Below are 413871 nucleotides of genomic sequence, written 5' to 3' on the forward strand. Positions count from 1 at the left end.
CACACTGTCTTGATGAGCACAGCTTTGTAGTACAACTTGAAATCTGGCATTGTGATGCCCCTGGCTCTGGTTTTCTTTTGCAGTATTCCCCTGGCTGTTCAGGGTCTTTTCTGATTCCACACAAATCTTAAGATTATTTGTTCCAACTCTCTGAAGAAAGCCTGTGGTATTTTGATAGGGATTGCATTCAATGTGTAAATTGCCCTGGGTAGCATTGACATTTTCACAATATTAATTCTTCCAATCCATGAGCATGGAATATTTTCCATCTCTTTCTGTCTTCCTCAATTTCTTTCAGAAGTGTTCTGTAGTTTATAGGGTATAGATCCTTTACCTCTTTGGTTAGGTTTATTCCTAGGTTGTTTGTTTTTTTGTTTGTTTGTTTGTTTGTTTGTTTTTGTTTTTGTTTTTTTTTTTTGCTTTTGGGTGCAATTGTAAATGGGATTGACTCCTTAATTCTCTTTCTTCCGTCTCATTGTTAGTCTATAGAAATGCCACTGATTTCTGGGCATTGATTTTGTATCCTGCTACACTGCTAATTGCTGTATGGGTTCTAGCAATCTTGGGGTGGAGTCTTTTGGATTTTCTACGTACAGTATCATGTCATCTGTGAAGAGGGAGAGTTTGACTTCTTTGTCAATTTGAATGCCTTTATTTCTTTTGGTTGCCTGATTGCTGAGGCTAGGACTTCTAGTACTGTGTTGAATAGCAGTGGTGAGAGTGGACATCCCTGTCGTGTTCCTGATCTTAGGGGAAAGGCTCCCAGTGCTTCCCCATTGAGAATGATATTTGCTGTGGGCTTTTCGTAAATGGCTTTTAAGATGCTGAGGAATGTTCCCTCTAGCCCTCCATGCTGAAGAGTTTTCATCAGGAATGGATGCTGTATTTTGTCAAATGCTTTCTCTACATCTATGGAGAGGATCATATGGTTCTTGGTTTTTCTCTTTTTGATATGATCTATCACGTTGATTGCTTTATGAGTGTTGAACCACCCTTGCATCCTGGGGATAAATCCCACTTGGTCGTGGTGAATAATCTTCTTAATGTACTGTTGAATCCTATTGGCTAGTATCTTATTAAGAATTTTTGCATCTGTGTTCATCAGGAATATTGGTCTATAATTCTCCTTTGTGGTGGGGTCTTTGTCTGGTTTTGGAATTAAGGTGATGCTGCCTCATGGAATGAATTTGGAAGTACTCCATCTCTTTCTATCTTTCCAAACAGCGTTAGTAGAATAGGTATTGTTTCTTCTTTAAACGTTTGATAGAATTCCCCTGCGAAGCCATCTGGCCCTGGACTTTTGTGTCTTGGGAGGTTTTTGATGACTGCTGCAATTTCCTCCCTGGTTATTGGCCTGTTCAGATTTTCTATTTCTTCCTGTTCCAGTTTTGGTAATTTGTGGTTTTCCAGAAATGCGTCCATTTCTTCTAGGCTGCCTAATTTATTGGCATATAGCTGCACATAATATGTTCTTAAAATCGTTTGTATTTCCTTGGTATTGGTTGTGATCTCTGTATTACTCTTCCTAATGTATATATTAAACACTGGGCCACGACCAAGCATTCCATGGGCATAGTTTGAAAGGAAATTTTAAAGTTTCATTTCTCATTAACACTTCTGTTTCATTCATCCATTTTTTAAAAAAATTATAGCGATCTCACTTACATTCCCCGCCAAAGATAGTTCTTATTTGTTCCTTACTTGAATTTATAGTTCTCTATTGATGATAATATTTTGGTCTTGCATCTTCTATAGATTCATTTGTTCATTCCACAAATATTCATGAAGCACCTCCTCTGTGCCAGGAACAATTTTAGGTCCTAGGGATATAGCAATGAACTAAATAAAATCTGTACCATTGGGGAGCTTATGATCTAGTGAATGAACAGTGATTTATCAAACTACTTTGTAAAAAATTTCAATGGTGAGTCTCTTGTCTCTTGATTATGTTCTGAAAACTTCTCCCTGAATCCTTGGCAGTAAGCATGTTACTGGCACAAATAATATCTTGGTGCTATCTTATGTAGATGCCAAGGACACCACCATTACACACTGTGTCCATAAGAAAAATTTGAGGCCACAGATTAATAGTAATTTAATCATTCTAAAATCCCACTACTACTTAGAAATAACAGATGGGTCAGCATTGGCAAAGTTCACGTGTCATTGCACACGACTCTCCAGAACTCAATTCTGATAACCAAGAATGATTTCATAATGATTTGAGATAGTCTCAAAAGATATGAATGTTTCTATTTTATGGGACACTCCAAAACGAGACATAGTAATTTTAAAGGGATGATTTTTAAACTGAGCAAATCTTCTGGAAATAAGTACCAGAGGAAAATCAGCCTCCTTGGTATCTGTCCCTAATAATCACAATTTAATTATAGAAGACCAGATAAAATGCTTAATAGACAGACGTAATTACTGTCATTAAAGTTTATGTCTACAGTTTATAAGTATAGAAATGCACACCAGGATGCATGCTCAAATGTCTTTTTGATGGAGCTTGCAATCAAACAAGCTTGGGGACACCATTCTGGAGCCAGGGTGGAAATATTTCATTAACACAGGGTGGACAAAATCCTACGACGCTGGAACATGAGCAGCAGACCGCTTTGTCTTTCCTACCTTGGAAGAATATGGGGTAGAAGAGTGCAGTGGGAGAATGTGGCCGACTGTCCCTAGGGCCTGGGCTCCCTTCGGGGTGATTATGGGAAGTCCCTCCTCAGGAGCCCTGTCCTCAGGTCTCGGGGTCTGTTGCCTTCAATGACTTTCTGGTGTCCTCCTACCCCACAGGGCCCCATCAGCACCAGCACCCCCATGAGTTGGCTGGGAGAGGTTGCAGAGTGCCCGGGGCTGGCCTGGCCCCATAGCTGAGGTCCCCGAGCTGCCGGCGGCCAAGTGGCAGAGGCAAAGCATCTCTGCCCTTTGCAATCTCTAGGCAGCATCCCCAGCCAGCTGCGTGTGCTCCTGGTTGCAATGAAACACCCCTTTTGGCTTCTCACTCCAAGTACACTTGGGGCCAACTGGGGGTAGTTGGCCCCAAGGGACAGTTCACTGTGTCCATACACACCCATTGCCTCTGACGCTAAACTTTTAAAAAATCAGTTATGCTTCCTGGCTCTTTACAGAGGCTTCTCACAGGGTTGCCTGAAACACCCAGTTGGGACAAAGAATCCTTCTTAAGCCGAAGCCCCTCAGGTACCCACCGTTCCCGTGGTGCACCTGCATCTCACTCACCCCAAGGGTGAATCCTGCTGTTCGTTCAGCCAAGCCTTCCAACACCTTCCAGAAAATTCTTTCTAGTATTCCTTTCATTCAGTTTCCTCCAAGATGAGCTGCGAATTACTCCTCTTAGGCAAGAACATGATTACAAGATAGAAAGAGATTTCCTGTGCTCTGATCTCTCTCAGGTTAATACAGTTCTCCATTTTCCTGCCATGCTCCATCTGCTGGCCCCCAGAAGCCACTTTAAGAGCATTAGTTTACGTCTAGTTCAGAGACACATGTTCCGGCCTCACGAGGGCCTTGGGGTCCAGATGGGGAGGAGCAGCAATCACCAGCTTTTCATTTTACTTCCCCCAAAGGCTTCACCTTGGCAGTGACAGGTCATAGACTGCATCAGAGTGTGTGCTGGTGTCCTCTGGAAAGGTACATGATCGTAGCCTCTCCAGCATCCCAGACCTTCTCTTTCTCTTCTCTCCCCGTGGCTGGAGGGAAGATCACCACCCCCTCCTCGTGCCTCCTGACTCATTGAGGCATGTTTACTGCCAGGGTGGGCGACACGCTGGGCTCAGCAGTGTCTTCCAGAGTCTTCCCCAATGACAAGCCGTCTTACCGCACACTCCCTCCAAAGGCCTCCCTTCACTTCCTTCCAGATCCTGAAGATCTAAGTGATGCAGTGAAAGGTTGTATTTATCTGTGAGACCTGCAACAGGTAGCGTTATAATAAAAGAAGGTGAGAAACACGAGTGTTGAAAACATAGAGATTTTAAAGGTATATGAGATGGGAAGATAAAAAAGTCACCATCGGTGGGTGGGGGGAAGGAGTAACTGGGTGACAAGCATTAAGGAGCACACATGATGAGTTGAACACTGGGTGTTGATTATACGTTGACAAACTGAATTTAAATAAAATTTTTAAAATTAAAAATTAAAAAAAAATTCATCATCGAATACTAGAAAACCAGCCATGGTAGATGATGTTCTCTGCGGGCCGTGCCTCCTCCTTGCCATTCAGCTCCCTTCCCCTAAAGCTCTTGTTCCATCATGTTGTAGGCATTTGTTTACATGGCCTGTTAGCATTGGATTTTGGTTACCAAAATCCAGATGGATAAAAACCAGATTTTGTTTGCCTCCGCATCTCCAGTCCCCAGAATGGTGTTTAGAAAACAGTGGATGCTCTAGGAAGGTTTATTAACGGGAAGGGGAAGGGCAAGTGTGTCTGAGAGAAGAATAGAGAAAGCCTATTGAGAGAGAAAACTGGAGTCTAGCACATTGACTACAAGGAACACAATGAGTCTCTGTGCCATAGAAAAGGTTATTTTATGCAGCCGTAATGTCATGTTTTCCCTCCAGCTTATTGGAAAGGTACCAAGAATTACCCACAGAACTGGGGCTGGGGCGGGCGGGTGACAGAGTGGGGAATGGGATGAGATTCATTGCAGATGGTGAATTTTAGAGAGGTGTTTTTCACACGGAGAGTGTCTGATAGGCTGTAAAGTTGAAAGCAAAATAAATTAATCACCAAGTGTGAAATGCCTACTGGGGATGACGTGGGGATATTCGGAAAATTAAAGATGAGTAAAAGAATATGCCCAAATGGGTAATGGCCTCCAATAAGAAGTGGAGGAAAGAGAGCTTTTTCCATCATCATCATCATCATCGTCGTCATCCTCAGCATCACCTCCATCAGAGGAGCAGAAAGGCGTGTCAGTGTCAGTACACAGGCAAACATTCACATTGTGGAGATAGATGCCCCTTTCATCATTAGACTCAAGAGGCAAATGAGGCAGATAGGTAATGAGCTTGGGGATTGTTTTACACTGTGATTTTAGTATAGTCATTATTGAGCACCTCCACTAATAGAAGATTCCCCAAAGGGTTAGTGTTCCCTTAATGTGGGAGAAGATGGAATTCAGGATTTTTATATCTTCTGAAACAGATGGTTATAATTTAAACTTCAGGAAATACAAGAAGGAAGAAACTCAGTCAAAAACCTTAAAGTCCTAGTTTCTTATTTTCCAGGCCAAACCCTGCAGTATAATTGTATAAATAGTTCTGAGACTCTCTTCTATTTTTCTTCCTTCCTGGAGATAATCCGCAAAGTGTCTGTCTGGACACATCTAATGGTTAGCCAGATGGCATTCCAAGAATCGCTTTTCTAAAAGTCTGAGATCTCGTCAGATGCATTGGAATGATCTCGCGCTGGTGGAGGGGAAGCAGCGTTAAGTACAGAAGCTGTGGAATGGAAGGAAGGGAAGAGTATCAGGGAATGCCAAGGGAGGAAGATTTACTTTAAAAGGCAGAAGGAACGTTTGAGGGTGAGATGAGAAAAACCTTATATGTATTAAATCTGCCACGATCCCTGTGACGCAGCGTTGCCCCGAGCTAATCTTAACACTATCAACATATCTTAACAGCAGAGTAAATGCTATATTAGGGCTTATAAATATTTCACAAACAGGCTTGTTAACTGCAAGACTTTCCTTGCAGATTTGAAGTTGAACAGCTTTGAAAGGAGATTATAATGGCTTTAAGGCAAAGCTGATGAGCCTTCCCTCCAGAAACAGCCAGATGCTATTCCAGGAGACCCCAAACCTCATTCCAGACCCACAGGCGGATGCTGAAAATGTACCCGGAGCTTTAGACTTTGATGTAAGGCTCCACCTCCCTGTCAAAACACACCCTCCCTACACACCACTTTTTCATTCACACTCTCCCCGAGTCAAAATAACAGTCAAAATAAGCTGTAGACCAATCGCTTAGATATTAGTGAATGAGCTTCAGTTTGGGTCCTAAATATAAATTTTTTAGGTGCATAATTTAATGTTTTTAATACATTCACAGATTTGATGCAACTACAGCTCTTGTTATGGCTGAATTGCATTGCATTCCAGATACATCACCTTTGTCGTCCATCCATTCATCCATTGGCAGACATTTGCGTTGTTTCTGCCTCCTGTGGATACTGCTGCTGTGAACATTCATGTACCCGTGTCTGAATACTTGTTTTCAATTCTTCAGAGTATGTATCAGGAGTGGAATTGCAGGGTCATGTAGTAATTCCATATTTATCTTTTTGAGGAACTGTCAAATTGTTCTCCAACGTGGCTGTACTATTTTATTTTATCTTATTTTATTTTAAAGATTTTATTTTTTTTTGAGAGAGAAAGAACATGCACAAAAGTGGGGGGAGGGGCAGAGGGGGAGGGAGGGGGAGAGAGAGAATCTCTCAAGCAGACTCCATGCTGAACACAGAGCCCTATCCGGAGCTCAATCCAACAACCCTCAAAATCATGACCCAAGCCAAAATCAAGGATCAGATGCTCAACCAACTGAGCCACCCAAGGAGCCCCTGGCTGCACTATTTTACATTTCCACCAGCGATGGAGAGTTCTAGTTTCTCCACATCCTCACCAACATTCATTATTTTCGGTTTTGTTTTGTTTTATAAGAGTCATCCTCATTGGTAGAAAGTGGTATCTCATTGTGGTTTTGATTTGTATTTCTATAATAACTATGCTTAGCCTCTTTTCAAGTCCTTTTTTGGCCCTTTGTATATGTTCTTTGGAGAAGTGTCTATTTGAGTCTATTGCCCATTTTTAAGTTGGGTAGTTTGTCTTTCAGTTGTTAAGCTATAAGAGTTCTTTATATATTCTGGATCCTAAACCTTTATCAAACATTGTTTATTAGTGTTTTCTCCGTTCTATGGATTGCCTTTTCATTTTATTGATAGTATCCCTTAGAGCACAAAGTTTTTGATTTTGATGGAGTCCAATTGTTGCTTGTGTTTTTGGTGTCATTTTTAAGAATTCAGTGACAAATCTGAGGTCAGGAAGATTTACCTCTGTTTTCTTCTAAGATTTTTATGCTATGAGTGCTTACATTTAAATCTTTGATCCATTTGAGTTATTTTTTTTCACATTGTATTCTTTCACGTGTTCATATCCAGTTGTCCTCACACCACTTGGTTAAAAACAAAAAAAACTATTCTTTCACCATTGAATGACCTTAGCATCTTGTCAAAAATTAATTGACTACAAATGTACAGGTTTATTTCTATACTCTCAATTCTAGTCTATTGATCTATTTGTCTATGCTTATGCAAAAATGAGACATTACAGACCAAAAATACAGTAAATATACTAGTAGCTATATAATTACCTTTACAAGTGTTCTAGGTTTCTTCATATGGCTTTGAGATACTGTCTAGTGTCTTTTTATTATAGCCTGAACTACTCCCTTCAGCATTTCTTATAAGGCAGGTCTATTAGCAATAAACTCGCTCAGTTTTTGTTTATCTGGAAATAAGATAAAGATTATCTTTCATTTGTGTAGGAAAGTTTTGTCAGATCTTGAGCTCTTAGTTGAGGTTTTTCTTTTTCAGCCCTGCCAAAATTATCAAAAATTATCAACTCAGGGTCTGTCTTGTTTTGTCTTCTGCCCCAACACAGATAACATTTTTTATTTTACTACACAAAGAAAAAGGAATCTTAAAAATAAAAAGGAATCTTAATGAAACTGGGAAAAAAAAGTTTGAATTGAATGGAAACAAAGATATGAGATGTAGTCAAGATGTACTTAGATAGAAACTTATAGCCTTAAATCCATGTGTTAGAAGAAAAAAGCAAGGCTGAAAAATCAATGTCCTAGCTATCTCAAGAAATTCAAAAAGAACAGCAAATTAAACCCTAAGAAAGTAGAAGAGAAGAAAAAAATGAGTACAAATTAACAAAATACAGAACAAATGTACATTAGAGAAAAACACCACCACCGAACGTTGGCTCTTTGGCAAGACAAATAAATGGGATAGATCCCTAGCAAAACTGAAAAAGAAAAAAGGGAAAGGCACAAATCACTTATATTAGGAGTGAGAAGGGGACATTGCTAAAGATCTTACAGACTTGAAAAAAGGTAATATAAAAGATCATGAACACCTTTGTACCAATAAATACAAAAATTTAGATAAAATGGAAAAATTTCCAGGCAAACATTACTAATCCAAACTGATATAAGATGAAAGAAGAAATCTGAATCTAATATCTACCCGGGAAATGGAATTTAAACTTTGATTCAAAGAAAACTCTAGGATTAACTGGCTTCACTGGTGAAGTCTTTTACATATTGAGGAAAGAAGTAATAAAATACACCTAATTGAGGAGGAAAAGACAATAAGGAGTGGATGAATATAAAAGGTAAAATAATAAAATTTCTAGAGGATATTGTAGTACAAAACCTCATGACCTTGGAGTAGACAAGATTTCTTCTTCTTCTTCTCCCTCCTCCTCCTCCTCCCCCTCCTCCTTCTTCTTTTTTGATTTTAGTTAGGTGACACACCCAACCTGGGGCTTGAACTCACAACCCTGAGATCAAGAGTCTCATGCTCCAGCGACTCAGCCAGTCAGATACCCCAAGATAGACAAAGATTTCTTAAGTAGGAAACAAAAGGCACTAATAATAAAGAAAAGACCATAAAATAGTTAAGAATTTCTGTTCATCCCAAGAAACCATAGAAAGAATAAAAAGGCGTGCTCTATGGCCAGAGATGATATTCGTAATACATACATTTTACAAAGTACATACTCGTTCTCAGAATATATAAAGAACTATAGATCAATTTTTAAAAGTATAGAAAACAATTTAAAAGTGAGCTAAGGACTGATAAGTATATAAATAGATAATTAACTTCGTTAGTCATCATGGTAACGCTAATTAAAACCATCATATAATACCACATCATACCCATCAGAATGGCTAAATAGAAACACAACCAAAAAACTGATAATACTACAGATTGGTGAAGATGTCAAGCAACTAGGACTCACATATGCTGTAAGGGTACAAATCAGTGAAATTAACTTTGGAAAACCTTTTGGCAGTTCCTGCTGAAGTTGAAAATGTGCACGCCAGGATCCAGCAGTTTCACTCCTAGCTACATTCCCAGCAGAAATACATGTGTGAACTAAAAAAGACATGTTCCAGAATGGACATAGCAGCATCATTCATAATTGCCATAAACTGGAAACAACCCCAAATATCCATGAACAGTTCGAGTAATAACATGAACTGTGATACATCATGCAAAGGAAAATTGTGATAGCGATGAAAATTAACTCATTGCCACCCACAGCAACATTGACATATCTCACAAGTATAATTACTGAGCAAAAGAAGCCAGATCTCCAAGAGTATTTGTGGTAAAATCCTATTTAATTTACATATAAATGTATATATAAAGGTCAGCACACAGGCCAACTAATACATTATGTAGAAGTCAGGATAGTGATTATCTTCACAGCGGTCAGAACAGGGAGGATGGGGAATGCACTGGAAGGTTTGGGGGTGCTGAGAATGTCCCGTTTCCTGTTCTGGGGAGTGGTTCCACTAGTGTGTATACTTTGGGAAACTCAACAAGTTGTGCATTTACAAGTTGTACACTCTTCTATGTGTTGTACTTCCACTAAAAAAATATTTAAAAACAAACAAGCAGAGGGCCTGGGTGGCTCAGTTTGTTGAGCCTCCAACTCTTGATTTCAGCTCAGGTCATGATCTCAGGGAGGTGAGATCACATTGGCTCACGTGCTGGGTGTGGAGTCTGCTTAGGACTCTGTCTCTCTCCCTCTGCCCCTTCTCCCTCTAAGACAACCCAACCTAACAAACCTAGGAACAAACCTTCATTTGGGTTCCCTGTACAGTGGCTCCCAGGACTTGAGGGGGGCAAAGTGGCTGTTATCTGAGGTGTGTCTCTCTTCATCTGTTTCCGTTTTCCTTTCCTTTTGCCCCAGAGGCAGATTATGGACAAATAATCAAGCCCTTGCATCAGAATGTACTGCAAGTTTCCCCTTGTTTCCTTCTTCCTTGCTTTTCTTTCCTCCACATTTGATGTCCGGTTTCTCCTCTCTGTGTCTTGCTCTTCTGGTCATGCTCTACTCTCCCCTGCCTCTCTGTCTCCCACTCCACCTCTGTCCCCTACCCCATCTTCACTGTCATGGTTTTTCTTGTCTTCACGCCCTCCCTAAAGGAAGTATGTACAGGGCAGGGGAGTCAGCGTGTTGCTTTTCTTGCATAAGATTTTACGTTCTAGATTGAAAATGCTCACTCTCCCTAAGACGCATTGTTGCGTTCAGGTTGTCTCCCTTCTAGGCTTCCCAGTGGAATGCTCCTAACATACAAATCATAAGAAAACTGGGGCGCCTGAGAGGCTCAGTGGCTGAGCGTCTGCCTTCAGCTCAGGTCATGATCCCAGAGTCTGGGGATCGAGTCTCGCATCAAGTTCCCTGCATGGAGCCTGCTTCTCCCTCTGCCTGTGTCTCTGCCTCTCTCTGTGTGTCTCTCATGAATAAATAAATAAAATCCTAAAAAAAAAAAAATCATAAGAAAATGTCCCGTCTGTTAATAAAGGATCACCTCTCGGTGGCAAGATCAGAGGTGATTTTTATTCTCAGGGGATTTTTTAAAATATGTATACATTTCTGTGTTTTAAAAGTTTCTACATTCTTTGTAAATGCTATTTTTGTTAAAACGTTAGTAACTACTTGGCACATCAACTCTTTAAATTTTGTAAGTTTTGGAAATTAAATGTTGTAGACACATTGACAAGTTTAACCAGTTCTATTTCCCCTAAGTTAGGGAACCTAATTGTGAGGGGGTTTTTGTGTGTGTGTGTTGTTTTGTTTTACTTTTTCTTGAGTTGTTGATGGAGGTTGCCGGGTAAAATACAGGAGGCCCAGTTATATTTAAAGTTCAGATAAGCAATAAATCTCGGGCATACACGACAAAATTATTCATTGTTTTGTATTTTTATTTGCTAAACCTAGCAACCTTAACGTTGATGGATCTTTTTTTGTGAGTCACTGCCTTCATGAGAAGAAGAGGTTCACCACCCCTGCTAAGAATGAGATTGGTTAAAAAAAAAAAAGAATGAGATTGGTAGGCAGACAATGTGAGGGAATGTCAGGCTTTAGGCATTTCTAAGGATTGTGCTGCTCTCCAGCCACAACTCTGTAAGTGCTAAGCAGTGATGGCAACTCCGCGGAGAAGAGCAGTCTTGGCAGTCAGGCACGCATTCAAATCCTAGGGTCATTTTTTATTTGCTGGGTAACCTGGGGCAAGCAACTCAGCATTCATCTATAAAATAGTAATACTAATATCACAAGCCTTCCATGTTACTGTAAACATGAAAGAAAATATGTGAATTACAGTGCGCACCGTAAAGTTCACTATAAACAGCCGCTCTTACTTCTTTTTAAAAAAGATTTTATTTATTTATTCATGAGAGACACAGAGAGAGAGGCAGAGACACAGGCAGAGGGAGAAGCAGGCCCGATTGGGACTCGATCCCAGAATCCTGATGACACCTGAGCCAAAGGCAGACACTCAACCGCTGAGCCACCCAGGTGGCCCGCTCTTGTTATTTTTTAAAGAGACTGTGTCTCCCATCCATGTTGGCAAATTGAACTCCAATAATAAATAAATAAATAAATAAATAAATAAATAAATAAATAAATAAAATAAAATAAAATAAAATAAATAAAAAGAGATTGTGTCTCCTTCCATCTCACCACCAAGGAAAAAACATAAGAAACGCACAAGTGATTCTAATACAAGACATACAATGATGTGGGTGGAAAGAGGGAAGGCACCAAGTTTCGGAAGTCAGAGAGAGGGCTACCTCTGTTCTTGAGATCGGGTGTTCACGCGACACCCAAACACGAGCCAGGGACGTGGGAAGTGACATGTGAAGTGGGGCTAGATTACAGAATTTGGAATGAGGCCATTCTAGATGGGGAAAACAGCTTGCACCAAAACACGGAGGTGGGAAAATGGGGGGGGGGGAGAAAATAGCAAATGATTTCGTTTGAAGAGAAAGAAGAGTAAGGGAAAATGTCAAGACATCTGGCGGCCCTAACTCCCGACCCAGGGGTCAGATCATCATCATCACATACCCATCGTGGTGCAAGCAAAGGTGTCTTAGCGGAGCCAGGACAAGAGGAGGGTCCTCAAGAGACCATTCTGCAACAAGACGCAGAGGGGTAAAAGGGGCATTTCCCAGGGGCTCGGGGTAAGGGTGCAGAGTTGGGGATCCACTGAAATAATGCCAATCTCCTGATTCCCCTGCTTACAGCTCTTTAGGGGCTTCTCACTCGGGATCAAGTCCAAAATACTTCCAGTGGCATTTCAGGGGGTGCCTTAGCTGGTGCCAAAGCCTGCGTGGCCTGGCCTCGGCCTCCGCCCCTCGCGGGCCGTGCCACCTGCGTGCTCTGGCCCCACGGGCCTCCCTGCAACTCCTCCAGCTGTCGCTGTCCCGTTTCCGCCATCGTGTTGGCTGGTCCCCTTTCCTGGCCCTCTGCTCCCAGCAGGGGCCCTCCTGCTCATCATTCAGATTGCAGCTTCGTTGGCCCTCCCAGGAGAGCTGTCCCTGGGCTTCCAGTTGGGCCCCCCAGGCACAGGCTCCCAGAGCTGCCTACAGTGCTCCTTGGCACACCTGAGATTATCTACACACCTGTAGTGGTTTTCCGGCTGCCTATAACCCGAGGAGGGCAGGGACACGGTGGGCTCACACACCGCTGGCCAGGTGTGAACACACAGCTTCGACATTCAGTAGCTCCTCGTGGCCTGCTTCGTGGGGTACTCGGTAACGAGAGCCCTGCAGCGGGATGATGGCAATGGACGTGACACAGAGAAGGGGAAATAATGAATCTGTAAGTCCATGCTTGTTCCTCTCCAGATGGAATGTTCTAGAATGGGCGAACTACAGATGAGGCCCCATCAGGCCCACTGCCTGTTTTTGTAAATGCAGTGTTGTTGAAACAGAGCCACGCTCGTTCAGCGAGGTGCTGTGATGGCTGCTCTCCTGCTACATGCCAGAGGTGGTACTTGCCACAGATAAGGCCCACAAAGCTGAAAATATTTACTGCCTGGCCCTACGCCAAAAAACTTTGCCAAGCCCTGCTCTGGAAGAAAGACTGCATAGAAGTTCACCATAATAATAATAACAGTGGTTATCTTTATGTGGCAGGATTACAGATGAACTCTATATTCTTCTTAATTTTCCACATTATTCATACTTCCTACAAAGAACATATATTATTTTTATAATCAGTAAAACAATAAAGGTTATTAAAAATCAGAGCAACTGCCCCACTAATCCTTCTTAGTTTTTTGTGTGTAAGGGTTTTACACTTCTCTCAGGAAAAAAAAATTTGCTAAGCAGAGCAATTTTCTGTGCTGGCTTTGGATCACGTGGTAAGAGAACCCTAAGAGCCACAGAGGAAATCCTGTTTCCCCCATTTCCTGCACCAGTGCGACTATGCCTTTCTGAGCTTTCATGAGTCTGGCTTTTGATTCTGAATTCAGAGGATCAAGTGGAACATTCCCATGAAATTTGGAGCTCAGGAAATGTGTACCTGGTACACACTGTACATGCCCACGATCAGCGTCTTTCTGAGGATACTAGTTAATAACTCATAGTATTATGATTGAGTCATATTTTCTATATTTTAACAATTATTAATTTTTTAAAATTTTAAAAAAGATTTTATTTATTTATTCATGAGAGGCAGAGATGTAGGCAGAGGGAGAAGCAGGGTCCCTGCAAGGAGCCCGATGTGGGACTCAATCTCCGGACTCCAGGATCACACCCTGAGCCAAAGGCAGATGCTCAACCACTGAGCCACCCAGGCGTCCCAATAATTATTAATATTAACTAAAACTGCAAAACAGACACAACTCTAACAGTAATTGCATGGCTCTGCTTAAAGTGTTAACAGAAGATGACTTTAATTAAAGCAGAAAATAAATAGCCCAGATCTTTAAACATCCCATAAAAAAAATTTTTTTTTAAAAAGGCTAAATCTCCCATTTAGATACCTCTCTCCTTCCTTTCCTTCCAAAAAGTTTCCAAGTAATTTAAAGAAATCATTATTACAGAGATTTTCTGTTTATAATTTTCCATTAAAACAAAAACCGTGAGAACAAGAATATCACTGTCTGCATTATTTGCGATTGCATGCTAGCACATTGAGCTGTGGGAAGCACATGGGAGGTGCTCAATAATAAATATTTGTTGAATGACTGACTAGAAGAGAAATGGGTAAGAAAAGCTGGTCCCTGGGCAGAGTGGTCTTTTGCAAAATATAAGAAGAACGCACACTCTTAAAAATACTTAGAAAACTAAGAAAAAGAGAAAGAAGGACAAACAAGTCTCTCAACGGGAGAGCTAACACTGCTGCTATTCAGTTGACTTGTTTTCAGCCTTTTTCCATGTACATAATTTTTAAATGTCATGTTAACTGTGTACATATACAATGGTCTTGCTTTTAAAATTAATCTTACAGGGGTGCCTGCATGCTGCAGTTAAGTGTCCAACTCTTGGTTTCAGCTCAGGTCCTGATCACAGGGTCATGGGATCGAGCCCCATGTCCTGCTCTGTACTTGGCATGGAGTGTGCTTGGGACTCCTCCCTCTCCCTCTGCCCCCGCCCCTTGCACGTGCACTCTGTCTCTCAAATAGGTAAATCTTTAAAAGTAAAATAAAATTATTCTTACAGTATGCGGATTTTTCATGTAATTTTGAAGACTTTGTGGACACGGATTTTAATGATTCTATGATAAAGTGATAGAATTGCATTCTTTTCTCAGTAATTCCCAGTTTCTTTTATTTTGCCATTATAAATAATGCTGCAGTAAATACCTTTGTGCATCTAGCCATCTTGCAAAGATCAGTGATGTATCAGCCCCGAGAGCCTAGGTTATGCTGCAGTAACAAGTAGCCCCCAAATCTCTGTGCTTCCTACATTGATGGTTTATTTATTGCTCATGCTGTATGTCCACTGCAGAAATGGAAAAATGGAATGAAGTCTTTTAAAACTTAAGTTCCCTTCAATTCAATTCAAGAAATAGTTGCCGAGCACTTATTATAAGGCTCACTGCTAGCCATGAACGTGCTGAAAAGATTTTCTGATGAGTCACAGATAAATGAAAACTGGCAACTGCATTTTCATAACATGCTGTACCACAGCAGAAAAAAAAAATCAACGAAGGCAAAAGATCATTTTTCCAGTCTAGTCATTTGTATGCCATGTCTGTATTGTTTTACTTATAAGTCTCTTTTTCCTGTCTGCTTTTAAAAACGCTCCTTTGTGCACAAAGGTCAGCCTGGCATGTCTCTATCCAGTGACATAGCCTAAGCAGACTCGGTGCCAGGCACTGGGATTGCCAGCCTTGGTTTTGCAACACCCTTGTGCTCCCATGACCTTGAAAGCTGTTGTGAAATTTTCCAAACAAAACACATTTCAGTGTACCAAAAACAATAAAATAACATAAAAATGCCCTTCAGGCAAATAATCCTAATAGTAGGAATTTTCCTAAGGAAATAGCTCACCAAAGAAAAAAATGATAGACGCATGAAGATCTTTATTATAGATACTGGCAACAGCAAACATTGGTAGGCAAATTGTAGGATATTTATGAGACCGAATATCATGAATTAGTCAGCATTTGTAATTATGACATTTTCATAGATGCTTGTGATTCAAGGTAAAAATGAGGGGGAAGGGGTAACACATTTCCATCTATGTTGTGCAATTATGTATAAAATTTAATACACTTTTAAAAAGGACTAGTAGGGGAAAAAAGGACTAGTAGGGAATATGTCAAATGAAATGGTTGGTTTGTGAGGGTGTGGGAATTTTGCATTACTTTAAAAGATTCAATATCCCTCTGATTTTTGTTTTAATATTTAAGACTATAAAACACTTAAAAAATACAATAAAATCCATTCCTGAGAGGGATGCTATGGCAAACTAATGTTTTTTAAAACTGGAAATAGAGCCTGAGATAAATAACTAATATTGTGCTGGGAAGCTGGTTTGCTAGGACTCCTGGAAGCATCAGTTCCTCCTCTGTCTGCTTTGCTCTTATTCTTCATTACTCAGGAACTAAATTATTTAGATAAAAATGTTTGAAATAGAGCGGTTTGGAGAAGGGGCACCCCTTGCTACCGGATGTCTTGCTATCACTTTCCAATACTTAGGAGGAAGTGAATAGACTTGAAGACAGGGGGATGCTTCTATACGTGGGCCTGGGGAACACGAGACGTTCTTTCAGAACGGCCTATATCCAAGTCTTTTCATTTTGCCATGGATTGGGGACACAGGGCCACCCAACAAATCACTGATGAATCGCAAAGGAGAAGGAATTGTATTGCTCACCCCCGAAACCTGAGGGAGGGCGGGAGGGGCTGTGTCCTCCAGAGCAGCAGGTGTCACAAGGAGGAGGCAGGAAGGACCGTGGGACACCTCATCACAGCTCACCCCAGGGATCTTCCGGAGCCCTGGGCATGGGTGGCCCCAGCACCCACAGAGCTGAGCAGCGCTGCTCTGGGGTCTCCTGCTGCTGATCCCACCCCTGTTGATGAAAGGTGGCAGGAGGTGACGAACGAGGACCCCCAAAGAGCTGCTGGGTTCGTGTAACTCATGTCAGGACATGACCTTCTTTATGGGAAGCTCCCTCCTCGAGCCACCGTTCATCCTTGAACCAAAAATTCTCTGGGAACGTTCTCGAGCTTTGCCCTTGGAGTTCATAGGACACCAACAAGGCCGGGGACCTTTTTTTAAAAGCAGCTCTAACAGCTCCCCGTGTTGCTGCCGGGGTGTTAGCGTGGGGGTGGAGCAGGCCAGGCTCCTCACTGCCAAGCCGGCGGGGCGCACGGTGGCCATGGGCAGGGTCACCCACTGCGCTCCTGCCCCCAGTGCGGCGGCTGGTGGCACCTGCTCGGCGGCCCCACTGCGCTGAGGCTCAATGTGAAGGGACCTGCATGGGCAGCTCAGGGACCCGGCCGGGCCTTAAGGGGACAATTAGCATATTCTCCAGGTGGTGAGACTTGTACGTGCCATGTGGTTGCTCCGGGCCCGCTGGCTCCAGAAGGCGCTGAGTCGGAACCTGGCCAACCCGGGTGGCCCGGCTGGCTCCTCTCGCCCTGTCCCCACATGTCCTTTTACCCTGCTTTGTTGCAAATGTAGCTGGAACATGTCTATCCCTTGGGTGATTCCAGAGTTTCCATTCCCTTTGCAAAATCTCTCAAGGTCCTCAGCAGAGATGAGAGAGGGATCCCTGAATCCAAGTGACAAGTGACGAGTGGCGGGTCCTACTTGGGCCTTCCCTTCTGGGCAGCCGGCAGGCAACTCCTCTCGGGCCCCGCAGTGGCGTCCCTGGCCGCTGACATCTGCTGCATGACAACCTCCCCTGTGACCTCAGTTCTCACTTTGCTTACTAAGATCTTCTTTAACGAAGCAGCTTTCAAACAAACAAACAAACAAACAAAAAAAAAACAGCAACGAGGACGAGGACGGCAACAACAAAACCCCCTTATTTAAATGAACTGATGTCTCCTTTGCCAAAGATTTAAAAGATGCAAAGATTTCAGAAAACCCTGGGGAATGAACCTTCCACTGCCAAGTTTCAGGCAGGAGAGAACACTCTTTCTGAGTGTTTTTCAATTGTCTGCTGTAATAAATGATTAATTTTCCCATTATATTACATTAAAGGGATTAAAAATGATACTACCCTCCTTTTGTATCCAATTTTATGAGTCACTTGTACAGTGGTGTGTCATGAGTAATAAAAATGGACCAGACAGTTAAATAAACTGTGTGCCAGCAGAAGGCTTCTGTGTGATGGGAATTTCTATTAACCCTTCCTGTCTCCTGGGTGTGTGTGGGGGGGTGTGGGGGGGTGTCCTCCTGTAGATGGTGGAAGGGGTCCTAGGAGGGAGGTTTTCTTCTGAAAGAGGGGCCCAGGGCGATGTTGGGGTCAGAAGCCAGTGCCTGTGGGTCCCCAGCAGCTAGGGAGCCGTTCTGCACCTACCCCCACCCCCCAGGCATGGCTTGAAGAGCCGCTTCTCTGACCAGGCCAGATCTCTGCAGGCCCACTGCACTGGTGTCCGGGGCTACCATAAGAAACCCCACAAACGAGGACCTTCAGAACAACAGAAGGGTCCTCTCTCGCAGTCCTGGGGCCCTGAAGTCTGAAAGCAGGGTCCCTCTGCAGGCTCTAGGGAAGGTACTCGAGCTCTCTCTTTTAGCTTCTGGTAGTCCCTTGGCTTATCTTTGCGTGGTGTTCTCTCTCTCTGTGCATATCTGACCCCAACGTCCCCTTTCCCTAAGGACACTAACAAGATTAGATATGGGGCCCACCCTGAGGTAGGACCCGGTCATAACTAACCTACATCCTCAATGACACCATTTCCAGAGAAGACTACATTCTGAGGGGTTAGGGGCTGGGACTTTAACACGCGAGTTTTGGAGAAGAGAGACAAAAGAGACACAGCACTCGTCCAAGCGGGCTTTTCCCCGACACTTCTCTTGGAGCTTCAGCCTCTCGATCCCAAAACTGCAGGTATGTTGCCATGTCCGTCAAGCATCTCAGTTCATGTCATGAAACCGATTCTCCTCCACTGTCCCCACATCCTTTGAAGAGGAGGAAAGCTGGCCTGTGGCAAAGCCCAGGCATAGGTCAGGAACCCCAAACTCGGTTTGTGTCCGCCCTGTTCTCATTCCCACTTGCTCAGATTACAACCCTCTATCCAAATCTCCTTTCTTTCAAGTGACAATCTGGAATTTACTCACCCAGAACGAACGAAGCCCATGATTGTGGAGTCTCAGTGCTAGCTCTCACTGTTCACCTGCTCCAAATCCCTTCCACAGGTGACCTTGACACTTCTGATACCAAAGCCTCAAGCCCAATGAACGATGTCCATTGTGGAATTCTGAGCCCTGGTTATCAAGAGAGTCAGTTTAGTTTCTTTTTTTGTAGGGGCAGGAAGATCGTGAGAGGGTCCTGAGGTCATGCCCATGAGGCCAACTCATGCTCTAGTGTCTGTGGGTTTTCATGCCTTACATTCAAAGAGCATCTTCCTTGGGGGCTGAGATTGTGAAGACAGAGGGTGGGTGGGGAATGGATGGAAGGCTGACCCAGGATGACCCCCTACCACCATCACACTCTGATACACTCCGCCCTTGAGGCAAACAAGCGTGCTTGGAGGGGGATGTATATTGAAACCCTGCTCTGGGAGCTCAGAATGCTTTCAACGTTTAGCTCCACCTCCACCTTCACCTCCATCAGGAAGAGATATTCAAGCTGATTATTGCTATAGTTGAGTTCACATCTGCCTTTATCTGTTACTGTTATCTATCTGGTGCCTTTGTTCTTTATTTCTATTTTTGTCTCCCACTTCTTTTTCTTCCTTTTATGGTTTTAACTGAACTTTTCATATGATTTCATTTTTTCTCTCAGCAAATCAGTTATATTTCTTTTTAAAACGTTTTTAGTGGTCGCCCCAGAATTTGCAATATAGTTTTACAATCGATCGAAGTTCACTTTCAAATACTACTATGCCACTTCACACGTAGTGTGCGTGCCTTCCCAATCCTAATTCCTTCCGCCTGTCTCCCACTGTCAATCATCTCACTTATATTTAAGTATATGTGATTGAATACGTTGTTGCCATTATTATCTGGGACAAAACGTTGTCTGTTAGTTCAGTTAAAAATAAGAAAAATAAAAGTTTGTTATCCTAACTTATTCCTTCTTTGATGTTCTTCCTTTATGTATGTCCAAGCTTCTGACCTGGATTTTTTTCCTTCTCCCTAAAGAACTTTGATGGGGTGCCTGGGTGACTGGGTGACTCCCAGTTGGCTGGGAGTTGGCCTCTTTATTTCAGCTCAGGTCATGATCTCAGAGTTGGGAGACTGAGCCTCGCCCTCAATGAGGAGCCTGCTTGGGATTCTCTCCTTCTCACTCTGCCTCTGCTCCTCCCCATTGCCACCCCCGCCCCACTTGCATGCATGCTCTCTCAAAATAAATGCATAAAATCTTTTAAAAAGGAAAAGAATTTCTTTGACCATTTCATGCAAAGCCAGTCTCATGGTAACAAATTACCTAGATTTTTGTTTGTCTGATAAAGTCTTCTTTTGTCTATTGCATTTGAGGCTAATTTCAAAGGCTATAGAAGTCTGGGCTGGTGGTTTCTTTCAATGATTTAAATATTTCACTTCACTTTCTTCTTGCTTGCATGATTTCTGAAGAGAGGTTGGATGTAATTCTTATTTTGTTCCTCTATAGATATTTTTTCCCCTCTGCCTTCTGTTGGGATTTTTGTTGTTGTTGTTTTAATTTTTGGCTTTCTGTAATTTGAAAATGATATGCCAAGCTGTAGGGTTTGGGGGTCTGTTGTTTTGGTATTTATCCAGTTGGTGTTTTCTGAGCTTTCTGAATCTGTGGTTTGCTGTCTGACATTCATCTGGGGAAATCCTCAGTCATTATTGTTTCAAATATTTCTTCTATTCTTTTATCGCTTTCTTTTCCTTCTGATATTCCCATTATGCATATGTTATACCTTTTGTTGTTGTCCTTGAATACTCTGTTCTGTTTTTTTCAGTCTCTGTTCTCTTTGCTTTTCAGCTTTAGAACATGCTATTGATAGATCTTCTAGCTCAGAGATTCTTGCTTCAGCCATGGCCAGTCTACTAATAAGACCACCAAAAGTGCTCTCCATTCATGTTATAGTGGTTTTTTTGTTGTTTTTTGTTTGTTTGTTTGTTTTTTGTTTTTTGTTTTTTTATCTCTAGCATTTCCTTCTGGTTCTTTTTAGGGTGTCAATCTCTCTGTGTACATTGCCCATCTATTCTTGTATGCTGTTGACTTTATCCATGACCACATTCACCACAATTTTTAAAAATTCCCAGTCAGATAATTCCAACATCCCTACTATATCTGGTTCTGATACTTATTCTATCTCTTCAAATTATATTTTTCGTCTCTTGATAAGTCTTATAATTTTTTCTAGATAGCCAGGTATGGTGCAACTGGATAAGAGAAATGGATGTAAATAGGCCTTTAGCAATGTGGTGGCGGGGTGTGGTGGCGGGGGTGTATTCTACAGTTCTGTGATAGGTGTCCAACTGCTAGGGAGCCTGTGCTTCTGGATTGTGAACTACACAAGCGTTTCTTGGGTTTTCTCTCCTCCTTAGGTGGGACAGGATGATGTGGATGAGCCAGAGTTGGTTATTTCCCTTCCCCAGGTCAGCCAGGCTCTGAGAACACCCTGGTAAGGTAGGCTCTGCTCTGGCAACTAGTCTTTCCTGAGGCACAGGCCTTATTAAGAACAGAGTGCTCTGGGATATTTCAAAAATGGTTCCTTTCCTCCCCACTGCCAGAAGCAGGAAGGGATCTTTCCCTGGTATTTACAAGGAGAACCTGCTGAAAGTAAATCTCACAATTCTATGACTCAGTACCCCCTGGAGTTTTTACTCTCAGAGCTGTCCACACTCAGCCTACAGCAATTGCTCAATTACAGCTCAGGTGTTCCCACTCCCAAGGAGGGGATATGAATGTCTCTGCTTATAGCCACCAACAAGGAGACCCAGAGGAGAATTGTGGAAGAACATTCTCTTACTATATCTATTTCTCAATCTTATGTGCCTTTCTTTAAATAACCTTTCCCCTCATTTTTAAAGTAACACACAACCATTGCATAAAACTTTGGAAAAATCAGGAAAGCATGTTCTTTATTTGCTATGATCCCTTTGTTTATGCAGAGAGCACTAGTGCTAATATTCCTATATATTTTATTTCTGATTTTCTCCTATGTATCTGTGTAGACAGATAAATGGTGGATAAATTCATAGAATAGAGTTGACACTGTAGGTTACATTTTCATATCCTACTTCCTCCAATTAAAGTGCTATTATGATTATCTCTTACATTCATCATATTCAATGGCTGCTTAATTGTACATTATTAGGATTTCCTATAACTTTGTTAACTGTCTCTTGTTTGGGAACTTTACGTATGGTAATTTGGGGGCATACATATTTGATAACATTTGATGATTTCCTTTGTCTAATATTCCAAAAGTGATTTTTCTGAGTTAAAGGACATGAGCATTTGAAAGGATCTTGATAAACAGTACTACTTCATTTCCAGGGAATTTGTACCTGTGTCCCTTTCATATCCTAGTGTTGTCTTACACCTGTATTACAACTGCCTAACATAGTTGGGTAGTCCTTTGTGGAGTAAAAAGCTGTTATCCTGGTGTGGAGGGGATATGGAACAATCACGCCTGCCACTTTGGTTTTGACACAATGTCAATAAGCCTATAATGGTAACACCCTTTTTCTTTTATTCAAATGCTTTTTTTTTTTTTTCCCTCCACTGCTTCTGGAGAAGGCTAGTGAGCACAAGACCAAGAACTCAGAGGGAAGAAAGCATTGCCAGATATCAGTTACCTGTTGTTTTTTTCCTAAATAAACTCTATCCACAACAAGAAAGAGATGGGAAAGGAGGAGGTGAAACGAACCAGTGATTGTTAGCCGCTCACATTTCCTCTCAACAAATCACATAATAAAAGCTGCAGGAGGCAGATACTTAATATCAACAGAATCATTATTTCATGAACTAGGAAACTGGGTGATGGTGGTGGAAATGTTGACCAAGTCAGCACCCAGATTGATCCTGAGGCCACTTCTAGAAAACAAATCAGTGTTTGCGGGACCCACTAATGCTCCCTCAGTGACCTGGGAAAAGCTCTCTGACTCCCCTCTTTCCTAATCCCTTTGTTTCATTAAGTTTTTACTATGAAATAGTTTAGATATTGTAAAAAGGTGTACCCACAACCCAGCTTTTTAACTAAAACGTAATAGAGTGAGCCTTTTGCTCATTCATTATTACAGTTTCTTTTTTCCATTTTTGCACCCCTACTCCCAGAAATAACAATTATCCATAATTTGTTATTTATCATTCCCATGTATTTCTTTAAACTTTGCTACATACCTATGTGTCCGTAGGTATAATATAGCATTGCTTTCCATATATTTTTTTAACTTTTAGGCTACAGAATGCTTTTTCCTACAACTTGCTTTTTCATGCTCCATATTGTCCATGGAACTGATATTGAATAAGTAACTTGGGTTCATTCATTTTTGCTGTTTAATACTCCTCATATCTTTATCCAATCTTTAATATGAATATTTAGGTGGTTTCTAGTTTTTTCATTATTAAAAACAATGATCCTGTATATATTCTTGTACACAATCTTGGGCAAGTTCGTGTGGGTTTCTATATAGCTGTGACCAAAATGCCTGCACAGCATTGTAGATATTGCCCATCTGCTCTCTGAGAGAGCTGTGTCTTCAAGTGCCCCTGCCTACAGCCTCATCAATTCAGTAGTACGGACTTAAAGTTTTGTTAATCCGATGGGTTTTAACTCGCATGTCCCTAGTTACTAATTTTAGCATTTGGGGATGTGTTGATTGGCCATTGGCGCTGCTTTCCGTGAAGCTCTGTGTGTTCAAATTGTTTGCTCATTTTGCTCGTTAGGTTGTTTGCCTCATTTTTCACACGGACAAATTTGAACAGAATAAGTATTGTGATCAACTCTAAAAGCCGGAAAGCCATCACCCAGGGGCAGCATCAGGAGAAGAGGCTCATTTGTCTGGATGGTGATGACAGCCATTCTTCAGCCACCAGCACAGGGAACCACGACAAGCCCCCACTTTTCCTGGCAGGGGTGGGGTAGGGGGTGGGCAGGCAAATCTCCCAGCCTGCTGTATTTTAGGAATGACTCTGGAGAACCACGTCAGTCTAGCTTCTCTGATGAACCAGTTCAGCACTCTTGACTATAAGCATCAGAAACCAGCTCTTTGCTAATTTAAACTGAAATGGAATTTATTGAAAGGCTGCCAGCAATGCTGAGAGAGTTAGAGAACCAGGCTTAGGCAAGGGCTTCTGCAGCAGGAAGGGAACCGGCCTGATGGAGACACCTTCCTCAACCCAGACACTGGACACTGCCTCTGACTCTGGCACTGGGAGCCACAGTGGTGACTTTGACAACAGAGGTTTCACTCTTGTAGTGAGAACAAAAAAGACTAATCTGAGTGGGTTTGGAAGAAAAATGGAAGGAAAGGAGGTGGAAAAAGCCCTGTATAGAGAAGTCCCTGTAAAGGGGGGTGGAGAAATGAGACTACAGCTAGAGAGGCATGTGGCCTCAATGGGGTTTCTTTTTTAAAAAATTGGAAATTTGACAACAAATTTGTGCGCTCATGGGAAGGACCCAGTGTCAAATAGAGAGCAAAGCATCATAGGAGCAGTTTTCAATAGTGGGAGGGGATGAGATGCTTTGTAATGGGAGGAAGGGCAGAGGGGGTGAAGGTGAGGCAAATGAGGACAGAGGCAGGAAGAGGAGTAGATCAAGGAGGGGTTACCTCGGGAGTTCTTTGCTAAATTATTTTATTTTCTGGGTGTTCTCTGCTAAATTCTTTTATTTCCTGGGTGATCTAAGAAGATCGATTGCCAATAATTAAGAGGAAGAACTGGATGCTGAAGGCTTGAAAAAAAAGGAGAGAATCAGACATAGTATCAATCAACCTTCAAAGGGTTTTGGTTTTATTCCTGATATTTTTATATCCCATGATAAAAACCAACTGAAAACGAACCCTTAAAATGTTCACTGATGAACAAAAGTGGGATGTCAGTCAGATACATTTTCTCTTTGGAATAAACTGCTAGCCTGTCAGAACAGTTTCTCCAGCACAGGACACCGTCAGGTTCTGGAGGATTTCTACAAACCACGCTCTGTTTACCTTTCTCCCGAAACAAAAGTGATGGAATAGTTAACATCTGCTTGCCCTAAGCTTAAAGTCCAATTTGTAATATTTATTCTGAGTAACCTTCAGAGAATGACAAAGGAATCTTTTAGAGCAGAGGGAAAATTTTAACCAATGACCGCGGCTCGGTGGCAGGTGCTCCATTTCCGAGAAAAAGAGATGAAGTTAGAAGCGTGCAACACCACTAGTTTTGCTCTTCTGAAAACTGGACGTGGTCTTTTTATAACCGGAGAATCAGGATAACCCTCCGTGGAGGAGCACACAGCACCAGTGGCTCGGCCCACCCCGGCACCCGGGATGCCAAGCTCCGTGGGTGCTTCCAGACTGTTTTGAAACTTACCGCCCACTCTTGCCACCTCCCTGCACCCGCTGGATTTCAACACCGGCCTGGTGGTGCAATGTGGATATTCCCTGGCAGGGACTCCTTCCCAGAGGCTATAGGATGGGGCAGGCTTCATACCAGCAGCTTCCCCGCACAGTGATTTGATAGTACGTGACAGACTTAAAAATACATTTTATTTGACAATTTATTTTCAGCACAAAATTTTGCCAGGCCATAAATTTTCTCTTTGGCTCCTTCCCCCACATCCTGCCTCAGATGCTGCTTGCTCCCAACACCAGCAGAAGTATGGGTTGGACTACCAATGATTTGTTCGATTTCATTTAAAACGACTGTTGGCCTTTTCCACCCCCCCACCCCCCCATATCTCTTAGGGCTGATCTAATTTCTGTAGAGGCCTGTGCCTGTGCACTCGTGTTAATTTGTTAATTGAGTTAGAGCCCTCCGGAAAGCCAGAAGACCTTCACTTGGCTCTATCCTGTGTCTAACAGTGAAGCCCTGGCTGCGGTGGAGTGATGTTGGTTGAAAACATGAGAGCTGATGAACTGCAGCCAGGACGTGACGTGGACGTGGTCATTCCAAGGGGGATGCACTGCTGGGTGTCACTAGTGCGGAGCGCACAGACCCGGCTCCGGGAGTGGGAGGATTGGGGACTTCCAAGCTGTGTCCCCTTCCTCTGGAAGCTTTCAGGCACACCACGTGACGCTGGGCTGAGGGCCATGACTCAGCGCTCTGGCTCTCCTCTGGGAGGCACTCCCTCCCCGCCTCCCCCCCAGGACTGCAGTGTAAAGCCATTCTCTGTGACTCAGCTGTCACAACCTCTTTGGGCAAGTTCCACTGCAGGTCTTGTGGGCCAGCGCTGTTCATCTAAATGCAAAGGCCTTAGCAGCCAAGCAGATGGCTGGAGCAGCTGCCACTTCCCAGGGAAACCAGGAGTTTCCCCCTGGGTCGGTGGGGGGTGGGGGGGGTGTTTCCTGTGAGGACAGCACGTGTAAAGTCCTTGGGGATGCGAGGCATTCTGAGGATGTGAGTTATCACAGCAAAGCTCACCAGGGCTTCTCTGATTTGATATAAATAACTCCGTGCTGGCAGCAGATGGGACGAGGGCCAAGTAGTAATGAATACTAGGACAAACAAACAGGCCTCCGGGATGCAGGCCCAGCCACTCCAAACCACGGCTGGCAACCGGCCTGGAGGTGGTGGTGGGCGAAACTGTACCAGCAGCAGTGCAGGAATCGTCGGAGCACAGGGAGGGAAGCCCTCGGGAAGACCTGCATCGTCAGGAGGGACCGTGCCACATGCACCGAGAGCAGCCAGTTAGAGGGGACAGCTGCGAAGCGTGTTAACTTGCCTGATGGGATGTTTCCTATTAACCAACAAATCAGGATTTATATGCTGGACACGGTTTACCAAGTGCCCTGCCTGAGAGATAGCAGGAGTCATGAGACACTCCAGCGACACCCTCGGCAAGCAGAGCTCACAATTACATGGACGTGCAAGGGAGCGGAAGGAAACCCTGGGTCTAGGCTAGCGCTGTTGTAAACCACACAGCTAGCTCCTGTGTCAAATAGGCCCTTTACTGCACTATTGGGATTGCGTTAAGTGGGGGAGGGAGGAGTGTGAGTGACCCTAGAGTGGCAAGGTCGGGGAACAAGCAAATATGGGCCGCAAAGTTGCTTTGAGCTCTGCTGCCAGAGTCAGTGTGGTGATCAGGAGTCTAAGGACAGGCCAGCAGCAAAAGGGGATGGGAGCAGAAATGGGGACTCTTGGGTTATGCTAGGATGGGGCCCCCAGCCCTCAGTGGAAGCAAACTCACGTCCCCTCTGGATAAACGCATCCCCATCTGAAGCCCACAGGACAACCCCCCCCCCCCCCGCAAGTGAAGATCAATCAATGAGTTCAGAATCAAAAGACATGAAGCCTACAAGCGGACAGGCCACCGTGAGCTGAGAATCAGCAGAAACCAAGAATCGCAGAATTAAACCTCCATCCTTTAGGTTTTGAAATGATCAGACACAAAAATATATAAATAACCATGTATCCAATGCATAAAGCCTGAAAAAAAGAAAGGTCATAAAACTAGGCAAGCAATAAGAGACCATAAAAAATGACCCGGGTAGATTTTAGAAAAGAAATTTAAGAAGTCAATGAGAGAAATGAAAAGTAGAATCGTGAAAGTTAAAGACAATGCACCTTGATGAGCAAATTAGACATAGCTGAGGGGGTCACTGTGTTTCCTGAACAAATAGGTATTTAATAGTCACCACGAGCCAGCTACCGTTCTAGGCTGGGGGAATAGGGTGGCGGACACAATAGACAAAGTCCCTGCCCACACACAGGTTACAAGATAGATTATAACCAGTAGGTGAAATATGTAGCATTAATAGCTTGAAAACATAACTCAGGGAAGGATAGAGAGCACTGCGGGTGAGTAGGGCTGTATTTTAAATAAATCTAGCCAGTATTTTAAATAGGAAGGACAGAAAGACACCTGGCTGAGAAGTTGGCCTGTAGGGAAAGATTTGGAAGAGATAAAGGAACAACCCATGAGAATATTCGGGGCGGGGTGGGGGGGAAGCACTGTGGGCAAAGGGAACAGCAAGTACAGTGGCCTAGAGGTAGGGATACACTGGATCTACCGACCTCCTGGCAAAAAGGTCAGTGTGGATGGCAAAGTGGGGTGGGGGGGGCCTAAGAGGTAACGGGTGGCGGGTCCTGGGAGCCTTGCAGAATAAGAGAGGCAGCAATCACACATTAAGGGCCAATATGAAGTTAGTGGCCATGAATTTAAATTTGAATTTAGCTGCAAAATGTGGCTTGCCAGCAAGCCCTGAAGCTCCTTGCATGCCGGCCTGTCTGGCGTCTCTGCTCCTGTGTCTGGAGTCCTGTCCTCCCCCTCATCTGTCTTTGGTGCGTCCCTGACCCCTTCTGCTGGATTTATTTGCACCACATCCCTGTTCCTACCTCACTCTGTATACAGAGAACTGATACTGTATTATGGTTACTGTTTTATGCCTTTTTTTAAAAAAAAGATTTTATTTATTTATTCATGAGAGAGAGAGAGAGAGGCAGAGACACAGGCAGAGGGAGAAGCAGGCTCCATGCAGGGAGCCCGACGTGGGACTCGATCCCAGGTCTCCAGGATCACACCCCAGGCTGCAGGTGGCACTAAATCGCTGAGCCACCCAGGCTGCCCCTGTTTTATGCCTTTAACCAGGGACACTTTAAGGGCAATGAAGAGCCATCCCCAATGAATGGAACGCTCAATGCGTTGAGCTGTGCTCCTACTGGCGTGGGCAGCACCCATGCTGGGTGGCACTGTGCTCTTTAAGATCCCACCAGATTCCTCCAGGAAAGGGCTACGTGGTGACTGTTCGCAATGAGATTCTTTTGGTGCCGCTACCAGATTTGGTTTGTCTCCAATTTGAGCACACTGCTGAATGTGCAATCAATATTTTAGTAATTATGTACAAATAGTTCTCATTATAAATCAAAGTTGTTATTACTGCCTTAAGCTTTGGCTTTGGAAACAAGTCTTTTCTTGGAGACTGCGCTGTTCTCCTGGTGTCAGCTGCCTCCGTTGGCTCCCGTGCCATTCCCCTACAGAGCTGCACACTGGGGTTAGCCCGTTAAGGAGGACAGACCCCGGGACACCTGGGTGGCGTGGTCGGCTAAGCAGCTGACTCTTGATTTGGGTTCCAGTCATGATCTCAGGGTCATGGGATGGAGCCCCAAGTGGGGCTCCACACTCAGTGGGGAATCTGCTTGTCCTTCTCCCTCTGCTCCTCCCCATACCTCTCTCTCTCTCTCTCTTTCTCTCAAACAAGTAAGTAAGTAGATAAATAAATAAATATTTAAAAGAAGGACAGATCCTACTTTCCTGACAACAGGTAGAGTGTTTTACCGTGAGAAGGTCAGGCTTCTGCTCCTAAATGCAGGAATCTAGCCAGAAGGCCACCACGACCTCTTGCACCAAACTGTCCGAGGAATTATTGAGATGGAAGATCACTCAACCTGAAGAAGGCTCTGGAACACGAGCTATAAGGCAGAGTTGTCCCATCCCACTGTCCTCCTGTCATTGTCCGCTGGCGGCCCAGCAGTCACGGGCTGCTGCCTGCAGGGACAGGGAGCAATGGGAGTAGGGGCTACCCCTGACCCCACCCCCACCCCAAGCAAGGCGACTCCCATGGGCCAGGTCAGCTCTCTGGCGGAGCAGCTCTAAGCAGTTGGGGGACAGGTACACTGGCCAGGCAAGGGGCACCTGGACTGGCACCAGGCCAATCGATTCACACTCCCAGGAGATTCAAACCAGCACAAGATGGCTCAGCCAGCAAAGGTGAAGAGAAACACAAAACCTACACATTTTCTTCTGTCCTTTTCCTATGAGGCACTGGGCTGAGTTACAAACCAAGACAAAAAGATGTCTTAGAGAGTGATGTCCTAGGATGAGAAAACCCATGCGCAGCCCGACATTTTCACTCCCAAATGGCTCAACTTTATCTAAACTTGTTCACAGCATAATGATATACACTTTTGCATCTTCACCAAGGGATCTCCTCTCTGAGTTCCCTGGCATCTCCCTCCAGAGTCTTCAAGGCCCCGACCCCACACTGGCGTAGGATAGAGCTCTACTATGTAACCCCAAGTCACCATAGTCACCCACATTTCTGGCCGGGGCAATTTCAACTCCCTGAACGTGTACTGGGAGGGAAGAAAATACAGATGTAATCACGGACACCAGTAGGAAATCTTACATCAGCGGCCAGCGCCCCAGAAGCTGACCCATTCCTTCATTTTTTAATTAGAGAGCTGCCGTCTGAATCGACAGCTGAACCAACACCAGCCACACACATAAGGCTTTGATGTGACTTCTTATCATCGAAAGGGAGAAACTGCCCACGTCTCCATTTCATCTCAACATCGAATCTGATATTATTGTCCACAAAGCTTTTGTTTCCAGCCCAGCACAGACATTATACGAGGGCTCGTTACTACCTTTAATTTTTTTTCCTAAAGATTTTATTTATTTATTCATGGGACACACACACAGAGACAGAAACACAGGAAGAGGGAGAAGCAGGCTCCCTGTGGGGAACCCGATGTGGGACTCCATCCTGGGACTCCGGAATCATGACCTGAGCCAAAGGCAGACGCTCAACTACTGAGGCCCCTGGGCATCCCTAACTACTTATTTATTTATTTATTTATTTATTTATTTATTTCCTAACTGCTCTTTTTAAAAGACAAATCAGTGTGTCCACAGTTCTGCTGTATGCCTCCCTTCTTGTTCAAAGCAACATTTACGTCCCTCTCCTGAGAACCGGACCCATGGAGAGTCCACTTTTCTCTTCACCCGGTTCTCACATAGATCTCCACGGGACACCTGCATATTCTACGCCCTATTGCCTTTGGTTCAAAATAAATTAAAAACCCCAAACAAAGATTCTAATAAGAGATGAAAACATACCTAATTTGCCGAAGGAACTAGTCATTTACCCCCTGGAGGTATGAATGGCTCAGGCCTTATGCTGAATCAGGGCGCTGAATAAAGAAAACACATGTGTTAAATATATACTTAAGCCTTACCTCCGACAGATGACTAATGGGCGGGAGGCTGTGTTTTGTTTCTTGTTCAATTCACAGAGATAATTATTTATTCAATAAAATTTAAACAGTTATCATAGCATAATTGGAAGCTGAGGGTAGCATTTTCTTCTCCCTGCCCCTTGCCAGCTGCAGCTGACATAGCCATGTAGTAGACAACATGATTATTAGTTTGCTTCTATAGCTTTGGGACAATTTATGGGGAGGAAATCCACAGGTCTCATCTTCTTTAACAGCCCTCCTGAAGGTGCCCCTTGTAAATTCTCGCCTGACCTGGACTGTCACCCTCTTATTTCTAACTGATTTATTTTCTCCACTCCTCAGGAAAGGGGACTGTTTTTCAAGCTTACTATTTGGGAAGGGGAGACCGGCGAGCTCTAAGCTCTCTGCTTTTCATTTACAGGCTTTTCAGGGCCAGGAGGACTTCGGACCGCCCGAGACAACCACTGGGCATCTGTCCAGCGGCCTGAGGGTAACTGGGACACTAAATGAGTTTCAAGATCAGGAGATATTAGGAATAGATGGGACATGGATGATCACAGGGGACAACAGGTGCCCATCCTGCAGGCGAGCTAACCAGAGTCCAAGGGAGGGATGCTCCTGCAGCTGCGAGCCAGCTAGCAGTTAACAGCTGCTTAGCAGAAGAGCTGGGTCGAGCCCTAGACCAGGTCATGATTGCTGCCCCCCCACCCTGCAGTATGGCAGTTTCTTGAGGGTCTCCTCTGACTTCGGAAAAACACCATCCTTCTCCGTGACTGAATTTCCATCACATTCTAGGAAATGTGATGCTTGGGAAGGGGTGGGAGGCAATTAACCTCTATTTAGACTCTACCCCCCCAAACCACTCTGATTCATCAAAATATGGTTCTGGAATTGTGAAAATAAAGTATATGTTTGGTGCACATCTAAAGAATACACACTGGCCCCTTCTCAGAACCCATTTGGAGGTAGCAACACCTCAGCCCCGTTCTGTGCTCGTGGGGCTCCTTCCCTCAGTGGGACCGGCCGCGGAGGCTCGCAGGAAGGAGCCGCGAGGGGTCCCAAGATTTCAATCTATCCGGGCCAATGTGGCCCTTCTTGGGGGCCCACAGCCAGAGGCCTCAGGCCTTTTCTCCACTCTCGCAAAGGCCTTCCTCTCTCTGCATTTTATTGCTGCGGAGATCGCCTGGCTGCAGTGCCCGGCTGCAGGAGTTCCTGGGCTCAGCAGCGCCTCCGAGTCATCTTGGAGCGATAAGAAGTGCAAAGGGGCAGATGAGCAGGGCACAAGTGGGCTTTGTCCTGGGGAAGAAGGTGGAGGGACACACGGCTCACCAGAGGACCAGAGGACAGCAGGACGCTGCCGGCACGTGTGCTGTCCTCCTTTTCCTTTGCTTCTGTTGATCCCTCCTTTCCTGATGTTTTCCCCTGGCAGCTGGGAGCGCAGGGGGACTGTGCTGTGTCCCGCCTAGAACCGACCTGTGCTCTGAAAGTGGCCTCCTTCCCGTCCACCACCGAGCTTTAAATCATCCGTGGAGAGGACACTTCTTTATTGGAAAGGGTATTTTTCTTTTCCAAAGGGAATAAAAGATCATAGACCAAGTGGGTGTTTAAGTTTATGAAAATGCACATCATAGGTTGCCAATGCTTTTCTATTATTTTCGGTGACAATTGCAAATTAAGGAAAAGGCACGAAGACTGAGGATTTTTCTGCCTGCAGATGAAATCTGGGTTGCGTCCAGGAGCTCTCAAAAAATAGTAAATATCACCCTGAAAAACATATCAAACCAGAGAAAGAGGAATACTTTTGTGCTATCTTCTGAGCTGCTAATTGTTGGAGCAGCGCTTCCGGGCAAAACGCCCCGATGCTCAGGCTCCGCACACCCGGGGACCCTGCAAGTGAGGGACGGCGGGAAGTAAGAGGTCGCTCCTCCACCCCGCGGTCTTTCCAGCACTTGCGACCATCATTTGCAAAGGATGTCACGCTTTACATTTTCATGACCTTATCTCTGGCCCCCACGGGGCCCCCAGCTGCACCCCGACTCTCAGGCCATTTGCTGGGCCCCGGAGCTCGCGGAGCCGCTGTGGGTTCTGGGCTCACACGCTGCTGGCACGTTGGCTCTGTCCCTGTTTGCCTCCCCGAGCTGCTTGGTGAGCAAACCTGTGCCTCGGTTTCCTCTTTTTGCAGCACGAGGGTGGTTCCTTGGGGAGAGCGGAGCCTGAGTAAAGAATCGGGAGCAGATGTATCACGGGGAAGGGCATTATTCATTTCCTAGAGACGCTGAAACAAAGGCCCACAAACTGGTGGCTTAAAGGAAGGAACGGAGATGTGTTTTCTCGCAGTCCCAGAGGCAGGATCCAAGTCAAGCTGTTGGCAGGGCCGCGCTCCCTCTGAAGTTTCCAGGGGGGGCCCTTCTGTGCCTCTCCCCGGCTCCGGGCGGGTGCTCACCATCCCTGGTGCTTTCAGGCGCGTAACTCCCCCCTGCCGTCTCTCCCTCTGAGTCACACGGCCCTGCGGGTGTGTCCGTGCATCTTCTTTGGTCTCATCTAAGGACACTCACTGGATTTAGGGCCCAGCCGACCCTGGACGTTCTCACCTCAACCCTTATCTTAATTGCCTTCTGACTTTCCGAGTGGACGTGGGGAAACATTATTCAACCCAGCGCAGGGCTCAAGGCTCCTCTCAGGTGCTTAGTTCTGGAATTACCTAATGTTGACATTGTGGGAGTGGATGCCATAGAAGGGGATAAAGAGCATAGCTGGTGCTCAAAATCCCCCCCTTACCGCTTACTCCTATGGATGAGTTTCCCCTATGAACAGTTTATTTTCTTATCTTTTCCTTTTTAAAAGATTGTATTCATTCGTGAGAGACACAGAGAGAGGCAGAGACACAGGCAGAGGGAGAAGCAGGCTCCACACAGGGAGCCCGATGCGGGACTCGATCCCAAGGACCCTGGGATCACGACCTGAGCCAAGGTAAATGCTCAACCACTGAGCCACCCAGGTGCTACCTGCACCCCATTCCCCCCCCCAAAAGAGTTTCTAAGCAATTTGACTCGATCTTCAAGACTCAATCCTCTGAGAAATGACAAATATCTTCAAGAGATTATTTCTCAAGCTGTGATTCTTAGGGAGGCAGGAGTGGGGAACATTAGAATCGTCGGGCCAGTGGGGGTGTCTTTTGCAAAGAACACCTGCTCCAGGAATTCTGCAAGAGGTGGGCAGGAAGGTGTGCCTTGCAAAGGAATCGTTTACACAGTAAACTGGCGTCATTCTGCAAATGTTTTCTGTATCTCAGGTGTGTAATTTCTGTTTCCAACCAGGGTTACCCACTTCCTGGCTATCAGTTGACCTTAGCACTTATGTCAGGGCTGGGGGAGGGTGTGGAGGGAAAACAGAGAAAATACACAAGGAGCAGCCCCCTCAAAGGGCAAAGCACCCAAATTTTCTAGAAGAATCAGCCTAAGATGTGTAGCAGGGATGGCAAGTGCAGTTTGGCCCACTACTTGAAATCTGGTGTGAATTATGTGACTGAGCGGTGTGCTGTGTTAGGAAAGATTCTGAGGCCGGGTCTGTGCTAAGTGGGAAGAGGCCCATGATAGAGTCACCATCTACCACCAACATCCCCAGGGACACTCAGGGCACGTGCTACTCTCATCATCCCTGGTCCAAAGCTTCCCGGGGGGAGACCATTTCGTAAATATGTTGCTGCCAGACATAGGGAAGAGATTTTTATGTCCTGATATAAAAATATACGAAGTCATAAAAATAAGCTACTGCTATGCTATCGCTACATTCTTATATTTCTACAGGCATCTTAATGTTCAACGTACAAATCTTGTGATCTTTGAATCATAAATTCTTAGAGGCAAGGCATGGGGTCTGTTTATCCTCTGCAGCTGAGTGCATGCTGGGTATCAGTTGTATAACCGAGGTGACTGGCCCTGGGCCAAGCCTGAGCTCAGCTCCTTTGAGTGGGGTTGGAGGGGTGAATACACCATTGGGGTGGGAATGCTTTTGTCCCAGTCCTGACCCTAAGGGCAGCTGCAGGCCCTGCCACGGTCGTGCATCTCAAGCCTCAGCACCTCAGCGTCCCCATCTGTGAAATGGGAATAGCCACCCCTTCCTTACCTTCCCCCACACGTTGGTGTGAGGCCCGGAGGGAGCACAGCATGGGCTCAGGACAGGCTGGCAGCGTCTCTTAGAGACCATGCTGCACATCTGAGGGCAGTGCCATGGCAAGTGAGAGCGTCTGCAGAGCAGGGCACTGCCCAGGAAATCCGGCCCTGATGGCTAGAGGAACCATCTGGAAGTCTCCAGAGACCAGCATTTCTGAAGATGACAAACAGAAAAAAGTGACAGTCCGAGGAGTCAGCAGTGCCCCTGGGAAGGTGTACAAGGAACAGTCCGGGAGAGGCGCTGCCCGGAGCAAAAGCCCCGGGCGGGGGGCCAAGGCCATGTGACCTCATAGCCAGCCCCCGAGGACAGCAGAAGGAGCCTTAGCCAAGACTCAGTTCCACGTCTGCCTGGAATCCCAGAGCTAATCATGGGCCGGAAGGAGACCAGAGCCCCACTTTGCAGGTGCCGGGGAGAAGAGAGCGGGCAGGGAGCCAGAGGGAAGGCCCAGAGGGAGCCCCATCCTCCCTGCCACCTGCTGGCCCTGACCCTACAGGGAGGGAGCTGACCCCAATGTCCGAGGGCCCCTTTCCAGGTAAGGGGGCTGCAGCTTGAATGGGAGCCAACCTGTGAGATTTCTGTTTTTAAATGTTTAATCCTGTATAACGAGACCAGCTTGCCAGCAAGTTGCTGTGGGGTTGCAGGGGCAGAAGGGGAGGTTCCTGAGGTCTGAATCCCAGTGAAGTCTCTATGTAAAGGTTGTGGGTTAAAAGGTGGGCCGTGGGAGCACTCTGCCTGGCGCAGGAATAAGACGGAGGGGGCATTGTCTGCAGAGAATTATTTTTTAAAGGTTTTACTTAGCTATTTGAGACAGAGAGAGAGAGATCATGAGCAGGGGTGAAGGGCAGAGGGAGAAGCAGACTCCCTGCTGAGCGGGGAGCCCCACACAGGGCTCCATCTCACAACCCTGAGATCATGACCTGAGACGAAGACAGACACTTAACCAACTGAGCCACCCAGGCGCCCTGCAGAAAGTCTTAAAGCAGTAGTCGAACCATCCAAAAGTTGGGCAAATTTTCACTCTCCCCACTCACTGGCCGTTCTAAGTACCATCAGTGATACAGTGTCCTGTCCTGAATAGTCTTAAGCCTAAATTAGCACATTCTTATTCTTTATCCTTAAAAAAAAAAAAAAAAATACTGTATTGCACATGGAAGTTAACTTGGCACATGCCTTTGTTTCCAAGTAGTACGTGAGAAGCAGACATTGGGAGCCCCTGGGGACGGAGGCACAACCGTGAGGGACTTGCAGCCTGTTGTTGCATGGAGCCACACAAAAGTATTTACAAATGGGCAGCATCCACCTCGAGCAAGGCACACGACACTTTAAAATGACTCCAAAGGAACTGTGGTGAGGACTACCACTTCTACAAAACAATCAAACTGGGGAAATAGAAAAAAAGACTCAAATGTCAGAAAGAAATGTTAGGAGAAACAAGCAAAGGTGCCAGTCGGACGTTGCCGGGTAAAATGACCAGGGCAGTGTTTGAAGCCCGAGTCACTTACTCTGGAAACTGGACAAGAACGTGGTGGCTCAGAGAAGTCCCTGTTTGCTGTCATTCAGACACTCTCTCTGATTTTTGCACATGTGAGACTTGAGAACCAAATACAATAGAAATCTATGATAAATGTGCTGGGGAAGTTTTTTTAGTGAAAAATTTTCAGCTGTGAGGACATTTGGAAGCTGCTAGAATCAGTTCTGAAGAAACAAAGATGTGAACTACATTGCCCTTTCTGGAATCTGCTGTGACGTGGGATTGGTATGGGTCTCTGCCAAATTTATCCTTATGCTTCAGGCTTTCATTAACGGCTTGCATGTCTCTTGTTACAGGTAAAAGTAAACATCACAGTCTATCAACTATACTTCAATTTTAAGAAGAGAGAAAACTCTATAAATTAGAATGAATAAAAAATATTCCTCAATGAACTAGGAGACACGCTGACAAATCTGGCTATGGCGCCTATTGAATGTGACTATTCGAGATCAATTGTGATGAAATCACTGACAAATCTGCAGAAGTCTTAAAGACAAAAAAAAAATGTAATGTTCTATTTGTTACCAACATAGAGGCACAAGGCTCTCTCTTTTCTTTAAAAAAAAAAAAAAAAGACTAATTTAAAAGTATTTACTTCCTCCCCCTTTTTGAGTAACGTACTATTCATTTACTAACCGATTCAGGTATGTATTTAATTGCCATGATTATGTACGTGAAGTATAATAAAAGGAATATTTCACTCTCTGCATTTCTTTCCCTGCCATTACGGATTTTTCTTTTATTACTTATTTATTTATTTTAAGGATTTTAAAATCTTTATTTATTTGAGAGAGAGAGAGAAAGTTAGAGTGACAGAGAGAGAGAGAGAGAGAGAGAGAGAGATCCTGAGCAGGGGGAGCAGGTAGAGGGAGAAGCAGACTCCCGCTGAGCAGGCAGCCCGATGCGGGACTTGATCTCAGGGCCCTGGGATCATGACCTGAGCCAAAGGCAGATGCTTAACCAACTGAGCGACCCAGGCGCCTGGATTTTTCTTTAATTTCATGATATTACTCAAACTAACTGTGTGCTATGATAGGGGAGTTGTTAAAAAAAAAGAATCCACTCTGGCTGTGAAGCGCAGGAGGCCACTGCTGGAGCAGGTACGGTATTCTGGAAGCTTCTGTTCCCTCAAGATAACATTCACTCCTTCAGAGAGCATAACAGTACATCATTTTGTAATCACAGCACCAGCGTCGATGCTACGGTTCTCCGGTTACTTGGTCACACTTGCAGCTGCTTCTCTTCCTGGCAGCACAAAGGGAAGATGACTTGCTGAATCCTCGGGATGCAGGTACGTGGATTCTGGGGGAAATGTCAACTCCTACTCAGTTTCTCTTATTTCAACCCAAGGCCAGCCTGAGGAATTTCCTCAGCACTGGGAAACCTGCAGCTCCCTTCTGTCTTCTCCCTCAGGAGTTAAATCTTCTGTCTCCCACGCTCCCCACTCCCCACCCCGGGCTCCTCCTCACATCCTCACCCACCGAAGGCTGTGGAAGGCTGTGGGACACGGTGCAGAGAGCAAAGGTCTTGAGGAGGGGAGTAAAATAGATCTAATTTTGATAATCCTGGCTCTGCCCCTTACTGGCTGTCTGATCTTGGGCAATTCAATCTCCGAGCTTTGTTTTGTTTTTGTTTTTGTTTTTGTTTTTGTTTTTGTTTTTGATCTATAAAATGGGGATAGTAGCAGATTATGAAAATTAAACGAGTAAGCATATGCAGTGGACTCAGTAGAGTGTCTGCCCTGTAGGCATCAAGGACTCTAGGGATGGATGGTCTAATGACAGAATTTTAGGCATCAGCCAACAGTGGCATTGGGAGGAATCTTAGGGGCAACCAATTGCCTCATTGGAAATACCTATTCTCCATTGTCTTTAAGAATTTAACAATTGGTAGGTGGCTCTGGCCTTCCCACTGGGCACCCACGTTAAACTCTCATGAGAGATTGGTCTCAGTGCCCACTCTCACACAGTTGCACTGAGAAGGATTGTGAGGCTTTGTCCCTGCCCGTGAGAACAAAGGCTGAGATTGATGAGCAACCCCAGCTCTGGAAGAAGGAGCAGAGAATGCTGGCAAACGGAGCTCCATATTTGCCATTCCTGTTGTTGCCTCCCAGCTGTCAAAGCCAAGCGCGTATCCCACATCCTAAGGCTACCCTTTCCTTACGTATTTGACAAACGAGTAGGGTAAATCTGGGTTTTTAAGCAAGCACGAATATATATTGGGCTCGTTTGAATTCAGATCACGTTTTCCTTGAGCCAGGTCATAATCTGAGAGGTGGGCCCACGCCAAATCGTAAAGAACCACTTGGCAACTCTAACAATTGGCAAAGAAGAAAGAAATTGGTAAACAATGTTTTAAAATTCGCCAAATGCCTAGCATTTTGCATTGAATTTCTAATGTTTGTTTATGGATATTTGCTGCTATTTTTCAGGAATTCCAGGAGAAAGTACTCAACTATTACAGACCTCCACCGGTTACTGAGCAGGGCCTTTAGAGATACATTTCTAATAACCTAGATAGAATGAAGAGCAGAGGCGTCCTTGGGGGTGATCTCAGGGACACCAGAAGATCCCTGCTTCTAAAACACCTCCACCACCTTCCTGGCGGTGAGTGAATGAGGAAAAATCTTGTCTACAGAGAGAGCACTTCCCAAATGTCTGTTGACTTCAAGTTGCTAATAATCAGTTTTTTCTCAAGATTAAGTTTCTGATGAAGGAAAAAAGGGGAAGAAAGATGGGGGCCTGTAACTTTGATTGGAGAGGAAAGAAAGAAATTCGGGGAGGGGAAGGAAAGCTGTGCAGGTCCATCCACGGGAGGGTCCTGGGGACGGGACGGCTCAGCGTGTGCAGCTGCCACTGAGGCTCTGGTGCCCAGATCACTGGGGAGATGTCAGCACACCTGGCTGGGTCTTTTTGGGTGCTTCCTCAGAGTCATTCAGCTGGCAAATCAGAGGGCAGCAGGGAGCCCTGTCCCCCCTTCCCAACGCTTATAAATCAATAATCCAGCTTTGAGTCTGGTGAAGGTGGGGAGAGTGGCGTTTGCTCTGGTTGCTCCTGTGTCAAAAGCCTATACTAAGGTGTTCAGCAGCTTTATTTTGGTGATTCGTGTATAATTATATCCATCCCTTGGGTTTATAGGGCCCCTCTCCTCCTAATTTTTGAGAAGGGCAGCAGGAAGGGAAGGAGAGAGCTATTCATCGAGGACTTGCTATATGCCAGGCCCTTTGCTAGAAAGGTCCATGCTTTATTTCCAAGCCTCAGGGCGATACCACAAGGAAAAGGCTCATTTTCCCAACTCACTAGTTGGGGGAAATTGAGGACTGGGAGGGTGTCGTGAAGCTGGTGTTCAAAAGAACCTCGGTCACTTAGAAGAGGCGAAGTCCCCCTGGCAGTGCCAGCAGGGGGGAAGCCCCTCTCGGGGGGCACAGTGGTGGCAGCAGCCGAGCTCCCCTCAGTCTTGCGCTGTGTAGCCCCTGCCTTCTTGCCTGTGGCCGGGCTCCGCTCCCATGGGCACAGAGCACAGTGGTTTATGAGAGAAGCATATACAGGTCCTTTTTGTTGTCCAACTAGAAGGGCGCCCGAGTCCGTCGCGTCAGTCCCTTGCGTCCTCTCAGCTGTCGCTCCGAGCATTCCAGAAGGCTGTTCACAGACACAGGGCCAGGAGGGGGTGCGGGGAGGTCTTCCCTGCCTGCCGCCCTCCGGGCTGACCCGGCTTGTTTCCTCCTGACCCTGTGCGTTGCTGTGTTGACCCCAAGCCCTTCCTGGGCGGGCGGGGAGCTCCTGGGTGAGGCCACTAAGGACGGAAGCACCCAGAAGCTCCAGCCAACCCCCAACCCAAGGACTGAGCCACAGCTGGAGGGAAAGGACAGCCCAGTCCTAAACCCGGGCAGGCTCCCCACCTGCAGGTGCAGCCGGGAGTCGGGGCCCAGCCTTCAGCAGGGCTCCACCTAGCGGGGCCGTTTTCAGTTGCAAGCTTTGTGCTGCCAAGGGAGTCCCTTGGGCCTAAGGAGTCTGGCGTTGGCCTCTCCTAGGCTCTGTGTCCCCGGGATGATGGGCCCTTCCCGGATCCGGACAGGCCGCGGTGGCACACGTGGATGTCAGCAGGGCAAGGCCTAAGGGCTTGAGCTCCACGCACCTCGGACTAAGGGGGAGCAGAGAGGGCCTCAGACCCTGGGGTGGAGTCCCGGTGCCCAAGGAGAGGACAGAACAAGGCACACGTTCTGGAAATTTCCATGCAGGATCAGGCAGGGGCAGATCAAATGGATGTTGTCCTCATGAACACAGAGGCAGACAGATGAGCTTGCATCCCAGGCTTCAACGCTGGCCCTCAGCCGTCCAGAGAGAAGAGCCTCGTCTGTCCCGGACTCCCCCAGGCTGGCCCTGGAAGGAGGTCCGAAGTGTTGAAATTCTTCCTAGCTCACCTGTTGCCCAATGTGCTCTGAGCACAAATGACCTCAGTCCTCTCATCCCTCTTCTTTAGAGGCAGCTTGTTACAACCTTAGAGGGTTAGAATTTCAGGAAATTAACTGCTCAGATAAACTCTCACCAGCCCCCCTGGAACTCTGTGAGGAATCGTGTATTGGTGATCCTCCCGGCTCTGGAGGCTGGAAGTCCAGGCCCCAGGCGCCGGCAGACCGATGCTCTCGGAAGGTGCTAGGAAAGGCTCTGCGCCTCTGTAAAGACAAACACCTAATGGTCCAGACCCATTTCAACATTCCAATATATTGCTTTTGACCACTAGATGGACACATGCCTACTTTCTCACCTCCAAATAATCTTGAGCTCCTTAACAAATGCATTTGTGAACTCATCTCCCCTCTTTGGGCCCCTGACATCCAAATGGCCGTAGAGCCAGAACCACGTTACCAGCGAGTCAAACTACACAGAACCCGACCAATGGGTATCCTGTTCATCACTTTATCCAAGTGACAAATACTCCACGGTGATTCCAGGTGATGGTTGAATCAACAATCTACCTACATCAATAGACATTATAGGTTCAGAAACCACATGCATGTATGTTTTGATCCTTAAAGAGCTACATCAATGTAATAATAATAATAATTTTTTAAAGATTTTATTTATTTATTCATGAGAGATATATATATAGAGAAGCAAAACACAGGCAGAGGGAGAAGCAGGCTCCAAGCAGCCCGACATGGGAATCGATCCCGAGGCTCCAGGATCACGCCCTGGGCCAAAGGCAGGTGCTAAACCACTGAGCCACCCAGGGATCCCCAATAATAATTATTATTATGGATCTAATGAAGGTGAAGATATGATAAGCAACTTTAAAATGGCCTTGGTAGCTTTTATAAGATCACATCTAATTGTTATGGACTATGTTCCTGGAGTAGATGACGGATGGACTGTTGTATCTGTGAGTACGTGCTTGACCTGATTGGTCAACATGCCAGACCTTGGTTAAGGGTTGGTGTGTACACCAGTGAACCAGATAACATAACTCCTGGCTCATATTATGGCCTGTGCCATGTAGGTACAAAACAGACAAATGAGATCTGCCCTGGGAGTTATGTATGTGTATATACGTGTGTGTGTGTGGGTGTATATACGAATGTGTATATATGTGTGTGTGTGTATAAATGAATGTGCTTATATGTATAGAGTTGATCTTCTTTATTCATGGATTCCATATTTGTGAATTCACCTACTCACTAAAATTTATTTATAACCCCAAAATCAATACTTGTGCTTTTGCGGTCAATTGCCGAGATGTGCAGAGTGGTCAAAACTTGGAACCCCTCGATGTGGTACCCAGCTGAGGGTGAACAAGGCAATGCTCTACCTCCTTGTTTTGGCCACTACGCTGTAAACGTGTGTCCTTTCCACCATCTATTTAGTGTCATATTTCTTGTGTTTTTGTGATTTTGTTGATTTCACCATTTAAAATGTCCCCAAATATAGTGCTGAAGCGCTGCCTGGTGTTCCTAAGTGCAAGAAGGCTGGGCTATGCCTCGTGGGGAAAATATGTGTGCTAGAAAAGCTTCTTTCAGGCATGAGTTATAATGCTACTGTCGTGGGTTCAGTGTAATTAATTAACAACGTATATTCGATAAGGTGTCTTTAAAAACAAACAAACATAAAGAAAGGTTATGTCCTGACCAGTGGGTGAAAGAAAATGTGATCAGAACTCGAAGGAAACTAACCCTGTATTTTCCCCAGGAGCAGTGGTTCAGGATTCACCAATTCAGTCCTCATGGTGACCTTATGGATCAAAACTACTGTGAATAAGAATGGACCGTGTATTTTATACACATTCAGAGTTATACTGAGTACTAAGAGCATTTCACATGATCCTGATGAGGGGTGGCATCTACAAAAATCTGTACGGCTGCTCAGCACCCGTCAGATGAGTTGCCCACGCACAGAGGGGAGGAGGAGCATGGATTAAGGTAACTACACTAGGTGAAAAGAGAAGTAATTAGATTTCGAGAGGAATTCTGATTTGTAGACCACATAGTCTGACCTTTGCATCTTTCAGTTAAGGCAGGAAGGTATAGATAAGGAGAAGGAAGACAGGAAAACCAACGAGTATCTCCCAGTTGGATGTGGGGATGGGAGAGTTGGGGAGGGCTGACTTCTGATCCCATGAAGGGCTGCGAAAGAGCAAACAGGCTCCAGGGATGAGAGACCACAGATGTTACAATTTTCTTATCATTTTTCTGTTATTTTTTAAAAAGATTTTATTTATTTATTCATGAGAGACTCAGAGAGAGGCAGAGACACAGGCAGAGGGAGAAGCAGGCTCCATGCAGGGAGCCTGATGCAGTACTCGATCCTGGGACTTCAGGATCACACCCTGGGCCGAAGGCAGGTGCTAAACCACTGAGCCACCCAGGGATCCCCTATTTTTCTGTTATTTTTAATCCTCTCCTCTGACTGTTTTCCTGCCCTTGCCAACACTAAATTGCCTTGGATGACTTCGAAAATATTTCTAACCTTAAAGTTGGAGGAGACAAGAAAGATGTCCAGTGGCGTCCCTCCCTGAGGTGCCTGAGTGAGAGCCGGGAGTCTGGCTAAGATCTGATGGGGCAGCTACGAAGAGCAGCTGGCCAGTCCCAGGACCCGCTGAAAAGAGAAACAAGGGGGCGTCCCCCCGCCCATGCAGGAATAGTTCTAAGACTGCGCCCACAGGCAAATGGTCTTTGCGTGACTTCCCTATGGCAAACCATCCAAGAGGAACCTGGGCCTTTAAAGAACCATGTGAGGGAAAAAAAAAAAAAAAAAAAACATGTCAGGAAGTTCCAAAGACGATGGTGATTGGAGCTTATGAAAAATGTGTGGTCAACTCACAGGGCTTTGTTGATCTATCAGAGCCAAGGAACGAGGAAGATGACTCACAAGCCGGAGGGGGGAGTGTGGTGTCAGTACCTGCTAGAAGGAACACAGAGATACTCAGAACTAGTCAATAATGCTTTTGTTTCTGTATCACAGAAAATGATCTTTCTACTGGGAAGTGGAAAAGAAAAATAAGCCTGGAGATGTGAAACCCAGAGAACACACAAGAGCGAGAGCCCACAGGCCTCCCAGCTCAGAAGAACCATGTTCTGGGGGCTGGGAGCCATTGCAGGGGTGACCCGAGGAGCCAGGCTCATGGGAGAGAAGGGACAACTCCCAGTGACAAATTGGAGGTCATGGTTTAAGTAAAAGGGGAAAGGGGAGTGTATAGACAAGTAACTATTGATTCCTGGCTAAAGATGACAACGTGACACGAAGCAGTCCATTTCTCGCCCTCAGCATGAGCACTAGGAATGGGTGTCGACAAGCCAACCACATTTCCCCATTTTCCACTTTATAGGGTTACTATTATGCTAGTAAATCATGGGAAACCCAGAGAGCTCATGGATGTGGATTTTGGCAGAGGCTCTCGTGGCACCAAGTGAACAAGAAGGAGAAATGTGAAGTGGAAATGATCACCTCACAACCATAGCCTGGAAGTTCACCTGGTCAAGAGCACAGGCCAGCTGATAGCAAATCTCCCTCCCAATTCCAAAATGCAGGGAAATTGATGGGATGCCAATTGTGAACAAGAAGTTGATGACTTACTACATTTCTCCTACTGCATTTTTGATCCTGGGAATACAAAGATGCATTCCTTCCTTGAGTGCACTCATTTCTCAAACTGTTAAACCCATTAACTCCACTAAGTTTCCACTCAAGAACTTGTATAAAAGCATTCATAACATATTATATTTAGCCAAAAAGTGGAAACAAGATGCACCTGATACAGGTAAGATAGCCTCCAGCACACACGCCAGTTAGCCTGTTTTATATGGCACACATGCCATATAAGCCTGTGGCCTGGCCATACGTAAATGGTTAGGATTCCAGAAAGTGTGATGTAACTCCCATTCTCTCAGACCAAGTGTGCACACCTCTCCCCTATGAGGGCTCCCTGAATTAGATCTGAGCCATGGCTAATTAAAATCTAAATTATTTAAAATTAAATAAAATTAAAAATTCATTTGCTCAGTGGTATTAGCCACATTTCAAGTGCTCAGTAGCCGTATGTGACTAGTGGCTGCCATAATGGACAGCACAGATTCAGAACATATCCAGCATCTCAGAAAGTTCTATAGGATAGGTCTGATCTCAAAGGTTGTGCCTCCACTTTTGAAAGTATTTTTGATGTTTTCACGGGTACCCGAGCTGAGTTGACTTCCTTCTTGATCCTTTGGAATTGAAATCCTGCTGATGTCATGCAAACCATCTCTGTTTCTGGCCTTGTCAGAAGTTTAAGCCTGTTGTTAACATTTGTCAGCACCGAGTGGAACATCATGCTTCATTTCTTAAGTGGTGACTTTTCTGACGTTGTTGCCAATTTTATATTTTATGCATCACATTTCCCTTTCTAAGTCATAATGATGAATGAAAAGCTGTCAGAGTCTGGAGACAAATGTAGGAAAACTAAAGAGAGCTGTGAGAGAGATGCATTAGCTGGAGGGATGGGTGCTGACTGGGCTGACTTCAGCGGACTGGCCATTAGGCAGACCTGGTTATGAGTTTGGTTATTAATGAGGGTATCATTTGTGATAAAGGGGTTGTGACAGCAAGCTTCACAAGTAGTCGTTATATGCCACAATCGACTTGACACACCTTAATCGCCACAGCCAATATAATCGATTTCCAAGTCTTCAGAGCTTGATATTCAAATAAATTGGTAGTTGATAAAACCACTCCCACTTACAGTTTCAGTCTAGAGTGGAAAATCCACAGTCCTAGCAGAAGATGCTCACAGGGACGACTTTTCCCTGTTTCTACCTATGCCCAAGGACCTCTAATAAAACATTCCAGACTAGAAATCGCCTTCTCCAACTGATTTTCAGGAGAGGGAACCCTGCTCTCCTAGGACACAACTTTTAACTATCCAATTAAATCCTCCCTGGAAAAAAAAAATCCCCCTTGAGATGCCACCCAGGGATCCCAGATGAAGCTCTTTAAAAAGTTTTGCTCTGGGGGGCCTGGGTGGCTCAGCGGTTTAGCTCTGCCTTCAGCCCGGGGCCTGATCCTGGAGACCCGGGATTGAGTCCCACGTCGGGCTCCCTGCGTGGAGCCTGCTTCTCCCTCTGCCTGTGTCTCTGCCTCTCTCTCTTTCTCTCTGTGTCTCTCATGAATAAATAAATAAAATCTTTAAAAAATAAAAAAATAAATAAAAATAAATAAATAAAAAGTTTTGCTCAGACACCTAGAAACTCCCTGAAAGATCACAGGAGAATATCCCTGGCACAGGTTTGACATTATAGCACGTGCTAGCCTGGCTAACTGATAGTTATTACACATCATTTTATGCAATTTTATGCAGGGAGGTGCTAGCATGCTTTATGCATTTAAATGAATATTCAGAAATATGACTGGTGTGGTAATGAAGAGATTTTGGCAGAAGCAGTTGTGCAGCCCTTGACAATTAGAGTTGAGGAAATATACTGAGATGTCTGGAGCATAAATTATGAAATGACCTTCCAACTTGACATTTATGGAATTTCACAGTTTCCAGCATTCCTAAAGAGAAGACGGACTGCTCTCACAGTCAAGCATGGCTCTCAGTGTACTGAGAGGCCAAAGTCAGAGCAGAAGGATGGTATACACTAGACGAGGGAGAGATGAGCAAGCAGGGGTAGGTACTGGTTGACCTCTGCAGTAAAGGCAAATTCTTTAGGCGATAATTGCCAGTGTTTTAAGAGGTATAAGATAGGAGGAGGTTAAAGACATTGGATCATTCATTCATGCTTTCATCCATTCAATTATTCATTCAATTGCTTATTGGTTCATGGGAGAATGAAATTTTCTCTCCCCCTTAAAGCCTTCCTTCCTTCTGCCCTGTGGGGAGAGGGTCTTGGAAAGACAGATGAGCTAGGCAGACATAGGAAATATGATAATATACATTGGTGGTCAATTCTGGTGAGAAGGGCTTGTCTTGACAGTTCATGTCCTGCTCTGAAGAAGCTGAGAGTTTTATGACTTGTGCTACAGAGGGCAACAGGAGAGACCTAGCTTTGCCTTCCTGGATGCTGCAGGATTAATGTTCCTCACGATCCCGTGGACTCCTGCTAGGAGGGAGGATCCTGTGGACTCCTGCCAGGCTGGAGCCAGGATCCTGGGGAGGAAGGAGAAAAGGACAGGGAGCAGAGAAAGGAGGGGCCCTGTCAAGAGCACACGGAGGGAAGCTCAGTGTAGAGCGACACTGAGGGAGAAGTCAGGCAATGTTTGGGCCCATCTTCTGGAAGCATGTGTGCTTCTGATTGGCTAGAAACAAGGATGTTTTCTTTCTGGTAATGGACTGATCAGCTGATCCTCAGACCCTGGGAGAGGGAGGGTGGAGGCTAGTCAAGGATCTATTCATCCTTAGGTCCTTGGAGGCCCTTTGTGAGGAGTGTTAGAAACTTTGCAATAAGATCATGGCCAGCGGCTGCTTCTAAGGACTGTCTATTGGGAAGGAAGGACTCATGAGTGAACAAATGGACACAGACAGCTGTGGAAGAAAGAAGCAAATAGTCACTACTATACACCAGGCACCTGTGGAAACACACAAGGCTCCCTCAAGAAGATTCCATGAACAGGTGTTTTATAGCTAGGTTTTAAAATATCTTAGGAAATTTCCTTGCTATGTTGGACAGAATAATGGCCCCCAAAGATGCCCACATCCCAATCTCTGCAACCTGTGTTACTTCTCATGGAAAAATGACTATGCAGATGTGATTAAGTTAAGGATCTGGACATAGGATGTCATTCTGAATTATCCAGGTGGACTCAGTAATCCCAAAGTTCCTTAGAAATGAAAGAGGGAAGCAAGGGATTCAGAGGCTGGGGAGATGGGGTGATGAAAAATAGAGATAGGAGTGATGACATCGCTGCCTTTGAAGATGGAGGAAGGGCCAAGAGCCAAGAAATGTGGCCAGCCTCCAGAAAATGAAAAAAGGGAAAAGAAACAGATTCACTCCAAGTCTCCAGAAGGAACTGTCAACACCCTGATTTTAGTCCACTGAGACCTGTTTCGGATATCTGATCTCCAGAACTGTAAGATAATACATTTGTGTTGTTTTAAACCTCTAAGTTTGTGGTCATTTGTTACAGCAGCAATGAGAAATGGATACACTTGCCTTTAACCAAATGACTTAAAGTTTTTATATGAAAAGTAAAGAGGATAGATTTCTTTCATTCACATTAGAAATATATAATATTATCTTAAGAAGGCAAAACAAAGCATGGTTAACATACAGGATATAGATCCCCCCCCCCAAAAGAAGTGGAATTCTTTTTTTCTTTTTTTTTAATTTATTTTTTATTGGTGTTCAATTTACCAACATACAGAATAACCCCCAGTGCCCGTCACCCAATCACTCCCACCCCCAGCCCTCCTCCCCTTCCACCACCCCTAGTTCGTTTCCCAGAGTTAGCAGTCTTTATGTTCGGTCTCCCTTTCTGATATTTCCCACACATTTCTTCTCCCTTCCCTTATATTCCCTTTCACTATTATTTATATTCCCCACATGAATGAGAACATATAATGTTTGTCCTTCCCCGACTGACTTACTTCACTCAGCAAGAAGTGGAATTCTTATCCAAGGCCCAATTTCTGCAACATGGGAGTATGGAGGGGGAGCCCTGTCCACACACCAGCCAAAGTAACAGCCCGTGTGGATGGACTAAAGCTCACCCCTCCTCCCTGCCGTGCCCACAATCAGTTCCACTCTGCCCAGACTCACTCTCTTGCTGAGTCTCCAATGCCTCAGCATTGTTGTCTCTCCTAGGGTAACCCTTCTAAGGTCATCAAGAGAGCTCCTCTTCGGGAAGCAGTGGTCAGCAGGCTTTATGCCTGTCCAGGTGACTGAGGCCCACCCAGCCAAGGGTGGGTCATTCGAGCATTGGTTACAGACCTGTGTGGCCCCAAGCTTAATGGAGGCACTGCTTCAGCTGGCCAGTTCCAGGTTTGCTGGGGGAGAACCCCCCAAGACTAAGACTTCAAATGTTCCTGTTCCTAAGGGACAGGATCACGTGATTGAGAAATCAACTGCTGTGACCTCATGTGAAAGAAATGAAGATCTTTTTTTTCCCCATCCCCCTTCTAAGCAGACCACCAGCCCATTCTTAGCATCCTGGAGGGCTGGGTTTCTCTCACTCTGTTAAAATTTAATTTTCAAAATTCTGGACCAAAGAGCTCAATTGTCCACGGAGGAAAGGAGCTGCACCCATTTCTTGTTGCCACGATAACAAATGTGCACAAACTTGGAGGCTTAAAATGGCACAAATTTACCTCAAGAAAACAAAAACATGAACTTGAAACGATATACGCACCCCCGTGTTTATTGCAGCAGTGTTTACAATAGCCAGATATGGAAGCAACTCGGGTGTTGCTGTTGATGGACAATAGATAAACAGAAAAGGAAGATGAGTATATATGTACACTCATGCCCCACACCCCTCACACCCAATGGAATATTATGCGACCATAATAAAAGTATGAGATCTTGCCATTTGTGACAACATGGATGGACCTAGAGGGTATTATGCTAAGTGAGATAAGTCCGACTGAGAAAAACAAATACCACATGGTTTCACTCATATGTGGAACCTAAAAAAAAAAAAAGAAGAATAACAAACAAAAGAATAACAAACAAAAAGCGGAATCATACATATAAATAGAGAGAATAAGCTGATGGTTGCCAGAGGGAAGGAGGGGATAGGCAAAATGTGTGAAGGGGAGTGGGAGATCCAGGCTTCCAGTTAGGGAATGAATAAGTCACAGGAATAAAAGGTACAGAGTAGGGAATATAGTCAATGGCATTTTAATAGCATTGTATGGCGACAGGTGGGCTACACTTGTGGTGCGCATAGGGTAACACGTAGAGAATTTGAATCGCTCTGCTGTACACCTGAAACTAAGGTAATATTGTGTGTCAACTATGCTCAAAATAAAATAATATAAAGTAACACAAATTTATCTCACAGTTCTGGAGGTCCAAAGTCTGAAATGGGTCCTGCTGGGCAAAAATCAAGGTGTTGAAGGGGCTGTGTTCCTTCTGGAGCCTCCAGAGGGATGTTTCCTGGCCTTCTCCTGCTTCCAGAGGCTGCCTGTGGCCCTTGGCCCGAGTCCCCTTGCTCACACCACTCCTGGATCTGCTTCCACCAATTACCTTCTGCTTTTCTATAGTCAAATCTCCATTGCTCAGGCTACCAAGAGGCCAGGGGGGTTGAGAAAAATGAGGAGTGGTGTCGCCGCTGAGACAGGGGTCAGATCTCGCAGGGCTGAGTGGGTGGGTTTCTCCTCCCCTCACTCTCTTTGCAGCACCCTGTCAATAGCAGAACTTCTGATGGGATAACCAGACAGCCAAACCCAAAGCCATGAAGCGAAAGATCTCTGTGTCCAAGGTTTGCTCAGGAAGAAGAACATGGCCGTCCACCAGCTGCCAGGCCCGCAGCTGGCACAGTTATGTGGGGGGGCCCCCCAGCATCATTCAGGATGACCTAAAAACCAAAGGTCTTCCCCTCCGTTTTCTGGACAGTCTCACAGCATCCTAGGGAAACGGAGGGGGACCCACAACCTGATAGTGGATTTCTTGCTCCTCTTTGTCACGTGGAGGCTCAGAGCTATGTTTGATTTGGATAAAAAATGTAGTAACAGGACATAATTTACTCCTGAATGTTGTGGATCCTGCAGTATACCTGTCTGTGAAGATGAGGCATAATCGGCTTTTAAAGCAAATATTCAGAAAAAAAAAAAAAAAGTTCAGGCAGCCCGGGTGGCTCAGCAGTTTAGCGTTGCCTTCAGCCCAGGGCGTGACTCTGGAAACCTGGGATCAAGTCCCACGTGAGGCTCCCCCGCAGGGATCCCATTTCTCCCTCTGCCTTTGTCTCTGCCTCTCTCTCTCTCTGTGTCTCTTATGAATAAATAAATAAATAAATAAATAAATAAATAAATAAATAAATAAATACATACATACAAAATCTTCTTTTAAAAAATGAAGCAAATTTTCTGCCTCAAGGCTTGCTCTTTTACAAAACGAATTTTCTTATCTCCAAGGCTTTAGGTCTCTTTTTTTTCTACTTTTCTTGGGGAATGGGGGACCCCCCAAGAACAACATGCAGACCAGCCTCCGGTTTGGCCTTTTAACCTCGGTGGCCAACCAGAGGGCCACATCAGGGCTCCCGGGGCCTGTAATGAGAACTCTTTGCTCTTCTTCCAATTTTAATGTCCCTCCTGAGAAGAGATCACAGCGTACCTTCAAGGAGCAGGGGCGAGGATTGCATGGATAGTGGTTCTCCAACCTGACCAACTTTGGATTATTCCATAGGCCGCGTCCACCTGACACTGGGCTGCGGGAGAGCCCAGCTGTGCGGCAGGAGAAGCCCAGGCTCCCTACCCTCCGTTCAGCTGGGAAGACAGCGACGCAATCAAACAGGAAAGATGGCTGCACGTACTCATAAGACAGAAGGAACACTTGCTGTTTAAAACCTGAGGTGACAGACTGTAGTGGCTTCTCCATCTGAAGGGCACTGGCCTCATTCATTTCTGTGGGAAAGCGAATTCCCTCCTGCTCAGGGGAGCCAGGGAGGCCAGAGATTAGCGGCCCCTGCGGTTGGTGGTCACCTGAGGTGGATGGCCTTATGTTCAGGGCGGAAGAGGGTGCCATTGGCTGTGTGGACACAGGCTGGGAGCTGACTGAGGCCTCGGGGGCAGCTACTCTGCTTGAGGAAGTACACAAGGGAGTCAGGGGGTAGGGGCAAAGGCAGTTCCAAAATGGAGAAGTGCGGCCTATGGGAAAGGACTGGCGGGGATGGGGGAGGAGTGGCCATGATGGACGAGACCCAGAGGCTGTGGAGAAACGTGCCCTGCAAGAAACCTCCAACCCTGGGGACTTACGCCACTGATGTCACTTGTACTTCTGCGGGTAATGATAATATCGACTATTTCTTAGGTACTTAGGCTGTCCGGGCATGCTAATTGGTTTACCTCATTTATTTCTCATGATGACCATTAATTATGAAGTGGGTTCCATTAATAGGCTCGTTCTGGGGGTGAGAGAGGAAAGCGCCAAAAGGTTAAGTAACTTGCTCAAGATCACAAAGCCTTTATGTGATGAGAACCCCAAGTCTGAGCCAGGGGCCCACCATCTTGACCCCAGGCGGGCAGTCAGGGCTGCTGTGTTCACACACCTTTGGGCGGGGGTTTGGGCAAAGGAAGCCAACTGAGCAGCCAGCTGGGGCAGGCAGCAAAGAGCTAAGGAGGGCTCTGAGGGGCAGGCCTAGCAGGCAGCCAGGTTAGCAAGAGCTGGCCTTGAAGGAGAGGGCCACATCTCCTGGGCCCGGGCTTCCCAAAGACCTGGGGGTGGGCCATGGGATGTAGCTTGCAGCTTGGCCTACACTCCTTTTCTTGATGGACTTTGGGATTTTGTGTCGTGCTTGACTAGATAAATAATTAGAATTAACATTTTTCAGCTCTTAGATCTTTTTAAAGATTATGTAAATGACTCCATTTTGCAATTTTTGCATCTTGCTTCTGTCATTCAACTTTTTTTGAACTTCATCTGTATTACTGTATGAAGTGTATATTTATTTTCACTGTGGTACAGGATCCCACAGAACCAGCGCGCCTATGCCAGAAGCCACTTACCTATTCTATTGTTAATGGACATTTGGATTGTTTCTACCTTGAGGCTGTTTTGTGAAATGAGGCTCTGAGCCTGCTTGGTGTCCTGGTGCATGTTCGCGCAGGTTTCTCTAAGGTGTTGTGATACCGTGACTTATAATAAGAAATATGTTTAGTCTTCATTCTGTTGCCGGCACAGAGCTCAGAAAACCCTTGGGATTTCCTAAAGGGTGAGAGCAATCAAGGTGTCTTTTGTGATGTTAATGAGGTGATTTGGGAAGCCTCTGGGTCACCTAAGGATGGGGGCTGGTTGCCAAGGGAACCAACCTAGTGCCAGTGCATCCTACCCTCCTTCCCTCCTCTGGGGACGGAAGAGGGGCTGGAGGTTGATTCAATCACCAATGACCAAGACTTCATCAATCATGCCCATGTAATGAGGCCTCCATAAAAACCCAAAAGGAGAGGTTCTGAGAGCTTCCGGGTTGGTGACCACACCAAGGTGCTCCTACAGAGGGCATGAAGCTCTGCTCCCCTACCCCGTACCTTGCCCTGTGAATTTCTTCCATCTGGCTGTTCCTGAGTTATATCCTTTTATAATAAACTGGTAATCTAGTGAGTAAAATGTTTCTGTGAGTTCCGTGAGCTGCTCTAGCAAATTAATGACCCCAAAGAGGGGGTCATGGAAACCTCTGATTTATAGCCCATTGGCCAGAAGAACAGGTGACAACTTGGATTGTTGGTGTCAGAAGGGAGGGAGGCAGTCTGTGGGAATGAGCCTTTGGCCTGTGGGATCTGGTGTGGGAGATTTGCTTGGTGTGGGGAAAAAAACCCCACCCGTCAGAACTGGTGTCAGAATGGTAGTTGTCGAGCTCGTAGCAGAACGTCTAGATCATAGGGGATGCAGACCTTGCACTTTGTCATATGATGCCAAACCATTCTCCAAGGGCCCCGTCAGGCACTCCTGCTCAGGTGTGGGTGGTTCAATTGGTTAAGTGGCTGCCTTTGGCTCAAGCCCTGATCGCAAGGTCCCGGGATGGAGCCCCACATTCTCCCTCTGCCTGCCACTCCCCCACTCGTGCTCTTGCACACTCTCTCTATCAAATAAATAAATAAAATCTTTGAAAAAAATAAAAGAACTGCTCAGATTTTGCCAATCTGCCGAGTACATAAGACTATATCATAATGGCTTTACTTTGCATTTTTCTTGATGAAAAAATGATATTGGGTAGCTTTTCACATGTTTATCAACTATTTGGATTTTCTCTTTTTGGAAGAGCCCGTTGGAGGGTTTCACTTATTTTTAAAATGTGTACTTTTTCTTATTTTCTTATTACTTTAGAAGTCCTTTATGTATTTTGAATACTTTGTTGTTACATATATTTCAAACGTTTTCTCCCACTCCGTTGTTTTCTTTTTCTTTCTTTTTTTTTTTTTTCCACTCTGTTGTTTTCACTTGTACTCTCTTTAGGGCGTCTTTGGATGAAGAGACGTTCTTTCAGGGGTTGGATTTACCAGTCTTTTCCTTATGGTTTGTGCCTGTTGGGTCTTCTTTATGAAATCCTTCCCTGTTCTGCTTTATTATCGTCTAAAAGTTTGATTCATCTCAAACATTTTTAACCAGTTCTCTCGTTTTCAGCCACACCTTCCTTCTTTCAGAGGCTCCAGGTGCCTGAGCTTTCTGAGATCCTGAAACACCAACTGACCCGCCTCTTGGCTTCACCCACTACCACAAAGGTTTCAACTTTCTCTGATCTGCCATTAGTTACCTGTCATCTGTCTACTTTTCAGCTTCTAAAATGTTGGTACTTTCATCTTCTTTCCCTGTTATCTTTGTCCTTGTGGGTTTTCTCCTTGTCTGTATGCGTGCGTATATGAGTGCATGTCTGTGTGTTTGTGTGTGTGTGTGTGTGTGTGCGCACACTTTAGTTGGGTTTCAGGAAGGAGAGGCAAAAAATACAAGTGTTCAAATTTTCATGTTTAATTGGAAGGCAGAGCAGCATTGCTTATAAAGCAAGCAAAATTGGGCACAACTTAAACGCCCAGCCACAGAAAGCATGGTTGGCCCATGCGATGATGGTTGGCCCATGCGATGATGGAATAGCGTGTAGCTGTGTATGACACTGTACCACACAGAGGCAGGCTAGTGAGGTAGCGAAGAACACAAGGTTCTGACCCTTACCAGCTGTGTCACATCAGGTGGGTTACTTGACTTCTCTATCCCTCAGCTTCTCCATCTGTAAAATGGGATAATAGTAGGCAGAGATGTGAGGATTAGGTGAGATAACATATGTAAAGAAAGATGAATAGCCTCAGGTATATAAGAGTGATTCTCATGATTAATAAAAGAATGAAGTGGATTTATACTTGGAAGTGTGGCAATCTCTCCAACATATATTATTAGGTTGAAAAAAAAAGCAGCAAGGTGAAAAACAGTATGTATAAAAGAAAAAATATATTTAAGAAATGCAGTATGATCTCACTCGACCAAGGACAAAATGTGCATACCTATATGCACAGAAGATTTCTGGAAGGATACTCAAGAAATGGTTAACAGTGATTATCCTGGAGTAGAAGGTAAAGGCAACTTTATATAATGTCTTTTGGTACTCTTTGATTTTTTCTTCTATCACGTATGCTACTGCTATAAATAAAAACAAGCAAATTAAGATGACTGTTGAAGCTCTACTTTTATGTATGTTTGAAATCTTCCAGGATAAAAAAACGTCTTAAATAAAGTAAAGCGAGCAAGTATCTTTGTCAGATACTCTCCAAAATCCAATGTTGAATATTTGGATGGCATGAAATAATTCCTTGAAGAAAGTGTCCTTATCAAGCTATGTGGGGGCGTTCCTGTGGAGGTAGACGGGAGCCGTATCATAGAGAACCAGTTCTGTAAGGAAGCTATTGAGGTCATAGTATTATTGTAGGATAATTTTTATTTATTTATTTATTTTTTAGGATAATTTTTAAAAACCATTCTGAAAAATGTCTAGGCCCTAAAATGTTTTCTAGAGATCCTTGTGTTCAGTTTCAGGAGCCAACCAAAAACAGCCTTTTTAGGGAACTCCTAGCTTTCTCTATGGTTAACTATAGACGCAATGACCTTCCATCTGAGTGAGAACACAGATTAACATCTCAATTCCCATGGAAGGTTATCGACCCTACCATCTGCTTACTTGGTTTCCAAATTATATGCATCTATCCTCATGCAGCAAAATAAGATCAAGCATTGTAGATTCTCATCAATAGGTTCAATTTGAACTATCGTTGACTCAGCTCTTATCGCTGGATTGGAAAAGTGATAAACAGAGATGATTGTCTATGTAGGATGCGCATTCCGTTTATTTCTTGAAGTATTCTGAATTTCCATTGATCAGATTAGAATGCCAGAAGCCTTGATACTCGAACTAAATTTGATTAGCTCATCATGAGATTATCTTTAATTGCATTACCTTTTATCTAACGTAGCTGTAAGAAATAGCCACACGAAATTTATTTCTGCACTTGCTGTGAAATGCTATCCACTGTATCACCCATACAATCCCATCTGAAAAGTTTATTTCAGAAACTGGGGCTCAGAAAACTTTCCTATAACACTACGGAACTGAAGAGACTCCTTCCAGTATTTGAAAATCACATAAGTTACACATTTCTCTCATTTTCTCAAGCTTTTGGGAATCTCAGATCCATGGCTCAGTCACAGCAACTCTGGTAACCTGAGTAGTTAGTGTGCTTACATCTCTTTGTTCCTTATTTTTTATTTTCCATTTCACTAAATTATGTGTATGTCTGCTATTGTCTCTCTGCATTTTTTTTTTTTTTTTTTTTTTTTTTTTTTTTTTTTTTTTTAGTGGATCTCTTCAAAAGTTTAATAGAAGGGTGTCTGGGTGGCTCAGTCAGTTAGGCATCTGACTCTTGATCAGCTCAGGTCTTGACCTCGGGGTTGCGAGTGCAAGCCCTGCATTGGGCTCCATGCTTGGTGTGGAGCCTATTTAAACAACAACAACAACCAAAAAAAAAAAAAAAAATTTAATAGATTATAGCCACAGAGGTACACATTTCTGTGGGCAACTGGGGTCTTGATCTTTTTCTTCTAGCAGTATAATCAGGAATGGTTTCATGAAGACGTGGCATTTAAACCAAGTGTCTGAGGACAGGAAGGTTTGACAAATGCTGGGAAGGATGTTTCTGGCAGAAGAAACAGTGTGAATAAAGGAGTGACGGGAGGAAGGCACAGGCCACACTTGGGAAGCAGTAGGATTTGGTTTGGTCAAGGCATGAGGTATAAGAAGAGACAAACAGAAATGAAGCTGAAAAGATGGGTAGGCCCCACTCAGGAGGAACTCACGTTAGGCATTACAGCATCAGAGAAGGATTTTTTTTTCCCCAAAATAAGGGAAACTACTGTATATATTTCAGGCAGAGCATAAAAACTATCAAGACAGAGTTTAAAGACAAAGGTAAAAAGAAGAGGACTGCTAGAGCAAGGGGCCAGCTGATGTGCTGTGAGGCGGGACTAAAAGCACCTACGGAGAACTTGACCTTGGAAAGAACACAGAAGGAGAGACTGGCATCAAGCACACAGTGCAGCAGCCAGGCTCCCCCCAGGCTCTGCTGCTCTGGATGTGTAAGCCATGCTTTTCTTCAGGGGTACTTCGGTAAACATAAATCAAACCGTAAGTATCACACACGTAACCATGACATTGAAATGGAATCCTGCCCGATAAGTGATGAGGGAAGGTCTTTTGTTTTTGTTTGGTTTTAATAGAAGAATTCCAGCCAAATTTCAGAGAGGATAATGAAGTTTAAATAATTACCATTTTGCCACCTTGAAATAATGGATCTACTCACTGATGGATGCTGCAAATATGAGGTGAGCCTTTGAAGGTAGGAAAGGATGGCATGCCTAGGAAAGAAAAAACATCATAAAGATGAAAGGCTTTCTAATGCAGTGATTAGTCTGGCCCACTGAATCTGCTGACCTAGGACAATTTAGGCTTTGGGAAACGTGGGATTGTCAGGCGTAACGTCCCTTGTGACAAGATGCAACAGGTAGGGCACACTACCAGATTAAAGATTTTATTTATTTATTCATGAGAGACACACAGAGAGAGAGGGAGACACAGGCAGAGGGAGAAGCAGGCTCCACGAAGGGAGCCCAACATGGGACTCGATCCCGGGTCTCCAGGATCACGCCCTGGGCCAAAGGCAGGCGCTCAACCACTGAGCCACCCAGGGATCCCCAGGTATTCTTGCCAAAATAATTGAATCTGAATCTAATCATAACTCAAGATGTAAATATTGTTGTACATGAGAAACAGTAGGAGGAGGAACTGGTTAAATGACACCCTGTGGAAGCAGTCAGCCAAATGTAGACTGTGCAGCATTCTACAGGACAAATAACTCATTTTCAATCAAGTCAAATCAATGGCATTATTTTAAAAAGAATAAAAAGGATTTAAGAGACTAAAAAATCAAATGCAATGCATGGATCTTGTGGATGCCAACTTGTATAAGCCAACTTACGAGAACATTTTTAAGACAAAGAAGCTTGCATATCACATGATGTCACAGAATTATTGCAAATTTTAAGTTAAGGATAATGCCATAAAGTTTCTCTTAAAAAACCAAACATCCTTATCAGGTAGAGAGGCATACTGAAATAATTACCTACCAGTGATGTAACGTGATGTTTAGGATTCACCTGAAAACACTTTAGAAAAAAATTAAAGGAATAGGTGAAAATAGATTTGTGAGATGTTGTTAATTATTGAAGCTGGGTGATGGATACATGGGGGATTCACTATATTAATCTTTTTAGTTTTGTGCATGTTAGAAAATTTCTGTCATGAAGAGATGCTTAATGGATTCTTTATAGTGACTAGTTTGAAAAATCTTTCTATATCTGTCTTGTGTCCCATGAGAGAATCATTTTAGTGTATGCTGTATGCATTTGGACATATACTAGCCCCAGTAGATGATCAAGGGGCCAAGTGCATCATTTTGCCTGGTATAAAATGACACTGTTCTGGGGCATCTGGGTGGCTAAGTCGGTTGAGCATCCGACTCTTGGTTTCAGCTCAGGTTATGATCTCAGGGTCCTGGGATCAGCTCTGAGTTGCTCTCTGAGGTCAGCACAGTCTGCTTGTCCCTTCTCCTGATCCGGCCCCCCGGCCCCCTGCTTGCACTCATTCTCTCGCTCAAAATAAATGAATAAAATCTTTAAAAGCATGACACTGCTCTGCAGTTATGGTTTGTGGAGATCAGAGATCAGCATCTGAAAACATTTTTGAACTAAATTAGCTCCTGCCTTCTATGCATGGATCCCTGGAAGCATCAAGGCCCACAGTCCCTTCCATGAGCCACGGGAAGGCTGGCTCCCTGCCCCCGCTTACCTGACTGATGACATAACCCAAAAGGCCAGGACCGGGCACGGCAATGAGCCCCGAGGTGCCAGCCTGGGCTCCTCAACCTGAAACCTGGCCTGCTAGCATGTCCCTGCCAGATACTGAACAAGAATATGTTCATCTGCTCAGTCTCTTGGTCAGCACCTATTGCGGAGCATCGCTTATGTGCATTTGAAGAGCGCCAGCCTTTTTAAGTGAATGGCTAAATCAGATCTCCTCCTCTTCATCATCACCTCCGTTATCATCACCATCCTCTCTGTTCTGGAATGGTCAGATGGGAGAGCACTCGAGGAGACCGAGTCAGTCACCTAGTACACAAGGAAGAACTGGTGCCCAAAAAGGAACGAAGGCAGAGTTTGGCAAAGTCAGATGATCCTGTTGTTGCGAGGACAGATCCTGCCCGTCCTCCATGGTAGCTGCTGGGATGCACCACCCAGGTCCTGTTTAGAAATACAGGACTTGTTGGTCAGATGCCAGCAGCATTGCCAGCAGATGGCCCTCAGCCGTCATTCGTCTTCAGGGATCACGTTGACTGAAACAGCTACTGCACCCCCAGAGAACCCAAGTTCCTGGCAAGCCCACGAGCGGTTGACTCCAGAACATAAAGGCCTTGGCCCCTCAGTGCAGCCTGAGAACTCTGAAAAGCCAGGCCAGCTTCTGAGCTCCCCAGTGGGGTTGGCCAAAACCCGCCCTCTCCTGCCCCAGGTTTCGATCCTGAGAATACTCCCTACCAAGCTTCCAGCAGCTCATCTCCATCTCGGAGTATGCTTCCCAGAGGACCCCGCCTGGAAAACCTCCAACAGAACCGCTCTCCAGAACAGTTACATGGATGCCCTCGAAAGAGCCGTCCTGCTGTCCCCCAGCCGCTGTCAGGAGAAGTGAGGCCAAGCCTAACTCCTGCCAACTTCCACCTTCTCAAGCCCCCACAAACAGATGGTCGAGAGGAGGGAAGGAAAACGAGTTACTGGTACCCACTACCCATGACCACTGCCATCCATCCTACGGAAAACTGTGGAGATGCCATTGCTGCCAACAGCTCAACTATCTCATTGCTGAAATTATTCTTTGTTTAAATTACTTGGATACACAGGCACGTGGGGGGCTCAGGCAGTTTAGTGTCCAACTCTTAGTTTCGGCTCAGGTCACGATCTCAGGGTCCTGGGATCGGGCTCTGTATTGGGCTCCCTGCTGAGGGGCTTGTCTACCCCCTCTGCCCTTCCCCCTCCCTGCCTTCATGCTCTCTGTCTCAAATAAATAAATAAAATCTTAGAGAAAAATAAATTACTTGGACACAAAGAATATTGAATGGTCACTTTGCATAAAAGCATTTATTGGGGATCCCTGGGTGGCTCAGCGGTTTGGCACCTGCCTTTGGCTCAGGGCCTGATCCTGGAGATCCAGGATCGAGTCCTACGTTGGGATCCCTGCATGGAGACTGCTTCTCCCTCTGCCTGTGTTTCTGCCCCCCCCCCCTTCTTTCTCTCTCTCTCTCTCATGAATAAATAAATAAAATCTTTTTTTAAAAAAAGCATTTATTATGAAAGCAATGCTATTCCTTCTGCTACCTCCCCCATGTAGGCAACATATGCACCGGGGCAAGATGGGCAGGTGTCACCCCCCAGGACAAAGACAAGCATGGAAACAGAGTGTCTATCTTGAATGCCACCAGTGCCATGAGTCTTGCTTCTTGTGTTCACCGCTGTGCCTGGTATAGAACCTGGCACTCAACAGAAGCTTAAGTATTCATTTAATTTGGGGCATCTGGGTGGCTTAGCGGTTGAGCGTCTGCCTTCAGCTCAGGGCGTGACCCCTGTGTCCTGGGATGGAGTCCCACATTGGGCTCCCCGCAGGGAGCCTGCTTCTCCCTCTGCCTGTGTCTCTGCCTCTGTGTGTGAGTCTCTCATGAATAAACAAAGTCTTTTAAAAAAAGTATTAATTTAATTCAAGTAAGAAAGAAAGGAGATACCACCTTCACCAGAGCCCCTTCTTGGTGCTCTGACCACGATATCATCTATTCCGCCCTGGGACCTTGAGCTATTTGAGGGACGCTGTTCTATGTTCATGGTGGTGTCGCTGAGTCTGGTACATAGTGGGTGCTCGGGAAGGCACGTCTTGAAAAAAAAGGTTCTGCGGATCAAGGGCGGTGTTTAATCATCTATCAATGAATAACAACCAAGCTCAAACCTCACCAGCTTACAACGGCCACCAGTGTCTGCTCGCCATTCTGGGCTTGGCCGGGCAGTCCTCGGTGGGCTCCCAGCCAGGAGCCCCAGTCCCCGCGCCTGGGACCTCCCCGCAGGGCAGGCACCCAGGCACCTGTGCTTGTCAAGCCTCGGCTTGGGTCACGTGTGCTGGCAGCTTCAGGCCCGTGCCAGTCACGTGGCCCAGGCCAGCATCCGTGTGGGAGGAGATGACGCCAGGTGCTAGACACGGGGAGGGGAGAGTCATCGGAGGCCGTGAATCCTGTAACTTCCTACCGTGGGCACACACGTCATTAACCCAGGCTTAGTCCCTTGGGGCCTGACTTCTGGAAGAATCTTTATCTTCCAGGGGTCCTCAGGTGACTGGATCTTGATTTTAGGTATTTCAGAGGCAGTAAAACAACAACAACAACAACAACAAAATGATCAGGGAACAGTCAGGTAAAACCCTGCAGAGGAGCTGAGTGTAAACACCTGGGCCGCCGCCCACAGTGGGGGCAGTTGCCACAATGGCCGGACAACCACCTCCTCTGAGCTTAGGCCAGCTCAGGAGTTCCAACTCCTCCTGGACATCTAGTGGGAGTGGGCCTGGCCACCTAGATTGGCGGCAAGGACAACTGTGCCAGCAAGTGGGGCTGGGGGCAGGAAGCTATGAACGAAGGGATCAGAAGAAGAGGTGCAGGGACAGGTCTGGGCACTGGAAGCAGAAAGGTCTTGGCCATACCCTTGGCTGCTGAATTGGTGAGCAAAGGACAATGGCTGCCCCTCAACCCTGTTCACCCTGGTGCTTGGCTCACTCTGCACCCCGGGACCTCAGAGCTCAGCACCTTGTCCTCTCTCCACTCATCTCTTGGAGCCTCTGATTGTGCCGTGCTCTGGGTAATTAGTAAAATTAGTTTGCAGTAATTATATCATTTCTCCTCTCATCATCCCCCTTAACATGGTATAAACATTTATGCAAATTGAGAATATTATCAATAATCAAGTATTTATATAACATCTGCTGTGAGACAAAAATCAGCTGAATTAAGAATTTCCAAGGTGAGCTATTTCAATTCCTGAGACTTCCAGAACTCTCAGACCCGAGCTGGAAAGGCATGGAGTGAGAAATGTTGTCCATGGCTACTGATGAATCAGTAGAGGTGAATTCATGTTTGCATGGGTTACAAATCATGGATAAGTTAGGATCAGGATAGAACAACCCCGGGGTTAATTACATAGAGAGATCTGTTTATCCCTGTGCAGGCCCTTAGGTTGTTTGGGGCAGTGCGGTCCACAGTAGGAAGACAGGAGGCCAGAACGCCCAACCTTTGAAATAAAGTCACATTTACAGGTATCACATTTACAAGACTCTTACATATTTTGGGGAAACACAATTCTACCCACCCATAGGCCACAAGTCTGGGAAAGGCCTTTCTTAAATAGTAGCTGGGAGAGTGATGCCTGAGAGACCCAGAGCCCCATTTAAGATTTGGTCCAGGTCTCTGAAATCCTGGAGAAAAAAAACTGACCCCCAAATTCTAAAGCTTTAGTGATTCTCCATTGTGCTGACTTCCAGCTAGAGGCTAGAAGTTGCCTTTGGGGGTGCAGATAATTCTTTTGGGCAAAATATACCGATTGCCCTTTTATATATGCACACGAGAACAAGTATCTGGTTCCGAAATAGGATGGCTCAAGGTAAAGGCATTTCTATTATAATATAAAAATCTGTCTTCATTAATCTTCTCTGTCTCAGCCCTATTTTGGTATACATGCTGCCCAGGGGGGCCACTTAAGCAACCTCTCTGACTCTATTTTCCAGCTTTGAGTAATTCTGAGAGATACTTCCTTCATAGGGTGGTGGATAGAATTAAATTGGAAACATCATAAGATGGATTCCAGCACGAACTACTGGCACATAGTAGCACCAGTTCCACTTTGTCCTCATTCTGTTCTCTTTTATTTGGGGTTAATTGTTGAGGAGACACATGATTTAGCTGGACTCCTGAAGGCCATCGTGAGCAACAGAGCCACTTGTGAGGCTTTTGCTGCTTACCTCTTAGCTTCTTTGGGGTATCTGTAGTTGAGAATCAGGACCCACCTGACAGTTGCCTTCTCATTATTCCTGGGACAGCCTCTCAGACCCAAAAGACCTCGAAGACATCTAGAAGCCATTGTGAGGCCAAACGGGTAGCCCCTTGTCTACCTAGTAATTGAAAGATTGAACAAGACTCTACCAGAACAATGAGCTACAGTCTTCACAGAAGGCTCCGTGTGCTGATTTTCCAAATCATGTTCACTTGACTTGTGAACTGCTGCTGGACAAAAGGCCGGGGAGGGAACAAGAGCCCTGCTCAGATGGTTCTCCTCCGCGTCTTCCCTGTCCCTTGGTGGCTGACACATCTCCATTTTGCTCTCCATTTTCCTGGCTACTGAAGGAGACCTGCAGAACCGACGCCCCAAAAAGGTGGTGACTACTTCAAGCTGTATTTGTCTTGATACTGGTTTATGTGATTACTTTGATTATGGAGTTAATTCTCCACTCATGTTCCTTTTGGGCTAATGCTCATAACTTAACATTTGTTTAGAGTATGCCTGGATTGACTGGAAAGAAAATCGGTTGGCTTGGGAGGTGAGGGGAATTAGAGGCAAGTTTGGAGCAAGTCAGTATTCTAAACTGCTCGTGTATAATTCTGGAAGTAGATAATCCATAGGTAGCATATAGACAACTAACTTAAAAAAAAAAAAAAAGTCGTTTCCTGTAAGAGAAATGAGAACAATCCAAGGTTGCCATTGTTCTAATTCTGGCTTTGGTTTTCCCCAGAGCACAGGAATCTTCACGATCTTTTCAAAACAACGTGAAGGAAGTTGAATGCTTCCTTTTAATGAGAATGCAACCTCATTTGAATGTTTAAAAATAAACCAGTGCGCATAGGATCAATTGCTATCCTACCTACTGCTTGGGTATCAAGGATGTTTGTAAAAGTTTTAATTAAATACCAACAGGGAAAAAGCCATAATTTAAAGATGCAATTACCCAGAAAAAGACTTTTATTTCATTATTAGCTTCTTCGGATTGATCTAAAGCGCATGGAAGCCTAGCTTTTAGGTAACGAGCTCTGCCTGTCATTAGCAACTATTTTTAACTGGTTTTAGAGTCACTCTGTGGACAATACCATGTGCTAGGGAGGATGGGGAGCACCGTGATCTCCCGTACACTGCCCTACTGTACGCATACGCGTACCATGCAGTCCAGCCCGAAAACCATGTCCACACGAAAATCTGTATGTGAAGGTTTATAGCAGCATTATTCATAATTACCCCAAACTGGAAATAGGCCAAAGGTTGCTCAACTGGTGAATGGAACAAACTACTCACCAGTAAATATTAGTAATAAAAAGGAACACACTACCAATACATGCAAAGACAAGCAGTGTGCCAAGAGAAAGGGGCCAGACTCCAACAGATACACACCCTACGATTCCATTTATTGCGGAAAGGCAGAGCTGTAGGGACAGAGAACAGATCGGTGGTTGCTGGGGGCCAGGGTGGGAAGGAAACAAGGGACTGCGGAGGATCAGAAGGAAACTTTGGCGATAACAGAAATGTTCTCTGTCTCGACTGTGGTGTGGTTGATTACGTGCATTTGTTAGAATTTATAGAACTGTGGATGTAGGAAAGGTAAATTTTACTGCATGTAAATTATACTGTCTCAGACCTGACTTAAAAACCAGTCATTTTGTGACTTCCTAAGTATCACCCTAGTGTTGAATAAGCTTTCATTAACACCCCTGATGCAAACTCGGGTTGTGGGTGGGAGTGGGTTGGGCGGGATGGGTGGGTCCTTTGCTCTTTGAATATCTCGCCCAGGTGGTGCACCTACCTGCTTTCCTCTGTCTGAGCAGGAGGCAGTGCACCCAGTTGACCAGATCCATGATTGACTTGTATGCTCTTGGAGAACAGTGGCCACTATCTGTCCCTTCTGGGAGAGGTCCTCTGTCCCACAGACATCATCTGCTCATCGTCCACACCATCCATGGATGCTAGGACGTGGACGTGTCAAGTAACTGCTGAGTTTATATTTGTTTGCTTGGCTTTAAAGATCTCTTAATGTCATGGCAGCTGTTTCATTATTTATAACAAGTACTATGATAAATATACAGTCGTCGACACAGATCTATAGGGCCCAGAAGCACACAGATGGCGGGATGCAATAATGGGTAAACGCCCATCAGCTCAGGGCTGCTCATCCCTCTGATACAGCATACGAATCTCCGCTTGCTCTGGATGCTAGAAGAAGCTAAGCAGTATCACCCTACTCAAAGAATGGAATCTCTTTTGGGACATAGGGCCCACAGACTGTCTGCTTAGGACATAAGGTATCTAATGCCAAGTTTTAAGGCTCACTATTGAATTTGAGAAGCTGGGTCTGATTACAATGAAAAGCTATTTTTAAAATATGTTCATTATTGACTGCCTTTACCCACATCAGTTCAACTCCGTGTCCATGAGTTTGCTAGAGCTGAAACAGAGTACTTTAGAGAAAGCAGAACATTCTGGATATAAATGTGGCCGGTGATCCGTGAAAGCATTAGAGCAGCCGGCAGGAACACAAGCTTTGGAGCCTGGGTATAAAATTCACACACTAGATTTGTGAGCTTGTGGAAGTTCATTAAGCTCTCGGCCCCAATATCCTGCTGTGTAAAGATAATAATAGTCATCGCTTAGATTTGCTGTAGTCATTAGATGACATAACACGATGGCAGGTGACATGACCGTGTGTACATTACTCAGCAGGTTGCTTCAGCAAATGGAGGCTATTTGCCCAAGTGTTAACTGACGTGAAGTGAGCCTTTCTCTTTGCTCACACTCTCTTCTTCCCGTGGCCTTGCTAACAGCCCTGACATTTGAACTCCTGCAGGGAGGGCCTCGGGTTTCTTTTAGTGTCAGGAATTATTTTTTTGCCAGATTTATCGGGGTATAATTGTCACACAACACTCTATGTTTAAGGCACACGACGTGCTGATTTGATACACGTACATATTGTGAGATTATTGCCACAATAAGGTTAGCTAGCAGTTCCATCACCTCACACATGAGTATTTTGTGTGCGTGTGTGTGTGTGTGGCGAGAATGTTCAAGATCTACTCTCTTAGCGACCTTCAAGTTCTTAATGCACTATTGTGAACTGTGGTCGCCAAGCTGTATGTTAGACCCCCGGGACTCATTCATCTTACAACTGAGCGCTTGTACCCTTTGACCAGCATCTCCCCATTCACCCCCTCCCCCTCCCCCACCATCATTTTAGTCCCTGTTTCTGCGGGTTTGGCTTTTTTAGATTCTCCATATACATGAGATCACAGTATGGCCTTCCTCTTTCAGACTTACTTGATTTAGTTAATGCCCTCAAGGTCCATCCATGTTGTCACAAATGGCAGGATTTCCTTTGTTTTTATGGCTCCTTCATATATCATCAGGGATTATTGCTCTATCCTTCCTTTACTTTTCGAACCTTAGCCACCTCTGGCTTAATAAAAATGCCTATTTCAAAAAGGAAGGGAGATACACAAAGAATCCTTATCTAAATAGTCCCATCCCCCCCTCCGCCCCCAACTTCTCCAGAGCAGATTCTTAAATTGTGGTTGTTTTTTGTCATGGTTTCCAACTAGAAAAACATCTTTTCTTGAGCCATTAACAACAGCAGAAGTTGGAAGAAGAAAAAGTCCTACAGTGATCTCATCCTCACTGTGTTTGTATTTGTCATTGGACCTAAGTGGTCTGGGCTACACCTGGGTCAGGGTGCACACACAGGCCACCTTCCTCCAGCCTCTTCTGGACACATTCCTGCCACAGGCTCTTCTGTCCAGGGTGGCTTTGTTTTATGTTAGTGACCCTCTTTGGGGCCACGGCTGATTGGACTGACCCACGTAACCTATGATCGATACTCCGATTCAATAATAATGCTGGGCTGACCAGGGTCTATCTCCCGGAATTTGGAACCGTCATATGTATAAACTGGAGAGTTTATATATTGTACACATGCACACACAGTTTATAGATTCTATACACACACGCACATACATATATGACCAGTGTGTAGTGAACGCTGGAGGTGAAAGGATTTGGGAGCCAACAGGAGGGAGAACAGAGGGGCAGTGTCTGAAGCTACCTCAGACTTGCCCTTCCAATATTTGGGGGTTCATTTTTCCCTATTTTCTTGAGATCCCTCCCTGACTTGACCTGACGTCACCCGAGTGGGTTCCTAGTCCCTGAAACCTTTGCACAAGCCATCGAAGTAGTCAGAAAGAATTGTTGGTTTCAACTACCATTGAGCAGGGCTTAAAAAAATTTTTTTAAAGATTTATTTATTGATTTGAGAAAAAAAGAGACAGAGAAAGTGAGAGTGTGCAGAGGGGGTGCAGAGGGAGAGATTCCTTAAGCAGACTCCCTACTGAGCATGGAACCCCGAGGTTAGGGCTCCACCCTGTGACCCTGAGCTCATGACCTGAACCGAAATCAAGAGTCGGATGCTTAACTGAGTGAGCCACCCAGGCACCCCAAAAAGCCATTTTAAAGACAGTGTTATGGATCCATGCACACTGCCAGTGGCTGAATGGTGAGGCCGAGTCCAAATCCTGCCCTTTCTGTCTGAGGGGGTCCTTCCTAGAGAGATGGGGTCCACGTTTCACCATGCAATAGAAGCAATATGCCCACTGGCGCAAGAGGAACAAACAAGGTCATTTCTAGGAAAAGGCCAAGTTCTAAAAGAGCGGGGGGGGGGGGGGGGGGGGGGGGTGTACGCGGTGGAGGGGGTGGTGGCAGCCCCTGTGGCTCAGCGGTTTAGCGCCACCTTCAGCCCAGGGCCTGATCCTGGAGTCCCAGGATCGAATCCCATGTTGGGCTCCCTGCACGGAGCCTGCTTCTCCCTCTGCCTGTGTCTCTGCCTCTCTCTCTCTCTCTGTGTCGGTCATGAATAAATAAATAAGATCTTTAAAAAATAATAAAAATAAAAGAGCAGTCGGTAGGAGGTTAAACTCTAGCAAGAAGATCTCACCACAGCACCCTCTGCAGCTGGGGGCCCCTGGGATGGGGGAGGGAAATGGAAGACCAAGAGGAGGGTACAAGAACAGGGACCAATAAAGGAAAGGAGGAGACGAGGCAGGGGAGGCTCCCAGGGTCTGGAGGACAAGAATTGAGGCAGGAAGGGACAAAGGAGCCATTGAAGGAATGATAAGGAATGTGGGAGCCACAGAGGGGAGGATGGAAAGGGGGAGGGGCACCAAGTACCTGGGGCATAGGGCAGAGAGTTGAGAATGGATAGAGAAAGGGCCGCAGAATGAGGAACTACAGAAAAGAGATCAGCGAAGCTAGAGAAGAAGAGTGGAAGAGGATAGGGAGGGGCAGCCAGAGAGACTCCCTGATTCTGACACTTTCTCCTCATCAGTGACCCCTAGTCCCTGTCATGGCCTCTCCCTATGTAGATTGTCCTCATTTCCTGATTGTTTAAGTTACTAATCCCTTCCCTGTCTATCTCACAGGGAAGAAGTCAGGAGCAGAGAAGAACTGTGGAAGAAAACTGCAGTTAGAGAAAATAGCGCGTGCAAATGCCCTGAGGCAGGAGGTGTGTGCACCAGAGAGAAGACCAGCGCCACTGGAGTGTGGAAGAGTGGTGCAAGATGATCCTGGAGGGCTAGGGGCCATGGAGTCCATGTGATTCTTGGTCTTTTGGGGAGGGAAGGGTAGTGTGGTCAAATTCATAATGTCCTGATTCTCTTTTCTTATCATCTGTCCATCTCTGGCATAATCTACTTTAGCGCCTGCATGTATTGATACAGCCACACCTTTTATTTTTCCTATTAATTGCTGGAGCCCCATATGTCAGATTGCTCACGTGTGAAGCCTCCACCTCTAGTCATCCAAGAACCCTAAATTCTTACTCAGTCCAAAGGGAACAGAGTTTTCCTTCCAAATACCCCCAGAGAGGAGGAGAAAGGCTAGTGAGCTCAGTTGTGCATTGTCACAGCCTCTGGTCACTGTTCAGCACTGTCCCACTCAGACAGATCCTCGTGGACTGCAGAGGGGAAGGGAGGCTCCGGGGTTAAAATCAGACTCACTTTGCTCACACCCAGCCACTGTCTCCAGAGCTGAGTCAGGGTGGCTGGGCTGCAGGAGCACCCACCTGTCCAGCCCAACCCTTCACTAGCAGTACAGAAGCCCCTTGAGAACCTGTTGTCCGTCCTGCTGGGAGACCTCACTAGGATGATCCTGATCCTTCAAGAAGCTCCGCAGCATTGACCCTCCCGGGGGCTGCTGGGCTTCCCTGCAGCCTTGTCACCTTGCTCCCGGGCACTAGCTCTGCAGACCAAGGGGCAACGGTGGAGGCCTTATTTTCAGGGCACCACAGCTCCCGTTCCTCCAGGCCAACAGACACTGCCCGGCCCTACATTCGCGTGACCAATAACCTTTCCCAAGGCCCCTTGCTCTCTCCATTTCCACACATACAAGATGGGAGTCTGTCTTTATTTTTTTTTCCCTCTTTACTTAGTAGCTCATTACTATAATATTATTAATATAAAAAATAATGACATCAGAAAATATTAGAAAAAAATCCCATGTTTCCTCAACCAATTAAAGACATTTACATCAGCATGTTTATCACAAAACTCACAGTTTCGATGGGTGAACGTGCTCCCTAGAAGTGTGCCTGCTGCATTCCATAAAGCCTTATAGGATGTGACAGTCCACTGAGCAAGTGGTGGCTCTCGGCCCTGACATTGGGAGTCCCATTGTGAAAAGAGTTTTTATTGTGGAAACATTTACTCTGAATAACATTACTGGTATACATCTCCTGAAACTTAATTGTTTTAGAAAATAAAAATTTTAATGTCTTTATTTTTTACTAATAGTAATAAATGAAGAATGCTCTAAAAGCCCTAAATACCTATATATTCTTATATCCGGAATATATAAAGAACTTTCAAAACTCAATAATAAACAACCCAGTTAAAAAGCAGGCAAAACAGGTGCCTGGCTGGCTCAGTTGGTAGAGTGTACAACTTGATCTCAGGATTATGAGTTCAAGCCTCACACTGGGCACAGAGCTTACTAAAAAAAAAAAAAGTAGGCAAAAGATTTGAACACATGCTTTACCAAATAAGAGATGAAGATGACCAAATAAGGGGCCATTGGGTGGCTGAGTCGGTTAAGCAACTGCCTTTTGCTCAGGTCATGATCCTGAGGTCCTGGGATCGAGTCCCACATGGGGCTCCCTGCTCAGTGAGGAGTCTGCTTCTCCCCTCTCTCTGCTCATATGTGATCTCTCTCTTAAATAAATAAAATCTTGGGGAGGAGGGCGGGGGGTGGGGGTGAATGGGTGACGGGCACTGAGGGGGGCACTTGATGGGATGAGCACTGGGTGTTATTCTGTATGTTGGCAAATTGAACACCAATAAAAAATAAATTTATTATAAAAAATAATAAATAATAAATAAAATAAAATCTTGAAAAAAAAAGATGACCAAATAAGCATTTGAAAAGATGCTTATGTGGCAGATTAAAGCCACAGTGAGATATTATACATCTAGCAGAATGGCTAAAATTAAAACAACTGACAATGCCAAGTGCTGAGGAGGATGTGGAGCAACTGAGACTCTCGTTCGTTGCTGATGTGAATGCAAAATTGTACAGCCAGTTAGAAAAACAATTTTGCAATTTCATTTATATATATATGATCCCACAATCCCACTCTTAGGAGAAATGAAAACACGCATCCACACAAGTTTTTATAGAGATTTTATTTGTAATTGCCCCAAACTGGAAAGAATCTGAATGTTGGTGAAGAGATAAACTGTGGTACATCCATACCACGGAATACTACTCAGCAATCAGAAGGAACCAGCTACTGATGCACCCAACAACTTGGATGGAGCCCAAGGGCATTCTGCTGGAAGAAGCCAAACTCAGATGGATTCCATTTATATGACATTCTGGAAAAGGCAAAACTATAAAGACAGAATAGATAGCTATTGCCAGGGGGTGAGAGCAGCATAGAGAGGATGGATTACAAAAGGAAACATGAAATTCAAGGGTGCTGAAAACAGTCTCTATCTTGATTGTGGTGGTTACACAACTATAAATTGTTGTCAAGACTTATAAAAAAACTGTATACCTAAAAAGGGATGAATCTTACTGGATATAAATCACAAACTCAATAAACCTGATAGAAAAATTATGTTTGTCTTTCCAGTGACAGAGTAAATATTTAGAAAAAGCTCTTTTAAGAACCTTAAATATTTTTTTCATGGTTCCTTTTTTATTGAAATAGGCCATGAAAGCCAGTAAGTTGAATTTGCTATTCCATTTTAGGGTAAGATGATTTACTTCCTCTGCCTAAATTAAGACAACTCGTAAGAGTCTTATCATAAGAATATCGTTTTTCTCGTGACTTTAGTCCACACAGCCTTGTTTCCAGAGCTCCACCTGCCCATAAGAAATCAAGAGCCTGGGTCACAGTGAAGGGCCCCAGTTCCTGCCCAAAGGAGCTTGGGCCTATAGAGCCACCACTTCCAAGCCCGTGGCCAATTTATTATCCTCTCAAACTGGGAGAGACATCAGAGACACTGGGAGAAAAAGAAACAGCCTTTCAACCTGCACATCCTGGTATCCTTCACTCTCCCCAAATGTCAGAGGCCAAGAGAGAAAGGCCCACTGGGAGCCATCCTAATTGTACTGGCCAGTTAAAGCTGCATATTGGGTAACCACATGGCATACGCCCCCTTCCCTCCTTGTGTGATGTCGTAAGGTGACAACTTTGGGTCAGCTAGCACAGTCTTGTGGGTTTATGATGGAAAAGCCATACCCCTCGGGACCTCATTTCAAAGAGTGGGAAGGTGCCCGAGGTGGGCAGTAGAGTTAGTTCACGGTTATGTGGCTCAACTCAGGAAGTGGACATGACGCCTGGGGCCACCGCTGTGACCAGGAATGGACAGCTGTAAGAGACGAGGGAAAATGACATGTAACAGATGGATCTCTACAACTGGCATCTTCTAGGAGCTCTGCTGGTACATGGTTGTCCCTCAGCCCGTGTGATCCTGGCACCAGCCCCATAAACTAACGTGGTTATCTTCAATTTACACACGTGAGAAATGAAGCTAAGAAGGAAAGCTACAGGAGGGAAGTCAGGAAACAGCAGGGCTGAGTCTCAACTCCAGGTCTGATGGCAACTCTTCTATTCCATCACACAGGGGACCAGGGGAACTTCTGCAGCGCCTCGTGGTAGCACGGAGTTACTGTAAACGTCCTGGAATTTGTCGTTGTTAACTTTTATGCTACTGGTAATCTTACTCTTAAGTGGAGATTTTTTTTTTTTTTTTTTTTTGGAAAGTGTTCCTGCATGTCCGTTTTACTAAGGGGGGTGGGGGAAAAAGACGTTAACTAAGCACAAGTCCCAACTTCACCCTGGGGTCAAGGTAACTGAGCATTAATGAGAGAGAGAGAGAGAGAGAGAGAGTCAGGCTCACAAGATCATGAGAAGCCAAGGTGAATTGAATCAAGGGTCACAATCGGAGGTCATTTAGGCGTCCCTCCCCACTTGGAAATGTATTCTGTGCTCCTCTTGTTCAAACCTTGGGGGGGACACTAGGTCGTTTGACCAAGGGAGGCAGTTCTTCAATGGGGGCCACCATGGGAGTGTCAGTCCAGGGTTCCCAAGATCTGTGGCCCCCTGCACCTCTGGGCTTGGCTTCAGTGATTTCGCCTGTGCTGTGCCTGCTGCTGGCCCCACCTCTGCACGATTTTAGGTCCCCACCTCTTTTTGGCAAAGCTATGGTTGTGGCAAGGCAGTCTGTTCATGAACCAACACAGCCCTTCCTTGGCAGTGGTTGGGGGTGGGGATGGCGTGGCGCATGGTGGCAAGAATCCCACAGATGACCTCTTCCCAGCAGCTCCTCTGCTGCCCTGGAGCAAAGTAATGTCTGAAGTCTTCCCTAGCTCTCTAGGATGTCCCCAGATCTCTTAGGACTCTCAGCTCCTTTCTCAGGGATGCTCAGGGCTCAAGCATAAAAACCACACTAAATAAAAGTGACTCACCAACTAAATGTTTAGGCCTGTGAATGCTTAGTTCCTCTCCTCAAAGGGGGTTGTGCAAGTGGTGCCCAGAGCACCCCACAGCTCCCTAAAGCAGTTGGCCAAGGGGAGTCAGGTACCCTCAGACTGCCAAAGAGCAGACGTTTCAAAATGACACCTCTTCCACCAGAGACAGAACCTTTGCTCCAGCTCACTCTTTTACCCAGTACCTAACCATAAAGACTTTGTTGAGTCAGCATAAAGAGTGAACGTGACATCTTTTACCTGTTTATCTAACAGGTTCCTCTACCCAAGTGTCTCACCAGTTTTCTTGACTTTACGAACAGTCGCTTTTCTTTTTTTCTTTCTTTCTTTCTTTCTTTCTTTCTTTCTTTCTTTCTTTCTTTCTTTCTTTCTTTCTTTCTTTCTTTTTCTTTCTTCTTTCTTTTTCTTTTTTTTTTTTTTTTAACAGTCGCTTTTCAATGCCAGTGGAATGCAGTAGTGCAGCAGACCCGGTTCCCCGACCATGTATATTTGGCTTTGGTAGGAATTTCATTACTTAAATGTGGATGTGGGTGTCTCTCTGTAGGAATCCACAGTTCTCTCCTTCGAAGGAATGTGATCACCAGAGATGGAAGCGCTCTTTAGGGGCTGGAAACATCCCTCTCCTGCTCCTAGATGTGCTCTGGGAGCATTTTATTCTGAACACTACGTCTCCGGTGGTAAACAGATGGTAAAGGGGACTCATTCTTCCCCCCCCCCCCTTGCATCCAACCATCCCTCTCCCTATATCACTCTTCAAGCCTTCCTGTTAAGAGCTGGGGGTCTATTTCCCCCAACTCTTGAATCTGGGCTGCCCCTGTGTCTTGCTTTGGCCAACAGAGTGTAGCAGAAGTGACAGCATTCCAGTTTGAGCCTGGACCTCAAAAAGCCTGGCACACTTGCTCTCTCTGAAGCCTGCCCCCACCAGAGAGGAAGGCCAGACGGACTAGCTTGCTGGGCCCGCGAAGGAGGGATCAGTGTGGCCCAGCTAACCCCAGCCAGCCTGTACGTGGGTAAGCAAGCCTCACCAGGCTCACCCAGGGCTGAAGAACCAACCAAGCTGAGCCAACCCCCAGAACTGGGAGCTAAATGGTGGTTGCTTTCAGCTACTAAATTGTGCGGTGCTTACTACGTGGCAGGAACTCCCCTTCCTCCTGCCGCAGGAAGCTTCCAGTACATCACATTCGAACTGCTCTTTGCACTTACAGGTAGAGAGAGAAATGAATTCTTCCTTCTTCTGGTAGTGGAGTTAAATGTGGGCAGGAGACCCTAGACTCCATTTCCCTTTCAACTCTTTCACTGCACAGCCAACCTGTATTTTAAAGAATTTTCTTATGAGATCAACAGCAGCTAGAGCGTCAAAGCAAAGTATTTTCTGTCCCCACTCTGTTCTGGAGGGTTTCCACCAATAAGAAATAATATGACCAACATCTGACACCACAGCATACCACAGAGATCAGAAAAAAGTCACATAGATTATTTTACAAAGAGCCCTATTCAAGCAAGGTTTTATGGTCAACTCTAAGTTTAATAATCTCTTTATCACATTCCCCAAACATTTTTCCATTATTGTCATTTTATTCTGCTGATATTTGTCACATACATCTCAGTAATACATAGACACAGACCTCTATTTGCCATACATCTCTGTCATTTAAATGTCTTTGGATCAATATCGAATGTAGGGATCAGGGTGGGAAAGAGTACTACTTTTTTTCTGAAAGTAGATTCTTATTTATTTAGCACCTTTTATTGTGCTCAAGATACCTAAACATTCACTGTAGCATCCTTTTGTTATCTCTGGAAATGGAAAGTGTCAAAAATGATCACTAGTGCTTTTTTATAGAAAGAAATATGAAAGTACAGAAAGGTAAAAGTAGTATCCGTGAGACGATGACAGTCACAGTAGAAACTCTGGTCTTTAGCTTAGCATTCTACTCTGTGAACCATATTTTGTCTGTTTAATATGTTCCATATCAAAAGATATAATGGTTTCTTCTATTTTTATAACATCTCTCTTTGGATGGGTGTTAACTAAATGGGCAGAACAGATAGTAAATTCCCACACACTAATCATCCCAGCAGTGCACTTACTTCCTGAAGCTTTTTATGTAGCTAAGGAATCCAAGAAATTATAGAGCCACCCTCTGCTTCTTCATTAAAAATAATAATTGAGGGGTGCCTGGGCAGCTCAGCCAGTTAAACATCCGATTCTTAATTTTGGCTCGGGTCATGATCTCGGGGTGGGGAGATGGAACCCGGCATCTGGCTCTGCACTGGGCATGAAGCCTGTTTAAGATTCTCCTTCCCTTGCCCTCCACCTCTCCCCTGACCCCCAGCCATGCTCTCTCTTAAAAAAGAAAAAAAAATCATGATTGACTGCTACTATTCTAGCATTTGCAAGAGATCTGCAACCAGTAGGGAGAAACCAGTGACCAATGGTCATTCCATAGTCATTCCTTCAGCTGGGCACCTGTGGCCATTTACGTTTGGACAGCGACCACTACTAGCACTCTTAAAACCTGCCAGATACACAAAATTAATTTTAATGTGCTTGGGTATTTTAACTTTTCTTTGGTATACGAGAGCAAAAACGCAACAGATAGAGTAACCCAGGCCATTCCTTTCAATCTGACTCAGCTGTTTCTCCACAAGAGGGCTGATCTAAGAGAAACATATCTCTATGATAAATTTTCTTAAATTCACAATATGAGGATCTGGTTTTTAATTAAGAGGCTTTGGAAAAATCACAGAAATGTTTTCCACTTCTACAAGGCTAACTTACAATGCACAATTATTTAGGAAGAATATAGGGCCTATTGCCTGAACACACTCATGCCATTATCTAGAAAAAGAAAAGGTAAATTAAGCTTTTCAGCTTTATCCCTTCTTAAAAAAATTATTTATTTATGGGGGGTGCAGAGGGCGACAGAGAATCTCAAGCAGACTGAGCCCCTGAGATCATGACCTGAGAAGGAAGCAAAAGTGGGATGCTTAATGGACCGAGCTACCCAGGTGCTCCCATCCCTTCTTTCTTGAACTTCCCTGGCAGCTTGTCACCCTGTACTCAGGCTATCCCGTGTCCTTTCTTTTCCACGTATTTTTGAGAGAGATATCAAAAATAGGAATGCCAAGCTGCAACCAAAAAGGAGAACATAGAAAATTTTTTCAAAAAAGAAAAGTCCCTCCATTTGCTCCCTGAGCCTCCCTCCAGGCTTCACAGGCCTGGCCTTTTCACCAAAAGTGCTTAGTACAGACTTCCCTGCCCCCCAAAAAAGCCATCACCAAAACGCAGGCAACCTGCTTGCAAGAAGGGGTGCCAAAGAAATTACGTAAAGAAGGCCAGCATCCTTAGGGGAATTTTCAAGAAAATCCTTACATAGTAAAAACAAAAGGGGGGGGGGAGAATATTAACAAAAGTGTAATGGAAATGAAATACAAATAAAAGAACCGACCCAAAGAGAACAGAACAATCATTAAAACAGATGCCATAGACAAACTACTGATGAAACGATGGTGGTGAATGGGAGGGGACGGAGTAAAACCCTAAAAGGAGGTAAAAAGTGGAGTGACGTGTACCTGTGTCCTCAGCTGATACGTGACTGTGGGTGTCCGTGAATGGTCATAACAAATGCAGGCTTTTAAAAAGTGCCCGATTCTACAAAGAGCAAGGTGGGCGCAGAATGTCAGGTCATCTGACGTGGATGTACCGGATGGGAGGGCCATCCGGGCGCAAATCCCGGCCCCCGCCCCGGCGCAGGTGCGAGGGCTCCCCCATCCCCCCCAACTCCCGGCCGCCCCGGCCCCGCCCAGGCGTAGGTGCGAGGGCTCCGCTATGCCCCCCCAATTCCTGGCTGTCCCAGGCCCTGCCCAGGCGCAGGTGCGCGCCGTCCCCGGCCCCGCCCAGGTGTAGGTGCGAGGGCTCTCCTATCCCCCCAACTCCTGGCTGTCCCAGGCCCTGCCCAGGCGCAGGTGCGAGGGCTCTGCTATCCACCCCCCCAGCTCCTGGCTGTCTCAGGCCCCGCCCAGGTGCAGGTGCGAGGGCTCTCCTATCCCCCCACACACCTGGCTGTCCCCGGCCCTGCCCCGGTGCAGGTGCGAGAGTTCCCCCTTGCCCCCACCTCCCGGCGCAGGTGCGAGGGCTCCCCCATCCCCCCCAACTCCCGGCCGCCCCGGCCCCGCCCAGGCGTAGGTGCGAGGGCTCTGCTATCCCCCCCCAACTCCTGGCTGTCCCGGGCCCTGCCCAGGCGCAGGTGCGCGCCGTCCCCGGCCCCGCCCAGGTGCAGGTGCGAGGGTTCCCCCTTGCCCCCACCTCCCGGCGCAGGTGCGAGGGCCCCCCCGTGCCCCCACCTCCCGGCGCAGGCGCGGTGGGGGCGCGGTCCCCGGGTGGCGGGTGGCGGGTGGCGGCCGCCGAGAGCCGAGAGCCGAGAGCCGAGAGCCGCTGCGGGTCCCGGGCGCTCAGCGCGGCGCGCGGGCCTGGGCCTGGGCCTGGGCCTGGGCCTGGGCCTGGTCCTCGGCCTGGGCCTGGGCCTGCGCCTGGGCCTGGCCCTGCTCCTGCACCGGCCGCGAGGCCTGGGGGGGCCCGGGGGCGCCGCGCTGCTGCAGCCCCCCGCCGGGGCGCGCGTCCAGGCCTGCGCACGGGTCCGGGAAGCGCGGCCCGAGGCCGGCGAACGAGTCGCAGCGCGGCGAGCTCTCCTCCTGCACCGGGCGGCCCACCGGCTCCCCCGCGCCGCCGCCCGGGCCCGCCGCGCCCTCCTGGGAGCTCTGGCTGACGTAGACCACGATGATGTCGCCCTTGAAGTTCATCACCTGCCCGCTGGAAATAAACGTGGAGTTACTGTTTCCAGTCACATTTCCTACAAGGGGGAGAGAGAACACGCAGAGGGTGAGTCGTCGGTTCTGGGCGGGGGCTTGGCCTCGTGAGCGGGAAGCTTCCCCAGGAAACAGGCCGGGCCTCCCCTCCCCCCTCCCCTCCCCTCCCGACACCGTCTCTAAGTGCGTCGGACACTCCCAGCGGCTCCTTCGGTGTCAACGCACCAGGCCGGGGTGACAGAGGAAGGAGGGGGGAGAGGAGGCGACCGAGGAGAAGCAAGACCGCCACCGTGCTCCAGGCTCGTCCTTTGCCACGCGGGACTCTGGCAGGAGAGCACACGGGGTGGCAGGCTGAGGACAGGTGCAGGTGTCACCTGCAGAAGGGTGTGCGTGCGGGAGAGCCACAGGCCTGGCTGTGGTCGAATGCATCAGTAAGGGAACCCGGGCTGGAGGGAAGGTCACACACAGCCTGATGGGACCCGGGAGCCCACCAGCAAAGCCTCCTCTCTGACCACATTGTCACATCGTTGTGCCTTCCACGGGGGTCCCTAACAGTCAGCCCTGGAGGGCCATGGGACCGCCCAGGCTCAGTTATTTAGCAGAGGTTAAATCATTTCCATAACACTTTCTTCTTAACTCCTTCAACAAAAGGGATTCGTAAGACTAAAATGGAAAAAGAAAAAAAAAAAAAAGAATAAATTCCCCAAATCACTCTTTCCTTCTGAACCCTTGGGGGTGTTTTGTTCCTAGGGGGTTCCAACCATCACTTCTTTGTGAGTCACTAGATCTGATTGGTCTCTAATTGATGGGCCATTTGGAAACCAATAGAAAGTTCAACAAATGTTAGGAAACTTGCTACTCTTACTACTCGTCTATTTTAAAGGCTGATGATAGTCTAGAAATGTCCTAGGTGAAAATAAGTGCCCTAAACCAAGCAGGCAGAAATGTCCCACCACTCAGTATCAAAACAGAATCTTTCATTCTGAGGAGAAGAGGTGAATATCAAAATGACTCCTCACTGTTAACTTCCTCATTTTTTTTTCTCATCTACTTGGACCCAGCTTTGTAAAATTTATACAAATTAACTATCACCACTACACAATAAGAGATTTCCCCCAAATTTGGAAGGGATGTTTTGGGTGGTCTGACTAAAATACCAAAAGCCTACAGTAAATCCCTTTGGGGAGCCTTCCCTCCACCCACAAGGTATCTTCAGAAAAGCTGAGATGGACGTCCAGTGACCCATGAAACTGTAAGGATTTCAAATGAAAACAGAGCTATCAAATGTGAGCGACAAATTGAAAAGACTTATGACTCATGCTATTTCTCTCCTAGGCAGTTGTATGGGTTGTATTTCAGATAGGGGGTGCTGGGATTTATTTGCCTAATGACCCCCAAACAACATGGAAGAGGCCAGCCAGTGTTTCCGTTCACCAGTTAGCCGGATGGCTCCATGTCCTCCATTTCCTCTGAATATACAAGAGATGTTCCTAACGTACCATGTACTCTACGCTAGGGATCTACTTTCTCGTATGTCTATGTCTTTCTGCTCTCACCAGTTACAAGTTGGCTCTCAGTTCTGTTTTTACCAGTTGCACTCTTTAGGATATCTAATTAACTATTCTGTAAAGTGGTGAAATGTAAGTGTGATTAAAAAGGGGGAAAGGTTACTGTAAAAACTCAAGTGACTGCTTTGCAAGGACCCCAATAAAAGTGAGTCACTCAACTCAAAAGACAATATCAACAAATTGCTGAACTGGTACTGTGCAACTGGTATGGGCAAGAAAATTGTTGGAAAAAAGAAAGAAAACACATGAAAGTGCAGAAGGATCTTGCACTCAATTTGCTTTGAAAATGTCTACAGTTTCTCATTCCACACTAAAGCCATAGAAAGTGGAAATTAAGATCATGAGGTTAATGTGAAAAAAAAAAAAAAAAACACTACCATCAGCCAACACATATGGCCCTTTCTAAAAATAACCAGTGTGAATGTTAAGTTATATATCTTGAGTTTAAAAAGACGTTTAGGATATGGACTTGCAAATGACTTCTCCAAGTGGCTCAGCAACTACTGACCCAGAGCTGATAGCAGCGCTTCTCCTGTGGGGGCAGCAGGATGAGGGAGGACACGGAAGTCCTCCCGGTGGAGAGATCACTAGCTAGTTAACAGATGTCAATTAACAACAGTATGAGTAAACCATCAACATTCTAGTCTAATTTAAACATACCATGTTTGTTTAATAAAAGCAACAATTCAAAAAAAAAAAAAAAAGCAGCAATTCAGGGACACCAGGTGGCTCAGTGGCTTAGCACCTGCCTTGGCCTGGGGCATGATCCTGGGATCCTGCATTGGGCTCCCTGCATGGAGCCTGCTTCTCCCTCTGCCTGTGTCTCTGCCTCTCTCTCTCCATGTCTCTCATGAATAAATAAATAAATAAATAAAATCTTAAAAAAAAAAAACAGCAATTCAAAACCTGTTTAAAAGTATGATTTCCCTGGGAAGCCTAGGTGGCTCAGCGGTTGAGCGTCTGTCTGGCTCAGGGCGTGATCCTGGAGTCCCTGGATTGAGTCCCACATCGGGCTCCCTGCAGGGAGCCTGCTTCTCTCTCTGTCTGTGTCTCTGCCTCTCTCTGTGAGTCTCTCGTGAATAAATACATAAAATCTTTTTTTAAAAAATTATTATTTTCTCAGTATAGTTCTTCTAGTCTTAATTACAACATCACTGATTGCTGGTTTTGTTGTTTTTCAGTAGAATGTAGAGCTACACAGAGCCACTGGGTGATTGACTTATGCCTTTGAATTTATCTCCCATCTTCTTCATCCTCTTCATAGAAGATATGTAGAGATTTATCTACATAGGTCATGATACATACTATTTCTCCTTCATTTTAAATTTCATTTCCCAACAAATCATCATCATGAATCCATTGTTGTTTCTCTTCTTCCTGGTCAGAATCTTCAATTTGTCTGGGCTCAAGTAATAGCCGCCCCCCCCCTTCTTTTATTATCTTGCACATCAAGATCTTGTTTAGTATTTTAACCCATGTCAATTACTTCATAGCAAACAATATCTTTGATATACTCTATAGGATCTGTATTCTCTTTTTCTCTTTTCTAAAATGGAACTCAAATCCTTTCGCCTATATTTAAACATTTCAGAGTCCTTTCACTCATAGGCTGGATCAAGAATATTATTCTTTGTGGGGAGGTGGCAACAGAATGGGGGGATAGACCAGAACAAAGCCTTTAAATTCCTGACAAGGGCAGCCCGGGTGGCTCAGCGGTTTAGTGCCGCCTTCAGCCCAGGGCTTGATCCTGGAGACCCGGGATCGAGTCCCACATCAGGCTCCCTGCATGGAGCCTGCTATTCCCTGTGCCTGTGTCTCTGCCTCTCTCTCTCTCTCATGAATAAATAAAAATCTTTTTTTTATTTATTCATGATAGACATAGAGAGAGAATGAGGCAGAGGCACAGGAGGAGGGAGAAGCAGGCTCCATGCCGCCAGGAGCCCGATGTGGGACTCGATCCCGGGACTCCAGGATTGCACCCTGGGCCAAAGGCAGGTGCTAAACCGCTGAGCTATCCAGGGATCCCCAATAAAAATCTTAATAAATAAATAAAAATCATAAATAAATAAATAAATAAATTCCTGACAATAAGGATATAAAGAAAAGTTATCTAAGAGTGTAAGATTCTAACACAATTTTATTCTTTACATGTGCTTTTTTTTTTTTACTCAAGGCACAATTAATGACAAAAACCACCTTCGACCAAGTCCAAGCCCATTCCGTCTATGCTGACCTTTTATGAGGGTAGTAAACTAGTACAGACTGAACTTCCTTAAAAAGCTCTACTGAGGGGATCCCTGGGTGGCGCAGCGGTTTGGCGCCTGCCTTTGGCCCAGGGCGCGATCCTGGAGACCCGGGATCGAATCCCACGTCGGGCTCCCGGTGCATGGAGCCTGCTTCTCCCTCTGCCTGTGTCTCTGCCTCTCTCTCTCTCTCTCTGTGGCTATCATAAAATAAAAAATAAATAAGAATAAAAAATAAAAAAAAAAAAAAGCTCTACTGATCTGCCAATGACTGACAGTGGCAGCAGAGCTTCATGGGCACGTGGCCTGTGCAGTTAACGGCACCTTGCCCTCAGAAGGCCAGGCTTGATTTAATGCTCTGCTGTCATCATCCTGGATTTCTGATTAATTTTTGCACGTTTTCATTTTTCACTGAGCTCTGGAAATGATGTAGCAGGTCCTGAGTGGCAGGCAGCTCTTACGAGTATTGCTCTGGGTTCTTGCCCCACACTGATGCTTTAATATAGTGTCACTCTTTTTGGAGGCAACTCTTATAAGTTGGATACTTTCAATATTGCAGAAGTGTTTGTGAATCTGATTTTCTGCACTGATAAAGAACTCAGTGTTTGGCAAGACACTGAGTTGCAGAGGCTCTCTACTAGTGCCACCAAAACACGGACCCTATGATACGTTTCCCTGATGTTCAAGCCACCTGTCATTTGCTGTGAAACATTCTACACTAACTCTCTGATGTAGCACTGAGTCCCTTTGAGAAATCAATGATACCTTTAATGCTTTGCCTCCAGTCTCGAGTTCTGGTGTCTTTTAAGTGGCATGAGAACCAAGCCACCTACCAAGCAGTCTAAGTGCAGAATCCTTCTAGAGTTGTCTTCCCTGAACGTACTTGTCTCACCCACCTCAGCTTCAACAGCAAAAAGAGCTGAGCAACTCATTCTTTAAATAGTCCCAAAACACTGAACGGTGTTCATAGAAACAGTTCTCATGCTTATCAAACATACTTCTTTTTACCAGCTTACCAGTTTTAATAGGACCAGCTCACATTTGCAGCACCCACAGATTTAGTAAGTGCAGCCATTCACCAAGTGGGAGCAGAAGGACCTGGGTATTCTAGAGGGACCCATTAATTGTGAGTAATCAGTGTACTAAGGGCTTCCATCAGCTTACTCTACAGAGGGAGAAAAGAATGTATACTAATCTATGGTTAGGAGTACACAGGTTAAAAAAAAAAAAAAGAGTACACAGGTTAAGAGAGCACCCATTGTAGTAACAATTCTAATAGAAACACCACCCCAAATCCAGAGTTTATTGAGTGCTTCCTTCATGCCGGGCTGGCTGCATTGCAAACACCAGCTCGAAGCTACTTTGCATCTGACCATTCCAGTCTTGCTTCTTTCTCCCCCTTCTCCTGACACTGCCACAAAGATGGAAACTGTCAAACAGCCTTCTTTTTTCATGACTTGTCCTAATGCAGATTCACCTGCCAGTCATCAAATAATGTCAATGTCATCCTGGTGGTGTGGTCTCCAAAGAGCAGAAGGTGCTCAACCAGAGCTTCCAGACCCCTGTTCGCTCCTCTGTCACTCCCCACTTCTTATCCTCCTGTACTCCAGCAGCCACTAAAACCTCAGCTAAAGGGATGAGTACAGGAGGATAAGAAGGGAGGGACAGAGGAGTGAGCAGGGATCTGGAAGCTCTGGTCTGGTCCTGCTCAGCCCTCCCTAGCTGTGGGATTTGGGACAAGCCACCTAACACCTTTCCAGATTTCAGTCTGCTTGTTTGTCAAATGAAAATCAAGTTTCAAGCCCTGCTAGCCTGGCAGTGTGCAGCCTCACAGAGCATCACACAATACCTGTTACATGAAAGAATAAATGAATGAATGAACACCCACAGGATGGCGTAAGGGTCAAATGAGATGATGGATTTGAAAATGTTCAGGAAATCGCAGAGAATGAGTCACAGTGCACTAAAGGCATTACTACTCCCAGGAGGTAGTATTGGTGTGCGTGGAACTCACAGGGAAAGAGATGGGTGGAATGTGCCAGGCAGTAATGTTACTTTTCCATCCGTGTCTTGTTGGAGGATCTCAACACATCTTGAAGACTGAGAGGGCACTTTCCTTCAAAAGTCTAATCAACTCTTGTTTGCCAAAATAATTCATCATTATGACTGTCACTGGTTTGAACATTCATCTATACAGCTCTGCACTAAACCCCTTGTGGTCTTGTTTCTCAAGCTATGACTTGCCCATAGCAATGGAGTAGATCAAGGTTTAGAATGAGCTGGTAATATTCTTATCCTATAATATACCTCAGTGCTGAATGGTCCTTCTCAATAGCAAAGAATTCCTTAAAGTTTGCTTTTTACTTTTTAGGACAGAAAGGTTTTATAGGGTTATGCAAGCCTGCCAAAGAGGGCAAGTCAATGGGTCCCCATGTCAGCAAGCTGCATGATTATGTGGGTGCTAAGGAGGCCTCCCTTTCAGCATGGTTGCCATGACTTCTATAGTTGGTACCTTCCCCAAAGGGGTAAGTCTTTCCACTGAGTGCCAAGGAAGCCCTGGGTTGTTCTGCTGTTAGGGGGGACCCAGACCATGTTGGTAGCTGGTAAGGGGAAATATGAAAAGGGAAGGATGGTGTACATGAGGCTCATCCAAGATGCCTTACAAAGGCCTCAGACTTTTATAGTCCATTTGGCCTCCAGGAATACAAGCAAAGCAAGAGTCTATCACTCCCTTCTTCCTTACTTTCCTTGGCTGTCTTTCTGAGAGCCTTCCCCTACTGGGCTCCTCCTGGCATTGACTTTAACATTTTCTCTTGAGAAAATAGATGGAGTTGGAAGTATATGAAGGAAAGAGCTTTCCTCACAAAAGAATCAGGGATAGTGAAAATAGCATATTTTGGAGACAACTCGCAGAAAGGAGGGGACTCACAGGCCAAGGTAGCCATCACCTGCTGCACCAACCCTACTGTCCCTGCCCATAGAACTTTCTGGACCTGGCCTGGCCACTGCCCCTCGCTCAGTCAGAGAAGTCAACTATCCCAGACCCCTTATTCTATGGTTCACTGGAGAGTCTCCAACATACAGTAAACAAATGAAATCAATAATTTGATTGGCGATCAATCACCAATTTGATGGCAGCAGTGCAGTGGTTTAAGCTACAGACTTCACAATCAGATAATCAGGATGTCAAAATGGTCTACTCATCTTTCAACACAAGGTGACTGGGAATTGTATTTGAAGCTACCAAAAAGTGGGATTTGAGAGCCAGAATGCATGAGGAATTTTATTAAATTAGAAATTTTGAAGAATTTGTAACATTTGAAATGTGTTTTGGGGGTAACATTAATATTTAATGTGACATAACTAGCAAATTTTTCAGGTAACTTGAGACGGTTAAAAATAGCATTGAAAAAAATTAAAAAAAAAAAAGCATTGAAGTCAACAGAAACAATGGACAAATGAAGTGTCCCTTCATAATCAGAAAGATGTCTACACTTCGCTAAGTCCATGCTTGACATGGCGGCTCCATGGAATCTCTCTTTCTTGGGCAGAGGAAACAAGCGTCATTTTAAGAACTCAATCTCTAAGAGAATTCACATCTTTAAGCAAGGTAATACACACTCTTCTTCCCAAAAACTTATTAGGTTGTTTAAAATGCATAACATATGAATATTAAATCACAAGAACTATGCCAAATAATACCACCCAATTGTCATGTAGATTTTCTCCCAAGGAACAAAACTAAAAATATACACAAATACACTCAAACTACCCAGGCTACACTGAGTTCTTTTGGAATTTTTTAAAAACTTATTTTATATTTAACCCATATGCTTCTCATGTGATTTTCCTTTTTATGGAAATGCAAGCTCTGTTTTAGGCATTTGGAAGAAACTGAGTATATGATGATAGAGGAAGGGAAGCAGTATTTAATAGTTCCATTCTGAATCATGCTTGAAAGTTACTTAGAATGACTTACAAATGAAACTCTTCCAAAAGGAGCCCCATTAGAACAGAGAGAAAGCAAGCAGGACTGAATTGTACAGTAAACAAATTTTTCATATATTTTGAAAGAATGCATTGACTCTCAGTACCAATGAATATTGCCACACAACCAAATAATAAAATGTCATTTTTTAACTTACAGGGTCAATGAGCTAATACTTGCCCTTATAGCACCTGACTAAAAGTGAGACAAACACAAGCTAGTGGATGGCATTCCAACAGGAAAGTGAAGAAAGAACTAGAACATCGTTCATTGCTTGGGGGGATGGGAGGGAGGGGGAAGAAAATTAAGGTAGGCAAACCTTTTTCTGTCCTTCCAGGATGGGTGGTCAAAGATAGTCATTTCATGAGAGGGAGACTGAGGATGGGGAGAAATGGGGTCAGGTGGGTGCCCTTCAACCTCCAGTGCTCCAGGCTCCCAGGAATGGGCGTTGGTGTATCACTGCCATTTGGATGAACCAGCTCACCTTTGCCGCCTCTACCCAGGCCACTGAGGTCTGTCCAGGACAGCTAAGGCCAGTCCCCCCATTCCCTGCTTGGCCTCCAGCTCCCCACAGCAGACGGAAGACGTGGGAGGCCGAGAGTGAGTTTAGGGAACAAACAGGAAGATATGGCCTCCTGTTCCTTGAGTTACTCATGACTGGCTGAGTGAATGAGCTTCACACGCTGTGACTAAGGCACCTTGGGAGAGCCTGGAAAGATCAGGTGTGGCGAAGGTCATGGAAATTCCCGCTGCACGGTGTGGCTACCTGGAGGCCGCCTGTTGGTAAAAGTGTGCGTGTGCCCGGCTCAGTGAGAAAGAGGGAAAGCGTGCAGCCAGCACACTGCCCTCCCTGGTTCCCAAGGAGCACTGGAGCAGAGCCTTCAAGGACTGGAGGAGTGGGCGCTCTGTGGAAGGGGACAGAGTGGGGACAGGGTGACTCACACTAGCAGAAGCACGCAACAGAGCAGAGGAGGAAGGTGAGGGATGTTTGTAGTAAAAAAAGGCTGGCTTTGATCAAAACTTAAGTGGGGGGCAGGGGGGGGTTGAGGGGGTGGGACGCCCCGCTGCTGAAGGCCTTGCTGTCTCAAGTTATTGCTTTCTTCAGTTTTCCATTCCCTGACCTCAATCCCTACTTGTTTTGTTGGTTTTCCCAAGTCTCTGTGGCTCAGTTGAGCCTCAAAAAGATATGATAGAAAAGCCAATGTATAGCTGGTGTTCATTAATAACCACTGCGGACCCTGTAAATAAACAACTGTTTCCAGCTAAGAAGTGGCCAAATCAAGAAAGTGATTTCAAAAGCCAAAAGCCAAGTCATCGGCCACTACAGACACACATTAGTTGCAAGAAGTGATTCTTTCACATGAACTAATTTTCTAGACACAGTGAGAATTCTCCAAACTCTAGATGAAAGGATTTGTAACCAAGGTAACCACCATTATGTCATCAGGATAGTAATTTAAGATGTAAATTAAGAAATGGTTATATGATATATAACCAAATATATGTTTTTCCCTTATTGGTCTTTGTTAATAATTCCCCCTTTTTTTAAAGAGTTTATAACATTGCTAAAACAGCTTTATCATTGGGTATTATTTTTTAAAGTTACACTTGTAGAACCGTTTGAAGAAGCATGAAAGGGCTGCTCAGTGCAAAGCAGATACTCCTCCCTACTGAGGAAGTGCCCAATCATGTCATTTTCCCAGAAACCACTTGATTTGATTGTGTGTCTGTGTTTTTTTTTCAAATACCCACAAATAAAAATCTAAAACCCAATTAAAAAAAGCCCACCTCCTTCAAGTCCCGAGAGCACGGTGGCTTTCAGAAGATGAAATAGGATTAGACTCCCTCTGATCTTTCACCCAAGCTCCATCCTCTTTCACACATTTTATAGAACATAAATAATGACAATCTTTAAAAAAAAAAAAAGGCAATAATGAGAAAGTGCTATTTTGACCAGGAACCAGAAGGCCTGTTCACATAGAAGTAATTATGGAGAGAACAGCACAGCCTCAAAAATCAATCTGGCTGCTGCTTCTCCTCAGGCGAGAATGAATTTGGCCCTCGTGCTGGCATCCGTAGGCAGACTCTCCACGGATGTTTTGCATGGCTAAGCACCAGACGAACAGAGAGAAAGCAGTGTAAACTTTCCGCAAATTAACACCATTTAGTTGATGACACACTTTTTTCCCCCCTTTCCTCCATGCCTAGCTGTTTAGTGCTGGAGAAATAAATGATGATGAGAAACAGACGAGGGCACTGTTTTAACTCTTCATAGTAGAGCACAGACCTAGCTTTTGGTTTCATGACACTGAGCAAAATCATCATCATCATCATCTCTTTAAATCTGGCCAATTCTTTTCTTCCAACAGCTGCTGATGATTTTCACACAGTGGCAAACATCACCTTTCTCGCATCACTAACTGAAACACTGTTCTGCCCCTGGCAGTGGCACCAGGACGTGGCCACTGCCATGCTCAGCTTTGGCCTTCCCACTCCCCACAGCCTGAAAAGCTAGTGTTCTGTATGTCTCTATGACCAACAGGAAGAAAATTAACCACTAAAAAAGAAATAGAATCATACAAAGGAACAGCAGAGCCAAACTTTTAGTTATGGAAATTCCTTAAATCTTAACCTTGAGGTCTTCTGAAGGAAAAACAAATCAGTTCTTTGAAAATATCTCCCAAATGTATCTCCTCCTTTCAATTTGAGAACTGATGTTATAGAATTTACACATCAGTGAATTTGTATAGTTGCAGCAAAACCACAAAGCTTGGAAGACAGATTAAAGTGCATTGTTCTACCAAATAAGCCAGGAGCCATCATCAACATGAGGCAGGAGAGTCTCTGTGTTTAGGGCAGGATCCAGCTACCCCAGGGTTATAAAATAATTCGAAGACCAGCTGCTAGCACTACTCGCTGTCTAAATAAAGAGGCAGGAAAGAAAAAGAAAATGCATCCCGGGATAAAGGAGGTCCACCAATGGGCTTTTTTTCTTTTTTCTTTTGGGGGTGGAAGGATTCTGTGAAGCCCCTTAAATAGTGCATATCCATATATTCATATTTCTGGAGAGAGTGCCTATAGCTGTCAGAAGATTCTCAAAGAGATCCCTGACCCCCCATGTGGTAAACAGTACCCAGAGCCCTCACCATCAGCGGCAGAGTTCCTTGTAACTACATAATAAAACAGATGGTGCTTTACCCCTGTGGGGGGAAAAAGTTATAATATTATAATTGGTGGGCTATTCATGCTCAAGCAGTGGTGCAGCGATAAATCTCTATAATGATTTTAAATTGTAAAATGATCCTCCTGGTTCTGTAAATATATTATCTGCAGTGGTTGTAAAAGGGGCTTCTCAAATAAAGCATTAAAGGATGGTTTTACTGCATCATTAATTTAGTAAAGAACCAACAAGCTACTTTGAATAAATATTAATTAATTAATTAAAGATTAAAACAGAGCTTCCTCAGGGGAGATCTAAGGCATAGGTTGCTTGAAAAACAAAAACAAAGCCCAGAATTCTGAGGGTATGCCTCAACTTCAGCCAGCCCTGAGGTGGCTGTTGACATTGCCTGCAGGGGGTCCATGGTGGGCCTGGGGCATGTGGAAGTGAAGAGACAGCCCCAGGGCTGGAGGACAAAACCTCATGGCAGTGGGCAAGACCCACAAACTCAACATGTCGATTGCATCAAAACCCACCGTGCAGGGACGCCTGGGTGGCTCAGCGGTTGAGCATCTGCCTTTGGCTCAGAGCGTGATCCCAGGGTTCTGGGATCAAGTCCCACAGTGGCCTTCCTGCACGGAGCCTGCTTCTCCCTCTGCCTATGCCTCTGCCTCTCTCTGTGTGTCTCTCATGAATAAATAAATAAAATCTTAAAAAAAAAAAAAAAAACCACCCTGCAAAGAGGCCTAGCAGGAGAAAAGATTCAAGTGGAATCTTCCCCACGTTAGCATCCTTCTTCCCAAAATGGTCTGTGACACTTGCCTTCCAACACTGCACAAAGAACAGGCCTTTTGGCTTGGAGGTGAGAGACCAGGAAAATCACTTACCAGATGCAGGTGGCTGGTCCCCAGAGGCACTTGCAGACCCAGGGCCTCCCCTCATGGAGCCGGGAAGCCTGACGTCAGCCCCGTCCAGGGGCTGGCCGGCCCCATCTGCTGCACCCTCGGGCGGAAGGCCCATGCCGTAGGCGCACTGGGGCAGAGGTCCACTTTTCGGGGAAGCCACGAGGGGTTCCCGGCCCCCCCCGGGAGGCTTTCCGCAGTTTGCACAGCCATCCGCCGAGCTGAAGCTGCAGCTGGCTGCCCAGTGGGGGCAGTGGCCACCCTCCACTTCTTTTTGCAAGTACTTTTCGGAGGCTATGGGGATCCAATCAGTCCTGCACGGCGGCTCCACCAAGTTGCCGCTTTCAGAATCTCCCAGGCTCTCTGTCCCAGTGAAGCACTGGCTCAACCTGTCATTCTCCCCCACCTCCAGGGGCTCGGGGAAAGGGGGTGTGGATTTGCTTCCAGGCTGAGTGAGGAACAGGGAAGAGTCTGGGGTCTGGGAGGGCCTGTCCACGTATTCGTCCTCCGTGGGAATCTGCCTGCAGGAGTCCCCCTCCACCTGGCTGACCAAGGTGAGCATTCCGGCATCTTCTCCCCCTGTACTGGGGCCGCCGCCTGCACACGCGCCCCCACAGCCACCACCACTGTCTGGGCAGCACATATCTTCAGAAAACATCTTCTCTTCCAGAGTCAGCAGTAAGACACCATCACAAATTTCACGCTGACTAGAGGCTTCCATGTGAGCGCTGCTAAAATTGTTGCCTGAGGACTCCTGCTGATTTAAATTCAGAAGGCAGAAGTATTAATACCCAGAGATATTAGAACATGTTTCTGCGAACCATGGCTGAAAATGGTTTAGAATAATTATTTCCACCATAACAAGTACAGATGGAACACTCATTATGGCACTTTGTTTGTGTTATTTAAGATTATAGAGTAGGGGAGAACCCAAAATGGAATATGGAAACAAATGAATCAAACTGCATTTCAAACGAATAGCATGTTCACACTGAAGCAAGGCGAAGAGCTAACTCCAATAACTTTAGAACACAGTATTTTGTCCATATACATTCAATATAAATTAAAAAAAATAAACTACAAACGAATAAGGAACTCCAGTTTGTAGCTTTGGGTTTTTTTTTTTTTTTTTTTCTGTAGTATGGTTTGGTAATTCTGAAACTAATTTCTGTGTCTACTGGCAGTGAGCAAATGAGTAAATATACTGAGAATAACAGGAACCAGGCTTTATCCTGTTGGAGAAGGGAAGATTCAAATCCAGGTAAGAAAAAACAAAGGAATCCTGTGGGGTGTGGGGACTGGAATTGGAAGAATCAGGAGGAACTCTGAGTTTAAAATGTTTATTCTTTATACCTAAGACAATAGCCCTAGGGGACATAATGGGATAATCAAGGAAATTTTTAAGACTGCATGCTGATCAGATAAGAGTCTACTAAGTCTACTTAGTCCACTACTAAATTTCTCAATTTTGATAAATGTACTATGGTCATATAAGAGAATATGCTTGTTCTTGAGAAATTCACACCAAAGTATTTAAGGGTATAGGAGCATGACGTCTGTCACATTCACTCTAAAATGGTTGGAGAATAAAAACACACAGATACAGAGAGCAGGTGATAATACAATGTGAGAAAGTGTAAGCAGTTGGTGGGGCTGAGTTTAGGGTGTGTGGGGAGTTTTTTGTACTATTCTCACTGCTTTTCTATAATTTTGATTAGATCGAAATTAAAAGTTACCAAAATAACTACAGAGTAGAGGGAAATGGCAGCTCCTTCCTCCTTGGAAGCTATCCTAGGCAATCAAGATTGGCGCTAGAACAACATAAATAATGTATGTACACAGAGATGATGAGTGGAAGGAAATGCGAAGAAAAGAGCATTTAGGAGGGGCACCCACTTGGGCTTTGGGTTTTTCTGTGGAGATCAGTCCTGGGATTCAGGGTTCCATCCCTCAAGGAACCATCCCATTCACAGTGGGGCTCAGTATTTGATTATTCACAGCCATAGCAGCCGAAGGAGTAAAAGGATGTGAAGGAGGCACTTAAGACTTTTAAACTTACCTTATTTACACTTAGGCGGCCGCAAGCCTCATTGACCCAGTGCCACAAATTAGCTAGAAAAACAGAGTAAGGAGAAGAACTTCATTTTATTTCCTCTAATTCAGTATCATCATCGATCACTATGTCAGCTCAGTGTTTCTTTAAACACAGGCCTCTGCGAGTCTTTGGGTGAGAGCTCCTGAGAGTGAAAACATTTAAAAGAAAACCAACCCATTCGAAGACACCTCCTCCCCCAAACAGAACTTTCTGATGTAAAGCAAAGTATCATCCGCTAATGTTCCACTGAATGAATTCCTCTGGGCACACTCAGAGCTGCTGTTAGGACGGGAGGCATTCTCATTCCCTTTGCCACTTTTTCTGTGGCCATGAGGGACAGGGCTAGGCAGTGCATGGGAAGCATGAAGACACAGGCCTAGGGCATTGCTTTTGCAGTCAATTAGCTCACACGGATGCATGATAAAGAAAAAGTACATGCCAGGAGGCTGTCCGACCCCACTGAGTCCCAGTGGGCCGCACATGCTTTTCTACTATATCCTGTTGCTTCTCGGGAGAACGAGTATGTTCTGTGGCATAAATAAAAACGCATCTCCACTAACTTTTAAAAACAGAAATGCTGAGGGGCACCTGGATGGCTCACTTGGTTGTGATCAAGTCATGATCTCAGGGTTCCAGCGATGAGCCCCTCCTCAGGCTCCCTGTTCAGGAGGAGCCTGCTTTTCCCTCTCCTTCTTCCCTTCCTCCCCACTCAAACTTCTCTCAAATAAATAAAATCTTTTTTTTAATTAAAAAAAAAAAAAAGCAAAAACAAAAGTGACAAAACTTTTAAAAAGTCAAATCTAAGGCACCTGGGTGGCTCAGTCAGTCAAGCCTCTGCCTTCAGCTCAGGTCATGATCCTGGGGGTCCTGGGATGGGGCCCTACATCAGGCTCCCTGCTTAGTGGGGAGTCTGCTTCTCCCTGTCATTCTCCCTCTATGCTTTCCCTCCCCCCCCACTTCTCTCTCTCTCTTTCTGTCTCTCAAATAAATAAATAAAATCTTAAAAAAAAATCTACGCACTGAAAAAAATTGATGAATTTATGTTCTACAAAGATAAATTTTTACTCCACCTCCACTATTTGATGCTGAATTCACTAGAAACACTGAAGCGGAGGCTGTCCATTCTCCAGGAGAAGATAATCAGGTCATGATAACAGCTAATGATCCCTATCACACGACCTTGCCAAGTGGTTCATTTCACTTCTCTGAGTCTCGGTTTCGTCATCATGACACGGGAGAAATAACAGCGCCTGCCTCATGGTGCCGTTGTGATTTTGTGAGTACATGTAAAACGCATAAGCAGAGCTAGCATAGAATAAATACTCAATATATGTCAGTTATTGCTATCATCTTCATTATTATTCTTGCTTCCTCTCTATAGTTTTGAAACTACATAAAGTTACCCCCAAATAAAAGGAAGCTTGTAGCTCTTCCCTTGTAGGGACCAGTACTAGATAATCACAAATGGCTAAAAAATGCTACTTGTGGGACGCCTGGGTGGCTCAGCTGTTGAGCATCTGCCTTTGGCTCAGGCTGTGATCCCAGGTCTGGGGATCGAGTCCTGCATCAGGCTCCCTGCATGGAGCCTGCTTCTCCCTCTGCCTGTGTCTCTGCCTCTCTCTCTCTCTGTTTCTCATGAATAAATACAAATCTTTAAAAATAAAAAAAAATTAAAAAATGTTACTTGTACACGAGGAGATATTCATAATTACTAAGATCATCTCTCTTTTGGATGTAAAAGCCCTCCTAACTGGTGTGTCTGCATCCACTCTACTGCACCCCCAAATCTGTCTTCTATCCTACAACCAGATGGCTAGTTTTACTTCTCTTTGGGAAGGACAAGGAACAAACTCCTTCAGCAAGCCTGCAGGGCTGCATCATCTGGCCATGCTTCCCTCTCCGTTTTGTCTCACGCTGGCTCTGACTTTGCTCCAGCTGCAGGAACCTTAGCTAACTCCACCTGGCAGCTCCTTCTCTCCTCGGGGAGGCCCCTGCTGGCCCCGAGGCCAGACAACCCCCGTCCTCTGCTCACCTGGAGCTCTGTAAGTTCCCTCTCAGCACTCAGCCTCATTCTACAGCTTCCCCAACAAAGGGCCTGCACTGTGCTGTGCAGTAAGGAGCCCCAAGGGTCAGGCCTGTCCCCCAACCCCTGGGGGGGGGGGTGTCAAGAAACCTGTGCAGTATGAATGGATGAAGAGAGGCTTAACAGGCCTACATTCTGATTTAGTAAGTAGTAGGTCCATTGTCCTCATTGATTAAATATGGCAGGAAGAGATTATTGCAGAGACAAAAAAAAAAAATCAGAAATCTGTTTTTCTCACATAAACATGGCTCCATGAGTGACCCTCATTGACTGAACATGCAGTGTATTCAAATGCCTAGCTACCAGGTTGCTAGGGAAGTGGAGCAGCATTAAATAAAAATATTCAAGGGGCACCTGGGTGGCTCAGGGGTTGAGCATCTGCCTTTGGCTCAGGGCGTGATCCTGGAGTCCTGGGATCGAGTCCCACATCAGGCTCCCTGCAAGGAGCCTGCTTCTCCCTCTGCCTGTGTCTCTGCCTCTTTTTCTCTCTGTCTCTCATCAATAAATAAATAAAATCTTTTTTAAAAAATTTTTTTAATTTTTATTTATTTATGATAGTCACAGAGAGAGAGAGAGAGAGAGAGAGGCAGAGACATAGGCAGAGGGAGAAGCAGGCTCCATGCACCGGGAGCCCGACGCGGGATTTGATCCCGCGTCTCCAGGATCACGCCCTGGGCCAAAGGCAGGCGCTAAACCGCTGAGCCACCCAGGGATCCCAATAAATAAAATCTTAAAAAAAAAAAAAAATTCAGGGGCAGCCCAGGTGGCTCAGCGGTTTAGCGCAGCCTTCAGCCCAGGGGCCTGATCCTGGAGACCTGGGATTGAGTCCCACATTGGGCTCCCTGCATGGAGCCTGCTTCTCCCTCTGCCTGTGTCTCTGTCTCTTTGCCCCTCTTTCTCTCTCATGAATAAATAAATAAAATCTAAAAAAAAAAAAAATTCAATAATGAGTAGACTAAAAAAAAGTCATCTGGGTAGCCCCGGTGGCACAGTGGTTTAGCGCCGCCTGCAGCCCGGGGTGTGATCCTGGAGGCCCAGGATGCAGTCCCACGTTGGTCTCCCTGCATGGAACCTGCTTCTGTCTCTGCCTCTCTCTCTCTCTCTGAATAATAATAATAATAAATGTTTTTTTAAAAAGTCATCTAACACTGTTCTCTGCTGAACACAGGCATCTTCAAACACTATCTTCCTTCTTTAAAAACTTTCGATGGCTGAGCGTTACATTAAGTAACATGACATTAATGGAAAGAGCAAGATAGGTAAGGTTTCAGGAAGTCTGTGCATGTGACACAGGAGAACTGATCAAGTCACAGCAAAGCAGAGGTGGATGTGATAAACACCTGAGCAACCAAAAAGGAAAAAAGGATAGTGAGACAACAGTGCTCCTAGAGAAGGAGATCTACCCACAAAAACATGAAGAAATCTCTTGAAGAATCCTTTCTGAAAAATGACATTCTTGGGCACCTGGGTGGCTCAGTCGGTTAAGCATCTGCCCTTGGCTCAGGTCATGATCTCAGGGTCCCAGGATCAAGCCCCAAGTCAGGCTCCCTGCTCCATGGGGAGCCTGCTTCTCATTCTCCCTTTGCCACTACCCTTGTGCTTGTGTGTTCATTCTCTTCTCTCTCTGTCAAATAAATAAATAAAATCCTTTAACAAGAAATGACACTATTTTAACTTTGTAAATGTCAAATATGCAGTGATGTTAAAAGGCACTATGGGACAATTGTTTGTGAAGAAATTGTTCCCAAGAAACAAGGTTAACACCAGACTATTCATTCTAAGAATGAGCACCTACATTTTACTGAATATGAGGTAGCTGATTTTCACAATTTTATATTCATATCTCAAGGTAAGATCCCAGTCAACACTTTCCACCTGCCATTTACCTGAACATTTGTCTCTATGTTAAGTGGGTACATAAAAAATGTTGGTAATTCTTGGATAAAGGCAACTGACATGAACATACAACTTACAGGTCATCAGTTTCCTGAACCTGGCAGATTTTGTTGGCTTACACATCAACAGGCACCATGGGTTTTTGTTTATTTTTTTGGCCAGAGGACAATAGAAAAAATGAGGTATAGAGGGTATTTCTCCTTAGTGTAAGTAACTGCACCCGAGTCAAGGCACTTACTGTGGGCGGATCATCAGAGGCTGTCACAGGCAATATGTGTCTTCCAAAGCGTATACCTAGAAATGCATCTCCTTTCTTTAAGATTAATTTTCAAAAACCAGCATAGACACAGTACCTGTTAGTGCTTTTCCTTTTTTCCTATAATAAACACCAAAGATGACAGCAGCAACTAATGCCACAGATATGAAGAGAAGCAGAATAATTAAACTGGGCAAGTAAATCTGGGGTTCTGTATTGGAAGAAAAGGAGAAAGGAGGAAAAGGTGTTAAAGATAATTTAATTCTCGGATTATTTTCATTTTTATTTAAAAACAAAACCCTTTGAATCAAAGCCCAGAATCAAAGATGTTGGTCTGGCATTGGCGAAGAAGGATGGTCCCTGACTCTGACCACAGGTGTGCAGAGGGTGCAACCCCCTCTGAAAGAGTGACACCAACACTGCAGCCAACCCCACGCCTGGCATCACTCTGCAGGAAGCCAGCTCACGACCATCTTTAAAAGTAGGTACTTGGGGTGCCTAAATGTCTTAACCTGAGTCGGTTAAGCATCTGACTTCAGCTCAGGTCATGATCTTGGGGTCCTGGGATCAAGCCCCACGATGGGCTCCCTGCTCAGTGTGGCATCTGCTTCTCCCTCTCCCTTTGCCCCTCCCTCTGCTCATGCTCTCTTTCTCAAATAATTAGATTAAATCTTTAATGAATAAATAAATAAAAGTGGCTACTTTAGCACAACTCTAATTACCTTGACCACACCAGCCAGTTCCATCTTTGCCCACCTACAGAACACGTCAATCTCTGCAGCTGAATGGCCTCTGAGGCCAAAGGAAGCCCCTTCCCATATCTCTTTCCAAAGAACAGCATGGCACCTGGGCTCTGCTGGTCATGAGAACAGCACTATAGCCATCCTGCAAAGTGTTTCAGTATTTCATCTACAGCACAACGTGGACTCGGCCATGTCTCGCATTTCCCCTTGATCACTTCCCTGCTAGATCCTTTATATTATGAACTCTTGGTTAACCAGCCCTGGTTTCTGGGAGTCTTGCCTCTCCTCCCCTCTCTTGTTTAAAGTAACTTTTTATTCCCTCAGTTTTTTTCAATGTTATCTTTAAAATGGTCTTTTTTGAATGTTACTCTGTGTTAACTCCATATTGAGAATGCTTAGATATCCTCCTGTTTCCCAAAATATAAAATCTTACCCCTGATTTTCTCAGTTCATTAACCCCATTAACCTGTGGCCTGGGTTCTTCCTGCTGCACTTGGCGTTTCCATCTTTGGACCTACTCTGCACCATCTCACACTCCGGGTAACACCAGCATCCACCATTAACTGTCAACTTTGTCAGGCTTCAAAACTCTACTGAAGATTACTTGATCTACAAAATATGCCATATATAATGATGGCTATATTCTAACTCTGGTTAGTGACCAAGATCTCCCGCAGATACCCCTACTGTGACCTTCCACAACCCTGCCATATTTGGGCATTTTAATTCATGAAATTTGTAGCTCAGTTTCTGTTCTTTCTTTCTTTCTTTTGTATGTATGAATACTTTATTGTTATCCATTTCAGAGTAGGAAATTTTCAAATAAACAACATACCTGGAGTTAAAATACCTGGAGTTAAAAGTGAAAGGTGACCACGGATATGATAGGATGAAGAGGGAGAAATAAATCCCTTGAGACACGACATGTAATTTGGGAGAAATCTAGAGTTGCTGACTAGACTGAGCACATCTACAACCAACCTGTTCTGTTTAAACATACCTTTTGGTGGCTTTGTAGATGGCAGAGAAGAACTACAAACCACATCTGATTTATCAGTCCCATGACGTACTTCCTTCTCTCCAAGAATGCTACAGCTGTGGAGGTAAAGGTAGTTAAGTGCTTTTGCTTTTATATTCTTGTTTAAAAACAAAACACGCACTACAAAAGGCTCTACTTCACTAGATTTCTAGCTCCTTCAGGAGAACTGAGAGGTCCTCCTGCACATCTGAATCTCCAGTGTCTGTCCACACGTCGGAAGCCTGGACAAATAAATAAGCAAAAATAACCACTACCAGTATTCTCTAAGAACCACTCTAACACTATGGTCCAAAAGAGAGCACATTGGTGCCTTCAGTAAAGAAGATTCCAAATGCTTTAATTGCCTTGGCTGAGTGATAAACTTTTGATGAATGCTCTTTTGACATTGAAAACACACACAAAAAAATCTTTTCAATGTAAAACTTGGATAAGTGGATCAGAAAATAAATATCTAATGAGACTTAATATATTGAGGAGCACCCGGGTGGCTGCTTGGTTAAGTGTCCAACTCTTGATATCAGCTCATGTCATGAGCTCAGGGTCATGAGATCGAGTCCTGCATCAAGCTCCATACTCAGCAGGGAGTCTTCTTGAAGATTCTCCTTCCTTCTCCCTTGCCCCTCCCCTACTCTCTCTCTCTTAAATAAATAAATAAATCTTTAAAAAATATATTGGGAATATACTAGTATTTAACATAGGCATGTAATGGAAGGACCCAAAAATTCCATTATATATATATCAATATTAATAATAATGTATATTATATATATAATTATATACACTATACATACATATAATTCTACTATACATACTATATACATACACACTATACATGTATATACATATACATATAATTCTACTATATAAACAGACATTGTATATATACACATATAATTCTACTACACACACGTATATTGACATTAAGTATGAAACCCAGGATATATATGAAATGATTCAGTGCAGAGTTATTTATTAGTGCAGCAGACTGGAAACTACCTAAATGACTACCAATAGGGAATTTATTAAATTAAACTATGGTACATCTCTACGATGAAATACCAAGCTGCAAAAGGCCACAAAGACCTAAGTGAACACGTATGGAATGAGCTTCCTTTAGCACTCATTATGTTATAAAACCCAAGGTGTTTAGAGTATGCAAACATTTATATAAACAGGAGGCATCTACACACACACACACACACACACACCCCCACACACACACATCTCGGGACGAGCCAGTGGTGTGGGGAAGCTGGGAAGCATGGGAGTGGTGAGTGAACGATAATAAACATTGTAAATCATTTCCAAATAACTAAGGTTGGAAGAAGGAAAAGAGAAGCTGCCACTGTAAGTCAAAGGTTCGGTCCAATTGAATCTGAAAAGCAACAGAGTGGCTGTCACACATCAAAGCTGAATATCAGTCGTGCTGATTTCTTTTCCCCACGCTGCACGGATAGAAAATGGGTTTGAGAAAAAGCCTCGCCAAACTGAATCAGTCTGTTTTCAACCTAGACGAGATGGCCCGGGCTGAGTTTAAAATCAACAAACTCTTACTTTTTTTTTTTTACCAAGTCACTTACTTGGTCCAGGGTTTGCATTTCTCAGTGGAAGAAAAGACATCGGAGAAGTAGCCTAGGAGGCAGGGCTTGCATACCGTGTCCTTGTTGAGCTGCACTGTCGAAAAAACAAACGGACAAGAGAACAACCAGAGCAAAAGGGGACACTTAGAGATCGGCCAGGATGATGTTCAGAGGACCAGAGATCAGGAACCGCCCGCTGAGCCTCCGGCCTCCCCAAACCACCCTCATGGCCTGATGCCGATTGCCCTAGGGCCTCGTGGATTCAGGGGATCCCCAGTCCCAGCAGGAGGTCACAGACCAAGGCAACAGGCTCCTCATTAAGCCACTAACGTCAGCATCCAACTTAGGTACCGATTCTGGGCTGTTCTGAGTCACTGTCCTGGTCACGGATACTGTTTCCCAGCCGGGGAGCCTGCTATCTCCCTAGTTTCAACAGGCACCTGTCTACTCTCTCCTTTCAGCCTTTTTTGGGTTTATATAGTCTTTGTCTACAGAGAATGACAGCCCTTTTCCTGTGTTTAAGGAAAATTTCCTATCCTGATTCCTTCTGACCAGATACAGCTTACCAGTCCAAACACAAGAGTGACTGCCACAAACTTTTCTCAAACAAAAACAACCTTCCTCCCCCACCCCACCTCCCAAAAAAACCCTATAGGCCTCTCTCTTTTAAACCAAGAGTTAGCAGCAAATGTTTTCTATAAAGGGCCATAGGGTAAATAACTTGGGCTTTGCAGGCCCCTCTGAACTCTGCTGTAATTACTTGTAGTATGAAAGCATCATAGATAATATATAAGCAAACAGATGTGGCTGTGTTTCTAATAAAACTCTATCTACAGAAACACAAGTGGTGGGATGGCTTTTGAACCCCTGCCTTAAGCCACAGCAGTGAAAGCAGGAATTAGTCCTGGTTGGGAAGCTTTCTTCAGCTCTCACATTCCTCATCAGCTACGTTATCAAAATTGGACCTGTCTCTAACTTCCTACATCTAGTAGCCTCCCTGCAATGGACACAGGAGGACCCTTTGGTAATTCCAATAAAGAAGAACATTGGCTTCCGTGTGGTATCACAATCGGGCAATTGACTAGTGCCAAAACCACAATTTACTCTTGAAATTAGTAGCACTTCTGTGATTTATTTTCAAAAATAAAACACTAAAATAAGGAATTAGATTTTCTTTGCCCAAAGTCAAATGGGAAGTACATTCTTGATTTCTGCAATTGCCTCAATAAGCACGGTACCCCCCTCCTCAATCTACTATTCTGACTCACTTTGTAACAATATTAACAAAAACCCAGTTAACATCTAGTTGTCACATTAATCCAAACAGCTTTTAAAATATTAACACACTCTTAAAAGAGTAACCCTTAAAAACGAAGCTTTAAGGGCATTAAATCCATGTACTTGACTCCCACATCTACTCTTTGAAACACTGACCTGCCAGGGGCATCTTGCACGTTCTCCTTTCTCTTTTCCCCTCACACAATCACACTTTCCCCACTTCACAAAAGAAGGCATGCTGCTTACCCACTCCAAATCCTGCTTTGCCAAAAGCTACCATAAGTCGAAATACTGGCATCAGAAAACTCAAGTGTTCAGAGCACCTCCATACTGAAAGCCTCGGGGCCTTGTCTTAGAATTGAATTTATAAGGGAGTTGGCTGTCATAGGGAGATTTATTTTAATAATTAAAAAAATCAAGGGGCGCCTGGGTGGCTGTCGGTTAAGCATCCACCTGACTCTTGATTTTGGCTCAAGTCATGATCTCAAGGCCATGAGATTGAGCCCGGAGCCAGGCTCCACCATGGGGTGTGGAACCTGCTTCAGATTCTCTCTCTCCTTCTCCCTCTGTTCCTCCCCTGCTCTCTCTCTTTCTTTAAAAAAAAAAAAAAAAAAAAAATTAAGTTGAACTTTTTCCAAGAGAAAGCTCATCTGGTTTAGTTGATACATTTGGTAATAGGGGCTGACTGCACCAGTGAGACTCTGATGGACATCTTCTTCTGTATGAATTGAAAAACAGACTATCTTAACTCTCCTAAGCCTGTCCAAGTCTCCCGGGTTAAAACAGGGGATGCCTCTAAGTGAAAGACTAACAGGTATGAGTCATCAGTTTGTTACATCTTGAGAAAACTGCTGGGGGATACTTTCTAGAAGTCAGAAAAGTAAATGACTTTAAGAAATACTTTTTTGACAAAAAGATACCTATTTCTTTACTTTTAACAAAACTGAGAACACAACTGAGTTCTTAACAGAGAGATCATTAAAAACAGCTTTTGATCCCCATCACTATGTGGCCTGCACATGGGACTCAGAAAGTGTTGAAAGAACTGACACTCCTCTGCCAGAAGCCTTCCTTACCCTTTAGTTATTTATGTACACAAGTTTCTCAGCACTTAGTGGAAGCGGAATTAATGTTGAAATCTGTTACATTTTAGCAACAGATAATATTCGACCATGAATATATGAATCAGAAAAGAAACTCCCCCATTATTAAGTACCTAAAGCTTTTACAATTATATTATAGCAAAATATATTACTTTTTGACAATCGTGTAATAACTGTAATAACAACTTAGCCCAGGAGTGTTTTTAACTCTTTGAACCTTGAGTCACAGGAAATTTTTTAAAATTACGATCTCAAATCGGTACATATTTTTGATGTGAAAGTGCATGGAGAGGTGATTAGTCAAAGCCCTCCAAGCATAAAAACGCATTAGGATAAAATTCTATGGGGCAGGTGAAATGGATACAAATCAAAGGAAGGACAAGAACTGTATAAATCTTCCAACAGTGAAGGATCATGAGTGCATTTTTAAAAGGATGATGGTGTTTATCAAATTGCTCTGCTGTTTAGGTGCCACTGAATTCCATTTTTAAAAGTGTTACTGCTGTTATAATTCCTTGGAAACGAATTCCTTAGCAACTCTTTAACTTGGCAATAAAAAACATTAGCTGCCAACCTAAGTCTGCCAGGGGCGCATGGTTCTTCAAAATTCTTCCAAGGGGGTGAGCCAGCCTTAAAAACAAAAAAAGTCTGAGGCCCCCTGCATTACCCGGGCCTGCCTAAGGGGGTGGGGGGGACCCCAAGGTTCCCCAGACGGAGGAGCCTTCAGGGCAGCGCGTGGGCCGCGCCCACACTCCCCGGGAAGAGCTCGCAGCGGGGCCCTGCTCCCCGGGCGTGGGGCCGGTCGCCTCCCAGAGCCCGCTCGGCCCGCGAGAGCCGCGGGCGCCACCCGGAGCCGGAGCCGGAGCCGAGCCGAGCCGAGCCGAGCCGAGCCGAGCCGAGCCGAGCCGAGCCGAGCCGAGCCGAGCCGAGCCGAGCCGTACCCGGGTGCAGGGCGCCGAAGCCGGGCGCGCACTCGGCGTTGCGGCGGCAGCAGTCGCAGTCGGCGCTCCAGTGGTAGCCCGCGGTGCAGGCGCAGCGGCGCGGGGCCGTCCGGTTGCCGGGCTCCACCGCCACCAGGGCCTTGCCTGCGGGAGACACACAGCGGCGGCTCACCCTCCACCGCCCGCACCCCCCGGCACCCCCCGGTGCTCACCCTCCACCGCCCGCACCCCCCGCACCCCCCCGTGCTCACCCTCCACCGCCCGCACCCCCCGGCGCTCACCCTCCACCGCCCGCACCCCCCGGAACCCCCCGGTGCTCACCCTCCACCGCCCGCACCCCCCGCACCCCCCCGTGCTCACCCTCCACCGCCCGCACCCCCCGGCACCCCCCGGTGCTCACCCTCCACCGCCCGCACCCCCCGGAACCCCCCGGTGCTCACCCTCCACCGCCCGCACCCCCCCGCCTGCTCACCCTCCACCTCCCGCACCCCCCGCCCCCCCACGTGCTCACCCTCCACCGCCCGCACCCCCGGCACCCCCCCCCCGTGCTCACCCTCCACCGCCTGCACCCCCCGCCCCCCCCCGTGCTCACCCTCCACCGCCCGCCCCCCCCCGCCCTCCCCCCGTGCTCACCCTCCACCGCCCACACCCCCCCCCCGCCTGCTCACCCTCCACCTCCCACCCCCCCCCCCGTGCTCACCCTCCACCGCCTGCACCCCCCGTCCCCCCCGCCCCCCCCGTACTCACCCACCACAGCCCGCACCCCACCCCCCGGCACCGCCCCTCCCCCCCCCCCCCCGTGCTCACCCTCCACCGCCCGCACCCACCCCCCCGCCCCACCTCCTCACCCTCCACCTCCCGCACCCACCCACCCACCCCTGCCCCGCCTGCTCACCCTCCACCTCCCGCACCTCCCCCAGCTGCTCACCCGCCACATCCCGCAACACCCCCTCCCCTCCACCCCCCCCCCCCCCCCCCCCGCCCCGGTGCTCACCCTCCACCTTCCGCACCCACCCCTCCTCCCTGGCTGCTCACCCTCCACGTCCCGCACCCCCCCAACCCCAGGTGCTCACCCTCCACCTCCCCCAACCCGCACCCCCACCCTGGCTACTCACCCTACATGTCCGGCACCGCCCCCCGCAGCCCCGCCCCAGCTGCCCACCCTCCACGTTCTGCACCTCCCAGCCCAGGCTGCTCACCCTCCACCTCCCGCACGCCCCCTGCCCTGGCTGCTCACCCTCCACGTCCCGCATCACCGCCCCCCCCCGCCCCACCCCAGCTGCACCCCCCACCCCACCCTACCCCCGCCTGGCTGCTCACCCTCCACCTCCCGCACCCCCCCCCCCGCCCCGCCCTGGCTGCTCACCCTCCACGTCCCGCATCAACCCCCCCCCCCGCCCCACCCCAGCTGCACCCCCCACCCCACCCTACCCCCGCCTGGCTGCTCACCCTCCACGTCCCCACCACCACCACCACCCCCACCCCTCATTCAGGACAGTAGCTTTGGGAAACAACCCTACCAGGGATTTCCCTCCTCCACTCCTCTTCTCAATAATTAAAAGTCTTATAGTTTTGTTTTTTTTTTTTTTTTTAAGTCAGTTTTCTCCTCAGGAGGAGGATTAAGAACTGGGGAGCTTATGATCCTTGACTATTTTGGCAAATCCAAAAATAGTCTTCGCAGTTTCTTGGTTTTTAGTAAACTCAAACGTGAGAAATATTCTTAACACGAATGCTAGATCAAACCTGAGAAAAATAGGGTTCTGGAGCCTGGGGATTCATCTTGGGATCCTGTGGGACCACAGGAGTATTCAGAGTAGTGCAAACAGGGGTCACAGGTAGTTAGAAAAGTGAATGCATTACAGAGGCTGAGCCTGATGACACAGTTGGAAGTGAATCTCCCCAAACACTTAGGGCAACCCGTGTGTTGTCTCTTTTCCCACAACACATGGCCAAGTGCTCTCCTCCTTGTCCCTCCTTGCCCATTCTGGTTTCAGTGGAATAGAGGTCATGTTGACACACACACAGCATTATTTGTTTACTCATTTTTGCAATTTCATGTACTCACTAAAATTTCATTATAACCCCCAAATCAGTACTCCTGGCACTTTGGCAGTCATTCTTGGACAAGTGCAGAACAGTGGAAACATTGAGCCACTGGCTGGACCTGCCTGCTCTTAGCTGAGGTCAAACAAAGTCACACTCAGCCTTCTTGTTACAACCCTTATGTTGGAAACAAGCGTCCTTTTTGTGGTCTACTTGGTGTCCCATTTTTGGTATTCCTGTGCTTTTCGTAAATGATTCCACTGCTTAAAATGGCCCATAATCATAGTGCCCAGGTGCTGAGTGGCGTTACCAGACCCAAGAAGGCTGTGATGTGTCTCATGGAGAAAATACGTGTTAGATGAATACATGTTCAAGCATGAGTGACAGCACTGTCGCTTCTAAGAACAATGTTAATGAGTCAAAATATTTACTGAGATGTCTTTAAACAGAAACCCATAAAACAAGGTTATGTGTGGATGGGTTAACAAAAATGTTGTGCCCAGAGGCTCACAGGAACCTAACTCTGTATTTCCCCTAGGAGCAGTGGTTCAGCATTTGCTAGTTCAGAACCCTGACATTATTCTACGAATAACAAGAATCAACGTACACACACACACACACACACGATACAACACAATAATATTCTTTGAAACAGACTTTCGACCCCTATAGGACCCCATCTCACCTGGACTGTCAATAGCCCAGGTACTTAGACTCCTGAGTACTTACAGGAGTTTGTCATGGACTAATGTTTGTGTCCCCTCAGAATTCATGTTGAAATCTTAACCCCCATCGTGATGATACTAGGAGATGCAGCTTTGGGAGGTGATCAGGCCATGAGGTTGGAGAGCACATGAGTGGGATTTGTGTCTTTATAAAAGAGATAGTAGGGCAGCCCTGGTGGCTCAGCGGTTTAGCGCCGCTTTCAGCCCAGGGCCTGATCCTGGAGACCCGGGATCGAGTCCCACGGCAGGCTCCCTGCATGGAGCCTGCCTGTGTCTCTGCCTCTCTCTCACTCTCTCTGTGTGTCTCTCTCATGAATAAATAAAATCTTTAAAAAAGAGAGAGAGAAAAAAATAGTAAAGGGGCACCTGGGTGGCTTAGTCGGTTAAGCGTCTGTCTTCTGCTCAGGTCATGATCTCAGGGTCCTGGGATTGAGCCCCACATCATGCTCTCCACTCAGTAGGCAGTCTGCCTCTCCCTCTCCCTCTGTGTGCTTGCTCTCTATCTCTCAAATGAAAAAATAAAAAATCTTAAAAAGAAGAGAGACAGTAGATAGCTTGCTTCCTCCCTCTGTTCTTCACATGTGGAAACACAGCAAGAAAAACAGTGTCTTGAAATCCTAAAGAGGGCTCTCACCAAGAACCCAACAATGCTGGTGCCCTGATCTCCCACTTCCAGCCTCCAGAACTGTGAGAAATAAATGTTTGTTGTTTAAGTCACTCCGTCTGCGCTACCCTGTGATAGAAGCCTTAATGGCCTAGGACTCAGTTCCAAGGGAAAAGGAAGCAGGCAAACTAGATCCCTGTCTCCTTTGCTGTCTCAAAGTACAGCCAGCAGGGCGGGGATATTTCCTATTCCCATTCTTTTCAGACCAGAGCATGGCAAACCTGGAGAAATCTTCCTGTGTCCCTGTGTGCCCTCTCTGGAGCCCAAATCAGTTGTGCAGCACCAAGGCCAATCTGCATAAACATGTGCATAATGCCCAGAACATATATAGACAAGGGTCACTCCCTTGGAAAATCCTAATTCCACCACCCTTCTCAATTGTGAGTGAATGTAAGCCTGTGTGGTGATGAACAATTTTGACAGAATTTTAAATATGCACCAGGTTTGAGGCTTTAGTCAACTTTAGCAGTAGACAGAATGAATCTTTATTTCCAAGAGACAGCAGTGAGTCAAGGTCATTACTAAGCACTGGGAAAGAAAAAAGACTTGATCAGATGCTTCTGCTCAGTGGAGTTTCCATGTACCTTCTGTGGCCACAATCGGCCAGCTGTCTCTAACACACTTGAAAATTATGATGTTTAAAAAAAACAAAAACAAAAACAAAAACTTAACTCCTAGTTCTGTCCACTGAAAAGAATCTATAAACAAGGATCAATCCGGTCACAATGAACCTCCCTAGCACCCAGACTAGAGGTTGCTAAGTAAGATGTTCCCCCCGGAAGCAATCAGGAATTCTTAAAGAAATGGCTGCTTCGAGTTTGGGGCAGGAAATGTCCAAGATGAACCTGGAAGCAAGGAGGGCTCTTAGAGTCACCTGGGGTCATGGCAAAGACTTGGGCAGGGGGTGAAGAGGTGAGACCATCTGAGCACCCATACAACTAGTAACTATAATCTATTAAAAACACCTCAAATATGTCTGAATGGTTGAGTTTATAATATTCATATAAACCCTTTGGGAAAGCTTGGTGATCAAGTCATTATGTTGAAAAGTGGCAAATAAAGCTACAAGCATTCATTCAGCCTTTCCCATATATACTTTACTTTAGGGCAACAGATAGTTGACAAGGGAAGCTTCCCTTTATAAAGCATTCCAGCCATTCATGAAGAAGGACTGATGGAAGGTCACCTTTCTACAGCTCCTCATGAAAACAGATCTAGGCCTAATGGTCAACCTGTTCATATCAAAAGAAGAGGGATAAGCAGGTACTATATGATCCCTGACCGAACTATATTATGCCAACTATGAAGCAGTTTGGCAAAAAAAAAAAACAAAAAAACAAAAAAAAACACAAAACCAAAAAAACAAAACAAAAAACAAAATAAAAAACAAAATTAAAAAAAATATACAAACCAGCATCTGATCAGCCTTTTAGATCCAACAACCACTCTACATGAAATATAGGAGATGGGACAAATATGTTAAATGACATCAAAGGAATGCAACCAGCAGAAATCAGACTGATCCACAAGAATCCTGTAACCTATAGGGTTAATAACACAGTTTCTGGGGCAGCCCGGGTGGCTCAGTGGTTTAGCGCCGCCTTCAGCCCAGGGCCTGATTCTGGAGACCCGAGACGTCGGGCTCCCTGCGTGGAACCTGCTTCTCCCTCTGCCTGTATCTCTGCCTTTCTCTCTGTGTGTCTCTCATGAATAAATAAATAAATAAATAAACAAACAAATAAATAAATAAATAAATCTTAAAAAAAAAATAACACAGTTTCTCCAACAGAGAGATTAAATGGAAAAAGAAAAAAGGGAGAGAAGGAAAGGAATCTTTAGGTTAAGGGACATACTTTGATTCTGATTCCTACAATTAAACTATAATTAAAAATTTTTTTGAGTAAAAGAAAAAAGCTATAGCAGTCCGATAGGAGATCAAACTGTAGAGTTAGTAAGACACTTAGGGTTCAGGAGAAAGATGAGAGTCAGATCTAGCTTTGAGTCCTGCTTCTCATTTGTTAGCCTTGGAAAAGTCACCCAACCTCTCCTGGTCTCCGTTTCTTCCTCTTTAAAATGGGTTAACTGCGAGGACCTGGCAGGGTTTCCGTGGAAATTAAGTAACAACATACACAGAAACATTGTGGCAATGTTTTGTCAACTGTTAACATATATGTTCCCTGATTAAACTGAGACACAATTATTTTCCAGGACAAAAGTGTTGAATGAAGAATGTCACAATGTTTCTGTGATCTGAGACACTTACTTCTGGGGCTCCAAGGTCGGAACATCTTCCTATGCGCCCCCAAAAGAGACAGCACTGCTGTATCTGAAAATACCCCTCATCCACACTTCCCGCTGGTATGACTGACTTACCTGTGTCACACACTTTATGCAGCAAGCATTTATCTTCTTCATTCCAGGTGTCCAAGTATTCATCCGGGCCACAGGGCAGGCACACACTTTCAGAGGTAGTAGTGCATTTAGAAGACATGTACTTCCCTTTAATTTGCAGGAAAAAAAAAAACACATACACACACACCAATGAAAAATATCCCCCCAAATAACAAAACAACAAAGATATACCAATTTACTGGATCATTTAAAGAACTCCAGGGAGTCCCCTAACACAGTATGGAACACGAGATGAGGCCACCTATCAGTGACGGGCTCCTCAGGCCTCCCAGTTAGCTAGAATGACTTCTAGGTTTTCTGTGCCTGTGGTCACAGCAGCCAGATAGTTCATCTCAGCAAAAGATCATCCTTTCCACCCCACATGTCAGCTGACCAAGGAAAATGATGATGGTTTTCAAACTGGTGCCTATAAAACTTGAGGGGCTCCCTGGGGACTAAGCAAGAATTTCATTTTGCCCCTGCCCTCCTATCTTCAAAATTCCCTCTATTATCAATCTGGAGAGTTAACTTCTTTTGTCCTATGTGTCCTGTGGGCCCTCAGTTAAAAGTATGACCAGAGCATGCGCGCGCGCACACACACACACAAATGCATGTGTGCACACACACACACACACACGCACCCATGCAGGCTCAGGAAATCACTGGATCTTGGTTCTGCACATCTGAGAAATATTTATAGCTTGACTACCTAATGGATCTTGATGTAACGTAACCACCGTTTCTAGAACGATGAGCGAGTGAGGAATCTGTGGACCTGGGACTTCACCGAGGCTATAGAAATATTCGGGCACACTCTGGCAGAGCAACTATGGGGAAGAGGTAACCAGTCTCTTGAGGAAAAGGTATAATAGGGCTTAGGCAATTTGCAGTGGCAACGACTCCAGTATGGTTATTCTCCCCGCCCCCCCCCAAATTTCACTATAATACTTTTAAATAAGAGTTGCATTTTACGTGCTGAAAGTTTGAATTGCAAAGTGCTAAAATAAGGTTTTAAAACCTTGCCTTCTCAAGAAAGAGTATTTTAGAAAACCGTATTCCAGCATATATTAAATACTAGTTTCAGCAACTGCTTGTGATTTTATCTATGGAAAGGTCTTTGTCTTCAGAGTGGCACACATTACTACCTGCCACTCTCATAGAAAGTCTATCCAATTTCTTTCTTTCTTTTTTTTTTTTTTTTTTAAATCTGGAAGGACTGAAATTATTCCTTGGATTACAAAAACTAAATAAATGAAAGCCCTACCCACTTTTGAGGAACAAGGAAAGGTGACTTAGAAATACAAACCTGGTTCACATTTATTACAGCACCGTCCGAAATGCTCGTAATGCCTCTCACGGGTACACGGAGGTGTGATCTGAAAAGTCACCTGAAAGGAAAATTGACATCAGGTAGAGAGTCTGCACAAGTCCCTTCTGGATAAAATGAAAGGTGCAATATTGAATTTCATTTCCGAAAAGCATAAGAAAACATCATAAACAGTCCTAAAACTGCTCTATGTGATATTATCTCCGCCTAAAATGTCACTTTGCTACAGTAGCCCATTCCCCACTAAGAATGCATAAAGCCAGGATGCCTGGGTGGCTCAGTGGTTGAGTGTCTGCCTTTGGCTCAGGGCATGATCCCAGGGTCCCGGGATCGAGTCCCACGTCGGGCTCCCTGCATGGAGCCTGCTTCTCCCTCTGCCTGTGTCTCTGCCATTCTCTCCTCATGAATAATTAATTAAATTTAAAAAAAAAGAATGTATAAAGCCAACTGACACTGGTATAAAAATCCATTTAAGCATTTAAAAATATTCTGGTTATGGGGCGCCTGGGTGGCCCAGTCGGTTAAACGTCCGACTCTTGGTTTTGGCCCAGGTCACAATCTCAGGGTCCTGGGATGGAGCCTGGTGTCCAGCTCCATGCTCAGTGGAGAGTCTGCTTGAGGATATTCTCTCTCTTTCCCTCTGCCCCTTCCCCTGCTCACGCTCTCCCCCTCTCTTTTTCTCTCTCTAAAATAAATAAATAAATAAAGCTTACAAAAAAAATATTCTGGTTATGCTCATAGTTGTAAGATGGATTACGGTCACATGGTGGACAAATGCTCATCAATGTTGAACATAAGGAGGCCCCTTTAATACATGTATTATATATACCAGGAAGGTCAAATTTGGTCTTACACACTTTCTCTGATTTTTATAAGATGCTTAATACTGCTTACCTTTAAAAATTTAAACATGCAGAGAATGTTGTAAAGCAGAAGAGCTGTCATGGGAACCCTGTGGGGTTGGAGCTCGGAGTCTTGACCGCCTGCTGGCCGGGAGAACCCCGCCCCCCCACATACACACACAAGCTGCTTAAGGTTTTTGAGCCTCTGCTTCATTTCTGCATGATTCTAGTACAAATATAATTTGCAAATCTGCCTGTCTACATAACACAAAACAACACAAAAAGCCAAGTCCCGTACAATCACTCAGAGATTCTTATCACTTCACCATAGAAAAGCTCTTCTCTGCATCAGCTTTCTCGGTGTGAGAGAAACAACAACAGTCCTGTTGACAGGTGGCCATGTAGGACTCCAAAGGGCACAACCAGGGCACAACCGACCCAACAAATGCTTTGTACCAAGGGGCAAGTTCCCTGCTGGGTCTCAGGGATCCAGAGTAACAAACCCTGCCCTTAAGGGGCTTACACACACCCCGGTGTTCAGCACCACCACCACCTCCCTCCCCATGGGCAGGTGGGGCCCTATCTCAGCTGGAGAAGGTCAGGGAGGCGGTCCTAAGGGATGTGATAAGTGAGCTCAGTCTTACAGGATGCAGAGACATTGGCCAGAGGGTGGAAAAGGAACTGGCAGCAGGGAGGAGGGCAGGGAAGAGTACTTAAGACTCTGTGAATAGTTCAACAGAGGCCCCAACGCCTGAAATGGCTTGTGCGGTGGGGGTGGCCACAGAGGTCCATCAGCAGAGCTGTAGGAGACAGTAAGACAGTTCACCCAGGGCTTCATCTGCCTACTCAAGAGCCTGGACTGAAGGTGTAGAGAAAACAGAGCTTAGAAGAAGCCACGTATCCTCCACTTGGACGGCTTCCTCAGTGATGGGAGGAAGTTTGATGAAGGGAGCATCGTACCCCGAACACCCTGGGCTGGCTGGGTGGGGTGTGGGGGACACAGCCAACATGGACCTCTCTGACCTCACCTTGGCCTGCCTGGCAAAGGGCTTACAGGAGGGATGGGGTGGAGAGTGAGGTCAGTGACAAGGTCACCGTGCTCCTCCCTAGCACCCAGACTAGAGGTTGGAGCCAGCTGCGCCAGGCAGGTTGTAGCTGGGCTCGGCCCGGGACGCTGCGCACTGGACGCTCTCCGCACATTCACTGCAGGACAAGGACAAGGGCCGTGAGCCCAGTGGAAACTAGGAAGAATGAGAGAACAAGAACCACCCCTCCTCCCTCTTCCTTTTTTTTTTTTTTTTTGTCTTCATAGGAATCCGTTGATCTGTAGGGCAGCCCTGCTCAGTGTCCAGCACAGTCGTGGATGCGCGTGCAAGAGAGATGAACAGAAGTGAAATGGTAAAGCTGAGTGTGGTCAAGGCAAATGCTAATCAATCGGAATCATCTGAGCCTAATGATATGGGAGCACCCCTGCCATGTTGATGACAAAGGCAAACAAGAGAAATATGTGGTTGGGCCTCATTTCAGATGATAAAGGTTATCAATTGCTTCTGACCCATTCGAAAGCGGCAACAGTCTCTGTGAGATAAGCAGAGGCTTTGTGTTAGACACAGAGAGGTTCTTTTTAGGGGAATTTGGTAAGAGGGCTGGCTGCTTAGCACACTGTCAGGCCACTGGCTGTGTCCCGGGCTCCAGATCCTGGTTCCTACGGAGCGCCAGCTGATGTGAACATGTGGACAATTTGCCCGTTCAGGAGGGTGGCCGCGATTCATTCAGCTGGTTGTCCCACCCAGGGGTTTTACACCTCTTGGCAAAAAGGGGGAAGTCATTGACTCCAGATGAGACCAGATGTCATAGCTCCTAAACGGATTTTCACAGACTATTCCTTCGAATTCATTCCTCTCTCCTAAGCTTACTGTGACTTTACACCTGGCCGTGTCTTCTTTTTTTTTAAAAAATCAATGTATCACTCACATAAAGTTCACCCTTCGAGAGAGTACAAGTCACCCCTAAACCGACATATCCACTTGACAGAGCAACAGGACTTAACAGATCCTGTCAGAAGCCGCAGCAATTTTGCTACTAGAAAATTTGCAATGGGTGAGGCAGAAAATTAAGGTATTAATCTAATTTGAGGTACAGCTTAAACAGAATGTATTTTTGTTCTTTAGGCACATTATATACTTTGCAGTATGCCTTCAAACCTTCAAAATGGCAAAACCTATACAACTTAAAAGGCTACATACACATAGACCTATATCTAAGGGAATATGGTTTGGGGGCAAATACAAAGAATCTGGAAAATTGTCTTTAGGATGCCTGCACATTCAGAACGCAAGCCATGCCTTTGTCCTTTTTTAACTCTTCCATCTGGCTCTCTCCAACTTTCTCTCCCTCCACCTGCAGAGATGTAATTATAGGATGAACCCTCTTACTAGAGGACTTTGCAGCTCCCCGGACCTAGTGCAGCATGTGGGGGCTGCCTTCTGCAGGTCTCACTCTGGTCCCATGCTCCCCACCCGGGAGCAGGCTTCCAGATTGCTCTCTCAATTGCAGTGCCTGTGTTTGTAGCTATTAGGAAATCCAGATCTCTGATTTGCTGGCCTGTCTTGCTTCCGCTGGTCCCCTGGGCACTTGTCTCACGGTGCTGCAGGCTGGCTCTGCCCGCCTGCCTCCCAGCTCCCAAGTGTGCATCCTGCCTGCTAGGGCTTGGTTTCCGTTAGCCTGCGCTAGATCTCCTTTATGCACTGAAGCTCCTTTATGCCAATCCCCTTCTGCCTGGATGCCTTGCCAAAGACATCCTTTGAATGCCACTTTTTGGTGTGAATGAATGGATACCTGCCAGCCCCTCCCAGTCCCCTCCTCCTCTCGCCTACAGATTTTGGTTCTGATGTCCACCATCATACCAGGCTCCTGGAGCCCCTGCTGGTCCTCAAGCCTTCCCTTCCAACTGCTCAGAATTTGGGCCTAATGCCATCCTCCAAGACCAAGCTCTTGGTCTCAGACCAAGACCAAGCTCTCAGACCAAGCTCTTGTGAGGTGGTGGCTATTACTGTTGGTAGCAACCTTAGTCAGACAATAGTTTGCTAAAAAGCTGTTCCAGCTCCAGCCTTATAGAAGTGCACTCCCTGAGCAGAATAGGGGAATTTAGCATAAGGCTGCAGTTAATGGGGTGACTTCTTGGCTCACCTACAGTCTCCTTTTGCCTTTGGTAACTGAACTGGCATATACATCCTTTTAGTTAGATCTAGATCTTTCTTTCTAGTTCTCCTTTAAGATGGACTTGTTTCCTCCTAAAATAGAGCTTTTGAACCATAGTTGTTTCCATTAAACAAATAGAGCAGAACCACTTTTCTCGTTATTTGGGGTGCCCGGTGGCTCTGGCAGTTGAGTGTCAGACTCTTGGTTTTGGCTCAGGTCATGAGCCAGGGGTGGCGAGATGGAGCCCCGAGTCCAGCTGCACACTCAGTGTGGTGTCTGCTCAAGCAAGATTCTCTCTTCCTCTCCCTCGGCCCCTCCCCACTGCGCTTGCACACGTGCATCTGTGTGCTCTCCCAAGTAAGTGTCTAGTTATTAAATAAATAATACAGTAACATGATACAAAATTCAAAATGAACAACAAACTTTTGCGGGGGTCCCCCCGCCACCCTTCTCCCACCCACTTCACCCAGAAGGTACCAGTGATGGTTCCCGTGTGCATCCCTCCACAGGCTTAGGGCAGAACTGACCTGTGATCCACCACCTGTGATCTATTCTACAGAACAGCTGCCCTTGAGGCCAGCTGGGGGTCAGGTCTGTTCGCAGCACTTGTGTTTTGGGGAATACAGTGGTACCTATAAGTCTTAGGAAAAAGAAAACAAAAACACCCAGACATGTGTATCAACAGGATTCTACTACAGTTCTTGATGAACTCCTAAAATGATGCTTGGTTCACAGAGTTTATGTCAACTGACCTTTGTTTTCTAATAGAGTTCCCCTGTTTATAGCAAATACGCTTTACATCATCCCCCACCCACATAAATTCCTTGGAAAGTCCTTAAAAAAAAGAGGGAGGGGGAGTTAAAATGGGAAGACGATACACTTATTTGCCTTCTGTTGCTTTACTTTCTTGTATGTTTTGTGTCGTGTGTGCATTTTTTTCGGGGCATACAGGCTGCTTTTTTATTTTAACAGATGACAAACTCGCCCAGAATAAGCATGTCTACAGTCAGTGCAAGGCTTTAGGAGGCAGGAGAAGGACAATAAATTGTAAATCAAGTTTCTCTTTAGAAAGCTACATGGATTTATTTCCCAATGCAAAGCCAAGTGGGGTCTAATTCTGAAAAATCCAAAGCTGGAGAAACATGACCTCTCTGTCAGTGGAGCTACAGAGACCAATGGATCTATATTTAGATCCTGTAGGGAAGGTTGACTTAAATATTTATTTTTTGTGCTGTTAAGCAACCCAATTGTAGTGAAAGTCATTATGGATACTAAAATTACTTTCTGGCTCTACTGAAAATTCATGCTGACATCTCACAAAGCAGACAGAAGCTTGGCCCCTTCTGTCAAATCAAGGGGAAAAGAACCCAACCCAGAAAAACAAATGAGGGATTTTCCATAGATTTTATTTTATAAAATATCATCCGTGACTATATTTGAGAAATTTGGCTATAATTTAAGTAAAGATGGTATCAAATTTCTGAATGTTGCAGAATTGAAAGATGTGGTTTTTGTTAAGAAAGAAACTATGAAATGTGAAACTAACACCTCACTTAATAGTCCTGCTGCCCTTGAGAAAAAGCATCCTTAAAGAAAGTCACCATTGAAACTGCCCCTGCTCAGAAGAGAATACAAAGTACTAGTGACCTGTGTTCCCCAGAGCTGGTTTACGAGGACCATCTCACTCCAGGAAACTGTCTCTGAAGATTTTGTTTTTACAGACAAATAGACAACAAACAAAAGATGACAGTGATAAAGATAACTGAGCAGATCAGAGCAACCCAGCACATGCTTTGTTGCTCATACACTTTCTTTGAGAATCTTTTTCTCTCAGCTGGCTGAGAAGACAGGCCAGAGAGGTCTGGGTCTCTGCCCTCGCAGACATTTCAATTAGTGTGTCAAAACCCTTCGAGTCGAGATGTTCTGAGGGACCTTTGCGGTTTTGCTCCTTTCTTGGTTCCTTTCCTCCTGAAGCTTCCAGATGCCGTTCTCTACGTTATCTGTTCTCGATCACAGCACAGTCATAGGTCTATTAACCAAAAGAAAGCATCCCGCCCTCATGCTTCTTGGTTAAAAGTTCATAACTAGAAGTGGAAATGACACAGGAGTCATTCGTAAGCTCAGAGGTCCGATAAGACAGGTTTCTATAGAAAAAAAAAAAAAAATAGAAAAATGAAATCCTAATTGACATGCCAGCATGTAGGAATTCTGCAGAACAGAGAGAGGGGCCAGGAGAGGGAGGGAAGAGGGGGGCATGGGATAGGGAGGAAGGGCCTGGCCAGGCCACGCCCCTGGGGAGGGCAGTGGGCTCCAGGGCAGGATTTCTCTAGCCAGTGCTCAGAACTGAGCTTCCGGTTTGGCTGGGATAGAATGCTTGACATTTCTTTAATAAAATCGTCTACACTGGGACGCCTGGGTGGCTCGGTAGTTGAGCGTCTGCCTTTGGCTCAGGTCATGATCCCGGGGTCCTGGGATCAAGTCCCGCATCAGGCTCCCTGCATGGAGACTGCTTCTCCCTCTGTCTGTGTCTCTGCCTCAACCTCTCTGTGTCTCTCATGAATAAATAAATAAAATCTTAAAAAAAAAAAACTGTCTACATTTCTACAAATGGAAGACAAGGGGGAGGGCAATTCTAAGCCTTAGTCTTCTCATCTGTAAAATGGGGCTAAGTATTGCACTCCTCCCACTCTAGTGAAAATCAGATGTGATAATGCTTGTAAATGAGGTAGTGCTGTCAAGTGGCAATACTCAGAAAAATTAAGGCTCTGCATCCTCACATTGAAGCTGAAGACCTCTCCAGCAAGCTCTCCAGAATGAAGGGAGGTAACTGCATTATTCACCCAACACAGTGGTGTACCCCTGGCCAGTGGTCAGTGATAGGGAGGCAGTGGGGGGCAGATTCTTCTGTGCACACCTGAGCAGGATTAGTAAACATCCATTACTTAGATCCTTCCCTGAGGGAGTAAAGGGAATACTGTCCCCAGAAAAGAGAAAGAGGGTGGGAAAGAGAGGGTGGGGAACCAGCCACAGGAAGATTGTGAAGGCCTGGCAGTTTCTCTGAGGACACCATTCCTGTTTACCTGTAACCTAGCAATGATCAGTCAAGGGGATAGCAGAGTATTTCAGCTGGGCGACTGGGGAAAAAAAGTGTTGTTAATCAATCAAAGAGGTTTATTTTTTTAAAAAGCATCTTTGCACATAAAGATGGGTTTTCTCATGGGACTGAAATCATGACAAGTGGTCAGACTCATTTCAGTGGTTTTCTGTCTGGGGGTTCAATCCATGACACAGGCCATGCTTGGGTGAGGGTAGAGATATTTTACTCAGGGCGTCTGCTGATAAAGCGGCTGCTAGATTATATCTGCCAGTGATTTCTGTTAACTAGGACATAACTGAGTTATGACCAAATGGCCTTCTAGACATTTTCATTTTAAATAAACTTGATAGAATTTCAAGCTTAGAGATTTACAGAGTAAGTATCAGACTCATTTTCCTTTTGTACAAACCGAAGATTCACATTTCGTACTTCAGAACAACATTACACAGGTATCTATGAAGACAGTATGTTATAAAGGCACAAAGAGAAGAAACGAGCAGCTTTTGGGGAATCCCCCATGCACCCCAACAGATCACCTAGCATACTCCCCTCACCTGGGAGACACTGAGCTAGGCGACACATTAAAAAACTTGGGGACACCTTTAAACCAGCCAGGTACGTGGCCCAAGTCATAATGGAAGTAGATTCAGAGAATCAGGGTCTAAACAGAAGACTCTCTGAGTGTTTAAAATATAATTCATCTCACAGTATATTTTACACACAACCCTTGAAAAAAATCTGCTAAAAGTGAGGCTTACATATTATCCGATTAACATGAAAAGATGTGTCTAGTTTGTTTGAGAGACTGTGAAGATTATGGTCACAGGTACTGTGCTAATTGACCTGCCACTAAAGGATCTGGAAGAGGGGTACCTGGGTGGCTCAGCTGGTTAGGCATCGGCCTCTGGCTCAGGTCATGATCTCAGGGTCCTGGGAACGAACCCTGCATCCAGCTCCCTGGTCAGTGGGCAGTCTGCTTCTCCCTCTGCCCTTGTCCCCCTGCTTTTGCTTGCTCTGTCTCAAATAAATAAAATCTTTAAAGGATCTGGAACATTCTAAAATGCATTTTATGAATATGTTTCTGGTGACAAAGAGGATGTAGAACTCCAACTCAAAGGGCATTCATCACACCTGGTTAACTCCTACTCACCTGGTTGAAAATCACAGATAGGAATCAACCCCTTCCCCATATACAGACCACCCTCCATAAAGGGGTTGTGATTCATTTACTCATTGTGCAAGTAACAGAGGAAGGCTAGTCATTCCTTTGCCTGTCCTTCACTGTGCTTATGCCCAGAAGACACATTCTGCTCTAGTCCAGGATTTAATTACAGATGCCATCTATGTCCTTAAAAGCTCTGCTATCATCAGACTTTCAAAGCTGTCTTTACTGAGCCTTCACATACTTGGGCAAGGGTTTGGCTTGGTGCAGGACTAGAGAAATTAGCTCATCCCTGGTCTCTCAAAGTGTTTAACACTGGACACAGGCACAGATAGAAAGACAACTGTAACAGACAGAGACCCACATGACAATGCAAGTCCTGGTGCATGTACTGCAAAGAGCCAAGTCCCTCGGAGTCCCCGGATTTGGCCCTCCCTGGTCATGGGCAGGGAAGGAGAGAGAGCTGGGCCTGGGACACGTCTTCCCCAGCTCCAGGACTGGGAGGCAATCACAGAGGGAGGTGCACAAAGCCTGGAGGGCAGGGGTGAGGGCACAGGCCTAGCAGGGAGCAGTGAAGGCTGGTGCTTGGGCAGGTGGAGGGAGACAGAGGTGGGAGCAGTGGGAGCTCTGGGGGGAGGAAGGGGAGGAGGAGGAGGAGGAGAGAGAGAGAGAGAGAGAGAAACCTTGCTTATAGTCCGCAGGAGAAGACCGACAATAAACCGACGTCAAATGCAATCTGGTTGGAAAGACTAGGATAAAAGAAATAAAAGAGGATAAAGGTGATGTGATGAGCTCATAAAGGGGAACCTCTGGTCAGATGACACTCAGCGGAGACCTGGATAAAGTGAGGAGACAAGCCAAGGTCACAGCAAGTGTGAGGAGGAGGAGCACGGCCAGTGGACATAGCATTTGCAGAAGTGCACGGGTGCGCGGCAGGGCTTGATTAGGAGCAGGAGGAAGGGCCGCGTGGCTCAGGGGCAGGAAGTCACACAACGGATTACATAATCACCCAGATCTGGAGGTAGGGCACCCCCCGGCGCTCCCACTGCGCGGCGCTGACTGCAGGTTCCCACCGGACGGTGACTGACGCCCAAAGGGTGAAATAATAAGCACGTCGTGCTGTTTTCTTTACCAGGCAGGAATTGCAACGTCTGCCCTAAGAGTTTACTTTTTTGTTTTTGTTTTTGTTTTTTAGTTTTAATGGTGATAAAATGCACATCATGTAAGACTTACTATCTTTTTTTAAAGGAGATGTATTTGTTTTGATTTGAGAGAGAGCGCATGCACACGAGCAGGAGGGGCAGATGGAAAGAGGGAGAAACTCAAGCAGACGCCCCGCTGAGCGCGGAGCCCCACGCGGGGCCGGATCCCACCACCCTGAGATCGCAGCCTGAGCTGAAATCAAGAGTCAGACACTTAACTGACTGCACCACCCAGGTGCCCCAAGCATTTACCGTCTTGGCCATTTTTCCATAAGATGTTTTGGAAATAGATACTATGAACAGAAAAAAAAAAATCTGACTTGGATCAGGTTTGATGAAAAAAGCACCTCAAAAACGTAGAGTAACATATGGCCTATTGGACGTCCTGACATACTCGCCATTCTAACTTAGCCGGCATGAAGCACCTGCCTCTCTGAGACCCCAGCAGCATCTTCCCCTGACCACCTGGGTCCCAGGTGTGCTCCTTCAGGAGAACCGGGAGGCTGCGCTTCCTGAGAAGGGGCCTATCAAAGCTCTATTGATTTCTGCTCAACCCTCTACCCTACTTTCCTCACAATACATTCATTATCTCTGCTCCTTGAAAAGAAAACATATGGCCCGAAGGAAAATGAAGAAATAATCTTGCATTTCAAAACTTCAATTGCAAGTGTCTTTGTCTTCCAGGGAGATAAAGAGGGAAACGAGTTCACAGCTGTGGGCCACTTGAAAGGCAAGTGCAAGGACCGTTTGTTTCCTAAACACAGTAAGGAGGATGGCTTTGACTTGTCCCTGTATTATCACCCAGAGGCTCCCCTCCCGTGAATGCTCCTTTATTCTCCCAATGCCAGGCTTTTCTTTCTTTCTTTCCTTTCTTTCCTTCCTTCTTTCTTTCCTTTCTCTCTCTCTTCCTTTTTCTTCCTTCCTTCCTTCCTCTTTCCTTCCTCTCTCTCTCTTTCTTTTGTATTCTCAATTTTTTTTTTTAACTTGTATTCACCCGAGATGAGAACTACTTTTCTCTTCATTCCTATAGTAAAAGTCAATGACCGTGCTTCCAGCAGCTCGCTGGTCTGCTGCTGAAGGCCAAGTCTCCTTCTGGGCCCTGCCTCCATTCCAGGGATGCACCAAGCTAATAAGACTACTGGCCCCCAAAGTGGCCAGAGACTGGACTAGATGATGGCACCTGGCCCTCAGAGTCAAGCCCAGCGCTGCTTGAATGTGCACAGAATCACCTGGGAATCTTATGAAAATGCAGATTCTCATTCAGCAGGTTTGGGATGGACCCTGAGATCTGCATTTCTCACAGGGTCCCGGTGCTGCTGCTGCTGCTGCTGCTGGTGGTTTCTGTGTAGCAAGGCCAGAGATTACATTAAAGACCAAGATCCAGAACTTTCTCAAATCCCCAAACACCATACAGTCATCTCCATCTATGTAATGGGTCTTGAGAACCACGTCTCCCATTGCTGGAATCAGACACCATTTATCTTGAGTGGAGTGAGCGAGAATTGGCCCTTCTGAAACACTGAGTATGTGCCAGGCACTATGCTCGAGACTTTTCTTAACTTCTGTATCCTCACAAAGCGATGGAGTAATCTGCTTAAAGGGTTAATGATGCAGCAAAGGCATGTAGCTAATGTTCAAATGTTAAAATGATGAATAATTTTTTCCTGAAGGACCGCTGCGATCTCCTAACTTCCCTTTACAAGGACATAATCGTTTCCTACTAGTTCTGGATGAGACTGGAGCTCCCAAGCAGGAGCTTGGAAGGGTTACCCACCAATTTGGGGCAAAAATTAGAGCAATCCTGGGGGAAGAGGGCTGCAAAATCAAAATGGGAAATCTCTCTCTGGGCTCAAATTCTCTGTTCTGATAGGGACAGGACACAGATCAGCCCAAGGGGCACACAACACAGCTGCCCCAGGTCACTTGCGCCCTGGAAGAAGGGCCTCTCCCCCTTGGAGGAGCTCCTCCTTTGAGGTCCCTTTAGGCTCCCTCCCCAGGCCGAGCAGCCAGGAGCTCATGACTGGTCTTCCCTGGCCTATGAGGACCACTCCGCACAGGCAAGAGGACAGTCAGCTGTACGTTCTGCTACGCTGCTCATTTGTGACTTTACATATTAGTAGGAAATTATTCGAGTCCTGGCAGAGTCGCCAAAACAAAAACAAAAATACACACAAAAAAATAAGACCTTAGTACACACTTACAAATAAGTAAGACCCCAACTGGGCCCTGGAACTCATCATAAGGGGACAATGTTTTAGGATTTCATATAAAACATTCTAAACCTTGTCACCATTAGAAAGTCATGGGCTAAAGTTCGGGACAGAGAGTCATTCCAGTTGTGCTCCCACTGAACTTCCTTCCCCCAGTGTCTTATGCTCCATTGTCAGAGGTTTGGGGTCCGTACCTGGGTTTCTTGCTACTGTGCGTTGGTGAAACACCATATTGCCCTGCACCCAAACCCCACTGGAGGCTCCCTCTCTCGCTCCAGGGGAGAGCTCTAGACCTGACGGTGACCGGAGGCTACGTCCGTTTTGACCCCCTTTCTCCTACCACTTAGGGCAGTGACTTTTACGGTACTAAAAAAGTCATAACAGGAAGGAGTTAGATTCATGCCATGGTAGGCATCAAAATTGGAGCGAGAGAGGAGTCCCCAGATTCACTGTCATTAGTCATCCTGAGGCATACAGGATGTCTCATCCACACAGAGCCCGACAGGTGGTGGGAGGGGGCCACACACGGGACCGTGAACTGGCAGGTGCAGGAGCAGGGCTCTCATACGGTTTATTTCTGGGGGTGGGGGAGGCACAGAGGAGTCAGAGATGCCTTTGCTTTAGGAAGTGGCCGAGGTGATTCAATATATCACATTTCTTTTCCTCCTGAGTCAGGGATCAACTGGCCCACGGACCCTGTGCTGGGTACTCAGGGTGCTGCTTTAAACTTGACTGGCCTTAAAATCACAGCATCTTTCTTTTTGTGAAACAGCAGTTAATAAAGGAAAGGCCTTAGGAGCATACACCCTCGAGCACACTTGCAGACTGCTTATGGGATTTTCCCAAACACTAGAAAGCTTGCTTCTGTGCCACCACTCTTGGAGGGTCTTGCTCCAGACCCCACCGTGTCACACAGCTGACTGTACAAGCACTTTCCCCGAGGGCGGGGGTGGCCAGGCCACACGGCTGGAGGGGACCCTCCGGAGGCGTTCTAGCCTGCACAGCCTGAGCTGTGCAACTGGGGCCTCCCTGGGCCTCATTCTCCTCTTCCTCCTGGCAAAAGTGGAGTGAGGATTAGAGATAATCTATGTAAAGCCCCGAGCATGTGTCTGGCACACCGGATGGCATCAAGAAACGGCAGGTGTCTTTAATACAACCAGTCATATACTATTAACTTAGAGCTGAGCTCAAAACCTTTCTAGGGAATTCCATGGTCTGCAGCAGTGATTCCCAAGCTTCCTGGTGCATCGGAATCCCCTGGAGACACTGTTAAACCCAACCGCTGGGCCCTACCTCCAGAGTTTCTGATTCGGGAGACATGGGGTAGGGCCTGGGGATGTGCGTTTCTAACAAGTTTCCAGGTGGTGTGGATGCTGGACCCAGGGACCACCTCTCCACAAGGTAGATCCCAGCTCCGGAGATCTGCTCACACATCCCCTCCACTCCCAAGCCGCCTGATCCTTTCCTGGGCTCTCCAGCCAGCCCTGGACTCCACACAACAGGACTGGGCTCAGTTTCCCCCTGCATGCCCTGCTTGTGCCCACCCCCGCCCCTTCCCCTGCTGTCTGCGCTCAGAAACATCTCTGCCCTTCCAGGACAAGGGTCACTCCACTAGGGTCCCTCGGGCCCAGCCCTGCGCTCCTGGCCACCTTGCCTGCTCTTCTTTTTTGTAGGGCTTTAGACCCTCCTAACTGCCAGGAGTGCAGACCATCATGTCTCATCTCCCCTGCGAGATGGGGAGCTTCCCGGGTCCCAGGCAGCGTGGTGGAACTGGGATGCATCCCACGGGGTCTTCTGGCCTTTTGTTTGCGTGTCTGTGGCTTTTGCCAGCAAGTACAAAAATCAGGATCCACTGAATTGAAAGGAAAAAAGCTGACAGAGAGGTTAAAGGAACCAGAATGAATAACTCAGGGCAGAGGGAAGTTGCGGGTAACAATCTTCAACAATGGAAACATTAAAATAAAGAACACTGGCCAACTGATCTTTACCCCCTACGAAAGAACAAATTTGAGGAAATGGGGTCAAATTGTGACATACTGGATTTAGGTCTGCTATAGGGAAGTTCCTGATATCGGGAATTAACAACAGTGAATTGGATTGGCAAAGGCGGATGTGAATAATCTCTAGTATGTTTTAAAATGGAACAGATTCTCAATCACCGTGAAGGTTTTCTGTGTGTCGCTGCCTTTATATCTTGGGTACAAAGTTGAGAGGACGGAAGGGCTCTTTACAGGTTTCTTTTAACTGGATACAGGCTTGGCAGCTCTTTGTGTTACCGAAGGATACACGCTTTTAAGTTTGCTGCTAACTGCATTACAAAGAGTAACAAATATGTATATATATTTTAAATCAATACCTAAGGGAAGTGGGTGTCATGGGAACCCACACGTGCAAATACTGCCGGGCTTAGTAGGATTTACGCAATGCCACAGTCCGCTCTTCCCACTTGCCAGGTTTAACCATCACATTCACGAAAAGTTAGAGAGTTTTTCTTCCTCATTTTTAATGGAAAGTCTTCAAATTTCTGATGGCGGGAGGAAGTGGCTCTTGCACTCTCAACAGTGAACAGGAAATGTAATAAGTTATTATTACTCTGATAAACTGGAAGGATAGTTTTTGCAGTCACTTCTTCCTTCCACTTTGAAACCTGGCAGCTTTCTGACTGTGCTTGTGCCAGACGGGCCTCCGTGTCACCTGCTGGGCTAGATTTTTTTGGGGGGTGGGGGAGGCACAAGGGAGCTGGGCAGAGAGAAGGGGAAACGCTCCTCCTAGGCACTAGCAATCCACCAGGAAAATGTGTTTTGTGCGAGCGAAAAGGGTTTGCTGAGCCATGTTCCAAGGTAAACACTGCTTCTATCTGGGGGCAGGGGACATATTTGTTGCCAGCGTGGGAAGACCGAGGGTCAGGTCACACCTGCTGCAATGATGGACCCTCTGGGATCTCTTGCTGCTTATCTCTCTTTAGAGTTTTACTTTCTGCCTACATCCTGAACTTCTGATTCAAAGACACCTTTAGGTCAGGAAATGGCTCTAAATTCCAGAGCACAGAAATTTCCTGTGGATCCCAGTGCCTTGGGGCTCTTAGCTTGTTTACCTCTTTGGGGTGTGAAGAACTTTGTCTCTGCCTCACAGTAAAATAATCCAAAGCAGCTGGGATTCCGTGGCCTAAGATTCATCCTCCTTTATTTATTTTATTTTATTTTTTTAAGATTTTTTTATCTATCTATTCATGAGAGACACACACAGAGAGAGAGGCAGAGACACAGGCAGAGGGAGAAGCAGGCCCCATGCAGGTAGCCTGAGGTGGGACTCGATCCTGGATCTCCAGGATCACACCCTGGGCTGAAGGCGGCGCTAAACCGCTGGACCACGGGGGCTGCCCTCATCCTCCTTTATCGTTTGCTCAGGAAAAAGTCCTTCTTTACTTGAACCAGAGACAAAGATCTCCTTAAAGAACTCTGAGAAACACAATTCAAACGGTCAGCTGTTTTACTCTGACATCAATCACATCTTTTTTTTTTTTTTTTTTTTTTTTTTTAGTTAATAGGTCCAACCACATCCTTTGCCCCTGCATTGTGGGCACCTAGCATAACTCGGCTGGCTCTGAAATCACTCCTGCACTTGGCTTCTCCTTTCTCTTGCCACTACACCGACCTGATTCGAGCCTTTACTAGCTCTTCCCCCAAACCAGGGCAGTGGCCTCCTTACTGCCCCCTGGACCCACCCCCGGGGTCCAAATCTGATCATGACCCCTCTCTCCCAGCCCACAATGCAGCAAGATAAAATCTAAACTAATTCTGCTTGCATGTAAGGCCCTTGAGGGCTGGCTGTGCCTCCCTCTCCCCACAAGCCCTTGGGAATCCGGGAACGCTGGACTTTTTAGAGGCCCTGCACTGTTACGTGTCCTGGCACCAGCCCACCTTTGCACCACCAGCCCAAATGCTGGCCTCTTGGCCCTCCTTCCATGCTTTAGACCTCACAAGTGAACAGTAAGGAAGGAGGAAATATTCTTTCAGGCAGGTTAAAGCATTCCTCATCCTGGGTGCCCACCACCCTTGGAAAATCTTCCCAGGAAATAGGTCTCTTCCTCTAATCCTTGGCGAGGAGGTCTAGACTGGGCACCTCTTGAAGACGGGGGTGGGGGGCGGGATGGGGGGAGTGCTGTGCCCCTGGTCTCTGTCTCCTCAGCTCCTTGCAGAGTGTCCCACATGCTGGAGTAGGTGCACACTTTGTTGAAATAAATGAACAGAGATTCAGGGTTATTTCTCACTATCGAGTTCCCCGTCCTGCAGCCCCAGACATCAGAGGCTGAAAGAGGAGGGGGCCCACAGAGCAAATGCAGGTATCAGGTTATCAGCACACATCCATGAAGAATGTGCTTCAATCTGCTGACGGGGGTGCTGCCGTGAGAACAGCAGAACAGCAGCAGCACCAGCCAGCCCTTGACTTCGGAGACAGAGGGGAAGCCGGCCAGGGGCACTGGGCAGGTCGGTCTCGCTGGCAGGAAACAGAGCGTCTCTCAGAATGAGGACAAAGATATGGGGTTGTGTGTAATCTCACTCACCGCCCACTCGGGGCTCAACCTCAAAAGCTCACTAAGAACTTTAGACGGACCAAGTCTTTTGTTTTGCTGAGTCTCTGTCTTGGTTTCTTCAGGCTCAGTGTTTTGGGGCAGAAAGAATGAAGTGAGTTCCTAGCGGTGGATCCTACAGGAAGCTCACTCTCTGCAAGCACAGGAAAACAGAGAAAGTGAATGACCTTCCCACCAACCAGGTGGAGACCATAACGGTGCCTGGAGGGCACCTGCCCCCTGCGGGCCAGCTCTGGATGCAGGAAGGTGAGGTCAGGTTGCTGTGTGCCCAGTAGGGGGTGCTTCCCTTGTGGGCTGGGGTCAGGATGCTGCAGGAAGAAGCAGACAGGCCACAGGTTGTCTAGGGTGGCCACCTGGCCAGGAGGGCCAGTGCCCTTGAGAGTGAATCACCTGTAGAGCCGATTAGGGTGTGGACCCGTATCAGCAAAACAAGACAAAACCCAAAACGACACAAAGATGGCCCAGACAACATTCCTAGACCATTGGCCACACTGTGTGAGAAAACCAGTAATACCATTTTCCCTGTACTTCAGAAATAGGAAAATATGATGAGGGAAATTTTAATACTGACACGGCAGATAAAGTTCACACGGCGCCTTCTTAACACAACACTCTCTGCAAAGGAGGCCCTGGTCTGGAACTCCCCTTTTCATGGCCTCATAAAACACTGATTTATTGACCTTCAAAGATACACCTTTATTGTTTCAGTTTTCCTGGTGTAAAAATTTCTGGTAGATAACTGAAAAAGCAAGCTCATATTTCCTTATCAACACGGAGAATGTGTTTATATCCCAGATTTGTCATTTTTTGGGGGGGTGGGAATTAGTGGGAAGGAAGTAACAGGGGAGGCATTGGAAACACTTGTTATCAACAGAATGGACAATAGGACCGTGGGTGTACATGTCTGTGGTTCTCTAAACATGGTATTAACATATAGCCAGGTCTTCTCTCTAGGATGGGAGGGGGCCAGGAAGACAGCGTGCAGGTGTCTATCCTACAGCCTGGAGCTCCACTCTAGGGGATTTCCTCTGTGGGGTCTCCCTGTAGGCTTTTCCAGGGCCCTGTGGCTTATCTGACTCTGATCAGTCTACCTTACCCCCTCAGCAAGGGCCATACAAGCGTTATCTCAAAAACTGTAAATGTTTAATGTCCTGTCTGTTGTGGGTTTTCCTGAATTACCATCTGTAAAGTCATTTTTAAAAAGTGGGTTTGGTTTTTCTTTTCTTTTTTTTGGGGGGGGGGAGTTGTTTTTCCAAGATGCCTTTAGGTCTGAACCACTCACACCACCCTCTGACTAGAAAGCTTTCTTTCCCCAACAGCCTCTTGGAATCAGTCCCTCTCTGACCCTTGATTTCTTACCCCTGCTGCAAAGTTCAGAAAAAGCCTCTTCCTCCAGAAGTCCACCCTGATTGCTCTAGCTGTACTCATTACTTCCTTCCCTCTGCACCAGCTGCCCCCCTTCCCGTCATCACATGCTGCTTTATTATTATTACAGGTTCACCCATCTAGTCCTCCAACTAGACTGTGGCCTGTGAAGACACAGTCGCCTCCGTCCTGTTTCTCACTAGCACTGTGTCATAGACCATAAATGTTTATTGGCCTGGGTCTCAATGAATCTGCCCTCAGGTCTTGAAAAACCGGAGACAACCGTGGCTACATCTCATCAATTACCTTAACGAAAACAGCGAGCTTCTAGATTTTCTTACTTGGAATAAACAGCAGAACTATCAACATAAAAAACATAAAGTGTTCTTTATCTGTGGGCAAATACTCTTCTTATGTCTGAAAACAAATTCCCTCACAGATACAGGCAGACAGAGATCTAATCACAGAAATGATTTAAAAGGCAAAACTCACAGCCTTCCAGGGACACTTCAATCTATTCACCAGTATGTAAATGAAACGCAAAATACAATACTCGCAGATAAAGCACTTTCTAGAAGCTGGTTTGGCCAGCGATTTTACAAAAGCCAATACCCACTGCCTCTCACTAAGCAGTGCTTCAAGCCTTGGCCGAGTAACACCAATGGACTGCCAATGCGATTGTTGTTGTTGTTGTTGTTGTTGTTTTGAATGAGGAGAAGAGGTAGGCCAAAGAAGCCGTAATGACACCTGCAGCTACCACAGTATCACCTGCCGCGGCTACAGCACCAGGCTCCACCTTTCAGAATGAATGGATTTCCACGGGCTCCCACTGGACACGAACATTCTACCCTTTGATTAGAACTGTCACAGTATCATTTGTTTCCTGTTTAGGTTATGATTCAAAAGTGCATATAACTGGAGTGGCCAAAAGGGAAAGGGAGGGGAAACAGCCCTCGCTGGAAGCTCTCTCTGAAAAATAAACCTGTTTTGGTGGCACTTGCTGTTAGTATTAGAACCTAGTGCGTGCCAAGAATACGTGGGTGCATATAGTGTTGGCAACAGCAGCGTGAGATGCTTTCTTGGAACTGCAGAGCGGGTCGGTTTTCCTCGGGCGGCCTGACCGTTCCCTGGAGCCCCGGCTTGTAGTTCAGTGCGCTGGCACCCTGTCCCACCTGCCCAGCCCCTCATTAAGCAACACCCCCGCGTGCTCGGAATGAAATATTCCGTGAAGTTCTTCCGCCTTCTTTTCCCTCAACCACGCTAGGAAACCCACACTCGAGGGAACCGAATGGAATGAAGCTTCTTCAGGAGAGTCTCCTGCTCCAGCCTACAGCTCATTCCTGTTATCTTCGTCAAGGAGTTGACGCTAGGTGGGCTGCGCGGCCCCCACACTTCTGTCCCCCCCAACACAGCTGCACCAGCTCCACCGTCTTCCCGGGCTTCTGGGCCATTCTGTGCAGCCCAGGACAGCAGCCTCGGCCTGTGACACACAAGGGAAATCTGAAACTGCCCAGACCGAGAAAACCGCCACCACGTACTCTTCCCTCTGAGGAACTTGCCAGCGCACGAGGCCTTCGGGGCGCCCGCGGTCCGGGTTTGCTGCCTGCAGCTCTCCCCCGAGCACAGGAAACCCAGGCCAGCCTGCGTCGCTGGTGGTACAGGAATCCCTGAGAAAACCCGACGGCAGCAAGGATCGAGAGGACGTCGGTCTTCGGGCGCCCTGAGGTCACGCAGCGCTCCCCGGGCAGGGGCGGGGGCCCGCGGGGAGCCCCAGGTGCATCCCGGCCCGGGGAGCCCCCGGAGGGCCGGCCGGGAGGAAGGGCCGGGCCCCGGGCGCACGCTGCCACCCCGACCCGTCCCGACCCGCCCCAGCCCCAGCCCCGGGGCCGGGCGGCCTGAGATTCGGGCTCCGCGCCCGCCTGCAGCACCCCTGCGCCGTGGTTGCTCCCCTGCAAACAGCGCTCCGTCCGCAGGCATCAGTGTTTCCAGGGGCAAGCCGTGGCCCTAACCCCGTCGGCCCAGGCCCCCGAGGGGCTCTAGACGCCGGCCCGGGCGCGGACTCGCGAGCGCCGGCTCGGGCCGCAGGCGGGGGGGAGCCCGGCCTCAGAGCCCGCCCCCGGGGTCGCGGGGAGCCCGCTCCCGGCCCCAACCGCCTGCACCGTCCGAGCCGCGGACCCGCCTCCGCTCCTCCGTGCGGGTCCCTCCGCGAGCTCCCGAGGAGGCGGGCGGGCAGCGGGGGGCGGGGGGCGCTTACCTGCAGCGGGCAGAGCAGCGCGCACAGCGTCAGCAGCGCGGGCAGCGGGCGGCGCCGCCGGGCGCGCGGGGCCATGGCGCGGGGGCGGGCGGGCGGGCGCCGCGCTCTGCGGCCTCTGCGGCCCCGGCTGAGCCGCCGTCTGGGACCTCGGGGTCCCGGCCCCGCCCCCGCCTCGGCCCCGCCCCGGCCCCGCCCCGGCCCCGCCCCCCCCGCGCAGCGCCCCCTCCGGCCCGACCCGGGCGCGCCCGCCAGGTGGTGCCCGAGCGCGGGGCGCGCGCCCTCGGTCCCGGGCTGCGTGGCTCCGCCCCAGCCCGCAGCTCCCCACCCCGGGCTCTCGGCCGGCGCCGGGGCCCGACGGCTCACGCTCGCGGGCACCGACCGCTGTGCGGCCCCCTCCGTCCCGGGCCGCCCGGAGCCCGCGCGCTGCTGGAGCCGGCCCGCCCGGCAAGGGTGGACGCCCCCGCCCTCCTCCCGGGGATGAACCAGAAGAGGATCTTCGTTGGGGATTTCGGGGACCACTGGGCGAAGGGCACCACGACGCACCGCGCTGCACGCTTCCTGCACTCCTCCTCCCAACGTTTCCCGCCCGCAGCGCGCCCGGCTCGCCTCTCCTCCGGGACCCCTGCGGCCGCCGGCCACCCCGTCCCCGTCCCCGTCCCCGTCCCCGTCCCTGTCCTCTCCACGCCTCTGGCCGCCACCCCGTCCCCGTCCCTGCCCGTCCCCCCGGCCGCCACCCCGTCCCCGTCCCCGTCCCCGTCCCCGTCCCTGTCCTCTCCACGCCTCTGGCCGCCACCCCGTCCCCATCCCCGTCCCTGCCCCCTCCGGGCCGCCACCCCGTCCCCGTCCCCGTCCCCGTCCCTGCCCCCTCCGGGCCGCCACCCCGTCCCCGTCCCCGTCCCCGTCCCCGTCCCTGCCCCCTCCGGGCCGCCGGCCGCCACCCCGTCTCCGTCCCTGCCCCACCCCGTCTCCGTCCCTGCCCCACCCCGTCTCCGTCCCTGCCCCCCACCCCCCGGCCGCCGGCCGCCACCCAGTCCGCGTCCCTGCCCCCTCCGGGCCGCCGGCCTCCCGCGTCCGTCTCCTGATGTAGAGGCCGCCCCTGCCCTGCGCACTGCACCTGCTGCTCTGGCCGCTGCTATTCCTCGCTTAGGAGACTATCTTCCCCCACATTCTAGGCCGATGCTGGACGCACACATACACCCGCTCCTTTGAACAGATAACTTTTGAGGGAAAATACTTGTCCGATGTCAGAAAGTTCTGTTTCAAGTTTCTTGAGAGCCAGAACTATCTACTTGCCTTACCTTTGGCCCAGGGCATGGTGTATCCTACTGAATATTCCATATGATCTTCCACCGTTGGAGTGAAGTGTTTTTGGTTTTTTTTAGATTTATTTGTTTGTTTGTTTATTTATTTATTTATTTATTTATTTATTTATTTATTTATTTATGTGTGTGTGAGAGAGAGAGGCAGAGACACAGGCGGAGGGAGAGGTAGGCTCCATGCAGGGAACCCGACATGGGACTCGATCACAAGACCCCAGGATCACGCCGTGGGCCGAAGGCAGGCGCTAAACCTCTGAGCCACCCGGGCTGCCCTGAAGTGGGTTTCAAACGTCAATTAGATCGAATCTTTTGAAATATCCTTCTGTCTACTTGTTCTGAGAAAACTGGAAATTTACAACAACTGTGGGTTTATTTTTTCCTTTGGTTCTCAATCTCTACCCCACCCCCACCATGTTTTTGAAGCTCAGATTAGAGGCATAAACATCTCGGTTATTATGTCTTCTTGATGAATTGACTTTTCATCATTATTACATGTCCTCCTTGATCCACGATAAAACTTTGGGCCTTGAAGTCTACTTTGATATTAATTATATAGCCATTTCGCCTTTCCTATGAATAGCATTTACATGGGATGTCTCATTCTTTTTTTTTTCTTTCATTTAGAATATATATATATATATATATATATAATTATTATTAAAGCATTATTAAAGTCTCCTCTCCCACTGACATCATGCCTCAGTCAGAGTCTCCCGGACAGCCTGCACAGCTGTGGGAGCTCTTCATGGCAGGTTTAGCTTTGAAACAATGGATGAGAGTCTGAGAAGCCATTCTGAGCAATGGGGAATGCTTACAGACCATGTGGTCATGAGAGATCCAAACCCCAAGTGCTCCAGAAGCTTTGGGTTGTTGGTCAGGTATGCCACTGTGGTGGAAGTGGATGCAGCCACACGAGCAAGGCCACACAGGAGAGTGGAAGAGTTGTGCAACCAAAGGAAGGTGGTCTCAAGAGAAGATTCTTAAAGCCCTGGTGCCCACCTAACTGTAAAAAGATTTTTTTTTGGTGGCATTAAAGAAGACACTGAAGAACACCAGCTAAGAGATTATTTTGACCAGTAAGGGAAACTTGAAGTGATTGAAATCATGACTGAGGCGGTGGCAAGAAGAGAGGCTTTGCTTTGTAACATTTGATGACCGTGACTCTATAGACCAGATTGTCATTCACAAACCCCATACTGTGAATGGCACAACTGTGAAGTAAGGAAAGCCATATCTAAGCAAGAGGTGGCTAGTGCTTCATCCAGCCAAAGAGGTGGAAGTGGTTCTGGAAACTTTGGTGGTTTGGTGGAGATGACAACGTTGGTCATGGAGGGAACTTCAGTGGGTGAGGTGGCTTTGGTGGCAGTTGAGGTGGTGGCAGATATGGTGGCAGTGGGAATGGCCATAATGGATTTGGTGATCTTGGAAGCAATTTTGGAAGTGGCAGAAGGCATCCTTTTGGCAATTACAACAATCAGTCTTCAAATTTTGGACCCTTGAAAGGAGGAAATTACGGAGGTAGGAGCTCTGGCCTCTATGGCGGTAGAGGCCAATACTTTGCCAAACCACGAAACCAAGGTGGCTATGGTGGTTCCAGCAGCAGCAGCAGCAGCTATGGAAGTGGCAGGGGTTTTCATTACTGCCAGGAAGCAAAGCTTAGCAGGAGAGGAGAGCCAGAGAGGTGATGGGAGGCTACATACAGATTATAACAGGTTTGTGAATTCAGCCAAGAACAGTGGAGGCAGGGCCGACCTGCTACAAAGAAGACATGTTTTAGACGATACTCATGTGTATGGGCCACAAACTCGAGGACTGTATTTGTGAGTAATTGTACAACAGGTTGAGTTTCTGTTCCATGGAAAATGTAAAGCATTGCAACAAACGGCTTTAGGTAGATTCTTTTTTGCACCCATGCTGTTAATTGCTAAATATAATAGTTGAATCATGACACTGAGTACATGTATCTTTTAAAAAATGTGCTGTGTAAAGTTGGTCCACTTGAAGTCATCTTGGTAAACTCCAACAGTGTGAGTTAGCTTCCTCTGGAGATGCCAGGCTCTATTAGAAATTTACTTGCAACCTGCTTGGGCCCAGAAGCCATTGTGTCCACAAACCTTGGTGTAGTTGTGTTGGGTCCTGTAGTTTACCATTAAAAGGGTCACCCAAGCAAAGTCATGGAGTTTATTTGGTTATGAATATAATTGTTGGCACATGCTATGCGATGTATCTAAATTGAATTACGGCATCAGATAAAATTATAGATGGGATTAAAGCTTGTGTATCATCCATTATCATGTGTAATCAAGAAATGATTTAATAATCCCCTTGATAATCATAATTAAAAAAGAAACATCACTTTTTTTGACAAGTTAGGACCACAATGGACAGCTTCACAGGACAATGGAAATAGGACAGTCCCAAGACAACAGAGTGTAACACTGCAGCAGACCCTCATCCTCTCTCTGAGCACCACTTGCTCCAACCTCCTCATAATCCTTTGCAAGGGCAGCCATGTCCTCATGGGCCCCAGAAAAATCTCTTCGGCCATGCCCTCATCCACACACCAGTGAACAAAGGCGTGCTTGCCGTACATCACATCAGCCTTGTGGTCCAGTCAGGCCCAGGCCTCCGCAATGGCTGTGATGTTGCTCAGCATGCACACAGCTCACTGTACGGTAGCCAGATCGCTACCAGGTACCAAAGTGGGAGGCTGGTAATTAATGCCAACTTTGAAGCCAGTGTGGCGCTAGTCCACAAATTGGCACACTTGGTCTTGATGGTGGCAATGGCAATGTTGACCAATGTTGACCATCTCTGAGACTCCTGTTGCCATAGCACAACAGGCAGCATGCCATGTATTTACTGCCGCAGGGGGCACATTTCACCATCTGGTTGGCTGGCTCACAGCCTGCATCGGTGGTTTCTGCTACAGTAAGCTGTTCGTGGTCAGCTTTCTCAGAAGAGATAATGGGCATAAGTGGCCAGAGAGAAGTAAATGCCAGAACAAGGATACTGGATTGGTCTAAAATTCTGTCAAATCAACATTCAGGACTCCATCAAATCTGAGGGAAGCAGTGATGGAAGACACAATTCGACTTATCAACCTATTTAGGTAGATTAGGGTAGGTTGCGCGTTCGAAATTGAGGTTTCCACAATAGATGTCATAGATGGGATGTTTCTACCATGAAGGTGCAACTGAGTGCTCCAGGTGCTGTGGGTGGTGAGGATGGAGTTGTAGGGCCCAACTACAGCTGTGGGAACTGGGGGGCTGGGTAAATAGTGAACTTTAGCTTGGACTTCTTGCCATAATTGACAGAGACGTTCCATCAGCAGGGAGTTGAACTCGGAACCAGTACCTCTACCAAAGTTGTGGACAATCAAGAAGCCCTGATAATTTGTGCCCTTGTCCATGAATTTGGTCCAAGGTGAGATCAGTGATCTCCTTGCCAATGGTGTAGTGCCTTGCGCCATAGTTATTGGTAGTATCTTCCTTGCCTGGGATGCAAGAGCTGGGCGTAGGTGCTGGTGCAAACTTCACCAATGATGCTGGGTTCCAAGTGTACAAACACTGCTGTTGGCCCATACTTGCCAACACCTGAAGGAGTCATCTCCTCCCCCAGGTGTCACTTGGCATCTGGCCATCAGGCTGGACACCTGTTCCATGCAATGGAGTTCCTAGCAGTCATCGCCCATCTGCACACCAGCCTGGCCACCTTGGCTGGAGATGCCTGAGACTTGCAGGGCTCTTCAGGGCTGGAGGAGGCAAGAGAATGGTGACAAGGATCTCCCACTGACAGACTACCAAGGATTCCGAGGCAGAAGTTGTGAGAGACAGCCTGGAGGGACCCAATATACCCCACTCCCTCTCTACTGTGCACTCTCCACGAAGTGGCCAAAGGGTGGACGCTGGACCCCACTGAGGCCTGTGCCACCCCACCTCCGAGCCCCTAGCACCCTGGTCCCATGTGGTAGCCTTGGGCTGAGGGTGTGTGATGCTGATTGGTATGTTCAAAGGTTCAAAACAAACTCCTCAGAAGGAGTCAGATTTAGGAAGGGGAGGACACATCCTGGGATCACAGAAGGGCTGGGAGGGTGAGGAAGAAGATGGAGATGGCAATTGGAGGGAGAAGAAAGGTAAAGCAGCTGCCCTGTTTCTTCAGTGGTTTTGGGAGGTGAGTCAGGTAGGCAAAGGCCAGGTGAGAAAAGGCGCCAGGTAAAGGAAGCCGTGGCCAGAGCCTCGGGAGTGCAGACTCTCCCCCTCTGGCACATCCCTGGGTCCTGGACCCTCAATTTAAATTTATATCTATTTAAAGTGACAGCATATAATTGGATCTTGCTTTTTCATTTTATCCATTTTGACAGTCTCTACCTTTCGGCTGGAATTTTCAGACCATTCACATTTAATGTGATTATAGAGATGGTTGAAATTTCATATCTACTATCTTGTTATTTGTCTACTATCTTGTTATTTGTTTTCCGTTTGTTCCAAAATTTTCATCTTCTTTTGGATTGAGTATTTTTTAGGATTCCATTTTCTCTCCACTGTTAGCTTAATTCATATACCTGGTTTGTTTGTTTGTTTTTAGCTCTGGGTTTATAATATGCATCTGTAACTTATCACAGTCCACCTTCAGGATACGGTTCTCCCATTCATGTATAGTGTAAGGACCTACAGCAGCATACTTCCATCGCCCTCCCCCTCCAGCTTTGTGTCATTATAGTCATACTGCTTGTTTGGCTTTGTAAACAAGCCCTACTGTGCAGCCTGCCCAGCTACCTTTGTGCTTTTGGAAAGCACTCTGGTAATGTTGATATAAAAAAAATTAAAAGTGCAAATATCCTTTGAAACAGCAATTCCATGTCTTGGACTCTAATATAGCAAAACATAGAGACATACAAGGGTGTTTATTTACCTTAGCATTTTTGTAAAATCACAAAAGAAGAAAAATGTGTTTTTTTTTTTTTTTTTAAAGATTTTATTTATTTGAGAGAAAGAGAGCATGAGCAGGGGGAGAGGCAGAGGGAGAAGCAGACTCCCCTCTGGGCAAGGAGCCTGACATGGGGCTCAATCCCTAGACCCTGAATCATGCATGACCTGAGCTGAAGGCAGATGCTTAACTGATAAGCCACTTAGGAGCCCTGAAAAATGTGTTAATGGAGGAATGGTAGAAAAAATTCTAGTATCTGGTAGTATAGAATATAATGCAGCTGTTTAAGAAAACTAAGTGGTTTTGGAAAGATGTCTATTATATACTAAGTAAAAGAAGCAAGTTACAGAGTAATATCATCCCATGTTTGTAAACAATCATAAACATGATTTTATTTATATATGTGAAAGAATTTTCTAGAAAGACAATAATAGCATACTTAAGCATGCAAATTTATGTCATCCTTGCAAGAGCCTTTTAAGGAATATTATTAGTCTCATTTTACAGATGGCACAGAGTGGTTAATAACTTGCTTTAGGGTCACTTGCCAATAGTGGGAGAACTGGGATTCAAACCTTGCCTTTCTGGCTCCGGAGTATTATACTGTCTCACTAAGCATCAGATTTTAAAAATCAGGTGAGTTGCAGAAGTGAAAGGAGAAATTAACAACTTTACTTAGTTATCTGGACTATTGGTGTCTGGAATGTGGTGACAGGCTTTCTAGAAAAAGTAATGATGTGAAAGCCAGATGAGATTAGGATTTTACTACAAGGAACTGACTTGTGGAGAGGGTACTTTCACTGTGGCACTTCATGAGAAATACCAAGGCTTGCTCCTGGCACATTTCCAACATTACCCCCTACTTTTCTCAAAAAAGATTAAAGGACTTAAACTTCTGCTTGGAAAGCCCCAGAGGTGAGTGTGCTAGTTTTGGAAGCACTTGAACAATAGAATGCCCATGTTAACACATTAAATCTACTAGCAAAAAAAAAAAAAAAAGAGAGAGAGAGAGAGAGAGAGCTTAATTAAAAAAAAAACACTACTCTTTGAATACTCTATTTCTATATTTACAGAATTATCACTCACATAATTCAAACATTTTATAAATATTAATGTAGAATACTATTTAATGAAATCCATTAAAATGGGCTTGAGGATGTCATCTTTCCTATAAAAACAGCATTATGATACCAGGAACATGGAAGTTATTCCAAATACTGTTTTTATCTCTTCAGTGAAGGATGCATACATTACAGTTAAGAGGTTATTCATTATTTACAGAACTTATGATTTAAGAAACCTCACATTTACCAGCACATGTACAATTAAATATTGGTTACATGTAATAAATGTAAAATTATATTTTAAGCAAAAGATATTTTAATATTTAGTAAAGTTAAATGTTTCTGATTTTAAAAAGTAATCAGCAGACAATGAGTTGTACTTACTTGTACTAAGGGAAAACACAGTACATTATGCAAATGCAGGAATCATAGGTTTATTTGAAAACTTTTATATGGATAGTGTGCATCTCACCCTGGAAATCCCCACTACCTCCCACTTCTGCATGAACTTTTTGGTTTTTAGAATTGAAAAGGTAACATAAAAATGTAGCTATCATTTTTTGTTTCTAGTGGATGGCTTTTAAGTCTTATATTACATTTTAATGTAATATTTTACTCTTAAGGTAACATTTTAATCTTCGTTTAGGCAGCAGAAAACAGGATCTTGTTTGACATGGTGATATCAAAATAGTTACTGTTAATGTGGTAAGGAACTAAAGAGAATACATTAAAAAAGCAAAGTTATTAAGTAAATGTAGGACTTTACAAATATTTCTTTCAGTGAAAACTTACTGACAAATACAAACACTTTTATTACCTACCCTGTTATCTTCTGCTCTTCTCATCTTGCCTATAAGATGCTTTTAAACAAGTCATTGATAAATTAGTGTTCATTCAGGGATAAATTAAGGCACAATTCTATCCTGTAATGATACCCAAACAACATGAAAATTTGTGAGAAATGTTGAACTGTATACATGGAAACTGATCTTGCTTGCTTTGGTAGACAAGAATTTTTGTTTAGCTCTACAGATTTGGTATTTAAAATAAGTGAATTTCTCAGCTAGTAGTTATCACGACTTTTTTGGATTCTGTTACAGATGAAATGGTTTCAAGTGGAAACAGAATTTATATTTCCTCTACTTTCCTTCTTCTTAACTCTACTTTAAGGATATGAAGGACAAAGTAGCTGTGTATCCCTTACATATGAACACAAGGATGAGTATTATCCTATATATGGATGGCAGTTCTATTTTTAGACTGGTCAGGTTCAGACTGGCCACAATAGACAATTAATGCTGCCATCAAGATTGAGACAGAATGTTTTTTTTTTTTTTCAACAGTACTTTTATTGAAGTAGAACATACAAAACATGTACAGCATGGCTACTTGTCATAAAATGAAGATATACATGGAGCCAGAATCCAAATCATGAAGTAGAACATTACCAGAACCTCCAAAGCCCCCTTAATCTTTACCCCCTCATCCTTCTTGATAGATTTGATTATAATACCAGTGATTTACTTTATCTGCTTTTGGACTTTATATAAACAGAGTCTGTACTGTAGTATTATCTTGTGTATGGTTTTTGTTCAATATTGTTTGTGAGAATCATCCAGCTCATTACTGTGTAATTTCTAAAGTGGAATACATCACACCTTATTCATCATTTTACTGGTGAAGGATATTTGGATTATTTCACATGTTGGTGGACTCAGATTGCTAATATTTAGTTTAAGAGTTTTCACATCCAAGAGATTGGCCTGTCATTATCCTTTCTGAATTGGGTCAATTTTTGGTGTCAGGATGTTGCTGGGCAAGACTGTGGAATATATGGAAGAACTTTGAAAGAGTGTATAAGAATGCCATTATTTTTTTCTTAAATATTTGGTAGATTCACTGATGAAGCCATATGGGCATTGGGGTTTCTTTGTGGCGTAGTTTGAAATTACAAGTTCAATTTCTTTAATAGATCTAGAACTACTGAGATTTTGTTTCTTCTTGTGCTGCTTTTCTAAATAAAGTTTTTTGTTTTGTTTTGTTGAGTGCTCCACACTCAATGGGGGGCTTGAACCCACAACTCTGGGATCAAGAGTCACATGTTTTACCCACTGAGCCAGGTGCCCCTTTGTATTGGCAATAGGAATATGTCCTTCCATCTTAACTTTTCCATTTTATTGGTACCACGTAGGATCATTTTCTGTTGCTTGAATAATATCTTATGGTTTTTCATTTAGGATGAGTCTGCTGATAATGAATTCTGAGTTTTTGGTAGGTCATGGTGAGGGTTGTCAAAAAATGTCTTAATTCACCTTCATTGTAAAAGGTATTTTTGCTGGGTATAGAATTCTAGTAGCAGTTCTTTTCTTTTAGCAATTTATTATTTATTTATTTATTAATTATATTTTTAAAATATTTTATTTATTCATTCATGAGAGACAGAGAGAGAGCGAGAGAGAGAGAGAGAGAGAGAGAGGCAGAAACAGGCTCCATGCAGACAACCCGACGTGGGACTCGATCCTAGGTCTCCAGGATCACACCCTGGGCTGAAGGCGGCGCTAAACTGCTGAGCCACCCTATTTATTTTTTAAGTAGGCTTCACACCCAATGTGATCACAACCCAGAGCTCAAGAGTTGTGTGCTTCACCAACTGGCCAGCCAGTTGCCCCTTCTTTCAGCATTTTAAAGATGTCATTCTTGTTTCCTGTTGGTAAGTAAACTATCAGTCTTATAGCTGCTGCTTTTTCAGATTTTCTCTTTGTATTTAGTTTTCAGAAGGTTTACTATAACATACTAGGCTTAGTTTTCTTTGAATGTATCCTAGTTTGTGGTTCATTGACCTTCGTGATGTTTCTTGTCAGTTTGAGAGAATTCTTAGCCATTTGCTTTTCAAATAATATTTCTACACATTCTCTGCTTTCTCTTTCAGCCTCCTATGACTTTTACCCTTTTCTCTTTGTTTTGCATTTAAAAAAAGATCTGTGCTGCTTCCTATTTCTAGTTCTGCACACAGGGAATTTGGAAATTGCCACTCTGTCCTAACAAGTGAAAAGCTGAACAAACTGAAAAATTAACAAATCTCAAGTCCATAGGAGAAGTGAGGTCATAGAACACACTGCTGCCCCCCAAACTGGAGAGACTGACAGGCAATTACAGAGAACCACAAGTTACCAGGTTAGAAACTTATGAAAAGAAACCTCCACGTGAATCAGTGTTGGGGCAGGAAAACCAGCACTGTAATTGATGAATTGCTGGAGGCTCAAGAGTGGCCAAGTCTGAGTTAAAAACTCTAGGGGGACCCAGTTGTAGAGGGCTCCCCCTACTTTTGTAAGTTTTATCTCTAGCTCAAACACGTTCTCACAGTAAACATCAGAGAAAAATCTCCTGTGTTTCTGGCAGAGGGAGAGGAAAAGGAAACCATTTGGAGATGGAGAGTACTCTGTTTTTCTTTTCTTTTTAAGTATTTTACTTATTTATTCATAGAGACAGAGAGAGAAACAGAGACATAGGCAGAGGGAGAAGCAGGCTCCATGCAGGGAGCCTGATGTGGGACTCGATCCCAGGTCTCCAGGATCACACTCCAGGCTGCAGCAGCACTAAACAGCTGTGCCACTGGAGCTGCTGGTACTGGTTTTTCTTAACAAGGCCTGCCCTCAGGGGAAACTAGTTAACCACAGCCTAATCTGATGGGATATTATCGGAGCCTAACTAACATGGTGGAGGGAATTCCCCAATTCCAGCCCACTCTCACCAGCCTGTCCCACTGAAGGGGGAGAGAAAAACTGAGAAATGCTTGTTAAGTTCCCAGTCTAGAGGCACCGGCTCACTAAAGATGGAGGCCTTAATCATTGGACTATGGAATATTTGCCACCTCCCACACACCTCAGTGCGACATTATTAAAGTCCTATTTACAATAGTTCCTTTAACCCAATGCATAATTTCTGGCTCTCAAGAAAAAAATGCAAGGCATACCAAAAGGCAAAAAATATCATTTGAAGAGACAGGATAAGCAGCAGAACCAGGCATGGCAAGGATATTAGAATTATCAGACTGGGAATTCAAAAACAATTATGACAAATATGCTAAAGACCCTAATGGATAAAGTAGACAACATGCAAGAACAGCCAGGGGATGTAAGCAGAGGGATGAAAATTCAAAGAAAGAAGCAAAAAGGAACGCTAGTGATAAATACACTGTACAGAAAGGAAGAATGCCTTTGATGGGCTTATTAATAGATTGGACATGACTGAGGAAAGAATCTTTGAACTTAATGATTTCTCAGTAGAAACTTCCAGAAATGAAAAGCAAACAGAAAACACTGGGGGAAAAAAAACCCTCTAAAACAATAACTCAGAACAGAATATCCAAAACTGTGGGACAACTACAAAATGTGTAACATATGCATATGGGAATAGCAGAATAAGTAAGAGCAAAGTAAGAGCAGAGTCAGAAACAAAAAGTGTTGAAAGAAATAACTAACTTATTCTGTAACCTTTGACATTACTCTTCAAAAGTGAAGGAGAAATAAAGGCTTTCGCAGATAAACAAAAATTGAATGTATTTGTTGCCAGCAGACTTGCCTTACAAGAAATATTAACAGAGAGAAGGAAAATATTGGCCAGAAATTCAGATTTATATAAAGAAAGGAAGAGCAACTGAAGAAAGAGTAAATGAAGGTAAAATAAAAGCTTTTACTTTTCTTACTCTAACAGGTAACAGTTTTTTCAAAACATATCAACAATGTGTTTGATTTATATATGCTTATGTATATATTATATATATGCTTATATATAAGTGAAATGAATGACAGTAAATAATACAAGGAATGAAAGGACTTAGGATTATTTTGTTATTATAAGGTATTTACACTATCTTTGAAGCATTCTAGTGCTGTGTGAGAGTGGACTTGGGTTAGCTATAAATATATATTAGAAATCTGATTTAAAAAAAAAGTAAAAAAGAAGTAAAATAGATATGCTAAGAAAGAAAATGGAATAAAAAAAAGAAAATGGAATCATAAAATTATGTTTTTAAAAAGATTTTATAAATTTATTCATGAGAGACACACAGAGAGGGGCAGAGACATGGGCAGAGGGAGGAACAGGCTCCCTTTGGGGAGCATGATGTGGGACTCAATCTCAGGACCCCAGGATCACAGAGCTGAAGGCTCAACCACTGAGCCACCCAGGCATCCTGGAATCATAAAAGTATTAATTAAAACAACAAAAAGAAGGGATCCCTGGGTGGTGCAGCGGTTTGGCGCCTGCCTTTGGCCCAGGGCGCGATCCTGGAGACCCGGGATCGAATCCCACGTCGGGCTCCCGGTGCATGGAGCCTGCTTCTCCCTCTGCCTGTGTCTCTGCCTCTCTCTCTCTCTCTGTGACTATTATAAATAAAAAAAAAAAAAAAAAAAAAAAAACAACAAAAAGAAGAAAAAAGAGTAGAAGACAAAAATATGGACAAAGAACAAGAGCGACATATAGAAAACAATAACAAATATGGTAGATATTAATTCAACTGTATCAGTACTTTGGATCTCATTGATATAGATGTACCAGTCAAAAGAGACTGTCAGAGTAAATCAAAAAACAAGACTGAACTATATTACCTACCAGAAACGCACTTTAAATATAAAGAAACACATAGATTAAAAATAAATGGAGAAAGATGTACCATGCTAACACTAATCAAAATAAAGAGTAGCTATATTAATTTCAGACAGAGCAGACTTCAGACAAAGGAGAATTATCTGAATGTCAAAATACATGAAGCAAAAACTGGTAGAACTGCAAGGAGAAACAGATGAATCCATTTTTATAGTTGAAGTCGAATTCATTAATATCATTGACAACTGGATATAATTGACTTCTGTAGACTACTTTGTCCAGTGACAGGAGAAAACATATTCTTCACAAGCTCACATGGAATATTCACCAAGACAGACCAGATTCTGGGCCATAAAACACATCTTAACAAATTCAAAAGAACAGAAGTCAGAAAATGTCTTCTCTCAGATCACAATGGAATTAAACTAGAAATCAATAATAGATCAACAGAATATCCCAAAAATGTGAAGATTTAAAAAACTTCTACAAAATGCATGGGTCAACAGAGAAATCTCAAGAGAAATGATAAAATATTGTAAACTAAATGAAAATGAAAACACAACTTATTAAAATTTGTGGGAGGCAACAAAAACAGTACTTAGTGGGAAATTTATGTAATTGAATACATATATCAGAAAAGAAGGAAGATCTAAAATCAGCCACCAAAGCTTCTACCTTAAGAAACTAGAAAGAGAACAAATTAAACCCAAAGTAAATAGAAGAAAAGAAACAATTAAAATTAGAGCCCAACCAAAACCAAAAGAAAAAAAACCCAATGAAGTTGAAAACAGGAAATCAACAGAAAAAAATAAACAGAAACAAAAGGTGATTCTTTGAAAAGAAATAAGACCAATAAGCCACTAGCCACCCTAAGAAAAACAGAGAACACGAATTACTAGTATCAGAAATGAAAGAGGGGACATCACTACAGATGCCATGGATATTAAAAGGATAATGATAAAGGAGTACTGTGCACACAAGTTTGATGACTTAGGTGAAATAAACCAATTCCATGGTGCCTGGCTGGCTTAGTTGGTAGAGCATCTAACTCTTGATCTTGGGGTGGTGAGTTCAAACCCCATGTTGGGCGTAGAGATTACTTGAAAGAAAGAAAGGAAGGAAGGAAGGAAGGAAGGAAGGAAGGAAGGAAGGAAGGAAGGAACCAATTCCTTGATACAATCTGCCAAAGCTCAGAATCAGAATAGGCCTGTATTTATTAAAGAAATTGAATAAAAAAAAAAAGAAATTGAATCAAAATATTAAGATCCTTTTGAAATAGAAAGCCCTAGGTCCAGATGTGTTCATTGATGAATTCTTTTTTTTTTTTTTTTTTTTTAAGATTTCATTTATTTATTCATGAGAACACAGAGAGACAGGCAGAGGGAGAAGCAGGCTCCATGCAGGGAGCCCGATGCGGGACTTGATCCCAGGTCTCCAGGATCATGCCCTGGGCGGAAGGCGGCACCCGGGCTGACCCTCATTGATGAATTCTTATCAAAATATAAGGAAGATATTATACCAATTTTCTGCAGTCTTTCAGAAGACAGAAACTGAGGGAATATTTAACTCATTCTTTGAGGCCAGCATTACTCTAATACCAGACACAGACACAGACATTACAAGAAAACTACAGACCAACCGTCTCATAAACAGACCTCTTCACACCATCAAAAATCTACAGATAACTTTTGACTTCCCCAAAACTTAACTACTAACAGCCTACTATTGAATGGAAAGTCTTACCAATAACATAAACAGTTGACTAACACATATTTTGTATGTTATTTGTATTAAATACCATATTCTTATACTAAGCTAGAGAAAAGACAATGTTATTAAGATAATCATAAAGATGAAAAAATACATTTACAGTACTATACTGAAAAAAATCCATGTGTAAGTGGACTTGTGCAGTTCAAACCATGTTGTTCAAGGGTCAACTGTAATTGAATCCTGGCTACCCATTAAGATACCACCTTTTCTGCTACGCTTCTAAGTGGAGGCTTTTCATTTTTGTTCTCACAAACTTTTGTACCTTACAGCCTGGAGGTAGGATAGGTATATTATCTCCTTTTCATTTTTACTCCCAAGGAAAGTATCTTTCCAGTTCACCTGCTTGAGCATTTTCACTAAAACATATTTTTAAAATTGTATTGGGACCCATCCCTCAGATTATTTCCCCCCTAACTCCATTATTTCCTTTGTCCTCTTCTCCAGTTTGGATTCTATGGTCCATCACTATAATCATTTCTTCACAAGTAGCTTGAAAGTCCTGTCCTATACCCTCCTTTTAAGCATCTAGAAAAACCCACCCTATTTATATTTCATTCTCTGATACTTCACACCTGCTCCCGAATAGTTGTTCCTGGCTGGAGAAAAAAATTTACTATGTTAAGTAGCTCTCTTTTATTTATTTTTTTAAAAAGTTTTTATTCAAATTCCAGTTAGTAAATATATAGTGAACCAGCTCTCTTTAAATTCACAATTACTGGGATCCCTGGGTGGCGCAGGGGTTTGGTGCCTGCCTTTGGCCCAGGGCGCGATCCTGGGGACCCAGGATCGAATCCCACATCGGGCTCCCGGTGCATGGAGCCTGCTTCTCCCTCTGCCTATGTCTCTGCCTCTCTCTCTCTGTGACTATCATAAATAAATAAAAATTAAAAAAAAATAAATTCACAATTACTATTCTCAAATGGGCTTTCAAAATTGCTTGGAAATCCTGCAATTCTCTCGGTAATTCACTCTGCCATTCTCAAAGACAATCATTTTTTAAAATTTTTATTTATTTATTCATGAGAGACACACAGAGAGAGGCAGAGACAGAGGCAGAGGGAGAAGCAGGCTCCATGCAGGGAGTCCAAAGCGGGACTTGATTCTCAGACTCCAGGATTACGCCCTGGGCCGAAGGCAGATGCTCAACCACTGAGCCACCCAGGCATCCCAAAGACAACCATTTCTACCTTCTCTCTCCTTAAACCTCTAAAACTTCTGGTCAGCCCGGGTGGCTTAGCGGTTTAGCGCCGCCTTCAGCCCAGGGCCTGGTCCTGGAGACCTGGGAGAGAGTCCCACGTCAGGTTCCCTGCATGGAGCCTGCTTCTCCCTCTGCCTGTGTCTCTGCATCTCTCTCTCAATCGGTCTCTCATGAATAAATAAAATCTTAAAAAAAAAAAAAACAACAAAACTCTAACATTTCCTATATATCAGCCAAGTTAATTTCTGTGCCTCATACTTCACTGAGAAAAATAGAAGGAATTAAATGGAAACCCCCTAATCTTCCCACCACTAAATCTAGCGAACCACCTCCACGTGCATCTATTCTCTGCATTTTCCCCTATTATAACGGAGACCAGCCCCTCCATTTGTGCTCTGCTCAACCCTCTTGCCTTCTCAAGGAGTTCACTTTCACAATTTTTGCTTGTTATTGCTGCTGCATCATCACCTTCTTTCATTTTACTGGCTTATTCTCTTTAGCATATGAACATGATCTAATTTCTATTACAAAACTAAACAAACAAAAAAACCCCAACTAAACAAAACCCTCATTTGACCTTCTGTTCTTTTCTAGCTACCAGTACTTCTGCTCCCCTTCATGGCAAAATGTCTTGAAAGAGCTGTCATCTCTACTCACTGTCTCTCTTTAACCCACCCACTCCAATCAGGTTTACATTTCCATCACCATCGATCCACTGAAACTACTACTGAGGTCATCCGTGACTTTAATCTTCCAGTGGGTTTCAGATCCATCCTCATCTTGACCTATGAGTAGCAAATGACCTTCCTTAGAAGGCTCTTATCTTTGCTTCCAGGAAACCACTCTTTTGGTTTCCGGCCTAATCTCACTGTACCCTCCTCCTGATTCTTCTAGTAGTTGTTCTTACTCTGTTGGATTTTTAAGTCTGGGGCGTGTCCCAAGGTTCAGATGTGGATCCTTTTCTCTGTGGTTCCTTTCTCCCCAGGTCATCTCATTTAGTCCCATGGCTTTACCCAATACTGATGACTCCATAATCTAACCTGAGATCGAGACTCAGATAACTTATTTAACATTTCCAGAAGTAACTCAGAAATCTTAAATTTAACACATGTAAAACAAAAGTGTAGATTAACTCCCCAAACTTGTTTTTTACTTCCTCACTACTGTCAGCATCCATTAATGTATTCAGTTATTGCACAGAAATTTTAGTGACATCTTTGGTTTTTCCCTTTCCTTCACTCTTCACACTCAATCTGTCATGCCAATTCTACTTCCAAACATGTTACAGATCTGCTCCTTTCCCTCCATTTTTGTCCAGGCTGCCATCATCTCTTGCTTAAACTACTGCATTCATTAACCTCTGCCTTCAGCCTCTACCATCTCCTTTTCAAAAGCATTTTTACAAAGCACCAGTATATCCAATATAAATTGGATTAAGCCATTCTACTACAACTATTCAAAGGCTTCCCTAAGTCCTAATCATAGTGTACAAAGCCCTATATGATCTCGCTACACCCCTCTCCAATTTCATCTTTTGATAGTGTCTCAGTCATATTGTCATTCCCCCCCCCCCCCAGTTCCTTGAACATAGCACTATTTCTCATCTCATTGCCTATGCACATACTGCTCTCTTTTATTTTTACATGGTTAAAGCCTATTCTTCCTCATTTTCAGGTAAAATGTCACCTCAGAGATGTCTTCCAAAGCAAACCATAATCACCCTAAGGTACATACATCTTCCTCAGCCCTTGTTTCTCAACCTGCTTGTCTCCTTGCCTGGCTGTAAGCTGTTGTTGGCCTCATTCATGCTTAGCACATAATAGATCCTCCACAAATGTACACTGAATGGTGAATGACTACAATCTTTAGAAAGGGGTGTCTTCCTCACACTTACAGATCACTTGGAAGACTTGGTGGTGTTGATAAGAGGTGCTGCCCAGAGAGTCAGATATGAATACAAACTCCAGAGCTTTTTAGCCCATACACACATGGTACAACTCTTTTTTTGCACTTTTATTTATTCCATATTTTCTACCTTGGCTATAAGTAAGGACATTATGAGAAATAAAGTCAAATACTTTGCTGAGGTCAAGATGCACAAGACTATATAATTCTGATAAACAACAACATGATAACTCTATGAAAGGACTTTAGGTTAGTTTGGCATGTAGACTCAGTAAATTCATCTTGTCCTGGGGGACTCATCCTCTTAATATAATTGGCAAACTTGCATGGAATTGGTATCAAGCTTGCAATTCATTCGATTAATGTTGAGTACTTATCATACACCAGGCATTCTTCAAATACCGGAGACACATTGGTTGAAAAGGATAGACAACATTCTCTCTCATGGAGCGGAGTCTAGTGAAAGAGACAGACAATAAAAAACAAGAAAATGAGTATTGAGTAATTATGAAGAAAAAACAGAGTGATCTTAGGGAATTATAAGGGTTACTTTGGATTGCATAGACAGAAAAGCCAACCTGAAGAGGCTTTATATAGATTTAGAATGGTAATCCACATTTTGTAAAATCTATTGGCTTCTCATTTTTAAAAATCAGGACGTTTATCCATCTCTAGTCTGTAGCCTTTCCATGTGTGTGTGTTTTTTTTTAAGATTTATTAATTATTTATTTTATGATAGACATAGACATAGAGAGAGAAAGAGAGAGAGAGAGAGGCAGAGACACACACAGGGGAAGGGAGAAGCAGGCTCCATGCTGGGAGCCCGACGCAGAACTTGATCCCGGGACTCCAGGATTGCGCCCTGGGCCAAAGGCAGGTGCCAAACCACTGAGCCACCCGGGGGATCCCCTTTCCATGTTTTGAGGATGATTACAGCACTGTGTTTCAATAGCATGACATATAAAACAAAATGGTCTCCAAATTTGGCATGCAGCATTTACCTAAGATCTGAATACTCTCATAGTGTCTGCAAGAAACCAGCATTCTAACTTTTAAAATCATTGGTCAGTGGCTAACTGAAGAGTTTCCTTCTCTTAGATAATACTAGGAACCAATTATTTTCAAGAAATGGCAGTTCTTGTTCTTCCATTAGTATGAAAAGTTTAGTTACAAGGAAGTTCAAACAAAGTATCAAAGAAAGCTCTAAGTTACTCTAAGAATCAACTATATACTAAAAGACATGAGTGAAGCTGCAAAGGATAAATAAAATCTTTTACAAAATCTAAATTACATAACAAAAATTAATTTATTAAACTAATTTACTTAGGCTTTTGAAAAAAATTTAATTGCAAGTTTTGGTAAACAAAACATAAAATTATCTTACCAGTCTTCACTAGGTTGGAAACTCTGGGAGTAGTTAAAGTAGGCAAAAGTTAACAATCAAAAGTGGTTTCTGCCTCACTGCAATTTTAGGTAAATGATGCATGTCATGGTAACCTATACACTTACTAGAAAACAAAGTATGGGGATTATCCACAGTTACCCATGCTTTAGTTATTCAAGGGCTTATTTTAATTCTACTTTGAACTTTCATGATACTCTTTAAGTGCTAAAGCACTTTCATGTTTACTATTATGTAATTTTCACGAAGTCCTGTAAGGAATAGAGAGAGTGTTCTTATTTCCATGCATTTTGATGGTAAAGACAAAAAAGAATTTGCTAGAAAGGGAACTATATTTATAAAATTCATATAAAAAGGAAATTAGGAAATGATTTACATTATGAAAAGCATCACCATAGGTTCAACATTTAATACATGACAAGGAGATTTATGAACAGAGGAAGCTAAAAATTTAAGTAATTGTCAAGTAGTTGTCAGAAATGAAGATAAAGTATCTATAAAACTGTAAAGTCAACGAGAAATCATTAGATTTACTTAGCAATGTACATGTTACATAGGATGCTTATAACATTTTCAGCCTCATTGAAAATGCATATCCTAAAAATATCTCAGGTTGCAAATGCCAACAATTAAAAAGGGGGTTGATTTTCCTGTAAGAGTAGTTTAAAATTTTTTTATTTAATCTTTTAAAATATTTTATTTATTAATTTGAGAGAGAGAGAGAGAAAGCAGGAGTGGAGAGGCTGGGAGAGGCAGAGGGACAGGGAGAAGCAGACTGCCTGCTGAGCTGGAGGTCTGACAAGGGGCTCAATCCCAGACCTGGAGATCATGACCTGAGCAGAGGCAGCCGCTTAACCAACTGAGCCACCCAGGTGCCCCTAAAAAGTTTTAAAAAGTAGACTATCAACAAATGATAATCCTAAATAGCATCACTAACAAAAAATTTAGTATCTATAACATATAACACAAAATGCCAGTTTACAGACAACATAAATTTTACTACATTAAAGTCCCTCAAGAAACCTATTCACGTAACGATCTAATTGAAATAAATATAATAGATTAGTCTTTAACATAATAAGAAGATATTAAAATAGTAATATACTCTCTTATAGATATGTTTTGGGCAGAATTTTCCAGCTATTACTGAAGACTCTTAAGGAAAGCAAATAATTTATATCTGTCCCCACACAGAACCTTCGGAATTATTTTCATGTTACCAAAAAATACAAACCTTTTTATATTGTGTTAAGTTTGCATTAACTGTCATGTACCTTTGTGATTGGTGTGGCCTTATAGTGAACAGGAAATTTTAAGATTTTTCTTAAACATGCAAACAAAGTAAACTATAAAGAAGGCAATCAAAACAAAGTTTCCTATAGTTAGTTCTGATGGGAAAATATGAATGATGTGCCACTCAGAGATTGTGACTGGCATGTAAATTACACAGACCAAATGCAGGTAGAGTATCTATTTATAGTGTGAAAATAGGCTAAAATCCAATTATTTTACTAAGATGCAGAAATCTACCAGAGACATTATTTTTTATTAGCAGCAAATATCTTTAATCTATTATTTTTAAAATGTACTGAAATAAAATAGTAATGAAAACAAGCACCCTGTAAAGTCACATTAGAACTTTCAAACCTGTATCTATTCATGTGAAAAGCTAAATTTATTTCAGTTTGCTTATAAAAGAGTGAACATCTAACACAAAGTTGGAATTTTGTTACCTAGCCAATCTGGAGAATTTTAGGGATTAGAATTGCTAATTACAAAACTCTTTGAACATACATTCTTTATACAAAAAATAGTTAAGGAATTGGTAATTAGCACAAAATGTTCACTGTAGCTAGCTCTCACAGTTCAAAGATCAAGAAGGTGGTGTCTACAAAAAGTTCTGTCCTTAAAGTTCAAATAGTCTAAAATAAGTTATCTTAAAAACTGGGATCATGTCAAGACAATTCAATACATAAGCCACTTTACCTCTCCAAACTTTATCAGAGACTATTTTATTTTCCTATTAAGAAAAACAAATTTGATAGCAACTTGAATTGACATTCCATTAAAATTACTTACAATTTCATTCAGGTTGTAAGTCCGTTTGATGTTTAGCAAAGTAATCATTCAAAAGATTACTGATGCGAACAAATGAATTTCAAGGACACCCATGTGTAAAGTTAAGATACTGCTGCCATTCAAGCATTGTTCTTGAAGTAATTCAGCAAAATTGCTAACTATGGCATTTCTGGGTTTGCTTTAGAAACACAGGCATAATTTCAAAAAGCCTTTCAATACTTTAGGTTAGTTTTTTGTTAAGCTAAATACTTAAACCTGTACAGTTTTTATTTCTTTTTTTTTTTTTTTTACAGTTTTTATTTCTGTTCAAAGAGAGTGTATGGGAGTTTTATGATCTGCACATTCAGTCCCAGCGATTAACGTCATTAGTCTGTCTTGTCTTTAAAGAATCTATAGTTTACCTTAAAAATCACTGTGAAAATAAATGTGAAGTCTTACTGACATTGATATACTTAACAGCATAATAAGGGAGATTCCCTTGAAATATATTGTATATCTTATTAGCTGCTGCCTTTTATTTTTTTATTTTATTTATTTTTTTTTTTAAATTTTTTATTTATTTATGATAGAGAGAGAGAGAGAGAGAGGCAGAGACACAGGCAGAGGGAGAAGCAGGCTCCATGCACCGGGAGCCCGACGTGGGATTCGATCCTGAGTCTCCAGGATCGCGCCCTGGGCCAAAGGCAGGCGCCAAACCGCTGCGCCACCCAGGGATCCCAGCTGCTGCCTTTTAAAGGAACTGCAAGCATTTAGATAAATGGATTCACGAATTGGTAAAAATTATCACAATAAAAATTATGTATTTATCTGGTAACGAATATACTTATTCTACTGTATTTCAAAGCAAATGAGAGACATTAACACTTTCTTTGACCTGCCTCTGAAATATATTCATTTTATAGCAACAATCTTTTTTTTAGTAAAAGTAAACTAAGTATATAGATTATTATTCCCTAAATAACAGTACATTTTAATGAATACATTCTTTCTCATTTCCTTTTGCTTGGATATAGAATATATAGTGTTTCAGAATGAAAATAAATACACATAGCCAGAAACAAAACAAAAACAAGTATGCAAAAACATTTTATTTATAATAGATCAACATTTTTGACATGAAAGGTAGCCACTTTCAATTTCTCAGGAATGCCTAGAATCCAACAGTTTCTGAAAGACTAGTTCATTTTAACAATTATGTCACTATAGTCAAAAGAAATAATTTCAGAATGAACCTTTTAAATGGCTTTGTTTATGGCAACTTATTTTATAATTTTGAATGTGTGGTAAGCTAGCTTTCCCAGGAAGTGAATGTAATCCAACTATATCCCAAGTGTATGAAACCAGTTTATACAACAAACATCAGAATCACCTATGTGCATCCACTGTGCTCAAACAAGAATTCTCTTTATCAAAATATTCATTTTTCAAAAAGGCCTCACATTAACCCCTCAAACCAATCACCCCTTCTATGTCCAGTACCACTCTTCTCTACTTCAAGTTTACTTTATAGACAACTGTCAAATTCCAGTGGAACTGTACACTGACTTAAGACTATGTAATATATATCAAACACAAGAATAGTCACTGACTTAAAGGGACAAGGTGTTAACTAACCAATAATAATTTAGCTAATGTCATTTTTAGTTTAGAGGGAAAAAAGCAGCCCCCAAATATCCTTCGCTTTTCGGTACTTCTCTGTTATACACAGAATGAAAAGATAATTTCTGAAATTAAAATCATTTAGAAAATATCTTAAATAAAATATTTTACATAAATAAGTGTTAAATTTCAAATTCAAACCATATTTTCCTATGTATTTAAATTTGGGAAAGAATTTCACAATTATTAGCTCTTCTTACTTACATCTATTTTTGAAGTATTTAAATCTACTACAAATCAGTTTGTAAAATTCACCTTGGTTACCACTCCCCGTGTTTATGTGCTGTCTTTCCTCAGGTAAGTCCATTTTATGCATGTAAGTGCTGGGGAGGTTTGAATAGCACTTAAAGAATATTCATGAGAGCTCTGAAATGTAGAATGTTTCATTATAATCTACTTACTGTAGGATCTGTAACTCAAATTCATCACAGCATTATAAAATACTGTGTGAATGGAATGCACACAACTCCTACAGACACACAAACTGAAGTCCAAAAGGCACAGAGTAATGCTGGTGGCTCTTTCTAGTCAGTTAAGAAACAATAAAAAGTCTGCATTATTCTTTCATAATTTAAATACTTAAGTAATCTCCACTTTTATTACTTTATAACAATGACTTCAAATTTACATTATTTTAAGTACCATTGTAATAGCTTAGTGTATAATACAGATATTTGCTAATATCCCATCCAAAAATTAAAAAAAAAAAACCTCTTCACTATATATATATATATATATATAAAAAAAATTATTCTGAAAGACAAGAACATAGAAGAGGGACTTGGTACAGACTATAAACTCAATTTTCTATCACCACAGTTATAACTTCAAAATTAACAGATATACAGCAATAATCAAAAGCAGTGCAAATATCTTTGGAGGTTAGGATAAAATTATAATGCAAGAACATAAAACAAGGAAATAAAAAAGGCAAGTACTTCAAGTACAAGGAACCAGTCTGCTGAGGTCCTTCTTAGTGTTTACTGGGGGCTTCCTTCCTGCTTTTACTTCTTTCTCTGAAACACATTGGCCAACATGGCACCTGATGTTGTCAACTGGCCCATTTTGTTCAAAAACTTGGTCTTTGTGTCTTCACTCACTAAGCTTGCAGCAATTGACATTGAGCTAGGAAAGAAATTTTAAAATTCAAGTAAAGCAATTTTTAACTAAGATATCCATTTTTTCATTTCTTCAGTAGTATGATGTTAATAAATACATTCTAAACTGGTATCACAAAAGGGAAACTAGTATTTATGGAGAGGAGTTTTTATGTACCATACTAGGTTAGGAGCTTTATGTTCATCGTTTATGTTAAAGGAAGCAGTATGGCATAGAGGTTAAGAGCAAGTGAGACTGAATCTTGGCTCTGTCATTTATCACCTGCGTGACCCTGAGCAAGTTATTTAATCTCATCTGTAATGTAAACCTCATTTGTAAAACGGAGACAAGTCCATTACCTACCTCATAGGTCTATTAGGAATTATACAAGTGTACAGTGCTTATTAGCAGTGGCAGGCATCTAATAGCATGCTGTATTAGTAGTTATTCTTATTATCATTTCACTTAATTCTTACAGCATCCCTGGAAGATAGATATTATCCCTATTTTCACAAATAAGTAAATTGAATCACAGTGAGGTTTTTATACTGTGCTGATAACAATCCTATGACATATTACTTTTGGGAGGGTGAGGAAGAATGTCCTCAAGTGCCACACGAATTAGTTTCAATCAACAATTTTAGTTTCAATCAACAATTTAAAATCCATTACTTCTTTCTTTTTTGAACAACCTTCTCTAGAGGGAATAAATACAATTTAAATACCTTCTAAAGATTGCTAATTCATCATAATACCAAATAGAATATGGATCAAGTACAATTTTTCAGTGATCCAATAATAAATCCAGTTTACTGGTCTGTGGGTTTGGCCTATATGCTTCAGATTACTCTGATTCAATTTCCTAAACTGAAAAAGACAGATTGCAATTACTACTGCAAAATATTCTGAGGACTAATGGAGAGAACATGTCTGAACATGTCATGGGCAGTGAATGGAAAGGTGCAGGAACAGATAGATGTCCACGGAAACTACAGATGAAGCACACACTACCACCAGGAACTTCTGCTTTTCTGTAGTCCCTAAAGGTGTGTGCTGTGAATTACTAAATTAAATGCCAGACCATGACTAGCATCTTGAAAATCTCTTCTTCCCACAGCTCTTCACCCAGTACACCAACCTGGCCACTCCCTTGTCTCTGACTACTTGTCTTCTGCTGCCTTTTCTCTTCCTACAAAGTAATCCTCCATAAGATTCAGCATTTGGCTCTTGGTTCTTCAATTACAAAACTTACTGTTGAAACTTTCTCTTGTAGTTTCAAGTATCATCTCAATAAGGAGTTTGGGAAAAGTCTCATATTACTATTGTTTGTTAGATAAGCTAACATCAAGCTTTTTTTCACCTCCTACCCCTTAGGTGACCCCAGTATTTTTCCTTATTTGTTAGTCGTTTTACCTTCTTCCTCTCTGCCCATCACTGAATATAATGGTTTTCTCTTTTCCATGTAAAACCAATCACCAGGAGTGCCTGGCTGGTTCAGTCAGAAGAGCACATGACTCTTGGTCTTGGGGTCATGAATTGGAGCCCCACACTAGGCATAGATATTACTCAAATAAATAAAACTTAAGAAAAAAAAACAGTCATCAAATCCTCTGATTTTATTCTATGAAACATCTACTATTTTTATTTCCATTGACAATACCTTTCAACTGAATTATTCCAACAGTCTTAGATCTGGTTTCCTGGCACAAGCAGATTAACTTGAAATAATCACTTCTTCATAGCCTAGCCCTTCTCAAAAATCTTCAATGGCTATTTACTACATACAAGATAGTACGCTTGGCATTCAAGAAACACAGCAATCTAATTCTGGTGTATGTGTTTTAACCAACCATTACTGCTCAATTTCTAGACTCCCTTGAGTTACGTTTGCCAAGTTTAGTGTTCAAAACATTTTTAACTTCTTTCTCTCTATTTGGTGCCTAACATCCTTTAAATCCCAGTTCAAGTCCTAGATTTTCTCTAATACCTTTCCTTAATGTTCTAAGTTTACAGTACTTTTCTTTCTGTAGAACAATACTGTAAGCTAAAAGGGAAGTCTGATCTTAGTTTGAGAAAACCAGGATATATGGGTCAGATAATTCTTGAGTTTTAATGATATTCTAAGCAGAGGGCAACAATGATGTTAAAGAGTTTGGGACGTTCAGTCTGGAGAAGAGAAGATTCAGAAGCTTTAACAGATACCAATGTTACATGTAAAAAATTAGACAGAAATATATATCTGCATAGCTGTATATATTTGTATAGCTCTACTGGGATACATCACAATCACCTGGAAAATTTACTGAAAATACAGATGCCTTGGCCTAACCCCAGTTATTCTGATTCTTTCCATATGGTGTAAAGAACCCAGGTATCTATTTTACACAAAGCTTTCCAACAAAGAACCACTACATTACAGTATTTTTTTCTGAAGAGAAAATTTATATTTTTATCAGTTTAAAAGGAGTCTGTAACGCTCTCCCATCTCTCTGCCAGATGATGAAACCTATTTTAGAGAGGAAACATTATAGGAAAGGAGACTTTAACTCAGGGTAAAAGAGTAATTTGTAAAAAATAGAATTGTTAAAAATGAAAGGGTTGCCTTGTGAGGTAATACTGTTTTCTTCCTGCAAGTTTTCAAGGAAATCTCAGATCTTTCTTTTGTAACTCTTATCAAACCAGTTGCCATTTCTTGATTCCGAATTTGTAGAACCTCTTAACATCTTTAAAATATTTACATCCTAGAGTAGTTCTCTTTTCCTCCATACCATTTCATCTTACAAATTACTGTCAAAAGGACTTAGGATGTTAATTTGAAAAGCCTTGCAATGGACACAGATGGGATATTTTTGGCATCAAAAGAACAATGCACTGAATTATATCAAATATTTGAAAATACATGAGTTAACGATACTTGAACAAAACATCTAACTAGTCACCATCAGAGGGTGAATCAATTCATTATTTTAGAAAATGTGATAAGAGAAAGAACTGAACATTTACCTTGCTTTTACTGTAAACAACTGCTGTATCACCGGGTAACTTTAGCACATAGGGGGGAAGGTTTTTTCCCTGAACTACTCTAGCTCACAAATGAAAAGGGAATGGTAGAATTAGAGTAATGTATTTAGTAATACTTAATGAATCAGTGGAGCTAGGTATTGATCATTAACACATGTTAGTATCACCAAAAAAAACAAGTAGACATTGTCTCCCTCATGATGGAAACACACCTCCTTCTATGAAACAGCCTTGCAAAATCAACAAACATGCCCTGAATGTGATGAAGTCTCTAGATCTAGACCCAACCACGAAATTTATAGGAAATACAGAGGAACATATTAAAACAATGAGAGAGAAATGTAATCAACCAAACTTAGACTGTGGGAACCTCCACAGAACAAAGATTCAATTTCTTCAGTAAGTACATAAAGAAAAAAATGAGATAGATGGGGAATTTATTGATTAGAAGAGACTTAAGAGACATGTCAACTAACTGCAATGTATGGAACTCTGGATTTGACTCAAAGAAATAGACTGTAAGGAAAAAAATACAAATCACTAATGACTTTTATAAAACAATTCAAAATTTGAACACAGATCAGATAACTGATAATAAGTTTGTTATTTCGGTGTGATAATGACATGATGTTTATGTTTTAAAAAAGAGCACTTGTCTCTTAAGGATACATACTAGCATATAGGAAGGGGATGGATGACATAAAATTGACTAAATTGATAGTTATTGAAGCTGAGTGGTGAGCACATGGGAATTTACTACATTATTTATTTTGTGCTTATTTGAAATTATCTAAAAGTTAAAAAAAATAACAATATAGAAGATTTGAATAACATGGGAAAAATAGGATTATAAGCTTTTTTAAAGGAAGTTATAAAGATATTTTTCTTTCAATTTCTGCATGGTAATTAATTAAAATTTCATTTAGAATGTATTTCACATATAATTCTTAATTTTGTCCCCAAACTTTTTATATGTTCAACTGATAAGGCACCAAATAATCTTAACACTTAAATGTACAACAAATGAACACAAGTGTTTGCTTTGGTGTTTATGGGTTATATGTTCAGAGTTAAAGCCTATCAAAGTATTTTTACTGTTTTAACTTTCCATGATTACAATGGTAGGAGAGTTCCTACCATTCCAGGAGGCTTAAGAAAGGGCTCTGACACACAGTATAAAAAAGTAAAAAACTATATGTGTACGTGTGTGTAAGGGAGGCTGGTGGTGTGAAGGGGTAAGTGTGTGTGTGTCTGGGTACTAGCCTGATAAGATACTTATTCCTAGTAGTCAGCTTTATAAAGGAAAAACCTTTGAGCTTTTTATGCCTAACAGAGTCTATTTAAGATTAACTGCTCAAGGCTACATCAACAAGAGCCAGGAGTACAAAGAGTCTATTTGTAAATTACTTCCTCTCCTGAATGCCCAACTTTACTCTTTCACATCTATGCTTATATTTTGACTTCACTGAATCTTTGAATTCTAGTTAGTTTGGTTAGGAGCATGTAAATAGAACATTCACAAGTTTACAATCTTTTATGCAATGAATCAAATTATGCCTTATAATTCCTATCACAAATTTCTAAGAAACTATTTTGACTAGTGATTCTCAAATCCAGCTACCTATCACATGGTCTTTAAGCTTTTAAACCTACAGATCCCTAGGCTGAATCAGATTGCTGAGAGGACAACACAGCGCATGGGTAGAGATCTAAATTTAAAATTCCCCAGAGAATTCTGATGCAGATGATTTATAAACTAGCATCTGATAGCCAATTATTTTTATTTTTTTATAATAAATTTATTTTTTATTGGTGTTCAATTTACCAACATACAGAATAACACCCAGTGCTGATAGCCAATTATTTAAATAATTTTCTTGCCTTCCAAATAAATGACTACAAGGCAACAATAACACCATACCCATCTATAGAAAATTTAGATAGAGAAATTAGGTTAATATGAAGCCTTACAAATAGAATTAATGTCTTACCCTTGAGGCTCTTGGACAGTCTTGTTCTCTACTTTTTGTTCACATTCTTTTATCATGGAACTTAAAATGACCTGAGTTAAAAAAAAAAAAACTTTAGTGAAATGACTTTAGTTTAGAATAGTGAAATGCTATTAATCTAAACTTTCAAATTTAATTTCTAATATTACCACAAACTAATGTTAATTAAAGATATAAAGTTTTGGCAGTCACTTTGTTAAAGGAATTCACAAGCATTAGATTGCTATACAAAGTACTTTATACACAAATAGCTTTATAAGACCTCCATCATATAACCTAATAATTGACTTTTTCACTAACCCTACTTCTAACCCTGATTTCAATTCTCCCTTAGTTTTTCCTACTATAAAATGTTAAATTTGTATACATCTATACATTTAACATATACACATACCATGGTCACACATATTTTCCCAGTAAAAGCTGTTCTGTCCCATGCTCCTTTGCTTTCTCCAGGTTGCAAATAGCAAGATGCTCTATTTTAATGTCTAGAGCAGGGACCAGACGTAGGTCTGTGGCTAGTGAAATATAATTGGGAATACAATGGTCATCTAAGAGTTAATATCATTTTTTCAGGGAGACTGAGTGAGTAATGGAAAGGGTGGAAGGATCTAAGCTGCTCCTCCAATTGCTAGCAACCATACCAGAAATTGAATGGTCTTTCTGAATATTCTCGGCCCATGGTTAGGCATGGAGATCACTAAACAACAAATATTCACTGTCACCTACTACGTGCCAGGCACTTTTTAATATACATTGAATGCACAAACAAAACAGACAACATTCCCTCCTTATGGTTAGCTTATGTTCTTGACAATATAAAAAATAGGTAAGTTATATAGTATATTAGAAGGTGATAGGGTGGGCAGCCCCGGTGGCTCGGCGGTTTAGCGCTAGCTTCAGTCCAGGGCCTGATCCTAGAGACCCAGGATCGAGTCCCATGTCAGGCTCCCTACATGGAGCCTGCTTCTCCCTCTGCCTGTGTCTCTGCCTCTCTTTCTCTCTCTCTCTCTGTGTCTCTCATGAATAAATAAAATCTTAAAAAAAAAAAAAAAAAAAGGTGATAGGGCTTTGGGAAGAATATCAAGTAAAATATGGGGTACTGGAGGCCAAGGTGAAGAATGTTATGATCTACATGGAGGTATCCCGAGCAGGCTTCAGGGGGATGACATTTAAAGAAAAGCCTGAGAGAGATGAAGGAGCAAATATTTCAGACACTGGGAAGAGGCTGAGCAAAGGCTCCATCTGTGTAGAAATGCATCTATCACATTCTAAGCAAGGAGGCCAGAGTGTGGGTGCAGAGTGAGCAAAGAGGGCGATGTGAAGGAAGAGGGAGCCAGATCTTAGAGTGCCTTGCGGGTTACAGAAAGGAATTTGGTTATTATGTGAGACTTTTGTCATATGCATGTTAGGTATAGATTAATCTTTTTGTTCCAAATCTTTCTAGTTTTCCACTCTCTGATCTCACAGATCATAGATTTTGCTTGTTTAGCTAGTTTTTACTTTATTCTGTTTGGGGGTAGTTTTTGTGCTTTTTCTTCTGCTCCCTACATTGTCTGTTGCTTGTAGTACTCTTTCTTGCATGTATGTTTTCATCTCCGTCTTAGATGTTAGAGGTTTTTCTCAAATGGTTGGTGATTTTGGGATGTCAACTAAAGACTAGGGCACCTAAAATGCTGATTAAAATATCAATATCTTCATGCATTGGGTACCTGAGTGGTTCAGTGGTTGAGTGTCTGCCTTTGGCTCAAGTCATGATCCCGGGATCCTGAGATCAAGTGCTGCATCAGGAGCCTGATTCTCCCTCTGGCTATCTCTGTGTGTCTCTCATGAATAAATAAACAAAATCTTAAAAAAAAAATTCTCTTTATGCATGAGTAACTTCACTTGAAAGTGAATTGAGCACAAACCAAACTTTGTGTCAATCTTTTTCTCCCGTGGGTATAATCCTGACTGCCAGCATTCTTGGCTCCAACAAGGGGAAAGGAAACAAGGTTTTCAATCACTATGCCTTCACTTAATTTCCTTTTTCTCATTATAACACTCATTCCTGCTTTTAACTACATGTGATCCCAAGTTTAGAAAGTAAAGCTTCAGAGTTCTGCCAAGGTTGGAAAGGGAATCTGGAAGTTGATCCTTACAAAAACTTTTAACCACTCCGATTTTCAGCTCAACCTACACAATGAGGGTTGTGAAATAAGCCTTATAATATCTTGCTCTATCCTGCAGGCTTAGCTTTCATCTTGGATGCAAAAATCCTCAACAAAACGCTAGCATACCAAATTCAGCTTCATATAAAAGGAATTGTATATCATAACTAAATGAGATTTATTTTAAAAATGCCAAGGCTGATTAGTGTCCAAAAATCCATTAGTGTAAAACAATGAATCAAGAGATTAAAAGAAATAACCACATGATCTTCTCAACTAAGGCAGAAGAAACATTTGACAATATCCAACATTCCTTCATGATAAAAAGTCCATCAGCTAACAGTAAAAGGGAACCTCCTCAACCTAACAGCACCTATTTAAAACATATCAAGCAAAGGAGAAAGACATAATTCCCTAATCCTAACTTTAATACATGTTTCAAGAGCTAATAGAAGCAGCACAAAAAACTGATAGAAACGTAAGAGAATTCGATCTTAATTTACCTATTAAACAAAAAACCCATGGATCAGTAAATAATAGAATTGAGAATCCAATCTGAACTGAATAAGATACAATGTAGCAAACGCACAGGATGTGGCTAAAAGAATACATACAGCCTTAAATTCATGTATCCCAAAAGTTTAAAAGTAAATGATCTAAGCCTCCTCTGTAAAAATCTGGAAAAAAAATCAAACCTATTATGATAATGGGTAAACAGATTGTAGATATAGAATAGGAAATAAATGATAAACAGGGTTTTGGAGGAAACAGGAAGACAAACAGAATGAAAGAATTATATGGAAATGGGAGACAGAAAATAGAAACTCTGCTTCTAAGAAAGTTAATGGTCAGAGATAAAATTGCATAGCATTTTACAATTTAAAAAGCATTTTATGTACATTAGATCATTAGACTCTAATTATATTTGGGGAAGGAAAGCATGTTATCCCTACTATGTAGAATTAGAGAACCAAGATGTTAAAGGTATTTTTCAAGATCTAACCAGTAAATGAAGCCATAAAATGACCCTATACTAGATTTAAAAGAATTAAGCACAGCATATCATAATCATGCCTCACATAAAGAATGCAAGACTAAAGAGGAAATAGACATTGAAACATACAAACATGGCATGGATAATCACAGTCGCTCACCTCATGTTCTGGAGAAAGATGTTCCATATCAGTCCGTAGACATCTGAGACCAGGTAAAAAGTGATTAACCATTAAATCCTCTGAAATGACTTGACACAAAGGAGTTAAGGTAATTAAAAAAAATCAAATTGAGATTTCCAACAGAAAAACAAGATAAAAATGATGCCTAAGGCATACAGATCACTTAGAACAAACAAGCTTCCCTCAAGCATGATTCTCATTTGTTGAGTTAATCACTAACAAGAGTCAATTGTGTTTATTCCTACAAATCCTTTTATGTCAGTGGTCTTTATTACAGTAACACTACATAATTTAATTACATGTTATGTAAACACATGCAGTAAGTGTAAAAATTAAATCATGTAATTTAATTGGATGTTTAAATGATGAAAAGTAAAAGAATTAATGTTTCCATCACAACTAAGTGGGAAGGTTTAAAAGAACTGGTAAAGGCCAATTACTTAAAATGGTGCTGTTTAATTATGCCTATGTGAAACAGCTGTAAAAGTGAAAAAGGTCTATATCCAGTATCAGAAATGTTTCTGGGTCCTCTTTAAAGAAACTTAAACTAAAAATCACAATTACATAATGGATGTGGTTTATCTAAGATGATATTTAACTTTACTCAGCAGGCTCACACAAAAGAAAGACCTCAGTACTACATCAAAAAGTTGGTAAGGAGGGGCACCTGGGTGTTAAGCATCTGCCTTTGGTTCAGGTCATGATCCCAGGATGGAGCCCCATATTTGGCTCCCTGCATGGCGAGGAACGTGCTTCTCCCTCTCCTCCCTGCTCATGTTCTTCTCTCTTGCTATCTGTCTCTCTCTCTCTCTCAAAATAAATAAAATCTATAAAAAAATGGTTGGTAAAGAAAATATTATGTATTTTAAGTTAAAGTAAGTTATATAAACCATTTTCTTGATTTTCTGCTTTAACCATCCTATTAAATTGGCCTACTATTGGTCCTAATTGAACTGGGTAAAAGAACTTTTACTATAATAACACATGATTAGTAATAGTTATATTTCCTGGTCACATTTCAGTTTTAGTTGATTATCCTGACATTCAAAGAGATCAAGAAAGCAAGTGTATTTCTCAAGAAAACAATTCCCTTTGTTTATTCATAGCACATTCTTACCTTATTATAGTTAGCCATTTAAAAAGTTTTTTCTTTTTTTTTTTTTTAATATTTTATTTAGTTACTCATGTGAGAAAGAGGGAGAGAGAGAGAGAGAGAGAGAGAGGCAGATACAGAGGCAGAGGGAGAAGCAAACTCCATGCAGGAAGCCCGATGCGGGACTCAATCCTGGGACCGCGGGATCACGCCCTGAGCTGAAGGCAGACACTCAACCCAGGCATCCCTAAAAAATAGCTCTTATTTAATAGTATATGTACTAAAGTGAAAAATGGCAGTAAATGATGTCCCCTATAAAGATGAGTTAGTCTTTCTGAAGAACAAGTTATAATGAATTTCATTAATTAAAAAAAAAATCACTATAATATATAACTTTTGTCTTAAAAATATAGTTATGACCTAAATAAACTTAAAAACATAGTTATAAACAAATATTATTTGTAAATAAGACTCCTGTAAAGAGGAGTATATGTATATGTATATATATGTATAAGTATATGTATAAGTACTAAAAATATAGACATCATTTGGTTGAACCAATCCCTCTATTCATAGAGGGCTCCTACATAATGGCTATGTAGTCTTGTTTTCTAGATATAGGGAAAATACCACCAAAATGTAACTGTGAGTGACCTTGCAATCAGTAGTGAAGCATCTGATCAGGGTTCCTGGGTGGCTTAGTTGGTTAAGCCACTGACTTTTGACTATGGCTCAGGCCATAATCTCAGGGTTGTGAAACCAAGCTCTGCATTGGGCTCCACACTGGGTGTGAAGCCTGCCTAAGGTTCTCTCTCCTTCTCCCTCTGCACACACCCCCTACTCCGCTCACACTCTTTCTCTCTCTCAAAAAAAAAAAAAAAAAAAAAGTGTCTGATCTAGAGAAATATGGACACGGAAACTGAAGACGGCCTTATTTGGAGATTAAGTCTCCTCCTCTTTCTACTCATTGGATATACCTTTTCCCTGTGGAATCACACAATCTTTCTTAAGGGTTGGAAACTTAGAGATCATTTTATCCTATCTAATATCAGGAATCACCTCTACCTCATTTGTGAATAATGGCCTCTAACTGCTAACAATGACAGGACATTCATAGTTTCATAAGAGACATCGCTCTTTTTAAATAGCTAAGTTACAAAGCTTTTCTTAAAGATTTTTTAAAAAAGATTTATTTATTCTAGAGAGAAAAAGCACACAGAGGGACAAAGGGACGGAGAAGGAGAGAAGCAGACTCCCTGCTGAATGTGGAGCCCAACAGGAGGCTCAATCCCACAACCCATGAGATCATGACCTGAGCCAAAATCAAGAGGTGGACACTTAACCCAACTGAGCCACCCAGGCACCTGTAGAAAGTTTTCCTTATAAATAACCTGTAACCTTCTTGTTAGTGTTAGCTCTACCCCCGAGTTACAGTGTGCCTAAACTTTCTTCTATATAACAACCTTTAAAATAATTTTTGAATTATCTTTTCATCCCCATGCTCTCTTTTCTCCAGGTTAAACATTTCTAAATTCCTCTGAATTTTTTTAAAAACATGACTTATTACTATACTTAATGTTAAACACTATAGTTTTCCCATGTCCTTATTAAAATATGATGTCAGTGCTTAAAGGAATACTCTTGTGTTCTATCAGATCAGAATGGAAAGGAATACAGAATAGATTTGGATTGTAGGACAATGTGATTTTATTGTGGCCCATACTACTCTGTTGGCACAAGTACAAGTTATGACTCATGTAGAACACTTTTAGTACTTGAAGTAGGTCTATTGTTAAGATGTTCTTCCTCTTACTATATTGGTGTAAAGACTTTATTATATTTACTCTATATTGTGTGCCTACCTAAGCACACAATAATATTCTTTCTATACAGATTCTATGCACTTTAGAAACCACTGCCTTGCCTACTTGGGAATATTTGGTTTGATATAGCTACAATTTTTGATCTTTGGCTTTCCAGTTTCCTTTGAAGCATACTCCTTTAGAAACTCTCTGCTATATTAGATTATACATAACTTCTTGCTTAGGTTTTTAAACATCTACTTTCACAAAACCTAGGGAAGGTATAAATATAGCAATGTTTTCTTTCTTTGAAATACAATTTTGACATGCCATTATTACTCTCTTGAAAGGGTCTTGTTACTTCTCCATTAGTAAAGAGTTCTTCCTTGCCAATTCAGAATATCACTTCCTCTTTTTGCTTCCTCTATCTTCCCTAAGTAGAAAATGCCAACCAGATAAATCAAGAATAATAGTAAGTTCTCCTTTTAGTGGAAATAAACTTATAAAAGATATATGGATAGCTGAAGTACAAAATTACCAAAATATGGTATCTCTGCCACTTTATAATCTGTTATTATAAAAACATGGCTGACATCATCCACATGAAGAGGTAATCTATAGCAGATTCCTAAAAATAAAATGCTCTCACCTACTCACCAAATTTCAAGTTTTAACATTTCCAAAAGGATAAATAGCTCCTTAACAGATCAGCTCTATGCTTCTACTTTCCCTATTTGATTTATTCAAAACAAAACTTCCCACTGAAATGTTCCAGTTAAGAATCCAGTGCCAACGTATTGGTATACACCAAAATACCAATCGATGATATTTTGCAATATATTTATCTTATTTAAAATTGCTTGTTCACTTTACTTATTACTTCAAACTGGTATATAATAATATGGAATCATAAATATATTTTTAAAAAGATTTTATTTAATTATTCATGAGAGACACAACAGAGAGAGAGAGAGAGAGAGGCAGAGATATAGGCAGAGGGAGAAGCAGGCTCCATGAAGGGGGAGCCCAACATGGGACTGGATCCCAGGTCTCCAGGATCAGGCCCTGGGCTGAAGGTGGCGCTGAACTGCTGAGCCACCCAGGCTGCCCTGGAATCCTAAATATTAATCCTTAAACTCTTCCTCTGTCCTGTTTTCTCATAGGAAATCTCTCTCTACTGTCATTTTTTTCTATTATAATCAGAATTTTCTGATTATGCTCTCTAGCATGTACTTTCATAGATGTTTGCGTATTCAGCCTTTCACTCCTTTTTTGATCTCTTATTTCCTCTTTCTTAACCTTGCCTGCCTTTTAATGGGAGAGCAGAAAAGCTGGAGCTCACTCTGCCCATCTTTATCTTTGCTTCCTTCTTAGTTTTATTTTACTAGGCCTGGGATAGTAAAGAGAACATGTAACAGGATAGCTAAAGTTCTTTGTTCTAGTCACAGTTTTGCTTTTTAACTATAAAAAACAGAAGTCACTAATATCTTCAAGCTTTAATCATTTATAAAATTTAGTGGCTGACATGAGTTAGATGATCTTTGAGTTTTCCTTCAGTTCTACCATCACTGGAGATGATCAGCCATGTTGGCACTGTACTTCCTCAATGAGTGATATCTCTCCATAGCCTTCCACTGGATACAGATGGTTAAACATTAATGAAAAACGCAAATGCCAGAACACATACAAGGAAGGCTTCCTTTTGATTAACAGAAGCCTCAGCTTTAACTCATTTTGTGCTCAGACACATGGCCAATTAACACAGATAAAACTTAAGTGTTTCAAAATTATAGAACATATATTCACGGAGGACTTAAAACTATCTTTTAAAATTATGAGATAGTGGGCACCTGGGTGGCTCAATTGGTTAAGTGTCTGCCTGCAGCTGGGGTCATGATCCCAGGGTCCTGGGATCGAGCCCTGAGCCCTGCCCCATGCATCTCCCTCCCCCTCTGCTCTTTCTCTCAAATAAATAAATAAACAAAATCTAAAAAAAAAAAAAAAAAAAAAAAAAAAAAGGATGAGATGGCTTAGAATAAGCAGTGGGGCAAGCCAAACCAAATTTTAATTTTCTATAACTATTATGTAAGTTAAGTTGAAGAAAAAAAATACTACCTTCCAAGCTTTAACAACTGAGATTCACTGTAAGATTGGTTATGTAAATTTAGATACATGGTAATATAGCAAGGATACAACAACAGGAAAGTGCACTGTAGGCTTCAAAAAGATGGGTAGCAATATCCAGTCTTTTAGAATCCACAATTTGTAAATTGTTCACCAAGGCTAATTTATGCAAGTGCGGTATAACAACTGAAAAAAAGAAAAAGAAAAGGTTAGACTTTTATCCAAAACACTGCATACACTACACTTATACATTAAAATTTTTTTTTCATTTTAAAATTTATAAAATTTCATTTTAATTCTAGATGATTTCAATCCTTGCTTTTTACTGGAGAAGAAAGCATGTTTCTCAGAATAAAAACATTTGGAAGGCAGACATAGCACTGTCTCTATAACCTAATTATGAAAGTGTTTACAGGTCATTTGGCCTCATTGAAATTAAATTTCCCAATTTGAAAACCAAATAAACAAACGTAAACAATCTACCTTTATCTTTAAAATAAGTTTCTTTATAAAAATCAGATATTACCACTGCAATTAAACAAAGGACAAATATAGTATACTTATTCTTTTTCAGTATCAAATTATTTTACTCCTTTATTAAACAATTCTCAGCTTTAGTTTCTCAAATTCTTAGCAAGACCAATGTCAAATAGCACTGGTAGTTTAGTTCAAGTCACTCAAAGGGCTCCACATCCTCTTCTGTCTCAATGATAGTACAAAATTTCAAAAATATAGACAACCTACTGCTAAAATAAAAGTGAGGGACCAAGAAACAGTAACCAATTCAGTAGCAATGAGCACCTCTAGAGCCTAAGACTGTTTCTTAAATACCAGGTTCCCCATAAAACCAGGGTTCCTTGGAGAAATGGTTCCAGGGTCAGTGACTATTAAAGTATTGCTCACAGGGCCCCTTTCTAATCTCTGCTTGGATGGGGAACCCAAAACACCCCTCATAAGCACATACTTCTGGATCAACTGCAGTGACTTCTTTTGTGTTTGCATTGAGTTTGTGTAGGTGAAAGCCATAATCTCCTCCTAGAAAAACCTCCTGCTTCCTAACAAACTGACACTAAAATCACAACTTTTATATTAGTAAATGGCAAAAAAAAAAAAAATCCCCCATGAAAACTTAGAATAACATTGGCCATTTTTAGGGTATTTTGTCTTATCAAAATTAGTAACAACATATTTAAGAGGAGCTCTAGAAAAACTGGAAGACAAAAACTCCAAACATTCATTGATTTCCCACTGAATTCACAGAAACTCCAATTCACTAACTGGCATGCTGAGGCCTCAAAAAATGGTGGCTCTAAGAGGCCTCTTTGAGAATTTTCTCTTAAAGAGAATCTTTGAGATTCACTTCTATCCAAACCTTTGGAAGGGTCGTTGAACTTCGTTATCTATTGACACATGGCCTCTTTATTCTTTTTGCTCCTTTTCTGACCTCCTAAACAAGCAATCCTTTCCTTAATGTTTTTCTCAGAAACTCAATAACCATATTGCACAACAAGCCCTTAAAACTCCTTAAATAGAAAACAAATTTATAGAAGTTACTTTAACTCTAGAGCCAATTAAAGACTATAATTAAAGATCCTCCTAAATCTCCAAAGATAGACAAAAATTTACTATAATTAAAGATCCTCCTAAATCTCCAAAGATAGACAAAAATTTACAGGATTCAACTTTATATGTAAATTATTCTAGCTACCCATTTGTAGCAATTAATTTACTTAATTAAGATAACCTCTCAGATGGAAATAAATGATTAAAAGATTTAATAACCAAGATATGCATAATTCTACAACTGACCTTCAGTGGGCAAGGAAAATAGGAAATGCACAACATAAGGCCATTGTAGAAGCCTTTCTCTTAAGGGCAGATTGGACAGAATCTAAACTACAAACAAAATAAAGATAAATCAATAGGAGACTTTGTAAAAATTGATTTCAATAAACTTTCAAAAAATATTTGGGGTAGATCCACAGCCAAAGTAAAGAGAATCTTACCCTCTCTTTTTGTAAGTGGGCTCAGAACTGAAATAAAGAAGGAAAAAAAAGAACTGAAATAAAGAACTTCTTAAAGAAAAAAAAAAAAAAAAAAAGAAACTAACCTGAAATGTAAAATTGCCATCTTAGAAAATCTCTAGAATATGAACACTTTCAGAGAGCTTTATAAAGTAAAAAACTGAAAACAAACAACAACAAAAAGACTGAATTGTGTTCCTGATAAAACCAATGGCCCCTGTAAAAGAATCATGACAAGAACGTCCTGTGATAATGAAGAGCTAGGAAAGAAGAAAGTCCATTGGATGAACCAATGTCCTCTATTTCTAAGAAACAGAATGACAAATATACAAAATGCCATTCTGAGGAAGATCTTACAACCCAATAATTCTCTGTCCTTCCTCTAAACTCAATTAAAAGCAATTGTCTATAAATAAAGATGGTTGAGATAGTATGGCATCCTTGTCAATATGGATGCCATCAACCATATTAACACAGCATATTAAAGTCCTCAGGGTAAAGTTTTAAAGTAAAAGGAAAGCCAATTGATTGGGCAATAAGTACAAAGGGAAAAAAATGTTTTGTTTGTTTGTTTTGTTTTAAAGGGGGAAAAATTCTGGTTGTACCAAAATGTGAAGGAAGATTGTATAAGACGTATTTGTGGGTATACATTAAGTTGTAGAAGGAAGACAGGGATAACAAATGGTTTATTTCATCTATTCAAGCAGTAGAAACATCTATTGTCAATCTTTTCCCAAGCTGACCTTTGTTATTTTGGGATTATTATGATAATAATAATATTCTTCTTTCTTTCTTCTCTGTGATGTGTAAATGTTTCTTTTGAATGGACACAAAGAGGTTAGATCATGTTCTAGAGAGTTACTAACTCAACAACATGGCACCCACCGAAGACTCACTGCCTCTTAGCCAATTCCTTGATCCAAGAGCCAAGATTTAGTGTCTCCACTTCAGAGTAATGACACCCTCAACAATGCTGGTCAAAGTACCTTCAGAGTTTTTACTAGGATCACTTGTAAATGTGACACTACAGTATATGCAAACTATCCCTATTGCTAACTAAAATACCAAACTGTTTCTTGTTAACTAGAAATACCGCTATTTTCTCACATTATTAACATTATCTACTAAAAAATAATTTTGTGATTGTGTTTCCTTAGCTCAGTAAGTACTATGCCCTCAAAAGACATTCTGGACACTGCTGTCCAAAAATTAACAATATTTTTTGTTGATGACTCTTACGTTAAAAAATATCAGGCCAGATATGCAACAACTAGACCATGGGAGAATCCAATTTTGTATTAGAAACCAAAATAACTTTAAGAAGCCAAACTTGTGGTCCTCTCTAGGGCATGTCAAATTGCTAAAAATTAAAGGACTGAAGTATAGCAGTGATAACTGGCATATGCTTTTGGAGTAATAATTACTGGATTCTTTGATGCCTCTAAAAGAAATTGCTCTCATAAAGGCTGAGGCCTACAGTAAAAGAGGTATTATAGAAACTAGAAAAAATGCCTTAGCAGATAATTATGCAAATCATTTAGTAGATCAACAAGCTGTGCATTAAAACAAAATCACTAAATGGTATGGTAAGTGAAAGAAAAGCATATTTTTCATAAGAACATGTCTAGAAACACATAAAAATTTCCTTAAAAATGAGAATTAAACAGGAAGCTTTAAATAGAACACAGCACAGTATTTTGAAATTTACAGTTCTTTAAAAATGTTTTAAAAATAACTTTGAGTTACTTTTCACATGTATTACAGCAGTAAATATGTAGTATAAACTATGCAGTAATAGTATTACTGATCAGTTCATAACAGTCAACTTGGTTCACTTTTAGCTTTCAGTACATGAAAGATGAAGTATAAAAGGGCTTTAACAAAGGACCAATCCTGAGAGAAGCTTCTGGCTTTGATCTTACATTACAATTCATAAAAAAAAAGGTAGAATAATGCAACTTACACTCATCTCGGAACCTTGGTTCTGCATTAGGTCCAACTCTACCAAATGTTTTTATGATCTCTGTATGCAAAGAATACTGGTCTTGGTACTGAGGATCTTCCAGGAAAGAAGCCAACTGCATTTTCACCCTTTCCAGCAACTTAAAATTGGATATTGTACCGTTATTTTGCAGAATATTAAAAACGGAATAGAGTTGTTAAAGAGAATGTTACACATTAAACATGGCTTGCAGCATGGGTTCAAGTGATTTATACTAACATGACAGTAGAAATTTGCAATTAAAAAGAACTTATTTAGTCTTCTGGCTTAGAAAGGTTTTACATTTTTTATGTTAATTTTTTTGTATTTTTTGAAAATACAAATGTTCCCTAACAAAATGTGAAATCAAAAGACCCCATAGTATTTAGAGAAAAACAGATAAATTTATAATGATTTATATGTTTTAATTCTTAAAAACCAATCACAGTGTAAACTACCCAATTATTCACCTTCTGAAAGCAATGAGTCATTAATGACTTACATCTTACTCACATTTCCCTAAAAGTCATTTTTATTTTAGGATTTAAGAACATGTTGAAATTCTGCCAAGACTGCAAGCGTTGCAGAATGATACTTTTTCATGTTGCTTCACCAGTGAAATATATAGGGAAAAAATGGAAAACTTCTTTCCCTTATAACTAAGTTGTTTAATTTTTGTTATTAAAAAATCTTTATGAGAAAGGAACTTCATAAAATAGTGTTTCCTTTTTTTGGCGGGGGGGTGTAAAATCTTTCCATTTAAGTGGCTATGTAATATGTTCACGAAGGATTTATTTTCTAAAGTATAGGGTTTTTCATTTGTATAAAAACATGTCCAATTTGATTATAAAGAATAAAATTCTGATATAAATGCTGAGAAGTGTCTTATAGTTAATGTTTCAGTTAATGTCTTATAGTTAATGCACATTAACTTGAACCTAAATTACAAGTTTCTAAATCAAAATACACTGTTACAGAGAAAGAGCCTGATAATCTCCTGAAGCAGGCATGACAGCGGGTTGTCACAGTCATATGGCAGCAACAGCATGATACTAGTCCACTAGACTTACACCTTGGTATCAATGACACAGTTATGAGAACGGAGGTGCCTCTAGCCTCCATTTGCAAAAATGAAATAGGTTTCTGTTCCTCAAGTTACCTGGCAAAATGTCTTCAAATTTGTGCAAACTGGTAATTAGGAATTTATTCCTGATTAGGAATCAGGCTTTCTAGATGTCTACTGGGCAATAGAAGCCTTTGGAACTAGATCTGGTTTGAAGGATTATTCAAAACTACAATACTCAGCTAGGCTTAAAATGGGACATCTAAGAGTTGGCATATAATTAATTTTCTAATTGAGAAGAAAGACTAGAGATTTCCTTAGGATATGAAAATATACTTCGGGTAAAGCCCTCATGTTTTCAAATATTGAGATATTCCTCTGGCCCATACCTCAACAAGAGATAAAATGAAAGGTATAATGCTTCCTGCCCCCCACCACTAGGTGCATGTTGGTAATGTATCATCACCTCAACAGTACATAGATAACAAATTTCAATCATTTCCTACCTCTCTCTGAATAACCGTTTCCATAATAGTGCCAAAGGCCGGAATTGTGGCAATTCTGACAGAGCTGTTAGAATTAAAAAAGAAAGAAACTGAAACTTTCTTTGAGATGAAAAACTGATTATTAAAATGTATATCAAAGTAAGTACAAGGTAAATATACTGTATTAGTCTCTAGCAATGACAAATTAAATTAAAAAAAAGCAGACCAAGAAGAATGCTCAAAAAGACAGACAGGATAACTTAAGGTCGCAGTCTGTGGAACTCACAATTCAGGATCACTGGACAAGGTAACAAGGGCCGGAGCAACCCGCTTGTCAACTAACGCTTCACTCATGCCTCGAAGAGTCAGCTGTAAACCAGTCAACATGCAATAAAAAATGGTTTGGTAAACTGGAATGAGAACTGGGTTAGCTGTGACTGAGGATGGGCAGGCAGACTCATTGGTCTTTCTCGGTTTAGTCACCCACACGAGACATTAAAATGTTAAGCCTTTGGTTCATGCCACTATACTTACTGGTAACAACATGTTAGTGAGATTAGAAGAGCATCCTTTCTTGGCCTGGAAGAAATAGTCCATCAGCATATTTTAAGTTTTGGAAATGTTTATTGAGAATACTACTAATGTATTATTTTCATATATGGCCTCCAAATGTGACAGTCGACATAAAAAAAAGATACATGAACAGTATGATGAAGTTTAAAATCAAGTGAACATAATCCAATATTGTTATTTTAAAGAGATAAATATATTCTTTAAAGAATTTAAAAGCTGATGGTTATTTCTTGACAGGCACATTTTGAAAGGGATGCTGAATGTAAAAGGCAGGGATGACACTTACATTTCAGGGTCACTGGAGAGAGTAATGAGAGCAGGAACAACCCTCTGAGCTACCAGAGTTTCATTCACCCCCTTCACCAACAGCTGATTGGTCAACACAGGGGGGATTCACAGGTGATGCATGGAAAAAGCAAACACAGTGCCACGGGAAGAAGGAAGGAACAACCAAGAGAAAGAGAGAAAACGCAAAACCAAAATTAGAAGCTAAGCAAATACTGCTACTAGAGTGCTTTATAAAGGCAGAGAACGCTTAGCAGGGAAATAAAGCTTAAATAGCCTAGCAGTCTATGAAAAGAGTTTGTAACCAATTCATTAGCAGTTTGTACTTTTGGTCAAAGTCTCCATGCAATTTCTGTGTTCAATGAAATGCAATTTAAAAGAAAGCTTTTCTTTCTTTCTTTCTTTCTTTCTTTCTTTCTTTCTTTCTTTCTTTCTTTCTTTCTAAAAATATATATATATGTATATATTTTTTTCTGGGTTGTATGGTTAAATTTATTGAAGTACATCTCGAGTCATTTTATTATGACCAAGAAGGTACAAACTGGACTGTTTTTAAACCAAATTCAAATGGCTAGCAGCTACCACTAAACTGCTTCTGATTGTTCTATTGCAAGACAACTTAAAAATCCAGGACAATTCCCAACCTTTTACATCACAGAGCTTTCTCTTTTGAAGTACAGAGACATAATGCAGCCTAAATGGAAAGTATTACATGTGGGAATTAGACCTGGGTTCAGACTCTAGCTCTCCACTTATTAGCCACGTGGCCTTAGATGTATCGCATAATCTCTTGAAACTCAGTTTTCTCATCTGAACGTGGTGATAGTAATCTATCTTAAAGGATCGTTGTGCTACTACCACACATAATATACCTAAATACTGTGTCTGACAAAGATTAGGTATTCAAGAAATGTGAATTTAATTATTATGAATGCTCCACGGATTTAAGATTTAGGAGATATTTCAAAGAAGAAATTATTAATTAAAAAATTGTTTTGGCTGGTCCAAGTAGTTAACATTTACAGTTTGTTGTTTTGCATTTCTCTAAAAGCTGAAATGAATGAGAAAACAAATACGATAAGCACAGACCTATTTCTATAATCCAATGATAAAATAATTTAGCAACCAACCCTAAATCTAGAAGAGGCCAATACTGAGCAGTATCCATTTTGTTTTTAAAAGGGCAAGAACTTAATCCTACATTCTGAATTTCAGAATTTAAAAACAGATTAATCCTATATGCTAATCAATCTGTTCACCTTGCAATGGATCTAGGCCTCACAGAAGATGGAAGATACCGTGGAATTTTTAATAACAAAAAACACAACCCTATGTGTGTGTTAACACTTTTCTTCCCACATATTTATCATATCAGGGACAGCAGAGCTCACCTTATGTGGGATTCTTAGTTTGACAATAAGATGTCATATAATGTTATATGATAACATTATAGATGTCAAGCAGAAAGAAAGGGGAAAGAAGTTCAAGTACTGTTAAATAAAACTTTCTTCTCTGTACTGCTTTATAAATAAGATAGCTTAGATCTAAATCAGTAAAGTGTATCTCAAAGTGCCTGTTACCTTATGCAGCCAAAAAGCATTTAAGAAGAAAAAGAAGGGATAATATAGGGGACAAGTTAATTTTTCACTGCTCTGCATTAAAAAAAAAAATTTTTTTAAAGATTTTATTTATTTATTAGAGACATGGAGAGAGGCAGAGACACAGGCAGAGGGAGAAGGGGAGCCTGATATGGGACTTGATCCTGGGACTCTGGGATCATGCCCTGAGCCAAAGGCAGAGACGCTCAACTGCTGAGCCACCCAGGCATCCCTGCTCTGCATTTTTTAAAAAAAGATTTTATTTATTTATTCATGTGAGAGAGACACACACAGAGAGAGAGAGAGAGAGAAAGAGAGAGAGGTAGAGACACAGGGCAGAGGGAGAAGCTGGCTCCACACAGGGAGCCCGATGCGGGACTCGATCCTGGGACTCCAGGATCACGCCCTGGGCTGAAGACAGGCGCCTAACCGCTGACCAACCCAGGGATCCCCCCTGCTCTGCATTTTTAAGTGTAATTTCTTTATTAAGTTGGAAAGCCAAAAAGCAAAATTTAAGAGCTACTGATAATTATACAGTTTACATAAAATGTATCATTTGTTAAAACTAGTGAACTAAGTACAATTATTACCAATATTTTAACAGAAAGAAACGAAGCCTTGGGGAAGTTAAGTAATTTGTCTGGGGTTTTGGAGGCAATAGGCAGAGTTAGAAAACAGACTCAGTCACATCCCTTTCAGAGCCCTAGCCATCTTTGAGTTGGCTACTGTTACATGCTTAGCATCTTTATGAGGATTCATTACATGAAGTTTTTTTCTGTACGTTCTGGGAAATCCATTATGTTATATGATAAAGTTTCCTTAAAATCAATTTAAATAACAATTTGCTACTTCTAAAAGTAACATACTGCCTCTTACTTAATTAGAATGATATGATTGACTGGGTTTCCCCTTTTTGTCCTGCTTTCTGAAAACTTAGAGCTACATTTAGCATTCATTTTTATTAAATATCTCTTATTATGCTCCTGTTATGTTCCATTTCTCAGTTACTTCTCAACAGTTTCTGGTCTCACATTAAAAATTTTCTTTTATTATAAATGGCCTGCTTTCTATGTTTTTATTTTGAATTAATTCACTGCGGGTGGGGGGAAGCAGGCATAATTTTATGTTATAGAATATTAGTATAAAAAAACCTTACAAAACATTCTTATTCTTTTAGTATCATCTGTTCAAAATGAGGATCATTGACAAAAAGGTAACTTTATTGTTTTTTAAGATTTATTTTACAGAGTGAGAATGAGCAGGGCGAGAGACAAAGGGAGAACGTGAGTGAGTATCCTCAAGCCGACAGCCACTGAGACTGGAGCCCGATATGGGGGTCATCACAGGGGTCGATCCCAGAACCCTGAGATCATGACCTGAGCTGCAATCAACTGACAGAGACACCCAGGTGCCTCCAAAAGTAACTTTAATTTTTTCTACTAATGACTTTTACTGGTATGATCACTGAAAATTTTTTATCATAAATGAGTTTGAAAAAATACAGAAACAAATCCATCTCTCAAATTGGACTCAGAAGTTCATAATCAACCTGAAAGAACACTGAAAACTGCTAGAGCATAGGCAAAGTTTCCAACTCAGCACTGACTGCAAATATAGAAACCAAAACCAGACAAATGCCACATATGAGAAATAACCCCCCCAAAATAAAAATATTTCATTTTATTTATTTAAATTATTTTCAGTTATATGGTATGCTTTTCCAGTGCATACATAATTTGAAAAAAAAAAGTTTAAGAGAAAGAAGTAGCTTTTAAGCTCTTAGAATAAAATCCTATGAAAAGAATATATTAAAGACATAGTTTTTTACATAAAGGTATACTTTTTTCTTTCATGGATGACTCTTTTTCAGCATACTGAATAATGAAAAATTATTTATTCAGAAGGAACTTTTACTACAGAAGGAAACTGAATTGTTAATTTGGCATTCACCTTGACAAAGAACACCTGATTACAGTTTTTTTAAAATCAAATAGATATAATAACTGAGGAAGTAACATGGTCAGAGGATGCTCAACCTCCTGGTAAGACTGAAATTTTCTTTTGATTTCACAAATGCATGTTATATATTTAGAAGTTCTGGAAGATAAACATTTTAAAAGTACCAGTGTGCCCTGTTCTTCAAATGGCAATTTATCTTAAATTACGGAAAAATTCTGAAGTTCAGGAAAAATTATCCAAAGCACTGAATTATCCAATTCCTTTTATGTAAATAGATACTTTAAGGTATTTTAAGAATCACATGCATATCAGGGATAATTTTAGCTTGGATAAATATATGTTTCCTAAACTATATATTATTTTGTGAAATAACAGCATGATATAAAAAAGAGTAAGTGATGATAGTTAACATTTATTTAGTTCTTATTATGTGCCAGACACGGTTTTAAGAATTTTACAAGTATTAATTCATTTCGTATTAACAAACATCCTTTGAGATGGATACTTATTATCACCTTCATTGTGTAGATGAGGAAACCAAGGCACAGAGAAGTTTGAATTTGCCGCTAAGTGGCAGAGACAGACACTGAACCCAGGCAGTCAGGCTCTATGGCAAGGTTAAACAGCAACAAGAAACACTCTACATCAATTTTAGCCTTCATATACAAGTTCCAGAAATTGAAATTAATCAATAACAGATGAATACATAAATTAAGAATAAAGTAGGCTATGGAATCATTTCCTCTATGATGGATATTTTGATTTTCAAAAGACAGGCATTTCAATTTCACACTTAACTTGGGTAGGTGGCAATTTAAGAAAATCTAGTTAAACTAAATTTTCTCTCTTACTGTCTGTGGGCAGTTAATGTATAGAAATGTTATTCTAGATATGATATGTGAGGAAATAATCAAATAGAACTAATCAAAAAGTATTTCCATATTTCCAATAATTAATTTTTTAATGTTGTTCATGAATCCAACCATAATTTACAACTTTAGATATATCTTATATTGTTTTAGTTTATTTTAGTAGCCATTTTATCTCAATAAATAGAAAAGTATAGTCAGAAAGATTTATATAGGATGGAAATTAAAATAAGACTTAAAAGAAAATTTGAGAAATAGACTAATAGAATGACATCCAAGGAACCAATAAGGCTAGAAAACATTCTTAAATATATCAAAGCTAAATTTCTGCCCCATCACACAGTACACAACTAGATATTGTTTATTGGCATAAAATATACATCAACGTAACAGTATGCAAAGACTTTTTAAGGAAACATTCCCTTCTCCTTCTTCTAAACACAATCATTATAATCTTTACTGAGATAAGCATTTGTTTACATACCTCAAACATTCTAGCAGCAGTACATCTCACAAGTGCTGAAGTATGGACAACACCATACCATAAAACAGTTAACAATAACTCATGGTAGGCTGGATTTGCACTGAAAGAAAAAACTCAGTGTTAAAAGTGAGAGCCACAGTGCCTTACTGGTGTACTGAAGAATACTACATTTATAAGTAATGTTAATGATAAAAATATTGGCAAAACATATGAAATTCTCTGTATAGGTTTAATAGGTTACATCCAAGATTCTTTAAAAAAGGAAGCCACCTTATAAAGGTACAAACTTTTAGCATATTCGAGAATTATATTTTTAGGCTCTATAAACTACAATTATGACAGAAATTTCAACTCTTGAATAGTATAAAAAGTAAAATAAAAAAAAAAAGAAAAAATTTACCTAGGAGGAAAAAAAGAACATTGGACTAACAGTTAGATGGGTAAGTTACATCCTCTGTGGGGCTTAATTTCTACATCTACAAAAACTGGGGAAGCACTATGTGTCCTACTTATGCCATATATTTATTGTAGGATCAAATCAGATCAACTCAAATCATCTATATGGAAAGATAAGTTGGCTGTGAAGCCTATCCAAACACAAGACTATATTAAGTCCAGAAGTCCATTTTCAGTAAAGACAGAAATAAAACAATAGCAGCTAAACGATGTGATTATAAGCAGGATTAGGCAAATCAAATGGGACAGAAAAAGGAGCTTAATGAACTGGCTCTCACTTTGGGCTCCTTCTTCAGTTTTGGAAAACTAAATTTTCTTCAAATCTAAACTTTATTTCTCTAACTGCTTCAAATAAAATACGTCTGTACTCTTTCTCCCACTCTTTTATTGCAACGTGTTGATTACAAAGTATTAAGAATGTACAAATAAGCAAAATCAAAATCCAAACTCAAAACAAACAAAAATCTTAGGCCTTAAACCAAAAGATTTGGTGTGTATGCCAATATTTTTAGATTCAAACTATGTATTCTATAAATCCAATTTTAAACTCTATATGAATAATAAAAAAAAACTATAAGCTATTATTTTTACCCCAGTTCCACAAAAGAAGCCTTCAAGCTATCAAGAGGAGCGTGAGATAATGAAAGCAGGGTCATTACATCTTCTAAGAATCCAACTAACAGTTTTCGGTCTTCTTCCTACAGAGGATAAAGACTGATAATAAATTTCTAAGAAATTAAGTAGAACTCAAATAATAATTTCCTACCTGTAGTTAGAAAATTTTACCAAACACAGGGAAATATCCAGTCTTAGAAGCATTTTAATTAAAGATATTTATTAAGCATATCTATGACCACAATGGTATGAGGACAAAGACTACCTTGATTCATAGATTTAGACGTACTGTCCAATATGGTAGCCACTCACTACATGTGGTTATTTATATTTAAATTTAGATTAAAAATTAAGTACAATGAAAGATTCAGTTCCTTAGTAGCACTAGTTACAATTCAAGTGCCTAATTAATAGCCACATGTGGCTAGTGGTTTCTTTATTGGACAGCTCAGAAATAGATTATATCTGCTATTGCAGAAAATTTTATTAGACAGTCCTGCTTTATTTTTTTTTTATTTTTTATTTTTTTTAATTTTTTTTAAATTTTATTTATGATAGTCACAGAGAGAGAGAGAGAGAGAGGCGCAGAGACACAGGCAGAGGGAGAAGCAGGCTCCATGCACCGGGAGCCCGACGTGGGATTCGATCCCGGGTCTCCAGGATCGAGCCCTGGGCCAAAGGCAGGCGCCAAACCGCTGCGCCACCCAGGGATCCCTAGACAGTCCTGCTTTAGAACATAAAAAGGTATATTCTTTATTAAAACTTATCCTTACCAAATTTAGTTCTCATTAATTTTGATACTAAATACTTAAATTCAAATTAGTAAAAGTTATCTCCCTAAGAGAAAATCTGTTTTCAAAAAATTATCTTTGCAATGTCTTAGTGGTCAGAAGCTACATGCTTGTTGAAATGTACACTACTGTGTGCCTTAAAGAAATAGCCACATCCTGGACTTAAAAAATAATCTATATTTTCAAACTTTAATAAACCATTATTTTCATAATCAGAAAACACTTTTTTCTTGTATCATATTCTATCTAGAATATATTAATAAAAGAAACTTTATTTATTTTTTAAAATATTTTGTTTCTTTATTTGAGAGAGAGAGAGAGAGTGAGAGCAAGAGGGAAAGAGAGAACAAGGAGGGGGAGGGGCAGAGGGAGAGACTCCCTCACAACACAGGGCTCTGTCCCAGGACCCTGAGATCATAACCTGAGCTGAAGGCAGAGGCTCAACTGACTGAGCCACCCCAGGCGCCCCAAAGAAATTTTACTATAGAAACTTGTGAAGAAAATGTCAGTTAAATTAGAAACATTAAAAAAAAAAAAAAAAAACCCCGTATGTTAAATTAACCTGAATCTATAAAGGAAGGGAAACTGACATTCTATCACAAAACAAATGTATAAATAAATTAGAGGAAAGTTTTCTGTTATTAGGGATGTATTAGGTCAACAATAAATAGCTTCTGAATATTAATAAATAGGTCTATGAAGAATACTGGATTGCCACCTACCATTTTTTTTAAAATATATAATCAGATTCATTTAGAAGGAATACAGGATTGACAAAAGTAATAATCAGCATGAACAATGAGAGCAGTTTTAGAACATGATTGTACTTATTGTAAAGCTTATTAGGACACTGACACACTAGCATCAGAGCAACGATGGAAGAGATTTTACTCAATTTTAGTTGCCTAATATATCAAAAACAAAGTATACAAAGAATTGGAAAACAAATAGTAAACCTGACAAACCTAAAGTGTGAGATAAGAGCTAGGAAATATTTTTTTTAAATGAGTAGAGATTCTTCTAACTTGAAATTTTAGTATAATCCTATTTCTCATTTTTGGAACCTCAAGACAAAAAATAGTTTTTGTTTACTAAAGCAAACAGGGTAGTGATTTGCTCTAAGAGAAAATTTTGTTTAGTAAGAAAAAAATTCTTTTAAAGATTTTATTTATTTATTTGAGAGAGAGAGAGAGAGAGCGAGCGAGCATGAACATGCATGAACGGTGGGGAGGGACAGAGAGAGAGGGAGGAGCAGAATCCCTGCTGAGCAGGGAGCCCAATGCAGGGCTCGATCGCAAGACCCTGAGATCATGATCTGAGCCAAAGGCAGATGCTTAACAGACTGAGCCACCCAGGTACTCTGTTTAGTAAGAAAAACATTAACTGCTGGTAATGTGCTTCCTAAAATAAGTAACTCTGGAAGTCTATGAAAGCTACCTCAATTCACATTTTGTAACTAGTTGAGAAGTTCTTATTTCTTTAGATATTGGAACTTCACACAGTGACTCACAGACTTTTTCATTTATTTGACAAATCTGAGGGCTTTGCATAAGGTAAATCTTGTATTTGGTACTTTATGATGTTTTAAAATACTATTTATTGTCAAAATCAACATACTAACCAAACTTCCAGAGGTTAAAGAGAGAAAAAAACTGATCTGACACTATGCTAGTACAGCTTTCAAAATTAAAGAGAGCGGAAAATGGTACACATACTATTGTGTCTGGCAATATGCTGAGATTTAATCTCCATGAATTGAAGAACAACAATACAATCTATTAAGGCTACATGACTTAAAATATCTTACACACAGGGATATTCTGTGAATATTCATATTCTGAGGCAGTCTTTAAAACTAGTGTAGAAATGTTTAAAGGAAAATTGTGCTACTTTCACAGAATTAGAACTTCTCTTACAAGGTATGTGTTACTGTAGGAGTAGATCTTAAAATTGTACGACGACTCAAATCTACTTTGGAAGAAGAGTGCAGTAAGTAAGATTTGTTATACTTTGAATTCAAAGGGCAAAAGAAACCTTAGGTAGTAATAGGGAAAAACTCAGGAAAAAAGGTTTTCCTCTTTCATTCTTACACTCTAATTTCTACTTATTTAAAAGTAATCTCTACATCCAATGTGGGGCTTGAACTCATGATCCTTAGATCAAGAGTCACATGCTCTACTGACTGAATCAGCTGGTACCTGTCACATTCGAATTTCTAAAAATGCTTTATCAGGAACCCATACTTTTTCACCTAACTGGTGGGAGTGCCTCTTACTTAAAAATGCTTGGTATACCTTAATATAATATCATGTATTATTTCCTTAAAATAAAGTAGAGTGTGGTAGTCTGTTATACTGGTGAACCCCAATGAACCATACCTCCTAGTTCACACTCTTGTTTAGTTCCCATCTCTTGAATTTGGGCTGGGCTTGTAATTTGCTATAACCAAGAGAAGACAAGAGATGTGCTAATTTCAGGCCTAAGCCCTAGCTGAGCAGATACTTTCTTGCACTCTTAGGAGCCCTGAGCCACCATGTATTAAGTCTGGCTCTGCTGCTCCAGGGGTCCTGTGGAGAGAGAGAAGCCCGAAGACTACACGGAGATGGAAGCTCAGTCACCCTAGCTGACCCTCCTTCCAACCAAAAAGTTGAATGCAACAACATGAATGACCACCAGCAAGGCCACAAAAGAGAGGCTAAGCTGAGCAAAGCCCATGAGCAAATAAAAGGGTTATAATAAGCCATTATGTTTTTGGGTAATTTATTATGCAATAACAATTAAGAAAAATAAAGTATTATTAAAAGGAACTTTGCTAAAGATGATAAGAGTATAGTATTCTACAATGTTTTGTAATTTGCTCCACCAAATACATATGTTTTGTTTGTTGTTTACTTATAGGAAATTAGTCCTGAAACAAAATGAAACTTTACTAAGTAAGTGTAATCTAACACTTCCAACAAAATATCAGTAAGGACACCATCTATAAATGTATTTATTCAATGCAGTTTTACTTGGAGACTTAAATATATTCTCCACTATAAATTACTTATTGAATAAGACAAATACATAAATTTTATTTTCCTTTATGGGTAACATTTTCACTTGTACACAAATTAAAAAGGCATTTAGAATGATATCTAACATTTTACATTTTCTAGTAAAAGGACTTTTCCCCTTACCTGAATATAACACGTAAGGACTCCTGTTGCATAAATGGGGACAGTAGCTTTAGTGAGGACCCCATTTCCCGCTGAGGAATCTAAAATCATTAAAATAATTTGAAGTCTGAGTATATTTTAAACATAAAGTAAGTTACAATGCCAATTATATTTAAAATTCCAACAGTTACAAGGTTTACACATAAATATCATCATTACTCTGGAAAATAATTTTGATTAAAATATGTATCCAATGGTTTTTGTAAAACTACAACTTAATATTTTTATAAAGCTGTTAGCATAAACATTTTTGATAGATGGGAAAGAACTTTAATAATCAAAATGAGATGCTATACTTCCATTTCCATACTTAGAAATCAGAGCTTTCTTTCTTTTTTTTTTTTTTTAATCAGAGCTTTCTTAAAGTCTCCCAAGTGCCTGTCTGTGTAAGCGGGTCTCCTTAAATTTTTACACTTTCAATTTATAGTATTCAGTAAAACGTAAAGATACTCAGATAAAAGGAGACACCTAGATATAATATTATTTAATCCACTTCTAGATATGTGATACTACCTAATTTCTAGTAGTATTCTGGTTCTAGAGACCCTCCTGCATTTATAGGGATTTTCAGCCAAATAACTTCAATTATTTCCAATGGGAAAATTCAGGCTAAAGCAGCAGAAGAGGGGAAAGCATTTAATCACAGGAGAGTATCCTGTGGCTACTATAAAATAGGAGATAAATTCACCTGTAGATGATTTCAAAAAAGCAATTCTAGAGATGACATGACATTATAGCACCAACACCTGGTCTAGCTTATTGTTCTGTAGGCACTAAGTGCTTTATATTTACTTTTATGTGCCCCCCCAAATTTTTTATTCCTTTTTTCTCTTTTTTTCCAATGGTTTCAAATTCTTTTCAGAAAGTAGTAATATAAAGAAATTTAACTAACTGCCCTGAAGGAATTATAGCAAAAAACAAAGTTCCATTTTCACATTAATTAGTCTCTGAGATTTGTTTATTCTCTTAATAAGAGTTTTTTTTTTGGGGGGGGAAGAATGATGATATTGGTTGAGTGTGGCTATTGGTATTTGAGAGTTAAATCTCAGGTTAGGAAATAAGCTTAAATTGGATTCATAGATACAAACTATATATACAGGGATTAATAATCTGTTCCTACGTGAACAGCTAAACATTCAGAGCTAACTGAATAATTCTAACAGCTGTCAGTTTCTAAAATATGTAAGTATTCTTCACTAATTTATCATCAGAATTAATAACCAAATAGATAATACCAACTATTAGGCATTCTAAACATTAACTCTTTAAAATAAAAATTTTAGAAAGCATTTGTCAAAAAAAATCTCATGTTTCAAATTTAAAAAGATTTATGTATTCGTTTCTCTATCTCTGAGGATAGCCCAAGATGGAGTTTTCAAGATCACTCAAATCAAATCACTGAGATAGGACTGGACTCAAATAAGAATTATCTATATATCCCAAATTAACCAAGTTAAAAACAAACAAACAATCAAACAAACAAACGAAAAAAAAAAAAGAAAGAAAGAAAAAGAGGGAGGTCATACATTTTCCTAACATCCACACAGAAATGAGTTCTTAGGCCAATGGTGCTATAACCAGACTTTTTTTTTTTTTTTTTTTTTTACATTTTTTAAAATTTAAATTCAATTTGCCAACATACTTTCTTTTTTTTTTTTTTTTTTTTGGCCAACATACTTCTGAAGACAGATGAGTGAAAACTACCAACAGAGGGGCTGCCCATTCAAGAATGTAGCTTCCATTTTAAAAACATATATGTATACCTTACATTATCTTCCACTATAGCTTTAATTTCAAAAGTTTTAAATAACTAATTATAAATTAGAGGTCCTATATTTTACAATTTTCAGTATCTTGAATATACCACTCAAACCTACCAGGGTACAAATACTCAGTTTGAGAAATAGAGCCTTAGGTCGATTTGATCACAAGAAAAGTAGATATCTACAATCAAATTAACAAAAATTAATCTCACTAAAATCTCAAAAGAGATTAGATGTGACAAAATTATAAAATCAAGAAATAAATTTTCCTTTTTACTTGTACTTGCTAGTCCATTTATGCAATTTGCATATAATGAATATAGTATTTTTCCTGAGTGAAGCGATTCAATTGTTTTTAAAAGTAGTAACAATGAACTTACCAATGTTTTCTTCAGACAGTCTTAAAATCTCCTGAAACTGAGGTTTTACCTAAGCAACCCAAAGGAAAGATCCAAAAAGTTTTAGGTCCAATGGATCAATTGATGATTAAGTAAATAAAATAAACATTTTACTACCACCACCATTACTACTACTACTAATTTTATTTATTTATTTAGCTTTACTACTACTACTATTACTACTATTTGTTTTATTTATTTTGCTTAACGACCATTAGGGTGGTTAAAAATATAACAATTCCTAAGAGGCTTAGAATAAAATAAGAGTCAAGTTACTGAAAACACCTTTAGAGAAAAAACACTTTCAAAATCAGTTCAAGTCAGTAAGTATTTTCTCGAGGGTCTTTGGTTTCCTTCACTAAATTAAACTAATTTCCAAGATGATTTTCAGTGTTTGAAATTACTATCTCCTAAAACTAACTTGATGATAGATTATTTAGGTAAATATTATAGGATTAGAAAAATTTGCTTAAAAGGAATAAAAAGGAAATTCCATTCATTTAAGGTATTCAAGAAGTAACATGTTCATCATGTAATATCTATCTGCTTAGATTTTTAACTTCCTTAAAATTTAAATTCAAACATCAAATGCAGAATTTAATTATAATTTAAGTTAGAGTAAATGCTTATTTCCATTTTTTATTATTAATATTACCACAGATTTCAGGCCACTGAAGCCAACCACTTACTGCTAAGTGCTAAAGCAGACTCTTACTACGACTGCTCCTACTATTTTTTTTCTAAGATAATAGCTATTTCTTTTGGAGATGTCAAACAATTTGCTTGCCAATGTTGATACCAATAAAATCAAAGTATATTTAATAATTAGAGGCTAGTGAAAAACATAAAATGATCCTGTTTCTTCTACAGTGGCATCAAGGGCTAGTTTTTGCCCTCCTGCCGGCAGGCCAGGCATAACAACTTACATATTCAACTTAAACTGCGGTGAAGCCCCTTGTTAAAAGATTAATCTATAGAATCATATTTATAGAACAAATTCTATATTTACAGAACTTCATTTTACACATACCAAGAATAAGCCCAGACAACTTAATTACTATAAATTACAAATATAATAACATTTAATATAATATCCATTTTCTGAATTTTATCCAGTCTGCAATACCAAACTATTTTGCTTTAAATGTTTCAATAACTACAAAGTAATAGTTAATAGTAAAGAGCTGAACAAAATTCTTACCTTTTAAACACCTTGATTAGCATCTAATTGTATCAACTATATCTATGTTTTTTTACTAATTAGGTCTCTAAAGAACCGTCTTAATAACATGCTAGCAAGACAAATGGATTAAATAGGAAATTGGGATCTAAGGACATTCTAGTTTTAATATCTAAAACTATTAAATAACCTGGATGTGTGAATGTGACAAACCATAGGGTTGCTAGCAACTGAAATACGTAGCATTAATCTCAAGTGTCCACGCTAGCCAAAGAGCTGGTATCCTCACAACAAGTTTTCTGGATAAACTACTTTGGTTCCACAATTGCCTGAAGTTTTGACCAAAGTGTGCTGAAAAAACACCCGCCCCCAGAATCTGGGACAGATGGTAAAGCAGGAGAAGCATATCAGAGAACTGCAGCTGAGTTCCCTAACACCAACTATGCTAGAAATATTCAAGACATCCACAGTGAGTAGATCTCATATCCAACTCTGGATATAAATTAAGTTTAGGCTAAATCATCTGAAAACCAATAAAGATAAGAATATTAGTGACTAGAATTTTCTTTTGCTATCATAATTTTCTAAGATATTAAAAGATAATTAAAGGAAGGGCTCATGCTTTTATTTACTCTGTTACAGCATTAATTAACATATTACATTTCTATATCTCTTGCACATAAGAAAACACGGAATACAAATTTTTACCTTAGTGTTTGTAAAAATTTTGCCAAATGTCCGGCAAAGGCGCCAGAAAAATCTGGAGAATTCATGGACACAGGCAGTTGAAGTAACATTAATTTTGCCAACTATTTCTATAAGTTGTGGCAACCTAAATGTGAAAGGAAAGAAAAATAGGCAGGGGATACACATAAATTACTGTTTCCTTGCCAATTTCTGAAACAATGCAAATCTAACAACTCTCTCTCTTTTTTTTTTTTTTCTGTAAAGAAGGCTCCATGCCCAATGTGGAGCCCAACATGGGGCTTGAACTCACGACCCTGAAATTAAGACCTGAGCCAAGATCAAGAGTCAGATGCTTAAATGACTGAGCCACCCAGGCACCCATTGTTTTTTCATAGCTAGCAAAACTGCAAATCAAAGGAGTGGTTTGGAAAGGTTTTAAGTTTATATTCTACAAACGTCTTCTCTATTTATTGCTTGCCATAAAATATAATGGAACCTTAATGGTAGCATTCTAACTATGGAGTTAATGAGACACAAATCACTGGATTTGATGCTTCACATAGGAGCTTGCCTAACATGGCAACTGTTTTAGCTTCAAAATGAAAATCTGGATGTAGTTTAAAATCCATCACCACTATTAGACAACAACAAGGCAGCAGACGGGTCCTTTTGACATAATAGAGCAGCACCATCCTCACAGATAAATAGCTACCTATCTAGTGTATAAATCTCCTCTCCTATAGAATTTTACCACAGATAATGCCAACTTATGTTTTATTTTTTTATATTTTGTCCCTCAGTGCCAAGGTTAAACATAGTGAGCTATGTTCCATTTAACTTCTAGATGTGTACCAAATGAATATGGAGGCAGTAACTTACAATTGATTGACAACCCATAGTAAAGTCTCCCAGCCTGTTGTACCCTCGTGTTCCAGCTGGTAATCATAAAGTTGTAGTAGCACTGCCAATTGCTCACGACTTCCAATTATAGTAGATACATCTTGAAGAGGCGACATAGGCCGAGGGAACCTAGTCACTATAAATAAAAGAAGCAAAACAAATCATGTAAAAAATGGCAATTTGTGAAATTAGCTATTCTGTCAAAAGGAAACTGAGATTCTGCCTCCTGATATTTAATTAACTTATTATTATAAACTTCATCATTTTTATTTTTAAGTAGGCTCCATACTCAGTGTGAGAGCCCAATGTGGGGCTTGAACTCACTTGGGACTCTGAGATCAAGGTCTGAGCTGATTTTAAATGTCAGACGCTCACTCAACTGAGCCACCCAGGTGCCTCCAGCTTATTATAAACTTTAAATATAAAACTGAAATATATTAATCAAATAATTTTAAGAAAAAAATGAAAAATTCTTGTCACATCTTAATGAATTTAGCAAATCTCAAAAATTAAGGTTTTATGAGACTAAATAGTTAAACAAATACTGTAATGAAGTAGTTTGCTAATGAAGAGTAAAATTTCATTTAGGTTAAATTAAAATTGGCCCAAAGATGTTAGTTAAAATATGGATTTGAATTTGATTAAAAAAAATAGAAATGACTGTAATTCCATCAGACTGTTTATAATAACAAAATAGTAAATATGATAAAATGTTTCCTTTAGGGAGTAAGAAACGAAGATTAATAGTGGAGAAAAAAATGAATCCCAGAGAAGAATAAAATAAAATACATTAAAGTTTGAGCCGAACAGATTTCTTAAGTATTTACTCTCCAATATTAAATGCTTAATTAAAAATATTCCCAAAGTTTGATAAACATTAACTTAATATAAAGTGTTAAAACTAGTGACCAGAAAGATAATGCAAAATGTACTATAAATATTATAACCAGGTTCCCATGTATATACTTAAAAAATCTGGGGGAAAACTAATGAATTTTAAAATTATGTAAATAAAACATGAAGATATAACCAGCATATTTCAAATTTGCAAACATCAATAAAACTTATGATCCTACAGATCATAATTAGATCCCAGGTTATTAAGAGAACAATTCTTGATGGCTATTAAATAACAATACATGCCAACAGCTCATTAACTGTTAGTTAGCTCCTAATTGCCTAACATCTACTATACAGAGGCTAATATCCTAAATGACACAAATAAATATGCAGAATTATCTCAAAATATTTTAATGGCCTAATGATTTACTATTAAGCTTAAGAAAACATGAAATACACATAATTTAAAAAATGCTCAATGACAAAATTAAGATGTTATTGTCTTTCTATGCTGCCCAAGACTTTAAAAAATGTATTAAGGACAGATAAGGTCATCCCTTGCTAGCCAAACTCTCCTATTTGTTATCATAATATACCAACCAACAAATAAATGAGTTTGGGTAACATGGTATTTCTCACTATCTGGGGTTTCTGCTTGAATTTTCACATATCCCAACCCATGAATCAAATAGATTTGGACTGTGAGGGATATTTGTACTTCATAAAGAAATGTATCATGTCAAAGCATACCTCATATAATTTCAAACGGGGTTATATCATACTTGTCACAATCTGCTATACTAGGATAGAATGGATGTTATTCCTTCAAAAATACTAACAAATTACTGAAAAATAATGGAATAGTTTAAAGTAAAATAGGTATGTCAAAATTAACTACAGGGAAAGTAAGTTCTAAAAAGATATAAAGGTAGGTCCAACAGAAGCAAAATAATGTCAAGAATAACTCAATTATTACAGGTAAGTAATTAGAATGGTTCAAGAGTCTTAAAATATTATTCTGTTTAACAGAATTTTTAAAAATGATTTTATTTACTTTGATAGAGAGTGCAAGCACGAGTGGGGGGGCAGAGGGAGAGGGAGAAGCAGACTCTCCACTGAGCAGGGAGCCTAGCACAGGGCTTGATCCCAGGACCCAAAACCTATGGCAGAGGCTTAATCTACTGAGGCACCTAGGTGCCCCTATTTAACAGGATTTAAAAAAAATGTGAGCATCTAATTTATAACAATATAGAAAGGTCCCCAGAATGCCATTTTAACAGGCTGGCAAAATACCAGCATTTAATGTCAACAAAATAACCGCAATTATCCAGCAAAATAACAGCTTTTATGACTCTGTAGTGTTTCCCTTTCACTAGAATGTAAGCTCTATGAAGGCAGAAAGTTGTCTATTTTATTCATGAATGATCCCATGTTTATTTATTTTTTTTAAAGATTTTATTTATTTATTCATGAGAGACACAGAGAGAGGCAGAGACACAGGCAGAAGGAGAAGCAGGCTCCCTGCGGGGAGCCTGATGTGGGATTCGATCCCAGTAGCCTGGGATCATGACCTAAGCCAAAGGCAAATATTCAACCACTGAGCCACCCAGGTGCCCCGATCCCAAGTGTTTAAAATAGTGCCTGCATAAATATTAGCTAATGCTGTAGAATAAATGGATAATAAAAATATCTGTGTGGGTTAAAAAGATTATTTTGGGCATGATGGCAGACATAATTACAAGAAAAGGTCACATAAACACTAGAACAAATATATTCAGGATGTTAAACCAGTTGTTTTTGACAATTTTCACCTACTCTCTAGCACATGCCTAGCAATAGGTAACATTTAAGAGTTACTTATTAAATACATGAGTGAATGAACAATAATAAGTGTTATGGGTTGAACTATGTATTCTCTGCATGTTGAAGTCCTAATTCCTAGAACCTCAGAATGTGACCTTATTTGGAAATAGTGTTGTTGCAGATAGAATTAGATAAGATGAAGTCATAGTGGAGTCCAGTGGGCCTCTAGTCCAATATGACTGATTTCATAAAAGGGGGAAATTTGGGGGCAGCCTGGGTGGCTCAGCTGTTTAGTGCCGCCTTCAGCCCAGGGCCTGATCTTGGAGACCCAGGATTGAGTCCCATGTCCGGCTCCCTGGATGGGGCCTGCTTCTCCCTCTGTGTCTCTGCCTCTCTGTGCGTGTGTGTGTGTGTGTGTGTGTGTGTTTGTGTGTGTTTCATAAATAAATAAATAAATCTTGTAAAAAGGGGGGGGATTTGGATACAGATATAGACACACACAGAGGGAGAATGGAATGTGAAAATGAAGGCAGAGATCAGGGTGATGCATCCATAAGCCAAGGAATAACAAAGATTGCCATCAAAGCACCAGAAGCAAGGAGGGAGGCATGGAGCAGCTTTTTCCTCAGAGCCATCAGAAGGAACCAACCCTGCTGACACCCTGATCTGAAACCTCTAGCTTTTAGAACTGTAAGACAATAAATTTCAGTTTGTGGTATTCTGTTACGGCAGCCCTCACAAACCAGTATGGCAAGACAGAAAGAGAAAGAGAGGGAATTAGAAAGATAGGAAAGCCCCTAGGCAGACGAGGACCCTTAATACTTGAGGGAGTAGAACCTGAAGCAGACAGCTGTGAGTGCTTTAGGAACACTTTTCTTAAAAGTCTGAATTTTCCTTCTCCTCAATAATATTTTAAAGTGTTAAATTAACTCAACTCCATCCATTCTCAATTTTTCCAGTACAACAGACATTCAAAAGTGTACACCATTTTTATGCTGTGCTTCATGTATTCCTGGACACTGCTTCATATCCCAAAGATTAAAGGTAGCCCAAAGTTTACTTTATATGAAAACTGCAATTCTAAAAACATGAAGTGACTGCTGATTTTCTCAATGTCGTAATCCTTTTGTCTATCAAAAGCCACTGAGAAGCATGGACAATTTCATAAATCTGACGAAATTGCAAAGAGACCTCATACAGAGTAATAGCTGGTCTACAGTCATTTATCCTGGGGGTTGGGTGCAGTGGGTTACTAAGTGCCATGGATTAAAGGTCACTTACTAGTTAGGTGGACACTGAGATAAGAGAATACTGGCTTTTGCTATTAATGTCACCAATTTCTGAAATAAGACATATTCCTTCTTTGGAAGAAAAAAAAATCTGCTGCAAATGCTTAGATTCCTGTCAAGGACATAATGGAAAAGAGTACATTTACCTTCCCCTACTGAAAATAAGATGAAACAGGTGGGGGAGAAAAAAATATAAAGAGAGTGGAAATGACAAGCTTCATAAACTGGCACTACTAACTACGCAGTGATATTTTCATTGATTCAGCTCTATTAATGAAAGAAAACTTATTTCAGCTGCTGGAAATAAGGGTTATAAGAAGGACTATAGATTAAGAATGGAAAGTACAAATATTATAAAATAATACCATGAGGCCTATTCATAAAAGATGAAGCCAGTTTACCTTAGCTGTCACACAATCTAAGACTACGAGATTCCACACGTATATCTTACTAATTATGCTGTCATATAAAGTAATTTTTAGAATTTTCAGTGAAAACCAATCTCTGGGAAGCTAAGCTACTAATATTCTACATCTTCCTTCCACCATATAAGTTTAGTACCTTCTATCTGTGGCACTTCACCATGAAGCTTGGCTTTGCTGGAGAAAGGTGCATTCCGCAGAACTAATGCAAATAGAGATGGGATCAAGGACTGCAAAGCAGAGAGATACATGTGGAGCTTGTGTTCATCCAGCCCGTGTTCTCCTTCCTGAAACATAAGGAGGTGTAAGCTAGCTTTAGTTTCCTGAAATTAGGTATTTATCATGCTCTTCCTTTCTGTGGCAATGAATAAAACATTTAAGGATCTGTATGGTAGACTCACGGCACAACGGCTAATGGAGATGTCTATCAAGCTTTTCTTAATTTCTCTAAGTACACGAAATGTGGCACTATGTAATACGGAAAACTTTATATGGGAAACTTTATATGGAAAACTTTAGAGTATCAGTCCTTTCATTTGTGTGAAACTTCTTTTATAGGACTTTTCTAAGAGGATCTCATCCTTTCTTTTATAAGTTAGGATAAAGAAATTAAAGTGAGCCACAGGAATCATTTTAAATGTTCAACTGTTAAACCAGGAGCAGCACTTACTACTTTCCTTCTCCTACTTCTGATCTCCTTTTACAGATTTGGTGGCATCTGTATTTGCCAGCACTGAAAGCACTTTAAAATAATTCAATGCACAGATGAAATGTAGGAGAAAAAACTTGAAAAGGAAACAAAAGACAGAAATAACAGAAAGAAAAAAAAGAGTAAAAGGATAAGTATGGTACACAGAAACCAAATGTTAAAGTAGAAAATAGAATTATTAGAGACAAAAGTGTTCACTTCTATTCAAATCCACCTAAGATACTACCACTATGTTATAAAATAACAGCTGAGTCAGAGATACCAGATAATGAGTTACATACTATCAAGTTCTAAATTAGTTCATCTATCAAGTTCTAAATTAGTTCATCTCTTCATGGAAGAATTACTAGCTATGCTGGATACTGCAGATATGTTTAATAGCAAAATAGAATTAACCATGTTATGAAATGGAATAAGAAAAACATAGGTATGGATAATTCTCAGGTAGAAGGACTGCAAACCTTTAAAAAAATATTTTATAAAAAATTTCCTAGGTTTTATAAAAAGGAGTACTTTGGTCTAATTATCTATAGTTTTTTTCAATACTCATTTTGAAATTTACAGGAAAAACAGCCCAATTAAAAAAATTAAATACATGTGGATACATATAAGACTGTCTACACAGTAGTTGCTATGCAAGAGCCTTCTAGATTCTTTAAAATTTGGGGGGTGGAAGGGTTGTAAGACTTTGGTATTGGTGATGGATATCTGTCATTTGACAGCTGAAAGACCCTGGGAAGGTTCCCTAAATGCTCAGTTTCCACACTGAAACCAAAATATAATTTCAAAGAGTTGTTAGAATGAAATAATATGTTTTACTTATAAGGTAGCTACTGTAATGCACATAATAGACATTAAAGAAATGTTAGTTTTTCTCCTAAACTTTGAAAGGGACTTTTAGTATTAAAATTAGATCAAGAAGTTACTTTTTTTTCCCTAACTTTTCTTCATTTCTTTTACTTGGGAAAAAAAAGTTCATTTCAAGAAGTGAGGAAATGAATGAGTACAATGAAAAAAACCACACAGTTAAAGCATTTTGACATTGGATAAGTAAGAAAGCTTTAAGTGACTAATATTTTAGTTATCTCTGTATTCTGGGAACTTAAGATATGTTACCTAAAATCTTTAAATCTTCAGAAGAGACAGGAGGAGCTAGCTTTCTGAAAAATGCACAAGTGAGTTCCACAAAGGTGCTACTTCATGCCCTTTCTTGTTTGGTTTTCGCAAAACAGAACTTCCTCAAATCTCTCTTGGTTCCAGTCCAGTAAAATCTTTAACTGGTAAATGATTAGAATGTTCAGCTAAGTGGTACTTTCTATCTTTGCTCCCCAACATTCTTTCAAGATGACTTAGTATATACACCCTTTACATTTCTATAAACTGCATACATAAAGAAAGCATTTACCCTGAGAAGTTTTTCTATCTTGTTCAGTAATGTAGGTATAAGATGAGACTGTAAATTTCCAAGTTCTGTAGTCCAGGCAGCATAGGCTGGTAAAAATACTTGATGAGTTGCACTAACTACTCTTTCTGAGGGATCACCCAAGGCTGACAGCAACAATTCAAAACCCTGCCAAAAAGAAACAGGTAAAAATTTTAAAATAATGAACTCAAACAAACAAAAAACTCAATAAAAAGCAGTAAGTATACACTGCAGTACATTTAGAAAACATTTTAAGAAAGCAAGCCATCCATAATCTTATCCTTCCCATTTCCTTTAAAGAAAATGTCATGTATCCATTGATACAGAAAACAAAACAAAAAGATGGTAAACATGGCATGCTTGTAAACATGACATGCCACAAAACTATGGCAGAGATTGTAGATGAATCCTAGTACTTTCTTCTGAACTGAAGAAGTAAAACGAGGCAGATACTGCAACTGGTTAAAACTGACATAACTGCCATCTCTACTACAGATTATTGGGTAGTGAAATCACAGATTTGGAATATCAACTTATTTGGAATTTTATAATGGAGCAAATGGGGTTCACTCTGAAAAACATACCTGTTGATATTTGTCTGGATCATCAATGTATCCCATAATGATACCAAGGCTTTTGATCACAGCTTCTCTTACTAAATCTGCCTTATCTTCCATTAACATTTGTTGCAACATTGAGAGAACTAAGGAGCTACGGATTTCTTTCTGAAAATAAACAAAAGCAGTTTTTCCTATTTATTTTACACTAATAGCAGAAAAGCATAGAAAATATTAAGACAGACATCCACATATTCAAAATCCAGATTAAATATATTTGCATTTTGCTGTTTTTTTTAAGTCTTCATTTTTCAAAGGCATAAAGCATTAGATACAGCTTGTTGGACTCTCCTCCACCCTCTTCCCCTTCCTCCACCCTCCTTCTCTAAAGGTAACATCTACCTTGAACTTAGTATTAATCGTCTCCCAGGATGTTTTTCTATCTACTAAATATGTGCAAATCCTTCAAATCCTATAGCATATAGTAGCAAACATTTTTGGCAAATCAACAAAGTCAACACACTGCTAGAAATGGACAATGACTCTTCTTTTTTTAAATTTTTAAAAAAGATTTTATTTATTTGACAGAGAGAGGAGTATAAGCAGAGGGAGTGGCAGACACAAGGAGAGGGAAAAGCAGGCTTCCTGCTGAGCGGGGAGCCCAACGCAATGTGGGACTCCATCCTAGAACCCTGGGATCATGACCTAAGATGGAGGCAGACACTTAACTGACTAAGCCATCCAGGTGCCCAGATGACTCTTCTACCAATACTCATTTAACTCAGAGAAGAATTTTCAGAGTTTTAATAACAGGAGGGATTACAAACATCATTCCAGTAATCAAAAAGATTTGTCTGGGGTAGGAGTGTGGTGGAAATATTCTAAAATCCTGGTGTTCTCATTTTTTAAAGAACAGAGGAAAAAAGTTTCAAACAGGATGATAAAATATGAGAGTAAACTTTAAAAATACTTCAAAGGGAACTGCATTGCTATTCTTAGATGCTACTCTTTAACATAATATCAACCACTGCTGATTTCACATAATTTTTTTTTTTTTGGTTAAAGAATGTTTTGGCCTAATTAATGGCTGAAAGTAAAATAAAGAGCTACCATTATACAAATTCTTGCCCTTCCTTCCCTTCTCTGGACCATTTTTATAATTTGATCAATTTATAAAATTCTTCAAATCTAAACTTGTTTAGAATCATTTCACATCTAATGGTTAGAATACTAAAGACAGATGATGTGATCATTTTCATAAATTTACAGTGTGACTTTAGTATGCAGAGCAAGGTCTAACAGTTATCTTTAAATGACCTAGTTTTTGCTTTGATTTTTTAGAAACAAAAATATATATAATTTTAGCAAATTTTGGTCACATTTAGGTTGGTGAATGTGTATTTTAGTACAGCTTCACTTACTTATCCTTTAGGATAAAAGCTACCCAAAAAACTGCCTTGAAGATCTTTTTTTTTTTTTTTTAAGATTTTATTTATTTATTCATAGACACGGAGAGAGAGGCAGAGACACAGGCAGAGGGAGAAGCAGGCTCCATGCAGGGAGCCCGACGCGGGACTCGATCCCGGGTCTCCAGGATCACACCCCAGGCTGCAGGCAGTGGCAAACCGCTGCACCACCAGGGCTGCCCCACTGCCTTGAAGATCTTAAAAAGGCTTCTGGATTGGTATCAGCCTCAGCAATAAGATGGAGGTAAGTAAATTTCAGCTGGGTATTTGTTTCACATTGATCTGAGCTGAGGTCAACTGTGGCAGTTAGCTTGAGTATGCTAAAGGGAACCCACAGGACAAATCAGGAGGCATTACTCCGTTTAAGCCATGACCACACAGAGATTTTACTGTTATTAACGGCGGTGGGATATAAGGCAAGTGAAGTGAAGATCAATGGAGGAAACATTAAGTCTATTATTAATATTGCTTAACATTCTAGTATCAGGGCCAGTGTAGAACAGCTCATTTATCCTCTTTGTGCATGTGATGTTCACCTGTGTCTTGGAACAGTAAACAAAAGGATGCTCAAAACATACTCGTGTGTATCTATCTATATGACCTATCACAACAATAAGATATCAGTTTTCTCCTATAAGATAAGAAAATATTAAAAAAGATTTTATCATGTCCAGTTACTGACAAAGGTATGGGAAAACAGGAACTCCAATGTATTGATGACAGGAGCATAAATCTGTGTTATCTTGGTTGGGGCCAATTTAACACTGTCAAAAAAATGCAGATGCTTGAAGAAACACAGAATGTGGAGTTATTAACAGTAAAAGAAATTAAAAAATACACAGATACTCACATAAGAACCTATTAATAGTGTTTGCTGTCAGGAATACAGAATATTATACATAGTATGATTAATTTGGGGTAAGAAAAATTCAAATATAAAAATGCAAACTGGTATATGCATAAATTTTTATCTTCTCTAAGAATTAATTAAAAACTATTAACAGTAGATAGCTATCTTTGGAGAGAATGAGTAGGTAGGTGCCAGAGAAGCAAAGTCTTCGCTTTTCATTTTATTCTTTTCTATAATGTAGGAAAATTTATTTTTAACAAAGTAAAAAAATATTATTACTGGGAGTGAAACTATGGACTAATCTTTTTCTAAAATAAAAAATATAAATTTTACATTTAAAAAAGACAACTGTTTGAGTCATGGTTTCTCACTCTTCACCAAATATGAGGTTAATAGTAAATGTAACATAAACAGCTTATGCATTATCATACAATTTCATTTTTTATATTGTTTTTAAGAATAATCTTACAAAACTGATCATTTAAGGCAGTGGCCAGCAAACTTTCTGTGAAAGGCCAGATGGTATATACTTTTGGCTTTGGGGGCTATGAGGTCTCTGTTGCAACTATTCAACTCTATTGCTATAGTGTGAAAGCAGACATGGACAATACACAAACAAATGGGTATGGTTGTGTTCCAATAAAACTTTAATTTTAAAAACAGGCTGTGGACTAGATTTGGTCTCCAGGCTATAGTTAGTTTGTCAAATATTCCTTTAAACTATGGTTGTTTAAATTAAAGTAACTATGATATCATCTAATTTCCCTGCCCCCTCTAAGCCCTGGACCTATAGGAAGATATTTAAAAGAGCATATAATACGACACAACTGACAATATTAGGAAATCCAATTTTTTTTTTTCCCTTAGGAGCAGGAAGAAAATATTACCCTAAAGCGTTAGCAAGGGGAAGGTGGGGAGAACTTTGACTTGGATCTTCTTTTAAATTGAAATGTGCACTTCAAGGAACTTTTGACAACCACAGGAGATAATTTTTTTTTTTTTAATATTTTATTCATCCATTCATGAAAGAGAGAGAGAGAGGCAGAGACACAGGCAGAGGGAGAAACAGGCTCCATGCAGGGAGCCTGATGCGGGACTCGATCCCGGGCCTCCAGGATCACGCCACAGGCCGAAGGCCGCACTAAACCGCTGCGCCACCTGGGCTGCCCGTACAGGAGATAATTTTATCTTAAATTGCTTTACTGTCTGTTAGCTGTTTTCCAAAGGAAAAAAAAAATCATCCCTGTATAGCTTCTTGGAATTATCTTGATTTTTCAGCAATTTAAGCTCTAATTTAGTCCTATGTAGAGGAATGTTACTATAGTTTTGAGTATATATGTGTGTGGGTACAGATAATTTTGTATTTTCTTTGGAGGTGGAAAAGGAAAATAATTTAAGCTGTGAAAATTCTTAAATATTCATTTTTGTAAGTTGTATAAAAGAATTTTGTTAAACCATTGTCAAAAAAATGGGGTCCTCATCTTTTCAGTGGAAGGAATTAATGAGCACTGCAATTTGGGTGGGTAGTATCTACTGACATTTATCATATGAGAAATTTAAAAATAACAATAAACTCATTTAACATTAACATATGTCATTTTAATGAAAATAACTTTTTAGAGCAAAAAAATTAGTGAGAAGAATGGTGCTTTACATTTTGGTACAAATCACTTTAATGTCTAACTTAAATGCAAACAGATAGATTCTCTCATCTGCTCTGCATTCAATTGTTATAATATATTGTTTCAGTTGAAGTTTTTAAGTCTGGCTCCACAGAGACATGTAATTGAAAAAGGAAATATTTTAATAGCCTTTTGTGATAAGAATAGATATTTAAATTCTACACTAAAACTGGACAAGTAGTGGTTTCTTAAAGGTTAGATACAATGTAGAATCTAAAATCATGATATGGTTCTTTGCTAATAAACTCTAAACTCTGCATATTAAATTCCACTGGTCTACCTTGGACTTTGTCTCTATTTCTACCCACCGGTGATTTTGAGTAGTATGCTTTGGCCATTTGGGAAACATTGTACCACAGACTTATTCAGAGGCTCTTCAATATTGACACATTTTATTATAATCTCAAAAAACCACTGTTGTTAATATCACCACTGATCTCAGAAATGTGTTTGCATACTTAGAAGATGCCAAGCCCATGGTGGGAGATAAAATTTTCCCTAATTCTTGTTCTTATTCAAAAGTTCCAATTTTATCATTGGCAATAAACATCATCTACTTGTTTTTCCTTAAAGTAACAGGCTCATTTCACTCATTTTCATAAAAATGTCTGCTAAATATCCAAGTCTGAATAATCAGAGCTTGTGTGTGTTTGGTCAAGTAACATCAGTATTTCATGAAAAAGGTAGCTAGTTTAGTTGACAACTCAAGCAATTTGAAATGCTTTTTCTGAAATAGCCATTATACCTCAAGATACAGCAAAAGGGCTTGATAGAAGTATTTTCTATTTCGTCACACAAAATATTAAAAAGGGTCAAAATTTAGTAGAATTAATAATTTTATTGACTCATCAAGCTTATTTTTAAGTGAAACTGGCTTCTGAGTGCATGGGAGTGCACAATCATTATCAGTATATTTTGAGGTCATGGCCTTGATCAGTGCTAATGCACTGGCATTACTGCCCATTTTAGCTTTTGCACCAATAATGTAAATGTTAACTCAGTAAAAAATGAAAAATATTTTAATATTACGGAAATAGTTTTTACCTGTTGGATCTCTTTGAAAGGTTCTCAAGTAATCTCCCAGAGTCCTTGAACCACAAAGTTTGAGAACTGCTGGTAATTTAATATATTTATGCTCATGCAAAAGAGTTAAAATACCTATCTGTCTGCAATGGCATATTATATCAACGTGAATCTTTTTTCTTTGGGCTCTTCTTTCTCTATTAGGATAGCATGCCCTGAGAGAATCTGAATTAAAATGTATAAGTCACCTGAAAAAAAGGTTTCTCTATTATTAAAAAGGAAAAAGATTTTTAAGAAAAAATAACAATTCTTACAGGAAGGTAAGGTGCCAATGCTCCACATGATTCTGCCACAAGTAGTCGTCTTTCTGGGTATTTGTGGTTAATCTAGAGTAAAAAATAAATCAAGCATAAACAATATAACCACCTTTCCTCCAACAGAGAATTACTTCTCATAACAAATCCTGTTAAGAATGCAATAAAGCTTCTTTTCTTTTCCACTTCTGGGAATCCCTGTGTGGCTATAGGTGGATCAGGAATAAGGGAATCAGAGAGCCTAAAAAATGAGGTCACAAGAGTTATCTGTTAAAGCAAAAAGGATAAAGCAAAGATGAAAATATGGCAAATAGTCTAGAGATGTGGGCTTGCCTATAGCTAGGCTTTCTTTGGGTGTCAGAAGTACCTTTCTCCAGCCCTATCAACATGAGTCTATTTTTATATTTGAAAAACCCAGCTTCTGGTATTATAGATATGGCTTATAATATGTGCCAGGAGTGACTCATCAGTTCCCTTTTTTAACTAAGGGATTAGGGAGTAAGTTAATCAATGACAACCAGAGCCCTTAACCAGTGATGTGATTTTGTTTTTAAAGTAAGCAAACTTTAATCCATTCCTGTTTGTATATGCAAGATGATGGGGTTTTACTGTTGTGATGACTACACTGAACCATAACAAAAAATAACAAAAAAAATGACACATACTGGGTTTTGTTCCCATATGTCTTCTTCATAGAATATAAATCTTTCCTTGACTGGAAAAGAAGTATATTTGTTCTCATATTCCCATATGAAAAGGTGACATAATTCATTAATGTATTGGATGCCTAAAATTAAGAAAAGAAATTACATAGCAATCCACTGGGCAACAAACTGGAGGTAGCTGGCTAGATAGATCCCTGATATCCATGTTTATTCAGGTTTTGGAAGAGTTGGTAAAGGTGTTTATAACTAACATCTGTAAACTAAATTTTCCAGAAACAGTAACCTCAAAGCAGAATGTCAAAGTATGCGATATAAAAACTTTCATTTTGCTTTTCTAGTGTAGCTCATGAGTCTGCATACAAAAATCAATTGTATTTCTCTATATGGCAACAAATAAAAAATAAAATTAGGAAAATTCTATTTATAATATTATCAAAAAGAATAAAATATTTAGGAATAAATTAAACAAAAAGGGGGCAAAAACTGTATTCTGAAAACAACAAAATATCGTTGAAAGAAAATTTAAAAGGATAGAAAGACATCCTAAATTCATTGATTAGATGGCTCACTATTGTTTAGGATGGCAATATTCTCCACATTGATCTAAAGATACAATGCAATCCTTATGAAAATTCCAGATGGCTTATTTGCAGAAACTGACAAGTTCATCCTAAAATTCACATGGAAATTCAAAGGACCCAGAATAGCCAAAACAAACTTGAAGTAAGAGAACTATGTTCAAAAGGTTAGAGTTTCTTTTTAGGTTGATAAAACTGTTCTAAAATTGATTGTGGTGATGGCTATATAACTCTGTGGATATGCTAAAAAACACTAAATTGTACACTTTAAATGGATATATGGTGTCTGAATATCTCAATAAAGCTTAACAATGATAAAAAGGAAATGGAAAAACTATTAGAAATAATATGTATCTCTTAGTAACTGTAAAGAATTGTAAATTCAAAACGGTATATGCTGTTTCCAAGCTAATCTGACTTTCAGAGATTAGAGCCTCACCCTAAATTTAGTATGCACTATAATCTACAGTTGACATAAGGGACTGTCAGAGACAAGAGGATCATATATAATGTTCACTTTACATATTTAATCTAGATAACTCCACTAAATTTTAAAGAAAAAAAGTGAATACTCAAAGAAGTTAGGAATAGAATTCTAAAGGACCATATGCTTTTGTGATAGTCCAGAGACCGGTACTGTTTAAGAATAAGTGACTATGCTATTAAAAATAAGGCCATGAAATCTGTCTTTAGAATTAAGTAATCCATCTTTTTTTAAGACAGATAAATAAGCCATTTAATGACCTAAACATCAAGTGTAGAAGATCAATGATTATGAGTTTCCCACAGGACTGCAATACTAAAATTCAATAAAAAACCAAAAGTATTGTTAGTAAATGGGTGAGTTGGATTAAAAATACAAAAAACTCCCACATCAATGGTTTATACTTTGTATTCTGTATATATCTGCAATATACACAGACATTTAACACATATACTATTTCTATTACCCAACCTCACACACAAACACACATGGACTCGTTCTCCCCTGAACCCACCTCAGGGCTTTTGTATTTATAGTAACTCACTTCATTCAGATCTTTGCCTAAACATCCCTTTCTCAGAATCCTGCTCTAACCACCCTTTCTAAAATAGTATTTTCTATAACTCTTTAACCCTTATCTTCCTTTATTTTTCTTCATAACTTATAGTAACACAAGACATACCATTTATTTGTTTACTACTCTCATCTCCCCACCAAAAGGTCTTTGTCTTTTGTTCACCACTGTATTTTGTTCATTACTGTAAGTAATGACTGCAGCAGGACCTGGCACTAAAACTAGTGTTTCTTAAGTATTTGTTGGAAGAATGAAGAAAGAAACTAGTGCTTCTTTAAGTATCTGTTGGAAGAGTGGAAAAAGCAAAGCATCCCAGAGCATTCTTAAATGCTATGAAGTTACTGCGCTGGACTTCAGAAACAGTAGCATAATTTAGATCCCACATATTTCTTAATAGCATTTTAAAAAGAAAATATGAACACATAAATTAAAATACAACAGCTAGGGGAAAACCCAATATAGTTATTTACCTGTTCCCAACACTGCGGTAAAAGTTCAGCTTCTACACGTGTTGGTCCAACATGACGTGCAAATGCCACACAACCAGTCAGTATCATTTGCCTGAAAAATAATATAAATCAATCAACAGTTGTACTTGCATTAGAAAGCACACCTTTCTAAGGGTTAAAAAGAGCCAGCTCTGCAATTCACACAACATAAAATATTTTTGTACAACCAAATTAGATTTTTCCAACAATGGACTAGGCTACCACCAAGAGAATGAGTTCGTTCTTTAAGACTCCTTCCTCCAGTAGTGGCAATACCATTTGTGAGACATTGTGAAGGGATTCTCTATTGGCATGAAGCCTAATCTTATAATCTCCTAAACTACCTATACATGCATTCTGAGATAATACAGCTAATGCTTCAGCTTCTAGACACTAAAATAATCAATGATTATTTCTCCAATGTTTCTATAATTTATTTTAAAAATATTTTATTTATTTATTCATGAGCAACACAGAGAGAGAGACAGAGAGAGAGGCAGAGACACAGGCAGAGGGAGAAGCAGGCTCCATGCAGGGAGCCCAAGGTAGGACTCAATCCCAGGTCTCCAGGATCACGCCCCAGGCTGCAGGTGGCGCCAAACTGCTGCGCCACCGGTGCTGCCCGTTTCTATATTTTAAAACTATGGTATTGCATTAGTAAAATGTTATTTCTTAAATCAGAATTTTATACACAAGATAAATGTGGTAGGTAGCTTCTGACATGGCTCCCAGGGATGTCCATCTCCTGATATTCATGCTCTTGTATAATTCTATATCCTTGAGTGTGTAGAATGGACCTAATGATTTGCTTCCAATGGACAGAGAAATGGCCAAAGTGATAGGATGTCACTTCTGAGATTAGGTTATGGATAGGTTATGGAAGTCTGTAACGTCCATTTTTGAAGCCCTCTCTACTATCTTCTCAGCCACATGCTTTGATGAAGTATGTGGCCATGCTGGTAAGGTCTATGTGGTGAGGAACTTAAGGAAGGTCTGGCCAAAAGCTGGTGAGAAACTGAGGCCTTCAGTCCACAAACTCATGAGAAACTGAATCCTGCCAATGATCAACTATTTGAGGAAGCACAGAAACAAATCCTTTCAAATTGAGCCTTGACAGAATCACAGTCTCTGCCAATACTTTGATTATAGCCTTATAAGAGACCTAGAAGCAGAGGACCCAGATTAAGTGACACACACAAACTGTAATATAAAAACAAGTGTTATTTTAACCCATTTTCTTTTGGAGTAATTTGTTACAGAACAGTATACAAATAAATATAATAACTTCACTTGAATTGATAGATTTCAAACTTAAAAAGAGTCTAAAAATTTAAATATGATTTTTCACTCTCCAGAATGTAGTTCCATTTCAAATGACTTTAAAATGCAGAATTAAAAAGTTTTCCTATTTTGATTACCTAGTTCAAAACAGTAAAACCTGGTGGGGAAAAAACTATGTTTTCAATATATGTTTTAAAGTAGCCAGCTTCTAGAAAAAACAAATTAGATTGTTTAATTCATATTCATTATAAAAATAGCACTTTAAGCCCAGGCACTGCTCACTGCTACTTCTTAAAATAAGTCACCTTAACGCAGAATGACCTTAAATTTCTATTTAGTTTATTAGCCAAATTAGCTGTAAGTTCTCTCAGGTGTAAGAAAATAATGACAAAGAACATCTGGATAACAATGAGGAAAATTTTCAGCCAGTATGTTTTCATTTTACACTGCAGTTTATTCTCACTTACCACAACCTTGTATTTTTATCTGATTCCCCCTTATATGTATATTATTGTCTTCTATGCCTATTTCTCAACTTTTCCTTTGTTTTTCTATTTCCTTTGGGAAAGGTAGATAAAGTAAACAAAATAAAATGGGAAAAGAAATTCCAAGATTAACATAAAGCATTTTAGCTCCCTGTTCCCAAATGAAAATTTCCTAGTATCTGAATATTGTTTTTTCCCCCACTAACGTCTTAAAATAATGACTTTTTCCCCCGCTAGTGTCTTAAAATAATGAGAAGGCTTATTATATATTGGTACCACAAATGTTGGACTGTTGTAACAAATGAACTTAGGTGAAATTTAGGCATTTCAAACACTTGCAAGAAGTATTATACACGTGTATAAAACTTTCATGTGAAGTAATTTTAAATCAGGAGCCTCCATCTACATACTAAAGATGTATAGACTTGTTGAAAAAATGTTAGGCCCCTCAAGGAAAACTTCTTAGCCAGAAGAGTTCACTTAAAAAGTAGGACTGTTTTGAAATACAAGTTCAAAAAAAAAAAAAAAAAAAAAAAAAAAAAAAAAAAAAAAGAAATACAACTTCAAAACAGAAAAAGGTCATATGGCCAACAGATTATTAACAACATTGGAAATAGGCTCCTGTTATGGTAAAAATAACCGTTCCCTTGGGGCGCCTGGTGGCTCAGTGGGTTAAATATCCAACTATCGTTTTTAACTCAGGTCAAGATCTCAGGGTTGACATAGAGATTAGATTCTCTGTCTTCTTCTCGCTCTCCCTCTGCCCCTCTCCTTGCTAGCACTCTCTCTTTCTCTTTAAAGTAAATAAATCTTTTTAAAAAATTATGTTTCTACTTGTAGAAAATTGCAAGACAGGGATTGTTTGACTAGTATTTGAATGCAGGTAGAAATAAAATGTCAATTATAGTTGTTAGCAAAGAACTGGCAAAAAGCACCAACACTAAGCATAAAATTCAGTTTTTCTTAGGATACAAAGAAGCTTGAGATTTATTTATTTATTTATTTATTAATTAATTAAAAATTTTTATTTATTTATGATAGTCACAGAGAGAGAGAGAGAGAGTGAGAGAGGCAGAGGGAGAAGCAGGCTCCATGCACCGGGAGCCCGACGTGGGATTCGATCCCGGGTCTCCAGGATCGCGCCCTGGGCCAAAGGCAGGCGCTAAACCACTGCGCCACCCAGGGATCCCTTGAGATTTATTAAGTAAGGAAAAGTAACAACTAATTATATGACAAATATGCTAACTTAAACATTTTGCTTTGCTAATTTGTTATTCACATTATATATAGTGAATCAATTGATAAGTGTATTTTAATAAATACTCGTGTATCTGTAAGGTGACAAATTTAAATGTGGTCATGAGTGCTGAATTCCTGACAGGTCTCAATCTGAGATAAGGCTAATATGTACTTTTGGCCACCAGGTGGCAGCTATTAGCTTTATATGCAGTGTCTTCATATGAAAACAGGCTACAGAGCTAAAGGTTTTTGCCTTGCAAATTTAAAAATAACAATGTAATAAGTGGTATTGAATTATTAAGTTATGAAGATGGGGAATAGCATTTTTTATCTTATTTTATTTAAATTCAATTAATTAACATATAATGTATCATTAGTTTCAGAGATAGAGTTCAGAGATTCATCAGTTACATATAACACCCACGGCTCATTACATCATGTGCCCTGAATGTCCATCACCCAGTTACCCCATCCTCCCACCCAACTGCCCTCCAGCAATCCTCAGTTTGTTTCCTAGAGTTAATAGTCCATGAATAGTATTTTTCAACAAGAAAATAAAATGTTAATTTTCCTATACAGCACCATCAAATTGTTTCAGAAAATTTTCAGTTTGTAATGAATAGTGATTTAATTTGCCTTCTTTTGGGACGCCTGGGTGGCTCAGTGGTTGAGCGTCTGCCTTCAGCTCAGGGCATGATTGCGGGATTCTGAGATGGAGTCCCACATTAGGCTCTCTACAGAGAGCCTGCTTCTCCCTCTGCCCATGTCTCTGCCTCTCTCTGTGTCTCTCATGAATAAATAAATAAAATCTTTAAAAAAAAAATTTGCCTTCTTTTTATTTGATCAGCATGTGAGGGCTGGTGTATATTCATCTTGACTGGATCCTGAAATGACATGTTACTCTGCTTGTCTAGGTCTATTTTCCTAAGAAGGGGCAAGAGATATATACTCATAAAGTTTTAAAGTCTATAGGACTGTGTTTATTTCAGAGTTGATACTTTGTACTTAAAATTTTGAACTTCACTTGTTTTATGGTTCACTACTAAGATTTGCTAACATTTTCAGATGAGGAAAGAATTCTGACAATCAGTGAAACAAGTATTAAATATATAAAGTTATCTAACCATAAAGTACAATAGTACTGTTTTGTAAAAGTATGAGCAAAAACTTTTTCATTAAAATAGAAACTTATAGAAAAAAATTTCAACTGCCCAATTTTATCCATCCAGTGTTTAGTTTACTTACTGACCCAAAAGGATGTTTTTGTTCATGTTCACACTTGCACAGATTCACTTAAAAGTTTCACCTTTATTTAAAAGTTTTATTCTCTGCGATAGACATCACTGTTGCTTGATCAAAATCTACTCCCCATTCTTCTGGAAAGTCATCCTGATGTATGTCCCTTCACTACCCTCAGATAAACTCATTTCTCCACTCAGGAATCAACAGTTGCCAGTATCAGAGTCACAACTAACAAAAACAGATAGTAATTGGTTTACAAATAGCCCAGTGATATAGAAATTCATATATTAAATATTTTATTTTTTTCTAGAGCCTCACTGTTAAGAAGCCCTATATATATCTAGTTAATATATCTAGTTCATCCATGGGAAAAAGGGGGAATATTGAGCATTTCTTAGAAATCGAAAGTGAAAGATAAAGGCAAAGAAATAGCTGAATTAGAAGTGCAAAGTAGTTAACTAATATAAAAGTGTACAAATCCAACATGACTAACTGGAATAACAAGAATGAAAACACTGAAGAGCTTTGTGAATGGAGCCATGTTTCCTCTGCTTACTAAAATAAATACTGAAACAGAACACACTTAGATTAAAATGCTAATCTTGATGCCAAATCAGTAAAATTAATAAATCAACATTGTATTTATTTCCCAGAGAAGTAGTCATACCTACCTTTGTTCATCATCTGGCCTCTTGATCAAATTGAAAAGTATATGGAGAAGCTGATCTCTTTCTTTAGGCTCAGGATGTAGGCATGCTGTACACAGTATGAGGGGGATCAACTCCTAGAGAAATAGGAAGGTGGAAAAATTCAAAGTAAAAATGCATTGCACAATATTCTTTTATTTCCTCAGAGTATTCTTAAATGGACATTTAAAATGAAACAAACCTCAACATATAAAAAAGCAAATTCTAATTCTGTGAAATTAGTAATTCAGGAGAAAACAGTAAAACATGTATTTATGTGTTGGTTATAGAAAAGGTATGAATCACAATGTAATAGTTACTAAAGATTCAACTAACTTTATTTCCTTATCCAGTCCCTTCTAATAGTCTACTAGTTTTTACACTAAATAACATTCTACCTTACTAAAGGCTGATATAGTAATTTTAATTTTGAAAGTGTTTTTTTAAAAAAGCTTGCAGAAGCTAACTATATTTTAAAGTTTAGAAAGCTAACAAAAAATCAAGACAAGTCATTCTACTTCCACAAGTACAATATCATCTGGTCTTTATTAAGATTACATATAATTATGAATTTTGTACCCTTCCCCAACTAACCCCATGACTAATTCAAAAGACCATTTTCACAGGTGTTGAATGCTTACACTGCTATAGAGTATTAGTAGAAATGTTTTATGTTCAAATGGAAATTTTTAGCAATATCTTAATTTGTTACACATTCAACATGCAGTGGTAAATTCAGTATTTTATAGGAAAGTAATAGCAAAAGTTTATTTCTCTCTTCCAAAGAAATATTTAAACCAATGTTGTTTCACATTTTAAAGAAACTAAGACAAGAGACACTTGTGTGGCTCAGAGGTTGAGCGTCTGCCTTTGGGTCAGGGTGTGATCCTGGAGTTCCAGGATCGAGTCCTACATCAGGCTCCCTGCATGGAGCCTGCTTCTCCCTCTACCTATGTCTCTGCCTCTCTGTGTCTCTCATGAATAAATAAATAAAATCTTAAAAAAAAAAAAAACCTAAAGAAACTAAGATAAAATTCTAAAATATATCCAAAAGATATTAATGTTTCTCACTTTGGAATGGATTTTCAAATCTAATGAGAATAAAAGTCCAAATATTATAAAATTATTTTTGAAGGAAAACTTTCTAAATTATGAAAATATTCTACAGTTATTTTAAAGAAATTACTCTGATGTAATAAGAACAGAATGATTACTCCCATTATTTATTTTTCCTATATATAATCCTACCCACCAAAAAGTGCTAGTAGATTTAAAACAGGAACTGTTGGGCAGCCTGGGTGGCTCAGTGGCTGACCCTCTGCCTTTGGCTCATATGATCCAGGGTCCTGGGATCAAGCCCAGCATGAGGCTCCCCACTCAGCTGAGAGTCTGCTTCTCCTTCTCCTTCTGCCCTCCCTCCACCCCACTTGTGCTCTCTCTCAAATAGATAAATAAAATCTTAAAAGCAAACAAAAAGGGAACGGATCACTGTGTAATAGTGCATTATACCTAGTAGGAACGTCTATACTGTTGAAGTATCTTCTCATTTTGAAGAGGCTCCCTTAGAAAAGTATGATACGATTTCTAGCGGAGTTGAAACTAGATTAGAGGAATGACTAGAAGTCCCCTTCCATTATTTCTAAAGTTGTTATATATTATTTTAAAATTATAATTACCTGGTAAAAATCTTAAAGGTACAAAGATATAGATAAGAGCTAAAACTAAATCTGAGAAATAAAAACAAGTTTAAAACATTTATTCTGTCATCTTTGTATTTGGGCACCTCTGTATGTTTTAGATTAGTAAGCAAATGAAAAGCAAAAGTAATAAAAAGTAATTAGGGGGTGCCTGGGTGGTTCAGTGGTTGAGCGTCTGGCCTTTGGCTCAGGTCGTGATCCACTGAGTTTTGCATCAGGCTGCCCGCTGGGAGTCTGCTTCTCCTTCTGCCTATGTTTCTGTCTGTCTCTGTCTCTCATTAATAAATAAAATCTTAAAAAAAAAAAAAAGTAATTAGGGAAAATAATTTTGTACTGGGAATGGAAGACAAAGTATAGATATGGATCTTTATTGTTAAGTAATGTTTTCACCAGAGATTTAATATGATGATTGATGGATTAGTCTTGACTTTGTAAGAGAAAAATATACAACCTTTTATGAAATACTAGAGTAGGAGATCATTAAAAACAAGGACTATACTAATCCTTAGAGGTTTTCATTTAGATTGCTAAGAGCCAATGATACTTATGAGAGGAATAAGACATTGCATCAGCATATCCCACTGAGAGGAGAACCTTAAAGATGAAAAAGCAGTTATTCTAGAAGGCACTAACAAAAGGAGAAAATATTTTAATGCATGAAAATAAAAGAAGGACCCTAAAAATTTTATTTGTATTTCTTCCCTCATGTCAGTTCCTTCTTTCCTGAGTTCTCTTGCTTCCTCCTCAATCTTCTTCCTGTTTCCATTGTCTCTACATATGTACTCTTCCATTCTCTTCTATTGTATCACTCTTTAAAGATAAAATTATGCAATGTAGATATTTGCTATAACTACAAACATATACATACACACTGCTAAAAAATATATAAGGTATAATTACTTAGCTTCTTTATCTCAAAAACAAGCAAAATAGTTGTATTACTATATATTCTTTGTACCTTACATTTGCTTTTTTTAAATCATGAGGCTTAGTGATCCTTCATCAAAGAGGAAGTTTATGGGGGTGCCTGGGTGGCTCAGTAGGTTAAATGTCTGGCTTTGGCTTTTGTGATCTCAGGGTCCTGGGATCAAGCCTCGTGTTGGGCTCCCTGCTCTGCAGGGATTCTGCTTCTCCCTCTCCCTATGCCTCTTCCCCCACTCGTGCTCTCTCTCTCTCTCTCTCTCCAAGTAAATACATAAAATCTTTAAAAAAGAGGAAGTTTATATCCTACATTAACGTAAAGAATCTTGGGGCAGCCCGGGTGGCTCAGTGGTTTAGCACTGCCTTCAGCCCAGGGCGTGATCCTGGAGACCCGGAATGGAGTCCCATGTCGGGCTTCCTGCATGGAGCCTGCTTCTCCCTCTGCTTGTGTCTCTGCCTCTCTCTCTCTCTCTCTCTGTTTCTCTCATGAATAAAGAAAAAAAAAATCTAAAAAAAAAAGCATAAATAATCTTTTAAGTGAAATATGGCTGTACATGTGCCAAACTGAAAACTTAATGAGAATCACAAATGTCTCTGGTTTTTAGTTTCTTCAAACAAAACATAAAAGAATTAAGATCAGGGCAGAAATGGGAAGTATTTCATACACAGTCTGCAATTTCCTTCTCTATTGCTAATGTAAAATTATTAATTTTTCCTTCTGAGATCAAGGTTGGTCTCACAAAGTCTTAACAGAGCACTTACCAAAGCACTTCTCAATACCAACCAATCCGAATTGACACGTGGGAGGAAAATCTGTCATTTCTTGTACCCTTAGACTCTAAAATTCTATGACTATAGGACTGAAGGAAAATACTTTTCACTTTTCTGAATCATGGTAATAAGTTACATTGCCATTTACTTTTACTTCTTGCTGGCAAAATTAACAGCATACAGGAAGTCTTTGCCAATCAGTTTTGGATAATATGCCATACCAAGGAGAACTGGGTACATCTTGGCACATTAATGGCTAAAACAGTTTTATAACTCAGTGTATAAAGTAGGTCAGTCTCTTCCTCTTAGAGAAATACAGAGTTGAGAAGAGGTCCAGTAAGTGATGGCAGAAAAAAGTGGAAAGAGTAGTTTGTTTCTCATAGAATCATCAGGGATTTTAATTGCTAAATTATGAATGGCTTATTTATTCACAAGTTCTACTTGTACAAGTTCGCTCATTTATTTATTCACAAATTCTATTTGTATCACCCCTGGAATAATGAATTCTGTACATATGTATCTGCTGTTGTATATTCACATTTATTTACTGTGAATTCATCTTTTGCAAGCCTCTGAAATATTAATACATCCACATCAGGATTTATTAGGTCTGTATGTACCATTTTCACACTATTCATAAATTTATAGATTTGAACCAATATTCTCCCTTTGGTATCATCTCTCCAATGAAGAAGTCTAGTGTTTTAAAAACTTTCCTTATAATTCTTAAATGAAACATTTAAAAGGTGGTAGTTAAATTTCCTTCAGAAGACAAGATTATAGTGGTTTTTTTTCAAGATGACAGTGGTTTAAAAAAATGTCTTGAAATGATTACATATAAAAATGTATTGAGAATAAGAGCAATTTAGACATCATTATCTAAAGCTTAGGAGTTTTTCACATGAAAAGATCCTTAAGCAAATCAGATTTAATACTGCATGTTGAAAAAAAGAGTAATAGTAACCATGGTAAGAAAATATCTATAGCTTTGGTAACATTATATCCAAAAGGTAGTTATCCCCCTAAAAAAGTTAGTGTCCATACTTCAAGGCAACAAAAATCTTAAAATTTGTATTTAAAACATGCTTTAGCAACTGATAGTACTCAATGAATGTATATTGAAGTGAAATATAAAACAGATGTCCAGATGTCCTATTGATCACTAGAGAGGAAATCAGTGCAGTAATTTTACTGCAGAAGGTATTCTATTACTTTATTATCATTTTGGAAAAGATATTTCTAAGGCTTTTAGAATTCAGTAATCTAAAAGGCTTAGTAATTTACCTTTTACTCAAGTAAATGACTTTTGCAATTTTAATTACAAAGCTAGTTCTCTCTATATGAAGGATCTCCCACCTCTCAAATCTTAGATTGCCAATGGAATTTTGCACAGAATTAAATAGGCAAGGTAGTACTGTTTCAGTTCTTTCAGCTTTACAACTAAAACAAAATAAATTCTAGTGACTAAGAAATCATTTTAGAGATAGGAAAACGTCTTTAGAAAATTTTACGTTTGATTTTATGAGTATTTTTACTTAACTTAGTCTTAGAAAGATTGGTGTGTTTAAGACTACAAAAAGGGGGAGGTGGGGAGAGGAAGCATCTAAAAAGGATCTAAACCAAACTAAGAGATTAGATGTTGGGTGGCAGAAATGAAGGCAAATTTTAACATTAAAAAAAGCATGGAAATGATAAGATAATGGATTCAATATCTGAAAGAATCCTAAAACAGAAAAGGAAATATTATATTTAGATCAGATGCCAAGGAGGAAATGTCTGAGTGCTTTGGAAATGTCTGAGTGCTTTGGGTCAAGAAGAAAATTCTACTGTACTAGAAAGGTAACATCAGTCCTGTAAGTTATAGTTCACTGCTTTCATTAAAATTATTTCCTATAACTCAAGCTTCATTTAAAAATTTTAGGTAGTTGTTATTTTAGACTTTTCCATTTGGTCTTTTGCCTAGATATGAAGCAATACCAAATTAAAATTTAAATTCACGTACACTCTCTGATTTAGATTTTCAGTTGTAACTTGTCAGAATGTTGACAATACATTTAAAAAAGAAAGAGGGGCTACTGGCTGGCTCAGTTGGTAGAGCATGTGACTCTTGATCTCCAGGTTGTGAGTTCAAGCCCTATGTTGGGCACAGAGCTTATTCAAAAAAAAAAAAAAAAAAAAAAAAAGAGAGAGTGAGAGAGAAATATGAAAAAAGAAAGGAAGAAAGAAAGAAGGAGAGAAAGAACGAGGGAGCAAACATTACAAAGACTCACGTAAGAAAAAAACAAGATTACTCACCTCTGGAAAAGTTCTATACTTCAAGGGCTCTTAAAGTATCTATTTTTAGAATTATTATCTAAGACTTATCTATCTTAGAATTATTCCCATGGCTCAACCTTTAAGAAGCCTAATTAAAATGACTTCTAAACTCTGATACTGCTGGGACACCTAGGTGACTCAGTTGGTTAAGTGTCTCTGCCTTCAGTTCAGGTCATGATCTCAGAGTCCTAAGATGGAGCTCCACATCAAGCTCCCTTGAGCTCAGTGGGGAGTCTGCTGCTTTTCTCTCTCTCCCCAAAATAAACAAATAAATCTTAAAAAAAAAAAAAAAAAACAAATAAAAAAACTCTGCTACTGCTAAAGAGCACGTGATACTTCCAAAATTAACATACATATATAAAAACACCTATTGAATAGGTAAAGGAGATGGATTAAGCTTATCTACTTCACAATAGTATCTATTTTACTTTACTTATCTATTCTTTTGTAGAACTCCTGAAGGGGTTCAAAACAAGTATCCCCAAAATGTTCCATTTTGGCATGTGGACAGACTATTTTGAGCTGAAGGCAATCAAGATCCAGCAGACCCCAAGAAAAACTTTTACCTCTTTCTTAAACTACCAAAAAGAATTTAGATAGAGGTCTGGCCCAGAGAGAATTTTCTCTCAATGACTTATCTGCGTGAAAGGACAAACACCTAATTACAAACTGCTCTTCTTATCCTGTGATCACTCCCTTTCCATCCCTTTCTTAGACCATTTGCTGAAGTCAGTATATAAGCCTACCTGCCCAGCTTATCCTTGGGTCTTATATTGTTATGGGGCCCTCATACATAGGTAATTAAATTTATTTTTCTCCTATGAATCTGTCCTATGTTAATCTGGTTATTAGACTAGCCAAAGAACTTAGAAAGGTAGATGTAAAACCTTTTCCTCGCAAGACTCATACAATTATAAATACTTAGGCTATTATTACTAATTATTAAATTAAAAATTCAACATGGAGCAAACATGAATGCAATATAAAAGAGCAAAGTTTGGTTTCTCAGAAAATAAGCAGATCTTCGGAGATACTACTACATTTAAAACTTTTAGGGAGGGGGAACAGAGGGGGCTCAGTTAAGTGTCCGACTCTTGGTTTCAGCTCAGGTCATGGTCTCAGGGTAATGGGAATCGAGCCCCACGATGGGCTCTGCTGAGCCCAGAGTCTGCTGGAGAGTATCTTCCCTCTCTCTCCCTCTGCTCCTTCCCCCTGTTCACGCAGAGCGCTCTTTTTTTCTCTCAAAAATTAATAAAATAAAATAAAAAACTTTTAGGGAATTGGTTCTCTCCTTTGCTTCTTTTCTTCTAGCTTTAAAGAGGTATATTTTATATATTATAAAAATTCTAGTGTACATCCAGTGGTTTTTAGTGTATTCAGAGTTGTGCAACCACCACCAATATAATTTCGGAACAATTTCAACATCTCAAAAAGAAAGCTTGGTCTCATTCCCCACTTCCACTTGCCCATCCCCATTCCAGGCCCAGACTTCTCCTTTGCTTTTCCAAGTCAGCTTTTTCCTTGGCATAGAATGAAAATAAAAATTAAATTTAGATATATTATTTAAAAATGCTTTTAAAAGTAATCCTTTAAGAAATCTTATTTTTAAATTACAGAATTTTCCCTTCAAATGCATTTAAAGCAGAGACTGTGAAAAATTAACTTCTGTGGCCTATATACATACATTTATTCTATAATTTGGTTTGAAAGATTCAAGTTCTTCAATGAACCCATTAAGATGAACTACTACATAAGCCACAAACAGAAAATTTGTTCATGATTTTTTTGTCCCCAAATCAAAAGGAAGTCAGTCTTTTAAAATACTTAAAAAAAAAAAAGATGATCATTACTTAACAGTTGATAGGAGGAAACTTTTTTCTACTTTTTATGATCTCTGAAATTGGGATGTGTATTATTAATGGAGAATGTTAATAATTTCATTGAATTCTTTTTTCTCAAAGCTACATAATTGTTACAATCAATGGAATCTTTGATTTAAAATATTATGGTATGCTAAATTTAGAAAATGCAATTAATTGTGACCTAAAGATTAAGTGAAGTTGTTACTTTTCTTTTAGAAAACAAAAATAAATAACACTAACATCTATATTCACTGTACTTTCATAAAAAATAAAAAGTTTAATTTAGACAACTTTAATTAACCTTTATGTCACTTTAAAACAATGAGTCAAAAAAATAACTGAATGGATCATGAGTATTCTTTCCTTTGTTACTGTGTATTTAGGCATATTCTTTACTGTTTAAAAATATTTTTAAAATCATGTTTGATATTGTCTTCTATTTTAACTTTTCATAATTAGTAAAGAAAAGACTTGATTTGTCATGCTTTCATTTTAATTATATATATGTATTTTACACACTGGCACATCATGTAAAATGTCTCTCTTACTGAGTATGGCCAATAAAGTTCGAAAAAACACTAATTTAAAACATGTTTAAAAGCCTATAAAAAGACTAGATATTATGCAGCCTTAAGAACAAGAGAGTTCTTTATATACCGACATAGATACAAAAATATAATGTTACATGGAAAAAAAGCAATGTAAAGAATAGTGCATAGGAGTATGGTACCATCTGTGTAAGTGATGGAAGAAAGATCATATCACACATACAAAATATTTCTGAATACAATGCAGTTCTATAATAATATTTGCAGACTTCAATACCCCAGTTTCAATAATGGATAAACCACTAAATAGGAGATCATTAAGGAAACAGAAAACCTGAACGCTATCAAATAAACCTAAAGACATATATAAAACATTCACCCTGACAATAGCAATATATATATACTTTTCTCCAGGGCACACGGAATATTTTCAAGAATAGACCAGGTTAGACCAGACAATTCTCAGTGTTAAAACTACAGACCAATATATCTTACGAATTTAGGTGTGGAAATGTGCAAAAAAAAAAAAAAAAGTTACACCAAATCCAACAACACATTAAAAGGATTATATACCATGTCCAACCAGGACTTATTCCAGGTGGTTGGCCCAATATATGAAAAATCAGTAAAGGATTATACTACACCAATAGAACAAAGGGGAAAAAATTATCATCTCAATCAATACAGGAAAAGCATTTGACAGAATTCAACATCCTTTCATGATAAAAACACTGCAAACTAGGAAAAGAAAATTTCCTTAATATGATAAAAGGCATTTATGAAAAATCCACAGCCAGTATCATACTCAATGGTGAAAAATTGAAAGTTTTCTCCATAAAATCAGGAACAAGACAAAAATATCTGCTTTCTCAAAACACTGCTATTCAACATTGTATTGTAAGTCTTAGCCAGAGCAATTAAGCAAGAGAAAGAAAGAAAAGCCATCCAAATTGGAAAAGAAGAAGCAAAACTCTATTTGCAGGTAATGTTATTCTAGTTGAAGAAAATCACATTAGACTCCACAAAAAACTACTAGAACTAATTAATTCAGGAAAGTTACAAGGTAAGAGCCTACCACACAATATCACTTCTGTTTCTATAAATCAGGAATGAATAATCTGAAAGGAAGTTAGGGGAAAATCCCATTTACAATACCATCCAAAACAATGAAATACATAGGAGTAAATTAAAACAAGGAAGTGAAGAGAAAATAAAGTAACAAAAGGGGTGCCTAGATGGCTCAATGGGTTAAATGTCAGACTCGTGGTTTGGGCTCAGGCTGTGATCTCATGGGCCAAGAGATCAAGCCCAGCATCAGGCTCTGTGCTCAACAAGGAGTCTGCTTCAAAGATTCTCTCCCTTAGCCCTCTCTCCACTTGTGCATGCTTGCTCTCTCTCTCTCAAAAAAATAAACATATCTTTAAAAGAGCCAAAATAAAGGAAGTGAGAAACTTGTATACGGAGAACTACAAAACACTGCTGAAAGCAATTAAAGACATAAATAAATGAAAAGAATGCCATGTTCATGAATTGGAAGAATTATTGCTATTAGAATGGCAGCACTCCCTAAAGCGATCTATAAATTCAAGGCAATCCCTATCAAAATTCCAATGACCTTTACTGCAGAATGAAAGTGGAGTATCAAATTCCTATGCAACTGCAAGGGGTCCTGAATAGGTAAGAAATATTGAAAAAGAAAAAAAGTTCAAGAATACATACTTCCCAATTTCAAAATTTAGTACAAAGCTAAAATAATCAAAACAGTATGGTTGGTACAGGTATAAGGATAAACATAAAGACCAAGAAAACAGAACTGAGAGTCTCTCAATAAATCCAAACATGTGCAGACAACTGACTTTAGACAAAAGTGCCATGATGATTCAATGATTTCAACAAATAGTGCTGAGACAACTGGACGATCATACAAAAAGGATAAAATTGGGCCCCTGCCTCACTCCAAATACAAATACAAAATGGATCCATGACCTAAAAAAAGAGCTAAAGCTATAAAACTATTAGGAGGAACCACAGGGAGTAATCTTGACCTCAGCCTTGGCAATATATTCTTAGATTTGACACCAAAGACACAGGCAACAAAAGAAAAAATAGATAAATCAGACTTCATAAAAACGGAAAACATTTGTCCATAAAAGGATATTATAAAAAATGTGAAATGACAGCCTACCAAGTGGAAATATTTGCAAATCATATATAGAATAGGGGTTTAATATTGAGAATTTTAAGAACTCTTACAACTCAAAAACAAAGACAAACAACCTAATTAAAAAATGGGCAAAGGGCTTAAGAGAATATATTAAAAACTAATAACATCTATTGTATGTGGAATGGTGGCTCAGGGACAGGGAAAGAGTTTTTGTTATTTATCTTTTTATATTTAAAAATATGCTAATGGAGACGCCTGGGTGGCTCAGCGGATGGGAGTCTGCCTTCCTGCTCAGGGCGTGATGCTGGAGTGCTGGGGATGGAGTCCCACATCGGGCTCCCCGCGTGGAGCCTGCTTCTCCTTCTGCCTATGTCTCTGTTTCTCTGTGTGTGTCTCTCATGAATAAATAAATAAAATATTTAAATAAATAAATAAAAAAAATAAAAAGATGTTAATGTAAATGTGTTACTTAAACAAAACCTTAAATAATGTTCTAATGATTTATTTAACCAGCTAGGCTATTATTGTGACCAATTAGTTTATCAAAGGACATTTTAACTGTATTTACATATCAATAAAAAGGCTTATCCTGATAAAAGACTATATAAAACTTGAAAAGAAAAAAAATCAAAATATTTATCCTTTAATCACAAGACCTTTTTAAAAATACGTATTTAAGGAATTAAGGTGAAGTAGTAAATAAAAGTAATCTAATATTCAAAGGACGAATGGAAGTAAAAGTTTTGTCCTTTCATGCCCTGGGATTGGTTTCAAACCAAACCAAGATAAACTTCATTATTTGCCAATTTAATTTCAAGAGAATACAACTTTGATAAATGGTAAATTTTCTGATAAAATAGAATAACACACAAATAATTAAACAAAGATAAACAATCACTTCTTCATGAAATTGTAAGTATATATTTTTTAAATACAAAAAACTTAAAATCAGCCATAAAAGTAAACATCATACCACAAACAAAATGTGTCTATGTATAAATATATATGTAAGCATATATATTTATATATATATATAACAGATCTGATTACTGATGATGCAAATTTATAAATACTTCATGCAGTACAATCAGATTTTAGTGGTAGAATCTTCTATGATAAAAAAAGAGAAAATTAAAATAAGGCTTAAACTGCATCTCATAACAATTAGGTTTCTGTGCTATTTTAAAGATTATATTAAGGAGACACAGTAAAAGGGATGCAAACATTAATGCATTGCATGGATTATGTTACAAGCTAAAAAAAGGAAAAGAAGCTCAAACACCATTCTGCCAAGCAGAACTGCAAAACAATCGGAAATTGGACACTGATCCTTCAAGATACAGGAATCTTTCACACTTATTAATATCTTACAACTATTTTTATGTATTAGATAAAATAAAACCACCGGTAAGTAAACAGTCTTTTAAAACTTTTGTTAAATTCAAAACACCTACAGTAATAAAAAATTTTAATGTAAATTTTACATGTACGTTTCTACATGTAAGTTTTCTTGAGGATCAGTACAAATTTCTTGTGCTAAACGGATAATTAAGGATAAGCTTTATATGGGCTTTGCCAATGCATTGTGTACCTATCATACTGTAGGTCCCATGAATTATGATTGAAATCAGAGGTAAATATTAAGAAGATGATATAAGAAACTTACAGGATATACTCTAAAATACTCTTAATCCATTTTATAAAAAAATTTTGTGAACTGGAAGTTGATTTTATAAATTGAAATATTCAAACAAATTACATCCACTGTCATTTAAATTAGACTATAGATAACTTTTTATTAATCTTTTCTTGGCTGAATATAACTCTAAAGGTTAACTCCCTACAGTATGGCTCATAATGGAGGTTCTTTGTACTAAAAGATACTGGCTACTGTATTTTGGATATTTTAAGCATCTGTCAATAACAAAGTTAGCTAAGAGAAAAGCAAAAGAAGGTACTTTCAAAAGTTATTGTCAATACTGTAACTATCCTATCATCGTAAGACAAGTGTAATTATGGACAAACGAATATAATAAAAGTAACATTTATAATAGGTAACTACAAGAACATTTAGGAAAAAAGTTACATTATTAGTCCCAGTTAATTTTCAATACAAAGAGGGTCTATTTTTGTATACAGATCAAGCATATCATATCCACAGCAGAGATAAAATAAATCAGTTAACTGGTAATGTAGAAAACGGACAGTATTCATGGCACATAAATGGACCTACAGTAATAGTTAGTGCTGCAGAAGCTAATGATGCTTTAAGCAAAACTGGGAAAACATGAATACCATGCAGTTTTACTGAACTCACCTGACAGAGGTGTAAAACCATTCTCTAGGAGCAGAGATGCATGCACAAAAGTAAGAATATGATTGCAAGTAATAGACTTTAACAAAATAAAAATATAACACTAAACTTCAAAATGACAAAAAATGGACAACACGATGAGATTACTGGGATGAAAACACTTTTATGTGTCTCACCTCCCTCTTTGCCAACAGCACGTTAGGAACAATGTGTGGCAGGCAGCGTCCCAGCATTAACATAACACTTTTCTCACTGTCTGCAATCCGAGACACCTAGAAAACCAAAGAATTAATAAATGAGGATGGTGTAGAAATTCCATGCATGATGGTTCTTGAAGTTCACGCTTTAGATCCTGCCACCTCCACTCTAGGCACACACCCAAAGTTCCAACTTCTGATGGCAGTGGTAATAACAAGACATTCCATCACGGACAACAAGAACTGTGTTACCACACAGGATAAACATTTCTGTAAGCAAGAAATAGACTGAAAATACCAGGAAGAAGCAAGCGTGAATCCAAGGAGCCCTACAAGGCTATACAGTTCTGGGAACAAGGAGGAATAACACAGGACTAAGGTAACTTCAATGGTTTTCCGTTCATTCTTGAAAAGATGCCTACATAACTACAATGTATGCCCCTGGCAATAGTTTGGAAAGTGAAGCTGCGTACAGGAGACAGACGCCCAAGGCTGACCTAGTTCTGCTGTGAGGATTGCCAGAAATGCATCCAAAGCATCCTCTACCTCTTTCAGATTCACAATGACATTGTGAAACTGAAGCCCACAAGAGGTCCAGTGGAATCAACCATAAAACAACCAGAAAGGGGAGGAGTATAATGATAGAAAAAAATAATAAAATGCCCTTTCAATTGGGCTCCCTGAATGGACCCTGCTTCTCCCTCTGCCTATTTCTCTCTCTCTAATAAATAAATTTAAAAATCTTAAAAACAACAGGGCAGCCCCGGTGGCTTAGCAGTTTAGCAGTGCCTTCCGTTTAGGGCGTGATCCTGGAGACCCGGGATGGAGTCCCGCGTGGGGCTCCCTGCATGGAGCCTGCTTCTCCCCCTGCCTGTTTGTGTGTGTGTGTGTTAAATAAATAAATAAATAAATAAATAAATAAATAAATAAATAAATCTTTTAAAAAAATCATTAAAATGTCCTTTCAAGATGAGCCTCCATCAATTAAAAAGCACTTGAGGAATCTGAGAGCTAACAAACTCAGCAATCAAAGATAATCATTCCTGGGGTGCTTGGGTGACTCAGTGGGTTAAGTATCTGCCTTCAGCCCAGGTCATACCCAAGTCAGGCTCCCTGCTCAGCAGGGAGTCTGCTTTTCCCTCTACCTCTGCCTTTCCACCCTACTTGTGTTCTCTTTCTCAAATAAATAAAATCTTAAAAAAAAAAACAAAAAAAGATAACCACTCCTAATTAAGTAAAAATAATGGGGTAATCTAAAACCAACTGAAATACAAACAATATGTACATTTAACACTGGTTTTCTGAATTATACCAAAAAAAGGCATATTACCATATGTCAGACATAACAAATTAAAAATAGATACAAAAAGGTCCCTTTAATAGTAGACAAAACTTTAGTCTAAATGACAGAAATAATCAACTACCTTTCTTAAAAGCTTAAAATTTTAGGTATTATTTCCTAGGCTATTATTTTAAAAAACAGATGTTTATTTGAAATGGAGTCTTACTACAGATAAGAAGAAAAATCAAATATTTTAAGAAAGTTCCAAGAATATACAGTATAATTTACCTCTGATCCTAAACGACTATCTGCCGACATTCGACAAAAAGAGAGTAGAGCTTGATGGAAAGCAGGAGACAATTTCCTAGAAGAAAAATTGGATGAAAAAGGGACAATACCAAATAGTTACCATCGGTATTTAGGAGAAGGTAAATTGCATGTTATAACTCCTATTCCTTCATTCATCCTGCCCCACAAATGCTAACTGGATTTTTCAACCACCAATGATTTGAAGAATAATTCACTAGTGAATTATACAGGGGAAGAAATTAGCAATAACTGATTTTAAAATAGTTTCAAGTTCTATGAGTGAAAAGCCTGTAAATATCGGATCAAACCTGAAATATAGAACAGATCAATGATTATAGAATGTATTTGCAAAATCTGAAATGAGGACTTTTTTCTCCACAATTCCCAATAGTCCAGTAAGGTGGATAAAAAATTGCTGACAGGAATTAAAGTTTTGCAGACCTCTCTAATGATAATGATAAACCTTAATGTTAGAGAGCCACGTAAAAGAGGTAATAATTAAAGGTAAATGAAGCAGAGGCTCAGTCAACATTTATGGTATATTGTAAAGGAAAGTATTTTATTTTTGCAATAGAAAATATTAGCTTATATTTAAGAAATGAAGGTAAAACATTATTCTCTAAAATGACACTAGTTTCTGTGTAGTAGTATTCACAAAATATGACTGAGTTGTACTTTATCTCAATCTACAAAGAAAAGGGCTAATGCTAAAAGTTATAAAATAGAGGCTATATAGTATATACTATGAAGTGGCATTCAGTAATTTCTATGATTACAGAGTAAGAGTAATGTACCAAAGCTCAAGTATTTGCTCATCTATGTTCCTTCTCTCATATTCTTTCAGTGGAACAGCCATGATCCTAATCAACCAACCCAGAAACCACAAATCAGCCTGTATCTTTCCCTTTCTTTTAACTCCAAATCCAATCAAGCTTTTACCTTCTAACTATCTTAAATTCTACTTACTTCATTCCAATACCTCAATCATTTCTTACCTGGATTCTTCCAATAGACAACCCACCACCCCCCAATTAGGCTTCTTTCCTCCAATTTTGCTACTCTCCAATCAACTCTACCTTAGAGGACTCTTTCTAAAACTTAGATACCATCATGTCCCAGCTCTCTAAAAGAGTTAATGTGGATTATATGACTGTCTTTGCTTAAACCTTACTTACTAAATTCTTCTTAGTTCCCCAAAATGTGTGGTATGCTCTTAGCACATGCTATCTTCCATGAGTGGGAACACTCCTTCCTCTCTTTTCGTTTGGTTAACTCCTATTTAGTTGGCAGGCCTCAGCTTAAACACTTCTTCCCTGAAAACTACCTGTTTTGATGACTTACATTAGGTGCCCCGATGTGTGTTCCCAAAGCAAGCTAAACTTCTCTTATATTTCTATTTTTCACACTTTATGATTGTCTGATTGTTGGTCTCTCTCATACCATGTGATTACCGTATGTTTTGCCTTCCATTTGTTCCTTGTTAACACTGCCTAGCACAGTTAAGAACTAAAAATATTAGCTGAACAAATTTAATAACCATCTTTCTCCACAAAGTGACTTTTGTACATCAAAAGAGATATATGGAAGTACTCCTAAACATTAAAGAACTACTATAATTGCCATTATTGTTGAGTATCTAAACATAGATTTTTATGACTCTATCTTATCCATACTAGAAAAAAATGCAGCTTGAAGACTGGGCTCTATCTATTTCAACTCTGTAACCTCCATAATACCTAAAGAAAAATGTGGATAGAAATTTTACAAAAAGTTGTGGCTCATCAGTAGAAAGATTTACTTACAAAAAAATCAAATGCTTCTTAAAAATGAGTACCTCTAAGTCTAAAAGAAATCAGTCATACTTTCCTATTATATTCCAAAACTAGGTGTAATATCCGTCTGTTTAATGGAAGGAGAAAGCATGACTTGCAGCTCAGAATTGCACCATAGGCTATCTGTGAGGATGAAATAAGTCAGTGTACAGAAAGAATTTAGAACTGTGCCTAAAATATAAAAAAGAGGACAGTAAACATTCCTTTATTAAAATGATTTCTTCACAATACCTAAAAAAATTTTAAATTATACTTTGTCTCCTCCACTAAAAAATCTGATCATAAAGGGCATGTACCACTGTTATCTGAGTTCAATCACTGAGACTCAATAAAAGTAAAGTAAATGAATCAAGAGAATATCAATAATACAATATTAGTCATGGAAGCAGACACAGGAAAGGGGACTAGGAGCAGAAACAATTCCCCTGTTTACACTGGTAACTATGCAGTACCAAAACCTTCTACTGAGTCTGTTAATGACTGAACAGAGAAAAAGTAAAAATCCCTGGCTATGGGGCTGCCTGGGTGGTGCAGCTGGTTTAGTGTCCAACTCTTGGTTTTAGCTCAGGTCGAGATCCAGGATTGTGAGATAGAGCCTGCGTTTGGCTCTGCACTTGCAGGGAGTCTACTTCAGATTCTCCCTCTCCCTCTGCCCTTCCAGCTTGTGCTCTCTCTCAAATAAACAAATTTAAAAAAAATAAAATCACTGGGTACAAGAGTTTACAGCACACAGAATATACATATTATTTTATGGGTCTAAGTACTTTGCTAAGATAGATACGATTCCATTTATGTTTTAATCCTCTTTAATGTAATTTAACTTAGTAATTACTTTGTGTTTTGGTTTTTTTTTTTGAGATATGTACTTTGCTATGTGTTAAGTTTATGCCAAGTGTAAAAATTTATACATTTGACCTGCAAAATAAGAAATGAAGCTCCTCTAGTTGGGCGAGGTATTAGATAGCTGAAAGATGCACTCAAAACGTAGGCTGCATACTAACCTATTGGGTTTATCAAAATGGACTGTGTTTTTACTTGATGGAGAAGACGGAACTTCTTCTTTTTCTCTCCTGGGGACAGAATTTGGGAAATTCTCCTTAGGAATAGTGGAATCAACTTCATCTGATTTTGAAAGATGGTTATTTTTGTCTTTTCCCTTGTCTGTGTTATTTATAACTGGATTCTGTCCACTGTCTTCAGAGTCTTTATGATCCAAAGAAGGTTGAACAGAGTCACAAACTACTGGGATGGCAAAGTGTTCATTTTTGAGGAAGTCCATTTCACTGCAGCAAGAAAGAGAAATTATCAGAAAACAACTATATTCTTAAAACTGTGGCAATACCATAAACAAACCTCATTTTAGGTTTTTTTGTTGTTGTTGTTGTTTTGTTTTGTTTTTTGTTTTTTTTCATATTAGGTTTTATACATTAAAAGCATCACACATTAATTGAAAATTGTTTGACAACTGATTAATCTTTTCTGTACTCTATACACGAATGCTTCATATACCTAAAAGTATAACTACAAACGCTTACCATGAAGCATAAAAATAGCCTTATAAATTCTGTTTTGAACTGGCTTATAACCTTCTTTTCTATATTTGCAAAATGGGAATAATTCCATCTAACTGACAGGATATTAATAAGAATTAAATGAAATAATCAGTGGGAAATGTTTACAACATTAGTGTGAAGGAGTTATTTTATTAATACTGACACAACCATGGGGAAGTGAAAACCATGTTCCTTGCTTCCAAGAATTAATTAGTTACATGATTACTATGATGCCTTAATAACATTTTTTGGAAAAAGAATATATTAAATATGCAAAACAATTATAAAACTTTCTTTAAAAAGTACTAGAATATTAAAAATTATGTCTTACAACTTAGGTATTATTTTATATATTTATAAAATCTGTTAATTTCTTTACAACCTTTAAGAGGTTTTTTTAGAAATGATGATTGAGTACTAACCTTTCAAGTCTTCTGATTTGCTCCATCAAAGACCATTTTTCATTATTTAATAAACTAATTTTATCTTCTAATTTCTGTACTAGCAAGGAATTCTAAAATCAAAATGGGAGAAAAACAGAAACTCAAGATCTCATAGCATGCTTATACAATTTAAATAGTTTTTGCTGACCTGACTAGTTAATTAATACTGCTCACCTCTACAGTCTGAGGAGTTTCAAGGCTTGGAGGAAGGTTGCCTAAAACTGGTGTAAGAGCCTCTAATTCATCTTCTTCTACACCACTGGCCACATCCACAAGGTCTTTCCCAGTCACTTGATGATTTCCAAAATCTCGGTAGAGCTGTAGTAAGTCTGGAGGTTTTGGAATGTTTAATCCTACATCATCCCAGAGTTCAAAATCCTAAAATATAAATGATAATAATATTTTTAAAACCTGGAGAAATTTTATCCTGCATTTTTTTTCCTGCATTTTTAAGATTCATTTTATTCCTTATAGCTAGTATCTTGAAAACCCAAGATAATCATAATTTTGTTGTAATGTCAAAGTGTAGTTCCAAGTGGGAAAATATCATCATTAAACTTACTTTACATCTTCTACTGCCCAATATTCTTCTTCTAAGTTTCCTGATAGTCTAAGTAAACAGTTAAACTGCCTACGATGTCAAGATGTTGCATATACAATCTTTTTATTTATTAAATCTCTCAAAAATGCAAACACTTAACTTTTAAGATTATGTTAACTTTCAAGCTGGTAAAACATACTTAAATATTTGCATGAAGTTATAGAACATGTCTCTATTAAGAAAATCTTAGTTTATAAGTTGTACCCATTATTTATAAGTAAACTAATTGATGGGATTAATTTTGTTCTTCCTTTCTTTAATATTTTAACCTGTATACATTTAGTGTAATCTCTGGTGGGTAAGCAAGCAATTTAACCTGCTTGCCTGCCTTCTATAGCTGTTTGAATCCAACTTATATTATTAAAAATGCTTCTGAAAAATTTCAGAATCCAAATAGCTGTTCTTTGATTTATTGCATATGAAACATTCACTTGAATTCAATCTAACACAATTTTATTACTGAGGTACAAAAAGGTATGTCATCTCAAGCATTCTATGAGCAAAGATTTTTTGAAGAGCTTTATAAAATTCCAGATTATATGCAAATATATTGCCCTACCATTCTCTCTTTCTCCAATATATCAAAATTTAGTACTAATTTGATATCTTTAACTTTTTATAATTTATTTGGGAAACCATTCAGGGGCTTTCACAGTCTTCAAAGACATAAGGAAATAGGTAGAATCTGAATTATTATAGATATTATAATTAAAAAACTATCAAGAATTCAGAGAAAGGAGTCAGTTTCTGTCTTGAGACAGAAGGAAAGGTTTTGGAAAGGTGATGACCTGTGCGCTCCCTTGGAAAAGGTTTAGGTATTCACAAGGCACATGGCAATAAAGAGATAGGAGAACTAATTATTTCAGAGACAAGGGGAAGAATGAACAAAAGCAGAAAACTCTATAGGAACCAGATATGTTGAGGGGGATGCAAGCCCTTCTGTTTGGCAAGATTATAATGAAGAGGCAAAGATAATGTTGGAGAGGTAGGCAGAGGATAAACTAAAAAGAAAGTTGAGAGGGCTTATAAATTTAGAAATGATAACAAAGGAGTTAAAGCAGTAGGTAAGAGAGATGACTGACGCGAAAACGGAGAAATTTAGAAGGTGGAGATATTAGTAAGGCGAAGAAATACAGATACATTGGGACTAAGACAGTAACAGTTGAGTGTGGCAATGGGTGCATGGCCAAAAGAATACCAGACTGGGTGGGCTGAGAAGTGTTTGCTAACTAGTATTAATAGAATTTTACTGTACACGTATGACTTAAAAATTAGAGAAACTAAATAAAAGAGAAAATATATACAAATGAAAAAGGAAACAAATCACTGTCAAAAAAAAAATAGTAATTGTACCTGGTCATCATTTTCATCTGAAAAGGTTATTGAAGTAAGCTTGTAGTTATTCTTCAATAAAAATTCATTGACTAAGAAGTTTAGAGCTCTCTTTTCAAGAGGTTTGATTGGTTCCTACAGGCAAAATAAAAGATACAATACTATAAGTTTCCTTCCTTTAATACTTGTGCTATCATTTTATGTAGAAGATACTTTTAGGTCCGTCATTCACCCACCTGAATTTCAGGACTTGATTTGTAATTTTTTCGTTCCTGTAAAGGAACTTCATGTTCTGGTGGAAGAAAATACAAATACTTTACTATTTTACATTTGAACATTTCTCAGCTACTTCTACATTGTCAAAGTAGAAAAAGTCTCAAAAAAGTTTTATGTACACCACCTGCAGCCTTTGTCAGGTTGGCTCGGAGGGCCTGAATGGTCTCCTTGGCTTTCCGTAGTTCAAACTCCAGGACTGGACAGGGATTTGGAATAAACACACATAGGCATCCAACCAAGAAAAGGGAAACAAAATTAAAAAATAAAAAGCAAGGATGGGTATGAAAAAAAAATACAATTTGTATTGAAAACAGAAAGCATGCAATCTTTATGAAATTTGTGAACGCATGCAGCAGAGTTGGTTTGCAAGCAAACTGGTGAATGTTTTCCATAGTTTTAGAATTCAGGGGATTGTTGGTCAAATGTTCTAGCTGTCTGACAGGGAACAGCTCTATTTAAAAATAAAATCTATGGCATACTCTCATTTAGGTAAATAAAAATATTAGTAATCTGGGTCTTGTACTTCACTCAGCATAGGTAAGAAAATGTAATGGAATGTTTTCAAGTGACATAATTATAGGGAACAAGACAAAAATTTAGATCAAGTTCAAGCAAATATACTTTAAGAAAACCTTAGGATTAAAAATGAGAAAAGTATTTTTAAAGGCATTATCTAGAATAATGTTATAAATCAACATACAAAAACATTAGTGAATATATCCCTTCATTAAGATGTTGAAGAAACATGGTTTAAGTATTTAACAAATGTTGGGATGGCTGTAAGTTTTTCTAACAACAAAAGTATGTTTTCTATAAACAAGCATAGATATGTTAAACACATATCTTAAAAATGTTCCTATGGTTTTAGGTTTCATTTAAATCCAGAAGAAATAGAAATAGCTTGTCTTTTCATTTCTATTTAAGACCATTCCAAAGTAAATGATAGTGTACAATTCTAAAAGTATAGTATAGTACTAAGGATACTAAGTATAATTAAGCAGGAATTCAAAGTTTCTGGTAACTCTCCAAATAGATATCTCTTCATGTTAAGAGATACTAACTAGTGAAACTAAAAGACTTCTCTTGTTACTGATAAGATAAATGTGACTACTGAGGAAACACTTTTAAAAGCTCTTGAAAATGTTTTATCATGAGCAACATTTAACTACATGTGTCTTAACTGGGAACTTTCTTTAAAATATATAAATATTGCTCTGAAGAAAAAACAAACTTAGCTGTGAGGAAAAAAGCCATTTCCTGGAAGTAAAGCTCTGGGAAAATTAAGTGATCTCTGTCACAACTGGATATTAAACAAAATTATACTATTTAAATAGTTCTGCATAAAAACTAACAAATAAAAAAATTTAAAAATGGCAATTTTTTCCTGATTAATAAACAAAAAAGATGGCAAATGAGATGCTATCAGAGACAATAAAGCTATAAAAATATATGGAAAAATTAGGATTCACTCAGTTTGCATATTTTCATTAAAAACTTAAGATGTAATTGAATCACATCTAGTACATGAAGGCCAATTATTTTGATGCACAGAACTTCACTGCAGCAACATGAAGCACAACTAAAAGTATGACATGTATGTTACTATTTCTTTTTTGGTAGTTAGCAATGCTGATCTGCAAATATTTCTGTGCAACAAAGTTAAAACATTTTCCCTAAAACTTACACTTCTGGAAACAGAGTTTGTGTTTAAAGTCAGACTGCACACATTCGGTGTGTAAGTACAATACAGATTTACTTTTTTTTTTTTTTTAATTTCAAAGCTCTATGTAATTGATTTTGATCTAAAAATACTTAACTATACCTTAAGTAAAATCAGTATATATATTATGCTTTCAGTATTACTTATAAATTTAGTAAGACATATTACAGAACAATTGCAGATCAGAAATGCCTGCACCAGAATGATAGAAATATGAAAAAAAAAATTAAAAAAAGGGTTAAAACACAAACTGTGAAAAACTCAAATTCAATTGGTGAAAAGTTTAGGTGACTAAGAGCAAAACACTGAATGATCAAGGCACAGAAAGCCAGAAAAACCCATGTCAGACGGCAAGAATTTATATTTTTATGCACATTTACAAATACATTGCCAAATGTCAGTAAAAGTTACCAATGCTTTGAAAAGATAGTGCTTATCAAAATGAATTCACTCTGCTGCATGTTTCTTAATATACAATATAGACTTTAAAAGACAAAGGCATATCTTTGAAGCTATAGTACATCTCTATAAAGGCACAGTAGGATCAAGTAATTACAATTATATCAGAAAGTTTCACAAGAAAGGTCTGAAGAGCTATATTCAAACATATATGGATTTGTCTCCTTTACTTAAAAAAATTAAAGCTCAAAATTAATAATCTTGTAAAGAGATATATTATACCAAATAACTTCCAAGTATTTTTCAAATATTTTAATTCTTCATAAAAATGTTTGAGGATGTGTATTGTTTGTAAAAAACACTGTAGGAACCAACTACCCAGGTGACCTGCTCACTCCACCATCTCAATCCTCTACTACTAGTTTAACCCTACTGAAGGCAATTTTATTGGAATTAAACTAATAACTGCAAATATGTAGGTATATTCTAATATTGCATATTATAATCTTATCAAAATAATTAATAATTTTCAGTATAAACAACTCTAGTAGTTGAAATTGTTGTTTTTTTCAGCAGGAGTTGGAATACTGGTATACTGTCAGAGGTACCTGAATGTTTAAAGATTATATCCTCGTGACTTTACATGAAAGGTAAAGTGTTAAATTTCAAAAAAGAAAAAAATATCAATCCCTTGTGGCCCCAATCAATATATCACTGTATTATCTTGAAATATCTGCTAGTCTTTGATCATCCTGGCATGAAACTCAAAATCTTATTTTGGAAAAAACTTCCATAATTCTGACAGGACTCTGATCAGAGTCAAGTACTTTTCTTATTCTCACTCCTGTTTACTGTTGTAGAGTTCAAATCAACAAAACTGAGTCAAAGTCCTTCCCATAGTAGACATGAAACCATCTTCTTTCAAGTCAGAATTCCCTGGATCTTTTTTTTCTGACTATAAAGTCATTTGACTTCATAATAAAATACCACTTCCCCTTTTTTTAATACTTATTTTATTATCCCAGGAACAGAATTCTAAGATTGGAAGATTCTTTTAAAATTGTTAGAATAAAAATCTATTCCTAAAAATTATACAAAAATCCTACAACTGTAGGGATTTACCACCCCTCCGGGGTTTAGAGAATTCTCTCTGCCTATTATAGACTTTAGAATGGAATAGTACTATTGGCATGACTTAGTAAATAGTGAAAAATAAATGAACGGAAGCAAGAAGCAATCTCTATAGTTTATAGACATTTAGTTTTCTGTATTTATTTCAGTGGGGGGGAAATCATCTTCCCCAAACCTTAAAAGAAAAAAAACAAAAAACCCCCAAAATTCTTATTATTACTATCCTTCCTGCTCAGGTTCTCATATAGATTCCTTTATTACTCATCGCAAAGCTGGTATTTTTCAAGGTATCATCTTGGCCCTTTTCTTGGCCTACATATCCCACTGGGATGACATCCACTCATGGTTTTAACTGTAACAAGTACTCTGAAGATTCAAAAATCTTTACCTTTTCCCAAAGATACAGACCTACCTAATTATCTCTAGGACATGCCCACCTGAATGTCTCCTAAGTTTTGAATTTGATCTATCTAAATGAATTTTATCATCTTCCTCTCAAATCTGCTCTCCTTCTTCCTCCGGCAGCCTCTCTCCATTAATGGCACCACTGTCTATACAGATATCCAAATAGGAAACCTGGAAATTACTCTTCACTTATCCACTGTGCTTACTCAGTCCACATTAATTAAATGTCCAAGCCAAGCCATATTAATTCCACCCCTCAAGAAACCCCCCTAAAAAACTGTTCATCTCAATTGTCTCTGAAAATTATCCTAGTTCAGACCTTTTTGACTTATCATATAAATTATAATACCTTTCAACCATATTAAAGTCTTGTTTGAGCATCTACTTCATTTAAAATCATAAAGATTTAAGTAAGCCTCAAAATAAGAAAAACAAAAGTACTACTAATAGGAAGTCATAAATATCTGTACTAGAGGAGAAATACATCAGGAAACAAATAGGTTCATTTAATATGATAAATCTGGATATATACGTTGAGGCCATTAGCTAAGGGACGAGAAGGCTGTTTCTTAATCAGTGGACAGGCCAGGATATATACGTTGAGGCCAATAGCTAAGGGACGAGAAGGCTGTTTCTTAATCAGTGGACAGGCCAGTTTATTTCCCAGGCAAAAATATGAAAGTCATTTTAGAAGGTCTACTAGATTATGTAAGCTTTATAGAGGCTTCAAATGTCTATTTTGTTGAAAACTGTTAATAGAACAGCATAATACCGTGAGTATAGAATAAATACTCAACAAATATTAGTTGAATAAATGGATAGTCAGAGACTCTGATGCTAAAAGATGGATCATGTGAAACTGAGACACGGTTATAGGTGGTTCCAAAATTAACAAGTCTCTCACCACTGTTTCTAAAGTACCAAACATTTATTTTATTACAGACATTTTTCAGGACAAATTCCTTGAGAGCAGAAACTTTATCTATTTCATGTTTCTATATCTAGTACCTAACACATAACAGATGCTTAGAATGTCTAAAATAAATTTTAAAATGGCAATCCCAACATTTAGAACATGTCCCTTGCTATCTTTAAGAAAACTTAAAAATTTAAGAGGTGCCCTATACATGCACCAAGTAACACTAGATTTCTTTAATATACAGAAGCTCAGGTTAAGCTCATTTCAGTTTCATGTCAACTACTTTTGAACTCATTTTTATGTGAAAATTTATAGTTCTAAATTCAGAAATGGAAGCTATTTAAAATAAAAAGTTGTTTTTACTGAAGATTTTATTTATTTATTCATGAGACAGAGAGAGAGGCAAAGATACAGGCAAAGGGAGAAGCAGGCTCCACACAGGGAGCTCGATGTGGGACTTGATCCCGGGACTCCAGGATCATGCCCTGAGCCAAAGGTAGATGCTCAACCGCTGAGCCACCCAGGCGTCCCTAAAATAAAAAGCTTTTAAAAAATTACTTCTTTTAGGGGCACTGGGGCGGCTCAGTTGGTTAAGCGTCTGCCTTTGGCTCGGGTCATGATCTCAGGGTCCTGGGACTGAACCCCAAGTCTGCTCCCTGCTCAGCAGGGAGTCTGCTTCTCCCTCTGCCTCTGTGCCCCCTCTTGCTTGTGCTTCTCTTTCTCCTGTCTCAAATAAATAAATAAAATCTTTTTAAAAAAGTTTACTTCTTTTAAAAGAAAACGGCTATATTGAAATAGTCTTTTACAGGAAAGAGACAATTTGACTATCTACCCACAGGAATGTATAGATAGGTCAAAGCTACAGCCTGGTACTAAAAAATAAATTGTGGGCTCTGGAATAAAAACTTATGTGCTCAGGGATGCCTGAGTGGCATCTGGCTTCCTCATGGAGCCTGCTTCTCCCTCTGCCTGTGTCTCTGCCTCTCTCTCTCTGTCTCTCATGAATAAATAAAAAAAAATCTTAAAACAAAACAAAACAAAACTTATGTGTTCATACCCTGATCCCTTATCATATGGAGGCTACAGGGCGGATCTGTCAATCGTGGTGAGCCTCAGTTTTCCCATCTATAAAATAAGAATATCATGACCTATTCTTCAGGATTGTTAACAAGATTAAATAAAATACTTTATACAAAGCATCCTACACAGTGCCTGACACAGAGCAGATGCCCAATGAACATCAGTTTATTTAGAGATGTCTTCCTCTTTGAAGAAAAACCTATACAGACTTGATAAAATAATCAGATTTTTAAATTTAAGAAAAAGATGGTAAGAATTATGCTGAAAACAAACAGTATCTCTCTGTCTTATAAACAGCAGCAGCTGAATAAAGGTTGGAGCAGACCCTACATTTATGTGGAGGGGCAATGGACTCAATATCTGTGTTATCTATAACCTTCTTCTGCCCAAGACAGGTATAGAAAAACTTAATAAAGAAATTTCTGTTTTCTTAATGAGGTTTACATGTGATCCAATCACAGTCGACAGAATCTTTTCTGGATTATTGGTCTGTTGATAAGCTTTTAAGTTCCTACCAATGGTTAGCAAAGATCTACAAATCTTTTTGGAAATGGGAATCGTGATTAATTAAAACTTTTTCATTAAGTTTCACCCAAATATCACATTTGGTTCAATTACAAACTATGGTACAAGAGCACTGAAAGTCTGAAAGTTATTCTCTTGTAATAACACGTTTTTCTTCCCTTTTCCAATGAAGATAAAAGCATTTATTTACATGTTAGCACTGTATAATGATCAAAACTTACTTTATCTCCTCAAACCTAGAAACAGAGTATCATTTTTAGATTAAAAATATAAGGTCAAAACCATCATGTATTTGTAACATTTCATGCTTAGGTATGCTTGGTTATAATATGTTGCTTTTACATCGGTAATGTTTCTCCTAATTAGAAACACTAAAAATACCTAAATAACAAGAATAATGAACCTCTTACATCTGACTAAATCTATAATTTGAGTTTTCAAATGGAAATAAAAAGAAAACAATTATGTGATCTATTTTTCGGTAGGAGTTACTTTCTAATTATATAACCATTTGAACAGTAATACAATATACAAAACCAGATATATTTGGTTAGTCTAATAAACTACCATATATTAATTCTAACATATAACATAAAATATCTAATATCTAACATGTACCACATAAATATATAATACAAGGTGACTTACCAAATGATAAAATAAGTAGGATAAATTAGTCCTAAAATTATTTGAATAATTTCCATTTAATTTGTTAATTTTTAGACAAAACTGATGTGATTTACTGTTTTGATACAAGTCAATAAATAACGCTTATGACTAAATCTTGATTTGATATAGGGAGGCACCTCAAACTCTTCCAATGGCTTTCCCATTTAAGTAATATTACTACTATTTACACTGCTGAATCTTCTCTTAGCTCCTGCTGAAATAAAAGTTACATCATTTTTTTCTAACTCATACAATACCATCTGAGATCTATAATTATTCAATATCTTTATTCTTGAGTAATGAATGAAAATCATATATTGAAATATCATTTATAATCAGGTCAAATCTCATCCTTCCTGTTATGATACACTACTACATGGCAAAGCCAGTTGTGAGCTCTGTTGCTGGGCTATCTGTATTTGAATTCTAGCCTTGCTATTTAAGTCTTAAATAATCCCTCTGAATGTCTTAGTCTCCTGGGGAGGAGAGGATGATGACAACTCTAAGTCAATGAGTTAATACACATTTAGAACAGTGATTACAATAGAGCAAGTGCTACATAAAAATTAGTACTCACTTTTATTCATAATGACCATGATAGGTAAACATTAGGTAGACTGTAACAAACTTGTCCCAGTAAATGGAAGAAAAATTCAACAGAGTTGTCAAGAAAGGAATCCACATTACGGGTATTCCCTGATACCATATTGCCCCCATTACCCCCACCTGTCCTATGTGGCAACCCTCCTGCTCCAGGAGTGCCCATCATTCTGGTGGAGATCTAACTACCTAATTGATGTATGTCTGCTTTCCCCATCTAAGAGCCAATGTCCTATGAAAACTACAATTCCTGCAAAGCACTCAAGAATGTCTTCAATTATAGATAGCCATAGCTTTGAAGCACTCGACAGATACCAAACTTTTGACACTAAAAGGAGCCAGGCTGCTACACAGATAATTTCCAGGGTGGAACCTGGACCAGAATCTAACTGGCTTCATTAGATGTGGACAGAACAGGTGGGAAGGTAGAGAGGGGAAGGCGATTGGTATAACTAAGTATTTAGAAAGAATGTTGGTGTTCTTACTGGAATAAGTGAGGTCCTGGAGGCCCCTGCTATACCAAGTATTAACCTTTATTTTCTGGCTCATAGGAAAGTCCAGGGAAATTTCTGGAGAGGTGCTATGATGGCTAGGGAGCAGCACCTTGAGGTCTCAACACCAACTTTTATTCACCAGCCAGCACAGAAGTATTTCAACCAATTTTTACAATCAGTAATCTTGTGCTGATATAGAACACCTAAATATCATGCCCGGTTTGGAAGATCAAAGAATGAGGAAGACAAGGTCCAATTAACTTTGCAATAAACCACAGCTACCTTAAACCTGCTTTATACCAGTTAGAACTATATGGTTGTAAACTGTTGGTCACAAGCAGAACTCAACAAATTTTAGGTGTGTATTACCAAAAACCCACAGCACAATTGGAAGAGCAAGTTGAGGGTTCAGATGTTCCTTAGAGCCAACAAATTAGTAACATAATTTTGTGTAATAACTACATAATTATATTCACATACCAAATTGTAGAAGGAAGAGAATTCCTCAAGTCATTTTTTAATTTCTTGAATGTCAAAGATTCCAAATCTGTCTTCACAATGTGACTCACCTGCCACTCTCTCATCTGTTTCCCTGTTACCATCATCTGAGTATCTTGCAAAGTCTAAAGAATCGAGAGTACTGATGCTCCCAGCTCGATCTGTAATAATAAGAAAAATAAAGAAACTTATTTTTATTTAATTGTTAAGATAAAACATTGGAAATTATTTACCTACGATTATTTTTCATTTAAAATGAAAACAACTCCAGTTTTCCTGCCCAAATCTCTGGCTAACTCCTGAACAATGCACACACGGGGTGGACTGCAACCAGTCTAGCTAAAGACGAAAAATTCCAAAAAAAAAAACCCAAAAAACAAATGTAAAATGACATTTAAGCTACTATCTGAGTTTGCAGGCTGAATTCAAGAAAATAATTTCTAAACAAAAAAGAAAATAATTTCTTAGGAAAAAACACAACACTGTTTGAAAAAACAGAATAGAACCCTATCTCCACAACATAACACACTTGATTTGTGTTATGTCCAAAACTACTGGATACACAAGAACCAATAAAATGTGACACAGTCTCAAGACTAAACACAATCAATAGGGACCAACTCGAAGATAATCCAGACGTTGGTATTAGTAGACCAAGATTTTAAAATCATTACTAACTATGCTTAGTACACTAAGATTTCAAAATAACAACTAAAACTATGCTCGGTGAAATAAAGGAATATGTGCACACAATGAAAGAAAGGAGGGAATCTTAGAAAAATTGAGACTACAAAAATATGCCAATGGAAATTCTAAAAACAAAATTATCTGAAATTTAAAATTCTTTTAACAGTTTAATAACAAAGTGGAAATAACTGAAAAGGAGTCAGTGGCCTTCAAGACAGAGTAACAGAAATTATCCAAATTCAAGCACAGAGAGAAAAAAAGATTGAAAAAAAAAATTAGCAGAGCCTCAGGAACTCATGAGACAATAGCCAAAGATCTGACATATGTGAAACTGGAGTCAACAATAGATAAAACAAGAAATGGGGCAGACACAAACTCAACGAGCTCAAAGAACACCAATGACAATAAGGAGAACAGAAACTTAGGCACAACATAATCAAATTGCTGAAAGTCAAAAAAAAAAAAAAAATTTAAAAGTAGCCAGAGAAAAATAATATTTTTACATAGAGAGAAAGAGTAATTTAAATGACTGCTGATTTCTCATAAAAACTCCCGGAAACCAAAGGCATCCAGATTGGAAAGAAAGAAGTAAAACTATTTCTATTTTAAATATAAAAAAAACCTAAGAAATCCACTAAAAGATCATTAGACCTAAATTTACCAACGTTGCAGAACACAAGATCAACAAACAAAATTTAAATTTTTATATACTAGCAATGAACAATCCTAAGGCAATTTTTTAAAAAAAAAATTCGTCTTATATGATACCAGTGCTCATTACATCACGTGCCCTCCTTAATGCCCATCACCCAGTTACCCCATTCCCCCTCCAGCGACCCTCAGTCTCCTGATTAAGAGTCTTTTATGATTGGTTTCTGTCTGATTTTGTCTTGTTTTATTTGTTTCCTCTCTTCCCCTATGATCCTCTGCTTTGTTTCTTAAATTCCACATGACTGAGTTCATATGATAATTATCTTTATTTGATTGACTTATTTTAAGTTTTTTATTTAAGTAATCTCTACATCCAACATGGGGCTTAAACTTAACAACCTCAAGATCAAGAGCCGCATTCTCTTCTGACTGAGCCAGCCAGGTTCCCCCAAACCAAACTAATCTTGAAAAAGAATAAGGAGAGAGGAATCATACTTCTTGATTTTAGATTTACAGAATTTTTCAACAGATGGTATTGGGATAAACAGATATCAAAAAATAAAAAATAAAAAATAAAAAAATGAAAATAAAAAAAAATTTAAAAAAAAACAGATATCCACATGTCAAAGAAGGCAAGTGGACGATTATTCATTAGCAAAAACTAATTAAAAATGGATCACAGACCTAAATATAACCGTGAAAACTATAAAACTTTCAGTAGGAGGGACGCCTGGGTGGCTCAGCAGTTTAGCACTTGCCTTTGGCCCAGGGAGTGATCCTGGAGTCCCTGGATGGAGTCCCACATCAGGCTCCCTGCATGGAGCCTGCTTCTCCCTCTATGTCTCTGCCTCTCTCTCTCTCTCTCTCTCTCTCTCTCTCGTCGCTCATGAATAAATAAATAAAATATTTAAAAATAAATAAACAAAACTTTTAGTAGAAAATATGGAAGCAATTCTTTGTGTCCTTGGCTTAGGCCATGACTTCTTAGGTGCAACACAGAAGCATTAGCAATGTGGTAGGTAAAAAAAAAATCCTAATCCCTGGCTTCTCTATGAATCTGTTATTTTACATATAGATGGAATTAAGATTGCTAATCAGTTGATCTTAAAGCGATTATCCTGGATTATTCAAGTTGGACCAGTGTAATAGCAAAGGTCCTTAAAAGTGGAAATGGGTCATAAGCCAAGGAATACAGGCAACTTCTAGAAGCTATTTAAAGGCTTCCTAGAAACTCCAGAAAAAACACAGACCTGCCAATACCTTAATTTCAGCCCATTTCGCCTATCACAACACCCATTTTGGATTTCTGAACTACAGTACTGTGAGATTAATAAATAATAAAAATAATAAGAGAAGAGACAAATCAAAAACATTCTTTCAATACAGACAACAAACAGATGGTTACCAAAGGGGAGGAGGGTGGTGAGATGCATGAAATAGTTAAAAGGGATTAAGATTATATTTATTTCGTTGAACAATAATATATGGAACTCTTGACTCACTATATAATACACCTGAAACTAATATAACACTGTATGTTAGCTACACTAGAATTAGAAAAAAAAGGTCACCATATAGAAAGTGAAAACACAATCTACAGAATGTGAGAAAGTATTTACAAATCAAGCATCTGATAAAGAACTTATATCTACAAAATATAAAACACTATAATTTAATCAAAAAGGAACACAACTTCAAAATGGGCAAAGATTTAAACAGACATTTTCCTAAAGAAGATACATGAAAGGCTAATAAGTATACTGAAGGATGCTCAACATCATTAGTCATTAGGGAAATGAAAACCAAACTACAATGAGTTACCACTTCAAACCCACTAGATGGCTATAATCAAAAACACAGATACTAACAAGTGTTTCAGAAGATGTAAAGAATGCAGAACCCACATACACTGCTGGTTGGAATTTAAAATGGCTTGACTTCTTGGTAAAAGTTTGGCAGTTCCTCAACAAGTTAAATATAGAATTCCCATGTAATATGTACTTAGGCATATACCCAAGAAACTGGAAACCTATATTCACATAAAAACTTGTTCATGAACGTTCACTAAAACATTATTCACAATGGCAACAAAATACAAACGAATCAAATGTCCATCAACTGATGAATGAATAAAATGGGATATAACCATACAATAGAGTATTATTTCACACATGCTACAACATATATAAGCCCTGAAAACATGCTAACTGAAAGAAGCCAGACACAAAAGGCCATTTATTGTATGATTTCACTTATGTAAAATATCTAGAATAGACAAATCCATAAAACATAAAATAGATCAATGGTTTGCCAGGGGCTGGTGACAGAGGAGAATGACTCCTAATGGGTATAGGATATCTTTTGGGGGTGATGAAAGTGTTCTGAAATACAGAATAATGATGATTGCACTTTTTTTTTTTTTTTTTTTTTTGTGGTTTAGATTTTATTTCATCATCATCAACTGAACTCTGCAATCCAGCTAGATCTGGGGAAAGGAACCACGGAGCCCGCAGAACTGCAGGGAGAGTGCGGAGACTGGGCTATTTCAAGCAGGTGGGGGTGGAGGGGCACTCTTCTGAGCTAAAGGAACGGTCTGGAAGTTCAGATAAAACAGGAGTTAGAGTCATCAGATCTGTCCACAGTCGGTGATGGTGATCTTCTTGCTGGTCTTGCCATTCCTGGACCCGAAGCGCTCCATGGCTTCCACGATGTTCATGCCCTCCTTGACCTTGCCAAAGACCACATGCTTGCCGTCCAACCACTCAGTCTTGGCGGTGCAGATGAAAAACTGGGAACCGTTTGTGTTGGGTCCAGCGTTGGCCATGGACAAGATGCCAGGCCCCGTGTGCTTCAGGATGAAGTTCTCGTCATCAAACTTCTCCCCGTAGATGGACTTGCAACCAGTGCCATTGTGACGCGTGAAGTCCCCACTCTGGCACATAATTCCCGGGGTTAATCCTGTGAAAGAAGGAACCTTTGTAACTGAATCCCTTCTGTCCAGTACTCAGAGCACGAAAGTTCTCTGCTGTCTTTGGAATTTTGTCTGCAAACAGCTCGAAGGAGACGCGGCCCAAAGGCTCGTCGTCCACGCGATGTCAAAGAACGCGGTGGGGTGACCATGGCTGGATGGCGAGGGCTACTCCGGGGCGGCGGCGTCTGCAAGGCCTGCACAATTTTGTAAATACACTAAAACTACTGAATTGTACACTTTAAAATGGTGAATTTTTGGTATATGAATTATACCTTACTTTAACAGAAAGACAAATCCAAGTGTTGGTCAAGATACTGAGAAATTGAACCCTCATATACTGCTGGTGGGAATGTAAAATGCAGTTCTTCAGAAGGCTAAACACTGGAGTTACCATATGACCCAAGCAATTCCTCTTCCATTCAAAACAAATGAAAACGTATGTTCACACAAAATCTTGTACATGATTGTTTTTTTTTTTTTTTGTACATGATTGTTTATAGCAGCATTATACACAACAGCAAAAAAAGTGGAAACCACAAAATGCTTATAAACTGATCAATAAATAAAATGTAGCATATATATTCATATGGTTGAATGCTATTCTCCAAAAAAAAAAAAGGACTGAAATACTGATATATGCTAGAACACGATGAAACTTGAACATAGGCTAAGTGAAAGAAGCCAGTCACAAAAGAACCATATACTACATGTAAGAAATGTACAAAATAGGTGAATCTAAAGAGGCAGAAAGTAGATTAAGTAATTTCCTAGGGTTGAAGGGTAAGGGTGAATAGGATGTGTGATAATGGGTGAGAAATTTCTTTTTGGGGTAATGAATATGATCTAAAATTAGATTAGGTGATAGTTGCACAACTCTAAACATGCTAAAAACAATTGAATCATATGCTCTAAATGGGGAAATTTTAAGATACTTAAGTTCTGTCTAAATAAAATGACTAATTTAAAAAGATACAACAGCTTTGGAGTGCAATGAGAAAAAATGCAATTCAAATTCTGTATTCAAAAATATCCTTCCAAAATGAAGACAAGATAAACTTAATCAGTTCCCTCAATATTTTTCACAAAGGTCCTTATGCCTCAAGATGCTAAGAAAAGTTTTTTAAAAAGAAAAAATAAAGGCGCACACACACGTGTTGTGTGCATGCAGTATCTCAGGGTTTATAGTGTACATCAGTATATCAAAGATCCATAAAAGTCCTGAGGTAAAGCAAAATAAGATAGCATTTTCCAAAATCATTTGTCCATCACATTCCTTTTTTGAATAATACCTATTTATTATCACAAGGAAATAATGTTACTCAGAATACATTCTGAAAAATGTTAAATTGCTTTCTCTATTTTCTGTAATTTAAAAATATTCATTTGTTAAAGGAGATAATGTGTTAGAACAGGGTTTGACCAGCTAAGGCCTGACCCAAATGTGGCCTGAGGGCTGTTTTTATATGATTCCCCAAGCTAGGGGTGCTTTTAATGGTTTTAAAGGGTTGTTATTTATTCATTCACCAAACATTTACAGAGCACCTAATCTGTGCCAGGCACTATTGTAGATTCTGGATACACAGCAGTGAAAAAAACAGATAAAGATACAGTCTGCCAAAAGATACTATGTAGAAAAGCAAAACAGTAGAAATGGAAAATTAATTTATACAAAACATCTCAACTCTTACTAGATCTCTGTAATGTAGTTTTCTTGATATTGTTTTTTTTTTTATAAACAAAAATGTCTTGTCTCTTGGATCCCACTTCACTATCAGCGACTCCCAGATTCAATGAGGCTGTGGAAGGCTTCAATCAGAAAATATGTTAAACTGAGCACTAAACAATAAATGTCTACCAAGTCAACTAATGAGGAAAGAACAAACAAGTATATGGAATTTTCAAAGTGCTCGACTAGTTTGGTGTAAGTAGTAAGGTTTCAATGTACAGAAGCTACAAGGGGTCAGGCAGGCTAGGAGGTAAGGGACCAGCAAGAACATTCTTAGAAAACTGTGTTTCTATTAAATGAAACATTTAATTTTCTTACAATTATACCTGATAAACAGTAATTTACTATTAAGTTTTAAGACAGCATAAACAAAAATGACAAAAAAAAAACAAATATTATAGTATCCCTTATCATTGTATAACTTCTTTTAAGCATAAGCCAAGAAATATCCAATAACAATAGTAACCACAGAAGTATCAAAAGAACATCTAGGAGCACCTAGCTGGCTCAGTTGGTAGAGTATTCCCCTTTAATCCTGGGGTCTTGAATTTGAGCCCCACACTAGGCGGAGAGATTAGTTAAGAAAAGAAAAAAATTCATATTAAATCAGCCGTATATAATGCCAATGTTTGGTATTATTTTTATTAATTTTTTTAAAGATTTTATTTATTTATTCATGAGAGAACAGAGAGAAAGAGGCAGAGACACAGGCAGAGGGAGAAGCAGGCTCCATGCAGGGAGCCCGATGCGGGACTCGATTCTGGGACTTTGGGATCACGCCCTGGGCCAAAGGCGGCACTAAACCACTGAGCCACCCGGGCTGCCCTGTTTGGTATTATTTTAAATCTCACCAATTTAACATATTATAAAAATTATCTTGCTTAATTATGCATCTTGATTCCTGGTGAACTTGAACACTCTGAAAAATATATCAGCCATCTACCTTTTTTAAGTGTGTGTGTGAGTCTTCTATTCACATTCTTTGACCATGTAGCTAATATCTAGATTTTCCTGATGCGTGAGTTTATCTGGCCATTACTGCCCTAACCAGAAACTCAGCTTGTGCACTACATTCTCTACTCTTAGTCACATGTCTTAGCTCCTCATTCTGCTGTCCCCAACATATGTATTAAAACATGTACACTCAAAAGAATCTACTATTATCAACCAATATTCTGGTATTGTGACATCAGTTATCACTTAGTCCTGATTTTCACGGAATGTTAAGAATGATGTTGGTCGTTGATTTCAGATAAATATTTTTTATTATGTTAAGTATTCATCTTAGTTTTCTAAGTTTTTCTCTTTCTCTTCATAATACGTTTAATCATACATATAGGCCTAGATTAGAGCTGTTTAATTAGCCACCATACATTATTCCTCCATTATACTGTTGTTATTTCTCTGAAAGTTTCAAAGAACTCATCTATACAATGGGAGAGTACTTGAGGAAAGCAAACACACAAATAGTTTAATTTTCAAGTTGGTATTATTATGGCCATTGAAAAATATTTCCCAACATTTTTTTTAAAGATTTTGTTTATTTATTCATGAGAGACACAGAGAAAGAGAGAGAGAGAGATTGAGAGAGGCAGAGACGCAGGCAGAGGGAGAAAAGCAGGCTCCATGCAGGGAGCCTGATGTGGGGCTCAATCCTGGGTCTCCAGGATCATACCTTGGGCAGCCAAACCGCTGAGCCACCCGGGCTGCCGTTTCTAAAATTTTTTTAGTCCAAGCCAACAACTTCATATTTTCCAAGAAAAAAGATCTAACTCCTTTCTAAATAATAACTATGATGTCACAAAAGTAAAAATCTCCTAATTCATTAAAATTTGTTCTACCATGTCAGATAAAAAAACAAAAACAAAAACAAACCAACCCTACTTTACACGTCATCCTTGTGCAGGGGCCATGCTAATCTTCTCTGTATCATTCCAATTTTAGAATATGGGGGATCCCTGGGTGGCACAGCGGTTTAGCGCCTGCCTTTGGCCCAGGGCGCAATCCTGGAGACCGGGGATCGAATCCCACGTCGGGCTCCCGGTGCATGGAGCCTGCTTCTGTCTCTGCCTGTGTCTCTGCCTCTCTCTCTCTCTCTCTCTGTGACTATCATAAATAAACAAAAATTTAAAAAATTAATCTTTAGAATATGTGCTGCCAAAGCAAGCGAAAAAAAAAAAAACCCTACACTAATGAAAACAGTAATTTCAATTTTGACTGAACTAACCCTGTATTTTGTAAATATAACGTACTTGGATTTTCAGACTAAAGAAATACAATGTACTTTGGATTTTCAGAGCAATAACAGGTAATACTATAGCCAAGAGAAATATACTTCTTCAAATTCAGCCACAATTCTTTTCCAGGGTAAGTACCTTTCCAAATACTCTAAAACAGAGTTTGAAAAATGTAACCTCTTTTATTTAGAAAGAATCTACCATATTCTAGTATGAAGTATACCACAAAGCATTTCTTCAAATTCTAGGATTGTGTAACTTCTTACTAATTCACTTTTATAACACAAGAAACTGAATAGCCTGGAAGTTTCATCATAGCTGGCAAACTGGTAAAACCTGTATGTGGGTTTTAAATTAAATCCAAGAACTAAATCCATTATACGCAGTATGACTTTAAAGCATGCAGATTAATTTTATAAATTACATATGAAAGCCTCTCTTGTATTTGCATTTAATATTTTAGCACTGATGACAGGATATACTTTTATAATAGTTAAGAAAATTAGTTTCAGATTACTGAAAAGGCAGTTTTATGGAAATTATATAGTACTTTAAAATCTAAATATAATTAAATAGCAGCTGACTGGTAAAGAGTACTGTTAATTCAATTAAACATTTATTGATCAGGACACCTGGGTGGTTCAGCAGTTGAGCATCTGCCCTTGGCTCAGGGCATGATCCCGGAGTCCCAGGATCGAGTCCTGCATAGTGCTCCCTTCATGGAGCCTGCTTCTCCCTCTGCCTGTGTCTCTGCCTCTCTCTCCCTCTCTCTCCAATAAATAAATAAAATCTTTAAAAAACAACTACAACATTTATTTTTTATAATACTTTATTTATTTAATTCATGAGAGAGACAGAGAAAGAGAGAGAAACTCACTATAGGCTGGAGAAACTTTAGGAAGAGGAAGGAACATAAACTGGACCTTCTTTAAGGATACAGATACACTAAGATCTAGAAAAAAGAAAATGATGACCAGGAATAAGCATTCTCAGAAAAGGAAAAGGCACTGAGTCAGAAAAATATAAAACATGTTCAAGGGACACTGAGTAAACAATGTATGATGAAAGTTTTTTTTTCTTTTTTTTTTTTTATGATGAAAGTTTTGTAGAGGCACCTGGGTGGCTCAGTCAGTTAAGTGTCTGCCTTTGGTTCAGGTTATGGTCTCAGGGTCCTGGGATCAAGCCCCAAGTCAGGCTCCCTGCTCAGTGGGGAGTCTGCTCCTTCCTCTCCCTCTACCCTTTCCACCCCACCTCCCTCTTGCGTTTTTGCTCTCTCTCCTCTCAAATAAATAAATAAAATCTTAAAACAAAAACAACCAACCCTATCTATAAGAAAAATCAAAGTTTTGTATATGGATAACATGGTTAAAAAGGCAGGAAGAAACAAAGTTTAGGAAGAAGTTATTTATACATATCCACGATAAAATATTTTACAGTCACTTTTATCATACTATGCAAAAAAAATGGGATAAAAATTAAAATTTCTAAACAAGTTTATAAATTCTTTTTTTCTGTGATATATGATTTTTCTAATAAAAAAGAGTTGGAAAAAGTTGCTTTAGACAGGAGGAAGCAATTTTGAAAGGTTTTAGCTGGAATGACATGAAAAAATAGCTTTTAAAATCAAGGATGGAAGAAGAGATTAGAAAAAAAGCACATGAACCAGTTAAGAGGCTAAAACTGATGGTCCAGATGTGAGCTAAAGGCCTTAACTAAGACAACATACAAGCACAGAACTGCAAGAGGATCAGAAATAACAGAAAATATGATGACACTACTTTGAGCAAGCAATCTTATCTATCTACAACAGGACCAACTGGTTGCAAAAAGAAATGAACATCATTTCTGATTACTGGGAATTTTTGAAATACTGGGTGGGAAAATCTAGAAGAAAGCTACACCCATGATTGCAATTGTGGACTCCTCCTCCTTGAGGCTTTAGTTAGTCATGCTCCATGACTACACCAGAAACTTAAGATGTAACCATGCAGCAAAACTTCAAGATGAAAAAGAGAGTACAAACAAATTTAGCCTTATAAGATTATTTCATTCAGGAGAACAATTAATTACTATATTTGGCTCCAATTGAGGCTCAGTTAATCCTGGTCTATGGCCCAAATATCCTACAATCACACGTAGGACATGCATGTCCTGATTTAGAGAAGTGCTGTGTAACATGGACATCTTGTCAAAATTAAGTAATATACTTAAAGCAGTTATTCACTTCTGCCTTAGTGTGGTGTTAGTTTGTCACTCTGTTTTTAAAATGGTCAGTTTTATACTACCTGACCTGCCTTCTGCATTAAGGAGAGTGGCCCATCATACACTAAAATGACCTAAGAATTCTTGCTGAGCTATTTTGAAGTTGACATAAAACAGCAGTTGTGGTATGTAACATAAAGAATGCAGACTTTGAAGTTAATAATCTAGATAGAATCATAGTCCTGCCACCAAAAGCATGATTTGTGGTAAAATATAAAAGGGCATACAAAGAAACATAAGCCCCTGTGCCCACCTCCGGATCAGCAATCCTCCTCTGTGGCATCAATCACTGTTTAGACTATTCTGTACGTACCATTTTAAGTTACAAGAGGCATATGCAAATTTCACCCTTTTTGTATATAAATGGAAACATGTATACTGGCTGATTCCTAATTTATTCAATTTATAATATAACTTGGTGGACATTCCACATCAGCACATATAGATTATTCTTTTTTAATTAAGCAATCCCTTACTGTTGGATATTTATGTTGTTTTCCATCTTTTTAAAAAAGACTTACTTATTTATCTATTTATGTATTTATAAATATGAGGAAGAGAGAAAGTGAGTGCCCACAATCGGGGAGAGGCAAAGAGAGAAGGAGAGAAGCAGACTCCTTGATAAGCAGGGAGTCCAACACTGGGCTCGATCCCAGGACCCTGAGTTCATAACCTGAGTCAAAACCAAGAGTCAGAGGCTTAACTGACTAACCCATCCAGGTGTCCCTAGGTTGTTTTCAATCTTTAATACCTTTACTTATAAATGATATTTTAAAAATCTTGGTTCAGTTGTTTTAATGGAAACGAGCATGTATATCCATAATAAATTACAGAAATGAAACTGGAGATTAAAAAATATGTATTTTTAAGATATGACTGATACTACAAATTACTCTCAAGAGTGTGACACCAACAGTACATGAGTACACAATTTTACCTTTCAACCTTTGTGTCACACATATATTTTATTCAAAACTACACTCAGAAGACAATATGGCTTATAGAACAAAATCTGTTAGGAAGAGTCCAGTGAGACCATAGATTCAAAAGTTACCTATCAATACAGGCTACCTTTTTAATATAGATATCGTATTCAAAGGTTTAAGACATAAAAATCAGCATTCTTACTATTATGACTTATAAAAGTGCACAAAATGCAAATGATAAAATGGACTAGAGATTTTGGCGATACATTTACGAATGTATCATCATTCCATCTTACATTCTTTGATTAACTATCCTTACTTACACACCTCTGATGAAAAAAAGAAAAAAGTTTTGATTCTTACCATGATTGTAAAGAATGTCTTTAATGAAGAACTACTACTGGCGAGAAAAATTAGAAACTTTAAGGCTATTGTTAGGTCCTTTTTCTTTCTTTTAAGTATTTATTTATTTATTTATTTATTTATTTGTGAGAGAGAGAGAGAGAGAGAGAGAGGCAGAGACACAGGCAGAGGGAGAAGCAGGCTCCATGCAGGGAGCCTGATGTGGGACTCTATCCCAGGACTCCAGGATCATGCCCTGAGCCAATATCAGTTGCTAACTGCTGAGCCACCCAGGGATCCCCTAATTCTACTTTCATACACATACACAGAATATTACAGGACACTCCTCCATAGAATGCAATAAAAAGCTATTGGCTAGGGACACCTGGGTGGCTCAGCAGTTGAGCGTCTGCCTTTGGTTCAGGGCTGCATTCCAGGTCAGGGGATCAAGTCCCACATTGGACTTCCTGCAGGGTGCCTGCTTCTCCCTATGCCTGTGTCTCTGCCTCTCTGTGTGTGTGTGTGTCTCTCATGAAAAAATAAATAAAATCTTTAAAAAGAAAAAATAAGGTATTGGCTCAGTAGGTCAAGTGTCACACTCTTGATTTTGGCCCAGATCATGACCTCAGGGTCTCACGATCCAGCCCCCCTTGGGTTCTATGCTAGGTGTGGAGCCTGCTTAAGATTCTTTCTCTTCCTCTCCCCCTCCCCCACTGCTTGCATGCAAGCTTGCTCTCTCTCAAAAATAAATAAAAATGTTCTTTATTAATCTTTATATTTGTAAAATATATAGTTTGTAAGCAAAAATGATTTTTATAGTTATTTTTTTACAAATTGAATTAATGTATGATAGTCAATAAAAGGTAACAAAAAGGTAGACAAATGCGACACTTACGAAGAAATAACTTATTCAAAATAAAATAAAACTAACGCAAACCCCCAAAAATCAAAGAGGCACTATTTTCAAAATCTGGACAAATAGGAAAACCATTTCCTTAAATATTAACAAATATATTTTTATTATAAATAATTTAGAAACCATAACTTATCATCAAATCTCAAGTACTTACAGGCAGAAGCCAGTGAAAACAAGAGGCTGTTAACATTTAAGACCTTTCTTAAGTGCCACTTGGTTTTCTGTTTGCTTGTTTGAGATTTATTTGAGTGAGAGAAAGAGAGCCAAAGTGGGGAGGGGTAGAGGAAGAGGGAGAGAGAAACTTTAGCAGATTCCACTCTCAGCTCGGAGCCCCACGTGGGGCTCTATCTCAGGACCCTGAGATCATGAGTTGGACCTCCAACTGATATTTGTAATTTAGATATAAAACTATATTTTTAGACTGAGATATAGATTTTTCATCATAAAGCCATGGGAGAGAGGGGCACAGTTAAATGCCATATAAAAATTAACCAAATTAGTCAAACTTAGTTTTTGACCTAAAAATACTAAACAAAATGAAAATTACAGAAATTCTAGGTAAGTTTTTTTCCCCAACGAAGCTTTTTTAAACAACAAGCATACATCTTGAAGATCATTAACTTTCTTTTTGAAAAACAAGAAGTATAATTTTTTTAAAAGATTTTATTTATTAGAGACAGAGAGAGAGAGAGAGAGAGAGAGAGAGAGAGACATGGGCAGAGGGAGAAGCAGGCTCCATGCAGGGAGCCAACGTGGGATTCGATCCTGGGTCTCTAGGATCACACCCTGGGCTGAGGGCGGCGCTAAACCACTAAGCCACCGAGGCTGCCCCACAGAAAGTATAATTTTAATTTTTGACAGAAAGAAGGTCTGTTTTCCCTGATTAATAGTCCTATCTTGCTTCTTCTCAGGCAAAATACCACAATGGCTTGAAATATCACACCACATTTTTACAAGTACCAAGTGGAATCACTTTATTTAGTGGAGAACTAGATAATGGGAAGCACATTCCCAGATGTTTTAAATAAGGCAAAATATATATTAAAAAAATACTATCTTTTCTTTACCCTCACTTCCTTTTCCTCACTCATGATAAAGAGTCAAATAATAAAGTTGCTATTCAAAATTTCACTTTCTCCACAAGGGCCATTTCATTGCCACAATCAACAATAATTTTTCTGAATCTGAATGCTTACACTATTATTTGTATCACAGAAGACTATTCTATAGCTCTTTCATGTGGTAGTCTTGCTTCTTCACCAAGAACATAAGCTCAAGGACCTGCATTAAACAAACATCTTTTGGATTCTTATAATCATGATTACACAGCTTAATAAATACATTGATCAACATAAATACTGAATACTAGCTATATTTAAGTCATGCTAGCCAATGAAAATATCTTATTAGATTTTCTATAAGAATTAAAAATAGGGATCCCTGGGTGGCGCAGCGGTTTGGCGCCTGCCTTTGGCCCAGGGCACGATCCTGGAGACCCGGGATCGAATCCCACGTCGGGCTCCCGGTGCATGGAGCCTGCTTCTGTCTCTCCCTGTGTCTCTGCCTCTCTCTCTCTCTCTCTCTGTGACTATCATAAATAAATAAAAATTAAAAAAAAAAAAAGAATTAAAAATAATTTTGAAACTACTAGACAGACATAGACAAGAAAAATGATAGTTATGCAACAGATTAATTTAGGAATGTATAGGGTAAGTTGCATTCAGCTAAAACAGTGAACCTAAAAATCTTAGAAATATTTTATTGATAATTTCTATCTCAGAAGCCAGAGGAAGCACTAAACCCAATTTCAATCTAAGAAGGAAGGAATTAGTTTGTAAAGTAGAAGAGATGGGAACGTTGGAAGATTATAATCTTGACATGTTAGCATTGGTGATACTGAAAAAGGAATACTGAGCACAGTGAGATATGTACTCTTTGTGAGTTCTGAGAAAAGACATGTAGGATCATGAAACAGAAAATTTTAAAAAGAAGGAAAATGACTCAGGAAGGCTGTAGGCTTTTACAAGTGAAATTATCACACTGATTCATAAATGACTACCTCCTGACAAGCTACCTTATAAAAACTTAAAAACATGTAAATACAGAATAAAAGAAATCTATCACTGAAAGTCATTAAGTTACTTGTCTTCCCAATTTGATCACCTACTGTCTGTACTGCAAAAAAAAAGTTGGGCTCATCTATGAAATTACAGTCCAATTTTGATTACTGCTCTAAGACTTCAAGTGGAACCAGCAAAGATACTATTAGTGCTCTAAGACTTCAAGTGGAACCTGGCAAAGATACTACAATCTGTTCAGTGTTAATCAATGACATTGCCACAATTTTTATCTTGCAATCCAACTGAAAAGCAAAACAATTACTAAATTGAAGTTTATTCTGGCCCAACTGGCAAAAATACAGAAGAAAAATATATAAAGAATGTGTGTCTATTCAAACAACTATATTAAATATAAAAGATATAATTAGTTCAAGTAGATCTAGTAGAAATCTTGCAATGACGCTACAATTTATCAAACACTGAAACTTCCTTAAAGTGTTCATTAGAAGTAAATTTTCTAGTTAAGAAATTCTTGGGCACCTGGGTGGCCTAGTCGGTTAAGGGACCAACTCTTGATTTTGGCTCAGGTCATACTCTTGGGGTCATGGGATTGAGCCCCACTGTCTGGCTCCATGCTCAGCCCAGGACAGAGTCTGCTTGAGAGTCCCTCTTTCCCTCTCCTCCTCCCCACCCCCTCACGTACACACTCTCTCAGTAAATAAATAAAATCTTCAAAAAAATAAATTCTTCTACCGAAACTATCAAACTTATAAAGCTATAATTCTTTTACCATTTGAATGTTTTATAAGTCTGGATTACTCTTCCAGTCAAGAAAAAAAAAATTAAATACAGTATGAAGACTCCTTAAAGTATTTTAATAGAACCACCATACTATTTACCTAGGTCAACAGACTTTTATTAAATACAGTAAATCTTGCAAAATTAAATTGTTTTTAGACATCAATGAAAGAAAAAACAACTTTTGGCTATATATTTGTTATTTTGAAGTATTATGAATTTTCAGATCAGACACATATCCATCAAAATATATACAAAAAGAAATAAAAATAATTTAATGTTTTAGATAATCTATACTATCCATCTTTACATGGTTTATAATCAACCAGGATGCTCTTATTATAAAATCATAATCTAATTTGCAACAATCAACATGCTAGACTTGAATTTAGGGGACCTTAAAAACAGGCAGTAGTCTAATTCTAGAGAATCATTTATCCTCTGAATTCCTAGAATATAATCTGTGCAATCAGGAGCTTAGTCAAAATCTTCAAAACATGGTACTGAAGCAGTCTTACAAACTTATTTGAACATTTATATATTTATCTATTTTCTAACTGGGTTAAGACATTTACAGGCACTGATATTTTGATACATATTTAAACTGTACTCAAGTTTGTGCTGTATGTGCACATTTATAGAAAGAATATTTAGGAAATATTTCTTCTTTTTATAACTTTAAAATAAAGTCTCGCCATTAAAGACTTAAATGTAAAAGCTAAAACCATAAAGACTTCTAGGAGAAAATACAGAAAATTTCTGCAATCTTGAGATTGGCAAATACTTCTTATATAGGACACAAAGACCATAAATCATCAAAGAAAAAAACTGATCAACCAGACTTGAAGACGTTTAGAAAATAACACAGTAAACCACACTGGGAAAAATATTTCCAAAGTGATTATTAATAAAGGCCTTGGGTCCAGAATATATAAAACAGAATTTTAAAAAGTGGTTAAAGACAGACATTTCATGAAAGATGATACTCTAAAGTATCAGAAAAGCTCAGGAGGAGTTCAGCATCACTAGTCCTCAGGGACATGAAATTTAAAACCACAATGAGATACTTCCAATTTCTCATAGGATGAGTTAAATAAAAAGCCCGAAAATACCACGTGTTTAGGGGATGTGGAACTCTCATACACTGGCGATAAGAATTTTAAATGGTACAACCACCTTGGAAAACAGTTTGACAGTTTCTTATAAACTTAAATATATAGTAACTATATGACCCAGCAATTATATTTCTGGGCATTATCCAATGAAATGAAAATGTATGTCCATGCAAAAAGAAGTCACACAGAAAAGAATATATGCTCCATGATTCTATTTACATGAAATTTTAGAACAGGCAAAACTTATATACAGAAGTGGTTCTTAATCTGGGAAATTTTGGTCTCCTCTTCCCCAATGTTGTAGACATTTTTGGTTGTCACAGCTTGACAGATGGGGTTGGAATGGTTGCTACAGACGTCTAGTGGATAGAGAGGTCAGAGATGCTGTTAAACATTCTAGAATGGACAGGGCAGTACTGCAACAAAAAATTATCAGGCCCCAAATTTCAATAGTCCCCAGGCTGCAAAATTCTGCTGTATAGTGATCAGTGGAGGTCTAAAGGTGGGGCTACGGATATAATGCAAAGAAAAATGAAGGAGTTCTGGGGACAATAAAAATGTTCTATATTTTATTTGTAGTAGTGATTAGTTTCTCAAAAATCATCAAACTGTACACTTGATGCATTTACATCAAAGTTGATGGTAAAAATCATAGTGCATGTCAAATAATCTAAAGTTATATAAAACAGTTTATTCCTCAAAGAGTTAAAAATAGACCTGCCCTACGACCCAGCAATTGCACTATTGGGGATTTACCCCAAAGATACAGATGCAGTGAAACGCCGGGACACCTGCACCCCGATGTTTATAGCAGCAATGGCCACGATAGCCAAACTGTGGAAGGAGCCTCGGTGTCCAACGAAAGATGAATGGATAAAGAAGATGTGGTTTATGTATACAATGGAATATTACTCAGCTATTAGAAATGACAAATACCCACCATTTGCTTCAACGTGGATGGAACTGGAGGGTATTATGCTGAGTGAAGTAAGTCAGTCGGAGAAGGACAAACATTATATGTTCTCATTCATTTGGGGAATATAAATAATAGTGAAAGGGAATATAAGGGAAGGGAGAAGAAATGTGTGGGAAATATCAGAAAGGGAGACAGAACGTAAAGACTGCTAACTCTGGGAAATGAACTAGGGGTGGTAGAAGGGGAGGAGGGCGGGGGGTGGGAGTGAATGGGTGATGGGCACTGGGGGTTATTCTGTATGTTAGTAAATTGAATACCAATAAAAAATTAAAAAAAAAACAGTTTAACTCAATGTTTGCTTTTTAAAATACATGTATGGAAAAAACAGGTTAGGCATACCATTGATGAGATTATGGATAACTTATTTTTTCCTCTTTTGTTCATTTTCTTTGTATTAACTTGAAAATACTACTTAGAGTCTAAATTATAAATATAATTATCTTTTTCTTTTTTTTAAAGATTTATTTATAAGGTTTATTTATTTTAGACAGAGAGAGAGAGAGAGAGAGAGAACGAACATACATGGGTGCAGGGAGGAGGAGGAGAAAGAGAGGGAGAGAGAGGGAGAACCCCAAGCAATCCCCCTGCCTAGTAGGGAGCCTGATGCAGGGTTGGATCTCATGACTTGCAATCACCACCCCAGCCTAAACCAAGAGTCTAACCAACTGACTCACCCAGGTGCCCCGTAACTATTTCTATATACAAGAGTTTTAATGAGAAATTTTCATTATGAACAGTGATACCAAACTGTAATAAGGTAGGCTAAGAAATTCTTTCAAATAGAATAAAGTCATGAAGTACAGAATAACCTATTTCATTATATTAACACATTAGAAAAACGTATCAGATGCAATTAAGTTGTGTTCAACAATAGGCCAGAGGTTGTACAAAGTGTGAGGAATATGAAGATGTCCCTCAAGAAGTGACTATCTAATGGAGAAAAATGATATTGTCAACAAAACAATTAAAGACTATAGTCCACATATGAAAGTAGCAAAATAAGCGACAAAGAAAAAAAGAAAGAAGCAACTAATTAAACATGGGGAGTGTGGCAAGCATTTGTAAAAGTGACAGGCTAGCCAGCAATGAGAAAATTTGTTCCTGAGAAGATTAGCCTACATTATGAGTAAGGAAGTTATACCTACTGAGAAAATTCTCTATCAAAGAGGGAAATCTGCCCAGGATTTACCTGGATAGAAAATGTACTCTGCACTTGCACCACATCTAGATTTGGCAATAGAAGTCTCTGACACCATTCAGAAGTACAGAGGCAAAATAATCACTGGGGCTACAATTTAAAAATTGTACACTTAACATGTTGTTAGTGAATTGCGGTTGTTCTCCTCTGACACACTGAAACTTCTCATACCATTATTAGTATGGGAAAATCTAAGATGCCTCCCAAAAGAGGATACTGGGATACACCCTTGGAACCTGGAATACATCCTTGATAGTTTTTAAGCCATAAGGAAACGCTTATAAATATGTGATGGACAGGATAAGCCATCTATACGGCTAAGAACAGCAACATGGTAAAAAAAGTAAATGTCTAACTTATGCAGATTTAAAAAAAAAAAAAAAGCCTGCGAGGAGGTGGGACCACAGGCAGAACTCGATCACCCTGCTCCTTAGATTTCCTATAATCGTGGAAACTTCTTGCAATTAAGGCGCCGACATGGAATTGAACTGGCTTTCCTTAAACGCAACACATTTTGTGCGGCAGAAAAAACCCCATTTCTGAGGGACAAAGCCCTTCCAAAGACAAAGGGGCGGTCGGGCATCTGACCGGCCCCAGAGAACATTTCCGATTCTTCTCCTCCCTCCTGACTTTGAGTCGAGGAATCCCTAACTGCAAGCGATTTAAGAAACGCGACTTCCCGGCCGTGGGGATTCAGGAGATTGGAGGAAAAGGGGAAACGATCAAAGCGACAAGCCCGTTTGCAGGGAGTCTCCAGCAGCCCCGCAGCAGCCGGGGCACGAGAAACGGGATGTGTTCTTCAGATAGCGACGCCGGCAGGGGAGCCAGGAGCCAGCGCCAGTGCCAGTGCAGCCAGAGGCCGAGGCACGCAGCCGGCCGCCGCCAGGTCCCTCGGCTCCCACCGCAGACGACTCCCCGCCCGCCCGCCCGCCCGCCCGCGCCCGACCTTCCCAGGCGCCCGGCCGGAGCCGCAGGCTGCGCTCACTTACTGAGCTGTCCCCCGCCGGACGTCGTACTGGGTTCCCGGCCTCCGGCGCCCCCGCCGCCGGCAGCTCCAGGCATCCCCGGCGCCCCCATGCCCGGCGGGGTCCCACTCTGCCTCTCGAAGTTGCCGGGGTTGGAGAAGTAGTCGCGCAGCCGAGGCAGTTCGCGGCCGCTCTCCAGCAGCTCGGTGTGCAGCTCCAGGGCGGTCAGCAAGTACTGATCGCGCAGCAGCTGGGCCGCGATCGCGTCAATCGACAAGCGGCCCGGGGTCTCCCCGCAGCCCCCCAGGGCCGCCGCCGCCGCCGCCGCCGCCTCCCCAGGGAGCCCCGGCCGCGCACTGCTCCCTAAGGCCACGGGATCCTGGGGCGACAGCGAGTCCGCAGAGCCAGGATCCAGGCCGCTCCCCGAGCCCAGCCGAAGTCCTGCCCGCCGCTCCTCGGTCGCCGCTACCTCGTCGTCGTCCTCGTCCGAATCGCTGAGGAACGGATTCACACCGCCGCCACCACTGCCACCACCTCCAGGCGCCATTGCCGCCATCTTACCCTGTCAGAACTGTGGGCGCCTCCCTGGCGGGCTCTGACAGGCCGCAGCCTGGACCCCCTCTGAGCCTCAGCGGGCGCGGCGCACCTCCACAAGCGCGGCCTGCCCACGTCCCACCTCCACACCCCGAGACCGGGCGTAGGCGCCGAGGCAGAAGGACCGGACGCAGCGGCACCCCGCTGCCTCAGCCTCTGCTGCACCAGCAGCGGGGCTCTGCAGGCGTCTTCCTGGTCTCCAGTCTCGCGAGAGAGGGTGAGCGGCCGGCCCCTCTCCCCGCGCAAGCCCCGCCCCCGCCCCAGCCCCGCCCGTTCTCGACGCGCAGATTGAAAGCCCCGCTCCCGTCTCAAAGGCAAAACCCCGCCCCCGCCCCTGTTTGATTGGTCGGGACAGGAAGGGGGGGGCTGGCGTCGCCGAGGACTGGCCCCAGAATTATCGCGAGAGCCGTCTCCGGGCAGGTAGGTGTCGGGGGGCGTTCCGCGGCTGAGAGGCAGTTATGACGGTGGTTTAGGGACGTTCTCTGGGGTCTCCTTTCAGGAGGGGAGCTGTGCGGGAGACCCGGGTCCCGCCTTTCCGCTAAGGAGGCCTCATTCCCGAGATAACGCCTGACTCGGAAAAGCCCCAGGTAAAGCCCGGGGACCGGAGCGCCGACAGCTGCGGCGGCACCAGAAGTGGCCTCGCGCCCGCCGACGCGCGGCTTGCCCGGCGCGCTGCACTTTCCCTCGAGGTTGGCGGCGGGTTGGCGGCGTAGTGGCGGCACGTGTAGCAGGTGCCCCGGGCACTGGCTAGAACGGGACGTCCTTTCTCCTCCCCTCCCAGCCGAGTGCCGGCTGCGTGGACTTCTGGAACACCGCCTTCGAGGCGCCCACTTGGTGCTGTGAGGGCGGGCGGACAGGCAGGTGCGGTGTGGGAGGTGGAGGAAGTAGCCCACGGGGGAGCTCCTGAGTTTGCCATCTCTTTTCCTTTCCTTTCTTTTTTTTAAAGATTGTATTTATTCACGAGAGACACAAGAGACAGGCAGAGACACAGGCAGAGGGAGAAGCAGGCTCCTCGCAAGGAGCCCGACGCGGGACTCGATCCCGGGATGTCCGGGGTCACGCCCTGAGCCCCGCGGGCGCCCTCAGTTTTGGATTTCCTTGGCTTTGTGGTTAGACCCCTGACGGTCTGTGCGCTGTCTGGTCTAACGAGCTCTCCGTGGCTCAGGGAGCACTGAGGATTTAAAACACGGTTTGCACCACAGGGACCCTTCAGAATACCAAATGCGGCCCCCGTCGGTAGAGAGAGAAAAGCGCACTTCAGTGACCTGGTCAGCTCAGCTCCGCCCAGAAGTGTTCAAGGGCCACTCTAGAGTCGGTTTTCTTAAGTGCAAAGCCAGTCTTCCCCCACTGTGCCTTCCAGTCTCTCTCTGACTTGGCCATTTAGGCTTGAATTAAGGTGTCGACCGCGGAACGTAATTATTTTAAAGCTGGGTGGCTCTGCACAGTTTTAATTTCCTTTATCAGATGTTAGCACTTGGAGGGAGTATGCTAAATTTGGAAGCCCCCCCACTCCCCCCCCCCCCCCCCCGCGTATCTTTTAAGTCATTCCTGGATTACAGTCCGAGGTGGTGAAAGGGATGTTAGTTTCTAGTCAACAGTACTGGAATGCTATTCCTAAGACCTTCCATTTCCTTCACATGTAAATTGCCCCTTTTGCAAGGTTTTAAATTTCCTTTCCTTCACTGTCGCTCCCCGTGAGCCCCAAAATAAATAGATAGCAGTAATTTTGTTATCAGGTGAATTACATGTTACATTGAAGTAGTCAAGTATCTCCTTTAGCTGTTGTGGAAAAATAGAGCATTTTCTTACATAACCACAGGTCAGGTTATTGGTTTACATGTAAAAGTATGCCAGCGGTTAAGTGTAGGCTTTAATTTCAGTTTACCCAGGCTCAGTAAACTGAAATTTTCATTTGAGTGAGGCTTTTGGTTCTTTGTTTTGTTTTGTTTTTGCTCCAGAGTTTTGTTGTTGTTGTTTTTTTTTTTTGACGTTGTTAGTACCAGGAATTCAAAATATTTATAATACAACATTAGCTCCTAATGTTCGAATTCTAAGTATTTTTCTGTGCTGTGTATATTGAAGAAAAACATGGGGGAAAAAATCCCTAATCTTAGGAAAATAGTGTCGAAATAGCCAATGCTGTTACCGTTTATCAGCAAAAAGGATTGCTGATACTTACTGTAATTGAAATTGCCAGAGAGATTGAAAATGGAATCAATATCTGGAAGGTAGTAATGGGAGGGATTAGTGAATGGCATGGATAAGCGATTGGAAATGTATTCTTTATATACAATATTTCCATCTCTGTAATGGAATTTTTAGAAATCTCCTGCGCTTAGGGTCCCTGAAGAAGATTGTGCTTACCTGGTAGAAGAGCCTAGAGTTTGTATCCCAGTTCTACCGATTATTTGCTCTAAACGCCTTAAGTTACTTAGCTTCTCTTAGTCTCTTAACATTTAATATGTCAAGGGGGTTACTAAAAGTGCACAGAATTAGGAATGTGCTTTTCACAATGCCTGGTACCTAATACACCATAAATGTTGTTAGTATAGTCAGTTATGGATAGTGCAATATTAGTATATATTGAAAATATTTGAGAGGTTTTTTTTTTTTTTAATAAAACAAGTATCAACTGTTAAGCAGCTAAAGCTGGAAAAAACAATGAAGTCAGTAGGGGGCAAATCTTTAATTTAGGGTCTGATTTCTAAAATGTAAGTTAAAATGGATTTAAAATATGTTTTCTCAGAGAGTTGTAAGAAGTTGGACATAGAAGTGCTTGAAATGATTGACTTCCTATATAAATCTGTAGTTTCCTGATTCTACTTCATATCCTATAATCATGGACTTGTTTATATGACCTTGCAAGCCCATAACAAATCAACTGGCCAGTTTTCTCAGTAAGTACTTTTCTAAGTACATAGGGGTTTACTTATCAATAGAAGTGTTTAAGAAATAGCACATACTAGAATATTAATACTTGCTAATCTCTACCAATAATAATTTATTATTAATAGGGTTGGGAAGTGTTCTACTTAGCAAAATTTACATTAATGTAGGTCTTTACAGCTAAGGTTTCATTGAATAATGAGGATAGTCATTGAAGTTTGTATCTTAGCAATGAAATGTTAAAGGTTGCTTTTTCTTTTAAGCACTTCAAATATTTTAGGGCTTAAAAACTAAGTTTTGACTTTAATACTCTTAAAATAACCACAGTTAATATTTTAAATGCAAAGTTTTGGTTGATGTAAAATTTTTTAAATATCTAATTTTTATATTGTTTTTCAGTGCATGTAAATATTTCTACAGGAATAAGCTGAGTAACTTTTATTGGTACACGGATATGCATCTTTTAACATTTTTGGTAGTTAATTATTTTGAGAGGTTTCCAAATAATTCAACCATGACAAAGTCTATCTTCTTAGATAAATCTGGATAAGTGTGATTCCCTTTATTCATTTTATTTTTAAATTTTTATTTATTTATTTGAGAGAGAGTGCACCAGCGGAGAGGAAGGGCAGAGGGAGAGGGAGAAGTAGTCTCCCCGCTGAGCAGGGCAGTATTTTGGAATCACTGCAGTTTTATGCATAGTAAGTGACTTAAGCATAGAAGTTAGGTTTTTGTTTTGATATAAATATCCTGAATCTTCACAGTTCAAGTGTTTGTTCTGGTGGAAAAAGAGAAGCAAGGCAGCCTCTAGTGGGTGTAGTGCATATTACATGTACCTTTGAAATGATAATCTAAAATAATTTCTTTAGCACATATTTGAATCCTTACTAAGCATTTTAGGACTGCAGATGAGTGCTGGAGAAGTCCTGCCCTGCTGTCATGGAATTACAGTTAAGTGGTAGAGACAGACATTAATCCAAATAGTAAAAACATAGGTATATATTTATAAACTCAAGGTAAAGTTTTTGGTGTGGACTGCATAGTCCCTGAGAAAGTGATGCTTGAAAATGCAAGATGTCATGAGACAATGGAGTGAGAGAGGATGGAGGGTGGGTTGGAAGTGCAATTTATGTAGAGGTCTTAATAACAGTAGGAAGCATGGGCTACTTACATAAAAAAGACCGATAGGGTGAGATGCCATAAAGCAAGAGGGAGTGCCACGAGACAAGGCTAGAAAGGGAGGCAGAGGCCAGTCCATGTATCCTCTTGTGTGTCATGATAAGGATTCTAGTGTTTTGTATTTTTTTTTTTGAGATTTTATTTACTTATTCATGAGAGATACAGAGAGAGAGGCAGAAACATAGGTAGAGGGAGAAGCAGGCTCCCCACAGGGAGCCTGATGTGGGACTCAATCCCAGGATCACAACCTGAGCCAAAGGCAGATGGTCAACCATTGAGTCATCCAGGCATCCCAGGATTCTAGCTTTGATTAGGATGGAGGAGAGGCACTAAAGGTTTTACCCAAGGGGCAAGATGTTCAGATTTGCAATTTGAAAAAAGGTAAAATAAAAAAGTAGTATGTGGCTATACAGCCGAAGAATGAGGTATACAGAATGAATGCCAGTTTTCTGATTAGTGTACTTGAGTGGAAGGTGGTGCCATCTCCTAAGGTTGTAAACACTAGGGAGTTGGGAGGCTTACTACCTAGACAGGGTTCATGGAGGATATCATGAGTTTGATTTTAAACATACTCAGTTTGTGGGCAGCCCGGGTGGCTCAGTGGTTTAGCGCTGCCTTCAGCCCAGGGCCTGATTCTGGAGACCCGGGATCAAGTCCCATGTTAGGCTCTCTGCATGGAGCCTGCTTCTCCCTCTGCCTGTGTCTCTGCCTCTCTCTCTCTCTGTCTCTCATGAATAAATAAATAAAATCTTAAAAAATAAAAAACATACTCAGTTTGTCTCTCAAATGGATGTATTAAGGTTGGGATTACATATATGGATTTAGAGCTATTTGCTAAGATTTTTGTATATAGGTACTGACACCAAGGATATGATAAAAAAGCCTTAGATGGCGGGGCACCTGGCTGGCTCATTTGGTGGGGCATGCAACTGTTGATCTCTGGGTTGTGAGTTTGAGCCCCATGTTGGGTGTCAAGATTACTTAAAAATAAAATCTTAAAAAATAAATTTTAGACAAAAAGTATAAGAGTAAGAATGAAAGAAGCCCTGGGACTGAGTTTTAAGTAACTCAAAATTCAGTGACCACATAGAGACCTTTCTATGTTAGATAGGAAATTAGAAGGAAAACCAGAGCAATGTTCACAAAAGCCAAGAAATGACAGCTGTTTAAGAAAGAAGATATGGTAAACAAAGACAAATTGAATGGATGATAAAAGACTGAAAGACTAGATTTTGCAATATTGGCTACATTACATTAATGAAAGCTTTTTCTCTGATATAATGGAAAACAAAGCCTCGGGTTTGAGATTTAGATCAGGGAAAAAGAGATCATATTCATTATTTTCAAAATTTTGGTTGTGTTGAGGAGAAGAGGTGGCCAGCGCCTTTAAAAATGTTCTTTATTAATCCTTTATTTGTAAGATGTATCTTTGGCATAGGTGTGGCTTACCTCATTTTCAGTATAGTATTTCACCAAACCAAAATTGTATCTGTTCCTATTGTTAGATACTGTTTCCAAATATTATGATACAAATAGCAAAAGACAATTGAATTTAAAGTTTTTTACCTATATTTGTGTCTGATACGGAATTTATCTTAATACATTCTTAAATGATAGCTATCCTAGTGCTTCTGCCAGTTGGTTAAAAGCTTCAAACTAGACCTCTGTCACACCATGTACAAATAAGTTCTAGATAATGACTGGTGAAAAACAAAAATCCAAAACTTAGATTAATTTAAAACTATTTTTATGTGACACAGAAACAAGGAAAGTTTTCTTATGGAAAACACACACACACAAACAAAACTCAGTCCAGAAAGGGTAAATTTGGTACATTATACTGTATTAAAGTTACAAAAAATCAATCAATAAATAGTTACAAAACTTCTATTTAACAAATAGAACCCTAAACAAATTTATTTTTTTTGTATGTGTGGTGCAAATAATTATATCTTTCTAATTATCTATAGTTAGGGAGACACACAGATACACATGCATGTAATGTATAAGTCAAAGAAAAAAGCCCAACAAGCATAATCCTATTTGATCAAAGGATACGGACACATAGTTGATAGGAAACCCAATTGGCCAATAAAAACATGAAAAGATGTTCACCCTCAGTAGTAATCAGACAAATAGATAAACAACAGGATGCCATTTCATCTTGTTTAGATTGGCATAAGGTAAATATGATAATACCAGTCAATCGTGGGAGTTAGAGGAAATAGGAATTCTCATATACTGCTGGTGTGCATCTAAATTGTTATTGATATTTTACTACTGTCTTGTAAAGTTGAGAATACAGTTTTATTGCAGCAATTCCACTTAATAGAGATGATTTTCAAACTTATTTGTACATAAAATGGTTAGAAATACATTTTTTCACTACAATGTACTATGTTCATATAATGCACATGTATGCATGTTCACACATAGGGAAAGATTAAAAAACTTTTTAAAAGTAAGTTTTCTACTTCTGAAGTACTTTATTGTAATGTATTCTCTATCCTATCCTATTCCTTTTTTTTTTTTTTAAGAAGCTATCAGGATAATTTTCAAATAAATTATAGTATAGTTATATAATAGAATATATGTTTAAATCTTTAAAATAATTTATCATTTTTTGATGGTGCTGGCTGGAAAGGCTCATAAAAGGAATAATGGCTTTGCATGTATACTAGTAAAAATTAATTCCTCAGTAGGATAGAGAAGGCATGAGTGCAAATATTGGTGATAATAATGTTAATCAAATCTTGTAGAATGACAGCTTTTAATCACATAATTGAGTTTAAAATGTATATCCTCTCTAGAAGAATTTCAAATAATCTACATAGGTACTTCATGCTTTCAGTAGACAGAGTATAGCTCAGTATAACTCCTCACTCCTTAGGTATTGGTTGTACACAGTGGCTTTCTTCCAAAGAGTACAATATGAAAAAGGGGGGGAAATAATTAAATTTATAATGGAGAAACTGGACAAACACTGCCTTGGCCAGGTGATCCAGTTTAATATCAATTGTGATAAGCTATGTTATGTTGATGCTGTATACACTCTTGAGAAGATGTGATTAAAAAAATGGCACTTTACACGTGTAGATTTCCTCTCTCTTCCTCTCCTCTTCCCAAACCCATTCTAATCATGAGAAAAACATCAGACAAAGTCTAATAGAGGAGCCTCCTGCTGTATACCGGACTGGTACTTTTCAGAACTTGCGAGACCATCAAAACAAGCAAATACTGAGAAATTGTCATAGCCAAGAAAAGCCTAAGGAGACATGATAAGTAACTACTGTGGTATCCTAGAACAGATAAAGGACATTAGATATGAAGACAAAAAATTGAATTCTTCTCCGGTGTATAGCTGGGCATGAATCATCTAAATAACCAACAACCTCTGTTGGTCTACTGGCCATGAGGAAATTTGAAAATTAGTTCTTATATGGCATTTGTAAAGTCACATATAATTTTTGCTTGAAAATGACCTACATCATGATGAGAAAAATATATACCCCAAAATAATAAGTATAAAGGAGCAAATGAACTAGTGTTAGTAACATGGCTTAATAGTTTCCCTGATAATCTTCTGAGATGGGATCCTCTTACAGTATGTTGATGATTTGCTGATAGCCAGTTTGGCTAAGCGGGCCTCAGACCATAAGACTGTGAAAACTTGAAATTTTCTATCTAAGAAAGGATATAGGATTTCTGTACAAGTCTCAGCAACTTCCTTACAGTTTTGACTGGCAATATTTACTCTTCACATGACAGATAAACAGAACCTAAAAGAACTGCAATACACCATCTTTAAATAATAGGCTCTTTAGGATGGTTTACACTGATGTGAACACTTAAAGCCTATGAGCTTAGTAAATAACCTTTATTTACAAGAACACAGGTTACATGAAATCAGAGCTATCCATAAAATTTGTGGTGATTATGACCATGTCTCTAGTTAATGTTATCTTTTGAGCACAGACTTAGGCTCCAAATTAATTTTTTTCTTTTTCTTTTGAAATATTTTTAGATCCATAGAAAAGTTAAATAGTACATAGTTATAGTATACTCTTTACATTGTACCTAATGTAAACATTTTATATGACTACAGTATAATTATCAAAACCAAAACATTAACATTTGTACAAAACTATCAACTAATCCGTAGTTCTTAGGTGAAATTCAATTTTTCCACTATTTTCTATTTTCTGACCCAGGATCCAGTCCAGTTATGTCTCTTCAGCCTCCATTCCATGACAGTTCTTCATTCTTCAGCCTTTCTTTGTCTTCCACGACCATGATACTTTTGAAGAATACTGGTCTTTTGCAGACTTTTTTTCAGTTTGAGTCTGTCTGATATACTCCCATAAATACATCGAGGTTAGCATTTTTGGCAAGATTGCCACGTATTCTTTTGCCAAAAATACTATGTTGTGCCTTTCTTAGTGCACCATATTAGGGTTACATGATGTTAATGTGTCTTATTACTGGTTATGTTAACTTTGACCATTTGGTAAGGTGGTATCTGAAGGGTTTCTCCATTGTAAGTTAATGTTTTTCCCTTTGTAATTAATATATGTTTGGGTGATATTTCTTTGAGACTGCAAATACCCTGTTTTGCCTCAAATATTCACTTACTGAGTTAAGCATTTATCAGTGTGTCCTGATGGCAATAAGTTATTGTGGTGTTTAGGTGTAATTTTATATTTTCCTTATTCCTTCTACATTTATTAGTTGGAATTCTGTGGAAAAGAGATGTGAAATTCCAAGCTCATTAATATCTCATTGCATTTTGGTGAAGATAAGAATGCCAAGTTACTACCTGATGAAGTAATTATCTCTAACATGATTTTAGAGAAAAAGTATCAACTATATCCTCATTTGATTTTCCTTCCTGGAATTCTTTTAGATACACTCATTTGACCTTATCTTTCTTATATTGAAATAAATTCTTTAAAATTAAGGATCATTTAAGAAAATGGGTTAGAAAGTACATGAGGGGCACCAGGGTGGCTCAGTTGGTTAAGTGTCTACCTTCAGCTCAGGTCATGTTCCCAGAAGTCCTGGGATCTAGTCCTGAATCAGACTCCCTGCTCAGTGGGGAGTCTACGTCTCCCTCTACCCCTCCTCCCTGCTCATGATCTCTCTTACACACACACCCTCTCTCAAATAAAATCTTTGCGGAAAAAAAAAGAAAGTATATGAATTTTGGGGTTAAGGCCGGTGTATACAACTACTAAAGACCAATTAGAATAAAGTATAATGGCCAGTGAAATTTAGTATAATTAATAGAGTGCAATATATAAGATCATTACTTTGAGGAGGGGAAAAATTTATATCATGTAGTTTAGTAGGGAACGCCATTTGTGTGTTGCTGAAGTGGTCCAGATAAGGACATAATGAACTCATTTGGTGGTGTGAAAGTAGAGAACTAAGAAACACAAGCCCTTTTGAAAATAGAGCCCAGAGGTGCCTGGGTGGCTCAGTCGGTTGAGCAACCAGCTCTTGATTTCAGCTCGGGTCATGATCTCAGGCTTGTGGGATCCAGCCCAGGTAGGGCTCTGTACCAATTGTGGGGCCTGCTTAGAATTCTCTTTCCCTCACTGCCCTACCTCTCCACTTACTCTCTCTCTCTAAAAAAAAAAAAAAGGGTGGGGGGGAAGAAAGAATAAATAGAACCCAACTGGACACTGAGAAATATTAAATATACAGGGTTTATATCATTAATATTTGGTGGCAATGAATATTCCAAGTCTTAATTAAGAAATTATAAAATTGATTTGACTGGAACAGGAAGATACATTATACCTTTTTAAATCCCTTTTTTAAAAAATAATATAAATTTAGCTATTTAGAGTTTTTTTTTTTTTAATTTTTATTTATTTATGATAGGCACACAGTGAGAGAGAGAGAGGCAGAGACACAGGCAGAGGGAGAAGCAGGCTCCATGCACCGGGAGCCCGATGTGGGATTCGATCCCGGGTCTCCAGGATCGCGCCCTGGGCCAAAGGCAGGCGCTAAACCGCTGCGCCACCCAGGGATCCCGCTATTTAGAGTTTGATTTAAAAAATAAAAGTCCCGTGCTTTACAATTTAGTTTAGAGTATTCCTAGTACTTTACATGTGTATGGTGCCATGTCTTAATTACTTCCCACTAGACTCCTGCCATGGAATAAGGCTGATGGTGTCTTTTTTTTAATGGATAAGGAAACACAGGGAGTGACTTGACTGGGAGACTTCTGTTCTCATATAACAGAGTGCAACTTTTACTTTGGCTGTTAGAGCTCTGGGAAGGTCAAAGTTCTCAAAATTTTTGTTTGACTACTTCAGTAAGCTTTTGGGTAGTGGGAATTTATATGTTCCTTAAACACATAGACTCTGATACTTTATTCAGAAAAGCTGTGTAATGGCAATGGGAAAATAAGAACGTTAATTCCAGGGAGTTATTCATAAATGCAAGTGAAAGTGGGAAATGACATAGATGTGTGCTTATTTATAACCATGATAGAGAGTACTAATGTTTCCATGATGAAGAGGAGATATTTAAATCAATGTGAGCTTCTGTACATCCAAATATACCATATGTATTTTAGCTGAATAGTTTAAGATCTAACTGGAAGGAATTAAGTACTTGAAAAGTGACTCACTTTGGACGACTAAATATGATACCTGATAGACTGTATCCTGGAATGGAAGATAGAAAAAAGACTAATAATTGAATAGAATATTTTGAATAATTTTAGACAAATAAATCTAATAATTTGGATGAAATCAAATTTTCTAAAACGTATAACTACCAAAGCTCACTCAACAATTAGTAAATAATCTGAATATTCCTATATATATGAAGAAATGGAATTTATAGTTAAAAATCTTCCCACAAAGAAAAAGTCAGTGGCTTCACCAGTGAATCTGTTACACAGTAAAGGAAGAAATAATACAAATTCCACACAAATTCTTCCAAAAAAAAAAAAATCAAAAGAGGTAGCAACACTTTTCAACTCATTGTCTGATAAAAGCAGATTCAGACATTACAAGAAAACAAAATCAGGGCAGCCTGGGTGGCTCGGTGGTTTAGCGCCGCCTTCGGTTTGGGGCATGATCCTGGAGACCCGGGATTGAGTCCCACATCGGGCTCCCTGCATGTTTCTCTCATGAATAAATGGATGAAGTTTAAAAAAAAAAAAATATATATATATATATATGTATATATATATATATACAGTCTCATATCTTTTCATAAACATTGCTTTAAAATGCTAAATAATATTTTAGCAAATGAAATCTAACAGTTCATAGAAAGGATAACACTTAATAACCAAGTGGGGTTTATTATGGGAATGCAAGTTTGGTTTAACATTTGTAATTCAATCAGTAATTCATTCAGATTAAGAAGCTGAAAGAGAAAAAACAAATGTTCACAATCATCTCAGTAGATCCAACAAAAAGCATTTGACAACATCCAGCATCCATTCATGATTTTAAGCTCTGCATGCTAGAAGTGAAAGCCAACTTCTTTAACTTAATAAAGGAAATCTCCGGGGATCCCTGGGTGGCTAAGCAGTTTAGCGCCTGCCTTTGGCCCAGGGCTCGATCCTGGAGTCCTGGGATCGAGTCCCACGTCAAGCTCCGGGCATGGAGCCTGCTTCTCCTTCCTCCTGTGTCTCTGCCTCTCTCTCTCTCTCTCTCTGTATATCACAAATAAATAAATCTTTAAAATAAATAAATAAATAAAGGAAATCTCCAAATCCTGGAAAACTGACAATTTTCACCCTAAAATTGAAGACAAAGATTTCTGTTACTACTACTTCTGTTCAGCATCATACTAGAGGTCCTATTAGTACAGTAAACATGAGACAAAGATAAAAGACCTTCATATTGACAAGGAAGAAGTCGTTTATTCATAGGTGATATAATTATCTCTGTGGAAAATCAAAAAGAGCTGTATAAAAGCTACTATAATAGTATGTCAGTGTTGTAGGATACAAGGTGAGTATATAAAAAGTAGTGTTTTAAGAACTAACAAGAAGAAATTGAAATCCAAAATACCATTTACAATAATATCAAAAAATATAAAATACTTAGGGGTGAATTACATAAGCATGAGGAATGTTTTGAGAATTCTGGGTATATTCATTATCTTGACTATATTGTACATTTTATATCCATACAGTCTGTTATAGACCAGTTGTACCTCAGTAGAGCTATAAAAATGCTATAAAGAACATTATTGAGGCACTTCAGAAAATGTGGAGTACAGATGGTAGATGAGATAAAATACTGATGTTGAATTTACTGAAGTTGACAATTGCTGTTGGTATATAAGACAGTATCACTGTTCTCAGGAAATAAACACTGAAGAATTTAGGGTTTAAGGGGCATGTTATATGTAATTTATCCTCAAATGGTTCCAAAACAATATTTGATTTTACATACATGGGCACACATATATGTGTGTGTACTTTCATGGGGGTAAGATAGACAAAGCATGGACAGTAGAGGCAAGAGAAAACATGACAAAGCAAAAGGAAATATTAATATAGATGCATGTGGCTACAGGGTATATGGGTTTTTGTACCATTCTTGCAATTTTTTTATCAGTTTGAAATTATTTTTAAATAATGCGTATTAAAAAATCTGTATTAAAGAAAGTACTGTTAGGGCACCTGGGTGGCTCAGTGGTTGAGCATCTGCCTTTGGCTCAGGTCATGATCCCTGGGTCCTAGGATTGAGTCCCGTATCAGGCTCCCTGTGGGAAGCCTACATCTCCCTCTGCCTATGTCTCTGCCTCTCTTCCTGTGTCTCTCATGAATAAATAAATCTTAAAAAAAAATAAATAAATAAATTGCTGTCATTTACAAATATTTCTTATGTAGGACACAAATAGATAACCAAAAGAAAAATTAACTGAACTTAACCAAAATTGGAAGGTACTGCTTTTTGAAAAACACCTAGAAAAGGGGGATAGGGAGAGTATTTTTTTTAAAAAGTCCGTTAAATACATGAGAAATCACTCAACATCATTAGTCATCAGGGAAACGTAAATTAAAACCACAATAGGTTACAAGTACACTCCCACATATAGAAAAGGCAAAACTAGGGGATCCCTGGGTGGCGCAGCGGTTTAGCGCCTGCCTTTGGCCCAGGGCGCGATCCTGGAGACCTGGGATCGAATCCCACGTCGGGCTCCCGGTGCATGGAGCCTGCTTCTCCCTCTGCCTGTGTCTCTGCCTCTCTCTCTCTGTGTGACTATCATAAATAAATAAAAATTAAAAAAAAAAAAGGCAAAACTAAACAGCTTATTAATACCAAATATTGTTGGCAAATATACAGAACAGTTGGAGCTATCAGACATTTCTGGCCTGGAGGACATTTTGCTAGCTGAAATAAAGCTAGTCAGAGAAAGACAAATACTGTATGATTCTTACAGGAAATTTCTAAGAGAGTCAGACACATGGAGGCAGAGACTAGAATGATGGTCACCAGGGACTTGGGGATGGTGGTGGAGGAGAAATGGGAGTTATTGTTCAACAGCTATAAAATATCAGTTACACAAGATAAGTTCTAGACATCTGTATAACATTGTGCCTATACTTACCAGTACTGTATTGCACACTTAAAAATGTAAAAGGGTAGATCTCCCATGTTAAGTGTCCTTACCAGAATTAAAACAAACAAACAAACACATAAAGAAAGTAGCAGTAAACCAGTGACACTAAAGTTGATGCTTTGGTATAAAACAAAGTTTGGGAGTTGGTTCTGTAAGAAGAGATTTACATGTATTTGATTTTAGACTCAAGAATGGCAAATGAATTTTTCTTACATGATAAATCCAGCTTCATGTACATTAGCAACAATAATATATTACTTAATGAGTACTGACTGTGGTAGGGATTCTTCTGCATATTTTACACACATCAACTCAGTTCTAATAACACCCTAGCAAGTAGATACTATTGTTATCCTCATTTAATTGACAAACTGAAGCACAAAGAAATTAAGTAACTTGCCTTAAGTTACACAACTAGTAAGTAGAGAAGGCAGGATTAGAATCCCTGCAGAGGAATGCATTGGTATGTACTCTTTACCATTATGCCATCCCACCCCTCCAAGAAAGGTACCAAGATCAAGTCTGGACACACTGGTCATCTGAACAAGTGTTAGAAAAGGCTTAGGGTCTCCAGTGTGACCCAGGGTTCAAATCTCATTCTTCCTCTTCTAGTTAGATGATGTTTGGAGCATCACTTAGGTCCCATTAGACTCCATTCCCTGCTGTAAAAATGAGGGTTCTACTACTTCATTGACAAAGCAGATTCTGAGGATTAGAGGAAAAAACATAAGTACTCAAGCCCAGGATCTGATGCTGAGCAAGTAATCAATAGTAGCTAGTGCTATAATTGAATATTCTCACTGTGGAGAAATATTATACACAATATAAAGAATATAAAGCACATTATACTTACTATAAAAAGTTAAGATAAATTCTTAAATGGCATTTATAGTGAAATTATAGATTGTCAATAAAGTTTTAAAACACTTGCTGAAAGGACAGTATGTGAAGCTGTATAACAGGTAAAACAGTTTGGAAAAAGTTTAGCAATACTTTATATAAATTTAAACATCTTTCCATTTAACCCTGCAACTTTTTTTTTTTAAATTTTTTATTTATTTACGATAGTCACAGAGAGAGAGAGAGGCAGAGACACAGGCAGAGGGAGAAGCAGGCTCCATGCACCGGAAGCCCGACGTGGGATTCGATCCTGGGTCTCCAGGATCGCGCCCTGGGCCAAAGGCAGGCGCCAAACCGCTGCGCCACCCAGGGATCCCAACCCTGCAACTTTTTAAAAAAAGATTTTATTTATTTGAGAGAGGAGGGAGCACAGGCAGGCAGAGGGGCAGAGGGAGAGGAACAAGAAGACTCCATGCTGAGCAGGGAGCCTGATGCAGGACTCCATTCTAGGACCCTGAGATGACCTGAGCCAAAGGCAGATGCTTAACCTACTGAGCCACCCAGACACCCCTAACCCAGTAATTCTAATTCTGTATATTCAAGAGAAATGAAGAAAAAATATATATATATAAAGTCTTGCACATTTACTGTTTAAAAAGCTTTATAATAACCCCAAACTGGAAACAATGCACATATTCAAGAATTTAATAAACACTTTGTAGTATAGCCATACAATGGAATACTTAACATTAAAAAGGAACAAACAAATCACCTCCATAAGTCAAAAATTATGCTGAATGAAAATAGAACAGACTGCATGCTGCATGAGTCCATCTCAGTGATGTTCTAGAACAATCAACATTAATCTTCAATCACAGAAGACAGAGCAGCAATGGCTTATGATTGGGACTGTGGGGCAAGGATTACCTTCAGAGGGACATGGGGGAATTCTTAGAGAAAATATTCTAGATCTAGATTTTGATAGTTATGTGAATATATATTTGTCAAAACTTGTAAAACTTAAAATGTGTCCTTTTTTAAATATAAAATACACTAATAAACTTGACAAAAAATTAAAAGTAGGTACCAATCTTTAGAAGTCTTCACAAAAAAATTTAGTAAGACTCTTAAAATAATTAGCACTTGTTTAAATAAGTGCCATATATTATGATGGAGAGTCCTTGTACTCAAGAAAATAGCTAGGGGTAATTTTAATTTAATATGCATATTTAAAAAAAAGCACAGATAGTTTTTTGGATCTGAGAATTATCACAGAGCTCCTTGTTAGCACTGAAAAATGGGCTGCTGGATACTCTATTTTTAAATACAGAGTGTATGAGTATTTAAATCAAGGAAAATGAGAGAGGGGTCTAATTCTGGGTGGCCAGAGAAACCTTGAGGAGATGACTGGAGAAGATGCAAGAAAATAAAGAAGCAGGCTGCCATGGGACCAACCAACTAAAGAGCCCAGAGACAGTTTTTGTGGAACTGAGAACTTTGCTGGGATGCAAGACCTTCAGTGCCAAAAGCAGGAAAATCCCAGGGAAAACAGGAGTAGCCAACTCCTCCACTTGTACCCTAGGTTCCATTTTTTTCTGACTTTCATAAGGATTTGTAACCCCTGCGGTTATTCCAGCTTTCTGTGGCAGCTTTGACCTCTTTCTACGTCATCATCATTCCTCAGCACTCAAATCTATGATTTCCTAGCTGAAGAAAATCCTCTATTGGCCCTACCTCAATTTTCATTTTTCTTCTTTAGAGTTAACACGCTCCCAAAGAGCTGTACTCATTTTGCTGCCTTTCCCTTCATCGCCACCTGTTGGCTTTTCAAACAAGCACTTTAGAAAGGGCTCAGTTCTCGTTATGTTGAAATTTCTCAGTAAGGTTAACAAGAACTTCCACAAACCAAATCACCTGCTGCCCTGCTCTTACTCCAATCTTAACTGTATCTGACAAAGCTGACCACCCCTTCCTTTCTCGAAACAGTGGTATTAATAATAATTTCTCTATTTGAAATACTGTCATTTAGAGTATTCAATGTCTTCTTAATTCATCAAATTTATTTTGTTAGACTGTGTCTATTTGAAGTGATAGTTTTTTCTTTAGAAGGGGTTGTGAGATAAGAAAAATCTATATTGCAAGTGTTAAATGAAGTTATCGTTAGGATAATCAGTTTTCAGCTAAAAAATTATTTCCGTGTACAGTGTATCAAGAGCCTTAAAGGTGCTCATAGCCTTTGACTTAGTATTGAATTTATTGGCAGTATTTTAAACGTACAATGTGAAATGTTGAAAAGTTAACATAAAAATTACATTAAAATGTAAATTAATCATGTTGACATTTATAATAATGAAAAAATGAAAACCCAATGTTTAACATTATAGAGGTGAACAGGAAAATTAAGATGTGCCCATAGAATAAAGTGTGGTGATGGTAAATAATGAGTAAGAAGAGTTCTTTTTTAATAACAAAGAAATGTTCATGTATAATAAAAAATATATGAAATTATGAGACTATAAAAATGTAGATTGAAAAACTGTAAGAAATGTAACAGATTTTTCTTTAGGTGATAAAATCATAAGTAATTTTTCTATATTTTCCAAACTTACCAGTGATTTTTTTAATTTTTTGAAGATTTATTCATTTATTTTAGAGAGAGTACAAGGGTAGGGGCAGAGAGAGAGGGAGAGAGTGTCTCAACCAAACTGCACTGAGCATGGAGCCCAATGCAGGCCTCGCTCCCATAACCCCAAGATCAAACCTGAGCCAAAACCAAGTCGGACACTCAACCATACTTTGCCATCCAGGCACCCCATGATTGTTTTATTTTTACATACCATCATGTATACCATCATTAAGATGGTGCTTGCTGTATAGTTGAAGCTCATATATATTAGAAAAAGCAGAATATTTATTGAGAGTCTTTCCTTAGGTTGCAGAATAGCACCGACCCACGAAGGGACTTCTATACTTTGTGGAATGTCTTTGATATTTATGACTCTTAAATCTTTCAGGAAAAAGTGGCCCATAATTTGCCCATTTACATTACTTTATATTCTTTTTATGATGTACTTGACTTTGACAAGGATTTTGTTGTTGTTTTTTGTTGTTTTTGCCATCCTTTCTTCCATGATGTAATTCTTTAGACCAGGAAGAATAAGATGTGTCTGTAATTAAAATTACTTCATCTTTGGTGTCTTTCAGCCAAGGGTCACTGTATGTAACTGATGTTAGTTATATTACAAAAAGACAATTAAGAGTACTTTGTTGTTTTTAATCTACAGGGAGATTCACCAACAAAAGTAAATTATAGACTGTCTTGAAAATTCCCATGGACTTGATCTTGGCAGTTAATGGCATACTGTCTTACAGTATTATTTAAATGAAGTTTCATGTTGCTTAGTTTTCCTTCTGTAAGTATGAGTAAGCTTATCAGATCTGTAACTATGTCTTCTTGGTGTTCCCTGTTGTATCCCATACACAGTTATGTATAGAATACTTTCAAGAATATTTAAATTGAAAGAATGAATATAACTTTCGCTTTTTTTTTTTTTTAATTGGTTCAGGAAACTAAAAGTGTTCCTTTAGTGAATGTACATTTTCTGAAACACATGGAATTTAACTACTTTTTCCTTCCTATAATTTAGCTAAATTGACAAAAATCATGTTATCTGTCAGCAGAATCTACAAGTCTCCTGAGCTGATAACCCAAAAAAAAAAATAAATAAAAAAAATTCCACTAACATTTAAGTCATGTTAAATTCCAAGCCTATCAGTGGTGGTCATATGGGCAACCAAGAGCACCATGAATTATATTTTCTGTTTTATACAGGGTTTGATTTAACTGAACCCTGACTCATTTTAGGACTCATTTAATTCTTTGTTTTTTGATCCTCTGTTAGTTTTTATAAGCTTAGTGTGCATTAAAATTTATTAGCAATAGTTTATTGGTGTTAATTGTGTATTATACTTGAACTTTCTCTTTTTGTTTGAATGTATTTTATTTTAGTATTATCTCATTATTAAAAAATGTTTATTGTTGCTAGCATAAATGAAAGTGAAGTTGTAAATTATGTAACATTTTAACATATGTTCAATCTACACACAGTCACCAAAATATTGAAAAAATAAATAATTGCATTAAGGTTTACCCAAATTTAATTTTGTTTCCTCTTTCAGTCTTTTTTGAAGATTAATTAGTTACCCTGGATATGCTGCTCTTCTTTATTTTGGGATTGCTTGTACATTTTGTGTTCTTCGGCTCCATCTTCGATATTTATTTTACATCTCCTTTGGTTCATGGAATGACTCCTCAGTTAACACCATTGCCTCCTCCAGCAAAAAGATTAGTACTGTTTGTTGCTGATGGCCTGCGAGCAGATACACTTTATGAATTAGACGAAAATGGAAATACTAGAGCGCCATTTATTAGGTAAGCATGTTAGCTGATACAAAGACCTCTCTGGAAAATGTTGTCTTGCCACTGTTTTATCTCATGTTGGACATAGAAGTGATGATGAGAAAGGCAATAGGGGCAAATATATATCTGCCTTTGTCTTGGGATTAACAAATTTATTTCCTCCCAGGAGATATGTATGACATTAGCTGCTTGGCCTACCTTGTCCTAATTATCCAAACCTGGCTTACAACTCACTGTATTATCTTTTTCTTATAAAATAAACTTGCTATATTTTAAAAATAATGACCAGCATAAATATTAATGAATTGCTAATTACAGTGGTATTTAACTAGAAAATATAGAGTTCAACTGATAATACACCTATAAAATATATGAAGCCCTTCCAAGTTAATATTGGTGTTCAATGTGATTTTAGAGTCTGAAGTGGCTTTGAAAAGAAATGTTTAATTTTTTAAACTGTTGGGGCTCCTACAACTATAATTGTTTTTTTTCTGATTAGTGGCGTGTCCCTCAAAAGCCCTTCTTAATGCTGTTGTATGTAGAGAGATTAAAACTCAAATCCAAGTGGAAATTTATCTAAAATATTTCACCTTCCCTTGTTCTCACCTGCCATCACTACTTTATCTCTTTACTGTGCTTTAGTTTTCTTTATAGTACTTAGCATGTGCAGGTTCCTTGAAACCTGGGCCTTTGTTTTATATACCACTTTATTTCCAGTTCTTAGAACATGGTAGGCAGTTAAATATTTGTTGACTGCTAGAGTAATGAATGAACTTGGATTCCTGTCGAATTTCCAGAAATAAATTTATGGTGGCTCAAAGGAATGCATTAGATAAAAGTAATTAAGTGAGCAACTCAGGGCAGTGGAAAATGTGAGTAGGAAAATAAGATCATAGTTAAGTGCACGTCACAAGAATGTGTCACATTAATTTCCACAAATAACTTAAAATTTAGGTGTATATTTAGATGACTTTCTTAGTTGTCAAAGAAAGGAGAAAAATACAGTTCATCGCAAATTAATAAAAGTATACCAGTTGTTAGGGAAAAGGTGAGCCTCCCTGGTGGCACTTCTTTCTCCTTTGGGTGGTAGGTAGCAGGCCAAGAGCTCACGTGGTTGGTATGCCTTGGGTTATATGCCATCGTGTGTTTACAATTTCAGAAATCTAGTTTTTTTTTAAACCTGTTTGTAAAATGTTTTACTTGTTCCTCATTTTCTTTCTTAAAAAATATGATCTGAACTGATCAAAATGTTTTTAACAGAGATATGCAAATTTCTTTTTTATTTTTTAAAGTAGTTTTTTCTAAAAGATTTTATTTAATGAGAGATAGAGAGAGAGAGAGGCAGAGAGAAAAGCAGGCTCCATGCAGGGAGCCCGATGTGGAACTCAATCCTAGGTCTCAAGGATCACGCCCTGGACCGAAGGCAGGCGCTCAACCGCTGAGCCACCCCAGGCGTCCCCCAAATTTCTTTCTACCTCTACTTTGTGTTGAAATTTACTTTTCATTAAATACTGAAGAAGTTAAAAAAATATTTTTCCCTTAACAAATGGTTCAATGGTTTTCAAACTATGCATGCATTTTACCAAAATTGTTTTTAGTTTGAGGTAATTCAGTATTAAAGAGTATCTAAACCAGTACTTGTAGTTATTGTTATGGGCTTCAAACATTCATCTTAAAAACTGTTACCAATGCAGTCAGTGTTTTATAGCTCATTACTCTGCTGCTCTTTAACCTGCAGTGGCATTGCTGGTCCTTTGCTTTCATTGCAATACAGTTTAAAATCTCATGACATTTCACTGCTAAACACTTTTGCATGCATCACCTAAGAACAAGGACTTTCTCCTATATGACTGCATCTACCACAGCTCACCTAATGAAATTGACATTTATAGAGCAATATTGTGTGAGTCAGTTAATTCTCATGTAACAAACTATCTGAATACTTTGTGACTTCCTACAACAATCCTTTATTTTGTTTCACAGTTCTTTGTAGTGGTTGGATGGTTCTTTGTCTCGCCTAAACTCATTTATGCTGCTGAATCCAGCTAGTCAGAGGGCTAGAACTGGGCTCAGCTGAGATTGGAAAGATTCCTTTCCTAGTTAAATTTTGAGTCATTTTTGGGGTTTGATTCCTCTGTAAAAATCTTATTTTTTCTAAAGCTCTAGCAGGATTTAATCATAGTCTGTGTTAACTATTGATCTATAATATCTTTTAGGAATATCATCATGCATGAAGGCAGCTGGGGGATATCTCATACACGGGTGCCAACTGAATCTCGGCCAGGTCATGTAGCCCTGATAGCTGGGTTTTATGAAGATGTCAGTGCAGTTGCCAAAGGTATTGTCTATATTCTATACAGATGACTTTCTGATATGAAAAATTTATGGCATATATATTGCTTCTTTACCACTGAATCATGACACAAGTGAAGTGTGTTTTGACATACTTTTGGTAAGTATTTTAGTATAGCTTACTCATAAACACACACTGATGTTGATTCAAGAATTAAGCTTTGATCTTTTATTGTTCTGTGCTACTAAAATAACCTGACTGGATGGATCCATGGTTTTCCTAGATGTTAACTCTCAAAAGTTCAAAAGTGATTCTATATTTTAGTAAGAAGTAAATTATCTATTGTAAGCTTTAAAAAAATTATGGTATAATACATGTAACATAAAATCTATTACTTTGCATTTGTTCTGTAATTCTCATTGTTACTTTTTGAAGAATACTTCTTTAGAGGCTATACTAATATTTCACCATTCACCGTGTATATATTACTATTGTTACTATTTGCTTCTTTTCTCAATGACCTGAAGGATGGAAGGAAAATCCTGTGGGATTTGATTCTCTTATTAATGAAAGCAGGTACACATGGAGCTGGGGAAGCCCAGATATCTTGACTATGTTTGCCAAAGGTAAGAGTCATTGATTATATTACATCAGATAGTATAGTAGTAAAACAATATGGTAATTTTTGTGTATTACTTACTATATTTTATTGATTTTTGAGATACTTGTTTTTAAATATTTAACATCTCTGACATAGGGACATATTACAAAGGATAGATGTGTCTGTGTGGTTTTTTTCTTTTAGTTGTACTTGAAATATATGGGCACATTGTATAGTGGTTAGTATCTTGGATTCAATGAAATGGTATATGGCTCTAACATTTAACAGCTTTGTAATCTTGGGCAAGTTAGCTAACTTCTCTGAACTTCAGTTTGCCTTGTAAAATGTAATCATAATAATTTCTATCTCATAGGTTTGGTTTTAGGATTAAATTAGATAATTCCTGTGAAATATCTAGCAATGTGCTTATCACATAACTTTTCATTATGATGGTGATTTTGATGTCTGGTTCATTTTACTTTGATAATTTATTAAGTTTGTAGATACTTACATAAAGATTTAAGTGCTATGACTTGTAATTCCTATTTTCACATATTCAAGATCATGCCATTTGGATTTGTTATATTTGTTTCTATGCATTGATTAGAAATTTGTTTATATTATTTTTCTGAAATCCCGGATTCCATTTGAATTTTGTCATTAAATGCTTTTTAGTGAGAGCAGAATGACAGGTCATTTCACTTAAAGAAAGGTTTTGTAACATTATACTTAACCATAGGTGTAATCTTAATAATTGGCATTATTGAATATTATTATATGTCCTGAAAGGAAAAATATATGTTCAGAATTTTACATATGATATTCAAAGAACATAATTATGTACGTCAGGGCAAAGAAACCTCAGACTATTTGCCATTTATATATAGTCTCCTTTTTTTGGAAAGCACTTTAGCTTTTGGGGGGACTGGTGGTGGTGAGTGACTATATGACCTTCCTACTTCTGGCTGTCACTGGAAGGACAGGACCAACACCTGAATCAAAAACAGTCCAATAGGAGTGTTCTATTTCTTAGAGTAACCAAAAAACCTACTCAGATCTGTACTTAGGATGTGGGAAGTGGAATGGCTGAGCGGTGGTAGTGTCATTGGAACTGAAGTGCTTCTATTAGAGATTATTACTTGGTCTGTCTCATCCTTATTACCCGTAAGAGCCTATCTCAGCAATTCACTAAGTTGATTACATTCTTAATAAAATCTTATAAATATGTAAGATTAATATGTTTGTTGACCCCTTCAAAGAATTTAACAATAGGCAATATTTATTCCTTTATATTAAGAAAAATACAGTTTATGAATAGGATAAGTGAAATATTTGAATTTTCTTCTTGCTTTAGGATGTACCAAATGACTTCATCTGTTTTAGATTGTAGCATTCACAGACGACAAATTTTTTGAATAGTTTAATCTGTACAGGGAAACGGACTTTGATGTTTATTTTTGTGCTGTTGTGTATTAGCATTGTGACTTTGGCTAAGTAATTAACTTACATGTAGTGTATCTGTAAAATTAGAATGGTGCTATGAGAACAAAAAGCAACAGCATGTTAAAGTAGTAGTCATAGTCCATTGCACTTAAAATAAATGTTCATTCTTTCTCCTGTCTTTCTCTTCTCTATTATAATATAAAATGCTGGGCAGCCCGGGTGGCTCAGCAGCTTAGTGCTGCCTTCAGCCCAGGACGGGATCCTGGAGACCCGGGATCAAGTCCCACGTCGGGCTTCCTGCATGGAGCCTGCTTCTCCCTCTGCCAATCTCTCTCTCTCTCTCTCTCTCTCTCTGTGTCTCTCATGAATAAATAAATAAAATATTTAAAATAATAATAATATAAAATTATATTATTTTTATAAATTAAAATTATAAATTAAAAAATTTAATAATATAAAATGCTTTGTGAAAAATTTTGGTTGCTCACAAAAATCTTTAAATAACTACTTCATATTTCATGACAGATTAAAAAATTGTTAAAAAGATTTTTCCCAAAATTTCCTTTTCAGGTGCTAGTGGAGACCATGTTTATGCATATAGCTATGATGCTGACAATGAGGATTTTGGTGCCCAGGATGTAACAAAACTGGATACTTGGGTTTTTGATAATATGAAGGTGAGTACTATTGAGGTGATCATCTTCAGCACATGTATTTGTACCTAAGTACTAGAAACTGATTTGTTAGTAAATGCATCTTAATTTTTCCTACTTGTATAAACTTGAAAGTTCTGTATTTGTACATACTATTTTAAAAAGACTAGATTCTAGGGATCCCTGGGTGGCGCAGCGGTTTGGCGCCTGCCTTTGGCCCAGGGCGTGATCCTGGAGACCTGGGATCGAATCCCACGTCGGGCTCCTGGTACATGGAGCCTGCTTCTCCCTCTGCCTATGTCTCTGCTGCCCTCTCTCTCTCTCTCTGTGACTATCATAAATAAATAAAATTAAAAAAAAAAAGACTAGATTCTAAGAAATTACACTTTCTACAATAACCAATTAATGGAAGTTTTAAAAAAATCTGAAAAAAGATAACTTTCTGAATTTTCATATTTCTGACAGTGAAATGGGCTCCATAGATTGGAATTCAGGGAGCCTGCATTTCATTCCTATTTGCTGAATAGTCCTAGGTAAACCTCGATCTTTCTTTGACCATACAATAGTTTTTTAGCAGTGGAATCATGTAAGATGTATGAAAAATGCTTTTGAAAGTGCTGTTCAAATGGAATGCATTTATAATAACATGATTGTTTAAAAATTGCACTTCAGAGAAAGATAAGCAAAAACAAATTAGCAAGTTAGTCATAATATCCATATCCATGGGTTTCTCTAAGCAATAAAGGTGTTTAGACTATTTGATAGTGACAATTACCACAGTTTTCACCGGGGATCCAGTAGAATTCATTTTGAAAAATTGTGTGAAAATCTAAGTTGTGGATATTGCCTCTCTTTTCTTCCTGTCCATTGTTTCTCATTTAGATATAACAACTTATAATTTATCTGTTGTAAGAAGCACTCATTGATTGACCCTTAATGATTCTTCTTCTTACCAGTAGTGTCTTTCAAAGTGACCCTGCAGACTTCTCCATGATACAGTCATTTTTGTTAGCTTGTAAATGAATTCCTCAGTATGTGTCTTCATTTTTCTTTGTAGTTGCTTAGCAGGAATTAAGGGTTCAATACATTCTTTGATAAACCATATTTCTTCTATCAGGATCTTTCTCCTTGAAATTTTCTTTTTTCATTTAATGTATACTTTTGTCAACAGGGAAAACTTGAAATTAAATAAGATCTCTTTAAGAAAATAATTGGCAAATTTTACTTAACTAATTATTATTTCTTAATGTAATCTACTTATGTTAGTATTTGCTGAAAGGCACTTGGCTTCTAATTTCATATACATAGCTAAAATGCTCCAGAATCATGGATTTGATTCCTTGTGTATGGGCAGATATAGCTTGTGGCTGACCTGCGTTTATGCCTTTTTTCCTTTCTTTATTTCAACACTGCTAGTGATCAGAAAAAATTATTTGCCTATGACTTCATAAAATATGGCATATATGTATAATAATAACAGTAATATGAAATCATCAGCAATGGGAAAATGGTGTGAAGGGAAAAATATAGGGACTAAGAATATGCCTTTAGAAAATCATGATCTAGATAGGTAGAGGAAGGCTTTCCTGAGAGTATTAAAATGATCTCAGAAGTATTGGAAGAAATGGATGAATCTGGACTGCATGTGAACAAGTATTTCAGGCCAACAGCAATCAATATGCAAATCTTGGGCACTGAAGAGCCAGCATAATAGATTTGAGGAACTGAAAGAAAGGGAAGTTAAGGTGGCAGGAATACTGACTGGGAGCAAGATCTGAAGTAAGGCTAGAGAAGGAGTCAGGGGTCTTACCTAGACTTGTGTTCTGGTTAGATACTCAAGCTTAATCCAAGCAGAACAAATCCATGTAAATGTCTACTCACTCTTTTAAACTGTGGTAAAATACATATAACATAAAATTTGCCATCTTAGCCATTTTTAAGTGTACGGGTTCAGTAGTGTTAAGTATATTCATATTATTGTGCATCCAGACTCCAAAACTTTTTCATCTTGCAGAACCAAAACTCTGTGCTCATTAAATAACCCCCCATTTTCTTCCTCTCCCAGCCTCTGGCAACCACCATTCTACTTTGTTTCTATGTATTTGTTCCTATATGTCTATGTTTTGTACCTAGATACCTCATATAAGTGGAACCATACTATATTTGTCCTTTGTGAGTGGCTTAGTGTGATTTCATTTAGTATAATGTCTTTAAGCTTCATTCATGTTGAATCCATTTGCTTTTTATTTTTATTTTTATTTTTTTAAAATTTTTATTTATTTATGATAGTCACAGAGAGAGAGAGAGGCAGAGACACAGGCAGAGGGAGAAGCAGGCTCCATGCACCGGGAGCCTGATGTGGGATTCGATCCCGGGTCTCCAGGATCGTGCCCTGGGCCAAAGGCAGGCGCCAAACCGCTGCGCCACCCAGGGATCCCCCATTTGCTTTTTAAAGTTCTGTTTGTGTATCATCTCCTTTATTAGGCCTTCCATGACTTCCCTTTGCTTCACCTCACTTCCAGTTCCACTTAGATAATCCTCTTCTATATTCCCTTGGTACCTCTATCTTAAGTACTTTATTATGCTATACCATAATTCTTGATACTCTGGCAGATCCCCCTTCAATTCTGAATACATCTTGTTGGTAGAGATACTGACTTTTTCTCATTGTTAACTCATTTCCTAGCAAGGAATCATCTGGTACATAGATACAAGTATTAGCTTAGATTAGGTTCAGTTCTGTGTGATAGGGGGAAAAACAGCTTAAAAGTTTACTTTTATCTCAGTAAAGATAGTGCCAGAAGTAGGCAGCCCAGGATTGATGCAGTCCAGGACTTCCATATGGTTCCGTGGTGTCAATAAGACCCAGTCTCTTGAATTTCTCCTCTGTCCTCAGAGCATGAGTTTTATCTTCAGAGTTGTTATTTCAAAGAGCCTTAGGTCTTCATAGTCTTTTGACTGAAATACTTGATTTATATCTCATTGCCACAACCACTAAGGCACACTTAGCTGTAAGAGAGGATGGGAAATATGTAGGTTTTAAGGTTGAGCATTGCCATGTTTCATGAAATCACAGAATCACTCAGAAAAATAACTCAGAAAAAGAGAGTGCATGTTGGGGTAGTCATCCAATAGTTTCCCATGACACACAACAAATATTCGTTGAGTATAGAAATGAACGAGTCTGTTCGCAAGATAAGAAACAGTAGGAGCGGGATCCCTGGGTGGCGCAGCGGTTTGGCGCCTGCCTTTGGCCCAGGGCACGATCCTGGAGACCCGGGATCGAATCCCACATCGGGCTCCCGGTGCATGGAGCTTGCTTCTCCCTCTGCCTATGTCTCTGCCTCTCTCTCTCTCTCTGTGACTATCATAAATATATTTAAAAAAAAAAAAGAAAGAAAAAAAAAGAAACAGTAGGAGCTGATGGTCACGAGTAGAGTAGATATGGAAGGGAGAGTAACTAGAGTATATATTACCTCTTGTGTCCAAAAGACTTTTTTTTTTTAATTTTAAACCTCAGTAGTGTTACCATTTCTTTTTTTTTTAATTTATTTTTTATTGGTGTTCAATTTACCAACATACAGAATAATGCCCATCACCCATTCACTCCCACCCCCCACCCTCCTCCCCTTCTACCACCCCTAGTTCGTTTCCCAAAGTTAGCAGTCTTTATGTTCTGTCTCCCTTTCTGATATTTCCCACACATTTCTTCTCCCTTCCCTTATATTCCCTTTCACTATTATTTATATTCCCCAAATGAATGAGAACATATAATGTTTGTCCTTCTCCGATTGACTTAACTTCACTCAGCCAAAAGACTAACTTTTAAAAAGCCCTTAGGAATCTAACAGGTTGAACTCTGTAAGATTAGTATTTCATAGTCTCCCAGATCTTATGTCCATATATGAATGAATAGCACTTTTTCCATAGTGGAAATTTTTTTTTTTTTTTTTTTTTTTTACAGTCATGGAACAAATTTTAACTTCAGGTGCTAGGTTTTTGGGGGTTTTGTCAGCTTTCAATTATATCTTTAGGGGGGATGCTTGGGTGGCTCAGCGGTTAAGCGTCTGCCTTCAGCTCAGGGCGTGATCCTGGAGTCCCAGGATCGAGTCCCACATCGGACTCCCTGAATGGAGCCTGCTTCTCCCTCTGCCGATGTCTCTGCCTCTCTCTCTGTGTCTCTCATGAATAAATAAATAAAATCTTTATAAAAATGTTATATCTTTAGGGTTTAACTCCTTTCTTTTGAAGAACTTGCCACTTCTACCTAGATTAAAAACTTCTTAGGGGTAAAGTAAAATGTATATGAAAGCTAGGGACAGTTTTATGCTTTTGAGGAGGCTGTAGCAGGTTACATTCTATTCTTCAATAGCAGGCTTCTCTATATGGCACCATTTGTATTTTTTTACTTCTATTCTTCAATAGCAGGCTTCTCTATATGACACCATTTGTATTTTTTTAGTCTTTATAATAATGAAGAATCATTTCAAAATATATTTCAGATTTTTATTGAACAATTAAATCACTCTTGTTAAAGTTACCATCTATTACATGGTTAGAGACATTTATGTGAATGGTAATTATGTATCTTGGCATAGCCTGTTAACTTACCTAAAATAATTTAAAAGTGTTCCCCACAGGGCAGCCCCAATAGCCCAGTGGTTTAGCACCACCTTCGGCCCAGGGTGTGATCCTGGAGATCTGGGATCGAGTCCCACGTCAGGCTCTCTGCATGGAGCCTGCTTCTCCCTCTGCCTGTGTCTCTGCCTTTCACTCTCTGTGTCTGTCATGAATAAATAAATAAAATCTTAAAAAAAAAAAAAAGTATTCCCCACAGGTACTTGTTTACATGTTCATGTGTATGTAAGTAGAAGTTATGATTTTTGTCTTAGAACAGCATTATGAATCCAGCTTATCATTATGAAATTAATAAAATAATTTTTGACCCGTGTTTTATTAAGTTAGGGCATTTTTCTCTCATACAATGTGAAGAACATATTCTAGTCTTGGACAAAGGAGACTGTTTAGAAGCTATTCACAATGATCCAAGTGAGCAATTATGGTTGGACTTGTTGGATTCAAGTAGTAACCTAGCCAGGACAGTGAGAAATAGTCCAGCTTTGAAAACATTTAAAAATGATAAAATGCTCCTAAAATGTTGCCTCTCGTACTATTTTATTTGGCTCTTGACAAAATGTTTCTTCAACCTGCTGTATTTTATTCAAGGCTTATGAGGTCTTCATGAAATCAGGTGCCCCTTCCTATAACTTTTTCTTGGCCTACTTATTACCCGGAAAATAGCTCACTCATTATTCAACAATACGGACTTTGTGTTGATGGTCCCAAGGACAAATTTAAACAAAATAAGATAATTTAATTTTATAGTTATAAATGCAATTAAATGTTTTCGTCAGAATTACTTTTAAATAAAATAAATGAACTAAATTTCTTTAACTGATTTGTTACATATAGGAATTCTTTCATGCTGCCAGAAACAACCAATCTTTGTTTTCTAAACTAAATGAAGAAAAAATAGTTTTTTTCTTACATTTATTAGGAATAGATACAAATGGACATGCTCACCGACCAACATCGAGGTAATTTTAATGCTGTGTTTAATTTTGTGTTTTTAAGGGACCCAACTATTCTGTTTAATGTTTTAAAATATTATAATTTGTTTGTAATTCTCACATTGCTTATATTCCATATTCTTCAGGCAGGGAAAAACTATATATTTTAGAAATACTTAAGTAAATCTTGGGGGAAAACATTTATGTGGTATTAATATTGTGATATTAATATATCACAAGAAGATATAATTAGCTATTCCTTATGTGTTCCATTTAATAAGTATTGTGTCTAGCAAATAATTGTATCAAGTTTTCTATACCGTATTTCAGTAGCACTCCTTATATAGAACAGCAATTATTTTTCTCAGTTTTGTAGACCATAAGAGTAAGAATCCATGTTTTACTTTTATTCTTTATTTAGAATTTGGCTTAGATATGTCTAATTGTAACTACAGCCTATTGATTAGTTGCCATTAATGAATACCTCATGCTCCCCTTCTTGAACATGATGGACTGTTTCAGGTGATAGAGTTCATACCAGACCAACCTTTTCAACTGTATAGAATGCTTAAATATAATTTGTTTAAAATATTATATTATTGTTTTATATCATAAACATTCTACAGGATGGAAACGTTTTATACTTGAAGCAGTGATACCTATTAATACGACAGGAACAATATAGTTTGCATTATGAGAGACATGAACTTGGAAGTCATAATTAATGCATCTGAGATGTAAAAAGCATTCATTAAAATGTACTTGCTAACTAATATAGAAGAGTATTCTCCTTTTAAACTATTTTTGAAAACCATTTCAGATTCTTTTGCTTCTTTAAAAGGAGAGAATATAAAAAGAAAGGAGAAAATATTATTTTTGACAATTTAAAGAACCCTGATTTTAAAATATTAAAGACGAAATCTTAAAGTATTTTAAGAGTTACCAACTTTAGATGTAATTAGTTCACGTTGAAGAAATTTGAGTTTTCCAAATTAATGTAATTTAATTTATTTTTCTGTTTCTTTTTAAACAGGGAATATAAGGACAATATTAAAGTAGTTGATGAGGGAATGAAAGAAATTGTATCCATGCTTGAAGATTTTTATGGAAATGATGGGAAAACAGCATTTATCTTTACTTCTGACCATGGAATGACAGATTGGGGTTAGTCTGTCTTTACGCGACATGTACTTTATGATTAAAGTAGTGGTGAATGTAGCTTGCAGATATCTTGTAATGTTGAAGCAGGTTAGATGTCTTAGTATATGCAAAGTGTCTAGCACACAACAATTGCCTGCTTAATGTGTTAGTGTAAAAAATCTGATCTTATGTAAAAAATCTATCTTCTAGCTATAAAAGGGATATATTCTCATTTAAAATGAGAAATTAGAGAAAAGCGTGGAGAAGAAAACAAAGTATCCTGTTATTCTTCTTAGAGTTGGTTGTAAGTGATGACAAACAAGGTAAAGTTAAGGTGGTATGACCAGGGACCCTCAGGCTCCTGGAGGTCTCCCCTAGATGAGCTTGTCCTCCCTGTGAGACTCCCAAGGCAAACACAGTGTGTACACAGAGAACAAAATCAGGCAAAGATGAGATTTGGGTCCCCAAATCACAGTATAGAATTCTAGTGAACTAGTTCCACTCTCTAAAGGCCTTTTGGCTATATCAGCCAAAGTAGCCTTAAAGAACCTTATCAAAGAGATATTGCTGTCCTCTCCAGAACAGAGCTGGAGTTGACTGACTGCTTGCCCTATACAGAGCTACTCTAGTGGCATCTCCTCCAAGTCTTAATGATACTATTCTCGTTCTTCTTTCAGCCAGTCAACAGATACTCTTTTTGTTTTATTTTTGATGCTCTGATATGCTTTGGGAATATTTATAAACTAATTGTTATGCAGTGTTGCAAGCATTTGGGAGGAGTGTGGTGGCCAGAAGTAGAATTACTTATGGATTAACTCTTTAAAATTTACTATTTAAAAAAAATGTAGGTATAAGTTCCTATATACTTACTTGTCTTATTACTCTTTTGTCTTATTGGTAGGTTTCCATGGGGCTGGTCATCCTTCAGAGACTTTAACTCCTTTTGTCACTTGGGGAGCTGGAATCAAGTATCCCCAAAGAGTATCAGCTCAGAAATTTGATGATGCATTTTTAAAAGGTAGAGACATTTATCTTTATTGGTTTTATAAATATAACAGTTTAAAATAAAACCAAAGTTTACCTTTAAAAAATCACTTTTCAAGTTACAGTTTTCATTTTTATATTTGTATCATTATAATTTTTAAGTATTACTTTTGTATAGTTGATATTATTTGGTTTATAATATTCAGGTTGAAATACGTAGTCTTAGGTGTGCTTGTACAGCTCAGTTGGTTAAGCTCAGTGGTTAATCCCACTCTTGATTTTGGCTCAGGTCATGATCTCAGAGCCATGGGATCAGGCCCTTTGTCAGGTTTCTGCACTGGATTAAGATTCTCTTTCTCCCTCCTCCCCACTCCTCCCTGCTCACACATGTGTGCACACACATGCACTCTGTCTCTCTCAAAAAAAAAAAAAAAAAAAGAAGAAGAAGAAGAAGAAGAAGAAGAAGAAGAAGAAGATGAAGAAGAAATATATGGTCTTAGTTATCTGCCTTACGAAAGGTACAACTATAAATTATACAATTACTTTTTTTTTCCCACAAGCCTTTTTATTGCTGAGATTTACATTAAACACTTGAGTCGAATCTTATCTGCAAAGACTGTCACTCAGATAAATCAGACAGATGTCACAATTGACATTTCACAACTGGACTGATTTTGCTGTGTCTCTAGTACTTTTGAAGATTCTCTGTTACTCAAGCTTCCCTTCCTTCCTAATCCATTTTATTCATGAAAATGAATTCCTTTTTCCTGAAGCTCTGCTTATTTTCTAAGGTAGGGTTTTTTTCAGAGTTCCAAAATTTTTATTAATTGGACAAAAAAAATTCCTTTTAGATCCTTACTCCAGATTAGCTGCATAAAACTCATCCAAAACAACATGTTAAAAATGCAGATTACAAAACAGATTTCCAGACCTTGTCACTAGATACTTTAATTCCATGAGTCTGGATTAGCCCTAGAAATTTTCTTTTTAAAACTTTCTCCAGGGATTCACACTGACAGCCATGTTTAGGCATTTCTATCATAGAGGACTCTTTTTGGTTTGCATAATAAGATTTCCTTAAATGACTTCTTTGAATTTATTTTTATTTCGTGATATAATTGTCTTACCATTTTAATTTGAATTCATGTTTTGAAAGTATACAACTCAGGGGGTTTTAGTATATTCACAAGACTGCAGTCACCCCTACCATCTAATTACAAAACATTTCAGTCAGCACCCCAAAGAAACCTGTGACCCATTAGAGAACACACCTTATTTCTCCCTCTCTCTATCACCTGGCAACCATTGTTCTACTTTCTTTCTCTCTCTCTCTTCTGGATCTGCTTATTTCATATAAGTGGAATTACTCATTGTATGGTCTTTGTGTCTGGCTTCTTCCACTTGGCATAATTTTTTTCAAGTTTCATCTGTGTTTAGTATGTATAGTTTATTTTTTATAGCTGAATAATATTCTATTGTATGTATAGACCATAGTGTTTTTGTATGGACCATATTTTATTTATTCAATCATCTTATGGACATTTGGGTTGTTTCTATTTTTGGCTATTATCATGGTGCTGCTGTGAACATTTGTGTAAAAGTTTTTATGTAGACATGTGTTTGCATTTCTCTTGGATAGATATATACCTAGGGATGAAATAAATGGGTCATATGTAACTCTGTGTTTAATTTTTTGCAGACTGCCACACTGTTTTCTAAAGCAGCTTCAACATTTTATATTCCTATGCTTTGTGGTAAAGGGATTAGATTGGGTCTAATAGAAACTAAGTTAAGTAGTATGTTTGTACTTAGGAGATAAAACTTTATTTTGGCACTTGATTTCTCAGTGAATTAATATTTAGGATAATTTGACTTCAAAAATTATTATAAAAGAAATATACTTTTTATGTGAATAAAACATCATAACTTATAGAGAAAGGGAATGTGCGTTTTTTTCCTCATCAGGTGATTAGTGTGAATTTTTAGTAGCTGACTAGTAGAAACTGAAGATTTTTTAAACTTTATTAGCTTATTAAAAGAAATTTCATCATAAAACATCTTAGAACCCTTTTGGTAATATATCTTAAAGTCATTAAAATAAGGGATAGTCTCATAATCATTTGTTTTGATAACTGTTTATTGAAGTTTCTGAATTTGTAGAAAAATAGGGGACAGATATCTCTGAAGGCAATTTGAAATAGTAATGCATGGGTAGCCCGGGTAGCTCAACGGTTTAGCGCCACCTTCCGCCCAGGGTGTGATCCTGAAAACCCGAGATCGAGTCCCATATCAGGCTCCCTGCATCTCTCTCTGCCTGTGTCTCTGCCTCTCTCTCTCTCTATATGTCTCTTATGAATAAATAAATAAAATCTTTAAAAAAAATAGTAGCTCATTACTCACTATGGTATTTTAACATTTAGGATTAGTGACAGTAGGAATATCACAGCTACAATTTTAAATATTTTGCAAGCAACTGCCATTAGAGAAGAAAAAAGGTTTAGGTTGTCTAATGGACTATCAATTGCTTTAATTACTCCCTGGAGCAGGACTGTCAGTTGTAGTCATGCCGACAGCTGTTATCATTGTGCCTTTTACTTCCATCTTCCCTTCCTCGGGTTTTTGATGTTTTGAAACAATTATCTGCGAATGAGCATTTTGAAAGTTTAAGAAGTCATCACAGAAGACATCAAATATTAACTTTAAAGCTATTCTTTGAAAATTATAGTTTTAAAAATATATAGCTCTACCTGTTTAAGTACCCTTTTTATTCATAGTTGACTTAAAATAGACTTTCCCAATACTTTCTTTTGTCATTACACCTTGATCTCTCTTAATAATGAAAGTGTTTTTGTTTTGTTTTTAATCTTAACATCAGCTCTTGTGTCTAATTGTGTTTCAGAATGGAAATTAGAGAACTGGAAGAGGCAAGATATCCATCAGGTATTCAGTACAATTTAATCACTTTCAAATTTAATTTTCTCTCCTATAAGAAGTTTAGACCAAAAAAATCTGAAAAACAGTATTAATAATAATGATGATAAAGGATTTTTCAAAACATTTCAGTTACCAAGGGAAATCCATCTAATGCAAATATTTTAACTCAACTGATCTTCCTTCTAGCAAAATAAAAAAAGCTCAAGTAAAACTGAAAAAAGACTCCCTCTAAATAACATTGGCTAATTAAAGAATTATTATGTAAATTGAAATCTGGATGCTTGTTCAGTTTCTATGATTTCTTGTCATGGTTGCCTTGCTTAGTTGCTTTAAGCACAGACATAATAAATAATAAAATCCTATTATGAGTTTTTTTCCCTGTAGTATGTGAGTTACCATTTCTTTTTTATTAACACATATTTTATCTTTAATTCTACCCAGGATACTTACAAATGCAATGGAAAAAAGATGACAAGAATATAGATTACTCAGCTAGAAACCTTAGGTTACAGGAAAATGCATGGCCAACCTAATCAAGTTAGACTGGTAACATGTATAAATATGAAGCATGGAATTTTCATTGTTGAAGATATGCTATGTAAACAGCCATCTTCACTATTTGTAGAAGGCATGGCATTATTGGATATGGCCTCCAAAGTGGTGGGAATATTTTACCTTCTCTAGGTAACCTCACAAGCTGGCATTCCTTTTTTGGTGAATAAACCAAGGTCTAAAATCTCATTTTTAGGCCTGTGATTGCAGAAGCCTGTTCTCTGTCAGCTTATTAAGAATGGTCTTTTCTCTCAGGTTAACTGCATATCACCTAAATGAATCGAAATGTGTAAGATTAGAATAACAGTTTAATTAATTTTGCAATAAAGATCACTATCAGAGGAATAGGGAATATCTTGAAGATCATAAAACATGTTTTACTTATAGTGAGACTGGATTATAATTTAAAACTAAATATAGATTCAGCTATTGGTCTCTGAATGCTCCTACCTCAAATCTGCTTTAGAGGAGAATTTCTTTATAAATTCCTTCCACCAGCATTGTTATGTGTCTGCAGTGTGTTTAGACCTTGGCAGAGATTAGCATTAAACATGTATAAGGGATATAATGATGAGTAAAAGCAGATACAATGCCTGCCCTAGGAAGCTTACAGTTTAGGGGTGAGAATAGATATTAACTGAATTATTATATGAATAAATATAACATTACAGCTGTGCTAAGTGCTACAAGAGAGGACTGTGAAACCATGAGAGCAGAGTGGACATATCTGGTAGACGGTATGGTCAATAAAGTCTTCCTGAGACATTGAGGATTGAGCTGAGACTGAAGCATAAGTAGGAGTCACCAGGCACATGATATTCTCCCTCCACTTCAGGCAGAGGGAGCGTCATGTACATAGAGCTCTGGGAAGAGAATACATAGCATATTAAAGGATCACAGAGCAACTGAGGCTGTGGTATGAGGTCTGGGTAGGCACTAGACCCCACAGGGCGTTATGAGCCAATGGACTTAATCCTAAAGCTTGGGGAAACCCTTCAAGTATTTGAAGCTTGGAGAGTGATATGATCTTTTTGTGAAAGGATTTGTCTGGCGCTGCTTGGAGAACAGATTAGAGGAGGCCAAACAGTGGATTCTAGGGAAAAGGGAGAAGGCAGAGGCAATTGGAGTTTTCCAGTGTTGTGTGGGAATGCTACTTCGTAAAAAGAGTCTAGATAATAAAAAAGTGAGAAGCATTGAAAGCCTGAGACCAAACTTCAACTTTAAATGGGGAATTAGAATGGTATCTGGAAAGGAGCCACAGTGAGATTGAAGACACTCAGTGGAGTGCAGTATTACAGAAGCTGAGAAGGGAATGGTCTACACAGTGCTGCTGAGAGGCCAACTAGTTAATATAACTACAACAGCATTTTTGGCCACCATTTATTGCAGGATTATTATGTGCCAGGTACTTTATAAATTTAATCTCATTTAATTATGCCATAACTCTGTAAGGGAGAGTTTTTTAAATAAATAAATGATAAGGAAACCAAGGCATTGGGGAGGTTAAATAATCTGCCCCTAATCTTAAGAGATTGCAAGCAAGGATTTGGAACTGGGAATTCTGACATCTAAGCAGTTTACTGCCTGAAAAGTTGTAAGGACTAATATAAAAACAGCCAACCAGATCTAGAGAAACAGAGAGTGTTAGCTCTCTAAGGGAGAGTGGTCTATGGGATGATGAAAGGTCAAAAAAGGAAGTGGGGGTGGGTTGAGGAGTGATGGGGAGTTCCAGAAGTGGAGGTAGAAGCACAAACAACTCTGGGAAACTAGGAGCTATATGTCTTTTCTGGATTTCACTGGCTGGCCAAACCTTATGGTATATACTTTTTCTTTAGTTAATATATATATTTTTCCAGTTAGAGCCTTCTATTGCTATTCATTTTCTGTATAGTTGAGGCATACTGAAAAACTATTACATGAAGTAGTCAAGTTCTTAGGTACCAGAGTGGGTAACTTTTTGTTCTAGCATGTTTTACATTTGGGGCTTTTCAAATGTATTTTTTTATACATTAATGCTGCTATAGCAAATGACATTTTTAGAGATTCATATCTATTGTGTATTAAATGTTGGAAGGTAATGGATTATAGTGAACATCAAGATTATAGTCCAAAATATAGTTGCATTAGATTATTTAATTTTCTTACTGATGTCTGTAGATTTATTAGAACTGATTTTTTTCTGTTTGTAGGCCGATATTGCACCATTAATGGCTTCTCTTATTGGAGTTCCCTTTCCCCTTAATTCAGTGGTAAGAAATCAAATTTTCTTATCAGCTCTCAGAAGATAAAAGTGTACAGTAAAATTTCCTTTTTTATGTCTTTCTGAATAATCTTTGGATACATAAAACTGTCCTTTCTTTCTAAGTATGTAATATCTCATAACTGTGGGCATGTTACAATCTACAATATGGAGTACTAGCCTAATAGCTTTTCTTTTTTTTTTTTTTTTTTTTTTTTAGAGATGCAGCTACCTGACCAATAACAGATGTTGACTTATTTTTTATTTTTATTTATTTATTTTTTTTTAATTTATTTTTTATTGGTGTTCATTTACTAACATACAGAATAACACCCAGTGCCCGTCACCCACTCACTCCCACCCCCCGCCCTCCTCCCCTTCTACCACCCCTAGTTCGTTTCCCAGAGTTAGCAGTCTTTACGTTCTGTCTCCCTTTCTGATATTTCCCACACATTTCTTCCCCCTTCCCTTATATTCCCTTTCACTATTATTTATATTCCCCAAATGAATGAGAACATATAATGTTTGTCCTTCTCCGACTGACTTACTTCACTCAGCATAATACCCTCCAGTTCCATCCACGTTGAAGCAAATGGTGGGTATTTGTCATTTCTAATAGCTGAGTAATATTCCATTGTATACATAAACCACATCTTCTTTATCCATTCATCTTTTGTTGGACACCGAGGCTCCTTCCACAGTTTGGCTATCGTGGCCATTGCTGCTATAAACATCGGGGTGCAGGTGTCCCGGCGTTTCATTGCATCTGTATCTTTGGGGTAAATCCCCAACAGTGCAATTGCTGGGTCGTAGGGCAGGTCTATTTTTAACTGTTTGAGGAACCTCCACACAGTTTTCCAGAGTGGCTGCACCAGTTCACATTCCCACCAACAGTGTAAGAGGGTTCCCTTTTCTCCGCATCCTCTCCAACATTTGTTGTTTCCTGCCTTGTTAACTTTCCCCATTCTCACTGGTGTGAGGTGGTATCTCATTGTAGTTTTGATTTGTATTTCCCTGATGGCAAGTGATGCAGAACATTTTCTCATATGCATGTTGGCCATGTCTATGTCTTCCTCTGTGAGATTTCTGTTCATGTCTTTTGCCCATTTCATGATTGGATTGTTTGTTTCTTTGGTGTTGAGTTTAATAAGTTCTTTATAGATCTTGGAAACTAGCCCTTTATCTGATATGTCATTTGCAAATATCTTCTCCCATTCTGTAGGTTGTCTTTGAGTTTTGTTGACTGTATCCTTTGCTGTGCAAAAGCTTCTTATCTTGATGAAGTCCCAATAGTTCATTTTTGCTTTTGTTTCTTTTGCCTTCGTGGATGTATCTTGCAAGAAGTTACTATGGCCGAGTTCAAAAAGGGTGTTGCCTGTGTTCTTCTCTAGGATTTTGATGGAATCTTGTCTCACATTTAGATCTTTCATCCATTTTGAGTTTATCTTTGTGTATGGTGAAAGAGAGTGGTCTAGTTTCATTCTTCTGCATGTGGATGTCCAATTTTCCCAGCACCATTTATTGAAGAGACTGTCTTTCTTCCAATGGATAGTCTTTCCTCCTTTATCGAATATTAGTTGCCCATAAAGTTCAGGGTCCACTTCTGGATTCTCTATTCTGTTCCACTGATCTATGTGTCTGTTTTTGTGCCAGTACCACACTGTCTTGATGACCACAGCTTTGTAGTACAACCTGAAATCTGGCATTGTGATGCCCCCAGATATGGTTTTCTTTTTTAAAATTCCCCTGGCTATTCGGGGTCTTTTCTGATTCCACACAAATCTTAAAATAATTTGTTCTAACTCTCTGAAGAAAGTCCATGGTATTTTGATAGGGATTGCATTAAACGTGTATATTGCCCTGGGTAACATTGACATTTTCACAATATTAATTCTGCCAATCCATGAGCATGGAATATTTTTCCATCTCTTTGTGTCTTCCTCCATTTCTTTCAGAAGTGTTCTATAGTTTTGAGGGTATAGATCCTTTACATCTTTGGTTAGGTTTATTCCTAGGTATCTTATGCTTTTGGGTGCAGTTGTAAATGGGATTGACTCCTTAATTTCTCTTTCTTCAGTCTCATTGTTAGTGTATAGAAATGCCACTGACTTCTGGGCATTGATTTTGTATCCAGCCACGCTACCGAATTGCTGTATGAGTTCTAGCAATCTTGGGGTGGAGACTTTTGGGTTTTCTATGTAGAGTATCATGTCATCGGCGAAGAGGGAGAGTTTGACTTCTTCTTTGCCAATTTGAATGCCTTTAATGTCTTTTTGTTGTCTGATTGCTGAGGCTAGGACTTCCAGTACTATGTTGAACAGCAGTGGTGAGAGTGGACATCCCTGTCTTGTTCCTGATCTTAGGGGAAAGGCTCCCAGTGCTTCCCCATTGAGAATGATATTTGCTGTGGGCTTTTCATAGATGGCTTTTAAGATGTCGAGGAATGTTCCCTCTATCCCTACACTCTGAAGAGTTTTGATCAGGAATGGATGCTGTATTTTGTCAAATGCTTTCTCTGCATCCAATGAGAGGATCATATGGTTCTTGGTTTTTCTCTTGCTGATACGATGAATCACATTGATTGTTTTACGGGTGTTGAACCAGCCTTGTGTCCCAGGGATAAATCCTACTTGGTCATGGTGAATAATTTTCTTAATGTACTGTTGGATCCTATTGGCCAGTATCTTGTTGAGAATTTTTGCATCCATGTTCATCAGGGATATTGGTCTGTAATTCTCCTTTTTGGTGGGGTCTTTGTCTGGCTTTGGAATTAAGGTGATGCTGGCTTCATAGAACGAATTTGGAAGTACTCCATCTCTTTCTATCTTTCCAAACAGCTTTAGGAGAATAGGTATGATTTCTTCTTTAAACGTTTGATAAAATTCCCCTGGGAAGCCATCTGGCCCTGGACTCTTGTGTCTTGGGAGGTTTTTGATGACTGCTTCAATTTCCTCCCTGGTTATTGGCCTGTTCAGGTTTTCTATTTCTTCCTGTTCCAGTTTTGGTAGTTTGTGGCTTTCCAGGAACGCGTCCATTTCTTCTAGATTGCCTAATTTATTGGCATATAGCTGTTCATAATATGTTTTTAACATCGTTTGTATTTCCTTGGTGTTGGTAGTGATCTCTCCTTTCTCATTCATGATTTTATTAATTTGAGTCTTCTCTCTCTTCTTTTTAATAAGGCTGGCTAATGGTTTATCTATCTTATTAATTCTTTCAAAGAACCAACTCCTGGTTCTGTTGATCTGTTCCACAGTTCTTCTGGTCTCGATTTCGTTGAGTTCTGCTCGAATCTTTATTAACTCCCTTCTTCTCTTGGGTGTAGGATCTATTTGCTGTTTTTTCTCTAGCTCCTTTATGTGTAAGGTTAGCTTTTGTATTTGAGTTCTTTCCAGTTTTTGAATGGATGCTTGTATTGCGATGTATTTCCCCCTTAGGACTGCTTTTGCTGCATCCCAAAGATTTTGAACGGTTGTATCTTCATTCTCATTAGTTTCCATGAATCTTTTTAATTCTTCCTTAATTTCCTGGTTGACCCTTTTATCTTTTAGCAGGATGGTCCTTAACCTCCACGTGTTTGAGGTCCTTCGAAACTTCTTGTTGTGATTTAGTTCTAATTTCAAGGCATTATGGTCCGAGAATATGCAGGGGACAATCCCAATCTTTTGGTATCGGTTCAGACCCGATTTGTGTCCCAATATGTGGTCTATTCTGGAGAAAGTTCCATGTGCGCTTGAGAAGAATGTGTATTCAGTTGAGTTTGGATGTAAAGTTCTGTAGATATCTGTGAAATCCATCTGGTCCAGTGTATCATTTAAAGCTCTCGTTTCTTTGGAGATGTTGTGCTTAGAAGACCTATCGAGTATAGAAAGAGCTAGATTGAAGTCACCAAGTATAAGTGTATTATTATCTAAGTATTTCTTCACTTTGGTTAATAATTGATTTATATATTTGGCAGCTCCCACATTCGGAGCATATATATTGAGGATTGTTAAGTCCTCTTGTTGAATAGATCCTTTAAGTATGATATAGTGTCCCTCTTCATCTCTCACTACAGTCTTTGGGGTAAATTTTAGTTTATCTGATATAAGGATGGCTACCCCTGCTTTCTTTTGAGGACCATTCGAATGGTAAATGGTTCTCCAACCTTTTATTTTCAGGCTGTAGGTGTCCTTCTGTCTAAAATGAGTCTCTTGTAGACAGCAAATAGATGGGTCCTGCTTTTTTATCCAGTCTGAAACCCTGCGCCTTTTGATGGGGCATTAAGCCCGTTCACATTCAGAGTTACTATTGAGAGATATGAGTTTAGTGTCATCATGATATCTATTCAGTCTTTGTTTTTGTGGACTGTTCCACTGAACTTCTTCTTAAAGGGGAATTTTAAGAGTCCCCCTTAAAATTTCTTGCAGAGCTGGTTTGGAGGTCACATATTCTTTTAGTTGCTGCCTGTCTTGGAAGCTCTTTATCTCTCCTTCCATTTTGAATGAGAGCCTTGCTGGATAAAGTATTCTTGGTTGCATGTTCTTCTCATTTAGGACCCTGAATATATCCTGCCAGCCCTTTCTGGCCTGCCAGGTCTCTGTGGAGAGGTCTGCTGTTACCCTAATACTCCTCCCCATAAAAGTCAGGGATTTCTTGTCTCTTGCTGCTTTAAGGATCTTCTCCTTATCTTTGGAATTTGCAAGCTTCACAATTAAATGTCGAGGTGTTGAACGGTTTTTATTGATTTTAGGGGGGGATCTCTCTATTTCCTGGATCTGAATGCCTGTTTCCCTTCCCAGATTAGGAAAGTTTTCAGCTAGAATTTGTTCAAATACATATTCTGGCCCTCTGTCCCTTTTGGCGCCCTCGGGAACCCCAATTAAACGTAGGTTTTTCTTCCTCAGGCTGTCGTTTATTTCCCTTAATCTATCTTCATGGTCTTTTAATTGTTTGTCTCTTTTTTCCTCAGTTTCCCTCTTTGCTATCAACTTGTCTTCTATGTCACTCACTCGTTCTTCCACCTCGTTAACCCTCGTCGTTAGGACTTCTAGTTTGGATTGCATCTCATTCAATTGATTTTTAATTTCTGCCTGATTAGCTCTAAATTCTGCAGTCATGAAGTCTCTTGAGTCCTTTATACTTTTTTCTAGAGCCACCAGTAGCTGTATAATAGTGCTTCTGAATTGGCTTTCTGACATTGAATTATAATCCAGATTTTGTAACTCTGTGGGAGAGAGGACTGTTTCTGATTCTTTCTTTTGAGGTGAGGTTTTCCTTCTAGTCATTTTGCTCAGTGCAGAGTGGCCAAAAGCAAGTTGTATTGGGAAAAAGAGAAAAAGAGAGGAGAGAAAGAAGGAAAGAAAAGAGAAAGAGAAAAAAAAGGGAAGAGAAAAAAAAAACGAAAGAAAAAAAAAGAAGAAAAAGAGAAAGAAAAAGAAAGGAGAAAAAAAGGGGGGGTGGGGGAAGGAAACAAATCAAAAAGCAAAACAAAAAAAAAAAAAAAAAAGAACCACAGGGGAGTATCTTCTGATTCTGTGTTCTTTAAGTCCCTTGGCTTCTCCTGGAAGTTGTCAGTCTAGCTGGTGTTCTGGGGGAGGGGCCTGTTGTGCTGATTTTCAGGTGTTAGCAGTTGGGGGAGCTGCTGTGCCCCTGCCTGGTGCAGGGCTCAGTGGGGGTTGTTTACCCCGTGAGGCCGCAGGAGGAACAGCCCCAGTGGCGGGGCAGCTCTGGAAACTTGGATTCAGCTCCGGCAGGAACTCCGTCTGCAGGGCCTGGAGGCTCCGGGGCGGGGCCGCTGATCTGCTCAGCTGGGGCAGGGGCGTCCTCGCTGTCCTGGGCCCTCCCGGCCTCTGCCTGTCCCGGGGGAGGCGGGATCCTGGGCTGTGTCCCGGCGCCCTGTGCTCCGGAGCCTGCGCTGGTGGATTCGCGCTCCCGGGCCGCGCAACCCCCTCCGCGGAGCCGCCGCCCGAGCCCCTCCGAGCTGCTCCTGGAACCGCGCAGGCCCCTCTGCACGGAGCCTCTTCCTCTGCCCGAGCCCGGCCGAGCTGCTCCCGGGGCCGCGCAGCCCCCTCTGCGGAGCCGCCGCCCGAGCCCCCCGAGCTGCTCTGGGTCCCGCCGGGTCCCGCCGTGCGCGCTGCAGCCCTTAGGGAGCTCGGCGCACTCTCCTGGGCGCGGAGTTGCTGTTACTGTCCTGGGGAGCCCGAGGGCATCCCCGCCCTCCTGGGTCCTGCTCCAACTCCCCGCGAGCCCCTTTCCGCCCGGGAAGGTCGGTGCAGCTCCTGCGTCTCCGGGACGGGGCTCTCCTGTCCTGGGGACACTCGCCCCGGCCTCAGCCCGGCTCCTCGCGGGGCCCCTCCCCCTTGGAGGCCTTTGTTTCTTTATTTCTTTTTCCCCGTCTTCCTACCTTGGTAGAAGCGCGAACTCTTCTCACTGTTGCATTCCAGCTGGTCTCTCTTTAAATCTCAGGCCGAATTCATAGATTTTCAGGATAATTTGAAGGTTTTCTAGGTAGTTTGGTGGAGACAGGTGATTTGGATACCCTACTCTTCCGCCATCTTGCTCCTCCCCCCTAATAGCTTTTCTTTAAACATTTTTTATTTTTCTAAAATGTGTACAGGTTTATCTTTGTATTTCAGTTATAAGTGGTAAAAGTATAGAAGTAATTTTTATTTGCAAGCAGCAGAAACTAGATCCATTTAAAGGGAATTTGTTAAAAGGATCTTGCTGGGTTGTTGAATCAAAGGGGTGCTCAAAAACCAGGCATGGAAATGAGCAGGGACAAAGGACACCGGAGACTTCAAAAGAAGAACCAAGCAGTTGTGCCCAGGGTACCAACACTAGGGGCGAATAGCATTACACTTACACTTTTTGTGTCTTGACTCTCAAGAGTCAAATTCCAGTGCTTACCATCTGAGTGGGCTAGCCTGGGTTACTTGTCTACCCTTCAGTAAAGGAAGGTGGGGCTCCATTGGAAACCCACTATGTTAGATCCAGTGGGGGAGATTTTCCTTTTTTTTTTTTTCCCCAAGATTTTATTTAAATTCAAGCTAGTTAATATATAATATAGTATTAGTTTCAAGAGTAGAATTTAGTGATGATTCATCATTTACATACAACACCTAGTGCTCACTGCAACAAGTGCCCTCCTTAATGCCCATCACCCATTTCACCCATCCCCTCGCACCCCCATCCACTGCCCCTTCAGTAACCCTAGTTTGTTTTCTATAGTTAGGAGTCTCTTATGGTTTGCCTCCCTCTCTGTTTTTATCTTATCTTTTTCTTCCCTTCCCCTATGTCCATCTGTTTTGTTTCTTAAATTCTACAGTGAGTGAGATTTCTAAACATAGAATGGTAATGCTTTTAAGAATGGGAACTGGAATGCTGAAAAGCCAAAAAAAAAAAAATATATATATATATATATGTATATATATATATATATCCATTCCAACCAGCCATTCTTATTAGGTTTCAAATCAAACTTTTAATAAATGTCGTCTAACTCAGAACTCTGAGTAAATGACCCTTACAGTCATGTGTGTATGTGTAAAACTGAAACAAAAATTTCACAAAACACTCCTTACTCTTATTATGCATGGTATACTCTTAATTTTCTTATGCTTTTTTTTTTTTTTAAAGTATACTGGTTGTGGCCTACCATAGTGATTTTTCATGTGTGCAAAGCATTGTGTTCACTGCCTACAACACGGTAGTCTTTCAATAGATACTAGGTTTTATTGAATCTATTTCATCTTTTTTGCTTTATTTACTTTATTATGTCTACTTTATGAGAAAAAATAATAGAACATTTTTCAGTTATGGTTTTAGAAAAGATATTTTGCTTAATTATTTCAGTAATTTATTCATCTACCTGTCTTATCTTTAGTACTTCCTTTATAAGTCTGTTTCATTTTACAAGAATAACCTGAGCTATTAATACTAGTAATAGTATGCTAATAGTATTAATATTAAACTAGTGTTTATTATTTACAGGGTATCCTTCCTGTAGATTATCTTAACAACACTGATCTCTTCAAAGCAGAGAGCATGTTTACAAATGCAGTACAGATTCTTGAACAATTCAAGGTAAAATAAGACACAAAAATGGATACTACTGCACCTGCAAAATCAAATATATTAAGTGAAAATATTTGATTTTATGTTTTAAGAAATTATTTTCTATAGTTTATCTTTAAATTTTGTGTGTATGACTGGCGTCATAAAGTTTAACATTTGTGAGGTATACGTTCCATGAATCGGTCTGAGGTATAGAATTACTTTTGAGAAGTGTCTCTAATTGTAGGACTACCACATATGCTTATAAAGACTATACACCAACTCTTACTGATTGGAATTTGCCCACAGAGGTAGTGTTAGAGATTACAACATTTCTTGTTATTTAATGTATATTACCATGTGTATTAAGCTAAATTAAAGAGGTGACCATTTAACTGAAACTTTGTTATTCTTAATGCTGTTAATGCAGCCTGACTTAATTTGTTTTCTAAGAGTAAAAATACAGTTTAATTACAGTATGTTATTTTCAAGCTTGATACTAATTTTCAGCTTATTGTGGTAGTGTGATAATCTGAAATTTCTGTTTAAATATTTATAGAATAATATAGTAACATAAAATTCCATTTAGTTTCAAAGTAGTAAACTATCCCCAAAGAGACAGTTTAGTGGATGTATGTATTTCAAAATGAAACTAATTTTTTTCTCATTTATAATATAATAAAATATTTTCATATTTGGTTCCCAGGTGAAAATGACTCAGAAAAAAGAAGCTATTTTACCCTTTTTTTTTACACCATTTAAGTAAGTCTCATATTTTTTATTAACTTATAGGAAGGAATCTTTTAATGAGTTTGAGTACTGACAAGATAGATTAGTTACTTAGAACTTTGTCTTTTTTGTTTATATTAGTGCAAACTCTAAAACAAAAGCCTCTTCTGGTGTTTTTGTAAATAATGGGCCAGGTGCCAGATTCTACCTTTGAATAGCTGATAAAGGAGATAAAGGACAGAGAGAAATGTGGGAGACATTAAAGAGATAATTGAACAGGGCCTGTTTGGGAACATGTGGGGACCCTTGGCTTGGTTGATTGGGAGGTGGTGTTACCATTATGGCTTGTAGAAGGAAAGAAGAAATGGTTTGAGGAGCAAGGATCAATGTTTCTGAGTTCAGCTTACATTTGAAGATACCAATTAATTAGAATTATTTAGAAATTAGAAATAAAATTAGTATAACAAGTTAGGGTCTTGGACCTCAACATAAAGATGAGAGTTGATTGTGTAGATTGGAGGCATCAATATAAGATAAGATGGTAGTGTTAACTGTTGCACATGTAGGAGGCGGTAGGAGAACCTAGAAAGTGACAAGAAAAGACCGATGATGCAATTCTGGAGGACAGTGACAACTACTGGGTGGATAAGGAGAGCAGACTTTGGTGGGCAGCCAGATTTTGCTGTCTTATCTGTTTTCCTTGAATCAGGAGAGAGGAGATATGAGTCACAAACCTGGATCTGCACTCCTAATGTGGGCAGATATATTCAGTCTCCTTTATTCCTCCTCATCAAGGCTCATTTTCAATTAGCAAGGATCACATTTAATTAGGATGGATTTTGATCTTGACCAAAATACGTAGAAACTTTATAATATGGGTGTTAGTAATGGGTTTGAATGACTTCATTGGAATTATTTTTGACAACTTATATAGCACTAGTATGGTATTCATAAACTAGAAAGGCTTAAATATTACATTACCCTCTAAATAATGTGATTACATGCCTGACTTTGTGTGTGTGTATATTTGTGTGAATAGGAGAGCAAATACCAACCAAAATTAGGATTTTGCAGCTTATGATAATATGAAGTTAATTGCCCTAAATATTACACAATATACATCCAAGGTGTAATTACCTTTGAAGATTGTCCCTAATTGTAAGATTATCACATATGCTTATAAAGAGTATAAGCCAAGTTTTTACTGATTGGAATTTGCCCCACATTATCTCATATACATATCTTATGCATCTGTTTATTTATAGTGTAGTGGTGCATCGGAGCATAATAGAATAAATAAATGAACAAGAAATATATTATCAATTCCTGGTATGAAGAAAATACACAGGACATTGAAAGTGAGACTGTGGGTTGCTTTAGACCAGCCACTCTAGAAGGACTGGTCAGGAAGAGGTAGTCTTCTGCAAAGGGCTCAGGTGCACACTGCCTACCTTCTTCCACTTAGACCTGCTTACTGACCATGAATTTACTGGGCTTTGATGCTCAACATCTGCCTGCAGCGCCACTACTAGCTTTGTGTCATCTGGGGGCCCTGCAGCATTCTTGATTCCTAGCTGGTGGCTCACCCACTTTGGAGCAAAGCTATCAGCTCTGCCTACAGACTTGTCTGGCTGAAAATCACCATTGGTCAAAAGTCTGCAATCTGACCAAAAGGTACCTAAGATTAAATGAATGATAGACTCCTGAGGAAATAATTTAAGGAACAGAAAAGAAATTTAAAATGTTAAAATTTCTCAGAAATATCTGAAAAGCTATTGTATCCTTAGCACACACTTTACAAAATGAGAAAGAGTACAAGATGCATATTTTTAAAAAGAGAAATGCAACTAAAAACTTACAGAATGATACATTGTACAAGAATAGTCCAACTGGGAGGCAAACCCTCTAAATTAGAATAGCAATGTGAAATGAGTTTTAATATATGAATTGAATAAGAAACTGAAGGAAACAAGATGGCACACATGGATCGCATACATTTCTTCATCCCCTGAAACAAGGACAAATGGAGACTTTAGGGAAAAGAAGGCATTTCCAACTGTGCAAGAAAGTGTGCTTCAAACATGAAGCAGCCTAATGTGTAAGGTGATTTCGAACAGCTGCTGGGAGTATGAGAAGAGAATTCATGGCACATAGATCAAAGCTTCAATGAAATAGACAAGAAAATCTAATCATAGCATAAAATTTAGCTACTCAGTGAGTAGTAAGTAACCATAATACAGTAAGAGACAAACCTTAGACAAAGCAAGACTTAAGTATCATTATTGGATAGAATGTAAATGTTGCCTACCTTGACAGTGTACAAGGTTACAAGTTGGAAGGCAGAGGAGGAAAGAAAGTGGTGCTATTGTCCTCATGAAATAGAAAGTGGAGATTCTGGATATAGTTGAGAAAGTGAGACAGAGGTTTAGGTATTACATTATAAAAGTAACCAATGTAGGGGTGCCTCGATGGCTTAATCAGTAAAGCATGCAACTTTTTTTTTTTTTTTAAGATTTTATTTATTTATTCATGAGAGACACAGAGAGAGAGAGAGGCAGAGACACAGGCAGAGGGAGAAGCAGGCTCCATGCAGGAGTCCAACGTGGGACTCGATCCCCAGTCTTAAGGATCACACCCTGGGCTGAAGACGGCGCTAAACCGCTGAGCCACCCGGGTTGCCCAAGCATGTGACTTTTAATGTTGGGGTCCACATTGGGAGTAGAGCGAGCTTAAAAATAAAGTGACTATGGGCATCTGGATGGCTCAGGTCATGGTCTTAGGGTCCTGGGATCGAGCCCCGCATTGGACTCCCTGTTCAGCATGGATCCTGCTTCTCCCTGTGCCTGCCACTCTTCCTGCTTGTGTTCTCCCTCTTTCTATCAAATAAATAAATAAAATCTTTTTAAAAAATAAAGTGACCAATAGCCAACAGAAGAGGTAAAAATAGTAATATAAGCATATTGAGGGAGGAGGAGACAGCAAGAATAGACAGAGTCAGTGAGGAGTCCACAGAAAATGCCTCAGGTCATCCAGTCAAGCAATATTAATAGAAGCATATTATTAAGAAACATGGAGTTAACTACCAGAATACCTGAAAATAGACACATGTAAAAAATTTTGCAAAAAAAAAAAAATTGCGTCTGGGTTGGAGAACTGAGATGAGAAGGGTGGGGTGGGAGTTGTTGGTTGTCATTATGCCCTCTGTACTTTCTGACTTTTTAAAAATTGTGCACATATTACTTGGATAAAGCACATTATTTTTAAAAAGAACAAAAATAAATCGACATCTTAATCATTGGCACAAATGATCAAATGGAATCATAAAAATAATGGGCATAAAGAAATATAAATGTTAGAGTCAATGTCTTGGGTTACATGAAAGTCTGTGGTTATTATATTTAGGAAGTAGTTTGGTGAGGATTGACATTTTTACAATGTAGAGTATTACTTTACAACATTTACTTACTTATGTCCTTAAGTAAAATTTTATAGTGTTCCCCATAATATATTTTTTCATTATTTTATTCCTGGATATTTTATTTGTATCATGAATAGTATCTTTTTTTTTATTACATATGTTCAATATACCAGGGAAAACAGTTATTGCCCTTTACCATCGGCGTACAAGGGACTGTTTTTCTCTAGTCCGATGAATTTACTCGTATTTACACCATCCGTTTTCTTCTAGTCACCTTTATGTATACACCTAATGTCAGCATTATCCACTTAGAAACTGTATCAAGTAAATGTTAGCACATAATAATGAAAGAGTACAGTTATCACAGATCCTTTTTGCAAAACACTTAAGTACTTGTTACAAACGATTGGTTCCCTGAAGCCTTTCCCTCTGGAATAAGTACCGTATTTCCTTTTTTTCTTAGAAATATGATTGACTCATCAATTCTTAAGTTTGAGAAAATGTATCTAGGATATTGACAGCTGAGGTTTCATAGTCTTGAGATTTTCCTTAACATGATCAATTTCACCAGCATCGCAAGATTTTAATTTAATGGTATCTCTCCACCATTTCTTCCACTGTCTGAGTCTTGTCTTACATGAATAATTCACGAATAGTGTAATAATTCCTAGGGTGCTGAAATAGCCAGTGTTTCAAGATGTGAAAATATAATTGCTAAGATCCTTTAACATACCTTACACTTGTAAAAGACTCCAGTGAATCCGTATGGTAATTGCATATCCTATATTATCCTGTTATTTAACAATTAAGTATATTTTACCTTTTATATCTTAAAGATTTCTAAGAAAGGCTAAAAGTCATGAAATAATAATCTATTCAGACAAGTAGAACTCAAACTCAAACCTTGTGCTATGCCAAGGAATGACCAGCAGGGGGTGCTACATGACTAGGAGAAGCATAAAAGTACCTTAAAAAGGAGGAAATACACTTTGTATTTCAAAACTGTGTACCAGAGGCCAGAGTAAGGCCAGAATAACTTTAAAGGAAAAAAGTTACATAAAATGAGAAAAGAACAAGAAAGGCTTCTTGAGTATATCTGAAGAAAATGAAAATGGGAAGGAAATACTGTACCTTGCCAATAGAAAAATAGCTGTTCTTTTACTTAAAAATCACTATATAAACTCAGAGCAGTTAAAGTTTAACCAGGTATTTTAATATATTTTCTACCAAAATGACAAAAGCTACTTTCATTCTTTTTAATATATTTGTTTCTTTTAGCTGATATGGATTAAAGTCCTTAGACCAAATTTAAATACTAATTTTAATGTGAATCTACCACTTCACCCATCTGGCTTACTAATTATTTACTTATTTACTAGAAATGGAATTTTCTCCTTCAAAATTGAAATTCTTCTTTTAAAAAAAGTAACTTTTATATGTCACATACATAAAAAATGTTTATTTACTCAGTTATGACTTAAAAGATGAAAATAAGGGACACCTGGGTGGCTCAATGGTTGAGCGTCTGCCTTTGGTTCAGGGCATGATCCTGGAGTCTTAGGATCGAGTCCCACATCGAGTTCCCCACAGGGAGCCTGCTTCTTCCTCTGCCTATGTCTCTGCCTCTCTCTCTCTCTCTCTCTCTGTATCTCATGAATAAATAAAATCTTAAAAAAAAAGATAAAAATAAGATTCTATATCGATGATCAGTGCAAAGGAACTCGGGTTATTTTGGAGATAGCTTATCCCTCCTCTGTCTTTATCTCTTGAAATATTTTTCCTTTAATCTATAAATAGATGTTCTCTAAAATATCATGTGTTAAGTGCAAGGAAAATATTTTTGTAATAAAAAGCTGAGAAGATGTAGAAGATAGAATACTTCAAAGGGCAGCATTTTAAGGAGATTTTGTCCTGCAAACACTAGTCACCCTGAATAATTGATGATAAAATATATTTACAAATATATTAACCACAATTATTTTAAAGTGTACCTGATAACACCACCAATAACCATATCATTTGTGAGTGTGCTTCTACTGTCTTTTGCATTTGGTCCTGTTATTGAGCCTGGTGGTTTTTAGATGAATGCCTATCATTGTATATTAAAGGTTTTGGAAGCTCTGGATTATCTCATTCTCCAAAGAGGTTTCACCTTATCCTCTGACAGGCACAGAGTAGTAACTAACTCAAGGCTGTATTGCATTTGTTGTCTTCCCTTACCTCTGGTTTGTTTGTGTCTGTCTGCCCTTAGAATGTAGCCTCCCAGGGATTTCAGTGGAAGCTGTGTGCTGTCCAGAGCTCTTCCTTGGTGGCTCCTGAACACCAGATTTTGTCTCTTCTATATCTTGAAACTGCGAAAACTTCTGTCCTTTTCAGGTGCTTTCTTCATAGCTTCTTGTCCTCTTGTTCTATGCAGTTGAAAAATTCACTAGGTGTCCAACTCGTTCCCCTTCTCACCAGATCGTGGCCTTTGTTTCTTTACCTGAATTGTCCACATAGAATAGAATAGAAGTTGTTGCTTATAAAGATTCCTTCTCTCATTCTTGAGATGTCACCTCAGGTTAAGTATTAAGTTAGTTTATGTAATTTCAGATAGCTTTTCATTCATGCCTTTTTAAAATTTCTTTTATTTAAAAACTTTTTTTTTTTAAGATTTTATTTATTCATTCATGAGAGACACAGAGAGAGATGCAAAGACATAGGCAGAGGGAGAATCAGGCTCCCTGTGGGGAGCCTGATGGAGGATTCGATTCCCGGACCTCGGGATCATGACCTGAGCCAAAGACAGACACTCAACCACTGAGCCACCCAGGTGCCCTCTTTTTCTTTTTTTAATCCAGAATGAAGATTGTATATATTATCCTCTTATTTGTCTTTCTTTGTGGGTCTTCATATCCTGGCTGCATTGGCAGCCACAAATGTTATTTATTTATTTATTTTTTAATCTCTGTTGCCTTATAAGATTGCCAGAGACTCTATTGGATTCTCTACCTCCTGGCAGCAGCTATATGCCCAAGTTCTCAGCCTTTTGCCAAAAATAAAAATGGCAGATGCCCTAATTGTTACAGTTTGTAGAATGCTGGACTAATTCTCTGGTATGCTTCTCTTTAGGATCTTAACTCTTTAATTCTTGATGGTCTACGAAGCTCTCTAGCACCTTCAAATTGATTTTTTAATATTAATCAGGCTTTCTAGTTGTTCCTTTTTTTTTTTCCTAGTTGTTCTTGGTGGGAGCATTGATACGTCCAAACTTTCCATCATAACCAGAAACTGTGGTTAAACTTTAATGTTTTAATTATTTTATTTAAGAAAAAAAAACCTCATTAGTAAAATGTGAATGAGAAAGTAATGAACACATACAATAAAAATTACACAAGCAATAATAAAATGTGACCTCTCCCGAGTTCTAGTCTCACAGTCTTTTCCCTTGGAGGCAAAGTTGCAGTTTCTCATACATCTTTCATATATATATATCCCTCTTCAAACATGCTGAAAAGAGTAGAGAATATAGCAAAAATCCTTATACCCACATCCAGGTTTAAGAAATGTTAACATCTTGCCATATTTCTTGAGATCTCTTTTTCTTAAGAAATAAAATGATCTAATGTAATTGAAACCCTATTTTTAAAATCTACCACATTTTTTTATAAATCTCTTTTTTCCATTCACCATGATTTTCAGAATTTATCTATGTTGACACATGTAGATCATCTTTATTTATTTTAATTTATAGATAATATTCCTTTGGTTACTTCTCTACCACAACCCCCCTTGTTTTGTTGTTGTTTTATGTAAATGTTAACATATTGTACCTCATATTCTGGACTTTACATTTCTCATAAAACTTCTTTATGTTTAAAATAGGTGACACTAAGATTGACTTTGCATCCCTTCTCGACTTACAGAAAGCTAAAAAAAATTTTACTGGGGAACAAGTTTGTAAGAGTCTTTAATGTCCTAATGGTACAATGAGATTTGTATGGAACATTTTGATGAACTCCAAACATATTCCAAACCTTTAGTATGTCCCAAGAATTATAAATAGAACTTTTAGGAAAAATGTAAATTAGCCTGACAGTGGTTTTTTTTACCTGATTCTTTACCTAAGTATTCCATATATAATGTAATAATTTCACATATGATATAATGATATATAATTAACATAATATAACATATTTCTCTTTAAAAATACTTCTTTCATCCTTCTTAATGTATTATATTGGCCTAAGTAATTTTGTTCCAAACAAGCTTTGTTTTCATCTTTTCATTTAATTTAGCAAATGATTAGGTACTTTAAGAATGGGAATTTGTATTATTCTCTTATTTTTTTCCCTTTTTTTAGATCCGCAATATTTTGATAGCATTTTAATCAATTAAGATTTATTGATTCATTTTATATGCTTGGTACTTTGCTAAGTATTATTATGACTTTTTATTGAAATAATGGCCTACGTGAAGATTAAAATTTAATTGAAGAGAAATAAATTGTTATTAGACGACACTAAAGTGCCAGTGATGTGAGGTGGAATTTGGAGAGGACCATAAAGGATGATGAGGATTTGATTTTGGAAAGCAGAGTGGGAAAGATCTTTATGAAAAGAACTCAGATGTGAATACGAGATAGGTGAAGAATGAAGTGTATAACCATTTTATACCTCAGGGTATACATATGAGATAATGGGAAATTAAGTAGAATAGAAAGAAATATGGTCATCAGTAGTCCAGGAGATTAGGGATCCTGGGTGGCTTAGCGGTTTGGTGCTTGCCTTCAGCCCAGGGCATGAGCCTGCAGACCCGGGATCGCATCCCACGTTGGGCTCCCTGCAGAGCCTGCTTCTCCCTCTGCGTGTGTCTCTGCTTTTCTTTCTCTCTCTCTCATGAATAAATAAAATCTTTATAAAAAAATAGTCCAGGAGATTTAGAATTGAAAGACAATAAGATGCTTATCTCAATTTTATGTAATTTAGAAGATGGAATCTGTATTTTAGGAAGTTGAGTGGATCAAAGTAAGGGTAGGAGATCAACTAGAAAAGTTTTATAGACATCTGGAAAAATGGGGAATCCCTGGCTGTCTCAGCGGTTTGGCGCCTGCCTTCGGCCCAGGGCATGATCCTGGGATCGAGTCCCACATTGGGCTCCCTGTGTGGAGCCTGCTTCTCCCTCTGCCTGTGCCTCTGCCTCTCTCTGTGTGTTTCTCATGAATAAATAAATAAAATCTTAAAAAAAAATCTGGAAAATTCAACTTCGATATAATCTTCATGTAACTCCAGTGCCCTTTGGCTCGTCTTCCAGTTCTCAGACTTACAGGAAAATACTCTAAAATATGTGGTGTCTGAAGGACAAAGAACTGGATTATGGCAACACTTTGTTTTTTTTTGTTTTTTTTTTTAAAGATTTTTTTTATTAATGATAGTCACAGAGAGAGAGAGAGAGAGAGGCAGAGACACGAGCAGGCTCCATGCACCGGGAGCCCGACATGGGATTCGATCCCGGGTCTCCAGGATCACGCTCTGGGCCAAAGGCAGGCGCCAAACCGCTGCGCCACCCAGGGATCCCTATGGGAACACTTTGAAGTAACTTGTTTTTTTTTTTTTTTTTCCCATGTGTTCTCACTTCCTGTTATCTTTTTCCTCCAAATCTCAGTGAGTCCAGAGGTGGAGACTTTTCCTGCAGCCTGAAAGAGTGATTGGATTCCTTTGAGTTGAATGATCTGGGGGTCCCTGGAATAGCACAGGTTCTCAAACAAGAACATTTACAGATCTCCAGAGGGCTCAGAGATGAGCTTCTGGGTTTCATTAATTTTCTGAAGTTGTATGTAAGATTAAATGCATTTTCTAGACAGAGTATCGTATTCAGAAAGGAGTCTGTGACCTCATCCAAATTAATAACATTGCTTAAAAGATTTTACTTCCTACAAGTCTTCATCTTATCTAGAGATTAATGGAATCAAGTAGAAAAAAGAAAATGATTATATCATGTTGAACCATGTGAAATTGTCAATATTTAACTTAGTAGTTTTTGACATACAAAAATACTAATTTCATATGATCTAACCCTATTAAAGCCTTTTTATACTTTTTAAGTTTGAAGGTATTCACTTTATAAGTCTTAGTTAAGCAGTATGCATTTAATTTTGTGTTTGAATATACTTATTTATTTCAATCAAGTTACTGAGGTGTGGTTATATTTCCTCAACTTTGACATTCCAGAAACTTAATGCCTTCAGATACATTGCCAGTTTATGTAATATTAGGAGTATTTCTCTTGTGTATTTAAGGTTTCTACTCTGGTAAAAAGAGGACAGGGAAATGACAGAAAGAGAAATGAAAGATAAGGGAACCTGAAAAGGTATATGGTATAGTATAAGAATATCAAAGAGGTTCAAATTATTCACTAACTTTGTTGGTTTTGATTGCCTGGAGTTTGGGTTTTTTTTTTTTTTTTAATATTTTATTTATTAGAGATTGAGAGAGAGCACAAGTTGGGGGAGGGACACAGGCAGAGGGAGAAGCAGACTGCCCACTGAGCAGGGAGCCCAACTCTGCTCAATCCTAGGACCCCAGGATCACAACCTAAGCCAAAGGCAGATGCTTAACTGACTGAGTCACCCAGGCTCCACATTGCGTAGAGTTTTTTGATCATGGCAATTCTCAGGCCCTAACTAGCTCAGAGAGACAAAGAGCCATAATGGATCTGCTTTGTCTGTTGTGTCTGCTGATGAGCACTGGAGTGCTAAGCGGTTGAAACTCATGCCACTAATTTGCTGTTCCATTAATTATATTGATTTAGTCAGAATTTCTTTGTTAACTAGAGTATTCCATTTCTTCAAAATGATGGATCATGTTACTCTTGTAAGTGTAGTTTGGAGCTGAAACTTTGAGTCAAGAAAACCAAATTTAATTAAAGCTATTTTTTGGGAGAGTTCAGATAATCTGCAATAATACAATTAGCTTTAGGTTTCTTTTTTGTTTTGTTTTGTCTCATTTCTTTATTTTCTTAACTTTTATTATCCTTTTATTTTCAATTAAGAAAAAAGAAAGAAAAATATCATTGAAATGAGGAAATATTTTAAACCTAACCTTTTCTTTTGTAGGTTGCTTTCTGAATCTAAACAGCTAAACATTTTAAGAAAAGCCAGGTCTTATATAAAACAGAGAAAGTACGATGAAGCAGTAAGTATGCAAACCTTATTTGTATAAATAGCTAGTCATCATTTAGGTTATGGGGAAAGGCAAGATATACACAATGGAGAGCAAAGTGGGCAGGCCAGGGAGCTTTCCTGAACGCTTAAGGAAGGATTGGATTTTCTAAGTAGCTGTTTTAGCCATGAACATGCTTCTCTTATTGCAGATATTATCATGAGTAAACTTTTTTAGGTTTGGAAAAGAACAGTTGCCATTTTCTATAATGAGCAAGTCTATTCCAAATTTATGTAACCCTACTTAAGTGTGTAACATTTTAGAACATAGCATTTGTACATTTGGAATTATCTATACACTATCAGAAGTGTCTATTATCATGAGTAAACTTTTTTAGGTTTGGAAAAGAACAGTTGCCATTTTCTATAATGAGCAAGTCTATTCCAAATTTATGTAACCCTATTTAAGTGTGTAACATTTTAGAACATAGCATTTGTACATTTGGAATTATCTATACACTATCAGAAGTGTAATGATTCATAATGAAGCTTTGAATCTTCTCAGCAACTATCCCACTATGCCTTCCATTAATTTTCTTTTTGTTAAGTGGTCCTAATTTTGAAAAAGGAAAGAATTCTATTTTCAGTTTCTCAAATTGCCTAAGCAAAATACCATGCATTTCTAATGCTTATTTTTTGTTATAGTTTTAAAACAGTGAGCTATTGCTTTTCTGTTTTAATGATGCTTTATAACTGATGTGGGTAATCTGGTATGAGAAAATTAAAAATGATACAAATGTGGGTATCTCTGCTATTTGAGACCAATATTAGTGAGACTTCAGTTCTTTCTTTCATAGGTCCTCTATTGATATATCCACCGAATGAATAATTTTCAATCACTACACATATTGTAGTTTACATTTAAAATGCCCTTCCTCATCAAGATTCAAAATTCATTCTATTCAGGAATTTTTCCTATACTTTGCAAGAAGCCCCTTGAGTAATTAAAATCTGTTCTTGATCCATCATTTATAGTTATGTACTCTAATTTTAATAATTTTCCTGCCTTTAAAACTTAGGTTTTCTGATTCTTCCCATGTGACAAGTTACGTTTTCTTTTCTCCATAGGTCTCCCTTTGCAAGGAGCTGATTCAGCTTGCATTAAAAGGCTTGTCCTATTATCATACTTATGACAGGTTCTTCTTGGGCATCAATGTTGTTCTTGGTTTTGTGGGATGGACATCTTATGCTTCTTTGTTGATCATCAGGTCTCATTCCAGCTTTACTAGAGGTGTCAGTAAAGAAGTTAAGGTACGTTCAGAAAATATAATGAAGATTCAGATAGTGGTGTAAAATCATTAGGACTCGGGAAAGAAATTAAATCAAATCAACTGTAATGAGTTTGTACAATGTGCAAGTTGTAATAAGCTAACTCTTACCTTTCATTTGCTTTTGTTATATCAGGTCTTTTTTTCCTCAGTTATCTTTATTTCTTTGGTTGGGGAAAGGGTATATTAATAATGATGGCCCTATAACGTAAGAAGGCTATAAAGATAGCTGTATATAAATTCTCCTATGGCATTAACTATTGATTTTCTATTCTTTTTAATAATTATTTAGCATGTTATAAGCATCCCATATCTTTCTAGTACAGGTGGTCAGAAAACTACTTCAAAGCAATATATTTAACTGTATCTGGTATTAAAAGTTTAGGAGCTAGGAAGCGATAAAATCACTTACTCAAAATGTCCCTTTCTGAATAATGTATGTGCTTTTCTGGAACTCTTCTTACCTTCTTTCAACTTTCTGAAATTCTTAATGCAAATTCTCAGAACTTTATATTTATCCTCATTTTAAGAATTAGTCTTCTAGTTTACTGTACTTTCAATGGGGGGAAGAAAGGCCAAAAAAACATATAATGGTACTTCATATAACTGAGTAAATATAAAAGTATATATGTGGTTTTGCTACCTTAAGACACTTTACTCTTTTAAAATACATTACTAATTATCGTTTATTAGGGAGAATGTGCCACTTTCATTTCTTTTACTTCATTCTAATGATTATTACCATGTCCAAATCCTCTACAAACGAATATATCTGGATGGTATATTATTCATAGTAACAGTCTGCAAACATTTCCAGTAGTAACTTTTTCTAATTTTATATTTTATTTTTCTGTAATGAGGGAAAAAAGAACAGTAATGTTGATTCCAATTTTTATAGCGCTTTAAATGCATTAAATAATTTTCCCCAAGTAATTTTCATTATTTGAATGTATGAAAAATTGATGAGAACAGGAATAATTTTTGACATGGTAGCAAGAGAAACAGAACCAATAATGTTTTAGCAATGACATTCTGCGTAGGTGCTTGGAATTTATTTTGTCATTTTAAACTCATACCGATGTTAGAAGTAGGCATTATAATTTCATTTTATTAAAAAAAAGGAAAACAAAGCTATTATGTTCAGTGATCTTATTTTGCAAAAGATCACTGAACTAGGATATGAAGGAATTGAGATTTGAATCCAGAACAATCTTGGGCTAAACACTGCCTTTTCATGCTTGTTTGTTTTTTTAAGATTTTATTTATTTATTCATGAGAGACACAGAGAGAGAGGCAGAGACACAGGCAGAGGGAGAAGCAGGCTCCATGCAGGGAGCCCGATGTGGGACTCGATCCCAGGTCTCCAGAATCACACCCTGGGCCACAGGCGGCGCTAAACCGCTGAGCCACCCAGGCTGCCCGCCTTTTCATGTTTATCTTAATGTTAAGGTTATTGAGAAAAGATATGAAGTCTTTAGATTAATGAATCAACACAGTTTCAAAGCTCATAGTTCTCCTTTATTCCTTCATCTGATAATGCCGTGAATATTTAATTGCGTGTACGGTGTAATGCTAGCTATTGCCTAGGCTATCCATAGAAAAATAAAATCCAGATTCTGCCTTCAAGGAGCCTGGAATTAAGAGCAAAGTAGGTAAGAGATGTACACATAACCACCTTATCCAATGTAAATTGCTATACTACATTGCAAAAGACAGCTTTAACATTTAACAACTTTAATATACATTGTTTGAATGTGATACAAAGGCTATCATTTTAAATACAGGAGACCTCACTTTAGCGAGGGTGATGATAACAGGAATAAGTAAGTCTTGGTGGAAATTTAACGGCTATAGAGAGAGGATGAGAATTGAAGCAAATTGAAATAAACAGAGGCAGAGTTAGGAAAATGTATTATTATGATGGGATAATGAGTAATATTTATTGAGCCCCACTATCCCAGGACTATCCTGGATGCTTTACGTGTGTTATTCAATTAAGCTTAACATTACCCTAAATTTGGTGGTTATGATTCTCCTAATACAGATGGGGAAATTTAGGCTCTGAGAGATATATATTTTCTTCAAGGACACACTGGTATGGAATAATAGAACTAATATTTTCTGATACTTAAATTCATGCTCTTTCTACACCATACTGCTTTCAAAATAAATAGTTCAATTTGGGGAGAATGTGGAAGGTTTGTTCAAGGGACTAATAAAAGTTTATACCACCAGTATAGATTAGGCTGAAATAATTGAAGGCTTCAAATGGTGGGCTGTAGATTTTAAACATTATTTAGTGAGGAATTGGTGCCTTCATTAGAGTTAAACCAGAGAAAAAGAACCAGAGGGATCTGTGTATTAGAAGAATTAGTGTAAGGAATTAGCTTATGTGAGTGTGGGAGCTGTTAAGTCCTAAATCCACAGGTCAGGCCCTCAGGAGGGCAGACTGAAGTTTGCAGGCAGGAGCTGAGGCCACACTCATCAAGTGTACTTTCTTCTGTTAGGGAAGCTGCCGTTGTGCTCTTAAAGCTTTTCAACTGATTGAAGCAGACCCATCCCAGTAACCTAGGATAATCTTCTTTACTTAAAGTCAGCTGATTATGGACTTTAATCTCATTTACAAGATACTTTCACAACAACACCTAGATCAGTGTTCAAGGAACTGGGGACTGTAGTCCAGCCAAATTGACAAACAAAACCAACCATTACAGTTGAGGTTATTAAAATACTTTGAACCCTTTGCAAAAGGGTTCTGCTTGCAAAAACATTCTGATTCTTCTTCAATCAGAGTTTATAACCTAGTGAAGTGACACAATCTAACAGTTCTGAAGGAAGAATAAAATGCCCATGGTCCAAAGGATTAACTAAAGAGAGGCATGGAGGGCAGCCCGGGTGGTCACCGATTTAGCACTGCCTTCAGCCCAGGGCCTGATCCTGGAGACCTGGGATTGAGTCCCGCATCAGGCTCCCTGCATGGAGCCTGCTTCTCCCTCTGCCTGTCTCTCTCTCTCTCTCTCTCTGTCTCTCATTAATAAAAAATCTTAAAAAAAAAAAAAATAGAAGCGTGGAAAGCACTTAGGATACAAGATGAACCACAGCAGTGCATGTAGTAGAATGCAATGCTTGCAGTTGGGGTGTAGGGAGGCTTCGCAGGGGAGGTAGTTGCCAAAGTGAAGTCTTTTTTCTTTTTCTTTTTTTTTTTTTTAAGGACTTTATTTCTTTATTTGAGAGTAAGAGAGCACAAGCAGAGGGTGAGGGCAAAGAGAGAGGGAGAAGCCGACTCTGCTGAGGAGGGAGCCCAATGCAGGGCTCTATCCCAGGACACTGAGGTCAGGACCTGAGCTGAAGGCAGACATTTGACCAACTGAGCCACCCAGGCACCCCCAAAGTTAAGTCTTGAAGGGTGAATAGGGTAACCCAGTAAAAGAAAAGGAAGAATGACACATAGAGCAGCATGTACTGGATAAGGAGAGAGGTAATGTGGCTTCTTATAAGAGCTGCAAGTTACTGTACAGCTAGAATATAGAGTGCCTGTAGGGGAGGGAACAGTGGATTCCCAACGAATATTGTCATCGTTGCCAAATGAGGAAACAGCTTCAGATAAGCTAAATGGATTAGTCTAATTGACAAGTAACTAGAAGGCCAAGATTGGAATTAAATTTACATCTGACTCCAAAATTGATATTCCTTCTACATGACAGGGTCACTCAAATTATACAGGTCGTTTCTAATTATCACCATTATAGGCAGTGAGTATCTTCTTTTTCTTTAAATTTATTTATTTATTTTTTTATAGATTTTTTTAAAATTTTTATTTATTTATGATAGTCACAGAGAGAGAGAGAGAGAGGCAGAGACACAGGCAGAGGGAGAAGCAGGCTCCATGCACCGGGAGCCCGATGTGGGATTCGATCCTGGGTCTCCAGGATCGCGCCCTGGGCCAAAGACCGGCGCTAAACCGCTGCACCACCCAGGGATCCCATTTAATTTTTGCTACAATTCCTCTTAATTGTATTCCGCATGTAACTTCAACATATTCTTCTCCTTTGCTTTTTCCAGTTCAGATGTTACTTGCTTTAGAACTAAATATCCTTATTTTGCCACATGCTTTTATTTATTTTCTTATTACCTAATAAAATCCCCAAATATTAACTCCTTAAACCAAGTCTCATAATTCCACCTTGACCTGTATGGTTTGAACTCTTTGAAGACCTAGTACAGAGCATAGCATAGAGTGTGCAACTTAATAAATGCTTGTTGGATGGAAGAGTGATTATAATGCACCAGCATGGCTTATTTTCTTCATCAGGTGATCAGGGCATCAACTTATGATAAAGTTTAGAGAATGTCCTCCACTCTTATTATTTAGCCTTTTAATCTCCAATTCAGGTGAACTGAATTCTTTACGATTTCATTACCCACAAGTGGATGTCATTGGTATCAAAGTCTGCTTTAGGTATCAAAGGATTAGATTATTATACCATATTACACTGACTCTAGAAAATCCCTGTAATTGTTTTTAGATACTCTTTTAAACTTCTTTTGTTATTATTTTATTATTCTCAAAATGATGTGAAACCACCTCTTAAGATGAATATTTGCCTCAGCCACCTTCAGCTTTAGAGACTCCAACTATCCACTTCTGTTTGAGATTTGCACCTTGCTATGGGATTTCCATTGCTATCTCGCACATCTCCATTCCCAGTGCTATTCACTTACAGGTTTCTGTATTGCCTCCTGGGACTAATGCAAAGAAGTAGGGAAGGAGAGAGTAAAAATGAAGGTAATAAAGCAGCCATTATGTATTAGGCATAATGACATTCCAGGCATTTTGTTAAGCTATCTTGATCTAATGTAAACTTTACCAGCCTGGATAAGTAGATATGGAATTATTATTCCCATTTTATAAATGGGATGAAATTAAGTCTCGGTACATTTTGTATTTTGCTCATGGTTGTATATAGTTGTACTTAGAGCAAGTGACTGAGCCAGAATTTGAATTCTGATCTGTGTAGTTCTAAATGCTTAATCACATTGCTGTGTTTCACCTTCCTTTTCACAACTATTTCCTAGTTTATCCTTGTTTCCTCCTTTCTGGTGACATTTTATGCCTGTAAGGAGGACTTATAAAGAGGAAACAAACTCTTGCCTCTTTACCCTACAATTCCTTTACTCCAGTACATAATTCTTAATTCTCACCTTATTTAGTTTTGGCTAGCAAAGCAAGAGTCAAAACAAGAGACAGATGAACAAGAACACCTTATTACCCCTCCATTCCTGGTTTTTTCCTCCAGTACCATTCCTAGCAACTTTCCATAGGTGTGTTGTTTTCCCAATCACTAGAATGTCTGTCCCTGAAGCTTACTTCATTACTCATGGCCCAGAGCACTCATAGGCCTGTCCAGCCCATGGAGGCCATCACTCGTGTCTTACATTGAGAAACTCCTTTCTTGTTTGGCAGGTGGTTGGGAAGAGAAGATATGATGAATGAACACACTGTGGTTGGGCAGTGGAGAGGGGAGCGTGGGCTGCATGTCAAGTTGGAGTTTGAATAGATAGAAGCATTGTTCCAAATGAAGATTAAGTCCCACAGTTTATTGTGTATTAAATGGGCTTTTGTGAGCTAGTCGGGGAGCTCAGTCAACATTTATAAGATTGTTACTAAGGAGAAATATGTTGAGTTCCAAACAAGTTACTTGCAAACAAACTTGAGGAACATAGTTACTTTTAAATTGAGAATTGCCTAATTGCAACAATTCTGGGATATCCAACTTTTTCTTCTGTAATAATGCTTCTCCAATGACAGATTTTTTTTTTAAATGCAGCTCTTCAATTAATCAGGTAGTTTTGTGGAACCACTGAAAGAAAGTAGTAATATGTCTCTTCACTTTATAATCTCTTTTAAAAGCCTATCAATTAGCATGAATTTAGAAGTGTTTCAATGTTCTGTTTGATTTTCAGAAACCAAGCCACCTCCTGTCATGTAGTTTTATAGCTGTTGGTGTTTTAGTAGCATTTTTCCTGCTGATTCAGGACTGTCCCTGGACTTACTACATATATTGTTTGTTGCCAGTGCCAATATGGTATGCTGTGCTAAGAGAGTAAGTAACATGCCTTGATGTCTTATTTTGTACTTTACCAACAGTGAAATCTGTGTTTAACGTGCATTAGATTTCTGTAGCATAAATCTTCAAAGATATTTATAATACCCTTCAATCTCTGAGCCCTCTCACTTCATTTACAATAGCATAAATGTTGCATATGAACATCTTTTTTGTTTTGACTTTTCCTTTTGACTTCATCTTTATTGCCCTGAGTTAGTATTGACCTTGTTCCTTTCTTTGTGTATCCTTTATAAGAAAAATCTGGGCTACAAAAAGAATAATTAATATTGATGGTACTATGCCAGGAGTAACTTATATTTTGAATTTGTCTCATCATCTAAGATTTCAGTGTATCTTTATGTTTCACAAGGAAATGTACATGTTTTCTTTCCACACATTTTTACCTTTCCTTTCATAGCTATCATGTAAACCTAAATAAATGGAACTTTGTAATTAAATCCAGACCACCATAGAGAGTGGTAGATATTAGTCCCATGTGCTATGGTTCTTCCCTTAAGTGCCTCCTCACAAGCTGGAAGTAAAATGGATTCTTACCATTGTAGAAAACATCAGAGGTAGGGCTCTCAGGCAAGTTTTGAGTACTTTAAAAGAAAACCACTCAAATACTGGGCTAGTTCACATTCACAGACGTGTTGCACATCTTGTTGCTATATTTGCAACAGTAATCTAGAATTTAAACTTAGTCTTGGGCATCCAAGCATCCTCTGAGCAAACCAGACCCCTAAAGCAGACCAGGGAAGGAGAGCCCAGACTTAAAGGGTATTTTCAGAGTTGTCCTGAAAATTTTCAGGGTTGGCCAGCATGTTTGTCATGACACAGTGTGTATTTTTATTCTAATTTTTGTTAACTCCAACTTTGACCACATCTACTATATGACCCATGTTAAAATATCAAAAATAAAAATTGATATTAAAATGTTTAAAATATTATCATTTAAAAGTATAAGTGAGGAATGCCTGGGTGGCTCAGTGGGTTAAGTTTCTGCCTTTGACTCAGGTCGTGATCCCAGGGTTCTGGGATCAAGCCCCGCATTGGTCTTCCTGCTCCCCATTTGTGCTCGCTCGCGCACTCTCTCTCTCTGTCAAATAAATAAATAAAATCTTTAAAAAAGAAATAGGAAAAAAAAAAAAAGAAAAGAAATAGGATAAGACAAAAAGAAACTAACAAAAGGACTTGGTGTTGCTTCTCCATTTGAAAGGAATGGGATTGCTGGATATATGTACTTAAATCAGATTTTTTTCTAGTCTGGTTTAAAATTAATCTCTGGTTTAAAAATTTTTAGAATGAAAGTTTTATTCTTGCAGAAAATTCTATTCTACTACAGAACCTCTCTTAAATTATTAAATGTCCTATTTATGAAGATGACATCTATGTTTAAAATTTGAGAGGAAATGTGATTTTGAATGTATGTTGTGTTCTATCTTTCTGGTAGATTAAATAGAAAATAAAACATAAAAATTCACTTTTCTTCTAAAGTCATAAAATCTTCTGAATGATTTACAAAATCATCTCGTTTTCTTGTGCTAGTTCACTGTTGAGAACAAAAGAAGCATTCTTCTTTGGACTGGTGTTATCTTTACTTTTCTACATGGCCCCTAAGTAGTTTTGATAATATTATGTGACCATTATTTTCAATCAGAAAAAGATAATAAACCAAATGATACTGATTTTTTGTAATTACCTTCTTAATCACTACAAATGCTAAAATTTTTTCCAGTGATGAAATGTAAAAAGTACTCAAGTATGTAATACATTTTTAATGGTTATGGATTCACATTTAATTACAGTGAGTGTATAATTAGCAACATCTTAAATTGGGTTTGGAAAAGGTTATTTAGTTCAGTGAAAAAGTGCAATTAAGATTTTCTTTACCTAAGGGGCAGCCTGGGTGGCTCAGCGGTTTAGCAGTGCCTTCAACCTGGGGCATGATCCTGGAGACCTGGGATCAAGTCCTGCTTCAGGCTCCCTGTGTGGAGCCTGCTTCTCCCTCTGTGTCTCTGCCTCTGTGTGTTTGTGTGTCTCATGAATAAATGAATGGAATCTTTAAATAAATGGATAAATAAGCAAACAAACAAACAAATAAATATAAATGGCCCAAATTAAAAAAAGATTTTCTTTACCTAGATTTGGAAAACCTATGTTTATTAAGACAGTGGAAATTTCGATATAAGATTAACCTTGCTGAATTTAAATTTTTCCCTAGTTTTTATCCATTTGGGTTCATTATATTTTATTTCTGATCATGTATCTGTAATTGGGTGTTCTCGTGTTTAAACTAAGATCAACACTTATTTATCATTAATGTTTATTTTTAAAAACAAATTTTTGTGATCATTATCAAATTAATTTAGAAATTATGCTTTTTCCTAAAATACTTCTAGCTTTCAAAAAAAAAGATTTAGATAAGTGAAGCCATTGAAAGAAATTGGTTAGAGATTATATTAGGTTTTGAATAACTATGAATTGAAAAGTCCCTGATTTCTAGGGTTGTGCAGTTTTTATATTTTACCACATATGACCTAATTTTTTTTTGTTCAATATGTAGTATAAATAATCTTGTTAAACAGGTTTCAAGTCATTCAGGACTTTGTCATATCACTGTTGACCTTTCCTCCAAGTCAGTTGGCTGGCTACCTGTTCATCTTTACCCTGGGAATTGAAGTATTAGTGAGTAATTTATCGCATTACAAAATTTTCAGATCTCTTTTATACATATGTAACTCCTTTTAAATGACCTCATTTTTCATTTCTTCTTTGGAATGCATTGCTAGGTTCTCAGTTTTTTCTACCGCTACATGCTCACAGCTGGACTTATTGCATTTGCCTGTTGGCCATTTATCACTCAGCTATGGATTCGAGCAAAGGTACAAGTACTTGTTTTGACATTGGACAGATTAGTAGCTACTTTGTTTTGATATGTATTTAACTCAGGGAATTGTTCATTTATAAAGAAAAGGGTAAGACGTATCCTTACATAAAGAGCCTTTTGACAGGAGGACTGAGGTTACCGTTAAGTGATTCTCATACACTTTGATATCAAAATGAATTGGTCATGCCGTGATTGAAATACTCAGAGTCAGAACTGGTATGTCCCTCTGTAAATCACTTCCTAGATTCTGTTAGCCTCAACTAGCTAAGGAATGGTTGTCTAGAGCAATGCAGTGGCTTAGGAGGCTTTGCTCTGAACTCAAGTCAGAAAAGTCACCATTCTCCTACTCCTGGGAATAGGTTCATGCTTCCACATTGAAACTTTTTGATGTAGGTACCAGGAGGATAGAAATATCTTCTTTCCACCTTTTGAGAACTTACTAAATTCTCCAATTAATAGGGTTATTGATAATTTTTTGTCTTAATCTACTTGCACAAGTATTTTTACTTCCCTCCTGAGCTCTATCACTTGATTATGACTGCAGGCCAGTTTTCTTATAGATATCATCAGCATATGGTATAACATAAATTGATTAAAGCCCTTGCTGTGAAATATGACCCAGGTTTAAATCCTGGCTGTTTCATTTACTGGTCACAGACCTGGGAACACTTATACTTTAACATCTCTGAGTTCAGTTTCCTCATCGGAAATACTATGAGTAATATAACCTACTTCATAAGGTTATTGTGAGAATTTAATCAGATAAGGCTCATCTTATACCTAACAGCGCCTACTATTTGACAAATCCGCCCCCAGGAGGAACTGTATTGCATTTTAAATAGTTCTAAAGCTTTGTGTGTAGTCTTCACAGCCATGAAGTCTGCGAAACACTAAAGCCAGTTTTCTTTACCATACTTGTCTAAAGATAACTTTTTCATTTATTTCAGAGCATCTCACTGAGTTGGATTTTCTTCTCTTTGCTCCTGGCAGTATTCCCGCTGATGCCTGTTGTAGGAAGAAAGCCAGATATCTTTCTAGTGTATGAACAATATTTTAACTTATTTGCTTTTGAGTATAATTGTTTTTCTCAGTCAACACTATGAAATATAAACCTCATCTTGGTTATGAGTCTCAAAATAAACTAGTGAATAAACTAAAAGTTAAAATACTAATATCAAACCATTAGTCGTAATTTTGGCTCAGTCTCTGAGGAGCATTAAAGCTCCCTGGAGATACTTCTGGGCCTATCAAAAAAATAAAATTGAGCCAAACAGTGATAACTTAAAATGCAAAAGAAAAAAAAAAGTCTAGAAGCTTTTGTATATTGAGGAATCAGTAAAGGTTTCATATGAGAAAATTGTTTTGTTTGCCAAAAATGAAAATATCTAAAAGCCAGTGATGTAATCTTTGTCTTTGCCTTTGAACATGTTCACACTTTAAATGTCATAGAATAATGAAATTCTCTCCTAATCTGCATGTAATGATCTCTAGGGGAGGAGACTCTGTACCTTGACTTTATATCTAATTAAACTGTTAGAAAATTCTGTATACCTTACCTAATTCTCCATGTTGCTGTCACATTTATTTCTTCTCAGTGTATACCAAATCTGTAAAATAATTGATTACCTTTACTTTTGACCTAATTTTAAATTATTATCAAGAAGTCTAGCTGTGTGTGTGTGCACATGTGTGTGCATGTGTGTGCTCAGCAAGCTAAATGATCTCTATTTCATGTAACATTCCCTGTCATTTTCTAATCGTGTAATCATCTTTGTTACTTTGTTTTGAACTCTGTATAAGCAATTTTTTTAGCATTTTAACCTAATCTTTAATCGATAAGGGTATATCTTTTTTAACTGAAGGAATATTAACTAAATTATATTTTTAAAGTATGTGTTAATTTTTGAGCATGTGTTATTTATCAGTGAACACATATTATCTCATTTCTGTGAAGTACTAGTATAGAATAAGTCAGGAATTAGTCCAGAAAGTCAATTTATTAGCAAAAAAAAAAAAAAAAAAAAAAGAAAATAATTGTATGGAGTTCTAAGACCATACTTCTCAGTCATAATTTATTAGTTTTACTAAGTAAAAACATTTTGTATCTGTCATAAACTATAATAGTATGTAAGAAGATTAATTCAAATATTTTCATTTATTTCTTGCTTCATATTTCTGTGTGAGCTCTCCTGTTGTCTTTATAAAACCCCTTTCCCTGCTTTGGTCAGTTTCTGCTTTTCTGTCCTGTTCAAGCAGTGTTGACATAGTTGAGCAGAATTTATATGGTAAAAGGAGGAGAAATTATATAAAGTGTCTCCATAGAAATTTGCCACTTGCATATTTTACTAAAGATGAATGCAAGAAGCAAACTTGCTAAAACAGGAGAAATCCTAATTTGTATTTTTTAAAATTATGTTTTTTCCCCCTCTCTGCTTCTTAATTTAAATTCCTCAGTGATTTAAGTTTGTGCTGGTGTTCTAGTGGTTATATTGCAACTTCTTTATTTTGACTTCTGGTTCATGGAGAAATTTCTGCTCTCCATTTGATCTCTCACATCACCTCCCTTCGTTAGAAATTTAACAAGACAGATATGTGAAACATTTAAAGTTAAATTTAAAAAGAAAAAATTAAAATTAAAGAAAAAAGCAAAAATAACATAGCTATGATATTCTTCTTACTCAAATCTCTAAAAAACATATTTGCCAATGAATTAAATTATTCAAAAGTTTAAAAATATATAAATTATTTTTTTAAAAAAAGAAAAAGCAAAGAATCTTGATCATAGGTCACTGTTTTCTTAAGCTTAAGTGGTAATCCATGTTGAATGTAGAACTACTTTTTTCCCTTACAATTTTCAAAAAGAGTGTGAAAAGAATCCAAACAAAAGCAAAAACAAGCAAGTATTTTCCTAGGAATTCCTGCTTTCATTCATTTTTAGCCCTGCCTTTTGTTTTCTTATTTCTCTTTAGCTACCTCCTTTTCTCATACTTGTTAAATTGCCTGCTTCCAGATTCTGTCCTCAACTATTTCAATTGTCCTATGTAACTCAGATTTTTAGGAGGTGAGAAATACAGCTTTAACATTAGTATACCATTTCTTTGGTATCAGTTTCCTTCAACCTCAGGAACCATACTATACCTAGTGTTCTTGAAAAAAGTATAATTTGTTGGGGCAAATGCCTCATAAGTTAAGCATCTGATTCTTGATTTCAGCTCAGGTCATGAGGTTCATGTCTCAGGTTGTGAGATCGAGCTGGCTCACATCAGATTCCATGCTGGCATGAAGCCTGCTAAATATTCTCTCCCTCTGTCTCTCCACAACGCCCGCCTCCTCTTAAAAAAAAGGAAATGTAGTTTGTTGTTTCCTTACTGTTCAAATGCCTCACCTACATGTTACCTTTGTGGCCTCTGTCCTACCCTTCCTTTAGCCAGGAGCAGCTGAGGAAAGCACCAAGATTAATGATAGAACCATTGTGTTCTGCTAGCAATACTAGGGATTAGAAATGTTGATCCTTTTTGTATGAGTAAGTGCTCATAATCAGAAAATTTATGTTGTAGATACTGATGATGTGTTTAACTATTTTTTATATTGTTTTTCTGTAAATGTATCCCAAGTCAGACTAAGGACTTGGTATGCATAAAATCTTTAAAAATCAAAGTAAAGAAATAAGGTAAAAATATCTAAAAATTTGTAAGGAATTAAAAATAACCCCATCCCTACTGCATCTTCCTCCTGTGATTTTTTATACCTATATACCTGTATATCTATTTTGCTCCCTCATCATGATAAAACCAAATGACTGATAGAATCTACATTAGAGTAAAATACCAAACATTTTTATATGATGCATGTTCAGTAAATATCTTAAGGAAATTTAAAATTGTGAATTGTGTTTTAAAACAGAATAGGAGCTGGCTCGCTGGTTCTTCTGCTGTCCCTGTGTGTTCTAACATCTCTCATAAAAAGAAAAGATCGTTTTATAAATGAAGAGCTGCTGTTACATCTGTTTCAGGTCAGTTGCAGATTTGTTTGTTTGTATGTTTTTTTAAGATTTTATTTAATTTTATTTATTCATGAGAGACACAGAGAAAGAGGCAGAGACACAGAGGGAGAAGCAGGCTCCGTGCAGGGAGCCTGATGTGGAACTCGATCCTGGGACTCCAGGATCATGCCCTGGGCCAAAGGCAGGCGCTAAACTGCTGAGCCACCCAGGGATCCCCAAGATTTTATTTATTTATTCATGAGAGACACAGAGAGAGGCAGAGACATAAATAGGCAGAGGGAGAAGCAGGCTCCTTGCAGGGAGGCTGATGTGGAATTTTATCCCAGATCTCTGGGGTCACGCTTTGAGCCAAAGTCAGACACTCAACTGCCGAGCCACCCAGGTGTCCCAAGTTAGTTACAGGTTTTCGATACCATATTACACTAATGATATACCAAATGGATCTTATGATTGTATTTAATGATATTGTTCTTAAGATGCCATCACGTTTACATTGCTCAATACCTGCCGGATGAGAAGAAAGTTCTCTGTTTAAGATATTACATGGAAAAAAAAAAGATATTACATGGAAATATAGTCTCTAAGGGGTATGAAATAGCCAAAAAGTCAGCAGACAAGCCCAAAGATGCCAAGAGAGCAGAGATTAAGGAGTTATAAGAGGCATCTGTATTCACCCAAAAGTTGAACTGAGATTTAGACTGAGATTCTTATTGTTCTCATTTGCATCAGGGGAACGGTAATTTTCTAGTGAAAGCAGCCTCTGAGTATGTTTATATGAAGAATATAGCCAGTTTAAGACTTCAGATGATGTGCCAGGGAAGGTAGACTTCACCGTGGTTACTGGCTTTGGTGGTGAAAAGAACTTTGAACTTGAGGTTTCAAAATTGAATCAATTCGCATTTATACTGTATACTCAATATGTGATTTCCATTAATATAGCTTCAGTCTGTTTTTAATCTGTAGTTTTTAATCTCTAACTGAGTTGTGTGAATTAGAGAGTATATAATGTTATATTCTATAAATGACAGCTGTTTTCTATATAAGCATGGAAACCACTTTTTTTTAACAATAAAAAATTTTAAAAACACTGACAAAAGAAAAATTATAGGTGTCTTCTCAAAAAATTTCCTCAGAACAAACCTGGGATAATAGAAAGTAATGCCAAGAACACTCTAAAATAAAAATATAGCATCACTTAAAAGGTGTTAGTTTGTCCTTAGAGAACAACGGAGAACATATAAGAAGACAAGAAGTATTTTGTCAAATGTCTTATCAAGACGTAGGAATGTATATTTCATTTTAAATGGTGTATCAACTGGCTTTACACTAAAGCCCACAGGTAACATTGACAGAATTCACCTATAATTATGACTACTTTGGCAGAAATGAATGTTCCTGGATCCCACTCTACAGGAGCAAATATAATGTTAAAATTCTTAGAGTCCTTATTAGAAATATCCCTGAGTATAAGGTAAATCTGTTGCAAAATTTCTTTTTTACAATAACTTTATTAATTTAGATTAATTGCTCTATTGTGTAGCATATTTTTGATGATTCCAAGATAAATATCTTTTATTTTTTTAAGATTTTATTTATTTATTCATGGGAGACAGAGAGAGAGGCAGAGACACAGGCAGAGGGAGAAGCAGGCTCCACGCAGGGAGCCTGATGTGGGACTCGATCCCGGGACTCCAGGTCCACGCCCTGGGCTGCAGGCAGGTGCTAAACCGCTGAGCCATCCAGGGATCCCAATAAATATCTTTTAACATATTAATGTCTCTGACGTGAGAACATGTCTTACCATTGAAAGGATCCTAGGATTATGTCATAGCTTTGTCAACAGCATTTTTTTCCCTAAATTCACTGATAATATAAAATAAATTAAAAGTATCTTAAGGATTGGTGATGAGGTTGCTAATCTGATCTCTAGGAGATTTTACTTTGTTTACAGCCATAGCTGTCTTTCTTAAAAATGGCAAATAATTCACTAGTTCAGGGGTTGTTGGAAGATAATTTTTTAAAGAGCCAGATTATAAGTATTTTAGGCTGTGGGTCCTATGGAGTCTGTTGTAAATCCTCAGCTTTACCACTATAACACAGAGGGAGCTGTAGACAACACAAAAATGAATGAATGTAGACTATACATAAGTGACTATGTTTAAACAAAACAGTATTTCTAAGAATAGGCTACCAGCCTACAAGCCATAGTTTACCAGTTCTCCACAAGTTTATGTATATTCCCTGAAGATTATTGAACTCCTAGTGTTTCAACTACCGTATGAACATTCAGGCTACAAACAGGTATTGAATCAATGGACATGACTGAGTGAGGGCCACAAGTGGAAGACACTAAACCACATTGCACCATCTGCATTTCCATGAGTTAGGAAATCTTCAAAATTAATAATGAGTATTTCTAAATAGACATGGTGTGACCACATATACTAAACTACTCTCAAAAGTGTCAAGTGCCTTATTTTCTGCTTAGTGACAGAGTTCTATCTTGTAGCCTGGGCTGTGAGAGGGTGAGCTGGTCTAATTTCAGTAGCTTTGGGGCTAGATTCCAGTTGTTCCAGCACTTTTCTAAGGATTCTTTTTATAATATAAGTCTCTCACCACCTTCTCTTCTACTGATGTGATTTGTATTTACTCTCAGATGCTGAGCATAGCGCTTTCCATGTATGTTGTGTACAGCACCCATCACAGTCTACTCAAGAAACAAGGACTGCCTTTTTTAAACCAGATCATTAGCTGGATAATATTAGGTAAGAGGGCAATCGAGCTAAATGAATTAATGTTATTATATCAAGTCCTATCTTAAAATTATCCATTTACATCTGTATTATTGTTACTGAGAGAAATAATTTCATTGAATGAAAATAATAATAACCAGCTATGATTTCTAACTCATGCTGGAATTTGACAAAGAAAATTAGAACTTCTATGACCATTCATGTGTTGATAAGAATTACTTGATACAATATTATTGGCCTGATAATAAGGCTAAATATATATTCACATCTAATAAAATTCTAAGTGATTCCCGAAGAGAAGAGATCCTTATGCTCAAATTTCATGTCAATTCATAAATTCTCCATTCTTACACAGAGACTAGGAAACAGTTCATTTTTATCTTTATTTCCCTTGCTGAGAATAACATTGATTAGTTACCTCCCAACACATTACACATTTTATAAAGCCAGTTAAATGTTTCAAAACACATTCCTCTATAGTACCTTTACTTAAGGATCCTGAAATGTTCATGTGAAAGAAACAGAAGTAACTTAAAGACCTAGGGTTTCACTTCCAACTGGAAAACAAGACAGGTGCAAACTTGAAGTCCAAGTTTTTCATTTAAAAAAAAAAAAAAAAAGACATTTTGTGATGTCTATGAGTAATGTGACTTGCAATTTAACCTCTCTGGTTTGTTGTTTTTTTAATGATTTTTGGATTGGAACTTTACCTTAAAAGTGATGAAGGCTGTTCTGCAGGCCTTCCCATTAAATTATCTTGATTTAATAAAGTTACTATTTATATTCATTTTGCATAAACAATATTGGCAACTACTCCTTCATCCAAAAAAAAAAAAAAAAAACCAATGTGTTCAGTTTGTACTATGTTCTGGCACTGTTCTATTCCCTGAGAATAATAAAGATAGACAACATCCCTGCCCTTTTGAAGCATATATTATACACGGAAGGGGTAGGTAATATTCTAGTAAAGTGACCATAAATAATGATCTCTCACATGACATATTAGTTTTTAAATCCCCAGAAAAAAACAAAAACTATGAATGGGAACTCTCGTATTAAAGGGAAGTCTTTCTGTCATAGTGCATAACTTCACAAATGCACAGTCATGTACAACACACACCAGCAGATAAATAATATATGGCAAATAGGAGGTCTGATATAATTAGTAGCAATGCAGCTCTTGCTCATTCCTGTACAGTGCAGCCTCGCTCACCTCCTTAGTTTTCTTACCTACCTAGGGGTAAACTACAGTGAAGAAGAGAAGCAAAGAAAACACAACTTGTGCACATTTCATTATATCTCATTTCTAAACGTCTAAAACTTATAAAAAGGTTTTTAAAAAAAGAACATTTATCAGAATTACAGAAAGCCATCCTTCACTTCATGTGCTTGTCCCTTATCTGTGTTTATGAATATATATGTACACTTAAAATTTTTAGATGCCATATTCAGTATTTTTATTTATTCTGCTTTCCTTATGTTAATTTTTCAGTCGACCTAGCAATGTTCATGGCATTGTTTTCTTTCTTTGTCTTTTATGACATTGATATTTTTGAAGAATATAACCAACCACAACCCCCACCCCACAATGGATTGTTACTCAATTTGGATTTGTCTGATATTTCCTTATAATTAAATTGAGGTTAGGCATTATTGGCCTAATTGAATATTACAATTAATTGAATAATTGAATATTAGAATATTGCATAAGTGATGCTGTGCCCTTCCTAAGGTCACATTTGGAGGTGCATGATCTCTATCTGTCCCTCATTGTTGATGTTAATTTGTATCACCCTATCAAGGTATTACCCATTTTTCACCATAAATTTACTGTTTTCCCCCCTTCCCTTGCTAATAAACTGTCAGTGAGGAGACACTCTAAGACCAGCAAATATCCTCATCAAAATTCCTCCCTAGATGTAACATCCATTCATAAGTCTTTCCTGATCCAATATTTGTCATGATGACCACAAAATGATTCCCATTGCATTTACCAGAGGTTCTCTGCATTCTTTTCTGAGAATCTTCCCTTCTTTCCTATACATTCATTCGTTGACTTAGCTATTTATTATTTTTGTGGACTCAGGAGCACTTATTTTTTAAAAATTTATAACTCATTACTGTTCATACTTTGGGGCTTAAATTGTCCCAGACTTGGCTAGAGAGAGCCTCTTCAAGCTAGCTTCTAAATACACACCCATCAACCCCCATAATTTTTTTGATCACTTTATTTTCTGGCATTGAGAAAATGTTTACCTTATAAAGTTTACCTTATATCCATACTGTCCCAGCTCTGGAATCAGTTATTTCTCTGAGGAGCCATAGTTCTTTTTATTGGGTGAATGGTGCCATATGTACTCATCACTACTGGGGTATCTGCTTCTTTGCTCTTCAATAGACAGAGCTAGGAAATATGTACTCTTATATACATATAACATCTCATATATAGGTACATATACACGCATATGTTAACACATACATGCACATAAACATGCATATACACATATTTCAGAGATCATAAGTTCATGCTGATACCTATATTTCTATCTATTCTTTCTTGCCTTCCCCCATTTCATATTTATATGTTCTTCCCATGATGATAACTAACCTTGGCTTCCAACAACATCAATATGTATACTCATTTGTTAGTCCTATAGCACATCTAAAGCAATTTCAGGAATGTTTCACCCATGCCATCACAATAAATAAACTTAATATTAGTCAAGATTTGTTTGTAATTCTCACTCTGCCCCCTCACTTCACCTTGCCTAAGACTAAAGGTTTATGGTTAAATATTGTGTTCATATTTATTTAGATTTGCCTGCCTGCCTCCCTCCCTTCCTCCATTTTGTTTACGGTGATTATGATATTCATTTGAAACACAACTAGGTTTGTTTCAGTTTGCTGTTTTGGTTTTTATTTTTTCTTTCCTATTCTTTTTTTTTTTTTTTTTTTTTTTTTTATGATAGTCACACAGAGAGAGAAAGAGAGAGAGGCAGAAACACAGGCAGAGGGAGAAGCAGGCTCCATCCCGGGAGCCCGACGTGGGATTCGATCCCAGTCTCCAGGATCGCGCCCTGGGCCAAAGGCAGGCGCCAAACCGCTGCGCCACCCAGGGATCCCTCCTATTCTTTTTTATTTAATTTTTTGAATACATACAATATTCACATGCTTCCAAACATAGAAACTATACAAAAAGGTATACTCAAAGAAGTGCTGTATGTAGTACTTTCACCCCATTCTCCTGTATCTCCAGTCCTTAATGGGCTATAAACGTCATTGCTTTCTAGTTACCCTTTATGTGTTTCTCTGATATAAGTATGTTTTCCTATTTTTCCTCCTTTCTTACACAGAAGCGGAAGCATTTTATATATCCTCTTTTGTACTTTGCATCTTTCACTCAATACCTCTTGGTAATCAATTCATATCAATTCATAGAGCTCTTCTTTATTCTTTTTTTACAGCTATTTAGTTTTCCAATGTGTATGTATTCCATTGTTTATATAACCAGTCTCCTATGCTTTCATGTTTAGGTAGGTAATGATTTTTTTTAATTTTTTTTTAATTACAAATAATCCTGCAACAAATAACATTGAGCATATGCGTAGTTCATACTGTTAGGTATATTTTCAGAATAAATTCCTAGAAGTTATATTATTGATGTAAAGGGTAAATGTGCATGTAGTACTTTTAAATATTGCTAAATTCCCCTCCAGAGATGCACCATTTTTCATTTCTGCCAACAATATAGTGCCTATTTCTCCATAGGCTCACCAAAGTCTTTTAAATTTATGCCAGTCAATAAGTTTATGCCAGTGACAATCAATTATGTTCAAGCTTTGGAATTTATGCCGTTTTAAATTTAAGAAATGGTATCTTTTTGTTTTTAATTTGTATTTTTCTTATTATGAGTGAAGTCAAACATCATTTCACATGCTTAAGGGACATTTTTATATCTCTAATGGGAAGGATCTATTCATCTGTTTTCCCTAGATTTTAATAAAATTTTTGGTTCTTTGCTTTTATTTTTAAAAGCTCAGCCCAGGTGGCTCAGTGGTTTAGCGCTGCCTTCGGTCCAGCACATGATCCTGGAAACCGGGGATCGAGTCCCACGTCGGGTTCCCTGCATGGAGCCTGCTTCTCCCTCTGCCTGTGTCTCTGCCTTTCTCTCTCTCTCTCTCTCTCTCTCTCTCTCATGAGTAAATAAAATCTTTTTTAAAAAAATTAAAAATAAAAGCTCTTTATAAATTAGGGATATTAGTCCTTTACCTATGATATATGTAACAGAATTTTTTCCCAATTTGTCACATGTCTTTTCACTATGCTTATGATGTCTTTTTGCCCTGCAAATGATTTCTAATTTTGTATACTCAGACTTCTTTTAATGCATCTGACTTTTTGGTCACAGAAAGCTGTTCCTGGTACCTACGTTATAGAGGAATTCAGTCATATTTTCTTCTAGTACTTGTATACTTTTACCTTTTACATTTCAATCTTTGATTTAGTTAGAGTTAATTATCCTAAATGTATGGTATAAAGAAAGGATTTAATTTTATTTTTTCCAAATGACTATCCATTGTCATTAATAAAGACTTTATTTGCCCCAGTGATTTAACACTTTTATCATACATTAGATACACTGGCCTATTTCTAGACTTTATATTCTATTCCAATTATATGCCTATTCATGTGCCAATCGCATACTGTTTTAGTTACAGAGACTTCATAGTATATTACAATAAAGTATGAACTTTAGGATCAACTGCTCTAACTACAAAAAAAAAAGGCCACTGGAATTTTTAAGGAGATCATATTAAATATGTAAATAAACTTAGGGAAAACTTATATTTTAATCATAAGTAATGTTGAGGCATTCTAACCAAGAACAAGGGATGTCTTTCCACTTGATCCAGTCTACTTTTATGCCTCTAAGAGTAGCCTTTATAGTTTTCTTCATACAGGCTTTAAATATTTCTTATCAAGTATATTACCAAATATTTTATCTTCTTTTTTGCAATTGTAAATGGGCCTTTCTCACTCATTGTGTCTTCTATTTTTTTTTTTTTTTTTTTTTAGTATAAGTTGCTCTTGATTTTTACATATTGGTTTTATATTCTATTTCCTTACTGGATTCTTTCATTTCTTGAGTTAGGTTTTTCATCAACTCTCTAAGATTTTCCAAGTATACTATCATGCCATTTACAAATATAGGTGTATATTTTCCCCTTTTCCCTCCTTGACTTTTTTTTTTTTTTTTTTTTTTTTGTCCCTTGACCTTTGTGGGAATACCTCTGATACCTCTGGAGTTGGCTTTAGGATTTAGGTACATATATTTGTTGGCTTTAGGATTTAAGGTACATATATTTGTCATGTTAAAGTACATGCATTCCTATTTTATTTAGAGTTCTTATTACGAATGCATGGATGTTGAATTTTGTCAAAGGCTTTTTCATTATCTATGGGAGTAATGTGATTTTTTTCTTAGACCTATGAATATGGCCTATTAATAATATCAGTAGAGTTTTGAGTATTGTACCATCCTTGCATTCCTTATATAAACCCCAAGACACATTTTTATCATAATATATTATATTCTTAATGTGTGTTGGGGTCCATTTGATAGTATTTTTCCATCAGTATTCATAATGATATTGGTCTTTAATTTTTTTTCATTCTATATTTATCAGATTCAGGTATCAATATTATGCTTCTTCATTAAAAAAAATAAATTTCTCTTTGATTTCTATACTCTAAAATAATAGATAGTCCTGGGCCGTATCTGTTCTGTAAAGTTTTAGAAGAATTACCCTTTGAAACTATACAAACCTAATTCTTTGTTAGGTAGTTCCCTGATAACTTCCTATATTTCTTCTATGAAATTGGCCTGTTTAAGTTTTTATCTTTGCTGGGGTTAGTTTGGGAAGCTATATCTGCCTAAGTGGTTATACATTTCTTCTAGATTTTCAAACTTGTTTGCATAGAGAGATGCAAAGTAGTCTCTTAATGATTTAAAAAATTCCGTCTGTGTCATTAGACCTTTCCCTCATCATTTATTTTATTTGCACTTTTCCCCTTTTCTGTGATTAACTTAATGGTTTGTCCTTTTTTGTTGATTTTCTCAAAGAATCTAGATTTTGATTTATTAATTTGATTTACTGTATTTCTATTCACTAACTCATTAGTTTTTGTTTTATTTTTACTTTCTAGTTTCATTGCATTTTGCCAGAGATTGTTTGCCCTATTTCCACTTTATGGAACCTACTGCTACTTTCTATGTGCTCTAGTGTATATGATTAGTTTTTGTAAACATTCCATATGTACTTGAGAAGAAAGTAGTCTCTGTTATGAGACTGTACTGTTCAGTATATATCCAGAATATCTATTTTGTTGGTTATATGGTTTTATATTCTTATATTCTATAAGTTGTTTTTTGTCAACTTATCCTAGTAAGAAGGGTGTGTTACAGTTTTCTTAGTATATTTCTACCTATTACTTTTTGTATCTCCTATAAATTTTGTATTATGTAGGTAGTTGATGTGCTCTTTGTAGCAAAATTTATAACTATTACATCATCATTGTGGAATGTGGCTTTAATGTCATATGCTATCCCTTTTGTCTTGTTTATTGCTTTATAGCCTGAAGTGTACTTTATCTGGTATCAGGGTTGCAATTCTGAATTTCTTACTGTAAACATTTGCCTAGTCCATTCCTTTATTTTTAGTCTTTTGAATCACTGTGTTTTAAGTCTGTCTCTTTTATTCAGAATAGAACTGGGTTTTGCTATGTGTGTCAATTTGAACCATTTTATTTAAGTGAAAATATTCATGTTTAAGCTTAGTATCTCTCTATTTTGTCATATTTTCTTATGTTATAGTTATGTGCATATTGTGCTATATAATTCCTGTGCTATATACTTTTTCAAATTTGGAATGTCCTATATCATTTTATTTATTGTCCTTATTGATTTTGTCATTGCTTTGGGAAGGTGAGATTCAGTCTGCTGCTTTTTCTCCAAATACATAAACATTCCTGTGGCATATGTTTTCTTTTTATTCATTTATTTTTCAAAAGAATATTTTAGTTTTTAATTATTGAGATATAACTGGCACAAAGCATTGTATAAGGTCTAGGTATACAATGCTTTGGTTTGATGCATTTATATATTGCAACATGATTAACAGTGCAGTGTTAGCTAACAATTCTATCGTATCACACAATTATCTCTCTTTTGTGGTGAGAACAGTTAAGATCTATCTCTTTATAAGTTTGAAGTTTATAATGTATTATTGACTATAATTTCTATGTTCTGTCTTAGGCCTCTAGACTTATTTATCTACTGATGATAAGTTTCTACCTTTAAGCATCTTCCCATTCCACCACCCTCAGCTCCTCATAAGAATGTGGTCTTTTTAGATTCTACATATAGGTGATGTCGCACAATATTTGTCTTTCTCTGCCTGGCTTATCTTACTAAGTATAATGACCCTTGTTGTCACATGTCTTGGCTTATTTCCATGTCTTGGCTATTGTGCATAATGCTACAGTAAACATGAGCATGTAGATATCTCTTCAAGATCTTATTTTCAGTTCTTTTGGATAAATACCCAGAAATGGGATCATTGGATAATATGGTAGTTCTATTTTTAATTTTTTGAGGAATCTCCATACTATATCCATAGTGACTGCATCATTTTACATTTCCACCAACAGTGCACAAGGCTTACAGTTCTTATACATCCTTGTCCACTCTGGTTATATTCTATTTTTGTTTCTTTTATAATGGCCATTCTACCAGATGTGAGATGATATCTCATTGTGGTTTTTATTTGCATTTCTGTGATGATTAGTGATTACTAATGATTCTGTGATCTTTTCATGCACCTGTCGGCCATTTGGATGTCTTCTTTGGAGTAATATCTATCTAGTTCCTCTGTCCATTTTTTAATTGAATTGAATTTTTTGTTGTTAATGAGTTATATGAGTTCTTTATCTATTTTGGATATTAGCCCCTTATCTGATATATGGTTTGCAAATATTTTGTCTTCTTCCACAGGTTGCCTTGTCATTTTATTGCTTGTTTCTTTTGATATGCAAACTTTTTCATTTCATATAGTCCCACTTGTTCATTTTTGCTTTTGTTCCTTGTGCTTTGGGTGTCATATCAAAAAAAATTGCTAAGATCAGTGTTATTCTTAATATTATCCTATTATTTTCACCAAAGAGTTTTATGCATGACTTTTTAACCCATTTTGAATTAATTGTTGTGAATGGTGTAAGATTTTTCTGCATGTGGTTATCTAGTTCTCCCAACACCATTTGTTGAAGAGACTATCCTTTCCCCACTGAGTGTTACTGGCTCCCTTGCCAAATATTAGTTGACTGTGTATATGAGGGTTTACTTCTGGGCTAAGCATATATTTTAGATAAGACATTTCATCCTTGAGACTCAGAGAGATAGGTACTACTAGAGGATGCCTACCAAATGCTGTAAGGTGTGAAATAGTTGACTCAGAGGTAGATCAGCAGTATCTCCAGAAATCTCTTCCAGGCACTGATTCACCATAGTCTAGTTCCAATGAGCACTTTTTGCTAATGTGCTGTGATCTCCAAATGGATTAAATGTTATAAAACTTGTTCTAACATATGTCATTCAGAATGGGGACTCTTATTTCTCCCTCTATCACCTCATCAATTTTTTAGACAAAAGTAAAACAAGGATAGAAAATAGAGTTTTACAGAAGATGTCTCATTTGGGCTGGCTTTTATAATAAATTTTAATGTGTCACTTTTTTTCTGTTAAAATATGTATCTGCTGATAACAGTACTGGACTATCACACCTGAAAAAGAGAAGGTATTTGTCAAAGGGACTATCAATATAACATTCAGATTCTTACATCTTGCAGTGACTTTGTTTTGAATGAGGTTGTCTTTAAATTTAACTTATTAGTAGATGTTGATTAGTAATAATAACAGCAGCTAACATTTACTAAGCACCTACTGTATCCCTCACACTATGTTCAAAGGGCATTTTACAGGTAAAGTTGTATTTAAACCTCACAACAACTTATTTATATGTTTTCTACTTGACAGCTAGGAATACTACTTAGATGAGTTCATAAACTTGCCCTGTAGTTAAATAGTTAATAAATGAATCAGCCAGAGTTTCATCCCAAGTCATCTGTCTCCATACTCAAGAGCATTTAATTCCATATATGTTTCCTGCCTAACTAGGGTGATGGGGAACTTAGGCATATTTCCTTCCCAATATAGAAATGAGGAGTTTATGTTTTGTGGCTCTCCTATTGAAGTACTTGCTTTCTTGTCCTGTGGGGAAGGTTTCCTTCATTTATTAAGATTACTCTTATTACAACCCTCATATGTGGGGAAATACTTTCCTGTTTTTCATTTTCTAGGTGGCACACTACCACTCTCAGTGCATACTTCACAGTGGGAAAACTTAGGAAGAGGAGAAGGGGGTTAGGAAAAAGCAATTTCTGGGGAATAAGTTGTCTGTGGACTAAATGCCTAATTAAGAGAAAATTTGCTAACTCTGGAACAATATGTTGTATTACATTTTTTATTATTTATATTAGCAAATAACAAATTACTCATTTAGGGGTTAATATTACAGTGAGCAAGACTAGACAAAATTGAGAAAATCTGAGCAAAAGGTAGTAAAATAATGAAATGTAATTTGAATTAAAAATGTGAAGTTTCAGGGGCGCCTAGGTGGCTCATTCGGTTAGGCCCCCAACTCTTAATATCCACTCAGGTCATGATCTCAGGGTTGTAGAATCAAGCCCCATGTCGTAGTGCTCCATACTCAGCACAGAGTCTATTTGTCCCTCTCCCTCTCCTGCTGCTCCTTTTCCACTCACTTGGTCGTTGTTCTTTCTAAAATAAATAAATACATAAATAAAATCTTTTTTTTTTAATGTGAAGTTTCAGATTTCCACAAAACTGGTTAGGGCAAGTATAGCCCATTTTGAGAGGTCATAGAAACAATTCTATAAATGACACTAGAATCAGTACTTCTAAATGCATATACACTGTGTTTGTGTATGTCATAATGACACTGTCCTGCTTTGTTTTATTGCAGCCTCTTCCTTCGTCCTACCACTACTGAGTCCTACAAGTCTCTTTGAGCGGTTGTTTAGCATACTTCTTTCCTGGATGTCAGCCTACCTACTGCTAAGCACAGGGTATAAACTGTTTTTAAAATTTAATTTTTAGTGGCAAATGATATTGACATTTCTCTTTGAATATTTTACCTCTGGAAATGAAAAATATACAAATCTTGAGGAATAAATCATAAGTATTGTCTATTTCGTAAGAACTGTGTATGACTTGATCTTAAATCTTGTTTTCTTTTTCTTATTTTCATAGTATTGCCTGTTGTCTTTGTCTTTCTGTTTACTTCCTAAAGCTGCTAAAATGTCATTTCACTACAGTATTAGAAAGTTCTGATTGATTATGTAGGAATTTGAAGTCTCAAACAGTGACTTAAAAGAACTGTGGCTTTGTTATATTTCTTTCATGTATTTCAAATCACCCCTTGATTTGTTCACTTATTTGAATATATTTTCATTCTTACTCTTAAATATATCCTAGTCCAAATATTCCTTTTGATTCAGAAACTTTCAGAATATTTTCCCAAAAGTTAAAGAATCCATTTTTAAAGATTTTATTTACTTATTCATGAGAGACACAGAGAGAGAGAGAGACATAAGCAGAAGGAGAAGCAGGCTCCATTCAGGGAGCCTGATGTGGGACTCGATCCCAGGACTCCAGTCCAGGATCGAAGTCCTGGGCTGAAAGCAGACACTAAACCACTGAGCCACCCAGGCATCCCAGATTTAAATTTTCTTACAAAACAAAAACAAAACTAGCAGCGTGATTTGGGATAGATCTGCAAGTGTTCTTTAGATTTCAGTGAACAGTGATACAATCTCCCCATCTTCTTTGAAGAAAAGGATTTTTCACTTGCTTGAATTTTATTTCATCCTTACTTAAATGTTTGTGAGGGTGAGAAATGTGTACCTTGTAACAACATTGTATAGAACAAATCAAATTACCACCACTCATAGATAGTTCAAAATTTGGCCCAAACACAGTTTCTTAATCCCAACTAGACTAAACTTAGGGTTTCACCATTGTGCTATCAACAGATTATTCCCAGTTTAGATGATTTTGTAAAGCCATTTGAGTCCTAGACTTGGGTTTGTTCTTTGGGAAACTTAGTTGCCCTAACTCAGAATTAGAACGATGTTCTTAAAAATCTTTTCTTAATGGGCCCTAACTTTCTAAGTGGATCTAGGCTGCAGGAGTTCTTGTAGTCCTCAGATAAGATATGATCCAGTGTGGTATGAAACTTTCTCTTAAAAAAGCTCCATACACCTCCTACCTTCCTTTCTCCCTGCCTAACCAGTTCTGAAACACAGATGTGAAGAAGTAATAAAAGCAACATGGAAATTTTCAACAGTTACCTAATAAGATTTTAAGAGAGGCTTTCTTTGAGACTTAGAACTTTAAACTTTGAAATAAAACTTGAAGTCTATCAGCAGTTTCTTAAGAGTGATAAACAGAATCAGACTTTAAAACTGTTCACTCTCTGAGCGTGTGGGTGGCTCAGTCATTTAAGTGTCCAACTCTTGATCTCAGCCCAGTTTTGATCTCAGGGTTGTGAGTTCAAGCCCTGTGTTGGGCTCCATACTGGGTGTGGAGCCTACTTAAAAACAAAAACAAAACTTCACTTTGACCTGTTATTGGTGAAATTTCAAAATAAATAATTTAGTTACAATCAGAATCTATCAAACTATATATGAATTAGTTTTTAGTCTAGATAAGAAGGCAAAAAAATAATTTGTATTTTAACTCACCATTTTGGGGTGACCCACAAGTTTCATTAAGAAATCTTCTCTAGGGATCCCTGGGTGGCGCAGCGGTTTGGCGCCTGCCTTTGGCCCAGGGTGCGATCCTGGAGACCTAGGATCGAGTCCCACATCAGGCTCCCGGTGCATGGAGCCTGCTTCTCCCTCTGCCTGTGTCTCTGCCTCTCTCTCTCTCTCTCTCTGTGACTATCATAAATAAATAAAAATTAAAAAAAAAAAATTAAAAAAAAAAAAAAAAAGAAATCTTCTCTAGAGGTTGCCTTAAGAAGATATGTGTTTGAGACGGTCCAGAAATATTTGCCAACTTCTACACAGTCCCTTAATAATCACTAAACCCTTTTCTTTTTTGAGCCTTCACATTCTAAAGCAATAAACACATTTAAAAGAATACAGAAGATTTAAGAAATATAAATAGATCTGGTTTACTAGATTAGAGAGGAAGGAAGAAAGAAGAAAGGATGATTGAAGTTGAATTTTGAGTGAAAAAATATTTCGTGATCTATAATGAGCTAATCATGTAACGTACATTGGGGATAAATATGATAGTGTTTTAAATTCTCAATTTCAGGGCAGCCCAGGTGGCTCAGCTGTTTAGCGCCACCTTCAGTCCAGGGCGTGATCATGGAAACCTGGGATCGAGTCCCATGTCGGGCTCCCTGCATGGAGCCTGCTTCTCCTCCTGCCTGTGTCTCTGCCTCTTTCTCTTTCTCTGTGTCTCTCATGAGTAAATGAATAAAATTTTTTTAAAAATCCTCAATTTCATAGTCATAAAGATACCAAAGCATATTTCCATAAGTAAATTTATTTTAAGAAAATCTAAAAAGCAAAAACTCATGTGTAAAATCAGAACAGTAGTAATGAGTATGACCTTATTAATGAATGTATTAAGAAATATCATTCAACATCAGAAATATCATTCATGTCTTCTGTGAAGGTATATTTACCTTTAGAGAAAATGCAACAGAGATAGCCTAAAACAGCACAGTCTGACAATTTCAGTTAGTACAGTTTTCAATGTCAAATCAGTTTTGCAAAACTGATAGTCCACCTTATTATTCTACATCACTATTTGGACAGTCTGGGGGTTCTCTATGTAAATTAGTGAACAGTCAGAATTATAGGCTATTTAAAAGAAATGCAGTTTTATTACTTTACAGAAATACAGTAATAGCAATTCTAAATTCTAACAATGTATCCTTGATTTAATGAATAAAGAAGATTCATTTTAATCAACATTTCATTATTTTTATGCAAATAGAAGCTATTGTAATGCTTGAAAATAGTTCTCTTAAGATTGTTAAACATTTCTCACTGAAATTGTATTTATATCATCTCTTTGCTTAACAAACTATAATACAAAGCTAAATGCCTTTTCTGCCCTGTTGAATTTGCAGAGACCAAACTAGTAGATCCTAATTTTGTAAAGTTTTACTATGTACACTCTGAGTCTGTGATGACATTTTATTGGTATTTCAGTGTATTAATTCAGATATGCAGATTTTATACAAGATATTGATAGTCTGAAGAAATAAAGTCCCATAGGAAGATGTCTTTATCAGCTATATTCATCTACATTTTACAAATGAAAATTATTATAGTTTATAGTTTCTGAAAGGAAATAAATCAGTAGCACTATTTGTAGAACTATGAAATTTATGTTTTTATATATTAAGAAAGAATACTTTCATATGTAACTGCAAATATTTTTTAAAAATCATGGTCCACTTTTGCTTAGAGTATACTCTTTCTTGATTCAATTAATCAACAATTGTTTTTTCTCTCGTGTCCTGAAAGCTAGACAAACAGGCAGAACAATAGCTTACCCCACGTGTATAATAGAATTGTAAGCTGCTATAAAATAAGGACTTTATTTTACAGTATTAGGCAATTACAGAATGCAACAGTTAAGTTATTGTGACTTAATTAGTTGGGAATTATAAGATAAAAAGAATGCCTAGAGAAAGAATTTGAGTAGAGGAACATGGTGCCATCAAAGACTCCTGTGGAAGTTGAACTAAATTTTAAAGAACATCTAGGATACAGGCGTTCTAAATTAACATTTGTTATTCAGTTTTTTTTAAAATCATTGTAAAAATAGCAGTGATCACATTTTGGAAACTAGGGATAAAGAGGAAAATCACCTATTAACCCTACCCCTGTAATCTGTAATTGTCTTTTTAACATAGCATAGTCCATGTACTAGTTTATATCTTTTTTTCTACCTAACATTATTTTATTTTAAGATTTATTTATTTATTTTAGAGAGAGAATTAGTGCTCAGGAGTGCAGTGGGGAGACGCAGAGTGAATGGGAGAGAGTCACAAGCAGACTCCACACTGCGTGTAGAGCCCAACCTTACAATCCTGAGTTCACAACCTGAGTCAAAAAGAGTCAGATGCTTAACCAACTATGCCAGCCAGGTGCCCCTTACCTAACATTATTTTAGAAATGTTGTCCTAGGTGGCTCATAGGCTTCCTAACCATCATTTTAATGGACATTTAGTATTCTGTGAGGTGATGAACCTTGATTTATTTAGCCACTCTTCTATTTTTGATCATTTTATTTCTATTTTTTATTATCATAAATAATATTTTGAGTTATGTTTTTGTGCACAATCTTTCCACATAGTTTAGATTATTTCCTTTGTTCATTTCTCACATGTAGTATAGGGGGGCCATAGAGTATGAATTCTTTTTTTTTTTTTTACTTTTGTCTTCAGAACAGTGCCAGTTTATATTACCAGCAACCAATGAGGGGTCCTAGTTCATCACATCCGTCACAGTATTTGGTATTTTCATTTTTATTTTATTTTTTATTTATTTTTTATTGGTGTTCAATTTACTAACATACAGAATAACCCCCAGTGCCCGTCACCCATTCACTCCCACCCCCCGCCCTTCTCCCCTTCTACCACCCCTAGTTCGTTTCCCAGAGTTAGCAGTCTTTACGTTCTGTCTCCCTTTCTGATATTTCCCACACATTTCTTCTCCCTTCCCTTATATTCCCTTTCACTATTATTTATATTCCCCAAATGAATGAGAACATATAATGTTTGTCCTTCTCCGACTGACTTACTTCACTCAGCATAATACCCTCCAGTTCCATCCACGTTGAAGCAAATGGTGGGTATTTGTCATTTCTAATAGCTGAGTAATATTCCATTGTATACATAAACCACATCTTCTTTATCCATTCATCTTTCGTTGGACACCGAGGCTCCTTCCACAGTTTGGCTATCGTGGCCATTGCTGCTATAAACATCGGGGTGCAGGTGTCCCGGCGTTTCATTGCATTTGTATCTTTGGGGTAAATCCCCAACAGTGCAATTGCTGGGTCGTAGGGCAGGTATATTTTTAACTGTTTGAGGAACCTCCACACAGTTTTCCAGAGTGGCTGCACCAGTTCACATTCCCACCAACAGTGTAAGAGGGTTCCCTTTTCTCTGCATCCTCCAGTGAGAGTGGGGAAAATTAGCAAGGCAGGTATTTTCATTTTTAAATAAGAACACCAACTGCTATTTTCATAGGTCAAAAATGGTAGGGCTTTGTATAATTTTCCTTACCTGTTTTACTGAGGTTTTCTCATATATATATTAACTGTCCATATGCTTGGGCATTCTACATCTTATATGCCAAGTGATTTGTGTGGCTTTATTAAATCCAGATACTTCCTTCTGCCTGATCTTCAGTTTTTATTTTTATGATCAGTGATAGAGTTTAAAGCATCTTGCTTCTTTTGCTTCTCATGTTTAGGAAGTAGTGCTAAATAGAATAGGGTTCAATAGTTGAAAAAATTGAGAGAAATAAAGTTTTTGTTTTGGTTTGGTTAGTTTGATTTTGTTTTAACTTCCCCTTAAGTAACTCCCTCAACAAATATTTATTGTTGGCTGGGCCTGCAGTGGTGACAAAACTGGCAGAGTCAGAGCTTTTATAAACTTGTGGGAAATGCGTGTCAGTGAACATGTGATTAAAATTTGTGAGAATTAGGGTGCCTGAGTGGCTCAGTCAGTTAAGTGTCTGCCTTTGGCTCAGGTTATGATCTCGGAGTCCTGGGATCAAGCCCCATGTCTGGCTCCCTGCTCTGTGGAGAGTCTGCTTCTCCCTCTCCCGCTGCCCTTCCCCCTACGTCAACTCATTCTCTCTCCCTCTCTCTCTCTCTCTCTCTCTCACTTGCTCTGAAATAAATAAAATCTTTAAAAATAAAATAAAATCATGTGAGAACCATAATAGAGTATTTGAGGGATTACAAGGGTGGCACATTTATCCCCAACTAGGCTGGAAGACGTTTAGAAAAGACTTCTGTCACTATCTTATCTCATGAACATTTCTCCTTTGTCAACATATTTAATGTCCACATTGTACTAACCTAGAGCTGTACTGTACATCATTTAATCACTCCCTCACTTGTTTCCTGTTTTTGTTTTTGGTTTTGGTTTTTTCGTTCTGAAACCGTATTACAACAAACATCTTCATTTGAGAATTCTAGCGCCCATATTGGATTGTTTTCTCAGGGTAAATTCCTAGAAGTGACATTATTGGATTATAGTATATAAATATTTTTGAGATTCCTGATGCAGAGTGTTAGATTGCCTTCCAGAAACTGTTTATTCTTATAGAGAGAGTATGAGAGCTAGTTTTCATTGTACTCTTGTTGACGTTACTCTTTTTAATAGATAAATGTGGTAAGTGAATATGGTATCTTCCTATTGTTCTGGTTTCCATATCAGTTATCAGTAAGGTCAAATATATTTTCATGTGTTTATTGGCACCCTCTCTCTTTTTTCTTTCTCAGAGATTTAGGTCTGTATTGCATCCATTTTTTTAAAAAATTTGGGACATTGGTCTTGCTCTATAATTAATGATTTTGACTCAGGCATTATCTTTATACCTTTGTCTTAATGTTTTCTTTCTTTCTTATGTATTTGTTGTTTACCTTATAAATGGTTTAAGTATCTCTTTTAAAATTATAATCTCAAGATTCCATAAATTTCAAAAAAAGATGGTGCTGGAGTTCATATTCATATGTTCCTTTCCCACTTTCTTCTTCTGGAAGGCCTAGAAATTTTAAATTTTGTGATATTGTAACAAGAAGTATTATCAAGGTTGTTTTAATGTTGAGAAAGACCTCTTATGATAAATTTGCATTTTTACTTATTTTATGATTTTTTTCTTTTCTACCCTCCCACTTCCATCCCAAACCCCCTTTCCCCTTAGGTATGAAGCTCTCTTTCCATTAGTATTGTCATGCTTAATGTTCGTCTGGATACAGATGGAACAAGAAACTCTGCAGCAATCCGGTGTTTCCTATAGACAGAAGGTAGTTTGTCAAAATCATTGTTGCATTTATTTGAGAATATTAAAATATTCCCTATTCTATAAGGAAGTTGCAGTGTAATTTCATCAAAAACTATGTACCACTTAAGGCAGTCATAATTAAGCTAATTATTAATAATTAAGTTAACTAGTTTATAAGAAAATTGTTGATTTACAGAAGAAAAGTGTGATTTTTATTCTTTTTATAGGCATTAAATAGGTTGGGCTTTTTTAGAGATTATTTGAAAATCGCTAATGTACAAAAACATCAATGTAGGTGAAGGAGTGGAGGAGAAAGAATGCTCTCTATCTTATTTTCCTCTGTTTTCATGTCTAATTTTTCTTTCCTTCCATTTATTATAGTCACAAGGATATTTATGTTGTCACAAGTCAATTCATGAATTTGATCATAAGGTAACATTTGTGTTTTCAGTGTTGCTTTTGTCTTTCTAGTAGTCCTGGTCCAGATTGCTTATTCTGCCCCCGTAGTGATTGTGGCCTCAGTCCAAATCTTAGGCTGTTTATTCAACATAGTACACTTTGAATTGGCTAAAAGCCAGGTAAATTTTAAGGACGCATTTATCATGCTGAGCTATAAAGTTAAATTGATGTCTCTTGCCTTTATTTTAGAACTGAAGGTAATTATAAGCAATTGGTGATAGAATATTTACAGTTTTACTGAGGTCAGATAAAACGAATATTGCAGAAAAACACCTTCATGGTCGATCCCTTGATCCATCCATAATGGTTCCAGTTGAGCTTACAGAGTAATTGGTAATTTAGAAAAATTAATTTCAATAATGAAGAAACTTTATTTAAGTATTTAAATAATTACTGGTTTTTAACATTCAGCCCTGGAATATTAAAACTACATGAAAACAGTTTTGATCAGATTCAAGTAAATGGTCAGATTGTCCATAATAGTAAATACTAAAATTTTAATATTGAATAAATATTAAATCTAAAAATGAGATTCATTGTGTCATTTTTTTTTAAAGATTTTATTTATTTATTCATGAGAGACCCAGAGAGGCAAAGACACAGGCAGAGGGAGATGGAGGCTCCCTGCAGAGAGCCCAATATGGGACTTGATCCCAGATCCCGGGATCATGCCCTGAGCCAAAGGCTCAACACTCAACCGCTGAGCCACCCAAGCGTCCCCATTGTGTCATTTTTTAAATTGTGTTTTTTAAAGGAAAACAGATATTTCTTTCTATAAAAAAGGAGTATTAAAGCATCCAAAGAATTATTGGAAAATTACATGGATAGTAGAGGAAGAGGAAGGTCTCCCTTTAAACTGAGTTTTTCTGTTTTGGGGTGAGGGGGTTAAGCAAAAGTACATCCTTCTTGTTGGAATTGAGTGACTTTCTATTTTACCAAAAATAGGAATATTTTGCATTTGTGTAGTGAGAAAATAATTTCTAACAGAAGAACAAAGAAACAAAAATATTTGATTTTATCATGCCTTGTTAATATAATACCATAGCTGGGTTTTAGAAGATCAGGACTCTGAGAAATCAGGACTTCAAAAAGGTAGGAGTTATATAGAGATTTAAAAGTGAAGCATTTATATAGGATTAAGAAAAGCCTGGTTCTCCTTTTTATTATACTTTCAGCAATACTACAACTCTGTTCAATATTATTAGCAACATATTCTACCTTTTGGCAGATTTTAATAAGATGTAATTAAACTATAAGAATAGCTTTATTAATTTCTTTTGTCAGTACAGGATAACTTTCTAGCTATTATACCAGACTAGAAGATTGCCTTTGAGGGTAAAAGTAAGTGAACTCTTCTTGTGTGTTCATGTATTTCTTATTGTCTCACAGGTCACCAGTCTCCAGTTCACCTGTAATCTTGATATAACCCAGTTTCGACATCTCTATCTGGAAGACATCCGGAGGGCTTTTTTCCTTGTATCCTTTGTTTGGACTTTTAAGGCACTGCAACTGCCCACTTAGTGGAGGAAGAAGATAACTTCGCCTGCTCACTTAATAATGACTTGGAGGCCATTTAACCCCCCTCTCTCAACCATAATTTTTTCATACAGTCCATGTTTTTAAAAAACATCAACACTGTAAAAAGCACACAGAATGATATAACAAGTGAATGTATATGTGTGTATTCCCACCATCCAGGAGATCAACAATTAATATTTGGTCACGTGTCACACATTAAAAAAAAATTAAAACATTACAGCTAAAGTTTTTTTCAATTTCCAACTCCACTCTTAATCTCCCTCATCCAGAAGAAACCACTAATACGAGTTTGGTTTGTACTTTTTATGTGTATTTTATACTCTACTTATGTTCTATAACATCTACCTGACAAGGTTTTTGGACCACCTCAGAGGCAATATTGTGTGGAAGTTCTTACTGTCAGAAGTTTGAAAGACAGTATGGCAAAATAAAGTCTCACTTTGGGAAAGCTGGCTGACCAGCTTCAAGAAATTCTCAGGGAGGTATTTCCTCTGAACTTAGCGTGGTACTCTCCTTCCCTCCTCTTGCTTCTGCCCTTAGATTTGCTCTCTGTCTCTTTGCAGAGTCCTTACACTCACCCTCTGCTAATCAACACTTCTTCCCTTGAACCCTGCATCCCCTAAAGTATAATTTCATCTTGTCTTTTTTGTTTACTACCAAGCTCCTTGAAAGAAAAATCTGTAGTTGCTGCTACCATTTTCTCCCCATCTAGATACTATATCCTTCAGCCTTGAGCCAGTACCTGGCCCATGGTAGTGTGGCACACAGTAGTGCTCTAAATATCTGTCAGATGTCCCTGCTGCGGCTATACCCTGACTGCACAGTCTGGTCTTCAGTTTTATTTGACCACGATAACATTCAACTCTGTTGACTTCACTTTCTTTTTCCTTTACCTCCAGGACATGTTCCAGGTTCTCTTAGCTTTTGTATTATCTCTATTCTCCTTCACTAAAATGTACTGTATCCTTGTCTGATCTTGAATGATGTTCTTCTCCAAGCTCTACCTTTTCCTTAACCTTCTCTTATGCTGCCTAGATATTATCACCCTCTCCTATAGCTTTGATTGACACCTCTGTGCCAGCAACTCTGAGATTTACTTCTCCAGCCTTGGCCTCTCTTGACCTCACAAGCCATATGTCCAATATTCTGCTGGACATCACCAAATATATGTCCCAAACTGACTAACAACTGCCCACCCCTCCCCAAAGTCTCTCTCTGGAGGCCATATTCCTAGTCATCCAGACCATCACACTTGTCATATTTAACTACTTGTCCAGTTCTAAAGTCCCACTGTCTCCCCTCTTCCATTTCTGCTCCTACTGCACCAATGCAGATCTTCCTTGCCCCTGACATCCACTACTGAAATAGCTTCACAGTTTTATTTCCTGCCTGTAATTATTTATCTCCCTGACTTGAATATCTCACTGTCTCTGGTATTTGTTTGTATCACTCACCTAAGATGTTTGCTGGCTTTTCATTGTCTCCACAGTAAAATTCAAGGCTTTTTATTAATATGCCATCAATCTGTATTCCTGCTTTATCTTTCACTGTATCCTTCAATAAACCCTAAGCTTCTACCACAGCTCTTAATGTTTCCTGATTATGTCTTTTATTTCCCCCGTTTACCTTAAAATGCCTCTCGTAAACTTCTATAGATCACCATAATCTTAGTTAACTTATGAGCACTTTGAGACTCTTTTATTCATATTTATATTCTTGGTGCCTGACTCTGCCTCTGACATACACTAGACACAATAAATGTTGGTTGGTTAGTTCATTGCTTGAATGAATAGATCCATGAGTACATTTGAGGTTCAAGTCACCAACTCAAATGCCACTTTTTCACTGAAAGTTGTCATAATTCTTTACCACTTTTGTGTAATAATAAAATAGCTGACATTCATTAAGTCCTTTCAATGGGCCAGACAGTATTTTCCTAGCAGTTAGTTCTTAGACACCAATAGGATTAATATTTGCCTTTTATTACTGCACTAAAACAAATCAATGCGAGCTTACAAAGTGTCAAAAAGATGTCTAATGTTTTCTCATGTCTCATTCTCTGTTGGATCATTGGAGAATATGGTATCTTATTTCCTTCTGAGTCTTCCAAAGATCCTGACACGTTTCACATGTAGTAGGCACAGAGGAAGTGTATATAAAATGAAACAGTATTTCTCCTGAAAATATCTCTCTGATCCACTAGGTTCCTGTTCTCTTATTAAAAAACCATCAGTGGCCAACTACAGATAACAACACTCTGACTTGTTTCTGCTAGAGAAAAGAAAAATAAGTGAGGATAAGCTCCCATGCCTCCCGTTCTTAGCACATTTTGCCTCTTCAGTCTGGTTCTTCAAAATGCATTTGCAAGGAGATATAATGGAACATTCACTTATAACAATTTATGGCCAAATGTACAGGTTAAAAATCAATGTACGCTCGTGGTAGGATAGGCATATCTTTTCTTTCTTTCTTTTTTTTTTTTTTAAAGCTTTATTTATTTATTTATGACAGAGAGAGAGAGAGAGAGAGAGAGAGAGAGGCAAAGACACAGGAGGAAGGAGAAACAGGCTCCATGCCGGGAGCCCGACACGGGACTCGATCCCGAGACTCCAGGATCACGCCCCGGGCCAAAGGCAGGCACTAAAACACTGAGCCACCCAGGGATCCCTAGGCATATCTTTTCTAAATGAAGGAGAAATTTTATGAATTCTGACTTGTTTTGGCATTTCCTTAACTCTGTTTAGGTTTTCTTCTTAGTGACAGCATTTTTTGGAACTGGGAACATAGCTTCTGTTAACAGGTAATTTAAAAAGAAAACAGCATATTTATAATAAAAGATAATACAAGTTAGGATTTTGTTTTGTACTGTGCTTTTTATAGCAAAGGGTATATTTTGGAGAGTGGTATGTATCAGCACATATAGATCTACCCCAATCATTTTAGTGGCTTTCTAATATTCTTGGTACGATATTTGCTTGTGTTTTAGTAAGAGTAGTTTTCAGAAAGTTAGTTGATTTAAAGTTAGTTAATTTTAATAGAACATTATTTTAAAGTTACAATGTGAATTCTAAAATCTTTTTTCTTTATGTTGGTTCCTTAGCTTTGATCTTGCCTCTGTCTATTGCTTTCTGACTGTGTTTAGTCCTTATATGATGGGAGCCCTGATGATGTGGAAGGTTAGTTTTCTTATTTTCTTATTTACTTAAGATACTGTTTAAGATTATCAATTCATTGTGACATTAAGATTATGTACCATTACATGACTTTAAGACTATAAAATCATTCTGATAGAGTAAAATAGCATGGAAAGAAGATACCTTCACAGACAATGCTGAATGGGAGGTGGGACCCGTTAGCTTTACTCCAAAATATAGTTAACCATTTTTGCTTTATCCTTAAGCCCATTTAAATTCTACGGAGTACAGATTCTGAATAAGTCCTGGGAAGTCCTATCACAAGATGACTCAAGCCTGTAGGGAAGGGCAGTACAGATCAGATCTGCAGTGCTCCCAAAGATTCTATATGCTCCCCACAAGACTGCCCACATGTTACAATCTTTTCTCATAATCCGTGTACCTAGAATTGATTGATTCACTCCACAAATTCATCATTGAATGCTTACATTCAGTAATGCAGCAGGCACCAGCTAGGTGCTGACAAAACCAAGATAATGGCAAATTCCTCAGCTTTGGAGGTTCACACTCCTATGGAATATAATTCATGTTCTTTCTTTCTTCTTTAGCATCATTATGCCTGTCTTACCACAGTGCCTGGCACATTTAATGTAGTTAGTATATATTTGCCTAAAATCTAATTACCTTCTGTTCAGATCATATACATACTAATTATCAAAAGTATGTGTTTCTTTTTTTTTTTAAGTATGTGTTTCTTAATTGGACCAATATCCTTTTTTTTTTTTTTTTGTTACTGCATTAGTACAAATGTAATCTTAAGAAATGCTAAAAAGATGTTTTCCTCATGTTCCAGTTTCTGTTGAGTTATTTTGTAAATTTTTGTTTATTTTTATTTTTTTACCTACTGAGTTATTTTAAAATATGCATTATTTCTTTAATTTTCAATTATTTTTTTTAATGGTAGTAGTTCTTTTCTTACTCTTTTGGAAACCATTGGCCTTTCATTAAAAATAAGAAAATAGTAAAAAACAAAAGTTTAAATTAGAATACTAGATCTTTACTCTACAGCCTCATTCAGAGCTTTACTAACATAATGCACTGGATGCTTTTTTTGACTGATGTGGCCAAAGTGAAGGTTCTCCCAAACTCTATTTTAGCCTTAAATCCTTCACTTGAAGGAATCTTACAGTCTTGAACATCATTCCTTTTGCATATCCTTTTTCTTTCTTATTAGACATCAAGTATATATATATATATTTTTCAATTGGTTATTAGAAAGCAGTATCTCAAAATATCAAGTGTTGATCCAGATATCCATCTGGATTATGGATTTTCAACCAGTATAAATTATAATATACATTTCTCAATTTCTTAATAAATTTTTTACAGTGGGTGTGAATTTTGTATACTCAGAAATAAAGTTATATTAAGATAATTGAACAAAAAACAATGGCAGAGCAGCTGAATCATGTTTGTAGAGTTATAGTATCAAGTGACCAGATGGGTTCAGGGATCTGTGAATCAAACTACTAGATTCTGTAATTTATTTGATTTGGGCATTCTGTGCCTCTCATATTCTCTTAGAATCATTTGAACATGGTCATTAATTATAAGTTAGAACAGAAATTTGTATGAGGTTTTATTTAGAATGAGAGTTGATATTTATCTTTTTTTATTACATATGCTATTGATGTAGATTTTAAATCCATTTCATCAATATTCTGTATGTCATTGATGTCATGGTTTTATTTCAGAGCTTGCTCTTCACTAATATAGGTAAAATTTGAGAAGTTGAAGTATTGCTATAAGCAAAAATAGCATTCATTTTTAAGTTTTTCAAAAGTTTCAGCTACCCATGGCATGGTTTGTTGTTTTGTTGTCCTTTTGAACAGATTTTAATCCCCTTTGTTCTTGTGATGTGTGCTTTTGAAGCGGTTCAGTTAACTACCCAGTTATCATCAAAAAGGTAAGGTGAATGTTTAAGACGCATTGGACTTGCCCAGGTTCAGGTAGTGAGACTAGATATATGATTGCTACAATGCTGCAACAGAGGATGTTTATTATAAAAATGAGGAAAAAAAAAAAAAAGATTGTACCCTTATAGCCAGAGTTCAGCTGTCATTAGAGAAAATTAGTTGATTAGAGCCTCTAGCAGACACATGCTTTCTCAACAATAAAATGTTATTAGAATATTATTCAAGCTGGTGAAGAGCTTCCCTAGAAAACAGTAAAACATAAATTTTAAATTAGAGTTAATGACTTGTTTATTATAGATAATAGCTGTGCTTACAAACACAAGGGATATCATTTTGTTTTCTTTTGGATTTTTTTCTTAAATATGTATGAGACCAATGTGTTAACATCATTTCATTTTACATGGCTTTAACTGTGTTACATGTTAATAATTTACATAGCTTCTCAGTCTTATTTTCTACATATTTGCCAAGTGAGATGGGCATTATTCTAAGTTTAGAGGAATTTCTGGAGCAGTCAAGACTCTGGGGACACCAGGGTGGCTCAGTGTTTTAGTATCTGCCTTTGGCTCAGGGAGTAATCCCAGAGTCTTGGGATTGAGTTCCACATCAGAGTTCCTGCATGGAGCCTGCTTCTCCCTCTGCCTCTTCTCTGCCTCTCTCTCTGTGTGTCTCACATGAATAAATAAATTAAAAATCTAAAAATAAATAAATAAATAAAGACTCTGGAAAAGAAGCTACCAACTCAACTTTGCTTTTTTTAACTAATGAAATTGCCTCATCAGCACAGGACTGATCAGCCTCTCTGAAAGACACTTGAGATAAATACAAAGCTTCTTAGCACCTCTGTTATTCTTGAATCAAACTGGCATATTCAATGCTGAAAGAAATAACTAATATTAGCATAAATTTGCATGTTCTTTTTGATGAGTTTAAGCTAGAACTGGGTTTAGCATATTATTATGCATATGCCATAATAACAGTAATAATTTTAAAAGATTTTCTTCCACTGTTTAAAAATAGTAGAAATTTCTTTCCAGTTTAATTTAGTGTTTTTACAGGATATTTACATAAATTTAACAGTAAAAACATTTATACCTTGTCAATATCACAGAAGAAATAGTTACTTAGATGCAATAAAAAAGTGGTAAATGACATGTACTTTCTATCTGTGTTAGTGAATACATATCTTTAGCAGGGATTTCAAGGTTTAAGAAGAACTGGTAATCTGTGGATTGAGAAGTGGAGGAGTGTGTGTGTGTGTGTGTGTGTGTGTGTGTGTGTGTGTGTGTGTGGTAACTGTGTCCTAAGACTGGCACAATGAAAAACTAACTGTCAAGGTAGAGATGCACGTGTCCCTTCAAAGCAGTATTTCTGTATCCTCTGGTTAAATATCCAGTAGTACAATTGTTGGATCATAGGGTAGTTCTATTTTTAACTTTTTGAGGAACCTCTATATCATTTTCTAGAATAGCTGCACCAGTTTGCATTCCTACTAAGAATGTAAGTGTTACAGGGTTCCCTTCTCCACATCCTCGCCAACATCCATTGTTTCTTGTATTAGTGTTAGCCATTCTGACAGGTGTGAGGTAATATCTCATTATAGTTTTGATTTATATTTCCCTATTGATGAGTATGTTGAGCATCTTTTCATGTCTGTTAGCCATCTGTATGTCTTCTTTGAAAAAATGTCTATTCGTGTCTTCTGTCCATTTCTTAACTGGATTATTTGTTTTTTGGGTATTGAGTTTAATAAGGTCTTTATGGATTTTGGATACTAACACTTTATCAGATATGTCGTTTGCAAATATCGTCTCCCATTGCGAAGGTTGCCTTTAAGTTTTGTTGATTGTTTCCTTCACTGTGCAGAAACATTTTATCCTTTTTTTTTTTTCCAGACAGGAAGAGAGTGAAAAGCAGAAAGGGAGTGAAAGGCAAAAGAAGAGGAAGAGGGAAAGAGACAGGCTTAAACAGGCTCCACACTAGTTGTGGAGTTCAATCTCACAACCCTGAGATCATGACCTGAGCCAAAATCAAGAGTCAGGCATTCAACCAACTGAGCCACTCAGGCACCCCAAGAAGCCTTTTTTCTGAAGACCCAGTAGTTCATTTTTGCTTTTGTTTCCCTTGCCTCCAGAGATGAGTCTAAGAAGTTGCTATGGCCAGTGTCAAATCCTGTGTTCTCCTCTAGGATTTTCATGGTTTCCTGTCTAACATTTAGGTCTTTCATCCATTTTGAATTTCCTTTTGTGTATAGTGTTAAAAAGTGATCCAGTTTCATTCTTCTGCTTGTTGCTTCCAGTTTTCCCAACACCATTTGTTGAAGAGACTGTCTTTTTTCCATTAGATATCCTTTCCTGCTTTGTCAAATATTAGTTGCCCATATACTTATGGGTCCATTTCTGAATTTTTTGTTCTGTTCTATTAATCTATGTGTCTGTTTTTCTGCCAGTACCATACTGTCTTGATGACTACAGCTTTGCAATATAGCTTGAAGTCTGGAATTGTGATGCCTCAGGCTTTGCTTTGCTTTCTCAAGGCTTTGGCTATTTGAGGTCTTTAGCCGTTCCATACAAATTTTAAGATTGTTTGTTCTAGCTCTTTGAAAAATGCTGGTGGGGGATCCCTGGGTGGCGCAGCGGTTTGGCGCCTGCCTTTGGCCCAGGGCGCAATCCTGGAGGCCCAGGATCGAATCCCACGTCAGGCTCCCGGTGCATGGAGCCTGCTTCTCCCTCTGCCTGTGTCTCTGCCTCCCTCTCTCTCTGTGACTATCATAAATAAATAAAAATTAAAAAAAAAAAAAAAAAGAAAAATGCTGGTGGTATTTTGATAGGGCTTACATTTAATGTGTAGATTATTTATTTTTTTCATCTTGTCTCAGAAGAACTAGTGCCAAAGGGTGGAATTTTTGTTTCACTGATTTTGATTCAAAGAAGGAAAGCATTTTGTAATAATTGGGGCTGTGTAAATTGGGATGGATTCAGTAATTGGAACCATTAAAGTTTATTCTAGACAGAGCTTTCTTTGGGATAGTTACTTTGAGAATCGGTGCTTTGGATAGAAGGTTGTACTGAATTATCATTGTGTCCTCCACAAACTCTTAGTGTAACGCACTTGTTGTATGTCTGTTATATCAGACTTGTTTTGAATGATACATAACACTCCAGTTAGATATGATGTCTGACTTGTGCTATATATGTCTGTGTTTGTGAATTATTGAGTTCCATTACTGTATTTTCAGACCTTTTCTAACTAGAAAAAGTTATGTCTTTTTTTTTTTAAGATTTTATTTATTTATTCATGAGAGACATGAGAGAGAGAGAGGCAGAGACACAGGCAGAGGGAGAAGCAGGGTCCATGCAAGGAGCCCGATGCAGGACTCGATCCTGGGACTCCAGGACCACGCCCTGGGCTGAAGGCAGACGCTAAACCGCTGAGCCCCTCAGTGATCCCCGAAAAACGGTTATGTCTTAAAAAGAAGTCAAGGATGATTTTAGACTAAGCGTACTGACTTAGTCATTTCAACTGGCTCAGTTGAAATGGAACTGTGTAATGCAATTCACTAATTGATCACATGAGTTTTCCCTGGAGGAAAGACTTTTTTAGAACATTTAACTTGTGAAATGAGGGAAATCTACAGTTTTCTTGCACCTTTGTATTTATGAAATTTTAAAATCTGAGAACACTTTAGGATTTGCATTTTTCCCTTTTATTACCTAATTGCTATGATACCTTAATGGGAGAGGGAAATTTTTCCATTTCTTCTGCAAATCAGAAAGCTAGGATTCTGTATTACACATGAGCATTATGTTCTTCATTGCCTTGTTATGAAAATCAAGTAGGCATGCTGTGTTTTTTAAAATCTTGATGAAAATCTTTCACCTTACATAAAAGTTAACTCAAAATAGACCACAGATTCAAACTTTTAGGAAAAGTGTAAGAGAAAATCTTTGTGATTTGGGCTAGGAAAAGAGTTAGGCTTCACACGGAAACCATAATCCATATAAGGAAAAATTAATAAATTGGACTTCATCAAAACTAAGAGATTTTGCTCTATAAAAAAGAAGACCCTTTTAAGAGAATGAAAAGACAAGCTACATACTGACAGAGAATATTTACAAACTATGTATGTGACCAAGGGCTATTATCCAGAATATATAAAGAACTCTTAAAACTCAACAGTAAACACCAAACAATTTAATGAGAAAATGAGCAAAAGATCTGAGAGCATGTATAGATGGGGTCGAAGCTGTTCAACATCCTTAATGATTAAGGAAATGCATATTAAAACCATAGTGAAGTATCATTAATTGTTCTCATGTATTACAGATGGGTACGTGCATGGTATAACCACTCTGAAAAGAGTTTTTGTTTCTTATTAAAGGTAACATGCAACAGCTGTAAGATCTAACAATTACATTTCATGGTAGTTTTCCTAACGAAATGAGAACTTAGGGATGCCTGGGTGGCTCAGCAGTTAACTGTCTGCCTTCAGCCTAGGGCATGATCCTGGAGACCCAAGATCAAGTCCCACATCAGGTATCCTACATGGAGCCTGCTTCTCCCTCTGCTTATGTCTCTGCCTCTCTCTCTCTCTGTGTGTGTCTCTCATGAATAAATAAATAAAATCTTAAAAAAAAAAAAAGAAATGAGAACTTAGGTTTGCATAAACTATACTCAGGTATTTATAGCATCTTTATTTATAATGTCTTTTGGTGTTTGAATGGTTAAGCAGACTGTGGTACACCCATAAATGGAGTACCACTCAGCAATAAAAAAGATCAAACTATTAACACAATACCTTAGATGAATCTCAAGGGAATTATGCCGAAACACAATCCCAACAGGTTACAAAGAGTGATATGAGTGATTCCACTTATGCAGCACTCTTGAAATGACAAAATTATAGAAATGGAGAACAGATTACTGGTTTTCAGGGGTTAGGGATTTGGCAGGAGTTCAGTGGAGGGAGGATAGATGTGGCTATAAAACAGTATCATGAGGGATCCTTGTAATAATGGAAACCTTCTTTATCTTGACAGTAACAGTGTCAATAACCTGGTTGTGATATTGTCCTAGAGTTTTATAAGATATTACCTTAAGGGAGACTAGGCCAGGGGTACATGAGATCCCTCTATATTATATAATTACATGTGATTATCTCAAATAAAAAGTTTAATTAAAAATCATAATTCTGGGAGCCTGGGTGGCTCAGTTGATTAAGAATCTGACTCTTGGTTTCAACTCAGGTCATGATCTCAAAGTCATGAAATCAAGCCCCACATCAGCTCTGTGCTGAGCATGGAGCCTGCTTGGGAGTCTCTCCATTTCCCTCTGCCCTTCCTTCTCTCCCTCTCTCCCTCTATCCCTCCTAAATAAATAAATAAATAAATAAATAAATATCATAATTCATGTCCTTTTCCTATCAAAATAAATATTCAAAGTGTTAAATAGCATTTTTTTTAATTTTTATTTATTTATGATAGTCACAGAGAGAGAGAGAGAGAGGCAGAGACATAGGCAGAGGGAGAAGCAGGCTCCATGCACTGGGGCCCGACGTGGGATTCGATCCCGGGTCTCCAGGATCGCGCCCTGGGCCAAAGGCAGGCACCAAACCGCTGCGCCACCCAGGGATCCCTAAATAGCATTTTTGAATTCCAGCCCATCACTGTGGGACAGTTGCTCATTACAATGCAAAAAGAGCTCTTGTCTAAAGTAGTATTTTTCAGGAGCAAAAATACTAATAGAGGGTTATTTGATTATTCTCATTTTTATTTTAATGTGCCTTAAAAATGCACCTGTTCTATTATGTGTAATCTTCCTTTATTTTTTTCCAGCCTTTTTCTCATGGTTCTCATCATATCAGACATTATGGCTTTGGTAAGACATTATTGGATATTTAGTATAAAGATTGAGAAGCTAAGTGCTGATTTAATTTAATCAAGAGAAATCTGAATGCATTTCTGCATGTGAAATCTTTAGGTATTAAGTTATAAGTGATGCCATAATTTACACATATAAAATTACTTTCTTTTTATATGACTTATGCAGAAATGGTGTTCTTTTGAAGATGTCAAAAGTCTTTTTACTTGACTTATTTGAACCTGTCATTTTATACCTTACTCTTCTACGGTGCATTGTTCTGAAATGAGCCTTCCATAGAAAGTTAACAGAAAAAGCTAACTTTTGATTTAGATAATACATCATTTTCCTACTTGAAATGTTGATATTTCTAACCATTCTCTGAGATTGAGAAAAGGAAGGGAAGGAAGGAAAGAGGGGAAGTGGAGCTTTTCAGGTGGAAAAATGTTACTAAGTTAATGGCTCTACTAGTTGAGTTCTGAGTAAGGAGCATGCAGGTGGAACTCTTGTATGTAGTATATCAAGAAAAAGAACGTATTTTACACCTTCAAGTTCATGGGGTTCTCAAAACTGCCCTCAGCTTTGATAATTCACTAGAAGGACAAAACTCACTGTAAACCATCATATTCACAGTTATGGTTTATTACAGGAAAGGATACAGATTAAAGTTAGCCAAGGGAGGAGCCTCAAAAGGCAGAGTCTAGGAAGGGTCCGGATGTGGAGCTCTGGTCCTCCTCTCCTGTGGAGTCAGAATTACTAAGTCAGCATTACTCTTCCAGCATTAATGTGTGGTATTCATAGGGAGTATGCCAATGAGGCTCATCAGAGCCCAATGTCAACTTTTAATAAGGATCAATCACATTTTGTTCCCATGACTGACCTTTAATGTTCAGTCCTTCTAAGGTGGAACTGATACTGCATGGCCCAAAGCCCACAGTATAAATCACATTATTAGACTGCCCAGTGGCTAAGGCCCCAAGGCAAAAATATTCCCATTGGGCATATTTCTTGGTCCTAGGAGTCACTCCAAGTAACTGAAGGCAAAGACAAGACTTCTTTTTGGGTAGAGCTAATTCTTCATGTGTAACATCGTGTGCTAGAACTGATTAGAGACACCAAGTAGTGTAACTTCCCAGTCAGATTCCTAGTCACTTGATTTAGATGAGAGCATTTTTGTGTTCTGTTGAACTAGATATCCAATATATTTCTGAAATTGACCACACATAGTAGGCTATCAGTAGATATTTGTTGATAAATGGATGATATGGCTTTTTTTCACTGAGGTCTTGGTATTATTTAGTATCTTTTATTAAAATTGGTTGTCTTTGGGGCACCTGGCTAGCTTAGTCAGTAGAGCCTGTGACTTTTGATCTTGGGGTTTTGAGTTCAAGCCCGATGTTGCATTACAGCATACTTTAAAAAAAATTAAGTTGGTTATCTTTATTTTTAGTTATTTGTAAATGTCACTTTTGTATTCATTTGATTGAATGGTAATGCTACATCTGGCTTTTAGGATATTGCTCATGTAGTCCAAGTAAAAATTTTTGTAAAGGGCATATTCTTACAGATTCTAGTCAGATAGTAATTATGAGAGGTCAGAAATCTGAAACTCTTAATCCTAAAATAACATTGTTTTTCATCTGAATCAAAATACCTTTGTTTTTTAATGGAGCCATGTATTTATTTTACAGCATTTTTTCTTCTTGGTCAAGGATTATGGCAGCTGGCTTGAGATTGGAACAAGGTACAGTATATATTCACATTGAAATTCTTAAAAGTACAGTGAAAAAATTTTTTGATATCTTACTAGAAGATGCCAATTTGATTTTTGAGGTAAACAGAGCATGTACCAATTATTTTAAGCCTCTGGAAGTGAGACATGTCTCTCCAATTCTTAGCATTAACACATTACCAAATGTTTTCTTGGGCTAGTGTGTGGACAGATGCTAACTCTGGAAAGGACTATAGGGCAGTTTGCTTGAATCTGATCTGGGTTTTTAGAGTCAGTCACTTTTAGACTTATCTGTTTCTTTAAGATTTTATTTATTTATTCATGAGAGACAGAGAGAGGGGGGGGGGGAGCAGAAACACAGGCAGAGGGAGAAGCAGGCTCCACGCGGGGAGACTAACATGGGACTCCATCCCGGGTCTCCAGGATCACGCCCTGGGCTGAATGCGATGCTACACCACTGGGCCACTGAGGCTGCCCTGGAGTTATCTGTTCTTAACAATCTTTCAGTCTCTTTAGAAAAATGAAGCACTCAGTGACAGTATGGATTTTATATGGCAACTTAAATTGCATATAATCATTATCTGCCTCTTAGAATCTTTAATATGAGAACATTTAACACATGAGACCTACAACGGTGTTAAAGTATAATCTGGACCAAAAGTCGTTTTTTTTCTTTATGATTTGAATATGAATGATTGCCATAATCTGTTAAATTTCTTCTTTCAGAGAAAGAAAGCAAATTGATCTTTTTGCTTTTTTTGTTTTCAAATGCATTCAGAGAAAGAATACATCTTTATAGACTGTTTTTATTTCATTTAGTCAATATTTATTTCACTTATGTTGCTGGGAATTGTGTAGACTTGGATGAGACTCTTTTAGAGTCTATTCTGTCCTCTGTTCCTACCTCTTAGGCAGCTCACTCCTGGTCCTACTTTCTTATATTTATATATAGCTTTGCCTCCCTGCCTCATCTAATTTAAATCTTCTTCATTCCATATGTGCCAGGCATATAAAAGGTGTCCCTAGATCATTTTGTTATCATTACTCTTAAGCTTGAATGCTTAAGAGAAGTTTTGATGTCTCTCTCTTTCTCCAGCCCTCTGATGCCAAAGTGTCCAGATAAAATAGTGGGTTAGAACATGAGCTTTAGACCAGAGCAACCTGGCTTAAACAGTTGCTGCTACCTTTCAGCTGCAAGACTATCAGCTAATAACTTAATCTCTCTAATCTCTCCCTTGTCTCATGTAGTTGTCTGAATGGATGAGTCCACATAGGGCATTTAGCACTGTGCCTGGCATCTAAGAAGCTTCAGTAAAAGCAGCTATTAGCATTGATGTTATTCTATAGTTCTATTTTTTATCCTTCAGAGTGTTTCTTGTGTTTGACATACCTCTCCTTACTCTCTCCAAAGTTTAAGTTTTTTTCGTTTTAGACATAAGCCAGAATTTTGTTTGGAACGTATTCTCATAAAATGTAGTATTTTTATGTGTGTACAGTTCAGTACATTAAGTACATTCACACTATTGTGCAATGTCATCATCCTCCACCTCATGAGGGTTAGGATGAGCTTGACTGTACAAGGGAATGTGGAAACTCTTGGGGTGATAGAAATGTTTTCTATCTTAACAGTAATGATGGTTACATGGTATACCAGTGATGATGGTTACATGGTATGCATGTGTCAGTATGCATCTAACTGGACACTTAAAATAGTTCCATTTTCTTACATATAAATTGTCCTTCAAAGACAACTCATACAGAAAAAAAATAGAAGAAAAACTAGTAGAAGAAAAAATACCTAAAAGTGAAATGAGTAGAGCATAGTGTAAGTAGGCTCAATTCTCCTCTTTCCTAGAAAGGACTTAATATATAATGTTTTAAATTGATGTATCAATAAATAGCAACATAAAGATACTAATTCATGGTAAGGAGGTAACTACCAGAAGATCTAAAAAAAGAAGTGGCCAAGGCAGCCCCGGTAGTGCAGCAGTTTAGCGCCGCCTGCAGCCCGGGGTATGATCCTGCAGACCCGGGATCGAGTCCCATGTCAGGCTTCCTGCATGGAGCCTGCTTCTCCCTCTGCCTGTGTTTGTGCCCCTCTCTCTCTCTGTGTCTCTCATGAATAAATAAATAAAATCTTAGAGGAGAAAAAAAAAAAAAAGAAAAGTGGCCAGAGGAGGTACTCAGAAGTGTCCTGAGAAGTGGGTAAGGAGGAATGAGGATTCTCGATTTTCATTATAAACCTTACATTATAAATCTTTCTCCACTATTTTATGTTTTTAGTACTGCATGTATGACCGATAAAAATTAAAGGGAAATGAATAAATGAAATGAGAGGTCAGGAAATAGAGTTTTAAGTATAGACTACTCTTCCAAGCTTAATTAGAAAGGAAAGGTGAAATACCAGCAATAACCACATGGAATACACTCACCTCTCTGAGATTTTGTCATTTCATTTTACTCATGAGCATGAGTAAATGATATTGGAAGGAGTTGGGAGAGTGAATGTCCCTAGATATATCAATTCGGGGGCCTAAGTGGAATAAGCTTATTTACAGAGTAGAGTAGAGGCAGAGATTTACCCACAAGGTCAGAACAAGGCTGTGCATTGCAACACAGAGTTCACATGCCCAGCAGTTGGTTATTTGAGATAGGAGTTCTATAAGACATGATGAAGGCAGTTCAGAGATCAGGGAATCGGCTTACATTAGGTAAAGGCAAAATAAGGTAGAAGCTCAAACTTGAGTAGGAAGTTAAGATGGCAGTCAAAGGATTGCCCCCAGTCACACCTCTGCCACAAATGACCAACATTTTGTGTTGTGCTACAGTGTTTAAATATCTTCCAACACATTATTTCATGTGATCTTTATCACAACGCTATAAAGTAGATATTCTTCACAGTAGATATAGTTATTGTCCTCATTTTTGAGATAAGGACACTATGGCCCTAAGGAAATTGTGACTTGCTTATGTCACAGACTAGTAAATGGTTAGGCAGGTCCAGAGGGCAGCACTTCAGTAGTCAAGGCTATTAGAATTCCCATTCCTTCTCACTTCTACTTACAGGGAATTTCCCAAAGTTTTTGTTTTGTAACTCTAATAAACTCTTTCTTAAAAGTGGCTTTGTGTCTCATCCTATGTTTGTGATTGTTCCAAAGGAACCATTCACTGCAAAGTTTTAATAATATAGGACTTAAGGGACCCTGGGTGGCACAGTCAGTTAAGTATCTGCCTTCAGCTCAGGTCATGATCCCTGGGACCAAGCCCCAAACCTGCATCCTGTTCAACGGGGAGTCTGCCTCTCCCTTTCCATCTGCTTCTCCCTCAACTCAAGTGCTCACTAGCTCTCTCTCTCTCAAATAAATAAAATCGTTATATATATATATATATATATATATATATATATATATATATATATATGACTTAAAGGAGAAAGAAATATTGATTAGGAGGCAATGAGCCAGTAGGATGAGCCATAGTTGATTGTATCCTTTGATGCACAAGAGTTTTTAATTTTTATGTAGTCCAATTTATTTATTTTTATTTTTGTTGCCTGTGCTCACTTGATCTTTTTTAAAAGAGGCTTTGAGCCATTGCAAAACTTGTATTTAACATCTAGCATGACGTTTTTCCTGGCACTGGCCTGGTACCTTCAGGCCTATTTCTTACATTCCTTTGCATAACCATCATGGGAATAAAGTATTCATCAGAGCACAAAATAATTGCAGAAAGAGAGACTATAAATGCATAAGACAAACATTGAGCATCATTCAAACCAAGGGGAACAAAACGGTGCATTAGCACTTGCAGGTCAAGAATGCTTTGATGACTGACCCCTGCTCTGCAGTACTAGCCATGAGAAAAGGATATTAACTCTATGTTTCAATACTATAATTTATTGATGATACTTATTTAAAATTATATGATTGATTAATGCATACAGGGTAAAAACTGCTGTACAAATATTTTGTGGTAATAGTATTTATTTGTAATGGGAGCTGCCCTACACACAGAGTGACTACATGTACAGGTTTACCTGAAACAGTCCTGGTTTGTGTCTGTTGTCCTGGTATACTCATTACCCCCACAAAATCCAGAGGGGTTGGAAAGGTGATGGGGCATAGCCAGTTAATAAGTTAGTTTAAACCGCAGTTTGTCTCAGTGTCAGTGCTTTGCCCTTACAGATTTAACTCCTGTTAGTGAAATGGGACACTTGTTCTGAGAGCCTTCTCGAAGACAGGTGTAATAGGGGACTTCAGAGCTCAGGTTCAGTTCATCAGGCTGAAGGCAATGAACAATACTCCATAAATTCCCCGCATATTCTCCTGGTCACCCCAGCAGAAATACCTCCTTGCCTTACTCTTTGTCTTCTATTATAATGTCTATAAAATGCCCTCTTAACAAAGGAAAATAATTGCAGAGCAGAGGGGGTGATGGAGAGGGTTGAGATGGTGAAATAAAATGAAATCTGAGTTAGAGAAATTAGGCTTTCTAAATCTAATTGCCCTGATTTAGGCTGCAGGGGGCTGTTTTTGATTTGCTGCTGCTCCTGTCAATAAGTTAGAATTCTATAATCTTTTCTTTGTATCCTACGTAGTAGAGATCCCTCGGTGAACCATGTGGTATAGGTCTGAGGGGCAGGAGTGGTTCATGCACCTTCATCCGCGTCTAATTTATTGCCAGGAAAAGGCTTGGATAATGGCTAGAAAATATGCTTCAAGATTCAAAGCTAAAGCACCATATAATAGGGTTCACATATCAAAACTTCACCATTGTACTTTTTTCTGCATTCTCTTTGTGAGAATGTTGCTTTTAAGTTTTGGGTTTCTAATTATTCCTGTATGAATGTATATAAGAAATGTTGACATATTTCTTGTCATGTTGCAGATGTTATTAAACCTATTGACAGAGTTTCCTTAATGGAATCCATAGTTATTTGCATTGTGCTCCTGTAGTGGTTTCCCTTTGCGACAAATTTTATTTCTAAACTCATTTTTATTAGTAATATAGTTAATAACGTTAGCCGTAACATGCTTATTATACGCAGTAGAATGTTGTCCTTCTGTCCTTACTACTTGATTGCTTTATGAATACAGAATGGTGAGAATGTGTCCCAGAATTCTAGAGAGGAGTGGGAGCTCACCAAACCCCATGAATGTAGTCTGCAAGTATCTATAATGGTCATAATGTCATCATGGTGATTGCAGTGGGTTTTCAAAATAGGTTTGAGAGATTCCTAAGCTATTAGTTTCAGGTTAACAAATAAGTAATAGTTTCTTTAAAAATGAAGATTATATATATTATTAGGTTATGAGACAGTATTTCTGTTTATGGGTATAGTCCAATATGTTTAGAAATATATCTTCAGAGCAGATTTTACCAGAACTAAATTGAGACTCTTAAAGGAATATACTCCAATCTGTATAATCAACTGAGCCTGCAGCTATCAGCTCAGTGGTTTTCTGGAGAACCTTATGTCATCAGGTGTTCTTATAACAGCCATGTGAAAAATATCCTGCCCAGGTCATAAAACTGAGTTGGGCTGACAGAGCTACAATTTAGTATTTTCTCCTTTTGATCTTTTATACTGTATCTTCATTCATAGCAGGTTGTAAACTTTAGAGTACTGCCTTTTATATTGCATCCTGAAAGAAGTGCATTTTTTAAACTAGTGCAGTTCTTAAACTGCATTTCCTTTGAGGTAATCTTCATAACTATAAAATTTATGTTCTAAGTGTATTTGGTATGAGGTGAATAGAGTCAGCATCATCAGTTTGATTGGTTTGATTTGATGGTAGTGTTCATTTGGACTCTGTTCCCATATGCATTATTGTTATACCTTATTAAAATACAAATGACAACTAAAGTATCATTTCTCTCTGAATATAATGAAACTTCTCATTATGTTCAATACTATTTTAATATCCTCCTAAATGTAATTAATAAGTACCATAAAATACCTTTACTCTTACAGTGAATACTAAGCTTTATTAAAATCAATGATTCTCAAACTTTTTCTTCTCCAGTGCATCCAACAGATATGGCCTGTTTCTGTTGCCCATTACCCTGATTTAAAAGTGTAGTCAACCTTTTATCACCCCTTGTACAGGCAGGCCTTGTTTGTGCCTCTATATGCCTCTCCACACAGAGACCCTGTCCCTCTACCATCACATGTACACCTTGAGACTTCCTGATTTAAGTGATGTCAAAATAGTTAAGGGAGAGAGTGGGAACAGCTAAACTCATTTCAAGTTGAAATTAGATGCTCTTTTAACTCTGCTATGCTGAGATGATACCAAGACTTGATTGATGGAAGAGATCACAAGCTGAATGCCCTATGGCTCCACTGCTTAAAGATGATGAGCTTCACAACTGTTTCCTGCTAATAATGTTAGCTTAAATGAGCCCAAAGTTTGTGATTTCAGGCCACTGTAAGGAGATAAGTGATCTGTGAAATACCTTTTATAGATAGACTTCCACTAAATTTGAAGATAGCCACCTACCTCCTGATTTTATGAAACTTATCTTTAAAAAAAAAAAAAAAGGTTTTATTTATTTGAGAGCGAGTAAGAGAAAGAGTGTGCGCAGACAGGCACAAGGAGGGATAAGCAGACTCCCCGTTGAGTAGGGAGCCTGACTCGGGGCTTGATCCTGGGACTCTGGGATCATGACCCAAGCTGAAGACAGACTCTCAACCAACTGAGCCACTCAGGTGCCCTTCATGAAGCTTATCTTGTTAAGAAATCAAGTCATATTTAATATTTATTATTTATATTAAAGTAGTTTAAAATGTTAAGGGTGTTTTAAATAATTTAGAGTATTAAAAGTGATAAAAGCTCTAAAAGAGCAAAATCTGGGAGACAGTAGCTTTGACTTGGAGATTAATGAAGAAATGTATCCTTTTTCCTTTGTTTAGATTTCTTGACTATAAAACTTCTACTTCCTTGAATTTAAATTTGGATAACGTGTGTATCTTTGGTTGGTAGTTTTGTTAAAGTACTTCTAACTGTGTCAACTTCTAACTGTACTTCCTGTGTCAAAGCACAGGATAGCGTGCTCTAAAACATCGGAATACTTAACCTGGGGACAATACTTTTATTGATGACAAAGACACAGGCACTGCCAATACCAGACATTTTTATAACATTACAGTTGTTGGAGATTTCTCAAAATATTATTTATGTTCATCACTACTTCTATAACAAATTTGTTTTTTTAACATTTGATATGTATTTCAAAATCTTTGATGGGATGCCTGGCTGGCTTAGTTGGAAGAGCATGGGACTCCTGGTCTCAGGATAGTGCGTTCAAGCCCCCTGTTGGGTGTAGAGATTACTAAAAAAATAAATAAATAAACTTTTAAAAAAATCATTGATAGCTTTTGTAATTCTATATATTTTATGGTACATTTAGAAACATTATTTAGAGGGATTTTATGTTCTTTCCCATATGTGTTCTCTCTGCTTGTAACATGTTTCCTTTTCTCCTTCTGTAGCATAAGCCACTATGTGATCGTCATGTCCATGACCATCGTTCTAATGTTGCTCAATGGCCTGGCACACCTACTCACGACAAAGAAACTCGAACTCTATGGCAAATCCAAAAGCCACCTCATATGATGCTGCTGAAGCCATCATTCAACATCTGGATCCTGTTTCTCATTTGCCTTTTAAACTAAACTCTTATCAAGGATTCAGTAAGAAAATGGATATTGATATACAGCCATATTCTGCTCCTACAAAGAAAATTGTATGTGGAATTCTGAATTTACAGGTTGTCTGGAATAAAGGAGCCTCCATTTTCTTTAGGTTTTGTACATGTGAAATAGTGGTTGTATCTGTCGAAAAGCTTAGTAAACTTTCTCCACTTGCATTTTCTTCCTTTAGCTGGCAGCTCTTCTCACTGATGTTTCAGAGCACCTGTTAACAGTCTGGTCACCAACTGTACAATTCCCCACACATACAAAGGAGGATGTGCTCCCTTGGGGGCGGACCGATCATATCCAAAATCCGTGATGGAGAAACTTGAAGGAAATCACCAGGTGGCACCATAAATATTTATCAACTCTCAGCACTGGTTTTGCAAGTAGTTCTACCTACTAAATGCTAACACTAGGAAAATGGTCAGGATCTGTTACTTCCTGAAGCTTTAGTGGAAACAGTGCTGGCCAGTGTTTGCCATTCTCCTTCAGAGTGCACCCATACCATCGTCTTAGTGCTGTCTCCAGGGTGTCCATCATATACCAGCAGATGCATGTTTTCCCTTCACTCCTTTTTTTTTTTTAATTTTTTTTTCCATTTCTGGATTCCCATTGGAATTTCTGGAGATAGAAAGGTAGAAAATGCTTGGTATTTGTGTTTCATTCAAGGGAAGAATTTTTAAAGGATAATTTTTTAATTGTAGACTCAGTATCTGTTACCCCTATACCTTTTATCACATGTTTTGACAGAATTCTTTAAGTCACTGGTTAAACTTGCAACATCACAAATATCAGTGTTAACATTTCCTGTCTTCTAGTTGTAAAATCCTATCCCAGAGGCCTAGAGTCTTCTCATTTAATTTAAATTTCTGTTTGTAAACTAATTCTAATGGACAAAATATTTTGAGAGTAATTTTTATTTGGGTTTTTCATAAAGTAACCTTTATTTTTTTTTAAAGTAACCTTTATATATTACTGTAGAGTTGGCCTTTTGCCTGTGGTATGCCAGTAGATTTTGGCTGATGCTAAGCTTTGCTGCTCTAAGTCTCATTTTTAAAAAATAATTGCTTTTGAATTCAATTATAACATTACTAACTCACATTAATAACAAAAAAGTCCTCTGCAAATTACCGTGTTTTTCAAATTGACAGGTTAGTGAACAAACACAATTTAGAAAATTCAAAAATCAGTTTGGCAAAATGTGCTTTTGTAATTTCTGCTCATAATGAAGTGTGGTTATAATTTGTGTGTGATAGTACTTCATGGTATACCAACGACAGCACCATACTCCAAGAGAAGAGATCAATGTCAGTATAAGACCACATGTTTCAGTCTGTAATATAAAATCTCAGTCAACAACTAAGAAGCTGCCATAGCAGGTTATGACACTGGCAGATATAAAACCCATGAACTTTCACATTGTCTCAGAGGATTTGTAATCCGTTTTTTCATGAGTCAGAGAAAACTTACTTTATAAACACCATTTTAACTCCTTTTATGTCCAGTTTTACTTTCTATCTTTTCCCAAATTTTCACACAGAGGAATTAATGAATATTTTATTACAGCATTGTAAAAGGTGCTCAGTGCTTTATCTTTATTTTGTTCTTTGAAGCACATCTTTTCCTAATATTGTTTTGAATCAGTGTGCCTACAAAACAGGAATATGTACCTGCAGCCACAGGCTGGGATTGCTGCACTGTTTACTGGACCCCTCAGGCTTCCTTGAGAACATTTTGCTAGACAGGCCTTTTCTGTTCTGCAGCTTGTCAAATATCTTAAAGTGTTTTGAAATATTTTTATATTAATAACAGAAAAAATAAATATGATTTAAATGTATTTCTGTTTAAAGCATTTATTTTTTCATTCTAACTATTAATACTAGATCTCCAAATCAAAAGTTATTTGCTGATTAACGTTTGCTTAAATTAGTAATTGCTATAAGAATTAACGGGTGCCGGGGCTTTGGTGCAGACATGGCCAAGTCCAAGAACCACACCATGCACAACCAGTCACGAAAATGGCACAGAAATGGCATCAAGAAACCCCAGTCACAAAGATACAAATCTCTTAAGGGGGTAGACCCCAAGTTCCTGAGGAACATGCGCTTTGCCAAGAAGCACAACAAGAAGGGCCTGAAGAAGATGCAGGCCAACAATGCCAAGGCCGTGGCTGCACGTGCTGAGGCTATCAAGGCTCTTGTCAAGCCCAAGGAGGTTAAGCCCAAGATCCCAAAGGGCGGCAGCCGCAAGCTCAATCGACTTGCCTACATCGCTCACCCCAAGCTCGGGAAACATGCCTGCATTGCCAAAGGTCTCAGGCTCTGCCGGCCAAAGGCCAAGGCCAAGGCTCAAACCAAGGCCCAGGCTGCAGCTGTGACCCTGGCTCCGGCTCCGGCTCCAGCTCCTGCTTCTACTCCTGCTTCTACTTCTGTAGCGCAGGCTCCTAAAGGTGCCCATGCCCCCACAAAAGGCTCCAGTGTAGAGGCTTCTGCCTGCCAGTGTGAGGACGGAAGGACTGGTATGACCCCTGGGCTTCTGTCTGCATGGGCCTGGTGTCCTCCTGTGCTATTTGTACAAATAAACCTGCGGCAGGATCTGTTAAAAAAAAAAAAAAAGAATTAACGGGTGCCAATGCACACTACATCTGAAACTAAGTATGTACTCTGTGTTGGCTAATTGAATTTAAATTTTAAAAAAATGTTTTTAAAGAATTAAAGAGTGCATATCGTATTGAGAAAATACTGAACAAAAAAGCCATAGACCATGAATAAATCTTGGTGGATAGTCAAAGACTTCAGAAACTAATTGCAGTCTATCCATCCATGACTGGCCAATGTTTTAGTTTTCTGTATTATTATATGTAGAACACAGAATGCTTTTTTTTTTTTTAGGGAAATGTTATAAATGGTAAAATATTTTCATAGTAATTCCACAAAATGACCTAACCTATCAGTAGTCCTGATAGAGCTGGACTACTGGAATACATACCTAGATACCTATTCATCACTCATGATATTGTTTCTCATAAAAAACTCATTGTAAGTTTCACCCAACTCCGATATTAGGAGCATATATGTCCCCCCATCTCCAAGCCCTACTTTCATACACAAATTAGGGACTCCTTTGCTCCTCCACCTTTGGTACATACCTCTGCCATCAAAAATGTGATTTCTGATGGAGCAGGCCCATGGGGAAGGAGAGGGGTTCTGCTGGGGACTCTCTCCAGAGACAGGCAGGAGCTCTGCAGGGTTCCAACTCTCCTGGGGAGAACCTGGTGAGTTCCTCTATATACCCTAGATGTTGTCAAAGAGTCCGAAGAGAGTGAACTAAAACAACTCAGACATTTGGAGTGGACCCCCTTTCTGGCAGTTCCAAGGACTCCTTTAAGAGGCCAGAGAGGACTTCTAATATCTCACCTCCTCAGAGCTATTCTTTATCTCTTTATGTTTTGCTCATCTTCTGTAAATGATTTGAAGTGGGATTGTTATGGTATGTGTTTTCAGTACTGTAGTAATATCTTGTAGCATTTTTGCATCAACATGGTATGTAAAAAAGGTATATGAGATATACCATTCTACACTTAATACTCATTCTATGGGCAGCCCGGGTGGCTCAGCGGTTTAGTGCCGCCTTCACCCCAGGGCCTGATCCTGGAGACGCAGGATTGAGTCCCATGTCAGGCTCCCTGCTTCACCCTATGCCTGTGTCTCTGCCTCTCTCTCTCTCTCTCTCTCTCTCTCTCTCTCTGTCATGAATAAATAAATAAATAAAATATTTTTTAAAAACCTCATTCTATAACAAGGGCATTTGAGAAGTAATGTGTCACTTATTAACTTCCTTAGAGACCTAAACATAACAATTTTTCAAACTCATCACCCTTAGTACTTCAGTATTTATTTGCCACATAGCATTTCTCAAAGTATGTTCCTTAGAAAGTCAGTTCCTTAGGATACAAATAGATCTCATAATAAAAAGGGTTCCCGGGCAGCTTGGGTGGCTCAGGGTTTAGCACTGCCTTTAGCCCAGGGTGTGATCCTGGAGACCCACGATCGAGTCCCACATCCGGCTCCCTGCATGGAGCCTGCTTCTCCCTCTGCCTGTGTCTCTGCCTCTTTCTCTCTGTGTGTCTCTCATGAATAAATAAAATCTTTTTAAAAAATAAGTAAATAAAAAGGGTTCTCTGCCCAAATATATTTAAGAAGCACTTAGTCCAATGAAGTTAAATAGGTGTATTTATTTTAGTACTTAAGGAATTTAACCTGGTCTGTGCATTGTGAAGGGAGAAAGCAGCATGCCAGCAATTTCCATTTGCTTGGCTGCAGACCATCCTTCAAGTATCCTTTCCAGCTGGTAAACATGCTTTAGAAATGTTGCCATAGGGGCGCCTGGGTAGCTCAGTCAGTTAGGCGTGTACCTGTGGCTCAGGTCATGGTTCCAGGGTCCCGGGATCAAGCCCTGCATCAGGAACCCTGCTCAGCACACAGTCGGCTTTTCCCTGTCCCTCTGACCCTTCCCCCTGCTCCTGCTCCTGTTCCTGCTCTTGCTCACTTTCTTGCTTGCATTCTCTCTTCTGTCTCAAATAAATAAATTAAAAATCTTTAAAAAAAAGAAAAGGTAAAAAATGCTGCCATATACTTTCACACTTAAAACCTCAATTTGTCACACTGGTGACAGTGTGCTTTTAAAAAGGGTATTATATGCTTAATTGAATCTGTTTTCCTGAGAAAGTTGTAACACTTAATGTGGGAAAACTTTAAAATTTTATTTGCCTCTATAAATTGTGCCTATGATCAATTAGTCTTTCATGTGGGACCCTTCAGTACAGCTTCCAGTTTGTCACATATCAGATAGCCCTGATAGAATTTGGACTAAGTCTTTATACCTTGTATCTTACAGCCTTTACCAGAAAAATACATTACAGCAAACATTGGCTTGTTTTCTTGTGACTTGCTACTATAGAAGGTGATTACTAGTTAATGTTTTTTTTTTTTTAATTTTTATTTATTTCTAAAGACACAGTAGATAATGACAAATCCAAAGCTTCACTTAACATGTTTATTTTTGTATATTCTTTTTTACCTTATGCTTTCTAAATTGGTAATCAGTTGGGACAGAATGGTTCAGTGATGTTCTTTGCAGGTCTCTTTGGCTTTGTCCTCTGCTTCCCAGCTTTTCTTGGTTCCAACCATTTTGTAACCCTTCCCGTTCATTTCCAAAAAAAAATTTTGTTTGCATCTCTCTTACTTGCAACCAAGAACTTTAATTGGTATGCATGCTTTAAATGTGTTTGCAAATGTATCTCTTCAATGCTTAGTGCAATTTCTAATTATGACTCTTAAAAATTGTGATAAAACTTACAAGGTCTTTACCATGTGCCAGACACTATTTAAATGCTTTACAAATACTAAACTATTTAATCCTCATAACAACCCTGTGAAGTAGGTATTATTATACCATTTTACAGATGGGAAAACTGAAACACAGGGTGATTTATAAATAATTTGCTCAAGATCCCACAACTAGTGTGAGACTGGCTGGCTGGCAGGCTTGCTTTGCTTTTACATTTTAAACAGTTTCTGCCAAAACATCATGTCCTGGAACCTGCATAAAACTGTTTGTATATTTTTGCTTCTGAAGTCACACTGTATCTAAGCAGGTGATATGAAAACTAGACCCTTCCGTCGTATGTGTGTAATCAAGTGTAAACAGTATAATTAGGAAAACATACTTTTGAAGTTGCCTACACGTGTGCAATTGGCACAGGGCACACTTGCACCAGATTCTTAACATTTGAAGCATATGCCAGCTGTCTTCCAAATGGTATATAAAGCAAAAGGACCAAGTTTCCTCACTTTTTTTAAAATTAGCATTAAAAGAAGAAAGGAAATATTTGCTATTTTTCAAGCACTTGAAGTTTTATAAAGACCTGAAAGTCCAGAGCATGCTTATGGCCCCCTAAAAGAGATGTCCACATCCTAATCCCTTGGACCTGTCAATGTGATCTTCCTTAGGAAAAGGGTCATTGCAGATATAATTAAGGATTTTGAGATGAAATCATCCTGGCTCATCCAGGGAGGCCGTAAATCCAAAAGCAAAGTGTCCTTGTAAAGGAAGAGATGACAAGAGGAAGAGCCACATGAAGATAGTGGTGTGGCCACCAGCCAGGGAAGCCACCAGAAGCCGGGAGAGGCAAGGAAGGAACTTTATTTACTTCACAGGGTGGGTGGGGACGGGATGGACCTGCCAGCAGCTTCATTTACAACTTCTGGCCTCCAGAACTATGAGAGAGTCAATTTTCATTGTCTTGGGCCACCCAGTTGGTGATAATTTGTTATGGCAGCCCTAAGAAACTAATACATTTGGGGAGGTTAGCTTTACAGAATCAGACTGAATCACAGCACTTGCATGGCTAACTCATAAAATTACTGGATCACAAATTGGAGAACCATAGTTTGCCCTAAAATGTGGATATAAAGATATCAGCACATAAACCTAGAAGTAGAATTAATTACTCTTTAATGACAAGATCGCTGATGATTTTTTTTCTGGAACCTTTTAGCTGGGTATTTCTGGAACTTGTAAAGAGATCCTTAGGCTTTCCTTTTCCCTTCAATATTTTTGGTATTTATGCATCTGGATTCAGTTGAAACCAGAAAATTGAAAGCTTATTGTGAAACTGGTCGTTGTTTAAACCATCGCCCTTGGGCTTATTTTGAGAGGAGCTTTACCCTCCTTAATACTGTGGCATCCATGACCTAATCCAGAATGCGGGAGAGAATTTTCCCACAGGAGCCCTGCGCACAAATCCTCTCAGTCTTGATCCAGATTTGGTGTAAATTAGATGTGCCACCACAGGCCCTGCGATGAGGCCTGGCACCATCACAAGAACATTCCCTGAACCTTTGAGTGAAGCCTTCAAATGAGGTGTCCTTTGTTAAAGCCACAAGTTTTGTGTAATATTAACTGATGTTCTGATTTATAAAATCTTATCTCATGCCAGTCTGATGGTTGGAGCTGCTGTTCTTATGCTTCAAGGGCCTCAGAGCTTGACCAAATTCAACTGGGGTCTAAGATGGGAGAATAATGAAATGATGGCCTATTAGCCACCCCTTGGGTCTCTGCATTTGAGAGCTTGTATGTCCGGAGGTTTGCTGATTTCCCTATATTACCTGGTGGACCTGCTCCTCCTAGAGGTGGCTGACACCAGGACAGAGCTGGTGTGGCCTGGATCTGCCGTCTTGAGTTTGGCCTAATGCACTGAAGTTTTGATGTGAACTGAAGATGCATGTGATCCCTGTTGCTGCGTGAGATGCAGTACCTCCAGCAGAGACCTGTCTGCTTGCTCTCCTCATTCTTAGTGACCCACCTCCCAGCTTTTACTGTTGCTTTTCTGAGTGACAATTGGAGGTTCTGGCCTTGCTCCTGAATATATTCTGGGGTGTAGCAGTCACCACTATTAAATAAACATATTCCCCTATTCATCAAATTCAACTTTTTCAGGTTGAGCCAGTTCAACTGGCTGCCAACAGAGTAAAAGTGTTCTCCTTCAAAAAAGTAAAGTCTTTTTTTCCTTTCATGCATTCATCCCCCCAACTGTTCTTCATCCACCCCAGCACCCCTGTATCTCCCTGCAAAAAGCTTTCCTTAAGGACTTGTGTATCAGCTCTGAGATTGGGTTGAAGGAAACTGAAATGGTTAAAATCCAACACTGGCTTTACAATCCCATTCTCCCCAGGCTTTACTGGTGTTGGACAGAAAAGCTAGCAGAAGCATGATTTAAAAAGGAGGCGGGGGGGGGGAGGGGATCAAAAGTGTTCTCTGGATCAGTTTACCCAAGAAGGCAGAAAAAATGAAAAGTGGTATAAAGCCATCTGAAACATGGAACAGATTCGTTTCCTCCAACACTTCCTACTGCCACCTGTATCCCATCAAATTTGTTACTGCTTCGGAGAGCTCCATGGGAGGAAGATAAAGCTGCAGAAGGCTCATGGTAGTGACTCTCACCAAAGTCACCAGAAGCCTCCATATTGCCTCATCACTCATTTGCCTGAGCCTATGCTGTGCTTGCATTTCCGTCGTCTTTGCTTGTGGCAACTATATTATAGCCTTACAATGTTTGTGCTGCATTTCACGTAGATGATGATGCCCATCGGTGATCCAAAGGACAAGCACATGGAATTGCTTTTGGGGAACCAGGGTGATGTTGCCATCTATGAAGACTTTTTTTTTTTCCTTTTTCCTTCTGATGGCAACTTCCTTACTTGGGAGGCACACCCAAAATCTTGGCTTTGTTAGATCCATATTCTAAGGAGCTAAGAAAACGGCATGGGCAGTTGCTATACAAGAAGCAGTAACAGTCTTACTTGGAAAACTCCAGCGACTTTGGTCTACATGAAAATGTGGAGCATTTTCAAAATGGCATGTCGTTCAGAATTGTCATCCTTTATTGGACAATGCTTTTCAGTTTGAATGATTAAAATCACAGTATGGACAAGGAGTAGAAACTTGTTCTAAAAATTTAATCAGGAAATTCCTGAAACTTTGTCAAGAAGACTGTCTAGTGAGATCTAAATAATAGCACCTCCTTCAGCTAAAATATTGTAAAAACCTTTTAGTTTCCTCCGTTTCTTTTTAGAATATATGGTCTAAATGGCCTAAGCCTGTCAAGATGGTTTGATTCATTGTTTCAGAATTCCTGACACCTCAGAACGATAAAAGGCTCTGGAGAATAAAGTCAGTGGAATCCTTCTGCTGTGTTGCCGCTCTTGTAGGTTTCTGCTGTTACTTTTGGCAAAGAGAGACTCCCCCAGGGGAGCCAGGTATATAAAGGCCCAAAACTCCTTGCAACTGTCAGGCATTCTTATCCTCATCATCTCTGTTATTAGAGGCAAGAGGAAAGAGTTGGAAGTGAATTTGCCAGGATCTCTCTGTGGATCATAGAATCCAATACTAGCAACAACCTGGCCACAGGAGAGCACAGTTTAAATGAGGATATTGAAATTTAGTATGTGCTGTTGCGGGAGGGAAAAGGTATTTTAAATAAAAAGTATTTATCATCTTAGTGTCTTTTTATAAGCTTGTCCCTTAGGGGAAAAATCCTTCTCAGACCACCCTGATTTGCACATTTGCAGTCATCCTGGTTTCACATTGGTATGTGATCACAAAAGTGTCACCTCCTTACTTCTCTGGCAGCTCCTGATATATCTGTCAAGTCCCCAAATTCATCCTGGAGTTTCTTTTGACAGGAGTGGCAACGGCAAACCCAGAACTGAAGGCTGTGGGGATTCTCCGTGTGAGGAGAGCATATTATGTACATTGGGAAGTAATAACGAACATCAAACTTTATGTTGCAACTACCCAAGAAATTTTTTAAGTAGATTACTCTTCAATTTGAAAGGTTTGGCTTCTTAAGAGGGGTCTGTAGACTGCTATTTATCTTTGCTCTAGTGCCAGTATCCGTATAATTTATCATTGGTTAGTTCTTGGGGCAGTAGAGTCTGTTAATAATCAGACACATAATGAAACTCAGGGGGAGTTAAGAATGCTGAAGTGTGTACTATTCTTTAGAGTTTACAATCCTGGGTCTTGTTCAAATCAGTTGCTCAGACCTTTTATTTTTATTTTCTGCCTATTTTGAAGTGATCTCTTGAAAAGGGATAAAATAGCATTAATCATATTCTGTCATTTGTACCTCAATATTCACATTTCTGGAACCTAGAATACTATTTCTTATTATCTAAATATTCTGTGTAATTTGTTCCTTTAGCAAAATGTTTACTTTCTTTTAACTTTAGTTAAAAGATTAACTGGATTCTTAACAGCATGCCACTCACATTCCAGTAAATGACAGAGATATAAGCAGATTATTGGGCTCTCATGATATATGTGATATAAGACATATAATATATGTCCCAAGCTCTATGGGAGCCCAGAGGGAAACTGATAACTTCTGACAAGGTGAAAATATTGGGGGAGGTTTCACAGATGTAGTATGAAGTAGGCCTTGTTATCATTAACTTGGAGAGGTTTAAAAAGCATGGATTATAATAGTCTTAGATAAAAGAGTAACTGCCCGAATTCAGAGAGAGTCAGTGGTGGGAGATGTATTCGAAATCTTTTTGCAAGCTTGCTGAATGGACAGTAATTGCCTAAAGTGTGAACTTCAAGGACGCCTGGGTGGCTCCGCGATTTAGCGCCTGCCTTCCACCCAGGGCGTGATCCTGGAGACCCAGGATCGAATCCCACGTCAGGCTCCCTGCATGGAGCCTGCCTCTCCCTCTACCTGTGTCTCTGCCTCTCTCTCTCTTTCTGTGTCTCTCATGAATAAATAAATAAAACCTTTAAAAAAAAAAAAAAAGGTGTGAACTTCACAGGTAGAGCTCCTCAGTCCCCAGGTCACAGGTAAATAACAAATGTACATCATGATCAGTGATCGATCATGTTACTTCTCTCAAGTCTGTCAGTGATCAGTTGGTCAATGCACATTTGTTATTCAGCTCATCACAGACAGCAATGTGTATAATTGTGTTGCCTCTTTGCCTCCCAGTGATAAAACCACATGACCTCTTACAAAAATGAATAATCAAAAAATAAATATGAAATTATGACAAAGAAACCAAAAGTGATAGCACTATAAGTGAAGTCTGCATCAAACATAAATTGGTTACAGAAGAAGTAGTTCATTGTGGGACTGCTGATGCTGGTATCACTGAGAAACCCTAGATACGCAATCAGGAAAACTTAGGGGAAGTGAATTTATTAACATAAATCAAGAAAATGGTTGTGCCTGAATCAATTGTTGCTTCAATCAACTAATGAGTGGACAAACAAAATGTGGTACATCCATACAACAGCATGTTTTTCAGTAATAAAAAGGACTAAATCACTGACACCTGTTACCACATGGATGACCCTTGAGAACATTGTGCAAAGAAACAAACACAAAAGATCACATTGAAAGATTTTATTTAAGTGATGTGTCCCATCTAGGTGAATCCATAGAGACAGAAGGTGGATTAGTGGTTGCCTGAGGCTGGGAACAGGACAGAAGGATAAAGTGACTGCTAATAGCTATGAGATTTCTTTTTGGAGTGACGAAAATATTCTGAAATTTGACTGTGGTGATGGTTGCAAAACTCTGTGATTATACTAAAAACAATTGAACTGTACATTTTGAACTTAACAGTGTATAAATTCACCGGGATAAAATAGCATTAACCATATTCTGTCATTTGTACCTCAATATTCACATTTCTGGAACCTAGAATACTATTTCTTATTATCTAAATATTGTGTGTAATTTGTTCTCAATAAAGGTCCTATTAGTGAGTTACAATGTATAGAATAAATACTAGTTTTCCTATTTTTTTCCATCTCCCTGTACGTTTGTAACCAATAGTAAGAGCGTTTGTAATGTTCTGACAAAAAAAATTTTAAAGGTCATAAAACAGTCATTTTTCCCATTAAGGTTGCTGAACACACTTTCAGCATGCACATTTTTACAGTCCTGCCCTACCATGCAAAGAGAGGCCTTCCTCTACTTTCCAGACCAGCTTAGCAGAAAATTCTCTAGCAAGTTCAGGGCTAAAGCTTCTTGACCAGTTCTTTTACTTATGGCTGTAGCTTGGCCAAGATGACTTCTACTAGTACTTACAGTCTGTGAAAGTATAATGAAAATTAATACTTCCAATTTGAATCCTTCTAATACGTTTACTCACTAAGGTTAAAGCAATTCCAATCAGTGAAGGAAATACTCAAGCTTAATCATGACTTCGAACTTACCTTTTGATATGGTAGACATAATCCTAAGGTGACATCCAATATTTTTGCACCCTGTTGTAAATGCTGTCTATAATCCCTTTCTTTTGAGTGTGGTCAGGATCTGTGACTCCTATGAAATCCTCGCTCCCTTAGGTTATATTACATAAGGCGCCATCATAGCAGACTGGAAGGGAATCTCCTATTACCTTAGAAGGAGGAAGTTGCCAGATTGTAAGAGGCCACAGGGCCAGGACCTGAAGGCAGCCACCAGGACTGAGAGCAACCCCTGGCTGATAGCAATAAAATGGGAACTCAATCTAATAACTTGAATGAACTTGGAAGAGGACCCCAAGTTCCAGATAAGAATGCAGCCCAGCCAACACCTTGATTTCAGCTTTGTGAGACCCCAAGTAGACCACCCATCTCTGCCATGTCCAGACTTCTGACCTAAAGAAACTGAGACAATAGATGGGTGCTGTTTTAAAATGCTAAGTTTGTGGTAATTTTTTATGCAGCAAAGGAAAAGTTATACAGTTGATGACAGTTGCCAATAAAAAGTGGACTAAATTTTCTTTGCAGAAATCCTGGGAGAGGACCTCTTTCCAGAGTCTCCTCTGGAATGGGGTGGTTTACCAGTAGCTTCTAAATAAAATCAGGTCTTCCAAATGTCAGTGTTTTCCTCTGCTATAATGTACCCCACTATGTGTGCAGGCAACACCTGGCTCTCTCCATGTCCTCCATATCTTTGCCAATACTTGACATGATCAGTCTTTTAAAATTTTAATCATTCTAGGGTTACCTGGGTGGCTCAGTCAGTTAAGCCTCCAACCCTTGGTTTTGGTTCAGGTTATGATCTCATGAGTCATGAGAGTAAGCCTCACATTAGGCCCCATGCTCAGCAAGGATTCTGCTCGAGATTTTCCCCCTCTACCCCTACCACCACTCACTCACTCTCTCTCAAATAAATAAATCTTAAAAAAGAATTTTTTTAACCACTCTAATAGATGTGTAGGGTTATCTCATTGTGGTTTTAATTTGTATTTCTTTAATGACTAATGTGTCAATATGCTAATGTCCATGTATCTTCTTTGGTAAAGTGTCTATTCAAATATTTTGTCCATTAAAAAAATATAGCTCTTTAAAAATATATAGAGATGGGGACACCTGGGTGGCTCGGCAGTTGAGTGTCTGCCTTTCGCTCAGGGCATGATCCCAGGATCCAGGATCAAGTCCTACATCAGGCTCCCTGCATGGAGCCTGCTTCTCCCTCTGCCTGGGTCTCTGCTTCTGTGTGTGTGTGTGTGTGTGTGTGTGTGTGTGTGTGTGTGTGTGTCTCATGAATAATTAAATCTTTAATTACAGATATAGATGTTTTAAAGTCTTTATCTGCTAATTCCATTACCTCTGTCATTTCTAGGTCTTTCGATTAGCTGATTTTCTCCTGGTTATGGATCATATCTTGCTACTTCTTCACATGTCTGGAAATTATTGTATGGTATAAATCATGGATGCTACATAGTTGAGTGTTTAGATTCTGTTGCCTCTTTAATAGTGTTGAATTTTGTTCTGGCTGGTAATGAATTTGCAGATCATCTTAATATGCTCAAGGGCTGTTTTAGAGCCATGTTAGTAGTATAGGTCTAAAATAGTCCCTCTGGGGTCTCTATTGAGTGCCTAGGGCCAGTGACATTTCTCCACTCTGACTGGTCAGAACTTGAATATGTCCCAGATCTATGCGGGCTCCAGAATTTGCTCAACCATCTGTTATGTAGCGTCTTTGATCAGCTTCATGGAGTCTTGCCCTAAAATGAGTAGCCAGATATTTAGCTGAAGCCTCTAGGGGATCCCCCGCAAATATCTGGAACTCCCTCTGCACATCTCTCTTCTCTATGGGCCTTGCCCTGCACTTTCCAACTGTCTTACTAGTCTAAACTTCCAATTTCTATCTCTTCAGCTTTGAAAGACCCACTGTGCTCTGCTTGGCTTCCTTGTGTCACAGTCTAGAAAGTGTCTGCAGAAAGGGTATCATGAGACTCCTCTCTTAGGGATCACAGTCTTGTGCTACCCATTGTCTGACTTCTGAAAGCCTTAATTCCATATATTTTGTCAGTTGTTTGCTGTAGGAGGGCTAGTCCAGTACCAGTTAATCTGCCATAGCCAGAAGAAGAATCCCAAATGTGCTATAATGAGGAATTTCATTTAGAAAGGCAGGTCAGGGAAGGCTTCCCTAAGGAACAGATGATGACTGGGGTGTCAAGCAGCAGAGCAGGGGGTCACCTGGCCTCCTGAAGGGGCCCTCCTTTGCCTCCTAACTGGTTCCTCTGAGATGAAGTGTGAAAAGGTTATTTGGATGAATTTAAAGACATTTTGCCTTGTTTTTAGTTTTCAGCAAAATCATAAAGCTAAAATGTGTCTGTAACTAATTCCTGGCAGGTTCCACTAGCTCTTTACACTCAGGACATGATTTTTTTTTTTTTTTTAAGCTATGTGTTTTGTTAGTCTAGAAAGTAAAAACCTTAATGTGGTTAATGAAATGTCTTGAGGGTATAATCAAGTTTGAAAATGATGTCCATCTCTGGCAAAAAGTGGAACTAAACCCTCCGAATACTAAAGGCATCAGTTATGTAGATTCTCAAGAAGTGAGTTGACTTGGGAGCACCTGGGTGGTGCAGTGTCCAGCTCTTGGTTTCAGTTCCGGTCATGATCTCAAGGTCATGGGATCTAGCTCTGCACTGGGCTCTGCACTCAGTGCAGAGTCTGCTAGAGGTTCTCTCTCTTTCTCCCTCTGTCCCTCCCACTTGTGCGCTCTCTCTCTCTAAAAATGAATAAATCATATATGTATATATATGAAATGAGTTGACTGGGTTCAGATATTCACTATTCCTTCTACAACTGCTACTCTGGGCCAGGTCCTTGATACCTTAGGGCTGTGTGTGTGTGTGTGTATGTGTGTGTGTAATGTGTGTGTTTTCTTCTGTAAACCAGGGAGTTAATTCTAGCTTTTTTCTGGCTTCAAGGCAATGAGGACAAGGCTTTTGTATATGTACCTGGTTTCAGAACAGTCCAGCAGGTACAGATTGAAACCTCTGAAGCAAGCCCCAAGTGTCTCATCTTAAAAACTGCATTAACAGGACACCTGGGTGGCTCAGTGTTTGAGCATCTGCCTTCAGCTCCAGTCATGATCCCGGGTCTTGGGATCAAGTCCTGCATCAGGCTCCCTGTGGGGAGCCTGCTTCTCCCTCTGCCTCTCTCTCTGCCTCTTTCTCTGTGTGTCTCATGGATAAATAAATAAAATCTTTTAAAAATATTTTTTAACTGCAATTATGTTAATGTTATTATGAGGACAAGTGATAAAAAAGCAAGTGCTTAGCCTGGGGCCTGGCACAAGATGGAAGTCTATGATAGGCCACAAAAAAAGGAAAGTTCTAGAGTAATGAGTGATAAGTAAACACTCTATGGCTTGTGTGTACCAAGTTGGCAAGGTCTACAAGTTCAGGCTCATAGCCATATGTAGCCCTAGTGAATGTAAGGTTTAAATAAGAAAGGCATAATTCCAAGCACTTAAAAAGTGAAGGAGGCAATGATTTTTACATGTGTATGGATCAGATGGAATTGTTCCAAAGAACATGTGCACGAGCGATTCCCTTAGGGCTGGCAAACACAGCCAACAGCTGTTTCTATTCTTATCTTCAGCTTGCTCTGTCCTTCTGCCCACCAGAAGCTGGAGGTCCTCCTGGGGGCCTTAGTTAAGGTTCCTTTCCCAGGGGAAGCAGGAGTCCACTCGGCTTTGTTTGCATGTTCTCAGAGATTCCTCTGTTCTTGACTTCATGTCCTAATGCCCATTTATTTCTACAGTTCAGAGTTGGTCCCTTGAGTTTTCAGCTATTGTTGAAGCTTCTGACTGCTCTTCTCTCCTGGGGGAAAAGGAATCAATAAGGGAAAACAGGTAAACTCTTGTTAAATGTTGTTTAACATTGTTGTTTGCTGACCCAGTATCAATTATCTTTCCCTTTTTTTAACTAACTGAACTTCAGTTTTGTTTAGGGTGGCCCAATAAAACATTGACTTCAGTCTTTGTGGTTAGGTGAAATAGTCTGGCCAATGAGATGAAGGAGCATCTGGTGAAGCTTTGGGAAATGCTCTTTATAAAGGGGTTGACTCAAGAGGCCACGCCTTTTGCACTTTTCCTTTCACCTTTCCTGGAACGCAGAAGCACTGCCTGGAGGTGGAGGACACTTCTTACCAATGTGGTGCTGAAGGCCATGCTCAGCCTGAAAGTAAAGCAGCAGACAGCTGGAAATAGAGCAGGTTACTGGTAGCACCATGGAGATGCTAGACCCACCCCTGGACTCCTTCCTATATAAAAAACAGTAAAACCCTTGCTTTATTTAAGCCACTGTTGAGTTGGTTTTTCCATTATTTTCAGTATGCAAGCCTAAGTGATTCTCCTTAAAGTGTGAAATTGAGAGAAATATTTGGTTCTATACGTGGGAGAACTGATAAACTCTTTGGTATAGATAAGCAAAGGCTTGTCAGTCATTACTCAGGGTTGCCTAAGGGGGTCCTCCAGGAAATGGGGACTTGAATTTGGCAGAAAAGCAAAATGTTAATACATAAAATCATTTGAGGGGTGCCTGGCTGGCTCAGTTGAAAGAGCATGCAAACTCTTGATCTTGGGATTATGAGTTCAAACCCCACATTGGTGTAGAGCTTACTTAAAAAATAAATTAAAATTTAATTTAAAAAAAGAAAATCATTTGAGGTAAAGGTGGCTTCTGGCACCTTGAAGTGAGACTCTAATTGCTGAGAAATAAAGTTTCTTTATTATTTTAGCACTTAAGAAAGCTGCAATCAGCGTGTATGGCATATTATAAGAAACATAAAAAATCTGCCAACTTAGGAAACATAGAATTTTCATACAGTGTATTAAGTACACTTTAATTTAAAAATGGATCCCTGGGTGGCTCAGCGGTTTGGCGCCTGCCTTCAGCCCAGGGCTTGATCCTGGAGTCCCGGGATTGAGTGCCACATCGGGCTCCCTGCATGGAGCCTGCTTCTCCCTCTGCCTGTGTCTCTGCCTCTCTTTCTGTGTCTCTCATGAATAAATAAATAAAATCTTTTTTAAAAATGGATTTATTTCATGTTTATTCTTGTGGGACTTCTAATTATGCATGACAGGTTCAACATGTTTATTATCTTCATTCCTTCTTGAACCTCACTTTAAAGAAAGAAAGAAGGTATAAACCTACAAAAACAAAGAGAACAGAAGAGGTGAGAAAAGCAGGCAAGAGAAGTTGAGATATTTTTACGGAAGATGGAGAGGGGAAATTAGCAGAGGAGAAAACCATACAAATTTAGTCCTCTGCTAATTGTGAAGCTTAATAGTGAAATATTATAGGCTTCCTGCCTTTGATTGGGAAAAAGACAACAAAGCCTCATACAGACTTCTCCTCTTCGACATTGTACTGTAGGAACAACAAAATTTAATACCATTTACAATAACAACTCGAAATATCAGATGCCTGGAAACAAACCTGTTAGAAGTTTTTAAAAAATTGTTTTATAAAAGCTATATAATATCATTAGAAGAGACTAAGAAAATCAAAATAAATGGAAGAATTTACTGAGTTTGTGGATTGGAAGAGAGATTAAACAGACAATATCATAAACTTATAATTCTTCCCAAATTAATTTATAGGTTCAGTGCAATTCCAATCAAAATCCCAGCAGGTCATGTTGGGGGAAATTGGCAAGTAGATTCTAAAATTTATATGGAAATGCAAAGGGTCAACAGTAGTGAAGAAATTGGCAAATTTATTCTAAAACTACAATTGCCATGATGTTGGTACAAGATGAGCCAATAGAGCAATAGAAAAGAATAGAACATTCAGGAATAAACTCACAGATGTAAGGATCCTTTATGAGAAAGAGTGACGCTGCAAGGGCAGTGAGAGAAAGGCAGTTTTTCAGTATAAATGGTGTCATGTCAATTGGATGTCCAGATCGGAATAAAATGTATCTTGACTTCTTAATATTTAAAAAGTCAGTTCCAAGTAAATTGTAGAGAAAGTAAAATCACAATGCTTCTAGAAGATAATATAGGCACAAAATTCACTAATTACATGGGAAAATGTTGATGTTTGGGATTTATATTGAAATTAAGAACTATTCATAAAAAGACTCCATTATGTTAGTCAAAAGGGAAACTAAAGAATAAGAAAAGACACTTGCAATACATGTGATTGGCAAAGAGCTTATACCTAGCGTATAGTTTCTTCAAGTCCACAAGGAAAAGGGCACAAGCTAGTCAACAAAAGACTTGCCAATATTAAATAACTTTTTCAAACAGGGAACAGCACACAAGAGTCCCCTTTTATCTGCAGTCTTGCTTTCAGGTGGTCTCAGTTACTGAAACAACCACAGCCAGTAGTAGAGGATCCTCCTCCGACTCAGCATCAGAACCAGGATAGGCTGACCCCATGTCACACGCTACCATCAGCCTCTATGTCATATGCTTCCTCATCTTCCTCACTTCATCTCACCTGGTCTCCATTTTACTTATTTTTATTTTTTACTTTTTTTTTTTTTTTCAGAGAGAGGGAGGGAGGGGTAGGGTTGGAGGGATAGAGGGAGGGAGAGAGAGAATCCCAAGCAGAGTCCTTGCCCAGCCCAGTAGGTAACCAGACACAGGGCTTCATCTAGTGCCCCTGAGATCATGACCTGAGCCGAAATCAAGAGTTTGACACTCAACCAACTGAACCACCCAAGCACCATTTTATCATTTCACATCATCAAAAGAAGAAAGGGGAATATGGTACAGCTGACCCTTCAACAACCCGGGGATCAGAGGTGCCAAACCCACAAAGTCAGAAATCCACCTGTAACTTTGACCTCCCAGATTTCATGACTAATAGACTGATGTTGACCAGAAGCCTGATGGAGAACACAAATAGTCGATTAACACATATTTTGTATATGTATTATATATTGTATATGTATAATAAAGGAAGCTAGAGAAAAGAAAATGTTAAGAAATAAGAGAAAATACTGTACTGTATTTGTAAAAAAAAAATCCATGTATAAGTTTGACCCTATAAGTTCAAACCTGTGTTTTTCAAGGGTCAACTGTACAAAAAGATATTTTGAGAGAGAGACCATATTCACATAACTATATTATAGTATATTGTTATAATTGTTTTATTTTATTATTAGTTATTGTTAATCCCTTACAGTGCCTAACTTATAAATTAGACTTTAGCCTAGGTATGTATGTATAAGGAAAAAATGTGGTATATATAGGGTTCGGTACTGTCCATGGTTTCAGGCATCCTGGGGTGTTGGAAGCTATCCCTTATGGATACGGGGTGACTTGGGTAGCAGTGTTTAAAAGCAGAGACTCAGGCTAAGGTCATCTGAGTTCAAATCCTCACTGTGCCTTTTATTAGCCTGTCGCCTTGATGTAAGTTTCATAACTTCATGTGCCTCAGTGTCCTACTAATAATAGTGCCTATATCTTTAGGTTGTTGTGAGGCTTAAATCAGCTAATAGAAGCAGAGCTCTGAGAACAGTTACTGGCCCTCTGTGTTAACTACACCAATGCTTATCACAGTTTTCAGGGATTAAACCTTTGTCTTAATCCAAAACTCATCTCTTGCCTATAACACTATATGGCCTTCAGGAAATATTTGCTGTTCAACTTCCAATTCACTAAAACCTGGAATGATAGGCTGTTTAGCCATAACTCTCATCAACTTTTGAATAGTTATATTATTGGATCAGCACTTTATTATAAAAGTACTCACTCATGAAGCAGTATTGCAGTAGTAGGAAGATGATGAAGGTAAGAATAACTTTTATTTAATACTTACTGCATGCCAGGCATGAGTCTAAGCACTTAACACACGATTTCCCCTTTAGTCACCGCATGAGGTCTTCAAAGTGGATACTACATTTTAAAGATTTTATTTTATTTTTTAAGTAATCTCTACACTCAACATTGGGCTCAAACTCTCAACCTTGAGATCCAGAGTCGCATGTTCTACCTACCAAGCCTGCCAGACACCCTTAATATAGATACTATGATTATCCTTATTTCACATGACAGGAAACTGAGGCACACAAGATTTAAGAAACTTAAAAGTTGCAAAGCTGCTTAGCAGCAAGTAGATCAGTACTTAACTCTGTTGATCTCAGAATCTGCTATGACCTTTCCATAAGAGTAGTCAGATATTATACAAGTCATTTAAAAAAAAATATTTACATAATGAAGTGTAACACTGTTCTTTAGTATTCTCAGGGATGCAAAGAATATTCATAAAATATAATTGAAACTATGTTAATAAGCAATTCATATTATATGTATGTAAATAAACTAAAATAATGTATTACGTATGAGTAGAAAAACACAAGCAATACACTGAAACAAAAAAAACAAACAAAAATACACTGAAACAATAATAGCAGTTATTTAGTGGGATTTGAGCTGGCTTTTTCTTTTATAAACTATTTTAGGGCAGCCCGGGAGGCTCAGCGATTTAGCGCCACCATCAGCCCAGGGCATGATCCTGGAGACCTGGGATCAAGTCCTGCGTCAGGCTCCCTGCATGGAGCCTGCTTCTCCCTCTGCCTGTGTCTCTACCTCTCTCTCTCTCTCTCTCTCTTTCTCTCTCTCTCTCTCTCTGGGTCTCTCATGAATAAATAAATAAAATCTTTTTAAAAATTCAAAAAATAAATTATTTTATATTTTTCAATTTTCCTACAATAATTTTACTGCAATGGGACTGTTAAAGTAAAAAATATTACAGAAAATTTATATTACCACAATTTCCAAATTCTGATTGAAAACTAATAAATGGAAGTGTCTTCAATCTTGCTGGGTCTTTGTGACCCACTCAGTGGCTCAGCTGTCTTTCAAAGCCAAATTTTGGGGTGAAAATTCTGTTTCTGGAAGTCAAGGTTATTTTCACATTTAACCTCATCTTGGGACAGACCACCTAGATCTGATCTTCCATCTTCTGGGATGGAAATAGCAAAGCCACTTCTTTTTGTTGCCCTTGAGAATGGAAAAGGTCAATGTGGGAAGGATTATAGAGGGCCAGGGAAGGCACTTCCTTTGGGCAGCAAGTGAGGATGTCAGAGAGGCAGGCACTTGAAAATCAATTGCATTGTTCACTCTGTGGGCAAAAGACTTTCTGCATGAACTTGAGATTGATAACTGATGGCAGGAGACAAGCGGGGAGTTGGGGTGTGCAGTCAGTTCTAGCAAGAAGGTAAGCTTTGGAGAAATGTCTTGAGATGGGAGCATGATGTGAGGGAGCTAGGTTTCTGAGGGAAGGGGAGAAGTGTGGGTAGCCTCTAGGATAGCATGATTATCATCCAGGGTGCTCCCTGGAAGGACCCGGAAGTGTTTGGTAGATTCCCAGTCCTACCCCTGAGAAACTCAGCCTAGGCCAGAGTCTGGCAGGGAAGAGGTGAAGACACTGTTTTAGCTGCAGAATGTCAAACAAATTCAGCTGCAACCAGTATGGAGTTGACAGTACCAGAATGAAGACAGTTGCAACAAGGTCGTGATGTGAGCTGTGGGTATGGACAGAGCAGGGAATCTTGAGTCTCCACCCACGATGTTCCCTTTCCTTGGCTTGTGATGCTGGTGGTGAGATGACCCTGCTGCAAACAAAGTGAGGTCACAGCCATCCGTCCACCACTTGGTTCTCCCCATCTTTAGCACCTGATGTTACCACAATCCAGGGCAAGATTCGCACTGTCTTCCTCTTCTTCCTCTCTCCTCCCTCTCTGGGCTCTGATCCTTCTGAGTCTTTGCTTATTCTTCTCTGAGTCTGTCTCATTATTGATGTTAACCATATTTTGCATTTTCTTGGAACCACCCTGACTTTGAAAAACGACAGGGTAGGGGTTGGGCAGATGGAGAAATGTGAAGGAAAAATTGCCTGAATTGGGCAAAAAAGCTAGGACTTGATGAAATGTGTGAGTTAAAATGACCTGGAAGTTCTTCTGTCAGATGAGTAGCTGGTGGCACCATATTGTCATCAGTGGCTTGGCTTTTTTCTGTTCTCAACTGAATAAGGAGCATCTAGGGTTCACCCATAGTTGCAGGGGCTGGTCTATAGGCACAGATGCTGGTGGTTGGCAAGAGTTTTGTTCTTTAGCAGAGAAGTTCTCTACAGAACTTTACAGGCAGATGAATGAATTTCTTACCTATATAGACACACAGTGAAATTTCTCAATATTATGGGTGGTAGTGTTTTAGGAAATAGATGGCAAACTAAGGTTTATGTGTTTTGATTTGGAACATGGGTATTTTCCCCCTTTTAGATTTAGGCCTTCATTTCTAAAATGGGTGATGTACCAAATAAAGATTGGCAGGTGCTGGGCTTTGGCATCCTGCCACTGTGTGCTATTTAATTGATTGAGCAACTTGTTCACAGGAATGCCAGAAGGTCTCCTTTGGCCAAACTACTGAGACTACAGGGAATTTACTGCACTATACTGTCTACTTGTGTGTGTGTTTGAAAGTTTCCAGGTTAGAAAGTTCAAATTTTCCCTTTGTGTCCAGTGGTACTGGAATGTTGGAATGGCTACAAGCCCTTTGGAGATGGGGCTTAGAGGAAGTTGAGTTGGAAACACCTTTGGTTTGGGTGTAGTGGGATATATTTGTGTTCTTTTGTATTTGTGTGTGTGTGTGTGTGTGTGTGTGTGTGTGTGTAGTAGAGTTGTCTCTATCCCTCTGGGGCAAGGATGGCTTTGAAAAATCCTCCTACTGCCTAGTGTGCTGACTTAACTGGCATCAAGACCCAAAAGTGTTGCTCAGAAATCAGATCATGATATTAATGAGTCTGTCTCATGGCACACAGCACCAGAGGGGTACGAGAGTGAAAGGGAAACAAAGTTTGAAAGGCAGCCTGGAAAATCCTTCTTATCATCAGATGTGTAAAATAACACATTCTTTTTGTAAAATTCAATCCTTTGATATCTTATCAAAAGTGAAAGTTTTCTCCTAATCAGGAATACAAGAGAATGCAATTATATATGTACTGCATATTTTAAAACTTTTAAAAATAAGGATTGGGGGCAGCCCTGGTGGCTCAGCGGTTTAGTGTACCTTCGGGCCAGGGCGTGATCCTGGAGTCCCAGGATCGAGTCCCACGTCGGGCTCCTGGCATGGAGCCTGCTTCTCCCTCTGCCTGTGTCCCCGCCTCTCTCTCTCTCTCTCTCTCTGTCTCTCTGTGTGTGTGTCTCATGAATAAATAAATAAAATCTTTTTTTAAAAAAAGGATTGTTCAAAATCAAATTTAGAAGGTTTTTTTGGTAAAACAAAACAAAACAAAAAAAACCCAATGTATTTAATATATTCATCACAAGGGCTCAACCAGAGACTTAATTTAAAAAACAGAAATAAAGGGGATCCCTGGGTGGCTCAGCGGTTTAGTGCCTGCCTTCGGCTCAGGGCATGATCCTGGGTCCTGGGATCGAGTCCTGCATCGGGCTCCCCGCAGGGAGCCTGCTTCTCCCTCTGCCTGTGTCTCTGCCTCTCTCTCTGTGTTTCTCACGAATAAATAAAATCTTAAAAAAAAAAAAACAGAAACAAAACAAAAATGACACTACAGCATAAGATACAGAGTCCTAGACAGAAATGAAGGAAAGGATAGACCATCTAAGGAGAAAATAAAAAGACAACATAAGGAGAGAGGCTGTTCAGTCAGGGTTCTTGTCTGACCTGCTTTAAGTAGATTTCTTGCAGACACTTCTTAGAGGCTATAGGGGTTCCTTCAGAGCTTGGCAGCATGTGTGTGCAAAGGGCTATCAGGTGTTGGGTTCTCCTAGCAGGCTCTGGATGGACAGCAGGATGGTCCTTCAGGATGTCCAGGCAGATGTTACCCTGGGTGCCCACGCTGGGGTGCTAGCAGGGCACGAGGAACTTCACTGTGGGCGCGTTGTAAGGGTAGCCATCGGGGAACTCCAGGGAGAGCTTATTATAGCTCAGGTCTTCACGTACTATGCCAGCTGCTCCCTGGATGGTCCCCATCGATTTGAAAAGGTGGTCTGATTTAGGGAAGGCAGAAATTCTTTTGTGGCCAGACTTCATAAAGGTCATCAACCCCTGCCATAGCCTCTTGCCCATGGGGCCCCAGGCAGCAACCCCGCTGGGCTTAGCACCTTTGTGGGTGGCAGCCACGCTGGCAGCAGCTGGGTCATGGTTCTGGGAGGCCATCCAGGTGGCGTGGGCAGAGAGACAGCAACTCAGAGAGCTTGGCTGCAACCCAAATTTAGAAGATTCTTGTGTTTGTGGAGCTCAGACTGCTAACAGGATTACAAAACAGCAAGGAAGCCTGTTTGTGAATATACCAATTTTATGCATTTTATGCATGTAAGCTAAAAATAATTTAAAAACTGAGATCAGTCATGCTAGAAGGAAGAATGACTATTTTTCTATTTTCTCTGTGGAACTTATTGTATAAAATAATAGTAACAAGAAGAGCTGATCAAAAAGCATGCAGCCAAAAAATGTAAGAATAAAAGTATTATAGAGGTGTATCAACATTGAAATAATTTAAAATATGATCTATTGTATTTGCCAGCTTTTAAAAATTGTGATTTGATGTCATCTATTTTTCCATTTCATTTTTAATTTTTTAAAGATTTCATTTATTTATTCATGAGAGACAAAGAGAGAGGCAGAGACACAGGCAGAGAGAGAAGCAGGCTCCATGCAGGGAGCCCAATAAGGGACTTGATCCCAGGACCCCAGGATCATGACCTGAGCCAAAGACAGACACTCAACCACTGAGCCACCCAGGAGTCCCTCTTTTTCCATTTTAAATGTATATTTATTTTTATATTTCATTTTAATTTTTATTTCTACTATTCTTCATTTTTAAGACACACACACCCCAATTATATAAACTTCCGGTGCTACAGTAGCCACTCCTGCTTAGTTTTCTTCACTGATTCCTCCTTTTCTCTCTCTCTTTCCTCTTTCTAAATGTTGGAAAGCGCCAGGACTCAGTTCTTAAACTCTTCCCTATCTGGATTCACTCCCCAGGCATACAGGCAGTCAGGGGCTAACCAGAGAAGCACAACCATAATGAAATTGGGATTTATTGTTGGAATAAGACCTTACACAATTGGGAGGAAGGTCTGAAAGGAGGCAGAAGAGATTGGAGCAGAGTTCCTAACTAGGAAGCCCTGGGGTCGGAGGACAGAGTTGGGGCTTCCAAAGGCACATCTACCTGCTACTGTGGGACTATAGTAGAGAGATGGAGAAGTCTATATTATTATTATTATTATTCTGAGTCTGGTGGTGGGCTTGGGGCTGCTATTGGCCAAGAGGGCCAAGAGTTGGGAAGAGGAGTTGGATGCAGAGTGGGAGAGAAGAGCATGAGCTGGATTCCACCAGTGCCTCCGTGTCTGTCTCTGTCAGCATCTTTAGAGAGTAGATGGCTCTCTGTCTACACCCTTCAGAGAGTAATGATGACTGCTTTGCCTCAACCTCCCAATTTCATGCACATATATTTTTGGTCCGTGCTAACCTGGAACCACACAAGGAAAAAGATTTTGGGATATACTTTAGTTTAGCCAAGTGAACACAGTTGAAAAGCACATGCTAAGTAATCTCACTTTGTCTCATGGCTTTAATTCCACCCATATTCTGATGATTCACAAATTTATAATCCCTGTCTGGCCTTCTCTGGAATACAGATTTATATCTAATTCCCTCCTTAAGTCACTACTTGGATATTTCATAGAATTTTCAAACTTAACATATTTAAAAAGTGAGCTTCTACTCTTCTCCCTGAGCCCATTCTATTTTTTTTTAAGATTTTATTTATCTATTCATGAGAGACACAGAGAAAGAGAGAGAGGCAGAGACACAGGCAGAGAGAGAAGCAGCCTCCATGCAGGGAGCCCGACGTGGGACCCGATCCAGGGACCCCAGAATCTTGCCCCAGGCCAAAGGCAGGCGCCTAACCGCTGAGCCACCCAGGGATCCCCCCTGAGCCCATTCTTTCCAGAATCTTCCTCTGAGGTGTAGATTTCTGGCTAAAAATCTCAGGATTGCCCTTTACTCCTCTCTCTCTCCTACCCAACAAGTAATTGATCAGAAAACCCCATTGGCTGTTCTTCAAGAAATATCCATGACTTACTCCTTCTATTATAGGCTGGAAAATTGCCCCCACCCCCCCCAAGAGATTCATACCCTAATCCCTAGAATCTCTGAATATTACCTGAAATGGCTTTTAAAAAGGCAAGGGAGGGTGTGGTGGATATTGATTAAGGACCTTGAGATGGGGAGATCATCTGGATTATCCAGGTGAGACCTAAAACAATCACGTGTATCCTTAAGGAGGAGGCAGAGGGAGATTTGGGAAAGATTTCTCAAAGGAGAAGGGGATGTGTGAAAATAGAGCAAAGAGAGACTAGAAGATGCCATCCTTGAAGATTAGAATGATATGGTCACAAATCAAGAAATGCCAGCAACTACCAGAAGCTCCAGCAAGAAGTGGAGTCTAGAGAATGCACAGCCTTGCTAACACCTAGATTTGGGTTCAGTGATACAGATTTTGGACTTCTGGACTATAGAACTGAGAGAAAATAAATTTCTGTTGGTTTAATGTCAAGTTTGTGAGCATTTGTTACAGTACTCGCCAAAACTAATACAATTCTTTACCAATTCCTCTCTGGCAACTGTTGCAGAGTGCCACCATCTCTTGTCTGGATTATTCCACTAGCCTCCTGCCTCACTGACCTCTCTGCTTCATCATGGGTAATGGGGCTTCATCATGGCCCCATTCACTATGATCTGGTCTCAGCACAGCAGCTAAAGTGTTTCTTTTAAAATGTAATTTAGGGGGTGCCTGAGTAGTTCAGTCTGTTGAGTGTCCAACTCTTGGTTTCAGCTCAGGTTGTGAACTTGGGGTCATGGGATTGAACTCCGAGTCAGGCTCAGTACAGAGTCTGCTTGAGATTCTCTCTCTCTCTCTCCCCCACCTGCCTTTACCCTCCCCCTACTCACCTACTCTCTCTAAAATAAAATCTTTTTTAAAAGATGTTTAAAAAAATGTGATTCAGATCACGTTACTCATTTTTCAAAACCCTTCAGTTGTTTCCCTTCTCTTACAGAGTACAATATGCAATTCTTATCATCAGCTTACAGAGCTCTAAGTTGGCCCCTTTTTACCTGGCTGACTTTATCTCCTACATTCCACTGCAGTAATATTAGCTTCCTTGATGTTCCTTGAGCATACGAGGTGTGTCCCTGCCTCCCGAGGTGTGTAAGAAGGCTTACTTCTTCACCTGATAGATCAGACCTTCTCTGACTACTCTTTTAAAAACACCAGCCTTCCAACCTCACTCACTCATATGTCATAATGCTCTTCCCTCCTCACTTCCTCCACAGCCATATTACATTCTGACATATGTATTCTTGCTTAGTGATTTAATTCTCCACCCCCCCCCCCATTAGAATGAAAGCTCTGTGAGGGCAGGGATATTGGTCAGGGTTTTTTTTTGTTTTCCACCGCTGTATCCCCAGTGCCTAGGTCCATGGCACATAATGGATGCCGAATGGTATTTGTTGAAGGAATAAGTTATCCAAGAATTCTTAGTTAGTTTTTAAAATTAATTTATTTACTTAAGAGAGAAGGAGAGAGAGAGCCAAGGCGGGGGGGCGTACAGAGAGAGAGGGAGAAGCTGACTCCCCACTGAGTAGGGAGCCCAATGTGGAACTCTCTCCCAGGACTCTGAGATCATGACCTGAGCGGAAGGCAGATATATTTTTTAAGATTTTATTTATTTATTCATGAGAGACACATACACAGGAGAGAAAGAGAGAGCGAGGCAGAGACACAGGCAGAGAGAGAAGCAGGCTCCATGCAGGGAGCCTGATGTGGGACTCGATCCTGGGTCTCCAGGATCAGGTCCTGGGCTGAAGACAGCGCTAGACTGCTGAGCCACCCAGGCTGCCCAGAAGGCAGATTCTTAACCGACTGAGCCACCCAAGTACCCCACTAAGTTAGTTTTATATTATAAACATTTTACTCCGTTGAAAGGTCTTACACTGAGTCGTAATCAGCAATCACCCAACTCATTCCTTGGTTTCATTATTATTCTCTAGAGATAGTAATGCTTCTGTTTTCCCAAATATCACTCTGGTCAGCAATTGAATCATGTGTTGGATTCAGTTGTAATGTAAGTAATGGGACTATCATGCATCCCAGAAATGAAGGCCTTCTCTCCATTTCTGTTTTCCCCATTTCCCTACTTTAAACGAGGAGGGGCTCAAGTGGGAATTTAGTGTTCCTTGAAAGGGTTTTCCTGATCCAGTAGTTTTTGATCCCGGCTGTGGGTTTAATAACCACCATTCCTCTCATCCATCCGCCTCTTCTAATTCTTCCTCCCCCAGTCACTTCCTGTCTCAGCAACCCTTTCAAAATTAAACTCCAATTCTAAAACAAATGAAGCAAAGGCAGGAAAGGGGGGATGAATCACAGCATATGGGAACAGTTTTGTTTGAAAGCATGATCAGCATTCTTTGCAAACAAGCTGTGACCATATGTGGCAGGGTGGGCGTAGGAGTTATAAAATACAAGTGATAAACTGTGGTAAGTGTCTGAGTTATAAAAAGAAAGCTCATTAATGATCGGTTTAATAGTAAGAAGTGATACCTTGAAAGAAGTCTCTCTCTAAGGAGATAGTGCCTTTTTATAAATCAAAAGATTGCAAAGAGGTAGCCTGTAGTGAGTTAAAATTCTTGCCATGTATTAGCAGAGAAACTCTGGACAACTAGTTAGGACTTGTTTCTTGGCTAAAACCAAGGTCACTTGAATTCAAATTTATTGGTATACCAACAAAAGTTATTTTTATTTTTATTTTTTATTTTTTTTTCAGAAGTTATTTTTAGAACCAGATCTATTGCCCCTAGGTGCTCATCCCTAAGGAAGAGAAAAAAAGAGATGTAAAAGATGTCTGTGTGTGTGTGTGTGTGTGTGTGTGTATGTATTTCTCTTATTGACGGATTCATTCAATAAATACTTAATGAGTTCTTTTTTTTTTTTTTATACTTACTGAGTTCTGACCAAAAGCCAGGCATAGCACTAAAGCCCTGAATAATCAGTGTAGAGCAAAAATCTCAGGTATTACATGGTAAGCAGAAATCATCACAGTCCCTGGCTTCATGAAGCTTCCAGTCCACGAGGACCATAGCCAGTAATCAAATGAAAAATGACAACTGTGGTTTGTGTGGTTTGTGCTGCCACAGAGAGCAACAGTGTGGATCATAAGAGAAACTCTGATGGGAAGCCTGGCCTGGTCTGGGGAGTCAGGAAAGGCTTTCCTGTGGTGATGATGGACTGGCAGCTGAAAGGTTATTTAAGAGTGGACAAGGGTATGCACAGAATTCAAGGCAGAAAGGGTGATATGTGCAATTGCACTTGGCAGGCAGGGTTGCAATTTATTCAAGGAACTGAAAGAAACAATGAAGGGAAACACATTTGGAGCTTAATAGTGAGAAGCCAAGAAACAGAAAAAAAGAGGGGCATGACTAGCCAGTGCCTTCTGGGTTATGTTAAGGATTTTGATCTCTCAAGGAGAAACCACTGGATGGGGGGATGGGGCAGCTAATCAAGAGCAAATATCCCCCCAAGCTCTTTCTTATACCCTTCCATTTTGGGTCACAGAGAATGTGCTATAGGGAGGTAGAAGTGGTAAAAATTGAATCAGTCTTTCATTTAACAAATGTTATGAGTGATTACTATGTAGCATGTACTGTCCTAGGTCCTAGGATAAAAAAGATGAACCAGAAACTTACTGATCTCCCATCATAAGGCTTATAGTGTAGGATGCAACATGCATGATAAAGATAGACCCATGAATAAATCATTGCAATTTACATAATGCAACAAAACAACAATGTAGGTTGCTCTGAGATCAAATGACAGGCGTCCTAGGCTTGGAACGAACTGGGTAACTCCGGGAAGCTTTCCTCAGAAGCTTCTGTTGACTAAGTATTATTGGTAGGATTATTTGGAAAGTTATTGGAAACTTCAATTCGCCTTTTATTTTCCATTCCCAATTTCTATTCATTAGGTGACCTTGACTTTTGTGTTTTCACTCTCTGTATATAAATGGTAGGGAGTAGGTAGCAAGGCACCGTGTTTCTGGAAGAAGTGCAAACGCCCATTATTCCGAGTGCCAAGTCTGGGACATACGTGGTGGTAAATGAAACAATAAACTATCAGATCATTGGGCAGCTCTGATTTTGTTCTGTCTATATATAATCCACCGGGAGGGTAGTAGTATTGATATTTCTAAATTAACACCCTTTTCCTTACTAAACCAATTACTTCCAACATGTTACAGTTCATCACCTCAAACTGGTTTTTTTTTTTTTTCCAATCAGTTGAAGACAGAAAATCCATAAGCAGTTTATCAGTGTGTGATGCTGTTTGCATTTCAGTTGCTGTTCCCAATTTGGATTTTCATCATTCTTTGTACTCTTAGCCCAATCTCTGCACAAATTAATGTATTTATGTGAAAACAAGCAGCAATTCTCGTTTATAAATGTAGTGTGGAAGCCAGCCAGAGCATACTTACTAGAAACTTTGGGTGTGGTTGATTATTTTAAAGATAAAGCCCAGTATTGTTATTCTTCTAAATTGACCTAGCCCTTTACCAAAACACATCAATTCTGTGCCCACAGTAGAACTGTATGTGGCAATCCACAAAAAACTATTGTAGCATGGGTTGAATTCTATCTGAACCACTTAACAGTATATATCTATTTAATACACTTAATAATTCTCATTTAATTCCATATCAATCATATGACAGTATGTATCATGGACAAGTTACTTAAATTCTCCAAGTTCCCCTTTTTTCTTTAGAAAAGTAGGCGTAATCATATCTGCTTTGCCCTTTTGGTCTAGTTGTGAAATTAAATGAGAAAATATTTGTGGTTTTTCTTTGTAAATTCAGTATTTATGTGGAGAATGCCATTATTACTGTACGTAGTGGAATTGCATCACTCACCACAATTCTTCACCCCTCCTGGAACTAAGCCTTTGACATATGAATTTGCAAGCCCCTTTCTAAAGAGGAAGAGTGTATTTCCCTGCCTCTTGACTTAATTTTGGATACATTATTTGCTTTGGCCCATAGAATATGGTAAAAGTGACAATGTATAGTTTTGAGCCTAGGTCTAAAGAAGCCGAATATGTTTCTGCTTGTTTCTGTGTGCTCTGCCAATTGCCATGAGGAGAACATGTCTCTGGTCCCACAAAGAAGTTGAGGGGCATGTGGAGCAGAGCCACTCCAGTCTAGCTGCCCCAGCTATGCTGAGCCTAGACCAGCTGACTCCCAGCTGACTTGCAGATACATGGGTAAGTCCACCCCAGGTCAGCAGAACACCCAGCCAAACTATGTGAATGAAATAAATGTATATTATTATGTAGCACTGAGCTATTGAGGTAGTTTTTAATATAGCATTATTATAGTGGTAAATGACTGACATATCCAACCACCTTCCACCTATCCAGTTAATTAAACATCCATTGGTTCACTAAGACTGTGGTATCTTCTAGGGAAAAAGACAAGAGATGTCAGTTTTGACTGGGTTTTTTCCTCCCCTCCCTATGCTTCTCTGTGTTTTTCCTTTCTTGGCCCAATTTTCAAAAGTAAACTGTTCAGGAGTTGCAAATATGAAATTCCGTGCATAGCACCCCAAATTATCAGAATAAAAGGCTCAACAGAAATCTAACAAATAACGTTTTAGTGTAAATGTTGACTTCTAACTGATACATAGATAAGGAATTCTGTTGGGATCACATGCTTTCTTGTTTATTGTCTAATTTATAAACTAGACTGATCTACAAGTATATGCAAAAGACAGGAACAGGGCATGGAATCTCACTAAAAACTTTAGTGTGTCGCCAAGCCTTAGGAGTCTTTTAGGATAATTCTAAGTCAACAATTCAATATAACACACATATTGAATATATACCACATGTAAGGCATAGTGTAAGGTCCTGGGGAAATAGAAATGAGCAAGACATAGTAGCTCCCTCTTAATGATCTAATAAGGGAAATGAAATACAAACTACTCATGATACTGTAGCTCATTAATTCTGTACCACACTTTTAAAAATACTTTTTCAAAAAAAATTAAAAAAATAAAAAATAAAAAAAATAAAAATAATTTTTCACATGTCGAAATCAAGTAGGTGTATCATAGTTTAGTTAATAGTGTTTTTTTCATTCTTTGTGGTACATAGGATAATGATTATACTTGATATCCTCTTACAGCTAAGAAAATACAGAAGTAAGTTGCTTTGAGAACAGCATATACACCATATTATCAAAAAGCAAGGAGGGATTTCTTCTCCCAGATAACAAGAGGGAGACTTCATGGAAGAAGAAGCATTTATATGAGATGAATTTCAATAAGAAAAAGTGCTAGAATAAAGGCCACCATAGGTCAATTGGTTCCTAAACTTTCTATCACCAAGGACTACTTTTATTGCCTATCTCATCCTCTGTCCTATGTTGTTTTCAAAATAATTTTGTCATTGTAAATAAATTTGCATTTATCAAGAGATACTTCTCAGTTTGATAGCAAAAGTCATACATTAGTGGTAATCAGAATTTTTTTCCTTTTTTTTTTTTAAGATTTTATTTATTTATTCATGAGAGACACAGAGAGAGAGAGGCAGAGACACAAGCAGAGGGAGATGCAGGCTCCATGCAGGGAATCCGACATGGGACTGGATTCCTGGTCTCCAGGATCACGCCCTGGGCTGAAGGCAGCACTAAACTACAGAGCCACCCGGGCTGCCCTCTTTTTTTTTTTTTTCTTTAAGATTCTTATTTATTTTTAGAGAGAGAGAGAGGGAGAGACGAAGAAAGTGAGAGCACATGGCAGGGGGGAAGGGGTAGAGAGAGGGAGAAAATATCGAGCAGACTGCACAAAGCCTATGTGGGGCTAGATCTCATGACCCTGAGATTGTGACCTGAATTGAAATCAAGAGTCAAGACACTCAGCCGACTGAGACACCCAGGCCTCTGTTAATCAGAATTTCTAATCAGATGAGATAATCAGTATTCTCATACTAAGTTAGGATTTTTGGCCAAAAGCCAAGAAATTTAATATTTTAGTCTCTGAAGTTCTTATTCCAGGTAACTTTAACACTAGGATTTTTGAAATATTGACAAGAATTCATCCTAGATGGTAATACTACTCTACATGAAAAATACATCTAAAGAAAATACATAGACATTGGACCCACACATTGTGATCTTTAATATGGTTTGCCTGGTGCTTTGAGTAAAAGAGGAAAGATTAGAGATGAATAGGAATTATGAGTCTCATGCAGAGTCTTAAATGTTATACTTAGGAATGTAGACTTTTATTGTAACTATCACTAAAAAAATCACTAGCTTGGGTATAAAAGAACAAATAGTATGAATTTGATTACAGAAGAAGAAGAACAACAACACAACTACTACTACTTATGTATATAACCACAAGAAGTAAAACCTGGATAACTAAATTCCCATGAAAAGAATATAGACATGCTGTAGCAGGTATGCTCTCACCTGTAGTGCAGTAGCTGCCAATAAGACAAGTGTAGGAGGAATGTGTAAGCTTCATCATCAATTTTATATTATTGTTGTGAGGATTCCAAGCAAAGAATTATATAATAGTAAGAGCTTAAATTCTGGAGTTTGACCACCTAGGTGCATGTTCTGAGTCTACTGCGTTCTAGTTCTATGGCTTTCAGAAAGTTATTGAAGATCTTTGACCTCTGATTTTCTTTTTTATAAATGGAGAAAATGGTATTATCAATATTAGCAGATATTTGTAAGAATGACATAATTTTTATAAGTTGTCTGGTGCAGAGTTAACAGGACTTAACACTTAATTAGTTTCTTTCAGAACTTGGTTAGAAATCCAAATGTCAAAATGATGTGGGAAGCAAAGGCAAGAAAAAGATTAAATTTCCCTTACTTCCCCCCCCCCCAAAAAAAAACTGTATGTCCTTACTTCCCACAGCCCACGGACAAGTCCTGGAAACAGGCAGAGTGACATTCCTCTAGGAACTCAGCTGCCTCCATGTTAATACTTTGTTAAGAGCAAAAGGCAATCTTAGCCTGACCTGCCAGGATCCTATAAGTCTACTTTAACATAAAAATTCCTTTGGAAACTTTTTATCTCTACCCCAAGATATATATGTTGGCAATCATCCCCCAAGCATATAACCCACAGATACACATCTGAAGGGTCTCATGACTAAGGTTTTATTAGGCAGTAATAAATGATTATTTTCCTAACAATAGCTAGGACCCCCAAGGTCCTGGAAACCTTGCTTCCAAATTTCCTTAGAGACCTGTGCTATCCCTAACCCGCCCTCCCAATTTGAAAGTATATAATGGGCCACTCCTCATGATCCTAATGCAGCTCTTCTGGCCCACAGGTCCTGTCCCCATGCTTTAATAAAACCACCTTTCTTTGCACCAGAGATGTCTCAAGAATTCTTTCTTGGTTGTCGGCTCCAAACCCCAACATCTTTCCTAATATCAAAAAGACTGTATGGTGGTGTAGAACAATAAATTCAGTATTCTCTCTTCTCATCATGTCCTAAGATGCCAAACTGGCTGGTAATCAAAACCCTAAGGAGAAAACATATGCTCCAGACACCAGCGTTGTCTTGGCAATGCTCTGCGTTTAACTTGACAGTAAATAGGAGGTGACAGCTGAATCTGGTGTGGAGATTCCAGGAGGGTGGTTTTCCTGGAGGACTTTAAGTAGAAACTCATCTATTGCAAATAAATTATCATTTTTGTAAATACATGAGATACAGGATAGAGGGTCTTGCAGACAAAGACCTGGAATTCCTAGACAGGGCTGAAAATAAAAAGTGGGAAATACTGTTGTCCTGTTGATGAGACCATGGCTGCCATCACCACTTCTATTCCACAAGTTTCTTTAGCAATTCCTTTTAATCAGCCATATCTGAAATGAGCACTGCAGAAGATTTTTCCCGTGAATGTGCCTAAATATATGCTGAACAGTAATAATTAAACTTTAGCTTTGTCGTGTATTTTTGGAATGCTCAAAGTGCTTTCACCTTTACAATTTCATGTTTTCCAAATGATCTTTTGAGGAAAGTGGGGTATTAGTATCCCCTTTTCCATATGCGGAATCTAAAATGGCAAGTGGCACAGGAAATCCACGTAATGGTCATGGTTAGTAAATGGAAAAGACCCCTACCTTTTGACTTATATTTGAGTTTACTATGACAAGGACATATCTTTATATGAAGATTTCTAACTCTTTTCTCAGTGGACAGTAATAGTCATGATCCATCCCCTTTTTGGAGAATTTTTCCTCCCATATTAATTATTTTTTCTTATTCAACAGTTATATATATATATATATATATATATATATATATATATATATATATATGATTTCATTTATTTATTCATGAGACACACACACACACACACACACACACACACACAGGTAGAGACACAGGCAAAGGGAGAAGCAGGCTCCATGCAGGGTGCCTGATGTGGGACTCAATCCAGGGTCTCCAGGACCACGACCTGGGCCAAAGGCAGCGCTAAACTGCTGAGCCACCTGGGCTGCCCATTCAACAGTTTTATAGCAGGTCTGGCTGCTTCTAGGGTCACAAGAGACTAACATTTGCTATTTTTCATCCTGCATAGTTTTGGGAGGATGTTATGGAAAATTGGCAGCATAGCACTTCCTTCATCCGGTTTGATCCCAGGCTTTCGGAAGATTGGAGACTTGAACTTCTCATCTGTGTGAGTGAGATGAGGGTTGAATTATTGAACATTTGGTCAGAATTAGGTTTCATTTTTTTTTCACACCTTAAGTCTGTTCATCTTCTGATCTTTACTGACTAGGACATCAGCTATAACACAATTAACTCCCTTCCTTTTACTTTCTGGGGGCTGTCAGAGTAAAATCCACTGTCCTTCACAAGGAACAAAACTCTCTTCTCTGCCTCAGAGTGTCACATTCCTTCCATGTTACTCAGCATTTTAAAGTCACTTTGAGGCATAGAACATCCCTATTCCATTTTTTCCCTTCTTATTTTAAACAGGAAATCACCTCTGAGAAAGCCTTGGGTGTAGAAAAACAATGGAATGAAATCCTACCTAAGACATCTCATGAGAGTTACAATAGCTTTTTGCAAAAACCCCAGTGTTCTCATCCTTTTATTAGTAATTCTATTCAGATAGTAGCAGTGTTTTATTAGCAATCGTATCAATGATTGGTTAAATCACCCCTCTAATGTTTCAAAAGGACTGGTCTGATTATCTCCATGACAAACCATCCCCGAATGTAGTGGCTTATAACAAGAATCATTCATTTGCTTATGATTTTGCAATTTGGGCAGGCAAAAGAAGTCATTTGGGTGGTTCTAGTCATCTCTCTTGGAGTCTCTCATGCAGCTGTGGTGGTCTGGAGGCTGGAATGAGGCAGGAATGTTCAAGATGGTTTCTGTACTAAGTTGAAAAGTATCTCCCGAAATTTCAGGTTTTCCCAGAACCTTAGAATGTGATGTTATTTGGAAAAGGGTCTCTGAAGAAGTAATTAGCTAAGATGAGATAATGCTGGAGTAGAATGGGCCCTAACTCAATATGACCATTGTCCTTATAAGAAGAGAAGAGGAAGAGTGCCATGTAACAGGAGACAGATATTAGAGTGATGCCATTGTAAGCCAAGGAACACCCAAGATTGCTAGCAACGATCAGAAGCTGGAAGAAGCAAGGAACACATTCTCCCTCAGAACCTCCAGAAGGAACCAACCCTGCTGACACACCTTGGTTTTGGACTTGTAGCCTCCAGAAGTGTGGGTGAATCAATTTTCTATTGTTTATAGCAACCCTAGGAAACAAAGATTTACTTGCTTTAGCTGGGATGACTGGACCAGCTGGGGACTGACCACCCCACCCCCACCGCAAACTCCTAACCCCCTCCCATCTCTCTTGGTCTCTCCCTCCATGTGGTCTCTCCACCACAGTAGCTGGACCTCTGTATGCGGAGGCTCCATGTTGCAAAAGAGTAAAAGTAGAAGCTATCAGACATCTTCTGGATTAGGCCCAGAGCTATCACTAGCTTATTTCTGCCATGTTTTGTTGGTTAAAGCAAATTGCAGAGCCCTCTCAGATTCAGGAGGAGGAGACAGACTCACCTGTTGATGGAGGAGTGCTAGACATACACAAGGATGAAGGGAATTGTTGATGTCCGTCTTTGGAGTCAGTCTACAAGGACTGTAGCTACCTGAGTTTGAATGAGCATTTTATTCCCTGATAGACCTCTTAGCACAAGTTGTTATCTAGGCTTAACAAGACTTCTTACACTGATGATCTTTTGAACTTTTAAGTCATGGCTTTGAATGTCAGCCAGCCTATGCCTCTGTGTGGGTCTTTCCCAGCTGGGCAAGCAGAGGTCCAGGGGTCAGGCAGCCCATGTTGAGGTTCTAGGATCAAGGACTAAGCATGGAAGTGGGTTTTGCCCATGGGAAAGGTACTGTGGTATTTTGCCTGTGTCAAAAACGATTGTTTCTGTGAGGTCAGTTCTGACCACAGTCCATACCACACTGCAAACTAGAGTTTATAGGATGACAGTGTGGAAGAACTTAAAAGATGGATAAACAAAAAAGCTATAGCTTCTAGTTCTTAAATGGAATGAGGGACGCCTGGGTGGCTCAGTGGTTGAGTGTCTGCCTTTGGCTCAGGGCGTGGTCCTGGAGTCCCAGGATCAAGTTCCACCTCAGGCTTCCTGCTTCTTCTTCTGCCTGTATCTCTGCCTCTCTGTGTCTCTCATGAATAAATAAATAAAATCTTAAGAAAAAAAAAAAGAAATGGAATGGAATGATATTGTAGGGTAGTGTAGCAGATGTCTCTTTGTCAGGCCAATATATTTTTTTCCTTAAAAATATATTATGAATATCTGACACAGCAAATGAATATATATATTCTACATGTAAATAATGTATGTAAAGAATATATATATTCTATATGTAAATAATAATATAGGGGCACCTGGTGGCTCAGTCTGTTGAGCATCTGATCCTTGGTTTCACTTCAATTATGATCTAATGGTTGTAAGATCCAGCCCGTGTTGGGCAGGCTCCATGCTCAGTGCAGAGTCTGCTTGGGATTCTCTCTCCCTCTCCCCCTCCTGCTCTTTCTCTCACTCTTTCTTTCAAAAATAAATAAGTAAAACTCTAATAATAATAATAATATAAACTGTAGGGAAGCCTGGGTGGCTTCAGCCCAGGGCCTGATCCTGGAGACCCCGGATCAAGTCCCATATCGGGCTCCCTGCGTGGAGCCTGCTTCTCCCTCTGCCTGTGTCTCTACATCTCTCTCTCTCTTTCTCTTTATGTCTCTCATGAATAAATAAATAAAATATTTAAAATAATAATAATAATTATATAAACTGTGAAACTGCATCTATCTTAAGAAGTGGAACATTGACAATATCATTGCATCAGGCTTCTTCCCATTCTCCATCTAGAAGATCTCCATCCACCTGGCTGGCTCCATTAGAGGGGCCTGCAACTCAAACTCAGGGTCATGAGTTTGAGCCCCATGTTGGGTGTAGAGATTACTTAAATAAATAAAACTTAAAAAGAAAATAGAAGACCTCTATCGGATCTTTAGCCACAATTCTGAATGTTGTATTTATTGTTGTCTTGGTTGTTAGGCAAACTAGATCTTCAGGTTTGAATTAAAAGGGGGGAATCTAGCTTGGCTCCTAGTTAACTCCAAAACAGTTTTCTGGTTATTAGCATATTAACTCATCGGCTTTTTGCATATCCTATAAAAGTGTGGCAGCAACACCTACATGATGAGCAGCCTCTAGAAGCAGCAGTGATTTCATGAGGACTGCTGGGTTGGTGAAAATGCCTCACAGTTAACTAGATGTAGTAGCTCCCTTCTTCTGGTCTGGGCACTGTGAGCCCAAGACACTTGCAAAGACCTTCCTTCTCATTCTGCTATTAAATTGCATGTCTTTATCATCTTCTCCGTGGGTGTCTGGTTCAGCTACACTCCAGCTCGAATCTGTAGCTTCTAGAAGACTCGGGAATCTAGAGAGTTTCAGGCCAGAAAATGTGGCAGCCGTGGGGCTGTATCAGCAGAAGTGTGTGAAGTAATTTGCATAATCTGTTTTCCAAGAAAATCACAGAAGCATGGAAAAGTTTTTTCAGGAATATGCAAAATCTCAAAGGTAGAGAGTCCACCTGGGACATATTTGCTGTTGAGTTACTTCAGGGCCGTATAAATTATGCAAATTCTGTTATGATCACTTTCATTGCAGACAAATACATTTTTTTCCACTTGGAGAGTTTTTAATTTCATTTCCCTTTTATAAAAGTAAAATGATATGCACATGGGTTTTTTGTTGTGGTTGTGCAGAAGATTTAATAATAAAGTGTGCTATTACCTCCTCTCCCATCCCAGCACAATTTCCTAGAGTCAACCACTTTCAATAATTTTCAATTCTAGTTCTTCTGATGGCCGCCTGAATATCCTTAAAATATGCGACATCTGGACTTATCAGAAACAATGTTTATTCATTCATCCCTATTGAATTTTAATATTCATTTTTTCTAATGGCTGCAACTGCACACTCTTTGGCCTGATAATTTACTACTCTCCCACACTGAGGGACATGCCTGTTCCTCAAACATACCACATTTAGGGGTGCCTGGATGGTACCGGCAGTTAAGCATCTGACTTTTTTTTTTTTTAAGATTTTATTTATTTGTTAATGAGAGACAGAGAGAGAGAGAGAGAGAGAGAGAGAGAGAGAGAGGCAAAGGCAGAGGGAGAAGCAGGCTCCATGCAGGGAGCCCGACATGGGACTTGATCCCGGGGCTCCAGGATCACACCCTGGGCTGAAGGCAGCACTAAACCGCTGAGCACCCCGGGCTGCCCAAGCATCTGACTCTTGATTTCAGCTCAGGTCGTGCTCTCAGGGTCTTGGGATCGAGCCCCACATCAGGCTCCCTGCTCAGTGAAGAACCTGCTTCTCTCTCTTCCTCTGCCCTCTCCCCCAAAGCATATACTCTCTTTCTCTCTGTGTCTCAAATAAACAAAATCTTTTATAAAAAAAAATATATATATGGGTTTTTGCCTGAAACTTCTGCCTCAGTTTCCTTGTCCTTGTTGTTCCCACCTCCTGGAATGCATTTCCCCCAGATATGCCCACACTCACCCCCTCTAGTCTTTACTTAATAGTCATTTCAAGAAGACAGAGCTGGGATTAAAATTCAGACACTTAGCTCCAGAGCCCCCACTCCTAATGTACAGTACATCCTCAGGTCAAAGTTGATAATGCTGCATTTTGTTCGATACTTACATTAAAATCTTCCATGAGTGGTTTGAAAATAATCTGTTTTTACACTGGATATTAGGATTATTGTCCTTTTTTTGCAGGTCCCAAGTCATGATTTTTTGCCAATCAGAGGAGAATGTTCCTAGATGCTTCTTTCCTTTGTGCCCAACTTTACTTCTCATTCTGATCCTGGAGGTCAGTGAGTCTGTAGCCAGCCAGAACTGGTCTTTCCTTCTCTGAAATGTCCCGTGCTGGTCCCTCTCCTATTCTCTTTGCTGTTATGGATTTATTCCTTTACTACCATTTGGTTGGTATCTCAAGTGTAGTGGGAAGCCCAGTAGAATGGAACAGAACAAGGGAGGAAAAGCAAATACCAGTGTTCAGTGATGCATCTTGAACTGGAAGCCCCCAACAAATAGAATTCTTGCATTTTTATTTTAAAATGAGAATCTGGAATAAAAAAAGGACTAGCATTTACTGAATGGTTTACCATGTGCCAGACACTAAAATAAGTACTTCTTTCGTATCGGCTGATCATGACCATCTGAAAGGCTAAAGGGTCTCATCATGATGGAACAAGAGGAGGATTTTAGACACTTGAAACCTTTTCTTCATATCACTCATGTAACATTTGGGACCTTCCTGCTTTCTCTCAGGGGTGATTCAAATCAGAAGACCTAGGAGAAATATATAGTCTGGGGACATTTAGGCATATGGACTCTTTGAGGAGAAATCTTGGCTTTTGCTTACAGCCTGATGGATTATCCATCAGCTCGTGGGCAAGCAGCAGCTTTGCGCCTCTCAGTGTTGTAACCCTAGACCGAAGCCATATGGCCTTGTGTTTACTTCATGAGGGGATATTTAGCTTTTATTTTTGAGGGGTGGAAAAAGTAAATGATGGTAGAGTATGTTTTAAAAGTGATGAAAAGTGGTAGGATACAACCATATACTTCCAAACCCCAATATTTTCTGAAATAATTTTATAAAATGATTAATTTATACATCTCTAAAAGAAGCCTGAGGGTAGGTAATGATGTACACACAGTTTAGAGTTCATTGAATTAGACTACTGTTAAAATTTATGTAAAATAGAGTAAAAAAGACTTGCAAACTCTAAAAATAAAGCCAGGCTCTGTCATTCCTAACAATATTCTGAAAACTCCTATTTGTAGCTTTTTTTTTTTAAACATTTTATCCATTCATTCATGAGAGACATGTAGAGAGAGAGAGAGAGAGGCAGAGACACAGGCAGAGGGAGAAGCAGGTTCCATGTGGGGAGCCCGATGTGGGACTCCATCCCGGGTCTCCAGGATCATGCCCTGGGCGGAAGGCAGCTGAACTGCTGAGCCACCCAGGGATCCCCCTAAATGTAGCTTTGATGAAATTTGGGTGCATAGGGAAATATTTCCCAAACTGCTGGACTTTTTTTTTTTTTTCAATTTTTATTTACTTGTTTCTGTATTCAAGTGTAATTAACATATGGTGTATTATTAGTTTCAGGTGTACAACTTGATGATTCAACAATTCTATACATTTTTCAGTGCTCTGAGATGTGTACTCTCAATCCCCTTTATCTATTTCACCCATCCCCCCACCCATGACCCCTCTGGCAACCACCAATTTGTTCTCTGTATTTAAGAGTCTGGGTTTTTGTTTATCTCTTTTTTTCTTTGTTCATTTGTTTCTTAAATTCTACATATGAGTGAACTCATATGGTATTTGTCTTACCCTAACTTATTTCACTTAGCATTATACCCTCTAGATTCATTCATGCTGTTGTAAATGGCAAGACTTCACTCTTTTTTATGGCTAATTAATATTCTATTGTATGTATGTATCATATCTTCTTTATCCAATCATCTAATGATGGACACTTGAGTTACTTCCATATCTTGGTTATATTGTAAATAACGCTGCGATAAACATAGGGGTTCATATATCTTTTTGAATTAGTGTTTTCATTTCCTTTGGGTAAGTACCCAGTAGTGGAATTACTGGATCATATGGTAGTTCTATTTTTAATCTTTTGAGGAGCCTCCATACTACCAGACTGCCTGACTCTTTTTTTCCATTAGGACAAGTTAGGATGGGTAAGGTCTTGCCTAAGACCCAGCTGGAACTGTAGGAATAGAAGCTGATAGATTTCAAAAACCCTTTGGGCAGCTGCAGAATTATATTTTGTGGCAAACACATTAAAATAAC

General features: G+C 39.3%; 3 protein-coding genes, 2 long non-coding RNA genes and 6 pseudogenes across 18 annotated transcripts; 4 read left to right on the forward strand and 7 right to left on the reverse strand.

Annotated features, from left to right (window-relative positions):
- The first annotated feature begins 35057 nt into the window (after nt 1–35057).
- Nucleotides 35058–70544, forward strand: LOC144310321 (uncharacterized). Its single transcript, XR_013376044.1, has 5 exons — nt 35058–35520; nt 36816–37030; nt 37711–37810; nt 38951–39125; nt 68749–70544. It is a non-coding gene; the product is annotated as an uncharacterized LOC144310321 (long non-coding RNA).
- On the reverse strand, nt 54621–130154 carry TNFRSF11A (TNF receptor superfamily member 11a). Of its 3 annotated transcripts, XM_077891085.1 has the most exons (11): nt 130077–130154; nt 110132–110213; nt 108808–108933; nt 103003–103146; nt 99681–99774; nt 98062–98156; nt 96416–96529; nt 92048–92100; nt 89974–90745; nt 57475–57529; nt 54621–54857 (listed from the first exon to the last, which is right to left on the reverse strand). In XM_077891085.1, exons 1-11 carry the CDS (start codon nt 130149–130151, stop codon nt 54845–54847), a joined length of 1623 nt encoding a protein of 540 aa, XP_077747211.1. In that variant the 5' UTR covers nt 130152–130154; the 3' UTR covers nt 54621–54844. The 3 variants fall into 3 exon arrangements, with proteins under 3 accessions (XP_077747211.1, XP_077747207.1, XP_077747200.1); XM_077891081.1 differs by lacking the exons at nt 54621–54857; nt 57475–57529 and adding an exon at nt 77759–78171 and having other exon boundaries at nt 89974–90742; XM_077891074.1 differs by lacking the exons at nt 54621–54857; nt 57475–57529 and adding an exon at nt 77759–78171.
- A 399-nt stretch (nt 130155–130553) lies between these two features.
- LOC144289044 (heterogeneous nuclear ribonucleoprotein A1-like 2) lies at nt 130554–133281 on the forward strand (annotated as a pseudogene).
- A 288-nt stretch (nt 133282–133569) lies between these two features.
- LOC144324670 (tubulin alpha-1C chain-like) lies at nt 133570–135089 on the reverse strand (annotated as a pseudogene).
- Nucleotides 135090–147964: 12875 nt separating this feature from the next.
- RELCH (RAB11 binding and LisH domain, coiled-coil and HEAT repeat containing) lies at nt 147965–258401 on the reverse strand. 9 transcript variants are annotated; one of them, XM_077891147.1, is made up of 30 exons: nt 257625–258400; nt 237842–237931; nt 229455–229526; nt 229291–229346; nt 229076–229189; nt 227296–227499; nt 227101–227192; nt 226127–226408; nt 223273–223348; nt 221682–221777; nt 221509–221532; nt 208898–209010; nt 203962–204052; nt 201191–201262; nt 195883–196023; nt 195281–195445; nt 193306–193453; nt 188792–188948; nt 187934–188057; nt 186028–186076; nt 183846–183925; nt 179852–179958; nt 178805–178904; nt 173896–173978; nt 173058–173121; nt 171471–171609; nt 167553–167669; nt 162444–162532; nt 159122–159192; nt 147965–148327 (listed from the first exon to the last, which is right to left on the reverse strand). In XM_077891147.1, exons 1-30 carry the CDS (start codon nt 258154–258156, stop codon nt 148231–148233), a joined length of 3645 nt encoding a protein of 1214 aa, XP_077747273.1. In that variant the 5' UTR covers nt 258157–258400; the 3' UTR covers nt 147965–148230. The 9 variants fall into 9 exon arrangements, 8 of the variants coding, with proteins under 8 accessions (XP_077747273.1, XP_077747246.1, XP_077747241.1 ...); XM_077891120.1 differs by lacking the exons at nt 147965–148327; nt 173896–173978 and adding exons at nt 152426–154136; nt 173323–173405; XM_077891115.1 differs by lacking the exon at nt 147965–148327 and adding an exon at nt 152426–154136.
- LOC144310325 (peptidyl-prolyl cis-trans isomerase A pseudogene) lies at nt 241634–242152 on the reverse strand (annotated as a pseudogene).
- Nucleotides 245667–245764, reverse strand: LOC144289103 (U6 spliceosomal RNA; annotated as a pseudogene).
- A 222-nt stretch (nt 258402–258623) lies between the features above and the next one.
- Nucleotides 258624–373353, forward strand: PIGN (phosphatidylinositol glycan anchor biosynthesis class N). Of its 4 annotated transcripts, XM_077891202.1 has the most exons (33): nt 258624–258781; nt 260941–261091; nt 266471–266633; nt 275987–276115; nt 276882–277134; nt 279339–279460; nt 279943–280041; nt 282030–282136; nt 287585–287709; nt 288716–288846; nt 289724–289840; nt 292706–292746; nt 295482–295541; nt 303503–303595; nt 304272–304327; nt 314806–314884; nt 315979–316161; nt 322143–322282; nt 324874–324973; nt 325078–325170; nt 326123–326214; nt 329079–329187; nt 331835–331943; nt 342032–342134; nt 349038–349140; nt 349500–349550; nt 350967–351053; nt 353861–353916; nt 354217–354292; nt 356143–356216; nt 362061–362103; nt 363777–363829; nt 371313–373353. In XM_077891202.1, the coding sequence occupies exons 5-33, from the start codon at nt 276914–276916 to the stop codon at nt 371434–371436; spliced, it is 2847 nt and encodes a 948-aa protein (XP_077747328.1). In that variant the 5' UTR covers nt 258624–258781; nt 260941–261091; nt 266471–266633; nt 275987–276115; nt 276882–276913; the 3' UTR covers nt 371437–373353. The 4 variants fall into 4 exon arrangements, with proteins under 4 accessions (XP_077747328.1, XP_077747319.1, XP_077747346.1 ...); XM_077891193.1 differs by lacking the exon at nt 266471–266633; XM_077891220.1 differs by lacking the exons at nt 266471–266633; nt 349500–349550.
- A 114-nt stretch (nt 373354–373467) lies between these two features.
- LOC144324765 (large ribosomal subunit protein eL29 pseudogene) lies at nt 373468–374217 on the forward strand (annotated as a pseudogene).
- A 12620-nt stretch (nt 374218–386837) lies between these two features.
- Nucleotides 386838–398633, reverse strand: LOC144280361 (uncharacterized). Its single transcript, XR_013348790.1, has 2 exons — nt 398473–398633; nt 386838–387190 (listed from the first exon to the last, which is right to left on the reverse strand). It is a non-coding gene; the product is annotated as an uncharacterized LOC144280361 (long non-coding RNA).
- LOC144324808 (ubiquitin-conjugating enzyme E2 C pseudogene) lies at nt 394993–395505 on the reverse strand (annotated as a pseudogene).
- Nucleotides 398634–413871: the final 15238 nt, after the last annotated feature.

The sequence above is a fragment of the Canis aureus genome, chromosome 1 (assembly GCF_053574225.1).
Source record: "Canis aureus isolate CA01 chromosome 1, VMU_Caureus_v.1.0, whole genome shotgun sequence".
NCBI lineage: Eukaryota > Metazoa > Chordata > Mammalia > Carnivora > Canidae > Canis > Canis aureus.

Excerpts from the sequence above, each read along its gene's own strand:
- TNFRSF11A (XM_077891074.1), bottom strand. The coding sequence starts at position 130,151 with ATGGCCCCGCGCGCCCGGCGGCGCCGCCCGCTGCCCGCGCTGCTGACG. Across the intron at positions 108,934-110,131 it reads CTGTAATAAATGTGAACCAG|GGAAGTACATGTCTTCTAAA; the intron begins GTTTGTATTTCT and ends TGCAAATTAAAG. Across the intron at positions 92,101-96,415 it reads AAAAGGAAAAGCACTAACAG|CTAATTTGTGGCACTGGGTC; the intron begins GTACTGTGTCTA and ends CTGTTTTTCTAG.
- RELCH (XM_077891120.1), bottom strand. The coding sequence starts at position 258,156 with ATGGCGGCAATGGCGCCTGGAGGTGGTGGCAGTGGTGGCGGCGGTGTG. Across the intron at positions 196,024-201,190 it reads CATTGGCACCTTACCTTCCT|AAAGAAATCCGTAGCTCCTT; the intron begins GTAAGAATTGTT and ends GTTTATTTTCAG. Across the intron at positions 154,137-159,121 it reads ACTGTCCAAGAGCCTCAAGG|CTCAATGTCAATTGCTGCAA; the intron begins GTAAGACATTAA and ends TTTCTTTCCTAG.
- PIGN (XM_077891202.1), top strand. The coding sequence starts at position 276,914 with ATGCTGCTCTTCTTTATTTTGGGATTGCTTGTACATTTTGTGTTCTTC. Across the intron at positions 280,042-282,029 it reads CTTGACTATGTTTGCCAAAG|GTGCTAGTGGAGACCATGTT; the intron begins GTAAGAGTCATT and ends TTTCCTTTTCAG. Across the intron at positions 304,328-314,805 it reads TTTTTTTTTACACCATTTAA|GTTGCTTTCTGAATCTAAAC; the intron begins GTAAGTCTCATA and ends TTTCTTTTGTAG.